Source organism: Furipterus horrens, unplaced genomic scaffold (genome assembly GCF_987537825.1).
Source record: "Furipterus horrens unplaced genomic scaffold, mFurHor1.1.pri manual_scaffold_3, whole genome shotgun sequence".
Taxonomy (NCBI): Eukaryota; Metazoa; Chordata; class Mammalia; order Chiroptera; family Furipteridae; genus Furipterus; species Furipterus horrens.
The window spans coordinates 65,284,537-65,861,252 of NW_028327173.1; the positions used below are offsets into that span (position 1 = coordinate 65,284,537).

The 576,716-nt window shown below is 38.7% G+C and overlaps 4 protein-coding genes and 5 pseudogenes across 8 annotated transcripts; 4 read left to right on the top strand and 5 right to left on the bottom strand.

Annotated features, from left to right (window-relative positions):
* Window positions 1–5,752: 5,752 nt before the first annotated feature.
* Window positions 5,753–6,355, bottom strand: LOC150015209 (density-regulated protein pseudogene; annotated as a pseudogene).
* An 11,825-nt stretch (window positions 6,356–18,180) lies between these two features.
* On the bottom strand, window positions 18,181–18,279 carry LOC150015210 (U6 spliceosomal RNA; annotated as a pseudogene).
* A 25,256-nt stretch (window positions 18,280–43,535) lies between these two features.
* On the top strand, window positions 43,536–63,537 carry LOC150015211 (calcium-activated chloride channel regulator 1-like). The gene is made up of 14 exons (XM_090271716.1): window positions 43,536–43,696; window positions 44,736–44,876; window positions 45,075–45,222; window positions 45,583–45,691; window positions 47,653–47,833; window positions 51,309–51,536; window positions 52,369–52,593; window positions 54,799–54,976; window positions 56,059–56,159; window positions 56,512–56,736; window positions 57,015–57,285; window positions 57,850–58,020; window positions 58,536–58,772; window positions 63,029–63,537. The coding sequence occupies exons 1-14, from the start codon at window positions 43,538–43,540 to the stop codon at window positions 63,364–63,366; spliced, it is 2,712 nt and encodes a 903-aa protein (XP_090127842.1). The 5' UTR covers window positions 43,536–43,537; the 3' UTR covers window positions 63,367–63,537.
* Window positions 63,538–112,713: 49,176 nt separating this feature from the next.
* On the top strand, window positions 112,714–145,354 carry SH3GLB1 (SH3 domain containing GRB2 like, endophilin B1). 4 transcript variants are annotated; one of them, XM_090269687.1, is made up of 11 exons: window positions 112,714–113,149; window positions 122,683–122,824; window positions 126,088–126,216; window positions 128,418–128,551; window positions 129,919–130,011; window positions 133,675–133,761; window positions 135,320–135,343; window positions 138,616–138,705; window positions 139,096–139,199; window positions 143,175–143,403; window positions 143,774–145,354. In XM_090269687.1, exons 1-11 carry the CDS (start codon window positions 113,078–113,080, stop codon window positions 143,879–143,881), a joined length of 1,212 nt encoding a protein of 403 aa, XP_090125813.1. In that variant the 5' UTR covers window positions 112,714–113,077; the 3' UTR covers window positions 143,882–145,354. The 4 variants fall into 4 exon arrangements, with proteins under 4 accessions (XP_090125813.1, XP_090125814.1, XP_090125811.1 ...); XM_090269688.1 differs by lacking the exon at window positions 135,320–135,343 and having other exon boundaries at window positions 139,096–139,196; XM_090269685.1 differs by lacking the exons at window positions 133,675–133,761; window positions 135,320–135,343 and having other exon boundaries at window positions 112,715–113,149.
* A 74,015-nt stretch (window positions 145,355–219,369) lies between these two features.
* SELENOF (selenoprotein F) lies at window positions 219,370–255,970 on the bottom strand. Its single transcript, XM_090269689.1, has 5 exons — window positions 255,831–255,970; window positions 248,855–249,022; window positions 230,243–230,306; window positions 220,928–220,977; window positions 219,370–220,250 (listed from the first exon to the last, which is right to left on the bottom strand). Exons 1-5 carry the CDS (start codon window positions 255,903–255,905, stop codon window positions 220,119–220,121), a joined length of 489 nt encoding a protein of 162 aa, XP_090125815.1. The 5' UTR covers window positions 255,906–255,970; the 3' UTR covers window positions 219,370–220,118.
* Window positions 255,971–256,532: 562 nt separating this feature from the next.
* Window positions 256,533–415,374, top strand: HS2ST1 (heparan sulfate 2-O-sulfotransferase 1). 2 transcript variants are annotated; one of them, XM_090269690.1, is made up of 7 exons: window positions 256,533–256,994; window positions 377,259–377,497; window positions 390,841–390,926; window positions 401,481–401,619; window positions 411,901–411,998; window positions 413,825–413,982; window positions 414,808–415,374. In XM_090269690.1, exons 1-7 carry the CDS (start codon window positions 256,871–256,873, stop codon window positions 415,035–415,037), a joined length of 1,074 nt encoding a protein of 357 aa, XP_090125816.1. In that variant the 5' UTR covers window positions 256,533–256,870; the 3' UTR covers window positions 415,038–415,374. The 2 variants fall into 2 exon arrangements, with proteins under 2 accessions (XP_090125816.1, XP_090125817.1); XM_090269691.1 differs by having other exon boundaries at window positions 414,811–415,374.
* On the top strand, window positions 357,940–358,550 carry LOC150015215 (transcription factor BTF3 pseudogene; annotated as a pseudogene).
* A 23,254-nt stretch (window positions 415,375–438,628) lies between the features above and the next one.
* On the bottom strand, window positions 438,629–444,554 carry LOC150015216 (peptidyl-prolyl cis-trans isomerase A pseudogene; annotated as a pseudogene).
* A 57,548-nt stretch (window positions 444,555–502,102) lies between these two features.
* On the bottom strand, window positions 502,103–502,724 carry LOC150015217 (PRELI domain-containing protein 1, mitochondrial pseudogene; annotated as a pseudogene).
* Between the last annotated feature and the right edge of the window lie 73,992 nt (window positions 502,725–576,716).

Sequence of the window (576,716 nt, forward strand, 5' to 3'; positions counted from 1 at the left end):
CCCATACTCCGTTTTCCACTTCAGATTTGCTAAATTGGAAAAATTCTAACCCCTCATATAGGGAAGATCCTCAGAAAATGGCAGAGCTTGTTGCCTCCATTTTCGCCACTCATAACCCGAACTGGGCAGATGTACAGGCTCTCCTAAATAGTCTTCTAACTGGGGATGAGAGGCAACTGGTTACAAGTAAGGCTAATGAAGAGGCTCAGCGTCTCCATGGAGAGGATCCCCATGGGACCCCCGACCCAACTGTGGCAATTCCTTGGACAGAGCCTAACTGGGACCCAAATGGTGGAGGCCTAGTTCCTTTGAAACACTACAGGAAGTGTATATTGGAAGGACTTAGAAAAGGGGTACCCAAGCCAAAAAAGCCTGAATATGGTACAGACTATTCAGCAAAAACCAGATGAGGATCCTTCTGAGTTCTTAGAGAGGATCTATCAAGCCTACAGCAAGTACACTGATGTTGATCCACAGGCACAAGAGAACTTAAGAATGGTGAACATGACATTTATTGGGCAGAGTGCCCCAGATATTAGACGGAAACTCCAGCGTATAGATGGAGTATTAGGAATGAGCCCCTCTCAGTTAGTAGACATAGCATTTAAAGTTTACCATGCGAGGGGAGTAGAAAAGAGAAGACAGAACTTAATGTTCATTAAAACAGGCTGGAGAGGCCAAAGGAAGAAACAGGACCCTAAAGAGAGGAGGAAAGAGCCATTGGGCAAGGACCAGTGTGCCTATTGCAGAAAGAAGGGCCATTGGAAAAATGAGTGTCCAAATCGTAAGAAGGGAAGTAGAAATGAAAACCCTTGCACCCATTCGGACCTGGGGACAGAGTCTTACTGAAGACCTGGAAGACGCAAGGTCCTGAACAGCAGCTGGCTGAACAATGGACTGGTCCTTATGATGTTTTGCTAACACATGCTTCGCTGAAGCTGGTAGGAATCAAGCCCTGGATACACCACACACGGGTAACGAGCACCGTCTGAGGAGGACACAGACCCTGCTGCTGTGACTGACACCGAAAGGGAAAGTTGGACCTGCACTCCAGAAGAAGATTTGAAATTACTCTTTCGAAAAAAAGGACAGTGAACTGAAACACAGATTAAAAGTGTTTCTTTTGCTTTAGGCATGTGCTTGCAAATCTAGAGAATTTTAGCTGCCAAATACTGAGTTTGGGTAGAGTCCTTTACAGTGTGGAAAAGAATTGGAAATGGGTTATGGTTAAATCTGAATGGGTAAATATATAGAAAGGTTGTGAAAGTTTTTAAACCTGGGAAAAGGGAAACCTCAACTACTTGTGGTCTAATTGTATGGTTACTGTACCTCTGTATTGGCATTTAGCCATTGGGGACCTATGAAAGGTCATTTGGAATTCCCTGTGTTGGCATTTAGCCATTGGGGACCTATGAAAGGTCATTTGGAATTCCCTGTGTTGGCATTTAGCCATTGGGGACCTATGAAAGGTCATTTGGAATTCCCTGTATTGGTTTGGCATTAGCCACTGGAGACCTATGTAAGGTCTAGAATTCTCTGAGGCCTAGGAAGGGTCTGGAATTCTCTGTATTGGTACTGGCCATATAATCTGAAAGGAAAATTGAGGTTTCCCAGAGAAAGTTAAGAAAACTTCACATGTAGGAAAGTGGACAAAAGAAAGTATAAGGCATGGAAATGCAATTTTAGGGAATATTAGAAGGACAAGGATTTTCCTTCACACTGTATATTTTTCTCCTTATCTGGTCCCTCCAGAATTTGGCAATTTAAAGGAGTAAGAAATGACATTAGGTTTCTTTGCATAAAACTAAAAAGACCAGTTGTTAATAAAGGTATTGTTAACCAAGACTTTTGACTGTAGTGACATGCCTGAAGGAGGCATGCTTAGGCTCTGGTTGTTACCAGAAAGCCCTGAGGAACTGGACTTGACTTTTGAAGCTAAGGAAAGCCCAGAAGGGAAAAGGCCTGACACCTTGGTTGGTTGTGTGGTTCATGGCAGTATTTCCAGGGAAGGAACGAAGGTTGCTTTTCTGAAGGATGGCTAAAAGGAACCTCAAGGCACAATGGAAAACCCAAAGGATTTGGGAAAGCAGGTGTTTGCAGGCAAGGCTGAATGGCAGGTATGTGGCTCAGCTTCTGTGCCCTAATGGGCAAACTAAAAGTCAACATGAAGGTTCCTTGCGTAAGTCCCAGCATAGTAGACTTAAAGATCATATGTGATCAATCACTGCTCTTGTTGTGTTTATGCAAATGAACAGGCTAAATTAAAACTGGACTTAATGCAGTCCCTTTACTGGCAAGGAGGGTAATCTTAAGGAGAAAAATCGTGACTCAAGGAAAATCGCAATGCTCAGTGCAGCTGTCTATAAAGTTTGTTTTCCATTTGAAAGTTAAACCAAGTCTGTGACATTATAAAGGATGCTTTATTTACAGGCAAGAAGAATGTCAAGTGCCTTGCAACTGGATGTCTTCCCAATAAGACAGTCTCTCAAATTAAGAGACTGGTTTGTGAATTGTGTTGTGTGAATTAACATGTATGTTCTTTCTGTTTTCATAGGGCATAAGCCTATGATCTCTACCTGAGTGATTATCTGTACATATAGGCCTCACTTAAGAAGCCCATCTGCATTGCCACCTCCTGAGACTCAACGGTTTGGCTGAACTAAGTGGTTGAGTTGGTGAAGTATGGGGTGGTCTGCAGGCTTCACTTTAAAACTGGTTTCTTTTCTGTCCTAATGGCTTGGATAGAAAGGGCCCAGAGGTCTGAGAGGGGGGAAATCCAAAATTTATACCCCTCAGCCCAAGCTAAGTATAGTGGGCAAAAGGGCTTTGGACAGGTGTGACATGCCCTGCACACCTTCCTCCAAAGAAGCCATTTCTTTTTTTCTAATGTGGGACATTGAAAAATTAATCCCTGCCTTTTGTATATAGTAGTTATAGGTTGAATTGTTTTTTTTTTAACCCTGTTGCCAAATCTGTTGCCCTCAGAATATGACAAGAATGCCAGCTTGTCCAGCAGTACCAGCCCTTGGAAACCAAGCATGCTGCTACCCAGGAATAGCCAACTGACCTGGACTCTGCAAGATTCTTCCCCATGTGGGAAGGGCACCCTCCCCTACATCCCCACTCTTATTAGGGATTTCTAGACCCAAGGGTAGGTAGGACGACGACCATGTCCAGCAGGAAGCAGTTAGAGGAGCATGAGACCTTCGCCCATTGTCCTTTATAAGATTATAAAGGGTCTTAGTGTGAAAGGGGGGAAACTGTTACAGAAACAGGGGAGTCCAAAAATCCCCAGAGTTTGCTGCTGGGGGATGGGGAGAAGTAAGCAGCTTTTCAAATGCTTCCACATGCCTGAGGCTGGTGGCTACTGTCTTTCTTATGCAAATGGCTTTAATGCATCCAAAGCCTCAGGCAGATGGGAGGAGTCTTGAACCAGGGTACGGTATGGAAAAAGCACACAGAGCCTACATAAGGTTCTGTGAATGGTCAGAACTGTTTGCAACGCCCACTGCGTCAGATGACACAGTCAGGGATATATAAGCAGCTGCAGACATTTTAGCTCAGACTCTCGCTCTCTGGCTCTGGCACTCTGACTCTCTCTCTGGCATGCTCGCGCGCTCGCTCTCGCTCTCTCGCTCTCTCGTGTGCTCCCTCCACGTGGCTTGGTGAAGGGGCCTTCTCCATGTGGCTTGGAGAAGGGGTCTCCAGGCTGCTTTAAGAGGCTCTCGCCGTGCGGTTTTGAGAAGGAGAGGAGATCCGCGCGGTTTGCAGGAAGAAGGCAGTTTGCAAGGAGGCTGAGAATCCAGGCGGTCCTGCATTGAGAGCTGGAGGGCACCACAGCACAGAAAGGACCTCCCCAATCAGATTGAATGATTGGCAGCTGCTGGTAAAGCTGAACTGTGTTTGGAAAGTAGGGAAACAGTTTCTCTGACTTTCCTAAAACTAGCCTGGTTTGGAAGGGGGGGAGGCAAGGATATGTGTTTGTGGGTATTTTAAAGAGCATAAGACTTAACAACAGAAATCCGCAAATAATCTAAATCTATATAACTGTTAAATAAACAATTCTTTTTCTTTTCACCAAACTCTGGTATTGAGAGTTATAATTTTGGCGGCGGGCAATCGGGCCCCTAACTAAAGAGCCCGTGGGTTTGTTTTCGACTGGAGCAGCCCAGGGGTTCTGTAACAATAGGTTCTAAATTTCTTAAAGGTGTTTACAGCAATTAAAATACCATGAGTCTTCTTTTCATTTTGTAGCTCCTGACTTAAGACCTTTATAAAAAAAAAAAGTTTAAATTCACTTAGTGCATTCATTAAAATTGTCAGTTTCTCTTGTGAGAAAAACATGGTTTAACTGCTGTTTCCCAGACAACATGGGTTTATATCTGCAACTTGATAGCAGAATTTTACACTCATAATGTGTAGCCAGAACAAGAGCTCTCAGCCTCTGGGAACGGCCTTCCACTCAAAACAATGCGTAATATTCTACCATATGATGCACCATTGTTAGAAATAAGAACATAGTGACTCCCAAACCAGTAAAAAGTCATTAGTAACAAAGGGCAAATGTAATTAGAGGATCTCTGAGAAGGGAGCTGACAGCACTGGCATATCTACAAACCACAGAAGGGGCATTTAGATAACCGTGTTAGATTGTAACTCCGGAGTAACCAGTAATGGAGAAACGGGGAAGAAGGAGACGGGAGGGGGAGCTAATTGCGTTAGGGCAGGGAAGCTAATTGCTCTCACTTTAGGGCAAGGAAGATAATCACTTTAGGGTGGCAATTTTAGGGTGGAGAAGATAATCACTTTAGGGTGGCAATTTTAGGGTGGAAAAGATAATCACTTTAGGGTGGCAATTTCAGGGTGGGGAAGCTAAGACTATAAAACCAGTTTCCTTTGTCTACTTGACGCGCACATTCTCCTGGCTGTGAGGGTGTGCCCAGCTCTGCAGACTCGTGAATAAAGGCCTCGCTTTACTGCTCAAGTCCTATGTCCCAGTTTTTATTGTGAGCGTTTCTCACACCATCATTTCATCCATGTCCCTATTTTTTGTTTACATCATTTGTAATTTTTTTGATATTATGAATAACATCATAATGAGCACAAGACTTCTATCTTTAAGGTAATGTCAAAGAAGTGGCTTACTGGGTCAAACAGTACAGATGGTTTTAAGGCTTTTAATATACTTCACCAAATAATATCCAGAATAGCTTGAACAACTCCTACCAACAGGATGTCGATGTGCCCACAAAGTGGATTTGGTTGGTAACAATGAAGCCAATTCAACCACAAATCTATTAAATGCTCAAGCACCTCAAAACTTTCACACCAAAGGAAGGAGATAGTTATTACTGGTGATGAAGTCAAATTAAAATTCTTTAAAACATTCTTCTTGAAATCATGATTTGATTAAATCATGGCCATTTAAAAAATAACAGATAAACTTCCCACAAAAAGTCTACAGTGTTTTTCCAAAAATAAAAAGTTTAAAAGAAAGAAAGAGAGAAGTCAGTACCAAGAGACCAAAATTTTTTATTTGACTAGATTCTACTTCATGCAGAAGCATGGCGGTCTCCCCTATTCGTTAGACTTTGGCAATAAAACAAGCAGCCTTGCATACAACAGTGAGATGCCAAGGGCAAAGGTAGGCTACAGTTTTACTGTAGGATAAATTTTTTTTTCAAAAGGCCTCTCCCTCTTTGGCTATACCAGTTCTCAGTTCAGACCATTAAAAACAGTCAACTTTTCAAAATCACTTCTTCACTTCTCCAAGATCTTCAATGCTATCATCATCTACCTCTGGACACTTTTCCTGAGTGACATAAATAATGTCATCTGTAAAATCTCCCTGAATGATGATCTCATCCTCCCCTGTCACTGAGTCACCACGGGAGAATTTTTGAGCAAAAATTCTTTGTGCTTCTTTAAGATCAATTTAAAAAGTCACAAGGCCGCACACTCTTGTTACGTACTTCTTCACTCTGGGAATTTTGGCTATTGTGACCTTCTGTGGCACAGTCTTCTTTTTTTGTTTTATCTGACTCCTTCCACCTCTCTTTTGTTTTTTTCTTCTCTTCCTCTTCTCCTGCCATTCCTTGACCTTCACTAATTTCAGATTCTTGTTTGGGTGAATTTTAGTAAGTTTTGCAAACTCATTTGGAAAATTCTTCTCTAACCACTGTCTACATTTAGTAACATCAGGCATATATTCACAGTACTCCGTTGGTAATGAACAGACTCCACAGTACAGCATTAGCAGCTGGTAATCTGCATCTAAGTTGACATTGCTCCAGGGGTCTCCGAGCCCCCTGGCCTCAGAAATGTCAGTGGCCATTTCACACACCCAGGCAGTCCTACAGCTACCAACGCCTCGGCTCCCGCCACTACGGCCAGTTGAAGTGACACATGCGACTTCTCTTCTCCGGCTACGGCCACCCGAGAGATATACTACATATTTTTGTAACTGACTTCTTCTACTCAAATATGTATGTGAGATTTATCCATATTGTGTGTTGTATTTTGTTGATTGCATCGCATACGAGCTCTTTAAATTCAACTTTGTATCACTAACATTGAAATATATACATGCATTATAATAATTATTAATCATCATACATGCATTTAACAAAATTTATATAAGCAAATCTAGAATCTTCCTAATTTTTCACTATTTTTAAAAATGTTCTCTATGATGCACATCCTTATAGCTAAGTTCTAATTTATATTTTTAACTAATTTGTTACTCTAAAAGTAAATGTGCAGAGACAAAAATAACTTGAAAGTTTTTTTGATTCACATTGGCAATTTAATCACAATGAATTATTAGCAACTTTTGTGTTATCAACTGTATATGACAGTATTGTCCTTCCCAAACTCTCACCAGAAGTCAATATTACTAAACTTTTAAAATGTTTGTCAACCTGACAAAAACTTGTCTTTAACTCATTTTTTCAAGTGCACTATCTTTTCCTTATTGATTAGTTGATTGTAAATTAATCCTTAACTTATTCAGGTTTCCTATAATTGATTATATTTTGATAATTTTTATTTGCCTAGAAAATTGTCCATTGCATTGGGATTTTTTTAATGGATGTGTAGTGAAATCGTATGCATTTTCCTAATGATTAATTCATTTACAGTTTAAAGTGGATTAGCAAAATTTTAAAATTGTTCTCTGAATCTGACATTAATTCTTGAGGTTGGTTTATATCTTGCATATATAATTAACAAGATTATAAGTGCTTGCATATATATGAAATACATTTTGTATCAAATTTTATCCTTTGAACAACCATAAAGAATTTTTTTTTAAGAATTTAGAAAATTCCATACAGATTCAGAACTATCTGGTTGCAAATGTGTCACCTTTCATTGCCCTTCTTGATTCAGCTCACCCAAACGAACATCTAAGCATTTTGTGGTCACAGCTTCCAAAACTCATCTTTATTAAAAAAACCATCAAATTGCAGACTGTGGTAGGAAAATAAATAAGTTGTCATAACTATCAGTAAAGGAGGCTAACTAGGGGGATAAATAAAAAACAAAGAGGGCTATAGAGCCTGGGTCCAGGTAGTGGAAGGGTATGCAATTTCAGAGAGCTAAATTACTAAAATGTTTTCCTAAGGCCAAAAAACCAAAAGTATGTTACAAACAGTATTTCTTCTTAATTTATTTATTGTTTGTTTCTATTACAGTTGTCCCATTTTTTCTCCCATTGCTCCCTGCCCCACCCCACCCACCCCTTCTCCCACAGTCCATCCCTACCCTGTTGTCCATTCCATGGGTCATTTATACTAGTTCCTTGACTAAACCCCTACCCTTCTTTCTCCCCTTCGCCACTCCCTCCTTCCCCCTGGTCACTTTCAGTCTGCTCCTTGTTTACATGTCTCTGGTTCTAATTTGCTCATTTGCTTGTGTTGTTCATTAGTGTCCTGTGTTAGGTGATATCACATGGTATTTGTCTTCCACTGACTGGCTTATTTCACTAGGCATAATACTCTCCAGTTCTATCCATGTTGTCATAAATGTTAGGAGTTCCTTCTTTCTTTCTGCTGCATAGTATTCCATTGTGTAAATGTATCACAGTTTTTTAATCCACTCATCTACAGATGGGTACTAAGGCTATTTCCAGCACATGGCTTTTGTAAATAGCACTGCTATGAACGTAGGGGTGCATGGGTTCTTTTGAATCGGTGTTTCAGCATTCTTCAGGTATAATCCTAGCAATGGAATTGCTGGATTAAAAGGTAGCTCCATTTTTAGTTTTTTGAAGAAATTCCATACTGTTTTCCATAGTGGTTGCACCAATCTGCATTCCCACCGACAGTGCACTAGGGTTCCCTTTTCTCCACATCCTTGCCAACACTTGTAGTTTGTTGATTTGTTGATGATGGCCATTCTGACCACTGTGAAGTGGTATCTCATTGTGGCTTTAATTTGTATCTCTCTGATGGCTAGTAATGTTGAGCATTCTATCATATGCTTTTGGTCCCTTTGTGTGTCCTCTTTAGAAAGGTGTTTGTTCAGGTCCTTTGCCCATTTTGTAATTGGATTGTCTGTCTTCTTGATGTTGAGTCTTATAAGTTCTTTACATATTTGGGAGATCAAACACTTGTTTCAGGTATCATTGGAATATATGTTTTCCCATATGGTTGGTTCCCTTTTCATCTTTCTGATGTTTTCCTTTGCTGAGCAGAAACTCTTTAGTTATATGTAGTCCTATTTGTTTATTCTTTTCTTTATTTCCTTTGCTCTAGGAGCTATATTGGCAAAAATATTGCTACATGGGATATCTGAGATTTTCCTGCCTGTTTTCCTGTAGGACTTTTATGGTGTCACAGCTTACACTTAAGTCTTTGATCCACCTTGAGTTTATTCTGGTGTATGGTGTAAGTTTGTGGTCTAGTTTCTTTTTTTTTTTTTTTTTTTTTTTTTTGCATGTCCCTGTCCAGTTCTCCCAGCATCATTTGTTGCAGAGGTTATTTTCAGTTCATTTTATTCTCCTTCCCCCTTACCAAATATTAGTTGTCCATAGAGGCCTGGGTTTATTTCTGGGCTCTCTATTCTGTTCCATTGATCTATATGTCTGTTCTCATGCCAGTACCAGTCTGTTTTAATTATAATAGCCTTGTAGTACAGTAGTCCCTCTTTATATCACGGTTCACTTATGGCAGCCACTCTGTATCACGGAATTTTTTTAAATATTATACTTAATTATTTATCATGGATTTTTTGCTATAAGGTTAATAAGGGACTGGGAACGGTTTAAAAGTGTGTGGAAAGGATTTATAAAGTCTTAAAATATATATATAAATACTAAAATAAATATAAGGTTCCTATTTCGCGTATTTTCACCTTTTGCAGGGGGGTCTGGAATGTAATACCCATGATAAGATACGGAATACTGAATAGTTTTTTTTCTAAGTATATTTTATTGATTATGTTGTTACAATAGTTTCAATTTTTTTCTCCTTTGCTCCCCTCCACCCAATACCCTCTTTTCCCCAGCAAACTCATCACCCTTATGTCATGTCCATGGATCCTGCATATAAGTTCCTTAGCTTCACCCTTTCCTATATTATTTTTTAATTAATTAATTAATTTTTTATAACAATAAAAAAAATTCCTCCCTCTCAGACTTAAGAAACTTTATAATTTTATAAAGGACAATGGGCGAAGGTCTTGTGCTCCTCTACTGGCTTCAAGCTGCACATGGTCATTGTCCTACCCACACTTGGGTCCAGAAATCCCTAATAAGAATGGGGGTGTAGCCAGAAGGGTGGCCTTGCCACATGGGGAAGGATCTTGCAGACTCCAGGTCAGTTGGCTGTCCCCAGACAACGGCATGCTTGGTTTAACAGGCTCACATCCTTGTTGTATTAGACAATCACTCAGGTAATTAGATCATAGGCTTATGCCCTCTGGTTCAATTTTGCTCACTTGTTTGTGTTGTTCCTTAGTTTCCTGTATTAGGTGATATCTTATGGTATTTTTCTTTCATTGCCTGGTTTATTTCACTTAGCATAATTCTCTCTAGTTCCATCCATGTTGTTGCAAATGGTAGGAGTTCTTTCTTTCTTTCTGCTCTGTAGTACTCCATTGTATAAATGTACCACAGTTTTTTGATCCACTCATCTACAGATGGGCACTTAGGTTGTTTCCAGCATTTGTCTATTGTAAATAGGACTGCTATGAACATAGGGGTGCATAGGCTCTTTGGAATTGGTGTTTCAGGATTCTTTTGATATAATCCTAGCAATGGAATTGCTGGTTCAAAAGGCAGTTCCAATTTTAGTTTTTTGAGGAAATTCCATACTGTTTTCCCTAGTGGCTGCACCATTCTGCATTCCCCCACAACAGTACACTAGGGTTCCCTTTTGTCCACATCCCCATTGATAATGGCCTTTCTGACTGGTGTGAGGTGGTATCTCATTGTGGTTGTCATTTGCATCTCTCTGATGGCTATAATGTTGAGCATTCTTTCATATGCCTTTGGACCCTCTATATGTCCTCTTTGGAGAAGAGTTTGTTCAGGTCTTTTGCCCTTTTTTTAATTGGGTTGTATGTCTTCTTGGTGTTGAGTCATATGAGTTCTTTATATATTTTGGAGATCAATCCCTTGTCTGAGGTATCATTGGCAAATATATTTTCTCATATAGTTGGTTCCCTTTTCATCTTGCTGATGTTTTCTTTTGCTGAGCAGGAACTCTTTAGTTTGATGTAGTCCCATTTGTTCATTCTTTCTTTTATTTCCCTTGCCTTAGGAAATATATTGGTGAAAATATTGTTACATGGGATATCTGAAATTTTCCTGCCTATGGTTTTCTCTAGGGCTTTTATGGTGTCACGGCTTACATTTAAGTCTTTGATCCATCTTGAGTTTATTCTCGTGTGTGGTGTAAGTTGGTGGTCTAGTTTCATTTTTTTGCATGTCCCTGTCCAGTTCTCCCAGCACCATTTACTGAAGAGGCCCTTTTCACTCCATTTTATGTTCCTTCCCCCTTTGTTAGTTGACCATATAGACCTGGGTTTATTGCTGGGCTCTCTATTCTGTTCCAGTGATCTATATATCAGTTCTTATGCCAGTACCATACTGCTTTGTTTACCATGGCCTTGTAGTATACCTTGGTATCAGGTATTGTGATTCCTTCTACTGTGTTCTTCTTCCTCAAAATTGCTGTGGCTATTCGGGGTCTTTTTTAGTTCCATATAAATTTTTGAAGTATTTGTTCTAGGTCTGAGAAATATACCATTGGTATTTAAATAGAAATTTCATTGAATCTATAAAATGCTTTGGGTAGTATGGACATTTTAATAATGTTGATTCTTCCCATCCATGAGCATGGTATATGCTTCCATTTATTTGTATCTTCCTTAATTTCTTTCTTCAGTGTTATGTAGTTTTCTGAGTACAGGTCTTTTACCTCCTTGGTTAAGTTAATTCCTAGGTACTTTATTTTTCTTGTTGCTATAGTAAATGAGACTTTTTTTTTGAGTTTGTCTCTGATATTTTATTGTTTACAGAAATGCCTTCGATTTCTGAATATTGACTTTGTGCCCTGTTATTTTGCCAAATTCACTTATTAAGTCGAGTAGTTTTTCGTGAAGTCTCTAGGGTTTTTTATGTAAATTATCATGTCATCTGCAAATAATGACAGTTTTACTTCCTCTTTTCCTTTGGATGCCTTTTATTTCTCTTTCTTGTATAATTGCTGTGGCTAGAACTTCCAAGACTGTGTTGAATAGGATTGGAGAGAGTGGATATCCTTATCTTGCTCCTGATCTTAGGGGAAATGCTCTCAGTTTTTGCCCATTGAGTATGACTTTGGCTTCAGGTTTCTCATATATGGCCTTTATTATGTTGAGATATGTTCCCTCTATTCCCACTTTGCTGAGTGTTTTCATCAATAAATGGGTATTGTACTTTATCAAATGCTTTTTCAGCATCTATTGATATGATCATGTGATTTTTGTCTTTCATTTTCTTTATGTGGTATATTATGTTCATTGATTTGTGAATATTAAACCATCCTTGCATCCCTGGGATGAATCCCACTTGATCATGGTGTATGATCCTTTTAATGTGTTGCTGGATGAGGTTTACCACTCTTTTATTGAGGACTTTAGCATCTATGTTCATCAGCAATATTGGCCTGTAGTTTTCTTTCTTTGTTGTGTCTTGACCTGGTTTTGGAATCAGGGTAATATGGCTTCACAGAAAGAGTTTGGGAGTAGTCCCTTTTCTTGCATTTTTTGGAATATTTTGAGAAGGATAGGAGTTAGTTTTTCCCTAAGTGTTTTGTAAAATTCACCTGTGAAGCTATCCGGTCCAGGGCTTTTGTGTGCCAGGAGTTTTTTTTTATTACTGCTTCAATTTCACTCGTTTTTATAAGTCTATTCAGAATTTTTGCTTCTTCTTGATTCAATTTTGGAAGATTATATGTTTCCAGAAATTTGTCCATTTCATTCAGGTTATCAAATGTCTTGTCATATAGTTGTTCATAGTAATTTCTTACAATCCTTTGGATTTCTGTGGCATCATTTGCGATCTCTCCTCTTTCATTTCTGATTTTGTCTATTTGAGGCCTCTCTCTTTTTTCCTTCATGAGCCTGGTTAAAGGCTTGTCAATTTTGTTTATCTTTTCAAAAAGCCAACTCCTGGTTTTATTGATGTTTTTAATTGTTTGTTTAGTGTCTATGTATTTAATCCTACTCTGATCTTGATGATTTCCTTCCTTCTACTCGCTCTGGGGATTTGTTTGCTGTTGTTCCTCTAGTTCTTGTAGCTCCTGTGTTAGAATTTTTATTTGAGATTTTTCTATCCTTTTTAGGTAGGTTTGTATTGCTATGAACTTTCCTCTCAAGACTGCTTTCATTATGTCCTATAGGTTTTGGGCTGTCGTGTGTTCATTATCATTTGTTTCCAGAAACTTTTTTATTTCTTCCTTGATGTCATTGTTAACCCATTCATTATTTAATGACATGTTGTTCATTCTTCATGAGTTTGAATGTCTTTGAGTTTTTTCCTTGAGGTTAATTTCCAGTTTCAAGCTATTGTTATCTGAGAAGATGCTTGATATAATTTCAATAATCTTGAATTTGTTGAGGCTTGTTTTGTGTCTTACCATGTGGTCTATCGTTGAAAATTTTCTATGTGCACTTGAGAAGAATGTATATTTTGCTTCTCTGGGGTGAGAAGTTATGTATATATCAATTAAGTCCATTTGATCTAGAGTGTTGTTCAATGTCTTAATATCCTTTGTGTTTCTTTGCTTTGGAGATCTGTCCGTTGTTGACAATGGGATGTTAAAGTCCCCTACTATGAGTATGTTGCTCTAAATATCCTTCTTGAAGTCCTTCTAGATTTTCCTTATATACTTGGGTGTTCCTATGTTGGGTGCATATATGTTTACCAGGATTGTATCTTCTTGATGGGTTGTACGCTTAAGTATTATGAAATGTCCTTTTTTGTTTCTTTTTATGGCCTTTTGCTGTGAGATCTGTTTTGTCTGATATAAGTATTGCTACTCTCACTTTTCTTTTCATGCCCATTTGCTTGAAATACTTCTATCCGTCCTTTCACTTTCAGTCTGTGTAGATCTTTTGTTATGAGGTGGGTCTCTTATAGACAGTATATATGTGGGTCATGTTTATTATTCATTCAGCTACCCTATGCCTTTTTATTGGAGCATTTAATCCATTTACAGTTAAGGTTATTATTGATAGATACTTATTCATTGTGATTTTTTTCCCTTTGACCTGTGTTCTTCTCTCTCTCTCTCCCTCTCTCTCCTCTTTTTCTTCATCTTCTTAAAGCAGTCCCTTTAGCATCTCTTGCAGTGCTGGTTTGGTGGAAATGTATTCTTTTAGCTTTCTTTTGTCTTGAAACTCCCTATTTCACCTTCCAATTTGAATGAGAGCCTTGCTGGGTAGAGTAGCCTTGGTTATAGGCCTTTGTTTTTCATTGCTTAAAATATTTTTTGCCATTCTGTTCTGGCTTCTAGTGTTTCTGTTGAGAAATTCACTGATAGTCTTATTGGAGCTCCCTTGTATGTTATTTCCTGTTTCTCTCTTTCTGCTTTTATTATTCTCTCTTTGTTTTTGAATGTTGCCATTTTAATTATGATGTGTCTTGAAGTGGCCTCTTTGCACTTAGCTTCATTGGAATGCTCTCTGCTTCTTGGACTTGTGTGATTTTTTCTCTCCTCAAGTCAGAAAAGTTTTCTGTCATTACCTTTTCAAGCAGGTTTTCTATCCCTTGCTTCCCTTCTTCTCCCTCTGGTATCCCTATGATGTGGATATTGTAACGTTTCGTGTTGTCCTGCAGCTCTCTTAAAACCTCTTCATTCTTTTTCTTTTTCTTTTTCATTTTGTTGCACTGTCTGGGAATTTTTTTCTACATTATCCTCCAGATCTCAATCTGATCCTCTCCTTCCTCTAGCCTGATTTGATTCCCTCTACTGTGTTCTTCAGTTCAGAAATTGTATTCTTCATTTCCTCCTGGCTTTTATTGGTAGTTTTTATGTCCTTTTTAATGCTGGTGTAGTTCTCAGTAAGTTCCTTGTAGCTTCTCTGGAGTTCCCTGGAGTTCTTTTTAGTTTTCCTGGCGTACTCTGTAATTCCCCTGGAGTTTGTTATAGTTTTCTCTGAGTTTGTCGAGCTTCCTTATAACCATTCTTTTGAATTCCATGTCTGATAGTTTGCTTGCCTGTTTCATATAGCACTCTTTATGGGGATTCCTCATTTCCTTTCATTGGGGGGTTGTTTCTTTGTCTCCCCATTTTAGGTGACTCTTCTTGTTTATTTTTTTTTCTTAGATTTGTCTGCTTTGATTTCCTGCCTTCATGGTGTGACCTTCTGTAATAGGAGACATGGGGGGTTCAGTGGTGCAATTACTTTGATCTCCTGAGCTTGATGCTCTTGAGATGCTCTTTATGCTATTTGTTTAGGCTGTCTGGTTGTATTAAAGTTTTGGCTGTTGTTGAGTTGCTCTTTGGTGGAATCTTACCTCTGGCTAGTTGATTGAGAGTCACTCTGCCCACCACGTCTTGAATTCTTTTGTGGAGATGCTGTTAAAACATAAACACATTACCGAGGCAAGAAACCCACACCCTCAAAAATATCCCCCACCCACAATCACACTATCTGCAGCAAATGAGCCAGTATTAATACAGCTATAAAGATATTAAGACTATTATACTGCAGGGATTAAGAAGCATAATCAGTTGGTACAAAATAGATGGGGGAAAGCTAAGAATAATGTAGGAAAGGGTGAAGCCAAAGAACTTATATACATGACCCATGGACATGAACTAAGGGGGTGTGGGATTGCTGGAGGGAAGGGGGTTACTGGGAAGACGGGAACAAAGGGGAAGAAAAAAAGAAAAAAACTAGTGCATCTAACTGTCTTTAAAGTTTATTTTCATTTAAAATTTGTTTTCATTTGAAAGTTAAACTAGCTCTGTGACATCATCAAAGATGCTTAATTTACAGGCAAGAAAAATGTCAAATGCCTTGCAACTGGATGTCTTTCCAATAAGACAGTCTTGCAGATTTAGAGACTGGTTTGTGGGTTATGTTATGTAAATTAACATGTATGTTCTGTTTTCGCAGGGTATAAGCCTCTGATCTCATTACCTGCATGATTGTCTGTTTGTATAGGCCTCACTTAATCCTGTCTGCATCACTGCCTCCTGAGGCTCAGTGGTTTGGCTGAACTAAGTGGTTGGGTTGGTAAAGTATGGGGTGGTCTGTGGGCTTCACTTTAAAACTGGTTTCTATTTTCTATCCTAATGGCTTGGACAGAAAGGGCCCAGAGGTCTGAGAGGGGGGAAACATAAAATATTCCCCGTAGCCCAAACTAAGTATAGTGGGCAAAAGGGTTTTGGACAGGTGTGACGTGCCTTGCACACCTTCTTCCAAAGGAGCCTAGTTTTTCCCAATGTGGAACATTGAAAAATTAATCCCTGCCTTTTGTCTTCTCATGGTTATAGATTTAATGATGCCTTTAACCTTGTCACCAAATCTGTTGCCCCCAGAATACAACAAGGATGCCATTCTGTTAAACCAAGCATGCCGTTGCCCAGGGACAGCCAACTGACCTGGAGTCTGCATGATCCTTCCCCATGTGGGAAGGCCACCCTCCCTGCCACACCCCTACTCTTATTAGGAATTTCTGGATCCAAGCATAGGTAGGATGATGACCATGTCCAGCTTGAAGCAGCTAGAGGAGCATGAGACCTTTGCCCATTGTCTTTTATGAGAATATAAAGGGCCTTAAGTCTGAGAGGGGGAATTGTTACAGAGAGGGGTCCCCCCCCCAAAAAAACAAATAAACAGATTTTTAAAAATAAATTTAAAAAGAAGGAACATTTCCCTTTGTGACAACATGGATGGACCTGGAGATAATTATGCTAAGTGAAATAAGCCAACCAGAGAAAGACAAATACCATATGGTCTCACTTGTATGTGGAATCTAATGAACAAAATAAACTGATGAAAAACATAGAAACAGTGGCATGGATACATGTAACAGATTGACAGCTGTCAGAGGGGTGGGGGAGTGAGGACTAAATGAAAAAAAGGGAAAAGATTAGCCAAAAACCATATGTGCATAACCCATGGATACAGACAACACTACAGTGATGGCCAGAGGGAAAAAGTTGGGGCTGGCAGAAGTGGGAAAAGGAGAGGAAAATGGGGACATCTATAATAGTGCCAATAATAAAAATAAAGGAAAAAAACCCAGCTTTATTTACAAAATATCATTGAACATAGAGGCAGGATCCTATTTTGAAAAATAAAGATTAAGATTTTAAAAATCTATTATCATTGTATTTTCATTTAAGAAAAGGAGAAAAAAATGTGTTTCAATGAGGATATATTTACAAAACAATTAGACTTCTTAAATATTGAGATGTATTACTTAAAGATCAGAGAAGGAAAACTCTGACTCCAAAAAACCTCCGCTGCCTTGCGGCATACCTCTTCAGGGGAAAGGCTAAGGGAGTAAACCCCGACAGAAAATCCGGAGCCGGAGTCCCTAAGGCGGTTTGACGTTGTAGTCAACACCGGCAACTCCTGCGGCGCACCTGAACCCAAGCTGTATCGACTCCGTCTTTCCCTTGGACCCTTCAGCTGCGAAGAGAGGTGGGGTCTGCTGCATGGGCAACAGCAGACCCTCCATATTACCCTGCCCAGGCTCTGTAGCTTCAGCGTCATCACAAGATGTCGATTCAACACGGGAGGAGACAGATACCATGTCACTCCCGAGTCGGACTGCACAGCCATTCTCGGCGGTGCAGATAGACTCTTAAGAAGCTACACCATCGTCTCTCGAGACGGACGGCTGCCGACGATTACTTAAAGATCTTATGAAGAGTTTTATTGAATTGTAATTAATAATTTATGTCAGAGATCATTTAAATATGATACAAGCTATAAGTAGAGGCTAGAGTAAGTTTTAGAAGAGATTTTCAAGTACAAATTTTGATATTTCAGGTGAAAAACAATCTTAAAGTTATTTTTGTTTAGGATAAATGGTACTGGCAAAGTTGATTTTCATAAGAATTTTATGGGGAAATAAATACCTATGAATCAAAATATTAATAAGAATCATTGATCCACTAATTCATTCAGTGAACATTTAATTAGTGTCACCCAATTTTTAATCAGAAGATATGGATTTAAATCTTAGCATCAGTTATTATGAACTATATGTCAGCTTTTTCTGTAAATTTGTAAAGTAAGGAAAAAATAACCCATGGAATTCAAAGACTTACACATAATAAGATATGTAAATTTCCTAGCATAGGACACAACAAACTCAACACTATAAATAGTCTCAACTGTAAAATTACAATAATACATATCTCCCAAAGTTGTCATGAAGAATAAAAGTGAAGTATCTATTGTAACACATAAGCACATACCAAAATCTCCTGATTTCCTATCATTTCATTTCCATATCAACAATATTTGCTAAGTATCTTCTATGTGCACTGGATTCTGAGCAATAAGAGTAAACAAGACAAGTGTGATCCTTCACAGAATTTATAATCTAAGGTAGAGAAGGTAGATTAATCAATTAATTACAATCAAATGGTAGGAGATAGTTAATAGGAAAGCCTTTATTATCAATTTAGCTTTTTTTTAATATATCAATTTAGCTTTTTTTTTTTTTTAATAAGGGAGCACTTCAAGAATCTGCATGTCATCCTTGAGCAGGGACCATGGTAATCTCTTATCATTCCAATTTTAGTATACATGCTGCCAATGCAACTATCAATTCAGCCTTTAGTTTTGCCAATTTGGTGCTGTGTATTGGGAATGCAAAGGTTATGCATGCTTGTTTTTATTTACTTTGAGAAGATAATTAGGGAAATCCGTTTGCAACATTCTCACAGGCCTCTCAGTGAGGTACTGATCACCTCTCATTCCCATCTGTCACTTGGGTTCTATCCCTTCTGTGTAGTTTTTATCCTTCTTGGCTCAGAAACAGATGAATGTCTGTCAATGACTATTTTGCTGTGACAGCATTCACATTCCCAAATTATGAATGATAAATGGTTGTTTACTATAGTTCATGTAGAGGGTAGCATTACCATTTCTGGCAACAGAATATGACCCAATGGAGATGAAATGCTAATAGAACTGATAAGTAAATTCATTAAAGTAGTCATATACAAAATAAGTATTCAGAAACCAGTCGCACTTTTATATACAAATAATGAATTATCAGAAAAAGAAACTAAGAAAATGATCCCATTTACAATTACAACTAAAAATAAAATGCCTAGGAATAAATTTACCTAAGAAAGAAAAAGACTTGTACTCAGAAAATTATAAGACATTGAAGAAAGAAACTGAAGAAGATACAAATAAATGGAAGCATATACCATGCTCATGAATAGTAAAATTAACCATAAAAGACCCCAAATAGCCATGATAATATTGAGAAAGAAGAACAAAGTTGGAGAAATCACACTCCCTGATATCAAACTATACTATAAGACTATAGTAATCAAAACAGCATGGTACTGGTACTAAAAACAGACACATAGATTGATGGAATGGAGCAGAGAGCCCAGAAATAAACCCACACCTTTATGGTCAATTAATATATGACAAAAAGAGGCAGGAACATACAATGGAATAATGATAGTCCATCCAATAAATGGTGTTTGGAAAATTGGACACATATATGCAAAAAAAATGAAACCAAAACACCCTCTTACACTCTATATGAGAATAAGCTCAAAATTGATTAAAGACTTAAATATAGGACTTGAAACCATAACTACTAGAAGAAAAAATAGGCCATAAACTCCCTTGACATTTCTCTTATCAATATTTTTTCTCATATATCTCTTTGGGCAAAGGAAACAAAAGGAAAAATAAACATATGGAACCACATCAAACTAAAAAGTTTTTGCACAGCAAAGCAAATCATTAACAAAACAAAAAGACAACCTACTGAATGGAGGACTTTCACTGATGATATATCCAATAAGGGGTTAATATTCAAAATTTATAAGAACTCATACAACTCATCATCAAAAAACCAAACAATATAATTAAAAAATGGGCAAACGGCCCTGGCTGCTGTGGCTCAGTGGATTGGGCGTCGGCCTGAGAGCCAAGTGTCACTGGTTCGATTCCCAGTCAGGGCACATTACTAGGTTGCACGTCAGGTCCCCAGTTGGGGGCGCGAGTGAGAGGCAACCACAGAGTGATATCTCTCTCCCTCTCTTTCTCCTTTCCCCCCTCTCTAAAAATAAATAAATAAATAGATAACATTTTTTTTAAACGGGCAAAGTACCTGAAGAGACACTTCTCCGAAGAGGAGACACAGATAGCTAATATACGTGTGAAAAGATGCTCAATGTCCCTAATCCTCAGAGAAATGCAAATTAAAACCACAATGAGGTATGACCTCACACCTGTCACAATGGCTATCATCAATAAATCAACAAACAACAAGTGTTGACAAGGATATGAAAAAGAGAGAACCTACACCCTGACAGGTATGGCTCAGCTGGCTGGGTGTCATTCCACAAAGTGAAAGGTCCCTGGGTTCATTACCTGTCAGGGCACATACCCGGGTTGCAGGTTTGGTTCCCAGTTAGACGTGTAGCAGAAGCAGCTGCTTATGTTTACCTCTTGCATTGATGTTTCTCTTCCTCTCTTTCTCCCTCCCTTCCCCTCTCTCTAAAAATAAATAAAATATTTAAATTTAAAAGAAAAATAAAGGGAATCCTTGTGTACTATCGATGGGAATACACACTGGTGCAGCCACTATGAAAACCAGTATGAGTGTACTCAACAGTTAAAAATGGAACTGCCTTATGACCCAGCAATTCTACTTCTGGGTACATATCCAAAGAAACTTAAAACACCAATTCAAAAGAATATATGTATCCCTATATTCATTGCAGTGTTATTTATAATAGCCAAGATATGGAAGCAACCCATGTGCATATCAATAAATGAGTAGGTAAAGAAGTGGTGGCATATATATAAGAGAGAAGACAAAAAAAAGACTATTTATAAAAAATTGTGCATTTATTCTTACATGTTTAAACTTCAGTCATCTTCAAAATACTCTTTATTTGATGCAATAAACCTAAAGAGATGCTTTTTCCTCTGCTCAAAACAGTTTGTGAACTCATCCATTTTGATGCCTTTTAGTGCTTCTGCCATTTTTGTTTCACCTCTTTCACATCAGCAAAATATTCCCCTTTGAGGATTTTTTCAGGACTTTTCTCATTAGCAAGGGAGTTGCTTGGGGGAAGATCAGGTGACTGTGGAGGGTGGGGTATGGGGATCATGCTGTTTTGGGTCAAAAACTACTGAACACTCATGCATGATGTGAGCAGGTGTGCTCATAAATCACCCATCATGAAATGGGCAAACGTGTTGAAAGAGTCTTTTTTAAAAATTCATTGAACCCAAATGCAGTTTCTCACAACAACGCCAGCCAATACACTCATACAGATGGGTTCCTAGAACACTCACCTAGCAGGGGAAGTCTGTATTATAAGGGTCCCGCTCTCCAGAGGGTAATTTTCATTTATTTGGGGTATATAAGTTTGTGTATTATCTTAGAATAGATTCATAGAAATGCGATTCCTAAATCAATATAATTTAGGAACTAAGTTATTAATGTGTATTTTCATCTTGCTTTACAAAAAGTATCTACCAATTTACCCTTCCACTTCAAGAACATGATAGCACCCACCTCACTGCTCATTCACAAATGTTTAAAAACTGCTTTTAGTGAGAATTTATTGCATAGTATCTGTATAGTAGAACTTGTTGTAATATTAATTTACATTTAAGAATTTCTAACACAGAACTGTACTAAATAAAACATAGTAAGCACTTTATAAGTGTAAGCAAGATTTCAGAAAGAAAGATTAATTTCCTGACAAAGGATTAAAAAGCCATTAGATCTCTATAAGGGAGTTCCCATAAGACTGTCAGCTGATTTCTCAAAAGAAACTGCAGGCTAGGAGGGATTGGCAAGGAATATTCAACGTCATGAAAAGCAGTGACCTACAGCCAAGAGTGCTCTACCTAGCAAAGATATCATTTAGAATCGAAGGGCAGATAAAGAGATTCCCAGACAAGAAAAAACTAAAGGAGTCCATGATCACCGAACCATTTTTTTATGAAATGTTAAATGGACTTATTTCAGAAAAAGAGGAAGATCAAAACTATGAAAAATAAAATGGCAATAAATACATCTCTATCAATAATTAAATCTAAAAAACAAACTAAGCAAACAAGAAGAACAGAGACAGAATCATGAATAGGGAGAGTGTTCTGATGGTTGCCAAATGGGAGGGGGGTGGTGGGGAGTAGGTGAAAGGGTGAGGGGATTAAGAAGTACAAATAGGCAGTAATAGAATAGCCTGGGGATGTAAAGTACAGTAATGGAAACGGAGTAGCCAAAGAACTTACACTCATGACCCATGGACATGAACAATGTGTGGGGATTGTCTGAGGAAGTGGGGAGTGCTGGGTGGAGGGGACAAAGAGGAAAGAATCAAAACAACTATAATAGCATACTCAGTAAAATATAATTTTTGGTGATAGCTGGGGGGGTATAAGGAGACTAAATGGTAAGGGAAAATAAAATAAAGATTAAATTTTTAAAAAAGAATTGATTAAAATCATTCTTCTCATAACTAGTATAATGTCTTACACATGCCAGGAATTCAGAATAGTCTATTAAATTCATCATTGTTGAATGAATTTTTATCCACTGATTAATAAATATTATTAATAAATAATACTACTTTCATAATGGGACTTTAAAGACTATAGATTCTAATTCTTTCACTGTCAAGATGGAGATGCAGAAGCCCAGAGAAGTTCAGTAAGTTGCCCAATTTCAACCCTTTATGTTTTTCAGAATGTTTAAATCACAAGTTTAAGATTTCTGATACTGGGTACACCATTTAATAGTTTAAATAAGAACACTTCCATGTTTCAATTGCATTTTGTATATACAGCATGGAGGAAAAGTAGGCTTACAGTTGTGAGTATGCAAAACATAGGGTTAATTCTTTTATGATTATTTATTAAATATTATTTTCTATATGAACAACTGTAAACCTACATTTTGTCCCACCCTGTATAAAAAGTACTTACATGATCTCATTCAAATTCCATGAAACTCTTAGAGGGAGGTAATAACTTATGCTATAAGTAAGGAAATAGAGGCTACACAAGTTGAAATAGTTTGTACAAAGTAAGCTAGTAGTATACATTGACCTCAAACACTGGCCTTCTGTCTGCCTATAGAACACTCTTTAAAATACTCGTAAGTTGCCACTTTACAAAATTTCTTTCTCCAAAAGAAGTTTCATCATAATACATTATGAAATATTTAATTTTTAAAATGCTCATTTTCCAGAGAGAATCCAGTCAAGATGGCAGTGAAGGCAGACATGGCTTGCCTCTTCGCACAACCATTTCAAAATTACAACTAAAATATAGAACAATCATCAGCCAGAACTGTCAGAAATTGAGTTGAATGGAAGTCTGACAACTACAAAATTAAAGAAATCACATCCTTCAAGAAGGATAAGAAGGGTACAGACGTGAAATGGGCTGGTCTCTCACCCATATGTGGTGGATAAAAATTCAGCAGGAATATCTTGGAGGTGAGGAGTCCCAGACCCACACTGGGCTCCCAAACCCAGGGCTCCAGTGCCAGGAAGATAAGTCCCTACAACTTCTGGCTACAAAAACCAGTGGTGATTCAATCAGTGGAAGAAACTGCTGGAGCCCCAAGCAATTCCTCTTAAAGAGCCCACACACAGACTCACCTGCTCAGACTCACTCCCTCAGAGCTCCAGCACCAGGGTAGCAACTTGAAAGGCACCGGTGGTATACAGGGAGAAGCTGAAGTGTCTGGCATCAATAAGAACAGAGACCATTGTCTCTTTTCTAAACCCTCCCCCGACAGGGCCAGCAAGCTAGTGTCATATCTGAGACTCCATCAACCTGGCTAACACTGTTTGACCTGCCTTGAATATCCCCAGAGACTCTGCCCCACCCAACTTGCAGGCCCACCCAAGCTGCTTTTCCATATGTATGACTGGTCTTGGCTCATGCTTCACAACTTCCTAAGTCCTATCAAATAAGCAACAGCTGACCTCAGTGAGCCCCAGGCCTGGCACCAGGAGCAGGAGCCTAGATTCACAGCCTGACTTGACCTGGGAATCTCCAAACCCAGCACTATTCCAGCCATTTCACATTGCTTTATTACTCAGGCATGGTGGCCCTGGGCAAAACAAGGTGGGGGATGACCTTGGCCTGCACTACTTGGGAAACCCCAGAGCCAGCGCAACCAGTGGACAGCTACAAACCACATGGGAGCACCACCACCCTGCCCCTGAACAGCTGATCCTCCAGAGAGGGTGGAGGTTGGTGATCAGTAGTCACAGCTATCCTTGCAGCTGACTGGCATGGGTAAATCCCTCCCATTGATCTGCCAACAGCAACCAAGGCCCAACTACAAGAGGAGGGTGTACTCAGCCCACACAAAGGGTGCACCTCAAGTACCCAGTAATAGCGATGATAGGAGAGGCTGTGCCTCTGGACTCTACAGGACACCTACTACTTTAGGCCATACTACCAAGACACAGTGTCAAAGCGGCTCTACCCAATACACAGAAACAAACACATGGAGTCTCCCAAACTGAGGCGGAAAAGGAATATGGCTCAAATGAAAGAACAGAACAACACCCCCCAAAAAGAACTTAATGAAACGGACATAGCCAACCTATCATAGAAGAGTTCAAAACACTGGTGATAAGGATGCTCAGATAAATTATTGTATATGGCCACAAAATAAAGGAAGAAGTGAAGGTTATATACAAATTGAAATAAAGAAAAATATACAAGGAACCAACAGTAATGGGAAAGCAGCTGAGTTTCAAATCAACAATTTGGAGCAAAAGGAAGAAATAAACATTTACCTTGAACAGAAAGAAGACACAAGAATTGAAATAAATGAGGAGAGGATTAGGAACCTCTGGGACAACTTTAAACATACCAACATTTGAATCATAGGGGTACCAAAAGGGAAGAGAAAGGGCAAGAAATTGAGAACTTATTTTAAAAAATAATGAAAGAAAACTTCCCTGATTTGGTGAAGCAAATAGACATACAAGTCCAGGAAGAACAGAGTCCCAAACAAGTTGGACCCAAAGAGTACCACCCCAAGACACATCATAATTAAAATGTCAAGGGTTAAAGATAAAGAGAATCTTAAAAGCTGCAAGAGTAAAGAAAAGAGTTACCTATAAAAGAGTTCCCATAAGATTACCTGTTGATTTCTCAAAAGAAACTTTGCATGCAAGAAGGGACTGGCAAGATTACTCTATCCAGTAAAGCTATCATTTGAATGGAAGGATAGATAAAGTGCTTCCCAGATGAGGTAAAGCTAAAGGAATTCATCATTATTATATGAATTATTAAAGGGACTTATTTAAGAAAAAAAGATAGGGGACTTCTGCCCAAGATGGAGGCCTAGACAGATATGCTGTGTCTCCCTCTGCAACAAAAAAGGAATACAACACCTCAAAACCAGAGACAACTAGAAGTTCCAGAAAATCGAGTTGCATGGAAGTCCAACAAACAAAGATATAAAGAAGAAATACCCATCCAGACAGGTAGGAGGGGTGGAGCCAGGGTGGAAAGGACTTGGTGTGGCGGCGGCAGGCCAGCAGAAAGCACAGTCACACGTTTTGAAAAGTCAGGAGGGACACATGGGCAGCACTTCCGGCACCAGACCAGACTGCACAGCTCATGGTGCCAGCGCTGGGGAAAATAAAGCCTCATTGCTTCTGACTGTGCAAACCAGTGGGAGTTGGGGTAAAGAAATTGCTGGTTTCTCAGCAGAGTCCACTTGTTTAAAGGGTCTATATGGTCCTAGAATGTCCACAGATCCACCCACTCTGGGAATGACAGCCCAGGCAACAGCTAGAGAGGCACCAGTCCCATACAAAGTGGGAGAAGCACCTGGAAAATGGACAAGTGCTGATCAAGTGGTATTGTTCCCTCTCAGACCCCTCCACCACAAACAGCGCCACAACCTGGTGAAAAGAGTTGCCCTCTACTGATGAATACCTAAGGCCCCACCTCTTAAATGTAACAGGTGCGACAGCTCTACCTAAGACATAGAGGCAAACAAACACAGGAACCTGTCAAGATGAGGAGACAGAGAAGTATGGCCCAAAAGGGGGAATGGATCAAAATTCCAGTGGGAGAACTAAGCGACAAGGAAATAGCCAACCTAACAAACAAGGAGATAGCTGAGGAGATGCAGAGTTCAAAACTCTGGTGATAAAGATGCTCACAGGCTTGACAGACATGCTTTGTTGTGGCCGCATAGACGAGATTGAATACTTTGAAGCAGTGTATAAAGTAAGCAGAAAGTTTTATTGCCAGCAGTCAGGCCAAGACCAAGTCTCCATAATGGTTCCGATCTTGAATGGGTTTTAGGGCAGGGTTTATATAGGGGGGTTGCTTCTTTGTTTCTCCTTTGGCGGGAAGCAGCACTGGGAAGTGGGGGCTGGGCAGGGCTGCAGGAATGTCTTGGCAATAACAGGAACAGAAATTCGCAAGGCAATAAGGTTATCTTTAGCCTGCAGCTGCAGCCTCTTAGTTAGGTCGAATTCTTTGAAAACCAATTAATTTTGCAAAAAGGCTAAACATTCTGTAAGATATAACTTTACAAGAGTTATAAACAAGTCACAAGAAAATGGAAGGAGATAGGCCCACCATGGGAAGGAGCTGAGCCAGGGTCTCTTAGCTTGTAAATCACCGAGTGGCTGTAACATTCTTCCCTTTTAAGGCTTTTTAGCAGGCCTTTGCTACTTCTTACAGAGAACATCTGAAGCCCCTACATATTTACATATTTAGGAGACCTTTGCAACTTTTTACAGGGAATATCTGGTGCCCCTACAGGTTAAGGATGGCAAAATCGTAAGGGAAGAAGTGAAGGCTCTGCTAAATGAAACTAAGGAAAATCCACACAAAACCAATGGTCAAGGGAAAAAAACCGGGGTTCAAATCAATGATTTGGAACATAAGGAAGGAAAAAAAGTCAGCCAGTCGAGAATGAGAAAACAAGACTTGAAAAATATGAGAATAGGCTTAGGAACCTCTGGGACAACTTTAAATGTGCCAACATTCAAACCATAGGGGTGCCAGAAGGAGAAGAGGAAGAGCAAGTAATTGAAAACTTCTTATGTGAGAAAATAATAAAGGAAAACTTCCCAAAGGAAATAGACATACAAGTCCAGGAAGCACAGAGAATCCCAAACAAGCTAGACCCAAAAAGGACCACACCAAGACACATCATCATTAAAATGCCAAAGGTTAAAGATAAAGAGAACATCTTAAAAGCAGCAAGAGAAAAGCAGAGTTACCTACAAAGGGGTGCCTATGAGACTATCAGCTGATTTCTCAAAAGAAACTTTGCAGGCAAGAAGGGACTGGGAAGAAGTATTCAAGGTGATGAAAAGCAAGGACTTACAACCAAGATTACTCTATCCAGCAAAGCTATCATTTAGAATAGAAAGGCAGATGAAGTGCTTCCCATACATGGTAAAGCTAAAGGAGCTCATTGTCACCAAGCTATTATTATATGAAATGTCAAAGGGACTTACTTAAGAAAAAGATCACAATTGTGAATATTAAAATGACAACAAACTCACAACTATCAACAACTGGATCTAAAAAATAAGAACAAAATCCAACTAAGCAAACCAGAACAGGAACAGAATCATAGGTATGGGGATCATTTGGAGGGTTATCAGCTGGGAATGGAAAGGGGAAGAAATGGGAAAATGGTGCAGTGATTAAGAAGCATAATTGGTTGGTACAAAATAGACAGGGGGAAGTTAAGAATAGCATAGAAAAGGGTGAAGCCAAAGAATTTACATGCACAACCCACTGACATGAACAAAGGGGCTGATTGCTGGAGGGAAGTGGGTACAGACATACAGGGAGAAAGGGAAAAATTGAGAACACTGTAACAGCATAATCAATAAAATATACTTTAAAAAGTTTTAAAGGGACAGTAAAATGCTTATTTTCCTATACCATAATTGTCTTCCTAACCCACTGTGTCAATATTTTAGTGTATGCATCTATATATCAGTGTGTTTATATATTTCAAACTACTCAAAGGAATTATTTTCAGGGAGGTAGTAATTATTAATTCCTGACAAATAACTATGCATTAGCTATTTAATACTATATCCTTCCCTCAGTTTTCTTATTTCCAATTTTTTAAACTGCTGCTCATGTCATCCATAAGTTTACAAATATAACAACAAAAAAACTGTTTTCTATTTTTTCAGGGTTTATTAAAATGCAAGCCATATATGGCTTCTCAGAAAGTTTTCTGTTTACAAATAGAGTTTCTTCAGTATTTTAAGTAAAAAGACACTACTAAAATTAAGTATGATATTGATTATATTGAAAGTTTGGAAGTATGTTTTTTTAAACATCCACTGATTTAGAAAAATGTATCACAAATCAAATAATTTGAAACTCTTAAATAAATATCAATTGGTGTAGTTTATATTTTGAAATGATCTTTTTACCCGTATATAATTTTTTATACCATTCATTGGTGATTTGGAAAATAGTGGTTCACTGAGTTATGCAGATCTTAAAAATATAGACACATTTCATCATATAATATCAAAAACTCACATAATTAATACGAACACCAACCTCATTAGAGAAATCTTTAAGTATTGGGAAACCTTCAAGTTTGCAATAACTGATACAAGTTGTCCAAAAATCTACTTTTTCAAATATCAAATTTCATCGTTGGCAACAAATATTTTTGGTTGTCTCTACCAACATGACTTTTTGAGAAAATATTTGCCAAATACCTGTGTGAATAACCATAGTTTGTTTGTCAGTAGTTTTTCTCATTATAAATGGTGCTTATGAAAAATATGAGTACTTCAGCTCACACCTTTTGCCCAGGTGGTTTTCCTCAATTACAAACATCATACTTTGCTATGCAGCAGAAGTGCTCTCCCATCACAAAGAATATAAAAAGATGTGTATTTAAGGTTAGAGATTTTATGTCAACACACTAAAGAATACAAATAACTTATTACTATTATCATCAAAATAGTTTTGACCTTGCAGGTGCTCTGAAAGGGTGTTGGAGACTTTCAGTGGTCTGCAAATCACACTTAGAAGTCCATGGGCTTAGATCAACCTGAGCTTCAGATGGGAGTTGAAGATACAGAATAAAACTGAAGTTTTATCAGTAAGAAAGAAAGAGTAAATGGGTATTGAGGCAGCTTACAGGGTGTGCTACAATATAGTTCGGTTGAGATAATGTTAAGTACAAAAATCACAACAAACTGAATAATAATCAATCAAAGCATTCTCTGAATTAAAATAATGCTCAATGTTATAAGAGAACAAGAGAAAATCAGTCAAAATAATTACTAGTGTCTGGGATTCCCGCTATATCAGAAGCAATTTGAAAAAGGTAGTGAGCCTAACTTAATATTATACATAACTCTGCCTAGCAGAGTGCCTGATAAATCACAAGCATCCAGTCATTAAGTTTGTTGAGTAAAGGAATAAGTAAATGAACAGATTAGTAAATTAAGAGAATGAGAATATTCACAAATTCAGAGCATGAATACAGAATGACATCCAAAAGTGATGATATAAAGCAGCAAAGAAGAAAAGCTAATAAGAAAAAATTTGAGAGAGTATCTACTTGGAAATTAAGCTACCAGTTCTCTGTATTCTTGAATTTCAAGTCTGTGTAACAGTTGGTTAATTCCAACATAATCTCTGTAGGAATTAACTATGACAGGTAAGAATGATTGTACTGGAGCATGAGTGGGTGTGTGGGGTTGTGATTGTTCATAAATCTCTGAATCAGTGCCCCATATCCATAGCTGAGTTCTTAGCATTTCCTTCTTTATATCTCACATTACAAAGAATGACATTTGCTTTTAATTCATTTTATGTAACTCTATGAAAGGCAGTATAACTATATTGAAACTGATTTGCTATTACCTCAGCACTTGTACCCTTCCAATCTTACGTCTTATCATGAGACATCCAGAAAAGTATCTTTTGGGAGGAAGAGGAGCAGGAAAAGCATAACAAAATCACTTTTTACAAAAAATCATTTAAAGAAAATTGGTTAGAGATTAAGATTCTGGAATATCATGACTATCATTTTTACTCCTGTTGTCCATTTCAATTTCAAATACATCTTAAAAATGATTTATTCAAAAGTTTTCTGTCCTCATAATTATCAAAAATAAATAATTAAATTCTGAAACATTTGTATTGTACTTAACGCTAATTTTTCATGGCAAAAAAGCCAAAAGAAAATTTCATGATTCAACCTAAAATTGAAACAAGACTTAAAAGTTACATTGGTTCATCCAAATTTATCATAGTAATCCACATTCTCTTGGATCTTCTGCCAACTACTAGTCTAAAATAGGAACTAAAACAAACTCACAATAATTTTCAGGGATGATACTAATTTACCTTTTAAGGAGTAGTGTATGTTGCATATACTTTAAAATCATAGACTCTTAAACTAGATGACTGGAGTTCAAATCCTGAAAGTGTGATCAAGGGCAAATTAATTAACTTCATGCCTCAGTTTCCTGAAGAACAGTCTTCCTCTAAACCTTTTCTAATTCCCTCCATCATATAGAATCTATTCCCCAACATTGGGGTCCATAGCATTGTATGTGTAACTCTCTTATAGAACTTTTCTTTACCTTGCATTTCTTTCTTTTTTTATTCTAATCTAATTCATGCAATGAATCTGGAAGTTCTTGGGAAGCAGTGGTTGTGTTTAACCTGTTTCTATTCTTTAAAGAGCAGAACCTGACACATAGAAGCACTCAAATATTTTTTCACATGAATTAGAAGGGATAAGGAAAAGCAAGGAATAAACGTCACCTGAGGACTTACTATGTACCAGGTACTTACAATAAGTACTTCCACACGTTATTTCACTTAACCTTCACAACATTCCTCCCAAATAGATATCGCTGTCTGTATTTTACAGTTGAGGAAACTCAGGTTGAAAAAATTTAAACTCAGAAAAGAAACTCTCCCTCCGAAATGCTTACAGTCTAGCAGGGGAAGATATGTATATGAATAATAAGAAATGCACTACAAGTAGTATATAAGTGGTTCAAAAGAATCCAAAAGAAAGATTAATTCTAGCATGGAAACGTGAGAAGATTTTTATGGGTGGGCCACACCTAAACTAGACTGGCAAGAAGCAGATAGTGTCAATAGATGGAGACAATAGACGGAGATAATCAAAGAGCATTAAAGAGTTTATAGTTTCACTTCCTCCACTAGTCTTTTTTGGGCAGGCTGAGAAATCCCTCATTCCTTAGCTGAACACTGGAAGATTATATTTAATGTTTTACAAAAGAAACCAATGAAAAATGTAGGGTATAACAAGCAAAAAATTACAACAAGCTTTGTATTCATAATACATGCCTAATAATAATGAATAATATTTAGTGAGTGCCAGGAGTCTTGTATGAAGTGCTTTTCATAGATTATCTCATTTAAGCATCCATAATTATTTCAGTATCACAGAAGAAAAACTAGACCTAAAAAGAGCCACACAACTCTTACTAAGAATCACATGACTAGGAAGTGCAGATCATTCTAAGTAGCACCAACAAACAATAGGAGTCACAAAAATGGGGAGACAGAGAAACAACCCCCCATCGAAAGGAAAGGCAGAGTCCCCAGAAAGAGTGCTAAATGAAATGGAGTGGAGCCAACTATCAGATATCCAATTGAAAGCATGTATTATGGAGAAGCTCAATGAGCTCAGCGGAAAGTACAAAGAACTCCAGAAAAACTACAGTGAACTCCAGAAGAACTATAAGGAACTTACTGAGAATTACACCAGCATCAAAAAGGACATGGAAGCTATCAATAAGAGCCAGGAGGAAATGAAGAATACGATCTCTGAATTGAAGAACACAGTAGAAGGAATTAAAAGCAGGCTAGAGGAAGCAGAAGATCGGATCAGCGAGCTGGAGGACAATGTAGACAAAAACTCACAGACCGTGCAACAAAACGAAAAAAGGCTGAACAAGACTGAAGAGGCTCTAAGACAGCTGCAGGACAACATGAAACGTAATAATATCCGTATCATAGGAATTCCAGAAGGAGAAGAAGAAGAGCAAGGAATAGAAAACCTCTTTGAAAAACTAATGACAGAAAACTTCCCTAACATGAAGAGAGAAAGAATCATGCAAGTCCAGGAAGCACAGAGGGTCCCAATGAAGATGAACCCCAACAGGCCCACTTCAAGACACATCATAATTAAAATGCCAACATTCAAAGACAAAGAGAGAATCCTAAAAGCAGCAAGAGAGAAACAACTAATAACATACAAGGGAGCTCCAATAAGGCTATCATCAGACTTCTCAGCAGAAACACCACAAGCCAGAAGGGAATGGCAAAATATATTCCAAGTAATGAAAAACAAAGGCCTACAACCAAGAATACTCTACCCAGCAAGGCTCTCATTCAAAATGGAAGGTGAAATAAGGAGTTTCCAAGACAAAAGAAGGTTAAAAGAATACATCTCCACCAAACCAGTATTGCGAGAGATGCTAAAGGGTCTGCTTTAAGAAGATGAAGAAACAGAGAGAGACAGAGAGGAACACGAGTACAAAGGGGGAAAGTGACAATGAATAAGTACTGAAAGAAAGAAGGAACTTCTACCATTTGCAACAACATGATTGGAACTAGAGAGAATTATGCTTAGCAAAATAAGCCAGGCAACAAAAGAAAATTACCTTATGCTATCACCTGTTAAAGGAAACTAATGAACAACACAAACAAATGAGCAAAATTGAACCAGAGGTATGTAAACGAGGAATAAACTAACAGTAACAAAGGGGGAGATGGGAGGGAGAGAAGTGGTAAGAAGGGGAAGGGTCTAGTCAAAGAGCATGTATAAATGATCCATGGACATGGACAGCTGGGTGGGGACTGAATGTGGGAGAAGGGAGGGACAGCGTGCAGAGGAGCAAGAGGGGGAAAAAAGTGAGACAACTGTAATGGAAAAACAAACAAACAGAAAAATTTTTAGTGGGGGGAAAAATAAAAATATAAAGAATAGAAATGCAAGTTCAGTGAATATTAGAAGGACAAGGATTTTCCTTCACACTGTATATATTTTCTCCCTATCTGATCCCTCCAGAATTTGGCATTCTAAAGAAGTAAGTAATGACCTAAGTTTCTTTGCATAAAACTAATAAGACCAGTTGTTAATAACGATTTTTTGACTAAGACTTTGACTGGAATGTCGTGCCTAAAGGAGACATGCTTGGGCTTTGGTTGTTACCAAAAAGCCCTGAGCAACTGGGACTGACTTTCAAAGGTAATAAAAGTCCACGAGATAAAAGGCCTGGTACCTTGGATGGATGAGCGGTCCATAGCAATCTTTCCAGGGAAGGAACGAAGGTTGTTTTCCTGAAAGATGGCTAGAAGGGACCTTAAGGCACAATGGAAAACCAGGAGGACCTGGAAAAGACAGGTGTGTACAGGCAAGGCTGAATGCCAGTTATGTGGCTCATCTTCTGTGCCCTGAAGGGCAGACTGAAGGTCACCCTAAATGTTCCTTGCATAAGTTCCAGCAAAGCAGAACTAAAGATCATAACTGATCATTTGCTGCTCTTGTTGTGTTTATGCAAATGAACAGGATAAATTAAAAATGGACTTAATGCAGTCCCTTTAATGACAAGGAGGGTAATCTTAGGGAGAAAAATCAAGATTCAAGGAAGATCACAATGCCCAGTGGTAGACTATAAAGTAGTGCAGCTAACCGTCTTTAAAGTTTCTTTTCATTTAAAATTTGTTTTCATTAGAAAGTTAAACTATGTCTGTGGCATTATCAAAGATGTTTAATTTACAGGCAAGAAGAATGTCAAATGCCTTGCAACTGGATGTCTTTCCGATAAGACAGTCCTACAGATCTATAAACTTGTGTGTGGGTTATGTTACATAAATTAACATGTGTTTTCTGTTTTCAAAGGGCATAAGCCTACGATCTCATTACCTGAGTGATTGTCTGTATGTATAGGCTTCACTTAATCCTGTCTGCATTGCTGCCTCCTGAGACTCAATGGTTTGGCTGAACTAAGTGGCTGGGTTGGTGAAGAACGGGGTGGTCTGTGGGCTTCACTTTAAAACTGGTTTCTCTTTTCTATCCTAATGGCTTGGACAGAAAGAGCCCAGAGGCCTGAGAGGGGGGAAACCTAAAATATTCCCCTCAGCTTAAACTAAGTATAATGGGCAAAAGGGTTTTGGACAGGTGAGATGTACCTGGCATACCTTCCTCTAAAGAAGCCCTTCTTTTCCCTAATGCGGAACATTGAAAAATTAATACCTGTCTTTTGTCATCTAGTGGTTACGGATTGAATGATGTCCTTTAACCCTGTTGCCCCCAGAATACAACAAGGATGCCAGCCTGTTAAACCAAGCATGCCGTTGTCCAGAGACAGCCAACCAACGTGGAGTCTGCACGATCCTTCCCCTTGTGGGAAGGCCACCCTCCCCTCCACATCCCCACTCTTATTAGGGATTTCTTGACCCAAGAGTAGGTAGGACGACGACCATGTCCAACTTGAAGCAGCTAGAGGAGCTCGAGACCTTCGTCCATTGTCCTTATAAGATTGTAAAGGGTCTTAAGTCTGAGAGGGAGGGATTGTTATTTTTTATTGTTAAATATTTAACTAATTAATTAATTATTTAAAAAAAAAAAGAAGAAGAATATATGAAAGGGTGAGCCATGGGCATGGACTTGGGGAGGGGATTGTCGGGGAAGGGGGCTGCTGGATGGAGGGGAGCAAAGGGGAAAAAATTGGAACTATTGTAACAATATAAGCAATAAAATATACTAAAGAAAGAAAGAAAGAAAGAAAGAAAGAAAGAAAGAAAGAAAGAAAGAAAGAAAGAATCACATGACTGTTAAGTGACCAAGGAAAGGGTCAGGTTTAGATTCATCTGACTCCAAAGCCAGGTCACAATGCCATGTGTGCAACTATTTTCAAGCTAAGAAACATTGGCAGATTTTGTTCAATCCAAAAAAGAAATTTTAATTGCAGCATATCTTTCCAAGTTACATAAGAATGTAAAACATCCAATACTATTTGAAAACTGGAACACACAAGTAGTCATCACAAAAGGTAACAAAAAAACATCTTTTTCCCCTTGACCCATAGCTGGCCCTGAACGCTGTGCTTGTACTGCTTCCATCTGAAGGAAGAAAATAAACTGTATAATCACTGCCACTCCCACTCCATTTCCTGTAAGAACGGAGTCTCTCAGAGAACAATTAAGAGGCAGTGAGCAGAAGAAAAGAAGTTTATTGAGGGAATTAGCAAGCGGGGAGGAAGCTGTGTCATGAATGGCCCGATTCCGGACTCCTGGGGAAGGAGGGGGCTGTTTTATAGGAGGAAGAAAAAAGGCACTATTGAATTCAGTCATTTATCTTGCAGTTGTGAGTCTGAGGGCTGATCAAGGCCAAACGGAGCTCGGGTTGACACACCCCAGTATCATTCGAAACTCCAGGGCAGCTGCAAGCGGGTGGGGTGAGGTGGGGGGGGGGCAGCATGGGAACCAAGGCTGTCATTCTAGCCTTTTTGTTTTAATAAAAGGAGGCAAGGGATGGGGTGTGTTTTTTGCGGGGGTAGTGGTAGAGACTGGTTGGGAGAGGGGTCCTCGAATCTCTCTCTTCCATAATGACTTCCTGCGGAGTTTAGGCCGATGAGAGGGGATTGATTGCCGACTTGGGGTCATCTCTTGCCACAGGTTGATATCTGAAAGATCTTAATAAGAGTACATCATGGACAGTAGAGGCTGTCACGGGTTGCATCATTTTTTGAATAAAGTTAACTAGTAGTTTGAGGTAGCAAGGGCCAAGGGTGAGGAATAATAGGAGGAGAAGTAGTGGGGTTATGAGAGGCACTAGAACTGCTTTGAAGGGAGAGGAGAAGGATGAGAGGAAGGTTTCAAACCAGGAATCTCTGTACGCCCGTTTCTTAGCTTGTGCAATAATGTCAATGTGCTTTTTGGTTTTCTTTTTAACTACTTGTAAATTTTTTTTTATTATTATGTTTGTATCGCTCATGTAAAAACAGTAAGTTTTGTTTAGTGTGGCGCTGGTTTTTTTGCTTTGGCTGTGAGGATGTCTAGGGCCCTCCTGTTTTGGAGAATTATGTCAGCTAGGCTGTTTAAGGATTCCTGCTGTTTTTCTAGCTTGGAGGGTGGCATTTTAAGTTTTTTGAAGGGATAAAGAGATTTCAGACTGATTTTTTTTTTAATTAGGGTATTTTTATAAACTAGAAGAAGCTTTTATATAGAGAGTGTCTCATTTTCGGTTGTTTAAGGATAGGGTTTCTGTACATATGTCTGCTAAATCCAGACAACTGCCGGTTTTTTGGTGGGGGTGACAAGAGGGAGGCCTTGAAGAAGGAGATAAGGTTGGGGATTGCCTTGGAAGTTGCTATTTGCTGAGGGCTTAGTATAGAGATATTTAGTATTAGAGCGACTATTATGTAGGTGCTAGTCTAGTAAGGAGGAATTATTAGGTATGTTTGCGTGTTACATAGGAAGTGATATTCCATCTTTTGAAGGGAAATAGTAGTGCTATGTTTTGCTTTGGAGATGGCAATGTAACTGGGGTGAGTTTTGTTTTTTATTGACTGGTATTAAACATTATGGAGGATTTTTTGAAGAAATGTTTGGCTGTATTGGTTAAATCAAAAATTTAGACTTCCGGCCAAGGTGGAGGCATAGGCAGACACGCTGCATCTCCCTCCACAACTAAGAAGGAATACAACTACCTCAAAACTAAAAACAACCAGAAGTTCCAGAAAATCAAAGTGCATGGAAGTCCTGCAAACAAGGATGTAAAGAAGAAATATTCATCCAGACAGAACTCGAAATGGCAATGCAGCAGTTGGAACCTTCAATATGGCTAAAAGGCTTTCACCGTCCCGCTGACTGCTGCTCCTCCTACACCTCAAAAAGAACCCGATGTGTGTTCATGAAAAGTTATTTTGTAACAACCAGTGCGTGTTCCCAGCCTGGTATCATCTTCATCACCAACAGGGCGAAGCATTTCTGTGCCAACCCAGAAGACAGGAGAGTTCAGGATTGCATAATGAGCCTGAAACTGGGCTCCGTCGAGATACCTTCTGAGAGTTCCTTGGTCTGAATTCTCTTTTCAAAAGCAACAATTACTGTTCTGTTCTTGTTATAAAAAACTATGCACCAATAAAAAGTATCCAATTTAACTTTACTTGAACTTTAAGAGGAAACAGGAACATAGGAATTGTTGAACTTTGGATTTGTGTTTCTTCCACAATGAGACATCATAGAATAATTTTTAAGAAGGTAAAAACCTAACTCATTCACATACAAATTATGTGTCAAAGATGTACTTAACTCATTAACGAGGGAACCATGAAACGGATTCTGAGATCGTCTGGGAACAGAGATTTATACAGTTAGTTGGGGGTGGCATTCTGAAACATAGAGAAAAAACAGAGTAATATCCAATATTGCAATATAACTAGCTTTTGGGGTTATCTTTTCTTCTGGACCAAAACCATTTGCATCTGTGCTAGACAAAAATTTATAAGTTAACATGTAATCTCACAAAGTCTGGGACCTGACCAATAGTAAATAGAACATCAATCAAAAGTTCATTTCCCGCCCTGGCTGATGTGGCTCAGAGGACTGAGTGCCAGTCTGTGAACCAAAGGGTTGCTGATTAGATTCCCAGTCAGGGCACATGCCTGGGTTGTGGGCCAGGTCCCCAGTTGGGGGTGCGTGAGAGGCAACCACACATTGATGTTTCTCTCCCTCTCTTTCTCCCTTCCTCCCCATCTCTATAAAAAAAATATTAAAAGAAAATATATTTTTTTTAAAGTTCATTTCCCTACAGATGTAAGGGATCCTGGGGTGAGCCTTTTAGACAATGTTTCAATGTAATTGAAAGGCATGCAGTCATCCTGGTGCTTTATTTCTATCTGGAATGTTTTTTATTAATAGATATAACTTCCTAAAAAAGATGTCTTCTTGGAAGACAAAGGACATTAAGAAAAACATTTAAAGTTGGAGTTAATGTCAATTTTACATTTATATCTATTAAAGCCTCTACATTTATATTTTAAAAAATTTATTATGTAGGGGTAGTAGGAAAATTTGAAGTGTTGGTATGATTGTGAATTTGGGCTAATATGTAAGAATGAGTAGGAGTTATTGGTCAGCCTTCATAGTGTACGGTTAGGTCTAGGGTGTGGTTGTAAAGAAGGGAAGGGTTGAATGCGCCTAAGGAGCGAGACTGAATGTGGGTGTCGTTGACATGTCTGAAGTGGATGCAGAGAGCGGCAGGACCTATAATATGAGCGACGGTGGCTACTGGCTGGGCTGCTCCAGGGAGATCTGCTGAATTCGTGTAGTAGTGGGATTGGAAAAAGTGGGCAGTAAGGTTATATAAGGTGGTGAGATTGGGTGGAAAGGTGGTTACCTTAATGTTTGTGTGGTGGGAGGAGTGGGGGCAGATCCAACAGTCAGCTTTGTTGGTTAAGTGCACTATTCGCTATATTGTGGGGGCTAGAGAATGTTGATATGAGGTGGCAAAGGTTAGAAGGGCGATAACTGTAATTGTGAGGGGAGATAGTATGGTTATGGTGATTCGAGTAAGTTAGCGAGGGATAGAACAAGGATGAAAGTGTAAAAGTAAATTTCTTCAGGGGTGTAGTTGCTGAGAGTGCCCTATGGCCAGGCATCCGAGATGTGTTCTAAAAACTAAGAGATAGCCTGGGGGAGCTTTTCATATAATAAAAGTTTTTACGAGATGATATGAGTAAAGAATAGGGCCTGTGGAAGGCTTATTTAGAGGAGGGTTGGGCTTGGGTGATTTTTTTGTGTGTGAATGTATGATGTGATAGGTATATTTGGAGTTAGTGTATATAGTGATCTGATGGTTTTTCTTAAGGGCCAAGGCCTACGTTAGGGTAATAAGTTATGCCTGTTGGGAAGAGATACCAGAGGGCAAGTGTCCTGACTTAATGATGGAATTGATACAGGTAGTGATGGTATATTCTGCTCCTTTTGGGCTGACCTTGTAGGAGCTTTTATCTATAAGTCAGGATTTTACCTGCGGTAGAGGGGTGTCTTGTATGTTGGGGAAGGGGTGCGAAAAGGAGGAGAGATGTTGAGTGTGGTAATGGGTATGGGTGTGGGAGTGGGGGAGGGGAAGTGATGAGGCAGGGCTGAGGGGGAGAGCTGATTTATGTAGGCAGATTTGAGGAATTTGAAGTAGTTGGGCGTGTAAGAACTGAATTTGGGTAAGGGAGGCTAACAGCGATGGCCTGGTGTGTTAGTAGGTCGGAAATAGTATGAGAGGAGTGGACTATTATCTGGGCAAAGGGAACTAAATGGTTTTTTGACTGAGAATTGCTGCTGCCGCTAAGGCACAGAGGCAGGCTGGCTACCCTAGGAAGGGAGAGAATTGAGTGGTTTGGAAAGATAGGCTATAACCCGTTGGTCTGGTCTATATTGTTGTGCTAACAGCTCGAGAGCAAAGCTATGCTTTGTGTCCGTGTATAGGAGGAAAGGTTTATTTGGGTTTGGAAGAGCTAAGGCTGGGGTTTGGCTGAGTGCTATTTTGAATGTGGTGAAAGGTTTAAGGAGGGCTTGAGAGTTTTCTAGGGGGTTAGACAAGTCTCTAGTTGTTGCTTGTTAAAAAGGTTTGGCTAGGTATTTAAAATTAGGTATTTATTTTTTGAAAAAATTGTTGAGGCCAAAAAAATGATAGGACTTCCTGTTTAGTATGGGGCAGGGGGAAGGTAGTTATGAGGTTCTGTCTTTCTGGAGTTAGGTGTTTATGAGTAGGGGTGATGGAGAGTCCGAGATATGTGACCTGAGTTTGAGAGAATTAGCCTTTTGTTTTGTGACATGCGGTAACCCTGACTGGCAAAAGAGTTTAGGAGTTGGGCAGTATGGAGATGAGAAAGGTTTTTAGATGCACTGCAGAGGAGGAGATTATCTATGTACTGTAGGAAGACACCTGGGGAAAGGTCAAGCTGCTGTAAATTAGTTGTTAGGGCTTGACTAAAGAGGTGGGGACTATTTTAATACCCTTGAAGCAGGACCATTTACATCAGTTGTTGGGTTATTTTTGTGGTTGGGTCGGTCTAAGTGAAGGTAAAGAGGTCTTGGGAGGCTGGGAAGAGTGGGATAGTGAAGAAGGCATTTTTGAGGTCTAGGATGGTAAAGTGGGAGGTTTTGAGGTGGGATGCATGACAAGAGGGAATAAAGGTTAGGGACAATGGAGTTGAAAGAGATGGTGGCCTTATTGATTGTACATAGATTTTGGGCAAGATGGTGAGATATGTTTGGTTTTTTTACTGCTAGGATGGGGGAATTGGCGGGAGAGGCGGCAGGTCGAAGCAGACTTGTTTCCAGTAGGCGGTTTATAGTAGGCTTCAGACTGTTTAAGGCCAAGGGGGCTAATGGGTATTGAGGTTTGTTGGATATATGGGAGGTATTTTTTAGGGTTATAGAGACTGGAGTATGGTGAGAGGCGACAGAAGGATTGTTTGTGTTTTAGATATGGAAGGGAGTGTTTGGGATAGTGTGAAGGGACTACCCTAAAATTAGAAGAATGTGTGGGGTGGGATTATTTGAGGGCATGGAGTCAAAATAACTAAGAGATATAGATACGTGCAGTTTGGTTAGAATATTGTGTTCGAGAAGTGGGGTTGGGTTGTGGGACAGTACTAGAAAGGAGTGCGTGAATGCCTGATGTCTAATGAGACAGGTTAGGGAGGGTACTTAGGGGTTGGGTTGCCTTGCCATCTATTCCTACAACTGATATGGCAGAGGGAGTTAGGAGCCCTGAAAACTCGGGCAGGACACAATACGTAGCTCCTGAACTAAGGATAAAGCAGACAAGCTTATCTGCCACCAATATGTTTACCGTGGGTTTTGGTGAAAGGCAGGGCTCTCGAACCTGGGCCCGGCCAGGCGGTGGAAAGTCCAAGGAGGTCTGGAACCATAAGGCCAGCGTCCAGATTCACTGCTGGGGTAGGTGGGCTAGTCCCTCAGTTAGAGGCCAATGGACAGTCTATCTTCCAATGACCTGTTTTTTGACAGAAAGGGCAGGGACCCGGAGGAGGTAAGCAGGGGTTTGGACAGAGCTTTGTCCAATGTTTCTCCTGACCATACCAGAAACAGGGGCTCGGAGGCTGCCTGATGGTGGAGGCTTTGCTTTTAGTCTTATTTTAATTTTTTTCCTTGGAGGAAGTTTTTAGGGCATTAGCCAGCAAAAGAGAGTTCTTGTATTTCCGTTCCCGTCGCTCCTTCTCCTTTTCCTCTTGCCAGTTTTTATATATTTGGAAGGCGACCTGAATAAGTTTACTTTGGGGTAGGGTGTTGGGGCTTGTCTGTAATTTTTAAAGCTTTTTTGAATGTTTGGGGTTGATTGATTAAGTGGGTGGGTAAGAAGAGGCGTCCTTCAGGCGAAGAAGGACAGGTATTTGTATGACACCGTCTATCAGCAACCTCGTGGGGGCGGGGGGTGGGTGGAAACTAGAGGGGCGATGCTGATCGGAGGCTGGGAGGGACTCGGGGAAGGGGAGGTAGGGATGGGCCTCTGGGATGGGCTATGGGGAGGAAAAGGTGGCTGGATGACTGGGGGTGGGGGGAGGAGGAGGAGGGACGAGGACCAGCCACAGCGGCAGCGGGGAGGGCGGCCTGGCTGCCTGTGGGGTCGGGAGTGCCGGGTCCCGGGCCCCTGGCGGTGGGGCCTGACCTAGATTGCGGCGGGGTCGAGGGCGGTAGCCCCGGCAGTGCAGCCGGGCCAGCGAGCCCTTCCCTTTATCTCTCTCCGTCCAGCGCCGGGAGTGGGCTGCGCTCACTCGCAGTGGAGGATCCGCAGACGGCCATGGCAGAGGGTGGCGGACTTTGGAGTTCTGGAGGTCTGGGAACTGTGAGGAGTTAGGTGACAGAGGTTTTGACGAAGGCGGGGGCCCAGACACCGGAGGCAAGGTGGGGGGTGCAGCGTCGGCAGGCGACTCTGAATGTGAGCCGGGCCCTTCCCGTGGATCGCTCTAGCTGCGGCGGGCATCGCGGCCGCGCTGGCGGTAACCCGGCAGGCGCTTGCGCGAGGGAGATCCGGTACCGGCTGGGGGCTACGGAGGTAGGAACGCAGGGCCGGGCGGCGCCCAAAGCTGCAGGCCTGTGAATAAGTAACTGCTTTGGTTATTACTAAAATTTTGTGTCTCAGTGTTTCATTGTGAGTAATTTTGCGTGTGTGTACGCATGTAAGGAAGAAGGAGAAGGGGTTAGAGGGGGTGCAGAAGGTCGAGAGGAAGGTTCTTTTTGGATAAGGAGAATTTGGTGGATAGTGAGCTGTTTGCAGAGAGACTGGTTGGTCTTAAGAGTCTAGAAAGCCTGAGCATAGGGAAATTCTGACCACCTGTCCAACTGCCAGAGAAAGTTATGGAGGTCTGTGAGAACTCTGGAGTTAAGTGTGCTGTTTTTTGGTCACTGACTTTGGTTGTTTAGAGGATATTGGGGCCACAGGACAGTGCCTTGACTTCTCCATTTAGTTGGAGAAGCCTGAGATTAGGGGCTAAACACCCAAGAGGGGTATTTCTGGGTGGGAAGGACTGGCCAATTCCCATGGTGACAGTTTCCGAGGAGGGGGAGGGCAAATCCAAGCCAACGTTTCTGGCTCCGCACTCAGTTCAGACAAGTGTCCTTGTTTCGACCAGAGGGTGGAAGGCCAAAGGCCAAAAGGAGAGGCACTGATTTATCCCAGGCATCCCTGGGTTTCATCAGGCCCCAGAGAGAGGAGTCCAGATTGACCCCAGGAGTGGGTCCGACTGAGCGCTCAGGTTTAGGGCCGGATTGCCCGCAATGGTCTAGGATTAGACCAGGAAACAGAACCACTGGAGGAAACAGAGGCAGAGACTCACCTATAGATCCGAGGGCCAGTGTTGACTGGGAGTAGATGGCAGTTGGGGGAGACGTCGGAGGAAAAAGGAGGCAGAAGGGGTCAGCAAGCCAGTGGGAAAGCTTGAGCCACCAATTTATGGAGGTCTGAGCGACTCCAGGTTCAAGGATTGCGGCCGGCTCGGGCCTGAGTTCACATCAGGAGTCCTGATTGAGCCAGTGTCCCAATTCCAGGCTTTGGCACCATAATGTAAGATCGGAGTTGCTCAGAGAACCATTAAGAGGCAGCGAGCAGAAGAAAAGTTTATTGAGGGAATTAGCAAGCAGGGAGGAAGGCATGCCATGAATGGCCTGGCTCTGAACTCCTAGGGAAGGAGGGCGCTGTTTTATAGGAGAAAGGAAAAAGGCACTATTGAATTTAGTCATTTATCTTGCAGCTGTGAGTCTGAGGGCTGATCAAAGCCAAACAGAGCTCGGGTTGATGTACCTCACTATCATGGGAAACTCCCAGGCAACTGCAAGCAGGCAGTGGCGAGGGTGGGGGGGGACAGCGTGGGAAACAAGGCTGTCATTTCCTTTATTCATTTTGTTCTGTTTTTTAAATAGGCCTTTTTCATCTATCCTTTCTTGGTGCTTTTCATCATTTTTCCCTAGAGGGCTTTTCTGTAAAAAGACTGAGGAGGAAGAGGAAAATGGCCACTGCAATAAGGATGATGACTGCACAATCTAAAAACAACTGCTCAATTCAATGAGCACCTGACACCTTAGTTGTCTCAGAAAGTATAACAAATGTGTTCATCATAATCCCCATGGTTTCTTAACAACTAAATCTTTAGAATGAGTAATACAAGGAAGTTCATCAAAATACTTTAGTAATTTATTATATTTATGCAAATACTTTAAGCTAGATTCAAATTCCTAAGTCAAACAGATATATAAATACTCTCCTTACATTTCCAAAAGGTTTATTGTAACATGTGCAAAAATGGTGCACAACTTGACTGTTATTCTGTTCCTATCTTTACATCTCTTGCCTGGAGTGAAAAACTCAATGGTAAATTTGAATAATAATGGATATGATGGCATAGTCATTGCAATTAACCCCAGTGTACCGGAAGATGAAAACCTCATTCAAAGCATAAAGGTAAGAAATTTTTTCTACTTATTTCCATTTCAATATGTATTTTCAATTCATGTTAATTGTCTCGTCACATACACATACTCACAGAATTATAACTTTCCAAAATTGCTTTGACAGTATTCATAATTTACAGAGTATGTTTCTAAACTGTCAAGATTTATAGTTGCCTAGTTTAAGTATGACATCATATATTAACAGTATTAGTCATTCTCCTAATGAATTATTTAAAGACTGAATTACTAATCGTTTTTTCAACTCGTTAAACTAACAGACCTCAGAGCTAGTGGAGAATATTTTCAAATTTTATCTTTATAAAGTTATTTTCATAATGTTTAAATAACTAACACTTAAGCCCTAGAGGGTCAGTATCTTAAACATTTTTTCAGTTGTTAATTGAAAATAATTGTTAGATTTACTTTGAGTTACCTTCTCGTATGGAGTATGTTCATAAAAGGCAAAGTTTTACCAAGCAGTAATGGAAATAAAAATATTTACACCTCATTGGTTTCAAGTCCCAGTTTTGCCATTTATAGTATGACTCTACAAATCATTTCTCTCATTTATACAACAAGGGTGTAATCTATGTTCGTGAATATCTCATAGAGATATTGGCAAATCAAGGAAAAGAGTATATATTAAAAGTGCTATATATAAATGACACAAATAAAATGAGGAGTACAAAAACTACAAAACTTTAAACTCCCAACCCAATTATAAGCACCTTCAGTGGATTGATAAGCAATTTGCCAACAGGCTCCCAGTCTTAATCACCTTTACATCTCACCCAGCACCCTCACTGCCATCTCAAAATTGTAATGCTGAATGCAGGTTTATATAAGCTAAGAAAATAGAGTTGCTTTTTCAGTACATGAAAATGAGGATTTCACAGACTAAAGAGATAAAGTAAAATTCAACCTATTTTTCAATTAGTCTTTGCCAAAATATTTGGCGAAAGGGAGCTTGGATTTGTTACTTCTTGTATGTATATATACCTTTCTATGGTCATGAAATTGTTACCACAAGGTATTTTAAATTTTCTCAGGAAATGGTAACTGAAGCTTCTACTTACCTATTTCATGCAACCAAACGAAGATTTTATTTCAGGAATGTAAGCATTTTAATTCCAATGACCTGGAAGTCAAAATCTGAGTACTTAATGGCAAAACAAGAATCATATGATCAGGTAGGATATTTTAACTAGTTCCTAAACTGTTTTTTTCTTCTTCTGTGCTTTTGAAAAATTAATATTCAAAATACTTTAGCAATTACTAATCCTACTTCAGTAATTAAATTTGTAATATTACTTGTCTTAATTTAAATTAAAAATTCCTTGTTTATATTGCTCTTCAGATCTGTTTTGGTTTGTTTGTCTGCTTTTTAGGCAGATGTCATAGTTGCTAAACCTTACCTAAAATATGGAGATGATCCCTATACACTTCAATATGGACAATGTGGAGAAAAAGGACAATACATACATTTTACTCCAAACTTTCTTTTGACTAATAATTTGCCTATCTATGGATCCCGAGGTCAGGATATCTATTCTATACTCCTATGTCTATTTCCACTGGAAAAAAATATTATACTGTGATTAAAGTTATTTTTAAAGATTTTTAAAAGAGGAAAATAGGTATTAATTAATACCTTTGTTTGGAAATATACTAGTTATGTTCAACCTAATTATATTTATTTTTCAATATGTGCATAATAATATTAGTCACTTATTGATACTAGCTCATTTGATTTTTTTGGCTTAATGGAAGTTGTCAACTTCTAGAGTTCCTTGGCTCAGTTACATTGGGGATATGGGGCAGGGAGACTTAAAACATAAGAAAACTGAATTAAAACATTGTAAGTATAAATTTTTAAGTGACAACATTCTCTCATAGGCAGAGTACTTATCCATGAGTGGGCCCATCTCCGATGGGGAGTATTTGATGAGTACAATGTAGACCAGCCATTCTATATTTCCAGCAGCAAAACTATTGAAGCAACAAGGTATTGTATTGAAGAAATCTGTTTTTAAAAGTTTTCATCTATGACTTTTTACTTTTTTATACTAGGCAAAGAAAGTCCATCTCAGTGGCTGAATACTCAGTTATTTGCAATACCCAACGTACCCCACTATGTATATGTCCAGCTACTGGGATTCCACCTTGGAATCAAGATCAATAAGGAATTGGGAATCATTTTACTGTTAATGGGGATTGTACTAAAATATGTTATTGTTAAGATTTCTAAGAATGGGAGTTCAAATCCCTACCCAATCTTTTATTGCATTTGATTAATAATTCTTCAAGGTGAATCTGTTTCATTAAAATCAATTGAATTACTAGAGCTTCATGTTAAATATTTTTCATTTTTCATTTAATCTTGAGCTTCAAGAAAAAAAGTACTTCTCAAAGGATATATAAATAAATTTATTTTTTTAAGAAATATAATTCTGGGTAGATTTAGATGGGCCCTATTTATGAATGGATGAAATATTTAAATTAAAAATCTCAAGCATGTGGAGTATTAAGGAACAGTAGAAATCAGTGTAGTAGAAAATGAGTCTTTAAGAGAAAAAACTTATTAGAGGAAAAAGCTGTGATAGAAAAATCCCTCTCCCCTTCTCCTTGGTGCTATTTGCTTTTATCACTGCTGAGCTGCTTAGAGACTCCCATGTATTAGGCTCTCAACCCAGGACACTCATTCCTCTGACCTCATCCCACACAACGTCTCCCAGTACCACCTCCCTTATCCAAATAATATTGTTCAGCCTTCAAGACTCAGTTTAAATGTTTCTCCCCTAAGTGTCTTTCCTTTCCCTCCATTTGGGGTTGGATATCCTTGAGAGTACTCCCACAGGAATATATGAGGGCTTCTCTCACACTGGCAGAAACTGTCTGTGCAATTTTATTTTTCCCAATAGACTTTAAGATCCTTGAGCACTGTTTTTCTTTTATCCATTGGCCTTAGGCCTGGCACAAAGCAAGTAAAAGCTAAACAAAGCATGTATCAAAAAACAAATGTTTAATAAATCAATGAAAAACAAATGAGTTTCCTTATCAGTCATAAAAAGAGACATTAGGAAAAACAAGCGGCTAAAAGAGCATTTATTAAGCTCCTGCTGCATGCCAGGCACTTTGAGGGAATGTAAGTTTAACTTTCAGGCTTACTTTAGAGTTAGCCTTTTTGGAAAATATGACCCACTATTTCCTTTAATCCTTGAAATACAAATAAATTAATTAAAGTGGATTAATGTTAATGAAACTTAACATTAATGCAGAATAGAAGTAAATTCTGCAGATAAACAGAAACTCTCTGGAATCTTTTACACATACCTCAATACCCATTCCCTGCCAGGTACTTTACAATTATCTTATAAAGATTGGATGGTTGAATGCACAAGCTTTTCCATGTAGGGTTTATTTTCATTTCTTCCTTCAATCTAGCTCAGCAGTTTTCAAAATGTAAACTGAAAAATGCTGTAAATGCAAGGGCACACATGATTTTGTATGTATGGTATACATGCATATATGTATATACACACACACATCTACATAGCAATATATACATCTATATAGTAATATAGATGTGTGTGTGTGTATATATATTTGTATGTGTGTACCATTCATAGAAATTTAAGAGGGTTTCCCCTCCCCACCAGGAAGCAGCTCCTCTGTATCTCTTAATTCATTTAATCTTCACAAAATCCGTCTGTTTCGCTTAACATATAAGAATAACAGATTTATTGATCATGTTAGTGAGAAATGAATGATAATAAATATGCACTGACATCACTGTTCTTGTTGAAATCAATGGTAAATAAGGGTAGGACATTGAACCTACTTCTTTCAAAATGTTTGGTACATGACCTATTGCAATTATCATTGAGGGAAAGATTTTAGGATAGTAGTCTTTATTCATGATTTGTCTAGCCTTCATATATAAACTAATTAATTTTTTCATCATAGATGTTCAACTCATATTACTGGGGTTAACGTGGTTTTCAAGAAATGCCAGGGAGGCAGCTGCATAACAAGGCCATGCAGACGTGACTCACAGACAAATCTATATGAAGCAAAATGTACTTTCATCCCAGGAAAATCCCAGACAGCAAGGGAATCCATAATGTTTATGCAAAGTCTCAATTCTGTAAGTGCATTCTTTTACAAGTCTCACAAAAGAATTCTTTGGGAAAAAATGTTTAGAAAGATGGATTTTCTAGTATGAAACTGTACACCAACAGAAATGAGGGAATTACTCAATTAACAGCCATTTTCTCCAGCCTGTGTCAGGGTGTGTCTGGAAAATATTCTGCCTTTTCTTGTTAACGTGTTTCTTTTCTGCAGATGTAGAACTGTGCCCTTCTCATTGGTGTCACATAATTTCTTGTAACATCCCTTCCTTCATTTGACTCTGTAGACTTGTGTCCGAAACTACAACCTTATTTTTAATTCTCTCTTTGAAGTGTTAGTCATAATACTTTTCCAAAGTAATTTATTCTTTAGTTTGGAAAAGTACTAACACTAAAGCACACCAACCTATAGCAAATGATATTGTGAAAAAATATATGATTCTGTCTCTACAGAACAGACTTAAAGAAAAAAGTTCACAATCACCTACCTAATCAATTAAAAATTAACAGCACAATAATTCAAGTTCCAAAGTTAATTTTGACCTGAAATATCTGGTTTAAATGTATGAAGTTCAGTGCAGAAGAACAGGTGTGTTGGAGTCAGATAAATTTGATATCAAAACCCAGTATGTCATTTTCAAGCTGTCTCATTATGATCAAACTGCTAAATCTGAGATTTAGTTCTTTCATCTTTTAAATGGCAATGATAATACTCACTTCACAGTCTCATTGTTAGGTTTACAAGAGGTAATATAAGTATTGTCACAGTGCTTAACACAGGTGAGTAAAAAATAAATTTTTAATTTTAAAAATTTATAAAATATTTGGATAATAGTCAGTTGTCTCTTTTCCTGACTAAATTCAATCTAAATTAATGCAAACATTATAGTTACCTAATAAAAGTTTCTAAACAAGAAAACAATATGTATTTTAAAATATGAAACAGATAAAAGTTATCAAAAATAAGTCAAAATAATGTATACTACCCCTGTATAGTAAGACTAACTTCTTTAAAAGAAGCAAATTTTCATATAGCAAATCACTAGCAACAAATACTTCCATAGATGGAGATTTTTAAGGGTCTACTATTGCCAATAAAATTTCAAATTATTTTGAAGTACAGGGCCTTAATGATGAAGGGCTTGAGTAAAACATAAACTTGATTTTTTTCCTAAAAATCTTAAATAAATCCAATTGATATTAAAGTTGAAATTGTTTTCAAGCTTAAAAAAGGTCTCTCCTGGAACTATTTGAAACACAGTTAAGAAAATTGACTTTAACCTGCTGAATCTGGATCAACAAAGGCTAGCCAAAGAATTCAGCATCCAAATAGACATCAGATCATGTTACACAATAGGATAATTGGAATGTGTTATGTTTGTGCCAAACTATAAATCCCCAAAACACTTGACTATTAGGTGATAACGTGTGCTGCCTACCTGGGAGATATATAGTAATGAAGAAGATCATGTAGCTAAAATAAAAGGGCAACTAATTACATAAGATATGGCTCAGAGATAAATACTGTAACCATACATCTTGTCCAGAATAATACTAATTTCTAATTATCTAATCTAACATAGATTAAATATACTTCATATCATCTATACCCAGAGCATAAGATTGGACCTAGGAGAGATATGATCTGAAATATTGAGTGTTCAATTTCAAAATTTCCTTCCCTTAAACTTCATCATTCCCACTGCATTAGGGGCTGGAAATACAAAAATAACTAAAGATATCTGTTCTTGAGGAATTCAGTTTAGTGGGAGAGGAAGAGTTATAAGAAAAGTATACATTAATGTAAAATAGAAAGAGATCTAAACCAAATGCTATGAGAGTAGAGCAAACATCTCTAATCGAAGAAGAGAAAGTGGTTTCTAATGATAAGAGTTTTGAGCTGGAATTTGAAAAAAATGAATATGAATTTGCCAAAGCAGAAAGGGGAAGAGTATTCTAGGCAAAGAAACAGGTTTTCAAAAGCAAAGAATTAAAAAATACAGGGATGCCATGCATTACTGTGCAAGTTGAGTACTACCTAAACTATTGATTTCATGATCACTAAAATTTTTAATATTTATTGACAATTTTTAGGTAGATAGCAGTAACAAGAGTTGAGAGAGAGGTATCTATTTCTAATTTGCACAAAATTTCCTTCTTTTTTTCCATCTGGGTTAGCAGAAACCCTTATGAAAGTTTTTCCCATACTCTAAGGACAAGAAAAAGTTCAGTGTGGCACAGCAAAGAATACATGGTGAGCAAGAAGCAGGAAATGAAACTGAAAGAAGAAATTGGGACCAAAACTAAGGAGTTCAGATAGTATCTTAATAGATTCAGACTGGAAATATAATTGGCTTAATTCTTTCAGGAAGATAATCCTATTAACTGTGAAGGACAAAAATGGAGTGAGATAATAGTGGAGGAGGCAGAGAGACCTGCTGAAAGGCCATGGCAGTAAGCAAATAAGACCTGAAGGCCCTGAATAAAAGCAGTGGCAGTGGCAGAAGGGACTAGACTTGATAGGTATTTCATATCAAAAGACTTGATTATCAATCACTGCTTTGATTGAAAACTGTATATTTTCCCCATCCGATATATATAACCCTTTCTGGAAAATGTAAATCACAATCATGTCAGAAGAAAAGCAAACTCTTAAAGAAAATGTATCCAAACTTATTAATTCTAAATCTGAACTTACATCTGAAAACTTAGTATTGGGTGGACATTTTTTAAAATGACACATAAAACTATTTCTTATAAGCTGAAGCCTACTACAAGGAGAATTCTTTCCCAGATGCTGCACAAGCTTATAGGAGCATTTTTCTAAGCTACTAAATTTTTTAAACTTGTACGATTTTCACAGATTCTGTAGTAATGAGACACTATTTGACAGAATCACTGGATAAAATTCACCATTTGCAACTGAAAAAGAAGCTATTGTATTTCCTCATTTTCTCCCTACATTTTTATTACTTTTATAGGAGTATTATTTTATGTCAGCATTTACCAGAGTCTGTAACAATCCCAGCTGTTAGAATATCTGTTCTCAAGTTTTTCAATCAACTATAAAGAGAAAATACTTAGGCAATTAAAGAAGGCCATTTTTTATCCCACTTTTAGAGATAAGTTATGGCAAACCCTGTTCCTTTTTACATGAAACTTAATTCAAGGCTTGAGTCCCCCAAGGGTCTAGAAGGGAAAGAAGTTAACAAGCAATTGTGCCAGCCACCACCATCCCACACTGCTATAAAATACCTATACCTAAAAGAATCACCAAAAAAACTTTCTAACATGTAACTAGTGGTTTTACTTTGCTTCCTCTCCCATTCAAGTATGCAAAGTGGATGTCAGAATGTAAGATTATGAAATTATTTTTAATTGTCAGGTGATAAGACTCTATGGAGTATGTATATGACAACCTACTGCATAGTTGGAAAGAAAGGTAATACCTCATCAGTTGTCATAATATCATCTTCTAATGGATTTTCCCAGGTGACTGAATTTTGTACAGCAGAAACACACAATACAGAAGCCCCAAACCTACACAACAAAATGTGCAATCACAGAAGCACATGGGATGTAATCAAGGACTCTGATGATTTTCAGAACGCATCTCCCATGACAGGAACAAATCCACCACCTCATCCTACAATTTCTTTGCTCAAATCCAAACCACGTGTAGTCTGTTTGGTACTCGATAAATCTGGAAGCATGGCTTCGGTAAGACATTTATTTGTTAGCTCTCTTAAATTAAGTATTTAAGCTAATAGAAATACAATGTAATGTTAGACTTAGTTCTGCTAAGCTAATTAAAATATATATTTATTATTGTAATATATTTTATTATAGTAATTTATATACACAAGTGCTAAGAGATATATTAAAAGTAATTGTTATATTAAAGTTATTGAATTATGGATAATGTTTATTTTTAATGTTTAGTTCTATAAAACTAGAAATAATATAAATAAAAATAAAAAATAGATATTATCCATAATTCCACCATCAGGTGTTTGTCATTCCAGTCTTTTTTTGATTCATGTATTTGTTTTCTCCTTTAAAAACATGATTACATGTTATATAATGTATTAGAATATGAATTTTTTACTTATTATACCTTAAACACAACACTTTCCATGGGAAAAAAGATTCCATGACATTATTGTTAATGATTATATCATATGTTCATGCCATAATTTAGTCAGATAACTCCCTGTTATGGAAAATTTTGGAAATTTTCAAATTATTACTAAAAATTATGCTGCAGTGAACATTTTGTATGCATTTTTTTGAATATTTCCTTAGCAGAAATTCCTGAATATTAAACTGTCAAGTAAAAAGGTATCAATTTTTAAGGCTTTTCCAAATGTAACATGCTTGATTTTTAAAATTTTTCTTTACCATTACTTCTTTTTAGTAAAATGAAGTAATTAAATTTTAAAATACAGTAATCTATTACTATCATGATCTCTGACCCATAAACAACTTTCTTTCACCAATGTGTCAAGATTTGAGGAGACTCAGGAATTGTCCAAACATCTCTTTCTTACAGGAAGACCGTCTCTTACGAGTGAATCAAGCAGTAGAACTATTCTTGATTCAAATCATTGAAATGGGATCATTCGTTGGGATGGTCACATTTGATAGTTCAGCTACAATCCAAAATAATCTTATAAAAATAGTTGATGATAATTCTTACCAAAATATCACTGCGAATTTGCCTCAAGTGGCTGGTGGTGGAACTGCAATTTGCAACGGAATCAAAGCAGGATTCCAGGTAAAAGTTAAAAAATGTTTTTCTAAATATCATGTGTCATGTAACATTGCTTTTAATTTTGTCCAACCACCTTTAAAAAGGGTCAAAAGCTTGCAGGTCTTTCATTTAAATAACTTTTTAAAAAAGACTCTCCTACATCTGTTATTTAAAGCTGGAGCCTCTCTGCGTTGCATTGGGGAGTGGTTAAGGGAAGAAAAATCCAGTATATATATAATCATCATAATTTTATTGAGGAGTTCCCCATTTCTTTATCACTCCCACAGTGTGAATTTCTATGAGTAGAAAACAATGCTGTTGAGGGGATAATGAAAGAAAAAATTAGTAATATTTATGTATTATGGGATAAAGAAAACCCAGTTCATTGAGTTATGTTGATATTTAATAATCACAAAGATAGAGGTAGTTCCTCAAGCAGTACAGTACCAAACCCAAGACACACAGGTGGAAGCTTGATGAAATAAAATTGTGAAATCAAAAACTGGGAGCGACTTTTGACCCTGTGGTCTAATTTGAATTCCTTCCAATTTAAACTTAGCCTACATTTAAGCCTATTTATTGTTATTCTTTAAGTCACAGAAACAGTAAACTGCTTTCCTTCACTGATCACTTCATTGCCTCAGCTAAAACAGAGATTGTTACTCTTATCCAGAACACTAATTAATACCATTTCTTAGCTTTCTTCTCCAGGATGTCTATTTGTTGTAAAGCATATTAGTTTAAGAAGGCACACAGGCTCTGGATTGAGACAAACCTGGGATTCTGGCTCTATTATTTGTTAGTTAAATAATTTTGGGAAAGTTACTCAAAACAGAAACTCTCAGTTTTCTCAACCAAGGAAATGTGGAAAATTATAGTACCTCTCTCATTTAATTGTGAGAATTATGACTGAGGAACTGGGAATGGTGGAGGGATTGAGCAAAAAAGAAAAAAAACGCAAAAATATTATGAGAAGAATGTAAGGTAGGTGCTCAAGATAGAATTGCTGTTATTATAATAACTATAATTTGTATTACATATATACTATGCTTACTTCTAAAATATGACAACTATATATTGGAAATGTGTCATAATGTTGCACATCTTGGTACACACACGTTTTTCTTAATATATTTTGATATCTATCTAATATTTTGACCACAGAGTCTGTTGCTGAATAGATTCTATCAAATCGCATTCAAAGCTATAAATAATTCTTAATTACATACATAATAAAACAATAAATATAAGCATTTTACTTACATAATCATTATGATAATAACTAAAATTTATTGAGCATATATATTATTAACTATGTTAAATGCTTTACATGCATGACCTTATTTTATCCTTCCCATTCCTTTTTTAGTTGGGTACTATTACTATGCTCATTTTGCACATAAGGAAACTGAGGTTCAGGGTAATTAAATATCTTTCTCAAGATCATATAGTCAGTAATTGGCAAACCTAGGATTCAAAACCTGGTCTTTCTCATTCCAAAATCCAAAAAGTTAATCACTACCCAGAGCTATTTATACAACTATTATGTATCAGATAGAGAGAAAAAGACTGACTAAACACTAGCTATATTCTAGTCAGCAAATGACAGAGCTGGAATTTACTCTCAATTTGTCTGACGAAAGATCTTAGCTAATACTCTTGGCAGAAGTCAGAAAAAGACAAAAATATATTTATAATACTTGAAAATTTTATGAACTTTCTTCTTCATAGCAGGTCAATGTTTTTTCCAGAAAATCAGAAGATTCTTCAATGATCAATGAAAATGCCTAAAAAGAACATGCACATCATTTAACCTGGCACATCCTGCACATTTGCAAATGATTTCTAGTCGACAGCTTCTTATCCTGCCTGGGTTATATACCTCCACTCCAAGAATCTCCTGGGATAATAATTCAGCTAACATTCACTGAGTACTTACTATGTGCTAGGCGTTGTTCTAAGTGTTTCATTCTTCCTTTCTTAAGTAGTTTGAGTATATCTGAAAGGAACAGAACTGTTAACATCTTATCTTTGAAAGTCTACAAGACTATTGTACATTACACTCATTTCCATGCCAACTCAGCCTGGAATGACAAAAAAAGTTTCCTTTTGCCTACTCTGACGCATAGGCTTAAAGACTTCTCCAAGACTAAAGAACAAGTTTATTCTTAGTTTAAATGTATTTAGATATAATATTCTGTAATTAATAGTTTGGTTTTTCACTCTCAGGCAATTATTCAAAGTAACCAGAGCACTTCTGGTTCCGAAATTGTGTTACTAACAGATGGGGAAGATGATCAAATCAGTTCATGCTTTGAAGAGGTGAAACAAAGTGGGGCGGTCATCCACACTATTGCTTTAGGACCTTCTGCTACCAAAGAACTGGAGACCCTGTCAAATATGACAGGTAAACCTTTGTAACATAGTTTGAATAGAAAATACAGTACATTTCAGTCTCTTCATTCTAGGGGCTCTTTCCCTTTAAACTGTAAAACTGTTAAAAATTTTCCTATCCTAAAATTTAATCTTTGTCACTTCCTTGTCCTTGTTCTTCAAATTAATCTTTCCTTTTCATCCCCCTCACTTCTCTCCATTTCTGCACATACTGACTTCTAATATTAGTCAAAATTTGTTGTCTTTATTCACTTCTCACCACTTCCTATTAATACATCCAAATTGAAACTTCTTTCCAAATGGTTCCTGATGACTTTACTCAACTTCAGTTTCAAAATCCTTCCTCAATATCTGTTCTGCTTAATCCTACTGTAAAGATTCAGAGAACCCTATTTCTTAGAGAAAGAAATGGAAACCTAGAGAGTACAAGCGTATGAAGAGTCCTGATTACTAATTCTTGCCCTCTGCAATCCATTCTTTTCCAACTCCTCACACCTAAGTAATCTCCCTCTTTGTTAACTCCTATATTATTTATTTTATGTACTTAATTATTTCTTGATTCTAAACTGTCATTCTCTAATTGTTTTTGTTGCATTTTAGAAACAACTAGAAAATAAGCTGTTGATTCAAAAAACTGTCAAATTTAATGTTTACAATATTTTTAATGATTATATCAGCTTTACTAGTGCAGCAGGCACATCTGTGATTCATACAAAAACAATATTTTTCCAGCAAAAAAGAAAAAGAACTCATAAACATGGACAACAGTGTGATGATTGTGGTGGGGAGGAGGGTAGTGGAGGTGGAAGAGGGTATGGGGGGAGAAATTAAATGGAAAAAAACAATAATTAATAAAAATATAGTTGATCGGTTCCTTATATTTTCTTCATTTTAGCTTATTTTAAGCAAGGTTTTAGTTCTTATAGGATTATATCTTGGACAGTGATATGCTAAAAGTTCCTAAGGTTCTAAGAAATTAATTTTTATAAGTTTAAAATGCATTTTAAAATATATTTTAAAGTATATTTATGAGCACAATAAGAATATAATGCCATTTTTAATTAGCATATAAAAGTAAATAAAATTCCATTTTAGGAGGACTTCAGTTTTTTGCTCATAAAGACATAAATGGCCTTATTGATGTTTTCAGTAGAATTTCATCTAGAAGTGGCAGCATCACTCAGCAGGCTATACAGGTTGGTATCTCAGAAATATTTCTTGCCTTTTGACTTTGTAATAAATGTCTATCATACCAAATAGTAACTTCTTCCCCTAATAAATAACTTTTGTCTGAAAATATTTCAGGTATGGAGAAGGAACACATCTTTAATAAATTTGCTTTTCTGGGACACTTATAGCCACTTTTTCTTTTGATTCTTCTATACTTTACAATTATAAATGCCTTTTATTTGCAAAATTGTCCAAAATAATTATTTTAATTGAAATCTTAAAAATAAATTTGGAATTCCTCTGGACTGACCAAACTTTGAAATTCTAGTAACTTTAATAACAAATCAGTTTTATGTGTTTTTTGTTTTTATGTAACAGTTGGAAAGTAAAGCCTTGCATATCACAGGAAGGGAATGGATAAACGGTACAGTGCCTGTGGATAGTACAATTGGAAATGACACTTTCTTTGTTGTCACTTGGACAATACAAAAGCCAAAAATTCTTCTCCAAGATCCAAAAGGAAAGAAATATAAAACCTCAGATTTCAAAGAAGATAAACTAAATACTCAATCTGCTCGTCTTCGAATACCAGGTATCGCAGAGGTAAGACTATTCTTTTTTTTTTTCCATGCTTTATCAATCATTTTTGAGAAAAAAATACAGATAACATCTTATACACTGTCAATGTTAAAAGAGCGACAGATCATCTTTCATAAAAAAGGAAACCAGTAAAACTGTTAGGGATTCATATCCATACTATTTACTACCTTATAAAATCATGTATTAAAATTATTATTACTCTGCTAAATTTCTAAATAATTTCATATTCCAAACAGAGTAGGAAAATATTACAAAATCTCTCACATACATTTTTTTTTTAGACAGGTACTTGGATGTACAGCCTTCTAAATAATCACAGCAACTCTCAAATGCTAACAGTGACTGTGACAACTCGAGCAAGAAGTCCTACCACACTCCCAGTAACTGTAACTGCTCACATGAGTCGAAATACAGCACATTACCCTAGCCCAGTGATTGTGTACGCACGAGTCACTCAGGGGTTTTTGCCTGTTCTGGGAATCAATGTAACAGCCATTTTGGAAGCTGAAGATGGACATCAAGTAATATTGGAACTCTGGGACAATGGTGCAGGTAATAAGAATCTGCATCAACTTCCACTGAACTTAAAATCTACTACAGTCATATCACTTAGAAATCAGTATTTCCTGTGTATGCTAATGAATCATATGTTCAAGTGAATTAAATTTAATTTTAATACTTTTAAGATGTTCTACTTGGTTACCATGACTAGACATAGACATGAGTACATTTATCTTCTTTAAATTTTATGAACCATTTTACTTTTCCAATGGAATTTAATAGCAGAATTTTTCTCCATTTTCATTAGTGTCATTGTTTTGCATATGCTTTCTCCAGTTTAGTTATATTTTCCTTATTTTGTTAAGATTTCTTTATGAAATAGTAATAGCTAATATTAATTGAATACTTAGCATGAATTTTGCTTTTCCAACATCAAGGGGCTAGCAAGTGGCCAAACAAGACTTTGAACTGAAGCAGTCTGATTCCAGGGTTCATGTACTTATAACACTGTTCTATACTATCTCTTAAAATGGTTGCTATCTCTAATATTCGTGAACAGTTGGGATTGTCATTTTTACTCTGTTGGATGGCTAATTATTGCATTTCAATATCAAGGTGCTGATACTATCAGAAATGATGGCATCTACTCAAGATATCTTACAGAATACCATGGAAATGGTAGATACAGTTTAAAAGTACTTGCCCAGGCAAGAAAAAACATGGCTAGGCTAAGTTTAAGACAACAACAGAACCAAGCTCTATATATACCAGGCTACACAGAAAATGGTAAGTGGCCTTAAATCAGAAATGTCTCCTTTGTTAAGGTAAATTTCATGCGTCAAGCATTGAAAATACAATTACTATGGAAAATCTAAGTAATAGTAATGAAAATCATCTGCATGTTTCAAAACCATATTTATATAATAGACCTAGCATTGGGATATGCTTCCAACATGTTATGATTGCATCCCCCTCAGTTCATTTCATTTATATTGAAAAAAATGTACTGAGCACCTCCTATGTGGGAAGCATTACGCTCGATGCTAGAGCTACGATAGTAGTAAATAAGACACCATCCTTGTCCTCAAAGAATTTACTGTCAAGTGGTAAAGATAGGTTAAAAAATAGTTCTTACATTGTATAATGGCCCCTCATAAATAAACCAGATTTTTTTCACTGAAAGCTATTACTTTTTCAATGTCTGCTATCAATCAATATTAACCCTCTATAACTGCAAAGGGGATTAAAAGATAAAAATAAATATGGCAGTATGACAAACCACAAAATTCCTGTTTTCTTAGGTAAAATTATAGTGAACCCACCCAGACCTGAAGTCAAAGATGACACGCCAGAAGCTCAAGTAGGAGACTTCAACAGAGTAAACTCTGGAGGGACATTTACTATATCAGGACTTCCTCCTGGTGACCATAGTCAGCTGTTTGCACCCAGTACAATTACAGACCTCAAGGCTGACTTTAAAGAAGATCATATTCAACTTTCATGGACTGCCCCTGGCAGAGTCCTTGATAAAGGAAGAGGTAAGTTTGATATTACATTTTAAAAATACTAAAAGAGATTTCATTGGCTTTTACTAGCTAAGAATTTTCTAAAACCTATTTATAAATAACATATGTGGAGTGTTTACTATGGGCCATTATTCATCTATTTTTCAGATGTGAAAACTGAAGCTCTAAGAGATAATTAAGCACTCCAAATTATTTCTGTACTTAATAACTTACAAGTCTAACCCGCTCTTATCAGATTCTGTTGGGCCCAACTGCCTCTCATAATATGAACCATCTTAGAAATTAGTTCGAGAAGATTGTTAATAGCTTTCTGTTGCATTCTTTTTTCCCTAACAAGGACAATTTTTTCTAAGTATTTCTGTACTTGTACAATTTCATTGATTCACTGACTTTGAATTTTCAAACGTGGTAAGTTACTAAGAAATAATCTCTACTTTCAGCATTCATTTGAGTGCAGAAGACAATTTATGCAAATAAACAGATAATTTTACAGAATGTGATAAGAGATATGCTTCTATAAGCACACAGTGATATGGCAGCACATTGGAAGGCCACAAATTCCTAGTTGTGAGTTAGAACCAGAGGGTATATCTTAAAAGGCTTCCCAAAGAAGTCTTATCTCTGACCTAAGACTTGAAGAATGAGAGAAGCTAGCCAAGTTAATTGAAGGTATCCCATATCTTTAAGAGAGAGGATCACAGGTCAAAAAGAAAAAAAAAAACTCAACTAGTTTGAGATATTTGGCCACTAACTTTGCATACAGTTCAAGGCCAAAATATCTCATTCATTCAAAGTTCCTTACAATAAATTGCAGTCATTCTAGAAGTTTAAATCACTTTTCTCCTTGCTTTAAATTTAACTAAGTTTCATTTGTACATACTGAATACCTACCATATTCAGCTATTGTGCTAGACTAGTAGGTTCTTATGAGATAAAGCCCATCTTTCAATTTTCTTTTAAAGGTGGAAAATGAAAACATGCATCATCAATATACACAATATCTCAGGGATTGTCAGTGCTGAAAAGCCACATGTTCAGTACTCCTTCTCCCAGGTTACAGTAAACCCCTCATTGTATATTCTCAATAGAAAAGATGCTTTTTAATCTTTTCATTTCCTATACAGTAGTCCCTCTCTATATCACGGTTCACTTATCACGGCCTCACTGTATCGTAGGATTTTAAAAAATATTATATTTAATTATTGCAAATTTTTTGCTATATCGCAGGATTTTGCGGTACTGTATATGTATGTTAAAGTTAAGAGTGTAGAATATGTTTAAGAACATAAGTAGTGTTTATAAAAGTGTGAAAAAGGTTAATAAGGGACTGGGAATGGTTTATAAGTGTGTGGGAAGGGTTTATAAAGCCTTAAAATATATATAAATACTAAAATAAATGTAAGGTTCCTATTAAGCAGATTTTCACCTATCGCGGGTGTGGGGGGAATCTAGAACATAATACCCGCGATAAGTGAGGGAATACTGTATAGCATTTTTCAAAGCTGTATTTCTTTTTATCATCATTATATATGGAAAAAAATCATTCTAAAGCCAAAGAAAACATAGAACGATGAAGAGCTATTTTCTACTACAATGTAGAAAACTCATCAGACAGTTTCTGAAATACATTATTTTTCTATGTTATGACCCTTAAATACATAGCAGAATTAAAAAAAAAAAAACAAAAAACAACCAATACTTCCACTGGAAAGTCTCAAATGAAATTACCTGATCAAATGTTTAGTTCTAAATTCCATTTACCCAAGACCAATCCTTCATTTCAAGATTGGGTTCATAATAAATGTCCCTCAGGCTGATTACAGAAACAAAGTAAGGAAGAATGCATTGTATATGGACACTGAGAGCGAAAGAACTTCACTGTGTTTAACTAACAAATGCCTAAAATAGGTGGGGTCTAATCTCTTTCTTTCCTCTGTGACAAATTAGAAGAGGTTGTAGTGGCTATCAAATGTTGCCATCCAGTATTACACAAGTAGGTAGTAGCAGCATTCCAAAGAATAAATGAATATCTATATAATCTCTAATAAAGTACTTAAATTCTCTGTAACCCAATTTTCATACTAGTTAAATATGCAAATACTTAAATGACCTAGAATTACTAAAACACAGATAATTATAATATTTTATGATTCTCTAATTCCATCATTTGGCATATCAATTTAAAAACTGTGTTGTTGACCAACAAGTAATTAAGTAGATCAAATATGTGCCCAAAACAGTATCACACATTCTGGTTGATACAAAAAAGCATAAAATATAGTTTTTATCCTCAAGAAATATTATCTCACTGAAATGTAAATTGAACCTCCATAAACAATCTGGAAAACTCCATTTTGGGTCATAAGAGTTCATGGAAGAGAGTCATCAGGGTGGATGAATACATGAACAGGACCTCATGAAGAAATTGAGTCCCTTATTTTTCTTTCTTTGCCTGGCTTATTTCACTAAGCATAATTCTCTCTAGTTCCATCCATGTTGTTGCAAATGGCAGGAGTTCCTTCTTTCTTTCTGCTACATAGTATTCCATTGTGTAAATGTACCACAGTTTTTTGATCCACTCATCTACAGATGGGCACTTAGGTTGTTTCCAGCACTTTGCTATTGTAAACAGTGCTGCAATGAACATAGGGGTGCATAAGTTCTTTTGAATTGGTGTTTCAAGATATATCACTGAAACTAAAGAACAACACAAACAAAGGAACTAAATAGAACAAAGAGCAGAATAGCAGTCAATAGGGGGGAGGGGAGAGGGAGAGAAGGGGGATAAGTAAGGGAAGGGTTTAGTCAAAGAACCCGTATAAATGACTCATGGACATGGACAACGGGGAGGGATATGATTGCGGGAGAGGGGGTGGGTTGGGTGGGGGAGAGAAATTGGGGGAAAAGGGGACAACTGTAATTGAAAAACCAAAAATAAAAAAATTAAAAAAAAAGAAATTGAGTCCCTTATTGGACATTGAAAAATTAGTACAATTTGCATAGATAGGGAGAGAAGGGCACATTCTAGGGACTGGTGACAGGGAGGTAAGAAATAAAATAATATGATTAAGGTCAAGATAGCAAAATTTCACAATGTAATATTTCAATGAAAATAAGGAGAGAGAGAAAGAAATAGACCGAGAAATAACAGATAGATACTGAGAGAGAGGCACCCATCTAACTAGAACATACAACATGTGTTAAAAGTAGTAGAGTAGATTGACAAGGCCTATGTATTGAAAAACTAAAATGGTAAGGCAGAGACTTAAAATTTTTTGAAAATCACTAAATCAAAGTTATTCACCACACACTTTATTACACAACATTTCATTAAAAAAGCAGTTTTCACTTTAATAAAAAAGACATTTAATATTTTATTGTTTGTGGTATTTCAGAATGTGAGAACATATTTTTATATTGATGGCTCTGGTAGATTTCTAAAATCATTTTGGAATGAACATTTATGTCAGCATCTTCCTTTCATTTCTTGATAAAATAACAGTTATAATAGCTAATATGTCAAACATTTATTAAGTCCTAGACATTGTCCTAAACACTTTTCCTAGATTATCATATAATTCTCACCACTAGAATAGTAGGCATTTAGTAAATATGTGTTGAATGAATTTAATGACTGAATCTCTATTTTATAGATAATAAATTGAAAGTAAAAAATGGTCCAATTTTTCTTCATTACACAGCTAGAAAGTACTAGAATTAAGGTGTTAATCAAAGTCTGCCCAGCTCCTAAGCACATTAAAATTAGTATACATTTCAGACTCTCTACCTCCTTTTGTTCTTTATCCTCATCCCTGCCTCCCACTCTATTTATCTGCTCTCTTATTTTTCCATCCTTTTACTCCCTCTCTCAACTTATTGAGAAATAATACAGATGTGGGATACTAAATGTCTTTACCATACTTGAACATAATTGTGTTCTTTGTTCTAAATTAAAAGTGGATTCAGCTCTTTATGTTACTATTTTTTTTAAATCTAGATTCTGTTTTGAGTAACATAATTTTTAGTTATATAATTTTAGTGCACAATTTATATAATTTTGAATAAAAGTTCTTGTAATTGATGAGATAAAAACTGTTCACATACTCATCCTTAAAGAAGATGGAATAACCAAACAATAGCTACAACTGAGATTCCCATAAACAAAACCTAGTGCACATTTCTGATAGGACCCTAAATGTAAGGCAGTATGGCGGCAATATGGCATCCTAGTGATTTTAATATACATGAAATGTCTGTTTGTTTTCCAGCCAACCACTACATTATAAGAATAAGTAAGTATCTCCAGGAGCTCCAAGATTTTGACAATGCTACTTTAGTGAACACTTCTAGTCTGATACCTAAGGAAGCTGGCTCAATGGAAAACTTTGAATTTAAACCAGAACCTTTTAAAACAGAAAATGGTACCAGATTCTACATCGCAATTCAAGCCATCAATGAAGCCAATATCACATCAAACATTTCTAACATTGCACAAGCATTCAAGTTTATTCCTCCACAGGAATCTTGTGTTCCTGGTCTGGGTACCAAGATTTCTGCAATCAGTTTGGCAGTTTTGGAACTAGTTGTAATCTTGTCTATATTCTAAATTAGAAATTACATTAGAACTAAAATTTAATGTTATATATATTTGGTAAACATTTATTTAGAATTTAACTCGCTATATTTGTCTTATAAAACTCTTTGTAAAAGTGAATGTGCAAAAGTAAATTTCCTAATTACTTGACTTAATACTAATTAGTTTTTAAATGTATATCAAAATGAGTACACTATTTCTTATCTTTGAAAAATAAATTTATTAACTCCGTATAAAATGAAGATGCATATTTGTATTTCAAGGTATTTTAAGAAACATTTGTATAGTGTGCTACAAATTCTTCTGGTATATTAACAAATTCAGAATTTATCTTAACTATTTGAAAAATATTTATGTATCCACAAAAGAACTAATTTTGTGGTAGAATTATTTAGGTTTTATAATTGATTCTGAATGAATACTTTATACTTACATAATCAAAAACCTATTAAGATAACTTTTCCATGAGAAATGGTCTAAAGAAATAAGGGTCAAATTTGCTTTTTTATCATTGATTAAAAGTGGTATACCAAAGTTTTGACTGTAAGCATGAAATGACAATTAGATAGCAAGGATGCTGTTTTGTATAAATTGTGTAACATCACAAGAATTCCTATTTATATTCTGAGATCATTCGTAGGTCCTCAGAGTATCACCAGGCTGCTCCATCAGGGCAGGAAGTTTTTTCATGCTGCATCCTCAGCATCTAGAATAGTACTCTATGCATTGTAGATATTTAATAAATATTTGTTAAATAAAATAATGAATATTTTAATACCATCAAGGAAATCAAAATATCCACAAAATATGATGTGCATATGGTATTATGAGAACTTCATATAAAGAAAACTTACCACTTAATAACAGTAATCTAAATCAAAACAGCATTTCAGGAAACTAACTGAATCATGTCAACAAAATTTGTAAGCTATTTAATAAAATGTAAATTAAGCTATTAATATAGTAATAGTGTGTGGGGGGGTTTCTGAGACAGAAGAATAGAGAGTGAGAGTTATATTAGAGAAAAATCCTTTGCTTACAGTGGAAAGATTTCAAAATCTCTTTGAATGTCTGAAAGGAGGAACCTATAGAATATATCCGGAAATAACCAGAAAAATATTATACATTAGCAAATCAAATCGAGAATATATTAAAAATATACTATATTTTGACCAAATTAGACTTATCCCAGGAACCCAAAGATGGTTTAATATTAGAAAATCAGTGTAATGCACCACATTAACAGATTAAAAAGAAAAATATTTGCAATGTTTAAAACCTGCTAAGGAATTAATATATGGCATGTGTAAAGAACAGTTGCAAATGAATGAGAAAAAGACAGGAAACCTCAACAGAAAAATAGGCAAATGATATAAGTAGGCAGATAATTTAAAGGGAAGGCCACTGACAAATAAGTGTAGAAATCAGAGATGTGCACCAGAATTGGAGAAATGCCAGTTGCAACAACATTGAGATACATTTTAACATCAATCAGATGAATAAAAAATATTAGATAACACCTATTATAGATAAGAAAATAGAGAAGTAATATTTCTCATCCTCTACTGGCAGGAGTATAACTGAAACAGTATTATGGATAATAATTTTATGGTACATAATTAATTCAATATACACATTATCCCATACTCCAACAATTATACACCTGGGAATAAACATCAAGGAAACCAGCACACAAATCAAAAGGCAACTTACATGAGGATATTTATCAGTGTTATTTTTTAGTTGCAGAAAGCAAAAGTTTACTTTAGATCTCCATAGCTACAGAAATAGATAAGTAAATGAAACAGGTATACAGTCTGAAATACTATACTACCGTTAAAAATAATACACTAGAAACATATATAGCAATAAACTAGATCTTACGTGGTGTTGAATGGAAAAGATTGAAACAAAGATCTATAAGACAACACCATTATATAAATTAATACAGACACACAAAAAATGACACTTTATTTTACCAAGATACATAACCAACATATTAAAATAAAAGCCTTTTGGGGTAGGAAAAATGAAATAGAGTTGTGGATAGTGAAAATAAAAATAATTAAAATGATACAATAGAGGAGCCATGGATAAATGAGTATACCAACAAGTGAGGAGAATTATTAAGAGAATTCTATACCTGAGTTTCAAATGAAATAACCTAATAATAATAAAAATCTAAAACTAATAAAAGAAACCCTGTCAATGCAATTCATGTGTTAACAAAGGAGAAAAATAAGTATCCCAACAGATGCAGAAAAGTCACTTGATATACTCAAATATCTATTCATGATCTTTTGGTAAAAAAACACAGGGGGAACTGGGGTTTGAACAGAACTTTAAGGAGTACCTAGACGATTCTATACCAAGCATCAAATTTTATAGGAAACATTAGAAACATTTCCACTAAAGTCAGGAATGCACCAAATACCTGCTAGCATTGCTGCTAACCCATATCATGCTGGAGGCCTTAACCAATGCAAAAAAGACAAGATAAAGAATAAGTATAAGTGATATAAAGTGACAAAACTGTCATTTGAAAACCATAATCATCTTCATAGAAAATCCTGAGAGATGTAAGCCAAACAATGTAAATATGAAATTCAATGTATGAAATTCAATAATGTTCCTATTTATAAGCAAATAAATTAGAAACAGTAATTTTTGAAATTCTAATTCACAACAGGAATAAAACTATAAAATACCTAACCAGAAATACAAGAAACTAAAATATTACTAAAGAACATTTTAAGAGATCAAACTAAATAAAGAAATTCATCACATTCATATATTCAAATACTCAATATCAAGGTTACAATCTTTTGAATTTTGATTATATAAATCAAGATAACTTAATGAAAAGACACTAAAAGTTTATGACAAAAGGAAGCAGATATTTTCAGACTCAATAAAAAGGAGGCAAGGAGAAATAAAAATATCAATAACCCAACAACAGCAACAAAAAATGGGCAAAGAACATGAACAGCTAATGTACAGAGGAGAAAAATTAAAAGTCCAATCACAGTAATTGTTGACTGGTCATGAAAAAATTCATGTTTTCAAGCCCAAACATTGTTGACTGATAATGAGTTAACTCATATTTGCTCTTGCATTAGCTTATACGATTCTTATATATTATGTATAAATAAAGTATATTGGAGTTTATCTAGATTGTTTTATTTTCATATTCAATTACAAAAAAATAGCTGGTGATATGGACTAGCTTTTGTATAAAATTGCTGGTCAACAATGTGTTAAGAGAAGATTCTTAATCTTTAAAGTATCTAGAAAAGAGCAGATTTAAAATTATATGTGACAACCTCGGTTCCCACGCCGTTCCCCCCTCCCCCCACCTGCTTGTAGCTGCCCAGAGTTTCCCATGATAGTGGGGTGCATCAACCCGAGCTCCGTTTGGCCTTGATCAGCCCTCAGACTCACAGTTGCGAGATAAACGACTGAATTCAATAGTTTTTCTTCCCCCTATAAAACAGCCCCGTCCTTCCCTAGGAGCCTGAAGTCAGGCCATTTGCGACATGGCTCCCTCCCCGCTTGCTAATTCCCTCAATAAACTTTTTGTCTGTTCACTGCCTCCTCATGGTTCTCTAAGCGACTCCATTCTTACGTTATGGTGCCAAATCAGGATTGGTACACCGGCTCAATCAAGACTCCTGAGTTGGACTCGGGCCGGAGTCGGCCCCAATCCTTGGACCCAGAGTCGCTCAGACCTCCATAGGTTGGTGGCTCAAGCTTCTCCTCTGGCTTGCTGACCCTTTCTGCCTCCTTTTTCTTCCCACCCCTCCCCCAACTACCAGCTACTCCCAGTCAATACTGGCCCTCGGATGTATAGGTGAGTTCTCTGCCTCCGTTTTCTCTGGTGGTTCTGTTTCCTGGCCTAACCTGAGACCATGCTGGGCAATCCGGCCCTAAACCTGAGCTCTCAGTCAGAACCACTTCCGGGGTCAATCCGGACCCCTATCTGTGTGGCCTGATGAAACCCAGGGACGCCTGGGATAAATCAGCACCTTTCCTGTCCGCCTTTGGCCTTCCACCTTCTGTCGAAAAGGGGACTCTCGTTGAAACAGAGTGTGGAGCCGGAAACTTTGCTTGGACTCACCCTCCCACTCCCCTTCCTTCTCGGACTCACAATAACCATAACCATCACCATGGGAACTGGCCTGTCCCCCCAACCCAAAAATACCCCCCTTGGGTGTTTGGCCCCTAATCTCAGACCTCTCCAACTAAATGGAGAAGTCAAGGCACTGTTGCATGGCCCCTATATCCTCTAAATAACCAAAGTCAGTAGACAAAAAATGGCACACTTAACTTTGGAGTTTTCACAGACCTCCATAACTTTCTCTGGCAGTCAGAGAAGAGATCAGTATTTCCCTGTGCTCAGGCTTTCTAGACTCTTCAGACCAAGCACTCTCTCTGCAAACAACTCACTATCCACCAAATTCTCCTTATCCAAAAAACCCCACCTTTCTCTCAACCTTCTGCACCCCCCCCTAACCCCTTCTTCCTTGCATAAAAATTGCTCAGAGTAAAACACCAAGACACAAAATTTTAGAAATAACCAAAGCAGTTATTTATTCACAGGCCTGCAGTTTTGGGCGCCACCTGGCCCTGTGCTGCTGCTGGCCTTGCACTTCTGCCTCCGCTGCTGGGCCACCGAGGGAGAACTGAGGCGTGCGGTTTCCCCTCCTCCTGTCCCTACTCCTGCCCTCCCGGCCACCGGTGCCTCATCTCCCCAGTCACACAGTGACCAGGCAAGTACATGGTTTTCCCTCTCCCCGTTCCCGCGCGCACCGGCTCCCGCCGCAGCTATGGCGATCCACAGGAAGGGCCCGGCTCGCATCCAGAGTCGCCTTCACCACCAGGCCCCCCAGGTGTCCGGCCCCCACCCACGGAGGGAACCCCCACCCCCGGCCCACCTTCAAAACTTCATCTTTGATCGCCTGACTTCTCACAGTTCCCAGCCCTTCAAGGCTCTGGACTCCGCCTCCCTCCACCAGCTCCCACCCTCCCCGCTGCCAAGGCCGCCTACAGGAGCAAGCGCAGCTCATGTGGGGCACCGGGCAACGAGACGCGGAGGGACAGGCACGCTAGCCGGGGTGGCGCTGCTGCGGCTTTCGCTACTGCCACCGCCACCAGGTTGGACCCCTAGACCAGAGGAAATCAAGGTTAGGCCCCACAGGCAGCCAGGCCGCCCTCCCCGCTGCCGCTGTGCTACTCTTCATCCCTCCTCCTCCTCCTAACCAACACCCCTTGCCGCAGCCACCTTCTCCACCCCATTGCCAATCCCAGAAGCCCACCCCTACCTGTCTTTCCCCGAGTCCCTCCAGACTCCGATCAGCACCGCCCCTCTACTCTCCACTCCCTTCCTCCAAGAGATCGTTGATAGAGACGGTGTCATAGGAATACATGTCCCACTTCGCCTGAGGGGCACCTCTTCTTACCCACCCACTCATTAATCAATCAGCCCCAGACATTCAAAAAAGCTCCAAAAATTACAGACAAGCCCCAAATAGCCCCCCAAAGTAAACTTATTCAAATCACCTTGCAAATAAGAAAACTGGCAAGAGGAGAGGGAGAACGAGCTGCGGGAACAGAAATACAAGCACTCTTTTGCTGGCTAATGCCCTAAAAAATTCCTCCAAGGAAAAAAAAATTAAGCCTAAAAGCAAAACCTCCACCATCAAGCAGCCTCCGGGCCCCTGTTTCTGGTATGGTCAGGAGAAACGTTGGACAGAGCTCTGTCCAAACCCCTGCTTACCTCCTCCGGGTCCCTGCCCTTTCTGTCAAAAGACAGGTCATTGGAATGTAGACTGTCCATCAGCCGCTGAGGGACTAGCCCGCCTACCTCAACAGGAGATCTGGACACTGGCCTTATGGTTCCAGACCTCCTTGGACTTTCCACCGCCTGACGGGGACCCGGTTCAAAAGCCCCGCCTTTCACCATCATGGCTGCAGAACCCAGGGTAAACATATTGGTGGCAGGTAAGCTTGTCTTCTTTATCCTTAGTTCAGGAGCTACGTATTCTGTCCTTCCTGAATTTGCAGGGCTCCTAACTCCCTCTGCCATATCGGTTATAAAAAAATAGATGGTCACGTGACCCAACCCCTAAGTACCCTCCCCTAACCTGTCTCATTAAACATCAGGCATTCACTTCACGCACTCCTTTCTAAATACTGCCCCACTGCCCAACCCCACTTCTCGAACACAATATTATAACCAAACTACACGTATCTATATCTCTTAGTTATTTTGACTCCATGCCCTCAAATAAACCCACTCCTCTCATTCTTCTAATTTTAGGGTAGTCCCTTCACACTATCCCAAACACTCCCTTGCATATCTAAAACACAAACAATCCTTCTGTCGCCTCTCACCATACTCCAGTCTCTATAACCCTAAAAAATGCCTCCCATATCCCCAACAAACCTGAATACCCATTAGCCCCCTTGGCCTTAAATGGTCTGAAGCCTACTATAAACCGCCTACTGGAAACAAGTCTGCTTTGACCTGCTGCCTCTCCCGCCAATTCCTCCATCCTAGCAGTAAAAAACCCACCATATCTCACCGTCTTGCCCAAAATCTATGTACAATCAATAAGGCCACCATCTCTTTCAACTCCATTGTCCCTAACCTTTATTCCCTCTTGTCATGCATCCCACCTCAAAACCTCCCACTTTACCATCCTAGACCTCAAAAATGCCTTCTTCACTATCCCACTCTTCCCAGCCTCCCAAGACCTCTTTACCTTCACTTAGACCGACCCAACCACAAAAATAACCCAACAACTGACGTAAATGGTCCTGCTTCAAGGGTATTAAAATAGTCCCCACCTCTTTAGTCAAGCCCTAGCAGCTAATTTACAGCAGCTTGACCTTTCCCCAGGTGTCTTCCTACAGTGCATAGATAATCTCCTCCTCTGCAGTGCATCTAAAAACCTTTCTCATCTCCATACTGCCCAACTCCTAAACTTTCTTGTCAGTCAGGGTTACCGCATATCACAAAACAAAAGGCTAATTCTCTCAAACTCAGGTCACATATCTCGGACTCTCCATCACCCCTACTCATAAACACCTAACTCCAGAAAGACAGAACCTCATAACTACCTCCCCCCTGCCCCATACTAAACAGGAAGTCCTATCATTTTTTGGCCTCAACAATTTTTTCAAAAATTAAGTACCTAATTTTAAATACCTAGCCAAACCTTTTTAACAAGCAACAACTAGAGACTTGTCTAACCCCCTAGAAAACTCTCAAGCCCTCCTTAAACCTATCACCACACTCAAAATAGCACTCAGCCAAACCCCAGCCTTAGCTCTTCCAAACCCAAATAAACCTTTCCTCCTATACACCCACACAAAGGATGGCTTTGCTCTCGAGCTGTTAGCACAGCAATATAGACCAGAACAACGGGTTATATAGCGTGTTTTTCCAAATCACTCGATTCTCCCTTCCCAGGGTAGCCAGCCTGCCTCTGTGCCTTAGCAGCGGCAGCAATTCTAAGTCAAAAAACCCTTAAGTTAGTTCCCTTTGCCCAGGTAACAGTCCACTCCTCTCATGCTATTTCTGGCCTTCTAACACACCAGACCATCGCTGCAGCCTCCCCTTCCCAAATTCAGTTCTTACACGCCCAACTACTTCAAAATCCTCAAATATGCCTACATAAATCAGCTCTCCCCCTCAGCCCTGCCTCATTACTTCCCCTCCCCCACTCCCACACCCATACCAATCACTACACTCAACATCTCTCCTCCTTTTTTACATCCCTTCCCCAATATACAAGACACCCCTCTACCCCAGATAAAATCCTGGTTTATAGATAAAAGCTCCTACAAGTTCAGCCCAAAAGGAGCAGAATATACCATCATTACCCTCACCTCTGTAATTAAGTCGGAACACTTGCCCTCTGGTATCTCTTCCCAACAGGCATAACTTATGTATGCCTTGGACCTTACAAAAAAATCACCAAGTCACTATATACACTAACCCCAAATATACCTATCGCATCATACATTCACACATAAAAAACACATTGACATTTTTGCCCAAACTAGGGAACAGGCATATGGAAAATCCTAATTTAAAACCTTCCTCTGATACCTCTCCTCTCCCTTCAGATCGATCCTAGTGCCTCTCATAACCCCACTGTTTCTCCTCCTATTATTCCTCACCCTTGGCCCTTGCTTCCTCAAACTGCTAGTCAACTTTATTCAAAAACAGTCCAATTCATGACAGCCTCTACCGTCCATAATGTACTCTTATTAAGATCTTTCAGATATCAACCCGTGGCAAGAGATGACCCCAAGCCTGCAATCAATCCCCTCTTATCGCCCCAAACTCTGCAGGAAGTCATTATAGAAGAGAGAGATTCGACGACCCTTCTCCCAACTGGTCTCTGCCACCCCCCACCCGAAAAAAACACACCCCACCCCTCGCCTCCTTTTATTAAAACAAAAAGGCTAAAATGGCAGCCTCGGTTCCCACGTCATCCCCCCTTTCCCCCCACCGCTTGCTTGCAGCTGCCTGGGAGTTTCCCATGATAGTGGGGTGCATCAACCTGAGCTCCACTTGGCCTTGATCAGCCCTCAGACTCACAGCTGCGAGATAAATGACTGAATTCAATAGTTTCTTTTTCTTCCTCCTATAAAACAGCCCTGTCCTTCCCTAGGAGCCCAAAGTCAGGCCATTCATGGCACGGCTTCCTCCCAGCTTGCTAATTCACTCAATAAACTTCTTTTTGTCTGCTCACTGCCTCTACATGGTTCACTGAGCAACTCTGTTCTTATAATATGTAAATATAATTTTATATAATTTATATATATAATATTTTATATGATATATCTATTACTTTCACCTAGTAATAATGCCTACCAAGTTTTGGTGAAAATGTAAGGAAATAAGGACTTTCTGCTGAAAGCTATTTCATTGCATTTAGTAAAATAAAAGATATCCATGAACTTATAAGTAGATCCCTTAGAGAAATTCTTATATTTGTGTTCCAGGATCTATGAAGACATTCACTACAGCATGGTTTTTAAGAGTGAAAACAGGAAATAATCTAATCCAGAATTAGGGGACTTGACAAATAAAATGTGGTGTATTTATGAGATGGCCCTATATAACAGCTAAAATAAATAACTTATATCTACAAATCTATATAATAAACAGATTTCAAATATATAATATTAGGGAAAACTGCAGGTGCTATGTACAGTAAGATATCATGTACAGAAATTAAAATCACGTAAAACATACACATTTTTTTGTAAACATAGATAAGTAAAACTTTTTAAAATGTTTGGGCAAGAGACATGTTAAACTCTTCATGGAAGAAGCTTCAGAGGGGGTAGAAAGGTAAATGGGGCAGGGGACATGCTGGTTTATTTCCCTAGGGCTTAAACTTAAACCAGTAATGTTTCAGGCCTTTAAAAAAATGCAAGATATGATAAAAATTAACAATGATTGATTCTATACCAGAGGAATGAGAGTATTTTCATACCATTCTTTGTACTTTTCTGAATTTAAAAAAATTTCTTAAAGTATAAAAAAAATTCACTCCAGACCCATTAAATAAATTTATAAATACTTTTAAAATATAAACTTTATTTAGGGACATTAGTTTGTGTGACCACACACCTTTATCCAGCTCTGGATATCTACAGGGGTATACCATATTAAAAAGGGGATAAACAGTCTACAACATGACTCCAACCAAGCATAGTTTATACTTACTTTGGTAGGCAATGGAAACTGTAGACGCCTGAGCAAGTCATGATATAGTCTGAATAGTACTCATAGAAGTATTCATCTTTCAAACCTGTGTAAAGGAGACTGAAATAGAGAAATGATTTTGGAGGCTATTAAAGGGATCTAAGGAAGAAGTGATATATTAGTAATATAAAGGGTAAGTAGTAATTAACATGGAATGAAGAGTGAAACTCATTTCTCTCTACATTAGTCCCTCTCTATATCGCGGTTCACTTATCACGGCCTCACTGTATCGTGGGATTTTTAAAAATATTATATTTAATTACTTATTGTGGATTTTTTGCAAGATTTTGCAGTATTGTATACGTATGTTGTTAAAGTTACATAGGTTTAAGAGTGTAGAATAAATGTAAGATTCCTACTTCGTGGGGGTATCTAGAACATAATACCTGTGATAAGTGAGGGAATACTGTACTTCCTTTATCACACTCAAGTACCAAAGATACTTGAAAAATGTTGGCTAAGTACAAAATATATAGTCTTAATTATTAGCTCCTCAATGTAAATATTCTCCAAAATTTTGAAAATTAAATAATTAATATTTGCATGTAAACTGTCTATAGAGAAAAAAAATTTTTTTCTCCCAGTTCCTCAGGGCTTTTTGTTAACAACCAGAGCCCAGGCATGCCTCCTTTAGGCATGACATTTCTGTTAAAGCCTTGGTTAACAAAACCTCTATTAACGACCGGTCTTATTAGTTTTATGCAAAGAACCTTATGTCATTACTTACTTCTTCAGGATGCCAAATTCTGGAGGGATCAGGTAGGGAGAAAAATATACAGTGTGAGGGAAAATCCTTGTCCTTCTAATATTCATTAAAATTGCATTTCCATACTTTGCATTTTCTTTTGTTCACTTTCCTACATGTGAAGTTTGTTTCTTTTTTTGTTTGTTTTTTTTGTGGGGGGAGGATTTGCTTGCTCATTTATTTATTTATTTTGCTTTCATTTTGATTCCCCCACTAAAAATTTTTGCTTGTTTTTCTATTACAGTTGTCCCACTTTTTTCCCCATTGCTCCCCCCCTACCCTGCCCATCCCTTCTCCCACAGTCAATCCCCACCACATTGTCCATGTCCATGGGTCATTTATACATGTTCTTTGACTAGACCCCTCCCATTCTTATATTTCTCTCCGCCTTCTCCCTTCCCCCTTGTTACTGTTAGTCTGCTCCTTGTTTACATGCCTCTAGCTCAGTTTTGCTCATTTTTTTGTGTTGTTCATTAGTTTTCTGTATTAGGTGATATCATAAGATAGTTGTCTTTCATTGCCTGGCTTATTTCACTAAGCATAATTCTCTCTAGTTCCATCCATGCTGTCACAAATGGTCGGAGTTTCTTTTTTCTTTCTGCTACATGGTACTCCATTGCGTAAATGTACCACAGTTTTTTATGAATGTACCACAGTTTTTTAAACCACTCATCTACATATCGAGAAATTTTAAGTCATTGAGGTATGAATTTGATACTGCTATTTTGCATATTTATCTACCATGGTCAAAACACGGCTTCACAAGTGACTTTTACCAAACATTTCATGATGAACTAACACTTCTCCTTCTCAAAATATATCATAAAATTCAAGAAAAGGGAAGGCTCCCAAACTCATTTTATGAGGCCAGCATTATCCTAATTCCAAAACCATATAAAGACACTCCAAAGAAAGAAAATTATAGGTCAATATTCCTGATGAATACAGATACTAAAATCCTCAACAAAATATTAACAAACTGAATATAGCAATGCATCAAAAAATCATACACCATGATCAAGTGGGATTTATTCTGGGAATGCAAGGTTGGTACAACATTTGCAAATCAATAAATGTGATTCACCACATAAACAAAATTAAGGATAAAAACCACATGATCATATCAATAGATGCAGAAAAAGCATTATAAAATCCAGCACCCATTTATGATTAAAACTCTCAGCAAAGTGGGAGTAGAGGAAACACACCTAAAGATAATAAAGGCCATGTATGATAAACCCACTGCCAGTAACATACTCAATGGGCAAAACTACAAGTGTTCCCCTTAAGATTGGGAACAAGAGAGTGATGTCTGTTTTCACCTCTCTTATCAACATAATACTGTAAGTCCTAGCCACAGCAACCAGACACAAAGAAGAAATAAAAGGCACCCAAATTGGAAAGGAAGAAGTAAAACTGTCTATATTTGCAGATGACATGATACTGTACATAGAGAACCCAAAAGATTCCACCAAGAAACTACTAGAATTGATAAGTAAATTCAGCAAAGTAGCAGGATACAAAATCCATATCCAGAAATCAGTTTCATTTTTATATGCCAATAACAAAGTAAAAGAAGGGGAAATGAAGACTACAATCCTATTCACAATAGCTTAAAAAGAATAAAATACCTAGGAATAAACCTAACCAAGAATGTAAAAGACCTGTACATGGAAAATTATATGACACTGAAGAAAGAAACTGAAGAAGATACAAATAAATGGAAGCACCTACCATGTTCATGGATAGGAAGAATTAACATCATTAAAATGTTCATACTATCCAAAGCAATCTATAGATTCAACACAATTCCTATCAAGAATCAATGACGTATTTCACAGAACTAGAACAAATATTTCAAAAATTTATATGGAACCTCAAAAGGCCCCACATAACAACAGTGAAAGAAGAGCAAAGTTGGAGGAATCAAGCTACTTAATATCAAACTATACTATAAGGCCATAGTAGTCAAAACAGCATGGTACTGGCATAAAAACAGACACATAGATCAAGGGAACAGAATAAAGAAATAAACCCGCACCTTTTAGTCAATTAATATATGACAGAGGAAGCAAGCATATACAATGGGCTAAAGAAAGTTTATTCAAGAAGTGATGTTGGGAAAATTGGACAGATACATGCAGAAAAATGAAACTAGACCACCTTCTTACACCACACACAGGAACAAATTCAAAATGGGTCAAAGATTTAAATACTAGACCCGAAACCATAAAAATCCTAGAAGAAAACATAGGCAACAAACTCTCGAACATTGCTGGTAGCAATATTTTATCAGATATATCTCCCCAAGCAAGGGAATCAACTGAAAAAAATAAACAAATGTGATTACAGCCAACTAAAAAGTTTTTGCACAGCAAATAAAATTATCAACAAAATAAAATGACAACCCACAGAATGGGAGAATATATTCACCAATATACCTGATAAGGGGTTAATATTTAAAATTTATAAAGTACTTATAAAACTCAACACCAAAAAAGCATAGAACTCAATTAAAAAATGGGCAAAGGGTCTGAATAGACACTTCTCCAAAGAGGACATACAGATGGCCAATAGACATATGAAAAGATGCTCAATGTCACTAACAATCAGAGAAATGCATATTAAAACCACAATGAGATACCACTTCACACTGGTCAGAATGGCTATCATTAATAAATCAACAAACAAGTGCTGGTGAGAATTGCACTGTTGGTAGAAATGCAGATTTGTGCAGCAACTGTGGAAAGCAGTATGGAGGTACCTCAAAAAATTAAAAATGGCTCTGACTTTTGACCCAGCTATCCCACTTCTGAAATTTATCTGAAGGAACCCAAAACACTAATTCAAAAGAACATAAACACCCCTATGTTCATTTCAGTGTTATTTATGATCACCAAGATATGAAAGCAGCCCAAGTGTCCATCAGTAGATGAGTAGATAAAACAACAACGGGACATTTACACAATGGAATACTACTTGGCTATTAAAATTTTTTAAAGTTTACCCTTTGCAACTGTATGCATGGACCTGGAGGACATTATGCTAAGTGAAATAAGCCAGTCAGAGAAAGACAAATACTATATAATTTCACTCATAGGTGGAATCTAATGAACAGACTGAACTGAGAACATTGGGACAGACTCATAGATGGAGAGCAGATGACAGCTATCTGGGCAGGGGTTAAGGTGGTAGAGGGACTGAGCAAAGAGGTAAAAGGACTCATGGACAGGGACAACAGTGTGGTGATCACTGTGGGGAGAGGGGTATAATGGGACTAAATGGTAATGAAAAAGACACAATAAAGTTTAAATAAAAAATATGGAAATCATTTAACAGCTCAACTGAACACTGGAATCATAAAGTACTTTAATTTTATAGCAATTAATTTTTTAGGTTAGCCTGACATCTAGTGGAATGACTGTAGCCAACCCAAAGATTTAAAATAAGGTACTTTTTCTAAAACCTAATAACATTCCATTAAATAAAAGAGCAGTATCTTATGTAAATGTTTAAAATTAAAAATTAAAGGCAACTTGAGTATTGTCTATAATGTCAGGCACTGTACTAAATGCCTCCACATACCTTATCTCACTCATTTATTTGTTCAAAATAAGTATTTAATGCTTGCTATGTGCTAGGCACTTATGCAGAATTTTTAAAAAGCAGATATGATCCCTGTTCTTTTGGAGTTCATAGACTAGTAGGGAATAATTTATTAAACTAATCATTATATAAATTAATAAAATTATAAATTGTGTTTAGAGATATGAAGGACTTTAGAAGAGAATACTAAATTTAGTAGGGAGTTTAAGAAGGAGGGAGTGATGTGTGAGCCAATGTCTAAAAAATAGATAGGAACAAGGATTTAAGACATAGAAAATAGCATGTCTACAGGTCCTGAGGTGGAAAAAGGTTTATTGCCAAATAATTGAAAGGACAGCGGGGCTATAGTTGTAAGGGAGACAGTAGTATCAGATGAGCTTAGGGAGATACAAGCTGGGCCTTGTAAAAAGTAAGTCAATGTTAAGAATTCAGGACTTACCACTTTATCATAGGTATAATAAAAGCCATTTCAGAGAAGGAAAACTCTGACTCCAAAAAACCTCCGCTGCCTTGCGGCATACCTCTTCAGGGGAAAGGCTAAGGGAGTAAACCCCAACAGAAAATCCGGAGCCGGAGTCCCTAAGGCGGTTTGACGTTGTAGTCAACACCGGCAACTCCTGCGGCGCACCTGAAACCAAGCTGTATCGACTCCGTCTTTCCCTTGGACCCTTCAGCTGCGAAGAGAGGGGGGGTCTGCTGCATGGGCAACAGCAGACCCTCCATATCACCCTGCCCGGGCTCTGTAGCTTCAGCTTCGCTGGAGAAGACACTCCAGCGTCATCGTAAGAGGTCGATTCAACACGGGAGGAGACAGATACCGTGTCACTACCGAGTCGGACTGCACAACCATTCTCGGCGGTGCAGATAGACTCTTAAGAAGCTACACCATCATCTCTCGAGACGGACGGCTGCCGACGACGGAATAAAAGCCATTTGAAGTATTTAAACAGGAGAGTTATATAATGAAATACATGGTTTTAAAAGAAGACTCTGGCCTGCATGGTGAAATGAATTGAAAGGAAAGAAATGTGAATCGAGGGAGAACAATTAGGACCAATTAGGAAAGTATTTCCATAGTTGAAACAATACATGGTTTGGGCTCAGACTATAGTGGTTACTGTCAAGGTATGTACAGGGTGGGGCAAGAGTAAGTTTATAGTTATGAGTACGCAAAACACATATTCTTCTATTATTATTTATTAAGTATTGTATTATTTGCCATACAAACAATTCTAAACCTGCTTTTGCCCACCCTGTATTTTTTATACTCATAATTGGCACTTTTGAGTGTGTGCTAGGCGTTTACATGCATTATCTCATTTCATTCTTACAGCAACCACATGAAGTAAGCATTGTTAATATCTTGGTTTTACAGATTAAAAAACTGAGGCTCAGAAAAGTTAAGTTATAAGCCCATGGCCATACAACTAGCAAGTGACAAAGCTGGGTCTCTAATTCCTTTTTATGGTCTTAGGGGAACTCTTCCTCAAAACAGTTCTAATTATTAGCAATCCAGTATGTTTGGCTACAATGCAATTTTTTCTTGTTTCACAATGAAATAATATCAGTATACAGAGGAAATCAGTTTGGTTCTTACATGATTTTCCCCAGTATGTTTATAGTTTGTAGCAGTTACAGGCAGGCTTTTTAATAATCAAAGAGAAAGCATTAGCTACATGTGACTTAAGAAAAAAATTGTTTAAGATTTAACTTAGTGTTTTCCTGAAAGATGGCTAGAAGGGACCTTAAGGCACAATGGAAAACCAGAAAGACTTGGAAAGGACAGATGTGTACAGGCAAGGATGAATGCCAGGTATGTGGCCCAGCTTCTGTGCCCTGAAGAGCAGACTGAGGGCCACCCTAAATGTTCCTTGGGTAAGTTCCAGCAAAACAGAACTAAAGATCGTAAGTGATCATTTGCTGCTCTTGTTGTGTTTATGCAAACGAACAGGATAAATTAAAAATGGACTTAATGTAGTCCCTTTAAAGACAAGGAGAGTAATCTTAGGGAGAAAAATCATTATTCAAGGAAAATCACAATGATCAATGGCAGACTGTAAAGTAGGGCAGCTAACCATCTTAAAAGTTTCTTCTCACTTAAAAAATGGTTTCACTTTAAAATTAAACCATATCTGTGATATCACCAAAGAGATTCAAGTTGCAGGCAAGTAGAATGTCAAGTGCCTTGCAACTGGATGTCTTCCCAATAAGACAGTCTTACAGATTTAGAGACTTGTTTGTTGGTTATGTTATATAAATTAACATGTGTTTTCTGTTTTCAAAGGGCATAAGCCTATGACCGCATTACCTGAGTGATTGTCTGTACCCATAAGCCTCACTTAATCCTCTCTGCAGCACTGCCTCCTGAGACTCAACAGTTTGGCTGAACTAAATGGCTGGGTTGGTGAAGAATGGGGTGGTCTGTGGGCTTCACTTTAAAACTGAATTCTCTTTTCTATCCTAATGGCTTGGACAGAAAGGGCCCAGAGGTCTGAGAGGGGGGAAACATAAACTATTTCCCTCAGCCCAAACTAAATATAATGGGCAAAAGGGTTTTGGACAGGCGAGATGTGCCTAGCACACCTTCCTCCAAAGAAGCCCCCCTTTTTTTTTTTTTTTTTTCTCCTAATGTGGAACATTGAGAAATTAATCCCTGCCTTTTGTCACCTAGTAGTTATGGATTGAATGATGCTTTTTAACCCTTTTTGCCAAATCTGTTGCCCCCAGAACACAACAAGGATGCCAGCCTGCTAAACCAAGCACGCCGTTGTCCGGAGACAGCCAACTGACCTGGAGTCTGCACAATCCTTCCCCATGTGGGAAGGCCACCCTCCCCTCCACACCCCCACTATTATTAGGGATTTCTGGACCCAAGGGTAGGTAGGACGACGACCATGTCCAGCTTGAAGCAGCTAGAGGAGTTTGAGACCTTCGCCCATTGTCCTTTATAAGATTAAAAAGGGTCTTAATATCTGAGAGGGAGGGATAGTTATTTTTTACGAACCATGGGTATGGACTTGGGGGGGGATGCTGGGGGAGGGAGATACTGGGTGGAGGGGAGTAAAGGGGAAAAAATTGGAACTACTGTAACAACATAATCAATAAAATATACTTAAAAAAAAAAGATTTAACTTAGTAAAAAATGAAGTTGTTCTTGAATCCACTAGGCCAGACACCTGTTGAATTCCGTGGAGGCTCCTCTGCAGGTTTGTCAAGATATTGAAACTATATTCAGAACTTGGTGATGAATTGGATATTGGAAGGAAGCTACAGGTGAGAGACAAGAAAGCATTGAAAATATCCCCAGATTTCTATCTTAAACAACTGAGCAGGTAGAAGTATTAATGTGAGAAAGAGTGGAGAAAGAAATGATGTGAGAGTAACTTTTATTATCAAAGAATAACTCAGAGACATTTAGTTATTTATCTGCAAACAAATATTTTCACATATGGGGAGATAGTCATTAAGACTATTGTTAAAGGACAAGAGCAAAAACTGTTCTTAGGAGGACACTCCAGAGAGACTGTGTCTTCTTTTGTGCATTTTTAAAGGTAAACTGATTAGCTGGCAACAAAGATGTTAATTTAGGCAGTCTGTCCTCTTGAAGGTTATCCAGAAATAACAAAGAAAACCATGTTAATTGTATTGAATTTTTCCCAAACCCTGAGCGTTTGCTATAGAGTATACATGGCAGACTGGCCAAATAGTGTCTATCAAGCTCTTCTATTAGCAGGTACAACCTTAACTGAGCCAGGCCTGCATCATTTCCCTCATCAGTATTTCTCAACTCACTCCTTTTGGTTAAAACAAGCCCCAAAAGATGCAAATCTCACCACAATGGTTTCAGTTCCCAGATACACTTAATATTATATCATGTGGATGTCAACTCAAGATAATAGATGTGAAACAATTTACATCTCTAGATTTGATTCTATTGACCTTACTAAATAAGTCAGGAAAATCATGCAGGGTCTATAAGACAGGTTACAGATTTTGTTCTTTATTCTAAGAATATGAAGGAAGCACTAAAGGTTTCCCAGCAAAAGAATAACTTGGTTAGAACCTCAATTTTAAAAATTTAGAAAACTTCATGATCTATATGAAACAACCAGGAAGTTTCTCATTGACTGGGTATTTGCTAATATTAAATTATTGTCAATTTTGTTTTTGGTATGATCATTATATTGTGGTTATGTTTAATCAAAGAAAGTTATCTTTTAAATATTTTAAAAATTTACATGCTGAAATAGTAATAAATGAAGTGAAAATAAAATTGGGAGTCATCTGTATATAGATAAATGCATATGAATGGATGCAATTATCTGTGAAATGGGAAGAGTAGAGGAATAAGAATGATACCTTCAGAAACTTTATTATAAAAGCCAAAGAAAGAAAATGAACAAAGAAATTAGAATATCTACTTGAGAAGTAGAAAGAAAATCAGAGGAGTGTTATGTCATGGAAGCCAAAGGAAGAGATGTTTCAAGAAGGAAGTAATGCACATAAAATGCTTGATACAGTGCCTAGTATATGGTAAATGATGAATAAATACTGCATTTATTATGATTATGGCTGAAAAGGAAGTAATGCAGAATACCAATTAAGGGTAAAAGGTCAAAAAAGAGAAATCATTAGTGACTTTGAAAATAATTTTTGTGGAGTGGGGGAAACAAGCTACATTAGAGTGGTTTCCAAGGTAAACGAGATGTACAGATATTGAGCCACTAATTGGAGATTTTTTTAAAAAATATTTAACTGACATGGGGAGGCAATAAGACAGTGGTTGGAATCAGGCTGTGAGAGTTAGTAGAGGCAGTATTTGGTTATGCAGCAATTTTGGGGAAGAGGAGTTTAAAATAGGAAAGACTTAAGCATGTTAAATGTTGATAAGGACCTTGTAGAAAGGGAGAAAAATATATAGGAAAGAAAAGGGATAGCTATATAGGTCCTAAAAAGGTAGGAGAGGTAGAATCCAGAACACACAGGGAAAGGACTCATTTTGAATGGGTATAAGGACATCTCTTTTTTTTTAATAGGAGAAGAGAAATGATAGAAGCAGATGTAGGCAGGCTGGGAAGAATGCTTCCATTATCCCTTCTCTAGGAAAACTACTCTGGAGCATATTTAGTGGCCTTTCAGCCAAATCTGTGGAAATTCCTGTTCTCATTTTCTGGTGCAGTATTTAATATTATAGATCATTCTTTTCCTTAAAACTCTTTTGTCCCTTTTTAAAACAGACAAAAATGTCTAAAAATAATATAATTAATGCCCATATATATTAGCTTAAGTAATACAAATGAAGCTCCAAATACATCCTCTTCCTTTCTCTCAAAGATAATCACTGTTTTGAATTATGTGTTTCCCTTTTTTGTGCTTATTTTTATCATTTTACTACCGACATGTACTGTATAGGCATCATAGGAATACATGTGTAATATGTATGACTACATCTTTAAACACTTGTTATTGATGTGAAAATTTTAGTCTTTCAATGGCAGTCTATGAGGGGTCAATTTTTTCAGTCTGTCCAAAAAGTACCATTTTTGGAACTTTTAATGGACAGTTTAGTTGTATGTTAAATTCTAAATTTATTGGGTTTTTTCCTTAACTCTTTGAAGATCCTGTTACTGTTTAACCGCTGGCTTCTACTATTTGTTCTTGAGAACTCTGTTGCTGTTCTATTTAATAGTAATTTATTTGCAGGTAATCTGTCTTTTATATTTCATTTCTTTCTAGATTTTATCTTTGTTTTGCAGTACTACAGTTTCACTGCAATGTGCCTATGTGTGCTTCTTTTTATTTAGTCTGCTTGAACCTCCTCTAATCATTGACTTTGATGCATTATTTCATCAATTCTGGAAAATTATCAACCATTACTTCATCAAATGTGTCCTTCTTCTTTCTTATCTTGCTTTCTGGAAATTTTGTTGGATAATATATTGCACTTTCTCTATCTTCATTTTTTTTAATTCATGCTTTTCATTTGCTATTTCTCCATACTGTCTTCTGAATAATTTCCTCAGAATTATCTTCCACTTATTAATATCTTTTCATCTGTATCTAATAAACTGTTAATCACTCCATAAGATCTTTATTTTAATGACTATATTTTAATTTTTTAAAAAATATGTCTGTTCTTCTTTTCACAGTGTCTTACTATTGTCTTTAGGTTGTAATCTTTCTTTCCATCTCACTCTGTACATCTCCTGATGGAAATCTTATCTATTATACCTATGCAAATTACTCCAAAGTCTGTATCTTTAGCCGAGTATTCTCTCCCAATCTTCATTTACACATTTCCAATTGCCTTCTAGACATTATCAAAAGTCTCACCTCTCATGTGGTTTACCTGACTACTTCATGAGTAGTGGAGTAAGTAATTTGTCCTTTCTGTGACTTTCTATAGCACTTATCTGTTCTACTCAATTAATTCTTAGCAATGCACAGCCTCACAGTTGGTCTTCTTTGCACGTGAATAAAACTAGATTATATGCCCTAACAGAACAAGAATCATGTTTTGTGCTTCTTAGCAAGACTTCAAATATCCTTAACTCTACCACAACCACTTGAGCGTCTTCAAAGCTAGACTTTCTTAGATTTGACTTTCCATAATATCTTATGAGTGCCTGTCCTTCAACAGAGGTTGATATCCTCCATCAAATTTGCCATAAGGATTGCTCACAATAGATATTTGATTGTTGATGTAATTGGTAAGTAACACATAAGTGGATCCTTAAGAGTTTAAATTTATATTACTTCATTTGATGATATTGTTTCCTTACTCTCATACTTCAAAGCATCAGTGAATAGCTGATATATACCTTTCAATATAGAAAGATTATTGCTAGAGTTATATAGTTAAGTTATATTAACCTAAATTACAACATTGTGGGCTAACCTATATGACTATCTAAAATATAAAATAAAAGTATAATCAAACTTTATTTTATAGTGGATTCAGTAGTCCCAGTGAAAACATGGGCATAAAGGGGACGATGTTTTTAGAAACACTTTGAAAGAGAATAAATTGCCATTAACCTTGCACTTTTTACTCATGATCAAAGGGTATGGTGAACTAAATTATTCCAAAATTCTAAGCACAATAAGAAAGAAATTATGTCATTTTGAGGTGAGGGAAAGTTTCAGCTTGTTGGCTAATATTTATGGCAAGCAATGTAGATTGTGTCAATAACTGATTTTTTTATTTGAAATGTAATGCAGATTTAATCAGTATATTAATCCTTAAACATGGAATACTAGACAAAATTAATTAGATTCCTTACTCTAACATAATAAATATTTGAGAAGACAGTGAAGTTTTGTTTTTTTTCTTTTTTCCCCTCCCTTTCTCTTTTATATTGTACAATGTATACATTTCTTTAGTAAAACATAAAAGCAGTTTTTAAGTATACATGTGTAAGTTCCTCTTCATCCCCCCAGTCCCTTTCCTCTCTCTGTCTCCTCTATATGTACCATTCCATACCAATGTGGGTGTAGGAATATGTGTACATATGTACTATTTTAAAATAAGTGAAATCATATTGTATGTTATATGACTTGTTTTATTTCTCTTAATATAACTTAGATTTTTTGCATTTTAGTACATATTTGTCTCCATAATTCTTTTAACAATTATATAGTATTCTAATTATGAATGTACTGTATGTCATAAAACCATTTCCTTACTGATTAGCATTTAAGTTATTTCCAGCTTTTTAGTATTAAAATTAAGGTTGCAAAAACATCTTTGTATAATTATCTTTGTACCAGTAAAACTGCTGGGCTGAAAATCTTATACATTTAAAATGTTATAAATATGCAAATTACCCCTCCAAATGTGTTTATCAGTGTATACTTCACCTCAAAGTGTATTAAGAGTGTTTGTTTTCCTACATTATCCAGTAACACCGGGCATTAATGCTGACTCTCTGTTTAACTCCCTACTGAAAATATTTTCATTTCAAATATTAAAAATAATAAATGCAATATAAGTTCATAGAGACAAAGAAAGATGAAAAGTGAGTTCTCATTATCTCATCTTTAATATAAGAAGTTAATAGATAATTTCTAATACTGATATAGGTAGTTTAGAAAAGCAGGGGCAGAAAAACCTCATCCAATGACTCCAAGAGGGATCTTTTAGGCTCTAATACCTCTTGTGAAGTAGAAATAATATGAGATTTAGCTATTCATTTTTCACTCTAGTTTTTTGTTTTTGTTCAAGTCAAGTAAATTCAATCTTATGCCTTCTATAACTTTCTCTTTCTCTGACTTTTCTCTTTCTGTATCTCTTTCTTACTTATTCTTCATCAGTATTTACATAAAAAGAGATCCTCATCAACTGTTAACACTGGTTATTTCTGGGTGGTGGTATTTGGGTTGCTAGTTGCTTTCTTCTTCATTCATTTCTATGATGTTTGAATACAGATTGCAAATCCAAGCAATAAAAGAAGATACAAAATGAAAACCTCCAACCCTTTCCTCTCCTCAAAGAATTCTATTGTTTCTAAAAATTCTTTTTCTGTAAAAAGTTATGCATATTCAATGTACTTATATATGCATAGTAAACACATTCCTTTTCTATTTATACAAAAGAACCCACAAACTGTTCTGCACCTTATATTTTTTATTAATATATTTTAGAGATTTTTCCATATCAGCGCTTTCAGATTTGTGTGCTCGGTGCCAGTCTTTGGTGACTCACTCACATAGTGTTCACAGTACCCCATAAATAGGAATTCCAGCACACCAATAAGATCACGAGGTAAGTGGTATGGAAGGTGCCAAACCCTTATACTGAAAATGATGAAATGATGACAAAAGGAAAGGACAAACCATAGTTCCTCTTCCTTTCGGTCTTTATTACTCAACAGTAAGTCAAAGGTAGAAAATATTGGTAGAATGCACATATATCAAAAAATGAAATTTTAAAACTAAGTTAGACTTGTACAACATTTTCACTATTTTAGTAAGAACAAAATACAGATACATGTGCACAATATGAAATGTAAATTGTGTAATTTCAATGATTACACACACAAGTTAAATGCTCTTATATTTGCATTTTAAAACTGGCATTGCAAAATATGAAGATATATGGTAAAATAAATTTTTTATTTTTCTTTGCTTAAAATGACATCAAGTAGCAAATATAAAATACTATAAAAGTTGAGAGAACACAAAAGAAAGGAAATATTTTTTTTTATTTTAGTATATTTTCATGGCACTTTTCTCCTGCTTCTTCCATACATTCATTCTGCACTGAGCCTGGTAAGTTACATTTTCAGCCCTGTTTATCAGCCTAAAAACTGAAAGAAAGTTGCAGTGTAGCAGAAAGAACACAGGAGACTTTCAGTTCCTGCATAACAGATATTGATAATTACTTTTCTATAACTATTCTCCCCTTCTTCCTTGCTAACAGTACATTCATTTTGTTCAGGATGACAATGTGCCTTGTTGGAAAATATGAGTGTTTTTTAACAGGACAAAATACATCTACCAAACTTTATTGCATTTATAAGGAACTACATGACCGAGGTCTGGCCAATGAGGTGTAAATAAAAGTTGCTCTGTGGGGCTTATGAAAAGGCCAGTTCCTTGATTTTAAAAAAAGAAGAAAGAAGGAAGGAAGGAAGGAAGGCAGAAAGAAATAGAAAGAAAGAAAAAAGAAAGGAAGAAAGGAAGAAAGAAAAAGAAAGAAAGGAAGGAAGGAAGGAAGAAAGAGAGAGAGAAAGGGGACAGAGGAAAGGAGGGAGGGAGGAAGAAGACTCATGTGGCAAATAATGTTTTGCCTTTATCTTTCAGCTTTTTCTGCTGTGAAAATATATGTGATGCCTAGAAGTACAGGAACCAGCTTGAGATATGAGAATGAAAGTTGCACGCTAAGAATGGGAAAATAGAAATCTGCTTACTTCTGAACTTCTTAGTAAGTGAGAAAATTGCAATTGGGTAGGTCATTGTACTCGGGCTTCTGTTACTTGAGGTGAACACAATCAATCCCTAACTGTTACAGTCAGAGTAGATAACATGAAAACTCTTCCACTACAAACACCTAGTTATGCTGGGTGCGAAAACATATATTTTAAGTGCATACTTGAGCCTACAAAAAAGCACAGGGAAATACTTATGTGGCAGAAATACAGAAGGAACTGAATATCAGAGCTGAAAGCACACAATATGACCCTGCCTTAAGTGAGGAGGGGTTGGATGAAGAAGGTGCTTGAATTTTTAAACCCATATTGTAACCAGAAATAAGACTTTGGGCCCTTGGTACTAGCAGAAATTAAAAACTATGAGTCCATCCTCATGTTCTTACCTCACAGAAAAAATAAAATGAAGTAAAATAAAATAAAACAAAACAAAACCAGCCCTCTGTGAAAAAAAAATATATGAGAAGTTCTATAGCCTTAGTGAAAGGGTAAATTAGATAAAATCCACCCCCTAGCACAGCAAGATGACTAGGAAGTTTTTCTGTCATTGAATGATCTTGAAAAGAGAAAAAATATATAGTCTCTAAAAGAATATGAAATCATGATTTGTGCTCCTGCAGATTAGGGTTTCAACTTTACAATATCTGAATGACTTTGTAACTTTCAAGCCCAGAAAGGAATTCATATAAAACCTGGCCATTGACCAGTAATAACTTTAGGTTCACTGACAGAAATATTTTGTTAATCGTTAAAAATGAGTTCCTTTTTTTAAAAAATATCTGCAAGACAAAAAAGAAAACAATCCAGGAGAAACAAGATGGCGGAGGAGTAAGTGGAAGCTACACTAACTTCCTCCCAGAACTAGTTTGGATTTACAACGTAATTTTGGAGAAATCATCTGGAATAACCAACCGAACACCAGCTGGAGAGAAGTCTTATAACCACGGAGAGACAGAAAAGGCCGCTACATCACAACGTGACCAGTAGGGAGTGTGGAGACGCGGAAGGGGCTGGCTGGCGTCACACGGGTAGCAGCTGAAGGGACTGAGAAACAGCTCAGCAGCTGGGGATTCCCCCTGAGAAGGGCAGGGTCTAAACCCCCAGCTGAGCTTCCCAGCCTACAGCAGCAGAGTGGAAAGTAAAATAGTATCCAGCTGAGAAAAGCGAAAAGCCACAAGGTTTCTTGCTAGCCGGAGAGAAACAGCTGGAGAAAAAGAGCTCTTAAGCGGATCACATATGAAAATATTCTGACCCCACTTACCCTGGGCACAAGCAGAGGGAAGACAGAGAGGACAGGAAATGCTTGGGGAGAGTTTGGTGTGGTGGCTTTGAGGGGAGAGCTGGGGAAGCGGCCGGCCGGGTCCCAGTGCTGACTCATCCCCAGTGCTGCAGGCAGACCATTCCCGGCCAAGTGGCGTCAGCCTGAGGGGAAGCAAAAGCCCTGCCTACAGGAATTAAGCTGCCACACCCACGGTCCTTAAGCCTGATTGCTAATCACAGATTGAATAGATTAACAACTAAAGGAGACAGACAAAGGCAGTAGATCCCTGGAAGTCTCCAACAGGCTGCCTAGGCCCAGACTGGTACAGGATCTGATGCCACCAGGGGCAGATCCAGGAAGTGCAGATCATTCTAAGAAGCACCAACAAACAATAGGAGTCACAAAAATGGGGAGACAGAGAAACAACCCCCCATCGAAAGAAAAGGTAGAGTTCCCAGAAAGAGTGCTAAATGAAATAGAGGAGAGCCAACTATCAGATATGGAATTGAAAGCATGGATTATGAAGAAGCTCAATGAGCTCAGCGGAAACTACAAAGAACTCCAGAAAAACTACAGTGAACTCCAGAAGAACTATAAGGAACTTACTGAGAATTATACCAGCATCAAAAAGGACATGGAAGCTATCAATAAGAGCCAGGAGGAAATGAAGAATACGATCTCTGAATTGAAGAACACAGTAGAAGGAATTAAAAACAGGCTAGAGGAAGCAGAAGATCGGATCAGCGAGCTGGAGGACAATGTAGACAAAAACTCACAGACAGTGCAACGAAACGAAAAAAGACTGAACAAGACTGAAGAGGCTCTAAGACAGCTGCAGGACAACATGAAACGTAATAATATCGGTATCATAGGAATTCCAGAAGGAGAAGAAGAAGAGCAAGGAATAGAAAACCTCTTTGGAAAACTAATGACAGAAAACTTCCCTAACATGAAGAGAGAAAGAATCATGCAAGTCCAGGAAGCACAGAGGGTTCCAATGAAGATGAACCCCAACAGGCCCACTTCAAGACACATCATAATTAAAATGCCAACATTCAAAGACAAAGAGAGAATCCTAAAAGCAGCAAGAGAGAAACAACTAATAACATACAAGGGAGCTCCAATAAGGCTATCCTCAGATTTCTCAGCAGAAACACTACAAGCCAGAAGGGAATGGCAAAATATATTCCAAGTAATGAAAAACAAAGGCCTACAACCAAGAATACTGTACCCAGCAAGGCTCTTATTCAAAATGGAAGGTGAAATAAGGAGTTTCCAAGACAAAAGAAGGCTAAAAGAATACATCTCCACCAAACCAGCATTGCAAGAGATGCTAAAGGGTCTGCTTTAAGAAGATGAAGAAACAGAGAGAGACAGAGAGGAACATGAGTACAAAGGGGGAAAATGACAATGAATAAGTACTGAAAGAAAGAAGGAACTTCTACCATTTGCAACAACATGATTGGAACTAGAGAGAATTATGCTTAGCGAAATAAGCCAGGCAACAAAAGAAAATTACCTTATGCTATCACCTGTTAAAGGAAACTAATGAACAACACAAACAAATGAGCAAAATTGAACCAGAGGTATGTAAACAAGAAATAAACTAACAGTAACAAAGGGGGAGATGGGAGGGAGAGAAGTGGTAAGAAGGGGAAGGGTCTAGTCAAAGAACATGTATAAATGACCCATGGACATGGACAACTGGGTGGAGACTCAATGTGGAAGAAGGGGGGGCAGGGTGCAGGGAAGCAAGAGGGGGAAAAAAGTGAGACAACTGTAATGGAAAAACAAACAAACAGAAAAATTTTTAGTGGGGGGAAAAATAAAAATATAAAGAATAGAAATGCAAGTTCAGTGAATATTAGAAGGACAAGGATTTTCCTTCACATTGTATATATTTTCTCCCTATCTGATCCCTCCAGAATTTGGCATTCTAAAGAAGTAAGTAATGACCTAAGTTTCTTTGCATAAAACTAATAAGACCAGTTGTTAATAGAAGTTTTTTGGGGTTTTTTTTAACTAAGACTTTGAATGGAATGTCATGCCTAAAGGAGACATGCTTGGGCTTTGGTTGTTACCAAAAAGCCCTGAGCAACTGGGACTGACTTTCAAAGGTAATAAAAGTCCATGAGATAAAAGGCCTGGTACCTTGGATGGATGAGCGGTCCATAGCAATCTTTCCAGGGAAGGAATGAAGGTTGTTTTCCTGAAAGATGGCTAGAAGGAACCTTAAGGCACAATGGAAAACCAGGAGGACCTGGAAAAGACAGGTGTTTACAGGCAAGGCTGAATGCCAGGTATGTGACTCAGCTTCTGTGCCCTGAAGGGCAGACTGAAGGTCACCCTAAATGTTCCTTGCGTAAGTTCCAGCAAAGCAGAACTAAAGATCATAAGTGATCATTTGCTGCTCTTGTTGTGTTTATGCAAATGAACAGGATAAATTAAAAATGAACTTAATGCAGTCCCTTTAATGACAAGGAGGGTAATCTTAGGGAGAAAAATCACGATTCAAGGAAGATCACAATGCCCACTGGTAGACTATAAAGTAGTGCAGCTAATCGTCTTTAAAGTTTCTTTTCATTTAAAATTTGTTTTCATTTGAAAGTTAAACTATGTCTGTGGCATTATCAAAGATGTTTGATTTACAGGCAAGAAGAATGTCAAATGCCTTGCAACTGGATGTCTTTCCGATAAGACAGTCCTACAGATTTAGAGACTTGTATGTGGGTTATGTTACATAAATTAACATGTGTTTTCTGTTTTCAAAGGGCATAAGGCTACGATCTCATTACCTGAGTGATTGTCTGTACGTATAGGCCTCACTTAATCCTGTCTGCATTGCTGCCTCCTGAGACTCAATGGTTTGGCTGAACTAAGTGGCTGGGTTGGTGAAGAACGGGGTGGTCTGTGGGCTTCACTTTAAAACTGGTTTCTCTTTTCTATCCTAATGGCTTGGACAGAAAGAGCCCAGAGGCCTGAGAGGGGGGAAACCTAAAATATTTCCCTCAGTCTAAACTAAGTATAATGGGCAAAAGGGTTTTGGACAGGTGAAATGTACCTGGCATACCTTCCTCCAAAGAAACCCTTCTTTTCCCTAATGTGGGACATTGAAAAATTAATACCTGTCTTTTGTCATCTAGTGGTTATGGATTGAATGATGTCCTTTAACCCTGTTGCCCCCAGAATACAACAAGGATGCCAGCCTGTTAAACCAAGCATGCCATTGTCCAGAGACAGCCAACCAACGTGGAGTCTGCACGATCCTTCCCCTTGTGGGAAGGCCACCCTCCCCTCCGCACCCCCACTCTTATTAGGGATTTCTTGACCCAAGGGTAGGTAGGACGACGACCATGTCCAGCTTGAAGCAGCTAGAGGAGCTCGAGACCTTTGTCCATTGTCCTTTATAAGATTGTAAAGGGTCTTAAGTCTGAGAGGGAGGGATTGTTATTTTTTATTGTTAAAATATTTAACTAATTAATTAATTATTTTTTTTTTTTTAAGAAGAAGAATATATGAAAGGGTGAGGCAGGAGAGCTTGTATGTACGACCCATGGGCATGGACTTGGGGAGGGGATTGTTGGGGAAGGGGGGTGCTGGGCGGAGGGGAGCAAAGGGGAAAAATTGGAACTATTGTAACAATATAATCAATAAAATATACTTAAAAAAAAAAGAATACTAAAGTAGATGGAGAAGCCAAGGGACTTATATGCATGACCCATGGGCATGAACTAAGGGGGGGAAGGATTGCTGGAGGGAAGGGAGGTACCAGGCAGAGGGGGTCAAAGGGGAAAAAATTGGGACAACTGTAATAGCATAATCAATAAAATATACTTAAAGAAAAAAAATAATTCACAAATTTAAAATATAAAAAAGAAGGAAACGATCCAAAAAATAAATTAAAATGGGAGTTAACAGACACAACAAACTAAAGAATTAGACATTAGTCCTAATTGCAAGAGGATATATCTATATGATAACATTTCTGTAGTTTAAAAATATAAAATAGTATCATTTATAGATACATATGATTCAGTAAAAGTACAAACACATAATAGAAATTAATCACACCAATTTATGAATAGTAGTTAATCCTGAAGGAAAAAAGAGGAAGAGATAAAGTTTTTTTTAAAAAAAGAAAAGACTGAAGAACGGATTCAGATTTAAGGAAAATTGAGCAACATGACAATCAGGTGCAATACCTGAGCTTGGCTTGGATGCTTTTGCTATGAAGACACTATTAAAATAATCAGCAAAGCTTGAATGAGATTCCTGGGCAAAAAATATATATACAGAAATTTTGTACTATTCTTGCAAAATTTTTGTTAGTTTGAAATTGTATCAACATAAAAATTGTTTTTAAAAGGAAGAGGATGGGCTCTGGTTCAAGATAGTGACTTAGGAAGATCCTTAACTCACCTCCTCCCATGGACATACCAAGTCTACAGCTACGTGTGGAGCAATTTCCTCTTGAAAAAAACATTGCTGGCTAAGCAACAACTACACATCACATAAGAAGAAAACTACATCGAATCGAGCAGGAGAAGCTGGGCCACAATCTTACCGTAAACCCCATCTCCAGTGCAAAAACCCACTACCTACAGGAAACACAAACCCTGAGAAGCAAAGAGTTGAATTCCACGTCAGGCACCTCAACTTTTAAGAACTGTACTTGAGAGGTGATCCCTCAAAACATCTAGCTTTGAAAACCAACAGGGCTCACATCTACGATACCTACAAGACTATAATGATCCGAGAAATGTCTTTTAAAGGGCTCACTTGCTTGGACTCACTGAACCCAGGGCTCAGATCGGAGGCAGCCAATAGTGCTGTAACTTTGGTTTGCAAGCAGCCTCTCCTTCCACTGAGCCACACAGGTCAGGCTTCAATAGTGCTGTAACTTGAAGTGAAAGAGGCTCATCTGCTTATATTAAAGCATTGAGCTTAGGGGTAGGCATCTAATTTAACATATATCTAAGAGAGACTGCTAGAATGCTCTCCAACTGTGGTCCCCAGCCTTTTTGGCAGCAGGGACTTGTTTTTTCATGGAGGGGCAGAGTGATTGGGGGACAGAAGGCAGAACTCAGAAGAGCTTCTCTGGCAGCCAGTTCCTAAAAGGCCTCTGACTGGTACCAGTTCACAGCCCGGGGGTTATGGACTCCTGCTCTCCAGGGACAGAGACTGGTGGGCACCATCTTCATGTTCTCCTCCTGCCTTGCTTTAGCCTGAGGGTATCGTCTTTTCTTCTTTTTTTCCTGTGGGTCCCATCTTATGCTCCCCCCTCTGCCTTGTTCTAGCCAATATGGACATTTTTCTCCCTTTTTCCAGCCAGTGACATCTTTACTCTCCCCCTTCACCTTTCTACAGCCGGCAGGCACCATCTTTGTGCTATCCCTCTGCTGAACTGCAGAGCACAGTATTTTCCAGAAGAGCATTTTTAAACATCTCTCGTACCCTGATTTGTGTAGCTATCACCCAGGGGTTGCCCCTTGATGCCTAGTTCTGATGACCAGGGGTGCTTGCATTCCTAGGTCCCATGGGACTATAACAATCGGAGAAACAGTTTCTGGCAAGCTACCACCCCTGGGCATTGCAAAGACACCAGACTGAAACACATCCTATTCTTTCTGTGAATAGGCCTATTTGCTGGTCCAGGAGCTTTGACTTAAGGGTCAGGCTTCCAGTTTGACACATATGTAGAGGCCCAAGGAAGTGCGCTCAGGAAACAGAGGCCAATGGCGGCCATGTCTGTGCTCTCCTCTGCCTCACTCCAGCTTGCTAGCATCTCAGAGTAAACAGCTCATACCCTTATCTGGTGCACTGATTTTTGCTACTACTACTAGGTGGCACCTCTACATGGCCTGGTTCTTGTGGCCAGTGGGGGCTTATGCTCTCATGTTCCACAGGACTATAACCAATGGAAAAAGAGTTCTTAGACAGCTATCATCCCCAGGGTATAGCAAGAAACAACAGACCCAGAAGCTCAATCTCTCTATGAAAGGTGCCTATTAGCTAATAATCGTAGGTGCAGCCTCAGAGGCAGCATATAATGAAACACAAATCTGAGGACTATGATCCTTTTTACAGACCTCAAAGAGCAAATATCTTTGTCATGCTCTAGAGCATCAGTATCTTCTGGAGAACACTTATTCATGTCTATTACTCTGGTTTTCATGTCTGGTGCCCTAGTTTTTGTACTGCCACCCAGGGGACACCATTTGACGACCTGGATCTGGTGGTATTTGTATTCCTGGGTCCCATGGGACTGTAGCAATCTGGAAGAAGGTTCTTGGCAGGTTTCTACCCCCAGGGCAAGGCAAAGAAAACAGACTGAAACACATCCCCAATATTTCTATGAGAGAGGCCTATTTGCTTCTCCTGGAGCTTCAGTCTGAAGAGAAGGTTTCAGGATTGACACACTGGGGCCATAGTAGCTACTCTCAGGGAGCAGGCCAATGGACACCATCCTTGCATTTTCTTTCTGCTTTACTACAGCTCACTGATATCTTTGAGAAAAGAGCTTATACACTTGTCTGGAGCCTTCATTTCTGTGAATACCACCCAGGGGACACCTCCAGATCACCTGGCTCAGGTGGTCAGTGGGACTTATGCTTGCAGTCCCATAGGACTTTGTGTGTGTGTGTGTGTGTGTGTGTGAGTGAGTGTCTGGTTTTCAATCAGCTTCAATCTAGATACTTACTGAGATCATTCCCTTTGGGACATTAACAGGTCTTGGCATAACCTCAACTACTAAGAGCTATTAAAAATAAAATAGATTGCTTGGACAATCTCAAAAGTTTGAGAGACAACGAAGAATTAGGGCAGGGATGAACAACAAGATGCTTCTGCTACACCAGGACAACTCTTCAAGAGTGGGAGAGGTTATTGTTTCATCTAAAGCATACAGACCAACACAGAGTCAAAGGAAATGAAGAAACAAAGGAATATGTTCCAAACAAAAGATCAAGATAAAACCTCAGAATATTATTTGAAAAAGAATGGCTAAAAACTTCCCTAACCTGAAAAAGGAAACAGATATCCAGGTCCAGGAAGCCCCAAAAGTTCCAAAATGAAGAACCCAAAGAGACCCACACCAAGACACGTTATAATCAAAATATCTAAAAGTAAAGACAAAAAGAGAATCCTAAAACAACAAAAGAAATAGGACTTGTTACAAAAAAACTCCAATGAGCTTATCAACAGATTTTTCAGCAGAAACTTTGCAGGCCAGAACTGAGTGGCATAATATATCCAAAATGCTGGGAAATAAAAACTTTCGACCAAGAAGACTATACCTGGCAAAACTGTCATTCAGAATTGAAGAAGAGATAAATTGTTTTTCACATAAACAAAAGTTAAAGGAGTTCATCATCACTCAACCAGCCTTACACGAAATGTTAAAAAGATTTCTTTAAGCCAAAAAGAAAGGGTGATAATTAGTAACAGGAAAACATATGAAAGAATAAATATGAAGAAAAATTAAATGTATAATAAAGGTAGAGAACTAATCTCTTACAAAGTTAATATAAAGGTTAAAAAACAGCCCTGGCTGTTGTGGCATAGTGGATTGGGTGCCGGCCTATAGACTGAAAGGTTGCTGGTTCGATTCCTGATCAGGGTGCGTGCCTGAGTTGCAGGCCAGGTCCCCACTTGAGGGCATGTGAGAGGCCTACTTCTTGCATATCAACGTTTTTCTCCCTCTTTCTCCCTCCCTTCCTCTCTCTCTAAAATAAATAAGAAATAAGAAATCTTTAAAAGTTAAAAAACAAAGGTAGTAAAAATAATTATAGCTACAACAACTAATAAAGGATACAGAAGATCAACAGTTGTAAAATGTGATATCAAAAACATAAAATGGGGTCAGGGTTAATGTAGTGCTTCAGAATACAATCAAACTTAAGTTATAATCATAGATTATTATATGTAAGCCTCATAATAACCATAAAGCAAAATCCTGTAGCAGATACACAAAAGATAAAGCGAAAGAAAACCAAGAGTATGAGTAAAGGAAACCATCAAACCACAAAGAGAGCAAGAGAAGAAAGAAACACAGAGAAACTACAAAACAGTCAGACAACAATTACTAAAATATCAATAAGCACATATTTATTAATCATTACTTTAACTGTAAATGAAGTAATTTCTCCAATAAAAAGACAGAGTGAATGAACAGGTTTAAAAAAACAAGACCCATCAATTTGCTGCCTACAAGAGACTCAGGTCAGATGTAGAGACACACAAAGGCTGAAAATAAAGGGATGAAAAGTGATATTCCATGCATACAAGTGGAAAACCAAAAGAAGAGTTGGGATAGGTATCCTTATGCTAGACTAAATGACTTTAAAACAAACACTGTAATGAGAGACAAAGAAAGGTATTCGTCGTCGGCAGCCGTCCGTCTCGAGAGACGATGGCGTAGCTTCTTGAGAGTCTATCTGCACCGCCGAGAATGGCTGTGCAGTCCGATTCGGGAGTGACAATCCCTGCCGCACTTGGTACAGGTGAAGGCAGATGGCCGTTGTTGCTGCTGTTGACGCTGCTTCCGCCTCGATCTTTTCTGGGCCGCCTCCTCGTTGCGCGCAGCCTCTGCACGTGACGTACCTTGCCTGACCGCGAGCCTCCAGGCTAGGCGGTCGTCTGCTTGAACTTCCCATGTGTTGAGATTGATGGAGCATTGTGTCATGTCCTTTTTGCAGATGTCTTTGAACCGCAGTTTTGGGCGCCCTGTCATCCTCTTGCCTTCTGCTAGCTCGCCGTAGAGGAGGTCTTTGGGGATACGGCCTGCATCCATTCTTTTGACATGGCCGAGCCACCTGAGGCGTCTCTCGCTAAGAACTGCATGCAAACTGCTCATATTGGCTCGCTTCAGCACCTCGGTGTTGGGGACCTTATCCTGCCAGGCGACATGCAGGACGCGTCGCAGGCACCTCATGTGGAAGCTGTTGAGTTTCCTTTCGTGCCTTGCGTAGGTGGTCCACGTCTCGCTGCCATAGAGGAGAGTGCTGAGTATGCAGGCTTGGTAGATGCGCAGTCTGGTTTTCTCAGTGAGGCTGGAATTGTTCCACGCTCGCCGGTTCAGTCTGGCCATAACTGTGGCTGCCCTGGCGATTCTCCGGTTGACCTCCAAGTCGACTGACAGAGAGCTCGAGATGGTGGACCCGAGGTAAGTGAAGTCGTTGACAACCTCCAGGGTGTATCCGTCGATGGTGATGCATGGGGGAGTCCCCGTGCCTTGAGCCATAACATTCGTCTTCGTCAGGCTGATGGCTAGTCCGAACTCCTTGCATGCGTGGGAAAGGCAAGTGACTAGCTGCTGGAGTCCCTCTTCGGAGTGTGATGTCAAAGCTGCGTCGTCGGCGAAGAGCATCTCACGGATGAGCACCTCTTTGACTTTGGTCTTGGCTCGTAGACGGGCCAGGTTGTAGAGCTTGCCATCGGATCTGGTGTGAATGAAGACACCCTCGCTGCAGTCCTTAAAGGCGTATTGGAGGAGCATGGAGAAGAAGATTCCGAACAGCATAGGCGCGAGGACGCAGCCCTGCTTTACTCCGCTGCTGACTGGGAAGGCCTCAGAGGTTGCGCCGTTGTAGGACACCGTGCTGTGCATGTTGTCGTGAAAGGACATGACCACAGCAAGCAGATGTGGTGGACAGCCAATCTTCCGTAGCAAGCTGAAGAGTCCGCTTCGACTGACCAGATCAAACGCCTTCGTGAGGTCGATAAAGGCGAGGTAGAGTGGTTTATGCTGCTCGTGACACTTCTCCTGCAGCTGGCGTAGGGAGAAGATCATGTCCACTGTTGATCGGCCAGCTCTGAAGCCACACTGGGACTCTGGGTAGACGCGGGAAGCAAGGGTCTGCAGGCGGGCAAGAGCGACCCGGGCGAATACTTTGCCGACGACGCTGAGGAGAGAGATGCCCCGGTAGTTGTTGCAGTCGCTGCGGTCTCCTTTGTTCTTGTACATGGTGATAATGTTGGCGTCTCTCATATCCTGGGGGGTGTAACCCTCCTTCCAGCAGAGACAGAGTAGACGGTGGAGCGGCTGTAGCAGGACTGGTTTCCCGCTCTTTAGGATTTCTGGAGGGATTCCGTCGCTTCCTGGTGCTTTCCCGCAAGCAAGGCGGTCGATGGCTTTGCCGAGCTCTGCCGCAGTAGGTGGGGTGTCTAGCTCCTCCATGACTGGTAGGTCTGGGATGGCTTTAAGAGCAGTGTCTGTTACGGTGTTCTTTGTTGCATACAGCTCGAGGTAGTGCTCGGTCCACTGCCGCATTTGCTGTTCCTGGTCAGTGATGACCTCACCTGTCTTGGACTTAAGGGGGGCGATCTTGGAGGGGATTGGGCCTGTTGCCTTCTTGATACCCTCATACATTCCTCGTGCGTTGCCTATATCGGCGGCTTCCTGAATGCTTCTGCACAGGTTTAGCCAATAGGTGTTGGCACAGTGGCGGGCGGTCTTCTGGACTTTGTTCCTGGCAGCCCGTAGAGCTTGAAGTGTACTGGGAGTGGGCGTGACCTTGTAAGCCAGTAGGGCCTTCCTCTTAGCCTCGATCACGGGTTCCATTTCTTCCCAGTGAGCCTCGTACCAGTCAGCGTTCTTCCGCTCTTTCTTCCCGTAAGCAATAATGGCGGAGTTGTATATGGCGTCGCGGAGACGTGGCCAATTGGATTCGATAATGTCATCTGCCGCCACTCCCTCGCCGAGTGCATCTTCCATCTTGTTGATGAATTGCTGGGTCTTAACTGGGTTGCTGGCACAACTGGTGTTGATGCGTGGGCGACCCTTCATCTTGGAGTGGTGCAACCTCTTCGGCATTATGCGCACCTTGCTTACCACGAGGGCATGGTCCGTGTCGCAGTCTGCACTGTGGTAGCTGCGGGTGAGGAGGGTGCTGCCAATATCCGTTCTTCTGGTGATGACGAGGTCAAGCTGGTGCCAGTGGCGGGAGCGGGGGTGCCTCCATGACACCTGGTGGATCTCTTTGCACTTGAAGAATGTGTTTGTCACGCACAGGCCGTGGTGACACAAAAGCTCAAGCAGTCGCTGACCATTCTCATTGATCTTTCCTCTCCCAAAGTTTCCAAGGCAGGTGGGCCAGGCCATGTGGTCGGCTCCTACTCTTGCGTTGAAGTCTCCAAGGAGATAGAGAGCATTACTTCTGGGGATCTTGGATAACGCTTCGTCCAGTGCATGGTAGAACTGTTCTTTCTCTTCGGTGGTGGCGCAGAGGGTTGGGGCATACGCGCTAAGAATGCTGACTGGGCCAAAAGTTGTTGACAATCGGAGGGTAAGTAATCTCTCTGTGCCTCCTGTGGGTGGCTCTATGGAGTTAACAAGCGTGTTCACGCTTGTTAAAGAAAGGTATTACATAATGACAAAGGGATCAATCCAACAAGATATAATATGTGCAAATATTTATGCACTCAATATAGAGGCTCCCTAAATATGTAAAGCAAGTATTAATACATGTAGGTGTATAAATAGACAGCAATAAAACAATAGTAGAGAACTTTAATACCCCACTTAAATAAATGGATAGATTATCCAGAGAGAAAATCAATAAGGAAGCAACATCCCTAAATGACACATTAAACAAGATTAACTTGATATATATAGAACATTCTTTTTGATTACTATATTATTATTTTGTCTTCACCTGAGGATACATTTGTTGATTTTGAGAGAGAGAGAGAGAGAGAGAGAGAGAGAGAGAGAGAGAGACATTAATGTGAGAGTGAAACATAGACTGGTTGCCTCCTGTACACACTCTGATCAGGGATCAAACCCACAACCTACATATGTGCCCTGACCGGGAATTAAGCCTACCACCTTTTGGTGTACAGGACAACACTCCAACCAATTGAGCCACTTGAACAGGGTGATATATACAGAGAATTCTATCCAAAAGTAACAGAATATACTTTCTTCTCAAATGCACATGGAATATTCCCAAGTACAGGTCATATATTAAGCTGCAAAACAAGTCTTAATAAATTTAAGAGGACTAAAATCATATGAAGCATTTTTTCTGACCACACTGTTATGACACTAGACACCAAGTACAAGAAGAAAACTGAAAAATTCACAAATATGTAGAGATTAAACATGCTACTGAACAATCAATGGGTAGAAGAAGAATTCAAAGGAGAAATTCTTAAAAATACCGTGAGACAAATGAAATGTAAAGACAACACACCAAATTCATGGAATGCAGCAAAAGTTGTTTTAAGAAGAAAATTTATAGCAGTAAATGCCTACCTCAAGAAACAAGAAAATTTGAAATAAACACTCTAACTTTACTCCTCTACAAGTAGGCAAAAAACAAAAAGAAAAGAAATAACAAAGATCAAAGCAGAAATAAGTAAAATAGAGACCAAAAAGAAAAGATTAATGAAACTAAGTTCTGGGTCTTTGAAAAGATAAACAAAAGTGACAAACCAGTATCTAGACTAACCAAGAAAAAAAGAAAGAGGACTCAAAAAATAAAATCAGAAGTGAAAAAAAGAAAGGACTAAGCTTGATACCACAGAAATACAGAGGATCATAACAGACTGCTATGAATAATCATACACCAACAATTTGAACAACCTAGAAGAAATGGATAAATTCCTGAAAACATACAGCATACCAAGGCTGAATCATAAAGAAATAGAAAATCTGGACAGGTGAATTACTAGTAAGGAGACTGAATCAGTATTCAAAAATGTTTCAACAAGGGAAACAAAGGAAAAAAGAAACAAATGAAACTATATCAAACTAAAAAGCTTTTGCACAGCAAAAGAAAGCATCAACCAAACAAAAAGGGAACCCACTGAAGGGAAGAACATATTTGCCAAAAATACATCTGGAAAGGGGTTAATGTTCCAAAATATATAAAGAATTTATACAACTCAACACCAAGAAGACAAACAACCCAATTAAAAAATGCACAAAGGACTTGAATAGACACTTCTCCCTAGAGGACATACAGATGGCCAATAGACATATGAAAAAATGCTCAACGTCATTAATCATCAGAGAGATGCAAATTAAAACCACAGTGAGATATCACTTTATGCTTGTCAGAAATGCTGTCATGAATACAGCAACAAACAAGTGCTGGCAAGAATGTGAGAAAAGGGACCCCTTGTTCACAGTTGATGGGAATGCAGATCAGTATAGCCACCGTGGAAAACAGTATGGAGTTTCTTCAGAAAATTAAAAATGGAAGCCCTGGCTGCTGTGGCTCAGTGGATTGAGCGTCGGCCTGCGAGCTAAGTGTCGCTGGTTCGATCTTCCAGTCAGGGCACATCAGAGAAGGAAAACTCTGACTCCAAAAAACCTCCGCTGCCTTGCGGCATACCTCTTCAGGGGAAAGGCTAAGGGAGTAAACCCCGACAGAAAATCCGGAGCCGGAGTCCCTAAGGCGGTTTGACGTTGTAGTCAACACCGGCAACTCCTGCGGCGCACCTGAAGCCAAGCTGTATCGACTCCGTCTTTCCCTTGGACCCTTCAGCTGCGAAGAGAGGGGGGGTCTGCTGCATGGGCAACAGCAGACCCTCCATATCACCCTGCCCAGGCTCTGTAGCTTCAGCGTCATCACAAGATGTCGATTCAACACGGGAGGAGACAGATACCATGTCACTCCCGAGTCGGACTGCACAGCCATTCTCGGCGGTGCAGATAGACTCTTAAGAAGCTACACCATCGTCTCTCGAGACGGACGGCTGCCGACGACGATATATATACACACACATATATATATATATATATATACACACACATATTCATACACATATAGACAGAGATAACAATGTGGTGATAGCTAGATGAAAAGAAGGGCATGGAGTAGGTAGAGGTGGGCAAAGAGGGGATAAATTGGGGTGGAAAGAGATTTTGCTTTGGGAAAAGGGCACACAATACAGTATGAAGATGATGTTTTGTTGAGTTGTACAGTTGCAACCTTTATGGTTTTATGAAACAATGTCACCCCAATAAATTAAATTTTAAAAAAAAGCACTCACAACAAACAAAAGTCTAGGACCAGATGGCTTCACTGGTGATTCTACTGAACATTCAAAAAAGAATACTGGTCATTCTCAGACTCACGAAAAATAGAAGAAGAAATACTTTCAAACTCGTTTTACATGACCAGCATTGCCCTAATGCCAAAATCAAGGAAGGATGCCATAAGAAAAGAAGATTACAGACCTATATATCTAATGAACATAGACACAAAGATCTTCAACAAAATATTAGCAACCTTGGTTCAACAACATATTAAAAGGATAATACACATGAGCAAGTGAGATTTATACAGAGATAGAAGAATGTTTCAACATCTACAAATCAACAGGCTACATCATATTAATAAAATAAAATATAAAAATCATGCGATCATCTCAATATACGCAGGAAAAGCATTTGACAAAATTCAACACCCATTTATGATTTTAAAAATCTCAATAAAGTGAGTATCAAGGAAATGTACCTCAATATAATAAAAGCCATATACAACAAGCCCAGAAATGACATCATACTCAATGGTGAAAATCCGTAAGATTTTCCTCTGAGATCAGGAGCAAGGCAAGGATGTTCAGTCTTGACACTTTTATTTTATATGATATTGAAAAGCCTAGCCACAGAAATTAAGAAAAAGAAATTTAAAAAATCCAAATTGGAAAGGAAAAAATAAACCTGTCACTATTTTCAGATGACATAATATATATAAATACCTTAAAAACGCCACCAAAAAGAAAGTTAGAACTAATTTAAAAATCAAGTAGCTAGGCAGAGGGGAGCAAAGGGGAAAAATTGGAACTATTGTAACAATATAATCAATAAAACATACTTAAAAATTAAAAATGAAAAATTAAGTAAAGTTTCAGGATACAAAATCAATATAAAAACCTGTTGCATTTCTATACTCTGATAGCAAATTATCAGAAAGAGAAATTAATAAAACAATCCCATTTACAATTACACCAAAAGAAATAAAATACCTAGGAATAAATTTAATCAAGGAGGAAAAAGACTTATATAATGAAAACTACAAAACATTAATGAAACTAAACTAGAAACAAATAAATAGAAAGATATTTCATGCTCATGGTTTAAAATTAATATTGTTAAAATGTCCATACTACCTAAAGCAATGTACAGATTCAGCGTAATCCCTCTCAAAATTCCAATGGCATTTTTCATAGAAATAGAACAAACAACTTTAAAATTTGAATGAAACCTAACAAGACCCCAAATAGCCAGAACAATCTGGAGGAGGAAGAACAAAGCTGGAGTCATCATATGTTCTCATTTTAAACTACATTAAGAAGCTATAGTAATACAGTAGTTTTATGGTTTCAGCATAAAAACATATACATAAATCAATGGAACAGAATTGAGAGTCCAGAACAAAATCCATGCATATATGATCAATTGACTTATGACAAAGGAGCCAAGAATATACAATGGGGGAAGGACAGTTTCTTCAATTAATGGTGTTGGGATAATTGGACAGCCACATGCTAATGAATAAATCTAGACCACTATCTTCTACCATAAACAAACATTAACTCAAAAGAATTAAAGACTTGAATGAAATACCTCAAACCACAAAACTCCTTGAAGGAAACATAGATGGTAAATCCTTTAAATAAATTCTGGCAATGATTTTTTAAAAAAATCTGACACTGAAAACAAAAGCAACAGAAGCAAAAATAGTCAAGTGGGACTATATCAAACTTAAAGGTTTCTGCACCGCTAAGGAAATCATCAACAAAATGAAAATTCAACCTATTAAATGTGAAAAAATATTTGCAAGTCATATATCTGATAAGAGGTAAATAAATATAAATGAGATGGGAATCCAAAAAACTGAAATTTATTTATTAAATATGTGTATATTTATTCTTACATGATTAAACTTCAATCACCTTCAAAGTACTCTCCATTTGCTGCAATACACATATGAATATGTTTTTTTCCACTGTTGAAAACAGTTTTTGAACTCATTGATTTTGATGCCTTTTAGTGCTTCTGCTGTTTTTGTTTGTTTGTTTCACCTCTTCCACAGCAGCAAAACGTTTCACTTTGAGGACTTTTTTTCGTCCAGGGAAACAAAATAAAAGTCACTCAGGGTGAAATCTGGTAAAGAGGGAGGGTGGGGCATGGGAGTCCTGTCGTTTTTGGACAAAAACTGCTGAACGCTCAGTGCAGTGGGGGCATGTGCTCTTGTAAATCACCCATCATGAAATGAGCAAATGCAATGAGCTTTCAAAAAAATTCACCGAACCCAAATGCAGCCTCTCACAACAATGCCAGCTGGTACCATTATAGGAAACCAAAAAAGAAAAGCAATGTTCAGTAAAAACAAATTACAACAGACTCAGCACTGCTAATACTGAATATGTATTTGGAGACGAGGTTGGGGAGGAGAGGTTACAAATGAACAGTATACATCTTGACTTGATTGCTTTATTCATTTAAAACTTTTATTTGAGAATCTTCTAAAATTGCTAGGAATGTAGACCATTAAAGTATAAAAGTGAGTAAGAAATGGCCACTGCCCTCGAGGGACTAATCAAGTAGAGAAATGGAATCTGTCTGTAAGCAAAGATTAGAGACTGGTGGAGCAAGTTCTCAGAGGATGATGGGTTCATTCTCACCTTGGCTCACACATTATAATCACCCGGGGGGACTTCTAAACATCCCAATGCTCTGTCCACAGTTCAGGGGTGGAGTCTAGGCATCACTGGTTAAAAGAGCAGTATCTCAGTTTAGAAGAGAATACCTGGGACACTTCTTCCTTTGAAAGATTTGGCAATAATGGTGCACAAGCTCCTGGCAGGCGATGCGGCCAACTCTGCAGACTTGTGAATAAATGCCTCACTTTCCTGCTCAAGTCCTGTGTCCCAGTTTCTCACAATAAATAAAGAAAATAGAGGACTTCTAGCCAAGATGGGGGCCTAGACAGACATGCTGTGTCTCCCTCTACAACTAAGAAGGAATACAAGTACCTCAAAACTAGAGACAACCAGAAGTTCCAGAGAATCAAGCTGCATGGAAGTCCAACAAACAAAGATATAAAGAAGAAATACTCATCCAGACAGGTAAAAGGGGCGGAGCCAGGGTGGAAAGGACATGGTGTGGTGGCAGCAGCAGTGCAGGCTGGCAAAAAATGCAGTCACACATTTTAAAAAGTCAGGAGGGACACTTGGGGAGTGCTCCCAGTACCAGACCAGACCGTGCAGCTCACGGTCCCAGCACCGGGGGAAAATAAAGCCTCATGCTTCTGACTGTGCAAACCACTGGGGATTGGGGTAGAGGAAGAAACTGCCAGTTTCTCAGCAGAGTCCATTTGTTTAAAGGGTCCCCACAGTCCTAGAACATCTGCAGACCTACTCACTCTAGGAACGACAGACAGGGCAACAGCTAGAGAGGAGCCAGTCCCATAAGGAAGTGGGAGAAGTGCCTGGAAAAGGAGGAGCAAGTGCTGGGCAAGTTGCACTGTTCACTCTCAGACCCCTTCCCCACACAGCACCACAATGTGGTGAAACAGGCTGCCCTGTACTGACAAGTACCAAAGGCTCCGCCCCTTACAACATAACAGGTGCAACAGCTCTAGCTAAGACACAGAGGCAAACAAACACTGGAGCCTGTCAAGATGAGGAGACAGAAGTATGGCCCAATAGGGGAAAAAGATCAAGGTTCCAGTGGGAGAACTAAGCAACGAGAAGATAGCCAACTTAACAGAGGAGGAGATAGTCAACCTAACAGACATAGAGTTCAAAACACTGGTGATAAAGATGCTCACAGGCTTGACAGATATGCTTTTGTAGGGCAAATGCATAAGGGAAGAAGTGAAGGCTACGCTAAATGAAATGAAGGAAAATCCACACAAAACCAATGATGAAGGGAAGGAACCAGGGTTCAAATCAACGATTTGGAATATAAGGAAGAAAAACACAGTTAACCAGTACAGAATGAGGAAACAAGAATTGAAAAAAATAAGGAGAGGCTTAGGAATTTCTGGGACAACTTTAAATGTGCCAACATCTGAACCATAGAGTTGCCAGAAGGAGAAGAGGAAGAGCAAGGAATTGAAAGCTTATGTGAAGAAATAATGAAGGAAAACTCCCCAAATTTGGTGAAGGAAATAGACATACAAGTCCAGGAAGCAAAGAAAGTCCCAAACAAGCTAGATCCAAAAAGGACCACACCAAGACACATCATCATTAAAATGCCAAAGGTTGAAGATAAAGAGAGAATCTTGAATCTTAAAAGCAGCAAGAGAAAAGCAGGGAATTACCTACAAAGGGGTGCCTATAAGACTATCAGATGATTTCTCAAAAGACACTTTGCAGGCAAGAAGGGACTGGGAAGAAGTATTCAAGGTGATGAAAAGCAAGGACTTACAATGAAGATTACTCTACTAAGGAAAGCTATCATTTAGAATGGAACGGCAGACGAAGTGCTTCCTAGACAAGGTAAAGCTAAAGGAGTTCTTCATCACCAAGCCATTTTTATATGAAATGTCAAAGGGACTTAAGAAAAAAAAGATCAAAACTATGAACATTAAAATGACAATAAACTCACAACTATCAACAACTGAATCTAAAAAATAAGAACAAAATCCAACTAAGCAAACCAGAATAGGAACAGAATCATAGGTATGGGGATCATTTGGAGGGTTATCAGCTGGGAGGGGGGAGGGGGAGAAATGGGGAAATAGTTCAGGGATTAAGAAGCATAATTGGTTGGTACAAAATAGACAGGGGGAAGTTAAGAATAATATAGGAAAGGGTGAAGCCAAAGAATTTATATGCACAACCCATGGACATGAACTAAGGGGGTGGGATTGCTGGCGGGAAGGAGGGTACTGGGTGGAGGGGAGCAAAGGGGAAAAAAATTGGGATTACTGTAACAACATAATCAATAAAATATACTTTTAAAAAAAAGAAAAAGATTTGGCAATAATGTGAATAACAATGTGGAGAAAAACATTGGGTTGAAATAAGCGAGTATGGTTGAAGGAGCTCCTGCCTCATAGCTTGAAGATTTATCATTCCTCTGCAAAGAACAAGTACCTATGGCTATGAATAATGGTATATGAGTATAAGGTAAGCATGCTAAAGAAATTGACAAAGTTTTGCAGAAGGCTCAAAAAGGAGTTAGAAGAAGTAAAAGCATTTCTATGGAGTTATAAAGGTTCAGTGTAAGTAGGCAATCATTCATTAGTAGGTAGTAGCATCAATCTACAAGGCTGTGCAATTTTCCCTGACAATGGTGGGAGTTTGAGAGCAGGAACAGAGAAAACATTCATCTGGGAATGCAGATTGATGGCTCAGAAGGATGGTGGCAGTTGAGAGTGCTGGTTTGAGAGTTTTTAAAAGGGAGAGAGTTAGACTTAGGCATGGGTTTACAGGACTTGATGATGATAAAAAACACACTAAACGAGTCAAGAAGAGAGAGATCCAACGAGGGTGAATTTTGGTCAAAATGAGGTTTCCAATTTTAAGATATAAAAGATAGCAAAGTACACAGTGAGTTATAGCAACAGACTCCTAATCAGTCTTCCTACCTATCTTTGCTCCGCTCCAGGTCATAATACTGCCCAAAGGGTGATCTTTCTAAATTAAAACCTGATCATCTCTTCCCACCCTCAAACTGAAGTCTGACAAATGAATTCAATCAGAAGCCAGCTCAAAAAGTTTTATCATCTCCTCTATCCTGATAGTAATACCCAATTCCTCTACATTCTTTCTATCACCCAATGTTACACAAGCTTTTATTTAGTTACAGTTCTCATACTGTGTTTTACTTTACAAGTCTGTTCCCCACACTAGATTCTGAGTTCCTTTAAAGCTGGAACCAACTTTTAATCATCTTTAAGTCCACAATTCAACAGTCTTCCTAATAAATCTCACATGTAGAAGTACTAGCTCTGGCATTTCTTGTTTGCTTATATTTGCCTTTAATGATTATTTCTTTAGTGAAAACTCTAAGCTATCTGTCGATTTTTGCAAATATTTATTTAGTTAAAACTAGATAGATAATACAATCTGAATCCACAGTCACACTTATTTTATTATATTATCATATGCTGAAGCAAATAAAACTCTTCCAGTTTGTGGAATTCCCACTCCTCCTTTAGGATACCTCATTTACTGTCTGTGACACATCTATGTAATAAATGCAAGGTGAGGAGACCAGTGTCAAGCTGTAACCTCAGCCTGGAGTCCAGCTGCTTGCTGCCATGTACAAAGATTTGTGGGGAAGGAAAGAGGTTTTTATTAACAGGATACCCAATTTGAGAGGGCTAAGAGCATTCCTGTTCCAAGCTAATGTCTTCCACAAAACACAGAAATTCCCATGTTCCCAGAAAACCTGAAATCCAAAATCATGCCCAGAAGTTCTCTTTCTTATCTGTCCTTTTGGAGCTAGACATTTCTACATGAACGGATCTCCATCCTCAGGCTCTCTCTCTCTGGTGTGCACTTGTAGGTTTGAGCTTCACTATGGCCTGGTCTAGCCCTCTCCCTCTCCCTCTCCCAGAGACTGCAGTGTGCTGTCCAGTCACTCCAAATGGTCATGCAGAGGAAGCTTCATCCATGGTTCCCCAGGCCCAGGGGAGGCTCCCTGTGCCCCTGGGGCTGAGGAACATTCCCAGCTCACACCTCTGTGCTACTCCTTGTCCCCATGTGCTGCTCTCAGGGAGAGTATGGAAGCAGCTCAGGATGTGTGTTGTGTGTTACACAGCATCCCAAGGGCTGGCACTCAATGAGACACATCCCACTGCGGAACTCTGCCTCTGTGAGCTTGTCTGCCACTGTGCCAGGTCTAAGCCCCACATGGGCCCAGCACATGCTGGTCCCACAAGTGCTCCAGCGAGTGCTCCCCAACCAGGGGCGCAAGGCAAGGGAGAGAGGGAGGCTTCTGCATGTGTTCTGTTTTAAAGTTCTGTCCCAAAATTCCATGTGCTGTGGAGGTGTCCAGCTGCTTTTCAACCAATGTGGGCCGATGTCAGCCATGATTGTCACAATTGTCTTTACCCCTTTTCTGGCCGCCATTTTGCAGAAGGCGGCAGAAGTTTCCCAGCCAAGGGCAGGCGCACAGGCCACTGGGCCAGAGGTGGGGTTACTGGCCTCTGCTTCAGCTTGCTGACCTCCACCATACACTTGTGTTTTGATCTTTTTGGCTCTGAGCAGCCTCAATACAAGCTCCCTCTGGCTGGGTCATAAGGTACTCAGCAGCCAGGGCCAAGGACGCTGACTATTTACTGTCGCCTTAGGCAGTAGCCTCCTCCTGCAGCCCTTCCTTGCTGGGTAGCACTGTGCCGCTGGCTGGGGTTGTCTTGCTTGGGGCAAGACCTGCTGGTGGGGCTGGTTTGTTTATAGCTGCCTGGGGTGGCCTCCACCAGTTATAGCTGTTTCAGTCTTCCACCTCAGGTTTTTCTAGGCCCTTCTGTGGGGTAAGTGCTGACTCTCCCTGTTACAAATCCATATAATCTTTTAATTGGTGAAAGAAGAAAATTTATATTTATTAGATAAAAATAATTACAAACCAAACTTCTAATATTTCTTCTGAACCACAGTGGATAATCTTGCACAGCCCATGAAGTATATCACAACCTCACTTTAGATGTCATTAGTCTAAATATTAGGTAATGAGCTCCTTATTGGCCATTGCCAAAAAAATTAAAATACATATCATACTACCTAAAATGCAATTTTAATAAAAGTTTATTTTTTTAAGCTACAAATTTTTAGGAGGATTTCAGATATTCAGCACTTCATATGAACTTAAAAAGACTGCTTTCCTAACACCTTGCACTACTATTGGAATAAGAAGGTAGAATAGGGGAGAGAAAAAGAAAACATGAAAAGGTGATTTGGAATGCTTACAGAAAGACCAAACCTACAAATTAGAATTTAGGTTACTAGGTACGGGCTGGAAGTGAACATTTAAGAGTACACTGGGTTCCTCTTTGGCATTTCATCATACTTGTAAGTACTTATTCAATTTCTTACCATATTAGTTATAATTTTTCATGACAGCAAGAACTGTCTTTTTGCCTGCAATATTCCCACTCACAAGAACAATACCATGTGGCATAGAATAGGTGTTCAAATTTTTTTTACTAAATAAATGAATGAAAGAATGAAGTGGTATTATTGAACCCACAAGTAAGAAACCAATCAAGGAGAATAGGATCAAAAAAAGTACTAAACACAGAACTTTGTGAAATCCCGACAGTAAAGCCATCGGAAGTGCCAACAGTGTGGAATGAGAAAGTCCAGAAGGTAGCTGGAAAATCAGAGGTGTGTTGATGGGAAGGAGATGAGTGTATTCAGTATGGAAGTCTGAGAAAAGGTCATTTGATTTATAAAGGATATAATTGGCAACCTTAAAAAATGCCGTTTAGGTATAGTTACAGCAGTAGAAGTCAACTGAACGGAATTAGGCAGAAAACGGATAAAATAAAATCAATACACTAGTCTTATGAGTTTGTCAGTGAAACAAGAAAAACAGTATTATAGCAATAGAGGGCTCAATAGGAATAAGTGAAGATTTTTTTTCAAGTCAGGTAGATCTCCACCTTTGAGAAAGAGGATCTAGAGATTTTTTCCTCTAATAATGGATGTGGTGTTATGATCCTTTTGTAGAAATGGACATAGATTATGACAAAGGTACTTATTGTGAAGATAGACATCTACAAAGACAGTAAGTGCTTAAAAATCTAAATATGGACAATAAATGAAAAACAAGATTTCTAACTATATATTTTCTTCCATATTTCTGAAAAAACAGTCTGAGATGAAAAATAGATGGAGTATTTTTGGTCTAGGAGATTAATTCTATTGGAGTTGTCTTAGAAAGAAGTGGTTGTTTCTGTCACTACCACAAAGAATAAACGAACACAAACAAATTTTTATGTTATCTGTTGTTCCATATAATGCCTTTAGAAACTAACCTTTCAACCTTTAACAACAGCCACTGCTTTTGTTACTGCCGTTTCAGTAAAACACTGAAGCATGAAAGTGATCTCATCTCATTTCCTGCCGGGCCTGCACTTTCCCAGCCCTAAAGTAACAAAAAAGCACAGGCCACAAAAAAACAAAAACAAACACAAACTTAAACAGTTTTCCTGAAATACTAACGACTCTCCTTGCTTTGCTTGCACGTGGTTTAACTTAATTCAAACGCAGGCTGTATCACAAAGGCTGCTTAATAAGTTACTTAGAATTATGGGGTTATTTAAAAAAAAAAACACAGATTTCACATCACATTTTCATTTGTTATTAAAATTCGCCATCCTGCATCTTTAAGGGTTACCCTCTCATTTACCATTTTGTATTTTTGTGTGTGTGTCCTCCACTATGGCACTTGGTGTCTTGAACATCATACTTTGCACACAATGGGCACCTTGGGTAGATCACACTCTGGCACTTTGTGTGCCGGACGTCATACTTTGCACGCAATGGGCACCTAGGGTAGATCCTGTAATCCAGCGTGTGCAGCCTGCCTTAAGGCAGTCACAAAGTCCTTGCTACAGCAAATAGTTACAGAGCTTCTACTGGGGGTGAAGCCTCTTAAAATTGTCAAGTACTGTAAAGAACCGAGAGGTTTTTGAAGGCAATGACAGTGTTTTTCAGCATGTTATCTCCAGCACCTGATTCAGTTCTGGTACACAGTAGATACTCAGTAATGCTGAATGAATGAAAACCGGCTCGGTAGGGACTTTAAATTCAACGCTGTTCTGCAGCTCTAGCCTCCGAGTGCCACTCAGCGGCAGAGGCCAGTGGGCGTGGTTTCTGCAAGATGACAGGGAGCTGTTCATTCTAATTTCACGAACACTACAACTCTATGCTCCAATATCCGTGCTTTTTCTCCAAACAAAAAATTGCAGATACGCTGCGGCTCCGCAAGGAGCCCCTCACGGCACGTACGACCTTCCCTCAGCCGGCGCGGCGCGGAGAGGATCATGCTCCCGACACGCCCTGCGGCTGCGCCTGAATGATCCTGAAGGGGTCGCTGTTCCCGCGATAACCTCCATAAAGGCTCCGCCCCACGGCGGCGCTCGCTTCCTCTCTCGGGGCTGCCGACCCAGAGGGCCGGAACGCCAGCACGCCAACCTGTGTGTTTCCTGCTCGCCCTCTGGGGCCAACGCCAACGACAGCGGCACTTCGACCCTAGCACGGGCGGGCGCGTGGCCAGCTGAGAGGCGCTGGTTGTCTTGCCTCGCCGCACCCTCTCTCTCCCACTTGACGGAAACAACAGCTGCGGCAGCGGGGCTGGCGCCGCCTCCCTCCACTTACCACGTCTGCCCCCACGGGTCACGCCCGGTGCCTCTGCCTGGCCTTGGCGCCTCCGCCTACCCGCTAGGTCAGCCGGCAGCTCCGCCCGGCTGCCGCCCAGGATGAACATTATGGACTTCAACGTGAAGAAGTTGGCGGCCGACGCCGGCACTTTCCTCAGTCGTGCCGTGCAGGTACTGCGGTGGGAGACGGTGGGAGACGGGGGACGGCGCCTCGGAGGCCAATGAGGGAATGCTGGAGTGCGCAGCCCGAGGCGGCTGCGCCCTCCGCTCCCGGCCTCGCCGACGGCACGGCAGGCCTGCTGCGGCTGGAGGCCCGGGCGGTGGTCGCGGCCTGGTGCCCCTCTGGGCCTGGCGGCTGTTTTCTGTGCCCTTCCTGGCCAACCACTGCAGCCCGGAAAGTGTGGCGGGGTGGGGACGGGGCCCGGAGCGCCCTCCCGTCTCTGGTCTCTGGAGGACACCTTGAGTTCGGCCTCGAGCCGAGGCACACACAGCACCTCCCGCTTTCCTGACCCCACGACGTGGGTGCTTTTGTGACCTCCCTCCGGGGGCGGCGGAGGCCTGGAGAGGCCGGCCGGGTAACTGAGAGGCAGACGATTCCTGCACCACCCCCACCCTTTCCTTTCCTGTCTCTCACCCTCCCCGCGGAGTCTTCGAAGGAAGTCTCCTTTTCCTGCCCCTCAGCCCCGCGAGCTGCCCGCACGGTTCCCTCCAGCCCCTCTCTCCCCCGGAAAGGACGGCCGCTGGGCTTGGCAGTCCGCGGAGAAATGGAGCTCGCCAGTTGGCATCAGACTTTGCTAAGGCCGCGAGAAACCTGGAGTTCGGGGGTTCCCACACATTCTCAAAAATGGGAAGTACCAGCTGTAGGGCAAGGAGAGAGAAGGGAGTGATTCACGTAGTGCCTGTGGTCAGACTGGGGTGTTTCAAATACATTTTAAGGGGAAAAGTGAACCATCTCGGGTACTCCTCAATCAAGGAAGTGTCAGTCCTAGGAACTTGGACGCTTTTCTAGTCATTACCCACGTTATTGCCAACTCGGTTAAGTCTCTGAAGAGATGTAAATTTCACCCACAACATGGGTTATAAACAGTCTGGTGTTTAAGTTAATGACAGGCACAGTAACAACAACATGCTCTTTTGTAAAGAGAAAACAAAAATAGTTTTCTAATAAGCACACTAAATTGATACTGAAACGGAAAGCAGTTGTATTACTTGACTACTTTTCTTTATCCCAATTTTATTGGCATAGTCTATCTTACATTACACTATTCTTGGCAAAAGAATGGTCGAACTAGAACAAGGTAATAGCTGCCTCTATTGTGAAGAAAACTGTGTCAAACGTTTTGCTAGACATTTGACAGACTGTCTCCAGTCCTTGCTGTAATTTTGCCAGGTAGATGTTACTAACCCCCTTTGTATACGAGGAGGCAGCCTCAGAGAGGTGAGTAACTTGCTTAACTTGCATGGCTAGTCAACAGCAAGTGCTGTCTGACCTGCTACTTATTACAAGCTACTTGTCTCTTCCCGGATAAGCATTTCAATTTTAAGATATGTAGAATAGTAGAATATTACAGCCTAGAGAGGTTTAAAGATCATCTAGGACAACCTGAGCATTTCAATAACACTTAGGCAAGTAACACATAAGAGGTGGGAAATTCCTTGTAGGTCTTTATTTCCAAGTTCCAAAATCTGCATGGTGAGTAATAAGGTAGCTGCCTTAACCCTCTTCTCCCCTTCCTCCACTAATATATAAGATATATTATAAAGACATTGAATCTTATAGTTAAAATAATATTTAAATTTAAATTAGCCTACTTCTAGTTCAAAGACAAGGTGCAAGAAGAATGAGTGAGTGAAGGTCTGAAATGAATTTTGATTTGTGAGACTTAATGTTGACTGCAAAAGAGACAGAGACTTTGGTATTGTTGGTCTTGTTTCAGTGCTGAGTCCCTATGATTCTATATGCGAATGCAGACTTGACCCTATATCATGCCAGTCTTTTCAATACAGTTAGATATATTTTCAGGGACATAATCCGCATTGCTTAAATAGGACACATACTAGAATTTGATTCAAATTGTCAGTAGACTCAATTTTAAAAATCTGTCAGAGCTCTCAAAAGGTGTACTGTTTTTCAGATGAATTTTAATTACTGAGTGTTTCAAAATCTTTAGGAAAGTGTTTTAAAATTCTGATCTAATCTGTTAGCTATCAAATAATTTTCAGTCTTAAATACTGAAAAGTGTCTACTCCATGACTGCCTGGTAATACTGTTTTGAACACTGGTGATACAGCAATAAGTAAAATCAAGAAAACATCTCCCAGAGCTTACAATCTAGTAGAAGAGGACTAACTAGTAAATATAGGTGATGATGGAGAAAAAGGTCAGCAAGGATGGGTTAATGGCAGAAGTGGTGGTGTTGCCATATTGTACAGGCATGATGGGCAGGGCAAGCCTTTCTAATAGGATCAAATTCAAAGAGGTCTCAAGGAAGTGACAGTTCCCAGTTTTTTGAAGAAAAAGCATTTTAGGCATAGGGAGCTAGTGCAAAGAATGAAGTTGTAGGGGGTACTAGGGAGACCAGTTAGGGAGCTGTGGACATAGCACAGGCAAAAATACAAAGTGATGTGACTTAAGAAGAGTGATAGCAGGGAAGTTGAGAATCTATCCAGTATTGCTTGTTAGATTGACTTTGAACTATGAGAGAGAAATGAGTCAAGGATGACTCCACTGTTTTGGCTTGAGCCATTTACTAAGAAAGGAAATATTTCAGGAGGAGCAGGCTCCTTTAATGTGCCTTTTAAGTTTGTGTCTGTTAGACATACATTCTGAAGTATGTATGTATCAACTATATCATGTCTGAGAATTGCTGTAAAATATATCAGAAGTAAAAAGGGAGATAGTTAAAATAGCATTGGCAGAATGTTGGTAGTTTGAAACTGGGTTATGGGTTCATGAGGTTTCATTATACTAGTATACTTTTGTGTATATTTGACATTTTCTACAATACTTTTAAAACATATATAAGAAAAAAAGATGATTCCAAATTTGTAGCATATGAAATTTGGAATGCTGTAATTTTCAGCAAAACACTGCCCTTTTTTTTTCTTTTTTTTTTTTTTTTTTTCAGTATTTAGCCAGTAACTGAATTCCTACTCTGAATGGAGTTGACATCAGTATAGTGCCAAAGTGCCAAGGTTCATGCTAAGAATAGAGTAAAAGCTATGTATGCCAGTTACTCATAAGTAATAAGAATAGTAGGAATGGAACTCAGCATTCACATTTGTACCTTAAGGAATAAGGCATTCTCTGGTTGGCCAACGGCCATACATTTTTTTCTTTCATTTTACTTAAAAATTTTTTAAGTAAAAATTGAATATGTCCCCTGTTTAAAAAAAAAAAAAAATTAAACTATTAAAGCATATAAATGGGTTTCATCACTCCATTCTAACCCCTGTAAAATTTGTTTATGTGCCTTGATACTTTTAAAAAGTATGTTATGGTAAAATGTATAAATGGACATATTTATTCCTTAAAAGTGCATTTGGGTGGTTTTGTTGTTCATAACTCCCTCAAAACAAGAGAATACAAGAGCATAGGGGTTATTTACCTTTAATCAATTGTTACTTTTATTAGTTTCTTAAAAACCTCTTATTAGTTCATGGAATATGTCTTTTCAGTCCTTAGTTGAGCATTAAATATTCCCTTCTGGTCTTGTCTTTTCTCTCACTCATATATAAATACTAATCCTATCAAACTATTCTTTAATTTCAAAAATACCTTGTACTTTTCTAACTTTAGATTTTTGTTCATAAGTTAACCTCATCTTGAATGCCCTCTACTGCCTCTCTGTGTAGATCTTTCTTGCTCTTAAAATAATACTTCAAGTCCATCTCAGACACCAGGCGATGATGGTATGAAATCCTGTGTCACTTATCAATTCCATATGTGGCATTTTTCTCCTAATGAACTGTTACGTAAGATGCCTTGGAGCTCTAAAATTCTGTTACTCTATGTCTAACAAATCGACTATGTTTCTTTCATATTCCCTCTTCACAACATCCAACACGGTTCTTTTAAATATTTGTATATCACTTTTGCCAAGCAAGGTAGTAACCATAAATTATATCTGCTAACCTTGAAGTTGATTAATGCCAGTCTAAAATATTCAACTTATATTTATTGAGTACTTCCTCGGGTGCTTGGAGGTTTAATTTGACTTTCTAACATTTCCCTTGAACTGACTACTGAAGTTACACTATGAACTTCATGACTACAAGCTATTTTCTGAGGTGGGGGGGAAAGTCTACAAAATTTAGTCACAAGCTTGGCCTTGATCTCCCACTTACTTTAGCAAGTGTTAATGGTGTGTCTAAGCAGTAGATGAAAAGATGAATATGATGCTTCCCTCAACCAGCTCCTGTCAGGTGCTATTTGGATGGAATTTCAACTCGGCCAAATACTTTCTCTCAAGCCCTTCTGAAATTGTATTTCCTTTATAGAATTTAAACTGCAAATAACTTCACCATGTCTCTCAAATTCTGATAAGTAATTACTGTCACGTTCAAAGTCCATACATTTACTCATTATGATAAAACTCTGTATTTAGTGTTACCCAAAACTGTGTTCACATCCTTTGGTGCTTTGGGGTTAACTTAATAGACTATTAGATAGAAGATAGTTTGTTAACCTGATGTTAAAATAATTATGCATGAGCTCAGAACAGTGGGCCTCAGTCTTAGCTGCACTTAAAATTACCTGAGGAATCTCTACAGGCCAAGCCGAAGACCAGTTAAGTGAGAATGCTTGGGGTTGAATTTGGTATCAGTGTTTTTGAAAGCTCCCCCAAGTAATTCCAAAGAGCAGCCAAAGAGTACTAGCTGAGGCTAATCTACTTTACAGTTTACTAATACATTATATTCAGAATTTGTTAACATTTTTCCCCAAGAAGTTTGTTACTTTAAAAATATTACTTTACTAAAGAGATGATGGCTAGAGTCTATATGAAATAGAGGTCTTTGATCACACAGCCTTTTTATTTGTCATCGTTCTTTCTTTCTAGTAAAACAGGATAGAGAATCCAGGCTTCTTATATCATACGCAGTTTACATACTTGTCCTTTAGTAAGGGAGTACAGTGCCTGGAAAAATGTGGCTGACTCAAAGACAGTCCTTTCCTTAAAGCAATGTTTAGAGAAAATATATAAAGATAGAGGATTAACTTTCTATTCTCATGTCATTTTCTTGTATTAGTAATGAAATATTATGAAAAAGATTTTATTAAACGGTACTGCTATATATTCATTAAAATACATGCTTAAAATCAATTGTAGTTTGTGATTAACAACCATTATCATCAAGAGACTACAAAGCCAGTAATGATTTTGAACAGAAAGATGTTGGAAACTAAAATTTTTAAGGATAAAGCTAAAAAATTCTGGTAATTTGTAAAGGAATTTTTTTTAATTAGATTTTTTGTCCTGAAAATGGTGCCATTATGATAATTTTATGTTGGTCTTAGGCAGTATTGTAAGATCATAAAAGCATTGAGAGCAAGAACCATGTCATATAATGACTGTATATCTCACATACAGAAGAAGAAAATACATACTATATTCTCCATAAAAATTTTTATTAATAATCTGATCCTCTTTAATGTATTTACTATAGTTCACCATTTTGTGCAGTAGATACATTCTTAGAAATGTTTAGAGAAAAATATTTAATATTGTACTATTTTGTTATCTTAATATGTCATATCTTCTGATTAATAATTAGAAAAATTCTTAAGCCCCACAATAATAAAATCATGGGAATTATTAACCCTTTTACAATTACATATTTAAATGATAATTTAAATTTATAATTTCAGCTTAAATGTATGATACCATTAGCAATATGCTTATGTCTCCCTCCACCCTTTTTTTTGTTTGTTTATTCTACATAGGGTTAAGGTTACCGTAATTTGATGATTATCGACAATCATGTTGAAGCAGAGGTAGACTGCTTCCTACACAGGGGCAAGGAAGCACAGAATATGTTTGGATAATGGTGATAGAAAGTATTAATTTAAAGTACTGCACAGGTAGTATAGTATAATAAGACTATGATTCAAACAGATGTGAGATCAATCTCAACATTGACACCTGAGGCAAAATGTTAAACAGTTTTGATCCTCAATTTCTTCATCACTGAAATTATGATTCTTATCTAATGATTTTTTGAGTGTTTGTTATAAAATGCACAGCTTAGTATATGGCACTTTCTAATAACATATTAAGTTCTGACACTTTTATATACTAAGACGTATGAAAAAGTTCTTGTAAATGATCTTATTGAGAAAAATATATTTTAAAACAAATTAGAGGATAAAATGACCATATATAATGTCCTGAAATATGAAGCAGATGTAGTTAGAGTTTTAAAAATGCAAAAAAAAATCAGATGGAATGTATTACTGGTACTTAAATACATTGCTCATGTGGACCTCTCTCTGGAACTGCTACTTTATAAACAGTTTCTGTAATCAGACTCTATTTCACTCCTGGCTTAAGCATTCCTTATATTGTTTTTTGTTTTTGTTTTTTACCCTTGTGAATTAAAATAGTAAAAAAACCTACTCACTATGTTTATAGAATCTTACTTTGTAAGTCCACATATTTTCTTTGTTTCTTGCTCAGACTCATCATACAAATCAGTGACTTATTGCGAATACTCATCTTTGCTCTATTATACATTTACCTTAAATAAATAAAAATTACTTAATTAGGGAAACCTGTAAGATAGTGTCATGAATATCACAAAGAAATATTAAATAATTAAGCAAACAGGCCTTTGACCTGAAGATTGAAAAGTTTTGTTTTCCAGCCCTATCCAGTTGGTTAAAGTGTCGTGCCCTAGACTGAGGGGTCGAGGGTTCAATTCCCTGTTGGGGCACATACCAGGTTGCAGGTTTCATCCCTGGTCGGGGAGCATATAAGAAGGCAGCTGATCAATGTTTCTCACTCACATCAGTGTTTCCCTCTCTCTCCTCCCGCCCCCTTTCCTCTTTCTATAAAAAGGCAAAAAAAAAATATGTCCTCAGGTGACATTTAACAAAATACAAATATCTTGTCTTACAGATAATAAACTTTTCTAATTATTGGTTCTCTGGAATATTATTGGGAACAAACTTGCCCTGAAACCTAACCTGTATCAGATAAACTTAATAACTATTTCTTAAGTCATTATTAATAAACATTTTTAGTAATTTCTAGCCCATTTAATTCCAGTGTGTTTCTAGAAACATCTATTAAAGTTTAACATCATTTTATGAACTGAAAAAAATAGGTCTGCAGGTTCATAATGTTCGGATAATGTTTTTCATTTAGCTCTCCCATAACAGAGACCATGTCTTCTAGTTCTTAGCAGAATATCTTGCACAAAGGTTGACCTAATAAATATTGATGTTGTATTCATCTGTTCTTGGTTATTTAATAAAAATTAAGAACTCCTACCAAAAAATATTTTGTATGCATAAAAGTGGTGCTAAAGATACTCTAGAAATGCAACTGGAAGATAAATCATCAGAGGACTCTATACTGTTCCCTTGGTTCATTCTATCTCAAGTCAGTTGTTACCTGCTCAGAGAGGCTACTTTTCCCTACCATTCATATCTCTCAAACTCCCGCACCCTTTTCCAGGCCCAAGTTGTCTATCCCTCTGCTTTTGAAGGCTTCCTATTCTCCTGCTCTTCCCTCTCTGCAGAATTCTTCCTTCCTGAACTATACTTGAATTCATTAATTCAAGCAGTTAATCATTCAGTAACTCACTCAAGAAACACCTATGTTGGTCCTCTCTCCACCTTCTTTTTACCTTTGTATCCTTATTATCAAAGTATTTACTTGTTTATTGTCTGTCTTCCCCATTAAAATGTAAACTTCCTAAGAGCAGAAACCTTGCCTGCTTTTTTGGCTACGAAACCCATGAGCTAAGAATAGTGCCTAGCACATATACATGGGTGCTTAATAAATATGTTATGTGTTGAAGAAATTAATGCAATAAACAGATAGATATACTTGTTTATTAAGGTGATAAATGAAAATTGTTCTCCTGGTAGGTCATCCTTTATAAATAATGTCCTGGGTGTATTCTCTTTTTTTCCTTCCTATTGGTTTGCTCTATCAGGGAAATCTAATTAACCATTGGAGATAGACTTTGAACATGTAAAATTCTAATCTGTACTTCTGTAAGAGGTGTATTGCTTAGAATCTCAGGGATCTGTAGAGAAGATTAGAGTTCTCTCTTAAGAATGAGGTCACATAGTTACCCAAATGACCATGGGGTCAGGTTTTGATCTTTTGCCCAGTGCCTCTCCTATACTCAGTTCCAGTACACTGCAAGTTTATGGGCTTAGGGAATATCTTTGGAACTGCTCTTCTCAGTCCCACCCATTGGGTCAGAGTTTGGCTACAGTCTAGTCTCAAAAAGACCTAAGACTACAAAAACCAGTAAAGCTGTTATTTCTAGCCCCTGAACAAGACCTTTTGGTGGAGGTTGTAAGCAGAAATCTAAAAGTTACATTCTAGGGGACCTATCAGCTGAAAATGCTGTAATAATCTGTTGAAAGTCTTAGACCAAAAACAAGAGTGCTGGGAGAAACATAATAAAACTCAGAAAAGTGGAGCAGCAGGAGATACTTTAAGAAATGAGAGGGGGAAGAAAAGCAAGGTGAATATTATGTTTCGTTAGCCAGAAATGAGTCATGTTAATGAGCACAAAATTAGTGCTGATGATATACCTGTGTTATGGTGGGGGAAATCCACATATTCTAGAAAAAAATTATGCACAATAAGCAGCCTGAGTCATCACTTCTAGTATTAAAAGTATCTAGAAGTCTCCATAAAATGTACACGGAAGTCTTTTTACTTCTTTGTTACTGTGTGGGGCAGTGCTGCCTCTCCTCAAAAACCATCACAAGATAATATACATTGAATATATTTAACAACACTTTATGATCTTTAAAAGATGCCTCTATAGTATGATTAGGATATATTCCAAAAATTAGTTTGTAAATCAATTGCTGGAACATATCCTGACAAGACAACTTAAATGATAGTTTCCTAGAACATCTCATAAAAGCCCATCCATCTAGGTGTGATTAAAGTGCCAATAATACAAAGCCATGTTAAACGTAAATAGCCCTTTTAAAATTCAACATAATAATTACCAGGCACTGAACAAAGTGATTTACATACATATTCTTAATTAATTCTCAAAGCACTCTTTAAGATACATATTGTCTCTTATGATCGAGGATACCTAAGGAAAAAAAGCTTGCTCGGGTCACACAGCATTGCAACCAGGATATGAATTCAGATCCAGCTGACTCAAAGCCCTTACTACTTTTATAAGTAAGAAATATTTGAATACTTTGTATACCAGACAGTGTGCTAGATTTTCTATAGAATTCACACCATATATCTTAGCAGAACTAAGGATATGTATCAACTATAAGATAGGATCATAATAAGTGCTACAAAAGAGGTAGAGATAAGGATAGATTACCATGAGGGCAAAAAAGGTAGCATTCATATGCAATGGTTTACAAACAGTTGTGTGTGTGGCTGGAATTGTTTGGGTTTGAGTTTCTTTTTATGTCTTTTGATATAAGTTCCTAAAATGTATTTGAGGTATATTTAATTTTTTTTTTTAATAATCAATAACAGTTCACAGAAGAAAAGCTTGGCCAGGCAGAGAAGACAGAATTGGATGCTCACTTAGAGAACCTCCTTAGCAAAGCTGAATGTACCAAAATATGGACAGAAAAAATACTGAAACAAACTGAAGTGTTATTGCAGCCAAATCCAAGTAAGAAACATTTTACCTTTTGTCTACCTTATTGACTAATAATATTAAAAGGTATTGTTAGGTTTTTTAATGTTTAAAAAAAGTTTTCATTGCTATTAGAAAACAGACTTTTTGATTTGTGGCTTTGAGACTTATGATTATTTTTTACATGCCTTGGTGAATAAGAGAGTGATAAACCCTTCTTTGTGTATCCTTTAATAAATTGACAAATACTGGTTTTGGAGGCCTTTGTAGAATCCTTGAAAACTCAATATAAGGGAATGACTTTTTGAATTTTAAGAGTTACGAAAGGCTATGGAAATAAATTAATCTTCTTCATCCAAGAGAGAATTATCCCTAAATAATTAAAGGAAAATTTATAGAAAGTTAAATAGTTACCAATTATTTATGTTTGTTATGTTTTTACATAAATTATTCCATTTGATTTTCTGACAACTCTAAGGTTTTTCAGATCACCCAACTAAATAACGTTTTAAATCAGGTGCACAATAATTTTTTATTAATTGAAACTCACAAGTTAGCATTTTGTCCTATGTAGCATAACTAATTAGAAGAGGAACTTGAACTAGAACCAAGTGTATTGACACCCAGTCTTTTCACTGTCGGCTTTCCATAATCAAAACTGAAAGACAAAGGCAACAATGCATGCTTTCCTTCCCCATTCCTCCAGTGTTATTATGACCATGTTGTCAGTGCCATAGACTTACTTTTAGATACTAACTTAGAATTCCAATTTTGTTTCTGTTACTTAAAACTCAGGCACTATACAAACTATTAGTAATGTGCAGTTCTATTTAAATTGTGTTGACTTCTTACACTCAGCCTTTTACTCTTTGACTCCTGGTCTTTGGATACCATGTGGTATTTGTTATTCATTTAAGGCTACTTAAATTATATACCATAGTATCTTAAAAAAAGAAAAGTAATAAACCGTTTTCCTCTTGTTCCTTGCTCTATCCAGGGTTCTTCACATATACGTATAGTCTGTTCTAAAACATGCTTTCCAAAATGGCAAATAAATTCACAAACAACTGGTACACGGGAATGGTGTCAGTATAAAGAAATTACAATGGCTTATAAATACCATTTTATATTAGTGTTTTAAGTCAGAAGTAGTAACAGAATTCTTTCCGTTTTTTGATTGTGCTCTGGTTACAAAGGTACTTAGATTTTGTGTTGACAAACCCAACTCTTCCTGTAAGCCCTGTCATTTTTAGTGTGTGATTTTTCAGAATGTACAGTTTTTCAGAAACATTACTGAATTATATCAAAATTATCTACATATTTTTAGTACTTTTGAAATGAAACATTTATTTAAAATATACTAAATGTCTTATTAACTAAATGAAATCAACATGAGATTTATACTTTTGACCAAATAGGTAGAAAGCAACAAAGCTAAGCATTACTCTCACAGTCAGAAAATGAAATTCTGAAATTTAGGTAACATCTTCTAAATGATTAGTTTTGAAATGACACTTCGGTTTTAACTAAATTAATGGTTTTTAAATTCCTGCTTTAAACTCTTCTGATGCTGCGCCAGTGTCTACCACAAAAGCAAATATTGTCCCAACAGCCTATTTTATGTTTTTATAATTAAAACTTTTCGCCAACTCCTAAAATGTTTCTCTATTGGTTCAACTCTTTTCTGAAGTTTCAGTGCACTGTGTAAAACTTCCACTTGTGGAGGAGTTATATGACATGCTTAAAAGGGACATATTTAACTTCTTGAATTATAATTTTAATTTATGAGGTCTATGTAGAAGGTATACAGCCATGTAACATGAAAAATAGAGACAGTTATTGAAGAAGATACCAGAAACATTGTACATAGGACAAAGATACCTAATCCCTTTCAGAGTAGGCACGTTGGGACCTCACACAGTTCTCCTAATTGCCATCAGCTACCCCATCACATTTGCATAAATCTCATCGATGGTCTGAATTCTCTTCCCTTTTTAGGGTGATTTTAGTTTTGGGAAAAGCCAGAAGTTGCAAGGCACCAAAATGGGCTGTAGGGGGGGTGCTGAGTCACCTGGGTGATTTGATGTTTTGCCAAAAATCAAACTGCACCAGCCATGAATCACAAGCAGGTGCATTGTCGTAGAAGCTCCCAGTCACCAGTTGCCCAAAGCTGTGGCCTTGTGAATCATCCAGATAGTTTCCACGGAGGAATGTTCAAGCTTAACACAAAATTTGATGCAGATTCCTTGCTTTACTTGCTCAGTTTTGAATGCAACAGCCACACAGTACACATGCTCACTCAACAGCGTCTACCGCACCCACTGACTAGTACAGTGAGGTTGTCATTGTTCACACATGCACATTCCAGTCCACTCTCCTTGGCTGCCAGGTTACATCGATGTTGCACAAACCATTCCTGTTATATTAACATGGCTGGACTTTTTCCAGACAGACCTTGTATATTTATATTTAATCATTGTTTCTGGAAATTTGGACTTTTTCTTATTTGTCTCTGTCAGGCAGCAATGTAAATGTGAATTTCTTGAATATTACACTAAAATGTTTATTCATATTTTTTCCTTTCATTTATACTGATGTTCAATAATTGCTTTTAACCTTTGTCTTGTATTTTAAGCTTATTTTTAATGGTGAAATCTTTTGAGTGAATACATGCTCAGAGATATCTATATATGTATATACTTTAAATATAATTAAATAAAATTAAGCCAAGGCATCATATTACTGATCTCTGTAGACTGTTCCAAGCATGGATTACTCTGTTCTTAAACCCCACGCCTATATTTAGACTGTAGGAGGGAGAGAGAGATTTTTGAAAAAACAAAAGCCCAAAAAAGGTGTCAGAAGTATGACTTTTTGGTTCTTCTAGGTATCTTATATCCATATTTTCATAGTTGGAAATCCCTGCTTTTCAAATTATAATATAAACATATATTCAAAATTAAGTCGTGGACATTATATGAATAGGGCAAAGGCAACTTCACTAGATATTAAGTGAATACTAACCCTTTTTTGGAACTTAAAATCCCATAAAATGCTCATATTTTATTTTATTTTAAAATATTTTCATTCAAAAATATTTTTAAATTTCTAAGATAGTAATCTCTGAGCTATATAATACTATAAATATAAATAAAAAATTATATATTAGATAAGTCCTTAAAAGCATGCTAATTTCACATTAATTTTACAGGGTGATAAATGAGTATTAGTGGAACAAACAGTCTATTAAATAGTATTGCTTTTTTGAAATCATTGGTAATTTTAAACCTTTCTTGTAGATGCCAGGATAGAAGAATTTGTTTATGAGAAACTGGATAGAAAAGCTCCAAGTCGTGTGAACAACCCAGAACTTTTGGGACAATATATGATTGATGCAGGGACTGAGTTTGGCCCGGGAACAGCTTATGGTAAGCAAGAGGCAAAAAGTCTAACAAATATCTTTACTTTTAGATTTTTACTATTTAAAGACATCATTAACATTTATCTAATATTAGTGGAATCACTTTTAATTTCAAATTTTTTATGCTAAAATTTTGGATGAAGTGCGAATTACCAATTATAAGTAAGTATGTACACTTCAAATAATATGTAATACATTTAAGGACATATTGTTCTGAGATTTCATATTTTTTTAGGTCTAAAAAGTTAAATAAATTCTTAATTGTACTCCCATTGAGTCTTGCAACACCTCTGTTTTAGTACTTAAAATATATTGCAGTTTTTGTTGACATATGATTCCTCTATTTTTTTTAAGCTTTCTTGAGGGTTTATTTATTTCTATAGAAAAGTACCTGGCACATAGTAAGTGAACAAATCACTAGCTCTGTTGGTGTAAGGTTTCGGAATACCCCCAAACCTTACCAGTATCTTGGTAAGGGCTAGGTTGGGATTCCTGACAGAGCACAAGTATGCCCAGGTGACATCCTTGAGAATTCAGAGCTTCAGTGCACTGCGAGTGTTCCAGCTGCATAACTCAATGAACTGTCTTAATATTGTCATTAATATGAAAATGTAAACAGTGGTTATCTCTAGATGTTTGGGTTGCATTTTATTTCTATTTTCTTCATATAATTTTTTTATAATCATGTTTTGCAGTTTGTACAGCTTTGTTAGTTGTTATACTGTCTTTTTAAATTTATAACTCTGAAACTCAAAGTTTTACACCATTATCCTTCAAATACAATTTTCTCAGAACATAAGGCTATTTTAGATTTCTGTAGCTTTTTTCCTATTGTTCATATCCAATAATTCTCTTTATTAAGACTTCTGCAAGAAATTGGTCCTTAAATGAATACGAAATGATAAGTAAATTAAATGATTTTCTATATATAGTCCTGACTTATGAAATAACTCATATATTCTGAAACTAAATGAACTTAAACTTTAGTAGTTCACTTACCAAAAGGAAATAATCTCAGTACTGTGTAATGAATGCCATTTCATCTATTGACTGGCTTTTAGATGTACAACGTAAAATTTTTTACATAGGTTCCACAAAATATAATTTTTTCAGAAGTTGAAAAATACTTATAATTTCTATAGTTGTGTTTCTAAATTTTAGCTAGTAAGTTTAGAAAAACTTTATACATTAAACAGATTTTTTATTGCCTGCTTGTGCCACAGTTAGATGCTGAAGTCATAAAAATATAAGAAGGAGATCTTGCCCTACCTGCACCAAATTGAAGGCCTAGTGTGGAGCATGACCATTTGAAAGGCTTCTAAAATTTTTCCTTTTTCAAGTCACTTAATCTGTGTGCATCTCAAATATTTCCATTGAATGTATCCTGATTGTTGGAATTGGACTTTGTGACTCTATTATTAATTGATAATAAGCTAACAATTGTGTATTCTAGGCATTGGGCTAAGCATTATCAGTCTTATTTCAGTAAATCCTCACTTTATATTCTATTTATAATGTAAATTATGTTATCTGCATTTTAATGATAAGGAAACTGAGTATTAGAGAGGTTACATAATCCATGAGTGATCACACAGCTGGTAATTCAAATGTAGATCTGTATCCAGAAATTGAGCTCTTAAGTACTGCTTTCTATTACCTTTTAATATTATTACCTTTCTTACCAGGCAGATCTAATCTCATTCTAACATGAAGGAATTAAGATCCACCAAACTAAAGTGTATTAGAGAGAACTGGGAGATCTTGGTTTTGTAGTTCCCTTTTCTTTCACTCTTTTCCACAGTACTGTCTGTCAAAACATGGATTTTTCTTAACTTAAAATACAAATATATACTGTTATTTACAGATACTTGAGATTAGTGCATAAATATTGAAACAGAAGTCAAATTTTGATTTGATCTACTTATTATATTTTAAGCATTATACTTTTATAAATATATTTATACTATTTGAGCTGTGACTGTACATACTTTTTAGTGTACCCGTTGTATTTTGTCCCACTGGTAGAACTAGTACAGTTAAATCTTAAATTCACTTTTAAAATAAAGCTGCCTTAACTACAGTTGATTTTTATTAAGTAAACAAGTGACAACTATAAAGCAGATCAAATTGCTGATCTATTGTACTTAACATGATTCTGTTTTCTGACATTACCAGACAATGGTGAAGAAAAACTTTTTTCCTTTGCAGGTAATGCTCTTATTAAATGTGGAGAAACACAAAAACGAATTGGAACCGCAGACAGAGAGCTGATTCAAACATCAGCTTTAAATTTTCTCACTCCTTTAAGAAACTTTATAGAAGGAGACTACAAAACTATTGCTGTGAGTTGAAAAGTGTTTCCATTTTTGTAAAATTTAGATATATATTTACAGTTTTTAATGAATAATTTGCCATCTTCATGACTGTATAGATGTCACAGATTAGAAAATTTAAACAATCTAACGAAGTTTATATAAAACAGAACACAAACTAAGCAGAACAAAGGACTGTTGATAATATGGACTCCTTTTTTGTGTCCCCCTAGTGTTATTGAGATACCCTTACATACATTCTTGTTTATTGCCAGCACTAAAATCTATCAGGAGAGGTTCCTGGAATGATTATAAAAATATAGCACAAAATATCACTGTCATATAGCCGTGTAACTATTTAAACTGGGAGCCAGAAACCTAATTATTAGAAACTATATTTCTGGCTATTAGACTTCCTTCTGTTATTTTTCAGTTTAATTTGTTTTTTAAGTGATGGAGAATGGAGATTTAGGAGGATATTTTATTCTAATTTTATTGCAAGACTACTCTATTTTAAATCCTAAGCCAAACTTTGTAAATTTCTTACTACAAAATATTACAGAAAATATGTTTACAATGAATTTGTGTCTGGGTAAAAGTATTTGGCCTGAGATAAAGGAAAAAATCACCAAGTTGAAATAATGATTTAAAAGATATTTGGTTGTCAGTTGAATGAAATTTGATAAATGAAATCTGTCTAAAAATTAATAAAACAAATTGCAGGCTTATGATCTTAACCTATTTTATAGAACCTTGGAGTTCCTGTGAGGAATTCTAAGACACCATACAAATGTCTGTTCATTATGTATCTATAAATTTAAAATTCCACTTAGGAGTAATAGAGTTGCTTTCAGTGCTGTGGCATATGTAATCATAAAGGGTATCAAGCAGCTTTACCCCAGGCCCATACTTCATCATAGGCACTTTCTAGATAGACTGTTAACAGTTTGAAAAGTTTTTTGGCTTGGGCACTAATATTTTGGGCTGAATAATTCTTTGTTGTGGTAACTACTGCATTGTGGGATGTTTAGCCACCACCCTGGCTTCTACCCAGTGGATGTTTGTAATATTTCTCCGCCAGTTGTGATAACCAATAAGATATTGCCAAGTGTTCCCTGAGGGGCAGAATTCCAAAACATTAAAATTAATATTCCTTTGTTTCTACTATCACCTGCTACCTTTCCCAGATATCAAAAATGTCTCTATTGTTTTAAAATTGAAAACAGTAAGAAAAGGGAGTCAGATACCCAAAATGGTCAATTAGGCCAATCTTGTATTATAGATCTTAGTTTATCAGATGATTCATATATTTAATGGAAAATAATACTTTAAATGAATATTCTTTTACCGGATTTTGACATCATTAGCCTTTATATTTTTCTTTCCTAAACTTACAGAAAGAAAGGAAGCTATTACAAAATAAGAGGCTGGATTTGGATGCTGCAAAAACTAGACTGAAAAAGGCAAAAGCTGCAGAAACGAGAGCTTCAGTAAGTAGTGTTTTTTTTATTTTAAAAAAAGGTTAATAACTTTCAGACTTGAAAAATATCTTACTAATATACCACACAAGTTACAATCTGTAAGACTAGAATATAACTTTAGGGTGTTATTTTTGTGTTTTTAAACAGACTTATCAGAACTGAATACATCCGAATCAGTGCAAAGTAGTCATCAAAAGACAATATATTTCAGTGATACTCCTGTTGCTAAAAAAAAAAAAACACCAAAATTAATAAGCTCCTTAAGATGTGTCATGTTACTTAAATATTCTGAGTCACCATAGATGGCAAATAGTTTTTTAGGAGCTAGATTTATTATATTTAAAATAGAAAAACAAATAGTAATTAAGATGAGAACGAATTAAGTTTGAGAATGCTTATCTGTGGCTTAAAAAGTAGATGTGAATTCCTTTCCACATGTAACTCAAACTGACTAAAGGAGTTGATACCAAGAATAGTTCCAAAAACATTCAAACAGTGGCACCATGAATTTACTGGTGGCTATTTTGAAGTGGAGGAAACCTATTTCGATAAATAAGTTCTGGTGTATTTTTCATAAAAACCACCTCAGATAAAATTGAGTGGGTATATCTTAAATATAGTAATTCAGTGATAATATGTGCATAAAACTTTCTTTAAAGGTTTTATTTATAAGCTGCTTACTTAATCTGACATTTATACTATTTAAATCTTTATTCCAAAGTTTGAAGAGATTAATCAGATATAAATTGGAACACCTTTAAGATAGTGCAATATAAACAAGTCTGAATTTATTAAAGGACCACTACTAATTTCATTCTTAATTTGAGCTAACAGATATGTTTTGTTAAGAGCTTGATATTCCCACTGCCTTCTGTTCCCAACTTATTACCATTACCACCATCAAGAATCATTGCCTTAGGGAGCATATTAGCACAATACTGCTACAAGTCTGTCACGGCTCTCTTGTTTGGGAAAGAAAAGGTTGAGACTTGGTTTTGAATAAAATTTTAAACTGATAACTTGATGTTGGACAGTGATGTCTTATGAGATTACCCCAATACCTTATATATGAGCAAAATATTCCCTTCTATACAGTTCCCCTTTTGGAGATCCTATATTAGTTATTGCAGGAGAAGAGCTCTCTTTGACAAGACATTAATTTCAAATTCACTGTCTATTTCTTCTCCGAATTATCCTGACATCATCATCAAGAACAGTCTAACTTTCTTAAACAGGCTTTTTGCAGAATCAGAACTTTAAAAATGAACCTGTAGTTAGCAAGATACCCAGGATATTTATTTCTAATTGCTAATAATAAATTTATATAGTAAAATATAAATTGGTTTTTAAGATACTAATTTTGTAATCAAAAAGTGCTAAGATAAATAAGGATCATTTGGAAATAAGTGTTTGAACTAGAACAGAATCTCTGTTCAAAATGCCTACATGTTCCCAGTGATGATTGTGAAATAAGAATACTGTTGTCAAGTGTCAGTACAAAACTTCCTTTAACAAATGCTCTTACAGGATAGCGATAATCTACATTTTTACCTGAAAATGTGCCAGATGATATAACAGTATACAAGTTCCTTTGATTATTCTAAATTATTTTACCACTACTGTTAAAATATGTAAGAACTAAAAATAATGGTAGACAAATTTTGAGAGATGTTGCCTTTTGATATATCCAAAGATCTTATCAGTTTTTCTGTGCTGCGTATTGTTGAGGACAAAATTTTAATTTATACACAGCTTTTCTAGAATTTATATATTGCATAAAATAAAATATAACTGTAGCCAGCTATTTAAAATCTTAGTTGAGGCAAAATTTACACTCCTGATTTTAGTGTGTTCTTTCCCTAGATAATCAACTTATTTTCTTCAAACTTTATAGTAGCAAATCTGAAATACTTTGGAAAGGAAAAGTCCTTTTTTAGTTTGTTATTATATAAATACTTGAAGCATGCTTTTATTTTGTGATTTTTTTATTTCATTTTTGTTTTTTAGAAATACAGAAAAATTAGAAACCACTAGAAGTTTGGGGGGGGTTGTTTTTGTTTATTTATTTTTCCTTTTTTGACACATTCCCTGGTTTCTAGTTGACAGCTGAAGCAGATACTCTAACCTCAGACTTTCTTTGATTTTACTTATTTATATATTTCCGTGGATTGTTTTGTGACTAGTTATTCCTTTGCAAATCAAGTTTGGGATCTCTGCATATCAGTACTTTTTAAAAATATTTACTAGTTTCTTGGGACCTTTTTAAAAATTTTATATTTTACTGAATGTTAATTTTGTACAGGGTGCTTTGTTGATGAGGAGTGTTTATAGACAAATAGTGTAAAATCTCTGCTGTCATTGGTCCACAGTCTCATAATAGATTGAGCGTTTTGATGAATTAGCCCTATCAGTAAAATATTTATGCCCGTATCCAGTATTGCTACTTTACTAACATGTTACATTAGTGTTAGTAACTAATGGTTACTAACTACTAATGAAGAATGGTAAAGCAGCATCAAAGGAATTTCTGTAATATACCAATTGAGAAGAAAAGAGAAAACCTATTTGAATATTTCTCAGTGAACAAAAATACACTTTTGAAAATAGTATAAAACTTATGTCAGAGAAGCAAAGACAAATATAACTTCTGCATTTAAATTTTGAGGTACTGACATTTATTAATCTTTTTAAAAACTTTGTTAAACTTTAAAAAATTATTTTAGAGTTTTTTTATAGGTAAGGAAAAATCATCTGGTTTCAAAACTCTCCTAACAGTTAGAGGTTTAGACCTCTGTTACTTTTGGTATGCAAATATGATGGAAAATATGTCTTCGGGTAAGGTAATATAATACAACTAATATGTCTCTGCTCACTTAAGCATTTCCACAGCACTCTAAATATTTAAACTGTAAAATGAATTTATAGCACCATCATATAACCTTAACTTTGAGGTGTATACATATTAGAATTTGAAGTTTACTAAAAATACAAGGATTGACATGCCTTTTGTATTTCTTCAGAGTATGCCAAGGCCTGGCTGAAGCTAATTAAAGGACAACATGGTTGAAAGCAATCCACATACATAAAATAGAAGTGATCTTTGAATAGGAAAGCTGTGGGTAGGCAGAAGGGCTTTCATAGATGAAAATTTAATAAAAATTATAGGTAGTGGTGGCAGTTTTTAAAGTGATGTATTTTGCCCTGGCTGGTGTGGCTCAGTGGATTGAGTGCTGGCCTATGAACCAAAGGGTCACCGGTATAATTCCCAGTCAGGGCACATGCCTGGGTTGCAGGCCAGGTCCCCAGTTGGGGGTACGTGAGAAGCAACCACACATTGATGTTGCTCTCCCTCTCTCACTCCCTTCCCCTCTATCTAAAATTAAGTAAATAAAATCTTTTAAAAATAAAGTGATGCATTTTCCCTAAATGATTCTAATTTAAAATCAAGCTAGCAAAACCATGTTTTCTGGTCTTTGAAAATTTGAGTCTTTTGGAAACATCGAATAGGCATTATATGAAATTCCATAGAACGATATAGTAGTGTTTTTTTTAGTAGAGAACATCATTTTATCAACTGTTTTAATACCTGTTTGTGTGTTTTTTATTGTGCAGAAATAGCTTCTTTCACTGTGTTCATTGGTATAATGTGTTCTTTGTCTCTATGTATTTAAGCAACTAAACTCAGCTCGCCTTGAAGGAGATAACATTATGGTAAATTTCTCTTACATGCTCAACTTCCTGCATGTAAAATGGCTAAAGGTTTGTTGGCCTATTGTGTTTTCTACATCTTGAATAAAGTGCCTTCTCTTGCTATTAGCTCCATGTAAAGGTCTAAAATATTCAAGGCCATGCACTCATTAGTTTAACAAAATATATAGGGTATATTAGCTGAAGAAATATTAGAACTGAAAGAAAATAATAGTGTTCTAATTGCTAAATATATCAGCTATGCCAAATTCAAATTTTAGAATCTGAATTTACACATAAACTTATTGTGCCTTTTATACCCAGTAAAAGATGTTAATTTAGCTGACACTGCGTATGTTCACTTTTGGCAAAGAAAATTAACAAAATTTACGTAATGTGGAAATAGGTATTAAGGTACACAAACTTATTTTGTTTCTCAGTACCTTCAATGTTCCCTTAATTTTTACCCAAAGTCAGCATAGAATTAATTTCTTTTGCAATCCCAGGCCAAGACAAACTCTAGTAGTTTAGGTATTTCTGTAGTGGCAAAGCCCATTCCCCATATAGTGCCAATTCACTTAAGGAAGTTGCAGAATACTGATAACCTTGGGCAAGAATTGAGAATGAGAACTGTTATATAGTATCTAATGTATATGGAGCTTGATTTGAGGAAATTTTAGAGATGTTAGGAATCTTATTTTTTTTAACAAAATAGAAATACAAAAAATCTGAACATTGCCCAGATCTTATAAATGTTATCCAATAAAGATTTATGAATGTTTGATACTATATTCCTAGGTACATTACTTCCATAGAAATGGCATGGAAATTGCAGTACAGGTAATAATAAATTGGCAGTTAACTGACTGCTTTTAGGCCTAATATTAGCATTGAACTAAAAGCAGGGAGGAGAAATCTATGAAGCTGTGGCTAAATGAGGGCTTTCCTTAGATAGCAAGAGAATGCATTTATTTATTTCCATTATCCTATCTGTAGGTAAATGAAAAACGTAAGACTAATTTCATCCAGTCATTGGTAATTTAGTATATAAATCATGGGTTTCCTTTTGTGAAAAATATCCTAAATAGCAGCAGTTTCATTTATTAGGCATTTGTTTTATTACTGATATCAGTGACTTTAAGATGTATTTAACTCTGATAATTTTAAATTCATTATATCTGTAGTTTATTGCCCCCACCCCCCTACCCCATGGCTATGTTAGTCTTCATTGTCCATTTATCCTTGCTTTATTTTAATTTCCTAAAGTTCTAGAATTAGGCCTAACTGAGGAGTGATAAATCATTTGGTCTAAACTTCTCATTTTACAGATGAGAAAACTAGAACAAAGAGGGGTTAAATATTCCCAATTTTAGAAAAGTTATTCTTATTGACTTAAAGAATTAGTATTAAGATTCAAAAATTCATAGTATTTACATATATGAAGGCATACTTTCACAATACATTAAGCTGTACTAATTTAGTTACTATTGTATTTAATCTGCTATTGTGATTCTGGAAAAGGAGTATGCTGCTTGAATTAAAATATTTACATTTCTCTATACTAAGTTGTAGACAATGTTAAATTCCAACTTTCATGCTGTGTTTTTCTCTAATTTTTAATGCTGGCTAGATTTGGGCAGAGGAAGTGACAAAAGTAAGTAAATTATTAAACTACAGAATTTTGAAACAAAAATTTAATTGTCATTCATTCAGAAAATACTGGGCAATAACCATGGGGCTAGTTACAGTCTTTGTTACTGTATCTTATAAAATCTGACAGTGATTATGGAACACTCAGGTCCACAGAACAATAGAACAATGCTGCAGAGATAATTGTTTGCACACACTATTGATACCTGTTATATTACAGGATAATCTTTACAGTGCCTTGCCAGAAGACAGTTTAAATACTTGGTTTCTTTGTGTGACAGTTATGTAAAATGTAGTTCTCTGTCTTCAGAGAATTAGATGTCATATGTCACACAAAGGAATTTTCTAGGTAACTGAAACTTTTTCTCTCTAGCACCAAAGCTAATTTTTCTGACACTTTAGTTGGAAACATTGGTAAAAAAGTGTTTTACTACTGCATTAAATACAAGACAGCATATATTTAATTTTACTTAAAGTTAGAGTCTTTATTTTGAATATCCATTATGTATAACAATTGGATCTGTTGTTTGGTTTTGAAGTATGTTGTCTTCTCCCTCCATGTCAAACTGTCGCTTTCAGAAGCTTTCCATATGACTGCTACTAGCCTGTATTAGCATTTCTAATCTTTCTGGGCTGAGAAATCAAATAACTAAGCAAGAATTTAATAAATAAAATTATAACTTTAGTGCACATTTGTTTCAAATGCTATTAGAAGGGTTCAGAAGAATTTTTCATTTACTTTTTATGTTCAAGCCTACCAAAATCTGACCTCAGATGAGCACAGTGCTGGGGATTGAGGGCAGGTGGTAATTGTGGTTCCTGACTATTAATAGTTTTATGCACTTTAACTTTTTATTTTCGGACTTTGTAAGATCGCTGACTATACATACAAGTCTGTTCCATGCATAGGTTATGGAGCTGTTGGTTCTATGATTTGGAAATCCAATGTGAAATTCTTGACTTATGCTCTCATCCCCCTTTGTGGAATCTATTCAATTTACTTATAGTTTCACCCTGGCCTCTGATTTCTTCCTGAACATCTAGCATGAAAAGATGGCAGAGTAGTAATAGAAATGAGAAATTGGGTTAAACAGGAAAACAGGTTGCCATAATTCTAAGCATTAGGCCTTTTCCCTAGAACTCTACATCTTAATTGAAGAATTTAAGATAGAGAATGAGATCTTCTGGAGGACAGAATAAAAAGCCTTTAAATTTATTGTCTTCCTTTAAACCCTTTTTACCTGTCTCATATGGATCATTTTCTTCCTAAGTAAGTTGATTATGCTGAACCTCAGCCTCTCAGATTAATTATTATGGTGTCTAAGTAAAAATGATTTGGGACTTTTCATCTGTTTGCAGCTACCCAAGTCATATACTGAAACTCTTTTTAAAAAGAAATGAGATTCTTTTCCTTCCTATAATTTACCTTTTCTAAATATAAAGTCTAGATTGTATAGAAGAATGACTTCCTAGCCTTTGTAACATAAGTACCTTTCTTCACAATTAAATAATTAAATTTTGCTCAAACATGGAAGGAAGACTGATCTCTTGTCCTTAAGATCATTTTATATTTAGTGTTTTAGCTTTAAAACATTATTTCCACTTCAGACTCAAGCTTCTGGGTCACTTTTAATTTGCTACCCAGCATTCTTATACTTTGTACAGAAATATTGCCACTTAGTAGGCTTTTCTGCCATTTCTAGTAAAGGCTGTTAAAATCAAGTTGTACTTGCACAATCAAAGATCTACATAGAACTTGTCTCATTTACTTCCTCTGGGTTTGTTATGGTTACTTCTGTTAAAATCTTTTTGTATTCAAGCAAGCAGAACAATAAATAATACAAACGTAGCACTGAAGTGATTGGTTTTCTTTAACATTTTCCTTAGGAAAAACATTCATTCTTTTCTTCTGGAACTTTTTTCCACTTCTTACTAGCTTCTAGATGAAGCTTACTTCAGCCTCATTATCAAAGAATTATGTATTCATTCTGGTTTCAGTCAAGTAAATTTAATTTTAACGCTTACTGAGTAATTTAAGTTTATTTCTATAAATCCAATCTAGTAGTCATTTCTTAATCCCCTCTGCCAGACCTGTTGCCAATAAAACGAGAGTAATTATAGCAACTGGTTATCTGTTTTGTTGCTACTTCCTTGCTGACTGGTTCCCTAGGTTAACTGTTGTTGCCAAGGGTGAAGGAGAGGGAGATAGGGTGTGAAAGGAAAAAGTTCAGACCTTATTTTTATACTTTTATATACAGTCTTGGAAATATTGTAATTATTTGGCTGGAAGTGGGAAGCTATTTATTCTGGAGAGGTAGAAAATATCATTACAATGACATTAGCAATGATGATTCTCAATGAGAGAAAGCTACTTTGAGTGACCTCCTCACTTACTACCAACCAACTCTTGCTAAAGGCCTGAGAAGGTGGTTTTTGCCAGTATTTATTAATGGTTGAAGCTAGTAGTGGTGTACTATTTATACACACATCTCTTTTCAGCTCCGGGTTCAGGGATTTCATTTTGGGAGTTCGAAATCAACAGTGGAAGGAGTATTTATACCATGAAAATCAGCACATTAGTGCTTTATTTTCCCCCTAGAAAGCCAGTTTACTGCAGCACACCACTAATTAAAGGTCACCTATAACTTGCAAAAAAGCCCTAGCATATCTTATGAATAATAATTCTGCCTAAAACGTATTTCATGCAAAGTTTGGAAAGAAAACCAAAAAGAAAGACATTTATGTAGGAAAAAGAATGCTTTGAAGGAACCTAAAAACTGTGTTTCTAAAAATAAGTATGTTTGGCAACTAAACACAAAAGGTTAAAATCCTGATTTCATTCTAAAGTATTTCACTTAAGATTAAAGTCTATCTTTAATATCAAAGTAAAGTAACTATAGTAATAATTGAGAATTTTTTGAAATATTTTATACATGTAAACAGGTGATTTTAAGATTTATCAAAATTGATACTTGGAAATATATTTATTATCTCACAGTTTCTCTAGGCTTTTATGTGTATGTCATTAAGCTTTGGCATTAATAGATTCTTCGAGTCAAGTACTAGTAAGAAATCAGTTCTCTCTAGGTTGAGTAATATAGAAAAACTAGGGTTAGAAACCAGGGACCAGTTTAGATAAAAAGCAGAATCAGGGAATTGCCAGATTGTCATTTGGGGATTGTTTGGGTTTTGTTGTTTTTCGAACAGTCTATACAAATGTATGTAAAATAGACTAAGTCCCCTTAATGAGGTTCTAAAACTATGTTGCAATTTAAGTCTGAACAGGAATTAAGAATAACTCAAAGTGAATTTGATCGTCAGGCAGAGATTACCAGACTTCTGCTAGAGGGAATCAGCAGCACACACGTGAGTATTCATTTATTGGAAATTCATTTGGAACCAAAGACTTTGATAGTCCTAAGGCATTTTGGGGAAGAAAACCTAAATTTTCTTGTTACTCATCTATCAGAGAAATTTAAAATATGGTACTTTTTAAGATACATGAAGAAATGTTCTAAACTTTTGTTTACACCTCATCACCTAGTTCTCTCACCATAATCAACCAGTTGTTGGTTTTTGTTGGCTGAACAGGTTGTTATTACACTGTTGACCATGGTCAATCATAATAAGCCTAGTTGTAAACTGCTAAATACTAGTGATTATCCTTGAGTGAAGTATTGTATTCTTTTTTCTTTTATTATTTACCACTTTTAAAAGGTTGTAGAACTAAGAAGTGACTGTATCTTTCCTTTACAGGCCCATCACCTCCGCTGTCTGAATGACTTTGTAGAAGCCCAGATGACTTACTATGCACAGTGTTACCAATACATGTTAGACCTCCAGAAACAACTGGGAAGGTGGTAATTTCCTACAGTGTTACCAATACATGTTAGACCCTCAAAACAACTGGGAAGGTGATAATTTCCTTGTCACACATGAAATTCTGATAAAAGAAGAAATTCCGATTTTTGCCTCTAAACTAATAATAGAAGGGAAGATTAGAAAAATTAAAGACTTTTATTAGCTAGCTTAAAATCAGATTTTTTTTTTTTAAAGGAAAACAAATATCAGACTTCTGAGATTACAAAAACATTCTGAGCTCTTCTGGCACAGAAGAATGTTAAGGATGAGAAAATCATTTAAGTAAATACCTTTTTAGTGCTATATAAAGAAAGCTTTAAAAGTGTTTAAAGTTCACTTTTCTCTTGAATATCTTTGCAGTTGGTTGAGGAAGATAAAGTAAATTGACACGTAGCTACCCCTAGAGAGAAACAAATTTGTACTTATTTGTTACTCACTTGTTCACTGTTTTTTAAGAAAAGGTTTTAGAATAGTAAGACTGCAAGCCCATTGATATTATTGTTTTGAGTGTAATAATATACATTAACCCAAGATGGTAGAATGTAAAGCATACAGCTCAATCATTCATTCAAATATTTATTGAACACCTGCCAAATACTTACTCAGTATTTTAAGTTCAAATATTATTGAACTGTTCTATAGTTTAGGATTATATCAGTAAATATAACTGTCAGAATTGCTTATTACCCTTATGCAGCTCCTTATATTGTAAGCTGACACTGGAAATGAAATGATGTATAGGACAAACATGGTCTCTGCTCCCACAACAGAGGACATGGGTAGGTAGGCCACGTGATAAGTGGCAAGGTAGAAGTGCAAGTTACTGTGAGGGGCATCTAACTGTGACTCAGGTGGGTCTAGCAAAGCTTCACAGACAAAACTATTTCAGTAGGAATAACCTAGGTGGACAAAGGGGAAGGGATATACAAGGAGGGACCCAAAAAACTGGAATTTATTTATTAGAAGTTGTGTATTTATTCTTACCTGTTTAAACTTCAGTCACCTTCAAAGTACTCTCCATTTGATGCAATACAACTATCAAGACTTTTTTTTTCACAGCTCTAAACTGTTTTGAACTCATTGATTTTGATGCCTTTTAGTGCTGCTGCCGTTTTTTGTATCACCTATTCCACTTAACCAAAATGTTTCTTTTTGAGGAGTTTTTTCACCTGGGGAAACAAACGAAATCTCTCATGGTGAGATCAGGTAAATAGGGAGGGTGGAGCATGGGGGTCCTGCCATTTTTGGTCAAAAACTGCTGAACACTCAGCGCAGTGTGGGCAGGTGAGATCGTAAATCACCCATCATGAAATGGGCAAACGCACTGAGTCTTCGAACACAGCCTCTCAGAACCAGCTGGTACACTGACACAGATGGGTTCCTAGAACACTCACTCACCTAGTGGGGAAAGCCTGTACTACAAGGGGCCCGTGTTCCATAAGATAATTCCTGGTTTTGGTGGGTCCCCACTCATATATTCCAGGCAAAGGAAGAATACAGGGTGCGGAAAAGGAGGTTTACAATTCATATGGAAAATAACACAATAATAATAAGAAGAAGAAGAATAAACTTTCATGTACTCAAAACTGTAAACCTCCTTTTGCCCCATTGTATATGTGTATAAAAGGGGCAGAAGAAAGAGAATGTGGCAAGTTCAAGGAATTAATAGTTTATTCTGGTTGAAGCATGATGTCCAAGTTAAGAATGGGATGGGAGTGAGGCTAGAAGAGGGAAGCAGGGCCATATCATGAATGCCCTTTAAACTAGGTAATGGTAAAGAGTTAAAATTTATATAGTGAGAAACTAGGAAAGCAGGGGAATGATGTGTAACATTTGAAGGAGGAATATCAAGAGAAGTTAGTTCAAGGAATAAGGCAGAAATGCCCTTGTAACTTTGGTGTTCCTTTCTGCATATTAATCCTTCATAACTAGACTTAGAACAAAATCAGACACATTTACAAAATCAATTTTAGATCTTAAATATTAGTTGTAGCCTATACCATTGGTTATCCTAATAGGATTTAGAAAAGGACTTATACTTCTATTATATTTGAAGTTTTGTTAGCAGTATTACTGTCTGAATGCAGAATACCACTTTCTCCCCCACATCATTACAACTATTTTAAGCCTAAGAGGCGTTAGTACTTCTTTTCACATTGCCCTAATACCCTGGGCATGCAGCAAAAGGGTTGCTGTTGCTACCACTCATACTTGCTTTCTGCTTAAAGCCACACAAATGCTTGGAACTCAACCATTCAAACAAAATCTAGTTATTGCTGCACTTTAGGATAAACTCAAACATTACAAGGTGAAACTAGGAAAGAATGTCTAGCTGGTTTCTCTGCCCTCAAAGAATTATATTCCTGGTAATGACAGTGATAGAGAGAGGGAGAAATTTTAGGCCTTTAATTTGTTGCAGATTATGCTCTTTAAGACAGTGTATAGAAATATTCAAATGCAGAACCTGAAAATCATCCAGATCCACACTAACAAACTTGAGAGCTATTTCTGAACAATAGAACCAGGTTGTCATGCTAATACTCTTAATAGCAATGTTGTTAGTAGTAACTGAGTAACAACAATCACTTAGGAAGGGCCTTTTTAGACACCTCTTACGTAATAATGTCATAATCCTCACACCAATGAGGTAGGTATTACTATCCACATTTTACAGATGTGAAAACACGCAAGTCAGAAGAATTGTAAATGTATTTTATTATTAAATTGGGAGTTTTTAACATATCAGGTTACACCAGGAAGTCTGTAGTTCTTTCAGTGTTTCAGTAAAAGTTCTTAGAAGGTTAAAATGGCCTTTCAAGTTTTTGTTTGATTAGTTAGTTGGTGATTTCTTTTGCTTGTTTGTTTTTACCCTTAATTCCCCAAAACTGACATAGGTAGACCGTAGTGGCTAAACAAAGGCTAAAGATACTAGTAAATTTCCTTTTAATCTCCAGAAATGTGTATATTTAATCACTGCTGAGGACTGAGTTTACTCAGGAAAGGATGTTGAGAAATGTGTTCTTTACTTTAGAGTGAAACCTGAATTGGAAGTTCTTTTTATCATTGGAACCCTCCTATTAATCAGAGAAACATTTGCTTTTAATTTTTAAAAATGCATTATTCTAAGCATAAAGGATACAATGTAAACCAAACAGACCAAATCCCTGCCTTCATGGAACCTACATTTTATTTGAGGGAAGGAGAAGAAAATCAGCATATGTATGAATGATGTAGTATATTAGAAGGTGATAAGTGATATAGAGAAAAATACAGCAGGGAGTACCTTAGTTGGTGGTAGAGGTTTGCAGTAGTCAGGAAAGACAGACTTAGAAAATGTAAGAAAACAAAGTATTCAGACATCTGAGAGAAGATGCTCCAGGAGAGGTACAGCAAGTACCAAACGCTGGAGCAGGGATATAGCTGGAATGTTCAAGCAACAGCAAGGAAGGCTCAGCTGGAAATGAATAGAAGAGACAGAGCTGAAACACACAGGGCTGTGGAATCCTTTAGGGGGTCTTGAGCTGAGGAGTGACATGATTTGATTTTAGCCTTTTACAGGGTCATTCTTGCTGCGGCGTTGAGGATAAATGTTAGAGGTAGGGTGGGAGCTGACAGACATGTTTGGAACCTATAGAATGATTTAGTCACTCAGGAGATGATGGTGACTTGGGTCAGTGTGGTTGTGGTCATTGTGGTGGAAATGGTCAAACCCTGGCTGTGTATTTTAAAATAAGTAGAACCAGGAGGATTTGTTGACAGGGTTCATGTGTATGAGGCTTAGAGGAGTTAAGAATTACTGCAAGAAAGATAAGCTAGCTAGATGGCAGGCACATTTTGTCATTAAAATATTTTTAACATCCATTAATCTTTATCCACAGTGGAGGTTGGTAGAAAGTAAACACTGCCATCAAGTGGTGGTGTTCAGGAGCTTTGGTCACTTAGAAATAGGTAATTAGCCATTTTCTTTCCAACAGTTTTCCATCCAATTATCATTGTAACAACAATCAGACTTCTGTGGCGCCTGTACCATCTGCTTCATCAAATGTGATTGGGTCTTCTGCCTTGACTTCAACAAGTGGCTTAGTAATGACCTCTCCTTCCAATCTTATTGACCTCAAGGAGGGCAGTGGCAGCAGGAAGGCCAGGGTTCTGTATGATTATGATGCTGCAAACAGTAGTGAATTATCACTTCTGGCAGATGAGGTGAGTAATGTGAGTATAAGAAGAAAATTGTATTGTAGATTGACATATCTTCTAGTGTTATAAGAAAATGTAAATTCCTTGTTACTTATTGGAAGTAGTTTTATCATGAATGCTTTCATAGATTTCAGATGTTATAATAACACTAGAATTTTAACTACTATAACAAAATAGAATGACAGAAATATTTAAAGCTTTTAACTGATAAATAACTGGAAGATTGTAAAACTGGTTCTAAAAATATCCTTTTAACTTTCAGCAAAATTGTCATAATGTTTAAAGTCCTTTGATAGTGAATGGTTAAATACAAATTGATTAGTTTTCTATGTGTTTCTTTTTTAACATAGTAACTGGAAATATTTTTATTTTGTAGGTGATCACTGTGTTCAGTGTCGCTGGGATGGATCCAGACTGGCTGATGGGGGAAAGGGGGAATCAGAAGGGCAGGGTGCCAATTACCTACTTAGAGCTGCTCAATTAAGTAGGTGAACTGTGGAAAGGTTACCCATCATGACACCATATTTATATATAGTTAACCCTAAATAAAACAGGTTTAGTATCTTCCATGTTAATGTCTTAAGAGACTGAAAAGAGAATACCAGCCATCAGAAACTGGCTTTCTGCCAATAAACTTGCATGGTAACTATTTCATTACAGAATTTATGTTAGAGCTTTTGTGCCAAGAATGTTTTCTTACAAAATTCTCTTTCTACTGAGGTTTCACTAATAAGCAGCTTCTACTTTTGAGCCCCAACTTAAAGCAGAACTGTTTTCTACTGAATTTTTCATTAATGGCAAGCTTTTTCTTTTATGTAAAATAAATTTATTGTGAATTGATATCAGTGACTCATTTATTAGGTATAGCCAAAGAATAAAATTAAAACTTGTTTTTAATTATTGGTTTCAAAAGACATCTAAGATATAAACCTCTTTTATGAAGAATATGTTTCTGAATGTTTCCATGAACAGAAATGCAATTATACCGTGTTTACCTTGTTTTCCAACTGAAATTGAGTTATTTCAGTACTGTATTTTGATGGGGTTTTTTATTTTATTAAACACTACTGAATGATTTCTTCTACATTTAAGAACAACTAGTCTTTGAAAAAGCATTACCATACTTCTGTGGTATATTTTGAGTAAAGGTTCTAAAACATCTGGGACAAGTTCAGTCCACCAGCAATGTTTTAAGATTGTTCAGTTGGTGCAATTTAACGCATGATCAGAATTGGACTCGTAAGAACATACTGCAGTGCAATAAAGAGAATTTATTCTTATTGAACAACAAATCTTTATAAAAATACAGACTAGTGCAACAACATTCATCATAGAGTAAACTGTATACAATCTACTTTTGGTTAACTCTGAGCTTACTAATAAAATATTGAAAATTATTAATGAACTTAGATTGTGTTGATCGGGATCTCTAGTTATGAAACACACACTAGTAAAATGAGTCAGGAAATTGTTACTTGGACTATTGCTATGAATCAACAGATTATTTCCATGTTAGGACTTCTTATGTCATTCTTATTCATTCATAAATATTTGTTGAGGTCCAGGTACTATGTTGATCAACTGAGGATACTACCCTGAACAAGATGCAGAATCAGTGTCAATGGCATTTAGGAGAAATATAGGGAACTGTGTCTGGGAGCTTTGGGGGTCACCTAATTCAGACTTGATGAGTGGGAGATGGTTTGGAGAGGAAGTGTTTCAGAGGGAAAAAGAGGTGCCAGGTGTAGAGCCAAAAGAGTGTAGCATGTTCTTAGAACTAAAAGTAGTTCATTCAGTCAGACTTACCCATGAAGTACAAAGGTGTAGCTCATGTCTTCAGAGACTTTTAATGTAGCAAAATGATATTTTGGGGTACTTTTAAAAATGATAAATACTTAACACAAAAGGATATTTGAAAATGATGTTTAACAGTTTCTAATAAGAGTTTGGTAAACATGTTGATAATGTAGTTCACAGTCCAGATTTTAAAATTGTTGTTACCCTTTCATTTCGGTGCTGAGACAAGTCCTCTGCGATTTTATGATTGTATAAGACGTTGATTCACACTGTGAATTGCCAGACTCTTAACCCCAAAAGCTGCTCAAGCTGGTTACTTAGCTATTGAACCAAGTGAGCAAAGCTTTTTTCCCCCAGGAAGGAGGTTCCGCAAACAGCCTAGCTGCCTATTATGCTATACAAGTCCAGATACAGCCTTTAAAAGGTCATACAAAAAAAAACAGGTCTACTTAACAGGAATTATAAGTTTTATAGCAGGTAGAGTAATCAAGGGGAGAGTATGGACACTGGAATGGAGTGGTCCTGGATTCATCCACTCTTCCTCACATATTGTGCTCATTGAACTTTCGCTCAAATGATATGTAAACTGCAATTTCCTTATTAGTAAAATGCAGATAATCATGCCAACTTAAGATTATCATTATCTTGTCTGTTAGGCAATTTTTAGGGGAAGTTTTGGCACATAGAAACATTCTCTTAAGTATCAGTTTCCCTTTATTTGCCCTCGCAGCTTTCCTGGCCTACCCAGACTAGGCCTTGTGAATGACTGCGCTCAAGATACCTCTTAACACACCTCATCTGATCTTTCCTAGTTCTGTCCTCCACCCTCTTTAAACCAGACTCAGATCTAGGTTTAATTGCACCACAGTCTGTAAATTTTTATCAGAACCTCTGCTTTCCAGTAAATGAATATTGATTATAGTAACCCAGTAATATACATTAGCCTTCAATCGTGTTAAGGTTCAAAGGCTTCTTGTGCCTTTGTCTATCACAAATCTACACTACAACATGTGGGCTTGTTCTTCTGCTTATTGCTTTTTATTTTAATGGGCTTGTGTGTGATTGGTTGTTTGCCGTGGGTTTTTTTGTTTTGGTTTTGGCTTATTTCATAAAGTCATAGGTTTAATTTTTACTCAGGTAAAGGCCCAAAAATGTTCTTGGGCATGGAAGAAAAGCTTGGGAAGCCTATTCATGGTGCAATTCAGAATGATTTACATAAACTCTGTGCCTCTGAGCTTGGGTATAGTATATGTATTTGAAAAATACACATGAATAAAATAAACTTGGAGATAATTGTAGGCTCTTTTACAAACAGAACAATAAGTGATTGGATCGTCTCTACATGTGTTCTCAAAGTAATTAACTTAAAAGACCATGGTGTTAAATATTTTTTTATGGTGCTAATTAGAAGAATTCGTATTGTAGGAGATTAGGTCCCCAGAATGGGAATGTGCCTCATTCTGGGGAACATGAGAAGTAAGAAACCAGAATCCAGTAGGTTATAGAGTCCATCCTCATAGTCTGCTATTATCCTCCACCAGAACAAATGAACAGAATGTGAATGTAAGGATATTTCCGAGGTGAACTGGGGAAGGTAGTGGAGTGCAGGACAATAAGCAACAGCTTTGTTTACTTAGGCTCAGCTTAACTCCAGGCTTTGTTGACAAGGTTTCTCAAAAATCTCTACTGTGCCTCCCAAATGCCTGAAAATTTTAATATGTTGCCAGGGTTAGGAGTCATAATAGATGGGTAACTTTGCGATTTGACCTACAGCCAGCTTTGTCTCAGTCCCTTCTCCAGATAAATAAGTACCTCATATGAGACTTGACAGGGGAGGAGGGATTTTCAAGAGCACATCTGCCCTTTTTCTCACATTGTCCTAATCAGAAAGTCTACTCAGTGGGGCAGTGGTTCTCAGTGTGAGACCTCAGTATCAGCCTCACCTAGGAACTTTACTAAAAATGCTAATTCATATTTCCAAGCACTTTTTCTATAACTTTATTTGTACTGATGTTTTTGTCTTCAAGGGGCTCAAGGGGCTATAGAACTAGTCTTAGTTCTTCGTACAAGGTTTTTTTTTTTTTTTTTTTTTTTTTTTTTAAATTCTCACCCAAGGACACTTTCCATTGCCTTTTTTTAAGAGGAAGGGAGCTGGGAGAGAAAAACATCAATTGGTTACCTCTCAAAGGCTTCCCAGCTAGGGATGGAACCTGCAACTGAGGTATGTGCCTTGACCTGAATTGAACCTGCAGTCTTCTGGTGTACAGTCCAACCAACTTAGCCACACTGGCCAGGGCACATTTTTAAAACTAAAACAAAAACTACTTACTGTGTTCTAGCACTAATCAAAATTATAGTTCCTTTTATAGTTTATTTGTTTAGTATATATCAATCACTTCAGAATGTAGGCTTCGTGAGATAGAGACCATAATTCTTTTGGTCACAGCTTTAGCACAAGACCTAACCTAGCGCATAGTATATACTCAATAAATATTTGTTGACTGAAAGAAAAAAATGAAATTGCTAAGCCTTATCCAAGATCTACTGAATCAAATCCTGAGGATAGGTCCTAGCAATCTGTTTTTACAAGCCATATGGGTGATGTCCCACTGTCAAGGTAGGGAACAAAGAAAACTTGCCTCTCACCTTCAGGCCTATTATCTGACATCACTTGAAAAACTCTTGCCTTCTGTACCTGCACCAAAAACAGTGCTGTCTTAAGTATAGAGGAACCTTGCTAGGCTATATTATAAGTGGGTGTGAAGGTAGAGGTATGCTTAGCTAAGAAAGGGAAATATTGCTTGGAATGCCAGTATTTGGTTGCTGTGGGGAATTGCTGAGAATGGATTTCTTAGTCTGAAGAAGGGTAAGCACTACTACCAACCATGATTCCAGTCAGCACAGTGACATTTTGACATCCAAGCACCCTGACAAACCACTGAAGTGAGGCTAACGTGTACATCTCTGTGACTCAGGTTGCTAAGCTCTGCTCTCATTCCCTCTCCAAAGGAAACTTTTTAAGAATTGTTAATGCTTTCTTAATAATGCAAGTTGGGTGTGTTGGTGAAAGGGAAAAAGTGAAAATATGTAGTTTAAAAGAAAAATCACGTATAATACCACCATCCAGGGAGAACTGTTAATAAAGTCTGTAACCTTCCAGACTCTCATGCTTTTATAGATTTTTTTTAAATGGGATCAACTTGAGCATACTGTTTTGTAACTTTTTCACTTGATAATACCATGACTGTCCTTTCATGTCAAATGTGTTATTACATCTTTTTAGTGGCTGCATGGTATTCCATCACATGTGCCACATTTTATTAAACTGTTGATTTTTAGGTTCTTTGTAATTTTTCACTAATAAACTGCTTTAAAGAACATTGTGTTACTAATCTTTTATGTGTTCTTAATATGTCCTTAGGAATTAATACTTGAAAGAATTGCTAGTGGAAAGAGTATGCCAGTGCTAAAAAGCTTTTTTTACTGCTACTTTGACCCCTAGAAAACATCAATTTATACTTTATCAGCAGTGTATGAAATTGTTTCTTTTGGGAGGGCTTCCCACGATGGTTTTAGAGCCTTCAGTTTAAAAATAAAAGGTAAGAGGAAAATAAAACGACCCTGCAAAATTAAAACCAAGACCAGTCAGATCAGTCGTAAATTATTCTGAGATTGCATTGTTTATTGTTTTGCCTTATGTATTTTGTCATACTTTGGGAATGTTTATTCTATTAGCTTGCCTCTTGCTTTTATTGTCTTTTGCTGAAATGATCGGAGCACAATCTTAAGTAGACTGGAATCGTGTAATTTTGATGCAGGCTTACTGCTGGTTTTAGAGCATGGCCATCATAGGGAAAGTAGAAACTTGAGAGGGCAGGCAGAACAGTGGCTCTTCCACTTGGTTGCCTGGCTTTGTATCAGTCATCCTCTTCGAGCCTGTTTGCTTATCTCCAGAAATAATATTATAAGCCTGCCTTGTAGAGTTGAAAGAATTAGCCACATTATGGACAAAGTGCATGGCACCTACTAGATAATAACAGGATTTCCAGCTGAGTGTTGGAGCAGTTTCAATTAACCTCTGTGGGGTAAAGACCACTGCCATGGCCAAATGAAATCTGCTTTGAAAGGTGTCATAATAAATGGACATTGCTTCGTACATCCTACTGCACCTACAAAACCTAGTTTTTAAAGATTTTGTTTCATTTTTCCTTACTCCAGTATTCCAGTAACCAAACAAGATATAACTTCCCAACAGGTGTCTAACAGCAGTCTATCAAAGTGATAATCATTATTCTAAAGTGGTGAGCTGATGTGTCAGCTGTGATAACCTGACACAGGGTTCAGCTCAATAAAGGTAATGTTTATTAGCTAAGTCCCAATAGCATCCCCAGAACTAGAGAACATAATCGATTAGTCCCTATCAAAGTTTATTTAGAAAAGTATCTGAATTCTAAAATGTGCAATACTTCCAAAAGACATTCAGGGTTAACAGCTAAGTGATCATAGCAGACAAAACCCCAGATACCAACCCACTTTCACATTTGGATGAATGCTGATAAGTTTATATCAGCATCACATCTGTAGATTATTACTTGGAACTACTCAGCCAATAAAAAGTGAGTAGTAAGAAGTTAAAAGGGATGAAAATAAGGAAGGCTGTATAGGAAGGCTTCAGGTTTGTGAGAAGAAAACAAATGACTGATTATGAGGTGAAAGAAGACGAGCTACTATTATTATAACTTCTCTGGAAGCCTGATGCACTAGAATTTAGGGCACGTGTTTCTGCCTAATCCCATGTTCTAGTGAAACATGAGCTATAGTAGTCCCCAGCATCCACCTCCTTTGCTGCCTGCTTGCCTTTTGTTTATAGTTCTCTCTTCAGCTCCACCCCAAGGATGAGCTCTGTGAAGATATTCTGGACCCCCACAGGCAGAAGAATTACATATATACATGTAACTCAACTATGGCATTTATAGCCTTGAATTGCAGTTGGTAACCTGGCAGAGTTAAAGGACAGGAACTTAGTGTCCCCTGACTCCTAGCATACCTTAAGCGGAGTTTCAGCAATCCCCATAGCTGCTTGCAGCATTGTAATTTCTACCCGTGATCTATTAATGATTCAGACTTGGTGTTTGCCCAAAGAAACATTGCCCTTTTGGAACATCAATAGAGAAACACTTGTTTACTTCTCTTGAGTAAATCCCAGTGTCTCTCATTATTACTTCCCATCGACTGGTTCATTTCACACAGTGCTCAACACTATTTGGCAAAACAGTAATTTATTAAGGAATGGACTTTTTTGCTGGTTATATCTATATTTCAAGTTAATTTAGTATCAATCATCTCTATTAAGTCAGGATTGGACTGTTTACATTTTTAAACTTTTCCATGTAAATGTCCTCTGTAAAATGGGTTAACTTTCTTCCTTTCTCTTCTCCACCTCTTTTCCAGGGTTCCTTTTTTACATTGCTATACATAATCCCTCTCCCTTTGAAAAAAGGTAAATGGTTAGGAAAATGGTAAAATAGTCAAAAATGCATAATAGATTTTGCTCAATTGTTATGTGTGAGTGACTAATCTGACTCAGTTTCTAGCAGCCAAAGCAAAGAAGGAAGCAAAGCATGATCAAAATTCAAACTCACTGTTCACTAAAAGAACCATGCTGGTTGTTCAGGTGAAGGTCACTCACTAGGAAGGACTCTGATGGCAACATAAATCACCAAAGCACAGTTAACTTAAGAGACCAGAGATCTTGCCCTGATTCAAGATTAAATGTGACATGACTGCTGTATTGCAATTTTTGTCAATCTGGGAGCACACATGAGCACAAATGCCTCACTTGAACACCCTGAAATATAATGACACTGAGGGGAGGGGATTCTCCTTCTGTACAGATTTCTAACAATCTCCAGGGATACTTTTGTCCACAAACCAATCCTCCCTTCTATCTGCTGATGGACAGGGGACCCGAGGGCCACCCACCTACGTCATTACAGGACATCTCACACTCATACCCCAGTTGCCTTGCAAACTTTCTGTGGCCACTGTCAGGGTCGCTAGGATTAGCAGGCTAAAAAGTTGGTTAAAATCAGAAAGCCATCACTGGCCTGCAAAGCAGCATTCTGCAGATGGGGGTATGGAATGCTATTTAAATTAATATAATTTAATTTTAGGCACCAAAGTTGCTCATGAGGACTCAAAGTCTCACAGCAGTTACATGCTAGAGCACTTTTCCTCTCCTACACAACTCAAAGGGGACCCACCATCTCAGCAATCTCATGGTGACAGGGATCATCCCCAGAAACCTGTGCTTCTTGCTAACCCCTAACCCGCCCCCTTCTTCAATGCCATCTACAGCACCAGTGCCAGGTTCACTGCTCCCTCAGACAGGGATGAAAGTCGGAGCACTATGGCACGATGAGAAGTCGTTTTGTCCCTCCTTGTTATATTCCATGGAGGGTGTCTCAAAACACAACCCCCTAAGTGCAAGAGCTCTTCCACTTGATGCACACACAACCAATTCTTCCAGGAACAAGTCCCGACAAGAATAGCAATGGAAAACAAATTCCACTCCTAGACACTTTGCAGACCTGGAACCAAGACTCCCTTTCATCCCATAGCCTCTGGTGTGGACACCAGTCTAGTCTATTTCTACCTGCATGATAAGTTCTCTCTTAGGGGCCATATTAATCTATCCAACAGTCTGGCTTTGATTACAACCATCTCACAACATCCACATTTTTTAAATCATATTTTGTTGGAGACCCCTGACCTGCAGAGATCCCCTGGTGTGGCAGATGAAATGAAGACTTCCCAGGCAGCTTGTGCTAGGGGAGAGAAGGCCCGCAAATGTCTGAGAGACAAATGCTTCGATTGCCTTCCTCCAAGGTCTTTCTTTTGAGTGCAGTAAGATTAAGGGCATATAGCATTTACGTAAAGCTCATCAAACAATCTTTAACAGTGCTGATTACAGAAAACAGATATTGCTCAGGGATAACAATTGAAGGAACATTGAGATCTCCCTTAGGTCAGGGTATGTGGGACACAGAGTCTTCAGGTGGCCATAAAACAGGGAGGGTAAGTTCATTTTGAGTTAAAGTTAAAATCTGCTACTGGTACAATAAAGTGATCAAGTGAGATGAAAGAACAGGGCAAGCTTCAAAGGACATAAAGCATTTTCTCATGGCCCGATTCCCACCAGGGCCCACTGGCTATAGCATTGAGGCATGCATGCACCCAGCTTTCCAGTTTTCTGGTCAGGTCTTACAGGCTTTGTTTCCTTCACCTGGCCTGCACAGGGCTCCAAGTCTTAATACTTTCCCAGGGGTCCCCAACAATATTTGAACCTGAGTGTTGAGAGGAATAAGTCCTATCCTATTGCTAGGCTATAAAATGTTACTACTGTATTACTCTTCTGCCTAGAAAGAATCTAATTGCAAAATCAAGCACAAAAACAGATTTTGAAATCAAAGAAGCAAATTTTTAAATCCTAACTCTGCCAATTATTAGCCATGGGTTGAGCAGGTTACATAACCGCAATTCCTATTTCTTCACCTGTAAAATACAGATTGAAATACCTACTTTCTAGGTTTGTGGCAAGCAGTAGTTCTCAAACATGGTCCCCACAATCAGCAACATCAGCATCACCTAGGAATTTATTAGAAATGCAAACTCTCAAACCCCTAGTGAGTCATAAACAATTTGTTTTGACAAGCCGTCACGTAATTTGATACATGCTAAACTCAGAACCACTGGTTTAAATAAAACAATGCGTGAAAGGGCTTGACTCAGTAATCAGCACATCCAAAACACCTAACAATTTCTATTATTGTTGTTCCTATCAGAATTTCTAAATAGTGAACTGTACACCCTTTGAGCAAAGTTCCATATATATTTCCATCACCAATCTTTTCATAAAAGTTTGACAGCTGAAAGTTTGAAGTTCTCTGATGAGAATATGAAGTACAAATCCCTAGACTTCAACCAATCATGTAGGAAATGAATTGAAATAATTTTTACCAAAACTTAACCAACTTAAATCTGTATTGTCATCCTATCTCTGCAAAAAGGAGCACTTGGAGAAAGGGTCAAGATTTAATTTTTCAGAGAACAGCCCAGATTATGCTTGTACACATGGAAAAATGAGACTCTGAAGCTTCAATGTTATCTACCAAGAATCCAACATGATCATTCTGACCTGAAATTTTTAGTCTATGCTACCAATCGCATGTTGTGTTTATAAAGCAATTTCAATCATGCACTTATAAAACAACTAAATTTATTCCATGTAACTTTCTGATGAATGCCTCTAGATAAAGTTGTTTCACAACATAACCCTAAGAAACAAAATGAATTTACCTTTATGTAGGGTGTTTGGATATAAACCAATTACATGTTGCAGGAGACTAAAGTAATTGTGGCCTTAGAATAATTTTTCATAAGTCATTCTTTCTTTAGAGCATTTATATAGCAAATCCAGTAGAAATTAAATGTGTGGCTGTGTACCCTCAGGCAAATTATTCACTTAACCTTGAAGGCCCACAGACTCTCATCTGTAAAGTGAAAGGATCAAACCAGATGATCCCTAAGGTCTTGCATCCTAAGATGCTCCAAACAAGGCAAAGTTGCTCATGTTTTAATAGTAACAAATGCTAAACCCTAAGTTATTCATTAACTTACAGAGCATGCACTGTTTAACAGGTTATTGATGGGACTGTTTTTTTTATATTTAATTTCAGATAACAAAACTTCAGCCTACATTTTCTAGAAGAGACTGAATGATAACTTGTGAGAGATTCCTATGGGAATCCCTCTCTATCTACACTGACGAAGCCTAACTGCCCTGGACCTCAGAGCAGACACTTTGTGTGCAGGTTTTCTAGAAGGTTCTAATGAGCAAATATGAACAGTGGCACTCACAATCTTAGACAATATTGAGTTCTTAAATCTCCTTGGGAAAAAAATGCTAACATTGATTAAGCAATTTATGTGCAATACCTTTAAACCTGGCAAGAAGGTGAGTATCCTTGACCCTTTTGTAGAAAAGGAAACTGAGTTTAGAGAGCCAGAGAGTGGCAGAGCTAGGTCTCATTCCTTGTCTTCCCAATTTCAAAGCTCAAATCTTAATCTGTGTCTAAAACATAGACCAATTTTTAAAAATCCTCAGCTGAGGATATATCCATTGATTTCAGATGCAGAGGAAAGGAGAGAGAAACATCAATGTGAGAGAAACATTGATCAGTAACCTCCCATATGCACCCCCACAGAGGACAGAACCCACAGCTTAGGCACTTGTTTTGACCAGGAATTGAATCTGCAAACTTTCAATGTATGGGAGGATGCGCCAACCACTGAGCCACAGTAATCAAGGCAACACCATTTTTTTATACATGCCCTCAAAATATGGTCCATGGCCCATTATTTCCTGTATGCCTCCTAGGCTAGATTAGGGGAAGAAAAGGTTCTTAACATAAAGTGACTATAAACTACTGCTTAACCAACTACAAATATATATCTGCAAAATCTATTAAGCCAAGTAGGGACCTTTCAGCCCCATTACCACGACAGCTTAAAGTGCAGAGAAATCGGCCTTTGCTTAAAGCAGGCGCTCTCAAGTGCACTCCCCAGAATCTCAGGGAGTGGGATCCAGCTCTGTTGTGTCTCAACAAACCCTCCAGCTGATTCTAATGCACATGCTTGAGAACCACCTGTTTTTAAAAAAATAAACTACCTTTTTGTTTTCCAGTTTAAAACTGACTTCCCTGCAGAACCAATAAAAGAGAATGAGAGGCCCCAAAATACTGCTGCAAGATATTAAATTAAGCTAAATTATAATAGTATTTTACTGATATTATTAAATAAGTCATTGCTAATAAGTGATTTGGTGAGCAAGTGAAAATGCTTAGAATATAATTTTACCAGGAACAAGGGAAAGAGCCTGTGACTTGGAAGAGTTTATTCCAAAATTCAGCCATAAGGGAATATATGATCTATAAATTTGTCTCTTTTAGAGGTAACAAATCTATATAATCTTTATTTTTTTTTCTAGTCAGAGTCTTAGTTTCCACTGAGGGGCTTATATGCCGTTTGGCAGGACAAAAGAACAACATTTTTAAAAAATAGGTGCCATTTATTGTCATTTATAATATGCCAGTCACTGTATGGAGTACTTTACACACGTTTTCTAATTTCATTCTTACAACAATATGACATAGAGATTGTTGTCCTCACTCTTCAGATGAGACAACTGAAGCTTATATAAAAAATTAAGTGGCGAACCTGCTATACACATTTCAATGTCCCAGAGAGAGTTCTAGGGGTGGTAAATTCACTAAGCTTTCCTCTCCCTTCTCTAACACAAACCCTTCCCATCCCTCTCGTCTCAAGACCATCAGCACTGGAGGCCAGTGGTCTAGGCCTTCCTTCACAACCCAGTCCCATGTCTACTTTACCTCCCACATGATGCCCATTGTAGCTTATTTTAAGCTCAATTTCTGCAAACTTTAGCCTTCCAACTCCCAGACAGCTGATCTGGAAGGGCCTCTGAGACTCAAGGACCCAGGAAGGCTGGAAGGACAAGTAATGCCTCCTGGGAGGGGAAAGAGAGAAGAGCAGCAATAATAGCAGGAGGCATGACTTAATAGAATATGGGGAAATGTGTCTCCAATGATACTGAACAGAGAGATACTAAACAACTAGCCAAGAAAACTGCTGAAAATATGATTGGTCGATAGGGAAATCATGGAAAGTATGGTCATTTTTATAAACAGCTTATCATATCTACCTCTCTATCATATAGCAAAACAGCTAGTGTGCAAATTATTAAATGGGTTGGAATAACTTCATGTATGGTTTGTTGGAACTGGGACTTCTTTACTATTTGACAATGGTAAAATGGTACACTTGAGTTTGCTAAACACATAGCATAATTGTCTGCTCACTACCTCAAAGTTGGAAGAACCACTGGTCATATCTGTATTTCCCTACATTAGAGAACACATATCCACAAATGATGCACACATTTCAAAGCAAAAATGCAAAAGAAAAAAATAATCCTCTTAGTTTGGTAATGGGAAAATACTGGGACTAATCCAGAAACCTGTGAAGTTCTTAGCAGCCATGTGTCTACCTCAAAAACCCACATGTCTGTGGGAAAGAGATCCCCTTCCATTTGTGGTCCCTTGCTTCATTTGTGATAGCTTTGAAACCAAGGATCCTTATGACTTTGACTAAATTTAGTTTTAAATTCTAGCTCTAGAAATTATCTCTCTCTATGTATCTATCTATACCCCTCAGAGACCTCGCTTTCCCCCTTGATACTCAGCAATCCCCTAGGCAGCAGAAGGCAGCAGCCTGGACCTGATTAATGGTCACCAGGCCTGGACCCCCAGTAGATGAAAGATAACATCTTGACTTAAGTTATGTTTCATTTCCTGAGCCCTAAGATGAACTAATCCCCTGGCTCCCTTCCCATGAGACCGAACAGAGGGACACTTGAGCTGTCCTCAAGACCTGAAGACATGAGTCATTTACCCTTACCTTATGTCTGACCAATCAGCTCCCAGCATGAGCCTGAGCCCCTAATCCATGGTGTCTTGTGATTTTGCCCTATACAATCTGTGACCTACACACCATTGGAGAGTTTGGGCTTTTGAGACTCCATTCATGATAAAATAGCCAATATTTCCCTGATGCAGTTCTCAGTGTTTGGCCCTGCTGGCTCCGGGTGGACAAACTCCTTTTGTAACAGCTTCCCATGGCTGATCCCAGGGACTGCAGTCACAGGCAGGCACTGGGCAGGGATTGCTCTTTCAGCCATCCCTACCCCTTTCTCAGATCCCTTTCTCTCAAAATCCTACCAACAGTGACCTTGCCACTTCAGAAAAAAATGGAATAATAATAGCTGCAATGATTTAAGTGCTGCCTGCATGTTAGGCACTGTGCTAAAAGTGATCTATACTCATTCTAACAACCTGTGAGGTGGGTACAGTCTTATGTCTTATTTGCATTTCACAAAAGGGAAAGGAAGGCTCTTAAATCACACAGCTAACAAAGTGGCAGAACCTGGGCTTTGGCCCAGGGCTCCCCAACTCCAAGAGACTTGCCTTGCTCTTGATTTCTGTACTGAGGGTTCCCCCCATGAACTAGTATACCACTTAGTCTAACCAATGTCTAAAATGAATAAGAGCAGAAGTGAACCCTTCTATAACCAAGAGAGTGCAGCTTCTCAAATGCATCTAAACACACTCCTCAACCAGTTTAATGGCTCCTTCCCAGTGGGTGCTATTCCAGAGAACGGCTTCCCTGTTCTCTTGTTTCTGACCGCATGAGGGGTCCTCTATGTCGGTACTCTCCACAGGCTGAGAGAGCCCATTTTTCGGAGGGAGCAGGGACCCTTGCTAGACACATCGTTCCTGTAGGAAATGAGTGCCTCTCTTATTCTGTCTCCAGCCTACCCAGCTCATCTCAGTAACTGAGCTTGCCAAAGGGTCTTTTGCAAATCAGTTGCTTGAAACTCAGGGCACATTTATATCTTATAAATGGTGATGTGGCTCCCAAGTCAGGGCACCAAAATCCATTTAACCTGTAATGTGCCTAGAAGAGTATTAATAGAGCAGCCCAGAAGAACGTAGGGCTGCTGAAGACCTCTAAATTTCTCTGAACCAAGTCTTTTTCTTGCCCTTTTCGTCACAGGAGAGTGACAAGAGTGTAGTAGAAAATAACAACAGCTAGTATTTACTGAGCTTTTACCACATGCCTGATGCTGTTCTACATGCATTTGACCTTCATAGCACCCCTCGAAAGGGGGCAGGATTAGCCTCAAGAAACTGAGGTCACACAGGGGATAAGCAACAGAGGTAGGAACAAAGCTCAGGCGGTCTGCACCCAGACCCGTGTGACTCACCAGGGTGCTGTAATACCTCAGCAGGCCATTTTCACAGTCTGAGGGCTGGGGAAAGAACCCGTGGAGGCTTTGTCTTTGAGGCAGCTGATGAATGAGTGCTCAGGGAAATCGCATCAACAAGCAGGTAGGAAGCGACTGGAAAGGAGCCCTGCCGTGAATCCCTCTACAATGATGGGAAAGCCCGTGACATCTCACAGGGCAAAGGAGGGCGTCAGTGGATCCCCGCGAGATAATGGAGTTGCTTGTCCTAAAGAACAGGTTGCTCTTCTCGGCACAGTTTCTACTGCGGCTCTTGGCCATGAAATGGGGAAAGTTAGTTACTGCTTGTAAAATAAGCACCACAATTCTCTCCTCTGGGGTCTGTGGGAATTAAAAGAGATCTTTCACCCGAAGGACACTGCACTGTGCCTGGCACCCTTCACTGAGCATGTCCTCTTGTAATTTCGCCATCATTATTACAGTGCGATATCATTTGACTCTGAAAAAAAGCCAAATGCTACTGGAGAGCCCTCCTTGATAGAAATGGCTAAGGCAAGCTAGAGGGGAAGGAGGTTTTGCCCCTAAACTTGGATGTGGTGCTGAATAGCAGTGTCAGAACTCATGCTCCATGGACTCAGTCCATGAGGGCCCTAGTTCCTCCTTTCCCAGCACCACCAGCAGAAGTGGATTAAGGTCAGTTGAGGCCCTAGGCGCAGAAGAAAATGTTGGGCCCCTTAAAAAAAGAGAGAGAGACAGGGAAAATAAAAATACATGTTAATCATATTTTATGCAGTATAGTAATGAAACCAAACTTGGTGTCATTAGAAAAAAGTGTCAAGTTGAGGTTTTGGGGGACCTTCAGAAGTCGGGGCCCAGGGCGCATGCCCAGTGTGCCTGCCTTTAAATCCGCCTCTGACCACCAGCAAGACTCCTAACGAACCGGCTTGAGTCCCTCCTCTTCATTTCTGCTTTGAGGTCTCAGAGGTTAGAGCTAAGAAGCTATGAGATGGAGGAACACAGGTTGGCAGGGACAAGAAGGCAGTCAAGCCAAGCAAACCCAGAATAATTAGGCTGGAGAACAGGCCATAATTACTCCAGAATGGTCTCTAATGGTAAAGGCAGGGGGCGAGGGAAGAACAGAGAAGGGAAAACTGATACCCCTTGATGTTTTTCATCAAAATCTAAAGAACCATACTTCATGAATGCAATGGTGTTTTATGATCCGCTCTGCAATTCTTTAAAATGTGTAGGTCCAGAGCCAGCTCTCTCTGCTTGCTCCCAACCTGCTGCTGAAAGAAGCATTGCTATGTTTGCCACTGATGTTATTCTTTGGAAAAAAAAAAAAAAGAAAAGTAGAGTTATGATGGATGGTTATGATTTGGTGTTGCCTCCCCCTGTTATATATTAGCTGAATAGGCTTTTGGAAGACACGACAGAGACATTATATGTAAATCAATAACAATTTTTCTTTTGTATTCAACCCATGAATACTGACTAGCTAATTTTCATGACTTCTCTACAAGTGAGTTTTATTATCCTGTTCACATTCAATTCTTCTTTAGCATTTTAATCAGCCTAGGCAATTTTATTTTAATTCATCCCCATGAAATGATTTTTGCCGACATCCTACATTTTCATCAGATTTTCTTGTCATAGCCAGCTACAGCTGGCACAAGCAGTTAAGTGCTGCAGAGTGGGGCAGACTGGTGAGGATGGATACTGGAACAAGGCATTGCTGTGGGCCACTGCGGTGGTTGCAGGGGCCAGCTGAGGGGCATGACCCAGTTGCAAGTGTCAAGGACAGTCCAGTCAGTGTCAGTACAATCCACAAAGATGTTAGCATAGATGAAAAGGGGGAACCCAGGCAACAGTCACAACAGTTGAGGATACAGAGCATTTGAAAGATGTACAGGATTGTCCCCCAAAGTGGCATACCCCTTTTTCTCACCTTCATGGACTGCCCCACCCCATTAATGCTGAGCCTGGTCTTGTGAGCCGCATTGCTTAATGGATGCTGGCACGCACATAAGAAGAGAGGCTTGTAGTATGTTTACACAGTGAGTTTTCCTCCCTGGGCTTCTGCCAGCTCCATGAGAAGAGCCTGACCTGGGAACAGTAGTTCAAACTGGATGAGAGACAGTGGAGCAGACCTGGATCACACCTACAGCTCTGAGCAAGCCTGGGCAGTTACACATCATTGAGTATATATATAGCAAGTTCTGTGGGGCATCAAGGCCTTGACAAGTGCTATCTCCCATGCCTGGATTACTTTTGCCTGCATTTTTCCAACAGAAGGCTCATGCCTTCTCATCCTTCCAGGCTCAACTTCAAAGTCACTTTCTCAGAGACCCCTGCCCCAACTCTCCTTCAATCTAAATTATTCCCCTCTGCTAGTTCTTTCTAAACACACCTGGTTCTTTTCTTTTGACCTTACAACAATTTATTTGTTTATTACTTATTTCCACTATATTGCATTCCTTGAGAACAAGGACTAGTCCTTCAACATTATTTGGTTTGAGCACAGTCCTAGCATATAGTAGATACTTAGGAAATATTTGTAGAATAAAATATATCAAGCACTCCAATGGGGGATGTGGCAATAACTACTACACTGATGAACACAGAGCTCTTCTCTACGCGGCCAGATCATCAGCCACTGCAGTGCTGGACTAGTGCTACTTAATCCCTTTCTGCCTGTTGTCAGAATTGACCTGAGAGACTGAGGCAACTGCTGCATAACAAATTATGCCCAAATTTAGTGGCTTAAAAAAATGTAGACCCTCCAGGGGGTAGATAGATAATTGTACCCACTTCATTGCCAACCTTCTTGCCTTCACTTCTTGTGGCTCGAAGGTCTCCCTATGCGGGGCTCTCAGTCCCTTCTCTTTTTCCTCCTGGAAGGCAGCCTTTCCCCCTCACAGGTCTATCTGACCCCCATAGCACTTCATAACCTGACCTCTTCCTCCTTTTCCCTCCATCCAGTCTTAGCCACCCTTTGTCTTATTTCTTTTGGCTTAGAGCAACTCTACAACAAACCAGATAGATGCATCTGACTTTCAGACAGATAAGGACCATTTACATCCTTATAGGGACTTCCAAAGCTTAAGTCTACAATGACAAATGCATGTCAAGCTTTCACAGGGGCCTGTGAGATATTTTAAATTTTAGAGAGAAACACAGAGACATTTCTCAGACTCTGAATGAAATTCTACAAATTAAGTTATCTGGACTTCACTACTTAATAAACAGAACTGTTTGATATTTATTTTGCCCTAGAAGAGCCCTGAAAAAAAAAGGGGGGGGGGCATGAACTGTGAAAATTTGGGATGTTCTGCCTTAGGCCAAAGAAGTAGAGAAGGGTAACATTTGGAGAACTTTAGCAAGCTCTGAGGAGGAGAATTTGTGGGGAGAAGTCACACCATGTAGGCAGATATCCACTCATCTAGTGGCACAAGATGTCCAGCTGTGTCAACAGATTCCTTGGTCTCATCCTAAGTGACACCTGACTCCGGGACCATCTGCCCCCTGAAAGGGCAGTCTGATCATAGCCTTGTGAACAAAGAAACATACACTTAGGGATAATGAGGCTCACTGGGTAGAGATGGGGAGAGCCTACCCTTTAGCCCTTCTTGTGAGGGGAAATGAGCAGAAACCAGCCAGATTCTGGATCCATTTCCATATAGCCTGACCTTCCCAGATCACGTTAAATAGCTTCCCTTCCCTTCCACTACCCAGATCTCATCTCTTTCTTTAAGGCCCAGGTATAGCATACCTAAAACTAATGTAATATTTAAGTTAACTGTAATTTAAAAAGTAAATGGAAGAAAAGACTAGACATATAGCATACAAATTATTTATACAGCTGAGCCTTGAACAATATGGGTTTGAACTGCGCAGGTTCACTCACACGGCAATATTTCAATTGACCTGTGCAGTTCAAACCCACATGCTGTTCCAGGGTCAACTGGAGGTTTGGAATCTAAGTATGCGAAGGGCTGACATAAGCTAAATACAGATTTTCAACTGCTGAGAGTGTACCCCTAACCCATGCATTTTTCAAGGGTCTATTGTTATATATGTAAATACGTAATATATACAGGGCAGAGCAAAAGTAGGTTTACAGTTGTGAGTATACACAAAACACAGAATTTATTCTTGCAATATTATTTATTAATTATTGTATTATTTTTCCACATAAACAACTGTAAACATACATTTGCTTTACCATACACACACACACACACACACACACACACACACACACACATATATAATTTATCTCTATCCTGAATCTGAATTTTTCACTAGAATGTAAGCTTCATGAGGACAGGGATCTGTTCTGTTCACTGATATATAACCAGTACCCATAAGAGTGGCACATAGTAGGCATGCAAAAAATATACTGAATAAACAAACTGTAGTCTCATGAGAGAATTAAGTTCTAATGCCTGTCACCCGCTGAATGAATAAAATTTTCTCCCATGCATCAAGAATAGCACTGTATGTCCCATTCTTGAAAGTAGAGAGTATTTGAGAAAATGGTCAGTCAGATCACCTTCTGTGTGCTGTGGTGTAGCTGAGGAACTCTGGTTGAGAAAGGCTGAGTTCATGAGTGAATGAATGGTTGAAAGTTCCACTTCCTCCAAGCTGCCTTCTCTGGTCATCTCATTTCAGGGTCGGTCAATATGTTAACATGATTAACAAAAGGTTTTATTTCTGCACAGATTTAGTAACTTTCCCTGCATCTATTAAGTATATATTGGGTTGGAAATGGTTAAGAGTGAAAGGCTTCTGTTTAATGGTTGATGTGCACTTAGGAGAGGGTTGCTCAACCATCTCTGTAAGGTGACTTTTGGGACTCCGAGTTAATGGCTCTGTAAGCAGATCCTGCCTTTTAAAGATTTCACAAAGGGCACACACAATCGAGGCTGCAGTTCTAAGTATTGTCTGGTTCTGATAAGGCTGGCTGGGAACGCCCTGTTCTATCCTTTCCCCAAATCAAATGCTCTTTGAGAGCCAGCCAAGCATTTGAGACCAACCAAGCAGTACTAAGTGCATTATCTTGTCTAAGCAAAGCATGAGAAATAAATTAAGAACCTTGTTGACCTCATCAGCTTTAGAAAAAAAAATCTCTTCTCTTACCTAATGTCTGGTCAATGTCCTAAAGAGAATCTTCTTCTTTCCCTTAATACTGTACTTAAGCTAAAGAGATTAGGTTTTTTTCTGCAATAAGTTCCATTTTATAAAGGTGCTTCTGTTTAATGTTCTCTGGCCATTTTTAAACCAAGGACTTGCAAAGGGAATGGTATTTCCATAATTAGCTTATACCGGCAGGATCTATCCTAGATGCTGGGGAGGTAGTTCCCTAAATCACACAGGGCAATGATAGATAACTGAAAAGAAAATCAAGGCTCTCTCAGCAAGGAAGCAGGGAACCAGTAATGCCCATTGTGAAAGATTTCACAGGAATAACAGATTTTTTAAGGTGAAAGTAATTTAAGTACTAACTAAAAGAAGGAAAAATTACTTTTCTAAGGTTTTGCACTTTCAGAATGGCCTATGTCAGCTACAGTGACCCAACGATTATTATAGAAAAAATAATTTTTTAAACCTAGTTGTTTCCTGAAAATATAGCTTTTTAACTACTGTATGTCATATATGTATAAATTACACATATCAGACTTCATACACCTAACAACACAATGGAAGTTAATGACAAATAAGTGATTATACACCAAGTTGAAAGTGCAAAGCCCTGGACAAAGCCTGATAGCTGATCGGAGGAGAAAGTGTTTATCTGGCTGGGTGGACTTGGGAGCACTAGAGCATTCCCTGGTATGTGGGACTGTTGCAGCATTAGTCCCCTTTTCCTAGCTGATCCCTCTTCGCCTTCCTATTGAATTTCTTTTGTTAATTATTTCATTTCTTTGAAAAAAAATTTATTAAGATCCTGTCACTTGAAAGAAGATGTGCTAGGCACTACTGTTACAAAGATATATAAGAACCTATGTTACTGAAGAGTTTATGACTGATCAGGGAAGAGACCAACATGTAAAGAAATAATTGTCACAGCGTGAGAAACATCCCAAAATAGAAAAATTGAAATAATTTCATGGTAATTAGAAAAGGTGATAGATTAACCTTTTGATTAAATCCTGCTTTGTTCATGTGGCTTAAAATCCAGATTTCTTCATGGGGCTTTCAAAGCCTTTTCCGACCTTCCTTATCCAATCTGCCTTCCTTCTGTCCCCCAGCAAGAATGATATTAGATCTTTTCAGGCTGAGAGAGGTGGCCAGTGTTATTGTCCTTGCCATTCTCCTGACTCCTATTCTAAGCTGAGGCTTATCACATTACCGTTCTGCCAATGGACACATTTGGTACATTCTTGAGGTCCTCGCACATGCTGTCAACATTGAACAAATGACCAGACACCCTTTTCCTGTCTTTTCAGTTTGAGCCATTTCTCTAGCGTGCTCTAACACCTGGCCCAGTCTCACTTCAACAAATCTCAGATTGCTCCAGACTCGCCTAGTCCCCAGTGAATTCCCAGAACAGCTGTCTTCAAATCTCCTTGCATATTCCCTTACAATTTTAAAAAAATCTATGTACATCCTACATAATTTTAAACTGACATCAAAAAATTATCATCAGGACAGGGGAGAGCAACAGGGAAAAATGGGACAACTATAATAGAATAACAATTTAAAAAAAGAAAAAGAAAAAAAATTATCATCATATGTTTAACTTCCAACATATTCTATGATGCCTATAGGTTCTGAATATATTTCTGTCAAAATCTGGAAGCTGCATATTTAGTTGGTTCAATTTATACACAATATCTACGATAATAACCAGCAGACCCAGTTCTCATTGTCAAGTCAATCATCTCAATCTGAATCACATCCTGTGAGAAAATCTTACTTCATTTTTCAACTCAAATAAGTATGTTAATGCTCAACTCTGTGACAACCATTTCAGTTTTGAATTTTAACTAGAAGATAAATGGATGCATGGATGGATGCATGGATGGGTGAATAGATAGGTGGACAGATAAACAAGCCCTTAGAGTCTTAGCAAGGGTTTGTCTCTTGGATGAAATAAGGGACTGCTTGCTGTCTTCAATATTTTCTGCTAACACTCACAGGACTCCCCTTGGGAGCCAGGCATCCTAGAATTGCCCCTTTGTTTGGTGTCCTGGGTCAATCACGTTCATAAGACTTAGGATGGGTGAGAGATTTGTCTTTCATTTGTAAAGAAGGAGATTTAAAAGAGGAGGTGGGAAGAACCAGCAGACCACAGACTAGGCAGGAAAGAATACAATTGGAAATTGAGGATCTAGAAATTGATTCCCATAAAACTATTTTAAGGGCCCCAAGAAAAGTAACTGTTCTCCTCCTGTGGGTAGACAGTCCCTGGGTTGTACACCGCCAGCCTGTGGTCACATGAGGAGGCTCAATATCTAATTCAACACATGAATTTGGGTGTATTAGAGCATTAGAGCTTGTCAGACATCTGATCCATATCTTGGTTTTATGAAACTCTCTAATGGTTATACACTTAATTCTTCTAAGTTTTTGATTGCCCATTAACTATGACTTATTTTCCTTGTTTCCTGAATGAAGGTTCAACTCTTTGAATGAAGAGGCAATGGAAACGTATTTTAGCTTCTCTCCTCCTTTCCTCTGCAAAGAAAATCCTGGCCAAGGCATCTCTTTCCTGGTTGAAAGTTACTTGGAAGACTATCTCAGTTATTTAATGGTGGGTTGGTGAACGTGGAAACTGAATTTGGAGTTGGGTGATCTTACTTATGAATGATAGTTTAACTATAGATTTGAAGTTTTTGGTGCAGCTGTGAAAAAGCCTGAAAAGCTTCCCTTGCCCCAACCCAGACCACATACCCCTCTGTAGAGATAGTAATATTTGTGGAAAAATATGCTTCTTTTCCCAGGGAGAATCCAGCCTTCCATTTTATGAAAACTTCCTACCAGACTTGCTAGAAAAGTAGAAAATGCTGTATTTGCTGTAGTCTACAGTAGTGGGACATGTCAAGCCATCCACCAAGTTAAATTCAGTTCAGCCACATTTATACACTCTGTGTACCTCTAACAAAATGAAAGAGACAGGACTTCTGGCCCCAAGGAGCTCACAGATTATAGGTGAGACTGAGGTTTATTGAAGTTATTGTGGCTGCTACTCTAACCAGCTACCTAAGAACTGCTCCAAAGAGCCATTGGAAGTTGGCCACTTGGCTCCATTGTCTGGGTCTCACCTGGTTCTTGACTAGTTCTACCCACCTCAATAAGCATCTGAGTTTAATTCTCCCTTCAAAAGTGAATAAGTTCTCTCTGACTGGTATGGCTCAGTGGGTTGGGCTCATCTCACAAGCTGAAAGGTCGCCGGTTCAATTCCCAGTTAGGGCACATGCCTTGCTTGCGGGCCAGGTCCCTGGTTGTGGTGTGTGAGAGGCAACTGATTGATGTTTCTCTCCCTCTCTTTCTCCCTTCCCTTTCCTCTTTAAAAATACATAGGTAAAATATTTTTTTGTAAAAAGTGCAATAAGTTCATGAAGAAGTTACCAGTTGCTCTTTAGTGTTGCTTCATGGCACATTCCTGGTAAATTAATCTCAAAACTACTCTATCCTGATAGCAAGATACTATTTCTTTACCATTCCATAAACCAAATTCAGGTTTTTCATCTTGCACTATTATATATATGATGAATAAAATATTTTAAGTGATTTCTGAAGTGTTTTCTCTTTCCTAAGGGCATGAGAGAGTTAGCTTTGGGATATGCATCTGGCATTTCTGGAACAGGCAGGCGCCCCCAGAATTAGGGTTTGATATAGTGACAGTTGCTACAGTTTTCACTGTCCTATGGGCCAGCTGATAGGGAGGTTGCTGTCCTTCCCATTGGGGCACCTGTTTATCCTTTGAAGGGGAGGAAGATTTGAGGAAGTAAAATCTTCTTGTTTTAAGAATCTAATCAGGAAACGAATCAGAATACCATTTGACAATACCTTCATGCTTGACTTGCTAAGGCTAACAAAAATGTTTTGATAAAACAGATGAATGGTTTGCATTTTCTATCTAGATAATTAAAAAAAAAATAAAAACTGGAGTCATAGTCAAAGAGCAGAAAGAAAGCATTTATGATTCTAGATATCATATATATAAGAAAAAAAGATTAGTACTGAGGGCAGGAAGGGATATTTGTGCCTGAAACATCTGAAACATCAAATGATTGAGCCAGAACCTGGGCCTTATTCTGGCTGACTTTTAAAAATTAAATTTATTGGGGTGACACTGGTTAATAAAATTATACAGGCTTCAGGTGAACAATTCTACAACACACCTTCTGTACATACATGTATCAGATATCTTAGGCTAAATTTGATTTGATTCAAGCAAAGTGGAAAAGTCAAGTGGGTGGGTGGGTGGATGGGTGGTGAAATGTATCACCTAGGAAAGATCTTAGCCTTCCACAAAATTAATAGTCTAGAAGCAAAAATGGGACTTCCCCCCATTTTTTAAGGATAAACATGTGTCTCCAAGGGAGGAAAAAAAAAATGAAAGCACTCTCTTTACCAGCACAGCAGCTGAGGAGGCAGGTGCAAGCTTTGGCTGACCGGACAAGCCTTATTTCTCTCCGGCCCTAACACCATTCTTTCCCAACTCCTGCACCCACCCGCCACCCCAACACTCTTCCCCACTCCATCCCCATTAAAAACCAGCAATAAATAAATAAATAAACAAATAAATAAAGTTGCTACGATTAATGGCAAATGGATTAAAGCAGATGTACAACCGCTGTACATTTTAGATTTGGATCAAACTATTCTCGATTCCTCTCCCTAAAGACCAATGATAATCCTCCGCCACCTGCCTCCCACCTTCCAATTCCTTTCCCAGCCATGCTAATTAAAGTTCCACCACCAGGACAGAAGAAGGGCTTGAGCTGGCTCTCTCTGATGGATTCCTTAACTATCTCAAGTCCCTGCTTCCTAGTTGGGCATGCCGGCAGAAATCAATGCAAAGCAACTTCTGTAGGAGCAGCTGCCAAGGCCTCTTCCCCTCCCTCCAGTGCCCATCATCCCTCCTCAAAGAGGATATTTTTCTGTTGTCACATTCTCGGGCAATATTTCAGAAGCTTACTCATTCTGCCACTCACTTCCCCCACCCCTATTCCTCTGCCCCCTGAACAAGACATTAGGAAGGAAACATGAGAGACTTTATTTTAGCCCAATTGAACAATAGCCCTTATTTCATCTTGTGTAAGACAAATGGGCTGTCCGACCTCACTTCTCACTTTATTCATAATGAGCTTCCTCTCCCAACTGTTTACTAAAGTATTAAAAAGCACTTTGCAGCACCTGCTGCTATATTCCATCAAAGAGAGTCTATGGAATAGATGAAGACATATGAGTAAGTCAGGGAGAGAAGGTGCCTTTTATAAAACTTCGGGTTCCAGACCTATTAGAAAGAACTGCTCCCCCACCTCCTGCCATAAATTCAGTGGTGAAAAAAAATGATCTTTTTCTCCCTGGCAGCAAAGTGGATCTATAGGGCAGGACAGCACCTGGCAGGATTTCCCAGGTCAGAGCAAGGTGGATAACTAATTGCAGCCATTAACATCCAGGTGATAAGAAATTGGCTGAATTGTGATCCTAATAACCATTAGCATCACTATCCTGGATGCACTTTTGTGGACCCCTCTCTCACCCATAGTGAGGAAATACATGTATGTTCTAGCTCAGGCTCTATCTCCAGCTATTCCTCAAAGAGAGGGGCACATTCAGATGCTGATTGCTACAAAGTTGAGCACCCCAGAGCAGGCCTGCTCAGGTTTTTTTTATTTTATTTTATTTTTATTTGTTTGTTTACTTTTAGAGAGAGGGGTAAGGAGAAAGAGAGGGAGAGAAATATCACTGTGTGGTTGCCTCTCACTCGTGCCCCCAACCGGGGACCTGACGTGCAACCTAGTCATGTGCCCTGACTGGGAATCGAACCAGCGACACTTGGCTCGCAGGCCGACACTCAATCCACTGAGCCACAGCAGCCAGGGCCCTGCTCAGGTTTTTGACGCTGATTGCTGTGTGACCTTGCACAAGTCACTAAACATCACTGCCACATAATTTCTTCCCTTACAAAATAGAGAGGAAACATTACCTTGACGAGTATTGCAGTATGGGTAATGAACAACCATCTATTTGATGCATTGAGATTTTTATGTAAGAATTAAGTGTGGATACTTTATAACATCATAGTCACAATCACGTTCAAAGCTTTTATTCAACAACAATTTGAGGCCTTGCTGCACACATATATGTATTGGGAAGGGAGATAAAACACAGAAACATGAAAAGTGAAATAAAAGATCTAGTTATAGTAGAACGGGAAGTCAAATTTCTACTCCTCACCCCAGACCACATGAATGCCCTTTCCTGACTGCCCTTTAGGTGTCAGGTAAACTGTTCATTCTATAGCTGATTGAAGCCTTTCTTACCGTCTACTGTCATCTGCCTTTTCTGTCTCCCCTACTGGACTGTTCACTTCAAAGGGAAAATGCTGTGCCCTGTTCATTTATTACCCCCAGTCCTCAGTGTCACTTCTAAAACATAGTAGGTATGCAGTGTCTGTGCATTAGTAAATGGATGGACTGACTAAATAAATGTCGACTAAAAACTGTCTTCTGAAAGAGAGGCAGTTATGCTATGGTTGGAAAAGTCCTAAAATAGGAGCCACAGACCTAGGTGTAAATCACCAACCAAGCTGTCATTCTATAAAAGTCCAACTTTGGGGTCTCTGAACCTCAGTGTCCACATGTGGAAAACAGTTATGCTAAATGCCTGAATGGACAGGGTTATTATGGGAATTAAATGAGATCACACAGGCAAAGCACTTGTACATAAATTTTAGCTTTCTTATTCTGTGCCCCTTCACCCCTTTAATGGCTGTAACACAGCATTGCAGTTCCAGGAGAGACCCAAGAAGCAGCTACACATTTCTAGGTTATTAAAGAAGTAAAAAGTCATAAACCACAGGAGTAGATAAATTCTCAGGAAGAAAGAGAAGTGAAAGAGTCTGATGAAAACATTAAATTACATACCCATAATTACAGGGAATGGTGAAGAAAAGTATTCCGATGCTGGTTAAAATGATAAGGAAAACTTTATTCAGACTGTCGCAATGGGCATCAAGACTGCCATGGTAGGAGAGATAGGACTCCACTCCAAATACAGTAATGGCAGCTGGGGGGCAGCTCTAAGTGTATGGGAAAGTAGTAAATGGAAGCATCAAGGGGAGGGGGAGTCTTGCTAAACTGACTTAGCATTCTTCCTGAAGGCAAGCCAGGGTGATCAAAGGGATTGGGAAGGAGGGGTCAGAGGTGGAAGGAATTCTCACTAAACTGACTAAGTAGGATTCTTGCTACTATTGGACAAGGCAGGTCATAGACAGTGCCAAAGGACAAAGCCTAGTGGAGAAGAGGGCTCACAGGAGCCTAACTAAAGTTTCATGAAGGAGGGAGTCTGCCAGAGGGGAAAGCATGAGCTAAAGACTAAAAGTGTGTCCTGGAGGCTATTCAAGAAGAGAATGGTGAAATCTATGGAGTGTAACAACAAGGTCCAGGAAGACAAAGACTAATCTATCAATATATCCATGAGCATTTTGGCTCTGAGTCTCAAGTTTGAGTCATTCATGAAAACGTTTTTTTTGGTTTGGTGATTATCAGAATTCTCAATGTATTTTCAACAGTCTATTTATCAACAAAGAAGGACACATTTTATGGAGGGACAGGGAACTTATGAATGTATCCTTCTTAAAATGTCATATGCAAAATCATACTCGTACACTATTCTCTCCAGGCAAAGACCAGACCAGAACAGTGAACAGTGGTGGTATAACTTTCCTTGTTCCAGATGTGCTACTTCTGTTTCCTCTTCTGGTTGCATTCATGTTTGTAGCAACCATATGTTGCTCCTGGCTCATATTCAGTCTGTGGCTGACTAAAACAACATTACTTTTTTAAAAACATAAACTAAATCAGAGGTTATTTAACAGTATACTAGCCTCACTAATTATTTTGAAACTAAGTTAAGATTCAGTTTGGACCTAATGAGTCTGATCAGTTAGAACTTTTCGAAAGTATTGATTCATATATCCAACCTTTTAGTTACTCCTCCCAGATTTTTGTAACTTTAAAAATTCAGTTGTCATGCCTTCTGTGTCTCCATACTTTTGATTTTTTGCAAAGTCAAATAGCACTACACTAAAATAAAAATCCAGTTAACTATTCATTAATCCACCCACCTTGTGATATTTTTGTTTAACTGTTTAGGATTAATTGAACAAAAATCCACTAAATTGAGCTCCTTGAGGGCAAGAACTATGCTTACTCATCTTTGCTTCTCATTTAGCCCAGGGTCTAGCAAACATTGTATCCAACCCCCATTTCTCTCCCCATATCTTTCAGGAAGTCTTGTCCAACTCTCTGAAATCCAGGCCTATCAGGCCTATAATATCCCATAGTTTCTAATTAGGCAACCAACCTTTTTTTAACAAATACATCATCTGTTGACCCTGGCTGGTTTGGCTCAGTGGATTGAGCGTCGGCCTGCGAGCTAAGTGTCGCTGGTTCGATCTTCCAGTCAGGGTACATCAGAGAAGGAAAACTCTGATTCCAAAAAACCTCCGCTGCCTTGCGGCATACCTCTTCAGGGGAAAGGCTAAGGGAGTAAACCCCGACAGAAAATCCGGAGCCGGAGTCCCTAAGGCGGTTTGACGTTGTAGTCAACACCGGCAACTCCTGTGGCGCACCTGAAGCCAAGCTGTATTGACTCCGTCTTTCCCTTGGACCCTTCAGCTGCGAAGAGAGGGGGGGTCTGCTGCATGGGCAACAGCTGGCCCTCCATATCACCCTGCCCAGGCTTTGTAGCTTCACTGGAGAGGACACTCCAGCATCATCGCAAGATGTCAACTCAACACGGGAGGAGACAGATACCGGTTATAAGCTCATCCGACTGGCGAAGGAAACGAGCGCCAGGGGTCTCCTCTGACGGTGGGAGAGGTCATCGCACCTCACTGGACAGCTACCGCCCGCCTCAAGCTGGGCAGCCCCCAGCCAATTAGGTGCCGTCTCGCCATGGCTCGCCTGCCCCACTGGGTGCATGGGGATCAGAGAGGCGTCTCTCGAAAAGTGGGCCACAAAACACTCGCATCAAGCAATTCCAAGCAAACAACAAGAAAGAAGCCTCCAGCTCTTCGCCTCGCTAGCTGGAACATCAGGACCATGTGTCCCGGACTTACTGCAGACCTTCTGTGGATCAATGATGCCAGGAAAACCGCCGTCATCGACAGGGAACTGGCACGACTAAACATCGACATTGCGGCTCTACAGGAGACCCGGTTGGCCGACAACGGAACTATCAGAGAAATTAACTACACCTTCTACTGGCAAGGGAAGTCTCCGGGCCAACCAAGACAGCACGGTGGGCAACGCACGAGGAATGTATGAGGGTATCAAGAAGGCAACAGGCCCAATCCCCTCCAAGATCGCCCCCCTTAAGTCCAAGACAGGTGAGGTCATCACTGACCAGGAACAGCAAATGCGGCGGTGGACCGAGCACTACCTTGAGCTGTACACAACGAGGAACACCGTAACAGACACTGCTCTTAACGCCATCCGAGACCTACCAGTCATGGAGGAGCTAGACACCCCACCTACTGTGGCAGAGCTCAGCAAAGCCATCGACCGCCTCGCTTGCGGGAAAGCACCAGGAAGCGACGGAATCCCTCCAGAAATCCTAAAGAGCGGGAAACCAGTCCTGCTACAGCCGCTCCACCATCTACTCTGTCTCTGCTGGAAGGAGGGTTACATCCCCCAGGATATGAGAGACGCCAACATTATCACCACGTACAAGAACAAAGGAGACCGCAGCGACTGCAACAACTACCGGGGCATCTCTCTCCTCAGCGTCGTCGGCAAAGTATTCGCCCGGGTCGCTCTTGCCCGCCTGCAGACCCTTGCTTCCCGCGTCTACCCAGAGTCCCAGTGTGGCTTCAGAGCTGGCCGATCAACAGTGGACATGATCTTCTCCCTACGCCAGCTGCAGGAGAAGTGTCACGAGCAGCATAAACCACTCTACCTCGCCTTTATCGACCTCACGAAGGCGTTTGATCTGGTCAGTCGAAGCGGACTCTTCAGCTTGCTACGGAAGATTGGCTGTCCACCACATCTGCTTGCTGTGGTCATGTCCTTTCACGACAACATGCACAGCACGGTGTCCTACAACGGCGCAACCTCTGAGGCCTTCCCAGTCAGCAGCGGAGTAAAGCAGGGCTGCGTCCTCGCGCCTACGCTGTTCGGAATCTTCTTCTCCATGCTCCTCCAATACGCCTTTAAGGACTGCAGCGAGGGTGTCTTCATTCACACCAGATCCGATGGCAAGCTCTACAACCTGGCCCGTCTACGAGCCAAGACCAAAGTCAAAGAGGTGCTCATCCGTGAGATGCTCTTCGCCGACGACGCAGCCTTGACATCACACTCCGAAGAGGGACTCCAGCAGCTACTCACTTGCCTTTCCCATGCATGCAAGGAGTTCGGACTAGCCATCAGCCTGACGAAGACGAACGTTATGGCTCAAGGCACGGGGACTCCCCCATGCATCACCATCGACGGATACACCCTGGAGGTTGTCAACGATTTCACTTACCTCGGGTCCACCATCTCGAGCTCTCTGTCAGTCGACTTGGAGGTCAATCGGAGAATCGCCAGGGCAGCCACAGTTATGGCCAAACTGAACCGGCGAGCGTGGAACAATTCCAGCCTCACTGAGAAAACCAGACTGCGCATCTACCAAGCCTGCATACTCAGCACTCTCCTCTATGGCAGCGAGACGTGGACCACCTACGCAAGGCACGAAAGGAAACTCAACAGCTTCCACATGAGGTGCCTGCGACGCGTCCTGCATGTCGCCTGGCAGGATAAGGTCCCCAACACCGAGGTGCTGAAGCGAGCCAACATGAGCAGTTTGCATGCAGTACTTAGTGAGAGATGCCTCAGGTGGCTCGGCCATGTCAAAAGAATGGATGCAGGCCGTATCCCCAAAGACCTCCTCTACGGCGAGCTAGCAGAAGGCCAGAGGATGACAGGGCGCCCAAAACTGCGGTTCAAAGACATCTGCAAAAAGGACATGACACAATGCTCCATCAATCTCAACACATGGGAAGTTCAAGCAGACGACCGCCTAGCCTGGAGGCTCGCGGTCAGGCAAGGTACGTCACGCACAGAGGCTGCGCGCAACGAGGAGGCGGTCCAGAAAAGATCGAGGCGGAAGCAGCGTCAACAGCAGCAGCAACAGCCATCTGCCTTCACCTGTAACAAGTGCGGCAGGGATTGTCACTCCCGAGTTGGACTGCACAGCCATTCTCGGCGGTGCAGATAGACTCTCAAGAAGCTACGCCATCGTCTCTCGAGACTGACGGCTGCCGACGCATCATCTGTTCCTGCCATGTTCTTTCTGGCTCAGAGAGGTGCCACTTTCTTTTCTTAGTCTTTACAAAATATCTGTTTAATAATCATACTAGAATCCTGCTGAACTTGTACATAACATAACATTCATAAACAATTCAGAAATGTGTTTAAAGAACTAGCCTTACTTCCAGGCTATACAAAATGGAGGCCTAGCTTTTCTGAGATTTTTTTTTTTTTACTTTGCTTTACTTATTTTCCCCAACATCACAGGATAGACCTAATCACATGGTTCCAGATAGTTACCTGCTAGTCCCAGTCTTACTCCAATGTTCAAGCAAAAGGCAGTAGCCCATGAGCAGTGAGAACAGGTCGTGAGGAGGGAACAATTTCACGGGACCCATAGCACCCACAGCACCCACAGCACCCTCTGCAGCAGAGTCCTTGGTCTGTCCCTCACAGTCCTCCCCTGGGGTTAGGAGGTGGTGTTGTTGACAGGGACAGTGGCTTCACTGTTCCTCTTCTTCCTACTCTCAAATTCAGCCCCAGTACTGTCCCTGTGCTTCGCTTTACCCCTGGGTTATGCCCTCAGCTCCACACACTGAATCTCACACCCGCTGGGGAGCTCACAAGGAGAGGAGCAGGGGTGGGCACGTCAGCTGGCTCTGCCATCAGGCCTCTTTGGAAATCCAAAGGTTCCTGTGGCCTCACTTCGAATTTCAGGCCTATCCTGGAGGCCTGCTCAACATAGGCAGGGAGTGGCTTCTTTCTGGCCACAGTCTCTGCTTTGTTTCTCTTTGGGAAATGGAAAGAACCATGGCTCTGTCACCCAGCAGTTACAAGGAACTCATATTTATACAGATGATAGTGCAATTTTCAATAGAGCAGCAATAAATTCACACAATAATCTAATTCCCAACTTCAAATGCAAAATTGCTGCACTGTTAAGTCAACTGACCTTTCCCAAATCACCTAATTGGTAAACGGCCAAGTGACAAACTAGTCTGTTTGACTCTTAATGTCTTGCTCTTCTCATCACACTATCTACATTATTTATTCCACAAATATGCAGTGGGGGGAGCCAACAAAACTGGAATCTATTTATTAAAAATTGTGTATTTTTTTAAAATAGTTTATTTATTTATTTTTAGAGAGAGGGGAAAGGAGGGAGAAAGAGAGGGAGAGAAACATCACTGTGTGGTTGCCTCTCGCACACCCCTAACTGGGGACACAGCCTGCAACCTAGGCATGTGCCCTGACCGGGTATTGAACCAGTGACCTCTGGTTTGCAGGCCGGTGCTCAATCCACTGAGGCACACTAGCCAGATTATTTGTATTTATTCTAACATGTCTAAACTTTAGTCACCTTCAAAGTACTCTCCATTTGATGCGATACATCTATCGAGACTTTTTTCCACTGCTCAAAATAGCCATCAATTTGATGGCTTTTAGTGCTTCTGCCATTTTTTGTTTCACCTTGTCCACATCAGCAAAACATTCCCTTTTGAGGACTTCTTTTTACCTGGGGAAGAAAAAAAAAAAAAGTTGCTCAGGGCAAGATCAGGTGAATAGGGAGAGTGGGCATGGGGGCCATGACGTTTTGGGTCAAAAATTGTAGGCAGATATGCTCATAAATCACCCATCATGAAATGGACAAATTTGTTGAAATAGTTTTCAAAAAAATTCACTGAAGCTGAATGCAGCCTCTCACCACAGCATCAGCTGGTATAGTAATACAGATGGGTTCTTAGAACACTCACCTAGTGGGGAAACCTCTAATACAAGGGGCCTACTCTCTAGAAGATATTCTGTTTTTTGGTGTGTGTGGGCCTCCCCTCATATGTATCGGTCCTGATATGTACAAGCCTTAGGCTAAGTGCCAGGATATACTAGTGAACAAGCTATGAGCTTTCAGTTAAACAAGGAAGACACAGAGTGAACAAATACTTGGTAAATGTTACACATGCTAAGAATTAACACATGGTTAAAAATTTAGGCTCTTAACCAGATGCCTGTGTTTGAATTTATACCAGCTCTGTGATCTCAGGGAAGTTAATCAGTTTTTCTCTATCTTGGTGTCTTCATAATAAAATGGCATTGATACTATTGATCTTATAAATTTTAAGGGTTAAATCAGTTCATACATGATAAGTGCTCATAATCAGTGCCCAATTAATATTAGCCATGAATACAGGGATCTCTGAAAGAAAGGGGATCTTAACCTATGGGAATAGGTGTAGGTAGGGAGGTAGGTGAAGGTTAAGAAAATGTTCCAAAAGTAAGTGGAGTTTAATCTGAGGCCTGAAAGATGAGTAGGGGTAGGACCCATAGGGCTTGGAGTCTGAGAGAGAGAGGAGAGAGAGAGAGAAAAAAATAACATTAAGAGCATGTATAGGGGACCTGAACAAACACTTCTCCAAAGAAAACATACAAAGAATCCATAGGCTTATGAAAGAATGTTCAACATATCTAGCCATCAGGGAGACGTAGATAAAAACCTCACACCAGTCAGAATGGCCATCATCAACAAAAAAACAAACAAGTGCTGGTGAGAATGTGGAGAAAAGGGAACCCTAGTGCACTGTTGGTGGGAATGCAGACTGGTGCAGCCACTGTGGAAAACAGTATGAATTTACTCAAAAAACTAAAAATGGAACTTCCTTTTGAACCAGCAATTACATTGCTGGGATTATACCTGAAGAATCTTGAAACATCAATTCAAAAGAACCTATGCACCCCTATGTTTATAGTAGTGCTATTTACAATAACCAAGTGCTGGAAACAACCTAAGTGCCCATCTGTAAATGAGTGGATCAAAAAACTGGTACATTTACACAATGTGGTACTATGTAGCAGAAAGAAAGAAGGAACTTCTACCATTTGCAACAACATGGACAGAACTAGAGAGAATTATGCTTAGTGAAATAAGCCAGGCAATGAAAGGAAAACACCATGTGATATCACCTAATACAGGAGACTAATGAACAACACAAATGGGTAAAATTGAACCAGAGTCATGTAAACAAGGAGCAGACTAACAGTAACCAGGGGCGAGGGGGAGAGAGAAAAGGGGAGTAAGAAGCGAAAGAGTCTAGTCAAAGAACTAGTATAAGTGACCCATGGACATGGACAACAGAGTTGGGATTGACTGTGGGAGAAGGGGTGGGCAGGGTGCGGGGAAGCAATGTGGAAAAAAGTGGGACAACTGTAATAGAAAAACAAACAAACAGAAATTTTTAGTGGGGGAAAAAAATGAAAGCAAAATAAATTTTAAAATGAGCCAGCAAATCTCCACCCCCCCCCAAAAAAAACCTCACATGTAGGAAAGTGAACAAAAGAAAATATAAAGTATGGAAATGCAATTTTAGTGAATATTAGAAGGACAAGAATTTTCCTTCACATTGTATATTTTTATCCCTACCTGATCCCTCCAGAATTTGGCATCCTGAAGAAGTAAATAATGACATAAGGTTCTTTGCATGAAGCTAATAAGACCAGTTGTTAATAGAGGTTTTGTTAACCAAGACTTTGACTGGAATGTCATGCCTAAAGGAGACATGCTTGGGCTCTGGTTGTTATCAAAAGCCCTGAAAAACTGGGATTGACTTTCAAAGGTAATAAAAGCCCATGAGGAAAAAGGCCTGGTACCTTGGTTGGTTGTGCGGTTCATGGCAATCTTTCCAGGGAAGGAACAAAGGTTGCTTTCCTGGAAGATGACTAGAAGGAACCTTAAGGCACAATGGAAAGCCTGAAGGACTTGGAAAAGACAGGTGTGTACAGGCAAGGCTGAATGGCAGGTATGTGGTTCGGCTTCTGTGCCCTGAAGGACAGACTGAAGTCATCCTAAAGGTTCCTTGTGTAAGTTCCAGCAAAGCAGACTTAAAGATCATATGTGATCATTTGCTGCTCTTGTTGTGTTTATGCAAATGAACAGGATGAATTAAAACTGAACCTAATGCAATTCCTTTAATGACAAAGAGGGTAATCTTAAGGAGAAAAATTGCAATTCAAGGAAAATCCCAATACTCAGTGGTAGACTATAAAGTAGTGCAGCTAACTGTCTTTAAAGTTTATTTTCATTTAAAGTTTGTTTTCATTTGACAGTGGAACTAGGTCTGTGACATCTTCAAAGATGCTTAATTTACAGGCAAGAGGAATGTCAAATAAGTAGCAACTGGATGTCTTCCCAATAAGACAGTCTCGCAGATTTAGAGACTGGTTTGTAGGTTATGTTGCATAAATTAACATGTGTGTTGTTTTCATAGGGCATAAGCCTATGATCTCATTACCTGAGTGATTGTCTGTACGTATAGGCCTCACTTAATCCTGTCTGCAGCGCTGCCTCCTGAGACTCAACAGTTTGGCTGAACTAAGTGGTTGGGTTGATGAAGAATGGGGTGGACTGTGGGCTTCACTTTAAAACTGATTTCTCTTTTCTATCCTAATGGTTTGGACAGAAAGGGCCCAAAAGTCTGAGAGGGGGGTACCTAAAATATTCCCCTCAGCCCAAACTAAGTATAGTGGGCAAAAGGACTTTGGACAGGTGAGATGTGCCTGGCACACCTTCCAAAGAAGCCTTTTTTTTTTTTTTCTCCTAATGTCGGACATTGAAAAATTAATCCCTGTCTTTTGTCATCTAGTGGTTATAGGTTGAATGATGCCTTTTAACCCTATTGCCAAATCTGTTGCCCCCAGAATACAACAAGGATGCCAGTCTGTTAAACTGAGCATACCATTGTCCAGGGACAGCCAAGTGACCTGGAGTCTGAATGATCCTTTCCCATATGGGAAGGCCACCGTCCCCTCTACACCCCTACTCTTATTAGGGATTTCTGGACCCAAGGGTAGGCAGGACAATGACTATGTGCAGCTAGAGGAGCACGAGACCTTCACCCATTGTCCTTTATAAGATTATAAAGGGTCTTAAGTCTGAGAAGGAGGAATTGTTACAGAGTGGAGGTATCCCCCCAAAAAATAAATAAATAAATAAATTTATAAAGAAAGAAAAAAGCATGTATAAGAGAAGAAGAAATCAAGTAAAGAGAAAACCACATGCTTCAAATTCATCAGACTATAAACTCAGTTGAATGTTACTATATCTTGTGGTTGGGCCCATTCCCAAATCTCACTGAAATACTTGTCATGGGGTGTTTATCAGAAAGAAAAAAAAAACATAAGGCTTTTAGACCCTGCTTAGTCCCCCCCCCTCTCTCTCCTTCTCTCTCTCTCTCTCTCTGTCTCTCTGTCTCTCTCTCTGTCTCTCTCTCTCTCTCTCTCTCTCCTTCCCTCTCTGTCTCTCTCAGCAATACATAATGAAAAGGACACTAAACTTCAAAGAAAACACTAGGCTGATGCACTAGGCTGATTCTCTGACTCAATCTTCTATATCCCATGACCCTAGAAGTTCCACCTCCTCTCTAAATGCCTCTGATTCCTCCCCTGTAAAAACAATGACAACAATTTCTACCTCAAGCAATGTGAATTCACTTTAATAAAAGTTATGTAAACCTATTATGGTTGAATTCCCAGCTTTGCTATTATGTGACTTAGAGTAAGCTGCTTAATCGTTGGCAGCCGTCCGTCTCGAGAGACGATGGTGTAGCTTCTTAAGAGTCTATCTGCACCGCCGAGAATGGTTGTGCAGTCCGACTCGGGAGTGACACGGTATCTGTCTCCTCCCGTGTTGAATCGACATCTTGCGATGACGCTGGAGTGTCCTCTCCAGTGAAGCTGAAGCTACAGAGCCTGGGCAGGGTGATATGGAGGGTCTGCTGTTGCCCATGCAGCAGACCCCCCCTCTCTTCGCAGCTGAAGGGTCCAAGGGAAAGACGGAGTCAGTACAGCTTGGCTTCAGGTGCGCCGCAGGAGTTGCCGGTGTTGACTACAACGTCAAACCGCCTTAGGGACTCCGGCTCCGGATTTTCTGTCGGGGTTTACTCCCTTAGCCTTTCCCCTGAAGAGGTATGCCGCAAGGCAGCGGAGGTTTTTTGGAGTCAGAGTTTTCCTTCTCTGATGTGCCCTGACTGGAAGATCAGGTTTCTCTTCTGATTTTAAGAAGAGGAACTTCATCATCGGCAGCCGTCCGTAGCTTCTTAAGCTGCTTAATACCACTCTGCAATTGGGGGAAAGATGGGACAACTGTAGTAGAACAACAATAAAAAAAAAAAAAAAGGAAAAAAAATCACTCTGAACCTCAATTTTATTATCTGTAAAGTGGGAGTGGTAAGAAAAATGTTTCATAAAGTTTTTCTCCCCAAAATAAACCCTTGAGACATTTAAAGCATAAATGTATAACCTTTATATACACTTATCAACAGTTAACATTTTGTCATGTGTTTGCTCATTCTGTGTGTGTGTGTATTGCAGACATCATGACATTTCCTCCTTAAATATTTTAGTATATATTTCCTAAGAACAAGAACATTCTTCTATATATTCACCATTACCACACCTGAGAATTTACCAGTGATTTTTTTAAAAAGCAATAAATATCCAAATTTTCTCAGTTATATCCAAAGTTATTTTTATGGCCTTTGTTTAGATTCAAAATCCAATCAAGCTTCATGCACTGCATTGACTACCATCTCCTTTGTCTTCCTTAATCTAAACACTTTCTCTACTTCTTAGCCAACTTAGGGAGGGCTTTCAAGAAGTTAACATTTTTAAAGTAATCATGCTAGATTTCTTCAGATTGTTCCTGGATTTGTTGAGTTACTTCCTCATATTAAAATTCAGGTTAAACATTTTTAGCAAAAATACTGACTAGGTTATGGAGCAACATCAGCAAGATGACAGAATAGGAAACCCCAGACCTTGGTCCCCATAGAGACATTAACTTAAAAACAATATACAATTAGCCCTGACCAGTGTGGCTCAGTTGTTGGGCATCATTCTGCAAAGTGAACTGTCGCTGGTTTGATCCCCGGTCAAGGCACATACGTGGATTGTGGTTTCAGTTCCCCATTGGGGTGTGTACAAGAAGCAAGTGATGTTTCTCTCTCACATCAATGTCTCTCTCTCTCTTTCTTTCTAAAAATAAATAAATACAATCTCTAAAAATAAATAAATACAATCTTTAAAAATAAAAAACAAACAACAATGTACAGTTTAAAATCTTTATGAGAAGTCTGGAAACCAGTATGGAAATAATCGTACCCCAGGCAAGTTCAAAGCCAAGAACAGCCAAACGCATTGAAAAGGGTAGAAAAACTGTTTTATTTCAACTGCATCAGTAGGTCTAGTAATGGTGAACCCCTTCAGCTTTTGTTCATCTGGAAGCTCCTTTGTATATGATGAGAAAGCAACTCACCAGTTACGAGGAAACTCCCACAAAAGTATGAGAAGATTTTTCAGCAGAATTATTCCAGGACAGAGGGGCTAGACTGATATATTTAAAGTGCTGAAAGAAAAAAAACAAAAGTAAAAACCTGCCAACCCAAAATGCTGTATTTAGCAAAGTGTTCTTTAAAAATGAAGGAGAAATAAAGACCCTCCCAGATAAACAAAAGCTGAGGGAGTTCATTATCACTAAACCTGCCTTTACCAGAAGAACTAAATGGAGTCCTTCAAGTTGAAACAAAAGAATGCTAGACAGGAATATGAAAGCATATGAAAACATAAAGCTCTCTGGTAAAAATATATAGAGAGAGATAAATATGGAATATTAATACTGTAATAATTCAGCTATAGAATTTAAAAGATAGAAGCATAAAAATAACCATAACTATAAAATTATTTCACTGATACAATCTTTAAAAAAATGAAATTTATGGCATTGATACCATAAAGTTGGGGGAGATGTAAAGGGTTAGACTTTTTGTATGCAGTTGAAGAAGATTTCAATACCGCACTTCCAATATGGATAGATTAACCAGAGTGGAGAGCAGTAAGAAAACAGTGGGCTTGAACAACACAAGATACCAATTGAACTTTACAGATATAATACCCCACCCAACAACAGCAGAATGCACATTCTTCTCCATTACACAAGAACATTCCTCAGGACGGGTCACATGTTAAGACACAAGACAAGTCATACCAAGTATCTTTTCTGACCACAACAGAATAAAACTAGAAATCAACAGCAGAAGAAAAATTCAAAAATCCATACATATGTGGAAATTGAACAATATATACTTGAACAACCAGTGGGTCAAAGAAATCATAAGGGAAATCAGGACATGTTTTGAGACAAATGAAAGCAAAAACATTGCATACCAAAGCCTGTGATATACAGAAAAAGCGGTACTAAGAAAGAAGTTTATAGTAGTAAATATCTACATTAAAGGAGAAGAAAAATCGCAAATCAACAACCTAAGTTTATACCTCAAAGAACTAGAAAAAGAAAAAAACTAAACCCAAAGAATGGACTAAGCATTGGCACTAATAAGATAGTCCCTCCTCTCAGGGGCTTCCAATCTGGTGGGCAGACATCCTGTTAAGTGGGCCCTCACCCTGCAGTCAAGTGCTGAGGGAAGTTCGAAGTGCCAGATGGCCTGGGCTGGGGCTGGAGGTGGGGGCTGGGGGCAGGGACATAGGAAAGGCACTCCTCTTCAAGGAGCATTGCCATCCTCCTAGGCTCAGCACTTTGCTCATATGCCTTTTTGTGACCTCTTCCTCTTTCCTAATGTGAGTGAAAATAGACTAAAATAAACAAGATATTGTACAATTTATTAGAAGACCACTCATTGAGGTAAAAGAGTCAAATTATATAGGTGTCATGAAAATGTGGCAGTAGAGCATAAGGAGAAAGAGCATTGACCCTGAAGTCAGACCTGTCTGGCTTTATTGTTCACTTAACCTTTCTGTGTTTCAGTTTCCTCATCTGTAAAATGAGACCAAACATTAGCCCCCTCACAGGATTGTCAAGAGGTTACACGAAATACTAAGATAAAACACTGACCTCTAGCAAGCCGAAGCAGTAGCTAGTTTAACTACTATTTTTATTTGGGCCTAGGCATGGTCCTTTATCTAACAATTATAAATAATTTAAAATTGTAAGGCTCTGGCTTCCTATGAAAGCACATGGAGAATTTCTCCTGAAAAATGTGGAGGCAGCCAGTGCTCACTTCTTCCCCAGAGACAGAACTGGAATCTTTTTATCCCTGGTTCATGGGTGATTTGGGTCTAACTTTCTGGCCCTAACTATCCCCTGTGGTTGAAGACGAGGCTCTTCTCCCCACAGCCCCAGAAGCTCGACAGCTTTCTCTTTTTCTGGAGCTGCATTTAAAAAAATATCATCAGCACACCTTTCTGCTTCAGTTCAGATTTCCTTCTGGTGTTGCAAGTTGCTTTATCAAATTTTTCTTGAAATAAGTAAATATTCATTGGAACCTGGATATCTTGTAGATAGTTGATTGTTTTGGTAATGAGATTTAACCAGGAAAGAGTTTGGTAGACCATTATTTAAAAATCAAGTCATAAACCTGAGAAGCCACTTAAAATTACATCGAGTGCCTCTCATTGTCTAGATAGTGCTCTAACCGTTTAGAAATATTACCAGATATCTTGATAAATTGTAATTTATCAACTAAGAGTTTCTGTTCATCAAAAGACACTATTAATGTAATGAAAACACAAGACAGACTGAGAGGAAATATTTGTATAGTATATTTGATAAAGAACTTGTATCCAGAAGACATGAAGTACTTTCGAACTTATAATAAAAAAAATGAACTATGCAGTTTTTAAAAATGGGCAAAAGATCTGAACAAATGCTTCACCAAAAACATATACAAATGGCAAATAAACACAAGAAAAGACGCTCATCATCATTTGTCATTAGGAAAATGCAACTTAAAACCACAGTGCAATACTACTCCTTATCTACTAGACTGTCCAACATTAAAAGGGCTAAAACTCTCAGACAGTGTTGGTGGGAATGTAAAAGAGTACAACCCCTTTGGAAAGCAGTTTGGCAGTTTCTTAAAATACCCTTATCATGTGACGCAAACATTTCACTCCTAGGTATGTGCTCAGGATAAATGAAAGCATGTGTCCCGATGTACAAAACAACATGGATAATAAGCTGAGTGGAAGAAGCCAGGTTGAGAGTGGGTGGGGAAAGGGTTACACTGTATGGTTCTAGTTACATAAAACTCTAGGAAATTCAAACTAAGCTTTAGTAACAGGAAGCAGGTGGTCCTCTAGGCATGGGGACAGGGGCTGTGGGAACAGCTGGCCCTGGAAAGGAGGGCCTCAGAGAGGCAGGAGGAGCTTTTGGGAGTGGTGATCCTGATGGTGGGGATGGATTTTCACAAGCACATATATATATGTCAAAACATAAAATTGTACACTTGAATCATGTACAGTTTATGGTATGTCAACTACCCCTCAATAAAGCTGTATTTTTAAAAACAAATATCAGAGGGCTTACACTATTTCTACTGGTGAAGGGCTGGCCTGGGTTTCCCTTAATACTCAACATCTTTTGCCTAATATGTAATTTTTAATGCACCTCAAGTAGACATACCAACCCACTGCCCTTTTCCTCTGCTTATATCGCTGGTATTGTCCTCAGTAGTTAGTAACCAGAGTTCTAGAGATTTGCTTCCACTCTCAGAATACATCTTAACAGCTGCCAGTGGGTGGAGGTCACCCAAGCCCGTCAGCAGTCAGCAACTGCTCAGACAGCTGAGGTACCCTGTGGAGTTCATGAGAGCTGGGGGCCGGCACACCAGCACCCACCTGCCACAAGATGCTGGGCTCCAACTCAGCCCCACTTGGGATCAGAAAGGGATGACTTATGCACCCTAATAAGGGTGCCGAAAACCCACCTTTTATGGCATTTCAGTTTCTTTTTTCTCCTGTCCTCTTGACCTCTTAGCCTTTATAACCTTCGGGAAAGTCTGTTGTATTTATCTGACTGCCATCCTCTGAAACTTGCTCACAGAACAGGGTTGGTTAGCAAGCCCTGCCTTTGTTCCTTAAAACCAGAGAAAGAGGATCTTTGACCTCGGTTTCTAAGCACAGTAAACAAGGCCTTCTTGGCTTCCAGTAAGCTCAAAGTGCTCATTAAGCAAGAAGTTTTCTGGCCAGTGGTTGAAATGACATCATGCTTCCTCCTGGAATCCAACTAGAGATAAAAATCAGGTCATTCAATTCGCAGAGAGAGAATGCACCCTTCTCTTACCAGCATTCAGCAGTTGCTGGCTTTCAAAGAGATCAAGGAAGAGAAAAGCCTATTTGAACTCAGGTTTTTAGAATGTCTCTTAAACTATCTCCACTTAATTCCTGATAATATGCAAAGGTTTTCCCCTCCAAATTGCCCAGTGACAGAGAGCAGGGGGTGCTCCTCACTGACCTTTTCTGAGGTTTCAAATTGAGTGTTTAACCAGTCTCTGCAGCAGGCTGTGGTCTCATTAGCTGATAAGGACAAAGCTTCAGGGCTCTCTAACAAAGTACTGTGGAAGAAAGAAATTTATTATCTTTATCTTTTGACATCATTAATCACAATTTGACATGGGGAAGAAAAAGATACTGTGATCTTAAAGAAGTCCATTCATATTCCTCGAAGATAAAACCAAAAAAGATCCAATTTTCAAAGGATGGTGATCTATGTCCTATGTTATTTATTTTTTTAAGAGTAATATAGAGATCTTTTTTACTTTGTTCAGTGATTCATGAAATAGGCAACATCCAGTCTATCAGGTAGAAAGGACCTCTGAGGAACTGTACAAAATAAAAGACTTTTATAGACAGAAAGTAACAGAAACAAGGGACTTATATCAGGCAAAAAGTGGACTGATGATTGCAAGGTCACTTTCTTTTAGGGGATGGCAGGGGCCGATCAAGCACATGGCCTGACTCATGCTGATCAGGTGATTCCTGATCTATGAGTTTAAGACTTGATTTCTGGGAGGGCTGAAACTATAGCTAAGTCATGGTTTGCTGACGTTGGGCTGAGCATAAGTGACTCCATTTGAGGCCTGTTTCTCTTATGTTCGTCGGCAGCTGTCCCTCTCGAGAGACGATGGTGTAGCTTCTTAAGAGTCTATCTGCACCGCCGAGAATGGTTGTGCAGTCCGACTCGGGAGTGACACGGTATCTGTCTCCTCCCGTGTTGAATCGACATCTTGCGATGACGCTGGAGTGTCCTCTCCAGTGAAGCTGAAGCTACAAAGCCTGGGCAGAGTGATATGGAGGGTCTGCTGTTGCCCATGCAGCAGACCCCCCCCCTCTCTTCGCAGCTGAAGGGTCCAAGGGAAAGACGGAGTCAGTACAGCTTGGCTTCAGGTGCGCCGCAGGAGTTGCCGGTGTTGACTACAACGTCAAACCGCCTTAGGGACTCCGGCTCCGGATTTTCTGTCGGGGTTTACTCCCTTAGCCTTTCCCCAGAAGAGGTATGCCGCAAGGCAGCGGAGGTTTTTTGGAGTCAGAGTTTTCCTTCTCTGATGTGCCCTGACTGGAAGATCGAACCAGCGACACTTAGCTCGCAGGCCGACGCTCAATCCACTGAGCCAAACCAGCCAAGGTATAGTATAATTAATGTTTTCCCAAAGACCTTTTGCCAGTAAGGAAAATCTGGAGGTAATACATTTATAGCCAGTTTCCAGATCTAGAATTTACAGCTAATTTCACAAAAAGTCTAGATACACAATAAAAATTGAGTAAGAAAAAATAAAAGACCATCTGCATGAGGGGAAGTTTGTTTTTGATAATCTGTGTTACATTTTTTAAATTCTATATTGAAATGTGCAGCATTTCTCATTTTAAAAATGCATTACAAACACACATTTCACAAATTACCGATCGGCCACTAAGAATGTTGCATTTATTCGTCGTCGTCGTCGGCAGCCGTCCGTCTCAAGAGACGATGGTGTAGCTTCTTCAGAGTCTATCTGCACCGCCAAGAATGGCTGTGCAGTCCGACTCGGGAGTGACATGGTATCTGTCTCCTCCCGTGTTGAATCGACATCTTGCGATGACGCTGAAGCTACAGAGCCTGGGCAGGGTAATATGGAGGGTCTGCTGTTGCCCATGCAGCAGACCCCCCCTCTCTTCGCAGCTGAAGGGTCCAAGGGAAAGACGGAGTCGATACAGCTTGGGTTCAGGTGCGCCGCAGGAGTTGCCGGTGTTGACTACAACGTCAAACCGCCTTAGGGACTCCGGCTCCGGATTTTCTGTCGGGGTTTACTCCCTTAGCCTTTCCCCTGAAGAGGTATGCCGCAAGGCAGCGGAGGTTTTTTTGGAGTCAGAGTTTTCCTTCTCTGATGTACCCTGACTGGAAGATCGAACCAGCGACACTTAGCTCGCAGGCCGACGCTCAATCCACTGAGCTAAACCAGCCAGGGCAGTTGCATTTATTAGGCCATAGATTACATAAAAACAACCTTAAAATTCTCCTGTTGATCAGAAAAATGATTCCAAACTTGGAAATAAGTAAAAGGATAATTGGGTGACCTTTTGATCATGCAAAGATATTTTCTAATAAGCTCATCTAATGTAGGTAGTGTCTAACATTATTTGACTATTATCAATTGATCAGAGGCCCAGACTTTTAAAAAGTCCTTAATGTAAGAATTTATCTCTGTAGAAAGCTGATAAGTTATGATGACATTTGTTCCTCTAAGTGACATTATAACTCAAAGGTCATGATGTTTTTTGCCCGGCAGGATATTAACCAGTTTTACATCTAATTCAGTAATCTTACTTCAGCATTGCTTTTTCTACTGATAATATACATTAAATCAGCTTTGTTATCCTGCCAGTTCCCTCATAAATGAATTAAATAAAACCTTGACATATACTGTTTATCATATGAGAATTATCTTTTTAACAGTTTGAAAATTATGCTTTGACACTCAATCAGCATTTAACAAAATCTGAAAAAGAATGATCCCATGTTTAACAAATAGGCCCGTCTTAGTTTGGGTTCCCCAGAAGTGGACCCTAAGACAAGGATTTGGAGGTGCAAAATCCTGGAAGGGAGGTGAGGAACTAAAGGAATTCAGAACATGCCACCCCAAAATACTCTGCTTTGGCATGTGGATTATTTTGAGCAGAGGGCCAACAAGACCCAGCAGACTCAGAAGAAGTCCCTTCCTTTATTTTGAACAATTCGGCCCTTTTAGAATACAGCTTTGGGAATGTAGATACACCCCCTGGACCAAGTTCATTTAGAACAAACCAGATCTCTCTTCCCCATAACAATTCTCTTCACATTTGAATTCCAGTGCCCTCTTTCCTTCAGCTGTTCCAAGTGGCTGGGTTTTGTGTTCCTTCACCAGCTGCTAGCCTTGCTCAGAAGCCTCTAAAGCCTTTGTGTTGGGAATCCTGGAGCCTCCAAGGGAGTCAGCTTCCTCACTTGCCCCGCGCCCCGCCGCTCCCTCCCCCTGCTCTAGACCGACACGCCAGGAGGCAGGGAAAGCTGTTTCTGCTGCAGCCTGGGAGGCCTTGACTGAGGTTGCTCACAGCCCTGGTAGGACATGTCAGGGCTGGCAAGTGTCAAGCTTTCCAAAGCGTAACTGTGGCTATTTTTCCCCTCTCACTCATTTGTTTGCTCTCTGGAGGAGAGGAAAAATGTGACCACAGTTCTCTCTTTAGTGGGTGCCTGGAACAAACAGACAGTCTAGCTGTTACAGAGAGTAATCTGAGGAGAGAAATCCATTTGCGGCTTGAGGAACCATTTGCAGAGGGCATGAGTGTCAGCACACATTGCCTAGGTTCAAATGCCCAGCTTGGTTCTCAGTTCGCTTCTTAGGACTGACCCTTTCACCTCCTGTGAGCTTTTCCTTGGCTGTAGTCAGAGAATAGGGCGAAGTGAAAACATGCATTTGAGTGACTGGGCATGGAGGAAAACAGCAAATCACCAGGAGAGGTGACAGCTCTGTCTGCGCCTCAGGGCCACTGTGACCTGCCAGTGAGATGCTTTTGGGTTCCAAGGCAAGCGAGGAGGGGGTGGATGGGGACTTTTTCAGATGAAAGGAGACAGCAGAGGAGTTTTGTTTTGTTTAAAGCACTCTTGCTCCTTCTTTGCTTTAAAAAAACTAAAATATAAAACTGTTGAAGACAAGAATGAGGTTCTAGTTTGCACACTGGGTGATGGCAGACAGGGCTGCTCCAGTTTTCAGAGCCTGAATTGGGGCCTTTCCTCCTGGTCCTGAGCATATTCTGCCCACTCTGGCTTTCTGAAGGGGATGCTGAAGTGTGTGTACCAGTCAGCCTGCTGTGTAGGATTCAAACCCCACATTGGTCTATTTTGAATCAAGCAATGGCAGGGCTCTGGATGGAGTGTGCTCTTTAGGAAGTACTAGTATCCAAATTTAGGCTTCTCCTTCATTTAAGAGTAGAAAACTGGAGGCTTTCTGGGTTTATCATCATCCTCATCACTTTAAGACCCCTCCTCCAGATGCCTTCACTCCCCACTCCAGATACACCTATTTCTCTCTCTGCTCTTGATTATATTTAACATCTTAGCATCTGATATATCTTTTCTAATGATTTCTCCTCACAAAATCTGTAAGCTCTCTTACAGGGAAGGGGCTAATACTTATTGAGCGCTGTACCTGGACCAGGCATAGGAATGGGTGCTTTTCTATTCACTGTGTCTCTTTACAACACCTCTATGAGATATTTCCTCTTAACTCTGTTTTATAGATGAAGAATGTTAAGTTGTTCACCCCAAATCCCAGAGCGAGAAGGGATAGAGAGTCAGGACTTTTTTTCAGCTTCTAGAGCCTCTCTCTCCACTATTTCATAGATTTTATAGTATCTTCAGCGTGTGTTAGGCATGTGGTAAAACTCAGTCATTTACTGACTACACACTTATCATGCCTTTTTGAAATCTCTGATTTGTAGTCAATAGTCAACTAACAGCATTTAGTTAGGATAAGGGTAAGAAATAATCTTTGCAATGCTTAATGATGTTGTAGCTCACTTTACATTATTTCCTTGTCTAAATAAGTTTTTAAGCATGTTCAAGATTTCTACCGACCTAGACTATTTCCGATGCCATAGATGAAGATAACAAAAACCTGGATGACTTCCATCTCCAATCTCTGCCTCCTTCGAAGCTTTCCTTCCTGTTGTTTCTGTGAGCGATAGAAATGGCCCTCAGCGGGCTCACCCCGAAAATGAAGGATAGACAGTAAGTGCCACAGTGTCAGCAGACATGCACTCTGTGTGTGTGTGTGTGTGTGTGTGTGTGTGTGTGTGTGGCTACAATTTATAAAACAGTTACTATGGTTTCACACTGTAGAACCTGAGCCTTAGAAGATTTTAACTTACTCAAGTTCAGGTAGTTAGGAAGGGTCCATGCTAAGACTCAGGCCCAGGCCTGTCGGATTCCAAAGCCATGCTCTTAACCACTGCTGACAGCTGCCTTATTTCCCCTAGGGGGTGGTCATCAGCCTCAGATGACAGACACAGAGCAGAGTCAAAGATAAAGCAAAACAACAAATAGAAGAGGTTGACAGGCAGCATAGTTAAGACTAGGGGATATAGAAAAACATTTTCCATGTGTAAAAATATATAATTACTTTCTGAATATTAAGTCGTGTTCAAATACTTTTGACACCAGTGACTGATAGAAAACACATTAACATGAAGAGCAGGCAGCAAGTTAATAATCTGAATTTTAAAGAGGCTTTTTTTTTCTGACAGCTCAAAATTGTTTTATAAATTTTAAGGAAATGTTAATAGGCATCTGACATGAACGATTAAAGGGGAACCATTTAGTATTGCAAAATGAATTAAAGCTTTAAAACGTCTCTACATAATTATAAGTGGAGGTAAACCGTTAAAATTGGAACCACAAATTGGGAAATTGCTACTTCAAAAAATAAAAAGAAAGCCTTCCTCAAATAAGATGCTCTTAACCCTCATAACTGGAATGGCCTGGAAGAGGGGAGGGAGGGGTTGTGTCTAAATCTTAAAAAGAGGTATTGATAGAAAATGAAGGCTGAGCCTCATAATAGGGGCTGTGATTTGTACAAAAGGAAGGGCCAGCATTTTGCTTGGCTGCTCTGGCCTGTTTCTGTTTCTCCTCCCCTGGCTCCTCAGCTTTTCTCCTTCTTCTGGAAGCACACTTTCTGGTGGGAGCATTCACTGCTTCTCACTGGCAGGATGGCTCACTCCTTCATCATATACTTAATACTGTTTTCCAGAATTACCACCCTGTCAATGAAGTGCTCTTGAAATCATAGTTCTCCACTGAAGGGCACTTATGATGGTACGTAGTCAATAATGTCACTCTTCAGAGAACATATAATGAAGCGAGCTTGCGAAAATAGTATAACACGGGGTATCTATTTTCTTCATCTGTAGCTAACCCTACAATGTAGAAATATCACTGACACTGACAACTTCATTCTGTTATTTAGAACAGAGGAAAAACTCCCATGTTTCATAAGAAAACATCTCAGAGTAGTTTACTTTCACTATCTTTGAATATAGGGGTTTATCCCCAGTTCTGAATTCATCTACAGGAGCAAAAATTGCATATACAGTAAGTCCTCGTTTAATGTTGTCAGTAGGTTCTGTGACTTGAAGCAAAACAATGTAACATGAAACCAGTTTTATCTTAGGTTAATTACAGGCATTAAGTTCCTAGGCATCTCATCAATGTTATAACTAAATGACATTGAATAAAACAATGTTCTTTGTGGACCTGCTATGTTCATTAAATATCATAATTTTTCTTTCTTCAAACGGTTATTTTTCATGGAGGTGAGTTTAGTCAAATATTTGATAGAGAAGGAAACTGAGGTGTTAATAAGACCGATAGTCTTAAGGAGCTTTTGGGAACTGGGGAGTTTGGGATTTAATTCTAGTAAAATAGTAAATGCAATAGTGATTGAGAAGGTGTTTGAAACACTCTCCAATTGATTGTTATTGTCCTCTCTGAAAACAGAGCTGGTACATTTTGAATGGATGGTTTAACAAATTATGACCCATCTATATGCTATGAAGTCATTAAAAATGAAGATGCAGGTAAGTCATTTTAATACCCTTTCAAGCAGGTTTCTTACCCTATTCAAAAATCTTATGCAGAACCCTAAACCACAGGGGAAATTAAAGGGAACAGCTCTAGTGTAATCCAAGTAGAGGACATGGAACACAGTTTTTCTCTTGGGTGCTATGGACTAGACAATCCATATGCCAAGGAGTTCCCTGGAGCTGTTTGAAAGCCATATTATATATCACAATGCAATTAGTAGTTATCTATGGAGAGTGAGATTAAAAGTGATTTTATGTACTTCATTTTTCCCTGTATTTTTTATATTTCCACAAAAATGTATTTCTTATAAAGAGAAAAATTAATTTTTTAAATAATTTATTTATTTGTTTGTTTATTTATTTTATTTTTAGAGAGAGGGGAAAGGAGAAAGAGAAGGAGAGAAACATCACTGTGTGGTTGCCTCTCACTTGCGCCCATAACTGGGGACCTGACGTGCAACCTAGTCATGTGCCCTGACTAGGAATTGAACCAGAGAAAAATTAACTTTTTAAACACACATATAAAGAAGCTCAAAAAATGTATAGAACACAGGTTTCTATCGGGGGGCAAGTAAGTAATGAAATAAAGGACTCACTTTGGGGCAGTCTGAGAACAGAGGAATGTGAGAGAGAAAACTGGTCTTTCTGTGTGCACAGGCTCACGTTTTCTTCATCCTCCTCCAGAGACATTCATGATGAATGAACAGTGTTGACTCTGACTGGTCTAGGTGCCCCAGTGGCTCCCAGCAGATGCAGCAGCCAGGTCTGCTGTCCTGCTTTTAAAATCAAAGCAGAAGTCTGACTCTCTGGGAACTCCGGGGCTCTTGTTACTTAGCTTTGTGCACAGAGCTGGTCACTTTCGGGGGTGCGATGTAAATTGCCCACAGCTTTTTCACCTACAGCCTGTTCTGCCCTTTCTTCAGCTGAGATGCCACCATTGCCTTTTAAACTTTGACTCTTTGCCAACTCCTTTGTTCAAGAAGAACTATCTCACCTCAGTGCTGTTTCCTGGGCCAGTTTTCCCCACAGACTGATTTCCCAGCAGGGCCCAGACAGAGCACATCTATCAGGTCAACAGTGAGCACAAAGAGTCAATAGTGTAATGGGGTCACTCCAAGAGCAATACCCTAGTAGTTATAAAAGTGCTAGCTTTGGAGTCCAGCTGTCGGACCAAAGTCCCTACTCTGCTGTTTACTTGCTGCATGACGTCTTCCAGATTACTTAATCTCTCTAAGGTTTGAGTTTTTCACTTTAAATGAAAATCCAAACACTTGCCTAACAGAATTGCTTCAAGAGCTTGCTATAAGGATTAAATGAGATTATTCCTGTAGAACCTTAGCAAAGTGCTTGGCATATAAGAAAAACTCAAATAATAACTATTTATTATTATTATTTTACTATTATTATTTTAGTTTAATATTTAGAGTCTAGATTCCAGAACAAAGTGGCAATGGCAGTGAGGTGAGTAGAGCACTGGACCAGTCCAGGAGATGTTAGTTCTAGTTGCTGTGAAATGAAGGTGCTATCCTGTCCAGAAGAGAATCTGCCAGACAGGGTCTCAGTGAGACACAGACAGTACATTCAAGGGATGAATTAAAGAGTTTCATCAAGAGATTATTTACAGAGTGTAGGCAGGGTAAAATTAACCGAAAAGAGACAGTGAAGCATCCAGGGACTTGCCACAGCAGGCAGCATTGCCACGCCGCCAGCCCGAAAGGGGCAAGGGTAAGGATGTTACTAGAAGCTGGTGAGAGCTGGAACCCAGGAATAGAAGCCAGCCCACAGGAGTTGCGGTCATGGAGGAATTTGGGCACAACCAAAACCCCAGCTTAGCAGCAAGAAGCAAAGGTACACATTCCAGACTTCTCTCTCCTCTTGATCTCCAGCCTCTTGCTGGTGCCTCGTGTTAGCGAACTCCAACAGGAACCCATTGGGTACAGAAGCCAACTTGATGCACAGGTCAGGTCAGAGACGAGCAGAGGATGGGTGTAGAGGGGCAAATGGAGTAACCAGCCCAGCAGGTTTATAATTCTTCAATCTTGAAAAGTCCTCCCTGGCCTGGCCTAGAGGATTGTGGTAAGGTACAGTGGCTGAGTGATAGATGCCCTAACTCTGCCAGGAAAAGTGGGTGCCCCAGTTGCTAAGGGCTCAGAAAATTGGGACCCCAGATGATCCTTGGGATGTGGACTATGAGTCTAAGGATGATCAAGAGGCAGCTTCAAAAAAGCAAAACTCAAACTACAAACCAGGCAGGTGGTTCAACAGAGGTGTCAGCCAGAGAGCGCTGAGAAGAGAAAAGGAAAAAGGAGAGCCCTTATGTGACTGGGTCATGAAGTTTAGAATAGAGGGACTAGCTGGGACAGGGGACTTTCTGAGATGCTGAAATGCATTCTTCATGGGTCTTCTATGATTCCAGCATGAGTGGCATGCAATTTATTTGTTCATTCATTAATCCATTCATTCAACAAGTATGTATTGATTTCCTTGTCTGTGTTAGGCAGAGTGCCGGGTGCTAAGGTTAGAACATAGAGTAAGACTCAAACCCTGATGTGAAGGGGTTCAAGAGCCAATCACAACACAGTATGTATGTATGTAGCAATTTTCACAGCACACCAAAAAATATACTATATTTTTTGCTGATCTGACCAAAAAGTGGGTATAATTTTTATTCATTCACACTGATGGCTATTTTTGTGTTGGCTGTTGTCATTTTTTATTTGACAACGTAAGGGAAAAGAGATCAGTGCCCTTGATTAGTCAAATATTACATGTTTTAATTTTTTAAGTGCATTATGTTATTTTAATAACTATAAATATGGTTACTTAGTACTGCAATTATCTAAAAACAATTCTTGGAAAAGATGGGAATAATATAAACAGACATAAAATTAAACAATAATATGAGTCTAAAAATTCTAGATTATACCAATGAAAACATGAGAGTGGATTAGGAAGGAATTGGGGGTAAATTTTAGAATGCTTATTTACTCTTCTCGTAGAGGGGAGAGTCAACAAAAATAATTTATTATATTGAATTATATTGATGAGCAAAGACAGTTTCCTTTTACAAGGAAAAGACAATCACTTAGGGGAATATAAAAAAGGATTTTACTCTTCATTTAACTAGAGGAGGAAAAAAGCACAGAGAACAGAGTTTATGAGAATATTTTGCATATTATTACTAGTGCTTTTTTATATTTTAAAAGTTTTTCAATATTGAGAAATTATGCACAATGCTGATGGAAAATATAACTAATGACAAATACACACACAGAGAACAGGAAGTACAAAATAGCAATAGGTATTGCATGTTTTAAAAATTCTTGTGGCACACCAGTATGCTTGCCACAGCACACCAGTGGAAGATCACTGTATCACGTATGCATGCATGATATGTTGTCCTGAAGGAAGACAGAAGAGGGACACCCAGCCTAGACTGAATGTGTAGGGAAACAGTCCCAGGGAGGGGACATGTAGACTGACTCTGAAGGCTGAATTAACAGAGAGCAGAGGGAGAGGGAGAGGTGAGGACAACTAGAGGTTGCTTCCATATATTTAGGGAATTGCTACTAGTTTAGTATGGACAAGTGGAAAGATGAGGCTGAAGGGGCAGGGAGGGCAGACCCCAAAGGGCGTTCTTTGTCAAGGTGAAGACAAGGAAGACAATGGGCAGGCAAAGAAGCATTGTAGGGCAGGGGAGTGACACCATCAGCTTGAATCTCAGCAAGTTCTTTCTGTTTTCAGTATGAAGAGCAGATGAGGGCAGGGCATGATGGGGGCAGGAAGACCAGCAAGTAGGATGTGTTAGCAATCTGAGAGAGGTGAGGTGTCCTGGTGCCTGACCCAGGGAGGGCCAGTGGGCTGGCGTGGATAGACCCAAGCACATTTAGGGGAAGGGCTGGTGGGACATGGCTGCCTGGATGTTCCTGAGATTGGAGCCACGGGCATACGACTAAGGCACAGCTAGGCCTGGGCAGTGCAGGGGAGTAATTCTGCAGAGATGTGTCTCTCTTTTTAGTGAATCTGCATGCTTCGTAAGACTGAGAATAAACCATGAAACAGATTACACTTTATATATGTAAAACAGCTGCTGAAGTAGCAGAGAGAATGTGTCCTCACCCTATAAGATTGGAAAACAGCAAATTAAATAAAACAAAATAGGTTTTGTTATCTCAGGACCTTTTGGAGGCCTTAATAGCCTAGGGCCTTTCCTGTCCTAAACTTGGAATACAATCTTCTCTATTTATCAAATCTATTTGACTCCTCCCTTTCACCATGCAATATGTATATATAGTTCCTGCAATGGTGTTTCTCAGAACACTTTTACTCAAAGTTTGGCCCACAGACCAGCACCAGTTCACAACTGTTTGCAGTCCAGAGGGCAGAAATCAATACTGTTTCAGAACTTTCAACAGCGATTATGAGTCTCTGAATCTAACAGTTAAAATATCTAGGCTTGTATGTCTGCTTTTTAATATCTATATTTCTAGTGATTTATTTTAATTTTACAGAAGTGTTAGTCAACAAAGAATGAAAAAGAAAAATGCAAAACTGTCCTTTAGCACAGCTAGTTTGAGAAGCACCGTCTCAGAACACGATGGGAATACGTGAGCTCAGGGGCTCTCAAACTCAGCTGCCCATTTTAATCTCCCGGGGAGCTTTTAAAAAAATACAGAAAGGGAATGGTCTAGTCAAGGAGCTAGTATAAATAACCCATGGACATGGACAACTAAATGGGGATGAACTGTGGGAGAGGGGGGAGGTGGGTGGAGCGGGGCAAGCAAAGGGGGGGAAATGGGACAACTGCAATAGAAAAACAATAAAAAATAAATAAAAATAAAATAAAAAAATACAGATCCTGGGACACACGCTCAGGGTTATTATGTCATTCATCTGGGAAGCAGCCTGGGCACTGATATTTTTTAAAAGATCCCCAGGTGCTTGGAATGTGTGCCAAGGTAGAAAAAAACCATGATGTGGAAGTAAAACATAGGCAAACTGTCCTTGGCTTCATACTGACCTGTTTAGGACCAAAGGTAGGGAACAGTGGTTCTCAGCCCTGGCTGCACAGAGGACTCACTGGGCCACTTCTGAATGGACTTGTGCCTGGCCCTCCCCTAAACCAATTGAATCAGAATCTCTGGTGGTGGTTCCTGGGCACTGGGATTTTAATAAAATGATTCTTGGAAGTTACAGCTGAGAACCACTGGGTTAGGAACTCTGGTTGCAGATGAGACGGTTAAAAGTGGGGAAATCAGTTCAGTGCTTTCCCCAGGGTCTGGAATCAGAATTAGCCCTTGGGATTGTAAGTCTTTAACCTTTTCTGGGTCTACACAGCCAGGAAGCCCTGGGCATGCTGGGGAGGTTGGTGTGGTGGGACCAGTGAGAGGCCCAGAAGTTCCGGCACCAACAGCATCCTGCATTCTTGCACTGGGCCCTGTCTGCCCCTGGACGATGCTGTGACTTCTGGGAAGCAGCACCACTTTTCTTCATTTTCCGCTGAGCCAGATGGAACCCTGAGAGGCATGTTTTCTGAAGGATGGAAAAATGTGTGGTGTTTTATGCCTGAAGCTGTGGGTCTTTGTGCTGAGCAGCCACTTCCAGCCCTTGTGGCAGCTGTGTTTCAGCATGTCCCTCACTTCCCAATGCACCCTCTGAAAGAGTCCATCAGTCACTGGGAAGGACACTTTTTACTTGGGGAAAGCACAAACACATTAGGACTTTGTTCCTGGGAGGAAAACAGAGAGGGGAGATGGAAGGCATACATGTAGTGAAGATGGTCTTTGATTTGCTGGTAGTAGCTGAGGGCAAATAGTTATGGCTATTTAAAAGAATGCTTTAGGAGGAGGATGGGACAGGCCTGGCATAGAGGAATATGCCCACTTTGTTGGCACACTTCTACATACGATAAGTTATTTCTCACAACAAAATTCTAGAACACTCCATCATCTTGCTTATGTGGCCAACATTAATTCTACCAAATGCTGCAGTCCAGTGATGTTTGAAATTGTCTTGAACTATGACTTTGTGTTGAAATTCTTAGTTCAAAAAACCCATTTGAAACATTAGACTCTAAAATGAAACAAATATTTAATAACAACAAAGCTCACTAAATGAGATCTCTACCTCAGGGCACTCAGGCTTAGAGGAGAAAAAGCAAGTTATGTTGTTTCTGGTTGAAAAAGGTCATGGATAATTTAGGCTATGTAGACACCGGTAATTGTTTAGGTGGCAACCCCTTGGTTGTGTTATAAACTGTTCAATAGTTACAATTTTGTTATCATTGCTTTACATGACAATCATTTATTCAAAAACATTAAGTATCTACAGTGTGCTAGGCCCTGGAGACTCAGTCTTCAGTGGGCAAGGCAGACATTGCCATTGTCTTTATGGAGTTTAAATTTTAGTGGAGAAAATAGCTGTTAAACAAGTAATTCATTACAATAGCGGTAAAGAGGTCCATTAAAAATGTATGTAACTGCCTCTTCCTCTTTCCTTTCCTTCATTTAAAAAAGTATTGCTTTCCTTCCCTGCCTCCCTTCCTTTCTTCCTCAAAAAGCTTTTAGGCAGGCCCAAACAAGACAGGCAGCCCGAGTGGAGTGGGCAAGGGGCAGGGAGGCATGGGGAAGAGAGGAGCAGGGAAGAGGCAGGCCTGAGCAGGGATTGTAGCCTGCACAAGAGGATAGCAGTACAGTGGGGTTGAGAAATCAAATACATACCAGAAGATTGAGCAAATAAGTAAGAAGACTGAAATTAAATCTCAGTCAAGTTTCTCCCAAAGGCAGCAAAAATAAGGAAAGAGGAAAACCTTAAAATGAATGCTGTACTGGTAAATTGGGATTGTAGATACTATTATGAACTCTTAGTTGTCAATACATACTGATAGATAAAGAGAGATTTAAATGTGTGTATGTGTGTACACTTATTTCCTGGCTCTGACTGAAAGGGCCTAGGAGCAGTGACACCCCAGTAGCAATGAGCGCACATATTGCCCAGACTTTAAATTATAATCTGTTGAACAAAATAAGGAACCCATGAATCCACATTGATATAAATAAATAATGGAAAAATAAATTGAGAGACAAGACAGCTCCTACTTACAGTAGAAAGCCAACCAACAAATGTAGAAGGAATGATAGAATTAGAAAATCACCATTTAGCATCAGTAATAATCAGGCAAGAACCATCAATGGATGCTAAAACTCATGGGTGAAAGTGGGGTAAATTATAGGAGTTTACATAGTCTCAAAGTATCTTTTCACAGAACATTTATGAATTGCTGTGGTAGGCAGCATAATGACCCTTAAAAGATATCCACATTCTATCTCAGGATGTGTGAATATGTTCTCTTACATAGTAAAAGAGACTTTGCAGATTGATTAAGTTAATGGTCTTGACATGGGAGATTATCCAGATGGGTACAATGGACTCACAGTGTCCTTATAAGTGTAAAGGAGAGGCAAGAGAGTCAGAGAAGGAGATGTGGTGATGGAAGCAGAGCTCAGACTCAGAGAAAGGTTTGAAGATACTATGCTGCTGGCTTTGGAGGTGGGAGGAAGGGCCACAAGCCAAGGAATGCAGGTAACCTATGGCAGTAGGAAAAAGCAAGGACACTTCCTCCCCTAGAGTCAGAAGTTACATAGCCCTGTCAACACTCTGATTTTAGATCCAAGAGACTCATCAAACTTCTGACTTTCAAAACTGTAAGATAATAAATTTGTGTTGTTTTAAGTAACTCAGTTTGCAGTGATTTGTTACAAAAGTAATAGAAAAAACTACTACAGGACTTCTGGCCAAGATGGAGGCATAGACAGACACGCTGTGTCTCCTTCCACAACTAAGAAGGAATACAACTACCTCAAAACTAGAAACAACCAGAAGTTCCAGAAAATCAAACTACATGGAAGTCCATCAAACAAAGATATAAAGAAGAAATACTCATCCAGATAGGTAGTAGGGCCGGAGCTGGGGCGGAGATGACACGATGTGGTGGTGGCAGCGGCGGCAGTGGCAGCGGCAGTGGCAGCAGCAGTGTCAGCAGTGGCAGGCTGTCAGAAAGCACAGTCACACATTTAAAAAAGTCAGTGTTCCCATCTCCTCACCAGACCTAGCAGTTCATGGTCCCAGCACCGGGGAAAATCAAGCCTCATTGCTTCTGACTGTGCAGACCAGTTGGGGTTGGGGCAGAGGCAGAAACTGCTGGTCTCTCAGCAGAGTCCACTTGTTTAAAGGGCCCCCATGGTCCTAGAACATCTTCAGACCCACCTGCTCTGGGAATGACGGCCAGGGCAACAGCTAGAGGGGGGCTGATTGGGTGTGGAAGTGGGAGAGGTCCCTGTAAAAAGGGCGAATGCTAGGCAGGTGACATTGTTCCCTCTCGGATCCCTCCCCCACATACAGCACCACAACAAGGTGAAATAGGTCACCCTGTATGGATGAATCTCTAAGGCTCCAACCCTTAAAATGTAACAGGAGCGACAGCTCTACCTGGGACACAGAAGCATACAAACACAGGAGCCTGTCAGAATGAGGAGACAGAGAAGTATGGCGCAAAAGGGGGAATGGATCAAAGTTCCAGTGGGAGAACTAAGTGACGAGGAGATAGCCAACCTCACAGATGAGAAGATAGACAACCTAACAGATGCAGACTCCAAAACACTGGTGATAAAGATGCTCACAGGCATGACAGATCTGCTTGAGTATGGCAAACGCATAAGAGAAGTGAAGGCTATGTTAAATGAAATGAAAGAAAATTCACACAAAACCAATGGTGAAGGGAAGGAAACTGGGGTTCAAATCAATGATCAGTGATTTGGAACACAAGGAAGAAAAAAAGTCAACCAGTGCAGAATGGGGAAGCAAGAATTGAAAAAAATGAGGAAAAATCCCCAAATTTTGCAAAGGAGATGGACATACTGGCCCAGGAAGCACAGAGGGTCTTGGGCGAGCTGGACCCAGAAGGGACCACACCAGGATGCATCATGATTGAGATGTCAAAGGTAAAAGATAAAGAGAGAGTACTGGGGGCAGGAGGAGAGAGGCAGAGAGTTGCCTACAGGTGGGTGCCTATAGAACTATCAGCTAATTTCTCAGAGGACACTTTACAGGCAGGAAGGGACTGGCAAGCAGTATTCAATGTGATGAAAGGCAACCTGCAACCAGGATTACTCTATCCAGCAAAGCTATCATTTGGAATGGAAGGGCAAATGAAGTGCTTTCCAGACAAGGTAAAACTAAAGGAGTTCATCATCACCAAGCCATTATTATATGAAATGTCAAAGGGACTTACTTAAGAAAAACAAGGTCAAGACTATGAACACTAAAATGACAAACTCACAACTATCAACAACTGAATCTAAAAAATAAAAACAAAATCCAACTAAGCAAGCCAGAATAGGAACAGAATCATAGGTATGGGGATCATTTGGAGGGTTATCAGCTGGGAGGGGGGAGAGGGAGAAATGGGGATATGGTGCAAGGATTAAGAAGCATAATCGGTTGGTACAAAATAGACAGGTGGAAGTTAAGAATAATATAGGAAAGAGTGAAGCCAAAGAACATATATGCACAATCCATGGACATGAACTAAGGGGGGGGGGGATTGCTGGAGGGAAGGGGAGTACTGGGCAGAGCGGAGCAAAGGGAAAATAATTGGAACTACTGTAACAACATAATCGATAAAATACACTTAAAAACATTTTTTTAAAGAAAAAGAAAAAACTACTACAATTACAAAGGCAAAAAGTACGTTTACAGTAGAGAAATAGGACAGATACTATCTTAATGAAAGTGATAAAAATTAACACCCTCAGAAACAAATAGCCATCACATACCATGAGAGAGGGTACAATGAAAATATATAGCATCTGTTCTATTTTAGTCAAAAACGCAGAAACTGGGTTTTATCATGCAGACATCAGACAAACCCAGACTGAGGGTCATTCTACAAAATGACTCTTCTGTCATTTTTTAAAATATCAAGGTCATGAAAGTCAAGGAATGAGTGAAGAATGTTCCAGATTGAAAGATACTAGAAAAACATGGCAACTGGAGCAACACGTGATTCTGGATGGAACCCTGGGCTGCAAAGGAGCTACTGAGATAATTGGGGAAACTTGAATGGGGTCTCCTGGAAAAGGATACAGGGAAGTTTTCTGTACTATTCTTGTAAGTTTTCAAGACACTGTTTCCAAACAGAAAAGAAAATCAGTAGATAATGATCTTGGTAATACAGTCTTATGCAAGTTATTCGTGTGGGTGAAAGGATGTCAGAGAGTTGGTGTGAGAGGTCCCCTGATTTCACCAGCACGGTGAAATGAAAATTCAGCTCCATGTTCCTGAATGGCAAGCAGACGCCGGCTGTTTTTGCCTGAGCGCGTTAGCTTTGAACCGAGGCCTGTAAAGTTGCCAGGTTGATCTGTCTGCTAACGACATCTCTGGAGGGGCTCCTGAAGATGCCCGGAGAAGCAGTGCTGAGAAACAGTTGGAGCCTCGTCTGGCAACTTGTAAAACATCGATGTGATGATTTTAACTTAATCAGGCCAGCAGATGGCAGCAGGCAATTCAGGGAAGACTGAGAGCCTGAACTGGGAGGTCTGATGCCGCTGCTTCAGTGTCAGCCAAGAGAGGGCAAAGTCCTGGCTGGCTCATTGAGTTGCTGGCAGTCTTTGAATTAAAGGGCTCCTGCCAGACAAAACCTCAGGCAGTCCAACCTCACTCTCTGGAAATAATGGGGGAAGAAGGAGGAGGAGGACCAAGAGAAAGTGAAAGTCTTTATTGTGTTTCAAAAGAAAGAAGCTTTTATTTCTTCCTAATAATGCAAAGGAGAAAAAAGAGAGGCCATTATTTAAGGGACTGTGAATTAGAAGCCTTAAGAGTCTCCAACTTTGAGAAGAAAGAGTTGGACTCACAACTCATGGGGCATAAAGTGGCATTAAGCATTTAGATAATAAAAATAGGGCCTGGATTAATTTATCAGTGAAATAAGGTTGGAGGAGTTTTGAGAATTGGATGAATGAATATATGTAGAGTGTTTAGAACAGTGGTAAGCATTCAGTAGAAATTAGCTGCTATTATTATTACTTGCTGAGCAAGTTTGGGCCAGGCATCAAACTAAGTGTTATATGTGTGTTGTATCCTTTATTTTTTATAATGGTCTTATACTATATATTATCTCAATTTTTTAAGATTCAAGCTTAGAAAATTTAAGTCATTTGCTTAAACTCATTTAAGCATTTCCTGACTGCCTCCTAGGCCACTGTGCAGGTTATCAGCAGTGAAAGGACAGACATGGTTCTTGCCCCCTGGAACTTACTGTCTAGCTGGGTACCACAGAACTATTTAGAAGCAGAGGCAGGATTCGAACGCAGGCCTGTATGATTCAAAAACCTTGCTTCTACTGCCTTCCATAATAAAAAGACCCAACTTACTGAATGCCTGTTGTATGCCAGGAACTTTACATATGTAGTTTTGGGCCCAGTGAGGTAGGAATTATTGTTATCACCATTTTACAAGTGAGGAAATACTAAGTGATTTACCCAATGGCCATGCTGATACAAAGTAGTCAAGGGTCTTATGTATTTGAAGCCCATGGTCTTTCCATGGCAATGTACTCTAGATGCTTCTTAGGATTAGAAGAGATCTGTACAAGCATCACTTCATTCTGTTCAGAAGTTATATCTATTCCAACACTGATAGGTCATGAAATGAGAAAAGTGGTAAGAATCCTGAGATCTTCAGATTCAGTGCTTTGTGTGTGTTGGTGGGACAGCTGTGATATTAGCATTATAGGTTCAGGATCAAAAGATCCAAGATTGAGACTTTGCTCTGTCTTTCATGAGCTATATTACTTAAGGCAAGTCCTGTAACCTTTCTGGGACCATTTGTTTGTGAATTTTAGGTAGCCATATGAACTGCATTGGATAACTGTAAAGATTCAATGAATTACTTTACACAAAACTGCTTTGTGCATTTTAAAGGAAAATCTAAGAATCATGCCAATCTTTGATGAAAATCTAGTTTAAACCTGATATTCAAGGTCTTTTGCAGTCTAGTTTCAAACTCTCTTTCCAGTATTAACACTCTTTCACTTGTGCATGTTTTTAAGTAGACATAAAATCCTAATTAAAACTGGTTTAGGAAATTAATGGAACTTATTGATTAATGTAATAATTGTTTGGCTAATAGAATACTCAAGGATTATTTCAGCTTCAGGAGTAGATTGATGAAAAACCAGTTCCTCTCTGCGCATTTTTAGGATGCCTGCCTCTGCTCTGGCTCCATTCTCAGACTCTCCCTTCGCGGTCACAGGCTGGCTACAGCTGCTCTTGCCTCTACATGCTCTTAACTTCAAATCCAGTGGAAAGAGAATTCTGGCTAGAACTCTGCCCCATTCAAACACAAGTCTTGGTTCTGATTCTAACTGGTCTAAGTTGGGTTACATGCCTGTCATTAAACCAATTACTTTGGCCACAGGGCTAGATTATGCAAATTAATTGAAACCAGCTGGGGCCCACCGTTGGTGTTGTAGGTTGTCAATCTCTCTCATATCTAATGGACAACACTAGGGAGGGGTTATTCTCCAAGTACAATATGGGATATTATTTTTACTAGGTGAAGGGTAAATGACTGTGGTTGTTGAGTAGCAAAAATAATATATATCTCCAACACATTTATATTGTAGTTAAATTGAGCTATTTGTAGTGTCTGAAGAACATTCTATAATTTCCTGCTGGCAGGCCTCTCTACATGTTCTTCTCTTGATCTAGAACACTTCATCTCCTTTTCCCAAGCTCTATAGATCAATCCTCCCCAGCCTTCACCATTCAAATATTATCTCCTTACTGGCCTTCTTTCTCTGAGCATTAGTGCCTCTCATATCTCCTGTCTTCCCATTATGTCGCAGTCATTTATATGTTTGTCTTAACTCATCTAACCCTAAATTTTGGATTGAATTCTTTGGGTTAATGAAAAACACGCTGGAGAGGAAGGAATTACCATGTTTAGAAATGTTTCTCAGTAGGGAAGGTAAATACTTCAATGAATTACTTAAAATACTAATCAGTAGAATCCCAAAGAATGAGAATATATTATACTAAGAGGCAGATTACATTTGAACAGTAAAATTTTATTTTCAGATTAACTAAGGTTGTTAACCAGACATTTTCATTGCAGCCCTTCTTGAAAGATTGATACTGAACCATCATTAATTCTACAGGATATCTCACTGTTTGAGAGTGAATCATTCTGGGAATGGGTCTTCTTCCCCTTAGGGTATGATAGATAAATTCCTCCTTTTCTTAGCTTTCCCTCACAGGTCTGTGAAATCATTGACACTTACACCGAATCTGTATCTTCAGGGCCAAGCCAATGCCTGGAACCCAACAGGTACTCCATAGATGTTTATTCAATGGAGGAGTGAAGGGATAAAAGCAATGATTGGGAAAAGTGGTGCTTACTCTTTTATTTTATTTTATTTTTTGTAGTAGTGCTTACTATTTTAAATGTTTAGAAAGAAATCCCCAGATGTCAGTTTGTTTTGCTACCTTTTTCCTACTTCTGCTTTAAAAAAGGAGCATTAAACTAATTTATGCGAGTGGTTTTGAGTAATACACTGAAAAAATGTTAGTGCCAAAGGAACCATTCATTGTCAGCTGTGCCTGGCACTTAGCAAACATTCAAATGGTGTGGGAATGGATATGAAAGTGGGATAGGCGAGCCTAAGTTTGCTGTGGGTCAAATCGCAGATCCTAAAGTCCTAATAGATTATATGGTGTTCTGATGGCCCGCTCAAAATAGATAAAGGGGGAGTAGTTAAAGAAAGGACCATTTACTAGATGTCTACATAAACCAGACACATTTTCATTGCAACAAAATTCCAAAAAATAGTGATGAACCCCAGAGCAACAGCAGTGAGCCATTACTACCCCTAAACAAGAATGGACCAGATAATGAAACCCTTTCCCAAACCCAAAGAGAGCTGAAATAGAGAGCCACTCAATAGGAGCTGTGGTTTTTGAATCTAGCCACTGAGCCCTGGGATTCCATACCCCAACCTCTCTCTTCTTCCAGTCTTTATTTTTCTGCTACTTATTAGCCAAACTCAACAGGAAGGCGGAGCACAGGGATGTGGCCCATCTATCCAGGTCAGCCTTTCAGGACACAGATAAAGCAAAGAGGTGCAAGAACAAGCAGAGGATATTGACAAAGTTCTTGAAGGCCTTCTAGTCCCATGGATTTTTTTTTTTCTACGAGAGAGATCTTTATTCTTTCTATATTAGACTTAAGAACAAGCCCAATAGAAAGCAATGGAGTAGATGTGATGGAATAATTGTGGAGAGAGTACCTGTTGGGCGTCTCCTTGCTCTTGGCGGCAGACTCTAAAGCATTGGCACGGAAGCTGCGGGGCTCTCTAGAACATAGTTTGGATGTTCATTTTATAGATGAGAAAACTGAGATTCCAAAAATTGATTAAGTCCCCTGCTTAAGTTACCCAGTGAGTTAGTGGCAGAACTGTTCACTAGAACTCAGGTCTCCTGGTCACCAGGTCAGTGCTCAAGCATTTGTTAGGCACTAAGTGGGTGGCGGGGAAATCTCCAGAAAGGTGAGGCTGTAACTAGGTTGGGGAGACAGTTGAAGTTTGGAGTTTGACAAATCTAGGTTTCATTCCTGACTCTGGGACTTTTAGGACAAGTTATTAGTACACCTCTCATTCTTAGCTGCCCTGTTAGTAAAATAGAAATAAAAATGCCTGGTTTTTAGAGCTGTTGGAAGGATAAACAAGATAATATATATAATGTACTTATAATAGTATCTGACTCTGAAATCACATCAGTAACAAGTGGTTGTTATTATTAATAGTAACTCCCCCAAGGTCTCTGCAATCATACAAAAGTCTCATTGACATGCCTTGAGAAATACTTAGAACCAGAATGTGACCAACCTACATGTGAAGTGAGAAGTGTTATAATGGACATTTGTAGGTTTTGCCTTCCTAGCCTCCTTCTTCCTTGGGGTAACTCTTCCTTTTTCCCAGCCCCTGTGGCTTGGGGGTGACTGACCCAATCAGTGTAAATCCATCCTCCTAGCCCCAAGGCATCAGTCCAAGGGTAGGTGCCTCAACCAAGTTTTCAGTTTACAGTAAATTCTAGGACTTTCACAAGTTACTGGAAAAGACATGCTCTTCTCAACTAGGACTGTTACATAGACTTGTTGGGGGCACATGTCAACCTGTTACAGAGTGGGGGTCTCCAAAAATCCCGAGAGCCTGCAGGTTGGGGGATGGGGAAAAGGGAACAGCTTTTAAGAGGCCTTTGCATGACTATGGCTATAGCTAGTGTCTCAATTATGCAAATTGCTCTGGTTCTTCCAAGGCCCCAAGGAGATGGGAGGGGTTTTGACCATGGAACGGTGCAGAAAGAGCATACAGAGTCTGCGCAAGGTTCTGTGAATGGTCAGAACTGGTTACCCTGTCCACTGTGTCACAGAATGCAGTCAGGGATTTAAAAATAAGGTGGGAGACATTTTAGCTAGAAGATCTCCATGCGGCTTTGAGAGGAGGAGAGGAGATCCACGTGGTTTGCAAGGAAGGCAGAGGAGAACCTATGCGGCTTGGAAAGGAAAGCGAGAACTCCATGTGGCTTTGAAAGGGAGAATATCGTGTGGCTTTGAAAGGGCAAAGCACATGTTTTCCTGGACTGTTATATGGAGGCTGATGGCATCGCACCCCAGATCCTGAAGGAGACAGCTGACAGATAAGGGATAGGGAACTTCTGGGCATGTTTTTGGCTTCTAGCCTTTTGGGGAGCAAGGGAAGTGCTGGGTCCTGTGGGAGAACAGGGCTCTGAGCTGAAGTGCTCACTGCCCTCCCCATGCTGGAATACTGTAAGTAAAGACCTGTTTTCCTCAACACTAGGTGTTGGGTTTTACACCAAGGCGCCACGTGAAAGACCTCCCTTTCTCTCAGTAACAAACCCAAGAGTGACGCCATCTCAGAGGAGGCTCACAGACAAGAGATAAAGACTCCTGAGCCCTTAGGCCAGGGGCTGGCAAGCTTTTTCTGGAAAGGGCCGCATAGTAAATATTTTAGGTTTTGCTGGCTATAGCATTTCTCTTACAAGTATTCTGTACTACTGTTGTAGCTTGAAAGCAGCTGTAAACAACATGTACAAGAACAAGCATGGCTATGTGCCAATAAAATTTAATTTATGAAAACAGGCATTGGGCTCTAGTTGGCCAACTCCTGTCCTAGGCCAGGCTGAAAGCCAGACAACCTTGGGACTTTTCAGTTAGGTTTGCTGCTGAATTCTCTTTTTGCCATAGTGTGGCTCGAGTTAGCTTTATATCTTTACAATGAAAAGAGTCCTGGTACAAGTTTCCATTTGATGAAAATGAACTTAATTAATCTAGTATGTCACAGATTGCCTAATGGTAGAAAAATTGCCTGTTTCTGTCATCTAGTAGAAACTACCTTTGGGGGGCATAAAATTCTCTCTTTGAGTCCACTCTGTAATTGCTAGTTGTCTGGGGTCATGTGTCTCTGCCACCAATGTTGGATTTTAATTGGTGTTTATCTCCTTGTCACAAAGGAGAAACAAGTATCCCCATGAGTCTGCGTTAGAGCAAGCCATCAACGAGAGCCCAAAATACTCACTTGAATGACTCCATGTAGGACAAAATTATCACAGAGGCCAGCATCTCCAAACATGAAATTAATATAATACTGTATGTCAACTCTAACTGAAAAATAAAAAATTATTTAAAGTAAAAAAAATAAAAGAACCCCATGGAAGAGTTCTTACTCAGTCCATGTAAAAATGGGAGAGAGGGTGTGTTGTGTGGATGGGCAGAATTGCATCTTTAGAAAAGTCTAGGTCCAAATGTTCCTGCCAAGAAAATTTATCGCTCTTCTTAGGAGATGATTTTCCTATAAGGAGGCTCTTGTGTTTCTTGGATCAGGGCTGCTTGTTCTATCCTTTCTGACTAGTTTCTTGCAGTTACTCAGAATTTCCTGGAATTAAACTAACTTATTTGAAAGCTGAACACTGCAATCCTGATACTCAAAATATAAGTGCAGCTCCTTCTGGCAAGTTGCAGATATTATAAGCAAATGTCTATGTAAGGAGTTTCAGTGCTCATTGAACAACCAAATGTGTTAGCAGCAAGGAACTTAGTTTACTGTGTCTTTACTGAAAATTAGAAAGGTATTACCGGATGGGATACTATATTTAACTGCTAAGTTGTACAGACCAAACTTGAGATGCCATTCCCAATGGAAGAATGAGGTTGTCTTAGTCAGTTTGTGCCTCTATTACAAAGTATCATAGACTAGGTGGCTTATAAACAACATAAATTTGTATCTCACAATTCTGGAGGCTGTGAAGTCCAAGATTAAGGCACCAGCAGATTCTGTATCTGGTGAGAACTTCCTTCCCATCACAGATTGGAAGTTTCATATTCCATAGATGGCCCCTTTCTTGCGGTGTCCTCACATGGTTTGAGGAGGGTGAGAAGACAATCTGGGCTCTCTTTTATAAGGGCACTAATCTCATTAGGAGGGCTCCACTCTGATGACCTAATTACTTCTCAAAGGCTCCACCTCCTCACATGATTACATTGAGGGTATTTTAACATGGGTGGTGAGAATTCCCATCATTTCTAAAAGGCATTAAATACCCCGGTACACAATGTGTTAACATATGAAGTTTTAGGAGACACAGTTAGTTCATAACAGAAATTAAGGGAACTTGAGAATTTGGGGATCAAAAGTGAGGACATTCCAGGTAGAGAAAATCATTGGGACAAAGATGTGGCACTGTGGGTGAACATTCTGTTTATTTTAACAAGTATTTATGAAGCACTTTCTTTGAGCCAGAACTAGACTCAGCCCCATGAATCCAATGCTAACGAGGGGAACAGGGTCTCTGCTCTTGTGGCCTTAATTCTAGTGGGATGCAGCGAACACCAGCAGAAAGAGACAGAATTTACTTGTATTAATTGTCAGAGGCAAAGTTGGAGAGCAAGGGCAGGCCAGATGAGCTGGAGGAGGATGGAAATGAAGTAACTGCTTCAAGGGCGGATTTCATGAAAATGCGTGGTATTTTAATCTATGTTAAACAGAGGGGATTGAGGGAGAGGAAAGAGGGGATGGATGCCAAGTGAGTATGGGAGGGTGGTGGGCAGCCTGAACTTCATTCAGCCTTGTGCTTCTTCCTGTATCTCTTTTTGTCTGATATCCTGATCAGTGGGGTCCTCTTTTCTTTTGAAGTGAGGGCAGGGATTGTTTCACTTCAGAACCTTTCAAAGCCAGGACTTGCACTTCTTGCGCCAAACTGAACTTGCCCTGCTGAGCTGGTGATAATACATCATGGAGAAGTAGGGGTCACTTTTTAGACTCTGCCTCCAAGAGTAATCCCTCTGGTGTCTTTGTAGCAGCTTCAGCAAACATAAAAACTATTGTGTGAGCGTGTGCATTATTTCAAGAACTCTCTTGAGAAAATAGTCTCATGGTTTTTAACCATGTCTGCTCTGAATGTGCAAGGAAAAGCATCTTCAGCTGTAGGCTTTTCACTCAGATTCTTCATTGGAACGAATTTTCTCATAGAAAATAAGAAAGGATGTTACACAAATACATATTTGAGAGAATATAATCTCCCAATACTGCACTGCCAGAGTGTAAAAAAACTAAGATTTGGGGGTGAAGAAGGTGAATTCTTTCCTTCTTATAAACTATGATGTTCCCTCATGAATTCTGCTCAAGTGTCAGATGTAATGAGTTTAAGTGAATGCTGGGTAGGTGACATGAGTGGGAGAGACCCTCAGGATGCATGGAGGTGATGCTTCTAAGAGGAATAGGGAAGAGCCCTTTGGAAACATTTAAGATATAAATGATGTGCCTTCCACTTAGTAAAATATTGTTTGCCTCATGTTAAAAAACAAATTTAAGTGAGCCTCTAGGGAAGCCTATTTTACACATTAAAAGTAAATCAGGTTGGGTGATTTACCCAGGGCCTCTGAGCTCAAAGTCAGAAATGCTTGCTCTTTATTATTCATTTATAGGCTGGTACATAAAACAGCCTATAAATGGGTCCTGTCCTCAGAATCCTGGACAGGAAGACCTGGATTCTGAGAACACCCTGTCACTAAAATAAGTATAGAGACTATTCCAATCAATGAAAGGGTTTTTGGTCAAGACTGTATTTTAAAAATGTTCAATTGTAGTGCCTTTATATGGAGTATGCATTTTATCTTTGCCAGAGTTCTTATCACCCCTTATTAATCTGACCTTCATGTTTCCCACCTGGCCTGGCCCCTGATGCTGTTTGAAATTCTGACACATGACAGAGAGAGGAGGGCTATGAGGGACAACTTGCAGTGTTTGTGGCATAGGCAGAGGAAAAGTAACCAGTGAGGGACAGAAGAAAACTAGGAAAAAGTGGTGTGCTGTAAGCAAAAGGTGTTCCAAGGCAGAAGCAAAATTGATATAGAAAGTTCAAATAGAATGAGAACAAAACAAGGGATTAGCAATTAGGAGGTTACTATTCTGAGGTGGGGCCACAATCAGATTATAATTGGGTTAAACAAGGAATTGAAATAGGACTAATAGCTAGTGTAGATTTGACTGAAAAAAAAAATCAGGATTCAGTCTTGGAATTCAACCTTCTCACTGATATGTAGCGATCATCACCAGGCTTATATGTTTCTAGAAAAAATAAACTAAGTTTTGATTGATGAATTTTAGCTGCATTGTCATGCTGACTCTCAGGCTGACAGAAGGACCTTAACTAATATCATTGGGGAATATGAGATGCCAAGTAGAAAACAGGTCAATTCCTTGGCTCGAGGATGTGCAAGGTCTTCTAAAAGCCACTAATGCATTTTACATGATTGCTTAATTTCAGGAAATCCTGACTCACTGCCCCTATCGAGCAAAAAGCAAAGGTTGGTTTCAATTTACAATCCTGTAAACCAGCTTTGAGTAGAGCAAAGATTATTCTTGGCAGAAATATATTCGTTCAGTGCCTATTTTAATTGGAACTGTTTTGGTATGTGTATGTTTTATTTTCTTTGAGAAAAAACAGGCTCTATTTGGAATGTTCTGGGAATAATTAACATTAAATGAGCAAAGTAACACCTCTGGGCTTCACTTTTGAGTGAGAAATGGGAGTACTGTACTGAAACTGGAAAAGCCCATGTCCTTGATGTCTGTCACTACCAGAACTAATAAGTAGAGACAAGGATTTGATATTTATGGGTGTTTTATTCAGATGCTGGTGATCTTAGAAGATGGCAGCTTGTGTACCCTCAAAAGCCATCTTAACATCTCATCTCAAGCTGAAATTTTTATAAGGAGAAGAAAGGGTAGGTAAGGAGATTGGAAAAAAAGGTTAATTGAATAAAAGTTGTGTCCAGAGGCAATTTTCCTAGTACTTTCCTATCTGTTGATCAACAATTCTTTATCTGGGTCCCCTCCCCGGAACACAATGCTCAGATACCATCTTTATCTCTTGCAGACCCCATGGGGCACAAAGGTTAATTGAAAGGGTTTGGTCATAAAGGAAAGGAGTCTTTATTCAAAAACTACAGAATTTTGGAATAATAGCTTTCCACATACATTAGTCACTTAAGCCTATCAATTAAGGCTAAAATCCTGAATACCCCTATCATTTCCCCTGTTAGTTTTTAATTATCTTATTTCTAAAACAACATAAGATACAAAAGCTACATAATTCTGGAAGAATGGCAGGTTTCTGCCTCAGAGCCCATAGCTTCTAGAACACTCAAAGAAAAATAACACTGCCACCCTCTTCCTGGCATTCTCAAATGCACCCACTTAAGAACTGAGGTGTTAGATTTTTTTTTCCTAGTTAACAAATAACTATGTAATGTCAGACAGGATAAAATATCTGGCTACATTTGAGTACAGATTACATCCATCATTTCTCCCTGTTCTAAAAGGCCAATAACTGCCAAGAAAGATTACATTAATTTGGTAAGAGGTAGTTCTTCCAGACCTATGCTAGGAACTTTTCCACTTCTGTTTGCAAATCAATCACAAAACATATTTCTCCCACTATTGTTCTGCCTTTCAGAAATTTCTGAGCCAGTTGAAAGACATTATTGTTTATGCTCAAAAGATGACATTCCCCACCCTCTTTTTACATCTAAGTCTTTTCTTGTAAACAGTGTTAAAAAACTCATTTAGTCAGCTTTGATAGTATATACTATATACAGTCAAACATAAGCACAATCCTTTATGTTACTGCTAATGGGGGAAACACCACCACTTGACAGACACTTCGGCTAAGTGGCTATTGTAACCAAACGCAGGTCCGCTGCCTGCCCCACAGAAGCCAATACTTGAGAGGCAGGTGCTGATATAAAGAAAAGTCGTTTATTTTCAGGTGCCAGCAACCTGGAAGATGGCAGACTCACATCTCAAAGCCCATCTCCACATTTCAGTGCAGGCAGAGGTTTTTATAAAGGAGGGAAAGGGGAACAGAACAAAGAGATCGAGGGAGGGGGTTGAAAAGTTCTCTACATGCAGACAAGCACAGTCTATGGCATGCGCCATTCTGTTTTAGTCATCCTGGCTTCATGGTTGAAGGTCAGCAAATCTCCTGGAGTTGGGATGCCTGAAGGCTGGAGTCTGTACCTTTTGAAGTTAGTTCCTAGGATTCTTACACAACCATGCTATTTATCTATAAGCTACATATTAACCAGAGTCAACATTTACAGAAAAAAAGTCAAAACAATAGTGGAGTGGGTTACAATGTCCCACAATTACAATTTTCCACTGTTACACTATGAGGAGGAGCCTGTCAAAATTCTGTTAAAACTAAAATACTATCAGTCTGACATTTTTTGAACATAGGTTTTATAAAGAGCCTATAATAGTCTAGACTTACATTGATTCTTTTCTTGCAAATATTTTTTTAATTTTTAAAAAACTTTTACTTTTAGAGAGAGGGAAAGGGAGGGAGAAAGAGAAACATCAACATGTAAGAGATAACATCAATTGGTTGCCTCTCACGTGCCTCCAACTGGGGACCTGGCCTACAACCCAGGCATGTGCCCTGACTAGTAATCGAACCAGGGACCTTTCAGTTCACAGACCAGCTCTCAATCTATTAAGCCAAAAGTCTGAGTGTAGGAGGAGGTAAAGCCAGCAAGAACGCTGGTACTAGTTATAGTGGCAGTGGCAAAAAGAAAAGTTTCATAGAGATGGAGCCATAGTTCCAAGGCTGGGGCTCCATGATCGTTCATTGGTACTAGACTTGAGATTGGTGCTCAGCTTACAGGTGGGGCAAGGAGGAATGTTGGAGTATACCGTGAATTAACGTGCACTTCCATTAGTTCACAAAACTAGTGAATATTCTAGGAATCCTTTGAGTGTATATGCAAATAAACATTGGAGTCTCTTAAAATTTAACATTTATACTTAGGCTTGTCTTTTTTGTCCTCAAAGCAAGTTGATGAGTACCTTTAAAGAGCAAATTGTATACTAGATGCTCCTAAAGAGGTTATTAATCACTAGTAAAGAAAGCAGTAGATAAAACATGTAGTGTTTACATTGGCATAACTGAATAATTTGCTGATTGCTCATGATGTTTAGAGTTGATCTTATTGGATTTTGTCATTTCCCTGCTTAAGGTTTTTTCCTTTTCTAGTTTTAGTCTGAAAACTATTTAGAATATAGCTAAATTCTTGGATCCCCCCACCCCCATTTCAACAGCACTTTATTACCAAAATGAACAAAAGGAGAATGGCATTTAAATTAAATAAACTCTACAAATATCTCAAGTCTTGGCCTTTCCTGGGAGATATAGCTAAATTCTTAAGATGACACAAACCAGATCCTCCTTGTCTACCTTCCCAACCTCATTTCCTGCTATGCTTCCATTTGGTTCACTAGTTTCCAGAGACATTGACCTTCTTTCAGGTATGTGAAAGGTCTAGACTTCCTACTAAGTCAGGCTCTTGGCACATGCTCTTTCTTCTGACTGGCAGGCATTTCAATCCACCTTTCCCTGGTAGCTTCATATTTTAGACCTCAGTTTAAAGGTCACATCGTTCAGAGATCCCTAAACTCATTAGTCTCCTTTGTAATTCTCTTCTAATAACTTTTTATCACTGCACTTACCATAATTGCAATTATATATTTATGCTTTTATATAATAGTTGCCTGTCCCACTAGCATGTGACCCACTAGCATGTGAACTCTATCAGATGTGGAGACATTACAGGTGTAGTTTTTATTCATGACTGACGCTAGGGAAGAGAAAATGAGTTAAAATCCAGTAAAGTGACAGCACACATAAGAGGCAGGTAAAAGAGAATAAAACATGCCATCCAAAGAATTAAAAAAAAATCAGTCTGAAGACCACTTAGTAGAGGGCAAAGTGCTTAATACATCTCAATGGGCCCCGATATTAAGACTGTAAAATGAGTACTTTAGTGAGAGATCAAGAAATTTAGGATTGCAGTAATTAGAACCCATGTATATTGCTGGTGGGAATGTAAAATGGTATCTTCGGAAAAGTTTGACTGTTCTTCAAAAAGTTATAACACAGACAGTATATGACTCAGCAATTCCACTTCTAGATACATATCTCAGAGAAATGAAAACATTTCCACACAAAAACTTGTACATGAATGTGTATTATTCATAATAAAAATGGTAACAACCCAAATGTCTACCAAACAATGTATAAAATGTGGTATATTCAGGAAGGAGGAATATTATTCAGCCACAAAAAAGGAATGCAATACTGACACATACTGTAATATGAACTTTGAAAACACAAGAGAAGCCTGACACAAAAGGCCATGTATTGTATGATTCCATTTAAATGAATGTTTAGGTTAGACAAACACATACAGAAAGCAGGTCAGTGGCTGTCTAAGGCTGGGAGCAGGAAGTGTGGGAGTGACTGCCAACAGGTGTAGGATTTCTTTTTGGGGTGATGAAAATGTTCTAAATTTAGACTGTGATTTTGGTGGTTCAATTCTGTGAAAATACTAAAAAAACGTTGAGTTGTTGAGTGGATTTTAAATGTAATATATCTCCATAAAAAATGTTTTAAAAAGTTGATTCTCAGTACTCATGGTAGTTAATTATGTTTTATAAAGTTGCTGCAACCACTGAATTAACAAATATGAAGCTTTTGCTCTTAGGGGATAGTCAAGGTCGGGTTCCTGGAAGTCTCTGATTTTAACAGTATCATCAGCCTATCCATACATACCTTTGTTTTATGTGCTTTCATTTAAAGATAACTCCATTGTTGATTTAATATACATTGTTGATTTATGAACATTCATGGCCAATAGCACTGTAACACATGCTTGAACAAAACTTATCTAACACATGTATTTTTCCATAAGGCACATCACAGCCTTCTTGTGCTTAAGTAATACAGATAACATGTTAGCACTGTACTTGGGGCCATTTTAAACAGCTGAATCACCAAAAGCACAAAAATGCCAAAAATATGGCACTAAATAGACTGTGAAAAGGAGACTTACCTATAGCATGGCAGCTGAAAGTAGGCAGTGTTGCCCTGTTTGGGCTTGGCTGGGAATGTGCATTGTGTGACAAATTGTTCACTGCTCTGCGTACATCGCATCCACTAATGATCTCACAAGTGCCTCAGGTATTGTAATCGTGGGGTCGCAATGAAACTTTAATGGTTCGGTAGGTAAATATGTAAATATGGAATTCATCAATAAGAATCAGCTGAAGTTTAGTTTTTCTACCAAAAAGGTTTTTAAAAAATTTTGAATTTCAAGTTCTAAACTTTAATATTGTCCAAATGCTGAATAGACAAAATGCTGTACTTAAGTATGTTTCAGGAGTGGTTAAGAGGAAAGAAGGGTTAAAGGAAAGTTTTAGAGGCTTCACGCAATTATTCTTAGTTTAATTCCCTCAGATTTTCTAAATAACCATATTTCATGCTACTGATTCTTGGGTCAAGGGCCACTTTGAAGGTAAAATGTTTGTATTTAATCAGCAAAAGTCTGTTTTGGATTTTTGAGCACAAATGCAGGCTCTTTCCTGACAGAAAAAGTCCTCTGCCACCACAGAATTTAATTAAAAGGTACTTTATTTTCAGGTGAAAGAAATACATGATTGTGCTCATATCTGGAATCTGTACTCCTACTTCCCATGTATTTGTAGGCATGCTTTCACATACTAGCTACTGCCAATTTTAATTTCCAAAGTTTTGCAGTATTTACTTTCAAAAGTATTTTCTGCACTTTATTAATTTTAGACTAGCTTTCAAGACTCAAATCCTCTTATAACAGGAAATGTCAGTTCTTGCTCACAGTTTCTTGTAAGAGGCTTTTGCCAAATTCAGAAATTTAGAGATAAATTAGCTGTTTTTAGGTTACAAGCAACAATTTTGGCAGGGGGAGCAAATTTATAAATATCAAGTGACTATTACATATCCACATTTGTGAACTTGAATAAGCATAATCAAATGTCAGAATTTGACTACAAAATGGTACTTTTTGGATCAGTATTTACACCCCTTTCTTGGTAACCAAGATTTCTTTGTTTCTTTAAAAAGCTTTTAGTGGTTCTTTGATTGAAATTGGTGAAAGAGTTGGAATTGGCTGATTAAATCAAACCTCCCAAGTACAATAGTGAAGCTTGGCAGATACACATTTATTCATCAAGAATTTCAAGTTCTAAGATACTGTGGGGCTCTTTAGCCTCTTTTGATCTCTCATAATAAATTGAATATAATAGCCATTTTAGGCTTCTTTTCACTTTTCTTTTAAAATCCCAATACCAGATACTTATTTAACAAGCTCTTCCTGTCTAGAGACCAGTCCAATTAGTTTTCTATGCCAATCCCATAAGTTTTGCAATTTTATCCCTTCAATCCCACTATTGTTCTGTATGTGGTGGCAACTCCTCTCCTGGTACTTTTCCGCTGTCCATGATTGGCTTCAGTTCTCTCTTGTTCTGAAGTAATAACCACTATAGGGATTAGTGCCAATTTATCCAGGGCCTTGTACTATCAAAACGATGGCCCTCTCCATTACTCTAGATGATCAAAAGTAGACCATAATCTGTTTGCCAAGGACTTCTATAGTATTTTGACTAACCACATTGCCCAGGGTTTATTTAATTCTCCTGCTGGCTTTAAAAATATACTTCTTAATTTTAAATATAACATGACACAAAATCCTAGTAAAGATTTAATAACTGCTCTCTATTAAAAATAAGCATTTTATAAATGTTTTCTGGTGGTGTTGTCTTTAAAGACTTCCAAATAGCCTTCATTAAGATGGCTTAATTCAAAATCAAAAATTGAGAGTTTCCAGATTAGAAGAATTCGACATTAAGTTGACATAACAGTATTTTTGACCAATTTTTAGTAGGCAGTTAAAATGGCATAAAGTCACTGGATGAACGTTGTTCTTAGTGAATTACCTTTTATGAAGTGAGTCACTGGCACCAGTTAGAAGGTTAAGTGAAGAAAAATCATTATTAAAAAAAACTTTTTATAAGACTTTATTTGAGCTAAACTGATGACATATACCAGCCAGGGAGCAAAATCTCAAATGCTCCCCCAAAACTGTAATTTTTAAGAGTTCATAAATATTCTATATTTTTAAATAGCTCATAAAAATTCTATAACTTGAGGTATTCCTTATGTAAAATAACAATAAAAATGCATTCATTAATAAAAGCACTTTGAAAAAAAAAATTGCTAGAAAAATATAAAGCACTATTACCTACAATAAGAAGTTATAAGTTTGCCACAGTGCAGTCAGTTCACATTTTGCCTAAGGAAAATGAAAGCTTATATGACAAGAAAATAAAAGTATATTGAGAAATGTATCATTTTTGAAACATGAAAGGATAAATGAGAAGAATTTTAAATTGATATTTGAAACTTTTTATTTATATTTTGGTCTTACAAATGATCATTTTTAAATTGACTTTTCTATAAGAATGTAATGCACAAGAATTTGCTAAATATCAGATCCACACAAATCCTCAAAAAGGTTTCCTGTGTAGTCTTCATTAATGCAAATCTTTGTGAATATTTCACTCTTACAGTAGATCTTAAATCTGTTTCACAATAGCAGAGCCATAAAATTTTTATGCTGTTCATTCATTATATATGTACTAGAGTATTTTTATTAAAAGTAAAGCTGGGTAATACAAAAATATGAGAGAATCTGAGGATAAAGCAATCTGTTGAGGCTCGGTTATCTTATTTGCTTTGTAGTTTACTGTCATTACTTTAGAAAAGCACATAGCACATGAAGCATATTAGTAATTATCTCTCTTAGTAACCCCTCTGATTTAAAAATCTGTTGTTCATAAAATTGGACCAATTATCACAAATTATCATTTGCATAATTAACCACAAATCTATTACAGAGCACTTTGTTAGTGGTATCAACAAATGTAGGACAGAGATTTATAAAACATGGTTGTGTTAAACTTGCCAAGTCCTTAGATATCATGGGCTGTGCTGGTACTTTAACTTTTAATTATATGTTTAATGCCTCAAAGTAAAAGACTGACCAAAGGATGGAAGCAGAACTATTTTCTAGGTGCTGAAACATTTCATTTGATAAGGTAGCAAAAGGATAGGACACAATTTAATCAAGATTTATATGCGTTCCAGCTTTTCACTGAGAAATTCTTCTACACTGTCTGTGTTCCATTTGAGGATGCTTAGTTCTTCAGCAATGTTCCCATTGTCATCCAAAAGCTTCAGTACAGGGTCTGAACCACGAACATACTACAAAAAAAGAGGAGCATCATTATTATTATCTGCTTCTAGCCTCAGCCAAAATCCAAACCAATACAATCCAGCTTAACTAAACTTAATAGTAATACAAAAAGCCTTTAGACATAACATCAAAACAAGTCTTAAAGAAAGTCATTTGGGAAAGAATTTAATGAAACTTCATTAAAAAATAAAACAATTAAAAAAATTACAGTTTATTTCAAAGAGGAAAACACTAGTTAGCACCAATATATTTAATTTGGGATTTAAGCTTATTATTGACTGTAACAAATATTTATTGCATACATGATATTCCCAAACTCTCAAAAGAGCTTAAAATCTAATGGGGGAAGCAGCTAAGTTGAAAGTAATTAATGAGAGAGAATGATTGTATAACAGCAATGCTTAAATAAGTTGTCTATACAAATTATCAGGCAGAATTCTGCAATGAACTTTAAAATTTTTCTCTGGTTTAAGAAATCTAACAATTTTGTTGTAATTAATTTATAATTAGGCTAGATTCTGAAACTTCTGACCCACCAGTTGGGTCCAATATTTAGCCAGAGAGCTCTGAGAAATCCTAAATCTGGGTAAATGTGACAACATGACCTCATTCCTTAAGACACCAATCTTCAAAAAAGAAATAAATTAATGCTGGAAAGAAATACATTCCATTAAAATCACCTTACCTTGATTTGTAGGCCTCTGAATAGCTTAGGTTTATCACTTCTGACAAAAGCTTAAGAGAAAAAAAAAAAGATTCAAATTGTTCACTTCTAAATCCAAGCTAGAAACAAAGATCAAAACAAAAAGTACAAATAAATTTGATAGTAAAACATTAGATCCTATATGGAAAAACTAAGGAGATTCAAACAGATATATATAAATGGAAAGGTACATACCCTTCAATGGGAAAACAAAATATTTTAAGACGTTGTTTTAAATTAATCAAAGCCCTAAATTCCAATGGGATTCTGAGGGCTTGACAAAATGATAGTAAAGCTCAGCTAAAAAAGTAAATGTGTGAGAATAGTCACAGTTCAGAAAAACTAAAATATTGAAGAAAAATTTGTTAAATTGCTTTTTAACGTTTGATACTGATACCAGAACAGATAAAAGAAACAGATAAGTAAATCTAGAGAGCTAAATATATCTGTAGAAATTTTTTTAATATAGTAAAGCCATCAAATCAAAGAGGGAGGCAGGGAGGGAGACACTGATTATGTGTGCGTGCATCTGGGGTATGTGTGTGTGAATTATTCAATATATACTTTTGAGAAAAAAAATATTAGGTAGAGAAATGATCTAAGGACAGGAACATGTGCAAATATATAAATGTGCCAACAAACATTTAAAATAAATGTTCAGCCTAGAAATCAAATACATGTCAAAAAGAAGTACCAATGAGATATCCTCATTTTGAGTGACAAAAATTAAAAAGAAAATTTAAGGTTAGAGAGAAGAATTTTACTTGGGTTTAGTTGTGGGAAAAATATGAAAAAACACATCCTTCCTGATGGGTGTTTAGCAAAATGAACCACAAGACTTAAAATGTACATACTCTTCAAAACTGCAAGTCCCCTCCTAGGAATTCCTTTATTCTGAAGAAATAATTACACAATAATGCAAAGATGTATTATATAATGTCCTGCTAACCAAGTCTAGAAATTTGGAAATAATCTAAATTGTAAGGGCTATTGGTTAACTAAATTAATATGAAGTACACTACTGAATGCATCCAATCGTGAAACATTTTATACTGAGTGATATAAAAGCAAACACTTATATAAAAAAAGCAGGTAATAGATCATCTTGATTCCTATGCTTGTTAAAAAGATGGGTAAACATTTTTATATTTTTATGTTCACATATATAAATTTATTCATAAATATATATTTACAAAGGAAAAATGCTCAGAAACATGCAACAAAATCTTTTTAAAAATTAAGTGGGAAATATAATACTTAGCACTATAAACATAACAAAAATATTATTTCTTACTATTATTTTAATAGGGGATTATATCTATTTCAAATGGACAGTTTTCCTTTTTTGGGGTTGTTGTTAGTCTACTCTTTACCAATTTTTTAGTAATGATTATATCAAATAGTCTGAGTTAAAAGTTTAGAATATATCTTTCTAAAATAAAAACAAATGAGGTGTTTTATTTAGATATTTGATTATTCTTAATCCCAGTTCTATGTTACCATTTACATCATTCATTACTTTGATTTTATAGTGACACATGCTTTCGAGAACTTATTTATTACAGACATGTTCCATTACGAAGCCCTTTATATACTTGTATGTAGGACAACACAAATATTAGTAAATGGTTTTTCTTTATTTTTAAAGGTTTTGAGGACTTGTTGGAAGACAGTTATTCTGGCTTATTATAATATCTTCTCTATTAACTCTATCCTTTAAGATTTGTTCAAACACTCTGCACACTCCTAAATCCCCAAACAAAAATGATCTTATGATATGCCATTGCATTTTTACCATCCCTTTGACTGTATGTATACCTGTACAAAACACTATTAAACAGAGTATGTTCTTTACTACATAAATAATCTCTCTGGGGAAAAGGACTATTATATCTGCTGTATCCATCCACAACAGAGCCTAGCACATTAATAACTATCATTCATTCAAAAGATTTTTAACAGGCTGAAATGAGTGAACAAATTTAAAAGAAATATTAAGATGAGTCACCAGTGACTATTTTCATCACTTCCTTTGTCTGCTCTCTGCTAGGCAAAGATCTATAAACCTACTGATTTTGAATGAGAATACATGTTAAATGCCCTGTAGTAGCAAATCATATTTTACAGGCAGTAAATTAATCATTTAACAGATACTTGAGTATTTATTATATACATATGGGACTAGGATAGGTTATATGAGAATATAAGGGACTTGCAAAAAGACCTTAGAGTAAATTATTTTCTAGTTTACTTTCTACTATTAAAAAATAGTACAATAATGTCAGTTTGGAGATTCCTAATCCAGTCACTCTGTTTCTAGAAAATGTTCTTAACACCAATTTAACTATTTGTCAATTAAAAAGCCAGTTTTGTAAACGGTTCAAAGTAATGAAACATACAGAAGTGATTAGAAAACAGATTGAATGTTTCAGTGTTTCTCTTGGGATTCTTATCAGCAGGGCCTTTGTGCAACCCCCTTGGAGAAGTTGTTTTGCTATTCACACTGCTCAGAAAGTCGTGTAACACTTCCTAGAATTCAGAACTCTTACAGAGTTAACTATAAAGAGTAGTAAAAAGAAAAAATATTACCCTCTTTTGTGTTCCAAAAAGAAGATAATAGTATGAAGGGGTAAGAGAAATGATGTCTTGAGGTTAAAGAAATATGTTTCAATTGTTATTTTCAAAATCAGAAACAAATGAAAATATAAATGAAAGACAAAATATACTCAACTAGATCTAAAAATATACCACTGATCACATTATAAATGGACCCACAATGTACTCTATTGGTTTTAAGATTTAGTTTGATTAAAAGGGCTTATGGCAGGTATGACTAAGACTTGTGAACTGTCATAAAATTACATGGAATGGCAATTAGATGTTTTCCTGTTGATTAAAAGTAAATATACTTGAATCAGAACATGTCTAAATAAAAATGTCTTATCATACCCAGAAACAACAATAAAAAGAGAATAACAGCAACAAACAACAATATAATTGAATTGTCAACTGTGCTCAATGAAAGCTACTGGGTATCTAAAAGAATATTTCTAAAATAGAGAAATTTACTATTATATACAAACCACCTGGAGTGCAAAATTATATGTCATTTGGGTCCTACCAACAAGACAATATAAAAGCACTTAAAAACATTCAGAGAAGGGCAATTTAAATAATTAAGAGAATCTAGGGAGACTGGAGGTGCGATAATGAAGAGAAGACAAACTAAAAGGATTATGACTTCGTAGTGAGAATAAAGCCAGGAAAGAAATGTTTGAAGACTATAAATTTATGAAGGTTATAGAACCATATAAAGAAAGGCTTTACAGATACAAGATGATGGAGGGTAAGTGGTAGCTGCACTAATCTCCTCCCAAGATCAAGCTGGAATTACAACTAAATTGTAGAGAAATAAATCATCCTGAATAACCAGCTGAACACCAGCTGGAGAGAAGCTGTATAACCAAGGACAGACAGAAGAAACCACTTCACCACAACGGAACTGGTAGGGAGTGAGGAGGTGGTGCAAGAGGACTGGCTGGGCTCCCATGGGTGGCAGCTGAAGATCTAGAGGGACATTTCAGCAGCTGGGGGGGGGGGGGAATTCCCCCTGAGAAGTGTGGGGTCTAAACCCCAAGCGGGGCTCCCCAGCCTACAGCACCAAGAGCCAGAAAGAGACCCAAATAATATCCAGCTGTGAGAGCAGCAGGGATTTTGTCTGCCAGGAAGAAACGGCTAGAAACTCAGAGCCTGTTGAAGGGCCAATGCATAAAATTTTGTTTGCAGCCACTTACCCTGGGCTCCAGCAGAGGGAGGACAGAGTGGACTAGAGATGCTTGTGGAAAACCTGAGGTTGGTGCCTCTGGAAAGAGAACTGAAAGGAACAGCCACCAGGATCCCTGTGCTGAATCATTACCCATACTGCAGGAGCCATCTTTCTCAGGTAGCAATCCTTTCTGAAAGGCATCAGCCTGAGAGGAAGCAATAGTCCCACCTTCAGGAATTACTCTGCCCCACCCTGTGGATCTAAAGCCACCCGAGGCTCTATTACTGATTAGTTCAACTAAGGCAGATCTCTGGGTGCTCTATGAGACTTCAGCTGACCCTCCTCAGGGCCCTGTGCTGATAAAAGCTGACCTTGGTGTGCAGCCTGACTTTTTCTGCACACAAACAGGCTCAGCAGAGGAAGCCACATGCTGTGGATTGCTGATAATTCCCAACAGGTTGACCAGGGCCTGTCACAAGCAGCACCTGACAAAAGTCTACACCAGAGTTTGCAGATCTACCTGATACATACAAACAAACACAAAGAAGCAGCCAAAATGGGAAGACAAAGAAACAGACTCCAAATGAAAGAACAAGAGAATTCTCCAGAAGAAGAGCTAGATGAAATGAAGGCAAGCAATTTATCAGAAAGGGAGGTGAGAGTAATGATTATAAGGATACTCAACAGCATGAGAAAAACATAGAAACCATAAAAAAGGACCAGTCTGAAATAAAGAATGCCATATCTGAAATAAATAACACATGGGAAGGAATAAACAGTAGCTTAGATGAAGCAGAAGACTGAATCGTGATTTGGAAGATAATGTAAGAAAAAATACCCTGACAGAGTAGGGGGAAAAAAAATTAATTAAAACAAACAAACAAATAAATAAGTAGAGCTTAAGAAACATTTTGGACAAAATGAAGTGTAAAAACATCTGCATCATGGAAATATTAAAAGGAAAAGAGAAGGGGCAAGGGATCAAGAACCTAGTTGAAGAAATAATGACTGAGAACTTCCCTAATCTGGCAAACAAAAAAGACACACAAGTCCAGGAAGCTCCGAGGGTCCCAAACAAGTTGGACCCAAAGAGGCCTACACTGAGACGCATCATAATTAAAATGACAAGGCTTAAAGACAAGGAGAGAATCCTAAATGCCACAAGAGAAAAGCAGGTAGTTATCTACAAGGGAGCACCAATTAGACTGTCATCTGATTTCTCAACAGAAACATTTCAGGCCAGAAGGGAGTGGTGTGAAATATTCAAGGTGATGAAAAGCAAGAACCTACAACCAAAGCTCCTTTACCCAGCAAGGCTATCATTTAAAATTGAAGAAAAAAATAAGGAGCTTCCTAGACAACAAAAAGTTAAAGGTATTTGTTAACACCAAAACAATACTGCAACAAATGTTAAAAGGCTTGCTTTAAGAGGAAGAAGAAGAAAAAGAGAAAGAAAAAAGAAAAAATCAGAGTAAAACAGTCTAACAATAAAATGGTACTAAATACATGTACATATCTATCAATAATCACAACCGAAAGACATAGGGTAAGTGAATGGATAAGAAAACAAGATCCATATATATGCAGCCTCTAAGAGACCCATTTCAGATCAAAAGATACACACAGACAAAAAGCAGAGAATGGAGAAAGATATTTCATGCAAATGGAAAAGAAAAATAGCTAGGGTAACAGTACTTATATCTGACAAAATAGACTTTAAAATCAAGGCTATAGTAGGAGACAAAGAAGGACATTGAATAATGATAAAGGGAACAATCCAACAAGAGGATATTTACGCACTCAACATAGGAGCACTTAAGTATGTGAAGCAAATCTCAATGGACATAAAGGGAGAGACTGACAGAAATATAGTTATAGTTGGGGATATTAACATCCCATTGACGAATACCATATTTCACTCTTATGTGGAATCTAATGAACAAACTGAACTAACAAGGATAACAGTGACAGACTCACAGATGGAGAGCAGATGACAGCTAGTGGGGGCGGGGGATAAGGAGATCGAGGGACTGTGCAAGAAGGAAAAAGCACTCATGGACATGGACATGGACAACAGTGTGGTGATTGCTGGGGAGAGGGGATTATGAGGGGACTAAATGGTAATGGAAAAAAAATACAATAAAGATTAAATGAAAAAAAAAGGGAGAGTGAAAAATCTGTCTAAAGGCCACCCAAAATTAATGCTTGAAGTAAACTTTGAGTGAATAAGAGTTTGCCACAAGAATTAGGATGGGGCCTGAATTAGGAAGTACATGTAGTAGTGCAAAGACTTAGAGCTGAGAGTTCAGAGAACTGCAAATAGTTCTGCACATGAACTAGAGACAGGAACCTATGAAACCATGTTGTGATGGGCCTCATATATGATGCTACTGAGTTTGATATTTATTTTGTATGTGATGGGAAACTATTAAGATTTTAAGCAAGAGGCTACATAATCAAATCTGCCTTATGCAAAAGGTCTTTTTATATAGAAGAGGCAATGGAAGTAAGAAAAGGAAACAGAGACAGGTAGACCAGATAACAAGTAACTAATCCTAGTTGTAAAGCTGAAAATTTTTACTATCTAGCTTTTTACAGAAAAAGTTTGCCACGACCTAAAAAATTAGGGAAAATTCACTTTTCGGGGGACAGATATAGCTTTAACATGGTAAAACTCACGCTGCTTGAGAAGTAAAACATACTTATTTACATTATTACTTTTGATGTCACCACAAGTGACAACGCTGGGTCCAATCTATTATGAGAAATTATTATATAATACGTACTGCTTTAGGAGGCATACCTGGACTTGGCTAGGAAATATGATCTGGGACTTCTCATTCCCCAACAAACAAAGTTGTTTAATGTGAATAAAACATTTCAAAATTTAAATCCCCCTTCTCGAAAAATTTCACATTAATTTACTCTTCTATTTTAAGACATGGATAACTTAAATTAAGTAAACTAAAAAATTACAATATATTTTAAGTTAAAGTATAATGAAAATTATCATGCTAATTCCAGAAGCTACCTGATGTGGATAACAAAGAATATGAAACAATGACCACATGAAAATTACTGAATAATATGTTATTTGTAATCATTGCAAAAACTGGCAATTCTCCTTCATTCCCTATTCCAAAATATCTTTAAGATAGTGAGTCTCAAAGTGAGAATATTTATATTAAAAATGTATTATCTTTTCAAGGACTAAGAAAATATTGGTGTTATATAAAATTATATTAAATATAATTATGCATTATGTGATTAAACAAGTGTTTTCTTTTTAAGTAAGCATATACTTATTAAATATTTACACAAATAATTAAAATCTAATTGTTTTCAAAGGAAAAGACAGTATGGCTACATTCACTAAAAGGTTTGATAATTTAACTACATAAGAAATATATATATATAATTAAGTTCAACTACAAAGATTGAGAAACTATATTCAAACTTTAAAAAACTAAACTACAAGCTGTACAAATTATTACCATGGACATAATAAAATCTGATACTACCAATAAAAGGCATAACTGCAGTATTAAAGCTACTCCTGACTTCATGAAAAACTAAGTCACAAAAGATTATCAATAAAAGTTAATAAATATGAATGATCAATACAATTAAAAAGCAACTGCCAAACTTTCTAGGAATAAGAGTGATCACATTATCATTCAGAGAACTTACATAAAACCAACTATGGTACAATTCTGAATTTAAGTGTCTGAGGAGAAAAGTACAGAGTAAGAACTTTTTTCCCTAAGCAGATGTTATTGTTATATTCTGTGTTACATTAGAATTTGTGCTTATTCTAACAAAGAATGTATTTAATTAGATGTGCATCTGCTTTGGGTCTCATATAAAATGTCCCAAGTCAAATTATTTTATTTCATTTCTGTGACAAAATATGCAATATTTTATTATAAATAATTCTAGGTCAGCAATAAAAGGCAGATACTAATACAGGCAATTTTGTAAAATACTAAATCCAAATAATTCTTTTGCCATTAAGTAAACAAGGTAAGAAATCATGAGAAACCCACCAAACACTTATGTATTTCAGTTAAATAAATAAAAAGAACTTTACTACCTTTGTTGACAACCCTGAGAAAGAGATACCTACCTGGTGGCTAACAGGGCTCAAATTTAAAAACAGAACCTAGCATCTGTTTCTAAACAAGCCTCTCATGCAAACCATGCTTAAGGGAGAACTCAGCAGCTAAGTTGCTTGCATCCACACTGAACTGCCTGCCTGCACAGTGTTACTGTCAACTGAGCCAACCGTTACAAATGAGTTCCTAAATTCCTATTTTAACCAATAGGACTGAGACGTTCCCTGTCCAATAGGTGCTGTGCAGCTATATCCCCATCCGTATCTTCACTGACCAGGGTGGCTCCTTTCTGACCAATCAGGGCAGTGTCTTTTGGACTATCAAACTGTGAGGATTTGAAATCTCTGTTTGCATGGGGATGGACCAATTAGGCAACAAAAGCAGGCACTTCTCTCTATGTAAGTCAGCTCCCCTCTGGCTTGGAGAACAGACACTGCGTTTTCCTGCCTGGAGCTGAAACGATGAAGACATTTTGCGGGACCAGAGCAGGGCAGAGCAGAGCACAGCAGGCCAAGTGGAGCAGAGCTGTCTAGCCTGGGAGGGCTGTCTCACAGCCGTGCTTCTCCACAGCGCGCTGATTCATAAATGAGATGTAACACTATTGAGCTGCTCCATAGCTGTGCTGGTCCACAGCCATGATCTTGTCACAACTGAGTTGTTTGTACTGAATAAAGCATTTCCTTCAACACACCCTAAATTGGGGATTCCTGTTGGCATTGTATTGGTACCAACACACACTGGTTGACATCTTCAGATAAGTTCATATTTATAAAACTGATTTTCAAGTGAAATATAAGGACAAAATAGAAAAAAGCCCTAGTATTTTTGGAATTGCAAAGCTCAATTACTGCTTGATATCAATCCAAAGAATAAATACTCTTTTACAATTATTCTTTCACGTAATTCTCTTAAAAAATTCCTGTTGAGGCATACAACACACACGACTTCCTCTCTTCTGCACCTTAAGTTTTATGGTAATTAATTCTACTCTGGATGATTTGTCATTTAGCACAAGTCTAGTCTCACTAATGCTATGGTTCCTTAGGAGTTTTATATAAATAAATTTACATTTAAAATGTAGTACAATGAAATGCTATTTAAAGGATGACATTTACATCTAATAGAAGAGAAAGGTTCTCACAAAATTTATACTTGGTGAAGGAAAGAGTCTCCTTTCAAAAAATACCATCTCATCATGTGTTACATTTAAATCTAGATTTCATATATTGTAACCTAGTATTCAACAATTACTATAAAACTCCACTTCCATGAGAAAAGATGTGGAAAAATCCTATGCTGTTGAGAAAGTATAATCCTAAACATTCTTATTTGTAGGAATATTTAATAAAATTATTCTTGTGAAATGTTGATTTTATATTATTAAACTGAGAATTTACTGTAGTTAATTTTATATACCTTGGACTTGTGGGAACCTCCCCAATTTTCATCCACAGACTTCAAGAATAGCTCCTGCATACAGCTGGAAAAACAAACAAACCCAGATATTGGAAAAACTGGTATAAATTAAAAATGTACTTATAAATACAACACCTTTAGAAAGTAAATATAGTATGCGCTATGTAAAGATATTTTTATATGAAAACCAGTAAAATTTCATTATAAAGAACTTAATAAGTATAAGTTGAAATAAATCAGTGGTAAATATTGCTTTTCTAGCTATAGAACTTGCATTTTCCTTATAGTGAAAGCTCATTATAAAAACTCAAATAAAATATTTTATTTAATTAATTCAGTTGAAATGGATTCAACGGTAAACATCATTTTTTTTGTAGCTGTGGAGCCTGCCCATTGTTTCTGTAGTGACTTGAAACTACTGGGACTCTAAGAGAAGGCAGGCAATTGTAAGAACACACCATATTCATTTTATTTCTTCTTAGGTTTCAGACCCATTTTTAATTGTATATCCAAGAACTAAAGATACATTTACCTTTTAAATTCTAAAATAGCATAAAAATCACAATGCACTATGCACGGTTATTTTAGGAACTTTGGAAAATATGAAAAGCAGAGAGTAAAATTTAAAAATTACCTTAATTCCAGCAACCCAAAAGACAAGAGACTTTTTCACATTTTGGTGATTCTAGGCTGTCTCAATAGTTCTTAAGATATTAAGGGTCAAAAATATGTTTGAGACTCTGAAGGAATTCTGCTTTAATTCAGGCTATTCATGGACTCCCTGGAACTATCGAGAGATTTCAGATTAAAAATTGAGGATCACTAAGATTCTTTGTAGCAGTAAAAATTAAAGATTAGGCTGACCTAATTCTATAAAATAAGTTGCTTTTGAATAGGATTTGGTTAATCTTGGTTGGACAAGTCTCCCCAGCCTCAAATATATTAAAACATATCAGGCCATATTACCAATAAACTCATAAAAAGATGTTCAACATCACTAACCATTAGGGGAATGTAGATCAAAATCACAATGAAATACCACTTCACACTCATTAGGATGGGTATTATCAAAAACACAGAAAACAAGTGGTGGTGTTAGCATGTGGAGAATTTGGAACCCTTGTGAATTGCTGCTAAAATGTAAATAGTACAGTCATTACGAAAAATAGAATGGTTGATCCTTAAAAAATTAAAAACAGAATTATATGATCCAGAAAGCACTGAAAGCAGAGGTGAACAGATATTTGCATACTAATTATAATTCGCAATTGCTAAAAGCTGAAGCCAGTCTAAATGTCTATCGACAGATGTATAGATAAACAAAATGTGGTATTATACATGTAATGAAATGTTATTCAGCTTTAAAAAGGAAGGAAATTAGGACACATACTCTAACATGGATGCATCCTGAAGCTAAGTGAAATAAAGCAGTACAAAAGGATAAATACCATATGGGTGATTCCACTTCCATGAGGTATTTATAGAGTAGTCAAATTCAGAGACAGAAAGTTGAAGGGTGGTCGCCAGGGGCTGGGGGAGAGAACTGTGTGTTGTGTGCACGCTATTGTTTAACGAGTACTGAGTTTCAGTTCGGGAAGATGAAAAAGTCCTGTTGATAGATGGTGATGCTGCACAATATCAATGTATTTAATGTCACTGAACTGTACTCTTAAAATGATTACGATGGTAAATTTTATGTTATGTATTATTTTACCAGAATTTAGGGAAAAAAAAAAAAAAAAGGCCATTTTAAAATGTGGTTTAATCTTTTATTAGCATGTTTGTGATCCCCTGGACTCTCTGGCTGAGATTCCACTCGTATATAATGGCATTTCCCAACACACTTTCCAATATTCTTCATATCATCACACATGGAATCGTATGGTGCACTGGGATAAAGGGAGGAGGCTGCTTATAACTGGGGCCCCTGCTCACTTAGTCCCCATTTGGTTGTCCTAAGACTAAAGGACTCAGTATCCTAGCATACTTGCAGCCCATTCATGGAAAGCACTTATCTGTACCACAAAATACCAACTGATTAATTAAAAGCATTAGAAACACATTCTTTAATGAACAGGCAGCTCAGATGTGACAGTCTCTGGGAAAACTTTTGTTGGTCTCCCACACTCAGTTGAGGACTGACCACAGAATTCTGTTCTCATAATAATGTACTATAAATAGTCTGTAAATTCACTGTGGACAGGAAATGTCTTATTTATCATAATTCTCCCAGAACTGGACACAAAGCTGCTCAATGTATGTGTGCTGAATGGAGAGAATTATTCATTTAACAGAATTAAACATTTCTTTCATCATGTAACTTTCTAAATACTTCAAGTTCCTTTGACATACTTTATAAACCAGATTGTGCTTAGTTCCAGTTTAGGGTAAACAAATATAAAATATAACTCAAAGTCAAATTTTAAAAGATTTAATCTGTGATGATAAGTTGGCATTTTACTTATGAATTTGCAGTATTCGTAGGAAAACATTTGTTTTTCATGGTGAACAAATAATTTAAATTAACTACTAATTGTGTTAAATTTTCATTGCCTTATAAAGTAATCATAAGCATCTTTGTCATCACACAAATTCATACACAAGGAAATACATATTATGTATAATAGGAATTCTCAAGGGCATAAAGTATGAAAGAATTAAAAGAGGTTAAAACTTTCAATTCTTTGACTTTCATCCTTATCATTTTTACATTTTAAAGTAACATCACTGGCAAAAATGCTGACTCTCAAACATTTATGCAAAAATACCATTAGAAGAGAAACCAAAGAAGCAAGTTATATAACTTTTACATAGCAAGCTTATATTTTTTATATGCATTAAAGCAGCCTTGTTTGTATAGAAAATCTAACTCTAGGCACTATACGTCATTATTCCATTAGGCTTCTATAGTACTAGGCCAGATAATTGAAATGGTAATACATAGAAACCTTTAGAAAAATACAAAAATGATACTTAACATTGCACTTTTTCCTCTTTGGAGTCCATACTTATTTCCGTATTACTTATGATCACCAGATTTTCCTAAACTTCTAATAGGATCCTCTAAGCGGGAAGCAGAAACATTTAACTATCAATACTTCAGTTCTATAACCTATTTACCTTATTTGTAACAGGATTTTTGTATGTACTAATTTTCCTCTCATTTAAAAATAAAGAGATTTTAATTTATTGTTCTTAAATTTCAGCTTTGTGGTTAGCTAATTTTTTCCCAATTTAAATAAATATATTTTAAGTATAATAAAGATTTAATTGCATATATATCAATTTTAGATTCATGTGTTTTCTTAATTTTGGGGGGACAATGTACTCCTTTCATCGTACAAAGAGTTACCTGATAAATTACTGTTGGAATATAATGATTTACCACCCCCAACCCCCCCGCAACATGAGCAACCTCTTGTTATAAAATTTTAGTAAGGGCTTCCAATGATGTTTTCATGAAAAAATTTTATTTTACAGTTACAACTTTGCTGTACATGAAGTATGTGTTACTATAAAACAGTTCAGATTAACAGCAAGACAAAAAAATGGCCTATGTTATTTCTCATAGCTGGATTCCAAAATAAGTTAATTCATAACACTGAACAAAGGAAACACTTGTGAGTTATGTACATTTTCTGAATTAAAAAAAAAGTGTTGCATTCGTTAACTTTTACTGCCAGCATCATACCACCAACACAAATCTATAAACCAGGTCCAAGTCAGAAATATTCTGCTTTCCAACACTAAGCACTTTATATATATATATGTTACAGAAACAGGGGAGTCCAAAAACAAACCCCAGAGTTTTCGGCTGGGAGATAGGCAGCAGGAAGCAGCTTTCAGGATGCCCTTGCATGCCTGGAGCTAGGGCCGGATACATTGTTGCAAAGATCCGCTTTACTTCCAAGACTCAGGAAGATGGGAGGGATCTTGGACTGTGGGCTGGTACGGAAGAAGCAGACAGAGCCTACGTAGGGTTCTGTGAATGGTCAAAACTGTTTGCAACACCCACTGCGTGAGAGGACGCAGGGGGAGAGAGGAGGCAGGGAGGAAGAGAGAAGGAGCTGCGGACATTTTGGGCTGGCTCTGGCTCTAGGAGGCTCTCTCTCTCAGGCTCTCTCTGGCCCTCACGCCCTCACTCTCTGGCTCTTGTGGGCTCCCTCCATCTGGCTTGGAGCAGGGGTCTCCAGGCGGCTTTAAGAAGAGGCTCTTGCCAGGCTGCTTTGAGAAGGAGAGGAGATCCATGCGGTTTGCAGGAAGAAGGCAGTTTGCAAGGAGGCTGAGAATCCAGGCGGTCCTGCATTGAGAGCTGGAGGGCACCACAGCACAGAAAGGACCTCCCCAATCAGAACTGAGTGATTGGCAGCTACTGGTAAAGCTGAACTGTGCCTAGGAAGTGGGGAAATGGTGTTTCTGACCTTCCTAAGACTGGCCAGGTCTGGGAGGGGGAGGCAGGACTTTGTGTAAATAAACAATTCTTTTCCTTTTCACCAAACTCTGGTATTCAGAGTTATGATTCTGGTGGCGGGCAGTCGGGCCCTAACTAAAGAGCCTGTGGGTTCTGTTTCAATCGGAGCAGCCCAGGGGTTCTGTTACATATATATATATATATATATATATATATTTGGAGATGATATCCATGGCTCTAAAGAAATATGACAGAAAGAAAATCTTGAAATAAACTAAATAAAAAAATTTCATATGGCATGGTACTGTAAATTAAACAAGGAAGCCATTAGATGGGGTTGGTTCTAAGACATTAGCAGCCGATGTAAGCAAACCAAAACCTAAGCCTGTAAATGCTTCAAAGTTAAATCAAAACCTAAAGACAACCACAGTCAACTAGGATTTCCCAAATAGGGCAACTACTTAAACTTGGGCTAATCAAATAATTTCCTTGCTCTGCTTCTGCATCTTCTCTATAAAAGACTTGCCCCTCATTTCTGTCGGTGCAATGCTCCTAACCACTTCCATCTGATGTTTCTGGATTTGAATTGATTTGAGCTCAAACTATTAAAGTTTTTAATATGCCTCAGTTTATCTTTTAACAGAACATGGAAAAGACCTCCGGTTATGAAATCAAATGTGGATGTAGTCCAATTCTGGCTCTGCCATTTCCCAGCAGCATATCCCCTTGGATGAGTAGCTCCTGAGCTTCAGTTTCCTGTTTGAACAAAAGATAATTTCCTACCTTTCAGCTGCTATGAGGAGTAAACAAAAATGCAAAAAGCCTAGATTCTTTAGATGCTCAATAAGTAACAAATTATTATGATAATACTTACATACTATTGGTTAAGTTTAAGTTGTGTATTTGAAACCCATTTTCATAGTTAACAGAGCTTTCTCATCTGGGATTATTTAGGGCTATCATTCATTTTTCTTCTGTAATTAGAATGGCCACTCCAAAGATTTCTCAAGCTTTCACATTCAAATTACATTAAAGCAGTGTTTTCAACCTTGACTGTACAGCTGAATTACCTGGGAAGATGTAGAAAATTATTTATCCTAGAACCTAACCCAGTCCAGCTAAATTTGTATATCTGAGGGTGAGATCCAGGCATATGAATTTTAATTATTGTTACTACTTTGAAAACTACCAAAGAGATTGTAATGGACAGCCAAGGATGAGAACAGAATCACTGCCTTGGACTATGGTTAACTATTAACAGGACAAAAAATTATAAAACAACAAAACAGCTTTTGCTCAACAAACTAAACAAATTAATTCTAAACGGTAAATTGGATAAGAATTGACTAAAGCAAGACAATGCTGTACTATTCTGTCTTCCTTAATGAAGTATTGCTTGCAGGCATTCTTATTTTCAAAATCCTCTTTTATTTAAAGGCAAAATGACAGTATTACTGCAATTCAATAGTATGATTAGAGAAACTGGGAACACCTTGAATATCAGGTAGAATTATGAAGAAATGCTCTAATGTTAGGTGACACAAAAGGAAAAATTTAACTGTTGAACAGAATTCAGATCTGAAGAGTAACTATTTTATGGGTCTACTGAAGGCTTGACCTTAAATAAAATGTAGCAATTAAAAAATAAGGAAGTATGAGTATAACATGATAAAAGCTAAATATTAAGTTATTTAGAGATTTTAAATGAAAAACAATTATGATACATTCAAATATATGTAAGGCACTCTCCCAAACATTAATTACACCCAGTGTAATTCCTCAAAATCAACTTTACTCCTTTCAAAATGCAAAAGCTGTTTTTAGCAAAATATGGTCAGTTAATTCTCAGGGAAAATGTTTTTAACCAAAAGCACATATTTAGTGATCTGCTGATGTTTTAAGTTCTAATTATGATTCATCAGCAAATCATTCCATATTTTGTGTTACTTTAAAAAGTTCCTGGAGTGCTAGAAACAATAAGTTACAATATCAGAGGGACAAATAACTAGGGCATTAAATTTTGTGTGATCTAATGGTAAACTTTTGTCAAGATTTCACTTTAAGTCACTAAAGTAGCAGATGTGAGGGGGACCCTAAAAAAACAGAATTTATTTATAAAACATTGTGTATTTATTCTTACATGTTTAAACTTCAGTCACCTTCAAAGTACTCTCCATTTGATGCAATACACCTATCGAGAGTTTTTTCCAGTGCTCAGAACAGTTTTTAAACTTGTCGATTTTGATGCATTTTAGTGCTTCTGCAGTTCTTTGTTTCACCTCTTCCACATTGGTAAAATGTTTCCCTTTGAGGACTTTTTTTTTAATCCAGGGAAACAAACAAAACAAAAAAAATTGCTCATGCTGAGATCAGGTGAATAGAGAGGGTGGGGGCATGGGGTTCAAGCCATTTTTGGTCAAACACTGCTGAACACTCAGTGCAGTGTGGGCAGGTGAGCTCGTAAATCATCCATCATGAACTGGACGAACGTGTTGAAAGAGCCTTCAAAATAAATAAATAAATAAATAAATAAATCAACCAACCAACCAACCACTTGCTGAAGCCGAGTACACTGATACATATGGGTTCCTACAACACTCACCCAGTGATGAAGACAGTACTACAAAGGGCCTGTTCTTCAGAAGATAATTCCCTTTTTTGGGGGGGCTCCCCTCATATTTACTTTTGTCCTGAATTTGAAATCTTTTCAAAATTTTGTGAGAAACCTATTAGTTTTCTAAGAGTAAAGACCTATTAAGAGATAACTAACCATATGTTATTAGGCAAATGGTGTTTGTTGACACTTCTGTACACAGTCTGATGGCATTTCTGCATATGAACAATGAATGAATATGAAGGATTAGGGAAATTAATTTAAGTTTTATAACTTTAGCAAACTAAGGTGGAAAATAAAATTCTCTTATGTTATACCCCAGAGATTACACTATTCATCTTTAGGTGCTTTCTACTAAACTCTGAAAATATATAAAGCAATGCATCACTATGCCTATGGGAGCGTCTTAAGACTTATTCTCCTACACTACTAAAATGCTATTCCTTTTTGCATCTTTAGTTTCTGCCTTATGATTGAGAAAGCTACAAAGCAAGCATGGTAAAATTTACCTAACTCAGATTAGGCTACAAAAAAGGTAAAAATACATAAGGACATAATCACTGTTCCAGTAAGAAAGCTCATGAAAATGAACAAAAGTTAAAAAAAAAAAAGGGGTTTCTTGGACATTACCCCATTCTATATTAGAACATTTAAACTCTGAAATCTGAGGAAAAAAGAATGAGTATTCTTTCAATACTATGAAGTGGAATAGAATTTGTACATGTGCCTAAAAAAAAAAAAAGAGAATTTCATCAGCTAGCAGTAAGAATGTTTGATTAGATTTTCACCTAGAAACAAATATAACCCATAAATAAAGACATACCTCCATACATAATTCAGCTGCAAGTATGAATAATTCAGGGTCATCACTTGGGAACAATGCATTCAATTCTACAGATACTTAGGAAATAAACAATGAAAGGAAATAACTTGACAGAACATCACTAGGTAAAATTATCCAAGTGTTAGTAAAAATAAGTCTAAGCTTGAATGACAGTAAGTAGCTTTTAATAAAACCACTAGGACCCTTAGTAATAAGTAAAAGTAAAAATATTTTGGAAAATGGCAAACTATCTAGTATAGAGTACTCAATAATAAAAATTCAATGTCTTTTTGCTCCTAAATGCTTAAAAAATACAATCTATTTCCTGTTAATCTGAAAAACTGAGATCCAGACAAAATATAGTTCAACATCCAAACTTTCAATAGTCTCAACAATAGAACATGAATGGAGGTTTTATTTACGGCAGCAAAAGCTGCTTTCCAAAGGAGACTACATTTCTTTGTGTTAGTGTTGCTATTACCACTCCATTACCGAAAAGATTGTCATAAAAAGGATGCAATTATGATCAGCTTTAAGAAAGATTACAAATATCTGAAAGAGCAAAAGACAAAAAATAAAAACAGCCAGATTATGATTTCTCTCAATCTACAGAAAATAATCACCTAAGATATTTTAAGCTTAAGAACAGATACAAAAATAAGCCTAAAATAACTGAAAAAGTTTAAATAGTATTATTCAAAACTTAAGAACAATATAAAATTAGAACAAAATACCAGGCTATTACACATTTTTATTTTTTTCTCAATTTGACAAGTATACTGTCAATTTTAGAGTTCATTATGGTACCCAGACAAAATTCATGGCCTTTGAAATAAAACTTTAAACACATTTCTTCAAAAAGTAAACTGTAAAGGCAGTTTGTTGCTAAGAGGCATGCTTTATTAAAAGTCACCTTCTGTTGCTGCCCCTTCTCCCATCCACCATCGCCTTGTAACTAGTTGAAATCCATTAGAGCTTTCTTGTGTTGGGGTGACCAGTTTCTCAAGAACACTGGGAAGCTTCTCTCTTATTCCTTCCCTCTCCAATCCAGTTAAGTCAATAAATCCTGTAGATTTTATTGGCTAAATCTTTTTCAGACCTGTTCCTTCTCCATTTTTACTACCAATGTGTTGGCTTACGCCCTTGTATCTTGCTCTGTAAGTTATTTTGCTGGCAACAGTATTCCCGTGCCCTGTCAACTATGGTTTACATCACCACCAAGTTATTACATTTCAAATCTGATGTCAGTCAGCTGTTTAAAAATCTTTAATTTTCTCCCCTGACTACAGGGTAGAGTTCAAACTTCTTATAAAAGCAAGGCACACCTGCCCTTCTTAATAGTCATTCTCTTTCATAATTACCAAGCCATCTGATTTATCTTAGACGGCATCTTTGTCATGAGTCTGCCTTTTCACTAACATTTCCTTCTGCCAGAGATGGCCTTTCCCCAAATACTTTTCCAAGTTATCATAGGCATCAATTTCTGTATAAGCAGGTGGTAATATTAATCTGAACTGTAAAATGGTTATACCCTTCCTTCTGTATGTATTCATTGCACATGAGTATTTTTGTTAACAGCACATATCTCACTGAATTCTTTAAAAAAAATTAATGCATCTGGAAATAGTAGTAGTAGTAGTAGTAGCAGTAGTAGTAGTAGTACTAAAAGCAGTATAGAAGGGCATAAAATAAGTAAAATTTTTCTTCTACCTCCCACCACCCACTCAATGACTTAAACTGTTTTAATTCTTCTGTTGGTCACTTCCCTAGGATTAACAACTGTTTATTTTTAGTTCTGTTGGTCACTTCCATAAGGATTAACATGGTTATATCTATAGTTCTCAATATACCAACTCTAAGAGAGTCACTGATTCCCTTCTTCCAACTTTTATTTTCTGATTCTTTCAGTGATTACCTATATAACTTTGAATATTAGGTTTAAGCTCAATAGAATATGTTGCTAACTACATCCTAGCAATTCAATTTCCATGTCTATTTCTTCTGCTTTTCAAGGACAGTGACTATTACCTTATTTTGACATTCTCAGAGCCTATACCAAGAAGATATATTTAGTGTATAAATGGAAGGTTTATTTTGACTCTGAGATAGGTATGTCTAAGAAATGTTATTGTAAGGTGACCCGGAGATATATAATGAATTATTTTAAGGGCTTATGTTCTTTCTAAACATTGTAATATGCAAATGTTACAGACTGTTTTAATATGCTTAGATAGAAGCAGGTCCTAATTTGTAAATATCTTAAAAAACTAACTATATTTATTGTTCATAATAAAGCCAGATAAAATGCCACATTTAGAAAACATAAAAAATTTAAATAATATTTTCAGATCAATTAATTATTGGATTGACCAAAAAATCCTTTCGGTTTTTTTCTGTAAGGTGGCCCTAGTAAGCACTTAGTTGTCTTTAACTTCATTTGAAACAATTTTGTTAGATTGTATTGTGATACCTATCATATCAGAGTGCATTTAAAAAAAAACTTATCAAAATTGGTGAATTTTTGTGTAGCCATTTTAATATTAAAGATGGAAGAAAATATGTGATATTTTTGGCAGATTATGCTTTATTATTTCAAGAAAGGTAAAAACGCAACTGAAATGCAAAAAAAAAATTGTGCAGCATACAGAGAAGGTGCTATGACTGATCAAACATGTCAAAAAGTCGTTTGCCAAGTTTTGTGCTAGAGATTTCTTGCTGGACAATGCTCCACGGGTCAGGTAGACCAGTTGAAGTTGACAGCAATCAAAATTGAGATATTAATTAAGAACAATCAGTGTTATACCACACAGAAGATAACTGACATACTCAAAATATACAAATCAATAAAGTTACTGGTGAAAATAAAAAGTGTCCTTTATTTTATGAAAAAACAAACAAAAAAAAACCCCCCAAAAAACCTAAATGAACTTTTTGGCCAACCCAATAACTACATAAAATAAATTTTAAAACTTCTGTTACACAAATAGATATATATTTATAGCCACTATAAGCTGTATGACTTTAGGCAAGATCCCTATGCCTCAGATGCAACTACGAAATGGGAGTAACGGTATTTACCTTATAGAGTTGTTTTTAGGATTATATAGATTATAAAGTGTTTAGAACAGTGCCTTCATATAAGAAGAACTTAATGAATGTTAGTGTCTATTATTAAGTAAATATTTGTGTCACTATTATTGTTGCTACTCAGGAGTCTTAGTGATTCTTACACAGAATTTGAACTGTTGCCAAATGTTATTTAGATCTTTTAAAAAGAGCTTCTTTGTGAATGTTTTTACAATTAAAATGATCTATTGAAAACATATTTAGTTTCCTTTGAAGAAATCAGTTCATGTATTGATGCTATAGACAATACAAAAAAAGTGCAGCTGTTTTAAGCATCTGTGAAATTTCTTTAGTGGCTACAATTTCACACATAGTTAGCTTAACCTCCATTTCATCCTCCTAGTTTTACACACCAGTAGTATTCTATTTCTGATAGGCTAAAGCTTAGAATCTGCTGCTGTCTTGAATAATTTAGCTACTTAAGATGACTTTTAAATTACTCTGAAATTAGCTACAGAATTTCCAAGTAAACTGATTCTTTTACCAGACTTAAAAGTTACATGACTTATGTAAAAAGTTTCATTGATTGGGCTTTAAAGCCAAATTTGTTAAGACACCCTTGAAAAACACCAAGTAATGGGACCCATTAAAGAATGGTAAACTGAGGAATAAAGATTTGATAATTTAAAATAAAAGGTAGCGACGGAATTGTGTTAATAGAATTGTTAACTATAAATCTAAAGAGGCCTTAAGAGAGCCAAACTGGTGTTCTACAATTAACTCATTCATTTTCTTACAGTATCTCTGTGAAGAGGTATTACTATCAACATTTTCAAGATGAGAGGTAAAATAGCGTAGAGGTTTAAAAAACTTGGGGCTCTTTGGGATCAAACAGATGCTAGATGAAGCCAAGTTGAGGCACTGAATTGCTGGGTAACTTTGGGCAGGTTACACCCTAGTCCTCTTCTGTTAAATAGGAATTATATATTATTTACATTATGGAGTTATTGTGAGGATTAAATAGATAACGTAGGTAAAATACTTCAGCACATAACCAAGGTAAAAGAAATACTCATAAGTGAGGCAATGTAATTATTACAATAAAACTGAAAATCTTGGAGTTTGCTGGCAAGAAATCACAAAGCCAGTAAACAATGAAGTTGAGATGAAAATTCAGCTCTTTCAAAGAAGTCTTATAAAAAGGAGAGAAAGGGATAAACTTCCACTGAACTATACATATATAACTATTACCTCTGTACTCCCTCTGGCTTGCTTGGAGTGTAGGTAAATGAGAAGGCAGAATTATCATCACACAGAAAATGGGAATGCTATTATATAAAGCTGGCCTATTAACATTAGCCTAACTCCAAGTAGGTAATGGAGTGAGAAGTGGAGCGGACCTAAGTATATTCTTAAAATTAATTTATGTACTATGTACTTTGGTCTATTTATTCAAATCTAGTGAATTATAATAATTATTGTGGATTCTTTTATTTTGTTTTAGTATCATCTAAAAAGTAGATTTTTAAGAGAAAACAAAAAGCGAACCTATATCAAATACCTGAACTATTTATTGAGCTATTTTCCAGAACCAGTAATGGTATAATTTGGTGATCTCCAGCCTAGGCTTCTGCTAATATTCTATGAATGAGATCAAGATGTTCTAAAATTCAAGTAAATGATATCTCTTCTCAATCTGTAGTTTTTTTTTTTTAAACCACATTTACGTTTTCCTCTTCCAAAATTTTCTTATACCTTTAAAATTTGTTATCAAGTATTAGATTAAAAATATAAGGAGCAGAGAAGTGTTAGTAGAAAAATTAGAATTCGTGATTTAATAGCTTGCTTTTATCACAGTGATTATTTTTATATTGCAAACATAGTTTAATTTACTTCATTTATAATGTCATTTCTGGTTTCAAAGAATATGATGGCTTCTACCTGATCTGCCATCTGAAAAAGTTTGAAAGCCAGTAATACATTTTATTCTAAAAAGACTTTAAAACATGAGTTCCATGCAATTTTTGGAACAGGGCTGTCCTAAGAAAATTGAGCTTCACTTTATCAATGGTTTTGAAAAATGTTAGTAGCAAAACCTTCTCTCCTCAAATGCAATATTATCGTCGTCGGCAGCCGTCCGTCTCGAGAGACGATGGTGTAGCTTCTTAAGAGTCTATCTGCACCGCCGAGAATGGCTGTGCAGTCCGACTCGGGAGTGACACGGTATCTGTCTCCTCCCGTGTTGAATCGACATCCTGCGATGACGCTGGAGTGTCCTCTCCAGTGAAGCTGAAGCTACAGAGCCTGGGCAGGGTGATATGGAGGGTCTGCTGTTGCCCATGCAGCAGACCCCCCCTCTCTTCGCAGCTGAAGGGTCCAAGGGAAAGACGGAGTCAATACAGCTTGGCTTCAGGTGCGCCGCAGGAGTTGCCGGTGTTGACTACAACGTCAAACCGCCTTAGGGACTCCAATGCAATATTATATAACACATTTTAAATTGATCAAAATGGGATAACTTGAAAAATTCAAATTTGCAGTATTTTTCTTATTAAAATGTGTCAATCAGCAAGACCCCAAAATTGGTAATATAAATTATGCTTGACATAATTTATTTCTATATTTTGTTCCACATAAACATGTAGTTGCAAATAGTTAAAGTTTTCATATTACTGGTTCTGTTATCATAATATATTTCTCCTTGATTCAACTGATCCAGGAGCTTCAAAATGGAGTAACAGATTTTGTTTCTAACTTTTATCACCAGCAAATCTAATAGTTCATGTTATATCCCTTATCTATTTTCTTTTATGCTACTTTGCCAAAAGCAATCATTATTATGCTATTCTCTTAAGTTCTCCAAAATTTATTGTTTTTTTTTTAAATCAGCAAATCAGATAACTACAACTATTACTACTGTCATTACCACCAGCCCCAAGTATTTATCTAGTACTTATTATATTGCCAGGCACTATTCTAAGCAGTATATATATTAACTCATTTAATCCTCATAACTACCCTATGAGACAATAACTATCATTAGCCCCAATTTATAAATGAATAAATAGGCACAGAGTTATCAAGTAATTTGTCCAAACCTATCAGGTCAGTAACAGAGGATGTGAACCTAGACAGCTAGCTTCCAGAGCCTGTGCTCTTAACCATTACTCTAAACTTCCTCCTGTCACAATCAAAACTGAATGAACAGTAAATTAGATTGAACTAACTTGCTAATTGCTATATGAGTAATTCAGGTAAGTGGATTCTTTTCTCCCCCAAGCTGCCTTGGTTTGGTAACTTGCCAAACCTTCAGACTAGCAATTCAGAGAAAGGGCAGGTAAATGCAAAAGAACAGGAAGTTCTAAAAACCAATTAAATAAAAATGTTTCTAAAGAAGACAGAAACAAAAAAACAAAACAAAAAAACAAAATGATAAGACTATAAGGATCTTGGTGAACCAACATCTTAGGAAATAGGGTCACAAAATTAAGGAGAAATAAAAAAGTTCTATAATGTCTGAAAGAAGCTGAAATAATTCTCATTAAGATATGAAAATCTTAAATGAATAAGGCAGAAAAAAGCATCTAGCTGTCATAATTAAATCTGAATTCACAGAGCTGGAAAGATAACAAAATGAGAAAAATAACCCATTAACTGAAATACTACATTTAATCTTACAAATCTTAGAACATATAAGTTAACTAATGGACAGCTGCCAACATGGAGACAAATTTTCTTTTTATATTTAGGATAAACAAAATGAAAAAGGTATTTAATAAGCATCTGCCGAGCTCAAGTATATTTTCAACATTAAAAAAAAATCACCGTTTCTATCTTGTTCTTAGTAAAATAAGCCTTATTCGAGGACAAAAACTTATGAAATACTGTATGGTAAAGGCTGGGAATTCAGAAACCAAGAACAGTCTTAGACCTCAAGAGAACAATTTATTGGGAGAAAAAGAAAGAAAATGACAGGTACAATATAGTGGAGGTAAATGTAAATTAAGGTATCTTCAATTGCTTTGGGAATACAGAGGTGTAGCTACCATAACTTGGGTGGTAGTGAAGGTGAATGGGGGGGGGGGGAGAAATTAGGGAATACTTCCTAGAAGAGAAGACACTTGAGCTAAATCTTTAAAAACAGCTCAGGTGGAAATGGTTTACTCTAGTAATTAAGGAGAAAAATATAACATATCTATGAGGTTGCTTACTAGGACCTAACGTGCTCTTTACCCGAGAATTGCTTCATCTCTGTTCCCCTACGCAACATTCCATAGCTACTATAGCAGCTAATGGTTCTTTTATTATTCCATAATCTTAGCTAATAATTGGTTACTATGTTTCCAGACCACAAGGGAAAATCGACTCAGCAGTGAGAAAAAGAATGGTCCCTTTCCTTCCACCTTGATTATAATATTTCAAGCTGAACTCATGTATGCTAGTTAGTAATACTAACTGTATAAAAACAGCACCAAGATTAAAAATTTTTTTCTCATTAGTTTGTTTTTTCTTCAAGCTACAAAAAGTAAGCTCTTCACAATGAAGGCACCATCCTTAATGATGTTTGTAATCTGTACTTAGGTACATAGCTATGAGCAAAACTAGTTATATCTCATTCTAGGTAGTATTTGTGATGCTTAGCAGGTCCTTCATGATCAAAATGGGGGGCAGAACAAGACCAAATAAAAAGAGTAATAAAATACCTATTTGAAGAATTATAAGAAATTTCAAATACATTTTCTGTTTCTATTGTGAATAAGTTTTTTTGGTTTTTTTCGTAAGCAACTTTTATGTTTTGGGCTATCAAAGTAAATTCAGCCTGTCAAATGAGTAAGCATTCCTAAAAATGATTAGCCTCATCCCTGGACAGACCTATAAAGCACCCAAGTAAGCAAAAACAAAAATGAGTTTTCTGATAACATTTCTTTATTGTACATAAATTGCTAAAACATTCCTGTATATAAACTACAATCGTTTCTTCTAAAGAATTTATATTCACAATTATTAATACACACATGGCCATATTTAAGTATTTTTAATGTTTTTGATATAAGACACTAGTCTATATATTGCAGATCTTCACTTTTATTACGCTAGGACTAAATTAAACTATGATTTAAAAATTAAACCTTAAGCCAGAGTAGAGATAGAAAAATATATTGTATATACTGTTACCCTACGATCATGTACCAGTGATCCAGAGAGCAGTACCCACACATTCTACACTTGAATGTGATTTGCATCTAAGTGGAGGCTTGTACAACATGCCATACTTCTATATTTCCAGCAATATGTCTAAGTGTTTTGGCTGTTTGGTTCCACCAGGATTACTAAGGAAAACCGTTCATCAGTGTTGTACAATAATGTGCTAACAAATACTTAATGAGAAGTAAGCATGTAGAGATTAGCGGCTGGTAGTAAAAAAACAAAACAATGCATTGAGCATAAAAGGTATATTAGGATTCAGGCTTACTGTACAATAATAATTTCAGCTTGTAATTGGTTAGGCATATGTTTACTGGCAGACTACTTGCCTACTGTTACTGCTGGGCTGTAACTACTGAAAGCTTTCAGATACCAAACACAGCTCATTTGATAGTGAAAATTGAACAGGAATAGAATTATTAGAAAGGGGTGTGATACAAGTTTGGTTCCACTAAAATTATACCATAAAACTGATGTATTATGAAGAATTACTGAGAAAGGGCAATAAGTAAAAATAGCTTTTATATACACTTAGTTTATATTTTAGGCATATTTGACTTCAGTCAAAGGGTAGAACCTTTCAATTGACTTTTAATTACAAGAGAGTGTATATGAGATAAAGATCGTTTATTATAAAACTACTGTTATTCAATCCTTGGAGTTTTGTTTTTCAGGAAATATTTGTTGGTTAAGTAGTGTAGAGACCATGGAGGACCAGAGAGAATAATACTTTAAAGATGAGAGGATGACTCCAGCAATTTATTCCATCCAAAAACAAACAAACAAAAAAGGGGGGTTAAGGAAGGGTCCTACTAAACAAGGTAAATCCTAGGTAAACTTGCTTAGATTTCATTTACAGGCAAAAAGACTAACTTATATGTATGGAAATCTTCTAAACATTAAACTATATTATTGGTATATGTAAACCAAGAAAATGAAAAACATGGAAGACTTGAACATTTCAGGTTCACAACCAAGAAATAAAGTAGTAAATTATGGTTGAATATTAACATTTTTAAAAGTTTTTCTTTTAGAACTGTGGAACTACTCAGTGTTAGAATAAACTTTTACTATCTAATAATGAGATGATACTATTACTGTCTGAAAGCGTACAAATCTTAACACCTCAAATGTATGTTAACACCTCAGTATGTACAAGTGAAAGAATATTAAAAGGAAACATAACAGAGATATTACCATTTTTTCCTCACCCTGAACACAGAGATCTTACTAATTCAGTTTTATTTGAATAATAATGATCTTTTCAGGCTACATTATAATTTAAAGAAGTCTAAGAGCTTTAATAAAAAGATTTAAAAATTAAGGAAGTTTATTAATGTACTGAGAAATATTTTAAGTTCACTGTGTTTTTTCAATGAATAAGGCTGTTGAACTAACGATTTATTATAGGTTACGAATCAATGTCTTATCTAGAAACATTAAACTGGGCATCCCTCATGAAGATGTTATCTTGGATAACTGAAGTGCTCATCTGAGTGCTAGATAATGCTTGTATATCCAACCTGTTTCTGTATAGTGGCACATCTGGCTCTATGGCTTTTAGGGCACAATACTACCATGTTAGGTTCTCTAAATGTATACTTAACAAGAACCATTCCTATGTAAAATGTGTATATAGTTTGTGTGCATACATTCTTACTGGGAACCTGTACATTGCAAAGAAGTAGTCTGGAAATTTGTAAAGCACTAAAGCACAATCACAGAAGAATGGTGTGTAGTTACTAAACTTGATGTAGCTTAATTGTAATGTTTAGTTTATAAAAGGTTTTTTTATTTTCTATAACAAAGACTTTGACACTTGAAAAATAGAAACAATACTTGGCTTTATTTTTGTAAGTATTTAGGATATTTTAAATAAATGATTGGCCAATAACGGTAAATAAATTAAGAATGTTTACTATTAAGTTCAACAGTGGATCAAAACAAAGATTTTATTGAATAGTTAGAGCTACCTAATCTTGGCTGTTTTCATGTGCTAAAAATGAGGTAGGTGCCTGGAAATATTATTAGTAGTGTATATAAATTAACAGACCATATTCTTTGTTAACCAGATTAAAAGTTATAATTTATTGTTTACAATTTTGTGCCAGGTAATGGGTGCTTTATTTTCATCCCAAATTTCATTATAAAACTGGGTTATCATACAAATGAATAAAAGCATCTAATTATTCTTTGACTTTATGTGGCCATAATTTAGAAAGACTGGGGAGCTTTAGGATCCAAGCATGCTATAGTAATTCTGCTCCCTCTGTGCTGGACAGCTGTGGTAGGTGTGGGGTCATGGTATGTAACCGTACTTTTCCTTCCTATTTGCTTTGATCTAATAGATCAGGCAAGAAACCATTTTGAGTTTCTAAAAACTACAAAATGTAAAAGCTGAAGACTTCTTTATATTTAAACCGATTAAGCAATTTAGTATTTTACCTTATCTCAACCAAAGCATTCTAATGGAAGAGAGATACTAGAAAACAACACCTTTTTGGTTTCAAATTGTGCTTCTTCCTGACAGCATCCTCTACAGTCAGGATCCAGCTGAAGCAGGTTGAACTGTCCAAGAAGATCACAGGAGCTGCAGAGCAAGTTGCTGGAGAAGCCTAATTCTCTGCAAGCCTCTGATGAAAACTCTGCCCCGAAGGCAGACACCTGAATAAAAAAAATAGAAATAAAACTTAATTCCATACTTACATTATAAAGCTTCCAAAGAGGGAGAAATGAGGGTTGTCAAAATCTAACACACTAGAGGTAAGTTACTGATAACCTTATATGCACCTTTGCCTCCCCACCCCCATTTTTTTCTTAATGTCACCTTTCAGCTTAGCTAAAATATGGATTAAGAGATATTTCTTTAGATATGCATAGTACATATAATATTTTTTATTAAACAGTCAATAGTTTTTAAAAAGGAAATTTCTTTAGAAGAAAAACTAATTTCCATTACATTTAAAAAACTTACTTACATGGGTCTATGGAGTAACATTAACTTCTAGGTCTCTACCACACCCTACAGACTTATCTTTACATATTCACATGTAGCAGGGGGAGAATAGGGAAGGGGATGGAGTAGGGGAGACAAGGGGCACACCAGAAATAAAGCTTTCGGGGTTAGGTACTAGCCTATCACTCACAAGATGTGTGTCACTGGGCAAGATAACCTCCCTAAGCATTACTCTTCTTACTAATAAAGCAAGGAGCAATACTTCCTACATACAACAGATCACAGTAAAGATGAAATGAAATGAAATGACTTATGTAATCTATCAGAATGAGTGGCAAAAGCAGGCTTTCAAAAATATTAGTCCTCTTCCCTCACCCATTCTTCTTTTGTATCTCAGTCCATGTGGCACACCTTCATCTGTCTAAACTCAGTCCCTCCACCTGTGCTGCGAATTCCAGCTTCTACCATCTTTATAGGGCTTAATTTCAATGATAATTCTTTAGTGTATTCAAGCCTTAGATTCTAATTTTTCTCCCCACATTCCACCATTTCTAAATTGTTACTCTAGTCTGGATTCTGATCCAACCACTTGACTAAACTTACCAAAAATCACTAAATGCGAAGGCATTCAAAACTGTTCTCTTCCAGCTTCCCCTTCCATGGGCTGGTCCTCCTCTTCCTTTCTGTTTTATGCATTTATTAAATGTTACTGTTTCCCATTTCTATTTTTGGTTCTCTCTCTGCTACACATACTTTCATAGATGACTGCATCTTTCCATGGCTTCAAATACTGATTTACTGAAAACTCCCAAATCTTCTTCCTGAACGTCAAGCTTCCAAAGCCAACAGTCTACCTGATGTGTCATTGAGATGCTGCATAAGGCATTGCAAATTCAAATCTCCAACAGTGAAACTTACCTTTTCTCCTTAAATCTATTCCTTCCCAATATATTTAGTATCTTTGTAAGAATGGTACCATTTTCCCTGACACGAAGTTGCCCACGTCAGTCATGCTAGACTATAATTTTCACCATTCTTATAACCAATTAGTTAACAAGTTTTGATAAGTCTGTTTCTTAAAGAGCTCTCTAATCTTTCCTTCACTCGGTGGCCTAAATGGTCACTGAGAGTCGTACTTCTAATTATTTCTCTAATCCCATTCTACTTTTCAGCTATATTGAATTCCTATATTATTTGAAAGTATAAAACTTCTATTCAATACTCTTCCTACTTCTAAAGCTCTTTTTTCCACTTTTTTCATCTTGTTAATTCCTACTTATTTCCATGTATTAGTATCAGTTTTCTTGGAAACCTTTTCTGGAAAAAAAAATCAGATCCCCATCTTTAGCCATATTACTTCCCTGAGAAAGAAATTTGTGCATAGATGTAAAACAGCATCACTCACAACATTGTACTATGTACATCTAGGATTGCAGACGATCCTAGAATTCCCCAACAATACTGTGAACTCTTGAGGGCAAAAATTAAGTTGTTTCTCTGTGTTTTCACCACTGTGCTAGTTCTCATGTGTGTTGAAGAAATAAACTGGTGAAAACCACAGCTTCAAGTAGGGGTAATTTCAGATTGTATGACTGCAATTGGTTTACCTTCTAGACCAAAGGTCTGCACATTTTACATAATGGGCTAGATAATAATTATATAAGGCTTTGCTGGCTATACAGTTTCTGTTATACCATTCAACTCAGCTATTCCAGTACAAAAGCAGTCATAGACAATAATAAATGAATAGGTGTCTGTGGTTCAATAAAACTTTATTTACATAAACAAGGCTGGCTAGATTTGACCTGCCACTGGCAATGTGTCAGCCTTCTTCTAGACTAACCAGGCAGATTCAAACCCAGTGGCATTTTCCAATGTAAAAGCACTTAAAAGTATTGCTGGCATACTCCTCCAAAATACTGATCATCCCATTGGTCTTACGTTAGTCAACATCCTAATCTGATATATCCTAATCTGATATATATATATATTTTACCTATCTCAGTAATAATGTGGAATATATATAATCTTCAAAATAGATCAATTATCCCAGTCTAATGGGAGGGACCTAAGACACTTGTTACTATACTAGTACTTTGAGAAATTTCTCCGTTTTTAAAGTGACCTGCTCGATCTATTTCACGGAATAATTTGTAGTTTCCAAAGATAGCTGTACTAATACACCACAAGGTCTGTCCGGACAAAGTCCAGCCATTGTTAACACAATGAGAACGGTTTGCACAACATTGATGTAACCTGGCAACCAGGGAGAGTGGACTGAAATGCACATGCATGAACATGTACTGAAGTCTGATGACATCTTGAATTAAATGCCAGCAAGGAGCAACCTTACTTTTGAGTTTCTGAATAGGAATAGTTACCACTTATCTCATAGTTTTGAAGATTAAGGGAGAAAAAGTACAGAAAGCATCCACTATCCTACTCAGTACCCAATGGCTACTTAATAAATGTTAGCATTATTCCCACCTTCCAGTGCGAAAGTACACTTAAAAACTACAAAACAACTTCTGTCCAAGATGGAGGCGTAGACAGACACGCTGCGTCTCCCTCCACAATTAAGAAGGAATACAACTACTGCAAAACCAGAAATAACCATAAGTTCCAGAAAATAAATGGAAGCCCAACATATAAAGCTATAAACAAGTGGTGTTCGTCTGGATGGGTAGGAGGGGCGAAGCCTGGGCGGAGAGGTCAAGCTGTGCTGGTGGCGGCAGCAGGACAGCAGTAAGCATAGACACCCATATTTAAGGGGAGGCAAGAAGCGCCTGGGGAGCACCCCCAGCTGCAGACCAGACCTGTCAGCTTGCGATTCCAACACCGGGGAAGGCAGACCCCCATTGCCTTGGGCTGTGAGGCCCGGAGGGGGTGGGGACAGAGGAGGAGGCTCTTGGTCTCTCAGCGGAGAGTGAAGGACAGGAATCCATCTTGGACCCTCACCGCCACAGAAAATGCCACAGTGTGGTGAGAAGGGTCGCCCGATTGTGATGAGTGCATGGAGCTCGGCCCCCTATAGTGTGGGAGGTGTGACAGCCCCGCCCAGGAAGCAAAGGTAAACACAAAACTGTCAGGATGGCACAGATCATGATAGAGATCCCAGTGACGCAACTGACCAGACAGCAAATATCTAATCTAATGAAGCAGCAGATAGGAAATCTTTCTGAGGCACAGTTCAGAGATTTGGTTATAACAATGCTTACAGACCTAACAGCAGATCTTAAACAAGACAGGGAAGGAATGAAGGCTAGTCCTGCTGAAATGAACAAAAACACATACCAAACTAGTGATGAGGGAAAGAAAACCAGGAATCAAATCAACAAATCGGAACACAGGGAAGAAACAAAACAGCCAACCAGTGCAGAAAGAGGAAATGAAAAGTGAGGAAAATGAGAAAAGGCTCAGAAACCTATGGGACAGCTATAAGCAGGCCAACATCTGAATCACAGGGTTGTCAGAAGGTGAAGAAGAACTAGAAATAGAAAAATTATGTGAAAAAATAATGAAGCAGAACTTCTCTAACTTGGGGAAGGACTTACAGGTCCAGGAAGCACAGAGAGTTCCAAAAAAACTGGACCCAAGGAGAACCATACTAAGACACATTATAATTAAAATGTCAAAAATTAAGGATAAACAGAGAATCTTAAAAGCAGTAAGAGAGAAGAAGAGAATTATGTATAAAGGGGTCCCAAAGGGACTGGCAAGAAATATTCAAAGGAATGAAAAGCAAAAACCTACAACCATGAATACTCTATCCAGCAAAGCTGTCATTCAGAATAGAAGGGCAGAGAAAGTACTTCCAGGACAAAGTAAAACTGAAGGAGTTCATAAGATCCAAACCACTGTTACATGAAATGTTAAAGGGACTTGTTTAGGAGAAAGAGGATCAGAACTATGAACATTAAAATGAAAACTGTGTCATAACAACCAACAACAGAAGCTAGAGAACTGAAACGAAGGCAAACTAAGTAGACAATGAGAGGGGGAAAAGAATTATAGGTATGGGGAACATATAGGGGGAAGGTCAGTGGGGAGGGGGAAGGGAGGGGGATGTTACAGGGATTAAGAAGCATAGAAGGAGGGAGTGGAGTAGACAGGAAGATGCTGAGAAGAAATATATGCACAACCAATGGGCATGGACTAAGGGGGGGGCACCTGGAGGGAGGGGGTCACTGGGTGGAGGGGAACAAAGGAAAAAGAAATTGGGACAACTGTAACAGCATAATCAATAAAGCATATTTTTTAAAAAAAAAGGAACGTGAAGGAGGACACACTTTACCTTAAAAGGAACAGAGAACCATTGAAGAGTTTTAATAATGGCAGATTAAAGTTTCAGAAAGATGACTCTGGATGCATTGTAGAGACTGGATTGGAAAGGGAGAAAAAGAGATGGGGAGACCAGTTAAGGAAGCTGATGTGGTAATTCCAGACAAGCAAGATGGTGGCTTGAATTTAGGTACTACCTAAGTGAAGAAAGTGGACTGGCTTGGAGATTTTTAAGGGTTTGATGACCAAATGGATTGAGAGAGAGAGAAAAAAAGAATTTAAAATGAATAATTATTGGCTTAGGCAATTGGGAAGCTGGCAAAGTCAACCATTCAGATCCTGATAATTCAAAGAGTAAACCAAGTGGCTATTTCTAAGGAGGGAGATGTTGGCCTGAATAAGTGGTGGATTTGAGAAAAATTCAGTAAGTAAAACCAGTTAAGGCTTGGTAATTGCCTGTATGTGAGGCCTATATGGAAATAAAGGAGTAAAAGATTTCTGGCTTAAATCTGTGGGTGGTCACTGTGGCAGATTGTATAACGGCCATAAATTCCTTTTATCCTGTATGTATGTACACTTCTTTGCAATGTGACTATGTCACTCCTCCCCTGTAGAGATGGTGTCTATTTCCCCACCCTTGAAATCTAGACTGGTCTTGGGACAAATATTGCGAGGTAGAAGTGATATATGTGATTTCCAAGGCTGGGTTTTAGCAGGTATTGCAGCTTTTGTTCTTTAGCAGTGCTGCCCTGAGACAGCCATGAAATGAAGCTGGTCTGGCCTATTGGAGGATGAGAGGTCACATGAAGGAGAACCAAGCTTCCTTAGCTGACAGTAAGAATCAACTAAAAATGAAGCCATTTTGGACCTTTCAGTCCAGCTGATCTACTAGCACAACACAGCTGCATAAATGGGGCCAGAAGAAATCAACAAAGGAACTGCTCAGCAGGTCCACACAGAAACACGAGAAATCATTATTTTAAGCAATTAAGCTTTGGGGTAGTTATATAGCCATCGATAATGAAACAGACAGGGAAATCAGAAGGCAACCTGAAATGTCATTCTTTTCTATCTTTGCATGGTGGTGAACTCAAATCCCCTAACATTTGAAAACAAAAAAACAAAACAAAGAACAACAACAAAAAAAACCAATAAGAAAAAAATCTTGAGTAGAAAGTTTAGAGAGGGGATCCTTCCAATAATTTCTGAATAATGAAGTACTTTAACACTAACTATAGAAGTAAAGAATCCACCTCTATATATGGTGGCAAAAGCAACCAACCAGGATCTTTAAACTCCTTGATAAAAGACAAGTAGAGGTATCTATAGAAGGCTTCAATATAAGCCCTAATTCCATCAAACCTTGGATAAATCAGTCAAACCAGATCTAGGAGAAAACTTTTCAGCAGGGTCAGTAAGAAGAATATCTGAAGGTAATTAAGCTGGTAAAAGAAACATGTGACAGCACAGTGCCAATTACAAAAGTTTTATTCACATAACAAAACATGGATTGCAAACTTCTTAGGAGAAATTAACCAATATTAAGTTGTTCATGGATGAATAGGAAAATAAGTCAATATTAGCCTTTCCCCATTCAAAGATTAAAAAAGCATCTGTTCTGTTATTGGAAAAAAATGAAATACTGTAAAAAACAAACAATCCTTGGTTTGGTATAGAGTAGCTACTTTTATTGTAACAACGTTGTTTAAAAACGAAATAAGTAACACTTAAGTGCACCGAGGTATGTGAATGCTAGAGAACGGAGGTAAAGGGCTAACAGTGAATTAATGGAACACTAATAATTGAAAGAAGTAGATAGGAAGTGTAACCTGGACCAAAGACTTGAGGGCTTTCCTCTAAGATTTGGGAACCTTGACACAGGGAACGGTTTTATTTCTGCCCATTAAAAATCAATTTTCACTCCTTTCCAAGATTTATTGCCTTTCCCCTCCCGTGTGGTTTAGAGACTGTTTTTAGCTGAAGAGCTGCAAGAGAAGAAAAGTACTCAAGATATCTGAAGCCAGGAGAAAGAACCGTCAGAAACCCCAAGGGGATAAGGATAAGCATCAAAGGAGAAAGTAAGCCACGTCGCATTCCGCCCACAGCAGTGGTTAAGGAAACGCAGTCCTTCCACCCTTTTCAAGTGTGGCTCCCAAATGCGCCCGAATGATCTCTTTCCTCAGTTCAGTCCCTCCCACAAACTCTGGGGCTACAGCAGAGGTGACCTCCACTCACCGCTTGAAGCACAGTCGCCAACAGCAACCGCAGTCCAAATACCGGCCCAAGCCATCCTCCCGGACCTGCTGCCATCGCTACCTCCTTCCGTAGGTCTCTGACTGCTCAAAGGACCCCTAGGGCAGGGGAGTCCGCTCCAGAGCCTGACCTAAAATAGGCTGCTAAAGAGCGGTTGCTATCAAATCTGTTAGTCTGCAGACAGGGATTTACCCAAGGGCATAGGGAATATTAAAGGTGCTCAAATAGCTTTACAATTTGATATAAATATAAAGTCTTGGGTCCTTTCGATAACCCATGTCAGGCACTTTCCTAAACTTCCCAAGTGCTTTTCTGGGCTCCTTCCTTTCACTCACGACATTTAGTACAGCAGCCAAGAAGCCCCGCCTTCGTCAGTTTCGGCCAGCCTCCTTCTCCAACTTTACCCAATCGAATTCCGCTTTGGTTGATGTCTATGGCCAAGGAAACCAACCGTAACAAGAACCGAGAACGAAACCATGGGGTTCTTCGGTCCAATAAACACAACCAAACGGGAACAGAGGGTGGAGCCTCTGGTTGCCAAGCAGCGTACGTAGATGCGTGCGCGTGGTGGCGGCGGGTGTTGGGTGGGGGGCGGGGCCGGGGCGGCGCAGCCGCAGCAGCAGCACTGGCGGAAGAGCGCGCGGCCGCGAGCTGGGGAGGGAGGGAGGGAGGGAAGGAAGGAAGAGAGCGAGGCATGCAGGCTCGCGGGCACGGGGGTCGGGGACTGAGGCAATAGAGGGAGGCGAGAATCCGGCAGCCGTTCGCACTGTGTTGCAGCGCGGGCTTTTGCAGGGGTCGTCCGTCGAGTCCTCCGAGAAGAAGCGGGCACCGGCGGTGTTTGTGCTGGCGCCTGGGGGCGGGGGACTGGGGAGGTAGGAAGGGGGGTCGCTGCGGTGGTTTTATCGCTGTCTCGCTCTCCTGCCTTTCTGCCTGCTCGGCGGTCTCCTCCCGGCGTCTCCCTAGCCCCCGGGGTCCCGCTCCCCGCCCCCCGCGGTATGTCTTGATCTGGAGCAGCGGGTTTCATGGGGCTCCTCAGGATTATGATGCCGCCCAAGTTGCAGCTGCTGGCAGTGGTGGCCTTCGCGGTGGCGATGCTCTTCTTGGAGAACCAAATTCAGAAACTGGAGGAGTCCCGATCGAAGCTAGGTGAGGTGCCGAGCCACTCCGGGCTGCGCGAGTGGTGTGGAAGGGGCCGGGCCAGGGAGGCGTTGCAACCCGAGCCAGTGGGCGTCCGTCTGACCTAGGGTCTGGGTTGGAGGCTGGAGGCTGAAAGAGGTATCGAGAGCACACGCTCCGAGTACGGTGTGAATTAAACTTGAATGGTGTGCTCGGCTCGGGCGGTCATGGGACAGAGCTTGCAAGATTGGGCTTTCCAGAGCCAAAAGGTTACCCCGAAGTAGGCATTCCACAGGGAGGGAGTAGGAGAATACCGAACTCAGTGGGGATCGGGTACTCCTGGAGGAAACAGACGCTCAGCCTGTGTGTGCTCGCTCTCAGAAGTCGTACAGAAAACCCGGGCCATGTCAGGCGAGAGGTATTCTAATTTGCGATGTGGGCACCTGGATACGGAATCTTTTGGGGATGGGGAGGTTCACCAAGGGATAGATGCACAGAAATAGAGGGAGATCCAAGAATGATGGTCAGTAAAAGAAATAACACTATTGAGTTACACACTTGTCCTGGGCTCAGCAAGGGAACACAACAACCGACGCGAGAAATAGAAATAGGCTCTCCAGTTAAGGACAGGGAACCAAATAAAACGCTTCGACAAGGTACTGAAACGAGGCATCCAAGCTTTTAAGTTGATTTTTAGTGGCGTTAATATTTTGGGATTAAGACAGTGTTGATGTGACTTTAGAAGAGGCGGGAACGCTGAAGGGGAATCATTGAGATTTAAGTTTATGAAGGGAAAAGTAGGATTATGCAAAAAGTTAACCATATGCTTAAGTGAGGAGTTAACAGTGAGCGCTTTCTTTAATGGGTGAAGAGCCAGAGAAGTACAAAAAAGTTGGATAAATTGTGAAAGGTCAGAAAAATGCACACACAGATTTATACTTTCAGAGTAGTAGGGAACGTTGGCGTTTGGGAGGAGCTCAGATGGGAAGGCGGTATTAAAAGAATGTCAGGGATACATTTTGATTTAAAAATGTACTTGCCACTTAAAAATCAGCTCAACAGGCTGTACTTCGAATATGGAAAAGTAATGTGAAGTGTGTTTATGCATATATTTTCACCTCAGCATCGTTTTAGGTACATTTTGGGAAGCAAGCAATAAAATACCAGCAGCAGTATAACTTAGACTAAGAAGTAACAGTTAGATGCTGTGGGTGATGATTAGTATTTAAGATGAATATATAAGAAAATAATTGTAATGTTACCATAGTAGCTGACTAGTTGTTTTGGTAGACTTTGCAAAAAGCCTTGGAGATGTTTTATTTTATTATATGTTTTTAAAGATTTTATTTATTTATTTTTAGAGAGAGGGGCAAGTAGGGAGAAAGAGAAGTAGAGAAACATGATGTGTGAGAGAAATAGCGTTTGGTTGCCTCTCTCATGCCTGCAGTCCACGCATGTGCCCTGACTGGGAATTGAACCAGCAACCTTTTGGTCTGCAGGTCCAGGCTCAATCCACTGAGCCACACCAGCCAGGACAAGTCTTGGAGATATTTTAAAGAGAAGTCTATCAAAGAGCATCGAATCTAATTGACGTGCGACTAAAGTTGAACAGGAGCTAAGGATAATTCCAGTCTCCAACTCTAGGGTAAAACCCTGTACAGTTTTGAAGAGATATCAAATTTATTTCCTATGATTTTATTAATATGAGTCTTTTATGATGAAAAAATACTTTAAATATTGAAGGTTGGTCAATACACTTTAAAAAATTGATTTTAGAGAGAGCGAGGGGTAGGGAGAGAAAGAAAAACATTCATTTGTTGCAACACATATTTATGCATTTATTGGTCAATTATTGTATGTGTCCTGACCTGCAATGGAGCCCACAAACTTAGCATGTTGGGACAATGTGCTAACCAACTGAGCTACCTAGTCAGTTCTTTGGATCCATTTTGCAGCATCCAGGGTCATATTCTAGCCTCATTAATAATTCAACTTTATAAGAAAAACAAAAAAAAGACTTTGAGAAATTTGAGTTATGTTAAAATTTGTACTTATTCTTTGTTGTATTGCTATATGTTTTTCTTAGACATTACAGTGGGTGAGGATAACCCCTTGATCCCAAGTGGCAGGTTTCATGGGGCTCCATAATACCTCAAAGTGGTTTTCATAAGCACAATCTGAATGATTTTAAAAGAGAGTTATCTGAAGATGTAGAAAGCCACTAGAAATTAATGTGGGTTATTATGTGTGTGCAGTTTCTTTTTTACAAGAGAGAAACCTTTAAATTCCATCAGACATAGTAAATATAGATCAAACTAAATCTCAAAAATAAGCCAAGAAAAGGAGCCTCAAATACAAAACAATTGAAGGAACTAATACTGCGGAGATGCAAAAATGTGTCAAATACAATACATTACTTTATGTCAGCAATCTTTTGATTTAAAAAATTCTTATAAAAAGGCAGTACTAGAACAGATGTTGCCAGTAACCTTCCCTAGGAAAGGAAGGCAGCAGAAGGTATAGTTTGACAGTCAGACTCTGTACTAGGTTCTTTCATATGGATATTCATGTTCCAAGAACACTATAGAAAGCCATTTTTACAGATGTAGGAACAAGCTCAAAGGTTATATAACTTGACCACATAGCTAGTGTCAGAACCAGTGTTGGAACCCAGGTATGTCTGATTTCAAATCAAGTGTTCCTTTAGTTATACCAGACTGCGTGGACTTTATATTAACATTACACTAAGATTTATCAGTTTGAATAGAGTTTTAAAACTGGAATACCACGTTAATCGCATTTATTGTGAAGAATGAATATCATTCTAAGAAAATTCAATTTCTGACACAAAGAAATTGGTTTAGTGTAATGTCTGGCCCTTGTTTATATCTGTATAATGAACATAATTACATTACCCAATGAAGCAACTGAAATAGCTTGTTTCTGCTACAGGGAAAAAAAATCTGTGATTTTCTGTGAGTGTAAAATCACAATATTAAAAAGCATTTTTATTTTGGCATTAGAAAAACTGTTAAACATCTTTGCTCTTAAAAGTAGTTTTATTGTTTAGCTTTTCTGTTGTAGAAGATTCCAAAAGATTGTATTGTCTTATAATGCCTTATATACCTTGAATTGAGAGTATTTTGATGATCAGATTCCTAATACAACAATAGTTATGTTCAAAACTTAGGTGCATTCATTGACTACTTGATAAATTAAGTATATTAACAGGAATTCCTAACAAACTCAGTATCACATAATAAGAGTTTGAAAAAAAATGAATATTGGGATCATGGTATACATGTTTGTTTTCATTTAATATCATAGACATTTTTTCCAGATCTATACATACAAATTTGACTTACTCATTCTGATAGCTGTATTATATTGCATAATTTGCCTATATCATAAATTCTTAAGCCATTATGCTAATAATGAACATTCAGTCCCCCTCCCCCCTCTTTTTTTGCTTTTTAATAATTTCTTTTCTCGGTATTATAAACAATATTATAAGAAACATCCTTATGTGCCCATTTAACTCCTTGTATGTTGGTAACATTTTCACTAGGATAAATTCTCCTATCTATGAGATTGCTGGGACAAAAGATATATGCATTTTATAATTAAGAGATTTAAAAATGTGTTACTTCCCCAAAAACTTTTCTAAAAGGATACAGTTTCTACACTGCCAACACATACTCACAAACACTGACTGCTACAAGCCTTTAATTTTTGCCAGTCTGAAGCTGTGAAATGATGTATTGTTGCATTAATTTACATTTCCTCAACTTTTGATTAGGTTGAACATTGTTTACTTGTTCATTTTCTGTTGTCTATTGGGTAGTTTATTTTACCAATTTTTAGGTTTTTGTTTTAAATATTAGAATTAGTAATTCTTTATCTACCATATGTTGTACATTTGTTTTTCTTCTAGTCTGTCATTTACCCCTTGACTTAATGGTACATTTTGCTCAACAGAATTTATAACATTTACACAGTCAAATATATCAATTTGGAGAAGTAGGTCTCTTATCTTGTTTAAGAAGACTTCTCCCATTTGAGATTATGTACATTCCTTACATTTTGTTACAATATTTTACAGTTTTTATTTTTTACATTTAGCTCATTAAAGCATTCATATGTTTATAAAGGTTTATTTAATTTCTCTCAGTGAATTGCCACTTATGGCAAATATTATGTTAATAAATAATCCATTTTCCTCACTGTATGTTACAGTTCTCTTTACTTCTATATTAAGTTTTTGTATGTTCTTGGATCAGTTTTGGACTCCATTCTTTTCCACTAATCAGAGATTCTTTAAATGTTAGGGACCCATAAGTAGCCTTCAAGGCATTCATAAATTCCCTGAAATTATATGCATAGCTTTCATCAGATGTGCAAAGGAGTATGTGATCCTGTTAATGGTAAGAATCACTGATTTGTAGTAGATGGTTCATATTTAATGGAGTGAGTGTTTTAAATATATATTAACATATTACAATATGCAGCTTATAAGTTTCATTTAGGATGCAAGCATATTAGTTATGAAAATTTTTATTTGGGTGTTACACTGGAAAAAATTCATTTTATTAAAATGTGTACTTAATTTTCCTAATGAGCTATGGAAGATGACATGGAGTCAAAATTAAAAGTTACTTACAGTATTTTTCTCATTATAAGACGCACCTGACCATAAGACACACCTAGGTTTAGAGGAGGAAAACAAGAAAAAAAAAATCTGAACCAAATGGTGTACTAAAATACTTAATAAAATATAACAGAATAATATTTCAACCATGTAAAGTGAACAGCAGTCAACAGTGGTATGAAGAACCATCATCACTGTCATTAACAAATGAGGAGAGACTTTTAAGTTCGAGTACTCTTCTAGTTTTCTGGGAACCCTAAGAGCTCATCATCGCTAGTGTCAGAATTTATGAAGCTCAGTTGCTGACAATCACTGATACCACTTTCTTTGCTATCTTCATACTGACCAGAGGACCTGAGATTCAGCAGCAAAGTGGGACATTTAAGTGTCCCCAGGGGTTTCATGTGGGCCCACTGTTGCCACTACTGACAGGTCAGGTAATACACATCACAGTCTGTGACACAATATTTGCTCTGTAAGACACATGGACATTTCCCCCATACTTTTGGGGAAAAAAATAGTGTGTCTCATGGAGCAAAAAGTATGGTAGTTTACTAGTTTCTTAGCTGTTTATTTAGAACCGTGTGTCAGAATTTTTTTTCTTTTTTTTTTTTTTGCAAAGGAGTTCTTTCTGAATCAAGCACACACCTGTTGCTAATGTTTATTGTTGGAACAGTGCAATAAAACCTTCGTTAACATAAATTTTAAAATTATGTGCTTGATAATTTTATTTTCCATAAGGTCTAAGAATTTAAAATAATATTTGTTGTTCATATGCTTAAAATGCCCCCACATAAGTTTGTAAATGCTGTAGGACATAATCTTTTCAATAAGGATAGTAATTCAGAGTGGATTATGTAGCCATTTTCATTGGTGAAAATTATGTTACTCACTGTTCTTTAAATCCTGCTAAACCAATGAACTAACAATTCTAGGGCCAAGGTTAAGTGTGCTTTTTGGAATTTGGTAGTTTTTACAAGTGCATGAAACCAAACAATACTAAGATATCCCTGAGAATGATAGATGTCTCTGTTTCTGAAATTGTTTGAAAACCTCACATAGTGATTGTTTAATAGAGGACTTTGGATAATTGGAATGCAGTTATTCTAGAATTGCTCATTGGTGCCTCACTTACCAGACCTGGATAGAATATCTAGTGCCATGGAGTTGCCTGAAACAGTTATCTCAATTAAGGTATGTCTTTCTATCACTCTGTTGAGCCTTCCAGTAGCTTTTTTGGCACTTAGTGAAATTGAAATAATAATGAATAGTCAAACACTGCTCTCCAGAAAGATCATTTTGAGGGATGTCCTTATAAATGGACTTTATAATCATGGTTCACTATAGCCTTATTTACAATTATCTACCCATTTACTTGTAACAGCATTTATGTACTATGCCTTTCTGCCTGTTAACTATTGATTAAATGCTTGTTGGGCCGCTTATATACCTGATCCTGGTCCATCATCTACTTAAAGACATGCTTCCAGAAGTTTTCCCTCATTTTCCTATAATCATTTCCTCTCTTTCTGCTGGATTATTCTCATTAACATATGAATATGCTAATATTTCTCTCAACCAGAAATCAAAAGAATACTTTGTCTTGACCAATGAGCAATTTTCCGTCTTTATTGTACTTGACCTGTCAGCAGAATTCGACACAATTAATCACTTCCTCTTTTTTGATAGATTTTCTTCCAAGATCTATACTCTTGGTTTTCTTTCCACATGACTGGTTGGTTACTTCTCTATCTCCTGTGTTAGATTCTTCTTTTCTTCTCAGCCTCCTGATGTAAGAATATCTCAGGGCTCAGTTCTTGGGACTCTTCTCTGTTTACTCTCATTTAGTTGGTGATTTATATGCTGACAATGTCCAGATATATACTTCTAATTCAATTCTATTTCCTAATCATTGGATTGATGTTATTTGACTGCCCACTTGAACTTTTCTTTGAGTAATTGCTAGACTTCTCAAACTCAATGTCCAAAATGGATCTTTTGATATTTCTGTCCACTGCCTCATCCCATCTTAACCCTAACCCATTTTATCTCTGACCTTCCCAATCTCAGTTGATGGCAGCTCCATCCAATTGCTAGAGTTTTACTTGGCTTTTCTTTTTCTCACACTCTGCATCTCATGTCAGAAAAATGTTGTTCAAGGAACTAGTATAGGTGGGGATTGACTGTGGGAGAAGAGGTGGGTGGGGTGGACAGGCAATGGGAGAAAAAGTGGGACAACTGTAATAGAAAAACAATAAATAAATTTTAAAAAATGTTAGCTTTACCTTCAAAATATTTCTAGACTATGACTACTACTCAACACTTTCACTTTTATCACCCTAATTTAAGACACCATCATCTTTCTCCTGGATTGCTGCCATGTTTTAAATAGTCTGTCCCCTTCCACACTTGTGTTCCTGTAAACTATTCTTAATATAATAGCTAGAGTAATCCTTTAAAAATGTAAATCAAATCATGTCACTCCTCTGCATGAAAGTCTTCAGAGGCTTCCTAAATTACAGCAATTTAAAAAACAAAGTCCACAATTTTATTGGCTAAACACAATAACTTTCTAATTCCCATTCATGTATTAGGTGATCATTTTGGGATGATTTTTCTCTACATGGGTGATTCAGGGTCTTGGGTACTTTTTGTTATGTCGTCCTGCCATCCCCTCAGACTTCAGAGTTCTCTGCTGTCAGCTGGGAAGAAGCAAGACAAGGGTGAGGAGGTCCCCCTTTCTAAGCTGCTTTGGCCTATTTTACCCTCAGTTTATTGACTAGGACTATTCACAATCTACATGCAAGGGGAGAAGGCTGGGAAATGGCATTTTTAGCTGGGTGTCACTTACCAGTTAAAACTGGATACTATGGAAGGGGTGAGCATATATTTTAATTTTTTAAATCCTTTTGAATAAATTGTAAAATATATTTAGGCTTATTTTATGACTCAATATAAACTGTCTTAGTAAATGTTCTGTGTGAATATGAGAATGTATATTCTGTTATTGGGTGTAGTATGCTGTAAAAGTTAGTTCCTGTTGGTTGCTGAAGTTATTCCAGTGGTCTATATCCTTGATTTTCTTTCTGCTTACTTGTTCCTTCAATTACAGCGAGAGCGGCTTTGAAGACTCTGGTGATAATTGTGGATTTATCTATTTCTCCTTGAAATTTCATTACTTTTTGCTTCATGTATTTTGAAGTACTGTGATTAAGTGCATGAATGTTTAATTCTTGATTCATTCATCCTTTTTCACTACGAGATGATGCTCTTAATCCTTGGTAATAGTCTTTGCTCTGGAACCTACTTGGTCTGATATAATATAGCCACTTATGATTAGCATTGACATGGGTATCGTTTCCTCATTTTTAAAACATTAACGTGTTTGTATTTTTTAATTTAAAGTAGATTTTTTTGTGGGCAGCATATATTTGGACCTTCCATTTAATTTCACAATCTCCCTTGTAAATGGGGTATTTAGAGCATATACTTAAAAAAAAAAAATTAAACAAAATTTATTGGCACTGAGAAATTACAATGAATACAAAAAACTATAGAGTTCTAGAAATACTTAATAGTTATTCTTCACATCTTCATTTGTTCCCACAGCTGTGCTCCTGCTATTGAAGCAAAATGGGAAAAAGAAATGAGAACAAAAAATGAGAGAACACTTTCTCGTGTTTAAGTCACAGAAGAACGTAAAAAAATTTTGATGATACTTTCACAAATAGTTGTACAAAATTCTATCTACTGTACAGAAATTACAGGAAGAAAATGAAGCAAAGTCACAGTTCATCCTTCATAATATCTCACAAGCATTTACTTTTAATATAGTTATTTGTATGGTTAGGTTTATGTCTCTGAGTTTTTATTAACTTGCTGTTCATTCTGTCTGTTCCCTGTTCCCTTTTTCTCTTTTTCTGCCTTCTTTAGGATTAACAGTATTTTTTCATTCCATTTTATCTCATTTGATGACATTAGCAGAGCTCTTTCTTGCATTTTTCAGTGGTGGTTTTAATGTTTATGTCATATATTGTGGTTCTTAATGTATAGTATAGGAACCTTAATCATTGTGCTTCCATTTACTCTCCTGGCTTTTTGCTATTATGTTTTACTTCTACATATAAGACCTGTATACATTTCAGAGAGATTAAAAAAATTTTAAAGTATTTTATATGTACTCATACATATTCTATTCCTAATGCTCTTCATTTCTTTGCGTAGACATAGATTTCCATCTGGTACAATTTTCCTTCAACTTGAAGGATTACTTTAAAAATTTTTTGTATGGAAAGTGCTGGTATGAATTCTTTTCACTTTGAATGTCTGAAAAAAATCTTTATTTTATTTGCCTTAGTGTTTGAAAGATATTTTTGCTGGGTATAGAATTCTAGGTTGACATTTTGTTTTTTTTAGTACTTTAAAGATGGTGTTCCATTGTTTTTTGTTTTGTGTTATTTCTGATGTTCATTCTGTATTATCTACTTACAAGTAAATTTATGATGAAAAACAAACAGGCCAAGTAAACCACCATATATACTTCTGAAAAAAGTGACACCTCCTCACGAAAAGTCTCAGACAGGTCCTTCAGGAGGTATTCCAGAAGAAGGCATTATTATCATATGAGATTATATAGCACCATGCATGTTTTTGCCTCTGAAGGCAGTGGGAGAAGATATGAAGGTAGAAGATATTAATGATCCTGACTGTATAGGCCTAGGCTAATGCATATGTTTATGTCATTTTAAAAAATTTAATTAATTAATTTATTTTTAGAGAGAGAGGAAGGGAGAAAGAAAGAGGGAGAAAAACATCAATGTGAGAGGTAAACATTGATCAGTTGCGTTTAGTACGTGCCCCAACTGGGGACTGAACCTGCAACTTAGGCTTGTGCCCTGACCGGGAATCGAACCAGCAACCTTTTGCTTTCCTGAATGACACCCAGCCAACTGAGCCACATTGGTCAGGGCTCTGTCTTATTGTTTAATAAAAAAGTTTAAAAAGTAAAAAAAAAAAGAAGAATTAAAAACTTATGAGTATAAAGAAGTGTTTTGTAGAGCTGTACAATGTCTTTGTGTTTAAAGCTGTTATTTCAAAAGGGTTAAAAATTGGAAAACTTTGAACATTTATAAAGTAAAAATGTGACAGTAACCTAAGGTTAATTTATTATTGAAAAAAGGAAAAAAATTTTTTGTAGAAATTAGTGTAGCCTAAGTGTCGTCGGCAGCCGTCCATCTCGAGAGACGATGGTGTAGCTTCTTAAGAGTCTATCTGCACCGCCGAGAATGGCTGTGCAGTCCAACTCGGGAGTGACACGGTATCTGTCTCCTCCCGTGTTGAATCGACATCTTGCGATGATGCTGGAGTGTCCTCTCCAGTGAAGCTGAAGCTACAGAGCCTGGGCAGGGTGATATGGAGGGTCTGCTGTTGCCCATGCAGCAGAGCCCCCCTCTCTTCGCAGCTGAAGGGTCCAAGGGAAAGACGGAGTCAATACAGCTTGGCTTCAGGTGCGCCGCAGGAGTTGCCGGTGTTGACTACAACGTCAAACCGCCTTAGGGACTCCGGCTCCGGATTTTCTGTCGGGGTTTACTCCCTTAGCCTTTCCCCTGAAGAGGTATGCCGCAAGGCAGCGGAGGTTTTTTGGAGTCAGAGTTTTCCTTCTCTGATGTGCCCTGACTGGAAGATCGAACCAGCGACACTTAGCTCGCAGGCCGACGCTAAGTGTACAGTGCTTATATAGTCCATAATAGTATACAGTAATGTCATAGACCTTCACATTCATCGTCCTCTCACTCACCCAGAACAACTTCTGGTCCTGCATGCTCCATTCATGATAGGTACCCATACAGGTGTATCATTTTAAAACTTTTATACTGTATTTTTACTGTTTCTTTCCTATCTTTAGATATGTTTAGATACATGAATACTTACACTTACCATTGTGTTACAATTGCCTACAGTATTCAGCATGTGTTGTACAGGTTTATAGGCTAGGAAAATATGCTATATAGCCAGCGTATCTAGGTTTGTGTAAGTGTTCTCTGTGACATCTGCACAATGGCAAAATTGCCTAATGATGGATTTCCTATAACGTAATCCCACTGTTCAGTAATGCATAACTGTATTATAGTTACCAGACCCTCAACTTTGCATGATACAATTCTTGCTAAAGGTAGTTAGGTTGTACTGAACCTATGGGTGTTATTAAGTGTTAGGGACAGCACTTTTTTTTTTTTTTTAAATTTATTTAAAAAAAAACACTGTGTGATTGCTTCTCACTTGTGCCCCCAACTGGGGACCTGATTTGCAACCTAGTCATGTGCCTTGACTGGGAATTGAACCAGCGACACTTGGTTCGCAGGCTGACGCTCAATCCACTGAGCCACAGCAGCCAGGGCGTGTGACAGCCCTTTTTAATTTGAATTGTCAGGTTCTCCTTTTGGAAGATGGTGATTTGAAAAATTGCAAATTGTGTTGGTACTTATGTAGCAATTTAAAACTGGAGTTAGGGGGAAAGTGATGCCAATTTGGAGTTTAGGAATTCTCTATTAGTATTACCTTATATTTTTCCATTATTTATTTATAACTTTGTGACATAACGAGAAATAAGTGATTTGTGCAATTAAGCACATAGGAATGAGTTTAGAAAATCATCAGATGTTGTCTGGGCTGGGAAAGAGGAGCTCTGTTGGAAAATACCTTAAATTTTGTTCAGTATGTTTATCGATTTAAGGCTTATTTACATGCGGTGCAGACTAGCTCTTGGCATATTTCTAATTATAAATTATGTTTAAGCTGGGCTTAATGAACGTATTGTAATTCAGAAACATTTTTGGTTCATTGATAACATGCTCCTGGTACATATTCCCTTTATTCTTTGAAGCAAAACAGTATAGAAAATGGGCTGATCAATCTAGATCATTTTTTTCTGGTAAATAAGTCAGTAGGTGTTGATATCTGAGTTTTTATACTTGTCTTTAGACAGTGAATTCTGTACTAATTTTTTATTACTGTTGTGCTTTCAAAATAATGCCTTATTGCAGCGTACCTGTTATTTTAGTTAATAGTAACTTAAAAAAATAAGTTTAAAAACATTAGCTGCACAGAATAAACTACTAAAATCCTATTGCAAAAGTGAAGTTTTATTTAGTCTTCAATAAAGAGAGTTGTAAATTCTACCCTATTTTTATTCCTTCAAAGAACTTTGTGATTAATTAGGGCTGTCTATGATTCTTTTAATTTCTAAGGTGCGATGTAATGGGACAATATCTTAAGTTTTGCTCTGGTTGCGTAGCTCAGTTGGTTAGAGCGTTGTCCCAGTACACCAAGGTTGTGGGTTTGATTCCTGGTCAGGGCACATACAAGAAACAACTAATGAATGAATGCATATATAAGTGGAACAACAAAATCGATTTCTCTCTCTTTCTCTCTCTCTCTCCTCCTCCTATTCCCTTTCCCCATCTCTCTCTCAAATCAATAAATAAAAAATTAAAAATATCTTAACAATTCAGTGATAAGAAATCTAATATTTTGAATATAGGGAGGGATGTTGTAGCTTTGAGTAAATTGAGTTGTTGAATTAAAATAAAATCAATAAAATTTCCTTCATTCTTCTAATTGACTTAGTTGATTATGTTAAGTCTATGTCAAACTGAAACTAGTTCAGCCATCAGTTTCGACACTAAGATTCTTTATCTAATATGATTGAGAAATTTGTGATTATATTGTATTTAGGAAGTTGCCTCCAATTTCCAGCATTTAAAAAAATATTTCACCATAATTTTATTGCTTTTTAAAAAAACATACCCATTTCTTTAATAAAATGTTGCATGTTTCTGGAGTGTTATATACTATTTGCAGGAAACTAACTTAAGTCATTTGTTTCCTTTATAGAAGAGCTGACTAGAAAGACTGGCTTGACATGATCTTTTGGTATATTTTGATAAGACAGCTTCTTTGTTTTGTTAAATAGGAGAGAATAAAAACCATTCATTGTTTTCTAGAATATATCATCTTCCTTTCAGTCAAGGTAAAAAGACAAAACAAAAAAACAAGCAAACAAACTTCTGATGAAAGGAATTTTTAGTTTCTCAGAATAGGTTTCTCAGTGAGGAGAATGAGCTCTGGGTGTGACTTGCTCTGAACTTGGGAACTGTTATATAGTCTCTGATTAGGAATGAGCCTATCCAGGAACGTCTGTTGATGAAATGCCATGTGCACCCGTTTTCTTTTGTCCTAGGTTGGGACTCTGACTAATTAAGCCTGTGACTAGTTACAGTCTAATTCTTCCTCATGACTATTTGACTTCCCTTTGGTCTTTTTTTTACTTGTTTTGAATATTTTCCTCCTTTACCTATGTTTCTTAAGTGGTGTTTTGCTTTTCCCACCAATGACAATCCATCATGAACTCTGAACCTTCATCCGTAAATGGACCCTTAATAACTAACTGTTGTTGAATACTTATTGTGTAGTGGGCATATTTTAAGTGTTTTACATGTATTACTCTATTTAATTAATATAAATGATGCTTATTTTTCTGTCCTGAGTTATTGGGAAAGTCAAATGATCTTCAAAAGATACAATGAATGTGAAAATGTAAACTATAAAAACGAAAATTATAGGTTAATGCTGATAATGGTATATATACTCTCTCTTTGCTGTGGTTGCCTCTTTTGGTCTAATGTAGTCTAGAGTTTACATTTCTTGCTGCTCTCCCCAGTGTCTCACCTCATAGGATTGCTTGTCTGATACGTGCTCAGGTAAATCAGATGACTATGTTACATGAGTTATAAATTTCACATATTTTGATTAGCTATTTCAGCTATAAAAGACTGACCTCTCTTAGGAAATAGTAAAAATCACTGTCATTGAATACTATTATTTGCCCCCGAAGATAGAGATCTATTTACTTTTATATAAATTATCAAAAAGCCCTGGCTTTTTAACATGCCTGACCTTTTTCACTCTTTTGTACTGATTCTTTGCAACTTGGCATTTTAAGGATAGATTTTTATAAAATGCAAATTAAATTTGAATTGTGACGGTGAATTTCCATGCATGTGCATACATGTATAAAATAACTCCTAAGCTTCCAAATATATTTTTTTAGAGCACCAATGAGTCTTATTAAGTGAAAGAAGAGGAACCTGTGCCTATTTCTTCCCTATGGAAAAAGTTTTATGTGGTAATTCCTTTACTGTCAGTGTTCCCACAGTGATTCATTGTCATAGTCTCAAACAGAGGGGGGAAAATGTGATCTGTATCTTTCATTTTAATTTAGGAATTTCAACATTAAAATTTTTTTCAGATATAGAAGAGAATACATAGTACTTTTAGAATTATTCCTGTGATTATGAAAATCCCCAAAGAACAGAATTCTTGAATCTTACACAGCGTCAAAGGCTTTTAAAATCAGATCAACAGTTATTTGCCGTTCTGCAATCAGAAAATTTAGTAGGCCAGAATGATAGAGACTATGTGACATAAATTGTGTTGTGATTACCTCTTTCATCATATTATTGCTACTTTTTTTTCCTGTAGTATAGGATTATTCTTAAGTACTGGTCGAACTGACTGAAGTTTCTGTACACAGTTTCATGAATAAAGCAGTAATATGATTTGCGTATTGTAACTTTTTATGTTTATGGATGACCCTTGGTTTTTCTAATTAGCAGTGAAAACGTTTGAATGTGATGCTGCATTAGTTGGGAGTTCTATTTACTTGCATTGCAATTGTATCTTTAAGACTTCTTATTAATTCATTTCTTAGTGAGTTTACCAATGCAGAATTGATGGCAATTAAAGAACTCCATGAATCTTTTATGTTTCACCTAACCTTCCTCTTTTCTCATAGGAAGTGTAGTACCCCATAACTGGAAACTATGTCTTAAATTTTTTTTTTTTTTTTTGGTGGGGGGCATGTTCCAAAAATGTAAGCATATGTTAGTGTGGGCCTAGGGGAATTATCATCTAGAAGAAGATTATCAAGGACCCTGTAATTTTCTAATTTATAATAACATTGGAAGAGTGGGGGCCTTTTTTATTTCCTTCAGTTTAAAGTGTCTTAGGACACCATTCCCTCCCACTCTGCTCTACCTTGAATTACCAATTAAATTTGAAAGCTTTCATCTGCCTGTCTAACCAAGTATGCAAGATTTTGTGTGTTCTTGCATGAATTATTAATCTCCTTAACATCAAAAATTGAGTATTTGTTCTATCTACTTAGTTGCTTATAGTAACATTGGCTCTTATAGGAAATATTAATAGAGAGAGGTAAAGAAGTAAGGAAGAGAGTTTTTTCAAACATTAAAAGAAATGATAAAAGAAAAACAGTGTGTTGAATGAATGTTTTTGGGGAACGGCCCTACAATTAATAGGGAAAAATAATGTTTCTGTCTCTAAAAATAATGTTCATTGAGATACAAGGTAGTTTTAAAAATTACTTAGTAAAAATAGTAGGCTATTTTGTAGTCTCCATAAATGGAGTTGTATGTGATGTGTGTTATAGCCAATTTTAAGATTTTTGAATTACTTAAATGGTGTTCAGTGTAGTTAATAGTTTGCAATTGACTTTCTAATTGGAATTACATTATACATTTTTTCATACTTCTTATTCATTTTAATCCTGTCTTTCCTGAAAAATTGTTGAGATTTACAGATGTATGTGTAATATAGAATGCATGAAAAAGGCAGACTGAGGTAGGAAAAGAAGTTAAATATTTGTGTAGATATTAAATAACTGTCATTTTAAAGTCATTAGCCAATTTTCTTTTGCAGGGGGACATTGAGGTATTAAAACACTAAAGAGATGTCTATGGATTGTCTTTTCAACCACAATGAGCTACAACACTTTGTTGCCTTTTATTTATGGAGCCAGGGAAAGCTCATTCCATACTTGCACTTTGGTGACAGAATAAAAAAATGAAGTGGGAAAGTCTTGTTAATTTAAATTTAACATTAAACCTAAAATAAAATTACCACAGTGAAAATTAAAGGTAGTTTTGAGGAGAGCTGTTGTCTTTTATTTTTCTTTTTTAAACCATTGCTCTTGTTATCCATGTATAGTGCATAAAATTTCACATAGTTAATGTAATAACCCATTTATTTTATAGTCAAAGCAATCGCAGCCAAAATATTGCCTGGAAATTTTTAAAAACCTGAATAAATAAAGGGGTTTACAAAAGTCATAGAACATTTTATTTTAGGCTAGGGTCATGATAAAAATATATTTATGATTTATAAAATTATAAATAGTAATACTGGTCAATATTTTCCACTTTCTGTATAGAACAGCATTAGTAATAGGAAATAAGTATAATAGGATAGTTACTAAAAGCATATGTATGGTCAGACATAGGAAATGAGAACTCTTAAAGGGAGGAGACAGAAGGCGGGAAAAGTGCAGCAATCTAGGATAAGTTGATGTGGTGAACCTGTCTTCCTTAAATGTTTCTGAATACAGTTCTGAAGAAGGTAACATAATCATGGTGTGCTTATAAAATATGGGACAAAAGTAATATTTCTCAAAGTAGTCCACCATAAAAGTTATACATTTAAAAAATATAGTTGCTAAAAATATTTTGGAACTCTTTACGGAATGATTTCAGAACCTTTAAAACCACAAGATTCTTTATAGCTATAGTTCGAAATTATAATTAAAAAAATTTAATTATAAAAGTAATTATAGAATATTTTGAACAAGAGGAAATAAAAAGTAATCCTTATTTTATGTACTAAAAATCCCATTCTTGCAGAGTTTTTTCATAGAGGTTATTCAGAGAGAAGTGATTATATTTTTTTGTTTAACATCAGATTATACAAGTTTTCATAAATTGCTACCAAAATAGCTAATAGTAGAGTAATAAACCATCTGTTTGAGGAGGGGAAGTAGGAGCCTTTTCTTTAAATAGGGTTTAAGCTTTTTATTACGGTAAACTGTGAAGTAACCACTTGGACTGATTTTGTTTCATTAGTTGTAATATTCTATAATTTTTATAGTAACTTGTGTGTTTCAGAACCTTCTTAGTTGGACTAAAATTAGATATTCCAATCTGGAATGCATTTGACTTCATTCTGCTTTCCTCCTGGGTTTTATATAGAGCAAGTACAGCTTTTGTAAGGGTTCAAACTTTTAATTTTAGGGATCCTTTTAAAGAATATAAAATCATATCTAGGGTTTTTGGAAGGGACCCATGCCAAGTGTATGGCCCATAACATTGAACTTGATTAGTATCACAGTGTAAACCCACCTGTGATTTTATCCTTCTGATGCTTCAAGATATTCAATGTCCAAAAAGGAAAATGCCTTTTGATGTGCTGCTGAACATTTTTTCTTTAAAATAAGTTATCTATATTTATCTTTACATGTATTTCTCTCTATATACCTACACTCTAGCCCTCTTAATTGTGAATATTTGGTTTGTGAAATATTTAAATGAAGTTATGAAACATGGCTAATATTGGCGATAACTGCTTGGGTCTAGGGATCAGATGATTGATACCTCTTCTCCCTGAACCTTGTACCAGTTTAGTAAATATTTAAGGGAATCAGATGGAGATCAGAATTTTAATTGGGTAAAGCTGAATTGGAAAAATTGACTTAGATGTATAGCCACAGTGGCCCTCTCCGTACTTCATCTCTGATTAAGATTTATCTAGCCATTCGCTGCACTGGGCAACTGCAGGCTTCTTTACAGGACCAGAATGTTGTCTTTTAAGCGTACAGCACAGAGCAGAAGAAATTGTGGACATCTACACATAAGACTCACTCTAAATGAAAATCTATGAGACACTGAACACAGCATGCCTGGTTTTATCTCCCAGATTCCTAGTATGAGAAATCAACCCTTGACCCTCCCACTCCCTAAACTGGGTGATTAAAAAAAACAACAATAATGTATTAAGACTATTAACAGTTTGTCATAATATTTTTTAGATAGTACCTGGCTTTTCAATGTGGTTTATGGTATTTTTATGTATGCAATAAATTTTGATTTGATACACTCAAAATCATTCATCCTTTAGACTTTTTGCCTTTTGCAAAAATACATATTTAAATAAAGATATATGCACACAGTTTTATAAATGTGTATATGCTTAATGGTATTTTATTTCACCTTCATTTATTTATGTAAGGGTATTTCTTTTTTATGTAAATCTAGTTTTTGACATATGGGGTGGGGGTGGGGCAAAAACCCAGAACTTATTTATAAAAAATTATGTATTTTTACATGTTTAAACTTCATTCACCTTCTAAATACTGTCCATTTGATCCAATACACCTATTGAGACATTTTTTTCCACTGCTCAAAACAGTTTTTGAACTTGTCAGTTTTGATGCCTTTTAGTGCTTCTGCTGATTTTTGTGGTTTTTCACATCCATAAAATGTTTTCCTTTGAGGACTTTCTTCATCTGGGGAAACAAAATAAAGTTGCTTGGTGCAAAATCAGGTGAATAGGGAGGGCGGGTTACGGGGTCATGCTCTTCATGGTCGAAAACTGCTAAACACTTAGCGTGGTGTGGGCAGGTACATTCATAAATCACCCATCATGAAATGGGCATATGCATTGAAAAGAGTCTTCAAAAAATGTTCACTGAAGCCAAATGCAGCCTCTCACAACAAAGCCAGCTGGTACACTGATACAGATGGGTTCCTAGAACACTCACCTATTGGGATAAGCCCGCAATACAAGGGGCCTGCCCTCTAGAAGATAATTCTGGGGTATTTTTTTCTGTGTGGGGGTCCCCCTTGTATATCATTTCCATCTCTGAATAATTTGTTTTAGTAATTCTTGCAGGGCAGGTCTACTGGTGACATATTCCCTCAATTTTTCTTTTTCTGAGAAAATCTGGATTTGTCCTTCATCTTTGAAGGATCATTTTGCTGGATAGAGAATTCTAGGTTTCCCAATAGTTTCCCTTCAGTGTCTTGTTTGCACAGTTTTTGAAGTGAGGTTTTATGTAATTCTTAATGCTGTTCCTCTTAAGTTGTTTTCTTCTCTGGCTTCTCTTAAGAATTCCATAGATTTCCTGCAGCTTTATTATGACATGCCTGAGTGTAGATTTTTTTCAGTAGATACTCTGCTTCATGGATCTGTGGTTTTGTGTCTCATTTATTCTGGAAAATTCTCAGCTATTACTACTATAGGTATTTCTTCTGTTCTTTTCTCCTGATATTCCCATTATACTTGTTTTCACATGCTGCACCTTTGGTAATGTCCCACAGTTCTTGGATATTCTCTGTATTTTTTGGTTTTTGTTTTTAATTATTTTTCCTTTTTGCTTTTCAGTTTAAGAAGTTTCTATTGACATATCTTCAAGCTCACTATTTTTTTCTCCGTAGTGCCCCATCTTCTGATGTAGTCTTCAAATGTATTCTCCATTTATGTTACAGTGTTACTGATTTTTGTTATTTTGAGTCTTTCTTAGATTTCCATGTCTTTGCTTACATTGTTTACATTATTCACCTGCTCTTGCCTGATGTCCACCTTTTCCATTAAAGCCCTTAGCATATTTATCTTAGTTATAAAATTCTCAGTGTGGTAATTCTAAAAATCTCTGTCATATATGAGTCTGGTTCTGATGCTTGCTTTGTCTCTTCAGACTGTGTTTGGCCTTTTAGCATACTTTGTAATTATTTTGTTGATAGTTGGACATGATGTTGAGTAAATCGAACTTAGGTAAATAGCCTTCAGTGTGAGGTTTTATATTATCTGGGTAGGCGTTAGGCTGTGCTTATTGATTGTTGTAACTGTGGAGTCAGAGGCCTAAATTTTCTACAGTGTTCTTGTCTTTGAATTTCCCTAGCTATTTCCTATAAGGCTTGTTTTTTCAACTGTACTTGTTGTTACATAGGAGATTTACTGATGATAGGTAAGGTGTGGGAGAAGAGGAAGGGTTCTATCTATGATTGGATCTTTTGTCTTTTAGTGAGCCTGTGTCTCATGACTGTGATTTTCCTGTAGCTTCTTAGCTCCCCTGCCCTCCCCTGCCCTCCCCTCCCTTCCCCACCCCAAACACTTAGGTGAGACAAGAAGGCTAGAGAGGATTAAAGTTAGGTACTTCCCTACTTCCCTAACCCCAGGTTGGTTAAACTTTAGTAAAATAGTTTCCTTACAGGGCAGGACTTTGTATGGAGAACAGAGAGGCCTGGGCCATTTCAAAATGGTTACTTCCATTTCCACACCCCTTGGCTGGAAATATGAGAGCTTTTCCCCCAGATCTTCATAGTGTAGACCTATTGGTGCACTTGGATATAAAACCCAGGAAAGTCCCCCTCCTCAAGACTCCTTTCCTGAGTTTTTAGCTCTCGAGCTACTCCACACTTAGCTTTTAGCAATTCATCGATTAAGTTTTAAGTGCTCTTAGGGGTACTGGACCCAACTGTGAACTCTTGCTTCCTGTAAGCTGTGATTCTTTGTATTCACCTCTCTCTCCAGTTTTGAGGGCAGCAGTTTGCCTTCGACCCCAATTCTCTGATGGATCTAAGAAGACCTGTTGATTTTCAGTTCAGCTTTCTTCTTGTGAGGATGGTAACAATGACTTCTCTAATCTTTACATGTAAGACTAGAAACCCTTAATGATACTTAATAAGTTGTCACAATTTTATTGTTACTTTTATTTTTTGGCTTTTATTTTTCAGTCCATCTGGAATTTAGGTTTGTAGGTGTATAGGGAACAGGATATGTTTCTGGGCCACCCAATTACACTCCTTTGTCTATAACAATTCTTGTGTTTGATCAAACTACTTTAAATTCTTATAGCATTATATCCTTTTGTACTTGGCAGCGATAATCCTTCTTGCATGATACTTTTCTTTACTTGTCTGTTATTTCAGTTGAACCCCAGAATCATTTTGTTAAATTTAAAAAAGCCATTAGGATTATAAATTGATCTGCTCAGTATGATTAGAATGATAGTGTTATGTTTGGACTTCTCCATCTGGAAACATTTCTATTTATTTGCATCTTATTTTACATTTTGAAAATGTATAATTTACTGTCTCAATTACACAAATTTCTTGTGATATATCTTTTCTGTATTTAAAAAAATTTTTATTTTGAGATAATTTTAGACTCACATGGAAGTTGCATACATATAATAGAGTTCCTGTGTACCATTTACACAGCTTCCAGCAATGATAACATTTTATCAAACTATAGTACAATGATCAAAGTCAGGAAATTGATATTGGTATAATACTATTAAGTAAACTGTAGACTTTATTTGGGTTTCATCAGTTTTAGCATGTACTCTTTAAATCTTTAAATATATACATATATATCTGATGTTATAATTGGAAATGCGTTCTACTATATCCCTTTCTCTTTCCACCTACTCACCTTTCCCTCTAGAGTGAGAATGCTGTTAATCTTCAGGAAGCTGCTTTGCTAATAGATTTTAAATCCTAAAAGATTTTCAAGTGATTTTGTTGAAGTTTTTAGGAAAGTAATCTCATTTGCTAATAATTTTTTTTTTCTATACCATATTGTATTGCATTGGCTAGATTTCAAAATTATACTTTGTGCCTATATCTTGCATAGTTGTCTTTTGGCTTCACTGTTAGGAAAATTAGCTACAGGTATATATTATTAGTTGTTTTCTCTAATGTCTGGTATCAAAATATTGACATGTAATGAGTGCTTTTACCATGTTTTTGGTATTCTAATCACTTTAAATAAATCATTTCATTTAATCCTCACAGCCTTCTAAGATAGTTTTCAATGTTTTCTCTTTTTATAGATGAGTAATAAATTGGCTTAGGTTAAATAATTTGCTTGCTTAAGGTCATAGCTTAGGAAGTATTTCAAACTTTAGGTATTTTTTTTTTTATTCATTTTGCTTTTAACTTGTTTTTTAATATTTTATAGCAATAGAAAAGTTGTATTTTAAGCTACTCAAATGAATTTGATTCTGGGGCATGCATTTATACCGTGGAAGTATCATTCTAGAATTGAGTAAATTAATTTTATAAAATTCAGATTGAACACTTTTGCAAACTGATATTTCAGTGTTTAAGTAGACTTACCAAAACAGTATGTTTGTTTTTAAAGGATGGCAGTATTAAGCCTGCTGCTCCCTCCCTTCCTCCTTTCTTTACACAAGTGTTTTGTTGGGAGGTATAGTCACTGCCAAGTATCTAAATTGTGTCAAAAAATTTTTAGTTAGATGTATATGAAACTAATTGTGAGATTACAAAGAAGTTGATATTTAATTACGAAAAACAATATACAGTTAGGTTTTTGAAGAACGTTATATGTTAACACCGCTGCAATTTGTTTGGTATGCATTCTTTCTTCTGATGACTGATGACTTTAAGATGATGTCAGTTTTACTGTGACTTAGATTGAATGAATCATAAAATAATAGGCTCTGTTATTTGAAAGGAGTCTTGAAGGATATTTTACTTCAGTTACTTCCCAATGTAGAAATGCTTCCCTCTCTAACAATTTTTAGCATGTTATTTGTAGAGAAAGGGTTAATTTTTTATTCCTAGCTGCAGTCTTGAACAGTTTTCTTAACTCACATCATGCTTACATAATTCTTGTCAGATTACCTTTCTATTATCTATATATATCTTTCAAATTGACCCAGTCAATTTTAGGGTAGCTATTATATTGTTTTCTTTAGGTACCTTTACTTCTGCATTGATATGCATTGGTACCTTTTCTTCCACCTCTCACACTTATTTCAGTAACTTACGTAAAAGCTGTAAAACCACACTTACGCTTATAGATCTTAATTATATAAAAATTCCTTTAAAATGCATTTTATTTTTGCCATTGTCCTTTGTTACACATGACCTTTGTTACATGTGTACTCAAACAACAATCATTCCTTGATATCTAACTAGATCACTTATTAAATGTTTTTAGCTTGCATGCCTTCCACAGTGCTGTTACTGTAACATTAATACTCTGAAATCCTCTGGAAAGATAAGATTGATTTTTTCTGGTCAAAGGAAAGATGCATTGGTAGAAATGTGTATAAAGTATATTCCGTTTTATATTTGAAGATGAATTGTATCTAGATATCTTTTTTTCAGGAGTTGTGTGCTAAGTTAGAAAGAAAGTTGGATGGACTTATTTTCTTACAGAGGTAAACAGTTTGAAAATTTAAAATTGAAGTGTACATACACTTCTGTATGGGAATGGGATATTTTCTAGACTCAATTAAAGAGCTGTTGTTTAATATTTTAATTAGGCTCTTCTTTCCCAATACTTAAATGCCAATCACTTTTAATTAAATTGCTGTGAATAATTCCTCCTACCCATTTCTCTTCAGCTTTTTAATTCTCTTCCCAATTCACGTTTTTATAACTGCTCTCTTTGACAGCATTTTTTTTTGGGGGGGGCAGCGGGGTTGAAGACGAGGACTTCTTACATAGCTTTTGTGATAGCTCAGTTATGAAAACTGTTGGAATATTAACATGTTATAATTTTCTTTTACAGGCCGGGATGGGGTGGATTAGTTCCCCCACCCCCCAAAAAAAAAAACAATGAATGTTGGCAAGTGTTCATTTGTTTGGTTTGTCTCATTCACTTTGGTTCAGTTCAGTGACTGCTTATGAGTACATTTTTCATAGTCTTAAAAATAAGGAGTTGCCCCGGTTGGGTAGCTCAGTTGCTTAGAGTGTCGTCCTGATACACCAAGGTTTTGGGTTCAGTCTCTGGTCAGGGTACATACATAAAAGAAGCAACTACAGAGTGCATAAATAATTGCATCAAGAAATCAATGTTTCTCTCCCTTTCTTTCTCTCTGTCCCCCTTCTTCTCTCTCAAATCAATTAAAAAATAATAATTTGAAAATAATGTGTGGATAACTGATTAGTATCCTCTTTATATAGGTGTTGGGTGGATTAATTGATTCTTAGAGAGCCCTGCAAATGCCAAAACAGTATAAATGCAAGCTACTATTATGATAAAGTAAAAGCTGCTTTGGAAAAAAGTAATTCAACTGGTAGGAGAAACTTCCTTTAAGGAAAAGACTGGATTTAAGTTTCTGTATGGTCTTTCATTTTGAATACTAATTAGTACTTGAACATAGGTAAAACTTAAGTGTTTTTTTAAAACATATAGTTGTGAAGTGTTTAAGCAAATGAATTCAGTTTAGATTTTTTGCCATACAAAATGTGTAGGAGGGCTTCTTGAGGTTTGCTTTCAGACTTGGTGTTCTCATTGATAGGGATGAACAATTTTCATCATTACCATTTGGACATTTATCTTGTCTAAAGGCAAGAGTTAAGTTTAAGTCTTTAGGAAAAATAAATGTTTCCTTTCATACTTATTTTACAGACAAATAGCAGCTAGGTACAACAATCAGCTGTAAAAGGGTGTTTCCATTCCTACCAGTTCTGTGGCCTTTTATCTGATCAGTTTGCTGTGAGTTTGTTTTTGTTGTGGGAAAAGTAATTTGTTTGAGCTGAAATATGTCAGGATGACTTGGAGGAGGGTTACCATATGTTGTCCCACAAGAAAAGCAGACTACTTAATTTTTTTTTTTTAACTCCATCATGTATGTGTTTGTGTTTTTTCTTTGTGGAGTACTGAATCAAATTTATACTGTTAGGATCTTTAGAGCCATGGTATTCAATCTTAGTTATTTGTTGGAATCACCTTCTGTGCTTTCAAAAATGCTGGTGCCTGGGTCCCACCCTCCGAAGATTGATTTGATCGATTTCGGGTGTGGCTTAGGCCTCAGTTCCCTAGGTGATTCTCCTGCACAGCTAAGGTTGAAAGCCTTGGTTCTAGGTTTGAGAGACTCAAACGCACAGTAATGTTTTCTTATTAGCGCCTAAAAATTCTTGAGATAGTTACAAGATTGATATATCATGAATATTTTAAATTATATTTTTGAATTTACTATGGTCACTCCATAAAATGAGCATTGTTAATGCTATTATATTGTGAAAGCTTTTTATTGTAACCAGATTTGTCCAAAAGACCAGAAGGCTTAACAATTAACTGCCTTTAATAGTGAGCTATTATTGTCTTCAAAATATAAGAAGTTACAAGATAGGTAGAGAAGTACTGTTTTCTTGGTTAGCTACATAATTTATATTAATTCAGAGAGATGAATACAATCTCAGTCCATTTCCTGCTAGCAATATTTTCTTTACAAGATGTTTTGTAAATCCACCATTTGCATTCTAGTCATTTTTTCCCATTCTTAAAACTGAAACAGATTTTGAAGTTGCATGTGCAAATATTATTAAAATAGATTCTTTACTTTAATAATTACTGTTTACTAAAGCTGCATGTTTAATAGCTTCTTTAGGAGACTTCCCATGTTATTTTTAAATTCAGTAGGCTGCAGTTAGGATGTTCAGTTAGATTTAAGCTGATATTTAATGTTCTACTCAGTAATTGACCTCACTTGGAGAAAGGCTAGTTGCTCTCTGTGTACTTCAGCATATTTGGGTATGGGAAAATTAAACAAAAATTCTCATATGACTATTAAAAATACATTGTAAGGTAGAAAAGCTGCTTACATACTAACCAAAGGTTGTGGCCCAACCGTCTGTGATCAGCTGTAAAACTGAAAACAAATGATATTAAGGATAATTTTAGGAGCATCTCCATGGACAGTTACTGATCCAGGCTGATTCTTGGCAAAATCATAATCATGGTTTGTATTTGGTGCAGGCCTGTTTTCTGCAATCTTTCCTACTCTTTCTCTAGTGCTGTTAAACACTGTTTCTCTCATTTACCTTTTATAAAGCACCTGGATTTGCCTTTCTATGAAATGTATAGTATTTCCAAATTACTTCTTTTCTCCTCTTGACCAAAAATTTTCTTAGCCATAGAGTTTTCATTGGGGCTAGGGTGTGGGGATGGCGGATTGAGAGACTGACAGAGCAATTTATACCATTTTTCTTCTCATCAAATACTTAACATATAGCTTGTGTACTTACCATTCAACTTTATTAAATATCTACACTCCACATTTATAATAACAGATACATCGAAGCCTCAGGTACTTCTCACTGGACTCATTTCCCTCCTTTCCTCTGATTAGGTAATGACTATGTGGAATTTATCTTTTCCAGGAATATTTTTATGAACCAAATTAATCTCTTAAGTAATAAATCAAAATAAGTGAAATTGGAGAAGGACGTGTTTATGAACAGAAACTTGATACATCACTTAGAGGTATTAATAGTGATAAAACCAATTCTGCATCTAGATTTTTTTTCATCCTTCTGCATCTGAATGTTCAGTATTGATCGTTTAAAGACTTTCCTGTTAAAAATTGTAAAAGCTTGCAAACCTATAGTAGGGGGCATAAAGGATTAATTCTACTTTGTTAAAATCTACTAAACTGTGTTAAATGTGATTATGGCTTGTTGACAAGGAACCATTGGATGTAGAGAATTCATTGTTTATGGGACTAGGTTGTTGGCAGGAACAATGAACAGTGCCAACACCATTGAAACTAGTGATTTATCTTTAGTAAATACTCAGTCAAATAAGAGGTCAATCTCTTTAAATTTTAGGAAAGGAATATAATTCAGTTAGACTTTAATTTATAATGCACAGTTAAAATAGGTTATCGTTGATTAGATTATTGTGACTACTATTGGGTTCACATGAAAAGAGCTAAAGTAATGCTGAAGGGGGTGGAACAAAGATTGTAATCAAGAATCTTTTCAGAGTTCAAAAATATAAGTAATTTATTTCATAATTAATGAAAATACCTTGATTATTTCTAAGAAAAATCAAGTTTAGGGAGGACTGTTCTTCTGGAGCACTAATTTAGTTATTGGTGAAAATGAAAAGAGGTCTGTGTATGGGGTGGAGAGGAGAATTTGTACATGAAACTGAGGCAATGGGTACCCTGTTTTTTTCTCCACTCTACCTCCCATCTAAGAAGTAATAAGCTTTTCTTCATTGATAATGTAGGGTGTCTGCCCTATAGTCCATATATTTAAAACAACAGTCTCTGCCCTCAAAATTAGTTTCCCTTTCAACTCTACCTCTGTCATGATTCCTTAATATTTCCATATATTGTAGGCTTGAAAATTCTAGGAGTCATCCTTGATTCTTTTTTCCTTTATATACAGTCAATCACCAGACTTTCTAGGTTTTATCTTTTGTGTTTTTTTTTTTTAGACTTACTTTAAACTTTACATTTTAAAAAAGTTCTTAGTTTATTAATCCTGTCATGAGAAATCTGCACAGATAAAGTCACTGCAGAACCTTTACTCCTTTTTGCCAGCACCAACATTGCAGTCCCCCTGACAGTCTTCATTCTGTTCTTGTGTTCCTTGCACTGTTTTCTTTTTTTTTAAATATATTTTATTATGTTGTTACAGTAGTCCCAATTTATTTTCCCTTTCCTCCCCTCTGCCCAATACCCCCCTTCCCTCCATCAATCCCACCCCCCCTTAGTTGATGAGCATGGGTCATGCATATAAGTTCCCTGGCTTCACCCTTTCCTATATTATTCTTAACTCCCCCCTGTCTATTTTGTACCAACCAATTATGCTTCTTAATCCCTGCACCATTTCCCCATTTCTCCCACTTCCCCCTCCCAGCCGATAATCCTCCAAATGATCCCTGTACCTATGATTCTGTTCCTATTCTGGTTTTCTTAGTTGGATTTTTTTTTCCAATTTTTAAAAATTAATTAATTAATTAATTTAGGGGGGAGGACCCCTGCTCTGTAACAATTCCCCCTCTCAGACTTAAGACCCTTTATAATCTTATAAAGTACAATGGGCGAAGATCTCATGCTCCTCTAGCTGCTTCAAGCTGGATGTGGTCGTCATCGTCCTACCTACCTTTGGGTCCAGAAATCCCTAATAAATGGGGGGGTGTGGAGGGAAGGGCGGCCTTCCCACGTGGGGAGGAATTGTGCAGACTCCAGGTCAGTTGGCTGTCCCCAGACAATGGCATGCTTGGTTTAACAGGCTGGCATCCTTGTTGTATTCTGGGGGCAACAGATTTGGCCTCGGTTAAAAAAGGCATCATTGAAACCATGACCACTAGATGACAAAAGGCAGGGATTAATTTTTCTATGTCCCACATTAGGGAAAAAAAGGCTTCTTTGGAGGAAGGTGTCTTTGTACTGTTTTCTTGAGGTCTTCTCATACAGGTCATGTCGTGCAAGTCTATGTTTGGGTTCATTTTACTTTGCGTAATCTAAGGAATCATAAGTCATGCCAGAGCCAGTTGTCTTGCCATCACCAAAATGGGTTCTGAATTCAAACACAGATATGGCATTTGGTGTGGTATATATTTTGTCTAGTTTTTCCTGAATTTCAGCATTGGGTACTGTTACCTTCCTAGGTTGAAGGACGTCAGTGACCATTTGTTTCTGCCAAGCTAGTTCATTGGTCATGAACTTCCTGGTCCAGATAGTCACTGTGGTGTTCATAGTGGCGGCTGATCTTCAGGCAGCCAGCGGGAAAAAGCTCAGCTTTACATTTTGTAGCAAGCATGAGATGTTCAAGATTCTTCCAGCTTTAAAATACTATGATGACCTTTAAGATCTAAAATGAAATGTAGTGTTAAAGGCTGTTTAAGGAATATTAATACCAAATTTTTAACAAAAAGTACTTATCAGATTCATCTAACTTAAAGAGTCCCAAACATTCAGAAGAAGACATTTAGGACTTTTTATTTAATGTGAACTTAGTATTAATATTAAATGTGAATCACTGAATATTTATTAATGGGGTTAAATGTCTAATACTGAGGTTTGCCTCTTTTTCCAAAAACAAACAAACAACTTTGGTTTCTTATTGAAGAAAGAAGAGAAAATTTAATATTTTGTCAACCAACATCAGGACAAGTGGGACCCTCCAGCTCCTGAACCTGGTTCCCAAAGATAAAAATTTTAATTCATAACTTCTTTTTCCTGAAGCCTTCTTGAAAAGATTTCAAAAGATACTTTAAAGGATTTTCTGTTATTTCTTTTGAGGATCATAAATTGTGAAGAGAGACTCTGTAGCTTCGTCTTATGCAAATAGTATAAAATTAAGAAAAAATTATTTGATAGTAGAAAAAGATGTCTGGGAGAGTGTAAGTTTTGAGAACAGATAGCTTTTGAGGATTTGACTTTTAAGGTAGAATAAGAGGTAAATTTGAATATATAAATCAGAAAATGTTAAGTGCCAGGATGATATAAAATTTTTTGACCTAGTGACTTAAAAAAGGAAGCAGTGGTAAAAATTGACATGTTTTTCTAAAGGGTATATTGATACTTAGGTTTTGTTTTTTTAGTGGTGGAAAGCATATTTGCTTGAAGGTTATAAAGGCTGTGATTGAGTCTTTTTCTCTAACATAGCTAGCTATCCTAGTTCCTGAATGCATAGAACTGTGAAAAATAACATTTTAAACTTCCCATGTATTTTTTCTTATAATCATTAACTCAGAAATAGTCATAAAGCAACTCTGATGTATACTGGACATTCTGCCGTCTTTTCTTGCTGTCATTATAAGTTTAGCTTGAAAATTAAGATTTATTCATTTGGCTTGTTTCCAATGTTCAGACTGCTAGTTTCTACTTTCTATGAAGCCAGCACCTGCTATCTCTTCTAGCCTTCTAAATTTTCATGGAAGTTAGTAATTTATTTCCCTTGAGTGCCAGCTGCAAGCACCAGGGTTCTGACTGACTTTTTGAAAGGAATAGGTATTTGAAGTTCTCTTGAAGAAGAATGGAATTTGATCAAGGACCTTAAAAATGGATAAGAATTTGACAGGGAAAATTCAGGCCGAGAGTATGACATAACCAAAAATATGAAAATGGAGGCCCATAAGGTATATTCAACATAGAAGGGGTGATATGGTATGGTAAAAATGTATAATTTTTTAGAATATTGTAGGGAATACCATTGGAAAGATAGGGAAAGACCATGGAACTCAGTGAGTTCTGGGTCATTTAATAATATTGTCTATCATTTTTGAATTCTTACTGGGTGTCCAAGTCTGTGTTAGATCCTGTAGAAAGTAATCTTACTTCATTCTTCACTCTATCTAGTCCATAAATATTTGACAGTTTAGGTCTGGGTGAAAAAGCATCTGGTTTTACTAAGAATATGGCTATCCACCTTTTGGCCCTTGAATTTAGACTCTCATTCTTATGTGTTTTAATTTTTTTCTAGCTCATTGTTTGTTTTGAATGAGTGCCAAACCGAAGTATATTTGCTGCTGCTATTGTAGGAGATGAATGTCTTTCAACGAACCACAGCAATTTTAATAACTGATAGCATGTGAATTAAAGAATTTTAGAGTTGAAAGGAATCTTGGTAATTGTCCAATGAAGTCTTCTTGTACAGGTAAGGCAAAATAAAACATGGAATAGATGATGTAGCTGCAGTTACTTATTCATTTAAGGCTGTTAGAACTACAACTAGGACTAGAAATCCTTTGACCAAATTGTATTACCTCCAGTGCTTATCAGAAGGAGTATGTAGACCACCACTGAAACAGTAGGAATCACTTGGTGGTTATGAGGCTGGACTCCTAAAGCAGTGGTTTTAGCTGGTTGAGATAGGTATTTATACATCAGAATCTCAGGGACTTTCACAAAATACGTATACGGAAAAACTACTTTTTAGCCCTTCATATCAAGGGCATCTTTAATCAGTAAGCATAGGCCCTGTGGCTAGAGAACATGCAAAATATTCTTGTCTTTTGGAGACAGGTATATAGAAACCCATGGATACCAGGAAGTTATCCTTTCTCCTGTTCACAAAAGACATTCGATTGGAGGATTATCTTACGTGTTCTGAAAAACTTAAGTAAAAATATTAGAGTTGAAAGACCTGATTTTTCCATGTGATTATTTTGATTGATGTACAGATTCTGAGAATTTATTGCAAACCAACAAATTAACCTTTTGTTGTTTTATGGATGTTGGTAAGATGGTAAGAATATCAGTATCTTTGCACCAGTTTCCTGAGCTCCACCTACCACAGGGTGACATGAAGTGGCCTGGATGACACCTGCTGATCTAGTGGAATGAATTATGGGAGAGGAGCCCCAAGTTTAGGGAGCATACCTATTTGCTTCGGGGGAACATACATACTATTTCTATCTTCCAAGACTATTTTTTTACAACTACCCTTGAAAAAAATGTCTGGAGCAAGGAGCAATCAGTGCTTCTGCTAACAGGGTGTGCAGAAATGTGAGAGACCAATGGAGAATTGTTTCCAAATAGATATATTATCTTAAGCAAACTAGGTCACTGTTTATTCTCAATCTAAAGGAAATACTTTAAAAAATAAATGTTGTCAGGAGTGTGGCCTCTGTGCACTTTGTTTTTATTTTGAGAAAAACTTCTTTTGTTTGTATACATTATTGTATACATGTATGTATTATATAATACATGCCCCAATAAGTATAGTAACATGAAAGTTATCTTGCTTAAGTTTGACTAAGGGTGTTCTAGTTAACAGAATTTTCTTTTAAAATATTCAGATTCCTTTACGCCATAAAACACACCATATTCCTTTATGTCCCTCCTTCTTTTTACCTTAAATCCTTTATTTCTCTGTGTTGTTTTTAATTTTAGCAAATGCTTAGACTTGTGTGCCTGTCCTGGATCAGATACTGTGTGCTGGCTGGGCATATAGATATGGAAGATTGTGTGTCCTTTATTCAGAGTTGTTATGTGCCAGGCATTTTTATTTTTATTTAATCCTCACACCAGTCTGCCATTTGAGGAAAGGAGACAGAGTAGGCTCAAGGTTAAAAGAGTGTTCCTGATAGAGTGAACATCATGTACAAGGGATTTGGAGAAGACAGGGGGATAGGCAGCAAAGGGCATTCCAAGAAGGAGAGCAATATACCATGTGAAGGCTCAGAAGAGAGAAAGACTGTAGAATTGAGTGCTTCATGATACTGATACTAACCTATTTTTTTAACTAAAGTTTTAAATTTAAACTGTTGGGAATTTTGCAGATTATACTGTATCAGAGAGTGAAGTTCTGATTTTATATATTTCAGTAGTTGTGCTTATTACATATGAAACCTGTGTAGGCTTTTCAAATTTAATTAATTAATTATTGTGAGAGAGATGGGGGGATATTTAAGTATACATCTTTTAGTACTAGAATGCTACAGTATAAAAGATGCCAGTTTTTGGAGGAGACTGCTTATAAGTTTGCTGTTTAAAACATAGTTTTTATTCCTGTATAGTTCTATCAGTAATGAAAATTTCAAAGTAGCTTTATTTAATCAGACCTCTGTGTTTGCCTGTTGACCAGAATTGTGGGTTTAAAAAAATTTTTAAAAAATTTTTATCCTCACCTGAGGACATTTTTTCATTTCTTTTAGAGAAGAAGGGAGAGAGAGAAGCTTCAGTGCAATCGGCCAGTCTCAATCTTGTTGTAATGTCTAAGATTTTTTTCACTCTCTCTCCAAGAACCAGTTTTGCCCCCACTGAGATGGAATGAGCTAGATGAAGGATATTAGCATTTTCATTGTATTTTTTTTCAACTGTTTCTGAAGTTTGAAAATTTTCAAAATAAAAAGTCAGAGTAAAAGATGTGGCCCTTATTTGGTCTGCTTAGTAGACAATTTCAGGAAACGCCCCTTCATTTTTTTCTACTATATGAGTGCAGTGGAACGGATTTGTCAAGTTTCGATAGCCTTTTCAAGAGCTGGCGTTGAGCAGAACTTGGATAAGCAGTTGTTAGTGGTTGAAACAACTAGTAGGAAGACAAGCATTTCAAACAAGAAAAGAACATAAGTAAATGCATTTTAGCAGTTTATATGTTTTAGTATTTGTTTCAGACAACTTATTTGCAGGAGGTTATTCAGATTTGTTCTTTTCTGTTATGGCAAATTGGAATGCATAATAGAAGTATTTGCATGTGTCAGTTCTCTTAATAGCACCTTCCACTGACAGATGCTCTGAGTATCTCAACAAGTAGGGAACAAGAGACTCAACTAGGGATCGCCTGTAACTGCTTTTTCAGCATTTTGGTGACCACCTAGATTCAGATATTTGTGGCAAATAATATCTTATTAAGATTCTTGAATTGGGATTTTAAGTTAAAATGACATTTGTTTGATAATGTCAACATACACAATATGAATACATTGTTTATAGGCTTATCAAATTATTTAATTGTACATTATTCAATTAATTATAAATAGCCTGGTTTGAATTTTCTTACTCTTCTCTAAGGAACTGATGATAATTCACTAGTTAGGATTGGCTGTGTCAAAACTCCAGTCTGTTTTGTTACAGTGTGTTCTTAGATTTTCTCTGTGGAAAACAAAAGAGATGAAAGAGAGGAAGAAAGTTTTAGGATCAGTAAAATACATAAATTAGAATAGAATGTCAAAGACTATTGCAACAGTGAGAACATATATGCTGTCTTAGAGTCCATAATCATTTACCAAGGTTGAGCTGAAAAATTTTTTTATTGAGTTACAGTTTACCTATAGTAAAATGTATAAATCTTAAGTATACAGTTTAATGAATTTGAGGTGGAACTTTGGTTCTGAGAGATCCCTTCTGTCTATAAAGTCAAAATTAAAACACACTAGTTCCTTCATGGGGGCAAACTTTTCCTAGTGCAATTTCTAAAGAAAGATCTTGAATGGGTCCTCATATAGGGAGTACTGAATTTTGTAGTGAGTTTCCCAAAACTGTTTTCTTACAGTATCCCAAGTGAAAGCTGAGGTGTAGTTTTTATTGGGAGTTAAGGGTGGGGAGCTAAATAAATAATTTTTATCCAAAAATATACCCAGATTATATAAAAAATGATTGACCTTGTATATCCTTAAGATAAAAGTTCTCTCTCTCTATATATATATGCATATATATACACACACATATTACACATATAACATACATTTAAAAATATGTTAATACATACTTGTGTATAACATGTATATATTACATATGCATATATATAATTTCTTTAAATCTCTTTTTTGATAAAAACTGGGGAAAGGGCTTGAGCAGCAATTATTTTGGGTTATCAACTAGGAGTGAATCTATCACCTTAAGGAATAAATGTGCAAGAAAAAATTTTCTTTTCTGAAAATTCAGGATTTAAAAGTGTTTTTTCTTTTGACTCCTAGGCTGTGCCACCACACTCAGAGGAAAGTAGGCCAATAGAGAACCTAATGTAAAGCCAGGATATTTTTTAAGAAACTATTCTGAATGCTGAAAATGAATCAAGTCTAAAAAGTTCTTTAAAACATAGCATAGCATACGTACAAGTGGAAGATAATATCCAGCAAATATCTTCATTTGGCCATGTGGCTGTAGAAAAATATCAGTGGCATTCTCACTAAAATCTGGTTTTGAGCAATGTGAACCTGCCCTAAAGGAACTTTTCCCCCCTTCATATTATCTCCCTGTGGTGCCTTCACTTCCAGTCAGTTTCTGTGATCTGACTTTTTGCTCAGCAGTTTTGAATTGTGATTTTTTAAAAATGAAAACCTATAGTTTAAGTAGAAGTGATTGGCTTCTTTAAAGAGTGCCACTAAGAAGATTTTCCCACTAGGAAAAAATATCACCTTACTCTGTGGTGCTTGATACATTTCCATTGTAAATTATGCTGCATTTAGAAAGATTCATACTGCTACATGATTTTCTCTCTTTAGACTTTGAGTTACATTTTCTTGTTAATTACATACAGATTCTTGCTAGATGAATTTAAGAAATTTGGGAGTGTATTCAGAAACTGTAAAATAGAACTTTTATCCTCATTACTGAATCTTTGGACAGTAAAAATGCATTGTATTTAATATTGAAGTCATATATAGTTTAGTCATTTGAAATTACAGATGGTAATGTGAAAAGATCTGCCACATTTGGCTCCTTATGTTAGGAAGGGGGATATATTAACCTAAATTAGCAACAGAGTTGTGGACTCCAAACTGTTAGTATGGACAAAGTAAATTTTTAAGTAATGAGCAAATTTCTGAACATTTATAAGTTTTTTGAATAAATTTTGTCATCTTAAAAAACAATGGGAAATCTATTTTAAAATAGATGAGTAAGTTCTTTACATAGACTAGGCTATTTAATTTGATAATTTAATTCTTACAAAAACATTTGAAGGGTAAGTAATCTTCCCATTTTACAGAGAGGGAAGTATGGCTCCCATAGGAAAAATGGCCCATAGTTACACTTTTAGAAAGTGATGGAATTAAGATTTAAACCTGGGCAATCTTATTCTTAACCACTCTGTTAGTCTTCTCAAAATGTATAGAATAAACAGCATCATGACATGTTACCTCCCATTACACTCCTAAAGCTTAATTGCCAAGGTGTCTACTCTTTCATTTGCCTTCTCTTTTTGTTTTAATAATAATTTTTCTGTTTTAATAATAATGAAATCTATAGGAAATAGGAGAAATGTTGAATTACATATATTTGGGTGAAAACAATATATACTAGTTTTGTGACCATGGGCAAGGTACTTAATTTATTTGAGCTCTTGCTTAAAAAATTTAATAAGGGACTAATAAGAGAGTTAATAATTCATAAGTTTGTTGAAAAGATTACAAACATACTGTTTTTAAAGTATTACAACCAATGACTGGATGTTATTAGGGGCTTAAAAATATGCTACCACTATTGCCTCCACATTTCTACCTGAAAAGCTTTTATTTTTTAAAATGCTCTTGATTTTATTAAACATTTAAGGAAAACTATACCGGTTATCTACAGTCTTTTCTAGAGAACAAAAAGGTTATACCCTTAATCATGCTATGAGGCCAGCATTGTCGTAATACCAAATCAAAGACAATATAACAATGGAAAACTATAGACTAACATCTCTTAGAACATGCAAAAATCCTCAATATTTTCAAATTGAATAAAAATGTATAAAAGGAACTATATACCATGACAAAGTGGGATTTATTCCAGGTACACAAGGCTGGCTCAGCATTTAAAAAACAGTGTAATCCATTATTATTAACAGGCAAGATAAGAAAGTTATATGATCATATTAATAGATGCAGAAATAGGATTCGACAAAATTTATCCTCATATATGATTAAAAAATCAGCAAACTAGGAATAAGGGAAACTTCAACTTGATAAAGTACATCTACAAAAAAAACCTATAGCAAACACTTATTGGTGAGAAAATAGATGCTTTCCTATTAAGATCAGGAAAAAAAAAAAACAATGATTTCTCCTCTGACTAGTCCTGTTCTACATCCTGGAGGACAAATGAAATAGGAAAAAAAAGGAAATAAAAGATAAACAGATTGGAAAGGAATAAATTAAACTTTGTTTATAAATGACATGATGATTTACGTAGAAACTCCCAAGGAATCAACAAAAAGTCATCTGAAACTAGTAAGCGATTACAGTGAGGTTGCAGGATACAAAGTTAATGCACAAAAGTCCATTGTTTCCTTATAAAGTGGCAGTGAACTACTGAAATTTGATATTAAAAGCACAGTGCCACTTAGCACAAAAAATAAAATAGGTGTAAATCTAATAGCTAGAATTTGAAATCAAAGTGTGAACACCACTTACATTAGCACCAAAAAAATTTTTAAATACTTAAAATTAATTGTGTAAAAGATGTATACAAGGAAAATGACAAAATTCTGTGAAAAGAATCAGGGGAGATATAAGTAAACAAAGATAGTCAATGTTCGTGGGTGGGAAGACTCAATATTTCCACAGCTTGTCATTTCTTTTTTTTTTTTAGGTATATTTTATTGATTATATTGTCACAATAGTTCCATTTTCCCCCCTTGCTCCCCTCTGCCCAGCATCCCCCTCCCCAGCAATCCCACTCACCCCCTGTCATTTCTTTACAATTTGATCTATAGATTCAATGTAATCCCAATCTAAATCACTTTTGTAGTTAATGGCAAACTGATTCTAAGTTTATGTGGAGAGGTTAAGAGACCCAAAATAGTCAACATAGTATTGAAAGAGAAGAACAAAGTCAGAGGACTGAAACTACTGGACTTTGGGACCTAACTATAAAACTACAGTAATCAAGACAGTGTAGTATTGATGAAAAAATAAACATATAGATCAGTGAAACAAAATGGAGAGCCCAGAAATATACTGACATAAATATAGTCAACTGATCTTTGATGAAGGAACCAAAGCAATTCAATGGGAAAATGATAGTCTTTTCAACACATGATGCTGGAAAAACAGCACACTCTCATGCAAAAAAAAAAAAAAGAATCTACGTACAGATCTTAATCTTTCACAAAAATTATCTCAAAGTGGTAATGTTAAACATAAAACTAGAAGATAACAGAAGAAAATCTAGATAACCATAGGGTTGACACTGACTTTTTAGACGCAGTACCAAAAGCAAAATCTATGAAAGAAAAAAAAGTGATGTTGTACTTTATTAAAATGAAAAACTAATGCTCTGTAAATGACACTATGAAGAGATTGAAAAGATAAGACACAGACTGGGAGACAACTGCTTAAAAAAAAAAGAAACATGATAAAGGACTGGAATGCAAAATACATAAAGAACCCTTAAAACTCAAATGTAAGAAGACAGCTACTCTAAGAATGAGCACAATATCTGAATGGATATCTCACCAAAGAAGACAAACAGATGGCAAATAAGCATATGAAAAGATGTTCAGCATTGTATGTCATTAGGGAATTGCACATTAAAATAACAGTGACATACCACTCTACACCCATTAGAACGGTGAAAATCGAAAACACAATACCAAATGCTGGCAGGATGTGGAACAATAGGAACTTTCATTCATTACTGGTGGGAATGCTGATTGGTACAGCCATTTTGAAGGACACTTTGTCAGTTTCTGAGGAAATTAAATTTACTCTTAACATATGATCCAGCAATGACACTCTTTGGTATTTACCCCAAAGAGTTGAAAACTGATGTCCACACAAAAACCTACACGTGAACGCTTGTAACACATAATTGCCAAAACTTCAGAGTAACCAAGATGTTCTTCAATAGGTGAATGGAAAAACAAACGGGTACATCTATACAGTGGTTATTACTAATAAAGAGCAATAAGCTGTCAAACCATGAAAAATTCTCCCTCAACTATACAAGCAATAAAACAAACCGGGTATACTCAACAATGTAAACATCTTACAAATATAAAGTTGAGTGTAATAAAGGTTAAAGAATTCATACAGTATGATGAAATTGTACTATGTTATTTAAGGATGGGTACATAGTAAAAATATAAAGAAAAGCTATGAAATGATTACTAAAAATCAGGATAATTTATAACTGTGGAAAAAGGAAGATCAAGGAAGAACACTTGAGGTGTCGGGTACTGGAAGAGTTTCATTTCCCATTTTTGTGCTGGGTGATTTAGGTGTTTGTAACTTTAAATTGTGCATATAGTTTTTCTTGAAATATATTTTTATTGAAGTGAATTTCACATACAGTTCAGTGGTGTTTATGTGTTTATAATGTGCGACCAACAGTTCTCAATTTCAATATTTTTTCATCACACTATATCCATTGGGTGATCACTCATTCTTCCATTTCCCACAGTCCTCTTAAGCCTTGAAGCTGATTTTTGTCTCTGGATTTACTCATTCTGAATATATCATATAAAAGGAATCATACAGTATGTGACCTTTTCTGTCTCCTTTAACTTATCATAATGTTTCTGAGATGCAGCCAAGTAGTGGCATACTTTAGCACTTTGTTCCTTTTTAGAGCTGAATAAGGTCCCATTACATGTATGAGATCTGTTTGGAAAAAGTGCAGCCATTGTTTATATCACAAGAATGGTTTGCAAGGTTTGTGCCACATCGATGTAACCTACCTGGCAGCCAAGGAATGTGCATGCATGAACAATGACGACTTCACTGTACTAGTCAGTAAGGGCAAAAGATGCTGTTTATTGAGTGAGCATGTGTACTGTATGGCCGTTGCATTCAAAATGACTGAGCGAGTAGAGTAGTGAATCTGCATCAAATTTTGCATTAAGCTTGAACATTCTTCCGCAGAAACTGTTCAGATGATTCAGAAGGCTGCAGCTACGGGCAACTGGTACTTGGCAGCTTCATCATGACAGCACACCTGCTCACGCATTATGTCTTTTGCAGTTTTTTTGGTTGAACATCAAATAACCTAGGTGCCTCAGCCCCACTACAGCCCAGATTTGGTGCCTTGCGACATCTGGCTTTCCCCAAAACTAAAATCACCTTTGAAAGGGAAGAGAGTTCAGACTATCGATGAGATTCAGGAAAATATGACAGAGCAGCTGATGGTGATTGGTGATTGGGAGAACTGTGGGAAGTCCCAAGGTGTCTACTTGGAAGGGGATTGAGGCGTCATTGTCTTATGTAAAATGTTTCTTGTATTTTGTATCTTCAATAAATGTCTTCATTTTTCATATTACATGGCTGGATACCTTTTGGACAAACCTTGTGTATACCACAATTTGCTCATCCATTTATCTGTTGGGGGATATCTGGATTTCTGCCTTCAGAGAATCATGAATAATTCTGCCATAAACATTCTGTACACTTAATTTTATGTACTATATTAACTATTATGTATATGAGATATATATCACAATGAAAAGAGAAGGAAAAAAAATCTCATTGGGACAGTATGTATTATCAGCAGTGGCATTGTGCTAAATACTGAGAGATACAAAAATGAATTAAGCATGATCCTTACTCCCAAGAAATTTAAACATAATTTAGCAAGTGGAGATTTATTGTGTTATTACAAAAGTAGTCAATTAGTAGTGCACATTTTAAAAAGCCTCAACACAGAGTTAGGATAGGGTAGGTTAGAATATTAAGCTCACCTGTATTCTGTGGTTTGCTAGGCAGTTGTGATTACAAGTGAATGACAAGTGGAAATCTGTGATGACTGATATTTTCTCTGACAAGGTGTGATTTCCCTCTATTCTCCAACCTGTAGAAAAAGGTGGTGGTATAGAAGAAGGTGGTTTTGCTCTATTTATTTTTGAATAAACTAAAGGGTAGAGGCTAAATTTTTAGCTTAAAACAAGTCCTGAGAAATTTTGGGTATCCTGCTGTATTTCTTTTACTGTCAAAATTAGAAAAATTGTGTTAATTAAATATTAAAGCCAAAATATTTTCCAAAATACTCTGTCTTTCTTTGTAATATTAAAAAAAATATGAACAAGTCACAGCTGGTTTAGTGCCAGTCTTAGTGTTAAAGGTATAGTTATTCAGTTGTATTTATTATTTTTATTATTATGTGATTAATAGTAGAGATATTAGCAGTAATAGATATATTGCCTTCATATATAAAGAATATAAAGAATGACAGAAACTCCCCTGTGCTTAGAGCTGTTTTTTTTTGTTTTAGTAGTCATGATGGATTTGTACTGCTGAACTCCCGCTAGACCCCCTTTGAACATCATAATCTGATACCAAAGGGTAGATGAATCTGCATCATATTTTAATTGATTTCCTTAGTCTCAGCCTCATTTCAAAAAGGAATTTATGCATTTTTCAGTGTTGGAGTAAGACAAAGGAAATAACTAAGGAAATCAGGATGACTGCAAAATGACACAAGCAAGATGGATAGTTAAATACAATATTAATACACAAAGACTCTTAAAAGTTTTGAGTTTCCTAATGGCCAATGAAACGAGGGATTAGCCTGTAAGATAAGAGATGTGACTTTTTATCATTTGCCAAGATATATGTAGCTTATCAATAGTTGTAGATAAGTGCCTGAATTGAAACATCTAGTTTTTCTTTTCGAAGCATTTTATAGAAGAGGAATATGAAGTCATAAACCCATTGCTAAAGGTAGTTAAGTTCTGTAGTTTCTATTTTAATATTCTTCATTATGGATCACTGACATCTTCTGTTGGTTCTTTATATATTATGTTCAAAATTTCTTTATATTACGCTAAAGTTATTTTATTTTTATGAATTCCAAAACCACCTCTCAAGATTTCACACTGTTTTTCTAGTTCATTCAGGATTGTTATTGTGGGAGATGGAAGCTTCAAAAAACTGCTCTAACTTATGTCTTCTTATTTTGGAGAATTACCTTCTTCTTGCTAGTCTTTCTTATCTTAGGCTGTTGAGTGTCTATGGGTTTTTTTGTTTTTTCTGTCTTTTTTTCACCAGGCACTTCTTTGACATTTCCTGGCTTTTCCCCCTTCAACTCAGTCTGTTTGCTGGCTTATCTCTACTTGGCTTCTTACCATTCATTCATTAAGTCCCACTTGAGGCATGGCATTTCTCCCAGAACACTTGCATCTCTGTGGGTCTTTCCCTGAGGACAGCTCCTTAGCACATTATTTTTTCATATGTGGCTTTCCAGAATAGCTCCTTGCTGCCCTCTTCTGGCTGTGACATTAGGGTGTCATTGAGCATATTTTAATTTTTAATCCTTAGAATTCTAGCAATATCTTGGATAGACTAGTGGTTTTTCAAGTCTTGCTGCACATTAGAATAACTTTGGGAGATTTTAAAAAATTGTCAGTGACTGGGCTCCACTTGAGGATTCTGATATAATTGGTTTGAGAGTAGGATTGGAGGGGTATTGGGCAGGTTTTGTTTTTTTTAACTCCTTTGGTGATTCTGATTTCTAGCCAGTGTTAAAATTCTAACACCAGGAGGCTTCCGGCCAAGATAGAGGCATAGGTAGACATATTTTAGCCTCCTTGCACAACCATAAGGATTACAACGACCTCAAAACAGAAAAAACAACGAGAACTGCCAGAAAATCTTAACTGTATGGAAGTCCAATAACCAAAGATTTGAAGAAATAATACTCATCCAGACGGGTAAAAGGGGCAGAGACAGGGAGCTGGGCTGGAGAGGACGCAGTGTGGTGGAGGCAAGGTGGCAACAGCTATGGCAAGGCATCGGCTGCAGCCTGCCAGCAGAAGAAGTGGTCGCCTATTATAAAAACCAGAAGGGTTACCTGGGGAGTGATACTAGCCCCAGGCCAGACCACGCAGCTCATGGTTCCAGCGCCAGGAAAATAAAGCCTCGTTGCTTCTAGCTTTGAAAGCCAGAGGGGGTTGGGGTGGTGGAAGAAACTGCCCCTCTCTAAAAGGAGCCTGTTTAAGGGCCCCCAGGGTCCTGGAACATATGCAAACCCACCCACTATGGGAACCACCCGGGCAATAGCTAGAGGGACTCTAGTCACATACAGGAAGCGGGTGAAGTGACTGGAAAAGAGGCGAGTACTGAACCAGTGGCGTTGTTCCCTCTCAGACCTCTTCCCCCCCACAGTGCCACAAAAATGGTGAAATGGGTAGCCCAGCACTGACAAATACCTAAGGCTCTGCCCGTTACAACATAACAGGTGTGGCAGTTCTACTTAAGAAACAGAGGCAAACACAGGGAGGCTGTCAAGTTGAGGAGACAGAAAGTATGGCTCCAAAGAGGGAGCATATCAAGGCTCCAGAGAGAGAACTAAGTTAGGAGATAACCAACCTAAGAGATGCAGATCCAAAACACTGGTGATCACGATGCCCAGAGAAGTGATTGAGTACGGCAAGCGCGTAAGGGAAGAAGTGAAGCCTGCACTATGTGAAATGAAGAAAAATCCACATGGAACCAATAGTGAAGGGGAGGAAGCTGTATGGGAACAAGGAAGAAATAAACAGGCAACCAGTACAGAATGAAGAAACAAGAACTGAAAAAAAATGAGAGGCTTAGGAACCTCTGGGACAACTTTAAACATGCCAGCATCCAAATCATAGGGGTGCCAGAAGGAGGAGAGGAAGAGTAAGAAATTGAAAACTTCCCTAATTTGGTGAAGGAAATAGACATACAAGTCCAGGAAGCACAGACTCCCAAACAAGTTGGACCTAAAGAGGACCACACCAAGACACATCATAATTAAAATGCCAAAGGCTAATGATAAAGAGAGAATCTTAAAAGCAGCAAGAGAAAAGAAGAGTTACATACAAAGAAGTTGCCATAAGACTTATCAGCTGATTTCTCAAAAGAAACTTTGCAGGCCAGAAGCAGCTGGCAAGAAGTATTCAAAGTGATGAAAAGCAAGGACCTACAACCAAGACTACTCTATCCAGCAAAGCTATCATTTAGAATGGAAGGGCAGATAAAGTGCTTCCCAGACAAGGTAAAGCTAAAGGAGTTCATCATCCCTAAGCCATTATTATAGGAAATGTTAAAGGGACTTATTATTTTAAGCAAAAGAAGAAGATCAAAACAGTGAAGAGTAAAATGACAACAAACTCACAACTTTCAACAAATGAATCTAAAAAATAAAAACAAAAACTAAGCAAACAATCAGAACAGGAACAGAACCATAGATATGGAGATCATATGGAAGGTTAGCGGGGAGGGGGAGGGAGAGGATGGGGGAAAAGGTGCAGGGATTAAGAAGCATAACTGATAGGTACAAAATAGGGTATTAAGAATAGCAAAGGGAATGGAGAAGCCAAAGAACTAATATGCATGACTCATGGACATGAACTAGGGGAGGGGATTTCTGGAGGGAAGGGGTGTATCGGGGGGAGGGGGTGTAAAGGGGAAAATTGGGACAACTGTAATAGCATAATCACTATAAAATATGCTTTAAAAAAATTCTAACACCAGGATAATTGACCCTTGGAATCCGTAGACCTTGAACTACTTAGATGTAGTCCTCATTTTTAGGTATCAAAAATGACATTAATGTGAGAGACATATGGAACTATTTCTATCCTCTTCATGAAAGGCATAGTTTAGACAAGGATATGATATAAGTGATAAAATATAGTCTATATAATACCTACTAATTCCAGAAGAGGTTTTTGGGTATATTCTGTGTCATTATTTGCCTGTTTGTTTTAGATTTCATTTCTCAAATTTTACTTCCATCTATTTCAGGGGCTGATCCCATAGTTTTCTGCCTAGATTTGGTCATTGGGAAGTATGCATAGTGATGAGTTTGGGGAGGGGGGCATTTGTACTAATATTATTTCTTAGTTGCATTAGAAACCTGATGGGAAATATATCTTTATCATGAACTTCTTAAATAAATTGTTGTTAAATAACACTTGTAATCATATTTTAAGTAATACTTCGTATTTGTTCATTCTTTTTAAAGAGTATTATTAGAACTGCTTTTCATTTTTCATTTTCACCCATAGTTCAAATCTCTTAATTTGGATTATTAAAAAAAAATATTTCATTCTCTAGAGATTTAGGATGAGAACTCTAAAGTATAGTGAATTATTTGAACAGGATCTCTTATTTTCCTTTTGGAAGGAAAATTATAGTAAATTATAATGGCTTATTTTTTAGAGCATATTGACTGAGAATTTATCTACCGGTAATTAATTCTCTTGATTTTTAAAAAACTATGGGGGAGCTATTAATATAATTATAGTTCTTTAGTCCTTGAATGAGTTTTAGGATCTTTAGTTTAATATGTGACCATTTCACTGTATTCCTATGTGATTTATTATTTAGATACAGGCTTTGCATGATATCCAAAGCATATATAACTATTTGGTAGCAGAGTTCTGAAGTCCTGACAAAAACATAATGGGTGTTTGTATGGTTGTGATTTTGGTCATCTTCAGATTACCTTTTTCTCCAAGTCTTTGAAATATAAGTGGTTCGTTTAACCTCTTTTATTTTTCTTCTGTATGGACTGTTTAAAAGTCTTTAGTTTGCTTAAAAAAAAATTCATGTTGCTAGATTTAAAAATTTTAAATGTCACATCATATATTTGGAAATTTAATTTCAACCCTGTTAAAATAAATGTTGTAAACTAATTTTATTCTTTCTTATTTGCATAGACACATGAATATGACATCATTAGTACCATTCAACTGAGTAGTGTAGAAAACTGGATTTTTGCTGAAGGAGTGGAATAAAGATATTTTCATCAAATATATGATGTCGTGACACATTTGTTAAGTAGGAATATCTATTTCTCACTTCTTTTTGTAAAAACAACATAACCTATCTTTTTCTCCTTTTGCTCCTTATTTACCCCATAACCTCATCATTCCACTCCCCTTCATGATTATAGACTTCTCTCCTCCAATCACTTGGCTTCATCTTATTCCAAAAGGAGGGTGAACATTTCCTAAGTCCTACCAGTACAGACATATCCTATCTCATGTCCTAATCCAGTCCATACAATTTTTCCAATGTAAGATGAGGAAAAGGAGAAGAGAAGCTCTTGGTAACTGAGCTACTGAGAAAAAGATTTCCTGACTCGAAATTCGGAAACATTTTCCCTTAGTAAAAAATTAATACTTTGTCATTGTCATTGTAACCTATAATTCTCAGGTGAAATATTAATATGTTTTTATAGTGGACTGGGAATCTGATATATCTACTATGAATAACTTAATTTCTTTGTTAAAATGTGTTTCAAGATCTAAACAGCAAATTTACAGATGAACTTTTAAAATATTTTCTTTGAAAATGAATTATGCTTATTTTCAGCTTTTTATTAAAAATACTGTGTTAGAGGGTGGAGAGAGATGGACCATGGATCCTCATATCATACCTTGTATGCTTTTTGGGGTTTGGTATAATTTTGGATTTTTAATTTTTTGATCTTTTCTATGTAGTTATCTTGAACTAAGGTGATGGGACTTCAGATTTTTTTCACTTCTGGAAATGATACATATTTCTCTACCTCCTTCTTCTTCGTTTCCCTTCCTTTCCTCTCTTCCTTTTTTCACATTCATGAATCACAGCCCGATTTCTTTTCATTCCATACATGCCCCAATACTGTATAATTTTATTTGGTCTTACATTTCCACTTAAAATGCTTCTGTACAAAATCCTTTACAGGCATACTTCGGAGATACTGTGGATCGGTTCCAGACCACCACAATAAAGCAAGTCAATCTTTTTGATGGAGGGTCTTGTCTTCAATTTGTAAAAAACACAACGTCTGTGAAGTACAGTAAAATGAAGTGCAATTAAATGATATATGCTTGTAATTTTTTCTTAAATGTAGGTCTTTATCTTGTTCTCTTATTTATTGGGCTACTGTATGTTGTGCACTGATGTCTTAATGCTTTTGGAAAATACATAGCCATTATCTCTTCAAATATTACCTCTGCCTCATATTCTCTCTTTAATTCCTCTGAACTCCTCTTAGATTTATATTAGAATATCTTTGTTTTCTCTGTATGTCTTGTAATTTCCATTATTATCTGTCACTTTTTTTCTGCGTAGTTCTTTTGATATATCTAATTTGCTGTTTAATGCATCCATTGAATTCTGAACTTTATTCTGTTTTTTCACTGTAAAATTTCTAGTTCTTTTTAAAATCTGCTTAGTTGCTTTTTAGAGTTTTCTACTTTTCTGCCAAGTTTTTTCAGTCTTTTCGAAAAACTGCTTGAACATAGGCATAGTTGTTTTTTTTTTACAATCAGTGACAGACAATTCCAATATTTGGGGTCCTGGTAGGCTGTTTTTGGTGCTTTTTTCCCCACCCTCTGTTGTTGGTTCTTGTTAGGTGGTCTTGCTTCCTTCGTATGTTGGGCTCTGTATTTAAAATATTATTTCTGGAGATAATTTGAAGCCTTAAAGACTGTTACCTTCCTCCAGGGAGGGTTTTCCTGTGCTTGCCTAAGTCAGGCACCTGGAGGTAGTAGCAATCACAATCATCTTCACTTTGGGGACTTGAGACTTTCTAGGCCAGACTGTAGATGACTTAAAGCCAGGCCGCTGCAGTCTGTGCAAGGGCTGTTTTATTTCTGATTCACCTGATTACTCTTCAGGTGCCCCTCTTTGAAGTCCCAGTCTGAAGTACTGACCCCATTTCTAAAGTCTTCTTTCAGATTTTAATTTTTCTGAGGTCAGGTTCAAGGGCATTCCACTTTAACATTCATACCAATAATCAACCAGTATCCCTAAAAGGAACTCCAACATCTCAGCTCGTTCTTATCCAAAGGATAGAGCTCTGATCTCTGACCTCAGAAGTGGCTATTTTGTGGAACTTACTGCCTTAAAACTTTTAATCTCCTGATCTTGATTGGTTCTAATACTTGGTCCCAGACTCTCGTTTTTTCCAGTGTTTTCCTCACCCAATCTGTTTAGTAATGTAATTCTTGGTTACTGACAGGAACTGCTGAAAATCCTTGTAAATTATGTCCCCCAACTCCTCAACCCTCACTGTTTAAAGCCACAGTTCTCTAATCTGTTTCCATCTAGAATTACCCGAAGAATTAAAAAATATACATATATAAATATATATACAGTAGTCCCTCACTATATTGCAGTTCACTTATTGCGGCCTCACCATATTGCGGGATTTAAAAAAAATATTATATTTATTTATCGCGGATATTTTGCTATATCGTGGATTTTGCGGTACTGTATACGTATGTTGTTAAAGTTACGTAGGTTTGAGTGTAGAATATAAGAATGTAAGTGGTGTTTATAAAAGTGTGGAAAGGTTAATAAGGGAGTGGGAAAGATTAATAAGGGACTGGGAATGGTTTATAAGTGTGGGAAGGGTTTATAAAGCCTTAAAATATTTATAAATACTAAAATAAATGTAAGGTTTCTACTTCACGGATTTTCACCTATTTTTACCTGCGATAAGTGAGGGAATATTTCGTGTATATATATATATATATATAAGCATTATTGATAGAGAAGTCTTATAAGTGTTCTCAATTATATTCCTTTGGGAACATAATTGTTGGTTGTGGTGAAAACGGTACCAGGTGTTAGGCAAGTGGAGTCAGACTGGACTTCGGTTCAGCAACTTTGGTACTTGAGTTCTAGGAAAGAATTCAGAGCCAAAAGACTGAAACTATAAGAGAAAGTTTATTTAGACAGTCACAAAGGTAGATGAAGTGAGCTGTAGAAAAAATGCGCTCAGGAAACAAGCTTCAGAGGCCAAAGAAGGGCCCTTGGAGCATAGGAGAAAGGTAAAGGCAACTTGCCTTAGGGAGCGGTGAAGAAGAGAGGGAGGGGAAAGACACAGGGGAAAGGGTGCTGGGTCTTCTCTCCTAAGAGCTTTCAAAGGTGGGGATTTTAGGGGAGGTACCAGGGGAAGATCTCAATAGAATATTCATCAGCTTTCCAGGTGTGTCCTTTCAGGGTTGTGGTCTCTACAGATTGGTGGGCACCAGGGCAGAGGGTCATTAGTCAATGTAGTTGGTCCTGATGTCAGCCATGTCATCCCTTACCTGGTTTTGCTGCTTTTCTGTGCTTGGAGCTGAAACACAATTGAAGCCTAGATGTTATCTCTAGGGGTTAATGTTCAAAGGAGTGGGCCTGAAGGGCCTGCATGGGAATCGCATGAGGCCACTCTTGGACTCCTTTTCTCTCCTCCAAGGGGGTATATTGAATGACTAACAATGTGGTCAGGGGAGGAAACATCAGGGGAAGGTCTGAACCTCATGACCAGCAATATGAAAGGTCAGGGGTCTAAACTGTATGACCAGTGATATGCTAGGGGAAGAAAGATTACCCTAGGAGTGAGGTTCTTGGTTCCCCAGTTTTTCCTGTTGCCAGGCATCTGCGACTTTCTGCCCTGGTCACCTTCTGTACCTGGCCCATTGCCCTTGCTTTGCTCATGTCTGTCTTAACTGCCTACCACATAACTATTTTACAGTTGAGTACAAGGGCTAATACCTAAAAATACCATCTACACCAGAGGCTATACGTATTGACCAAATCCATTGGAGGATTTAAATAGCTTGCATGAGATTCAGCTTTACAAATCCAGACTTAAAGTGTTGAGGCAAATGTATCTTTAAGACTCGTAAAAAATCCTAATTCTACAATAAAACCAAGGTACAGTACACTTTAGTTAAACACCTGATGAAGGTTAGTTGAAATCCTGCGATTTAGGTGTCTGTAGCTGAAACATAGTTTGGAGTGAGACATTTTAAGCTGCTCATTCTATATTGGTTACTGGTATACATTACGTTCTAAATGGGAAACCTTCATGGAGGTAGATTTTGATTGAGAACTTGTCAGTCATTATAGCAGCTGCTTTAGACAGCATTTATATTTAAACAGGAGAAAGTGATATGTTTAGAATTTTAAAAGTTGTTGCCATGGCAAAATAACTTGCTATCTCATCTTTTATCTTTGCCATTGAACTGATCTATCTGACTGCTTATTCCCATGAGTGGGAAGGGTGAACTGTGCTGTTGGGAAGCTTTCTGTAGGAAAATGCTGAATATAAGTTAGAGATTGAAGGTTTCTGAAACCATTGGCTTTGGTTAGTGTAATTAGAATTGATTCTTTTCAATTAAAAATAGGCAAGAGAAAGCTAGAACATTTTTAAAGAAGAAAAATAGCCTGATTTTAATTATTTTTGACTAATTCAATGAATAACATATCTAAATTTTGTGTTATGAAAAGGTTTTTCTTTTATATGAATGAGTATTATTTCTATACTTGAGACAAAAAATAAATTGATATTTTCTTTATAAAATGGTATATCCATTTTTAAAAAGAAAGTAACATATAATCTCTCATTTTTTCACTTGAAAATCATGACATTATAAAGTGATTGGTAACATGATTTTTGAAGACTAAGTGAGTATTTTGTTTTCAGTTATTTTGTTTTACATTAACTTATTTTTTTAAGGAAGAATAGTAATTCAGCTCTTCTCAGACTAATAATTACCTACGTGATGGGTTTTAATTCTAAACTAAAATGTAGCCTTATCTTGTGTTTTGTTATCAGACAAATTACTGGGGAGAAATTTCTTACTCCATTGTGTGTGCCTCTGAAAGTAATATTCTTTTATTTGGTAAGCCTTTGTTGGCATATGACTTTTTGCTATGTACTATTACCCTCAACTTGTGTGATTTTGACTCACTGTACATGCAGTGTCAGAGTGTATTGTAAAGCTAACAGACATTTCTTTGATTAATTCGAGGTATTTTGTATCAGACTGGCTTAAAAGTTTTAAGACGTACTACACATTTGTAAAGTCGTATCCTGAGATAATGCAGCTATTGTGGTGACATTTACTGAGACAGAATTATGAGTCCTCATTCATGTGAGCATGTGAAAAACCATCTAATAAAATACCAAGTCCATATTTAAATGTGGATACTCACTTATTATTTAAATAGCCTTTCAAATAGGAAAGGCTTTTAATCTCAAACCCCAGAGAAAGCAAGAGACAGTGTCATCAGTTTACCTATTGATGTTGGCTATTTAGTAGTGTTTTTAAGGCTAATTACTTGAGAGAATGAGTGTATTATCTGAAAGTAATACTTATTTTGCTTTTAGTCATGCAGGAATATAGCAGTGTACACCAGAGATAAAAATAACTGAAGAAAAAATTCAGGGCACTGATTTGTGTGTTGTTAAAACTCATGAAAACTAATAAAAATTTTAGAGAACGCTAATATTTTAACCCTTTGAGTGCCATGCATAATTCAAAATTTGGATCAACATGAGAAAAAGTATCAATATATAACCTGAGGTACAAAAAAAGAGAACAAAACATAAAATACGAGTTATTCCATTGTTATTTACATTTATAGCCATCGAAAAAAGAGTTGCCGGGAGCGACGCTGGCACTTTTGGGAAAATTTGTCAGCATCGCTCACAGCGACTTTGGCACTCAAAGGGTTAAAATTTTGGGAAAACTTTAAGAATTTATTAATTATTACATACCTTGCATGTTTTAGGCAATAAATTTTACTAAGCAGCGTCAAAAGGTAGAGCAAATTAAAATGTATCTGTCCTAGACAAGTTTTCCTCTAAATCAGTGGTTCTGAACCTTCCTAATGCCGCGGCCCTTTAATACAGTTCTTCATGTTGCGGTGACCCCCAACCATAAAATTATTTTTGTTGCTACTTCATAACTGTAATTTTGCTGCTGTTATGAATCGTAATGTAAATATCTGATATGCAGGATGTATTTTCATTGTTACAAATTGAACATAATTAAAACATAGTGATTAATCACAAGAACAATATTGTAATTATATATGTGTTTTCCGATGGTCTTAGGCAACCCCTGTGAAAGGGTCATTTGATCCCCAAAGGGGTCACGACCCACAGGTTGAGAACCACTGCTCTAAAAGGTAGGGAATACCTATGTTAAAAGTCAATTTTTTGTTATGTTTTTTAGGTCTAGAATATCAATTTTGAAATCCTTGAGAAATGTCCTTTCCGTTCTGTATCCATATCCCTGTATGGCAAAGAGTCAGACTCACTGTATTTAAAAAGACTAACATCTAAATTATCAGATAGTAATGTTCAATAAATCTCTGATTGCATAATTTGGCATCTTGTAGAAGATGTGAACATTGAGAACATCTATTTTGTCATAATTACATTCCTAACTGAATAATTATACGTGTTTCATAATCAAGATGGAATTAATATTTTGGTAGCGGTAAAATAGATGTTGAACTGTATCTCAGTTTCTTTTAACAATTCTTTACCTAAAAGGTGAAATCTTTAAACTGGAAAACATTGATTCCTAGGGTTTTTTTTTTTTTCCTAACTAGGATCTTTATCCTTATTTGATTTTGTATTTTAGTTTTTTATTGTGATAAAGTATACATAACAAATGTTTACCATTTTAACCATTTTTAAGTGTACAGTTCAGTGACATTAAGTAGATTCACACTGTGTGCAACCTGTTAAGTATTCTCTTAGCATTTCCAAGAAATTAAAAGGTATTGAAAATTCCCTCAGTTCCCTAAATGTTGATATACACTTATTTTATTTTACTTTTCCATTGCTACTTCCCACTAATTACTAGTTAAATACATTTTATATGTATATGTACATAATATATATAATATATGTATATTATATGAAGATGCCTATTGAAATGGTCATTGAAAGATAGGGATAGAGACTCCCCTGTCTTAGCTTTGTTCATTAATTAATATTGTAAGTTGGCATTCTGGTGTATAAATCTGGTGCCTCTGTGTTTGTTTAATGTGAATTAGTTGTTTATAAACCTGTGTAAAGCCAATTCTTGGGTAACTTTAAGCCAATAATGTTTTTGCTCCAGTGTTGTTCAGATAAAAGTGTTGGAATTTATTTTAAACCTGTTCTACACTGTTGCTTCTAGTGTTTTTAGTCACATAGTTTCTAAAAGTGTTTATATTCCTAACACAGAATAATCCCATTTTCAGTCTTTATACATATTTACAATTGTTTCTGAATGTGTTTGACATTAATTTCTTCGAAAAACAAAATCTTACATTGTTTGCTTGACAGAATATCTGATACTCTCGTTAGCCTAGGGAAATTTTATTTGTAAAGTAAACATTTTAAAGGACTAAAGCTTCTAAACCTTTTACAATATTTTACTGCATGCTTGTTCCCTCTTGCTCCTACCTTAATTCATAGTGCTAATAATTTTTTTAACATCCATCCCCATACAGAATGACACATTTTTTTCTTGATAACTTTTACGATCTACTCTCTTAGCAACTTTTTAATAAACAATACTGTAATGTTCACTATAGTCAACGTGCTGTACATTATATTCTCAGGACTTAATTATTTTATAACTGGTAGTTTGTACCTTTAGACTACCTTCACCCATTTCACAGCCCCCTACACCTAATAATTTTAAATTATAGCAGCCATACAAAGGAAACCAACCATTTCTATTCACCTAGCAGGTAGGAATTGACTCTTATTTATTTATTTTTTAAATTTTTAAATTTTTAATTTTTAGAAGGGAAAAGAAGAAGAAAGAGAGGGACAGAGAAACATTCATGATGTGTGAGAGAAATACATCGATGCCTCTCACATACTCCCAGCTGGGGACCTGGCTCACAACCCTGGCATGTGCCCTGATGGGGTATCGACTTTTCAGTCCATAGGCTTGTGCTCAATCCACTTAGAAACACCAGCCAGGGCTATTTATTTATTTTTAGAGAGAGAGGAGGGGAGGGAGAAAGAGTGAGAGAAACATCAATGTGAGAGAGAAACATGGATCTGTTGCTTCTCAAATGTATCCTGACCAGGAACCGAACCCACAACCCAGGCATGTGCCCTGACTTGGAATCCAATGGGCAACTTTTCGCTTCGTGGGATGACGCCCAACCAACTGAGCCATACTGGTCAGGGCGACACCTTTTTTTTTTAAGAAGGTAACACAAATTATTCTCCTTTTATGAAATCATCTTAAGTTTATGGACTTTACCTAGCATGTTAAGGTATTCATTACCTGTTTGTAATGCGTTAGTGAGGTTGGCTTTAGTTCTTCAAAAATTAGAGAAAGCCTCCTCCCGAAATTTTCAAAACAGCCCAATTACATATAATCAAGGATTATTTTCTCTGATGTATTTGCTAAATACAGTTTCACTTCTATGTTTATTTTATTAAAAATGGTTCATTTAATATGTGACTTAAGGTTTATATCATCTGGTGGGTTTTCAAAACATAAAACCTTCCCTGGGCCATCCATGATTGTTAGTTACTTTAGCTGCATGCATTGTCAACTTCAGGGTTGAATTAGTCCCACTAGGTTGGTGTTGGGTTAGTATCTTACTGCTGAACGTTGTTCTATTTTACCCTGTTAGCCGGCTAGCCTTCTGATTCTCTTGCCTGTGGTAGGTATTAATAATGGCCACAAGGTTGTCTATATCTAAACCTGTGAAATTTATGAATGTATTTTTTTACATGGCAAAGGGAATTAAGGTAGCAGATGATTGATTTAAGGTTATCAGCTCACTTTAAATTAGGGAGATTATCTTGGATTATCTAGGTGGGCCCAATACAAGGTTTCTTAAATGTGGAAGAAAGAGGCAGGAGTGTCCATATCAGAATGAGGCCCTGTGAGAAAGAGTTGACTGACCACTGCTGGCTTTGAAGATGGAAGAGGGGTGCAAGACAAGGAATTGGATGCACCTTCTAGACACTGGAAAAGGCAAGAAAATGAATTCTCCCATGGGGACTCCAGGAAGAAATGCAGCCTTGCTGACATCTTGATTTTTGCCCAGTGAGACCTGTTTTGGACTTCTTTCCTCCAGAACTGAAGAGAATAAATTTGTGTTTTAAGCCACTAAATTTATGGTAATTTGTTATGACATCCGTAGAAGAATAATACCCCACTTAACTCCCATGACCTTTTGTTACTCACACTAGGCCTACATAGGTACTCCCTATTCAGTCCAGGAATGTCTTTTTCCTGCTGACTACAGAACTCTCCTCCATTATTAGGGTTGTATTGGCCAGTATTGGTACTTAGTTGCAGACAAAAGAATCCACTGTAGCTAGTTTTAGCACAGAGGGATTTTTGAAAGTTTTCATAGCCTAGAGAATTGTTGGGAGAGCTACAGAAATAGGCTGAGCCTTTCTGGAGGGTTCTCAACACCACACTGCAGAGCTAGACAGACTAAGGAGCTGCTACCTCTGCTTTAATTGGGAAGCTACAGAATCAGGAAGCTGCTACCACAGCTGCTGGCTGTGCATCATTTTGCCTCACTGTGACCTAACTTACTGTGATCAGCATTGCCATATGCTATCTGACTCTGCCATTACCTTCCTCGCCTCATCTCCTGTTACTTTGTCCCTATTCATTTTGGTCTAGAAACACTGTCTTCTTGCTGTTTCTAGACCTTATCAGGCATATTCCTGCTACAGGACATTTATTTACATTTGCTGTGCTTGCCACCTGAAACCCCCTACTCTGATACCTGGATGATTTACTTCCTCATCTTTGGCTCTTTGGTTAAATAACACTACTGTAGTAAAAGACTTCCTGCTTATTCTGTTCCAGAATGCAATCCTAATCTATCTGAATATATCCAATCCTCTTAGCTTTATTTTTCTCCTTGTATTTATCACCTTTTAATATACTATGTAATTTACTCATTTAGAGTTTTGAAAAATCATTTGCCTCATTCCACTAGAGAAATTATTTTCCCTTGTTGGTATATGTCTAGTAGCTATCACAGTGCTGAAACGTTATGGGTACTCATTGAAGACAGAGAAGGAAAACTCTGACTCCAAAAAACCTCCGCTGCCTTGCGGCATACCTCTTCAGGGGAAAGGCTAAGGGAGTAAACCCCGACAGAAAATCCGGAGCCGGAGTCCCTAAGGCGGTTTGACGTTGTAGTCAACACCGGCAACTCCTGCGGCGCACCTGAAGCCAAGCTGTATTGACTCCGTCTTTCCCTTGGACCCTTCAGCTGCGAAGAGAGGGGGGGTCTGCTGCATGGGCAACAGCAGACCCTCCATATCACCCTGCCCAGGCCCTGTAGCTTCAGCTTCACTGGAGAGGACACTCCAGCGTCATCGCAAGATGTCGATTTAACACGGGAGACAGATACCGTGTCACTCCCGAGTCGGACTGCACAGCCATTCTCGGCGGTGCAGATAGACTCTTAAGAAGCTACACCATCGTCTCTCGAGACGGACGGCTTCCGACGACGACGACTCATTGAAGAAATGAGTACACATTCCTGAAAATGCTTTGGTTTTTCAAGAATTGGAAAGACTGCATGACTCATTGTTATTTTTAGTCTCTTAAGGTTCTTTGATTCTAAATAAGAATGCCATTGAATGTGGCTTTAGTAATCTTTAATATCTAGATTAAATGATGATTATTATAAAATATAAATAGTATAGTAGAGTGTTCTTTTGTGCCGGAGGAATTACTTTCAATTTTACTTTTACTACTATACTGCCATGTGCCGTACACATCTAAATCTTTGAATTTAACGGAATGTGGGGTTATGTCTCAGTTTTTACCCACAGCTTTTTATTAATATATAAATTCTGGTGTTCATTTGTGGTATAATAGGAATATTTTATTGACATAATTTTTCTAAAAATATGGTAGATCAGTTGAACATACATTTCAAAAAGTACCTTTATTTTTGATTTTGCAAAAGGACCATTATTATTAGATTCCGATTGAAAAATTGCTTACCCTGGAGGAAAAAATAAACAATATTGACAATAATAGTGTAGTAGACATATGAAGTGAACTCATTGTTTATTCAGAATGATTATTCAAATTGTAAATGTTTTTGAAAAATAGAACTTTTTTATTATTACCTTTATTTGTGTTCTTACTAATATTTCAGAGGTTAGCAGTGAATGGTAGTAAAACGTAAATCAGTTTTATAACTTACTAGCAACTGAAGAAAGTTAGTGATTGCTAAATTAGAAGATAATGGTCAGAATTACAGGTTTTTTTTTTATCTGTATTTCAACTTTTCAGTTATATGGATAATTGAGTTGGTTGCAAGGAATCCTTATGCTCTCTTCTTAGTTCCGTAATTCTTTCAATTCTTTGCCCTTTATACGTATTCTCTCCAGTAGAAGGAACACCCTGTTTTATTCTATTTGTTTTCCTAAATGTTGCTTGCCTGTAAGTGATGTTGATCTGTATAAACCAGAATTAACTGTAGTGAAGAGGTTTCTTTCAGGTCTCTCTAACCTACCCACATGGACCAAAAAATTAAGCATTCATTATCAAGAGCTATTTATTTCCCATACTAATTGGAAAAAGAAAGAACACCAACTCTTCTTTCCCTTGTTTCGATCACTGTTTTCAAGACTAGATAATAATTATCTCAAGGTTATTTACTTTACAGATGTGACTTATGATGGATACATTGTTAAGAAAGGTTGAACCTTGATTTGACTGCATCAAGGCTTCTGTTTGGGATCATGGTGGATCGCAGACATCATTTGTAAAATAAATATCCCAAATTAATAGACCTACTTCATATTACCTGGAGTCCATACACTAACCTTGCTCTCCTTACTTTATTTTCCCAGACAGATATTTTCAGACACAACTCTGAGAAATTTCACAGATTTTTTTTTAAAGAGCAGATGTTGTTTACACTTAACATCTAAGAGTACCTTTTCCCATCTGTTTATCTTTTTCTCTCCCCTTTTGGGACCTTTTGAGTCATTCTTTTTCCCTGGAATATATTCATACTAAGAATGCTCTTTTACTAAGTCTTAAGAGTGGTCAAGAATATATGCATATATTCACTGTATAGTAACAGGTAGCTGGTAATTCATTTGCTTAATGTGTGGGAGAAATCTCATGATCTATCACTTAGCCAAACACACACATACACTTTCTTCAAACTTATAGCATTATTCCTTTGCCTTTTGCTAACTTCTGCCATCTCCCTTTTTGCTTTCTGGGTCTTTGGTCACTGGGTCACTCCTCCTCCACCCCTCCCATTCATCTTTCCAGGATGAGAAACACATATTCACATCCCCTGCTGATCCAGGTAAGGGTTGCTAGTCTCTCCCACTTGAGTTTCATTTGCAGTGGAGATGAAGGTCGGAGTGAAGATCAAAGGCTTTCTTTCTGAGGTCACATCAAGAAGATGAAAAGTAAGATAAAAAATAGTCTTCTAAATATTCTAATTACTGTGAGTAGAAACAAAGGTGATGAAGGATGGTGGCAAGGTTGATAGGACACGTCATTGTGTCTGTGGTTCAGGACTTTTTCCTGCCTTACTTATTCCTGTGAAAGAAGACATTGTAGGTGTCCAGAATTCAAATGCTAGCATAACAAATCTCAGTGAGTATTTAGTTTTTGTTTTCCTCGTTGTGTTGTATTTCCTGTATAAGATCTCTAGCGTGTTTATTTCCTCATGTAAGAGGTTCCCCCTCTTACGGCTTTTTAGCACTTGAAAAAGTCTCTCTCTTTTTAAAAAGATTTTATTTATTCTTTAAAAAAATATAATGCATTTTTCTGTGCCTTTGAATATGTTCCATCTCTTTTCTCTTTTATGCTTTGTTTCCCTTCCTTCTCTTCTCTCCAGTCTTCCAGGATACGAGTTACTGTCTTTATTTTCTCTCATCAAGTTAATAGATCAATTCTAATTCTCTTGGGTTGGGGGATTCAGAAGGACATGGTCCATTGTCTTAAAGACATTTGCAGTTTATTGCATATCACAAATACATTTTGCCTTTTGTTTACACTAAGAAATGTAAGGAAACTTTAGATTATACCATAACTTCCACTTCTTTCAAGATTTTTACTCTTAGTATATAGTGGGCCCACCTTTGTTACTGAAGCTCAGTGTATATGCATTTCAGATAAAAAACCATGCTAATAATTAGGTTTTCTTTTTTAATTGGGTGAACAACTTATTTTAATAAGAACTTGTAATTGGAGTTAAACATGCTTAAGTGTAAATCCCAAATGTGCCACTTCTTTTTCAAGAAATTTAACCTTTTTTTAAAATCTGCAAAATAGAGATAAGACCTGTGTCATAGAGTTGTTATGTGGATTAAATGAGAAAAATGTATAAAAATAACCAGCATAGTTTAGCCAACCATTTGATGCTTATATAAATGTAATCTGGAGGAGAAAAAAAAAATAACTTTCCCTCTACCCTTCTGAGTTCTTAGCTGAGACATGTAATAAAAGGCAGATAAAAGAAAAACAAGTTTATTAACATGTATGTCTTATGTATATGTGGGAGATACCTGGGAAAAATGAGCTATCCTGAGGTAGCTTAGAATTAGACCTATACCATTCTAATAGAGATAGGGTGGAGGGGATGTAGGCCTCTTAGGAGAGGATAAAAGGTTTTTAGGAAAGATGAATTCTTAGACAAATAGATAAGTTTGTCTGGGAGTGGTGTGGATTTGTAATCCCCTCTCCTGTGATAAGAGTCAGTCCTTCCAGGTTGATGAAACAGGCAAGGGCATTTATTACAGTTGAGTTCCTTCTGGAGGATTTGTCTTTGGGCAGGTGTCAGGTAAGGGAAATTCAGAGGAAGCCACTCCCTGCATTTGCGTTTTTTCCTAGTGTCTACAGCTCAAAATAATAACTAAAGCAGCATATTTTAGGGTGGCATGTCCTGAACTCCAGTCATATTTTGGGATGGCATATTCTGCCATTATTCAGTATCAAGAGGATCAAGTATTTGCAAAATACTCTTAGAAGGAACATTTTAGTAACAAAAATTGTTAAACATGCTTTGAGTCTCAAAGAGCTTAGATTTTACCTATCTGGGAAACTTTCTTATTTTCAGTAACTCATACTTGACAGTTACATGGAGTTTTGTAAAAATTTAATGTTGTCTTCTTTATGTGTATTGGCTTTCCTTCAAAAAATTTTTAATCCTCTGTGATGAAAGGTCCTGTGCAACTGTACTTAGAAATCTAAAAACTGACAAGAGTGTTTGAGGTGTGGGAAACTGGCACACGCCTATATAGTACTTAGATCAAAATTGTTTTTCCTTTGCAAAAAGACAGCAGTGGTAGTTTTTGCTCCTATTTACATGCCTGGCACAGCATGCTATTTTAAAGTTTGGTTGTCTTTATTTCTAGATAAGTAAGAATTAGTTATATGCCCTCTTCCTAGGATCTTATAAATGCAGTCATATCACTAAGATACATATATTACTACTATTTGGTCCATTTAGATTCTGTATAGGTCATGTCCTCATTGCCTAACAGTATTTTTAAAAAACCACAACTATATTGATACTTACAGTTTATAAATGTGTTTTAAGAAATATGTTAATGCAGGAGCTCTGTCCCATTTCTGTGTGAATTACATTGCCTAAGAAGCATAATTGCTCATTTACATAAATTCACGTTTGCCAAATTACACCAAGAGGGAAAACTTAATATAATTATTTCATAAATCATATAGTTTATTCAATATGATTGCATTTTCTCTTGATGCAATTTGGTTCACTGGTGTTTGTATACATACAAAGTAATGTCCACAAAATATGCAGTTTTCTACATTTTGTTATTTAGTGTTTTTCAATGGGAGTATATGTGTGTTTAGAGAAATTGGATGAGGTGCATGTTTTCTATTTATTTATTACGGGCAACAAAATTCTTTTGCTCTGTTAACAGCTTACTAGGTCTCATAAAAACAACTCTAAATTGACTGTTGGCTAATTCTAGGGTACAAAAGTACTTGTGATAAAAGCTTAATGTGAGGTCGAAATTTTTAACTCAAATATGGTACCCCTCTTTTGGATTTAGTTTCTTTAAAAATTTTTAATTTTTCAGAGAAAAGTGTGAAAATGTACTGTAATTTTTCACTATAAAAATGAGGCTTTGTAGTGGCGATGCAATATTAAGCCTAATGCTGGGACAAGTAAAGCTAATGTTTTAGACTCCTTTATTATAAAATGAAAGCTGTATTGTTTCTTGAAGAATTGAACTAAAAATGCATGCTTATTTGCTTAATACCTGATTTGCAGTACTTTCCCCATGTATCTTCAAATAACAGAGAGTAAGTTATTTGTTAAATAATGAACTTTTCTGGAAGTCTGTTACCTGAGTAAGGGTACTTAGAATGGGAATGGGAATATTTCAAATTTTTATTATTTTTCTTTATAGCATTAACCATACTAATTTAGAATAAAGAATAAAGTTAGTTATTGCGTGCTTAAATTTTTCTTGACATAAAAGGTACTATATGTGTTAAATATAAAAAGTTTCAACTTGATAAAGTTGTAGGAAGTTGTTCTCTTTCCCAGTTCTCTTATCTTATTGTTGTCCTTGGGATGAAAGAGTTCACACCTATGAATTTTTAATTGTTAGGTTGGTTTTATTCTCAACGGGGAAAAAATTTATAGTTAATTTTATAATTGATCTGTTCGTTTTCAGAAGTATACATTTAAATATAAAAATTTACATTTATTGTAAACCATTTAACCTAAGCATTAATGTCTCTATGTAAAAATAGCTCCTCTTATTACATATATGATCACCTAGGCATTTTAAGTGTTCTGATGAACTTTAATGTACTAACCAGGATATAATCTATAGTCATTTCCATAGTCTGAAACTTGAAAGCTCTTAAAAACACCAGCATTATATTTTATTTCTTTCTGTATTTAGCAGTTCCTTGGTAACATAGGGATGACATGAAGAGAGTAAGACAGAGGGGATTAAATTTGGCCACTTGGGGCTGAGCTAGTAGAGATTGGAGATTTGTCTAAAGGGAAAAATGAAATGAAACGTCCCCTTTGAGGGCTTACTGGTTTATTTGCAAATCTCAGGTTTGTAATCTAGTGATTGATTTAACACATTCTTTTACTATATATTAGAACAAATACACTATGTCAGTAATTGTGCTAGACAAATTCTGGGGATATATTACTAAACATAATAGACAAGTTTCCTGATTCATTGGAGGTTCATTGGAGCTTACATTCTATTCAAGGATAGCAAAAAAGAAGTAAACAAGATAATTTCATAGAGTAATAAGTGTTCTGAAGGAAACAGTAGAAGCTAGAGTGAACAGAGTGATTAGGGGAGCTATTTTAGATTCTCTGAAAAGGTGATCATTAAGATGAGAGGACACAGTGATGTCTGGTTTCTTAAAATGGTAAGCTAAATTATCCAAATCAACTTTTTCACTGAAATTAAAGAGATACAGTAAATAAAAAATATTTTAAAATGCTTTAAGAATACTAAAGCTCTGAGAAGATAGTCACTATTTTAATAACAGCCTTAACTGGATTGGGACTGAAAGAGAAGAATGTTTGAATGCTGAGCAGAATAGGAAAATAAAATGGAAACAGATTTTTAAAAGAAGTAATTGAAAAGTATGAACAGAGACTGCCTTCATACATATTTATGTCACAAGTTCTTGTAGCCCAACTTGGCTGGAGATGGTCCAGTCTGATAGTATCCCCCAAAGCAAATGTAACTTCTGTAGATGAAGGACATTATCTTACAGTGAATACATTTTCAAGCAAGTAGTCAAAAATAACAACGCACATGAAGAAACAGACAGTTGAACAACAACCAAGCAAGAATAAACGGAATTGGAACTGCGACAACTTCAGATATTGAAATTATTAGACACAGATTTAAAACAACTGGGTTTCAAATGTTAACATATGAAAATGCAAGGAAACTATAAAAAGCAACATAGCAGATTTGAAAATGAACCGGATTAAGTTTTTAGAAATGAAAAACAAAAACGAAGTTACTGAGCCTTCTGGTTCAAGCTGTGGTGATTAGCTTGTATCAAGTGAACCCTCCCTACTTAAACCTATTAAAAATGGGCCATGCATATAAAACAGCTAGCTGAAGGCCTTGGAGAGCAACTAGTGTAAGCTGTAGTTGAGAATAGGAAAGCTGATAAAGTGATCTCCATATTTATTTTGCTTTTTCCTTGAGGGAATTTTTCAGTTCTTAATGCCAAATAAAGCTCAAGCAGAAAGCAGCAGTTTTACTGTCTCAGAGTCCAGGGAAGCTGGGAACTGAGGCCAAATCCCAAAAGTGAGAGAACTGCAGATAATTATATTCTACATATAATATCTACATATAATTAAACATATATAATATACATAAGCTTTTTCTCAAGTATGGTAGTTTAGTAACTACGAGGCCCAGAGCTGGACTTTGGAAACCCATCAGACAACACTGACTTTGAAGCTAAAGAGCAGAGCAGAAATTTTATCCCTCTTAGGGAATACAGGTTAGAGTTCAAGCCCATCAAAAACAAATACAGACTTACTCAGACTTCCAGCCAAGATGGAGGCTTAGACGATATGCTCGGCCTCCCTCTACAACTAGAGAGGAATACAACTACTTCAAAACAAAAGATAACTAGAAATTCCAGAAAATAAAACTACACGGAAGCCCAACGTACAAAGTTATAAACCAGCAGCGCCCTTTGGGCAGGTAAGAAGAGCAAAAGGGGGCGGAGCTGTTTGCGGTAGCACCAGGGACAGCGGCAGGGAGAGCAATCCCAGCGGCAGGAAGGACAATCCCGGCTGCAGTCAAAGCCCGGCGGCTCGCGACCCCAACGCTGGGAGAAGCAGCCACCACATCCCCTCGAACAGTGAGGCCCAGAGGGCGGGAGGACGGATCCCGGTCTCCTAGCAGAATAACTGTGTGAATCCATCTTGGACCCCCGCCCCCACACAAACCGCCACAGGGCTGCGAAATAGGTTGCGGATCGCCACTGGTCGCTGGGCAGTGACGACAAAGCGCCGGCGAGAAAGGTTGCGGATCAGCGCCGGTCGCTGGGTCGTGACGAGTACACAGGCACTGCCCCCTACAGCCGGCCCAAGAAAACAAAACGCATCTGTCAAAATGAGACAGACAACTATAGAAATCCCGGTGGCGCAGCTCACGAGGCAACAGATGAAGAACCTGACAGATGAACAAATAAGAAACCTGTCAGAGGCTCAGTTCAGGGCCATTGTTATCAGGTGGCTTACAGAATTAACAAAAGATCTGGAAAAAGATGAGAAAGAATCGAAAAACACTCATACTGAAAGGAACAAAACCACATATGAGACAGATGGTGAGGAAATAAAATCCAGAGTTCAAATCAACAAACCAGAACACAAAGAAGGAACAAACAGTCAACCAGTGCAGAGAGAAAAAACGGGAAGCAAGGATGAGAGGATCAGAAACCTCTGGGACAGCTATAAAAGGCCCAACATAAGAATCATTGGTTTGCCAGAGGGCGAAGAAGCTGAACTAGAAATTGAAAAATTAAGTGAAAATATAATAAAGCAGAACTTCCCAAACTTGGGGAAGGAAATAGACTTACAGGTCCAGGAAGCACAGAGAATTCCAAAAAAACTGGACCCAGGGAGAACCACTCCAAGACACATTATAATCAAAATGTCAAAAGTTAAAGATAAAGAGAGAATCTTAAAAGCAGCAAGAGAGAAGAAAAGAGTCATGTACAAAGGGGTCCCAATTAGACTATCTTCTCAAGGGAGACCCTGCAGGCAAGAAGGGACTGGCAAGAAATATTCAAAGTAATGAAAATCCAAAACCTACAACCACGAATACTCTATCCAGCGAAATTGTCATTCAGAATAGAAGGGCAGAGAAAGTGTTTCCAGGACAAAATAAAACTGAAGGAGTTCATTAGATCCAAACCACTGTTATATGAGATGTTAAAGAGACTGGTTTAGAAAAAGGAGGATCAAAACTATGAACACTAAAATGAAAACTGCATCACAAGAAACAACAACAGAAGCTAGGGAATTGAAACAAAGGCAAACTAAACAGGCAACGAGAGTGGAAAAAGAACTATAGGTAAGGGGAGCATATTGGGGGGAGGTCAGCAGGGAGGGGGAAGGGGGAGAGGGAGGGAGAAGATATAGGAATTAAGGAGCATGGTAGGAGGGAATGGAATAGACAGGTTGAGAAGAACTATATGCACAACTAATGGACATGGCCTAAAAGGGGGGGACAACTGGAGGGAGGGGGACCACCGGGTGGAGGGGAGAAGAGGGAAGGGAAATTGGGACAAATGTAACATTATAATCAATAAAACACATTAAAAAAACAAAAAACAAAAACCCCAAATACATGGCAGCCCTGACTGGTGTGGCTCAGTGGGTTGGGTGTCATCCTACAAACAGAAAGGTCGCAATTCCCCAGTCAGGTCCCTGGTGGTTGGGGGCATGCAAGAGGCAACCTATCAGTGTTTCTCTCACGCTTCGATGTTTCTCTTCCTCTCTGCCTTCATTCCCCTCTCTAAAACAAAACAAAGTAAACAAGAAAAACTAGTACATGACAAACTTAAGCCATTATCTAAAAATATATATACCCACTAGTATATACACCTATATATAGTTACTTTGTTTTTAAGAGATTTTAAAGATGAAAGAAAAATTATTTTAAAAAATGGATAATAAGCTAGACACTGATCTTTTATAAAATATAGAAGAGTTAGGCAGTTGAGGGGTTCCTTGACCAGCAGGAACCATGGCTCAGATGAAAATGACCCAGAAACTGTCTGCCTTATCTAGGGAGTGAAGGGTGAGCAGTCTCATAGAGGAGAATGCTTCAGACCCCCTCCTCAGAGCTCAGATTTACTTAGTGGCAAGCATGCAAAGAATTCTGCCAAACGGGATGCGGCTGTTATGCCAAATGGGATGCGGATAACTTATCTACAAAGCTTTGAACCTACTGTATGAAAGTCAGCCTGGCGACAGACGGTTGTTATATTTTTATCACTTCCCTGTTATCAGAAATGTGTGACACCTCCGAGACTGCTTTCAGCCTGTTCTCGTTGCCTCTGTTTTCAGGGCATTGTGGGGGGGGGGGGGGTGTCACAATTTTCTGAACCAATGCCACCAGTCCCCCATAGGCAGTGTCTCAAATACAAATATTGCTTGAGTTTTTAGAGGTTAAAATAATATGTCTTTGGGTCATAACTGTACATTATGTGAACAATGCAATGTTTGACCCTTACTTTCCATTTGCTCTACCTGATTGATACAAGAGGCAAGAAGGTCAAGGCTATTCTTGTGTTGATCTATATGTAATTAAGTCTTTTTTAAAAATCTAGCTAAGTTTCCCATTTTATCTTTGATGTCATATACAACTGATTTTTAAATGCTTAGGGAAATTTGATGTAAGCACTAATATGTCCTCAGGATTAACCAACACAGTTAATGCATGACCAGATGCATTCAGTGTCCACAGGAACAGTCAGCACTCAGGAGCATGTGTTTTATAGGTCAGTGAGTTTTCTATAGAGCTATTGCTGAGAATTATTTTTAAAGTACCTTCTCAAATATGCTTGTCTAAGTCAGTAAGTCTCTTGCATTAGAAAGTTCCCAGGCCATGTGTAAACAAATTCTTGTTCTCAAGTGGCATAATGTCTCTATTTTACTTACTGTCTACAGTAATTTTATTTCAAAAGCACAGAAGTCATTCCTGTTTTCTTCTTAGTGGGAATTACTAGTTTATTGTTTATTTTATAAGATTGATTTTATTCGGTCTTGAGGTCTTGAATTTTCTTAGCTTTCTTTGTACAAACACATGCACACCCATATTTAATGTGCGTTTTTAAAAAGTGTTCTTTTAATAAGAATTTTTATTTATTTTTGTTGTATTGAACGTTTCAGTGAAATTCGCAAAGTGTAATATTTTGCTAACTTCCTTCCTGAAATCAGATTTAATGGCTAGTTTTTAGAAATTTATCTAAAACCTTGCTACTCAAACTTTGGTCCTTGAAACAGTCTGTGGCCATCACTTGGGAGCTTATTTAGTCCTTGGCATAGAATTCTGTGGGCATCACTTGGGAGCTTGTTAGAAATGTGGAACCTTGGGACCCCTAATCTGCATTTTCATATACTCAGGTGAGTCCTGTACACATTAAAGTTTGAGAAGCACTGATCTGAAAGCCTGCTTCCTAGTGCTTACATTTAACCTACCTAACCTTTAAAGGGAAAGAGCCCTTTACCTGTAAGAGCCTTCAGAAAATAATACAAGGCACAATCACAATTTAAGAGTTGGTTACTGATCAACATGGAATCCTTATTAACTGTAAAACATATCAACTTAAAAATTAATGTTCATTAGGTATTTTAAAATTTTCAAAGAATATCTCTGAAGCTGATGTAATCTATACTTTTTAGAAAATATTTGTTCCTAGTGGTTTTATTGTATCTTTTGTTATACCCCCTTTCTTCCTTTTTTTCTGCTTATCGAATCTAGTCTCACATCTTCAGTGCTCAGCTCTTTGCTGTAGAATTTTTAAAGCAGTATGAGCCCCAGCTTCTGCAACTGAATTCTTAAATTTCTGACATTCGTTATGCCCCAAATAGAATATGTTATCATTGTTTTCAAACTGTGCTTTCATTCCTAACTTCCTTTTGTTAATTCGTCGGCAGCCGTCCGTCTCGAGAGACGATGGCGTAGCTTCTTGAGAGTCTATCTGCACCGCCGAGAATGGCTGTGCAGTCCGATTCGGGAGTGACAATCCCTGCCGCACTTGGTACAGGTGAAGGCAGATGGCTGTTGTTGCTGCTGCTGACGCTGCTTCCGCCTCGATCTTTTCTGGACCGCCTCCTCATTGCGTGCAGCCTCCGCGCGTGACGTACCTTGCCTGACCGCGAGCCTCCAGGCTAGGCGGTCGTCTGCTTGAGCTTCCCATGTGTTGAGATTGATGGAGCATTGTGTCATGTCCTTTTTGCAGATGTCTTTGAACCGCAGTTTTGGGCGCCCTGTCATCCTCTTGCTTTCTGCTAGCTCGCCGTAGAGGAGGTCTTTGGGGATACGGCCTGCATCCATTCTTTTGACATGGCCGAGCCACCTGAGGCGTCTCTCGCTAAGAACTGCTTTTGTTAATTACATATCTCTTTTAGACCCAGTAAACTCTCATAGTCTCCAAATCTTTTCACAGCTTTTCTTTTTTTTTTTTTTTTAATGTGTTTTATTGATTAAAATATTACATTTGTGCCAATTTCCCTTCCCTCTGCTCCCCTCCACCCGGTGGCCCCCCTCCCTCCAGTTGTCCCCCCCTTTTAGATTATGTCCATTAGTTGTGCATACAGTTCCTCCCAACCTCTCTCCGTCTATTCCATTCCCTCCTACCATGATCCCCAATTCCTATATCATCTCCCTCCCTCTCCCCACTCCCCCTCCCTGTTGACCTCCCCCCAATATGCTTCCCGTACCCACAGTTCCTTTTCCACTCTCGTTGCCTGTTTAGTTTGCCTTTGTTTCATCTCCCTAGCTTCTGTTTTTTAAACCAGTCCCTTTAACATCTCATATAACAGTGGTTTGGATCTAATGAACTCTTTCAGTTTTATTTTGTCCTGGAAACACTTTCTCTGTCCTTCTATTCTGAATGACAATTTCGCTGGATAGAGTATTCGTGGTTGTAGGTTTTGGATTTTCATTACTTTGAATATTTCTTGCCAGTCCCTTCTTGCTTGTAGGGTCTCCCTTGAGAAGTCAGCTGATAGTCTAATTGGGACCCCTTTGTACATAATTCTTTTCTTCTCTCTTGCTGCTTTTAAGAGTCTCTCTTTATCTTTAATTTTTGACATTTTGATTATAATGTGTCTTGGAGTGGTTCTCCCTGGGTCCAGTCTCTTGGGAACTCTCCTTGCTTCCTGGACCTGCAAGTCTATTCCCTTCCCCAAGTCTGGGAAGTTCTCCTTTATTATATTTTCACTCAATTTTTCAAGTTCTAGTTCATCTTCCTCACTCTCTGGCAAACCAATGATTCTTATGTTGGGCCTTTTATAGCTGTCCCAGAGGTTTCTGATCCTCTCATTGTTGCTTCCCATTTCCTCTCGCTGCATTGGTTGACTGCTTGTTCCTTCTCCATATTCCAGTTTGTTGAAATGAACTCTGGATTTTTTTTCCTCACCATCTGTCTCGTATGTGGTTTTGTTCCTTTCGTTATGAATGTTTTTCGCTTCTTTATTATCTTTTTCCTGCTCTTTTGTGAATTCTGTAAGCCACCTGATAACAATGGCCCAAAACTGAGCCTCTGACAGGTTTCTTATCTGTTCATCTGTCAGGTTCTCTATCTGTTGCCTGGTGAGTTGTGTCACCGGGATTTCTATAGTTGTCTGCCTCATTTTGACAGATGCGTTTTGTTTTCTTGGGCTGGCTATAGGGGGCAGTGCCTGTGTACGCGTCACAAATCAGCGACCGGCGCCTGTCTGCGACCTATTTCGCAGCCCTGTGGTGCTTTCTTTGGGGGCGGGGGTCCAAGATGGATTCACACAGTTATTCAGCTAGGAGACCGGGATCCGTCCTCCCGCCCCCCTGGGCCTCACTGTTCAAGGCGATGTGGTGGCTGCTTTCCCCTGTGCTGGGGTCGCGCACTGCCAGGGGCTTGACTGCCGCCGGGATTCCTCGCCGCCCGCCGCTCCAGGTGCGACCGCAAACGGCGCTGCCCTCTTTAACTCTTACCTGCCCAAATGGCACCGCTGGTTTATAACTTCATATGTTGGGCTTCCGTGTAGTTTTATTTTCTGGAATTTCTAGTTATCCTTTGTTTTGAAGTAGTTGTATTCCTCTCTAGTTGTAGAGGGAGACCTAGCGTGTCCGTCTAAGCCTCCATCTTGGCCGGAAGTCCCCCCACAGCTTTTCTTATTTACAATGATTTCCCCTTTCTCTACTCCTATAACTGCTTTTATCTCTCCTATAAGAGGTGGAATTCATATCTTCAACAAATCTCTCTATTTCCACATCACTTCTGTTTGTATAAAGTTTCTGACAAAAATGTCTTTGGAATGCATCTTTAAATTAAAAATTACTCTTAAATGATGTAAGTTGAACATATTGCCAATTAGTTGACTGTGAACACTAATTTTTAAGTTTCTGTTGTACAGTTAACAAGCTTTCCATGTTATGCGGTAACCAAATCTTGAATTTTGACTCATCAGAAAACAAACACTAAATGAAAACCCCAACAATAGAATGGTTTTTGATAAAGCAAATAATCAGTGCCCTCACCCTTAGGTACATAAGAGGAACTAACAATTACTTTTGATTGCTTAGCATAAAATGGACAGGTAATTATTTCTCGAGGCTGAATTAGATTATACAAGTAGAAACTAATGAATACTAACTTAAAAATATTTTAGAACACAAGAACATTAAAGATCATAACCCCCTTATTTTATAGAAAAGGAAACTAAGAACAGTTAAATATTTCTACTTAATGTCAGAATGGTATGCAGAGTACATTTCTTAGCTTTAGATTTTTAGTCTAAAGTCCAGAGCTTGAAGGTGTAAAATTCCAAATTATGTTCACTTCTCTTATGGAATGAAAGGTTAGCACTTGGATTAAATGGCAACGTTTGGCATCAGACTGTGCATATAAGTAATTTTAACACAAAAGACTTCATATTCTAAAAAATGATCTCAAGAGAAGGATGTAGTTAGTAGTTTGTGGTCAATTCTTTCTTTGTAAAGCATAGCAAGCATTTTACCTCTTATAGCTTTTGTGTGCTTCAGCTTTATAACACAGTGGGAATGTATTCAGCTTTGCACTTGGGAAAATGGTCCCCATTTTCTGAGTTATGACCACTGACAATTTTAACAATTTCACCTTAAGTTTTTATTGAAAAGTAGTCAGATACCCCTACTTTTTAAAAGATATTTTAAAAACCACTCAGAATCAGAATCAAAATCAATGCCTGTAATATATTGGTTTTCAAGGTTTATACTCCCCTCCTTTTTTCCCTAGGAAGTGGGGTATATGTTTATTAGTGGGTGGGTGGGTGGGTTGGGGGGTCCCCATGTGAGTCAGGGCTGCTATGAAGGAGGAAGAGAAGCCTAGCTCTACCAGTCAGCATGAGCACACATACAAAAGCGGCCTGAGCCACAGTAACTCCTGCTCAGAGATCATCACCTAGATGTGCCTCACCCCTAGGAACCCAGACCACCCCTCCCCCCAGACGTATAGAGCGCCAGGACAGTGAGGGGTACCCAGTGAGCAGGTACCCAGAAGCCTAGTCTCAAGTATAATGGGGGAAATTTTTGTGTTAATTCAAATGAGCATAACCTTACTTTAGTAATTTGGAGATTGGAAAAACAAATAAAAAGCTAGAGCAAAATACTGCCTAAAATGCTAAAATGTTTAGTAAGGACATTTAGCATATGAGAGATGCTATAGACAAATACTTTTGGATTTGCTGTTTATAGGTTGTTTGTCATCATTGGTTGTTTAATTTTCTTGAACAAGTTCCTGTCTTCATAACATTCATATATTCTCTCGGTTAAATTTTGTTAATATCATGAGATTCAATACTTCCTTTAATAAAAGTGTATTTTAGCCCTGGTTGGTGTGGCTCAGTAAACTGAGTGCTGGCCTGTGAAAAGAAAGGTTGCCCGTTTGATTCCCAGTCAGGCACATGCCTGGGTTGTGGGCCAGGTCCCCAGTTGGGGATGTGTGAGAGGCAACCAATTGTTGTATTTCTTGCACATCAATCTTTTTCTTCCTCTCTTTCTCCTTTCCTTCCCCTCTCTCTGAAAATAAATAAAAATTTTTTAAAAGAAAAAATGAAAAAGCATTTTAGTGGTTGTTTTTACAAATTTTTCTGGCCCTGTCCTTTTTCTTTGTGGGCTATGTGCAAAGGAGGAAATCGGAAATTTAAATTTAAGGAAACTTCAACTATTTGCTTTTAAATGGTTAAAAAAATTCAAAACTGGTATGCTCTAAAAATTAGGAGAGTCTTTTAGAACTTCAGAGCTTAGAATAAAGAACTTCAAAATAAAGTATAATTTTAAAAGAATAAGAAAAGTTTTTACTGGGATATCAATTTCTATTGTATTTTTGTTAAATAATACTTGCTTCTAAATATTTTGGTGACAACTTTGTGTGTAGCTATTATTCGGACTCTTAAATGTTAAGCCTGTGCATGTCACTTAATCTCAATGTATTTTTTATTACACAAAATTATTTTTTTTCTTTACCCTTTCAATAAAATAACAATTTGTTTTCCTTTTCCACTCAATACTTTGTATAGTCCACATTTTGGTCATCAACAATCCTTATTATTCTGGTTTTATTCCTGATTGGACCTTTTGGGGGATCACCTGAGGCCGTCTAGAAATTATCACTTAGTGTAGAGTATAAATTAAATCAGTAGCTCTTCAAACTTTTTAGCAGTGGAACTCTTTAAAATCTCTTTATAGGGTGATAAATGGTAATGGAAAAAATATGATAAAAAGTGAACTATTAAAAATAAATAAATAAATAAACAGAAAAAATAATCTCATAGAAGCTTAACATGTACGAGTATAAATGTAAGACGTAAATATATTGTTGTTCTTCTGAAGTAGTATGTGGAGAGGTGGGGTTTGAGCCCTAAGCAGTTGAGGGAATAAGGAGGAGTATGTAACCCAACCTCCAGAACTCCACAGATCCCGGTTCAGACCGAAAGAATGGAATTTTTAGTAAGTGATGGGTCAGGCGAAGAAGGATCTTTTAAAAGGGAAAAGCAAAGTGTTTAAGATGCTTTACATCTCTTTGTATTAGATGCAAAATTGGTTAAGGCTAAACTTCAGAGAAAAAATAGAATAATGTTTACATGGTCTTGAAGTTGGATATAAATGTATCATTAGTATTCATACTGGATGGGATTTTATGTTCAGTTAACCAAAATTAAAAGATAAGTTTTGAATGTATATGGTATTCATGAACAAAAGCTATTGTTTTTTTCCCTCCTTTCATGGAATAACATCATAAAGTTAAGTGTTTTTACTGCAATTGACTCATTTAATTATATGTACTTATGAATGCGTATTCTTGATTTGTATTAGAACAAAAATAGTCGATTGTTGAAATTTATTTTCAGCTTGTCTTGAATTTTGCTTGATGCTGTTACCTTTTAGGTACTGTCAGATATGTAATTGTGTGGTTTTTAGTCAGCAACTTAGTGGAGCCTTTTGTTTTTAGTAACAGATTCTTAATATAAGGCTAAGGAAAATATTTGTTTATGATACCAAACATAGTTTCCAAATAGTTTTTGTTACTCATTTATTGATTCAAAAAATATTTAATGAAAGGCAACCATACATCTCAAACACTTAACTTTAGAACCTAAACTGTGATTATATGTCATTATTTATGAAGAAGAGGCTTCTCTGTCAGAGAAATGCATCATACAACAGATATTGAGTATAGGCTTTTATATAAGAAGTTTTTACTTCTGTATTAGAGTCACTGTCTAATTTTATGCACTAGTTTGTGTTCACTGAAGTAATTGATACATAGTTTGATATGAGAATATAAAAGACTAAATATCCTATTAACAGTGGTTTCATGGTGAACAGTAAGCTGCTATGGAACTTCAAGTTTTTCAAAGAACAATAAGAGTTAGAATGAGAGAAGCCACATAGTTCACCCTCTCAAACAATATAGAAATCTATTCTGTATAGTTTTTGATAGGCTGGCATCAGTCTTCTTAAAATTTCTAGAAACGATAACATTAGTAAAGGGTCGTCAATTTTATTTTTAAGTAACTTTCATTATTGGAAAATTTCTTGTTAGTTGAACTAAAGGTGCCTCTTATTTTCTATTCTGTGGTTTCATTTTGACCTCTGAATTAAACAGTTTTAAGTCTAGTCTAATCTGGCCTTCCACATGATGGCAGTTCACACGTTTAAAGAGTTAGTTCCTCCAGTAAGTATTAAAAAAAAAAAACAAAACAAAACCCTAGTATATATCTTTTGCTATAAAACTCAAGTTCGGAAGGATCATTTGTTGTGCATGAATTCTCTTTTGCCCACTTAGAGGCAGAATCCTCTTCTGTATATGTTCACTCTGTTATTTTTCTTGAGTTTTTCATGCTTTATGCCTTCATAGCTTAAGAACTTTTGGGGGGTATCTGATCCTGTAGTTTTCCTAAATGTTCAAATCAATCCTGATAATTGTTATTTAGGTAAAGAAAATATTTTAATTTATTTTCATGTATTTAAAAAACTCTTTAGAATCATCATATTTAGTGATATTAAGGTATAGTTCTTTAAAAATAAACTGCATTAAAAGCCAAACTTGAGGAATATTAGAAGTTCTGTGTTTAAATAGATGTCAGTGATTTACACAACTGGCAATAATAATAACACTGTATAATGATTTCTCTGTAGCATTTGTGGATTCAATAATTAATGTTTAATTTGTGAGCCTCCATTAATGGAGAAACCTAGGGATAAAAAAACATTCTATCAAGATGCAGAATAGCTATAAAGAGAAGAATCATAAGAAAAATATAGTGACAAAATTAATTGGACAGAGGCATTAATTACCAAAGTTCTGTACATTGGCCTCTGATGTTTTCCTAGCTACTTAATCATAGATTGTACAACAGGGGTGAGATAAATATTTTTATACTCTTTCATTATAAATCATTACTTGTTGGATAGTTGAGTACTTAGATTGATTTTGTGGCATGTTTAAAATTTTCTTGCTAGAACTCAGATGCTCTTAAAATGTAATTAGTGATACAGCACATGCCAATCCTTGTTCTCCTTAAATTATATTTCCAAAACTTGGTATATTTGGAGGAATTCTCTTAGTGAAATAACTTTTTTATTAGACTTTATTTTTAAGGATGAGGATAATTTCGGAAGAGTGGATTTCTATTAGCTATTTTGTGAGCAGTGGAATATTACATTACCTTTGTTTCTCCTTCCATGTAAAGACTATATATTTAATTGAATGAAGAAAAAGATGTATTCCTAGAGCCATATTATTTTTATATGAAAATAGGATTTTTCATAGCATTTTAAATATTAGCTAGAACAGGAGAAATTCTTGTCCAGTTTGTTATTATGAAAATAGAATTTTAGATAGATATTTTTATGAAATTCTTGGAACATGCTGGCAGGTTTTGTAATAGGCTATTTAGTGTCCCAGTAGGCTATTTAGTGTCCCAGGGAGATTTGGGGAAATGCTTACCATTTTCCTTGTAATGATTTCCATTATCTTAAAATATACCACTAATGCCTAGAAATAGTAGTGAATTAATAAAAACTTTAGCATTGACATAATCCACTTTGCTGCTGAAATATACAGAAGACATTTAGTAATGCTGTGAGCCTTAGGAGTTGCTGAGCTAGTTCAGTATTAAGCACTATCCAAATATACAGGGAATACTTAAATAAAGGGCATCAAAGTAAATAATGCACACAGAGCTCTTAGTAGTCAACAGGGACTGGTTTGTAGATATAGGCAATGTCTGCCTACTGATCGATGATGCCTATTACCATGAGATTGTATTTATTACAAGCAACACTTCAGTAATTCTATACACAAATAATTAATAGTTAAATGATTATAGATATTAGAATGGTCAAGATAAATTCTGAATGAAATAGACTGAATTATACTGACTTTGTCTACTTAAAATTATTAGTTTAATATTGCTACTTAAAGTTGTCATGCTTTGAGTATTCTAAGGAAAGGTTGAATAATTTTAGTCAATTCTTCAAATATTAACATTGTGAGTAATCTGAAATGAGTCTCAAATATTTGCTAACATAAGGTATTGACTTAATCCCTTTAGCAATCATTTTTGCTCACTAGCAGCTGCTGAGTTAAAGACAAGTCATTATTAACATTCTGTTATATAATTTTTCTAGTCCTTTCATTATATGGTTACTAGTATTTTTCAACCTAAAGCTTTTTCCTCTGTAGTGTAGATTGAATGAAATAGCAGTCTTACATAAGAGAAAGCATTTTTATACTTTAAGTATTTTTTATTGTTTACACTATTACAGATGACCCCATTTACCCCAACCCCCTGCCTTTGCCCTCCTGCACCTAGGTCCCCTCCCCCCACCCCAGCCTTCACCACATTGCTCTCTGTGGCCATGGGCCATGCATATGTTTTTTTTGGCTAATTTCTTCCAGTCTCCCCCACCACCCACTCCACCTTTCTGAGATCTGCCAGTTTGTTCCATGTATCCTTTGTGACTGTGTGGTTGGACCTGGAGATCATTATGCTAAGTGAAATAAGCCAGTCAAAGACAGACAAATACCATATGATCTCACCTCTTTGTGGACTCAAATGGACAAAACAAACTGCCAAACAAAATAGGGCTAGAGGCATGGATACCTGGAAGAGAAAGCATTTAAAAGTGGTTCCTTTCAACTAGGTGGGTAATGCTATACATTGCAAGAGGAAACAGGGTCAATTCTTTTCTAACAATAACAGAAGAACTTGTTTGTCAACAAATACTGTTTGGAATGCACTAAAGTTCTTACTCTTCCCTTCCGCCCCATGCTCAACACCGGAAGCCGATGGAAGTAATTTAGAAACTCAAGCTCATCTGAGTTTAAGAGACTTTGTTTTGGCCTTAAAAAAAAAAAGCTACATCCTAGAATACACTTGCATATACATGTCCTCACACATACATTCATATAAAATTCTAAGAGAGATATATACATAGGCATCTATCCACTTTATATTTTGTGGTCCTTGGCGTCCTAGCACATGAATAAAAAGATCTACCTAATATTTAATTTGTAGATATTGCCATGATTCCCACAATGATTGGCTCAGGTCCCTGGTGATTATAGAGAATACATAGAAGGGCATGTACTGAAGCATCGTGAGAGACATACTAGTACCCATGCACTGCCCTCATAGCAAGGTAGTGAAGCTGGGAGAGAAGAAACCACCTCTTAACTTCTCACCTGTTATTTCCCATTCAAAAAATTTTTTTCACCTCAAAATACTTGGCACTCCGACATCTCCAATGACGTATAGCTATACAGTATTTTTTTTCATTCCATGGTATGTGGCTTTTCAGTATTATTAAGCACTATGTTAGAGTGTGACATTGCTTATCACTTATGCACAAGTCTAATACATACTACCATTATTCTCTTGGTACCCATGTCCTTGTCTCATTTAAACCTAATGGCATAGAAATCTTTAAATGCTCTACATACAATTTTTTGTGTACTCCTGTGCATCTATTTATTTTTATTTAAAAAATTGTTTTCATCTATTTTTAAAACTGTCAACAATCTCAACTATATTATCTTTATTTTCAATAAAATAAAACCGTACAACTTATTCTACCGCTAAACATACTTGTAAAAGTAATCGAAAAGTAAGAATTCTTTAAATTGTAGCATATAACAGCTAAAAATGTACTCAGATTTCTGCATCCTGGAGAAAAGAAAATAATACTGTATTAGAAAGAAAATTACTTAAATTGGGCATTCTTAGACACTGCTTTAGGTTTAACCTTTTTGACAAGTGGTTTATATTAAATTGTATTAAATTTCAGAGAAGTGAATTTATTTAAAGTCTTCCCTAGATAGAATCAACATATATGGGGTGACTATAAGACAATTAGAAAAATTTAACAAGTTTTACATGGAAATCTCTCATTATTTTTCTCTTCACAACACATATTTTTATGGCAAAATAATACATGACATGTTGAAGGACATATACCATTAGTTAATGACTTATTTTTGAAATTTGATAAATAATATCTAGCACTTAAGCAAAAATAAAGACTGATTGCTTGTGCCATTTTTTGACAAAGCATTTATATACTAATATTTTGAAATGTAATTGCTGAGCAAGGAATGACACATGAATGCCTTATTTAATTGCATTTACTTCACCTTCAGTTATATAAAAGCTTCAACACAGTTCTTTGGTGAACTTTCTAAATTCAGCAGTAAGTAACCTTTTATCCCAGTGTATAAATTAATGTTTTGACAAGCCATTTAAAATGACAAGTATGTGAATCTGTTAGGAAACAATGCAGAATAAAATTTAAAAGACTTTGAATAGGTGAATGTTTATATTTGGCTGACTATATCTTAAGAAGGTGAGGCAAACCCTTTTATATTATAATCCCTCATGGCTAATATTATCAATAAAGTCTACATACTAATTTTATAGCTACCCAAATGCAAAAATCAAAAGGAGTTTGAGATTAGGAAACTTTTTGTCAGCAGCCGTCCGTCTCGAGAGACGATGGTGTAGCTTCTTAAGAGTCTATCTGCACCGCCGAGAATGGCTGTGCAGTCCAACTCGGGAGTGACACTGTATCTGTCTCCTCCCGTGTTAAATCGACATCTTGCGATGACGCTGGAGTGTCCTCTCCAGTGAAGCTGAAGCTACAGAGCTGGGCAGGGTGATATGGAGGGTCTGCTGTTGCCCATGCCCGTCCGTCTCGAGAGACGATGGTGTAGCTTCTTAAGAGTCTATCTGCACCGCCGAGAATGGCTGTGCAGTCCGACTCGGGAGTGACACGGTATCTGTCTCCTCCCGTGTTGAATCGACATCTTGCGATGACGCTGGAGTGTTCTCTCCAGTGAAGCTGAAGCTACAGGGCCTGGGCAGAGTGATATGGAGGGTCTGCTGTTGCCCACGCAGCAGACCCCCCCTCTCTTCGCAGCTGAAGGGTCCAAGGGAAAGACGGAGTCAATACAGCTTGGCTTCAGGTGCGCCGCAGGAGTTGCCGGTGTTGACTACAACGTCAAACCGCCTTAGGGACTCCGGCTCCAGATTTTCTGTCGGGGTTTACTCCCTTAGCCTTTCCCCTGAAGAGGTATGCCGCAAGGCAGCGGAGGTTTTTTGGAGTCAGAGTTTTCCTTCTTTGATGTGCCCTGACTGGAAGATCGAACCAGCGACACTTAGCTCGCAGGCCGACGCTCAATCCACTGAGCCAAACCAGCCAGGGCACTATATATAGGAAACTACTATATTCAATATTGCTCATGTCCAGCTGGCTGCTACTTCCTCTGTTGTATGCAATGTGTGTTATGTGTTTACCTTTTCCCATTTCATTGCCCAGTGTGTAATAAAATATGTGCAATTATTGACCTCCTATAATCTTTGGAAAGTAGTAGAAAGACAAAGTAAAAAGGCTAAAATTAAATGCAATGGGGATATAAGAGGGACATCCAAGTAAGGAGAGCAGCTAGCCCTTAATGGACTCAGAAATGGGCTTTATATTGAACAGTAGCCATGGATATGTACCGTTTGACAAATGTATGTATAATATCAAGCACCTTTCTCACTTGCCATGGTTAGGGTGTATTATATTAGATAGCTTTTGCTAAATTGTGATAGCAAACAACTCCAAAACCCCAGAGGCTTATTTATTCTTATATTATGTATATTTTGTGGATCTGCTGTGGTTCTGCTCATGCCCTCTTCCTTCTGATACCTAGGCTGAAGGAGAGGGGAAAAGATGATGGAACTTATAAGATGACTCTTAAAGTTTCTACTTGGAACTGGTGCTTGTCACTTTCACATTTCATTGGTAAAAGAAGGTCAAATGAAAGCAGGAAATACAACTCTCAGGAAACATAGGAATAGGTCCAGTAAAGGAGGGGCAGCTAGTATTAGGACAGTAATGAAGTCTTTCACATTGATGTTAACATTGATTGGTCTCATCATCAACCACCACCCCTTCTCCTACTGTTTATGATAGAGAAGTACAAATTTGTTTGGTTTTTAGCTTTTATATGATTCTTGATTTTTTTCTTAATTATTTACATATTGTAGTTGGAAGTAACAGTAAAATCAATGACACTGGTGAATGTAGAGAGATTAGTTTATACAGCATATTATATCATGCATATCCATACTGGTGACTTCTGAGTTACTACAGAAAAGAAAGCTGACAATAATGTAGAAAAAAGTTATCTTTTTATTCCCTTTTCTTTTTGATAGACTACCTTTCAGGGGATTAAAAAACCAATAGAGAAATTTAGACTAACAAATTACTTTGCATTTTACACATCTATATTTGCTAGATTTTTTTGTAAGTAGACTAAAAGTAGATGTTCTGTTCTTGTATTCATATGGATATAAAAGTACAAATGCAACAGAAAGCACATAAAGTAGACTTCCATGCTTCCACTTTGATAAAAATAAATACATTTTCTTGTTTTTACTGTTAGGTATTTATTTATTTATTTGTTTGTTTGTTTGTTTATTTATGTGTTACCCTCCACAAGCTAATCTGCATTCTTCTTAATATTTGGTTATTACTGTAGAAGTGTTATTGTGGTTATGTGAACTAACTGTAGTTACTTAGTATTGCTTAGTATTGTGTGCCTTACCTTAATGAAATACTCTGTCTGATACTGATCAGGAAAGATGTATATTTACATAATGTTAAGACTTTGATGTTAACATTTGGAAAAGGACTGTAATTTTAATGGGTACATGTATCTGTCACACAAAATTAGCAACCAATTGTTTAAAATATACCTTAGATTTTGTCAAGTTTAATTGTAAGTCCTATTGTCTCTTTTAAAAAGCATACGTTCTGGTACATTTTAATATATTTTGGGTCCTACTTGATTTGTAGATTGTGGAGTTATGTCTTTTAACATACATGAATAGTTCTCTGCATTCTTTGGTTCACCATTTCCTGCATCTGGCTTGAATACTTTGAATTTATTCTTAATTAAAAATATGTATTTTTGAATTTTCCATGGTTTTCATTTGGCTTACAAGCAAATAATTGTGAGGTAAGATCTTTCAGAAGTTCTTTGAAAAGCAAAACCACTCATTAATTTAGCAGACTAGCAACTGATTTCAATCTTTTAGGGCATTACGTTATTCTGAAAAAGACTGATAATAAATAAACAAGGTTAAGTGCTATAATGGAGGTTTGTACTTGTTATTTTATGTATTATAAAGCCAGGTTTCATTTCAGTTGTTAATCTGTTTCCTAGATTTGGTAACATTCTAATGGTCTTACACTTTCACGTGGGCTTCCTGAGACCTACTCCTTAGATACTACAATAGTCTCCCCTTATCTGCGGTTTGGCTTTCCAAGGTTTCAGTTACCTGTAGACAATCTCAGTCTGCAAATATTAAATGGAATATGTCAGAAATAAATAGTAAGTTTTAAATTGCATGCCATTCTGAGTACCATGATAAAATCTTGCTCTGTCTAGCTCAGTCCTGCTTGTTCAGCTTGACCATGTTGTGTATACTCTACACCTGTTAGTCACTTAGTAGCCCTCTTGGTTATCAGATTGACTGTCTCAGTATCACTATGCTTGTGATCAAGTAACTGTTAACTTACTTAATAAAGTTCCCCAAATGCACAAGTAGTGACGCTGACGTTTCGAATATGCCAAAGAGAAACTGTAAAGTGTATGTGCGTATAGGAAAGTACATAGTATATATGGGGTTTGGGACTATCTCTGGTTTCAGGCCTCTACTGGGGGCCTTGGGATGTATTACCTGCTGATTAGGGATGACTACTATACCTTATTAAGGTCTTATCAACACCAGATCTGAAACAGTATTCTCACAATTTTCAGTCCATTTCCATCCCCAATATATTGGAGAAAGTGCTTCCTTTAGCCACACAGGCTAATGTGAATGTTGAGCTGAAGTCATCCCATTTGAATGAAGTACAACAAAACCTAAAGGGTACTCTTTCCTTATGGAGGGACTGGGACTTGATATTGATATATTTCAGATTATCCAAACTCCTTTCCTGCCCATCTTTCATTAAAACAGAAACTGTGCTTATACTTCTTAAAATTAATCTTTCAGGCAGTCTCCTAAAATTAGAGAAGAAAATTGGCTTCAAGATATTAGGTATATAAAATATCAGAGATAGAAACTAGAAAAAAATTCCATTTATTATAGCAACAAGAAAAATAAATTACCTAGGAATAAATTTAACCAAAGAGGTAAAAGACCTGTACTCAGAAAACTACGTAACCCTGAAGAAAGATATTAAGGAAGATAAAAATAAATGGAAGCATATACCATGTTCATGGATGGGAAGAATCAACATCATTAAAATGTCCATACTACCCAAAGCAATTTATAGATTCAATGCAATTCCCATTAAAATACCAGCGACGTATTTCACAGACCTAGAACAAATACTTCAAAAATTCATATGGAACCAAAAAAGACCCCAAATAGTCTTTGAGACAGAAGAACTCAATAGGAGGAATCACAATACTTGATATCAAACTATACTGCAAGGCCACTGTAATCAAAACAGCCTGGTCCTGACATAAGAACAGACATAGATCAATGGAACAGAATAGCCCAGAAATAAACCCAGGTCTATATGGTCAACTAATTTTTGACAAGGAGGGAAGGAACATGAAATGGCGTGAGAAGAGCCTCTTCAACAAATGGTGCTGGGAGAACTGGACAGGGACGTGCAAAAAAATGAAACTAGACCACCAACTTACACCACACATGAGAATAAACTCAAGATGGATCAAAAACTTAAATAGCCCAGAAATAAACCCAGGTCTATATGGTCAACTAATATTTGACAAAGAGGGAAGGAACATGAAATGGCGTGAGAAGAGCCTCTTCAACAAATGGTGCTGGGAGAACTGGACAGGGACGTGCAAAAAAATGAAACTAGACCACCAACTTACACCACACATGAGAATAAACTCAAGATGGATCAAAAACTTAAATGTAAGACGTGACACCATAAAAATCCTAGAGGAAAACATAGGCAGGAAAATTTCAGATATCCCATGTAGGAATATTTTCACTGATATATAAAGGAAAGAATAAACCAATGGGGCTACATCAAACTAAAGAGTTTCTGCTCAGCAAAAGAAAACATCAGCAAGATGAAAAGGGAACCAACCATATGGGAAAACATATTTGCCAATGATACATCAGGTAAGGGATTGATCTCCAAAATATATAAAGAACTTACATATCTCAACACAAAGAAGACAGACAGCCCAATTTAAAAATGGGCAAAGGACCTGAACAAACACTTCTCCAAGGAGGATATACAGAGGGTCCATAGGCATATGAGAGAATGCTCAACATCACTAGCCATCAGAGAGATGCAAATAAAAACCACAATGAGATACCACTTTACACCAGTCAGAATGGCCATCATCAACAAATCAACAAACAAGTGCTGGTGAGGATGTGGATAAATGGGAACCCTAGTGCACTGTTGGTGGGAATTCAGACTGGTGCAGCCACTATGGAAAACAGTATGGACTTTCCTCAAAAAACTAAAAATGGAACAGCCTTTTGAACCAGCGATTCCACTGCTAGGATTATACCCAAAGAATTCTGAAACCCCAATTCAAAAGAACTTATGCACCCCTATGTTCATAGCAGCGCTGTTTACAATAGCTAAGTGCTGGAAACAACCTAAGTGCCCATCTGTAGATGAGTGGATTAAAAAACTGTGGTACATTTACACAGTGGAGTACTATGTAGCAGAAAGAAGGAACTCCTGCCATTTGCAACAACATGGATGAAACTAGAGGGAATTATGCTTAGCGAAATAAGCCAGGCAGTGAAAGAAAAATACCATATGATATACAGGAGACTAATGAACAACACAAACAAATGAACAAATTGAACAAGTAACAGAGTAACAGTTATCAGGGGAGGGGGGAGGGGGGAAGGAAGGGGAAGAGGGTAAGTAGGGGAAGGGTTTAGTAACGGAACTAATATTAATAACCCATGAACATGGACAATGGGGTGGGGATTGACTGTGGGAGAAGGGGTGGGCTGGGTGGGGGGTAGCAGTGAGGGAAAAAGTGGGACAATTGTAATAGGAAAACAAAAAGATATTAGGATAAGAAGTAAACAAAATTGAGGTAGGTGGAATAAACTTTAATAAGCCACATTGTAAATAGATAGTGTTTTCCCGCTTTTCCCTCCCAAATCCTTAATAATTTCAGTTAAAAAGTTATCAATACATTTCAAATGTTATGATTATAATAATAAATGCTGTGTTTAATTGCTAGAGTAATTGAAACAATTTTTGGTTTACTTGATGCAGTTTTATTTTTAAAATTAAATCACTAAATCCAGCTTTCAATATCCAAAAGAATTGAAACCAGGATCTTGAAGAGATATGTGCACTCCCTTGTTCCCTGCAGCATGATTCACAACAGCCAAGACATGGAAACAAACTAAATCTCCATCGATGGATGAATGGAAAAAGAAAATGTGATAATGTACATAAAACTGAATATTATTTAACCTTACAAAAGGAAATCCTGCCCTGGCTGGTGTGGCTCAGTGGAGTGAGCACCAGCCTGCAAATGCACTGTGTCTGTCTAGGCTTCCATCTTGGTCGGAAGTCTATATTGAAAAAACAAAACAAAACAAAACCCATTTTCTTCACTTTTACTTTATTCTATAGTTTAACCGTTGTAACCAATATGTTATACCTACATGGCAAAGAGAAGTGTTCTAAATATTAGCTACTCATACCTGGCAGTGCTTGGCAGGTATGGTGGCCAAAGGGAATGGAGGACAGTCATTATTTCTCAGGTCTTAAGAGTAGACTTGGTAAAACACTTATTTACATAGTTACAAGATACAAGGTGCACATATTTTTGTTTGGTTTTGTTTTACAGGTGTGCCCTTTCAGCAGGTTTAGTCTTAAGTTTCTAGAGAAAACGAGCCCCAAATCAGAATCTCTAAATTTTGTAATTTATTAATCTATCCCCCTCAAAGGAGTCTTAAATAAGAGTGGTTGTTTTTAGTTTATTAAATTAGGGAAACTGAAGTTCAGGGAATGAATTTTATCTAAAGTTTTCCTCTCCTTGACTCATTCACTTACCTTTACTTTTAGTTTTCAAGATAAAATGTATATTAGTTTGAAATTGTTGCCGAATCTTCAGCCATCAATTTATTACCTTTCAACTTCATATTCACCCTTCATTGGCTGCTCTGGAGTAATTGACAGGAACCCTTTAAGTGGTTTTTCTTTTCCAGTGTCAGGTTTTGTCAGTTGGTGGTGCTCGAACAGTCCCACTGAATGAAGAAGGGACCTTCTTCCATGGTCCTGGAGTGCTTGCAGCTTCCCTGGTTTTTGCAGTGCACTACGATCAGCATTACTCTACAGCCAGTAGCTTCCTCCTGCTACCTGGACCTCCCTCACCTCCACCCGTCAGGTGGTTTTGTTGGAGAGTACCTCTGCTGCTTGTAGCACTAGCAACAACAGTGTCTGGCTTCTGTAGTGTATGGCAACAAGCCACTCTTTTCAGTGGTTTCATGTTAGAGTGCTTCCCGTAAGAAACCTCCTCGTGAATGGCTTTCCTTAACACCCTAGAGGATAGATTTCCAGCAAGTTCTCCTGGTACGGCACTACAGCAACTTCTCTGCCATCCAGTGAGCCATAGCTGTGACCTAACCAACAATACCTGGATTTTAGCCAGACATGGAGATATGGGGGTTCTATCTTCCTTATTCTCTTTCAATTCTAGAGATAGTGGTTCCTCCTTATAGGAGGGGGAACCTCCAAAAAAAAAAAAAAAAAAAACAGAACTATCTTCTGGGGGGGCAGGCTCCTACTTGTAGTACAAGCTTCCCCAGCTAGATGAGTGTTCTAGGAACCCACCTGTATCAGTGTACCAGCTGACGTTGTGAGAGGCTGCATTTGGCTTTAGTGAATTTTTCTTTGAAGATTCTTTTAATGTATTTGCCTATTTCATGATGGGTGATTTACGAGTGCAGCTGCCCACACCATGCTGAGCAGTTTTTGAGCCAAAACTGCATGATCCCCATGCCCCACCCTCCCTATTCACCTAATCTTTTTGTTTCCTGGGACGAAAAAAAGTCCTCCAAGGGAAACGTTTTGCTGATGTAGAAGAGGCGAAATAGAAAATGGCAGAAGCACTAAAAGGCATCAAAATCAATGAGTTCAGAAACTGTTTAGAGCAGTGGAAAAAATTCTCAATAGGTGCATTGCATCAGATGGAGCATCTTTGAAGGTGATTGAAGTTAGAACATGGAAGAATAAATACACAACTTTTTATAAATAAATTCCAGGTTTTGAGGGTTCCCCCTTGTATCTGCTATTTTTATAGTTTTTAGAGTTCTCTTTACTTCTTAGTTGCCAGCTTCTCATTACTTTAATACTCTGTTTAGTTAATAATCTTTATATTAAAGTTTCCCTGTTTAAATTGTTGGGTGGTTTCTAATTCCTCACTGGACCTTGACTGAAACACTGTATGTTTGCAATATATATAAATTTACATGCTTCTTTAGATTGCATTCTTTAGCACATGAGTGTGGAATATATTTCATCAGAATGTTAGTTTTGGTGACTATATTGATTTTCAAACTATATGTTCAGAATTCAAAATTTTAGATACAGTAGTCCCTCTCTATATCGTGGTTCACTTATCATGGCCTCATTATACCGTGGGATTTTTAAAAATATATTTAATTATTTATCGCAGATTTTTCACTGTATCTCAGGATTTTGCAGTACTGTATATGTATGTTGTTGAAGTTACGTAGGTTTAAGAGTGTAGAATATGTTTAAGAACGTAAGTAGTGTTTATAGAAGTGTGGAAAAGGTTAATAAGGGACTGGGAATGGTTTGTAAGTGTGTGGGAAGGGTTTAGAAAGCCTTAAAATATATATAAATACTAAAATAAATGTAAGGTTCCTACTTCGCGGATTTTCACCTATTGCAGGGGCATCTAGAATGTAATACCCACGATAAATGAGGGAATACTGTATATGTAACAGGAATGTGATCTTATATCATGTGATTAATAGATTAGACATCCTCTACTAATGAGTTACCCCCCCAAAAAAACCCTCCATGGAATTAAAATCACTTTGCAGTATTTAGTATTTTGCACAAATTTATTAATATCCTTAGTAATTTCACGAAGTAGGTTCCAAGTATCATCATTCCATTTTTTATAATAATAAATTAAGATCTAAAGTTCTAAGGGTATTCCTTAATAAGATGAATATTTCTTAAGGATTAAATGGTAAGTTCAACTCAATATATATAATATCACTTGATCAGTTAAAACTATTATGCACAATGCCAGGCATGTATGTTGTAGATATTTTACATCACTCCCACCCCTCAACACCGTCTCCACACATCTCAATCTTTTCTAACTTTGTGAGGTTGTCACTTTAATATTTTCTTTTCTCCTGAAAGCCACAGTACATTAAATTGAAGGCATTTATATTCCCATGTCACATTAGCATCACTTTAGCTTACTAGATAGTATTTTGTTTGTAGTTGATTGCAAATGTTGATTTCTCCTTTTTCAGTTTGCAAAATTCTATGACAGGAAATCTGTAGCTAGATATCACTTTATGATTTCCATCTGTTCAAGTACAATAGTGTAATGGCACAGTCCAGATTGCAGTGTGATAGAAATATCCTATTACAGCAGATAGAATTTAAAGTGATCATTGTATATTCTAATGAGAAAACATTTTTAAACAAGTACTTCTCTTAATTTCAAAGTAGAGTAACTGAGTACTACAATTTGATGACAGCATCTGCTTTACAGTGTGTGTTTGTGCTGTCAGCAATAAAAATTTTTTCTGACTGCCATAGAAATTGATTAGTTTGCTCATGTGAATACTAATAATGGGAGCCAGGCAGGTGGGGAGATTGTATAAGTCAACTTAAGTATCCTTTAAAAGAACTTTTTGTGTTACATGCAGCATATCTTCCATTATTTTGTGTGGCTTAATGGCTGTTATTTTGAGGGGGGTTTTTGCTTTGTTTGTTTTTGTGGCATTATAATTTTTGCTAAATTTTATTTTTGAGTGCATGTCGACATTTACTAAATAAAAACAATTCTCTTCCTCACATGGAACTCTAGCCATTTCAAATCTCTTTGGTTCTAAAGTTAAGGCGTAAAAGAAAGGAGATAAAAATGATGATCCCTGGAGTATCAGTGTTGAGTAATGCCAAGGTTTTTAGTCCCCACATTGTGCGTTTGCCTCTGTTACAAATAGTCATTGACTTAGTTTCCTACACTACATGCAGTACTGAAGTAAATGAGGAAAACCATGCTGCCCTCCATCAAGGCTCTACTGCACCCTTAAATACAAAGTTTCATGAATTTTAAAGATTTTAGATACCTGTAGTTCTTAATTTAATTAATTGTTACTGTCCCTTTTCTTTAGGTCTGTATTAGTTTGCTAGGGCTGTTTAATAAAGTACCCCAGATTGTGTGGCTTGAACAATAGAAGTTTTATTTTCTTACAGTTCTGCAGGCTAGAAGTCTGAGATCAAAGTGTTGGCAGGATTGATTTTTTTTTTTCCGAGGCCTCATCTCGGCGCATATGGTACATGGCTGTCTTCTTCCTCTGTCTTCACATAGTACTAGTCTGTGTCCTAATCTTTTTTAAAGACACCAATCAAATTGGACAGGGGACTACTCGTCTGACTTTATTTTACCTAATTACTATCTCTTTAAAGACCCTGTCTTTAAAGCCAGTCACATTCTAATGTACTGTAGATTAGGACTTCAGCCATATGAATTGGGAGGGTGTTAGGGGATGACTTTTCTGCTTTCTGTAACTCTACTACATTACAGGCACCGGGTATGTGTGTTTTACTACACCAACCAATGGTTTTTTAAACTTGAATACCGAGTGTTTTAAAATTCAATTATGAAACTCATTTGCCTGGACTTAGCATTAGAACCCACAGGTTGAGGACTCAGTCCTGCAGGTCTAACCCACCCCACCCCCACTCACCTGTCAATTGCAAGTTTGTCACCTGTGCTTCTGACAAACTAGCTATGAAGGGGAGTTTCCCACAACCCCCTTTTCAGGTTAGATAGTTTGCTAGAGTGACTCACAGGATTCAGAAAAGCTTTACCTAATAGATTTCTGATGTATTATGAAAGAGTACAATTCAGGAACAGTGGGGTGGACACAGGGTAAGGTATGGGGGAAGGGGTTTGGAGCTTCCATGCCCTCTCCAAGTGTGCTGTCCTCCTGGCACCTCGACGTATCTTCCAGCAGCTCCCCAAAACCCCTTTGGTTGGGTTTCTTTTTTCTCTCTCTTTTTTAATGGAAGGTTCATTATGAAAGTGTGATTGATTAAATCGTTGGCCATTGATGACTAACTCAACCTTCAAATCCCTCTCCTTTTTCCTAGGGGTTGGGGGTAGGCTGAAACTTCCAACCTTCTAATCACAGGGCTGGTTCCCCTGACAACCAGCCCTCATCCTGAGGCTATCTAGCAGATTTCTAAAAGTCACCTCATTAACATAAATTTAGATGTGGTTTAAAGGGGCTTGTTATGAGAATAACATAAGGCAAACTTTTATTGTGGCGCTAGAGCTATTTGGAAACAGAAGACAAAAGACCAAATACAACGAATATGCTCCTTCCATTCTTTTCACTTAGGAAATTACAGGGGTTTTAGGAGCCCTGACCAGGAGCTGGGATGAAGACCAACTATATATCATATTATCACAGGAGAAGTACAAGTCAGCCCATAATGAGATGTTTAGCCTTCATCAAAATGACGTGTGACCATAAACAGTTTTGAGCATCATTCTATAAAGATACACTGAGTCCTTTCCCCTACGTTTTACTATCTTTGTATTCTAGGTGCAACTCCCCTCCCATTGAGGATGGCCTTTTTCCCTACCCCAGATACTGCTTAGGAAGTTAGTAAAGGGGTGACTGAAGGGATTTGGTGGAGAGTGTTTATTTGAATATTTACATTGATTTGTGTGTAGTATGTTCTTTGATTATATACGGATGATGTGGTGGGATACAGGCTCATCCCCACCAGCCCCCCAGCACACACTTGTTTTGAGTTTGAAAGAGGTACACAATTTAGATCTAGTTCAGAGACAATGTAATATTTATTCCTCCTTTTAGCCAATAATTGCATTCCTTTCAAAAGTTTTATCATCTTCGATGAATCCCTTTTGGGGATAAAATGAAGAAATGTAGCCTTTTAAGTTAGGATATTCATCTTGCTTGTTAAATTCATATCTTCCAAAAAAACTAATAAAGCTCATCAGGCTGATTTTTGTACATATGGTGGTATCATAGATGCATCGACTGTATATTTCAGTAAAATGTTTGGTTCTCATTTATTTTATGCCAACTAGAAAACTATGTCCTGCTTCTTATACTCTGTAGTGTTCAAGATCACAGAGCAGTCTGGGGGTAACAGTTTTATACTTTGAAATAATCTCTGTATGAAGGGACCAGTTTTGCTGTTTTGGCACAGGATTCTCAAATTGAGAGATTAGAAAGGAAAAGTAATACAGAATGGCTGAAGTCAGTACGTCTATTTTGATAGGTAGTTTTTGACAAACAATTGACTAGTTTTATCAAGTGAAAAAATTGATATTTTTACTTTTTAAAGATAATTTTTCTTCATATTAAAAACACAAAATGCAAGTTAACCCTAAAGTATGTTTTTAAAAACCTATCTTACTAATAAGATTTAAAATATTTCCAACAGACTGTTTTAATGGGTATGGGAAAACAGACATCCTCATACACTGTTATGAGAGAGTACAAGTTTGCCATATTTTGAAATATGTGCTTCTAAAAAATCACTGTGCTAGGCAAAATTGTTCATTAAAAATCACAGAGCTGTGAGAAAAATGAGGTTAGGGCTTAACATTCAAAAACGTCATCAGTTTCATACATGAAAAATGTTTTGAGAATCTAATAAAATGTAAAAGCGTGGTATACATGCTAAATGGTGAAACTGCAGTAAATACGGCACTTTATCTTGAGGAAGTCCTGAAGTTTGCTTGTGTACATCAATGTTGGAAGAGTTGCAGCTTGTGAGTTACTGTGAAGTGGTGGAAGGAATGTTATCTGAAATGGGATGAAAACTTGCAACATCAGATTGGAGTAGGATCAATGAATGTATATCTGAATTCATGTCTGTAAGAAAATTTAATATACAGAATTCCACATGTAAAACTGAGCCATTAAGGTATCTATTCCTGTTACCTTTTTTCAAGCAGTAAACTTTTCTCCACTTAGAACATTATCTGTTTTCAGGATTGTTATTTAAATTTATTTTGGGGGGTCAAGCTACTGGAACATATCTGTCATAAAGAAACTAAGTGATGAAGAGCCATGAGAAATTTTGAGGACAAAGGGAAAACATGTTAAGTCTTTAATGTTTGTAGAGCTGTCATTTGAAGGCATTAAGTTATGTGTTTCTCAAAAGGACAAAAATAGGGCTAATGGAAGATATAGGGAGACTGATTTCAGCCTAAAATAAGAGTCCGCTAATAGTTATTAACAATTGAAAAAGCATCTTCATAAAGGATATTGGTGGCAATTGTTTGTCCAGAGATTCCTGTCATGATTAATGATGAAATGGAGAGATAATAGTCCTTTTTTTGAAAACTGTACCACTTAAGAACTATTGTGTCCTTGGATAATTAACTTTTTAAATTTTCTCAACCGTGGTAAAATGTAGCTCATAGGATTACTATGAGGATTAAGAAAAGGTGAAGTACAGATAACCATATTATATTAGGCTCTCAATAAATTGCTACTGTTGCATTGAAATAGGAACTTTTTGGATACATACAGGAATATATTGTTTGGTTTCTAAGATCCACTCTAAAGCTGATATTTGGTAAATTTTATTTTACATGTTGTTTTAAGTATATGTTATTTATGTCTGTGATTGAATTATCATAGCAAAAATATAATTTTGAATTTTGAGAAATTACTTAGTAAATGCCCCTATAGTGTGCTGATTATACTTAATGTATATTTTAATAATTATGAAATATGTTTTGTAGTTAAGGTAATTACCTAAAGTTAAATAGCTACAAATAACACAGTAGAGACTATATTAGCCAGAATTCAGTCAGTAAAAGAAATTCACTATGCATTTCAACAGAGGGAATCTAATAGGAAATTGGTACATAGGTATTAGACAGTTGAATGAGCAAAACTAGTTTGCAAATTCCCGGCCCCAGAGTCATAAAGCAGAGTATAGCAGGGTAAATTTGGAATTAAGAGACAATAGCTTAAGAAAGGCACAGAGACTTCTTTATAAAATATTTCTATTATATTTTAATATCATGTTTATATATATTTCATATTAAAAACTTACAGTTTTGAAATCCTTTTCTTTTTAGGAGGGTCTTAGCTGTACATACACTTTTCATCAGTCATTTAAGATGTGTTCTTTTCAGAAAGGAAGACTGAGTGCACTAAGAATTTCACATGATTTACTCTCACCCCCACTCTGTTAAAAATTTGGTCTAAGGTCTTGAGTCTCTAGAAAGTCCTTCTTTATTGTATGTGACTTTTTCAGGAATTAAGATTTGCAGTATGTAACATGAGTTAAAAATTCTAACCTGAAATATAACTTCATTTCTTGTAATAAAAAATGTATCATGAGTAAAATTACAGGTGTGGGTTTTTGTTTCTTGCAATTAGAGCAGGTGGACTTGTAAAGATAAGTCTGTGTTTATGATTTAAAAGATACTATGTTCAAAATATGTTCTCATCCTCTTTTACAAAAGTGAGCCAACAGATGACAATTGCATTTTTAAATAAGGAATAGTTCAGTGTTTTTGAAGAAAGTAATTTTTTTCCCAGATGCTGGTATCCATAGCAGATGTGCTGATATGATTAAGACACTCTCACAGCCCTGTTACAACTATAGATGTCCATTAAATTTTGGTTATTTATATAGTTTCCAGTGAAGCCATAGTTGTTTATTGGACATTGCTTTAACTAAGATATATGTTCTTGTCTTCTACTGAGGTATACTTGCAGTTGTACTGAAAACATGCTTTTTAGCATTCAGCTTTTATAAAAATGGGGTAGGACCATACTTTCAAAACTTCTTTTCTTTTGCCTAAAGGCAGGCATTGGGGAAATTATGTGAATTGGTCACACACAGCACTATAGTGATTTATAGAAATAAAGTAAATGTTAGTAGATTGTCTTAATATCTTTAGAATACCTTAATACTTTTATCTGAGGAGTTAAAATTTTATATTATTAAAACAAATATTCTAAGTAAGCATTTTACAAAATTATTCAAAATTTATAGTTTGGTTGCAGTTTCTGTTAAATAATGAATATCTTACTAAATAAAAAAAAGAAACATACTGACAAAGTTTCATAGAAGTTTTTTTTGATATATCCTTTCATGTCATCAATTCTGAGGTTTAAATTGTATACCCTAACTTCATTGGTATTTCAGGGTATTTTTGGTAGCTTTAGATGTATGAAGTCTACACTGCATACAACCTCTGGATGAAACTAGGGTCTTCAATTACCAGTTAAACAGAAAAAAGGTATTAGGTATAAAGAGCAGAAAACTCTTAATTAAAATATTCTTAAATTTAATGGAACTTATTAATATGTTGATTTTAACATTGAAATTTAAAGTCAGCTCGATTTTCTGATTTTTATTAATCATAATGAACCTTACACAACAATGTTATATAAGTTGGTCATAGTCTGAAACAGACTGAAATGTGTATAGATTAATTTTTCTTTATAATTTTTACCAGCCATGAAAATGAGGAAGGTCCATTAACATGAGTTGAGAACAGTGCAGATTCTTGATTATGGAATGCCATTGGAATGCCAGTGTCAAGTTTTAAGCACTGGACAGCTCTATATGTCAACCCTTTTTTCCAACTGGTATTCTAACTAGCATTTATTCTCAGGAGCTGCTTCCGCACACTTCATTAAGCGTCTGCTTTCTTTTATCAAATAAGCACAATTACGTAAATTATTGTGGTTTTATGTCATAACTTACCCAACGTCTTGGAGGTTTATAAGATAAGCACTATAATTGAATCATTTTACTACTGATCAATGGGAGGGAAGAATACAGTAAACAACATGTTTGAAAATAATGGGAAAGAGGCATGATTTTAAAAATCTGAATGAGAACTAGTGTATAGAGAACTTAGATCATTCTTTCTCAGCTAGAATTGTATCCTAGAGGTAAATCAAATAGGTAGTGATATAGTTAGAAAATAACATTTTGAAAACGATAACATAATTTTATACTGAGAAAATGAAAATATGTAATAGATTCTGTTTTATAATACAATACACAGGACTAACATTTAATAATAACTGGTAGAGGTGAAGGTTATATGTCCTTAATTGAGAAGAATGGCAGATTTTTTAATGTTTATCAGAATAGGAATATGTTTTTAAAATGTTAAGAAATACTGCCTTAGGTTGTATCTGAATGTTTTGTGACATTAACTGTTATCTTCCTCCCACTTCTGCTAGATCTAATAAGATTCTTTTGAACAATAGAGAATAACAGTCAAGAATAACCACCATTCAGATGTCTGTACTTGGCAGGTGGTTTTCCTGTCAGGAGAACCTTAAATTGAAATTCCCCACAGTAAGAGGAGCAGTGATTTCTAAACAGTGCACCAGAGAAGCTCTGAGTCCCACAAAGGCATGTCTGGGTCAACTCTGAGAGCCAGGTGGAAAAGCCTGCTGGGCTCAAATCACCCTCAAATCCAAGCACTCCAACATTTTTTTTTGTTGTTGTTGTTTTTTACTTATTCAGTTTATTTATAAAAATTTACTAGGGGGAGAAAAAATTCCCCTGTCTTTATTTTTTATTTTTTAAAATTATTTTTAATTGATTTTGCTATTACACTTGTCCCAAATTTTCCCCTTTGCCCCCCCCACCACACAGCACCCCCCCCACTCCCTTAGGCCATCCCCCCACCATTGTTCATGTACGTGGGTCACATGTATAAGTTCTTTGGCAACTCCATTTCCTATACTGTACTTTACATCCCCATGGCTATTTTGTAACTACCTATTTGTACTTCTTAATCCCCTCACCTCTTCCTTCCCCACACCCCCCTCCCATCTGGCAACCATCAAAATGCTCTCCGTATCCATGATTCTGTCTCTGTTCTTGTTTGCTTTGTTTGTTTTTTAGATTAAATTATTGATATATATTTATTGCCATTTTATTGTTAATATTTTTAATCTTCTTTTTCTTAAATAAGTCCCTCTAACATTTCATATAACAATGTCTCAAGAGTACTTTATCTGCCCTTCGATTCTAAATGATATTTTTGCTGGGTAGAGCAATCTTGGCTGTAGGTCCCTGCTTTTCATGACTTTGAATATTTCTTGCCAATCCCTTCTAGCCTGCAAAGTTTCTTTTGAGAAATCAGTTGACAATCTTATGGAGATGCCCCTATAGGTAACTTAACTGCTTTCCTCTTGCTGCATTTAGGATTCTCTCTGGCATTTTAATCATGGTGTGTCTTAGAGTGGGCCTCTGCATCCATCTTGTTTGAGACTGTGCTTCCTGGATTTGCTTGTCTATTTTCTTCACCAAATTAGGGAAGTTTTCTTTCATTATTCTTTCAAATAGATTTCCAATTTCTTGCTTTTTCTTTTCTTGTTTTGACACTTCTATGATATCAATGTTGGAATGTTTATAGTTGTCCCAGAGCAGCTGCTTACACTATCCTAGGTTTTTTTGGATTCTCTTTTCTTCTTGTTCTGATTGGTTGTTTTTTGCTTCCTTATGTTCCAAATCATTGATTTGATTCTTGGCTTTATCCACTCTACTGTTGTTTCCCTGTAAATTGTTCTTTATTTAAGTTAGTGAATTCTTTGTTTCTGACTGGATCAGTTTTATGCTCTTGAGGTTCTCACTAAGTCCCTTGAAGCATCCTTCTAACCTGTGTTTTGAACTCTGCAACTGATAGATTGCTTATCTCCATTATGTTTAGTTCTTTTTTTTGGAGTTTTGATCTGTTCTTTCATTTGGGCCATGTTTATTCATCTCCTCATTTTGGCAGCCTCCCTGAGTTTGTTGCTATGTATTAGGTAGAGCTGCTATGACTCCCTGTCTTGATAGCATGGCCTAATATAGTAGGCGTCCTGCAGAGTTGAGTGGCACAGCCTCCCCTATCACCCACGCTGGGTACTTGAGGTGTGCCTTTCATGTGGGTTGAGTACACCCTCCTCTGTAGTTGAGCCGTGGTTGCTCTTAGCAGGTCAATGGCAGTGATTTACCCAGGCCAGTCAGCTGTAAGGACTGGCTGTGACCACTGACCACCAACCTGTGCCCTCCATGGAGGATCAGCTGTGCAGAGGCACGGTGGTGGTGCTCTGACGTGGTCTGTAGCTGTTCACTGGCTGTGCAGGCTCTAGAATTTTCCAAGTGGTGAAGGTCAAGGACGGATGCCACTTGTGTTCTGCCCATGGCCCACCCTGCCTGAGCTATAAAGCAATCTGAGATGTCTGCTGCTTGTGTTGGGCTTGGAGATTCTCAGGAGAAGCCAAACTGTGAATCTAGGCTGGCTGCTGCTTGTGCCATCGCTGGGGCCACTTAGCAAGAGGTATGGGAGCTGGGGGCTCACCGAGACCAGCTGCTGCTTGTTTGATAGGATTTAGGAAGTTGTGAAGTGTGAGCCAAGATAGACATTCATATGGAAAAGTCCTAGTTCACAGCTTGGGTGGGCCCGTAAGTTGGGTGGGACAGATGGAGTCTCAGGGTATCTCCAGGGCCAGGCAAACAGTGTTAGCCAGGTTGATGGAGTCTCAGATATGACTCCTTCCTGCCCGCTCTATGGCTCTGTGTGAGAAGTGCTCAGAAAGGGACAATGGCCTCTGTTCACCTTTTCTGTCTGAGAGATAACTGTTCCCCAGCTTTTGCCTTGATGCCAGACACTTCAGTTTCTCCCTTTATGCCACTGGTGCCTTACAAGCTGCTACCCCCAGTGTTGGAGCTCAGAGAGAGTGAATCTGAGTAGGTGAGTCCATTTGTGGGTTCTTGAAGGGGAACTGCTTGGGGCTCCAGCAGTTTCTTCCACTGACTCAATCCCTGCTGGTTTTTGCAGCCGGAAGTTACAGGGACTTATCTTCCTGGCACTGGAACCCTGGGCTGGGGCGCCTGGTGTGGGGCTAAGACTCTTTGTTCCCGAAATATACCTTCCAGGTTTTTATTCACCACATGTGGATGTCGGACCAGCCTGTTCTGCCTACCAGTCTGGATGGATGTAGTTTCTTTAATTCTGTAGTTGTCAGACTTCCATTCAACTTGATTTCTGATGGTTCTGAGTGATGGTTTTATATTTTAGTTGTAATTTTGATGTGGTTGTGCAAGGAGGCAAGCCCTGTTTTCCTATGCTGCCACCTTGACCGGACGTCCCAGTTCCACTGTATTTAAAAACATAATTTGGATAACTATCGAAGAACATTGCCACAAATAATCCCATTTGCTCTGTTATGGTCAGCATACTCAACCTAGGAAAATGTTTGGTTTTTTTTTGAAGAGCTTTTGCTCTTTGTTCTTCCACACGAAGCTGACAGCATTGTTTTATTTACTATCTTGTAAATAAAGTGTGAAAAAATTAGGAAGTAAATTAAAACCTCTCACTTTGGATATTTAAACAGTGGGTGATACACTATCTATTGGATACACAAACATATACATACTTGCAGAGTCTAACATGGGGAGGATAGGAACATACTTTTAGAAGACTTTCTAAGAAGCAGATACTTTGAGAGGAACAGCCCATGACTAAGATATTACCTTTTTCCCCAGGGCTCACGGTAACACTGGCCCATCATTTTTAGACTGAGTAGTTGAAAAGGATTGTATGGGGGAGAAAAAAAACAAACCCTAGTTTAGAAACAGAAAAGCTGATATTTATAAAGCTTACTGTCACCATTATTTTATTATTTTTTTACTGAAAAATATGTTTCCCTATTTTTTTTTTAACCTTTACTGAAATCAGAGGCTATTTTATACAAAGGTAACAAATGAAAATTTGCCCTGTTGTTTTATTCCTGGTTGAAATATCTGGATATCTTTATTTTGGACATGAGGAACAAACCTTCCCAAGTGTTTTCTTTTAGAGAATTTATTGTTTGGGGGATGGTAGTGCAGAGGGTACTTGGTTGTTTCTGTTTGTTATTTTGTTTTATTTTGATGGTGATAGGATATAATTATGTTTGAAAGAAGTTGATCACAAACAAGGCTCATCTGTGAAATAGTAAATTAGTTAAGGAGTTCTTGACCCAGATTTTCTGTCTGAGATTGTTCTGTAACTTTCTTGACATCTGATACAAAATAGGGGTTACAGTGTTCTTTACATCTCAGTTCATACCTATCCCTAGGCCACCTCAATCAACTCTAGGGTCTCTAGGGTTCTTATATATGGAGTTACTATGGGCACAAGTTGGTTTAAAGTTGTTTTGTTTTTTCATAAATCTTACTGCAAGCCATGCTGCACAGTTTTGCCACAATGATCTTAAAGAATGTTTTCATTTTGTCACTGCTTTGCTCTGAAACATATATATAGTATCATCTTATTTGCTGCCTAGTTAAATCTTAAACCAGCTTTCTAGACCTTTTGTAGTCTTATCCCATTCTATTTATCCTCTGCATGAATATTTTCAAGAATATCACAAAGTATTTAACTTAGTAATAGCCATTTTGGGATTTTTCCTGAATAACAAATTAATTTATTTGTACTTAAGGAAGATATGATTAATCCTCCAGGTAACCTATATTTAATTATGCAGTGCTCTATACTTTATCTCTTACATCAATAGTAAGAAAACAAAATTTTTACCAATGTTTCTTTCCTGTTAGTGTCCTCAATATGGATTGGTGCTGTAATAATTGTAACTAATCTTATGCATAGGATATAGTGGAAAGCCCTTAGCTTTGAGGGATACTTTTAAAGATCCCTACTGGGTGCTTGAAATGGTAGATAGCACCAAACCCTATGTATACTATATTTTTTCCTATACACACCTACACTTTATAGTTTCCCTTTGGCATATTCAAATTAACAGCATCACTACTCTTGAATTTTGAACCATTATTAAAATAAGGGTTATTGGAACACAAGTAATTAACTGATACCAAAACAGTTCATCTGATAACCAAGGTGACTAGTCAAGTGACTAAGGAGTGGGTAGCAAATACAGTGTGGATATGCTAGACAACAGGATGATTCTCATCTTGGGCAGGACAGAGTGGAGGGACAGAGCATGAGACTTCATCATGCTACTCAGAATGGGATGCAATTTAAAAATTCAGAATTGTTTATTTCTGAAATTTTCCATTTAATATTTTTCGACTGTGGTTAAGGTACTGAAAGTCAGTTCTTTGACTCTTGAGTCTCATAAACTAAGAATAAGCCTCAGTGTTCTCATCTGTGAAGTGGAATGGGCCTCCATCAGCAGAAATATTTATGCCCTTGCCCTAACCAAGACCAATTAAATCAGAATCTCTGAAGTGAAGCCCACATATTCATATTTTCTAAATCTTCCAAGATGATTCTCATGTGGAACCAGGGTTGAGAACCACTGAACCGGGTAGTCTGTGAAACAGTGCTACTCAGACTGCTTGCCAATCCACAGACTTCAGTACAAGTCCATGAGGATGTGTAGAGCTTGTGCCAGAATGCAAATCAACTAAAGCCCTAGTCTGTGGTTTAGTTTGGGTGATTTTTTTTTCTTTTTTGGAGCAAGACTTTATTAAGGAAGTAATGGATTTGATTTACACTCAGGCATAGGCTCTTTATTTGGTCTTAAAGGAGCACTTTGGCATTTCTCTTTCCTAATTCTTAAATTCTGTGACTGAAGACTTAATATATAGTTGTTTAAATTTGCTAATTTATCATTATTGCAATATTAATTAAAATTATAAATAACAAAAGAATTGTTTAAATAATAGAATGGCAAAGTGTGAAAAGTTAAAACTATAAATGTTGGGTGACAATTTTTAAAGAACAAATGAAAAAGTTTAGGTGTCAGTCTTTTAAAATGGAAAATGTTCCACTCTACCACCATGATATTATAATTGAAATATTTTATAGCATAATTTACTTCTTCAGTGTCTCATTCTTTCTTCATTATCACAAGAGATCATTGAATTATACATAGTTAATTATTTAAAATATTGCAAGGTAGTATTAAAATGTAAAGTATTCTGTGATATATGTAATAGGACTCCAATAATAATAGCTAAAGAAAATTAAGAAAATAATTGCTCTTAAATGTATCAGCAATAAATATTATTCTGCAAAAAACTCATACCAAAAGGATTGTTCATGAGTGGACTGAGAATACCAGGCTTATGAGAAAGTTTTAACTTTTGCAGAAAATTATTTAAAATTGATTGTATGATTTGAACTTGAAGAATTTATAAACTCCTTTGTATTTAATGGTAGTAGGATTATAAACAGTATTGACTTAAAATTAATTTGTTTGAATAACTGGTATGTCAGTTATCTTTCCCAATTCTGCAAAATATTATATGTTAAAGGTCAAAAATAGATTTTAATATTAAAATGCTAATTTAATTGAATGTCTAATTTGAATCACTAACTTCAAATTTTAAGGTCACTTTATTTCTGTTATTGATACATTTGAGACTTAAAAAATTTTGATTCATTTATAAACTAGTATAGAAAATTAATTGTTTCATCTCAGAGCCAGTGTTCATAGATTGTCATGGATTATTCTAGACTGGCAATAGCAGCCCCTCTTTACTATCAGGGGTTAATTTTCAAAGTAATTAGGATCTTGTATCCATGGTCCTGCTATTTTTATACTCTGAAGTTTTAATAAAATTTTATTTATTTATTTTTAGAGGAAGGGTGGGAGGAAGAGAGGGAGAGAAACATCAATGTGTGGTTGCCTCTTGCATGCCCCCTGCTGGGGACCTGGCCCGTAACCCATGCATGTGCCCTGACTGGGACTCAAACTGGCCACCCTTTGGTTTGCAGGCCAGCACTTAATCCATTGAGTCACACTAGCCAGGGCTGGTTTTTTTTTTAATAATATTGCATTTTACTTTGCTTTTCCTTTTACTGCTTTTTAAAATTATTTTGGCAGTGAAGGTAGTCCCAATAACAGATATTCTTGGCCTAAAAAGCTATGAAATGTATGTATATGGAAGGCCACGGTAATTAAAAGTTTTGAATAAACTCCAAATTAACTCCTAAGATTTTCTAGATGAACAGCTGGCTCAATTTGACCATCTGTGATTACTGTCCTTTATAAAAATGATTTTCTTCCTTTCATATGACTCATTCCCAGTCTTTAGTTTTTCTTAATTCATTTAGTGTGTTGTAAAACCCAGTCTTTTAATTGTGATGAGCTTCTGGATCAAAAAATAATTATAAATACCATTGTTTAAATGTTTTAATATGAGTGGAAGCTGAGATTATATGTATTTTTGAATTGTTATGGCCATTTTTAAGATATATAACTAGAATAGTAAAATGAATTCCTATATACTTATCACCAAGCTATGGCATTATCAACTCACATACAATCTTATTTTATCTGCACTTCCCCACACTGTAGCTTATCTCAGATATCATATCATTTTATCCATATTCCTCATGGGGATCATTGACACATAGTTGATAAACTAACATGAATAAAGTCCAAGAATCCCATTGGGTATATAGAAGTAATTGCTAGAAGGAAATACAATTTTTCTGCTGGAGTTCAAAAACTGTGTCACATAGTAACTACATTACTGAGACTCTGAAGTGTATGAAATGCCCTCACAGCAGCTCCACAGTGAAACTCTGAAATTATCTTCTTTCTGTGATTCTTCAATGCAAATTTTTATTTGAAATGGCAAACAGTTTAGTTTGCATAACACCTATTTCTGTTTTAAGTGAACTTATGATTCTTTATCATGATAATAATATTCAGTATCACAGTGAGGAATTATGAGGAATTATAGTGACACAGGAGTGGAAAAACAGGTTTTACTGGTTTCTCAGTTGAGACACAGTAGCTGAGCTATTTGTATTACCTTTTAATGAGTAATATTTTGCAAATATGCAAGGATTAATTTTAAAATATAAAGAAATAGTTCTTAATCTTGATTAAAGCTAAAAAATGAATATTTCATCTACCCCTTTAATTTGTTTCAAAGTGTTAAAAATGGAATTAATGATGAGAATGGCTTAATGAGATACCAGTGAAGATCATGGTAATTATTTTATGACAGATGAAAATGTAACCTCTTTTAAATTGAAGATATTAGTATTACACGAAAATAACTAATATTCAATACAATTTTAGAGCAGTTGGGTTTTTTTTCCCCCTTTAATTTTTGTAATCTGTGGCCTCCAGGGTAACTATTCCATATGGTTTTCCCAAATCCTGAGGGCGGAAAATAGTAAAGGATTGATAATTTTATTCTTCAAGCTGTTATAATTTTATTCATTATAAGATTTCAAATTATTTACTAAAGTTATCCTTGAGTTGTAAATATGCTAATAAGTGTGACCACTTAATGAACTATATTTTCAAAAATGCAGCTGTGTTGTGTCAGGCTAGTAGAATGAGCTTTAAGAAATCAAAATCTCATTTTGTAAGAATCTTAAAGATTAAAAAACTTTTCAAGTCTATCAGTTGAGAAACAATTGCAGTTTTACTAAGTATTTGTATTAAGCTTTCCTTTTAAAAGATTATTAGATCTTGCGTCCCCGCGTGTGTGCGCTTATTTTCAGCTGGTCTGCCAAAGACCCCCCTGAGCACCAACCCTAGTCCCCCGCACGGCCCCGTTTTCTCTCCAACAAGATGAAAGAAACTATCATGAACCAAGAGAAACTTGCCAAACTGCAGGCACAAGTGCGCATTGGTGGGAAAGGTACTGCTCGTAGGAAGAAGAACGTGGTTCACAGAACAGCTACAGCAGATGATAAAAAACTTCAGTTCTCCTTAAAGAAGTTGGGGGTAAACAACATCTCTGGCATTGAAGAGGTAAATATGTTCACAAACCAAGGAACAGTGATCCACTTTAACAACCCTAAAGTTCAGGCATCTCTGGCAGCGAACACGTTCACCGTTACAGGCCACGCTGAGACAAAGCAGCTGACAGAAATGCTGCCCAACATCTTAAATCAGCTTGGTGCAGACAGTCTGACCAGTTTAAGGAGACTAGCTGAAGCTCTGCCCAAACAATCTGTGGATGGAAAAGCACCACTTGCTACAGGAGAGGATGATGATGATGAAGTTCCAGATCTTGTGGAGAATTTTGATGAGGCTTCCAAGAATGAAGCAAACTGAATTGAGTCAACTTCTGAAGAAGATAAACTTGAAGAAGTTACTGGGAGCTGCTATTTTATAATATGACTGCTTTTTCAAATTTTGTTTATGGATCTGATAAAATCTAGATCTCTTAATATTTTTAAGCCCTAGCCCCTTGGACACTGCAGCTCTTTTCAGTTTTTGCTTATACACAAATCATTCTTTGCAGCAAATTAAGCTGAAGAAGCCTGGGAATAAAGTTTGAAACCAAGATTAATAAAGTTCTTTGCCTAGTAAAAAAAAAAAAAAAAGATTATTAAAAATTGGCCCTGGATAAGTAACTCAGTCCGTTAGAGCGTCATCCTCCTTATACAATATGCCAAGGTTGTGGTTCCATCCCTTGTCAGGGTACATATAAGAAGCTACCAATGAATGCACAAATAAGTGGAAGAACAAATCAATGTTTCCCTCCTTCCCTCTCAAATCAATTTAAAAAAGAGTTTATTAAAAATTTGATCAAAAAGTTAGTGTCATAATCTTTACAAAAGAAGATGAATAAGAGCCTCCAGAAGTAATGCAACATTGACTTTAGGATTTCTAATGTCCAGAACTAGAAGATAAATTTATGTACTTATGAGCCATTAAGTTTGTGATAATAATTTGTCATAGCAGCAATAGGAGACATATACTTCATGAACAACTTTCGAGAATGGCACTGAGCTATTGGTATTAGAAGTTTTCTAACAATTTTTAAAAATATGACTTTCCTTGGAAGGCTTATTGTCTGTTAGGATCAGACTTTTCATTCAGGTACTCTGGGAAAATAGATGAGCCCTATTCCAAATCAGTTTTTTCTTTTAGAAATACAACATAGATGAGTTCCATAGTTCCATGGCCCAGAATATTTTTTTGACCTCCCTACATACCATGAAAGATACTCTCATGATATGTTTGCAAGTGACTTCTTGAGTTGGTTTTTCACTTGTAGTGTAAGGTCGTGATATTTATTAATTTTTATGCACCTATTAATGTATTTTTCATTTATATACTTTTATAAAATAAGTCTCTTAATAACCTTGCAAGTTTGATGTTATTCATATTTTACAGATGAGGATCCTGAGTGTGACCCTGTGACTAATATTTGTTGTGCTAATGTTTGTCAAGATGATAAATGTATCATTGGAGATCATGTATTTCCATAGTCATTATTAAATAGATTATATTTGGCTGTATTTTGTAATACTGTATGTTAGGTATATGTTAAATGAAATACTGTGAAAAGTGTATGATTCATAAGAGTTTCCTTCTCAGACTTAAAAAAAAAAAGCATTAGACAATATGAAAAAGTTAAATGGCTGCATGCCTACCAAAAGCATGTCTAAAACCCAGCTCTCTTTATGGTGGCCATTAAAATGAAGGTGAATAAGAGCCATGATTTTCTGTTCTTTCTCTTTTTCACCCTTTCAAGATTAGATTTTGCCTATAAATAACAGACACATTTGGGTAAGGGGATGCATATAACAAATCTTTCCATATAGAACACCATTCTATTAATTGTGCCTTCTAACTCAAAATATGCTACAACTCAAAGAAGTGATATTAGAAAGGCAAGATCTTCATAATATTTTAAGTTCTATTTTGTGGGGAGAGGGGCTGATGGGAGGAGTAGTAACCTAGATCTATAACCTTAGACTTAATTCTGTTTCCCATTGATAATTTTGGATAGACAGTAAGCAATTTTATAAGTTTAAGAACTGTTAAACTTTTAAGGTGAGCATTATCTATAACCTATAGGGTTATTTTATAGGTGGCTCTAAATTAAGCCTTTAGATTGAACAGTTTTAGAGACCAAATAAACCTGTTTGAGGTACCTTTTTACTTTATGTAACTGATTTAATAACCAACAAAACATTTTATTCTAGATTTATTGTAAAGCATAACGGTTACTGGATTTTTTTCCCCCCCTCTCTTGAAAAATCAGCTAATGGAGATTTGGTGTTAACTACATTCTAATGTAGACAGAAGTGAAAGTAAATAAAGACTGCGTTTATTGTCCTGTCTTATATTTTGCATGGTTAGTCTGTGCTCTGCTACAAGTATGGTCATTTGGAACCAAAATGATATCTTTCATGTTGAAAAAAAGATGTGTATGATTTTATGTGCATTAATAATGATTCTAAAATAAGACTTTACTAAATGCATCATCTTTTTCTTTTATTAGCTTTGGTATCTAACTACAAATGTGTATATGTAGCCACAAAATGCATATATAGAAATACATTTTTGTATTTTATCTGGATGACTGTATTTGTGCCTTAATATATTCTGTGAGAATAAATTTTCTTTGGGTTCCAAAAATAATATTTATTTTAGAAAATTTGGAAGATAACTGAAAGTGCCCTGTATTCTGAATTTCAGAGCAATTAAGGTGAAATGCTTTAAAATTTATGTAGAGCCATTGAAAGTTGGGCTTAGAACAAATCTTTGGTAAATAATCAACAGACCAAAACACTTCCCAGGAGAAGGGTTCTATAGTATTGAATCATAGCACTATTCAGTCATATAATTTAGAAACGTGACATTACTTTTGTTACATAGAACTATAAAATAAGAAGATAAGAGTCCATTAAATATCAATTACAGTCAGTACCCACATTTTTGGACATTACATCTCTACTTGTTCTTAGCTTTCTAGTTGATACAGTTGCTATTTCTGTCATCTTATTATATTTACTTTATTGATTCCATAGAATGCAAACATAGGAAAGTAGAAGCTAGACACCAGGCATGAAATGTCAGGATATCTTTCTGTCTTAACACATAAGTGAGGGAAGTTTTTGAAACTCCTTTTAAAAACTCCACATAAGTAATTATTTTTACTGTTTTCCTTTGAAGTAGGAAGTGCTTTGATAATTGCCACAGGTTTTTTGAGTTAGCAGTTGTCTGGCTGTTTTAGTGTCTTCTTAGTAGCTGCTATTATTGATTTGAATACAGAGGTAATAAATGAAAATAAAGGGGAGAAATAATATGTCAGGTCTTTTTTTAAAAAATGAAAAGTAGCAATTATTTACGGTGTCTTTAGCAGGAATTCAGTTTTTAGCTTTTCTCAATCCATATTAGCTTCAATTCCTACTTTTCAGTGTGAGAAATGAATGATTCTCTTTGTACCTCAGTATAGACATCAATATGTATGTATGTATGTAGTTTCTTTAATTTTAAAGGGCTGTATTAGATGCAACTGTTTGAAATAACAATGTTTTCAATAATGTGGGAGAACTAGCATGTCTGTAAAGTTATGGGGAAAAGACAAGACACAATAGTTGTTTATATGTTATGATTAAATCCATCTTTTTTCAGGAGTGTATTAGCTTTTACAGTAGGAAAAAAAAATGAATTCAAAAGACCTTAGGAACCCTTTTAATTCAATGGGATTAAGCCCCTATTTTGTTGTTTGATGCATGTGGGGATTTTAAGTCAGAATATACATGTGCACTTATTCATATACATCAAAAATATAAAAGCATATTTTTCTTTGAGTATGGGTCTGTTTATAGGGGTTTTGCATTATTTTTGTTTTATAAAGCACACCTACAATACTTAGTCTATATTTTCCACTTTGGGCCTCTATAAGATGTAATAAAAAGATTTAAGACCTTTACAAAACAGTCTAGATCAGCGGTTCTCAACCTATGGGTCGTGACTCCTTTGGGGGTCGAACGACCCTTTCACAGGGTCACCTAAGACCATCGGAAAACATATATATAATTACATATTGTTTTTGTGATTAATCACTATGCTTTAGTTATGGTTGGGGGTCACCACAACACGAGGAACTGTATTAAAAAGGGTCGCAGCATTAGGAAGGTTGAGAACCACTGGTCTAGATCTTCACATTTTTCCCTCAAGTCTTTTGCAATTGTTTTGTCAATATCTGATTCAAGACCAATTTTTACTGAGTCTTCCCAGAGTATCCAATTTGATTTTCAACAGTCCTTTTAAGTTTTTGTACTCACATATAATTTACTTGTACATTTACAGTATTAAACATAACTAGTATAAACCAGTTTGGGAACAAACAGTTAACCAAAAGGTGAACTTCATGAAACTAGCAATTTTGTTACTTATTACTGTATATATTTTTGTAGAATGTATGCTTTTTGGTGGGGGAGGTGGGGTCTGGCTTATTTAACTCAGCATAACAGTGGTGAGAGTAGACATTTTTTCCTTCCAATCTTAGGGTGAAAAGATACAATCTTTGATGTTAGTTGTAGATTTTTCAGATATTCCCTTACAGTTTGAGGAAGTTCTGTTACTAGTTTGCTGAGATTTTTATTGTGAATGGAAATGGCTTTTGTCAAATGCTTTCTTTGCAAGTATTAAGATGATTGTATGCTTTTTTGTTTGTTTTAAGCTTATTAATATGATAAATTGCATTGACTTTTGAATGTTAAACCAGCCTTGCATTCCCAAGAACTCCAAAGTCTTAAGACTTCCCAAGTCTTCCACGGGAGACTCCCAAGTCTCTCAGCCCTCAAGACTCAAATTTATAAGTCTGGGTGGCCTAAAAACTGTCCCAGTAGGAGCCATTACAAAGCATACTAGAGCAACACTGGAACCTAATACATTTTTGTTAACTCTGGTTTATGAACCTGCAGTTCATCTATAACATATTTTGAAATATACTCTGGAGCATAATTTCTCATCTTCAGAGGCCATTTTAATTCCCAATGGAGTCCCAGTTTGTTTAAGATTTTACTTATTTTTAGAGAGAGGGGAAGGAAGAGAGAAAAAGGGAGAGAAATATCAATGGAAAAGAGAAATATTGATAGATTTGCCCCTCTTATGTGACCTGACCAGGGCCTGAACCCATAACCCAGACATGTGCCCTGACCAGAAATTGAACTGGCGACCTTTCACTTTGCCACACAGTGCCCAACCAACTGAGCCACACCAGTTGGGACAAAACAAAGTGGTTTTTAAGGACAATTAAAATTTAGAAACAAGGTTACTTGATAGGATCTCCTAAAATTATTTAAAATTTTAAATCTTTATTTATAATGACAAAAATTGATATTTGCTCATTAAGAATAAATGAACCATTGTCCTGGCCTGGTTGCTCAGTTGGTAGGAGCGTCATCTTGTACAACAGGCTGTGGGTTTGATTCCGGTTTGGGCACCTACCTGGGGGGTGGATTTAATCCCCGGTCAGGATGAGAATGGGAGACAGTCGATCAATGTTTCTCTCTCCCTTTTTGCTTTCTCTCTCCCTCTTCTTTCCTCTCTAAAATCAACAAACGAATCCTCAGATGGGGATTAAAAAAAAAAGAGTAAATGAATTATACCACCCAGTGAAACTGGAGAAAGTGTGAGGGCTGGAGTCTGTATTTTAACAAATCCTGCAAGTCATTCTGATGCATACTCAAGTTGAAAACCACTGCTCTAGAATATGATGCATTTCAAGCTCTAGTGAAATAATGGCAGATTTTCAGCACTGCTAATTCTAATTTTCAAACAGCTGCTGCTTTAGGTTTTAGTTAATGATCTCCAAACCCAGCTGGAGTTAAGTCCTAGTTACTCCTTATTCTTTTTTACTTACTAGTCAATGGAGCACCAGGTGCAGTTGTTGAAGTGTGAAAATAATTCAGCTTTGTAGACAGTATTGGCATTTCACTCTAGACTTTGAAAATCCTTTAATCTTCTTGGCATGCTATTTATTTCAACAATCAAAGTGCATCTATTTTAATAGCAGTTTGGACTTATGCTAAAAGTTGAGGAAATTTCTGAATCTTCTTGCCAGTTAACTATAAAAATTAATATTTTAGCTGGATTACAAAACTTCCATATAATTAGTCCCTCATTGTACTTTTCCTCCAGTGTTTTCATTTTAAGAAAAACAAATTTTCTCTTCCATGAATAATTTACTTTCCACCTTCTTCACATCTTCAACATTATCGTATTTTTAGTTCTACTTAAAAAAATCCTAGCATAGATTTATTTTAATGAAATGCATTCTATAGTAGTAATACTCAAATATGTGTTTTGTGAATTAGAAAACTCATCAAATCCTCAAAAAGGCATTCCAAAGGCATATTAATAAAATGTGAAGCAAGGATCTGTGTCTCAACTGCTTTATATGTTGAAGTGTGCTAAAGATAGATACTTAAAGTGGACAGTGTGGTCAAGAACACAAAATATTTATCAGTAGGTAAGCACATGATTTTGCAGGATTGTTTTTGCGTATATTACACATGTGTTATAATTAGGTAGTGTGGTGAAGAGATCAAAGATCAAAAGTCTGCTTTGATGTTCTTTATTTTTAATTCTATACTTTGCCTTCATGATCTCATTCATTTGTTTGACATCAGCTGCTGCCTTTGTGGTGTGACTCCTAAATTTCTATCTTTAGTTCTGAACTTCCTCCTGGGATATGTCTTTAGCACCCTGCATATTACTACCTGGATGTTCCATGGGCACCTAAAACTCACCAAGTAAAAAAAAACTGATAATTCAAGTTTGTCTTGCACTAACCCTGTAAATATGTATGGGATTAGAATTATGTAATGGTGGAATCAGAGTTATGTAATAGCCTATTTTTCACTTGTCTTGACGCTAGATGTTCACCCAGGACCTCATTCTCAATTAAAATGCCATTCTGATATTTTTGGGAATTTTCCAGAAATGTGTCACATGTGTTTTTAAAAAAAGAAAAAGCAGAATCCTCTCTACCTCCAAGCTTCTGCTTGGTCACATTTTTGTCAACTGGGCAACCATCACCAATTAAGTATTGTCTCTGCTGCTGCTCCAAGAGAAAGTGTCAAAAAGTATTAGAACCCCCATATACCCCATCTGCTTTGTGTGCCTATGTGAAGAGATGGCTGTATATACACCAACTATTTATACTTGTCTTTTCATATTATGTAGTTATTATTATGAAGTAACTGCCCACCCAAAGACTAAATTTCTTAATAATTACCCCTGTGTAGCCATATGACCAGTGTTTGACAACATAATTAAGAAACTATTGTGGGGGAAGGGGAGAGGAAGAGAAGGAGGGTAAGAAGAGGGGAAAAGTCTAGTCAAGGAACATGTATAAATGACCCATAGACATGGACAACAGGGTGGGGATTGACTGTAGGAGAAGGGGTGGGTGGGGTGGGTGCGGTGGGGGTAAGCAGTGGGGAATAAATGGGACAACTGTAATAGAAAAACAATTTAAAAAATTAGAAAAAAAAAACTATTAAAAAAGAAACTATTGTGTTTTCTCCACTCTGCCTTCCTATGTCTGCTAACGGGATGCAGAAGTCTTGAGGTCCTGGGGGAAACGTTAGTCACAAAAAGGAAGGAGCCTGAATCTTTGAATTATTGTGTAAAAGGCCACTTACCAATCAGGAACACGCACATTGCTACTTGAACAAGAACTGAACTTCTGTTGTAGTAAACAATTGAAATTTTACTTATTCTAGTAGCTAATATTTCCCTAACTTAAGTAGTGTCCCTGTGTATTACGGAGCCCTTCATTGAGAGAGTTCTCTTATGATCCTGCATGCCCTTTCTCCAAAAACTCAAAACAGATGGGTATATGGCTATCCATGAGGCTGGGAAGGAACAGTTGCCATATTGTACTTTACAGTCCACATCTTTTCTGCTCTTGTGCCTTTTCTACCCTATATTCCAGACCAGTAAGTTTGAAATAAAAGCCTTTATGAAAATAGATGCTTCAGCAGACCACCTACATATTTTATTTCTCAGTTTGAACTTCAGTGTAGATTTCCAAATATCCTGAATTCCCTTCTTTTCCCCCAGTTGTTCTTCCTCCAGTCCCTAATTTTCACACTCAGTAAACGGCTCCTTCCTTTTCCTTGGAACAGAACCTTAGAGACAACACCTTAACCCCTTCCAATTCCCTCATCTACTTTTTCATCTAAGCTTCTATTCCATTTACTTATTTTCTTTTTCATTTATTTACCTCCTACGTGTACCCATCCTTACTGCAGTTGCCTTTAGGTCTTAATCCTCATTGTATCTTCAGGACATTAATATTCAACTCTAAGGGATATCTATGAAATGATGCCTTGTAGTCTTACATTTTGGAAGTCCTACATGGGCCCCTTAAAATTCTTCAAACAGTTGGTTATAGAAGATGTTCTAAAGTGTATTTCATGAATCTCAGGGGTCCTCAAGACCCATTCAGGGGGTTCACAGTACTTCACAATAATTTTCATAATACTAAGGTGTTACTTGCCTATTTCAAGTTGACATTTGCACTCATTTCAAAAGCAATGGTGATACCAAATTGTACTAGTAATCATTGTATTCTTTACCCTCTTGCACTCATAGTTACCCACCTGCCCCCATAAAAAGCCATTTTCATGTAAGAATGTCCTTTATAAAGCAGTCAAAATGTTAAACTTTATTGAATCTTTTAATATTCTGTGACAAAGTGGAAAATACACCAAGCATTTCTGTATATCTAAGTACGATAGTTGTTTTGAGAAAAGCACTGTTTGTGTTGTTTGATTTTCAAGCTCAGCAAGCCACTTTCTTCATACAACACTGCTTTTCCTTGAAAGAACAACCAACAGACAAACTGTGTTTATTCAGACGTTGGTATTTGGCAGTTATTTTCTGAGAAATGAACAGAGTGAACTTGTCACTTTAAGGAAAAGTACTTGCCAGTATTTGTTGCCAGTTATAAAACTTGAGAAAATGTGTATCAGTCACTATGAGCATGACAGCTTCCCAATACTTAAGATTTTTCTGATGAGATTGGTGGTAATATAATGAATGTGCGTTTTTTTTAAAAATAATATAATTTAAATTATTCACATTTGGAGGATCTGCATAACTCCATGACCCAGTATTTTCCAAATGACAGTACAAGGTAGATCAATAAAAAATGTAGGAAAAGTTTATTAATATGATTTTATATCACATTGCAAATAACCTTAAGAAGCTGACACTTGTTGAAAAAAGAATATTTTCAATTACTTGCAAAAGTTATTAAAATATTCCTTTTTCCAACTGTGCATTTGTATGAATCCAATATTCTTCATAGACTAATCCAAATAATATATGGTAACATTTTGAATGGAGAAGCAAGTATGAGAATACAGTTATTTTCCATTAAGCCAGATTTTTTTTTTTAATGTAAAAATATGTCACTCTTTAGTATTTTTTTGTTTTGGAAAAATATTTTCACAAAACATGTCATTTATGCTAACATGCTTTATTATATTATTTTTAAACGGATTAAATATATTTAAAGTTTTATCATTTTTATTTCTAATATGATATTGATAGATACAACCCAAAGAAACAAAAGCTCTTTGGAGTCCTCAGCTTTTAAGCATAGAAGAGGTTTTGAGATGAGTAAGTTTGAGAACTGCCGATTTATAGGATACAATTCGTATTCTCAGTGTGGTGATTAAGACACTGTGATCTGGCCTTTTCTCTTGTCTACTGCATGTTTCACCTTGCCCTTACACCCTTCTCCCATATTCTAAGCTTATCAAGAACCACTTTCACCCCAGTAAATTTTATTTAAAAAATGAAACTACATGATTTGGGAAAAGAAAAAAAGAACCCTTTTTAGGGCCGAAACGTACTGTGCAGTAGTACGCATCCAGGGACATTGCTCATGCTTTTCCCTCTGCCTGCAATGCCTTTCTTTTTCTGCTCAGAAGGTACTTTCTCATCTGTCTCCGTCACCTCTCCTATGAGTCCTTTCCTAGCCATCCTTTTTTGGGGACTTTGATTGCATCTTGTATAAACTTATTCTGATAAGCCACCAAACTCTCCAAGAGTAGGTTTGTCTCTATGACCTGGTGGAATACTTATAACTTAATAAACTCTCAGTAAGTGTTTATGGAATTATTTAATGAATCTGGTGTGAAGAACTTGGTTATAAATTATTACAAAATATTTATTACTCAAAGTGACATAGTATAGTATGACTGCTCTTGATTTGTATTTTTACAGTAATCACAGGAGATAAATTCTTTGTCTTTGTCTTTCTCAAAGTAGACAAAGATACGTCTGGGTGTTACTGAATAAAATAAAATTATGGGAAAGTGTTCAGTGTTCTGCTCCCTCTTGCTCAGTTGTCACTGGCCTGCTTCTGTCTTTATTTCTGCTTTTTCCTTTTTTTTTTTTTTTTTTTTTTTGGAGCATGGTGGTGATTGGGTGATCTATACTGTAGAGGAGGAAATGATATCATAGTTTTATGAAATTTATTTAGTGGAAATGGACCACCGAAGTCCCTTGTTTTCAGCTCTCATCAATCCAGAAACTTTTTCATCACCCTTTGGGGCGAGTCCTTATGGAGCCTTTATCTGAGTATCTCTAGAGACTGATAGCTTACTTTGCCCTAAACTACATTTGTCTTTACTTTACATGCCTAATTATTTGAAAGCCCATTCTTTCCTGACCAACAGTTTATCTTGTCTTCTAGAAATACTGCAGAAAGGATGCCTGCTTTTCACAATAACTTTTTAAATATTTCAAAATGCTTTTAAACTTTTTAAAAAAATGAGTGATTGATTAGATAGGAATTTGGAGACAAGCTATAAAAAAGTCAATGAAATTAGAGGACTTTCTTTTCTTTTATTTTTTTTCAATTACAGTTTACATTAAATACTATTTTTTACCAGTTTCAGGCATATAACTTTTATGGAATTTCTCTAAGTGCATTGAGTTTTTTGAAATACTTTGTGTGGCATGGTTCTGCCTTCCTCCTTGAGTGGAAGGTCAGCTGGCGCAGCTTCTTTGGGCAGATGGAGCAGGGTCTGTTTGCTAAGTCCTCTTAAGTTATAGCTTTTATTCCCATTTTGATGTATTCTTTTTTTCATGTGTGCCTGAAATGATACATAAATATCCTTGTGTGATTGAATACAGGTTTCTTAGGAATTGTGCCTTCCTGTGATTTAAGACAGTAATTACTCTGCTGGGTTAGGAATATAGGCTTTGGTATCAGATTAAGGGTTTGGATTCTGAACAGAGTCTAAATATCCATATTATCTTATAGGTAATAGGTATATTGTTGTTGTAAAAAATCAAATGAAATAATGTAGATTTAAAAACAAAGCATTTTTCTGGCCCATAGTAAAGGTCCAATATGTGGAGCAGTTGTTACTATGATAATTATATGTTTATCAGTATAGCCTAAAACTGTCATAGGTTATTTTTAGCTGTTTCACACTACTATAGTTAAATAATTTTATTATCAAATTATACTAGTATTTTTTTATTTATCAACCTTTACCACTCCGTAGGCTTTCATGCCGTCTCCCATGACCCATCTCTATTTTGAAATGTGACCTCATCCTTTTAGGTCTCAACTTATTCAGTGTATCTTTCTCTAGAAGTTCCCCTTCAATTCTTGAATCAATAAATATTTTGTTCTTCTCTTATGGCATTTATTAGAGTGGCATTTGTTTGATTTTTGTACAAGATGAAAATTGAAAATAGGAATAAATCACTTGAGAAGTTTATAGAAAGGTAAGGGATATTTTGAGATGTAATATCTTGGTATAACTTAAGAAAAGGAAAAAGCATATTCGGTGGACTCTCCATGTTCTATGAGAGTACGTGTATTCATTTCAAGTGACTGAGACCTGTAAAGGGTGAAGTCTTAAAGCCAGCTCACCTATGATTTCTAACTAGAATATATTTTAAAAAACAGGTATTTGCATATATATATGTGTATATATATTTACTTCTATAATACTGTCATGCTGTGTTTAACTGTGGGGCTCTTCTCCTTCCTATCAGAGGAACGGACTGAATCTCAATCTACCAGTACAATGGAGTACAGGCTCTGGAATCCAAGTGACCTGGGATGGTATCCTGACATCAGTATTCCCTTTCCTCATAATATAGTGCTTCTTAGGGTTGTTTTAAGAATCAGAACATGAGATAATGATTACACAGTCATGCACTGCTTGACAATGCATGGATGCATTCTGAGAAATAAGTCGTTATAGGATATATGGTATAGCCTGTTGCTCCTAGGCTACAAACCTGTACAGCATGTAACGATACAAAACAACGCAAGATTATTGTTACCAGCTTTAATTTGCTAGTTGGAACTTCCAGCATTATGTTACATAAGAGTAATGAGACTGTACATCATGACTTGTTTCTGATTTTAGGAGGAAAACTTTGTCTTTCACCATGAAGTGTAATGGCAGTATTTTTGTAGAGGAAGTTCCCCTCTATTCTTATTTTTCTAAGAGATGTTATTACAAATGTATTGTTTTTCAATATCCATTTTCTATGTAGATTGATATGATCATGTGATTTATTTTCTTTTTTTAGCCAATTAATATGCTAAATTACATCATTTGATTTTATAATGTTGTACCTTTTTTTCATCCCTGGAATGAACCCTACTTGGTAATGGTGTGTGCTTCTTTTTATTTATTACTGAATTCTATTTGGTAAATTTTTTGTTAAGGAGTTTTGATATCCTTATTCATGAGGGATATTGGTCTGTAGTTTCTCTGTTTTGGACATGACTTTGGCTTTGTATCAGGGTAATAATTAGCTTTATAAAATGTATTGAATAGTGTTTCCTCTTCTATTTTCTGTAATGAATTGTATAGAATTCACGTTACTTCTTCCTTAAAGATTTTGTGGAATTCTCCAGTGAACCATCTATGCCTGGAGAATTCTTTTTTGAGAGTTTTAAAATTATTAATTAGATTTCCTTGTAGAGCTGTTCAAATTATAAATGTCATATTGGATGTATTCATGTTTTTTGAGGAAGTAGTCCATTTCATCAAGCTGTCAAATATATGTGTGTACCATTGTTTGTAGTATTTTCTTATTTTTTTTTGATGGGTGCAGGATCTCTAATGATGTCTCATCTCATTTCTGGTAATTAGTAAATTGTGTTTGTTTTGTCAGTCTTGCTAAAGATTTGTCAATTTATTGACCTTTTCAAAGAACCAGCTATTTGTTTCATTAATTTTTCCTCTTTAAAAAATACTTTTCATTGATTTTTGCTCTTTACTATTCCATTTCTCCTTGCTTTGAATTTTTTTTTTTTCTTTTTCTAGGTTTTTGAGGTAGGAGTTTAAGTTGTTGGTTAGAGACTATTTTTCTTTTCTGATGTATACCCATAGTGCTGTAAATTTCCTTCTTGGTTTTGCCTTAGGTGGATACTATAAATTTTGTTTTTATTTTCATTTTCATTCACTTTAATGTATTTAAAAAATTTTCCTTGGTTCTTTTTTTGTTGTTGTTGTTTTTGTTTTGTTGTCTGCTTTTTATTTTCTGTGTACCTGTGGGTTACTTTTAATATTTTATTTTGTATTTTTTGAAGTTTTATGTTTTACATTGTTTTTTATTGTAGTTTTTCTATTACTATTGACCTCCTCATATCCTTTTCCACCACCACCCAGTTCCTCCCTAATCACCACACTGTTGTCCATGTTCATGAGTCCTTTCTCTTTTTTTTTTTTTACTTTTGTTTGATCACTCTACCCCCACCTTAGAGATGTCAGCCTGCTTTCTATTTATGAGTCTCTATTTTGCCTATTAGTTCAGTTTGTTCATTGGATTCAATATATGAGGGAAATCACGCTAATTATCTTTCTCTGATTGGCGTGTTTCACTTAGCATAATGTTCTCCAGGTCCATCTATGCTGTCCCAAAGGATAACATTTTTTTTTTTTTTATATAGTCAAGTAATATTCTGTTGTGTAAATGTACTATAGCTGTTTTATCTACTCATCTACTGATGGACACTAGGGTTGGTTCTAAGTCTTGGCTATTGTAAATAATGCTGCAATGAACATAGTGGTGCATATATTCTTTCATATTAGTGTTTCACATTTCTTCAGAAGGCATAAGGCAATTCCATTTTTAATTTTTTGAGGTACCTCCATACTGTTTTCCACAGTGGCTGCACCAGTCTGCATTCCCACCAACAGTGCAAAAGGGTTCTCATTTCTCCACATTCTCTCCAGCACTTGTTGTTTGTTGATTTATTGATGATGGCCATTTTGACGGGTGTGAGGTGATATCTCATTGTGGTTTTAATATGCATTTCTCCTATGATTAGTTACGTTGAGTATCTTATATTTATTGGCTGTGTGTATGTCTTCTTTGGAGAAGTATCTATTCAGGTCATTTGCCCATTTTTTAATTGCATTGTTTGTTTTTGTTGTTGAGTTTTATAAGTTCTTTATAAATTTTGGATATTAACCCCATATCAGATGTATTGGTGAATATGTTCTCCTATTCAGTGTGTTTCTTTTTATTTTGTTGATTGTTTCCTTTGCCATGCAAAAACTTTTTTGTTTGATGTAGTCCCATTTGTTTTATTTTTTCTTTTGTTTACCTTGCCTGAGGAGATATATCAGAAAAAATATTTACGATCAATGTCCAAGATTTTACTGCCTATGTTTTTCCCTAAGATTTTTATGGTTTCAGGCCCAACATTTAAGTCTTTAATCCATTTTGAATTTCTTCTGTGTGTGGCGTAAGAAGAGGTCTAGTTTCATTTTTCTGCATGTATCTGTCCACTTCTAACACCATTTATTGAATAAACTATCTTTAGCCCATTGTATGTGCTTGCTTCCCTCTGTTGAATATTAATTAACTATAAAGGCGTGGTTTTATTTCTGGCCTCTCTATCCTGTTCCATTGATCTATGTGTCTGTTTTTATGCCAGTACCATGCTGTTTTGATTACTATGGCCTTATAGTACAGTTTGACATTAGGTAGCATGATTTGTCCAACTTGTTTCTTCTTTCTCAAGATTGCTGTTGCTATTTGGGGCCTTTTGTGGTTCCATATAAATTTTTGAAATATTTGTTATAGATTTGTGAAATATGTTATTGGTATAATAGGAAGTGCGTTGAATCTATAGATTGCTTTGGGTAGTATGGACATTTTAATGATGCTAATTTCTTTTTATCCATGAACATGGTAGGTGCTTCCACTTATTTGCATCTTCTTTAATTTCCTTCCTCAGTGTCTTAAAATTTTCTGAGTACAGGTCTTTTATATCCTTAGTTAGGATATATTCTAGGTATTTTATTCTTTTTGAAGCAATTGTAAATGGGATTGTTTTCATAATTTCTTTTTCTGATAGTTTATTATTGGCATATAAAATGCAACTGATTTCTGGATATTAATTTTGTATCCTGCCACTTCAGTGAATTCATTTATCAGTTCTAGTAGTTTCTTGGTAGAATCTTTAGGGTTCTCTATGTACAATATCAGGTCATCTGCAAATAAATACAATTTTACTTCTTGCTTTCCAATTTGGATGCCTTTTATTTCTTCTTCTTGTTGATTGCTGTGGCTAGGACTTTCAGTACTAAGTTGAATAAGAGAGGTGATAGCAGACATCCTGTCTAGCTTCTGATCTTAAGGGAATGCTTGTAGTTTTTGTCTGTTGACTATGATGCTGGCAGAGGGTTTGTGATATATAGCCATTATTATGTTTAGGTATGTGTATGTTCCCACTGTTTCCATATTGCTGCTGATTTTAATTATAAATGGGTGCTGATTTTATCAGTTGCTTTTTCTGCATCTGTTGATATGATCATGTGGTTTTTACCCTTTTTTCTATGTATTATATCTCATTTACTGATTTACAAATGTTGTACTAACCTTGCATTCCCAAAATAAATCCCACTTGAACATGCTGTGTGATGTTCATGATTCTAGGCTGCACCCCATGTTATTTGTAGGCTATACATTTTGTGGTGGTTCTGAAATAGCTTACATAGCAGAGTCTATATAATTCATTACTCAAACATTAAAAAACATTACTTCAAAATGCACCTTAACTATTTTAAATGTACTGCCAACATTCTCTAAGTACACTACAAATATGCTGTAATAAAGCTTCCATATTGATCTGGGAGTCTCCGAAGAAACTGTACTAACTAGATGCAGAGCATCTTTGGAAAAATATTGGAACTATCAGATAGTTAGAATACTAAAGAATATGGCCGTATTAAAAAGTCTTGGTGGTTTTAAGTGTTGTCACAGAACAAAAGAGTAGTTTACCATGAACACTAGTTACTGTTATTGTTCAACTAACTGATATTTGATTTTATAAACATATATCATTAACAAAAATTCTCCTAAATTTCCAAAAATTTTAGCTTTTATGTAGCTTTAGACATTGCACTATGATAATAATCTTGTTTGTTTATTATTTGAATGAGGAATATACTGATTGCTGTATTTGTATATTCTAATAATTTAAGAAATTTTTAAAAATTGTGTGAATATACAGTTTATATAATTTAATACACATAATGAACCAAGAATGATTAATTTTGAAAACGTGTTAGTTTCATGGTTTAGCTAGAGTTTATTTAGCACCCTACAAAATAAAAATTCCACATACTAAATAACTTCTTTAAAAAATATTTTTAATTAGCTAATTTTCAAAGCAATTATTGGGCATGTGAAGTTTTTAAGTGAAAGGGGTAATTATGAAAACTAATAATATTGCAGTTTTTCTTTAATCACTGTTTTATATAGGTAAAATGGATACCAACTTGTAAAATAACATAAAATCTTCTTTTCTGAATATTTGATTTCAGAAAAACTAGTGAAAGAAAATTTAGCATTGTTGATTGTAGTTGAATCTTAATTTTAAAGGCAATTTCACGCATATCTGGGCTGCTAGAGAAAGCTCACTCTTCAATGACAATATCACTGCTTTATTTCTCTGACTAGAAAAAGGAGAGTGTGTAGACATAAGGATACCATAATAGTTTGTGGCTATGATGATAGTTTGAGGTTGTTTGGAAGATAAGATTTCTTTAAAATTATTTAATGTAGTGATATTAATAGGCTCTCATAAACACTTGCTCAGTTTGATTTGAGACAACTTCCAAATTCTATGTAAATGCTTATAGCATCGTACATTACCTTCATTTATAGGTTCATTTTGGAAACACAATCAATCTGAAAAATGTTATGCTTTCTAAAATGTGGTATGTGCTTCTGAAAAGTCTGCCCTGTTCCTTTTTCTTCCTAGCTTCTTTCTATGGATTGTCTTTTTCTACTTGCCCTTAAAATGTTGATATTTCCTAAGATTCTGATCTAGGGTCTCTTTCCATGCTACATATTCTATATTATCTAGGCAATTTCATCCATTCACAATGGTTTTCCAAGATGTCTTTCTTCTACCTGAACCATTATTCTCAACTCTCAACCTATATGTCCAATTACCTATGTAACATCTGATGCCTCTGGCAGTCCAACAGTGTGCTCATCTTTCTTCTTACATTTCGAACCAACTGAAGGCAAAACAAGGATACATATGTATGCATATGCATATAGAATATAGGCCCTTCTTCTGTTTTGAAAAGCCCACTGGTAATAAGCAGCAGGTCTGGAACTTTAATTCAAGTCTTCTGAATGTGAATCCTCAGCTCAGAGAGTATTCTTTTTGTAGCATGGTACCTTATTTTCTGACCAAACTTTAAAATCTGTGGTTCAACAATATTTGAAGCCTGAACTTGTTACTGTAATTATAGCACATTGCCTTTTCATGTTACTTTATTAAATCATAGGCATTATGGCAGGCAGACACTAATAACAATACATAAAGTTGCAGTTAAGATAAATACAAGACATGTAGTATGAGGCACACTGTGCATATATATGTGCACGTTTGTAATTTTTTTCTTTTCATTGAATTTATTGGAGTGACAGTGACTAGTAAAATTATACAGGTTTCAGATACACAATTCCACAACACATCATTTGTACACTGCACTGTCTGTTCACCACCCCAAGTCAAGTCTCCTTCCGTTACTGTTTATCCCCCTGTACCCTCCTGCACCTCCCTCAGCTCCCTCGCCCTGCAATCACCACACCATTGTTCATGTCCCTGAGCTTTTTCTGATTTTTTCTCAGTCCCTGCATCCCCACCCCCCACTCAGATGCTCGTGTGTAATTTGGCCTAGTTAGGGAGAGCAGATAATGCTTCCCTTGCAAGTGATGATGAAATAGAATGTGAAGGTTGAAGAGTTCATCTGGCCGTTTGCGGTAGAGAGAGAATGGAAGAGTGTTTAAGGCAGGCAGGCAGGTGCAGTAGCTTATACAAAGGTCTGGGGATAGTAGGTGCATGCATGTGTGAGCAGCTGTTCTGTGCAAAGAAATTTGCAGTCTTATTAGAGATTTTTTTCTCTTCATTTCTTCCTTCTCTCTTTTTTGCTCTGTTTTTCTAAAAAATATATGAAACTAAAATGTGTATTAAATAGGGAGTAGTAGAAAGCAAACTGTAACTAATTTTCAAACTATGTAGTAGACAGGGATTCGAATTACAGGAACTTGGGATTTAAGGAATAAACATAGCAAGGACTTCTCTATAATGCAACTCCAGAAAGAAAGCAGTTTTGTGTTGTTGTTGTTTCTACTTTTATTACCTAAAATCAGACCAGCATTTATAATCATGGCCCTGCTACATTTTGATAAACCAGGTAATAACTAAACCCTAAGTAATAAATTTCAAAATCTTTGCTTAAATTTTACGTGATCTATTTTCTAAGTGCATTACTTACTGTGAAATTCAGTATTCAGTATAATCTGTCTTTGTGTGCATGAGGATTAGCTCAGGCTTTATAAATTCTATTAGACTGTAAAGTGACTTCTAAAGTACACTGAAGAACTCTGGACTGTGGTATTCTTTTATTCTGTTTTATATGCATATGTATTGTCCTTCAAAGGTAGTTTGGTCCTCAAAACATTTCTTCAACTGCTCTTACTTAATTCTTGAAAAGAAACATTATATTCCAGGTATAGGAAATTATTTTCAGTGCTTTATAACTTACAGTCTCTTTAAAAACTGAGTTTATATCTGTTTTTCTTTGTAGAAAGGGCTATCGCAAGACATGAAGTCCGAGAAATTGAGCAACGTCATACAATGGATGGCCCTCGGCAAGATGCCCCTTTAGATGAGGAAGAGGACATGGTGATCATTTATAACAGAGTCCCCAAAACTGCAAGCACCTCTTTTACCAATATTGCCTATGATCTGTGTGCAAAGAATAAATACCATGTTCTTCACATCAACACTACCAAAAATAATCCAGTGATGTCACTACAAGATCAGGTAAACCACTTAAGGAATGCATGTTTTCTAACACTCCCTCACCCAAATTGTATGTCTCAAGGGGACAGAGCATTTCAAGGAATACGTATGCTGATCCCAATGAATTTTAAGTCTGTTGTGGGAAGGACTCAACCAAATTTTTTTATAACTTTAAATTCTTCACAGTATTTGCTACATTTCTTTGCATATAGTATGTATTGAAATATTTGTGAAATAAATGAATTAATAGCTTGAATTTTTGAAGAGAAAATTGATGCTTTTCAGTATGGTATTCTTTTGAAAATATATATTATTAGCAAGAGACTCTGCAATAAAAAACATTACATTGTCTCATCTTAAGATAGAGAAATCTTTATTTAATTAATACCTGTATTCTTTGTGGCTCAATTTTGTGAATTTCATCTTTACTGGTTATATATAAATATTTGATACAAACTTCTGTAAAACAGGGATTATGGCTAATATTTCCACATAATCTTGCCTTTTAAGTTAAGAAACTTTAGATAAATAGATAATTTTATGGAGCAGTTTTAAGGAAAGTGGAGGAGCCCTGGCTGGTGTGATTGAGCGCCGGCCTGCAAACCAAAGGATCGCCAGTTTGATTCCCAGTTAGAGCTCATGCTTGAGTTGCGGGCCAGCTCCCCGTTTGGGGGCATGTGAAAGGCAACCCCACATAACTGTTTCTCTTTCCCTTCCTCCCTTCCTCTCTAAAACTGAATAAGTAAAATCTTTAAAAATGAAAAGAAAAGTGGAGGAAATTATCTCATGAAATGAAATTCATTCACCTCTTTATCAGTCGTCGGCAGCCGTCCGTCTCGAGAGACGATGGTGTAGCTTCTTAAGAGTCTATCTGCACCGCCGAGAATGGTTGTGCAGTCCGACTCGGGAGTGACACGGTATCTGTCTCCTCCCGTGTTAAATCGACATCTTGCGATGACGCTGGAGTGTCCTCTCCAGTGAAGCTGAAGCTACAGAGCCTGGGCAGGGTGATATGGAGGGTCTGCTGTTGCCCATGCAGCAGACCCCCCCTCTCTTCGCAGCTGAAGGGTCCAAGGGAAAGACGGAGTCAATACAGCTTGGGTTCAGGTGCGCCGCAGGAGTTGCCGGTGTTGACTACAACGTCAAACCGCCTTAGGGACTCCGGCTCCGGATTTTCTGTCGGGGTTTACTCCCTTAGCCTTTCCCCTGAAGAGGTATGCCGCAAGGCAGCGGAGGTTTTTTATTTATCAGTAGTAACACACATTTTATCCACACCTAGAGTTCTAACTATAATTATAAATAAATAAAGTTATTTCTACACGTAATGAAGAGAATGGGTATTATGCTCCATGAGAAGAAAAGATAGTATTTGAAACACTACCCTAGGATTTTGTTTTTTATTTTATTGTTTATGCTATTACAGTTATCCCACTTTTCTCCCTTTGCCCCCCCTCCACCCAGCCCGCCCCCCACTTCCATAATCAGTCCCCTCACCATTGTCCATGTCCATGGGTCTTTCATATATGTTCTTTGACTGATCGCTTCACCTTCTTTCAATCAGTTCCCACCTCCCCTCTTATACCTGTCAGTCTATTCCATGAGTCTATGCTTTTGGTTCTCTTTTGCTCATTAGTTTATTTTGTTCCAAATACTGCCTAGGATTAAACACCTTATTGGGGTAGCCTTATTAGAAAGGTATTTGTGATACTCAAATAGTTACAATGTATTTATTTGAAAACAGCTAAACTTGTATTATTATTGCACAATTGACTTCGTTATCTCATTATTTAGTGTATCTATAATCTTTAGTCTGAAGTAAGAGGATAACATTGATACGCAAGGTTAAAGTTCACTTTCTTGCTAGAGACGGTTTATAAAGGCCAAAAGTATGTGGGATATCATCTGCCCGTATAATTCTTGGCTCTCTGCAGTATCCTCAATTATTCTTTTTCATAGAACCAAAAATCTACATCTGTCAGCCAAACCAAATAACTCATCTATAAATGAGAAGAAACATGAGCTTATTTAGCTAAGTGGGTCATATAAACTATTCATTATGTAACATTGTACATCCAAAGGCAAGTGTCCTAAATAATCAGTTTTTATCCGGCATGTGGTAAATTTTGCATCTATTTGCATGATTGCTTTTCAGAATATATCTTGGTTTAAAAGGAACATTTCTTAATGCTCATATAAGGTTAATTTCTGTAGTAATATTTTTTAGAAAGATAGAGTTAGTTTGCTTGTTCAGTTTTTAAAATTATTTTGTGTCCGGCATTACAGAGTTCTCTGGCAGCTACAAGATGTCTGACAATGACATTGATGATTTTTTTAGGAAATATAAATCTACAGAAACTTACCACATATGACATTTATAGGCATCATGTAGTGGTGCATTTTCCCAGTTGCATTTGGATGAGATAAAGCTTCTGTTTTTCTTTCAATAGCTTGTTAGTTATACGTAGTGGGGGGAAAAACTGGCAGAAGAGAAGCATAAACTCTACTTAAAAGCAATTGGATTACATAATGAACAACACTTAAAATATATTTGTGTGGGGAGAATAGAGGGATATTATTAGCTGACATATTTCAAAATGTCAGCTGGTAGTTGAGAACCTGCTTTTAATTAGGAATGGCTTATATACCAAATATTCGCTAATATACCATATCTAAATTATTTCCTGGTCTCTTGCTCTATAAATAAGTCACAGTTATCTGATTCCCTCTCCTTTGTATGACACATTAGATAGCATTTTAATTTCACAAACTAGTAAACTTCATTTCAATGTAGACTTCTAAATTATACCAGATGCCTTGAAAATATTTCTAATTTTGCCTCTCATACTTTGGTTTTAATACCATTTTTTTTGTTCTCAACTGCTTTATTATTCAAAATAGGAATTAAATGACCTATTTTGCTCTTCTTTCTTCTGAGAAACAGTTTCTAATCAATAGCTGACTGAAGTGAGACTTAAAAGATTAGATTTTTGTTAAATCTGTCATTGTCTCAATCTTTCATTTAAAGCCCACTTTACTCATAAAAATATTTTGAGATATAATAGGTGACCACTGTCTCTCTCTCACCTTCCTACCTCAGCAGTTCAGTCTGCACTTAGCCCTGGCCCCTTCCTAGGTGTGTTTTGTACATACCATACTAGGCATTGTGCTAACCTGTTTACATGTGTAATTATTTCTCTCGAAAATTTTAGAGGCCAAGCCCAATATTTAGTCTAGTATAAAACTATTCAATGTCTAATAGTTATGTATATTCTGCTACTTTAGAAACAGTTGTCAACTCTGCTTTTAAGTTTTCATTTATTGAGTATATAATATATACAGAGATTATATGAACACTTTGGGGAAATACAAAGAAATAAAAACAATGCCACATCTTTCAGGGACCTTATTTATAATTTACTTGGGAACATAAAACATAGTCACAGGAACTATGAGGACTGTTCATAGGAAACATCAGTACAGTATTCCCTCACTTATCGCGGGTATTATGTTCTAGACCCCCCGCGATAGGTGAAAATCTGCGAAGTAGGAACCTTACATTTATTTTAGTATTTATATATATTTTAAGGCTTTATAAACCCTTCCCACACACTTATAAACCGTTCCCAGTCCCATATTAACCTTTCCCACTCCCTTATTAACCTTTTCCACACTTTTATAAACACTACTTATGTTCTTAAACATATTCTACATTCTTAAACCTACGTAACTTTAACAACATGCGTATACAGTACTGCAAAATCCTGCGATATGGCGAAAAATACGTGGTAAATAATTAAATATAATATTTTTTAAAATCCCGTGATACAGTGAGGCCGTGATAAGTGAACCGTGATATAGAGAGGGACTACTGAATATGGTATTTCCACCAAAATGTTTAACCAAAAAATACTTCTCACCCAAATTTTTAACTAGGACCTCATCTTGAGGAAGCAGGCAAATCTGTGTTGCAGAACTTTCTCCAGAACAACTATTCTGAACTCTTCTAAAGTGTCAGTGTCATGAGGACCAAAAAAAGTCAGTCAAGGGTAGAATAGTCTTCTCTAGACTAGATAAGACTAAGGAGTCATGAAAACCAAATGTAATGTATGATCTGTGATTGGATCCTTGACCAAAGGTGTCTGCTACGAGCTTTCTAATGTTTCAGGAAAAACTGTGTGTCAATGTATATCTAGGTGTTTATAGAGAGAGATGTACACAAAGGTGGCAAAAATGTTAACAGTGAATGAATCTTGGTGAAGACTGTACAGATATTGGCTGTACAATTCACTCAACTTTTCTGTAGATACAGGCTTTTTCAAAATTAAGAGATTGGAAAAAGTTAGAACAAGGAGGTTAACAGATAAACATTTGAGATCATAAGGCATGAGAATACTAAGTAATAAGAATAAGGCAGGCTCAGTCATGGGTATGTTTCTGAGATGGGCTTTACTCAGTTACTAGACAGGAATTGGCAGGAGACAGGTCTCAATCAGCTATTCTAAGTAGAAAATGAAGTTTACTTGGCTCTCGTGAAAATACCTCTGCTTTAGAGAACATCTTGGCTTTAAAATAACTATGCCAAATAATAAGTGGTACCACCTTTTATGATACTTCTTAATTCTTTTCTGTTCTTATATATTTATGTCTGTGATTGTATTTAACCCCTTTCTGTGAAGGCATTGAAAATATGTAGAATTTGCATTCTTTGTAGGACAACATAGTCATTTTTTATTCTCTTGATTCACTGTCAAGCCAAGTCTGGTCATTTGCATTAGATCCCATGGTTTGATATTAGTTGTACCTACTACTTTTTCATCACAGCACTCTAGATGAGTGCTTCTCAACTTACAATGTGTATATTAATCACTGATTAAAATGCACATTCTGATTCAGAAAGACTAACATGCAGCCTGATAATTCTGAATTTCTAAAAAGCTTCTGTTGGGTTGAAACCTCCTTTGAAGCTACTCTGAAACCAGCCTCCATGCTGGAGGGCAGGGACAGATTGGAGGCCTTATTTGGGCTTAGTCATGTGCAGTCCAGACAGTTTCATCACCACATTTATGTCTCAAGGCTGCTGTCGTCAGGCAGCTTCTAACACGGGGAAGGCAAGTGGAGCACACATCCAAGCACAGGGGTGGGAGTGGGAGCTCCCAGTTGTACCTGTCAAGCTTGTGGGTGGGTCAAACCAACAGTCACGACTTTTTGATGACCTTTGCCAATAGCTTCCACATGATGTCAAAACTAATGCTTCTAGGCCTTGAACCACAGTTTGAATAGCAAAGGTCTAGAACATGATTCTCAGTGGGATTATGGGAACATGCATATTATAATCTCAGGATGCTGAGGCACCTATATTTAAATTCATATTTCTACCTCCCCAACAAAATCCAAATTCCTTGCTTAGACCGATAAGGCCTTTTTAGTTAAGTCCTTTTCCTATGCTTTAACCTTATTTACTAGCCACACTGGCTTTTTGGTTCTTTGAATTCATCAAGCCTTTTCCACTTAAAGGCCTCTGCATTGACCATTTTGCTTAGAATGCACTTCTCCTGGCTTCTCACAATTTGCTTCATGTTATCTATTTAAGGTTTCAGCTTAAATGACATTTTCTTAGAAAAACCTTACTTGGTCATTCTATATCCCCCCACCCCCACCCCCAAATTACAGTGTGTCATCATTCTTTCTGTATCTTTTCTATTACTTCCTGATTTATTTTTTATTTGTTTATTGTTTATCTTTTCCTCTGTTAGAATGTCTTTAAGGACAGAGACTTGTCTGTCCTGTTCAGCACTATATCCCCTGTGCTTAAGAACAGTGCCTGAAATGTAGTGGACATTACACAACTTTTGTTAAATGAATGAACAAATGAACCAACTTTGATTCTGCAAGTAGTTCTTAGCTAAGCGTAACACCATAATAATTACTGTCAGAGTGAGCCCCTCTGATGGTAATAATATAATCTACCCTTACTTCAGGTGACTTGGAACACCCCCCACCACCCACCACCACTGTCACCTCGACCTTCCCACAAAAAAAGGAGGGGGTGTGAATACAGTTCTGAACTTTAGTGAAGATACTGTACTCTATTGCTGGTAAACTTTCTTATATTTTTATCCAACAATTACTCGGCTTTCCTCTTTGTGTAGGAAACTTCTCTAGTTTAGTCTCATAAAACTGCCCACACTATACAATGATTTTTACTTTAAGTGTATGCATGAGTAGGAGTTCAGTATATGGTAATTACCCAAGTTAATAGTAGTATTCATTTAATCGGTAGTAATTACAAAGTTGGAATTTGTTCAGGATGTTCAGAATGGCATTCTTATTTTTAGATAGTGAAAACAAGTTCTTTTGTGATCACGAATAATCATCATGTTGAGATTAATCTTATTAAGAATAGGTCTAGATACACTGTTAGTGAGATGGTGCTTTCTTAGCTTTTTCCTATAGTACTGATTCAGTCTGATTGAACTAGCAAATAAATCACATCACTCCCCACATTGCTTTTGTTTTCCCTGAAGCTCTTTTCTGATCACTTGCTAGCCTGATTCTGCTTCAGTTATAAAATCTGACAAAAATTACAGCTTAGGTTCTGCTCCATGCTAGGCATTAAAAACATCTCTTTTTATCTACTATGTCTAACTACGAGTGCTAAAACATCCTTCTTGATGGCGTATTTCAATCAGAGTATGGAAATTCTCTTTGAATAAAGTCACTATGGTGACTATTTTTTTTTCTCCCCAAGCCAGAGTTTTCAGTGTCTTCAGTCTCTTTAACTTGAAGCTTTTAGTTTTGCTTTTTTTTGCCTATCATTTTACCTTCATTAGTGCAAGTATAGTCAGTAAGAATCCATAAAATAAACCAAGTAGAAACTTGCTCACCTATTGTCCATTTCCTCTTAATTCATTGATAATCTTGGGCTAATGCTTCACTCTGTAGGGGGCGGTGGGGGGCGTGGGGGACAGACCGAAGAAAAACTGAAAGACAAGGCAACTATTACAGGAGAGGTAAGAAGGCAGAGAAAGGTGGTGGACCAGGAACTGCAACTAGACTGATAAAGGGGGAAAAAATAAAGGTGGAGAGGGGAGAGATGGAAAACTTTGGACAACTAAGAGGGTGAATATTAAACATGGCTGAAAGGAGAAGTGACTAAATTAATTCTTTGAAAAGAAAACTTTAAAATACTGTTGTTTAAAGAGGGTTATTTAGTTGGTTATGTCCTTGAAAATCACTTTTGAAGAAAAGGTTAGGATCGTATAGACTTTCAGTAGTATGTAAATGACACTTCAGACTGTTGAGACTATTCTCCAGACCAATGTGAAGGGGCCACTTTAACCTTATTGACATCATTGGTTTGCTTAGGGATTTTTTCTCAGCTCAGCATCTTTTGATTTATTGCAGATTGTAGGTCAGCCACAGTTTTATTAATGAAAATTTAACATATCGCCTTAGTTAAATATTGATGAGATAGAAAAAAAATACATATGCATCAAGTATGTAGCCTTCAGTATTCTATTAGTTGGACATTAGAGGAAGATTCTGAGTGTTTTGGAGATTTTAGCAATGAGTATAAAGAATTAACCCACCTGAATTTACCTCAGAATGAACTTGGGAAATAAAATTCAAAAGTCCTAGATAGATTTTTAGACTATGTCTCTTAGTTTTGACGGGCCATCTTCAGCAACCCAGGCGTTTACCCAGGACAATAAAAAAGACAAGAATAAGTCAGTGGCCATTGTTGGAACACAGCTCTCCGAATCGAGAGGAGTGAACGGGGGTTTGGAAGCTGACATTATAATGAATGTAATGAGGAAAATAAGCAGTGGAAAGAGTTATCTACAGAACTTTGAGGTCTTAGAGGTCGAGTTTTAATTATTGGGTTTGTGGGGTTTCCGTAGTGGATAAAACCCAAAATTCTCAATGTCCAAGTTGTTAAATCAGAATCATGATATAAATGATGGCTGCTCTCTTCTCCTTTCAGATCCTTCTGTTTTTTGTTTGTTTGTTTGTTTTACCCCTTGTGTAAATTGGACAGTTTTAAGTTAAGGAAATTAGCTGGAGGTGTAGAGGGATGATTGGACCAAAACCTAACGTGCATGGTTCTTGGGCTTCAGTTGCTTTATATATGAAATGAGTAGAGGATATCCTAGATCTCTTCCACCTCTGAAATACTGCTTCTGTAAACTAGGGCATTTGAGATGACAGCAGTGGAAGATTCATGCCTTGTTCTGCTCTCTTCCTTTATTAAACTTCCCTGAATCCAACTAGGGACACAATCCTTACTTCATTAGTATTCAAGCTGTATTTCTTGGAATGCTTTGGTTCTAATGTACTTCAGTTATCACTGTGAGGGTAGAAGGAGGAGACTGAGTAGTCAAGGTTCATTCTTCTGCTCTTGTCCCTGCTCCTGTTCTATATACTGTGGTAGCTTACAAGATAATCTTTAAAATTTTTCTCTGTTTCAGTGTATTTTTTCCATATCATAAAAACAGTGAATATGAGAGAATATCCTTGCTAAAGAGCTTCCGTAGACCTCAGACTATCTTTGCAAACGCTAGCAAAGCAAGCCTCACTTTAATTAATAAAACCAAGAGTTAGCTCTGGAGACTTTAGAAGTGCAGAATCTTGGGCCCTGCTCCAGACCTACTGAATCAGAGTCTGCATCTGAACAAGAGTCATTTGCACACTGAGGTCTGAGAAGCTCTGAAGCAGCCGAGGCATCATCCAGCTTTTGGGGCTCCTTACCTCACATTGAAGGACACAGGTTGACATGAAGTGTGTTCTTAGGAGGGTTCAGTAAGTCTTGACCTTTTTTAGGAAGGGTATAGGAAAGGATACTTAAAGATTATATCTAACTCTTATTTCTGCCTGATTAGATCTGACTCTTGTTTCTGCCTGAGTCTTTCCCAACAGTGTACTCTAAGTTTGTACTATTATGATCTTCTCTATCTAACATTTGGCTTATGTAATGCTATTTTCTCATTTACTCCTTGCATTTTCCTCTTCCACAATCACATCCTTATGAAATAACAGCTTTTGGGAAATAAAGCTGAGTTGCTAAATAAGTGTTAAGTGCCCTTGAACCACAAGCTCCCATTCCTATTCTCTTTGCCTCCTATTTCTCCCAGATTTTTGGCTGGAATACTGGAACTTATTTTTATAGAACCAAAGGCTTACATGAAGTAATTTACCATTAAGTGACAATTATAAGAACTTCTGCTAGTAAACGTATAACATTTTTTTAAGGATTCAGTTTTTAGGTTATCTGATTATTTTCTGTTTCTTATTCATTTGCCGTTTCTTACTTTCATTCTGTTTGGTGCCTTACGTGAAGAACAAATAGGAAAGAATATGAAAACCTAAAATCACACATTTACTTGGCTCTTTGTTTTGGTGGGGAGAAATTGAAAATATCTGCTCTAATATATTATAATGCAACATAATGTTAGCTACATTCAATTTTCAGATTTTATTTTAAGGTTATGTGAGTGTGCATGTGAGGAAGATAAGAAGATAGGGTTCATTTAATTTCCCTTCTAAAAACTCCATTATTTCCCTAAAATATGAATTACGAGTGCTTCCCTTAAAAAGTAAGTCTTACTTCCAGAAACATTCATTTTTCTCTGGTTCACATTCTCTGACATTGCCACTTTGGCACTGTTTCCCTTCTCTGCCCTCCGACAGCCCTTAACCAGGAGGCAGCCATCCTCATTCATTGCTATTAACTTACTGACTAATCTGCTAGAAAATGCTCCAGAATATCTTCATGTAACAAACTTTATTCTAACATGTAAATGAAAGGCTGATAAATTGTCAAAAAGTATCCTATTGACAATCCTCTGCTTTAGAGGCTGAAGTCATAGTTTACAGATGCTTTGAATTCAGTATAGGGTGGTGTGTCCCCATCCCTCACCCCATCCCATACTGTATTGAGTCTCCAGAAGAAATTCTTAAACACTTGATGTTCATCATGTAGAGATTTGCTTATCAAAAATACGAGGTCTGTCTGGAGAAAGTCCAGCCGTTGTTAAAATAACAAGAATGGTTTGTGTGACATCAGTGTAACCTGGCAGCCAAGGAGAGTGGACTGGAATGTGCATGTGTGAACAATGACGATTTCACTGTACTAGTCAGTGGGGGTGGTGGATGCGTTAAGTGAGCATGTGTACTGTGTGGCTGTCGCATTCAAAATGACAGAGAGTAGATCTTTTACTTCCGGCCAAGATGGAGGCTTAGACGGACACGCTCGGTCTCCCTCTACAACTAGAAAGGAATATGACTACCTCAAAACAAAAGATAACCAGAAATTCCAGAAAATAAAACTACATGGAAGCCCAACGTATGAAGTTATAAACCAGTGGTGCTCGCCTGGACGGGTAGGAGGGGCGAAATCAGAATTGGAATGGAAAGGTTGGGTGGTGCTGTTCGCAGTAGCAGCGGGGAGAGCAGCAAGAGGAGCAATCCTGGCTGCAGTCAAGCCCCGGCAGCTCGTGACCCCAACGCAGGAAAAGGCAGCCCCCCCATTGCATCAGATGGTGAGGCCCAGAGGGCAGGAGGATGGATCCCGGTCTCCTAGCGGAGAATAACGGCAGGAATCCATCTTGGACCCCCGCCCCCACACAAAGCGCCACAACGCGGCAAAAAAGTTAGGGATCACCGCCGGTTGCTGGGTAGTGAGGAGTACAAAAGACTCCGCCCCCCCACCCCCCCAGCCTGCCCAGGAAGCAAAGCAAAACAAAAATCTGTCACAATGAAGGAGACAATGATTGAAATCCCGGTGATGCAGCTCATCAGGCAGCAGATGAAGAACCTGACAGATAAACAAATAAGAAACCTTTCAGAGGCTCAGTTCAGAGCTATTGTTATAAGGTGGCTTACAGAATTAACAAAAAATTTGGAACAGGACTGAGAATGAAAGAAAGCCACTGATCTGAAGCGAACGAAAACACATACGAGACAAGTGGTGAGGAAATAAAATCCAGAGATCAAATCAACAAACCGGAACATAGAGAAGGAACAAACAACCCGTGCAGAAAGAGGAAACAAAAAGTAAGGAAAGTGAGGAGAGGATCAGAAACCTCTGGGACAGCTATAAGAGATCGAACATTTGGATTATAGGATTGCCAGAGGGCGAAGAAGAACTAGAAATTGAAAAATTATGTGAAAAAATAATGAAGCAGAACTTACCGAACTTGGTGAAGGAAATAGACTTACAGATCCAGGAAGCACAGAGAGTTCCAGAAAAACTGGACCCAGAGAGAACCACTCCAAGACACATTATAATCAAATTGTCAAAAATTAAAGATAAAGAGAGAATCTTAAAAGCAGCAAGAGAGAAGAAGAGACTTACATACAAAGGTGTCTCAATAAGACTGTCAGCTGATTTCTCAAAAGAAACTCTGCAGGCAAGAAGGGACTGGCAAGAAATATTCAAAGTAATGAAAAGCAAAAACCTACAACCATGATTACTTGATCCAGCAAAGCTGTCACTCAGAATAGAAGGGCAGAGAAAGTGCTTCCAGGACAAAATAAAACTGAAGGAGTTCATTAGATCCAAACCACTATTATATGAGATGTTAAAGGGACTTGTTTAGAAGAAGGAGGATCAAAACTATGAACATTAAAATGAAAACTGCATCACAAGAACCAACAACAGAAGCTACGGAATCGAAACAAAGGCAAACTAAATAGTCAACGAGAGTGGGAAAAGAACTATAGGTATGGGGAACATACTGGGGGGAGGTCAGCAGGAAGTGGGAAAGGGGAGGGGAGGAGAGATGGTACAGGAATTAAGAAGCATAGTAGGAGGGAATGGAATACACAGGAAGAGGTTGAGAAGAACTATATGCACAACCAATGGACATGGACTAAAAGGGGGGAACAACTGGAGGGAGGGGGACCACCGGGTGGAGGGGAGCAGAGGGAAGGGAAATTGGGACAACTGTAACAGCATAATCAATAAAACATATTTTAAAAAATGACAGAGTAGAGCAATGAATCTGCATCAAATTTTGCATTAAGCTTGAACATTCCTCCTCGGAAACTATTCAGATGATTCAGAAAGCCACAGCTATGGGCAACTGGTGATTGGCAGCTTCACCAGACAGTGCTCTGGCTCATGCCTCACATCTGGAGCAGAGTGTTTTGGTGAAACGTCAAATCACCCAGGTGACTCAGCCCCCCTACAATCCAGATTTAGCACCCTGTAACTTCTGCTTTTCCCAAAACTAAAATCACCATAAAAGAATAGAGATTTGATATCATTGGTGAGATTCAGGAAAAATACAGTGGGTCAGTTGATGGTGACTGGGAGAACTGTGTGAGATCCAAAGGTGTCTGCTTGGAAGGGGACTGAGGCATCATTGTCCTAGGTATAGTGTTTCTCATATCTTGTATCTTCAATAAATGTCCCTATTTTTCATATTATATGTCTGGATACCTTTTGGATAGACCTTGTATATATCATTTTTCTGAGAAGTTATGTATCCCTGCTTTGCAGCTGATGATACTTAGGTTTATCAAGTTCTATATTAAACAGTTCTTTAAAATTTTTTTGTATGTTTTATTGATTATGCTGTTGCAGTTGTCCCAATTTCTTTTCCCTTTGCTCCCCTCCACCCAGCAACCCCCCTCCCTCCAAGTAGTCCCCTCCCTCTCACTTAGTTCATGTCCGTGGGTCATGCATAAAAACTCTTCTCAACATCCACCTTAAAATTTTAAAAATATGTTTGCACTTGGAGAATTTTTTATGTTAACTACTCTTTTGTATACTTTTAATTCTAGGGCATTAAAAGAGCAATATTTAGATTTTTGAAAATTTAATTTTACCTACATCACATCTCTAACTTTATCTTTTTTATCAACAAAGTTATGATACCTGCTCTTAAAAGTTTAAACTCTTCTGATAATCATCATGTTTTCTTCAATCATTTTGGTTTAATGATTAATATTTTTGTCTAGTTGTTAATGAAAATGGATTATTAGGAATGACAAGTCTCTGAGAAGAAAACAGATTTGCATGGAATATTTCTACACTCTAGTGCTGCCTGCCTTATCATGTGTGTTAAACCCACCCTCCCCTTGTGAATGTATGCACTGTAAACATTGAAAATGATTGCATTATGAGATTTTGTTTTTAGGGTCCTCTTTTACTCTTTTCTGAGTGTGATGATAGCTCTCTCTATGATGAATTAGTGGTTACAGATCACACTATATTTTCCTTGGAAACCTGTTTTAAGTTCTGTAATTGTCAAACTGGTGTGATTAGTTTTAAATGCCTACATAGAAAGTATTTTGCTATCATTAAATTTCATTTTATTTACATTGTACTTAAGTAATGAATGTGTGTTCTCCTGTTTTAGGTGCGCTTTGTGAAGAATATTACTTCCTGGAAAGAGATGAAACCAGGATTTTATCATGGACATGTTTCTTATTTGGATTTTGCAAAGTAAGTTATACCTAAAATGATAGGCCAAAGAATGTTTTGTACCTAAAAAGCAGTAAGTTAAATAACTTGTTATGATTTTGATTTGTTAAAAAAAGTACTGGCTTGCCTTTGCCACATTTAGATATATAATTTAAATATACCTTCTAGTGTTTTACTGCCCTCTAGTGTTCATAAATTGATAATTGTCATTAATTTTAGAAATTCTAGGTTGATTAAATTTAGGCAATACTCTTTAAAGTTATTTATCATTATTGTATTTTTTGTTTCTTGTACAACCAAATGAAACTATTAATAGAGCCCCAAGTTTTAACTGAGGGCAGATTATGATTTACTATGTCAGTGACAGGGAACTGAGAAAACAAAGAATCTGTTACTCAGTTATTGGTACCCCAACGCTTCTGCTACTCAGCCAAGATACAGGAAAGTATACATGTTCCTTTGGGCTGCCTTGTTTTAACTTTAAAATTATGATGTATTCAAAAGAGACTTTTAAAAATATAATGGTTTTCCTTTATTTTTCTTTATAGTTATTTGTCCATATTTTATGAGAGGAGTAGAATCAAGGTATTTCTATCATGATTCTCTCAAGAAAAGTTCATAAAACTAGAGGCTTACTTACAGCATCCATGCACTCTGTGGCTCCCCCTAGAGTCTGTGGTACATTATGTACTAATCAGAAAATGGGTCAAAAGGAATGTTCTAAACACGGGCAGCTTGTGAATCCCATTTGAATATTATAGAGAACCATTAGAGTAAAACCCCAAATCCAAATCATTTCCCTAATGAGATTCTGTACCAACTTCAAAAACATTAAAAATATATTTAAAGATTACTTAAGCTTAGACATGTTTGCTCAGTCTTTTCAATAGTAGTCATGACTTCAAAATTATACCTTTGTCAACTTTAAGGAGCATTATGGGTAAAATTTAAAAATTAAATTGATATCTTGCTGTCACTTTAATTTCTTAAATTTGAAAAGAAAACATTGAGTGAAATAATATGGATTCATATTGATAATGTCTTAACTTTTTTTGAAAAGCATATAAATAAAAAAGAATCTCCCAAATACTGCATGTACAAAACAATATCTTCTTATTTGTAGTTGTTCTCACAGTATTTGAGATCTTTAATAAAATGGTAGTTCTAAAGTTAGATGTGCATTTTTCTATAAATAATTCATACTGCAATATTGAAAACATTTTATAGGCATCTTTAAAATAAACTAATTATTTTTCTTTGCAGAGGCATTGAACCAGTTTCATAAACTTCATTCATATGCATATTTCCCCTCAGGGCTGCATTATCCTTCAGTTGAATGTTTGTTACTCTTTCACCTAAATGATTTATTTTTTCCACACAGAGGTTGGTTTCTAATACTTGAGGTTTTCATTATTAAAATAATAGAGTACTTTTGCTTTTGGCAAAAGTCTTGTACTTAGAACAAAACTGATGATATATGCTAGAGTTCTTGCAGTTGAAAAAGTATAAAGCTTCTTGAAAATAATTAATCTCATTTATTAAATATAAACATGAACATTTAAGGGTTTGAATATTTTCATAATGGGTTTCATGTTATTGGAAGTGAAGAATATTGTGAGAATTTTTAATAGACTTTTATAAGATTTATTTTTACTTTTATTTTTTGGTTTTTCAATTACAGTTGTCCCATTTTATAAGATTTTTAAAAAATACCTTAAAAATCAACTAGAGGAAATATATTTTGATATGTGTAGTCAAAAACTAGTGTAGATGTAACTAGTATCTTTTGAAGTAATTTTTAGTTTGATAGCCATACTCATCATGAATGAGTAAAGAAGAAAGAAACATCATCTTACAAATTTTTTAAATACTTGAGTCTTCAAAACATATTCTTCACTGGCATAGTACCTTGTAGAGTCCACTAAAAAACTTGCCTGCAGGAGAAAATGGTCAAATTCGGTGAAAGAAATATCTAATCATATAATTTTTAAATTCCCTTAGCAGAGACACTAAAAAGAATGTAAACCCAGGAAACCCAGGAAATAAGATAGAGAAATAAAAAAATAAGAACTGACTTTTCATTTAGACTGATTACTAAGAAGCACACATTTTATTTGCAGGCCTATTTCTGCTCAAGCCATGTTTTGGTTGTATTTACCTGGTTTTATTCAGAACATTAGAATAATAACAAAAATATCTTCTTGTTATATATTCGTATTCCTTTCCTGACTGCTCCTTTTTGTCCTAATCCAAGTCTTGATTTTTAAAAGCACATTTTCTAGTTCTGCTTTTCCATTTTTTCCTTTAGTGTTCAATGACTATTTTGTTTTCTTTTTAATTGATAGACAACACAATTTTAAAGTAATGTAAGTATGATAAATTAGTGTCATAAATTTATAAATTTCTTCAGTTAAAAAATTATATAGGTTGAACATTTTCCAAATGTCCTAGGGTGAAGGCAATATAAAGTTAAAGAAGTTGCAGTTCTTATCCTCAAACAGTTCACTGAAACCCCATTTTTTCTACAATTATCAGTTCATTATGCTCCTTTTTAAATCCATACTATTCATTGATCAGTAGCATCTTTTACCTCCCACTTTGATTTTCTTCAAATGATACAAAAGAAAAATTAGAAGTTTCAAAAACCTTTTCAGTAACATTTTTCTTTATAATGAATAATGTTCACCTAAAAGAAAACTCTGTTAAAGCTGCTTTTTATCAGACTCTGCTGAGATTTTTTTTTTTATAATCTAGTGACCTAGGGGTCACATGCCAGCATCTGTTTTAGAAAGACTTGGAAATTATATTTGATACAGCAGTCAGTTTTACTCAAGCATACATCAGGTGTGTACTTTTGGGGTTGCCCCCAGGAAAGAGTATGGGTTTTCATCACCATCATTTTGGTTTCTCCATATCAATCCTGCTGTCTTTTTCAGAAAAATTGTAATGAATCAGTAAAAAAGCAGATATATCAGGATAAGAAATGAGTAACTAAATGCTTCACCAGGTCTGAAGTATCTAGAGAGTAATCAAGTGACAATATTTTAGACCTAAATAGTTTGTTAGTATATCGATTCATATGAGATTCTTTTACTTCTCTGCTGAACCATTGAAGTTTGCACCACCATTTTCTACAACTTTCAACATATATGTCATAACACTGGAGAAACATTTAAAAAATAATTTTAATCATTACAGGCACTATGTGACAGTTGCATTTGTATTGACCTTGTACTGTCAGCTCTTTGTACAGCACTGATCCTGTAGGCTGTAAGGAGCAATCTCTGAAGTCAGATCTGCAGTTAAATCCACACAGTTTCTTACCAGCTCTGTGGTCTCAGCTACATTATCGCAGATCTTCAGTTTTCCCACTTATAAAAATGAGGATAATTAGTGTAACTACTTCATGGGTGGTTGTGAAGATTAAATACCATAATGTATGTGAAGCACTTAGCTCTATGTCTCACAGGGAGCAGTGTTTTGTTCTTTTAAAATTCTGTCTTCAGTTCCATGTTGTCTTCTTAGTGTTTTTGTTTTCTCCCTGTTAGAATCTTCTGGCCCTTTTTATTTCAGACTCTTTAATAAGGCATTGCTCAAGACTGTCTTTACCTCCATTATTCTATTTTGGGAAGTTTACCCATTTTTATTTATCAAGACGTCCAAGCAAGAACTTAGAGTTGCCTTGGGATAAGTCTTTTCTCTACCACATGTATCTAATTAATAGCCAAGTCTTTTGAGTCAGTCTTCTTTCACTCCCATAATGCACTTGACATTTATCCAATTTGATGCATGTATATCAGTAGTCAGTTTGTTACCGGGTAGTATTCCATTGTATGGATGCACCACAATTTCTACCATTCAGTAGTTTCTGGATATTTGGGTTATTTCCAATTTTTGGTGATTATTAGTAAAGCTGCCAAAATATTTGCATGCAGGCTTTGTGTGAACCTTTATGTCCTCACCTCCCTTTGGTAAAACCTAGAAGTGGGATTGCTGGCGTGTACAGTAACTCAGTAAGACACCACCAAAATGGTTTTTCAAGTGGCTGCATTATTTTGCAGTATCGCCAACAGTATATGAGAGTTCCAGTTGCTGTGCATCTTCGCCAGCATATGATATTGTTAGACCGTTTTAAAAAAAAAAAAAATTGGGGCCATTCTAATAGAAGTGCAGTGGATAAGTTTTAAGATATAAATAATTAATTTAAAAAAAACACTTTTTCACAACATTGTCATTAATGGGACTGACATATACCAACAGGTCATTCTCTATTTTTGAAACGAGACAATGGGAACTTATCACTAGAAGGATATTGGAAGTTTCTATAAGCTGTTTTGGGCCTAGAGAGTTCAGAATAAATATGAGTATGTATAAGATACCCATGTCCCCAGTGAAACTGCTGTTTAACTAGAGATGTTAAATATAGTATAAAGCAGAAATCTCAAAGCATAATGCTTCCTAAAGGCTATTCGACCCTCTTTCAGCTTTATCATCTTCAGTTTAGGTTTGTCTAGTTAGTTGACAAGGTTCCCTTCAGATGTTCTGAGTACGCGCTTCTTCTTTTAACTGTTCTTGATGTTCATTCATGCATCCAAGCTATATATAAGACTATAGTTGTAAAGAAATGAGCCTAGTTAGTGTTCCTTACTTGGTCATACCACATATGCTGACATGGTAAGACTAAGGTTCCTAAAATGTTTTTTTACCATCCTACTGCTTTGATTATACTTTTCCGCTTTTGATCCTTATATAAATCCTAGGTTCTTACCAAATGATGCTCTTCTTTTTCCAGAAAGATCATGCCATAACAAATCAATAATAGTTTATTTTCCTGGAATGAAGCAAGGTTTTCTCCTCTTCCATCTGAGCCCTTGTGAGGAACAGTTCAGATAACTGGCTAGAATTAAAGGTGGGGTCAGTGACCATAGAACATATTTTTTTCCTCCTGTACAAAACCACCTGGTTGGCGAGAGAATTAAACCTATAAACCTAAAAGGATGCTTGTTTCCTAAACAACTGAGTTGAATGGCCCAGATACTATTTTTATCATGCCTATTTTTGGTTATAATCTCGTTTCCATGTCTACATACCATACTCCAACTTACAAATAATAATTTTGGAATAGATTCAGACACATTATCTCATTAAAATCATACATATACATATCACACAAAGCCATGCCCCACAAAATTATTTTCTCAGTAGCAAGAAGAGTTTTATAAAGTGCTGTATCCCCTTTTCACTGCTTCTTGGTAAGAATTATTGTCCATTTCAAATGTCAGGAACCAGGGAAAAGAAGGAAAGAGGAAGCTTGGTGGGAGACAGTTTTCTGGGAGCAGGTAATTCCCAAGGGCTGGTCAGTAGCTAATAGTGGAGAGGTTAAAGGTGGTTCCCAGGGAATCCCACATTTTTAAGAATGAAGTCATTGCCCCATTATCGGTGCTTTTCCTTGCTTGTAGATTCCTATTATAAAACTCTTAAGCTCTCTCAGTTAAGGAAGCAACGAGGTATTCCTGATGCCTCCCTACTTTCTTCTTAGTACTGAGTACACTCTCCCTCAGAAAGGCTTTGTAAGTGACTAATTCATAATTGTCTATTCACCTAATTCTACTGACATTCAACACCTGTGTGTCCAGCACCATGCTGAGCACTAGTGCCAAAGCCAGGAACGGAAGGAACTGAAGTTCTGCTCTAATGCCCAATGTGACTATGCCATATATTTTTCTTTTTTAAAAAAATTGTGAAAAAAATTTTACTGCATTATTGGTTTTATAAGTTTATGAGCTGTTAAATGAAAAAATTCATACCAAGTTCTGATCAACTTAACTCACAACTGTTATAATAATGTTTTCTAAAGGATTCTCTATAGTTTTCAGTATTTCCATAGGTACAAAGAATTTACTGACTTAGAGCTACTTAATGGTGAGAAAAGGACTAGAATTCAAGAGAGCTGATCCCCATTTAATACCAACAGAGCAATTCTTATAGAATGCAACCTATTTGTAAGTTAGAAACTTCCTGTTCAGTTAATTTACAATAGTTTGCTGAAATAATCAAGTTATCTGGGCTCCTTGTCTTTTCTCTTCTGTGGTCCCTTTTCACTACTCATTTACTTAAGAATTTAGTATAAAACATCTGTTGAATGCCATTTGCAGAAGTAAAGGGAAACTATGAAATTGATTAATTTAGCTCTATGCTTATTAGTGCCTTTGGGAAAAGATTTTAGTAAGAAGGGAACTTTAAGCTATTAGCTGAATTGAGAGTTTCTGTGGGCAGATGAGTGAGTATATCATGAGTGGTTAAAAGAAAAAACAACTTTCTTTGTCTTTTACTCCAAGTCATACAACTTAGGCTTAATTCTATAATATCTCATTGTGGTTCTCATTTTAAGAGAGATTGCTAATATTCCTAATCTTTCAAAATAGTACTGATCAGTAGGCAAGTATTTGTGTATACTAGGCTCTGTGAAATATAAAATTGTAAAGTACTGTGCCTACTCTCAAGTGGCTTATTGTGATGTTAGCAAGACTTATAAGAGGAATACTTAGTAGAACAAGCTATGAGTGAAATCGCCTGATCACAGTTGCTCCTGGTTACCAGTGGAAATGAAAGCATATAGCACTGTCTGTAGGAGTCATCAGGGAGACTTCTAGATGTCATGAGATTTCCTCATTGCCCCTCTACAGTTTCTTCCAAAACATTGACTAATGTCCGCCCCCCTCCTCCAGCTTTATCCAGATATAGTTGACATATAAAATTGTTTAAGGTGTACAATGGGATAATTTGAGAGATGTGAAATGTTTGCCACAACAGGGTTGGTTAATGCATCCTTCATCTCATATGGTTACCTTTTTGTTATTGTTGTGAGAACATTTAAAATTGACTCTCATAGCAATTTTCAAGTATATTGTACAATATTGTTAACTATGGGCATTATGCTGTATACATTAGGCCCCCTATCATGATGCTTCTCTGCTGACTCAGGCCTCCCTCCTGATTCTTGTAATGGCCTTCAAGACCCACAAGGTCTGCTCTTTCTCTACCCCACCTCACCTCTATTCTCATACTCTATTAATACCTCCTTTCTGATTCTGTTGCACTTAGATTGATCTCGTTGCTGTTCCTCAAAAATGCCTGGCTCTTAGCTGCTTCAGGGCTTTTATACTTGGAATTCTCATCTTCCTGGAACACTTTCCTCCAGATAACTACATGGCTTTCTTCTCATCACATAATGCCAGTGATGTCTTCCTGAAAAAACCTATTTTGAATTGTCCTCTCCCCACCTCTCTTGGCAGTTCCTGTTCCCTCTCACTGCATCATATTTCTCCTTAGTACTGTTAGCCATCTGACATAATTGCTTATTTATTTGTTTATATTGTCTCCCCCAAGTAGAATGTTAGCTCCAGAAGATAAGGAATTTTTTTTTACTGCTTTATCTCTAGTAATAGTATAGTCCATGGCATTTATTAGGTACACAGAAAAGCATTTTTGAATGAATTTATATAATAGAAAAATAAGGATGGCAATCTAGTTAAGAAAGACAATACGAATTCCAGCCAAGATGGAGGCATAGACAGACACGCTGCATCTCCCTCCACAACTAAGAAGGAATACAACTACCTCAAAACTAGAGACAAACAGTAGTTCCAGAAAGTTGAGCTTCATGGAAGTCCAACAAACAAAGATATGAAGAAGAAATACTCACCTAGACAGGTATGAGGGGTGGAGCTGGGGCGGAGAGGACATGGTGTGGTGGTGGCAGCGGCAGTGGCAGGCCAGCAGAAAGTCCAGTCACACATTTTTAAAGGTTAGGAGGGACAACTGGGGAGCATTCCCAGTTCCTCACCAGACCGTGCAGCTCATGGTCCCAGCACCGGGGAAAATAAAGCCTCATTGCTTCTGACTGTGAAAACCAGTGGGGGTTGGTGTGGAGGCAGAAACTGCTGGTCTCTCAGCAGAGTCTGCTTGTTTAAAGGGCCCCCACGGTCCTAGAACATACACAGACCCACCCACTCTGGGAATGACAGCCAGGGCAACAGCTGGAGAGGCGCCAGTCCCATACGGAGTGGGAGAAGTGCCTGGAAAAGGGGCGAATGTTGAGAAAGTGGCATTATTTTCTCTCAGACCCCTCCCCCACATACAGCGCCACAATGTGGTGAAACAGGTCGCCCTGTACTGAGGAATCCCTAAGGCTCCGCCTCTTACAACATAACAGGAGTGAATGCTCTACCTAAGACACAGAGGCAAACAAACACAGGAACCTGTCATGATGAGGAGACAGAGAAGTATGACCAAAAAGGGGGAATAGATCAAGGTACCAGTGGGAGAACTAAGCGACGAGGAGATAGCCAACCTAACAGACACAGAGTTCAAAACACTGGTGATAAAGATGTTCACAGGCTTGACAGATATGCTTGAATATGACAAACGCATAAGAGAAGAAGTGAAGGCTATGCTAAATGAAACGAAGGAAAATCCACACAAAACCAATGGTGATGGGAAGAAAACTGGGGTTCAAATCAATGATTTATAACATAGGGAAGAAAAAGACAGTCAACCAGTACAGAATAAGGAAACAAGAATTGAAAAAAAAGGAGGAGAGGCTTAGGAACCTCTGGGATAACTTTAAACGTGCCAACATCCAAATCATGGGGGTCAGAAGGAGAAGAGAAAGAGCAAGAAATTGAAAACTTCTGTGAAAAAATAATGGAGAAAAACTACCCAAATTTTGCAAAGGAAATAGACATACAAATCCAGGAAGCACGGAGAGACCCGGGTGAGCTGACCCAGAGGGGACCACACCAAGACACATCATGATTAAAATTCCAAAGGTGAAAAATAAAGAGAGACTCCTAAAAGCAGCAAGAGAGAAGTGATTAGTTGCCTACAAAGGGGTGTCTATAAGACTATCAGCTGATTTCTCAAAAGACACTTTGCAAGCAGGAAGGGACTGGCAAGAAGTATTCTCTATGTGATGAGAAGCAACCTACAACCAAGATTATTCTATCCAGCAAAGCTATCATTTAGAATGGAAGGGCAGATGAAGTGTTTCTCAGACAAGGGAAAGCTAAAGGAGTTCACCATCACCAAGCCATCATTATATGAAATGTCAAAGGGACTTACTTAACAAAAAGAAGATCAGAACTATGAACATTAAAACAACAACAAACTCAGAACTATCAACAACAGAATCTAAAAAATAAAAACAAAATCCAACTAAGCAAACCAGAACAGGAACAGAATCATAGGTATGGGGATCATTTGGAGGGTTATCAACTGGGAGGGAGAAGGGGCAGAAATGGGGAAATGTTGCAGGGATTAAGAAGCATAATCAGTTGGTACAAAATAGACAGAGGGAAGTTAAGAATAATATAAGAAAGGGTGAAGCCAGGGAACTTAAATGCATGACCCATGGGGGGGTGGGATTGCTGAGGGGAGTGGGGTACTGGGCAGAGTGGAGCAAAGGGGGAAAAAAAAGGAACTACTGTCACAACATAATAAAATACACTTAAAAAAAAAAGGCAATGAGCAAAGGCATGTAAGAAGAAATAGGGAGAAGTATAATAAGAAATAGTAATGGGGGGGAGGGTAGAAGAGGCAGGCCAAACTATAACAGATTGATGTGCTCTTATTTGAAAATAAAGTTAGATCAATAAAGTGGTACCTAAGGCATAAGGCAAAGTGATATTAACAGCCAGGCAAAGGAGTTTGAGTTTGATATCAACATAAATTATAAAGTTATTTCTGTTTTCTGAGAGGAGTGATCTAACAAATGGTGTTTTAGGAATATCAGTTGAGAGTTGGTATGAGATTGAAAGGTAGATTGGATGTTTAAAAAAACAACAAAAAACAAGTAGATTATTGCAGTAATCTAAGCAAGAGACCTAGGGAGAGGGCAGTGATGACGAGAAACAGAATCATGGACGAAGAAAGGTCAAATCTGTGAGAAGCCTGCAAAAGAAAAAATCAAAAGGACTTGGTGGTAACTGTATTAAATGAAGACTAAAGGAAGGTCAGAATAAGTTTTCAACACTAGGACAGTTAAAATTGGGAGCCAGCTGGACAATTCTAGGGTCTGCAAAGGCTGCTAATGTACAAGGCTCATGTTCCCTCAATACATTCCATGAGAAAATAATGCTGAAAACATAATGTCTTTCACTTAATGTCTTATCTTTAATATCAGCAATAGTAGAAAATAGACTCAAATGGTCATACTCATTTGTACTTATGCTTTCCATTGATAACATTTATCTAGTTTGGAGGGCCAGAAATTGAAAAATCATTGCTACATGAAATTAAAATGTTTTATGTAATTTTGTTGGTAAAATTTTAAATTATTGTTCCTTTAATTTTTCCTCCTCTCCTTTATCTTCAAACATGATTTTTAAATTCCTATTTCTTATTTACTTTGTTATAACATAAATAATCAAAATATTTTCTGGTCTCTACATAGTCTATTTTATTTAAATTCATGTTCTTCTCATATAGAATAAATACCTTAAACTTATAATCTCAGGGTACCACTAAATAGAGTGAAAATGTTGATTTCACCTTTTAAATTTTCCTTTATTTTAGGTTTGGTGTAAAAAAGAAGCCGATTTACATTAATGTCATAAGGGATCCCATTGAGAGGCTAGTTTCTTACTATTACTTTCTAAGATTTGGAGATGATTATAGACCAGGGTTAAGAAGACGAAAACAAGGAGACAAAAAGGTAATATTTTAGTTTTAAGAATTTTGTAAAGATAATTGTTGATACAATGCAATGAACAATGTGCTTTTAGAAGTTCTTATTGATTATAAATGTACTACTTGCTTATTGTGGAAATTTTGAAAAGAGCCCAAAAGTATAAAGAGGCAAAAGTAAAACTACTTTATATTTTATATTTTTAAGTATATATAATTTTTTGTCATTAAAAAATATTTTACTCATGTTTCAGGACTGAATATTTGTTTTATTATGGTTGTCATATAATTAACAATCTTCCATGAGACCATTTTAATTATTCATTAATACGATGTATTTGAGACTAAGAGAACTTTGGTTCTCTTAGTCTTGATGATCATCAGTTTGGACACTATTTTGCAAAAGCAGCTATTGTCAAGGAAAGAATAGTGGCTCAACAGAGTTCTTACTTAGCAGATTGAGTATTGGGCTGTCTTCTATTTATTTATATGCATCCTCCACTGGAGCATCAGAGTAGTATTTCTTAAAAACCAAACTGATTTGTCAGCTTTTCCAGAAGCTCATTGCTCACGGGATTGCCCAAGGCATGGGAAACACAATCTGACTGAATCTGAGCCTGCTTTATTTTCTTTCAGACATCCGGTGCTTCAGCCACATGAAATGTCACTGTCCTCCAGAATTATCACTTCCTATTTTCTGTACCTTCCAGCCTTATCACTTCATATTTTCTGTACCTGTGTTGTTCCCTTTATTTATAATTTCTTCCCTTCTCTCTGGAAAATTCTTTGTCTGCCTTTAAGGTCCAGCTCTAATGTTACCTCTTCCACAAAGTCTTTTCTGGTGTCCCCAGGCAGTTAGTCATGTCCTGTTCAAGGCTCCCAGAGCACTCCATTCAGATCCCTTTTTAAAGCATATATTTTGTGATATTTGAATTATTTGTTTACATATGTCTCTTCTCCAAAAGGCTGTGAACTTCCTAAAGCAGGGGCTATCTTTCATTCATCTTTGTTTCCCAAGTACTCAGCATAGTGCTTTGTTCATCCGTATGTGCTTAACAAATGGTTGAATTCTGCACTTTTTAATTATGAAATGTTACATGATAGTGATGCTAGATGCTTGATATATTATAATGATTAATATCCAACAATTAACTTTTTTCTAAGTTAGATGTGCCCTCGGTGTCACACGAGGAGGCAATATTTTTTGTTTTATTTTACTTTTTTATGTTTCTAGAAATTGCTGTTTCTTTCCTTAGTCTCAAAGTTTTAGCCCTGGTTGGTGTGGCTCAGTGGACTGAGCGCTGGCCTGTGGACTGAAAGGTTGCTGGTTGGATTCCCAGTCAAGTCATGTGCCTGGGTTGTGGGCCAGGTCCCTGGTTGGGAGTGTGCGAGAGGCAACCAATTGATGTTTCTCTCCCACATCAAAATTTCTCTCCCTCTCCTTCTCCTTCCCCAATCTAAAAATAAATAAATAAAATCGTTTTTTAAAAAAGCTTTAGGCAGAAGGTACTAATCCAAACACAGATAACTGACCAAACCATTATTTTCAGTGCCTACTGATCTCTTAGGATCATTTAATCTCCTAAAAATAATATATACTTATGTTATTATGGAGATTCTGCAAAATGTTATAAACTCTAATGATATAACTGTTTTGTGACCTAATACTTTGGAATGTGTTGATAGTTATTTCTAAATTTATTTGAATGTTTACTACGTTTTTTTAAGCTTTATCATTAGCTATTACTCAGTAAATGTATTCATCTCTTTCCATCCACCAAAGGAATTTTAATGTTGATGAAGAAAAGATTTGCAGTCAGGTGGGTTCCTACACCCACCATTTGTCATTGTCAGCTCTGGATACCATGGTTTTGTGGTTTGGAGAATTAGATAACTATAATAGTTAATAATAATAGCTCACCTTTATTGAGTGCTTACTGTGTATCAAGCATTGTTTGAAGATATTTATATATATATGTATATATGTATGTAAAATATGTATTTTTTCAGGTAACCTGTACAACAATTCTATGAGGTAGTTGCTATTATTGTCTCCATTTTACAGATAAGGAAACTGAGGCACAGAAATGTTAAGTACCCTGCTCAGTGTTATCTGGTATTTAAACCCAAATGCTCTAACTCCAGACCTCACAGTTTTAATCCCTCTGTGCCCTTTAAAAAAAGGGAGGAAATGCAACATGCTACTCAACATTTTTATGTGAGAGATATTCCAAAGTCTCATATTCAATACTCAGAAGCAGATATTTTAACATAATTTCTCTTTTATATTAGAAGGTTTAGGTAGATAGGCTCTTTAAACCATTCTTCATTCTTATGGTGACAAGGTTTGGTTTGTTTGCTTGTTTAATGTTATTATAAAATACATATTAATGCACCTATTTATAGATGTAATATTAGTAACATCAGCAAAATACCATTGCATTACCTTAATCCTTATGAAGACAAAGCCATCTACAAACACTTTATTAAAATGAAAAATTCCTTTGTTTTGTGATTGACAAAATGGACCTTTTTAATTTTATAACATACTGATATTTTTTTCTTACAGAAATGTTGGTAACATTCTGGGACCCAATGAGTTTAAGTTGTTTTATTGCAAATAATTTTTTAATATCTTTAACTTGCAAGAGTTTTCATTAATAAACACATCTGTAATGTTGATAAGACTGCATAGCATATTACATTTTTGAAAATGACAGGGTTAACGTTTTGAAAATGGAAGATAAATGAGGATTAAAAGATGGCTGTAATGATGTGGGAAATACCTTGCAATGGTTTCATTTCTATGAAATTTGTATATTGTTTGCACCTAAAGTAATAGTTTGAAGTAGAATAGATAATATTCAGTTCAGCACTTATGGCAACTATTATGTTTTTAAAACTGCAGTACTGAACTGCTTTCTGTTTACACTTCACACAAATAAATTTTAGGCATGTACACCTTGTAAAGTGATCTTGTAAGGAACACAGAATTTATTTTGTTGGGGAAAATTTCTAATACTGTTTTTCATATTTTATAGCTAGAGTTCTACTTACTTTGCTCTCTGCCTAGTATATAGAAATTAGGAATATTAAATAATCCAAAGGTCAGCATTGAAGAACTATATAGATAAATCAGTGATCCTCAAACATTTTAGGCTCAGAACTCCTTTTACTCTTAAAAAAGTCATTGAGGACCACCAAGATCTTTTGTTTATATAGGTTATATCTGCTGATATTTACCAATATCAGTAAATTTACCAATAAATGAGAACTTTAAAAAATGTTAATTAACTTAAAAATAACAATAGGTTACCATATGATGGGTAACAGTGTTGCCATATGGTAACATTGATATTTTTATGCAAATAATCATTTTCAAAAAATGGAAATATGTGGCATCTACATTTTCGCAAATTTAAGAAATATCTAGCTTAATAAAGAGAGTTGGATTTTCATATATGCTTCTGAATCAGTTTAATTTCATCAGTTCTTTTGGTTGTAGTCTGTAAAGAAAATCTAGCTTTACACAGCTATGTAATTGGAAAAGGGAAAATTTCAATAGCCTTTTCAGAAAATCAAGGATGTTCTTTAATACTATGTTAAAACTTGACAAGTAGTAGTTTCTTGAAGTTATTGGAGTGTAGAATCTGAAGCCATAGCAGTGAATTCAATATGTTCCGCTACATTAACATCCATTGATATATTTTACACTTTGAATGGATTTTTAACCAAGCATAATTTTGTAACATCATGCATTAGTCATTTGGATCATATTAATTAACTGAGTTTTTAGACCTTCCAGATGTTGACACATTTTATTATACAATATCAAAAATTCATATTCATTAACATCACCATTGATTTCAGCAGAAAAGTCTTAATGTATTGGGAAGGAATCAAGCTTATGGTGACTGGTCAAGTTTTCCAAATTTTGGTATTTTCCTTGAAAGCTTAACTTTGATCACTGGCTACCACTAGGTTCCTCAGCCTCAATACTGTTGTTGTTGTTGTAATTTTGGGCCAGATAATTCTTTGTGTAGGGATTACCTATAATTGTAGGATGTTTACCAACATATCTGACGTCTACCCAGTAACATCCTTCCCACACACACTCCAGTTGTGAGAACTAAGAATGTCTTCCAGCATTGCTAAGTGTCATCTGAGAGTCATAACAGTTCCAGTTGAGAACCACTGGGCAAATAACACTTGTCAGTTGTTTTCTTTCAAATGACAGGCAGGCACACTTTGTTTATTTTGAGAAAATGTCTATCAAATACCCAAGTTTGAATAGCCATAGTTTGTCTCTGTGCCCTTCTTTCAGCAGAGGCCATTTTTTAAAAAAGTATATTTTATTGATTATGTTGATATAGTAGTCCCAACTCACCCTGGCTGGTTTGGCTCAGTGGATTGAGCGTCGGCCTGCGAGCTAAGTGTCGCTGGTTCGATCTTCCAGTCAGGGCACATCAGAGAAGGAAAACTCTGATTCCAAAAAACCTCCGCTGCCTTCTGGCATACCTCTTCAGGGGAAAGGCTAAGGGAGTAAACCCCGACAGAAAATCCGGAGCCGGAGTCCCTAATGCGGTTTGACGTTGTAGTCAGCACCGGCAACTCCTGCGGCGCACCTGAAGCCAAGCTGTATTGACTCCGTCTTTCCCTTGGATCCTTCAGCTGCGAAGAGAGGGGGGGTCTGCTGCATGGGCAACAGCAGACCCTCCATATCACCCTGCCCAGGCTCTGTAGCTTCAGCTTCACTGGAGAGGACACTTCAGTGTCATCGCAAGATGTCGATTCAACACGGGAGGAGACAGATACCGTGTCACTCCCGAGTCGGACTGCACAACCATTTTCGGCGGTGCAGATAGACTCTTAAGAAGCTACACCATCGTCTCTCGAGACGGACGGCTGCCGACGAGTAGTCCCAACTTATTTTTCCTTTGCTCACCTCTGCCCAGTACCTCACTCCCCTCCAGCAATCCCACCCCCCTTAGTTCATGTCCATGGGTCATGCATATATGTTCTTTGGCTTCACCCTTTCTCCTATATTATTCTTGACTTCCCCCTGTTTATGTTGTACCAACCAATTATGCTTCTTAATACCTGCACCATTTTCCTGTTTCTCCCCCTTCCCCCTCCCAGCTGATAACCCTCCAAATAATCCCCATACCTATGATTCTGTTCCTGTTCTGGTTTGCTTAGTTGGATTTTGTTTTTATTTTTTAGATTCAGTTGTTAATAGTTGTGAGTTTGTTGTCATTTTAATGTTTATGAGTTTTGATCTTCTTTTTCTTAAGTAAGTCCCTTTAACATTTCATATAATAATGACTTGGTGATGATGAACTCCTTTAGCTTTACCTTGTCTGGGAAGCACTTCATCTGCCCTTCCATTCTAAATGATAGCTTTGCTGGGTAGAATAATCTTGGTTGTAGGTCCTTGCTTTTCATCACATTGAATACTTCTTGCCAGTCCCATTTGCCTGCAAAGTGTCTTTTGAGAAATAAGCTGATAGTTTTATAGACACCCTTTTGTGGGTAACTCTCTTCTTTTCTCTTGCTGCTTTTAAGATTCTCTCTTTATTTTTCACCTTTGGCATTTTAATTATGATGTGTCTTGGTGTGGTCCTCTTTGGGTCTAGCTTGTTTGGGACTCTCTGTGCTTCCTGGACTTGTATGTCTATTTCCTTCACCAAATTTGGGAAGTTTTTCTCCATTATTTTTTCACATAAGCTTTCAATTTCTTGCTCTTTTTCTTCTCCTTCTGGCTCCCCTGTGATTCGGATATTGGCACATTTAAAGTTGTCCCAGAGGTTCCTAAGCCTCTCCTCATTTTTTTCAATTCTTATTTTCTCATTCTGTACTGGTTGACTGTTTTTTTCTTCCTTATGTTCCAAATCATTGATTTGAACCCCAGTTTCCTTCCCTTCGTTATTGATTTTGTGTGGATTTTCCTTTGTTTCATTAAGCAGAGCCATCACTTTTTCCCTTATGCGTTTGCCCTATTTAAGCATATCCGTCAAGCCTGTGAGCGTCTTTATCACCAGTGTTTTGAACTCTGTGTCTGTTAGGTTGGCTATCTCCTCATCGCTTAATTCTCCCACTAGAACCTTGATCCATTCCCTCTTTTGGGCCGTACTTCTCTGTCTCCTCATCTTGACAGGTTCCTGTTTTTGTGTGCCTCTGTGTCTTAGGTAGAGCTGTCCCACTTGTTATGTTGTAAGGGGTGGAGCCTTAGGTTATCATCAGTATGGGGCAACTCGTTTTACCACACTGTGGTGCTGTGTGTAGGGGAGGGGTCTGAGAGGGAACAATGCCGCTTGCTCAGCACTTGCCCCTTTTCCAGGCACTTCTCCCACTTCTGTATGGGACTGGCGCCTCTCCAGCTGTTGTCCTGGCTGTCGTTCCCAGAGTGGGTGGGTCTGCGGATGTTCTAGGACCGTGGGGGCCCTTTAAACAAGCAGACTCTGCTGAGAGACCAGCAGTTTCTTCCTCCGTCCCAACCCCCACTGGTTTGCATAGTCAGAAGCAATGAGGCTTGATTTTCCCAGCACTGGAGCTGTGATCTGCTCGGTCTGGTTTGGTGCTGGGAGCACTCCCCAGGTGTCCCTCCCTACTTTTTAAAACATGCGACTGCACTTTCCATTGGCCTGCCACTGCTACCACCACCATGCTGCATCCTCTTCACCCTGGCTTCTCCCCTCCTATCTGGATGAGCATTTTTTAAATATTTTTGTTGGACTTCCATGCAGCTTGATTTTCTGCAACTTCTGGTTGTCTCTAGTTTTGAGGTAGTTTTATTCCTTCTTAGTTGTGGAGGGAGATGCAGCGTGTCTGTCTAGGCCTTCTTCTTGACCAGAAGTTTCAGCATAAGCCTTCTTAATGGCTTCCAAATAATGTTAATTGCACCAACAAATCTCATCACTCATACTTTATAAATGTGTAAATAGTCATTTTGTATGAATTTAACTTTGTACTGCCCTATAGATTATTCAGTTTTTTATTAGTTATTATTTTTAATAGAACATCAAGAGGGTTTATACTTACAGAAAGAGTAATTAGTTACTTGCTCTCAGTAACCATCTAAAAAAGAATCAGTTTGTGTTAAGAGGTACTCATTAGTCTCAGAGATCCAGTTCCTACCCCAATTTGCTTTCTTGTATTTCTTTAAGTTAATAGACTTATGAACAGCTAGAGGAATTATAATGAGTTTAAAATATACTACCAAAATATATATATATATTAATTTATAACAGATAGTAAATAAGGCTGGAAGAAATTCATATTTTGCACACCCTCGTTTTACCATTGACTTACAAAATACTGTCTTCATAGTCCTTGGTAATTCACAATTCCTGACAATGATTTTTGTACTGAACATGAATTTTACTATTCTGTCTCACAAAGGCACTTAAGAACTTATTGTTTGCTTAGAAAGTATTTTATATGTAAAAAGAACCACAGGAAAGCAATATAATATCTTTGCAGTTGACGTATTTACAGGTTTGCTGACTTCATTGTAGACCAGTTTTCTCTTTCTCAGTAAAACCGTGTAACCCAGAGTCAGCCTTGACCTGTGTTCTTCCCAAGTTTCTGACTGGACCATAGGTGTTTCCTTTTACTAGAAGAGAGAAAACAAAAGGAAGGGTCCTTTGAAATGGAGGTGAAGAAAGAGATAAAAATGGACATTATTTTTAGTTATGTATAAGAAGCTGAAACAAGGGATTTAATGAAATTGCACTAGGAAGGCATGTAGAGTTTGAAAAGAGGACCAAATGAAAAAGGGCAAAGAAAGAGAGGGGGTGCAGATATGTAGCTCTGGGGAATGCCAACATTTAAAGAATAGGCAGATAAAGAGCAGCATGCTAAGGAGGCTGATGCCAGAGAATGAGAAAACAAAATGGATAGAGAAATAATTTCAATTGCAAAAAGGTTAGTCAATTGAAGATTGAAATCTGTCTCTTCTATTTGTCAATGGCAAATTCATTAGGGATGTCAGAGAAAGGAGTTCAGATGGAATCCAAAGGGTTGAAAAGCAACTGAGAGATAAGACTGACTCTGAGGAAAGACTACTCTTGAAATAGAAGTTTGGCTTTGAAAAGAACAAAAAAAAAAAAAAAAAAATCAGGACATATTTTCTTAAGATGACAGACACTTGGTCATATTAATATATCTGAAGACAGCAAGGGGTGAGCATGCAAGGAACTGGAGAAAAATTAATGGAGCAGGGTCTCAGAAGGGGGTAAGCATGGTGTTCAAAGATAGGAGAAAGATATGTTTCTTTAAAGATGAGGGCAGTAGGGCTATAGATGCAGATAAACTTTTATCTAAGCAGGAAATTGAGAGAGCTCACGCTTAGCTTCAGTTTTCTATATAAACTGTGAAGCAAAAGCATTTGCAGAAGAGAGTTTAATGCAAATATAATTGCCATTACTATCAAGCATCCGTTTAATTCTTATAACCTTTGACTTTAGGAGTTAAATGTCTAAACTAATCATCTAAATGGTCTCAAGAATATTTTTATATTTCATGCTTTTAAAAACATTTGTGTATAGCTCACAAAGAATTGCTCTAAAAACCATAAATTTTTAAAAAATATTTTATTTATTTTTAGAGGGGGGAAAGGGAGAGGAAAGAGGGAGAGAAACATCCATGTGAGAGAGAAACATTGATTGGTTGCCTCTTGTACATACCTGGACCCTGGACCGAACCTGAAATCCAGGCATGTGCCCTGACCGGGAATCAAACTGAGAACGTTTTCACTTTGCGGGACAATGTCCAGCCAACTGAGCCACACTTGTCAGGGCAAAACCCTAAATGGTTTTTAAGTGAAAAAGCTGATCATAACTTCTAGTTTATCTGGTGATTTTGTGGGTGAGGAAGAGTCTGGAGTGTTTGTTTTATTTATTTGTTTTTGCTTTTTATTTTAAGGACTTGAAGTTTTATAAGAGAAAAATATTTATTTATAGAAAATCCTATTTCTGAAATGTGACCCAAATGTAAGGAAAAGGCTAACAGAAGTCAGCAAATTAAGCAGGAAGTTTTTGGTGACCAGGCATTTAAGTGGCAGTTTTCTGTGATGAATAGATAAGCCCAAGTACTAATTCCCTGTTGGAGTAAGCGCAACAGTCATCTTAAGGTCTCAGTGGATTGATTTATCAGGTTGTATGTAGTAAAAATGGTATTGAGTTGTCTTAACTAGGTTTCACTAGGGAATACTTGGTTTATTTTATTCAAATATTTACATAGAAATGGGAGAATTTCTGTTATATGCTGAGACCTGACATACATATGTTCACCAATTTTTTATTATTCCCACTTTTTTTCCCCTCCTCCACACCTTCTTTGCCATCTTTAGGTTGTTTTTTTTAGTTGCTAGGAATAAAACACATCCCCCAGATAATAAGAAAGAACCATAAAGGAGGTGAAAACCTGAACAATTTTTCTACTTTCATACTGTATAATAAAACATTTGGTAGGTAAATTAGTTAGAGAAGATGCTAAGCTTCTGAAACAAAGGAACCTAGATCTAGAGACTCAGGGGCCTTTACTCCAGACAAGTCCTCTTTCTGCTCCTTCATACTTCCTCTCCTTAGAAACAGCAGGCAGTATTTGTAGATGTCTCACTCTAACAATCACAGCTCCCAAGTTTGTTCTCCGGGATATCAATATTATATCATTTCCAATAGATAATGCCTACTGTTAAAATGCCTGTGACAGACTGTAAGTACTCAAGAAAATGAAATCCAGTAATTTTAGATACATAAGCTGTGAGTCTCTTTCCCTTTTAATTATTTTAGTCAGATGCATTGGAGAGGAGGGCATTCAAGTCTCAAGTATCTGAAGTCATTTCTGCTTTGTACAATGATCTTTTTTTTTCCCTTCTTATCTTAATGAGAAAAGGAAAAAAAAACAAGTGTAGTCCTGCCTTATGTATTTTTTCAAATGATTATAAAGAAGTGGTAGTATCTTTAGCCTTGTTTTTATTTAATTTTCCTTAGTGCTAGGAGAAAGTATAAATACACAAATTTAACATAAACCAGTACTTATTTTCAAGGAAAAGATTTTATCTGGTTTCCATTCATATAGTGAAGGAACTCCTATAAACATTGGTGTAAAACAAAGATGTGAGAAAAATCCATGTTTAACTTTCCTCAGTATCTCAGGTATGTGTTCATAACCGGCCCGTGCCTTTAATTTAGTAGTTTGGTGAGTGGGTACCCACTACAACCCATTTATTTGATAACTTACTATAGTAAGATATTTGGTGGGTGAGGCTTGGGTTTATGGTTCACACGTGCTGTCTTTGTTCCAGACCTTCGATGAATGTGTAGCTGAGGGTGGCTCAGACTGTGCTCCAGAGAAGCTCTGGCTTCAGATCCCGTTCTTTTGTGGACACAGCTCAGAATGCTGGTAGGGAGATCAAGTTGGCTTAAATTGATGATCTTCTTCATTATCTCTATAATCTGTATTTCAGAAACGTGAATGTGTTAGTCAGAGGTTAGGTATAAGAAAATTAGTGAAAGACCAGACTAAACATAGAATGTGATTGAGTAATACCTAGTTTTGTGGTTATCTTTAAGTGCATTAAAAAGATTCTTTATGTATAATAATCTTGCAATGCTTTCTCAGATGATGGTTTTTTATTTATATGTTTGTTGGCTGGTTGGTTTTTAGTGTTACATGTTTTGCTGCATCCTAGCAGAGCTCTTAATTAGAGGCCAGGGATCATTTTATAAACCTCATGTTCCCTTAAGTTTACTGTTTTAGCCATTCGTGTTAGATAAAGCAGGACTTTTGTCCTACTGGGTAAATTACTCTCCTGACTTGACTGTTAAACTGGCTAACTTGGAGAGAAGATTATGGGTTGTGACTTCGTCTGCCTAATAAACATGAGGTGGAAAATAAAGATAATTTACCTTTTATAAAGAGTTTATTTCCTCAGAATGTGCTGAGTTTTAAGTTTTTAAAAATAATGGTATGTCATCATTTGATCTAACCAATAATCTTAATAGGAAAGGTTGGAAAAACAGGAACACATTGAAAGTTACTATCTTAAAACCATCAGGAGATGCAAGGAATGTCTTCTGTTCTTTTCTTCATTATTTGAGATATTTGATTATTGTGAACTTTAAAGTCCTGTGCAATAGGTTATATAAAAGTATAATAAATAGTATAAGAAGAATTGGAAGCATAGGAAGAATGTCTTCATTGTTAACCGTATCTGTAGAACAGGGTTCGGCAGATTACAACCTGGAGACAAAATTTGGCCCATTATCTGTTTTTATAAAGTTTTATTGGAACATAGCCACATTCATTTGTTTACTTATTGTCTGTGGCTATTTTCATGTTGCAAGAGCAGAATTAAGTACATGTGACCAAGAACATATGGCCTAAAAAACCTAAGATATTTTCTCTCTGACCTTTTATAGAAAGTTTGCAACCTCCACCTTAGAACAATAAAGAGTATTGCTCCATTGGGCATTATTGAGGAGATTTTAATTGGACATCTTAAATATGTATTACAGATTCATAGAATTGGGAGAACCCTTGGAAATAAACTAATTTATTCTGCCCCACCCCTCACCACAGCTTTTTAATGACTGAGAAAACAAAAAAAAAGGTAAACTCATCAGCTCAGTATCACACTACTTAAAGACAGCTGGAAATTATGGTTAGGGAATGTCAGTGCTAAAAAGAACTGAAAAATATAGTTTATTTAGAGCCGAATATCTATCAACAGCCATTATATGACAATGTTAAAAATAAAAGATTCCTGGCAGAGCCATTTCTTATCTTACTTCTGTTCCTCAGAAATGACAAAAAAACACAAAACAACCTAAACTCACAATTAAATTAAGATAAGCACTACACATAGGTTGCTTAGACCTCACTAGAGTTTTTAAAATGAACAAAGTTTAGTTTAAAAATAATTGAATGCACTCACACTAAACCAGATAAGAGAACTATCATATATGTGTCTGCCCTCAAACCAAACTTTGTTAATATTAAGCTAACTGTAAAGTCTGAATTAGCAACTCATAGTTGAGCAGAAATTGGGAATAGAGGCAAAGGATATTGAAAACAGGTGTACCTCCCAAAGGACATTAATAAAAGAGTGAAGGCTTTGGACCAACATGTTTTTATCTATTTTTTTTCCATACTGTACAGTGGCAAAGGCATCGGATATACTTAGCAGATTGAACAACCAGGTTCTTAATTTCTTTTCTTGTTTTTAGGAACGTGGGAAGCAGGTGGGCTATGGATCAAGCCAAGTATAACCTAATTAATGAATACTTTCTGGTGGGAGTTACTGAAGAGCTTGAAGATTTTATCATGTTACTGGAGGCAGCTTTGCCCCGGTTCTTCAGGGGTGCTACAGAACTCTACCGCACAGGTATATAAATGATGCGTTCCTTTTTAAAGCTGTCCTTAAGTTTCTTCATTTAAAAATTGAAAAATATGTGTGATTTGAATTTTCTTGAGTCAAGTACAAGAAATAACGCCAGAAAGGCAGGTATATTGTCTGTTTCTCATCATCATTTTCAAAACAAAGCAATTCCTGGCACACAGATGGTGTTTAGTAAATATTTTTTGAATGAATAAACATGTATTAGATAATAACTAGAAGACATTGTAGGAATAATGGAAATATACAAACTACAGAACCAGTCTTAGAAATGTGTAATATTTAATAATTCTGGATACCAAACATTATGGCTGTGTTCTGCCCTTAGACCTGTTTAATGCCATTTAGAGTAGAGGTGGGACAGTAGGATTCAGTCACTTTAGTACTGATCATCATGTACTATGTCTGTTACAGTCCTCACAGCGTACTTCAGCAGCCTCAACAGTAATAATTATAAGGAGTATAGGCAATGAGAAATTAGTATTAAGATTGAATATAGATATTTTATCATATTTTCCTAAATGAACTAGTCAGCACTTGAGAACACAGCATGTATTGTGACAGCCTACACTGATTGGCAGTCCTTTATTTGACAGCTCATTAAGTCTGTAAGGGGTTAAGGATTTACATTACAAAGGAATGAATCACAGTTGCAGTATGATTAGGGCACTGTTTTTTTGCCTGAGTGATAATAATATAAAACAATTGTGTAACCTGTCCTTCAATATTAGCTTAAACCACTTATGCAAATAACAGACATTGATCTTTTATGTGTTCTCAGAATTATTCACCTTCTCTTTTTTCATTTGTAAGTAGGAAAGAAATCTCATCTTAGGAAAACCACAGAGAAGAAACTTCCCACTAAACAAACCATTGCAAAACTACAGCAGTCTGACATTTGGAAAATGGAGAATGAGTTCTATGAGTTTGCACTAGAGCAGTTCCAGTTCATCAGAGCCCATGCTGTACGAGAAAAAGATGGAGACCTCTACATCCTCGCACAAAACTTTTTTTATGAAAAGATTTACCCTAAATCGAACTGAGTACAAGGTGTGACTATTGGATTTTTGAACTAAAACTTTGACCCTGTCTTCACTTTAGTTCTCAGCTCCACAACTTGGATTGTTGATAGGTGTGTGAGGCCATTTGTGTTGTGCTGAGTTAGGAAGCAGACAATGAGGTCAAGGACATAGATGCTGGCTGGTATGTCATCAGTCTGAGAAGTGTAAGTTTCAGCCTTCTTTTTTCCTGGTTAAGTTTTGGTGGGGGTCACAACCTCCTGCCTAAAATAAACATATAGCAGTTCTAATCAAAAAGCTAAATACAATTTCAGAAAAAGTTCTGATATTCTGTTTTTTAATAAAGCATTTTTTCAACTAACCATGAATGAAAATGAATCCATTTGCTACTGCACCTTCGCCTGGAGGTTTGGGTTATAGAGCTCTACTGAATAGTGTTCTTAACTGTTCCGCAGCGTGTGCTTTGTTTTTGTGAACCATGTCTCATGAAGTTGATTGGAATGTTTGATCATGTTTGCTAGGAAACGTCTCTACTGTAGTTGGAATTGCCCATACTTATGTAGGTCATGTTAATTTCCTTTAAAAATAGTTGTCGTTAGTGTTAAAAACCAATTTAAACAATTACTAATACTATAAAAAAAGTCAAAGGAATATTTCTCATTCCTGTCTCTTTAGTATCTTAAGATTGGAGAGACACTTCAAAGAATGTTGACATTGCCTGAAGTTTTAGTTAAGGCTTTCACATGTTAATATTTTAAAATAAGTTTAGTATTGGTTTCTCCATGGGTTATTTGTAAAGCTGTAAACAGATATCAGTGACTCCATATTATAACTCCATTAGTGAGCTGTGGAATGGGTAGGATTTCCCTACTTTTTCTGTACTTTTACTTTTAGACTATTTTTACTAAGGTGCTTTATAATGTGTTTTAAAGCATTGCATTTACAAAAAAAAAAAAAGAAAATGCTGTAAATATTGCATATTTTATGTATTTGGACCAAAAGGTTATAAGTGATTAGACAAAAGTGGTTTTGCACCAATTTTATTATGTCAAGTAAAACCATCAGACCTACTGTTCTTGTATTTCTCATTTAAGATATCACTGAAATTTAATAACCTTTCAATTTTTATATGTAGTACATTATTCATAATTTGGGGCAGTAATTAAAGTGGAAAGAGTACTGGACAAGGAGTCAGAACACTTGATTTCTGGTCCTGGCTCTGCCACTTATCAGCTGTGTGATCTTGGGTAAGTACTTAACTCTCCTTGCCTCAACTTCCTCATCTTGAAATGAGGGTAATAATACCTGCTGTACCTACCTCGCAGGATTGTTGTGAGGATTAAATGAGATGGTATGTGAAAGCACTTTGAAAACTGTAAAGCGCTGTATAAATGTAAGGTATTATGGAAACATCTTTAACATATAGTTTCACACCATTCACTTTTTTAAAAAAGGGAAAGTCCACTTATAAGCTGGTTGAAAAAAAATCTTGATACAAATTTGTGTTTGATAAATATCTTCTCAGTGTTTTATCTTCCCTGTTTCAACTATTGAAATATGAAACACCTGTGAATTCTTAGAGTCATGAGCAGCTGCTTGAGTTCAGAAGGTTCCCTATTCCAAAAAGACTTCATTAGCTGACTAAGGGCAGGGGAAAATTTGTTCTTCAAATTTGGAAGATTTTCCTGTTTTTATACCTCTGGTTTTTAAGGTATATTTTGCAGAGTTTAATTTCCCTGTGTGTTCTTTACTTCCTTTCTCTTCTTAGAGTGACAGAAATAAAGAATTTTAGAGACATTTTTCTAAAAGAATAATCTTTAATATGTATAGTTTAAATAAATATTCCCAAAACAAGGCCTCACCAAACTATGTAAACATTTTAGGCAGGTTACTCTCAAGGTTACTAATTGTGTGGGAGGTGAGGAGGGAGGACTTCTTATCAAAAAACATTTATTAAGTTTAAAGAAAAGTTAAAGGAATTTGACAGAATCATTTTCATACCCTTTCCCCCCAGTAATAGAAAAATGTTAAGAGAACATTGACAGGCATACTTTTTGTATTTGGCTTTCTTTCTTTTTTGTGTATTTATTAACTTGTACAGATATTTGTTGAAAATAGGTACAAATTATTTCCTTGCCCGAAAGTAAAGTACCACTTCAAGGTGGGGCACTTGACATTTATCTGCTAAGGAGCCCAGGATGTAGGTTATTCTTGGAGTACAGACTGAAATCCTCTTTTGAGGTGCATTAACTCTTCTAGGTAACTAAAAGTAGCACGTGCACTAGATCGGGGTGAGTAAACTTTTTTAATAAAAATCCAGAGAGTAAGTATTTTAGGGTTTGCGGGCCATATGGTCTCTGTCACAATTACGTACTCAACTCTGCCATTTTAACACAAAAGCACCCATAGACAATACATAAATGAGTGAGCATGGCCATTTTCCAATAAAACTTGATTACAAAAACAGGTGACATGCTAGATATGGACCAGGGGTAGTAATTTACTAACCCCTGAAATAGAGAAGTCATTTTTGAATCAGTACTCTAGTGGCCTAATAGAGTTTATATACTTCCAAAAGCTCCTAACTTATATCCAAAGAATACTTTCTAATTCAGGCAGTGTCTCCCACAGATTCATAAACTTTTATGACTTAGATTGCTTCCAGGTGGGCCCCTTTTCTTTCCCAGTGTAACAGTTCAGAATAGGGTTTTATTCTATCATCTTTGAGGGTGGGTTAGGAGTATCCTTCCTGGAGACTGAGAAAGGGTTAGATTTAATTCCATGTGGTCCCATAAGTCCTAGGAGTCTGATGAGCGCAGAGTCCTTATAATGCCTAACTTTATAATCAGATATATAGAACCACTGAGACAATAATGTATTTTTTTAAAGTGGCAAATGTGGTTTTCTTTTTTTAGCCTCTGTGCTTTTTTGGTATTTTGATCATAGGGATTTTTTTTTTTTTTTAATACAAAGGCAAATCAACCACTTTGAATTTTAAAAGATACTGTTATGTATGTATGTGTGTGTATGTATATCTATATGTTTATTTCCTAAAAGAGGAAAAAGTACCTTTTTGTTGAACTTGTATCAACTCCTGTTTTCTTATTGATGTGAAATGGCAACTGTTGATAAATTATTGTGACTGTTTTAAAATGTAATGGGGAGGATATATTTTGATTTTATCCAGCTTTAATCTGTAAAGTATCACTTAAATATATCTGATAGCAACACTTAAGATATTGCATGGGGGTTACTTTTCTATCATTCATACTCATTTGTGCAACTTTGAGCATACTGGGTGCTTCTGAATTCCTGATGATTGGACTTACATTATTGAAAATCAGATAACTTGAACTTACTGATTTTTAAACCTTACATTTTATTTTCTATTCTTAAAATTCAGTTAATGTCTACAATTTGAAATCTACTGTTGCTCTTTCTCTATGTATGTCCTATTGAAAATTCCTAAAATTCTTAGTGCCATCTGTGACTTACAAATAGTATTTTGATATTGCAGGTGATTTGCTCATTGTATTTGCATAGTTAGAAAGAAAATAGTTTGTAGACGATTATTCTCTCTTTTTCTAATAAAATGAATTAAAAGTTCTAAAAGCACTAGAGATTTTAACTAAAGGCTGGTTCCCAAATGCATAGTTGGTATTTTAATTGATATTTAAATTCTACATAGAGAACATCTGTGTAAACCATCTATTTGCATTTTCCCAGTGATCATTGTCAAATACACCTATGGTCCTTGAATCCTTTATTATGAGAAGCACCCCGGTACTGTAACCTTTTAGGAAGTTTGTCTTTAAGAGGCCCAGGTGCTTCTAATTTATGATTGGAAAACTTGCCTCTTCATAAATTAGTGCTATTTAGTTTGAGAGGAAGCAGGGCAATTGCTGTTAAATTTTTGCATCCATTTGCCCTATGCAAAGTTGCTGTCTGATGCCAGCTGCTCTGCCAATTCAGCTCCTCTGGAGTGCAGCTTACGTTCTGTTCTGATTTCCTGGAGTGGGAATTTGAGAGATTGAAATGGGTGATCATGTTAGTCAGATTTATCCTATAATTTAAGTTCATGCAGCTTTGTGACCTTTGCAGTACTATTTATAAAAGGACCCTGATGGGGATGATCTCTTTAAAACACATTACTGTTAAGCCTGTGATTTAGACACACTGGTGCCGTCTGATTTTATAGATAGTTTCAGTAGCTTACTATTGAGAGGTATGTGAGCATCTCTAAAGCAGTGTCAGATGTAATTTTGAGAAACATGGATATTATATATATTTTTTATTTTATAAATACACAGCTAAATAGTGCCTTCCCCGCCTCAATCCATGTTGGAAGATGCTCACTCCTTGCTCTGTTTCTGTTCTCTCTCCCTTCTCCCTCCCCCGTTCAGTTGATTCATTTATGCAATGCTGTTTCCTACTTGAAACCATTTTGTCACATCTGCTGGGGAGATAATCACTCCTTTTCCTTATTCTGCCAGCTTTCTGTTGTTGAAGTATTTCAGTTGATTACCTGATGGAAAAGCTATAAAATAAACACTTAGTGGGAAGGGGAAAATGTTTTGTGTCCTGTTTAATATTTGCCCCTGTACCCTGATGCTGGTGGACATTTTCCAAGTGGACTCAGTGTTCAGTGTCATCAATGTAACTCAGAGATGTCTTTGCCAGTGGGGAAGTATGCCCTACCATTGGTCATAATGATTTTTGGCTTACTTTTGACAGTATTTTATCCAGACTGGCTTTCCTGTGCTGCTTTTTCCTTTGTACTTCATCACTGGTATTGAAATTTCAGGGAGAAAATTTACAAGGTATACTTAGGAGATACACTTAATTAGAAGAAAAAGGGAAATAAGGAAAGGGCTAACAACTTAGAATAAAAAGGAAATTTGAAAGAAAAAAGTTAATCTGATTAACATTTATTGCATAGTTTTAGACATTTCCATAATGGTTCTTTGAAAATTCACATTTCTAATGATTATGTTCTTCTCACCCTTGCAGGAGAAACTCAATTCATAGGTTTCCAGTTCCCAGCTGCTGGCTCATTGTTTGACCAAGTAATTGACTCTTTTTATATTATATGATACTGGGTTGAATAAAATACCAGTCAAGTGATAAATTTTCTAAACAGAGAATTTGGTCTGTAACCACAGAGCAGGCAGAACAGAGAGCGTGGATCTGAGATCAAATATACCTGCATTTAGCAATGTGACCCTCGTAAATGGAAAGAACGGTGTTGTTGTAGATGTTGGGCATGATGGATGCGAAGTGCTGGCCCAGGTAGACCTAACAATAGATAGCTTTTGTATGCTTTGTTGGAATATTGCTAGGAAGCTGACCTGCCCCTTCTGACCCTGCAAAATACTAGTTGTGTCATTTATACAAGATTTTTTATAAATATTTTTTGAATGCCACTGGGTTTTACTTTTTACTGACAACTTTATCTTAATGCCTCCTTACTTGCATATTCTTGGTTCTGAAATCTGCTGTTGCTTCCACCTACAAATGTCCTATGTGAAAGAACCTAGGGCCTCAAAGACGGAATTCACTGTCTCACTATCAAATGCTTGCTTTCCATGCCCCTTTTGGCTCAGATTTTGTGACCTGGGTTAGGGTTTGGAAAAGAACCTCCCAGAAACTTCTATACACCCTGTGGTTTGATGACAAAGGCATCCAGTAAAGCACACCGATCAACTTCATACACATCTCTGTGCCTTGCCCCAAACCGGAGCCTCACAAAATTACAGTCATGCCTGGAAATTAGCACTGGGAGAGGTTATAAGGAAACAGAGAAAACATAATTGGAGCAATTTTTATTTTAGGGTTTCAATCAAAGGTTTGGACAATCAGATTTCTAGTGCGGCCAGCCTGTCAGTCGTGCTGGAAAGGAACAGAATGAGCTCTCGGCGCAGTAACCGACCCTCTGTCCAGGATTTGTTGCTCAACACTCCCTCTTCCTTTACCCTCCAAGTAAACAGGGAAGATAATGACAAATACCTCGGACTGTAATAATGTTAAGACATTCCTCTCCCTGAGCCGCCCACTAGACAGCAATCCTAGCAACAACCCCTCTGCCCCCGGGAGCCCAGAACCACAGTTTAGTTCCTTCTCTTTCTCCCTCTTGCTCTCTTGCTCTTTCTTCCTTCTTTCCAGGTTAAGTCATTCAATCTCTTGGTAGAAACTTGACATCAAAGAAGCTCTGACACTTAAACACTTAATTTGTGATTTTTAAAAAAAGATTGTGCCTTCTGAAAGGACCAAATCAAAGCGTTAGCTTGCATCTGAGTGAGTGTTAAAATCTGGCCAAGGGTAGACCTGCTGTCCCCAGGTCACCTGGCTTCTAAACTTTGTTTTTCTTTCACAAGTGGGAGCCAATTTGACCTAGAGGGTTACTGATTCTGAGTGGCCCCTTAATACATGCTCAGGTCGAGATGTAAAAAAACAATGCATTAGAAAGTTTTCAGTCTTATTTGTTAGAAACGGATGTGTTAAGCATCTCTCAAAACTGCCTGGCTGAAATATACCTTTTCTGGGTAACAGTAATGCCTTTGAAGTGGGCAGCACCTTTCTGAAAATGGCTGACTGGAAATAAGTGACATTCTGTTCAACCATGAGTAACCAGAGAGGTTTTTTTTTCCTTTAAAGGTAATTAAATTCTCCAAAGGACTGGTAATTAGGTCTCTTGGCATAACATGGTTATCTGATCAGACTTTCATGCTCATAAACAGTGAAAATGCAGGATGTTGATTCATTCACATGTTTTTAAAGGAGGCGATGGACTGACTTTAAGTTCCCTTTGTTGCTCTTTCTCACTTGTGCTCTTTCTCTCCCGGTCTCATATGAGGACTCTTCAAATAAAACCTTAGACAAGAATAATGTTTAAAAATTGGGTCAGTTATATTTTGCTTCTCTATTTCTACAATGCTAATGGCTCCCCCCTTGATCATTTAAACACTGATCCAAATCCAGATGGAATTAGATGCCCCTTTCTGCCGTCAGACAGTCTGTACTATTTGATACGGATCTTCTGAGTGGACAAGATGAAATTAGATTGGTCTCTCTGGGAGCCAACACTATTCATTTTGTAAGAAAGTTATACTGGAGGCCTGAGGACTGCCAACAGCAAAGTGGAAACAGAGCCCAGTCTTTCCCTCTTATCAAGATCCACACTTGGTTCCACACTCAGCATCGGAGCACTCTATGGTAAAAGAATTTGAATAATGAATGGATCAGAAGCCAAGAAGGAGATCCCTGCCACCCATGACGGGAATATAAATTTCATGTATTGTAACTTCATTACCATTTTTTTTGTTTTACTGTAACAGAGACAGAAATCTCTGGCGTGGAGTCAATGCTATTTTTGATTGCTGGGTATTTTTTAAATTTAATATTTATTGAGCCCCATTATGTGCCAAATAGTCCACTGTCGACTTCTCCATGTACTATGAATGTTAACCCCTTAGAATAATCCTCATGTTCAATCCTTTAAAATTCTATAGGGTGTTACACTTTACAAGGCACTGCACACTCTCCATCTTGTTAGGTCCTCACTTGGAAGGTGGACATCATTATCCTCATTTTACAGCTGAGGACACTGACAGCTAGTCAGAGAAAGACAGGCTAACTAAGCCCTCACAGCCAGCCCACCAGACTCGAATGCCCTGCCTGCCGTGTTCCTGTCTCTCCACGTGAACAAGGTCTTTCACACAGATTAACAAGTGCAGGATAGCCCTGACTCTGGACCGATAGCACCAGTATCACCTGGGAGCTTGTTGAAAGGCAAATTTTGAGGCCCAGGACCTTCTAGGTAGGGCCAACAACCTGTGTTAACGAGCCCCTCACATAGTTCTGACACAGCCTCAAGTTCAAGAACCACTAGATGAAGCTCAGCTGGGTTAAGTAACACATTTAAGGCCTCAAAGGAGACACTGAGCTAGGATTTGAACCCAGGTACATCTGGCTCCAGCGCTGTTTTCTGTAGTGGGCTCCTTACTATAGGCTGTCTTAGATTTTCCATCCTTGGTACATTCCTCTCTGAAATAAATACCTTTAGGGAAGAGGGCAGGCCAATAAGAAAAAAAAGTCTCTGGATGTGAGTAAGGCATAAATTCTGCCCCATCTAATGAATGCTGCTTTCTGGGCGAGATGACTTAGGGGATGGATCTCAACACGGCTCCTAGAACACCCACGGCAGGGGAATTCGGGAATGTAGCTCTGGGTCCAAAATGCTATCCAGAGTGAGCACATTTCACCCAGAACGCTTCTCGGCCCACTGTGCCATGGTCACTCCTGATACCTTACTGTGGTGACTGTAGTGCCAAGAGGGCTCCTTGCTCCCTGCCGTGGTGCTATCTGGAGCTCTGGAGGGGGCCGGTGTGGGAACACCCTCAGCTACTTGGAAATCCCTGGTACCATCCTCACTGGCAGTACTTTCCCAGCTGAGATTTATAACCTGTGGTCACATGTGGACTCTTCCAGCTGTGTGACTTAAAAGTCCCCACCTGTTTCTCATGAGACCCATCTGTATTTTTTTTTTTTTCTCCTTGAAGCAGGAGCCCAAACCAAGGCTTGGTCAAGGGGCTTCCAAGGAAACAAGGCCTTCCTGGCACTGGCTCTAGAGATCAACAATGGAGCAGCCCAAGCCTTTGATGCAAAGCATTGTCAACACATTCTTTTTGAAAGAGACAAGCTGTGTCCTGTGTGCAGAGTACTTCCTATGTGCTGGCACTGTACTGAGTGCCTTGCATATGTTATCACATTTCATCCTCTTAACCCTCCCGGGAAAGGAGTCCGGTAGTCCCTCTCTATATCACGGCCTCACTGTATCGCGGGATGTTAAAAAATGTTATATTTAATTATCGCGGATTTTCCTCTATATCGCGGGGTTTTGCAGTACTGTATATGTATGTTGTTGAAGTTACATAGGTTTAAGAGTGTAGAATAAATGTAAGGTTCCTACTTCGCAGGGTGTCTAGAATGTAATACCTGTGATAAGTGAGGGAATACTGTACTCTTAGTCCCATTTTACAGATGAGGAAAATGAGGCTCCCAGAGGCCCACTTTCCCACAATCACAGCTACGAAGTGGCAGAGGCAGGATTCAAGTCCATGTCTGACTGCAAATGCCCAGCTGTTCATCATTGTGCAACATAGGCTCTGACAGCTGTGACAGGCGGGGGAGGGTTTGTTTTGAAAGTCTTGCCACATGTCTCTTTCAGCCTCTTTCATGCAGCCCCACAGAGCTTGGCAGCAGGAGAGGTGGCGCTGGGAGCCGAGGCACTCGTCCGCGTGGGCTACAGCTGTGCTGTGACTCGGCAGGGGCCTCCAGCCTGCAGGATTGCAGCTGGAAGTTGGGAGGGGCACGCTTAGGCCTTTTTTTTTTTTTTTTTTTTTAATGCTTCCTACTATTCTTATTTCATACTTCATTCTCAGGTCAATAAATGGTAGCATGTTGTTACTGTCCAAAGAGTAACCAGGTCCCCAGATTCGGTGTTTGGAAAAATCCCTGTAGGTGCCTTAGGTCTCTTTTGCAATATGCCTGCGAGTGGTTGCAGGCCAAGTCCCGTCTTCAGTTTCCTGGGGTCAGCCAAGGTCGCTTTTGAATTCTCCCAGGGCTCTTTGGTTCTGGCAGGGTCTCCAGGTGCAAACCTTGCCTTTGCACAACAGCCGCCATGGCAGGAGGTGGTCCAGTCTGCTCTGGGGAGGCGGAAGGTGCTGAGCAGCTTATGTCTCCTCCCAGGCAATGCACAGAGCAGGCTTGGCCCAGATCTAGAGTGAGGACCCAGCAAAGTCTAGACTGTCTCCCACTACCCCTGCCCCTTCCTGTCATCCCCTTATTGCCCTCTGTGCACTCTGGGCCTTTCTGCAAAGGGGTTTAAGGCCATCCATGACTAGTGAGTCCGACCTTCCCAGGGTGGTGGGCAGAGCTGTTTCTGCTGTGTATGTACAAGGCTAGAGGCCAAAGGAATAAAACCCATCCCAGTGGGAGTCTAGCATCCTCAAGCACAGAGGAGTGGCACAGTGGCAAGTGATTAGGAGAGTCCTCCAGCCCCCAGAGATCTCACTTCTAGGGCAGTACCTACTCAGAACTCCCCAGAGTCCCCGAATCTGTTAAACCCTCTGTTACAGCCTCTCGCCATCTCCCTGCACAGCTCAGTTCTCTGTGCACCGCCCCCTCACAACATTCCCTTTGTGTTTAGGGAGGCTTCCCTGCCCCTCCCTGGCTGACAGATCATCTGAGTCAGACTGAGCCTCCCATTTAATCACTTAGGCCTCTAGAGTCCGGTGGCCCAGGCCTCTTGCCAAACCCACCACTAATAGCAATATGATTATAATGTCTTTTATACTTAAATTTTCTTTCTTCCAGAAGCCCCCAGGTCTTCAACAAATGCAAGAATTATGCTGCAAGCCAAAAAATAGAAACTGAGGGCAAATACACACTTTATTTCAATTATACTCCTCTCCATGGCCTTGCAAGTAGCTTCGAAGGGTGAATATTAAAGGTTTATAAACTTCGGTGGGCAGGCGTGAATGAGTAAAGGAGAGCTGAGGTTTTCTTCCTGCCTCGGACCCTACCAGCTGTCACCATCTCTTTCTCTGGTTTTGCAGCTCTAAGACTTGGAGCTCCATTTGGATGAGTCTAATAAACAAGGTTAGAAGAAGAGGTGAAGTTCAATATCATGATGTTTGCCTGTCATGACCCCCAGAGGTGCTCATTGAACCCAGCTGGCGGTTGTGTGGCTCAGGACAAACGACAAGAATGGCTTACAGCAGGTGCCTTAGAGAACAGTCAGCGTAAAAGGCAGGAGTTAAGAGTTCGGCCACTCGTCCCCATCCTCAGCACCCATGAACATATCAGAGGCTGAAAGAATACAGACCACAGGCCACTGCTCTCTGGCACTGTTGGGGTTGGGGGCTAGCCAGTAGTGGCTTTGGCCAGGACCTTTCTTTTAGTCAAGGGTCCAGCCATTTTGTTTGGTAAAAGGGAAAGAGGATTATTCTTGGAGTCAGGAAACATAGGTCTCAGTTCTGATTACCCATTTTCTCACCAGAGGTTTGGACAGTATGCAAAAAATTTTGTTTTCTTTTTGTTAGAGAAAATACTATCTAAGTATTAAGATTTGATATTGTGACCCAAACTCATTCTTCATACTGATAACAGAATTGTCTCCCCATGAGAATTGACTTCCTCCTTTAAAAAAGACTCAGTGGCTTTTCACCACTGTGGGAAGGAGTTTCTGTTCCTTTAATGAAGCCTTCAGGTCTTCTGTGATACGTTCCCCAATCTCCTTTTAGCCTTGTTTACTACTATACTTCTCTAGTAACCCGGGCACACCAGCCTGCCCCATAGATACTTGCACACCTTTGCCCATGTTATTCTCCTAATTCTCCATAGAAATGCTTCTCAGCTTTCAAGGCCTGGTTCAGGCAACATTTCTCTGGGACAGTTTCTTTAATCCTGAGAGTCAGAATCTATTGTTTCTGCTGCTACACCCACAAAGCCCATTGCTCCTGCTTATGTTCAATAATAGTGACTTGAAGAACATGCTTGTGGAACGAGACAGGCTTGGAATTAAGTCCTGGCTCCCACCCACCTGCCGTGTGATGTTGGAAAATCCCTAATCTCTTATTTTCCACGTGCTACCAAAAAATAAAACCAAAGCCTCCTTTACAGTATGGTGAGGATTGAATGAGATCACATTTATAAGCTTGGGAGAAGAAATTGTGGGAGAGCTGAAGGTGTTTCCTAATGTTGCATTCCAGGTGTTGGCAATACCCACCACCTCCGCTAGGTGGCAAGCTCTAAGTCAAGACCAGAGTCCGCCATCTTGACATTGGCCCCACCCAACTCCAAAACCAAGTCTTGTGCAGAGTGGGCATTCAGTAAACATTCAAAACACTGTAAGCACCTAATTTTTCTGTTCCTCAGCTTCTCTGTCTGGATTGTAGTGACAAAAAATAGCAAAAATGCATATTCTGGGCTTCCCAAAGTACTTCTCCAGGACAGAGCCTATTGTTAATTGGAAAATAAGTAGCTCTTAGCTGAGCATGTTTCTCCTTTGATGGGCCCCCTGCCATGCAGTGGCTGTTTGGGAGACAGTTACACCTCCTTTGAGGATAATAATGACTGCCCCAAACTCCTTTGGAAGAACGTTGGGAAGACAAATGAGATAATCCACATGACAGCTCTTTGAGTTCTTCTAAAAAGAGATCCTTGAAATAATAGGATACAGGTGTGCCTTGCTTTGGTTTGTGAATTTGGAGGATTTTATGAAAATCACCTACAAAACAGACAAATTAAGGGGTGAAAATTAGCATCACAAACAGCTTCTTGGCTTGACAAAAAGCTTCACAGCAGGATGCCTTTAAATAGCCAGCTCCCCTAGTGCATTTAAAATATGACTCAATTTATAAAGAATTTGATTTACATATACTCAGTCAGGAACACATCTACTACAGAAGGGGAGGCACATATGTTTTTTATAATAAAGATTGATAACTGTGGGATTTATTAAAATACAAAATCTTTCTTTCTTTTCATGATCTTTAATCACACAGTTAACACTTCCACTGCCAGGAAGCAGCTCTGACAGGGCTGCTGTGAGGGTTGGGCCCACGCCTCTGGAGCGCACCTCCAGGAGGGCACGGGCATTAAAGGGCTCCGCTCAGCTGACGCCTGGTTGAAATAAATAAAATATCTGGCTTGAGATCCCATCTGAATGCAACGCACTATTCCTAATTGGGTTAAAGCATTTCCAACTTTATAGAAGATTAAAGATCAGCAAGCTGTAAATCTCTAATGTCTGCAAAAGTAAAAAATCAAATATACAGATGACGCATTATAGAACTGTCCACCTGAAACCTATATAATTTTATTAACCAATGTTACCCCAATAAATTCAATAAAAGAAAAAAAAGCCTTATTTAGAAGAGGGACCATATATACAGATGCAGAAACCACTAGACATGAGTGAACTCATTCAAATTTCCTTTCTGGAACTTTTCAGGAGGGGAGTGTGTGTGTGTGTGTGTGTGTGTGTGTGTGTGTGTGTGTGCGCGTGCGCGCATGTGCACCTGTGCGTGCACACACGCTGGCCACCATTTGGCAGGGTTGAGGGGAGTGTGCTAGTCAGAGTCATGTTCTCCCAAAGATGCCCATGTCCTAATCCCTAGAACCTGTGAATGTGTTCTGTTACATGGCAAGGGAGAGTTAAGATTGCAGATTTAATTAAGTTTCTAATCAACTGACCCTAAAATAGGTAGATTATCCTGGATTATCCAGGTGGGCCCAGTGTAACCACAAAGGTCCTTAAAAGATAGATAGGAGCCCTGGCTGCTGTGGCTCAGTGGATTGAGCATCGGCCTGTGAGCCAAGTGTCACTGGTTCGATTCCCAGTAAGGGCACATGACTAGGTTGCAGGTCAGGTCCCCAGTTGGGGGCGCAAGTGAGAGGCAACCACACAGTGATGTTTCTCTCCTTCTCTTTCTCCTTTCCCCTCTTTCTAAAAATAAAATAAATAAACAAATAAATAAAATTTAAAAAAAAAAGATGGAAGAGGACGAAAAGTAGCATCAGGCAATGTGATGTGGAAAAAAGTCTACTGGCCATTGCTGGCTTTGCAGATAGAAGGGTCCATGAGCCAAGGAATGCGGGCAGCTTCTAGAAGCTGCAAAGGTGAGAAAACAGATTACAGAAAGGAGCACAGCGCTGTTGACACCCTGATTTAACCTAGAGAGGTCCAGTTTGGATTTTTGACCTGAAGAACTGTTAAATAATAAATCTATGTCGCTATGAGTCACTAAGGTTGTGGTAATTGTTACAGCAGCCATAGAAAATAATAAGGGCTGGGGATGGGGTGGTTACTGTAGCTTCACTGGACTGTTCATGCTAATGAGACCTGTGTAAAATCTCTGGGTGCTCTAATGAACATGGGTGCAACCTCATGGTCAACTGCTACAAGGCTAATATGCCTGGTACCACATTCTAACCAAGAGGCAAGATGCAGGGCAAAGTGGGAACATGTAGGCTGGCCCTGAAACTGTCCTATGTGCCATGTAAGCATGAAAAAAACCTGGAATTTTCCATGTTGCTGCTGATTCCTCTCTTCCAGTGGACTTTCCAGTTGTAGGCCAACTTCTCAAAGCCAAGGGCATATATTTGAACAATTCTAAGTTTCTCCCTTCCCCAAAATCAGTGTCTGTAGGCCCCTCTTCTGATTTCAGCATCTTCCTCTCCAAGCACAGCCCTGGTTCCAGCACACTAACCATCTTGGAGCTCCTCCCGCTTCTCAGCCCTTCCCTTTCTCCTTTCCCAGGGAAGGTGGATGTGCTGGGTGGCCTGGCTGGCCAGCCTGACTGCCCTAACCTGGAATGTGACTTCCATTTGAAGGGCACTGACCCCCAGACTCCTGAGGGGACTACCCTCCCTGCCCTGCAGGTGTTCTTGGGCAGGCCCTACTCCTATAGTGGGCCTCTGACTACTAGGTTGGGGAGGAGAGGATGGGAGAATAAATTCAACTCAGAGGAGTTATAAGTTCAGCTGTGTTCTCTAGCCCAGCTTTTTTCCAGCAATAGAGGTGAAGTCTTCATCCCTCAATTGGCTCTAAACCTACAATGCAGAGGGGTGCAATTAATTGACCCCAATGGTTATCATAAGTAGAGATTCCTGATAGACCAAGTTCTGAATTCCAAAATCCTCTATGGTGAGAGAAATATAAGTGTGAATCTCTGATCTTTTACTAACTATGATTTGCCTCAACTTCTCCAAACCTTGGTTTCTTAATCTCTACGATGTGAATAATAATAGTATCTACCTCATGGGTTATTGTAAGGATTAAGGGAGATGATGCTATAAGTCCTCAGCATAGTCACTGTTTTATGACAGGAGGGAGGACAACTACAATTGTTATTATTTTTATTTTTATAAAAGGATGGTAGAGGGACTCTTTCTGTTGTAGTTTCAGCTGAAGCCCTTAAGGTGATGTGTGCCAATTCTTTCCATTTTTCTTAGTGAGATGCTGGCCACCAAAGCAGGATGTGCAAAGGAGGTGGCCCAGAACTGGTTTTCCAAAAATTCACTGACTTCAGAGGCCAAAAGAGTGGCAGGGATTGGAGAGAATGTTTCTTTCAAAAGAAATGTTTTGTGCTCTGTGCCACCCCTTCCCCCAACCCCGACCTCTACCAGCAGAGCTCCTGATGACTTGAGGGGTCCCCTGGGAAGGTGGCCAGGAGGTGTCTTCCAGGTCTAAGAGGACTTTCTGAGGGGTAGTGGGGCCCCCAGAAGAGAACCCGTGGGGGTGATCTCAGAATTCCTGAGGCAGGAGGGGATGTGAGCAGCGGGGCGGAGGAGGATATATCACCTAAGCTAGCAGAAGGTCCGATGAGAGAACCTCGACTCGGGTACTCACCAGGGCCAAAGCCAGCTTTAAATAGGCTTCCCAGGTCCATCTTAGTTGGTACTGTTGTTCTGGTGTAATTATAAAGCGCATCTACTTTCACTCTCAGAAGTGACCCAACTTGGACAAAAAATTACAGAGTCTCCCTCCCCCAAGGTCAGAGGCAACCATGTCCAACCCGAGACAGTCCCCCCTCCTCTAAGCCTGCCTGTCATTCTCAAAGAGCCGGTGACCAGTGACCGATTCCATGAGGACCAAGGAGAGGAGCAGAAATGTGGGAGCCAGAAAGAGAAGCGTTGAACTCACCCTCCACCCCTTCTGCCTTTACCTCTGGAACCTGCCCACCTGAAGGGGGCCCATGCTGCAGGGTAGGAGCTGTGAGCTGGCCTTTGTGATTGCTACGTGGAACTGGACATGTTACTTCCTGAACTGTGCCTGTTCCTATGACTAGAAGTGACCAGAACTCTCATTGATCTCAACTGAGAGGATAAGCTCTGAGGCAGCCTGAGATTTCACAGGGGTGCCTGGGAACGCTAGCCACGGGGCTGGCTGGAACGGGCAAGGGGGCGCGGGGTGCCAAACAAATACTTTTCTGATGACAGCCTTTATTTTTTATTGTTAAAGACACTGGCTATGTTATTACTATTGTCATCCCTACTGTTTTTATTTCAAGCTCCACAGCCACCCAAGCAAATGACCAATCTTTCTAACTAGAGCTCTGGCCTCCAATCATTGTTCAAACTCCTATCTGGTGAACTGCTGAGGACCCCATGCAGACTTCCGGGAATTATTCTGAACTGCAAATTCAGGCTTCAACTAGAGGCTGAAGCTGCCAGATGTCCTCCTGAAAAAGGCCAACAGAGGAAGGAGAGAGGGAAGGGAAGAGTTCAAAACAAAACAAAACAAAATATCTGCCTGTGGCGATATACTGCTTCTTCCCCCAATGTTTATAAATAGAATTACAGAGGTTACCTGAACCTTCATTATTTGAGTCCCTATAGTCCCAAAGTTGTGCAGGGAAGGGAAAGGTTTGCTCATCAACAACCACCATCATCCTCTGCCCACCCACCCCACAGACCCCACTGGTTAGCCTCCTGAGGGCTGTGGAGTATTATAAACATTGACAGGACAAGGAAGTCTATGCAAATCTACTTCAAAGTCAAGTTTCGAATCTTGCAGAAGATGGAGAATTTCACAGTGTTGAGGAGAATGAAGTTGTAGAATTGCTCAAATCCTAGCAAGATGTTAAAGATAGGAGAGGAGTGTGGTGAAGGTGTGCCAGCTAATGATGGGAAAATAAAAGATAGGTGGAGACAGTAACCCCAGAGGCATTTCAAAGAGAAAAGTGTGTGTAAAAAACATTTATGAGAAGCCTTTGGGAAAATTCATAAAGCTCCTGCATATTGTTGTAAAAATGTCTCTTCATATGATTGGCTATAAACAAAATATAAAGCAAAGGATGCAGTGCTGTTACACAAATATTTTGAATCATTTTTGAAAATAAATGATTCATTTCTTAGTCCAGTCTAAAAATTAATGCATATTTGTAATAACTTAAATTGTGTTACATATAAAATTTTAAAAGCTTAGTTTTATAGTTTTGAGTTGTATTTTCCAAGTTCAGGCCCCAATCAAATCCTTTTTTCCCTCTTATTTACTATAGAATTGACTCTCAAGTAGTTTCCTATTAAGAGGATGTCCCAGAACAATTACTTCTAAAGACTTTCTGTTCCTAACATCGCAGTCAAAACAGCATTCTTTGCATCAGGAGAGCTTCATCAAAGTCAGGACCAGAGAAGGCATGTGACTGACACCGCAGCGTCACTAAAGGGAACCCCAAAAAAGAAGCACATTTCTGTCCTCATAACAAATCTCAGCTCTACCGTTAGGGACAGAGCAAACCAACTTCCAATCATTTTGAAGTGGCCAGTTTGTTCCCATTGTCAGCCACCAACATGTAGAATGATAAAAAAAAAAACAAAAAAAAACCCATTTCAGAGATCCCCACTATAGGAGCAAAAATTGTTTTAGGTGACACCCCACACACACAACAATTTTACATCCCCTATATATTTTTTATTGCTAGTCTTTGCATTTTCGGGGACTGAAACCAAACTGCTATGCTGTTCAGTGAGATACCAGACACTGGTCTTCCCTCCTGGAGGCACCTGGGTGGCCTCCTCAGTCCTTGGCCCTGCCTGGCCTTAACCCTGAGGGGCTCTGAAGGCAGAAGGACGATGCCTGTCCCAAGGAAGTGACAGGTCAAGAGAGGCCCGGGCTTCTCAGGGAGCCTGAGGACAGGCCTGCCTAAGCCCTTGCTCTACCCGTACTTTACCATGGAGTGTCCTAGGGCCTTCCAGGCCTTTGCTGGGGGTGGCGGGGGAGGGTAGGGGACAGGGCTGTCTCCCAACTGTCTCTGGACCCACCTCCCTGCATGAGGCGCTCCGTGGTTTGGGAGTCCGTGAGGAGAGAAACAGTGAAAGGGGCTGCCCACGTGCCGCAGCTCCATTCACACCCCTTGTTTCTTCAGCTGAACTCTGCACCTCTCCCACCCTCTCACCACCTCAGCTTTTCCTTGAAGACCTAGAGTTCCGGGTGGAGTGATATGAGGGAAGCTTAACTGCCTCTTAAAGGTCAGGGCATATCTGGAAGTCTGGAGTCACCCACTCGAGGAGAAGGCATGAATCTGAGGCCACAGCACAAGGGTGCAAGAAAATTCTTTTTCCAGTCCATGCCATTCCCATTTCAAATCTCCACTCTGCTTGGCAGCTGACAATTTCAGTTACTGCTGGGTAGTTTTTCTAACCCTGCGGATTGTCTTCTCATTCTGGGCGGCGCGTTACTGCCATAGCAGCCTGCAGGCTGGGGTGGGGGTGGGCAGTAGGGAGAGGGGCCTCTCTCCCAGGCCCTCTGTCCACACCAGCCTCTCAGGTCTGTATCATCCCGTCCCACGCTGGGCCACTGGCCCCTGCAGGTTTGTGGCTGCACTGCCTCCCCACGGCAAGGCCTGCACAGGCTTGACTCTCCCCTAACTACACCCGTGCCTGGGGGAGACTCCGCTGCCCTCCCTCCCACACTGCTCCTGGGCTGTGGGAACTCGGCGGGGCTGTCAGAAGTCTCTCCATCTCCCATCAAGGCATATGAGGAGTCCCTTCTACTCTGTTGCTCCCACTCACGCTGAGGCCTGGGGCCTACTGGTAGTAAATAGGGCAGTGGTGTCCTTTGTTCTTCGGTACCCCAGCCTCTTTGGTTGTCCCCTTCTTTCCCTCTACCCTCCACCCTCCAGGAGGCCGCGCGGTGTGGGGTGGCGAAGGCAGTGGCAGTAGGACGTTGTCAGGGGTCGCATGTCAGAGCCTTCTCATTTTCCTTCTGCTCTATGGTCTCCGAGCCAGTCTGGGGACTTGATGCCATCTCAGGGTGAGGTCCATCAGATTTTTATGTCTTTACTTTGGGGTCTCAAAACCTAAACATTTGGGTCCTGGATGCCCTGGTTCCACTGGGACAACTTTCCTTTGAGATGCATGTTTCCTGGCCACGGCCACGTGAGGAAGAGGCACTGAGCAACGGAGACGCCAGCGAAGGTGAATGTATTGTCCCCTGACAACACCTGCGCCCACACCACTAGTGGCGCAAACACAGACTCATGCTGGGGAAGAGTTCTGCTCCGTGAACGTGCAGCTGCAGGCTACAAAGGGTAGAATAGTCCTTTTTGTTGCCAGTTTAAACATGTAGGTATATCTTCTTGGCCCAGCTTGAAAGGTAGGTGTTTATTCCCTTCTGTGAGTGCAGTTACTGGCAGTTTTAGCTTTCTACGAACAGTCGTCTGTTGTGAGCAGTGAAGTTTATTCAACATATAAATCTCTTAAAACCCATGCACTTAAATGCTTGTGGTTGTGTGGGATATTATCAGTGTCAGGGATGGGCAGAGTTGAAGGCATTTGGGGTCAGTCTCCTTTCTTTAAATCTTCTCCAAACATTTTAGGTTTGGCAAAATCTGAATTGCACTTGCCAAACCCCTGTGCCTGTAATTTGTAAACCCCTGTGTATTTTCAAGGAAATGTAGTCCATATGTTTCTGATTGATTTACACTTAACTCATCTAAACGTTGTTTTGCTAGTGTTATTTGATGTCCAAAGGGCCTCAGAGTCTGTTTACGTCTCTCTAAGCTGCTTTCTCCCCCGCTCTGAGACTTGGGAAGATCTGTGTTGCCAAGAGTAAATTAAGTTGAACAGTGCACTGCCCCTCCGCACCCCTAGTCCCATGTTTGGATCAGACTTGGGTTGAACATGAAATAAAGATCTGAGGAAGTTGCATGGGCCTTTGAAGTTGACCAAACACTCCACGCCACCGCACTTCACTAAGAGGGATGAGAGCCCACAGCCTCCCCACTGGGGACTGAACAGAACACCAGCACAGAAACCAGCCCCTGAACCCCGCCAACTTTCCAGCCTGGTCTCGTCCCTAATGGCACTGGCACTCAGCTGCCACCAGCCAACCACCCCACCTCGACGTTCCCTTCCATCAGGACAAAATTCATCCAAGCTTCATCGGAGGACAACAAGGACTCAAAGTTATCAGCCCACGAGATCTGTGATAACAGTCTTGTAGAGCAAGATTATGGTTTTAAAACAAAACAAACAAAATTCCTCAGCTAGCGCCCTACATCACTGACCTTTAATTTGAGGCAGTTTACATTTGCCTTGCAAATGAAGCCAAAAATTACCAAGCCACAAACGTTTAAAACCATGCTACCCAGTGCCAGAAGGAGCAGGCTGAGTAGAAGGAGCAAGGCCGGCCCCTCTGCTCCGCTGCCCTGGAAGTGGGAGAGGGTGTTGCTGCAACTTAGCTGGCACCTCACAATTTTGGAAACATGATAACTAGACATAGAGGCACCCACATGACAACTTTATGATTCATCGCTGAGGGGACTGGTGCCTTATTTGGAGGAAGAGCCTTAATAATGGGAATTTGGTCATGTTCAAGTCAAGCTATTTCAGATTTGAGACACAGAGGAGCAGGTGGCTCTGTAAAATAATGTGACAGATTGTCTTCTCTGTATGTAGAGTTATATCTCTGAGATTGTGGCATTGACTTGGAGGCCAGCCTGAGACATTTCTATCTCTTGTTGGACCCTGAAAGTACTAGCGAACCTAGGTTTTAGTAAAGGGGATGCAGTCAAAGCATTTAATCGAGGGGAAGTAGGCTGACCCCTGAAATGTGGGGCAAACTGGGGGCTACAGGCAAACAGCTCAGACTCCCTATCTCTAGGGCTTCAGCTTTTTGTTTCTATTTCGTAGTTCTCTTCCGCTATCTTTAAGCTCTCCACAAATCTTGATCTTGATCTTGATTATGTTCTGGGGATATAGGAGAAGGGCCTGTGTCTAGGCTATGGGAGAGCCAACAACCTGTGGGGGAGCCAGACAACACTTGGAGGGAATGGAGCATGCTCCAGGGCAAGGTGACAAGTGCCACACAGACATGACCTCTGGAACGTGAATGCATTCCTTGAAGCTTCTCAGAAACATCTGGGTTGGGAAGGACGTGCCGAGACTAGCTTTCCTGTAGCTGTCTAGCATAGATGCTGAGTTAAGGGAAGAGCTCAGCCTTGAAGGCTGGGGAACTTGGGGATACCAGCCTCACATCAATGTTAACTCTGGGGACGGTTGAGTGGCAATCCTTACTAGTCTTATTTAAACTTGGCACTGGTGGTACTGTCACAAGGTCCTTCATACTGCAGCCCGTGCAGGAGGACAAGCAGATTGTTATCCCACAGCCCTGTGAGCAGATGGCTTCTCCCGCCTCCTTGAGCTCAGGTGGCTGATCAGAGCACCACTGATGTCTTTTCAGGGACGACTCACTCCATCCTGACGTCAATGCATTCAGACCATGGCTTAGAAGCCCAGGTAACCAGATGTGCTAACACCTGAAACATCTAGCTCCTTCAGGGACTCTACTTAGCACTTTTTCTCTAAAGTGCTTTGCATCCTGGTATGGGCTAGCCCCTCTGACCAGGGTGTGCAGGGAGTTTGGGGGTGAGATTGGAGTTCAGGCTGGGATTGGAGGTGAGGGGTATAACTTGAATGAGGAAAGGCCAGACTTCCTATTTAAAGCTAGTACTCCCCAGCTAGGATCTGAATTATTTTTCTTGGAGTCATTTGTCTACATGGGAAAGTTGTTGGCAAGCATTAAGCCCTGAGGAATCCATTTCTTTTTAGTCATCCTGGACTGTCCTCATAGACCTGAATTTGTGCTGCTTGGGCTATTTAGGCTTCGCCTTTCAACTGTTACTGCCTTCAAACCCTTTGTTACACCTTATCTAATAACTTTATGGAGGTAACTGCAAGAAGAGCTGGTCCACGCAGGCTGTAAGGGTTGAGGGTGGTAGCTGCAATCAGGGGAGCCCCAGACCCACTCCTGCTGCTCTTCAATGTGGCTTTGGGCCACTGCACCTCTCTGAGACTCTGCCTTCACCTCTGTAAACAGGGACCGTAATCCTCTTCTTTCTGTCTTGTTTTCAGATGAAGGGGGAAAACCACATGCTTATTAACATGTTATTATAGGGTTGGCTAAAATTAAATATCTTTTTTCCCTTAAAATAAAGACACATTTTTCATTTTCACCAAAACTTGTATTTTGAGTATGTTGGCTATCTCCCGTGTGGTATAACATCCCCCGTCGGCAGCCGTCCGTCTCGAGAGATGATGGTGTAGCTTCTTAAGAGTCTATCTGCACCGCCAAGAATGGCTGTGCAGTCCGACTCGGGAGTGACATGGTATCTGTCTCCTCCCGTGTTGAATCGACATCTTGCGATGACGCTGGAGTGTCCTCTCCAGTGAAGCTGAAGCTACAGAGCCTGGGCAGGGTGATATGGAGGGTCTGCTGTTGCCCATGCAGCAGACCCCCCCTCTCTTCGCAGCTGAAGGGTCCAAGGGAAAGACGGAGTCAATACAGCTTGGCTTCAGGTGCGCCACAGGAGTTGCCGGTGTTGACTACAACGTCAAACCGCCTTAGGGACTCCGGCTCCGGATTTTCTGTTGGGGTTTACTCCCTTAGCCTTTCCCCTGAAGAGGTATGCCGCAAGGCAGCGGAGGTTTTTTGGAGTCAGAGTTTTCCTACTCTGATGTGCCCTGACTGGAAGATCGAACCAGCGACACTTAGCTCGCAGGCTGACACTCAATCCACTGAGCCAAACCAGCCAGGGTGGTATAACATCAATTGTTCTCAATTAGTGTCTCAGTTTGATCGCTATCAGCTTCAACTGGTCTACCTGACTGTGGAACATCATCCAGTGAGAAATCTCTAGCACGAAACTTTGCAAACCACTTTTGACACACTCAATCAGTCACAGCATCTTCTTCCTATCCCGCACAAATCTTTTTTGTTTTTCAGTTGCATTTTTACCTTTTTTGAAATAATAAGGCATAATATCCAAAAATGTTGTGTATTTTCTTCCATCTTCAATATTAAAATGACTACACAAAAATTCACCAATTTCACTAAGTTTTTTTAATGCATGCTAACATGACAGCTGTCACAATGCAATCTAACAAAATTATTTTGAATGATGTTAAAGACAACTAAGTGCTCCTAGAACCATTGTACAGAAAAAAACAAATGAACTTTTTTGCCAACTCAATACAATAATTATTATGGAGGACAACAGATTATCATACATTATTGTCTGAGTCCATGGATGGATGATACCCAAGCTTTTCAACATCAACTTTATCCTTCCTCTCTTAGGGGATTGACTGTAGGGGGCTGGGTGGAGGGGAACAAAAGGGAAAAAACATTGGGACAACTGTAAGAGAATAAACAATACAAAAAATAAAGTAGAAATAAAACCTTTATCCTTCCTCTCTTGAACAAATTTTTTGTTGTTGTTTAATTTTATTTTATGATTATCAACTCAACTTTGCAATCCAGCTAAACTTGGAAGGGTTGAGGAAAATATGGAACACAATGAACGTGGCAAGAGCATGAAGATTATAGAACATTCCAAGAAGATGGGCAGTGAAGAGGTGCTCTCCTGAGCTACAGAAGGAATGATCTGGTGGTTAAGATAAAACACAAGTCAAATTTATTAGAGTTGTCCACAGTCAACAATGATGATCTTCTTACTGGCCTTGCCATTCCTGGACCCATAGTGCTCCTAGACCGCAATATCCATACTGCCTTTCATCTGGCCAAAGACCACATGCTTGCCGTCCAACTATTCAGCCTTGGCAGTGCAGATGAAAAAGTGGGAACCGTTTATGTTGGGTGCAGCATTTGCTATGGACAAAATGCCAGGACCCATATGCTTCAGGATGAAATTCTTATCATCAAATTTCTCTCCATAGATGGACTTGCCGCCTGTGCCATTATGGCCTGGAAAGTCACCACCCTGGCACATAAATCCTGGAATAATTATGTGAAAGCAAACTTTATAACCAAATCCTTTCTCCCCAGTTCTCAGAGCATGAAGGTTTTCAGCTGTCTTTGGAATTTTGTATGCAAACAGCTTGAAGGAGATGTGACCCAAGGGCTCACTGTTGGTAAAGATGTCAAAGACCACGGTGAGGTTGACTGTGGCGAGGAGCTCTGGGGCAGCAGTGTCTGTAAGGCCTTTTGACCTAATTTTTAAAAATCTCAGAGTGTTAGTGCTGATCCTTGAAAGGTCATCTGGAACACTGGTTCTCAAACCAACTGCACATCAGAGTCATCTACAGAGCTTTAAAAGCAATTTATCGTGGATGCCAAAGAATCTGCATTTTTAAGTTGTTTTCCTAGTTGTTTGGCTTTGTAAATGGATGGGAGTTTGAGTTATCCCTTGTCTAGCCCTGTTCTCTGCCTCTAGGCAAGAACTCCTTTCTGCTCTTCCAGGCAGGTGGGAACCTGTCTATGTTACAGACTTGAACCAGCAGAGTGCCACATCCCCAACCCGGGGGGAGCTTTGCAGTGTCTGATATCCTTTCATTGCTCCATTTTCCCCATTGCATTCTCTGTTTGTTTCTCCAAAGATCTTGAATAGCTCATGATTACCATCCAGCCAATTTCTTGGTCTCCCATCTAGTGACTATCCCTGTCCTCTCCTTTGGGAGGCGGGTTCAGCCATTTGTTTCTCCTTGTTATTCTCTGAGGCTAGAGTTTTGCTAGACTCTCACCCCAGCTCTTCAATCCTTCCCCACACTTTCTCCTGTCTGGAGTTTGAGTATATTTTTCTTCCTGCCTAACTACTTCTAATATACTAAGTCAATAAACAGATTCTCTGTGGTTACATATGGCAAATGGTTGAAATTTACAGTTGAGAGTAAAATTTCCTCATATAGGGGAAAAAAAATAATTTCACAGATTTAGAAAGTGGTCATTCTGATCTCCAGGGCAAATAAAAGTGTTTTATAACCTTCCACAAAAGCTTATGCCTTGATTAAATTTTTATTATGAATTATTAATTAAACCAAGGAAACACAGAGGCCAAAACCTTTGCTTAAATTTGCTCCAGATTGAGACACAAACCAAACGCAGCAAGAAACCCTGAAGGGGAGGTTTAATGATGAGTAACACATATAAAACTATCTGAGCACTTTCATCTGCCAAGGGCTCCAAACCAGCCATGTAAATGAGTCCATGTGCCCAGGCCTGAACAGAGGCCAGCAATGGGCCTGGAAGAAAGAGGACCTCCTCAGCCTTGCTCTTCTGGATTATGGTTTGGGTTTCATGGGACATTGTGAGTTTGGAGACCACAGGCTACTCACTTGATAAGCAGCTGTGGTTAGTGGAGAGTGGTAGGAAGCAAAGTAGACAAGAAGCCTGGGGTCTTGGAAAGTGAACCAGAGGTCAGGAGAAGTGGGTCACTATGCTTAGTACTGAGTCATTGACTGAATACAGTGATGCATGGGCAACAGCAGACCCTCCATATCACCCTGCCCAGGCTCTGTAGCTTCAGCTTCACTGGAGAGGACACTCCAGTGTCATCGTAAGATGTCGATTCAACACGGGAGGAGACAGATACCGTGTCACTCCCGAGTCGGACTGCACAGCCATTCTCGGTGGTGCAGATAGACTCTTAAGAAGCTACACCATCGTCTCTCGAGACGGACGGCTGCCGCCGCCGCCGCCGCCGCCGCCGACGATGACGACGACGAGTGATGCAGGTTGCCTGGAGACAGGGCAGGTGAATACAGAAAGCAGCTACTGTACTCCTTGCCAAGCCTTGCTCCTAGCTGTAGAGATATGTTCACTAGGAGGAAGGAGCATCTTTTTCTGATTTGAACAAGGGTGTCAAATGCTAGTCAAGACTTACTTGGAGGCCAAAAGTGTATGAATGGGGTGCGTGGGAGAGATGGGCCTGCATTCTTCCAGGGGGGAATCTTTTTTAGAATACAGAGGGGTTGTTAGGGCAAGTGGTGGCCTAGAATTCATCCAGGGGGCGCAGGGGATGCAAATACGAACAGTATCCTGTCTTCAAAGAGCTCATAGTAATTTGGGGAAGCAGACAAATAAGCAAAACACTACAACACAGCGGTGACAAATGAGATACAAGGCACCTAGGCATATGGGTGCCCACCCAGATGCAACTGGACAGGAGAGAAGCAGGGAAGCTTTCTTGGGGATGGTGACTAAATGAGTCTGGAAAAGTGGGAGGGTGTTGGGAACGAGGGTGTGGAGGGTGAGAAGGCACTGAAGGCAAAGCGAAGGGCGTGATCGAAGTGATGGAGGATGAAGAGGGGTCCATCTGACTACAAGAAGGAGATGCTCTCAGAGAAGACATGGAGATTCTCTGGGGGCTCCCCACCATATGTGGTTGTAGTTCAAGACATTTTCAAATACGAGCATTTATTCAAATGGGAAAGAAGAGTTGATGCCCGTTCCCTTTTCCCACTGGCCAGGACCTGAGGCTTGGGTAGGAGGCCAAATTCTCATGGCACTTGACATGTTCCAAGGCTAGTTTTGTCCCCTCCTCCACTTCTTCCCCCAACCCCAATACTTTTTAATAGGAATAAAAGGCATTTATCTGTGTGTCTTTTAAAACACTCAAAAAAGGAACTAACAAAAATGTGAAGTAAAAGGCAATGACTTGGCTCTTTGGCAGGCCCCCATGATTTTGTTCACGTTTGAGTTGGCTTCTGAGAACGTATTGATGTTGGCTCCCTGGATTAGTGACTCCAGAGGAGGAGAGGAAAGGAGAGTTCTTTGCCCAGTAAGCAAAAGTTGTCTTATCTGATTATCTTTAGGGGCTCATAACCTCTCTGTGTGAATACCCAGGCTTCCAGTCATGCTTAGAGAAGATTCTGCATGGAGACAATATGGTTTTTATTCGGCTCTTATTTTTATTGAATTCAGTGCTCATGGAAAATGGTGTGTTGACAACACTGCTTCCTAGCATGACATCACATAAGCAAGTTTGAAGACACTGCTTAATAAGAACGCTGTAAAGATAAGAGAAGTGGTAGAAAGAATTGAAAGATGCTGTTTCCTCCCTAACGTCTGCCATGAATCACTGCACAGAGGGAAGACAGGGAACCAAGGTACCAGGGAGAGGGGACAGCACGCTGGCCCAGGGGTCAGAAGAGGGGCTGCCTTAGAGGGCATTTCGAAGCTCCCTGCCTGCGCTTTGGTCTGAGGCTGCGCAGAGAGGGAAGCGGAGAGCTGTGGGGCTGGTCTGCAGGGCGGCGTGCAAGGGTTAGTCTGTGCCAGTATCTGGTTTTATAGTCTACTGTCCTGGATAAATCCATCAGGACCTCGCGTCCACTCACTTAACCAGCACCTATAAATGCTTCCTGTGAGGCCAGCACTGCGAAGGCGCCCCGAGGAAGCAGGTCACTCTGTCTCCACGCTGGCGCTGCCCCAACCCTCTAGGACTTCTCTTTCCAGAAAAAGGCCATACTCTTTCCTTGCCTTCTTCTATAACCAGAGGAGAAAGAAGGTGCAAGCTTCCTAGTTTACCTTGTTTTCTGAGGCCCTTGGAAAAACATATTTTATTCCTTTTTTAAAAAACTCTTTTTACTGGAATTCAGCTCAATTATAGGTCCCTAAAGGGCTCCTGAAGTTGTTTTGTTTTTTTTAAGAGACCTGGGCTCCAGGGGTGCTGAAGAAGACTTTCGGTGCCTGTCTTTCTAGTGGGAACCCCTGTTCCAGGGCTGGAGTGGGAGGGAGTGGGGCGCGGCCGAGGGCGGATTGGCTCAGTATCTGATCCCAAGTGATCTTGCTTGAGGAGGATTCCTGCTACCTCCACAGAATATTGTAGAAGCCTAAGAGTCTGCTGATGGGAGGAGGGAAATGACTTGTCGATAACGGATGGAAAGTAAAAGGTGGATCCTCAAACCAGAGACAGTGCTCAGAGGTTCCCCCAGCAGGGCCGCATGCGAGGCACTGCTCTTCCGGTGTTCCTCAGCCGCCTGGCAGAGCCAGCTGCCAACAGCTGCAGGATGGAGGATGTGACCAGGTTACAGGAGAGGCATGCCTGGGGGACCGCAGGAGTTTAGGCTGGGGAAGGAACGGAGGACGCACGTAAGTGAGGACACGGTAGCCTGAAGCGTAACAGCTGGTTTGATTCAGGTCCAAGACCTTGCTCAGTTGGGTCTTAGGGATTATTTACCGTCAAGCCCTGAGTTTAGAGTTGAAGAAACAGATCCAGAGAAGTTTTATCTTGCCTTTGGTCACAGGGGGAGCTAGTGTGCCAGCAGGGTCTAAGATTGGCTCTGTAGTCCCCGGTCTTATCTTTGCTGGGAACGTTTGAAGTACTTTGCCGCTTTGAGGTCGAGGAAGAACCCATGAGGAAAACATTGACTTCAGAGTCAGGAGACCCTGGCTACAGGGTCTAATTGCCCAGTTGCCATCTTACTGACATATTTTCCCAGGCTTTCCAGACAAGGGCAGAGCCCTAACCCCCTGCTTTCAAGTTGGTGGCCTGTGAGGGTTCGCAGGGAGAGAGGGTTCCAGGCCGATTTGGAGCCTCTTCGTGTGCCTCTCAGGCCCTTCTTTGGGAGGTGGCAGTTACTGGGCAGCCTGACCCCTGAGGAGGAGATAAACTGCCTCAGATAGAAGGGGTTTATCTTTGAGGTTATTGCAAATGTGCCTGACTCCTTAATCTAGTTCTCTTCAGATCTGAACTGGTAGCTAGATAAACTGTTGGCTGCTTGATTTCATGTATTTACCAAGTCTCAGCAATTATCAGAAGGCAATTATCCTCCGGGAGGCCCGTGGCTCAAGAGATAAGCAGCGCCCTGCACGTCTTGTTTCTGCCACTGATCCATAAGTTGTCGCTCCACGCCCTGTGTGCATTTTCTCCTCTTTCCCCACTGTCTTAAATTTCAAAAGAGGTTTGATTCAACACGTCTGTCTTGGCATTCTTTGGCCCACAGCAGAAAGTAAAGTCTAATGCTTTTTATAGGTGGATAAATCCTTTTTAAAAGCCCCTTTGTTATCACCACGGGTTTTGAGAGCACTAAAAGTGGGTTTTAAGGGACCAGGGAGACCTTAGATCAGAGTTTGTTGTATCTGGAAAGGACCAAGTGACCATTCGGCACAGTTCCTTCATATTGTAGACAAAGAAGCCAAAACACAGAGGGAGTCAATGTCTTGTGAAAGAAATGTGCTTTTTAGAATTGGGCAGGTGTGGATTTGAATCTTGGCTTTGACTCTAACCTGCTGTCTGATGACGGGTAATCTCCTGAAGCCCCAGTTTCCTCACCTATCATATGGAGATAGTAATCCAGACCTCAGAGCATTGTTATAAGAGGTAAAAACTGTTTGCCCCTGGTCAAGGTCACAGCGATAATTGGGGACAGGGAGCATCCTGGTCCCCAGATCTCAATTCCTTCAGTTATACTGTGAATCTTCTCTGGAGGCCTTAATTTATCATTAAATAAAAAATAAAGATTCCTCTTTGTCCTACCCAAAGTTCTAGTTCAGTGTTTCTCAGACATGGCCCCTTCAGATGTTCTAAGGCTCAGTTCTGCATGGGACTCATGTTTATATGATGACAGCATCTATATATTTTTTCTGGATAAATTAATAATCAACTTGCCATTGTATTGAGGAAAAACCAGACATCACCTCATGGATATGTCATCGAGAAAGTCATTTATTCCACTCATCCTGGTAAATTTTCTATTTAGGTTTGGTGGCTGAAGAAACAGGGGTCTGGGAGGCATGCTGCCCAACCGAAGGATGTTATTGATCCACAGAATGACAGCCTCATTGCAAGGTCGGGAATCTGAGTTTGAGGTCTCAGGACTGTTTTCAAGTGATCTCAGCCCGTTCTTGTAGCCTTCTCCAGTGCGTTCTCGGCGTCTCGGACGCTAGGTGGCGCCGCAGGAACATCCTCGAGGCCCCAGGCACAGTCACAGCCGGGGAGCACATGGCGTGGGTCCGCGGAATTCTCGCCCTTTTTTGCGCAGGATTAGGGTTCCCGCGGGCCACCTCTCGCCGCCCTGTATTCCCATCAAAAGAACAGCTCCCCTCCGGGGTAAGGTTTGGTGTTATCTTGCCCGGCGATGGGAGTCGTGACCCATTTGATGTTAGGTTTTTCAAATTCAACCTTTTAAACACCAAGGGGCTAATTGAGTTTGTTCCTCATCAGTCGCTGCGCCCGCCTTCTATGTTATTAACGATTCATTCGCTTTGAGTGGCAGCGCTACAAGGCTTTGGGGGAGGGGGGGCGAGAAATACGTCCCTGTTTTTCTGTTTAAAAGCCTGCAGACGTGATACAAATTCGGCTTGCGTCATGGGCGCCTCAGAGTTGGCCTAGAGAGGCTGCTGGGGACTGGGGAGCGGGAGGGAGTTCGGGCACCTGGCTAAGGTCCCCGGGCGATGCCCTCCAGCCAGGTGCGCCCTGGACCGGCTTTTCCTCCGGGCTGGCCCCGCCAGCGCCCCCTGGAGGTGGGTCCAGGAGTTTGCACCGGGCGCGTCCACACGCTGCCCTGTCCGCCTCCACTTTTCTGTTCCCCTGTATGGATCCGGCAGAGATTCCCAACTGCCTTTCAAATCGCAATAAAATTTCCCCACTTCGAAGTTTATTACTGTCCTCTAAAGTCCTCGTCTGTGTCACCATTTACACCTCGCTCATCCCCGCTGCCCCATCCAGAAAAATGTCTTCTCTGCCTCCCGGGGTTCTGGGTTCCCTGCTCATCTGTTCGTGGCTCCTTTCTCAGAGGGAAGACACCCCTCTCTGCTCGTGCACTGGCGGGCACTGGTTTAAACCGGACCCCCGGGACTCCCTCCTTAAGCCAAGGCTTCCCCTCCATTTCCGGATTTTGGAAAATCAGGAATTTAGCCAAGTTTGGTCTCTTTTCTTCTTTGTTAGTGCTGAAAGCACACGTCAGGTATTCTTTTCCTGTTTACCAGGGTGGTCAGATCTGGAAATGATTTGAGAATAAGGGAAGTTTCTCCTCCTGTCCCAAAAGTTTACAATGTCCTAGTTCAGGTCTGGGGAGTTGATGGAAATTTCAACTGCATTAGCATCAGTTTTGAGGCCAAAGAGACACTAGACCGACTGTGAAGAGCAGGCAGAAGGAAAAGGAAAAGAGAGGGAGGACTAAGAGGGGTTACAACATTCAGGGGCACCACGTTTGCAGACCTTGTGGTATCTGAGAACTCTGGGACTGTGAGTAAGCTGCTTAGCTTCTTGAGCCTCAGTTTCCTGTTCTGTAAAATGCTACTGCCTAGGAGTGTGGTGAGGATTATGAACTATTTATTGCATGTGAAGTGCCCTCATGGCAACTAACAAAGGTTACTATATGATAGCTGATAGCAGGGATCCAGTTGAAGCCACTGCTCTGGTCTTTCACCAAACTGATTTTACAGAGAGCCAAAGTACCTGCTTATCCCACTGTGTTTGGGATAGGGAGAAACTGTCCTTGAATTATTAGTGTTACCCTTTGTTTTACAGGCTATATTGCCCTCTCCTGTACTCCGTAAAAAGAGAGAAAGGATGACTGGATTACTTTCTTCTCTCAGGATTCTTGATGAAGAATTCATAATGTAGCCAAGCCACAGGGGAGAAATGTTGTGTCTGGAGTGGCTGGTGTGTGTGTGGGGGGGTATGTCAGAGTTTCCTCCTGTTTACCTTGAGGATTCCACACAGGCCCCTCCCTTTTAAGAAATATTCTGGGAAACCAAACATTGCTATACCATCTCTTTGGAACGGACCTGGGAGTTGCAGCAAATCCATCTCTTTGCTTCTGGTGAAAATCTGTAGAGTTTGTAAAAATTTCTCAATATGACCCTGTGTAAACCACCTCTTTGACTAAAAATAAAGCCAAACATCCTTTGCCTTTACAAATCTCTTGCTCCCAAAAATGTAAAGAAAAGTCCCATTTAAATGCCTGGTTTTGTCCTGCAGAGATGCTCCATGTGCTGTTAGAAAATGACTATCTTTTTTTTCGTTTCTTCCAGTTTTTTTTGAGATATAATTGACATATAACTTTGTATCAGTCTAAGATGTACTATCCTTGTTTTAAAAGTTAAAATATCAACACAGTCAACATCGCACATTTGAGTAATGCTGTCTGTGCTTTTATCTTATTGATATTAAGGGTTGACAAGCATGTATCTTCTTCTACTCTGTAGATGAGGAAACTAGGACACTGGTCTGCCATGTTCCCAGTCCAGGAACAGCACATCAACGGGTACTCCAGGGAGCTCTGAAGATCTCACCAGCTCTGTGGTTGATCACCTTGTCATTCCATGGGCAGAGCAGATGGACTTGGATACCTGCTGTGATCCTGTTTGAAACAAACCTTTCTTCTAGCTGAGGACCCTGAACAGTACCACAGCTCTGAGGGCTGTCTGCAACAGTGAACAAGAGAAACCTGGACTTGCTGCTCTTGTCTTAGTGCTCCTGACCTTGTGGTCTTTGGCCTGCAGCAGAGAACTGAGCTTGTTTGTTAATAAATACTATGAATGTGACTCATATACCAAGCCATCCGCTAATGCGAATGACTAAAATTATTAATGCTTAAAATAGTAATTCATTAATACTGGCTTAATTATTTTTTAAAAGACAGCCTAATTAAAAGCTATACATTCCTTGTGTTTATATGTAGAACTGTATATATATATAATGTGTGTGTGTATTTAGCATGTTACAAGTTGTTGGAAAAAATACTCAGGAGCCAGCCCCTTTTCTGTTGCTAGATTCAGAGTAGAGACCAATCCATGAGGGTGTGGCGTTGGTGTCTTCTCAGTGATCCCACATTGGAAGTTCCAGGAGCACGGAGCTCTGCCCCCATCATCAGGAGCCTGCAGCCTTGGGAGAGGCAGGTTCTGACCTCTGCCCTCCTATTGCAACGTCCCTTTCCCTTCCCAAAGGTGTGGAGATGCTTGAGCAGGGGGTGTTGGGGAAAGTGTCCTTGGCAAAAGAGACTTGGACTTGGGCTTTTGTTTCTGAAGCTGGCTGTCTAGCTTTCCTAATGAGCAAATGTGTTCTCTTTAAGGAAACAAACTAAGCAAAACACCAATTCATCTGGATTTTATTCATTTGTTTTAAATACAAACAAACAAAAGGAGTCGGGAGAAGTGGTTATTTCTGCACCAACTATTTCAAATGCAAGTTACTCCATCGCTTGGGGTGTTTGGATGGTGCTTGTTACCATAAGACCCACAGGGCTAGTTCCAACCGTATTTGGTAAGGCATTTTTTTCTTTCCAAAATTCCCAGCATTCCTTTAAGGCCCATTTAGCTGTGGGTTTTGCTTATTCTCCCGGCAATCAGCATTTAAAATAAGACAAACAAGCATTTTTCCTGGTCTGTGAATCCCCGCCGGCCAGCCTCCACATGCGCACCTGAAGCCAACGTGTCCAATTGAATTTCTCTGTAACCCATACCCCGTTCAGAGACCTGCCCCCTCCATATTCTGAGCTGGAAACAGAGAACTTAAGCAGGGCAAATGTAATTTTAAGAATTGCTAATGATGCTAGAAATCTGCAATGCAATTAGCATCATTGGATTTGGCACGTCTCCGAAGGCACAAAACTCCTTGTCATACCGCAGTGGCAGCAGCGGCAAGTGCCTCCGCCGTGTGCCTGGGCGTCCTGGTAGGCTGGCAGCCGCTTTGCACCAAAATATGATCATTTCATGAAGCTTCCTTTCCTTCTCCCTCAGCTACTGACTTCCTTGTCTCTTCTCCCGGATGTAGAGGGGTGGATATTTTCTGGTGGCTAAATCCTTAGATTTGGATCCTCCAAGTGAAGTCACACTATTTTCTAGGTAATTGGGACCCCTACTTTGTGAACTCATTTTGCTCCCTTGGATTACAGTGCTCCAGTTCAACCCATGTTCCCCCTGTTCCAGAACCCCAGTAATTCTCTTTTCTTCTCTAACTTCCTTTTCTTTGCCACTCTCCATGGTTCAGAGGTAATATGAAGAGTTAACTATAGGGACATGAAATGAGCCAGGGGGAGAAAAGCAGTGAGAAAGCAAACAAACAAACAAACAAATAATGATTTATTGGATTCAGAATAAACCTTTACTTTTTCATAAGAAAGTGATTTTTGTTCTCTAGAAAAAGAACATGGGGCAGGCATGGGAACCATGTTAGCTGGTTAAGAGGTTGCAAAATCCAGAAGATGATCTTGATGGGTCTGTTCAATTTAGCAAAGGTTTCTACTCTGGGGACCCTCTTGCAGATACGGAGGCCCAAATCAGAAGCTTGTAGAGGAGAGCTGTTCTTCCAAGATTCCAGATGTGTCTGTGAGACAGCACGTTATGGGGCAAATTGATTTCACCCTTGGGAAACTGAAGATTTTTCAAAGTTATGTCTGCAAAGCCGGCTAATGCAATTCCCCATTACTGTGTTAAAGTGTGCCCTTATTAATTCAAACATAAAGGCAACAAAATAAGCTGTTAAATTTAAAATATAATACATATATAATGAGGAGAATGTGTGAAAGCCTTATTCAAATGAAAATACAGGAGTGTTTGAACTACTGAGGTATCTTTTGTATTGAATTATGAGCGTATGTAATAGATTTAATTATTAATTTCCCCATTGTTCTGTGCACACAGACAGGGTTCAAGGCCCAGTCGTTCTCTGGCTTTCATAGATCTAATTTGTATAATTATTGCCTGAATAAAGCATTGCTGCAATCCCTAGCTCCCTTTCTTTTTTCCCCCTTCTAAACACTGCTTCAATGCTGCATTCCAAAAGGGGAACACCTGCCACTTCTTCAAAGTCAGCTGATCATTTGGAATGATGGACGGCGCTGCTGCTGATGACGTCCCCTTTCAAGTCTCTTTGTCTAAATGAATTATCGTGCATCCTTTTAATTTTATTGAACAAATTACATTTGTCAAGGTCTATCTTTGTAAATAAATGATAACTAGAGACACATGGATGCGTATTTCTGCTGTTCAAGGGCTCTTGTTCCATTTCTGGAAGCCAGATGAACATGGAACAAAGGAGGAACTTTCCTCTAAAAGCAATTATCTTTCTGCATTCCCATCAGTATAATTATATTGCAGGGAATTTTAAGAAGCTGTAGAAGTAGAATTGAATGCTTAAAACTGTGTTTGCTGAATTGCTATGCAAAAGTTGAGCAGGCTGTATTGCATCTCACTAAATAGTATAACTCTCTTCTGGCCACATTTCTCCAAGTTTAGAGTGTGCCTTAAGGATGGAGATGACATGCAGAGGGGGGAGGGGGTAGGTCACATTTAGGGGTACGTGTGTTTCTTGAAAGGAATATTTAATGACATTTCTGAAACCTGAGGGCTGTTAACAAGGTGACTGGAGATATGTACAATCACACTACCCATTTCCAGTTCGTTTGGAAAGCTTCTGATTTGCAGATTTCTCTCTGCATGGAACAGAAACATACCAGCTTATTAACTAATCCATTAATGGAGGTGAAATAATGAGGGGATTGTTCATCAAATCATGGGAGCAGCAATTACATTGCTCCAAAAAGCAAGTGAGCAGCTGGTTTAGAGAGATATTGAATGTGGTTTGTGTGGCTAGTGTGTCAATACTGCATGTCAACAAGGATCATTTCTTTACCATCGGCTCCCCCATACTTTAGTGAAGTAAACTGTATTGTCTCGCAACTGATGGCTATCAATAGTCTCATTCCTCCCCTTCCCAATCTTCACTAAATCACCTCAATCGAGGGTAAAAAAAGCATCGGTAAGAAATGACAATAGAGAACGCCGGAATTGTGTTAGTTTAGCACTGGCTGGTAGGTTTTGAGTTACCTGACAATTGATGGGATAACATTGTGGTCTAGAGATCCTAAAAAACAAACAAACAAAACACACAAAAAAAGAAGCAAGGATGACCTTGTATCTTCAAAGAGAGATGGGTTAAAATAGGTTAAAGCCAATAAATAATATTCCCAGTTCAGAAGAGACTGTAGGGAACCGCAGGAAGAGCATATGCCCCGGGGGCAGAATCAGTGGCGGCCGCATGGCCTCCTGCACCGTAAGGAGGGGTCTGTCTGATCCAGATGATCAAAAGTTTATGTTGAGATTCTAGGTCCAGGATCTTGAATGCCATTATATAGGGCATTGATCGCCATAGGACAGTGCAAAGGGAAGATCCACATACTGAGGTTGCATTGCTAGAGCTTCACGAATGTGCTGAAAAGAAAAAAAAAGATGATTGAGTCTCTTAAGAACATGAGTCCAGTTTTTTTTTGTCTCCAATACTATGGCAGATGTTTGGTGATCAGCAGGGCTGGAACCCAAGGGTTTCATGAGTTTGAAGGTAGGTCTATAAAATAGGACTAAAAACGTGCTTGAGCATCTTTGTTATTAAAAGTGGCCGATATGCCTGACTAATCTGATTCAGATCATCTCACTAATCTTGCAGTGAAGGGAATGGGCAGAGTGAGCCACATGTCCCATTTAGCATTGAATTCAGTCACCCCCAAAAGTGCCAGAAACTATGCTTGATGCTAGAAAGGGGAAGTCACATAAGAAATGATCCCTGTTATCAGGACCAGGTTGCATAAGTCTGCTGGAGAGGCCAAGTAGGAACTTCAACGATTATAGGGCAGGGTGATAAAGGCCATGACAAGGCTTTCCCGGGAGAAGTGTGTGTGCGCTGTGGGAGCACAGTGAGGACTGGGGGTGATCAGGGAAGGCTATGGAAGGAAGTGAGGCTTGAGTGGACATAGTCAAATAATAGTGGGGGTAAGAGAATGGTCATGGAAGAATATGTGGCATAAAAGAGCAAGGCACATTTCGGAAGCTGCTAACATATCAAGATGGCCAAGCAGAAGGGTGAGGGTGAGCAAGTAGAAGGGGATGAGACAGGAAATTAGCATATGTCAGATGAGGAAGGGTCTGGAGGGGTCTAGCCAGGGAGCTTGAACTTTATGCTCTAAGTTATGAGGAAGCATTGAAGAAGTTTCACGGGGTCATGCTTTAGAAGGGTCATATTGGGGTCCAGGACCCAGCGCAGAATGAAAAGTGGGGCTTCCTATTTAAAAACCAAGGAAAAATGCTGTTAAAGGTACTAAAATATAAAGCTTTTTCTTTTATCCCGTAGTCTCTCAACCTGCCATGGTGTTTTTAAAATTTGCTCTTTAATGTCCCTTCCCCCAGGAAGACCCTCACAGGAGCTGGGGTCCTACCCTGAGACTTGGGACATGTTTGGCCCATTAGTTGTTAGGTATGTGGGTCTAGTGTGGGCACAAGCCTTGTCTATACCAAGTCACCTGCCAAATACACTGTGGCACTATCAGCCTAGGGTGGAGATAGCTGCCGCCATGGCCACCCCTAGACACTGTGAGGCATGCTCACTCACCCTGACCCTCCCCACACCTGTGCCCAGGCCCCTGCTAGGGGTGGAGCTGGCCATGGTCACTGGGGAAAGCTTAGAGAAGAGAGAAGCTGTGCAGGGCCTGAGGTGCCAGTGCACACGTGAGTGGGTGGCTGACAACCTGCCCCAGGAACCAGGAGGTGGTAAAAGGAGTGGCACATATGAGCCAAAGCCCCAAGTCCCCCGTGCATGGTCTATTTATTGTCCCATGGATTTCACTTCCAAAACATGAAATTATTAAGAATTTCAATATGGCAACCCCAGAGCATTAAACCTGAAATGTGGGGCCCTATGCAACTGCAGGGTCACTCACTAATGCAGCTTATTGGCAGCAGGGAGCTATAGAGGAGCCAGGCACAAGGCAGGGAACCCATTGGGAGGGGAGCTATCTGGGTGACGAGTCATGAGAACTGCAGTTAAGGCAGCGGCGGTGGGAACAGAGAGGAAGTGACGGGGGCTATGTTAGGAGCCGGGGGTGAACAAGGCGGGGGGATAGAGCGTAGCTTTCAGAGTCCGAGTGTGGGCAACTGGTACTTTATGAAGTACTTTCACACAAATTTTATAATTTAATCTGCAGAATAGCACTGTGGGATATATTTTTGTTACACCCACTTTATAGTAGAGATATAGCTCAGAAAAGTAAGGTAGCTTACCCAAGTTTGCTTAGTCAGAAGACTTGGGTCTCACCCCAAAGCATTTGATTTCAACTGCACATTCTGTCCACTATGACATTAGCTCCTCTGCTGCTCTAAATGACTTTAGCCCAGTTTTTCATTTGTTTGTTTACTTGTCCACCCATCCATTCATTCATCCATCCATTGCTTCATTCAGCAAATACTTATTAAAGTGACCACAATACACCAGACCCTCATCTAGGTATTGAAGGTGTGATGGTAAACCAGGGACACAAGGACTCTGATCTCATGAAGTGCATATCCCAGCAGGGCCCAGGTGCCAAATGTAATCAGAGATTCCCATAGGGCTTTTAAGGGCTGGTGGAAGCCATTATTTATTTTTTCTTCTGTTTCTTGTCCTGGTTTCTAATGAATTAGAGTTTGATTAGCTGCAACAGAGCAATCATGTCTACAGGGAGAGGAATAAAGTGTCCTTTCAACCACCCCTACCCAAAAGCTGTGGGTGATGAGAAAAATCAAGCCCTAGTGCTCATAATCTCCACCTGGCTTGGCAGAGGTCTGCCCATTCTGTAGATAAATAATTATCTTGCTTTATTTTTTAAATTAAAAAATATATTATCTCTTTCAAAGAGCATTATACATCTCAGACTAGGAGACTGGATATTCCCGATGGAGGATACATTTCCAAGTACTAAAATGTTGCTGAGCCAACATCAACGGTTCTGAATACTGTTCAGATGATTCAACAGCATGGGTTAGGAAGGCACTTAATTGGCTGATGACTCAGCCCCTCCCAACGTCTTGCACCATAGAAGGCCTTCAGGAAGGAGCCTTCTATGGTGTTACAATGAACCAGTTTTCTTCTTGGGTGCATAGCCCCTGAACTAGAATGGCTGCCAAATGGCAAGGGTGCTAGAACATGAGCATTCAGGGTCTGAGGAAATTACAGGAAGTTTGGATACTGAAATCCTTTTAAAGGCAATGCTTTATTTGATGGGAAACAACAGTATTAAAAGACTAATCATTGAGCCCTGGCTGGTGTGGCTCAGTGGATTGAACGCCAGCCTGAGAACTGAAAGGTCTCTGGTTCGATTCCCAATTGGGGCACATGCCTGGGCTGCGGGCCAGGTCCCCACTTGGGGGTGTGCAAGAGGCAGCCGATCCATTTATTTCTCACACATTGATGTTTCTCTCCCTCTCTTCCTCCCTCCCTTCCCCCCTCTCTAAAAGTAAATAAATAAAATCTTTAAATAAAAAATGACTAATCATTGAATGAGTAGTCATGGCAAACTAAAATCATAGTCCTTGCAGGAGAACTTCCTGGGCCTGATGATGTCTCCATGGCCTGTCTTGTATCAGAGATTCTGAGGGAATATAACTTGAAAACCCTTGATAGCAGTAGGCACATCCCAGTCTACACACTCCTGAATGTCTTGGTGTGGTCCTGAGCTGATAGCTGAGGATATTGGAAGAATGAGAAATAGAGAGATTGGTTCTGGAAGGTCTGGTCTGTAGTAGGCCTGGGGAGAGTAGGGAATCAAGAAGTCTGAGTCAAACTAAGAGGTATCAAGTAATCTGAAGACCATCCTGGGACTGACTGGACCTCCGTGGGCACATCCTCATCACTCTCGACATGGCCACCCTTTGTGCACTGGGGGCCTCCCTGTGTGTGTTGGCTGTGTGAAGCATGGCTCTCTCTGATGGTATTTCACTTCCAGCCCAGTGGCATCGCTCAGTTCCTATGTAGTCCTTCTCTACACAAACAGAAGCTTCTCCTGAGTTAACACATCAACCCATTAAGCTTAAGTGCTTTTCAAAACATTTTATTATTGTCTGAGTATTTGTGAAATGGCTTACCTCGGAGTCCAACTAGCTTCAAGAGATTTGTGCCTGCCTTATATTTCAGAGGATCTGTGCCCCCTAAACCCAGCACATTCCGGCACGTGGGCCTCCACCCTTCCCTTTCCTTTCCTTTCCCTCCGAATGGTGGGATCGCACTCGTGGGGAGGCTGTGAGGAATTCTGATTTCAGCCTTTGTTTCATTGCCTGGCCAATTTTAAGAGGGACGTCATCCCTTTGAAAACATTTTAAAAACATATGTATGTGGATGGAATCTGCCCACCAGCATCAGACAATGAGCACATGACCAGATGAGTAAGAAGTGAGGATTTTCATGCTGCTTTGTTGAGTGAGAAATCTAATGGACCATGACTGGGTCCTTTCCCAGCCCCTCCCTGGTATTAAGTTCTTTACCTTCTGTTGACAGCCAAGCACCTGTGTCTGCATTCATGTTGCAATCATGATGTGATAGCTTGGCTACCTCAAGGAAATAATCATTTATTAACATCTTGTTAAAATTACTTAAATAAGCACATCAGTATTTAATAGTAGTATTATGTGAAAGCTCCGATGGCAAGCTCTACAACCTGGCCCGTCTACGAGCCAAGACCAAAGTCAAAGAGGTGCTCATCCGTGAGATGCTCTTCGCCGACGACGCAGCTTTGACATCACACTCCGAAGAGGGACTCCAGCAGCTAGTCACTTGCCTTTCCCACGCATGCAAGGAGTTCGGACTAGCCATCAGCCTGACGAAGACGAATGTTATGGCTCAAGGCACGGGGACTCCCCCATGCATCACCATCGACGGATACACCCTGGAGGTTGTCAACGACTTCACTTACCTCGGGTCCACCATCTCGAGCTCTCTGTCAGTCGACTTGGAGGTCAACCGGAGAATCGCCAGGGCAGCCACAGTTATGGCCAGACTGAACCGGCGAGCGTGGAACAATTCCAGCCTCACTGAGAAAACCAGACTGCGCATCTACCAAGCCTGCGTACTCAGCACTCTCCTCTATGGCAGCGAGACGTGGACCACCTACGCAAGGCACGAAAGGAAACTCAACAGCTTCCACATGAGGTGCCTGCGACGCGTCCTGCATGTTGCCTGGCAGGATAAGGTCCCCAACACCGAGGTGCTGAAGCGAGCCAATATGAGCAGTTTGCATGCAGTTCTTAGCGAGAGACGCCTCAGGTGGCTCGGCCATGTCAAAAGAATGGATGCAGGCCGTATCCCCAAAGACCTCCTCTACGGCGAGCTAGCAGAAGGCAAGAGGATGACAGGGCGCCCAAAACTGCGGTTCAAAGACATCTGCAAAAAGGACATGACACAATGCTCCATCAATCTCAACACATGGGAAGTTCAAGCAGACGACCGCCTAGCCTGGAGGCTCGCGGTCAGGCAAGGTACGTCACGCGCGGAGGCTGCGCGCAACGAGGAGGCGGTCCAGAAAAGATCGAGGCGGAAGCAGCGTCAACAGCAGCAACAACAGCCATCTGCCTTCACCTGTACCAAGTGCGGCAGGGATTGTCACTCCCGAATCGGACTGCACAGCCATTCTCGGTGGTGCAGATAGACTCTCAGGAAGCTACGCCATCGTCTCTCGAGACGGACGGCTGCCGACGACGACGACGACGATTATGTGAAAGCCATGAATCTTGAATAAATTTGACCTATTCTTTTTGTAGCTTCAGAAACTCATTTCAGTTTGTGTGTGTGTGTAAGGGGGATGGGGGTTGGGGATTAAACCTCAAAAGGTCATGTATGCAATAGATGCAACAGAGAAGGTATTAATTAGAATAGAACCAGACCAGGTACTATTGTGATTTTCTTCCCGCACCTAAGATGGGATGTGCAGTATAAAAACTAATGTATATAATAAACTGGGTAGGTAGATTAAGCAAATACTAGAATAAAGAACTCTACAATAACAAACCACAGTGCACATTCACAATTGGTGAGATAAACTCTATTCATGAAAAGATTTTGGTTTCAGCCCCTTATAAGAGACTTGTAAGATAAGAACAGCATCTAATATTGAGGTAAGTAGATAGTGGAGAGATGGCAATGATGAATAATTTAAAAATCAATCTGTGGCTAAATGTGGTGAGCTTCAAATCACCTTACTGCTGTGGGCTGTGGGAGTGAGGGGAGCCACTGTGGTGAAATGGAGTTTGCAAAGCTCTCCACATTCCTTGTTCCAATCTCTTTAATCGCTCTGAGACCTAATATTCCTTTTCCTGAAGTTTCCTGAGCTATAGAATACGTATCTGTGTCTTCTTGGAGCCGAGTCCCGCTGCCCACCTCACTCTGTGGTCCTCCTGCTCCCACTTCCTTCTGGAGGTGGTTGGGACACCTGGGAGGGGCCTGGTTTCTGCCCTCTGCATCTCTGGTGACCTGCAGTCCAGTGATAAAGAGACTAGTGGAGGGGTGGCCCTCACCTTGGGGCTTCTGTAAGGCTCCACAGCTTTGGAGACACAGCAGCAAAGGAGAGAACCGCTATGCTAGGGTTCTGAAAGGTCCCTGATTGGAGCATGATGAGGAATTCACACCAGGCAAGGCTGGAGAGGAGGGAAGAGTGGCCCCAGCCACAGCGGCACGTGAGGAGTGGTGCTGGGTCGCAGATGTGTTTCCACCTAATTGGAATGCAGGGAGTTGGTGGGTGAGGCAGCGTTGGCATTTTGCAAATCCGACACTTGTCTGAAAGCTCTCCTCCCATAACTCCCTGCCCTCAAGTGTGGCCTTAACTGTGTGAATCTAAAATATTTCAACAGTATATTAATGACAACTAAATTGTCATGGCACAGCATCGTGTTTATTTGCAGAATCCCACGGATTCTCTGTATTTGCAGCAAAATGTTTTCCTACAGGAACAATGACACACATCTGTTTTCACTTTCAGGTCTTTGTGTCACATCCTCACTCACAAGTGATGATGATGATTGTGATGATGATGAAGATAGAATCTAATATTTACATAGTTCTAAGGATTTTTCAAACATTAACTCATTTCACTTTCATTACAGCCCTCTGAGGTAGGCAGCATTATTATCATTCCCATTTTACAGATGAGGAAACAGAGGCAAAGGAGTTAGGTAATCCAAGGTCACTCTTGTTAGTGATGGAGTCAGGATCATATCCAATCTTTCTGGCTTTGCCGTGTGTGCTCATGACCACTTCACAATAGTGTCCTCCAACTGTTTCTTAAATGACATAGGAACATGAGTCAAAACCATCATTTACAGTGTCCAAAGGTTGTGGAAATTTATGTTAGCGGTAAAGTATTCCTGTCCTTGAATGAATGTATTCAGAAGTCCTTCCTTCATTTGCTCATTTAAAAGCATTTATCAGACTTCTTCAATATGAAAAACATCAAAGGAAGGGGTGGTGGTCGGTGGTGGGTAGATCCAGAGGTGGATAATATGGAGTGTTTGCATTTAAGGAGACACAACTCAGAAGCCAATACTGTATTAAGTATTTAAGGATCTAAAAGATAAGAATTGCTCCTTGGTGTCAAGTTGATTAGCATCTTAACAGAGGCAGGTTGGTTCTGCTTGCTGCATGTGCAGCACTACATAGTGGAGTGACTAGTGTGGTTTTGGGAAGAGAGGAAGTTGTAGCTCTGGCCCAGATTTTTGGATACTATCTGTGTGACTTTCAGCAAGTTACAGCCTTCAGAACATTAGAAATGAAGGCTCATTTTATAGAATGGAAGCTGTTATGAACTAGAGAAATATTTGAAAACTGGTAGGCTATGATTCAGGTGTCCCTTCCACACCCTCAGATTGTACGAATCTTAACTTGTAAATGATTGCTGTATTTTTCAGTCCTTAATATACACGTCAGGGGCTTTGGTGAGCTGAAGGCTTAGGAATATAGTACCATGAAGTCATCCTAGAATCTGTGAGAGGATCTGCAAGGGGAGACAGGACAGAGCATGGAGAACACAAAGGAGATGCTCCCAGCACTTGGTAATAACTTGGGCTGGAGCTTGGAGGTGGCATGAAGGAGAACGGAGGCACTGCCAGAGGCTGCTGCTGGCTGGGATGAAAGGGAACTGCAGGAACCAGTGCAGGGCCACATGGTAGCATGTGTATGTGTGTGTGTGGGGTGCTGGTGGTGGTTCAAGAACGAATGTTTTTCTAGGTTTAAAACTTTTTCTTATTAATACATTAACATAGGACTCAAGTGTGATGTCAATATCTGAGTCAGTGTGCCTTGGCTTCTCGTACTTGGTTGCTTTGGGTAAATGCATTGGGAGTGTCTAATACCACGTTCAGGAAACTGACAGAGAACAAGGCCTCCAAAGCCCCCTACATGGTGCAGAGTTTCTGTACTCTACTTACCAACCTTTTACACTCAGAGCCTTGATATCTTCAAGAACTCTCTTTGAATTGGACTCTTGTCTACCTGCTGGAGTTGGGGGGTAAGAATGACGGGAGGAAGGTTTCTTATTTCCTTTTAGACAGTGACTGTATCCTGAGCATCATCCATAGAGGAGATGCAAAAAGAGGAACAAATGGACAGGGGGAGGCAAAGGTATGTACGGGAGGCACTGCCTGGCAGCTCCAGTTCCCGTGGGCGACTGGTCCCCTGGCTGACGTTGCCCTCACTGCCGCGCTGGCTTATTTATCATGGTTTGTTTTACTATTTATTTACGGCTTATTTTATTACTTGTCTGCAACTTAAATCTGTACATGATTTTTTTTCTCATGTTCTTCTTTTGCCACAAAAGCTACTGTGGCTTGGATTCTGAGCACAGCCAATGTGTAACTACCAAGGAGGGACCCTAGAAGTCATCTGTCTTAAGAACGTCATCTTGGCAACACTGCTGTGTCTTTACCAGGGAGGGAGGAATTAAAGTCAAAAGGCCCATCACATACACTTCGGATACAGGCATATTCTGAGGGATGTTAGGAGAGGATGGTCTTTTCTGGAGAACTTTGCCTCAAGCCTTGAACACATTCTCTCAAGAGCAGAACATTTCCTCAGCCTGCCAGAACATTTTAGTGTTAGTAGGATAGCAAGCTTAGAATCCGAAGACTGAGGTCTGAGATCTGGCTTTTTTACTTCCTAGCTACGGCTAAGTTGCCTTCTTCACAGCAAATGGGAAACGTTATGACAACACTTTATAAACTATAAAGTTGTACATATATTAGTCTGTCATTGTTACCTAGCAATACTCAGGGATTGTCCTTGTCTAGGTTCCGGTTAAGTAGCTGGGTCTGTGTAATGAAGGCTTGGCAGGTTCAATTACAACTGAAGGGTGAAATTTGATGATAAAGGTTCCGATATGGGTTTCAGTTTGAAGACCTAGAATAAGACTATGGAGGAACCATGTACAGTTCTCCTGAGCAGTTGATTTGGTGGTAACTCCTAGTTCCTTTTCACCAGGGATTGGGTGCAAAGGATTTTATATTATACCAGGGATTGTATTTAACTTCCGTCCCCACCCCCACCCCAACATTTGGTCTTGGGCATTCCTGAAGGCTTGGCACCCATAAGAGCTCCTTCTCCCTCCCCTGAGCTCAGCCACAGGGGAGTCACCCAGTGATCCCTCTGGCCTCTGCCTTCTAGACCTGCTCCCGCTGTCTGCTGGGCTCAGGGTCTGAGCCTTTGTATCCGGTCCAGTCTCTGCTCTCCATGTCCTCCTTGGACTTGATGCCTTAGAACCCTCCTGGCCCTCCCCCCTCACATTTTCATCACCTGGGATGGGAGGCAGTGATGTGGGTACCACAGTCCCCTCCTGGGCAGGCTGCCTTCTGCTGGAGCATGTGTTTAGAAGTGTTGGGACTAGAGCGTCTTCTCATGCCCCTCAGCATTTACTAAAATGCACTTTCTAAAATGCACCCTCTGCGTGGCTGCTCTCTGGCTCCTGTAACTCTTCCAGTGTTCCCTGGGTAGTCCCTTGGAAGCTCCCAGTTACATATCACACCATTCTGAGAACAAGGAGGTACTTCTTTCTATCGGGGAGGAGATCCTGGAGTCTCAGTCAGCTCTGGGTGCTTTTCCTATGCTACACTCACTGCTGGGCCCTGCTCACCTACCTTCTTACCGCCGTTTTTTAAATCTTCCCAAGGCAGGTTCCCCTTGGGGCCAGTGTTAAGGCTCCAGATCCTCCCAGACAAGTCATCTTGACCTCAAGGATAACTTTCCATCAACTTTCTGGCCTTGCCTCCGTTTTGATCCTTTTTGTCTCTGCTGAGCCTTGGGCTTTGGGTCCCTATCTCAGGACTCACCTCCCTAGTTTCAGCTCACCAGGGACTGGTCTGCTGATCCTTTTCTAGTCCCCATGGCTGGAACTGTGAAGAAAGAGCTTCTGGGCAAGATGCCACTAGCAAGCCTGTGTCCCTAAGAACAATAGACCTGTTTTCTCTCTAGTTGTTCAGAAACCCACCCCTTTTCTCACAGCTGTGTGAAAAGAAGCCAAATGCCCATTCTTAATGTGTAACAACTGAGGCTCATATGCAAACTGCTGTTATCTCAGCAGGAGAGCAATTTGCAACCATTTAAAATCCTTTCACTCTTCTCTTCCCCTCCGTGTATGGTTGTACACACACTAGTCCATATTTATTAGTGCAGATGGTGAGAAACTCGTCATTGAAAGGGCTTAGAGCACAGAGGGAAATGGATTTTTGGCCTCACTCTGGCCTTCTAAACAAGAAGGCTTGAATGATTTTAGGTTCCTGATTCTTGCCTCAAAAGAGCACAGTTTGCTTCTCTCCAAACACAAGAGGTTGTAAATTGGTAATTCATCTCAACCAAAGGCCACATGATGAGCAATTGTAGAAGTATTTTTTTCTTTGTGTGCAAAGCAGGAACCTGAAGCCTGAGTGTGGGTTCCAGCTGGTGTTTGCCTTTCACTGTTCACAGCCCAAGGAGGACGCTGTCATAGGCAGCCCTGGGCTCCGTGCACTTCCTGCCTTCCACCTGCCATGCCAGGGCTGTCGCAAGGGGGAGAGTCAGCTCAGCATTTCCATGTGACTTCTTCTTCTTTTTTTGTAGCTAAAGAATAAATCAGTTCTAATAAAAACATTTATACTATATTCTTTATTGTCAGCTAATCCTGCCCGAACTCATTAAATAACAGTGTGTGGGTTATTTGCTGTCAGTGAAATTATCAAAGGCATTTTTCAGCTGGGGCACCAGGAAAACATATGCTTCAATGCCAACTAAAACAATAATGAGGAAATGTTATGATCGGTCTTGACCAGATGACCCTGCCCGTTTTAGATTAGTTCTTAATTTCAGCACAAGGGTCATCCTGTGAATTCTTACAATAAGTCACTGCTCAGCACTCACATGAAAAAGATGTGACTTATTAGAAAACTCACTGTACTCATTGCAGTTAATGAGATGTGGAAAGCTTTGTAATTTGATTTGCTGGGCCATATGCTGTAAAGGGATACTGCTGATTTCATTCCTCCGTATTTAATTTAAGCAGTATGCAATCCCTTCTTCATATGGCTACTTATATAATAAAAATTAACTTGGGGTATAAAAAATACACCATTGTGGGGTTTATTACTTGGTGTGGTTCAGTTTCAAGTGTTTTTCATGGAAACATCTGTAAGTAATGTGTGCGGGTCTAATTTTAAATCCCGCCAAATATTTTCCATTTAACATTTTGTTTAACTGACAAGCTTGCAGAGGTGGTTTTCAGAATTGTTGGTAACAGATATGTACACTATTCCCAAGGCTATAGCCTTTTTTTAACTGGAAGATAACAGTAATGCAAAACTTGCTTTTTTGACCTTCTCCCGCTCTCTCTCTCTCTCTCTCTCTCTCTCTCTCCATTTCAGTGAATACAAACAGTACAGAATGGAAGCACGTCTATCTCTTAAAGAGCCAGCAGCAGTGTAATAGTCTATTATCCCCTACAAATAGTTACCTTGGTTGTGACAATAGTTACCTTGTTGTGTGCACAAGGGCACCATGGCAGGAAGGCTAAGTGTGGGAAAGAGACCCTTCAGAACAGGGCCCTGCTCCCCTCTGGAGAGATAGGGAGGGAGGGGAGGAGGAACAGGATTGAAAGTCTGAGAAATGGGCCAATGCCCAGGGAGGTCCGACCCTCTGGAGAAGTCACCAGAAATCACATGCTTTCTGTTTTCCTACTGTTGGGGAAAAAAAAAAAAAAAAAAAAAAAAGCTCACCTAATGCTTAGTGGGCAACCAGGCCCCCTGGATTATCCAAGGGTCCGGTCAGAGGCTGATCTGTAAAATCACACAGTAGAGCCTTTACTTTCTTCGCCAGATAAAAGAGAGAACCCCGAGTTAAATATGAACTTCTGATAAACAAATATTTTTTGGTATGAATCCTCATGTGCATTTCCTGCCTGCTAACTCCGGAACCCTACCCCCGGGGTCAGATGTGTTTGCTGTCTCCATTCTATGAAGCTTTCAGGTTGATGGCGGTGCCCGACGATTTCAAATATGCTGACCCCTCAGGCTGGACAGCAGCATCCATAAATGCCCACTGCTGGCGGGGCCTTACGCAGCAGCTCTGCTCGGGAGCCTGCGCTCCAGTCCCACCCCGGCTCTGCGGGAACGCTGACTCAGCACCGGGGCAGGCGCGAGGCGGAGACCCCAGAAACATCAAACTGTTTCCATGACTGACTCTAAAATAAAATCGTGTGTGGGAAGAGAAACTTGAGGGGGAAGTTCAACAACAAATGGAGAGGTGTGGAGTGAAACCTCAGGGAAACTGTTGGTTTTGCTTCAAGGGAATTGAATTGAGAAACTGGCAGTTGCGAAATTTCACTCAGTTGATTCCTGTGAGAACCGAAGTTTGTTTTAATTGTCAATTAAAGCCAAGGGTGCCTGGGTCCCTGGGACCTAGCGAACCTTGGGGCGGTGCTAGAGTGGGAGCCCGGCGTGGGTCCGATGACAAGGCTGGCCACTGGGGGTCAGGATAAGCTTGCAGAGTGCCCTGCTGCGGTCACAACTTCGTCGGGAGGAAAGATCAGCACACCCTCAGAAACCAAAGGCCTGTCTCAGAAGCTGAGACACGCACACCTTCGGTGTCCCCAGAACAGGCCACCTGGAGATTCCCTTGGCAGCCCTGTTTGTAAGGCAAATGGAAGCCCCCACACACATTGCTCTGCTGTCAGGTACTAAATTGCCTTTATGAGAATCAAGCAGGCTTGTCGATGACAACGCTCTGATAACAAAAGAAGTGCAGCGGGGTTGAAGATTTGATGTAAAAGGAAATGATTCATTTGAATTCAGACGGAGTTTTAAAACAAGGCAAAGAGATCCAAGACCTGGATTTTCTGCCTTATGACTTGTTTCTTCTAAGAACTTGTTTAAGAAAATAGAAGTGATAAAAGAAAGAAAAAAGGAAGAACTATCCAAAATATCCAACCAAGGTTTAATTCTTGTTTGCTGCTGCTTTTTTCTTCAGATCAAGGTCGCCTTCTTGTTAACCCTAGACTTCAGCTGCAGAAAATTAGATTCCCCTCACAGAGGGATTAACCGGCTAGCAGAGTTAGGGAATGTGAGGTCTTGAGAGACTTGAGATCGACGAGTTTGAAACGTTTGAAAGAAAAAAAAAAAAAAAAAAAAAAAAACTGCAGTGGTTTAAGAGCTTCACTAAGATACTTTAAAAAAAGAATCAAAATTGCCCTTATTTAAGAGCTTTGGAGATCCAAATACAAGTCCCTTTTCTTTTGCCAGGAAGCCACTTATGCATTCTATGTGTCTTTAATGCTTAATAGAAATGCTGGGATTCCTATTCAATCCCCCAACAGGAATCTTACAGCCCACTGTTCCTTTTGGTGCTGGTACACTGTAGAATCCATGCCTTTCTCAGGACCAGAATGAGAGAGAGAAATGCCTCATGTCTTTTGACCAGGTCCAAGTGTTTGCGTGGTGAGGCTGCTTTGATTGGAAGTGACGTGAAAGGGCTCTCTGACAAACTGCAGCTTCGCTTAGAGATCATCTATTCTGAACTTTCATTCATTCATTCACACACTTATTAAACCAGAATTTATGAAGCACTCACTCTATGTGGTGCAGTGCTAGGCATGAGGGATATAATGCCTAGTAACACGGAATCATGGTGTCACCTTCCTGGAGCTTGCAATCTGGTGGGCACACAGACACCGTGAAGAGAGACAGGTTATTCCACTGTAGTGGAAGAGGCGCCCAGCTTGTCCTCTCGTTTTCATCTAGAAGATGAGAAAAAAATCCAAGTTGTCAACATGGTTTATTAAACAAGTGGAACATCAGCAATAACAAAGTCCATTTTAATTGGGCAGTGATAGGTATCCATCCTTGTTGACTGACTGCTTCCTTTTTCCAGGGGCCGGTCTTCTTTTCCAATGACCCCAACTGCCCTTTGAAGCCACTCTCTCTGCATGCAAACCAATAGGATAAAATGGAAGTGGGGGCAGAGAGCAAGCTGATCGCTCATACTGTCTGACTTGGTAACCAGCTGTTGGATGGCTTGACATGGCTTTACTGTGAAAGTGGGGAAACTGTTCTTTTCCTTCTGGAAGGAGAAGAAGCCAGAAGTTTATTTAATCTTTTCTAGGCAACTTATTTTATTGCATTTTTAATCTCCTCTCTTGCATTAACATGACCCTTTTCACTAGCTTCCCATGCCTGGTGCTTAATTACTTATCATTAGCAATGTACACGGGGGCCTTGCTACATATTTATAAATGTGATCATTAGTACATGGAAAGACAAAGACTTCTTTAAGACTGTCATTAGTTATTCTGTTTTCATGGCAATGTTCATTAGGAGAAACTACCCACCTGGTTAAATAATTATAATTAAGAATCGGTAATCTCCTTTGCATTTTTAACTTGATCTTCCGTCTGTTTGCATGAAGTTGAACAAGCCTTATTTGTCCAGTATTCTATCCTTCATTTTCACAAGAATTGTCAACAAATACAGACTCTTTGTATTTAAACTATCGGTGGTAACTGATCTGCAGCACGATCGATGAAAGGCAGCAGTTTTCTCCAAACCCATTAACCAGTGTGGAATGGCGAGTCAGTGAATGGAGTTAAGGCTCTCTGGTTGATTTTCTCTTCTGGACTCTGTCAGTGGAGCACATTGAAGTCCAGGCTTCTAACCAAACTTAGTGAAGGGTGTCTGTTAGCTCCTCAACCACAGAGACACCAGGCTGGGTAGTCACTGGCCACTGTTCCTTTGTCTGTGCCAGGCCAGGCAAGACAAGTGGCTGTTGAATGGGGCACGTTTGTGTGTCAGCATCTGATTCCCTATATGTTTTTGACTAGGGGTAATCACAGCCGCGATGGGGCCGTGGCTCCGACGATGCCTCAGCAAATAGAGTCGCGAGAAGTCTTCGAATTGCTAGCAAATGTCTCTGAGGCCCCTACATGGTTATGTGTCAGCTGAGCTGAAACAAATGAGGTGACAGAAACACAGGAAAGGAAGCGTGGTCATGCTGCTGCCCACTCCCCTCTGCCCAGACTGGTCCCTCGGCAAGCCGCCACCTTGGACTGATGAGAATATGCCAGTGATAAACCACAACTGTGGGAAACGCTGGGTGGGGGCACACATATCATCTGTAAACAATTAGGCAGCCGCTGCTCATTCAGTGCCGTTTTGAGAAGCTAAGGAAGTCTGCAATCAGTTATATCTCCAATTACCATAAAAATATATTAGCCATTCATTCATTTATTAATGATTCATCAGTTAACCACACATAATGAGCAAATAATTAGCAGTGCTGTACGGTTGCCAAAATTGAAGAAGTGTTGGCATTTTAAAGATGAAAGGTTGCATTTATGCAAAAGTCTGGTGATGATAAAGTTAATATGGAAGATAATTATAAAAGTGGCTGTCCTATATTACAGGCTGAGGTACCACAAAACTTGCCTAATTGATCTGAAATTAATATTCTTCTAAAGTCTGCGTGTTGCCACACACAAACTGTTGAATTTCTCCTGAAGATCTCTCTTCAGGAAGGTGCACTGCACAATACAAGTTAATAAAATGCCAGACAGCTAGACTGTGTTCTTTGTTTGCTTGGTTCAGGGCCTCATGGAAAACAATACATTGCATTCATGTCAGCTGAGGCCCATCCCTTTGCTAATTACCGTTTGGTGCTGAAATGACTTCTGTGAAATTGGGAGCATGAGGAAACATACAGCCATACAAGGGAGGCTTTTCAGAGTTTTGCAGTAAATGTGAGATAGGCCTCAGGCACACAGATGTTAAAACAGTGAATTCCCCCACAGATTACACTAATGGAAACCCTGTCAGGGTAAGTCAAATCCGGGTCTGTGGTCAAAATCTAATTAAGGTTTCTGTACTTAAAAAGAATATGAATGCCTGGGGGTGGTGATGAATGTATAAGAAACTCACTTGTTTCTAAAATTGTTAGCATGAATAGTAAGTACCATGAGGCTGTTACCTGCGACATAACACCTGTTTCCTGAGTCACTCTCTGCTTCCCTGAATGTATCAGGATGGGCTATTTCAGAGGTCAGTGAACTCAGCTCAGGCCGCAGTGGCCTTCCAACTTTGGAGCCTGGTGCAAGGCCTGGTTTGAGGTCATGGATGAAAATGGATCCTTAGAAGTTGCCCTGGAATCCCAGAGGGTGCTTTGCTTTGCCACATGAAAACCACCCAGATGATCCTGCCCAACTGCCTGGCGCCACTGAGGAAATAGTTCTTGCTAAGGGAGTGGGGCCGGCCAAATCTCCCTTGTGGGGAAACAAAGGGTCGTCTGCTCGCGGGCGCACCCTCCAGCCTGTCAGGCTGCCTCCCCGAACAGCTGCAGCACGCAGGCACGGCCCTGCTTCTAATAGAGGAAATGAATTTATAATACCGCAGTCTCTTCATTTGCACCACGCACAAATTTCCCCTTAAATACTTAAAAACAACACCCAGAGCTGGATATACCTTAAATTTTGAATAAATGAAATCTTAATCCAGTCTGTTGCTGAGTCTGAGTTGTTATTAAAGAAATAAATTTGAAACAGCAAGTGGTTTGAGAATTTTTGAATTTAATTATTTAAATCTACTTAGGCTAACTCTCATGCGTTATTTCAGTTTCCCATTGAGAACATGAATTCTGGGAAAGGTAGCCCACGCAGGGCCCTGGAAATATGAACTTTCATGTACAACTGTGGGCTCAGCCATAGACAGACAATGCCACCCTCCTCCCCCAAAAAGCAGAAGAAAGAAACCCCGAGATTCTTTTTCCCTTGTAAATTTCAGCTGAGTGATACAGGACATATTTTTCAAAGAAGGAAGCAAGCCAAGTCCTCCTTTTTAGACTTTTCCAGCTCTCTTCACATACACTGTTTACATGCAATCATCTGAAGCTCTAGAGAGCAGTAGGTTTATACAGCCTTTCACTGAGCAAAGTGAAAGAGCAAAGGTAAAGAGAAGTGATAACCTATGTAATGGAAATGGCCAGCAACTTAATTAGGGTGTATTCTGGCCAAGTGTGTGTTTAGGGTCTGATTTTTGACACTTGTGGAAACGGACCTTCTAAAGTGACTGTCCCAGGGGCAATAGTCCAGGACTGGGGTGGGGCTCTTTCATGCCACTTTGTTCCTCAGGCTTGGAGACATTCTGCTTTTATGATTAGGACCAGGTGCCACCCCTGTCTTAGTTCTGAGCACAAAGAATACCTTCCAGATATTAGCAATTCAGCTTTTTAATGGTGTTCACATTGGGATATGGGAGGGGGAGAAGGTGCAAGATTTAGGCACAAATTTGTGACTTTATTGGTTTCTCTAGTTCACTAGGATTTTGGTCTGGCACATGATAGGTTTGTTTTGGACCCTGTGAGAAGGGGTTAAATTACCAGACACCTGCAAAAAATCTCACTGGAGAGTGGTCTCACCCACACAGTGAGACCATAAGGCCGGACTCAGAATAAGACCCTGAGCTCAATTTATTTCTTATTTTCTGCGGGCCATTTGATAGCAGTCGGGACCTCATTATAATCAGAACTGCCAAGTGGAACTTTCCCACACCCAACCCAGACTAACAAGAGAATATTGACTTGGAGTGATTTCTAGATCCAGAATTCTATTTTTCCGCTCAATATAAAAATCTTCATAGAAGCCAAAATGTTTAAGAAAAAAGCAACCTTAGTGTGGGGCCCAGCCCTAGCTTCAACCTTGTCTCCAATAAATGCAGAGGCCTACAGAAATTGCATAATTCACAAGGAAAAGTGAATGCTCTACAGTCTAAAAGAACAGACAGAAGAGCCCAGACGGATGGGGGGGTTTCTATAGGGAGTGAGGTCCAGTGACTAGCAATGGCTCAGAAATTGAATGTCTGGGTTTATGTTTTTAATAACCAGAGCATAGCCTTACAGCTAATTCAGGGTATTTAATTTTTAAAACATCTCCACACATTTATAGAGGAACTCCCCTTCTCTAGGTGCTGTGCTGGGCCCTAGGACTTCAGAGAGGGGAAGTCGCGGCTCCTACTCTTGGAAGGCTCTCATTTCTGCTGGCGGGAGGATGGGCACTCAAACAGCATGAATCCAACTCCATGTAGCCAAATTTCTGCATAGTTACAATGCCTAGCTTGTGGGAACCCAATAAATGTTTGCAGAATGAATTTATCTGTTGAAAAGGGGAGTGTCATGTTTCTTATCTTTCTAGTATATGAGTTAGAAAGTTAACATTTATAATTCATTTTATGTCCCAACATGCTATATAAGTACAAATTATTAAATATCATCTGAACAAACTAGGGTCCTAAACAGTCAATTACATTTTCTTATGAAGTTAGTGACATTTAGGTTCTTTTGTTGGGCAGATGGTATCATATTGCACCTGTTGGAAAAATAGGCATTTTCAGAAGGGACATTATTCAGAACTATTTATACTATAGCAAAACCTTGGGCTTCTTAATACATGTATTTGTATTGTTTCTCCAGGAAGTAACACAACTGACCTAGTCCTAAATTATTATTATTTTCTGCAACACTCTTTGAATTGGAGCTTCTAAAATTAGAAGGCCATCATTTCTTAGAGCTCTACTCCATTTCTTCATTTCTGTTTTTCTCTTTCACTCTTTGGATTGCCTTTTAACCCCATTTTATTTTCAGCTTCCTCTCTCCTTGACACAACTCTCTCCTTTGTGTCTGTCTTTCCTTGCCCCCTCTATTCCCTATCAACACTCTCCTGCCAACATTCTCCATTCCTTGGGGATGTTCCTCACACCACTCCTGAGCCCAATTGTACTATGGTCTGTCGGGGTCATAACCCACCCCTCTTCTGGTCTGCTTCTAGACAGGAAGCACTGTAGCAGCCAGAAGGACTTCCTTGTTGTCCTGTAAATGGCATGTTTACTTCCTGGGCCTTGGCTCTTGTTAATATCCTCCCTGAAAGTTGTCCTTTTCTGTTGCACCTTTCTAAACTCCATGTATCTATTCACCATCTCCTCTCTACTGCTGTTCTTTGTTTCCTTAATCGTTGCCTTTTCTAAATTTCTACTGCCCACAATTTAGCAACTCTTTTGTAGCCTGTCCTTTAGACTTAGCTTCCCACATAAACACTAAGCTTTGTATAGCTACAGGAAGCTACAGAGCTTATTGTCTACCAGGCCCTGTCTTCAGGTGCAGCACATTATTTCATTTAATCTTTAAGAGAGCACTATGAGGTTGGCATTATTGTTATTTCCATTTTACAGATCAGGAAATTAAGGCACAGAGAGCATTACTGGCTTACCCAAGGTCAACAGTTCATAGGAGGTAGAGCTGGGTTCTGTTAGGCAGTGTCCTCTTCTACCGAGATCCCCTCGGGACTGGAGGGCTTAATCCTCCAGCTGCTAGGAGTGCTGTTGGCCCACAGTCCTTAGCTGTTAGCCCTCTCTGCTAATTGCCTTTGCTTGAGTGTCGCATCCCCTTGCTAGAGAAACCTGTATCCAAAGACTGGTTTCCAGGGGCATAAAGGTCTGTCTGCTTCACCCCAAATTGGGACAATTCCTAAGTGCAGGCCAGCTTGAGGATTCTCTGTGAGGTTGGCCGAGGCCTTTGTTGTGACTACATCATAGCTCAACTTCTCCCTTGGCCTGGTCAGCTTTCCTTCCCTTTGCTTTCCTTCTACAAATGGTGATTCTGGGAGCATTCACTAATAAACTGAGATTGAAAGTTGGATTCTCAGAAAACCCAATCTAAATGGTTGGTACCAGGAGTAGTCCGAGAAAGATGATGCTAAAGAAGGGTTCTGGAGCTTGATCACCTGCCAGCCAGTGGTCACAAGGACCCTATCCCTAGGGTTAGAAAAAATAATTATAAGAACAAAGGCATTGAATGACTATTGCTAAAGGCAATTAATGCTTTGGAAAAAAAGTAATTAAAGGTTTGGTGTGAAAACCAGAGGCCTACTGATTGGATATAATGTGAGCCTCGTTTCTTCTAGTTAAAGTTGAAGGTCAGAGCTAGACCTTAATTATAAGATTAGTGGAGTTTCAGGGAAGGTTGAATGCTCTTCCTAGGTAGGTGTGTTATGCCAGCCAGGGTTCCTACTGGAAAAGAGCAGGACTTTGAGATAAGAGATAATGACACCTGAGCTGGTGCATTTGTACATCTTGAGTCTCCCGATTCCCCTAAAGTCTTTGAGCCTACAGAGAAGGCCCACTACACTCTGTTTAAGAGTAGGACTGTTCCTCTCTTGCTTGAAGAAGGTGCACAGGCCTCTGCTTTGCATAAATGTGTCCCCTCCCTTTAAGATCTGCCCTTATGTCTCCTCTCTTGGCAGCCAGACTACTAAATGGGATTAAATCACAACATTGCCTAGGTGGGGAAGTGCTGGGCCTGATAGGGAGGAAAGGTACTATATCTTGAAGGAACTGAAGGATCTAGCCAACAAGTACTGGCAGGATCTGGGACATTATTTAAGCAACTGTGTTCTGAGAGTACTGGATCGGGTGGGTGGAATATAATGTTATATAACAGAGAATTTATCTCTATGGGAGCATTCTCCTGGGGTACAGGACATCTGGCAATGGTCCTGGGATGCTGCTACTATTCTTCTAGGATGACTCTCAGAAACTTGGAGAAAGTCTGTATAAAATAAAGTAGGAATGAATTACCATGACAGTTGGTAGGAAAATAAAGTCTCAGAGAAATGGGCATATGAGTGTGGAAATATCACATAAGATCAGAAATTTCACCAATTCATTATGCTGAGCAGGATGGCCCAGAGGATAGACGACACACATTTTGAAAAGCACCTCTTGGCATGCTCTGGTACTCTGCCTATTAGTAATCAAATGATTTTGAAGTAGAACTGTCCATCATAAACTGTTTTCTATTAGATCTGACAAGTCATAAGGTTGAATGGGTAAGGTAAGCCCTCAAATAATCCACTGGAAGATGGAAAGGGGACACTCAGGACTGGACATGAGCAGGGCCAGAGGACACAAGTAGACTGCCTGATCAGGTGGCCCAGACCGCAGGTCATCATCCACCACCATGGCACTGCGTCTTCCTCCGAGCACACCCGTGGCCAGTTGATGGTGAATGTAAGAGGCTGAAGTTAGCTCATGAATGTGCTGACTTGGTATGTGGCTGCCTACCAAAAATGGACTGCTGCTTCACTAAAGCCCTACTAAGGGGTGACCTTAAAGTCACCGAGTAGTAGAAATCCTCCTAATGAGCATAGTTTCAAATGATGTACTGCTTGTCTACTTTGGGAGGAAAGAAAACATATGTAAACTCATGGTTAATGACAAATGGCTTGGCTGAATGATCACGGGCCAAAAAAGATGAGAAGACAAGGGATTCTCAGGAAAAGGTATTCCTGTGAGAATGAGCATGACGTGTGAAGATCTTTGTGTCAAAGGTTAACTTCTACAAGGGAGCATCCAACACAGAAGAGGCACTAAACAAATAAGAAGGTAGACTGACTAGGCCAGTTGACATCAGTGAGCTACTGCCATCGATCATCCTAGTTCTGGTACAATGGATGCATAAATGGAGTAGCCGTGGTGGTGGGTTTGGAAACTATACATGGGCCCGTAGCATGGCTCCCACTCACCAAACTAATACAGCTATTGCTACTGCCCAATGTCTAATCTGTCAGCAAAAGAGAACAATCCCTATATAGCATTATCTTTTAAGATCACAAACCAGCCACCTGGTGGCAAGTTAGCTGCATTGGTAGAAGGGGCAGCAATTCATTTTAACTTGAAGAAAATAATATTCCAAAGTTTCCCTTTCCTACCTGCAGAATCTCATCTGGTACCATCATCTGTATCTTAGGGCTTAGAGTATTTGATCCATGGGCAGATATCCCACATCGAATCCTTTCACACCAGGGGACTTACTCTATAGCAAGAGAGGTGCACCAAAGGGTACACAACAATGGGATATCCTTACCCTTTCTCATACAGTACTCCTTAAGAGATGCTGGTCTGCTAGAGTGATGGAATGGTCTCTTCGAGCCAGAGCTGAGGTACCAGCTTAGGCCTGTTATCTGTGAGGATCAGGCACTATTCTGTATGGTGCAGAGTATACTCTAAATCAATGGCCATTATATGGAGCTGTGCCCCAAAAGGAAGAACACATGGGTCCAGCAACCAAGGGGTGAAAGCAGTGTGGCTCTGCTTACCACTACTCCCTGTAACCCACTCAGGGAATTTGTACTTCCCTTTCCCAACAGTCTAGACTTTGTAGGCTTAGAGGTCTTGGTTTCTGAAGGGAGAAAGTATCCATTGGGGGACACAGCAAGAATCTCAAGAGCTTAAAGGAGATGAACCCTAAGCTATGGTTACTGGTTGGGCACTTCAGACTTCATGTGCCAAGGGTCACCATGTTAATAGCAGGATTGGACCCTGACCATGAAGAGATAAGGCTGCACTTACACAGTGGGAACAGGGAGACCTATGTTTGCCATCCAGGTAAACCACTTGGATGTCTCTAAGTATCCTCTGGCCCAGCTTTGATGGTAAATGGACAAATGTAACAACCGTGGCCTAGAAGGGGCTCAGGGGCTCAGATCCTTCAAGAATGAGGGTCTAGGTCACTCTACCAGGTAAGCCACCATGCCAGAAGAGTGTAGGATAAAGGGAATCTAAAATGGTCAAAAGAAGAGGAAGATAATGATATCCGTTATAATCCTGAAACCAACTGCAGATATAGTTTGCCCAGCTATAATGGTAGGGTTGTGTCTGCAAGGCTGGGGCTGGTAGGGATGGATAATGCTACTCTTCGGGGCTCCGTGTCTTAATCTTTCAAGATCTCTGATCTTTTGGCTCAAAATTAGTGCCTTCATTTCTGATATACCAGGTTAGGCTGTTTGATGGCATTTACCAACTCTCCACAGGCCATTTATATTATTTGAATCTATTATTCATCCATCCAGCATTTGTAAAACTTCTTGTATATCTTAGGCTTTGTTTCCAGTACAAGGAATAAGAAAATAAATAAAAGAAATAAGACATAACTTTTGCCCTGAAGAAACTCACGGTCAAGTGGAAGGAAAGATACTTAACTAAACTATTACAAACATTTTGGTAAATGGAGTGGCAGAAATGAGCATAGAGGAAAGATGCCTTATCAAATCAGGCGGTCAGAGAAGAAGGATGGTAATGTGAAGTTTCCAGGGGGAGTTGTTGCCTGAGCTTAGTTTCATAGAACAAGGAAAAGAAGATCAGAGTGCAGTGGAAGAATATTCCAGGCACAACAAAGATACAGGGTGAAAAATAGTGTGGCTGAATGTTGCTGGAACATAGAGGACACAATCAGGCAAAACAGAGTTCAGAAAAATGAAAGCTCTTATATTCCATGCTCGTTAGCATCAGCTTTATCCTGTGGATGATGTAGACCCATTGAGGGGGTTTCAGTGGGGAATGGGGTTCTAATGACAGTTTTCTACTGTCTCCTGCTTGAAGCTTCCTCTCTCTGTTCCCTGAAATGCAGCTGCTTGTGTGTCTTTTGGTCACTGTACATGACATTTTATAAAAGCATTTTACACAAACAGCAGATCTCAGTTCTGGCAGATATCAGCAAATCTGAAAAGATATCCTTGAGGTCATTACATGTTGGTAGGGTCTATAGCATTGAACTTGCTGATGCCTTTTCCGCTTTTCTATATTGCTGAAAATTACCCTATTTCCCCCTTAATTATTTAAAACAGCATTGCCCAAAGGAACAGCAGGGAAAGTCAATGATCAATTGTGAGCTCAGAACTCTAGGAGGAGAACGTTGGTTCTTTGAAATAGCCACCCAGAAGCTCCTGCATGTTATTGGAGCTTGGAAAGACCTCGTTGATGTGGGCTATATTACTGAGCCAGTAAAACACATAAATAATCATTCTGGAGACAGAGAGTCCATATAAGATTATCACTCAATTCTAGTCACAAAACCCCCGGAAGCATAAAGAAGGCCATGAACTCTAATGATCAGACAATATTGTATCCAGTGATAATAGGTGAAGAAGGAAAAAAGTCAAGAAAAACCATCATATATTAGGAAACAAGGAGACCTATGAACTACTTTGGCAACAAGCTCCTGACTAAGTTAAAAGTCAACACTGGAATTAAGGTAGAAGCCAACAGTCTATGTAGATAAACTCAAATGTGAGGTTAGAAGCCACCTTTGGTTTCTTGGTTGTTTTATTCACTAATAACCATATAGAACACAAACTGATGGTTTGGGGAATAATCAGCAACCAGCTGAACTATACCAGTCTTCAAGCCTGGAAACCATGCTCATTTGAAGAAGTATGGTATTGAAAAATTACATCACCAGAATGTCCCACTTGGGCTTGCTGTCCCAAATTAAGGATACATAAAAACCTCTAAGAACTGAACAGTTTGCAACCTGGGTCAGCACTTGGTCCTCCTTCATTTCCCATCTAGTTCACATAGATCTAATACCAACATAGCCCAAGGTGTCAACCTACATAGCACATGCAGAGACTCCGAACCGAATGACTGTGATGGGCTGCGACTGAAAGTCAAGTGTGAAATCAGACGTCATAATCGAGGGAGGCAGGGTACCCTTTAGAAATTAGATACAAGTTTCACACAGCTACGATAGTATAAGACAACAACAAAAGGTGAGGGCTACAACCCAAACTGGGGGACCATCCTCTCATGAGCAACCTTTTGTGAGCAAAACACCTGGTATAAATCGAATGTGGGAGAAGCTTTTAAAAGTGCTTTCTTTTTAACCTATTAAAACCACTATTACATTTAATTTAATTTAAATGTTGTAGATCTGCATAAAAACGGTCAGATTTCTAAATAGCTGGAAGAACTGAGGGTTAAAATTACTCCAGGGGTCTTTGGGTTTCTAATCATGTCTCTGTTCCCTCCTTCCCTCAGTTACTGCTCTCTCCCCTGCAAAAGCCCCTTTCAGTTCCCAGTAAATTGGATTCTTTAAGCCCAGTATAATTTCCATCCTGTTTCCATTAGAAGCCAGGTGGTTCTCACAGTGATTCACTTGGTTGCCCTGCCCAAAAGGGACTGAAGTACGGACATCAGCTGCCAACAATTCTTGTTAAGCTGGAGTGAAAGATTTACCAAAAGGGGAAGTGAATGCTGCTTGGTTCCCAAAATACACTTGAATGAAAAATAAATGCCGTTTTTTTTTTTTTTTTTTTTTTGTGGAGAAGACAGTTTCAACAAAGTGATAACATTGGGCCCAGGTAAACTTTTAGCTCCAAACCTGATGAATCAGTTTTATGAACACTTGAGCTATAGAAAAAGAGCTAGAGAGGCAGAGATTCCAGATGCAGCTCTGCTACCAATGTTAGGGCCTCAGCTTTCTTACCTGACGCATGGTAGTATGATGTCATGATCTCCGAGTGTCCTTTCACCTTGCAAATTTCATGACAAAGGATCACATATGACCACCCTGGATGGCAATATTGCCACTGCATGTTTTCTTTAAACTCAGTCTCAAATCCATTCAGTATGAAGTAGATTAGTAATGGGAACCAGAAACTCTGAAGAGGCCACCCTCATACACAGGGAATTTGCTGACTTGCCCTGTGTATTTGTGTTTATTTCTACTGACTCCTAGGTGGGGGTGGATTCCAGGGAAGTAACATTTATAAGAATCCAAGTGGAGAGACAAGTTTTCTCCCTCGCCTCCCCTTCCCAAATAATCCAACTTAGTTCATCATCTTGTGTTGACATTACTTATGAATGCTAATGAGCTCATAAATGCTAATTAATAACTCCATGTGCTTCTATTTATTGGCAAATACAGGGATCCAGGTGCAGTGTAGACCTGGCCCCAAACACAGTACATCACTCCATCTCTGAGCTGAGAACATGGGTGGGATGACTTGCAGTACTGCCAATGTGGGGGGCCTTCCACACCTCTTAATATGTGCCCGAGCTATAATTAAACTCTCACAAAAGCATCACTTCTGATTTCCCACTGAGAAAAGAAACCAGGGTCTTATCCAGCACAAGGCAGCACTAGGTTGGACTTCCAATCTTTGGGGAGAGGTCAAAGTTCAGTGGGAGCCAGGGAATCTTCTCCAGCCTGATATGGAAGTGTTGCTGCCTTGGCACAGAGCTGGGGAGCACTCATAGGGACAGTGAGGAGAGCTCTGCATGGCTGGACAGAAAGAAGATCAATGGGGCTTTGAGGAGCGTAGCAGGTCAGTGCCTTTATTCTCTTAAATGTGTGGCTGTCTCTGTCTCCTCCACAGGGTGGTGAGCTCTGTCAGCCAGGAGCTCGGTGTGCCAGGAGCTCAGCCTCCCTAGATCTGTGTTGCTTTGACATTGCTGATGGAGCTTGTGCTCCTCTTCGGGAAACGTTGAACTTTCTTCAGCAGATAAGAGGAGGCCTGACCTTGGTTCTGATGATCGCTTTACTTGGGACTATGTATGCACCAGGCTTTAGCACTGAATGTCTCATGACATATTGTGTATCTACTGTTTATTAGTGCCCCACATGAGCCTTTGGTATCCTGAGACAGAAGGATTATGGAGCTTGGCCAAAGTCACCTAGTAAGTAGCAAAGCTGAGATTTCAACATGGCTGCCACCCTGAATGAAGTGTCTCTCCAGTCTGCCTCGTTGGTGCAACTCCCAGGGCTGCTGCAGGCTCTGGTGCTGGGAGGCCAGTCCTGCTCGGGTGGCTCTGTGATGTCCGCAGCCCTGCTCCCTAGGGCTCCACCATCCCCTTCTTTTACAGGACCAGTTTCCTCCTGGTCTGGAGAGTTGGGCCGGGATCCAGTCCCTCTGCCCAGCTTCAATTGCCTCTGAGCCCCAGAACCCCTCCTGACATGGAAGTCACCCTTTTCCCCTCCAGTACTCCCCCTTCTTCTTCTTGTCTTCCTCCCAGGGCCTAACTCCCTGGCCCCGCGTTTAAAGGCACTGCGAAATCAGCTTCGGATTGCCCTCCAGCAGAGATCTGGGGTCCCAGGGGAGCCCAGCTGATGGTGAATAGTCACGCCCTTTGTTAGATCGGTCTGGGGAGCAGCACTAGCTATTGTTTTTGGATGAGCTTCCCAGGAGTGGAGGAACTTCTCTTTGTAAAGAAAGAGAGAAGCTTTATAAACCCTGTGCTCTTTTTGGAGAGGCCTTAGGGATGGCAGGGCACAGCCACTGTGGTGAGGAGAAAGCTGGGGATGCAGCAAGGAGTTGCTAAGTAGATGTCGGTGCAACATGCTTTTTAAGGGTGGGCTGTGGGAAGCAGTAAGGAAGATGGCCTCAGCCTCTAACTCCTTGGGTCCCATGAAAGTATGGGTGGTTGCCACCTCTGCTGCTCCTCTCTTGGGCAGCCCAACTCACTCAATCCCCCGCTCCTTGCACTGGCTGGTGCTGGGGAGAAGGGCCCAGAGCCGTGCCTGCCAGTCCCCAGTGCCAGCAGCTGTACAGTCCTGGGATAATTGCTCATATCTGTTTCTTCTCTTTTCCAGGCCTCGAAGAGTGTTCCAGGAACAAACTTTCTGCAGTGTGATGACCGGCAAAAGCAGCCCTTCCATTTACATTTCAAACTCCAAGTCAGCCGTGTCAAAGTTTGAACCAGGGCTGTGGAGGATAATGGGTCAAATGCAATTAGCGGCTCAGAGAGCCGCGCGTTGCAGTCTGATTTATTTTTTTGCCCATCAGATTCCAAGAATCCTAGTGCTTAAAAGCAACTAAACAATCACTCTATTGTTCTGAAATAAAGCCCAGTTAATTCAAAAATCAATTGCACCACCAGGTGGGGCACACTCTGGCCCCAAACAGATGGGGTCGAAAACTCCCCCAAAATGCAGTCTTGTTAAATTAAAAACTTGATCCAGGAGTGGAACAAATAGGGAGCCATGAATGGAACAGAGTCAGGTCCACTCAGGCGAATTCTTTCTTCTCCCACTCCTTTTAAAAAAAAGAAAAATTTGCCATTCCACTTTCATCAGTGTTAGCATCTCTGTAGATATGCAGCCATCCACCCTTTGCAGTTCAGTGTGTTACTTTAATTAGTCTGAAAATTAAAGGGCAACTCAGGGCCAATGTGAATGATTATGAAAATACATGTGCATCCCATGCAATCCTCTCATTTAATTAATAGTCTTGTAAACTACATGGCTCACTTTAAGGCGGTCTCGAGGTATAACAAGTCCATTTAAATATCCACTTAATACTTAACAGGATGTGAGGGACACACTATACCATACGGTCCCTTCTCAAGTTTCACTGTCTGAAATTTTTCAAAGCTGACCCAAGTCAACCTGAAAAATGTTTAACACCGGGGGCTTGAACACAAGAAACTCTGTGATGAACAGACATTCAATTACATTTTTTAAAAGTGAGAAGCATTTTTGTAAAATAGAGACTCTGGAAACTAATTGGCAGCCGCGAAACTTGTGAGGGAAGGCCAAATCTTGTGGGGAACTTTTACTACAGTAACAGGACTCAAAGAAAATGTGAATAAAAGGCATCTTTGTTTCCCAGTCAAATTAGCTGATTAAGAAATAAAACATCTTAATGTGTTTTTAAATGTAGAATTAATTATTTATATGAAAAAAAATTAAAGCCAGATTATATAAATTCTACTCTGTGTGTGAATTGAGTGAGGCAGAAATTGTAATCCGTGTGGATCCACGTCTCTGGTCATTAAGTGAAACTAAATATTAACAGCTCTGTTATTGAAAAAAAAAATTGCATTCAGGTCACATGTTGTGCTTTCCATTTTGATTTTCAGAGTTATGGTACACATGAAAAATGTGATTCAGAACAAGAGAGCTGCTTTGTATAGGCTGATGCTGACAGTTGAGTGGAAGAAGAAAACAGCTATACAAAGAGCAAAGCCAGCTCCTCGGAACACACAGGCCTTTTGCTCTAGGGGACCCAGGGAGGGCTTCACAGAAAGAATTTGAACAGGCCGCTCTTTATTTTGCTAATGGGTGAGGATGGAACTCATGGAAACAAGAAAACCTAAGTTACATGTTAGGCTCAGAAAAGAAGTGGCCAGGTGACCTTTTGACATCTCAGGCCCCCTTGTTTCAGCCCAAGACCTTGGGCTCTGACCTCTTAACATTCCAATATCCTGAAGCCAGGCCCTGCTCCACCTAGGGCTGAACATTCTCTTTGAGATGTGGATAAGCATCCACTGGGTCAGTGTTTTTCAATGTGTGGTCTAAGGACTAGCTTGTATCAGGATTACCTGGAGAGCTGTCAAAAATATAGATTCCTGGATCCCGGGAATTACTGGCCAGGTGCAGATGGGGTCCAGGGTTTTTCATTCTGAACATGTTGCCCAGACTCTATAAGGATGTTAAAGTTTGAGACTCACTGCACCAGTGCCCATTTAGAGATGACGAGAGTGAATTCCACTAAGTCTCTTTAGTGGGTTCCCTTTAGTGAAAAGCATTTATTAAAATGTGACATCTTGTCCACAAATCCTTCAGTAAACCAAAAAAAAAAAAAAATCCTCCAGTCGTTTCCTTCATTTCTGATGGCATCTCTTCATAGAGGGAGTTGTAGGAATGCTTTGTCCTTTAAAATAAGTTCAGTGAGTACTTGAAAAGTCATTTGGCAGGAGATGAGGGATGAGACAAAGGGGGAAGATTAATGATGAACAGAATCAGAGTCCTTGCTAAAATAAAAATGGATTCACACCCAACTTCTTATGAAGGGTAAGACATATGGCAGCTCATGTGGGAAGCGAACATGTTTAGTAGAAAGAGGTCCTGCTGCGGAGCTGTGAGATACAGGGTATAGCTTTCTCAGCCAAAAACAGAACATCACGTGCTCTGGGAGACGTACCATCTCTCCGATGTGAGGAGAGAGGCTGACTTTCTAAAATTTGAGACAACTCTGCCTGACTGGCTTTAGTAAGTTTAATAAGTTTCTCAAGATGATCAGGGTTGAGGGTTTGGATCTTGGTTTTGCTCTTATCTTTGGGGTGGCCTGACAGCCCATTATTTTCTGTGACTGTTTATGGGCGCTGCTGATAGTTTAAGGTTCCTCATTTGTGAAATGGAAGCCACAGTCCTCTATTATTTTTAAAAACTGTGAGGAGGAAAGTGCTGGTTGCTACAAATTGTGTGTGTGTTTTAGATACAAACTATGGACGCATTATTCTTCTGTATCCTCTTTTGGGTGTTTAGAGTTTTCTCTGGAAATGCCAAGACACACATGTAATTGTTCTGTTTATTTTGTTTTGTCTTTAGGATAGGGAAGAAGGGCAGTCATTTCTCCTTAGCTATGTTATACACCGACCTTAGAGTACCAAATGCCCAATAGACCTCCGAATTCTATTTCTAGGATTCATTCAAAATTATAAATGCATAGATATACAAATGATATTTATAAATGTAGCTCTTATGATGCTTACAGTAGCAGTGCTAGGAGTTCAGGTTTAGTCCACAGAAAATTGCTGCTTAATAAGAACTTTCCCAAACCCATGTGTCCTTTGAGATAAAAATTTCCACACTAAGTTTCATCGCCCTACTAGAATTTCCTTTGGAATGTTTATGCTAAATTCCTTTCTCCCTGATTGAAGTATACAAGACAAAATCTAGCTTCAAGAGTTAAAAAAACGTAAAGTACCAAAATGCACACATATGTAGAAAAAGTTGGGAGAGGCAGTAGGAGAGCTGGGGAAATGAATTAAACTTCCCAATAATTAAGAAGTGATTTACTTGGCACATTTAAAATTTGGAATGCTTGAACAGTAGAGCAGTGTATACTTTGTTATATGCCATGGGCAACTCCAGCACTCAGTTTTGCTTCGTGAAGTCTTTTTTTCTTTTTCTTTTTTGGTATTTCCTGACTTGGTATGTGCAGTTGTGAACTTAATTAACACACTAGTGATTCTGCACCCTCAGGGAAAAATGGTAAATTTTGTAAAATGTAAATACAGAAAAAAAAGAAAGAAAGTGCTTTTCCTTCCTATTCCTTGCAGAGTTTATTCCCTCTCTTGTATTGTGCATCAGGAAAACATAAAAGGTACATGAAGCTTTATAGGGCCCACTCCTTGGACCACACCAAGGTACAATACTCAGGGATTCCTCTAAATCACTCTTGTATCTTATAGACCATCCTAACTGCTTTTGTGTGAGAGAAACCAGGGTTAATAGGTAGCAAAAGTTAGCCCTTTAGATGATAGCATTACATCTTATGTGCCTTTTTGTATTATATTGCTCTCATTTGGAAGAAGCTTGTACAATTCCCTTTTGAATCAAGCCCTATAAATTTGATCAATATCATTATTTTCATGAGACAGGTTTAAACCAATAAAGTTGTCTTGCTTTGTCCCTCTTCTCTTCCACTTTAAAAAAATCAGGAAGAGTCACAACTTTGGCATGTAGCTTGAGTGTGAAGCTCTGATATGGAAAAGTCTATGAAAAGATGACATTTATAGATGGGTACATATATATTTAATTTCTTATGTGTGTGTATATATATTTCTGCTTCTGTTCACCGAGGATACGACATCATAATTAAGGGCATTTTATTTTATCCAACGAAGAGTTTTTTCAGTTCTTTTTAATTGGTAATTTAATTATAGAGATAATTAGGAACAGAGTGGGTGTTAAGATTACAATGATTGTCTTTAACTGGAAATTCTTACCACTTACAAAGCAAGGAAGTTTTTGAATTATGGAACACTTAAATAATGGATTAATAAGTCAGTAGATACAACTGTATGAAGTTAGATTATTCACCTGCCCTTCTATTGGCAAAATTGAGTAGTCTGATCTATTCCACTGAGTAATTATCACTCTGCTTTTTCAGCTTCCTTGTGTGTGTGTGGTAGGGGGTGGGGGGGGTGTCTACGCTGAGGACGCAGAAAATTTATGTGGTAAACTCCAGGGCTGGAATGCTTGGGCCAGAATTTAGGCAGAAGATGGATCAGCTAAAAGCTTTTTGAGAGGAAGTACTGTATGGCCCAATACTTAGAGCAAAGAATGCTATTACTAGCCTTTGCCACTTACATATGGAGAAAAGCAAAGGAAGAGCTTCTATCTCTGCCTCAGTTTCTCTACAGCTTTGCTCACTGCAGTTGACACATGCCCCAGGGCGACAGGGTAGCATTTGGAGGTGGCTGGAGGATGGCCTTGGGCACAGGTGCCCCTAGCACACCCTGGGTAGTCTTGGGTTCATTAGACAGAGAAGGCTGAAACTGAGCAGGCAAATCCATCACCTCTCTGGCTCACCCATGAAATGAAAGCCCTCTGTGGGCTGAGGTTGGCTTGGGTGAGGTGGTGGGGAGGGACTAATAATTGAACCAGAAACAGCCCCTGTATTTTAAGAATATTTGTGGCTGGTCCATTTAGGACTGTGTGGGGCTCCATGCACAAGATGCTCACACAAAAAGAACCCCCCAAAACACCAAATGTAAATATGTTGTCTCTTTGACCACAAGGCAGGAAATTCCTTAGAGGACAGATTTCACAAGTGCTTGAAAAAAGCACCCATCTCCTGGCTCTCTTTCTTGGGAAGGTTCAGTCAGAATAGGTGGGCTCTACAAAGGCCAGCAGTTTGTAATGGAAAGTCCTCAAGCCCACATCCAAGTCCAAAGGCTGCAGCCGGGGAACTACCAATTCTCCCTTCTCCACAGGGACTGCAGGGAAATGTGAAAGGAGGGTGAAGCGGGAGGAAGAGATTACTGGGGCTAAGTGGAATCCACAGATAATCTCTCAATTCTAGTTTCTTTAGTCAATAGCCTCGCCCAAGTTCATTCTCCCCCAGACCTTGGACCTGAATTACTATCAGTGAACTGAACTGGCTTGAGATGTGCTGATTTCCTTCTGCTGTTTATAGCAGGGCCAAGGAAGGCTTCAGTGGGCTGAGCTGGGAAGAGGCACACAAACTCACTGACCTTCACCCCCAACACGAGTGGCTTGAAAATGAAGGCAAAAAAGAGCAGTCTTCTCCCTAAATGAAGAGTTAGTTGATGAAGGAGTACTTTTATTAGCCCCAGGGTTTAGAACTATTATCAGTTTCTCTTCCTTCACCAAAAGAAAGGACTTCTCACTTTTTTAATACACTCACCCTAAATAACTCTTTTTGTGCCAATGCTTCCACATTCTGGGCTGAGAAGGACAGATCCCTTATAGTTTATTTTGTTTGTTTGTTCTCTGTCTTGCTTCAAAATGATTTAAGCTGAGGTCCCTCGTGCTATACAGCCTCAGGGAAGGGGGATTGCGACTACCCAGATGAACAGAGGCTCAAAAGAAATTAATCCAAAAAATCTTACCTTTAAATACAATCTTTTCATTAAATTACTGAGTTCACAGTTTCATCACAACATTCATTCCTTTAGTTAATAAATCCACAAATATCTATCAAGAGCTTAGGATGGTAAGGGTCATATAATTTTAATCCACACCTTGCTCTTTATATAAGTTTCTAGTTAGACTGGAGAGATGGGGTGTGCACAATATTAAGTTACCTGACAGAGGATAATAAATTCCATGTGTGAATGACGGATCCAGGAGAGAGACAACTCTTGCAGCTGGGCTAATCAGGAAAGGCTTCATGGAAGGAGAGGACAGAGATCTAGTGGGGGCTTCCATTAGGGAGGAATTTGATAGGCAGTGTGGGGGCAGGGCATTCCAGACAGCGGCTTACATTTACCAAACACTTACTTTTTGCCAAGAACTGTGGTAAAAACTTTATAAACATCCAACTTATTTAATTTTCACCAGGATCCAATGAGGGAGGGACAATTATTTTTCCCCAAATGCAAATCATAACAATAATGAAACTTCATTCAACATTACTAGGTACTGCTCTAAGTGTTTTACACAGATTAAATCTTTTAATCATCAGAGCAACTCTTTGAAGTGGGTGCTATTATTATTATCATTCCCATTTTACAGACGAAGAAACCAAGGCACAGAGAGGTGTGTAACTTTCCTCGGTTTACCCAGCAAGCGAGGGGCAGAGTGGAATAGAATCTAAAACCCTTGTTCCAGAGCCCCTTTCATCTTTAATTTTGCTCCCATACTTCCCATGGGGAAAGCCGCAGAAGCAGGAAGTGCCAGTGAAAATGTGTAAGAACTCAGGACTGACATTTCTTTGTAAGGTGTTTGCAAAACTCACAGAAATTGAAACATTTTTAATAGTGACCAAGCTAAGAAAACATTTAAATTTTATATTTAACACCTAGTTGTGACAGAGGTGAAAAGATCATTTTCAGTTCGTGACTTCTTGTCTCTGCTCACTTGCAGAACTGTGGGGTGTGTAGAGGCCTCTGCAGGAGGGAGTGGGGGAAAAGGAGGGAGAGAGAGAGGGGTCTGTGCATGGGAGGTGTTGAAGAAGCACCTCTCTAGCAACGGCCCAAGTAATTGTCTTTCCCCAGAGTACAAACCTCCTTCAGGCAAGAAGGGTGGGAGCGAATTATTTAAGGCAGTCATTGTGTTGAGTTTGGTGATGTGGAAGGGGTAGAATGGGATATTCAGCTACTGGGTCTGGGCACATCTTCTCCAGGAGGAAGCTGGTGATATCTAAAGCCGTTTGGGTGAGTGGTTCCAGGCTCTGGGCCCAAGGAGAGGTATCAGGCAGCAATAACAAAGAACTGTCACTCTGCTGCTCAGTTTTCAATCATGTAAGGATGACCTTGGTAGATGGTTTGGTCTAAGAGTCACTTGAGCAGTGAAGGATTCAAACAGCATCCTTAAAGGGTAAGTGTAATTTTGTCTAAAATGCTTGCCTAGTGCTCTACAGTTTTCAAAGTCGTTTCCCACACATTCTGTCACTGGACCCCACAGACTCAGCTGGGAGAGCAGGGCATCTTACAGGTAAGGAAAGGGGGTTGAGGGAGTTTCAAGGCAATGGACTAAGGACGTCGGTCTCAGTGTTAGGCCTGGTGCTCTGCCTCCTGGTAGCTTCTCTTTCAGGGATGATACACAGCGTTTACAAAGACCCTTTCCTCCCTCTGACCAGCAGGCCCTGGGTGAAAGAGAGGGGCAAGTAGGGAGGTGAAACTTGAAAAGGGCTGAAATTCCAGAGGAGAAAGAGGACCAACATCCTCCAGGTGACACTGGAGAAAGAGAATAAAAGGGGGAAGGAAAGAATTCAGAACAGACAGATAAGGGTTTCATTTTTAAATTGGAAAACACCATGTTCAAAGTCCTAGAAATAAAGCCCTTAAGACAGAACCCCTGAGGCAGAGATCTTACCTGCTACCTCCAAGGGAAAGAACTTAAGTGGGAAGGGAAACTAAGATCCATGTTTGTTCAATAAACCTTTAACAAGTTCCTGTTCTGCCCCTGGCCCTGGGGACACCAAGATAAATTAAAGTCTTAGTTCTTATAGAACTCATGAGTGAATAAGAGGAAGGTGGGTGGAGAGATAAGTGAATGGTGATAACATAAGGCAAACTAGAGGAATGCTATAAACTTGCTATTTGAAGACAGAGGAGGGACAGCAAATACTCACGTGGGCGAACTCTCTAGATGACTTCCTATATGATACTCAGCATAGTCTCACATCATGTGATGTAGGCCATGTCATCTAATTTTCAGAAGAGAAATGAGGCTCGATGAGGTTGAGAAACTTACTCAAGGCGATGTAGACATAGGGGGTTGAGGGAAGATTCAAACACATTATTTGATGGATGCCAAAGCTTTTGCTGTTTGAAGTGTCCACATTCCCACATTCTGAGTGAGCAAAGTGCTGTGTCATTTTACCTGATCCACTTATGAACATTAATTCTGTTTTCTCCCTTGTCTAGGAGAACAGAAAGAGGAAATAGATGTGGGCTTTGGGTACATGGTGCAGATGTATTGCAGAATGTAAGTCACCTTGTATTCTGACAATGAGCAAGTAAACTTTGCTGATTCTGGAGCTACATCTCTGAGGGGCAAGCAAAGAGTCCCAGAAAAGAAAGCTCACCACCTGGTGTGTGCTGAGTTGTGGGATTGTGCAATTAGGTTTAGGAAGAAGCAGAGAATTTAATGGATGCATTACAAAGGCCATTGGGTCTGTCCTTTTGCCCCTGTTCAACCTTTTAAATATCCCTTTAAGGGTGTCTGTTGGCCTAAGTACATTAAGAGAAAAAGTACTCATTGGTTCAGTGACCTTCATGGACAAGTCATGACCAGCTGCGCTCAGTTGTTTTCTGGAAGGAGGCCTGTGTTAGATGGGCTGGGCATTTTTTTTTTTTTTTTTTTTTTTTTTTTTGACTTATGTCTGCCACCAGCATCTTGACGCCCGTGGCTGGGATGGGGTGTGCAGAGGAACTGCTAACAGACACCTGGCCACCTGAGCAGGGGCACTTGGGGGTTAAGTCCAAAATAGTTTCCCACCCTTGGATAATTATTTTGTCAGAAATGAAACCTCTGGTGTTCCCTGGCCTCATTTTGATACCTGCCATCCTTTCTTTCCCTCTTTGGAGTCCTATAGTAATGTAATTAAAGTCCCTGGAAAATGTCAGCCGAAACCAAGGTTTCTGTCGGTTATAACCTATGAAAAATGTATTGGACTTAATATGTTTGGTTTGGGAAATCAGTTTTCGTCCACTATAACCAATTGTCCATAATAACCATGTCTGTTGTAAGTGGTGTGCACTGTAATAACCCTCATATAAAGGGTAAAATGAAAGACAAACCATTTCAGATGGTAGCTGGAGCCATATCAATATAGATCACTGCCCACGTATATCAAATGATTGATGGCCATTTTTAAGGCTTTTTCAATTCAATGCCAGTGCCGTCCAACGGCAGTAAAGCACACAGTATTTGCTGATACCCTTCCTGATAAACCGTCTGGTTGCAAGTGAGAACAGCTTAAGGAATGAAAAGGCACCAGGAGCCATTTCTTTTACATGATCCATTCCCAGTGTCCTGCGGGAGGACAGTCCTTGTTGTAGGGCATGGAACATGCTGAAAGCAGGCAGTGCATCTGCCGGAGGGCATGCCCCCTGGCCAGGGAAAGGGGGCCATGTCGGCACAGCTGTGTGCACAACTGCAGGCCCATGAGGCTGCTGAGGAGAGGAGAGGTGATTGTGAGGGAGAGGCTGGTTCTGGCTCCCCTTTCATAACGACAGCCAACACTGATATACACAATTGCAAACTCTTTATTCTTGTTAATTCACTTAATCCTCAGCTAAAACTCATGAGGTCTGTATTCCTATTAGTCCCATTTGTACAGCTGGGAAAATGGAGGCATGCAGGCACCAAGTGGCTTGCCCAGGATGGTAATTAGTGAATGAACAAGTTAAGTATCGCACCAGGTACTCTGGCTCTGGAGTCTGAACATTTAGCTGCTCGGCTATTCTAACTCCTAGGTCACAGATTGTATCTGATCTCACGTACATGTGAAATCTGAAATGTAGTCAAACTCATAGAAGCAGAGAGCAGAATGGTGGTACCAGGGGCTGGGGGAGGAGGAAATGAGGAGATGATAGTCAAAGGGTACAAAGTTTCAGTTCTGCAAGATAAGTTTTGGAGGTCTGCTATGCAGCACAGTGCCCATAGCCAGCAATATTGGACTATCTACTTAAGCTTTGCTGAGGGTAGATCTTACTGTCTTTAGTGTTCTTGTGATGTAGGCGTTATCACACACACAATAATAATAATAATAAAAGGGAGTGAGAGGAAACTTTGGGAGCGGGTGGATATGTCTGTGGCCTTGATGATAGGGATGGTTTCACAGGTGTAATTTTATCCCTAAATGCATCGAGTTGTATACATTGAATATATACAGCTTTTGTCGTCTCAGTCATACCCCAATAGTGTTGTTTTTGTTTTTAAGTGCATGGTTCTTTAACTGTGATTTCTTGGAGTAAATGTTGAAAGTTTCATTAGGCTGTATGTTGCTGACATCCACACCCACCAGCACCTGCTAATAGCCAAGTCTTGGCCACGATGCCTTCACTGGTCTCCCAAGCCCTGCTGCATCACCATGGTGCCAGCGACAATCTTGCTCTTTCCCCAGAAACATGCACCGGCATGTGACCATTCAGACCAGTTTTCTCCATGCACACTCACATAGGAACCTGCACCTCTTCCTGCACAGTGCATTCATGTTTTACTTTAAACAGTTATTTGCATAATTATTTTGAATATTAGTCTCAGAATCAACTGTGAACTACTGAAGGCAGAGATCATTTGTCCTATTCAGTGCTTTCCCCCGTGACAGCCCAACAATGAGCCCTGCACACTGTAGGGTCCAAGAATTGTTAAAGAATAAGTGAAATGAATAAAATTCTTCAAAACTGAAAAAGAAGGTATTTTATCTGTTCTTCCTGCCCTTCACCCAATATGAGAAACATGATAAATCCTTTTCAAAAGGATTACTTTACTTAAAATAAACTTCACAAGAGCTAAGACCCTCTCATACGAAACCAGGGCAACTTTCAAAAGTCTCAATTCCAGCCACACAGGCACCCCCAGTGGGTGCCCCATTAAACCAACCATGCCCACACCACTGCTCTCGCATCCTCTGCGAGGCTCCCTCCCTCCCTGGGAGCACACATCAAAGGGGCTGTCCCAGTGTCTTGGAGGAGTCCTCCTGATGTTCACTTGCTTTGGGCACACATGCAGACGCTCACAGTTTAGCACAGGGGCCCTGTCGTTTCAGCTGTCTTTTTATCTTTGGTAAATGAACAGCGTGGAGAACTTGCAGGTGACAACCAGCTTGGCTGAGGCTGCAGGGATGAAAACTGTGTCAGTGGAGTCTCTAAAAGTCCTCCAATGTGCTTGGAGCATATAAAGAGAACCCTTGATCCCGGCTATCAAAGGGTGCAGAAAGATCAAGAAGAATTAAAACTGATGGTGTGCCAGAAACCACCTGCAACAGAAGGTCATTACTTCCCCTCGTTAAAACCACCTCAGTTATGGGGCCTGATCTGAAGCTTAATTGAAATGTTTCAAATAGTGGGTTATAACGAAGATGAGACATCCCCTGTCCATTTCATGACCTCCGCTAAGAAAGTCAGATTGGTAATAAGGTAAAAAAAAAAAAAAAAAATCTTAGTGATTGCCTGAAGACAGCCAAGCCTCTTAATGATATAAGCTGTGACACCTTTCTTGGCGAGGGGGGTGGGGGCTGTCCTGGATGCTGAAGGGATAGAAAGGATCCATGGGCCTCTGGATCCCAGCCATTCACCTGGAATCTGCTTCTCTGTTACCATTTCTGTGACCTTTCCTTCTCTAAAGATGCAACCCTACCTCTGGGATAATAATTGTCCGTTGTTCCAAACGTTATTCTTGTGGTGCAAAGAGCCCATAGTCCTGTCATGCTTCTTTTGCAATCTTTCTATCTAACTTGTGTAATCACACATGACCCTGCTTGATAGTGAAGATGAGTAAAGCCCTCCAGGTTTGCAAAGGATGGGAGAGCAGCAGGAGGGGACACTGGCAGGAGATAGCTCAACTGTGATCGTTATCAATTTTCCTATATCCTGAAAAAAATCACAATGCTGCTGTCACTTATGCTTTTCACATGATAATAAATTGCAAGTCATATTTGCCCAGAGATTTGAATGCCTTCTGGCTCTCTTCCTCTTTTTGGTACGATTATCTGTCCTGGCAATAAAGTCCATGTCTGAAGTCCTGTGATTATCTCAATCTCCAGCTGGCACATTGTGAAAGTCACTGTTTTGGGGATATCATTGCAGCAGCAGATAGGAAAGCTTTACAGAAGTTTCTATATCTTATGGTCATTTCTGCTTTGAACCCACTTGTAGACCTGATGGGTGTTTTAAGTTTCTCCCATGATTGCTCAGATGCTGGTCTTTGGGAAACCGCTAAGATCTCTCTGTGCAGGGTATGGTCCAAAGCATCAAAATCGTGGGGGCACCTGTTAGAAATGCAGAGTCTCAGGCCCCGCCCTAGACCTAATGATCAGATTTGTCCTTGAGCAAGATTCCCATTTGATTCCCATTTGGTTCACAGGCACATTAACCTTTGAGAAGGACTTCAGGAGGAGGGATCCTCTTAGCTGGGTCGGTTGGAGGAATCATATTGACATTCTTTGGTGCAGAATGATTTTTTTTTCTTTTTAAAGACTTCATTTATTTATTTTTAGAGAGAGGGGAAGGGAGGGAGAAAGCGAGGAAGAGAAACATCAATGTGTGGTTGCCCCTCACAAAGCCTGGCCTGCAACCCAGGTACGTGTCCTGACTGGGTATCAAACTAGGAACTCTTTAGTTCATAGGCCGGCACTCAATCCACTTAGCCACACCAACCAGGGCCAGAACATCTCTTTTTTAGTTGGCCCAGTGCTTGAGTAGGCCCAGAGATACTTTGCTTCTCTTGCACAGTTCTAATGATAAAGGGCTAATAAGTCCTCTGACAGCTGGAGCCACTTTGCAATCAAGATCCAACATAAAAAGACAGCAGGCCAGGCACGGAGGATGGCCTGCCAGAGCTGTTGGATTAGAGTTTCTAAGACAGCCTGAGAGAAAGTACTAGTCGTTCCTTCTGACTTTATTAAACTTTTGTATGGTAGCAAAGTTTGTTTGAAATTTACCAAATCCTCCAAATAAAAGACTAGCTTGGACCATCTGGTTCTCTAGGGTGAAATAATTTGATTCAGGTCAGGCAATTATCAATAGTTGTTTAGGGATAGTTAAGAATGGAAACTCTTAGTCCCACCTGCTCTGTTTTCCCTCTGAAAATACTTTTTTTTTTTTTTCCATTAAACCTTTTGAGTGGAAAGTTAAACTAAGAAAGTTAGTTTTAATTTTACATCTTGCTTTGAGTATATGGTTCTATCTCATTTAACCCTAGTATAACTTTTCCTTCAAAATGCAATATTTGTTCTCCCTAAACAAATATACACATATCTATCTTTTTTTTTTTTTTTTGCTTTCATTATTGTCTATATTTTTGCTGTCTTTGAATTTGTCCTTTACTCCTTTCTTCCTGAGTTTCAGACCCATGATATTTTGGTATTCTCTTCATAATATTTAATTTTTCTCCCAAAGTATGTTCCTATTTTTCTTTTCCATTAGTCTTTGAACAGACATAACTAAAAAAGCATTTATTGAAATGCTTAAAGGACTCTACTATTGAGTTATATCTTGTTGTAATTTTAAATAATTCTGAACCTTTGTCTAAGAAACCCAATTTTCTTCCCCAGACACCAGAGTTCTGGGGTAACTTTTTCAGGTATATCCTCTTTTGAAGCTTTCTATTACTGTGAGCAAGAACAGAGAGAGGTCACTGCACTTGAGAGCTCCAACCCCAAAGTTCTCAGGTGATCTCAGGAGCAAGTCCTGTAATTCTGCCAAGTGCTTCATTTTTCTTACTGGGATCAAAGCAAGGGTCATCTCCTCATCCTCAGGAATGTGAGAGAGCTAAGAGTGGGCAATAAGGCCTTTGAGCTCCCTCTCTTAGGAGACAAGAGCCCTGAGCTTCACATTCATCTTTACTCTTCATCTCCCAGTCTCCTCGTTGAACCAGGTGTTTCAGCGCCTGGAACTCTTGATAGGTCCCTACGCATGCCAGGCAGTTTCATCCCTCTCATGGGTGTGTGCGCGCTTCCTTTTGTGGGATCAGCTTTTTCCCCTTGTCCACACTAGTCATGTTTCAAGATTTCTTGTCAGCAACACCTTCTTTGAGCATCCTTCCCTGATTTCTCCAGGTCAAGTTCACTACCTCTTCCTTTGTAACCTCACTATTCATGACACATTTCTTCATCATTGAATATACTATCTATACTGTGCATTTAGTTACATTGTTTATGTTTTTCAAATTTGCTTCTCTGTCTTCACAATTAAACATAAGCTTTTGGGAGTCAAATAGTGGGACAAATTCATGTCTGTGTTTTCAGTACCTGGTTTGGCAAATTATTGTGGAATAAATGAATGCATGGCCTTCTAGACCAGGCTGCATTTGATTGTTTAAAGAGTGTTTTGGATAGAGCTTTTTGCTTGCAAGCAACAGAAACAAACTTGTACTTGATTAGGCAAAAAGTGGAGCGTTTGTTGTAAGGATTCCAAGGTGTCTCATGGAACTCAGAGGCAGGAATGCAGCCAGACTCTAGGTCCAGAATGGAACTGGAAGTTTAAAAGAAATAGGGATCTCTTTATTTTTCATTTCTACTCCTATTTATTCATCTGCCATCTCTCTTCCTCCTCCTTTTTCTTCTCCCCCTACTTTCTCCTCTTCCCTCTCTTCATCACCCCCCCCCCATGGGTTTCTCTATTTCTCAGATCACATGAAGAAACTTACAGAGTATGATAAATGTTCCTTTGGTTCCAACTCCAAATACCCAATAGAGAATACGATCAGGTCAGCTGGTGTCAAATGTCCACCTCTGGACCACTCATACTATAGCTAGCGAAAACAGCAGGTCCCAAGGAAGCAAAGTTTCAAAGGAAACTTCTATTTTATGAAGGACTTTTGTGTGCATTCTCTCATTCATTCTTTGCTACCTTTTGAGGATAAGGATGGATTGTTCTGCAGTGGCACATGGAATGGCCCCCAAACTGGAAAGAGTGGTTGTGGGAAGAACAGTTGGGAGCCTGTCGAAATAATCCCACATCTAATCCACCATTATACCCTGTTGGCTTAGCCTATTATACACCTCAAAAATGCACCTATTTCTCTCTATCTCTCCCAACCATTCTAGCTTAGCTGGTCTTCTCTCACCTAGACACTGCGATGGCTTCCTAACCAGTCCATTTCTATCTGCTTGTCCTGCTCCATCCACCTTTCAGACACACAGCTGGAACAAACATTTGGAAATTGAAATCTGATTATGTCACCCTTCTGCGTCTCATCACTATTAAGACAAAGGCAAACAGCCTGGTGTGACCTTATGTGGCTTGGTTTTGGCCTACATCCCTGCAACAGTCTTCTCTGAGTGTTTTGAATGTGTAGTGCTTCTTCCCACCTCAGGGCTTTTGCGTATGTCCTTAATTCTGTCTGGCAGACTCTCTTACCATCCTGCATCTTTTGTGACTCACTAATAGTCATTTTTCTCAGGGAAGCATTCAGTGATTTCTTTAATTTAGGCCAAATCCTGCTGTTAGAGTTTTCAGAGTTTTATTACCATGGTTTAAATCAAACACTTTTTTCTATGATTATCTAATTAATGTCTGCCTCCCTTACTGGACTGTGAAGTCCATGAGGAAAGGAACATATCTTTTTTGCTCACCATTGTATTTCAGTCTATATCTCAGTGCCTGGCACTCAGTAAATAGTTGTTGAACAAGTAAATAAATAAATGATTAAGTGAATGAGAATCGGAGCAGTGATGGTGGCCCTAGGAATGGGGAATGTGGGATTGAGTCCCTACTTTTCTACCAATTGGCATAAATTATTCTGGACATTTCCTTAGGTGTTTTTTTTTTTTTTTTTTGGTCTCTATTTCCTAAATGGGAAACAATACCACTTATCCCCAAAGGATAGCAAAGAATAAATGAGAGAATGTATATAGAATAGAAGTGCTTAATAAAGTTTTAAAAAATGCAACCGCCTACCAAGCAGAAATTATTCCTATGTTATAATTCAGGGAACTTGTCAAAGAGTCGGGGAAGCATACAGCTGGGATGACAACTTAGTAGTCCTGGCTTCTGGGTGGCAATGGTTTGTGTAATTCTCTTATAGCAGGGAGGAGAGGCAAGAGTCAGACACACCCACTTTCCCAGCTGGAATGGGCCACTGTCAGGGTTAGATGAAGAACTCAAGGTGGGAGGAATGAGTTTTCCTTTTGTAAAGCTAAAACTGTGATAAATTAATAGGTCCAATTTTTGATTAAATTATGGAGGTTTCCAGAGCAAAACACAAAACCCTTGGGAGTTACTTAACTGGCATTTCTAGTTCTTGAGAGGATTTTACTTCCACTTATGGAAGAGAATAGAGGTATTTATTATTGTGAAGTTCTTACAACAAGGCATTTTAAAATGTGAAATTTATAATCTTTTTGCCATATTCATCACTAAATGCACATAGGTCTTGATTGTGAGTTAAACAAGGGGTTGTATGTTACTTTAACCCCCACCTTTTATTACTGTACTGCAATTATTGTTGTTCGCATCCCCAAGGACAGGAGGGCGTACTCTTTCCCTCTCCCTTCTTTCCCCTGCTCTCTTCCACCCACCTCCCTCCCTTCCTTTCTTCTATCTGTTTTCTTCAGTTTCTTCTTTTTGTATTTTATCCATTAAGATCTTATTTACCCAAATATATGCAAGGCCTGTGCCAGAAGTAGCCAAGAGCATTTCATTCACACGTTACCTCTTGAGGATATGGTGATGGTTTTGCATTAGGAGATCATTAGCCAGGGAATTTACTGGCCCAACAAGTATTTACTGAGCTCACTTACTTTGAACACTGATTGAAGAGGAAGGGGAAGGGCAAGGAAATGGAGGGAGGTGAGAGTGGACAATGCCATCCACCTGGAGAGAGATGATAACCCCCTAAACCATCGTCATACGGAGCAGACCTAGAAGCATAACCTCAATAACAATAGCTAAGTCTTTCTCTCATGGGCCAGGCATTGTTCTAAGTGCTTTTTAGTTTTCAAAATGACTTATATCATGAGTCTTATTATGGTTACTGTATGTTAAATGAGCATGTGAGAAAACTGAGGTGCAGAAAAATTAAGCAAGTTACCTAAGGCGGCTCAGCTAACAAAGGGTGAGGTGAGGGAAGATTTGAACCCAGGCAATCTGACTGTGAGCCCACATGTGTAATGCTGCTCTATGTTGTCCTGGGTACAAATCACATCCCTGAGCAGTGAGACTATATGGTCCCTTTTTAGAGAGAGAGAGAGAGAGAGAGAGAGAGATCAAGGAAAGCAAGAGAGATTGGGAGGCCAAACCCTGTCTGAATAAAACTGCTAACCTAATTTTTGAAGCGAATGTCATTGTAAGCAGCTTTCTGAGCTCAGGCTTTGAGATGGTCTGTCACGAGCCACCTGTACTTTCGACCTGAAAATGGGCATGTTCATTATCCACCCAGCCTTTCATTTGGGAGAGTAATGTGCAGGGACGGCTATTGGGTGGCTTCCACCTGCCAGGTTCTCTGGCTATATTTATAGTCATGTTTGTGCATTAATATTTTATACTTAGCTAAATTGTGCACATTGCATTTAAGACCAGGTTTGCCTTGTTTAAAAACATCCAAATTGGGATTAAGTATTCAAACTGTAATCTCTTTAGTGGGCGTCTATCCATTGGATTTATATGACATAAAGAGGGTTATTGAAATACTGTAACTTTAATAGTTTTTATCCTCTATACAGAAATGACTCTTAAACGAATTTAGAAACTAGGAAAGACATTGGACAGATACCAACGAACAGAGCAGCTCTCATTATTTTTGAGGCCAGTTATAGCAGAGCCTGCATCTGTGTAAGCTTTTCCATCTACAGTCTTCCTTTAAGCGGTAATATGCTATGCTCCTTGCTACAGGACAGTGCGTTCTCTTGGGGTTTCTAATTTCCCCCCTCTCCTTGTTTGTAATGGTGTTGTTCGAAGTTGATACCGTTTCCCTCACTCTTTCCCCTTGAGCTGTAAGAGAATTTGATTCATCCAAATCTAGAATATTGCTAGGAATTTGGCAGGGGTGGAGTGGGCTGGGGGTTAGGACGAGTGACTTGAAACACATTCGTATCTAAGCGAAGAGCATGCAGTTCTAGTTAGTATGCTGCAAATATTGAATATGAATAATCAGATAAGACACTTATTAGTATAAAAACAATAAATTTTATTTTTTGTGGTACATTAAAATAAAATTCAGATAAAAATTTAAAATCATTGCATATCTAGAGTAACCATTTGATAGCTATGCATAAATCTATTTTAGAGATGTGCGAGCACAAATTATGGAATGCCAGAGCAAGTTGATTTAGGCTGCTTTTTCGCCAACATAAATAATGCAGAGTGCCACAAATATTCAAGTACACTTAACTGAACATAATTAAAATATTGGAATACATTTTAAAAATAAATAATTAAGTAGTTAGAAGTATCTGCAATACAAATTCAAAGTGATACTCATATGGTGATTATATTATGCAGTTTACCCAGTACTTTTGCTTTTAAGGGCCCTAATAAAATTTGCATTTAATAAAAGTTGTGATTCTGTAATGTTTGAGGATATGGGCAGATTCTATTTCAAGCATAAAACACAACCCTTGTCTCCCTGATCCGTCAACAGATGGACTGAGAACAGACACTGTCAGCTCAGCTGAGCAGCTTGCTTGCTGAGCCCCCGCTCACACCCATCATCACGTTTTCAAATGCCGTGTCGGGAGTTTCATTTGCCTGTCTCCCTTCCTAGACTGTCAGCTCCTTGAGGGTAGTGGCCTCTGTGTCTCTGTATACCCAGTGCTGAGCATAATGCTGGCAAGTAGCAGGTGTTTAATAAATATTGTAAAATTAATGAATCAAACCGAAGAGTGAATATTTCTGCCCTTGCTCCCTGTTCTCAACATAGTACTAGGCCAGGCACACTACTGCTCTGGAATTTTCCTATTGCCCCCCCCCCCCCACCTCTCTTGCTTTCCTTGATCTTGATCTCGATCTCTCTCTCTCTCCCCCAGATGTAGACAGAGCTCACTCTCTCACCTTCCTCATGTCTTTTTTCAATGTCATCTTCTCCATGAGGACTCCTCAGATCACTGCTCTATTTGAAATAAAATTGCCCCACCTCCAAACACAGTTTCTAGTTCCATTTGTATCACATATGATATACTACATGATTTACCTGTTTATTTTGTGTACTATCCTATCACTCTAATAAATGTGAGCTCCATAAAGGTCAGAATTTTCTGTTTTGTTCACTGCTCCCAGAAGAGTGTTTGACCCGAAGTAGATGCAAAGTGATAACCTGTCTCATGAGTGAATAAATAAATGAATGAGTTGAAGATGGAGAAAAAGGATTGCCCTGAAGTATAAGGTTAATGAGTGTGAGTGTAGAATGTATTCAGTGTTTTGGGGCACACAGAATAGGATCAGCTGCACGTGCATATTTTTCTGTGTTATCTGCCATTGATGGATCCTCAAGTGAAGATGGAAACTGGACATTTTAACTAACTCAAAATGCTTGCCCAACCTGCCATCGATTTCTCTGGAGATCTGAGTCTGATCTGAAGCCTTGCCCAGATGAATAACACTTTCCTAACCTGTTCTGGCCAGAAGAGATTCTTAGCCTTCCTGGAGACTTTGCTCTGCAGCTTTCTCCCCAAGCTGTTCATTGTCCTTGTCCTTGCCGTGTGCCCTTCTCCACCCCTGAGCTTCTTGAGAGCCTTAAGACATCACAGCATTATCCCACACCCCAAGGTCCATGAGCACCAAGACTGCTCAGAATGTCTGGGTCTGCTGCCCCTGTGTGACCTTGAGCAATATTGTGGATTAACAATGGTTGCAAATTTCTTGCCATCCTCTTCTGTTGAGAGGTGATGCTGCATCTTGGCTGGCTTTGTGACTGGTAGTGACCAATAGAATTACGGAGAACATGACTCTGTGTCAGTTCTGAGCCTCACCTTTAAGAGAACTGGCAGCTTCTGCTTCCTCCTCTTCGAAGCCCTGAGCTATCATGTAAGAAGTCTAGTTTTGCCCTGACCTGGTGACGCTCAGTTGGTTGGGTGTCGTTCTGCAAAGCAAAATATGGCCAGTTCGATTCCCAGTCAGGGCTCATGCCTGCATTGCGGGTTCAGTCAGGGTGCGTGTGTAAGGGAACTGATTAATGTTTCACTCTCACATTGATGTTTCTCTCCCTCTTGCCCTCCCTTCCTTCCCTTCTCCCTAAAAATAAATAAGTAAAATCTAAAACGAATGTCTGGCTTTCCTGCTGGAGAAATCATGAGAGCGATAGGCCCTAAAATGACTCCAGCAGCTCCAGCCTTGTAGCTGTTCTCAGTGAGGCCCAGTCCTGTACATGAGGCATTGCGGATGTTCTAGCCCTATCTTTTATCTAAGAGATCCAAGTGAGACCGTCAAAACTGTCTAGCTCAGCCTTAGTCAACCCACAACATTGTGAGAAATAATAAATTATTGCTTTAAGCCACTACATTTTGGAGTTGTTTGTTACACAGTAATAGATAATTGAAATAGTCAAGTTATAGCACGTCTTTGAGCTTTTATTTTCTTATCTGGAAAATGGAGACATATCTCTGTTCATGGGGCTGCTATGTAAAGTACCCAAGACAGTACCTGGGAGACATGATCATTCAGTAAACACCAGGTTCCTTCCCCTTCCCTTCCTTGTGTAGGGCCTTAAGCTCCAGGAGTGTCTCTCCAACTTCATCACTCATCAAAACTCCCCTCTTTTCGTCCAGCCATTTCCTTGTACAATTTATTTTGGAGGAGACAACTTAATAAGCTCATCCCAGAGGATATGGACAATAGCTTCATTTGTTAGTGCTCCAGGGCTATTTACATTTAGAAGAAGGCTCGCTAAAGCAGAAATATCTTTCCCAAGGATTAAAATTTTAGCTGCAGATTTCAGTCTCAGTGATGGAGGAGTGCTGGGATGTGAGGAGATTTTGGGGGAGAAAAATATGCTTTCTTGGAGTCTCTGGCATTCCTGTTTGTAAGCTCTTAGGAGGTTCGGCCACACTCAACCCAAGGGAAGCATCTACTTTCTTCCACCCAGTAACCATATCAACTTTACTATCAAGCCTTTGATTACTCTTATTCTTCCCTTAGCTTTAAGCCCTCCAAAGACTGTTAATTTTTGCTGAGTGGTGCATAACTGGAAAGGAAAACAAACTCCACTTTGTGGCTCCCCTCAGGTATTCACTTGTGAAACCAACAATCTTCCCCTGGGTGTAGAGGAGGTAGGAATGGCGGAGGCTTGGGTCAGAAAATGACCCCCCACCAAGTCCCAGCTGATCAGTTTATTTTTCTAGACAACTTTTTTTTTTTATTCTTGCTGTTCAGGGATATCAGTTTTGTTTTAGAAAATACATGTAATATCCTTTCCTTCCTACTCCTCTTTTCATTATAAAGCCAATATTTCACTCCCAAATAGGAAAAAAGTTCTCTTGATAAAGATCAACATTTACTTTCAAGTTAAGTTAATGCTATTCAAATCTGATACAATTGTGAATAGAATAGAATAGAAACAGAATATTTATAACATTGATTCTTTTTTGTTGTTGTTGGGGTTGGGAGGCTGCATAACAGAGGGCAATGAAAAACCCAGAAAATAGAACAAATTTAGTGAATTTTATTCAATTAAATTCTTTTAATGAAACAAGCATTAATGATGATTGAGGAAGCTGGGAATGGTTTGAAAGGGCAGAAAATAAAAGAAAATTAAGAACATTAAATAAAAGAACAAATTGCAAAAGGTATGAATAATGCACCCACTACATAAATGGTCATCAGCAAATAACTATAAACTGGTTATGTCTAAAAGCATGTTTTTATACCTATGCATAATAGAGAAAAGGGTGTAAATAGATACATTGTCTAAGGTCATTTCGACTTACAGGGGAATGTTTTGGTTTTTGAAATCAAGCTATTCAGCTAAGAAAGAGGAATATTTTATTGCTTTAGCTCAGACTTTTGTGAAATTGAATTTGTAATGGTTTGCAGGTCTATACATGGTGGAGGTTGATGGCTTTCTCATCAGCCTCGTTGTTATCCAGCAAATAAATGCTTTAGCCTTTTCATTTCCTTGCCTTGAGCAACGTAAAAATCCTTTCCTCCTATAGAGAGGTGATGAAGAAGTGTGATGATGTTAGGGGACCGGGGTTTAAGTCCTGGACAAGTTACTTAATTTCGTACACCCCCATTTAATCTCCACAGTGTGGGGATATACTCGTGCCCATAACCACCCCAATGGGTAATTCCCTCATGAGAAGACAGTGTAATTGAAAAGGGGGAGTCTCACCATGAGAACGATTTTGTGGGTGCCGATTGTCCCTGTCACTGCTTCAGTGTGGAAGGTAGATGGTAGATGGCAGCTTGGCACGTAAGGTGTTCCAGGCTTTCTTAGAGCTTTCGTCCAGCCACAGAGTCCAGTGAAAGCTAGCTGCTCAGTCAGTGATGGGTTTTCCTTGGAGCTCAAGTGAATCCAATTTGGTGGATGGACCAATTTGTCAAAAACAGATATTTCAAAAGAGATAATTTCTTTTGGTCTCGGGGGACTATGAAGGGCACTTAACCCAAAGCTTTTACACTAATTATTTTAAAACAGAAAAGTAAAGACTAGTAAAAAAGAGAACAATGTAAGACAACAAGTTACCCACAGGTAATCTTTGTTAAAAGTTTCTCTCTTTAACTTTTATCATAGTTAACATTAAACTTTAAACAATGTACTTCTACCTGTTGATCTACAAAGTTTGGGCCACGTCTGTTGACTCCTTGCTTTGGAGCATGGAATATTTAGTGCAATGGCAGTGTTACTCATTCCCCATCATTCACTCTATCCTCAGGTTTTGTTAGTTACATTTAGTTATTGCAAAGAACATCTTTGTAATTTTAATTACTATATTCATATATTAAAACTTCTAGTCTTAGATTTATTGAAATTAGACTTCTATTTATTTTCTGCTATGAAAAATTACTTACATGCTCTTGTAGCCCTTCTCTTTTCTCTCATGTTTGATTGTCATTTTCACCTTGGTAAAGTTTATAGTTGCACTTTGTTTTGTGATTATCATGTTTTCTTTATTTTGTAATTTGATTAATAAAAGTAAGAACCAATGAAAATGGCCCTATGATCATGCAAATATTTACTACAAACCAAGGAATTTGTGGTTAGACCTAAATAGAAATAAATTAACCCTGGTCACAAGCCTATTTTCATCAGAAGAGAATATTCTCAGTATGTTAAGGTAAAATGGATTTAAAAATTTTTTTGAATTCAACAAATTTATTGAGTGCCTACTATGTGCTAAATATTGTTTCAGGTATTTGGGATGCAGCAAAGAACAAAACAAAGGTCCCTGCTTTCCTGGAGCTTACAGTCTAGCATTTATAACCACTTTGCCTGCATGCTGTCTGTGACTCTGGGCAAGTCATGACACCCATCTCCTCAGCTATCCAATGTGGGAATAAGCAGGCCCCACCCAGCTGTGGGTAATGTGTCTTGTGCACTGTAGATACCAGAGACACCACCCCCAACCCAGCACCCAGACAGTAGACTTTGACTAATAAAGTACAGGGTGGGAGGGCAGAGGGAGCACGGCTGGTGGGCCCGGGCTGGCTACACCAACTGCTGCTGCTGCTGCTTCTGCTTCTTGGTGGCTGCCTTGCTGGCAAGGCCCTCGGCCTTCTCTGTAGCTGCCAGTGCCATATCCTTTGCTTTCTTCTTGGCTTCCTTGGCCGTCTCAACTATGATTTTGGAAGGAGCCTCACCTTGCAGCTTGGCCAAGATGTATTTAAAACCTTTCATGATCTTGGTCATATTGCTTTTGAACTAGGTGAGATCAAATTCCTGGACAGCTCTGGAGATGCCAAATAAGCTAGAGGAGACCCAAGTTTCCCAGTGGATTTCAGCCCATCCTCACACAGTAAACACATGTTCCTCCACCACCATCAGCTGGGTGTGGTTGATGTTCCAGGTGAAGGTGGTCATGGTCTGGTTCTTTGGGCCCCTAGAATCCTCCAGGAAATAGTCACTTGGCCCAGCAGCCCAGCAGGGCAACCTGTTGGTCTTGGTCAGGAGTCTGGGACAGGAGGTTCTGGTCAGGGGTTACCTCCTGGTGCATTATGTCTTCCATCAAGACAAGTTTGCAAAAGGGATTCGGTTACTGCTGCCAGAAGGCAGCAAACACTTGGTTCTAGGAACTCTGGAGCACACTCTGGCTCAGTAAATACTTTACCATCATCTTGGCTGGGGTGAGATCAGCACCCATGCAGCAACAAGGGTGTAGAGTTGGGGTGGGGCGTAGGGGTAGGGGGGCATGTGGAAATGGGTCTTTCTTTTCTTCATTTCTTTTCCACTCATACTGCCTATGATTTAGTGGGTCTTTTAAATATGAAGTTGCATGTATTGCCTTCAGTTCAGAGAACTTTTCTTGTATTATGTCTTTGGTTATCTCCTTCCTTCTGTAGCCTCTGTCTTATGTTTTCAAAATTTCCATTACCCCATTACCTCACAAATCTCTTCTTTTTTTCTCATATTTGCCATCTTGTCTTTCTGTGCCATATTTTGAGAGATTTCTTGGAATTTGCTACATCTGCATTTGTTATCTATGACATTCAACTATACAGATTGTCCACTGAATTTTTTATTTAGTAATTCTTGGGCTGTGTCCCCATATATAGCATCTTAGGACTCAATGAGTCCTCTAAAAGTTTTTAACAGTTGGTTTTCATTTTAATGATAATCTTTAAAAATATCAGTTGTAGATTCTGAAATACCCTGTGTGGCAAGCAATGTCAGAACCTCTATTTGCGTTTGTGTTTTCCCTATGGCATCTGTGTCTCCTGTTGCCCAAATAATATCAGAACCCTCTGTGTGGATGATGACTTGCACAGCCAGACTGATCTGGGGCGATGGGGGTGGGTGGGGGTGGGACAGTATCAGATTATCACAAGGTGCCTGGGCTCCAGTTTGAGAAATATGGCTTCAGTGTGTCTTATTCATGATAAGGTGACTATATAATTTATTACTTAAATTGGGACTTCTTGAGCATGAAAGGAAAACTATTAATAATTGTGTGGGGATTATAACATAAGGAACTGTCTGAGCAATCCAGGATGATTGGTTATTCTGTTCAAGCTGAGAAGCTTTCTTCTTCCAGTTATCTCCCTGGCGGCTATGACAGAAGTCCAGAATTGTCTCTGGCTGGAATCTACTCCTACCATGCACAATGCCCAGTCTCAGTAAAGGACCATTCTCCAGGCAGATTGCTCTCATTCCCAAGGGAATTTTCTCTAGGCCTCGCCCAGAAGGCAAAAGCCTCTAATTGTTGGCTGATCTGCAGGAATGGGGCAGGGGTGGGATTGCCTCGTTGGTTCAGCTGTTTCAAATGTAGTTACTTTAATTAATTATGGCGGTGGTTTCTCACTCCCCACCCTGCCATCTCCCCCACCCCTCCAGCTTTGCATTTGTTGACTCTGAGCTTGGAACTTGTCCAGGACTTTCCTGCCCTTTCCTCAGTTCTCACTTTACCATCATTGTAGTTTCATGTGCTTTTTATCTTCCAGAAATGCCTTCATTTCTAGTCCATTGATGCTGCATTCTACTTTTCCTGAACAGTTTTGGTTTCATTATTTTAAAACATCTCTCTTCTATCATTTTTCTAGGATCCTTGGAGGAAAGAGAGGCAGATAATCTGTGCTTAGGTCACCACCATGAATCAGGTCTCCCTGTTCTGTGATTTTGAATTTGAACCTGACAAACCATAAAGTAGCACTGGAAGGACCCAGTTAGGTACTACCCCTTTTTAATTGTTTTCTCCTTCCTTAAATAAACTTTTAACCCAGTGTGTTACAAAAGTAGCAATTCTCAGGAGAGAATTTTCTTAACTACAATGCCATCTATACTCTCTGGTTCACTGTCTTTAAAGCTCATACCTATCCTGAACCAAAGAGGGAATAGTTAAGTGGTTTAAAATAGAAAGCTGTTTCTTCTAATGTCCTTCAGACATGTAAGAAAAGTCAGAAATTGAAAAACAATAAATATATGTTGAAAAACTACCACAGTTTTGGGCTAAGTTGTGTAGGGAATACACACAAGTATAACAAGATTTTTGCCTTCAATATACATCTAGCCAGCAGAGTTGAAAATGCATGCAGAGGGAGTTTGGAGACAACAGAAGTTATGTCACACCATTCAGAACCTATGTGTCAGTCTAGAGGCCAGCCCTCCAAGGTTGTGATTTCACAGGCTAAGCACTCTCTGTAGGCCTAGAGCTCACGGAAGGCAGCTCAAGGCTGTGAGACATAGTCTGACCTTTGGAGAAAGAGGAGGAGCTGGACTGGTGGAGAAGAGAGGCTGAACAATCTAGGCATAAGAGGACGCTGTGGCCAAGAGACTGGAGGCTTGTGTGTGCTGTGTTTGGTGTGTAATTTGGTCAGATGAACACAGATTGTCCACGTTGTATCAGAGAGGGAAAAGGTTAGTTAGCAAGAGGGCTGGGATCTTGTGAAAGCTCTGGAATGTGGGCTAAGGTATTTGAATTTCAGCCCAGCCAGAAGATTTTGAGGAGGAGTACATGATTAGGGTTGTGTCTGAGAAGGCTACAATGTGTTTAAGAAATGTTTATGAATCAAAGTCATGAAGGATGGGAGGAGAATGATGGCATACCAACCAGATGGAATGATAGCTAATAGTTAATTATATCAATGGTGGTAATAAAAAAGTTACCAATTTAGGTTATAATGTTAATAGAATGCTTTGGGAAGTAAAATAGATAACAACATCACCAATTATTTAGCAGCAAGGTTCTTTTATTGGTAAGTCAAAAATTTTAATGAATTTAAGAATTAAAATAAACTTTCAAATTTCTTGTGACTGCCTGAGCATTTTAAGATTAAGGAATATGGATTTCTCCTGTCACATCTGAGAGGGACTCTAAAGGAGCTTATTCCTGAAAGAAAAGTGTGTGTGTGTGTATTTGGTCTAAATTATGTAGTGATGCACAGTTGGGTATGATCACCATATTTATGTTATGGTGCCTCAGTTATTAGGAGACAAAAGGCTTTTGGCAGATGACAGGAAAATGGGTAAGGGTAAGGCCTACATTTTAAAATGGATTTTAAAAGCTTTGTTGTTTACCTTAATTACGGAATCTATAAAGAGATAAAGGAACTCAATCATAAATTAAGTTATTCTGGAATCAAGATGGGAGTTCTGTCTCTGAAAGCCAAGATCCCATCAGCTGTGGATTTGTAAAATTAGGTTAGTGAAGACTCCAGATGGATTGAGGTCCTTTGCTTTGAGGGGATTACATGGAGATAAAGATAGGGTTCTCCTCTTTGAGGATCTTACTATCTAGCAGGGGTATATAAGCCAATTTTACTATAATCTTTGAATGGGATTATTCTTATGCTGTGAGCATATACTACCAACAGGGTAGTCAAATCAAGCAACTCACTTGCCAGCTCTCTCTGCTCGCATCTGATAAGAAATGCAGAAGTCTTCTTGTTGATTTTCCTGAAGCATCTCAACTGTCCTCTTCCTTGGTAACACGCCGCTCGGTTTTTCTTACGACGCTCTATTGGATGGATTCAGGCCTAAAGAGGTAGGTGGCTGAACTTAGGTTCTCATCCTGCTGGATCTCATGTTAAGTTTGGGTGCTTCTTTGGAAACTCTATGAATTTGTTGAGCAGACAGCCAAAGCAAGTCCTCCATTTGTAGCCATTATTGCACTGGCTGAAGAAGCAAAGCAATAGCAGCCAATGGCTGTCACTTGCAAACCTAAGCTTTTGAATATGACACTGTGTTTCCTCATCTAGAACTCTGGATATTTCATTGGCACTCAGAGCATTCATTCATTCATTCATTCACCCATTTATCAGATATCAATTCCACATCCCTATGTACCAGGTACCAAGAAGATATACTGACCAAGGTACAATAACATCCTAAGGTGGCTTTCAGTAAGTGAAGGAGGCATGTGGATGCTGTGTACTGAACATACATTGTTTTTGTCTCTCCAGCATTCCTTCTGCCCCCATTTTTTTTTTTTTTTTTTTTGGTAACAGGCTCCTCCTTGCTATTGGAAGTTCTCTTTTTCAATTCCAAGTGGTCTGCGGAGAGCACCAATTATAGTAGCTTTTTCTACCCCCATGACACCATAGGAAGTTGGGGTCAGGTGACTCACACTTGACCGCCAGACCTGTGGCCATAGTGATTATCCCAGGAATAAACCTGTAAACTCAAGCCAGACCAATCACATTAATTCCCTGGGGGTTAATATGTAGTTGCCGGGAGAAAGCAGCTCTGTTTTCTCTGAGGTCATTGGGATGATGTAAACCCAGTACCCTCCACAGGCAGGCTCTCCCCCAGCCCTGCCTGCCCCCCTGCTTTCTACTGCAGAGAGGGTGAGGCCCACACAGAATGAAATAGAGCCTGTAGATAGAGAAATAGAGAAAGAGAATGAGGAGAGAATGTAAACTGACCACATACTTTGAGGCCAGCTCTACCCTGGCCATTGCAGTTACCTGAGATGATATATTCCCTTTTCCCCCCAAATTTGAGTTGCTTTTCCATTACATATAGTCCAAAGAGCCTTAACTAACACACAGTGGGGCACTTGCTGATTTGTAGTTAACACAGCTTCTGGGGGAAACAAGCCTGATCTGGTCCTGCAGGATGAAGGAGAACTTTCTGGAAGCAGTGACATTCAAGCTGAGGCCGACTAGTGTTCCAGAAAACCTGGAACTGGAGGAAGGAGGAGTGTGCGAGGTTTAAGAGTTTCAAGCAGGAGGAATGTCTCATGTGAATACCTGGAAATAAGCAGTAAAGGTCTATTTGGGGAATTACAAGGACTCTGGTATGCCTGGAGTGAAGAGTGCAGACAGCCTAAGGCCAAATACAATCCTTGACAAACAATGTTGGAACAATCACTAAAACAAGGACTGCTCTATGTTCTCATGGAGCAGAGAGAGAAGAGAAAGGTAGTTTCTGCCCTCAAAAAGCCTATAATTTCACCAGGGATATTGGACACAAATATACACAAAGTTAAGTCACAATATACAGCCACAATAGAATTATGTACCACTTCAGTGACTGTAAGGTGGAGAGGAAATGCATGAAAGTTTTAAGAGAAGGGTCACTGGGGATTCTAGACAGCAGAAAACACTAGGAGTGGACCTTAAAGAAAGGACAGGGTATGGGTGAATAAGCAGACATCAGGCCCAGGGCAGAGGGCCAGTAAGGAGACCAGCTGGACGGTTTGGGGGCTGAGTTAGAGAATAGCAGGGAAATGTTTGGAATGGTAGGTTAGAGCCAGTTGGTAGAGGGCTTGAATATCTAGTGATTTTGGACTTTATCATGAAAGCAACGGGGAGCCCTGAATTGCTTCTGAAGGTAAGGAGGGTTGAGAAATGTCATGTTAAGGAATGATTTTGTGGGGATTGCAGAAAGACTTGGGCTAATTGGAGGCAGAAGACTAAGCATAGTTGATTAAGGCCTGGACTAGGGCAGTGGCAGGGGTAATGAGAAAGGATGGAAAGCAGATGCTTTGTGAGGACAAAATAGATGGGCTTGAATTCTTAGATGTGGAGTAGAAGGGTCAGCAGGGCTGCCTGTCTGTCAGGCAGAATGGACTCTTGTTATCCCAGAGAGAACGGGCTCTCTCACCACCACCCTTGCGCCCAGAGTGTTCAGCCAGCTTCGTTCCTGGGGGATGTGTGCAGCTGTTGCCTCAGCAGCAGCAGCAGCATTGTTGGAGAAGGCCGGCAATGGATGACAGACGTGATTATGCAGTGAGGCATAACGATTGAATCGCTATAAGTTACACCTTCTGTGTCAATATGCAGAACTGGTTTGACTGGATTCAGTGAAAAGAACACCTGAATTCAGGAGGCCAACACATTTTCTGGTGTGTTAGCATGACACCAAGGACCCTGTGTAAATGCTTCTACTTTTCTTTCTTTCTAAAATAACTATTCTATTGTTACCCAGGTAAATCAGAATAGTCAACTGGTAGAAAGCCAGGTTACCAAGGCCAGTTTACTCTAGTTATCCTGACGTGGGTCAGCTGGACCCCCTAGACATCCCCGCAATGGCATTTATCTCAACAAGTGTGTGTTGAGGGTCTATAAATGCCTGGTAGTGTGCTAGATAGAGTTGGGGATATTGAAATGGATATGGTATGATTCTAATGTCAGAGTGCTGAACCCAGGGGGGACGAGCATGAGCTTGGAGGACAGGAAGTGCTACTTTCGAATCTCCCCTCCGCCATTTACTAGTTGTGAAACATTAATCTTGTTAATCCTCAATTTTCTTACCTATAAAACGGGGACAGTAGTATTTTGGATGATGGTAAAAATGAAAAGAGACTTTTCTGTGTAAAGTACTTAGCATAGTGATTGGCACATGAGTGTTCAATAAGTGATATCTATTTATCATGCAGCATGGAAGGTAGAGTTCCCAAGGTATGTATATGATGCTATGGAAACACAGAAGGGGAACAGTTAGCCTAACTTCAGGGAATTCAAAGAAGGCTGCCTGGAGAAGAGGGCATGTGCGCTGAACATTGACGGTGGGAAAGGAGGAGTGAAGAAAAGAGAGGAGCAGAGAAATCGCAGGCAGAGGAAACAGCAGCGCCTCCTAACACATTGAGGCAAGCTCAGGGCCAATTCACCGCACAGCTGGAAAGGCCACTCCACACATGCCATCTTGCTGAGACAGAGAGTCCCCTTTCACTCTGGATTCTAGAACCCACAGAGCAGCCTTCCACCCATGTTACGTTTCACACAATTGTCTGTAGTTGGGGAATGGGGAAAGGAAGCAGCTGTGTGCTAGATCCCATCCTCCTCCAAATCATGAACTAGCACATGTCTGTTTTTCTTTCTCATTCTCATCAAATGTGGTACTGACTCCTGAGGGCAAGAGAAAGCTTGGGAGAGCTGTGCTAAGGAATGTCCCCCAGTTGTCTGACACGGTTTTCAAAAACCGGAAATTGGGCAATTAGTAAAATGTCCTGGTGCTCACAGAGCAAGTCTTTTTCTGGCCCTGAAAGCATTTCACTTCTTTCATCTGTTGCTATTGATGCCCGGTAGAAGGTTTCTTTGGGACCCCATTGTTATGCCCGAGTTCCAGATGGGGCAATTAAATGCGGACAGTCGGACTGTTATTTTAGTTGCCTTTGGAAAGAAAATTTACAGTGCTTGCTTGTCCTTTTCAATTTCCCCCCAGCAGAGCTGTTCCCCCTTCCCCTTGGAGGAGACAGAGGCTTGGTGGTGGAGGGAGTTGCTCGCTGGGCTGGCTTCCACAGGGGCCACGCATCCCTCTGGATGAAAAGCTCAGAGGAACTTGAAGTCATTATCGTGATCAAGGACGAAGGGAACAGTTTCAGCGTGTAAATGCAGATGGTCTCTTGGTTTCTGTGATAGATGTGTTCCCAGTGCCAATGCAGCAGTGTGTTGAATTCTTTTTAAAATCTGAAAGACCTTCAGGCTCTTCTCTCCTTTTCTTAAATCCATTTCCCTGTTGAGATGAAAAATGCAATACTTTTCAGCTTACTTCAGACTTTCTTCAAAAGTATTTCTGGAAAAAGAGCCTTCATGTGGAGCATATGAAAACTGTCAGGGGATGGGAGAGAGCGAGGTTTTAAAAACACGTTAATGGACAGCCATTATGCTGTAGGGAGTTCCCCCAGAGAGCTGGAAAACAGACTGGGGAAGTTGGGGGCAGACCGACCACAGAAGCTGTGGGTTAAGGGGGGAACGTAGTCCAGAGACACTAAAAAACTGGATACATAATGAGATGGGAAAATAATACTGGCCAAGATAAAAGACTCCCCAAGGTTTGCCTTAGGAGAGTGCTTGAAAATATAAGTTTTGGAGTCTGACAGACCAAGTTCAGATGTTGACTCTTCTATTTGTTAGCTGTGGCATTGGACAGGCTAACTTTTATGTGACTCAGTTTTCCGACCTACAAAATGGCCATAAAAATGACTTCCACAAAGGGTTGTTGTGTTAATTAAATGAGATAATGTATGTAGTGTGACTCTCTTATTCACCAGTATGCAGTAGGTGTTCAGTAAATGCTATCTTATTATTATTGTTAGCAGCAATAGTGTTATTATCACTAACACAAGGGCACAGATAGATTCATGGAGTGTTTCTGAGGTAGTGACCAGTTCTACTTCCTGTGGAAGTGGGTATGTATCTGCATTTTGTCAATCATGCTGGCCCTCTTTTCTCGATGGCAGAGGATTAGCACATGCAATCCCATCACCGGGATTACCTCGCATACATTCAGTTGCTTCTGTGAAGCACTTGCCAGAGCACTGAGCTGCTCATGGAGTGTGCTTGTGTGAAAGGGCTGTGTTCTAATAGTGGCATGGGCTCCGAGAAGGAGGTCCTGGGATTCATTTTCTTTAGTCGTCCTGCCCCTAGTCAAGGACTGTAGAGCCCTGGGCTGGAGGTTTGTGCTCTGGGCAAATCTGAATCATGAACAGAGTAGGAAGGAAAATGAGCAGTTTAAAAAATCTCCAGAGGGAAGAAAATGGTGAGCAACATGGTTTCTTTTGAACTCTCCCAATTCATCCTCTAGAAAAGGTGTCATAAACCACTGTAGGGGTGACTAAGGGCTGGGACAAAGGCAAGTCTGTTAGAGAAGTCCTGTAACTCCAGGAGCAAATCTCTTTTTCCCCTCCCGAATAACACAAGAACATTACATGGCATTAACAAGTTTCCCAGGACAGGAACTTCTAGTTTATTACTTGCTCACATTGTCATCAGAAATTAATTTTGTCCCTGAAAGACAAATTGGCTGGTAGCTTATGAAGTTAAATGGAAAGAACAAATGCGCATCTGTTTCTTCTGCATTTTGTCTCCTTGGTGTCTTACATATAAATGAATCAGAGTGTTCAAACTTAAATTAAGATCTTTGGCTAGATAAACAGTTAAAACTGGTTCCCATAGCTACCTCTCACACATAGCTGTGATTGCATTATAATCCCCTAGTAATCAGCTCTAAATGAAAGAAAGATGATAAGGGTGCTCTTTGCAGTTTTCAGTACTGATTTTTATTAGCTCTCAATCAGTCCAGGACTGGTCTGCCTTTCATCACATTGTGGTAGTGTTTGTAGAATCATTAGAGTAATAAAGTGTAAATCTTACTGAGGTGCATTTTTCTTGAGGTGTTTTATATAAGGAAAACTCTGACGATCACCCTGGCTGGTACAAGAAGGATTTGTTTCTGAGACGAAAGTAGGAATGTAATGTATGCTATATTCATTTATTCTTCACCCGAGTCAAAACCTAATGAATTATCCAGCCTAGGTACCACAACCATCACAAAGCCTCTTGGACTTAGACGGCCAAGTATTACCATAATGTAGATTTGCACGCATTCAGCCAGTTCTGAATCTGCCTTGTCATCCTTCTCCAACACTCTTCCCGTGTAAAGCCCTCACATTACAAACGCATTACCCACAAAACCGCAAGCTCTGCTATTCCCAGTGTGATTTCTTTCGCAAACTCGTGTAATCCAATAAAACATCATGTCTAACCAACACTGAAGTATTTACTGAGGAATAAATTCCAGCATTAAAAAGTGCACTTGCCCCCTTTGCTTCTCATATATCACCGAGTGACTAGTCCTTTTCAGCTTCATTTGGGTTAGAGGCCACAAAGCGGGGAAAAGTGACAACTGGAGAGGACGGCTCTCTGATGCCTCTCTGAATTTGTTCTGGCTTTTTCCAGGCCCGTTCAAGAGATAGTAGCATGAAGAAAAAATTTACACTGACTTTCCCTAAGTGTTGTAGGATTTTTCACAGATTTTGCAGGTGTGCTACACATTTGCAATTAACAGAATACTTAATCCTGACATACCTTTCCTTTCTTACAGAAAGCTTTATTATAACTGGAACATGTTATAACACATCACACTCTACAATACCTATAAAAATGCCTGCTTGTTTTACGTGTTGAAGTTTATGCATTTTATGTTTATATTAGGCCAAAAGTATCCCTATGCTTTAGTGACAGACATCTATGCTCATCCACAGGGTGAGAAACAATATAATGTAGCAGTATGTAGTCCCTGAAAAAGTTTAGAGAAATGTGGTGGTTTTATATTTAATTTTAAGTTACTATTTTTAAGAAAAGGTTTTGTCTGATATAATTATTACAGTTTTCATACCCACACAGTGATAATGCGCATCTCTGCAACCAGCAGAGCGTTTGTTAAGATCCAGGTAGCCAGAGAGTTAGGTGGTGAAATTGCGAAGATTTTCACCATGTAGTTTTTTGGTATATATCATTATATATAAAAATATGTGTGTGATTTAACCTGAACATAGAATTTTTAGAGAACAAGAAGTCACTTGATTAGGGTGGCTCAAGGTGATAGGAAATCTTGTTTTCATTAAAAAAAAAAAAAACCCTTATAGAGTCCTAAGAAAGACCTCATATGTTATTTACTATTTATACTTAAAAATATAAAAGCCTGAATTCAAGCAGTGGTTCTCTTTTCTTTTTTAAAATAAAACAAATATAATATTTTGCTGCTGATGATACTTTTTGTATGTATTTGCATGTTGGTACTTAAATGCAATATGTCTGGAAGATGTTGCTATTTCACACTACACGCACCAGAAAGAGTAAATTGTAGGTCCTGATTATCAACAGATAACAAGACATACTGTATATAAATAAATGCTCAGCATCAAAACCCATTATTGGATTAGCTATATAATCATGTCTCAGGCTGTAAGTCTGTGCTGACAAATGAACACTTTTCATTTGGCTCAAGGTCCTCATCAGCAACGGAACTAATTTTACATTCTCACTCATTAAGTGAATAAGATGTGGAAAAAGCTGTCTGCTTTTTGAAGTGTAAATTTGCTGCTACAGGCTGTGCAGACCAAAGCGCTTTTGAAGCAGGCAAATGAGATCATCTCTGGGGACATGCGAACCTCACAAAGTTTAGGTCACTTCTGTTGAAGGGATGGGGTGTGTGAATGCGTGTTCACAAATGTTCATGTGATTTAGGTGGACATGTATGTGCATTGGGCTGTGTTGGTGTTCTTGGTGTAAATGGTGAACACTTTGTACAAACCTGGGAGAGAACTAAGAACATGATCTTCATCTTCTCCAGAAGCCAAGGACCCACAAAATCTCTGTACAGACTGAGGTGGAATGATCAGGGGTTGGCACATTAAACAGTCAGGCTTCTCATCTCTCTGCCTCCCTTGGGAAGGAGCAACAAAACCTCTGAGCCTTCAGTTCAAAACCTCCTGCAGGTGCTCCATGGAGATGCCAACATAAAAGATGAGTACTTCTGGAGCTGGCTATGGAGCAAGATGTGCTGGGAGAAGGGAACTCCATACTTCAGTCATTCTGAGTGATTTTAAATCCTCTATGTGCTGAGGACTCCACCTTCATATCTCTAGCACAGACTTCTCCTTTGACCTCCAGATTCTTAAATGCAATTGTCTACTTGGTCTGTCTGCTTAAGTATTTCTCTACCCTAAAACATGTCTCTATTCCCCATTCCTCCTAATTTCATAAATTGCATCAGCATCTTCTCACTCAAGCCAGAAACTTAAGAGTCATCCCTGATGCACCCTTTTCCCTCACCCATAAAATAAAATCTATCAGCAGTCATGCTATTTTTAGCAACAAAATATATCTTAAATCTTCTTGGACACCTAGCCTAGGCAAACATCGTCTCTCATCTTGACAACAATGACACCAGCCTTTCAACTTACCTCTCCTCCCTACTCTAACCACCCCTTCTCCCCATTCATATCAAGTAGAAAGTGATCTTAAAACATATGTGTTATGCGTTGAATTGTGCCCCCTCCCACCATGCATATGTTGAAGTCTTAACTCCCAGTACCTCAGAATGTGATCTTATTTGGAAGTAGAGTAATTGCAGATGTAATTAGTTAAAATGAGGTCATACTGGAGCAGAGAGGATGCCTAGTCAGTAAGAATGACACTTGGAGAGAAAGAGAGACATACCGAGGGAAGACAATGTAAAGACACAGGGAGAACACCATCTCTAAAGAATGCTAAAGGTTGTCAGCAAATCTTCAGAAGCTAGGGGAGAGGCATGGAATAGATTTTCCCTCACAGCTCTCAGAAGGAACCAATCCCATTGGTAGCTTTACCTCAGACATCTAGCCTCCAGAACTGTGAGACAATATGTTTCTGTGTGTAAGCCACTCAGTCTGTGGTTCTTTGTTATGGTAGCCCTAGCAGACTAATGCAAAGTGGAATCACATTCCTCTATCACTTAAAGCCCCAGATGGCTTCTCATTTTATTTATATTCAAATTCATATTCCTCATCATGAGTGACAAAGCTCTTCATGATCTGGCCTCCACCCGCTGCTCCAATCTCATCTCCCACCAGCTCTTCCTTCATCTTCAGCCATACTGGCAACTTGTCTGATCCTCATTCATGACAAGCCCTTTCCCTTCTCATGGCCTGTGCATATACTGTGCCCTCTACTTCTAGCACTTGCCTCCTGCTCCACGGTCTGCATGGCTACTACCTTATCCCTCAGATCTTAACTTACATGTCATCCCTCCTACCTCTGACTTTCCCCCATTCTTTCTTTTACGTTTACTTATCACAGCATGTACTTACTTTATACTCCTGTATACTTAAAAAAAAAAAAAAATCTAGACCAGAAGGTCCAGGGGATAATGTTGGTATGACTCATTGGTGTATCGCCAGTATCTGACATTTAGTGCCTGGCACACACTAGGTACTCAACCTGGCACACACTGGGTATTCAATAATTATTTGTCTAGTGAATGCATAAAAGGAAGATGCTTAGAAGAGCACCTTTCTCCTCAGGTTTTCTCTCTTGGTTACTACTTGGAAAAGAATGATTCTTTCACTGGAAGCATTTGTTGGTTTGTCCCTATATTGGAAATGATCACTTTTCAGATTACTTCATATTCTTAAGATCATCTGCCTTGACTTGGAGGACCTGATCAAGAATTTTGGTAGAGAGTCATGGCAAGTGTGGCTCAGTTGGTTGGGCATTGTCCTGCAAAACTGAAATGTTGCCGGTTTGATTCCAGGTCAGGGCAAATGCCTGGGTTGTAGATTCAGTCCCCAGTCAGGGCACATATGGAAGGCGGCCAACTGATGTTCCTCTCACATTGATGTTTCTCTCACTCTCTTTCTCCCTTCCTTCCCCTTGATCTAAAATTAAAAGAAAAACAATTTTTGGTGGATGGATACGGTAGGAAAAAATGGGCAGTGGGTTGGGTCTTTGCCCATTAATTACAGTAGGATATTTATGAATTGCCTCCAGATGATCTTTGCCTGGGCAGGCCAAAGAGTACCTTATTATGTAGAAATACTCCATGATCTTAGCTTTTGCCAAGTTGAAAAATAGAAAGTTGTGTGGGTGAGTGTGAAGAGACTGTTAGCTGTCCACCAAAATGTCTTGCTTTCTTCCTGGGCATGCAATTAAATTACATTTCCCTGCCTCCCTTACAGTTAAGTGTGGTCACTGACTGAGTGCTCTACAGTGATGCATGGGCAGAAGTGAGGAATGCTGTTTCCAGGCCCTGCCCACTAAAAATTTCCTTTGTGCACTGTCCATGATCTTTCGTCCCTGGTTTCTAGGAAAACCCTAGAAACCACAGCAGAAAACACAAAGCCACCACCAACTTGGGTCTCTGATGTCCCTGTGCAGAAGACCCTCTGTAGAGAATGGAATTGAGTGGGCAGTCTACTAAACAGTTTACATGAAGCCACTAAAATTTTGGGGTAACTACAGGACAGCCAACCCTTACAATATCATGACACCTTTTTTAAGAAGCTGACTTGTGAGGGAAGTGAAGCCAGCAATAATAATGTTGGTTATAGGAGGTGAAGGAGCTTTTAAAATTGACTCAAGCAGGAATGTCTTCTCTCTCATGAAGCAACTGGGGATTTGGGAAAACAACAACAACAACAAGATAATAGCTCATTATTCTAATATTGAGCTGAGGGAGCACAAGGAAAAGATGACATCTTGGGGTTGCCTACAGAGTTCTCTTGATAATTTCTGTATCTCCCTAGACAATGTGATGTTCCAGATTAGTCCCCTGTCCTTTCTGATCATGACCTGTCTTGAGAGCATTGAAAAGACTTTGCAACCAACAATGGGAGCACTCAGGACTTGGAAGGGAAAGAAAAGGGCAAACAAACTTTGACGGTATTCGGATGTTTGATCACCTCTCATGGATATTTCCGTGAGGAGGGTGGTGACTATGTATTATTGATCTCTCCCAGCCTAGTGCTTGGTAGGTCTTATGTGCTTAATGGATGAGAAACGAATAAATACATTAGCTTGTTTGAACCTCGTAAAACCCTAAGAGGAGATAAGGCTTTATTGCAGACAGTCTTGTTTGCCTGCTGGGGTCAAAGCCATTCCTGTTCCATTTTCCTCCTTCCGGTACATGGAAAAATACACTTTCCAGCCCCCATGCAGTTAAGTGGGGTCATTGTCTGGTTCTGGCCAAAGGAATGTGAGTGAAAGTGACATAGCAAGAAAGGCCTCTCCTGCTTTTATGGGCTGCTACAGCCAATCCTGAAGCCCGGTGCTGATGAGGCAGAGCCTCTGTCAGCCTGGCTCTGACTGACTTGTGCTGGGCATGTGGTATGAATAAGAAATACGATTTTGTTGGGTTAGGCCATTATATATGTTGTTATACTCCAACATAACCTGGCTTATGTGGACTAACATATTTACCCAATAACAACACCTGCCCCTCTCCACCCCCTTATTTTATGTGCCCAGATGCTCAGATTTTGCCAGCTCTTCTCTGCATGACCATCAACCTCAGGGACAGCTAGGCCCATCAGAGCCTCAGGGGTGAAATGGTGGTGTTCTTAGCTGATCATAGCCATCTAAATACCCTCAGCCAGTGATTACCTTAGGGAGAGGCATATAAGCCAGGTCTGCTCAATATGATGTCTAGAGAATTCTGCAGGGGATATTTTTGGGAAATTTTCCTCCCTTATAGACCAGAACACAGGATGCTTCCATTTTATGTCTAGGGGCATCGTTTTGGAGGATGTGAGGCTTGGAGCTGCCATAACCATCTTGTGACCAAGAGGGGAGATCCCAATATACTAAATAAGGCCAACTGGAAAAAGGAGAAATTTACTTTAGGCTATTTAGTTGATTATTCAGTTTCTTGCACCTCAGAGCATACAAACAGATTACATCCATTTTATTGAAGAGGAAAATGATGCTTAAAGAGTATAAATGATTTGCCCAGAGACTCTTGGCTTGTAAGTAGATGTTAGATCTTTGTTTAAAATCCTCACTAGAAGATGTGTTTATTGATTTTATTGATTTTAGAGAGAGAGGAAAAGAGAAAGAGAGAAACACTGAAGCGAGAGGGAAACATTGATCAGTTGCCTCCCATACATACCCCGACTGGGGCTTGAACACACAACCTAGGTAGGTGCCCTGACTGAGAATCGAGCTTGCAACATTTTTGTGTATGGGACAATGTTCCAACCAACTGAGCCACCCATCCAGGACTAAAAATCATGTCTTGCAACTCCAAATCTTCTCTTTACACTCTTCAGGCGACGTCAAATATATTTTCTCTCATCTGCCAAACCAATGAATTGAGAATGGCTGCTTAGAGAGTTGTGTTGAGAAGATGTTAAGATCACATCCAGCAAGAAAAGGGGCGTTGGCTGATTAATAATTTCAAGGGCAAAAGGTAGAGAAGCAGTGCACTTTTTTCTCCATCGTTGTAATATGTCATGTTATTTCTGGATTAATTTTACTGTGGGGAAGAGTCATGTATTAGTTATCAGTTGCTGAGTAACAAATTACCTCACAATGTAGTGTCTTTAAAAGAAACCCAATCGTTTACCATCTCAAAGTTTTGTGAGATATGGGAATATGGGTGTAGATTAGCTGAATGTTACTGTCTGAGAATCTCTCATGTGGTTGCCATCAAGCTGTCTGCTGGGACTACAATCTAATTTGTAGTCTTGATTGGGGAAGGATCTGCTTCCACCCTCACTTGTGGTTAATAGAGGGTCTTTTCCTCAGGAACCATAGGCTTGAGGGCTTCAGTTTTTCACTGACTGTGTCTCAAGTGCTTGTCACCTGTGCCTCATCATAGGAGCGCACTCCTCATGTGGCTGGCTCTCCATATAATGTGTGAGCAAGTGAGAGAAGGTATCTAAGAAAGACAGTTTCTGTGACTCAATCTTGAAAGTGACATCCCATCATTTACAGTATTCCAGTCATTACGAGTGGCTCAATAAGTCCAGCCCACACTCAAAAGGAGGGCATTACATATAGAAGTGAAGATCAACAAATTGACATTTTAGAGGCTGCCTAGCTAGCAAAAGGAATAAGTAAAAAAGACGCACATAAAATTACTTTTTCTGTCACCATTCTTATAATTGTTGGGGATAACTACTTTGCCTCATAAATTGTGTCTTTTTTCCTCAAAGCTCTGGTTTCTCTGTGGGTTCAAGCAATAGCATGAACCACATAAAAATGCCTTATGTTTCCTTTCCATGTCAAGGCATTAAGCATGTAATCATAATAATCTTATTAATATTGCTAATTATAATAAATAATAATAATCAATAATATTAGAAAAGAGTCCCACAGTGCACCGAATGCCACTGGCATTGGTTTTTCTGTTCTTAGACTTTTTCCTCAAATTCTGGTCACATTATGTGTGCCTGTTTTGAAATTGAACATCACCAGTGCTCTCTCTTGGACTCCTTTGTCTCCTCTTTAGGCAAGATATGACCCAGGGCTGCCTTTAAATCTGATCTACCTCATAGAATTTATCTGTTGGTGGAGGGCCCAAGAAAGGAGAGGAGAAGGGAAGCCATTCTCCAGGGCAAGATCTGTTCTGTACAGTTGGAAGCACCTTAGACATGAGACACATATTCCTCTGAGAAAAAGATTATTCAGGGATTTGGGAAAAAGAAGAGAATGGAAGTAGAATGGGTTAATGTTAATCAAAGTTGCCCAACAGTCATGGAGCTTTCACTAGTCTATCAGGATGGATAACATGAGAGGACGAAAACTGGACTTTTAATAAAGAGAGGCAGATTAAATTAATCATGGCAAGAAAATGAGCAAGAAGTGCTTTGACATTGTTATTTAATAAGAAAAATGTGTAATTAACTGATAAAAATAGTTTTTGCAAGAAGCAGACAGTTAAATAGTTTATAAAGCCAGCCAGGCCAAATCCTCAGCATCCCTGACTGCTAGCAATCAGAATGCTTTTTATATGGTGTCTTTCTTTGGAAATGCATAAGCCATCTCACCACAGACATTACCTCATTTGCTTCCCAGCCTAATGAATGCTTTATGGCTGAGAAGTGGCTAAGGAAGTAAGCGATATGGAAGAGATGAAGAAACTGAGGCACGGGGGAGAGGGAGACATTTTTGCAGCATTCTCAGGAAGTTACTGTGAGCAGTACTTAGGTTTTCTCATTCCTAACCTTCTGCCCCTTAATTGTGTTTTGGGCATTAGCTAATGAATTTAAATGAAACAATTGCTGTCTCTTCCAAGGGCTGCATAGAGGAAGCTGGGCTGTCTATTATGGCTGATATGATCCCAGTCTTCCGAATGGGAGGTGGGGGTGGAAAGAGATCTTGGCATTTGCCATCTGGTAAGCCTGTCTTTAATCCTCAGTAAAGTAATGGAATGGAGATGAAGAAAAAAAATGCGTAAGAATCAACAGCATAATGCCACCATGAGCAAGCAGCTGTCTGGATTTTTAAAGAGCAAATTCCATGAGACAAATTTAATTGCATTTTTAATAGAATTAAAAAAAAAACAACCCTCCACAACATTAGTGGGTGAAGGAAATGAAATGGATATATCCAGAAATCTTGCTTGAAAGATGAATTTAGCAGAGCTGGTTCTAAGCTCTGTCTGTCTCATAAATTGAAACCTGGCTGAAAGGCCACCAGCGCAGCCGGTGGTCGGCAGTGGACTGACTGGGAGACAGTGGGCAGTAGCAGGCTTCTGGCAGGTTCTGAGATGGGCCGGTATCTACAGAGCATCATTATTAATGATTTGCAGGAGGTGATGAGCAGAACATTAATTAAATGTGCACATGTGGCCAAGTGGGAAATTGACGGCGAACACCAGAGAGGCAGGCGCATAATACCCAGATACTTGCTTTTCAGCCTTAGTGATTTGGCCTGGGTGAGAGAAGTGGCTTGACTTTGCTTCCCCGCCCCTCTCCCTGCTCTTTTAGGCTTGAACCAAATTTTTGCACGGTGCCACAGGGGAAGTAGCAGAGGAGGTGCCTTAGGAGCAGGCTCACAAATTCCCTCACCAAACAACAGGGTGTGTAATAATTGCACCTCTAGCCTGATGCTCTGAAAAAGGAAGCCTACAGAAATTAATGTTGATATTAGCAGAGTAATGAAGCAGCTGCAAAGCCGGTTCATAAACATTTCGCCCCATTTTGTGGCGTGTTTACATCTGCAAAGGAAAGAACAAGCAGAAGATGCAGGGGTGGGGAGACATCTTCTCTGAATCATCTTCAGGGGGGCCTTTTGTTCCATCTCACCCTTCCTAAGAAGGGGTGGTTTGACTTCTGAATACATTCAGGAATTTGAAATTAGGTGGTTTGCCCCAAATTGCTTCAAGCACAGCATTTAATTAATGTTTAGTTCTCTCCTTAAAAGACCATCCCTAATAACTCCACTGGCTTGGCTGGTAGCTTTGTCACAACCTAGTCTGGGCATTGCCCCTACTGGAATGTATCTTTATTTGAAAATGCGTCTGTTGCCAAGGTAGAAGGAATGGTTCTGGGAGAATGCGAGCTCCCTACCCTGCAGCATCAAGTACTATGTGTTCTAATGGTAGATTTTCTTTTGTGTTTTATTTAATTCAAGAGCTATTAGCCAAACTCCTTGTAGCCAGGGAGAGATTTGCAATGGTAAGGTGGCACTGTTCAAGCCTCTGCCATTCTGAAACTGTCCTGTGGCTGGTGAGGCAAGTGCTCAGGAGGAGAGATGAAAACAGCACCCACTGCTGTGCCAACAACAACAACGTGATTTCTAGTATTCAGTGACTGCTGTTGTGCATTGTCTAATCTAATCCAAACAACAACTCTATGGTGGGGCTTATTATTATAGTTCCTATTTTACAAATTTAAACAAAATAGGTCAAGATTGGATGAAAGCTTTCAGTGTGCAGAGTAAACTATAAGAGCAAAGTCTTGAGGAGGCAGAACTGCCCTGAGTCTCAAGGCCATTGTTCCAGTACCAGTTCCATCACCCAACCTTAATCCAAGGATTCCTTGGGGGGAGATTTGATGCCTAGAATACCGGGTCTAGAGTCCAAGGCAAATATAGTGACATATTAGCTTTTAATTATCTGTGTAATACCTCCTTGAATGGCCCTGACTGGTTTGGCTCAGTGGATTGAGCGTCGGCCTGCGAGCTAGGTGTCGCTGGTTCAATATTCCAGTCAGGGCACATCAGAGAAGGAAAACTCTGACTCCAAAAAAAAACCTCCGCTGCCTTGCGGCATACCTCTTCAGGGGAAAGGCTAAGGGAGTAAACCCCGACAGAAAATCCGGAGCCGGAGTCCCTAAGGCGGTTTGACGTTGTAGTCAACACCGGCAACTCCTGCGGCGCACCTGAAGCCAAGCTGTATTGACTCCGTCTTTCCCTTGGACCCTTCAGCTGCGAAGAGAGGGGGGGTCTGCTGCATGGGCAACAGCAGACCCTCCATATCATCCTGCCCAGGCTCTGTAGCTTCAGCTTCACTGGAGAGGACACTCCAGCGTCATCGCAAGATGTCGATTCAACACGGGAGGAGACAGATACCGTGTCACTCCCGAGTCGGACTGCACAACCATTCTCGGCGGTGCAGATACTCTTAAGAAGCTACACCATCGTCTCTTGAGACGGACGGCTGCCGACGACGACGACCTCCTTGAAGGAGAGGCCGAGGGATGAAAAGAGATGAAGGCCCCTAGTGGCAGCACCTGCCTTTTTTCTGTTCTCACAGGCTATTCAGCTCTGGCCCCAGACTTGCACAACTCACCCAGAAAAGCAAAAGTTCTCAGTTGGCTTGGCCAACCCTCCTGAGAAGCCATTTCAGTGACACTCTGTTGTTACGTAAGCATGCCTCTTTTTGAGTATAGTTTGCCACCTCTGGGACCTTATTGCGTTAGTTGTCCCAATGATACACACACAGCATGTTTCCTTAGAGGACTTCTGATAGATTTTCTCCATATCATCACATTTCCAGAATATTTTTTTAGGTTCAAGTGTTATTTTAGAACCCTCTATAGATTGATGTCTCCAATTGCTACTCTACTGGTCCTGCCAGAGTCATCCACTAACCTATGATTGGGATGGCAGGAAGTAGACATTCTGGGATTGAACAAACTAAACAAATAACTTCACATCAGGACAAATACTCTCTTAATAGTGACAGAGGCACTTTTGGCCTTAAAGCTGTGATTGGTTGTTTCAAGTACCTTACTATGGAGAGACAATCAGCAATTTTTGTCCCAAGTCCCCAATTATAGACCGAATTCTGCAATGACATCCTCATTGCACATGTCTTCTAAATTTTGACTTTGTGCTCTGACTTCCTTTGAATCCTTTAAATCTGGGTTGTCCTTATGACTTGCTTAGAACCAACAGGATATAATGTAAGTGATGCTATATGATCTTCAAGATTAGGTCAGAGAAGGCCTGAAGAATCCCAGGGTCACCTTCTGAAATTGCTGGATGTTAACATCACCTAAGGAAAGCTCTTAGAGTACTGCTTGCTCTTCACCATCAGTTTCTCCCTTTCTTATTCTTTGGGCCACATATCTAAGCCATTTTTCCCACTTCCCTACCAGTTTATTTTTGTATCCATCCTCTCCTCCTGTTCACCCCCCTAAATTTTCTTTCTCCTGTCCGCTCCTCTTCCATCTGGGAAGTAGGGAATGAAAGGAAAAGAGAGCTCAGGTGTGCAGGGTGATCATCCTGTGGTGTGCTGTGCTGAAAGCTTTATATATGTGGTTATGTTTTATCTCCTGACAAGACTTTGGCAAAGTGGGATTATTCCTCCTTTTTTCAGAGGAGGAAACTGAGGCTTTGAAGAATGGAATGAACTTCTGAGGTTCTACCAGCAGGTATGTGCTGAAGCTGCATGTGTTCCTAGAAGTGTCTAGTTCAAGAAATCATTTCTTTTCCATTGGTGGCATGATGTAGGGGGAAAAACTTAACAATTCATTGTTTATAATCATGCTTCAGTTGACTGCCTTGCAAACCATAGGGTGTTCTTCTTCCACAGTAAGGGCTTTATCTTTTCAAAAAATCCTCTGTTGTTTTTATAAAGTCCAGAATTAAATAAACTGCAGAGAACAAAAATCCCAGGTTTTGATATTGATGTAAATCTGAACCTCATGATTTCTTGTGGTCAAGTTTCTGGTGAACACAATGGGTGACTCTACAAGTGATTTCTTTATTTTCATTTGAGAGAGCTCCATGTTATACTAACAGTGTAGGAGCTTAAGGAAAAGAGTATTGATCATAAGCTTAAAAATATATTGTATAAAAATGGCCATACCTAGTATATAGTAGGTGTCCAATAAATATTTTTTGAATAAATAAATGATTATGAATATTCTTAATTTTGTATTTTTGGCATATCCATGTTTTAGTTTCTTCTGAATTTTGTTACTGTACATCCCACCTAGTGTGTGCACATGTGTGTGTGTATGTATGTATGTGTGTATAAGGGGATGAGCTCATGGAACGCTGGGGTGGCTGTGGCAGTCTAGAGTTATGTGAACATCCATACAACCTCATGTGGACAAATCATGGTTTTATTCTGGACCTCATTTTGCATCTTTGCATAGTAAAAATTGGAATGAGATGACCTTTAGGGCTCCCTCTAGTTCTGTATATGACCATTTCGATTTCTACATTGAAAACTAGATATATTTTCATTAAATGTTGAATCTGGGACTCTGGTAGCAAGGATGCTGAGTATAATCATACAGTAGGGATTTTTAATTCAAATATTATTTATTCAGTCCTAATAAAAAATACAATGAAAGGATTTAAAAAGTAAAAAGGAAACTGAGAAACTGTGAGGCTATAAAACAAGTGCTTTTCGGGGACTTCCGGCCAAGATGGAGGCTTAGACGGACACGCTAGGTCTCCCTCTACAACTAGAGAGGAATACAACTACTTCAAAACAAAGGATAACTAGAAACTCCAGAAAATAAAACTACACGGAAGCCCAACATATGAAGTTATAAACCAGCGGTGCCATTTGGGCAGGTAAGAGTTAAAGAGGGCAGCGCTGTTTGCGGTCGCACCTGAGACAGCGGCGGGGCGGCGAAAAATCCCGGCGGCAGTCAAGCCCCTGGCAGTGCGCGACCCCAGCGCTGGGGAGAGCGGCTACCGCATCGCCTTGAACAGTGAGGCCCAGGGGGGCAGGAGGACGGATCCCGGTCTCCTAGCTGAATAACTGTGTGAATCCATCTTGGACCCCCGCCCCCACAGAAAGCACCACAGGGCTGCGAAATAGGTCGCGGACAGGCAGGCGCCGGCGGTCGCTGACTTGTGACGCCAAACGGCGCCGGTCGCTGGGTCATTACGAGTACACAGGCACTGCCCCCGACAGCCGGCCCAAGAAAACAAAACGCATCTGTCAAAATGTGGCAGACAACTATAGAAATACCGGTGACACAGCTCACCAGGCAGCAGATAGAGAACCTGACAGATGAACAGATAAGAAACCTGTCAGAGGCTCAGTTCTGGGCCATTGTTATCAGGTGGCTTACAGAATTCACAAAAGAGCAGGAAAAAGATATGAAAGAAGCAAAAAACTTTCATAACGAAAGGAACAAAACCGCATACGAGACAGATGGTGAGGAAAAAAAATCCAGAGTTCATTTCAACAAACTGGAATATGGAGAAGGAACAAGCAGTCAACCAATGCAGCGAGAGGAAATGGGAAGCAACAATGAGAGGATCAGAAACCTCTGGGACAGCTATAAAAGGCCCAACATAAGAATCATTGGTTTGCCAGAGAATGAGGAAGATGAACTAGAACTTGAAAAATTGAGTGAAAATATAATAAAGGAGAACTTCCCAGACTTGGGGAAGGGAATAGACTTGCAGGTCCAGGAAGCAAGGAGAGTTCCCAAGAGACTGGACCCAGGGAGAACCACTCCAAGACACATTATAATCAAAATGTCAAAAATTAAAGATAAAGAGAGAATCTTAAAAGCAGCAAGAGAGAAGAAAAGAATTATGTACAAAGGGGTCCCAATTAGACTGTCAGCAGACTTCTCAAGGGAAACCCTACAGGCAAGAAGGGACTGGCAAGAAATATTCAAAGTAATGAAAATCCAAAACCTACAACCACGAATACTCTATCCAGCGAAATTGTCATTCAGAATAGAAGGACAGAGAAAGTGTTTCCAGGACAAAATAAAACTGAAAGAGTTCATTAGATCCAAACCACTGTTATATGAGATGTTAAAGGGACTGGTTTAAAAAACAGAAGCTAAGGAGATGAAACAAAGGCAAACTAAATAGGCAACGAGAGTGGAAAAGGAACTGTGGGTACGGGAAGCATATTGGGGGGAGGTCAACAGGGAGGGGGAATGGGGAAAGGGAGGGAGATGATATAGGAATTGGGGATCAAGGTAGGAGGGAATGGAATAGACGGAGAGAGGTTGGGAGGAACTGTATGCACAACTAATGGACATAATCTAAAAGGGGGGGACAACTGGAGGGAGGGGGGCCACCGGGTGGAGGGGAGCAGAGGGAAGGGAAATTGGCACAAATGTAATATTTTAATCAATAAAACACATTAAATCTGAAAAAAAATAGTATGCATGTAAAAAAAAAAAAAAAAGAAAATAATCACACCCTCAGTAAAAAAAAAAAAAAAAAAAAAAAAAAAAAAAAAAAAAAAAAAACAGGTGCTTTTCCTCTCTAGCTCTCACAAACTCATTCTAATATCTGGGGGATTTACAGGTGTTAAAAATGTCCCTGAAAAGAGTCTTTTTATTTCCTGGGGTGATGAAAATATATTGATAATTACAGGCGAATATTAGTTTTTTTTTCTAAATAAAACAATTAAAAGGACTTAGTGTTTAAATGAAGGAGAATATAATTTTCCTTTATTTTATCTCTCATTAAATTGATATTACAAGCTATTAGAAGATGTTAATTTAGTCAAAGCTGATTTTCAAATATAATCCATCTTTATGTGGCTAGAGAAGAGGATGGGAAAACAGTGCCACTGCACACACGCGTGCGCGCACACACACACACAAATCCCTTAGTTGTTTGTTTCTTTAAGAACCAGGAAAGACAAATGACGACAATAAGTGGCAGAGTGTGGAATTGGGGGAATGTTTGGATTTAGAGGAACAATCCCTGCTTCCTATCAAGAAGCTATTTTAGATTTAGTGGGATTCTTATAGAATATTTCTTCTTTTGTTGTTGCCGTTGCTGTTGTTGTAAGTATGTGGCTGTAATTTGTGAGCATCACTATGTGATACGTGAGTACATCTTAACAGGTTTGAACATGATAGTCAGGATTGTGCTGGAGCCCCTCACATGACTCTTGATTGCCCCATCTCTGCTCAACTCCATGTGCAGTGACGTCACATTGGGAGTTTGAAAGTGGCCATGGTGGGAGTATTGACATCGTGAAAGTTAACACATGCTACAAATCAGGCTGCCCTCTTCTCCTCCACCAACCCAGTTGTAATTTGACTGTAATCAGTGGTATATATTTATCAACACACCACTGATCATAGTTCAATAAAACCTACAACAAAATTAAGGAGACATATCACATGTATTATTGTTTGCAATGGTAATTAGAAAATTAAAAATAGATGACTCATAGACATTTATAGACATAATTAGCTGCCCTTTACTAAGCACCCACCATGTGTCAGACCCTGTGCTTTTTATAGATTGTCCCTAGTTCTCATAAGAGCCCTATAAGGCAGGTGTTACTGTCTCTATTTGATTGGCTAAGAAAGAGACTCAAACAATTGCCTGTGGTCACACAGCTAGTTAATTACTCAATCGGGATTTAAACTCAATACACTTTCCACCTACAATGAGGGAACACAAGTATTTCTGAGATCAGCTCATGAGTCTTCAGGAAAGCAAGAGTATGGTACTCTGAAGTCTTTTGTAAGACTCAAGGATCCCCAAGTTCAGAGGCTGAGCTGTCAAATGCCTCATTTCTTTATCAGGGCCTGCCCATGGCTCAGGAGTGAAGGGCAAGACATTCTGAGAGGCTCAGATTCCTATTGGGAGTGAGGTTCCATAGAGCTGGGAGATAGTTCCAGGACAGTCTAGCTCCAGTGAGGGATTCCACTGCTGTTCTTTCCTTGAGTTTTTGTCACCATGGTTTTCCTGCAGACTTCCAACCACGAATTTTTCTTCCCCATGAACACTCCTCAATCTCCGCAGTCCTCCCTCTCTCTCCCCGCCCCCATTCCTTATTTGGCATCTGTACAGCCCAAGTCTTAATCTATTATACCTGTTTAGTCCCTGCCTGCCTTTCCTTCCTATTACCTAATTTCATCTTTGCTCCCAAAAGCATCTCAGCAGAACATAACTCTTTCCATTTTCTGAACAATTCCAGGGCTTCCCAGGGTTACAGGGCAGAGGAAATTTTATTATTCTAAAAATTGGCAGTATAATTTCTTTGAATGGAGGAGTCTTTTATTAAAAAGATGCCTTAATGGGTGCTTGGGAAGAGGTGTCTGGACTGGCCCGTAGGCTCCAGGGAGAAGGAAAGCTTCTGTGTGCAATATGTGGAGAAGAATTTGGAGCTAGGTGAGTGGAATTGAGGACTGAGGTGAAGAAGAGCAGAGGTGGGCGAAATGTCCCTGCCAGGGACATTTCTGTAAGTTTATAAACATGTGCATGAGTTAGGTGAAGGACTTTTACATTTTGAAAAGAAAAAATGAAGAAGACAATGGATTCCATACCAGTGTTGATGTGTGTGGGACAGAGGTGGCTGGTTAAGAAGTTGGAGCCAAAGACCTTGCTTGAGGAGTGGCCCTTGGAATAAGCAGAAATCTGGAGAAAAGCTTTGGGTTTTTAAAGGTCACAATGGGTGAGGTGGGTTCTGGACAATTTTCTTCATATCCAAAAAGACCTGGTGGACCTTTTTCTGGCATGTGGCTTCTCCAAACTAACCCAGACTGCTCTGGTCTTGACTGACATCAAACATTCTCTTCCTTCCTCCCCAGCTGGTAATGTGAGGTTGCTGAGTTCTTGGGGTGCAGGGAGATTAGGAAAGATGGAGCACCAGGAGGTGGAAGACAGTCCAAATCCAAGAAAAGAGGGGAATGATTGAAGGAAAAAAGTTTCATTTCATAAACCTCCTTCTGCCAAATGAAATACATATCTTAAGCAACAGAAATACATATCTTAAGCCCAAACTGACACAAAAATAGAAACTTCAAACCTCATTTCCCCCCCAAAAGCCATTACCACACCAAGAGAACTGAACTTTCCAGCTTTTGGTAAGGTGAGGTAGGAATAGGCAGGAACTTCAAAGCCTCGGGGGCCTGATTACTCTGGGTGCACATGGTCATCTGAGAGGGAGCGTTGGGCTGAGACAGCGGAAGGTGGCCATGGGGATAGTGTAAGCCTTACTCAGTTATTCTTATGTATATGCCAGAGAAAAGTGATGTCTTAAATTCTGTCCTTGAGTGTGAAGTGGACAGTGCAATGCCCCATAAAATGGACCTTTGTCAGTGCTGTGGAGAGATGATAAAAGTGTGAGAATCTTGTCCATGACTGACATCACAAACAAAGAACTTGAAGTGATTTCAAGTCCTGGCTTATGGATTGTGAACTAGGTAGTTGATTTTAAACATTGAATGTTTGGGATGTAAGTAAAATGTCTCAGATTCTTCAACTGTCCAATTGTGACTAGAAGAACATTTATCCCATTTTCTTCTGACTTGCCTTAGTCACTGAAGGTGATCTCTTAAACTCTAGAAAATTGTTACCAGCTGTCAGACTGTGGGTGCCATAGTCCTTAGTCAGGAAAATGAGACCCCAAATAGTAGGAAAGCATTCCAATCTCTACTAAAAAAAAAAAGACATCCAATTAAATTACTTGGACTTTAAAAACACATTATTTCTCATTTTGCTTTAGTATAGTAATATACATTTTAACAAAGGTCATTCTCAAGTACACAATTGTATAAAGTTGCTTTCTGAATGGACAGATTGGAATTTAGGTAGCTGACCCCTGATATGGTGTTTACAATCAAATCCAAGAGAGTGCTGTTCATTGGTTATGTTCCAGTAGACATCACTTAGCCTGACCTCTCTATTTGCCAGGTGTATACAGCAAGACCTAAGTCAATGACAACATATCCCATGTCTTTACCAGCATGAGCCAGGAAGAAGAATATTTACACCGACAAAGAATAAATTCTAGAGAAATTCAAATAGATGTATTGGGCTGCCAATAATTAGTTGTGAAGTTGGGATTGGGATAGCCTCTACCTCATAGGATTGTTAGGAGAATCAAAATATAATCAGGCTCACAAAACTTAAGCCCAGAGCCTGGCATACATTATACACTCAGAAAATAGTAGAATATTTGTTAAAAGTGATGGGAAGTTTCCATAGTGTGGGAAACTTAAAAATAAATAGAACATAGGACTTGCAGCTAAGATGGAGGCTTAGACAGACACGCTGTGTCTCCCTAAACAACTAAGAAGGAATACAACTACCTCAAAACTGGAGACAACCACAAGTTCTAGAAAATCAAGCTGCATGGAAGTCAAACAAACAAAGATATAAAAGAGATATACTCATCCAGACAGGAAGGAGGGGTGGAGCTGGAGCAGAGAGGATGTAGTGTGGAGGTGGCAGTGGTGATAGCAATGGCTGTGGCCAGGCAGCAGAAAGCACAGTCACACATTTTAAAAAGTAGGGTGGGACACCTGGGTAGCGCTCCTAGCACCAGACCAGATCGCACAGCTTATGGTCCCAGTGCTGGGAAAAATAAAGCCTCATTGCTTCTGACTGTGAAAACCAGTAGGGGTTGGGGTGGAGGAATAAACTGCCGGTCTCTCAGCAGAGTCCACTTGTTTAAAGGGCCCCCACAGTCCTAGAACGTCCGCAGACCCACCCACTCTGGGAACGACGGCCAGGGCAACAGCTAGAGAGGTGTCAGTACCATATGGAAGTGGGAGAAGTGCCTGGAAAAGGGGCGAGTCCTGAGCAAGTGGCATTGTTCCCTCTCAGTCCCCTCCCCACCATACAGCGACACAACATGGTGAAATGGGTCACTTGTACTGACAAATACCTAAGGCTCCGCCCCTTACAATGTAACAAGTGTGACACCTCTACCTAAGACACAGAGGCAAACAAAGACAGGAGCCTGTCAAGATGAGGAGACAGAGAGGTTTGGCCCAAAAGAGGGAATGGATCAAGGTTCCAGTGGGAGAAGTAAGTGATGAGGAGATAGCCAAACTAACAGATGTAGAGTTCAAAACACAGGTGAAAAAGATGCTCACAAGTGTGACAGATATGCTTAAGTACAGCAAACGTATAAGGGAAGAAGTGAAGGCTATATTAAATGAAATGAAGGAAAATCCACACAAAACCAATGGTGAAGGGAAGGAAACTGGGGTTCAAATCAATGACTTGGAACATAAGGAAGAAAAATATAGTCAACCAGTATGGAATGAAGAAATAAGAATTGAAAAAAAATAAAGGCTTGGGAACCTCTGTGACAACTTTAAACGTGCCAACATCCGAATCATAGGGGAGCCAGAAGGAGAAGAAGAAGAGCAAGAAATTGAAAGCTTATGTGAAAAAATAATGAAGAAAAACTTCCCAAATTTGGTGAAGGAGATAGACATACAAGTCCAGGAAGCACAGAGAGTCCCAAACAAGCTAGAGCCAAGGAGGACCACACCAAGACACATCATCATTAAAATGCCAAAGGGCAAAGATAAAGAGAGAATCTTTAAAAGCAGCAAGAGGAAAGCAGAGAGTTACCTACAAAAGTGTGCCTATAAAACTATCAGCTGATTTCTCAAAAAAAACGTTGTAGGCAAGAAGGGACTGGCAAGAAGTATTCAATGTGATGAAAAGCAAGGACCTACAACCAAGATTACTCTATCCAGCAAAGCTATCATTTAGAATGGAAGGGCAGATGAAGTGCTTCCCAGACAAGGTAAAGCTAAAGGAGTTCATCATGACCAAGCTATTATTATATGAAATATCAAAGGAACTTACTTAAGAAAAAGAAGATTAAAATTATGAACATTAAAATGACAATAAACTCACAACTATCAAAAACTGAATCTAAAAAATAAAAACAAAGTCCAGCTAAGCAAACCAGAATAGGAACAGAATCATAGGTATGGAGATCATTTGAAGGGTTATCAGCTGGGAGGGGGAAGGGGGAGAAATGGGAAAATGGTGTAGAGATTAAGAAGCATAATCAGTTGTTACAAAATAGGCAGGGGGAAGTTAATAATATAGGAAAGGGTGAAGCCAAAGAACTTATATGCATGACACGTCGACATGAACTAAGGGGGGTAGGATTGCTGGAGAGAAGAGGGGTACTGGGAGGATGGGAGCATAGGGGAAATAATTGGGACTACTATAACAACATAATCAATAAAATATACTTTAAAAAATGAATAGAACACAGTTTTTCCTTTAAGAATTGCACAGAGGAGGGAGTAGAGAAAGAGAGGTGATGTTTAGCACATGGTAAATACAATGTATAATAAATAATAGGAGTTTATATTGGGTACTACTTCAGGAGGAGCTTCAGTGCTCCAAAATGGAGACTCATTGAGGATGGAAATACAATCTACTTGCATTAAGTCTGTAAATGTGAAAGACCAGGTCCTAGCAAGGCCAGTATTGTCATTCTGCTGTCCCAATGATGGATGGGGATCTTTGAGCTATTGAATTGAACCTCTGCCATTACTATTGATTGTTGGGATAGGCTTCTTGATCAGAACCAGTGGGCCACGGTCTGGGTCGGTGGTCACCCAGACATAAGGTTTATGACCTTTCATAGGCTTCCCATCTGCCTGGGACCTGGGATCAGCCTGGCAGTAAAGGACTTGGGAAATGAGGATTGAATTAAGTGAGGATGGATCTAAGCCAGCTGTGGCTAGAGCCTCTGCCTTCTTTTGAGGTGGGTTTTTTTTTTTCTCCCAAAGCTTCTGAGGCAGGTTAGTTAAGGCACAGAGGTGCAAATGAGATGCATGGAGGTTTAAATAGAAGTCTGATTGTCTCGCTCTTTGACCCTGAGCAAGTTACTTAACCACTCTGAACCTCAGCTCCCTTGCCCACAAAACAAGAATGAGACTGATCTTATTAGATTTTGGAAGTTTTGTCTTTAAGAACGATTTTGTTGAGATACAATTTACATATCTTAAAATTCACTTTTTAAAAGTGATTTCAGCGGTTTTTAGTATATCTACAGTATGCAACCATCAGCACTAATTCTAGACCATTTTCATCACCTACCAAAGAAACCCATACCATTAGCAGTCACTCCCATTCCCCAGGAAACCACTAATTTATTTTCTGTCTGTATGAATCTGTCTATTCTAGACATTTCATATAAATGAAATCATATGATGAGTGGTCTTTCCTGACTGTCTTCTTTCACTTAACACAATGTTTCTAAGATTCGCTCATTTTGTAGCAGCGTCATTACTTCATTTCTTTTTATTACTAAACAATCTTCCACTATATGAATATAGCATATTTTGCTTATCTAGTCATCTGATATGTGACAGACATTTGAATTGTTTCTTCTTTTTTGGCTATTATGAATAACGCTGTTAACGTTCATATATAAGGTTGTGTATGGACATATGTCTTCATTTTTCTTGGGAGCAGGAATGAAATTGCTGGATCATATGGAACCTTTATGTTTAACTTTTTGATGATCTAATTGTTTTCCAAAGCAGTTGTACCAATTTACAGTCCTACCAACAATAAATAAGGATTCCAATTTCTTCATGTACTTAACAATACTTGTTATTGCTGCCCTTTTGATTTTAGCAATTTTAGTGGGTGTGAAGTGGCATTGCATTGTCATTTTAATTTGCATTTTCTTTAAAAAAAAAGATGTTGAACATCTTTTCATGTGCTTATTCACCATCTGTATATTTTCCTTGCAGAAATGTCTATTAAAATGTTTTGTTAATTTTTTATTGGGTTATATGTCTTTTTATTGTTGAATTTTAAGAGTTCTTTATATAGTATAGATACAAGTTCCTTAACAGATATATAATTTGCAAATATTTTTTCCATTCTGTGGGTTGTCTTCACTTTCTTGATGGTGTCCTTTGAAGCACAAAAGCTTTTTATTTTGGTGAAGTCCAGTTGACCTATTTTTTCTTTTGTAGCTTGTATTTTTGTTGTCACATCTCAGAAACCATAGCTTAACCCTAGGCCATGAGTATTTTCTCCTGTTTCCTCCAACAGTTTTATAGTTTAGCTCTTGCATTCAGGTGTTTAACCCATTTTGAATTCTTATATATGTTATAAGGTAGGGGTCCACCTTTCTTTTTTTGTGGACATCAATATATGTATATCCAGTTACCCTAACACCACTTGTTAAAAAGACTGTTCTTTTCCTATTTAACTATCTTGAGACCCTTCATTAGGTTTGGAAGAATAGATGACATAATCTATGTAAAGTTCCCGGTAGATGGCAAGTTTCAATACATGGTAACCATTACTAGTGTTATTGTTAGGTTAATGTGTAAATTCCCATGCAAAATATAATAGGTTATCATTTCTCATTACTAGAGATTGCAGCAAATGGGAGAAAAGAGCAAGTGGCTGCAATTACCTTGAAATCTTCAGCATAAGGTTTGCAAATAGTCGTCGTCGTCGTCGTCGTCGGCAGCCGTCCGTCTCGAGAGACGATGGTGTAGCTTCTTCAGAGTCTATCTGCACCGCCAAGAATGGCTGTGCAGTCCGACTCGGGAGTGACATGGTATCTGTCTCCTCCCGTGTTGAATCGACATCTTGCGATGACGCTGAAGCTACAGAGCCTGGGCAGGGTAATATGGAGGGTCTGCTGTTGCCCATGCAGCAGACCCCCCCTCTCTTCGCAGCTGAAGGGTCCAAGGGAAAGACGGAGTCGATACAGCTTGGGTTCAGGTGCGCCGCAGGAGTTGCCGGTGTTGACTACAACGTCAAACCGCCTTAGGGACTCCGGCTCCGGATTTTCTGTCGGGGTTTACTCCCTTAGCCTTTCCCCTGAAGAGGTATGCCGCAAGGCAGCGGAGGTTTTTTGGAGTCAGAGTTTTCCTTCTCTGATGTACCCTGACTGGAAGATCGAACCAGCGACACTTAGCTCGCAGGCCGACGCTCAATCCACTGAGCTAAACCAGCCAGGGCAATGCAAATAGTAATAGTAAGAATAATTGCAGCAGCTAATGTTTATTAGTATTTCCTATGCACCTGACACTTCAGTTACCTCAATAAGTGCTCACAACAACACTGTAAGATAGATAGTATTTAACCCCTTTTATTCAAATTATAAAATGTGGACTTAGAGTGTTCAAAGTTCACAAAATAATAATAACTTGTACAAGGGCACATATGTAGCAACCTACAAAGTGGATATTTGAATTCAGACATTTCATGATTGTGAGGGGATTCAACCTCAGAAAATAAGGGTGAGAGACTTGTCAGAATAAGAGAAACATAAGATGGCAGATACATTGACTAAATGGTGAGAAGGTGGTTAAGAGAGCTGGATTCTGTGGGTTCGAATCTCAGCTTTCCCACTTATAAGCTGCATGAACCTTGGACAGCTCAGATTCTTCAACATAAAATGGGGAAAATAGGGCTTCTTATCTCATAGACTTATTGTGAGAAATAAGTGTGGTTAGTTTGTGTAAAGTACTTAGAACAATTCCTGGTACATAGGAAGTGCTCAAAAATTATTAGCTGTGATGCTGATGGAGAGCTTTATATCTGATCCAAAGTTTCTTTTCCAGAATTATTCCTACTGTCAGGACCAGCTTCATGGATATGCAATTTGTGTAGCTGCACAGGCCTATGTGCTCAGAAGGGCCCTAGACTTGGCTTAATGCTCTGTTGTCACCATCTTGAAATTCTTAATTATTTTTTGAACATGGTGAATTTCTATTTTGTCCTGGGCTCCACAAATTAGGTTTCTAGTCTTGGGTAGGCTGGAAATATTCCCTCCCACTCAGGGATGCCTGATACAGCCTGTGCACACACATACAGACACATACAGACACACATGACACACTGAGACACACAGACACCCAGACACACACAGAGAGACACAAGGGCACATAACCTGTAACCTCCTTGGCTGCTGCTATGAGCTCCAGTGGATCTCAATGTGGAAGATAGTGCTGTTCACTTTAATTACTATGTCAGCAAGGCCAATGCACACCCACTTGACATTCGTGATTTATTACCTAAAAGTGAATGCAGTGCATAGTGGGCCCCAATCCTGCCTCTATTATTGGTCTGAAAACCTCCATTGACTTCAGCTGGCAGCTTGCACCACTAATTGAGGACAGAGTTTGGCCCCACGGGTTTTATATAGAACATTTTTCTTTATTTCTTGTTTTCATGGGTGTGTGTTGTGGGCTGGGGATTATTTTTATGTTTTTCCACTTCCTGATTAGTTTTAGGACTTGTTTATTTGGAGACTGCTTTAATAAATTTGCACAGCAGGGTGAGTTAGTAACAGGGTTGGTGTATTTAACCAGGAACCACCTTCTTTTCAGTTTGTGTTTTAGTGTTTAACTCCAGGGCACAGTCACTTTGTTTCAGTACCAAATCACCCATCCTTGCTGTGGAGATACCTTGTGGTTTAGCTCGAGGGCAGGGCTCTGCTCCCATGCAGAATAACACATAACACATCACCATTGCACTGTTAAGTGTTCTTGAACTTAGAGGATAGTTTCCTGTCTATTTCCTTCTCTAGGCTGTGGAGACCAGAGGGCAGAGACCTGGTCATTGGTGTAATTTCAATGCCTAGTGCGAAAGCCTTTATTTGAGAATATTTACTGAGCATCTATCATGTGCCAGATGCAATAGATATGACAAGAAAAATGAGGTCCCTGCTCAAGAGAGGTTTACATTCTATGGGTGAAACATAGGTACAGGTAAGCCAAAAGTAGCAATAATTGCTGAGTAAAACTAAAATCAGAGGATGCGATAACATGAACGTGAGTGTGTGTGTGCTCAGGTGTGCGTGTGCACACTGCAGTCAGAGAAGGGCTCCCAGAAGAGGTGAGTTTTTAAAAAAATATTATTTATTTATTTTTAGAGAGAGGGAAAGGCAGAGAAAGAGAGAAACATCAATGTGTGGTTGCCTCTCGCGCACCTCCAACTGGGGACCCAGCACCAGCACACAACCCAGGCATGTGCCCTGACTGGGAATCAAACGGCGACCCTTTGGTTCACAGGCCGGCACTCAAACCACTGAGCCACACCAGCCAGGACCAGAAGAAGTGAGTTCCAGTTGAAACCCGAAGGCAAAAAGTAAGCAGACATGTGAGAGTCATCATTGCAAGTTGAGGCAATCACTGATACGGAGGCCCCAAAGCTTTGAGGGGCAGGTGAGAGGGGGAGTATAGTGAGCATGAGGGCAGTGGCATAGATAAGCCTGGCCAGGTAGGCATGTGGCAGTCAGCATGGCCCTGGTTAGAAACTGGACTTTTTCTAAGGACAATAGGAATCTTAGGGAGCGACACGCTGTAATTACATTTTCAAAGAGCACTCTGGCTACTTTATGAGAAAGGAGCTGGGGCAAGAAGAGGGTGAGTTTGAAAGGAGGAAGACCAGTTAGGAGGTTTTGTGCTGATTTGTTAAACCCATTAGGTTATTTCCAGGAAGAAATTGATATTGTCCTTGTCGAGGCTGATAGCGGAAAGTAGAGGAATAGATCAGGGTTCAACAACCACTCACTCTGAGGACCAATATCAAGGTCACATTCCTCTTGATTGATCCCTTGCACCTACATTTACAATGAACCTCAGAGCCCTCCATATGTCCCCTTGATGCTGTGGAGACTAAATTTTTGGCGAGTGAAGGGCCTGGCTGGAATGGAGAGGGAGGAGTCACACACACAAGATGACTTCGCTCAAGAGGGAAACTGGAGAGAAGAGGGCATTTTCAAGCAGAAGAGCAGTGTGGCAAACAGCTGGGGGGATCCTGACGTGAAGTGGTAGCTTGTTTAATAGAGGGTGTATTGCGGCGGTATCAGCAATGCAGAGTTGGGACTGTGAGTGCCCACATTGCAACTTATTTAAAGAGGCTATTGTAAACGTCTCCCAGCCAGTTAATTACTAGTTTTTGTTATGTCAGGCCCTCCTCAAGTAAAAGCAGAAAGAAACCATTCATGAGAACGTTCCAGTTCTGTAGTTTAATGGGACAAGTAAAAAAAAAAAAAAATTAAAGCGATAACATGATTTAGTTCCTGGCAGGATTGAAACTCCTCACGAGAAAAGCTGAAATTACAGATTGTGCCCCACCTTCTCTTACAGACGCCATTGAAATGTCGCTGACGTAATTGGACTAATGATCCATTGCTGTTATGCATAAACCTTGGGTGCCCACAGAGAAGGGACAAGGCTGAGGAAACAGCCTGTAAACATGAACCCAAGAGAGTGTGATGACCCAAAGGGCTTTGTGAAATGCATGCCCAAGGTGGAGAGGAAAAAGAACGTAAGCAATGTGTCTGCACAGCTGGGATGACTCCCGTGAGCAGGTTCCATCTGTCCTGTGGTCCAAGAGCGGACCTTGTGGAAAACAAAAGGAAAAAAATTCCACCTCTTTAACTAAAGACCACTGTGGAAAGGTTGGGAAGTGCAGATAACAGGGCATAAAGAGGGGGAGGAGTTTTTTTTTTTAAGGTGCATTATCTAAACTTATCAGGTAATAAGTGTAATTGCATAAAAGGAACACACTTCAGAGAAGAGGCTGACTGTGAATGTTTAAGACATGCTAGACAAGAAGACATTCATGTCCAGAGCTGTAGTTTTTGCTCACCTCTGTTGGTTAACTCAAGGCTCTATTTGGGGAGGTACTTAAGCCGCAATGTGGATGTATGGAGTGGTGGTTCAAGAAGACATGGTGCACATGAAATTTGCCTCTTGGTTTTACTCAGTGTCTGCACTGAAGTCAAATAGACCTACATCCTGATCCTGGGTCTGGCAGTTACAGATGTGTGATATTGGGCCATTTACATTACCTTCTGATCTATCACATAGAGATAATGCAGAACCAGTATGGGATACCAAGGGAGCTTTCATCTACTGAGTTCCTTGGGGTTCCTTGCCTGCCTCAGAGACAGATCTGATATTAGCGACAATGTTTCAAATAACAGGGGATAATTCCATTGACCATCTTGAAGTCGTTCATTTATTATAGGCCTTTGTCAGTAACTTAAGTAGAATAGGTTTTTCTTATTTCTAATTTAAACCAAATTAGTGTGTAAGAAGGTTTCAAAACAGCTAGAATAACTAAAATATTGTTAATAAGGCCTTGCTTTTCCTTAGCATACTTTGTAGTTACTAACAATGTATTCTCCAACAATCCTATGAAGTAGATGGTTCTTACTGTCATTCTCATTTTCTCAAATAAGAAAGCAGAAGGCCCTTACATTTTACATATATATATATATATATATATATATATATATTTATATGCTTTATTGATTATGCTGTTACAGTTGTCCCAATTTCTTTTCCCTTTGTTCCCCTCCACCCAGTGACCCACCCTCCCTCCAGTTGTCCCCTCCCTTAGTCCATGCCCATTAGTTGTGCATATAGATCTTCTCAACATCTTCCTGTCTACTCCACTTCCTCCTACTATGCTTAATTCATTTTTTTAGTAAAAAAATTTTTTTATATTCTTTTTTAAATAAATAAATGATTAATTAATTATTTTAACAATAAAAAATAACAATCCCTCCCTCTCAGACTTAAGACCCTTTATAATCTTATAAAGGACAATGGGTGAAGGTCTCGAGCTCCTCTAGCTGCTTCAAGTTGGACATGGTCATTGTCCTACCTACCCTTGGGTCCAGAAATCTCTAATAAGAGTGGGGGTGTGGAGGGGAGGGTGGCCTTCCCACATGGGGAGGGATTGTGCAGACTCCAGGTCGGTTGGCTGTCCCTGGACAATGGTGTGTTTGGTTTAACAGGCTGGCATCCTTATTGTATTCTGGGGGCAACAGATTTGGCAACAGGGTTAAAAGACATCATTCAATCCATAACCACTAGATCACAAAAGGCAGGGATTAATTTTTCAATGTCCCACATTAGGAAAAAAAAGGGCTTCTTTGGAGGAAGTTGTGCCAGGCACATCTCACCTGTCCAAAACCCTTTTGCCCACTATACTTAGTGTGTGCTGAGGGAAATATGTTGGGTTTCCCCCCTCTCAGACCTCTGGGCCCTTTCTGTACAAGCCATTAGCATAGAAAAGAGAAACCAGTTTTAAAGTGAAGCCCACATACCACCCCATACTAAAAAAAATTTTTTAAAATATGTTTTATTGATTATGCTGTTACAGTTGTCCCAATTTCTTTTCCCTCTGCTCCTCTCCACCCAGTGACCCTCCTCCCTTCAGTTGTCTGCCCCCTTAGTCCATGCCCATTTGTTGTGCATATAGTTCTTCTCAACATCTTCCTATCTACTCCACTCCCTCCTACTATGCTTCTTAATTCTTGTACCATCTCTCCCCCTTTCCCCCTTCCCCCTCCCAGTTGACCTACCTCCAGTATGTTCCCCATATCTATAATTCTTTTTCCACTCTCATTGCCTACTTATTTTACCTTTGTTTTGGTTCCCTAGCTTTTGTTGTTGGTTGTTGTGATACAGTTTTCATTTTAATGTTCATAGTTTGATTCTCTTTCTCCTAAACCAGTCCCTTTAACATCTCATATAACAGTGGTTTTGATCTGATGAACTCCTTCAGTTTTACTTTGTCCTGGAAGCACTTTCTCTGCCCTTCTATTCTGAATAACAGCTTCACTGGATAGAGTAATCATGGTTGTAGGTTTTTGCTTTTCATTCCTTTGAATATTTCTTGCCAGTCCCTTCTTGCCTGCAGAGTTTCTTTTGTGAAATCAGCTAACAGTCTTATTGGGACCCCTTTGTAGGTAATTCTCTTCTTCTCTCTTGCTGCTTTTAAGATTCTGTCTTTATCCTTATTTTTTGACATTTTGATTATCATGTGTCTTGGTGTGGTTCTCCCTGGGTCCAGTTTTTTTGAACTCTCTGTGCTTCCTGGACCTGTAAGTATTTCCTTCCCCAAGTTAGAGAAGTTCTGCTTCATTATTTTTTCCACATAATTTTTCAATTGCTAGTTCTTCTTCTTCACCCTTTGGCAACCCTACGATTTGGATGTTGGCCCGCTTATAGCTGTCCCATAAGTTTCTGAGCCTCTCTTGATTTTTCTCATTTTTTGTTTTCTCTTTCTGCACTGGTTGACTGTTCCTTCCCTATGTTCCAATTTGTTGATTTGATCCCTGGTTTTCTTTCCCTCACCACTTGTTTTGTATGTGTTTTCAGTCATTTCAGCAGGACTAGCCTTCATTCCTTCCCTGTCTTGTTTAAGATCTGCTGTTAGGTCTGTAAGCATTCTTATAACCAAAGCTCTGAACTGTGCCTCAGAAAGATTTCCCATCTGCTGATGTTAGATCAAATATTTGCTGTCTGGTTGGCTGTGTGACTGGGATCTCTATCATGATCTGTGCTATCCTGACAGTTTGTGTTTACCTTTGCTTCCTGGGTGGGGCTGTCACACCTCTTATGGTATAGGAGACAGAGCCCCATGCACTCATCACTACCGGGTGACCCTTCTCACCACGCTGTGGCATTTTGTGTGTGGGGACGGGGGCTCAAGATGGATTCTTACTGTTTACTCTCTGCTCAGAGACCAGGAGCTTCTTCCTCTAGCCCCACCCCCACTGGACTTCACAGTCTGGCCTTCTGTCTTCTGCAGCGTTGGAATAGTGAGCTGATGGGTCTGGTCTGCAGCTGAGGGATGCTCCCCAGGTGTTTCTTGCCTCTTTTTAAATATGGGTGTCTGTGCTTACCACCATCCCGCCACCAGCACCACAACTGCCACCACCAGCACAGTTTGACCTCTCCACCCAGGCTTTACCCCTTCTACCCATCCGGACGAGCACCACTTGTTTATAACTTCATATGTTGGACTTCCATGTAGCTTTATTTTCTGGAACTTCTGGTTACTTCTGGTTTTGCAGTAAATGTATTCTTTCTTAGTTGTGGAGGGAGATGGAGCATGTCAGTCTAGGCCTCCATCTTGGCCAGAAGTCCCATTTTACATATATTTTAATGAGTGGTTGAATCCTTCAAGCCATCTCTGGCCCAGTTAGGACTTTGGGCTATCTGGCCTGTAGGGTCATTGCCATCTTTATATCTGTACGTTACCTTAGATCCTCTTTACTGTCACCTCTTCAAATGAGCAATGATCCAATCCAAAAATGGTACTGGTTTCACTGTCTTAAATGGGCAGGTCCTCAGCTCAATTAATGTTATTGAATAGTAACAAAGAAAAGAAGGAGGCACCCACAGGCACAGAAAAAGGTGAAAGATGAATAAAGTGATGGATGGGTTTGTGAGGCTTTGTCAGTTGTCTTGACAACAGTGTTTTACAGATGTGTACATAGTGATCTGCATGATTTAAAGCAACAAAGTCATTTTTATATTTTCTCTTTTCATTTTGCATTTTCGGGGAGAGCTCAACTTATAGCCATAGGGGACTAACTATCAGATATAGTCTAACAACTGGCTTGATTTGCTTCTTCAAAGGGAATGGAGTCCACACTTGCTGTCTCAATTTTTTTTCACCTCTTCACTCCACCAGCTGCTACTAAATTCACCAATGATATGTTATTGCCAGTTCTGATGAAAAATGTTTGGTCCTCACCTTATTTGACCTTTCTAAGGAATCTGACTCTGCTGGCGATGTTCTCTTCTTCAGACTGTTTCTGTTGGCTTTTACGATGCCCTCCCATGCTCAGCCTCCCCTCCGTAGGTGTTGTACTCTCCGCACTTTGGGCTCAGGCCTGCTCTCTCCTCATTCTACACTCTCTCTGTGATTCTCAGTCACAGCGTGGCTTTAAACACCCATGACCCATTAATCTTTGCTTCTAGCATGCCTCACCCTGATGTAGCTTTTCCAACTATCTGGCCTCAGCCCCTTACTCCTGTGCCTTGTTATTGCCAACAATAAAAGCTCTTCTGTAATCTCAAATTAAGGCACTTGCTCTATCTTTCTAGCTCATTCTCTGTAGTGCACCAGCCTGAACAATCTCCTGGCCACCAGGACTATACGCTATTGATTCTTTCATATTTTCACTGTTTCTCACTCCCTTGATGTCTTCATTCTTCTCTTTACTGAGCTTAAATTCCATGCTCAATCATAATTACTTCATGCTATCTACTGTTGACCCCCTCACCTCTTTCTCATTTCTTCCAAGTTGTTTGATAAAAGCATAATCTTTTAAAATTCAACTCTCTTCCTCCTCCATCCATGCAGCTCAATATGAGTGGAAAAAAACACACAGCCATGCAGAGTTGTTTCACTTTAAATTCATGACTATGAACCTATGGTGGGTCCTTAATGCTGCCAGGCAATCACTCCATTAGTTTCTGGTACTTTTGTTCTTTCAGTTAACCAGTCCCCCTCCCCCACCATAGTCACTCTCAGCTAATGATCTTGCTTTCTACCTCACTGAAAAATTGAAGCCATCAGAAGAGTAAGCCACAGACTCCCACACCATATCCACCCACCTAACTACCATCTGCACCAACAGACTTGGCCTTGCAGCCTGTTCCTACAGATGAACTACCCACGCTCCCATCTAAGCCAGTTCTTCTGCCTGTGTATCCTCCTAGTCTGCTCTTCTCCTGTCTTTCAGTTTCTTCTTCAGCCCCACCCCCTACTGGTTTTTACAGCCAGAGTATGGAGACTTATCTTCCTGGCACTGGGACCGTGGGCTGGTTGGTCTGGTGTGAGCCTGGGATTCCTTGCTCCAGAGGAATCCCTCCCAATTTTTATCCACCGTGTGTGGATGTGGGACTACTCATTCCTGTCCCCTTGTCTCCACCTCTTTGTGTCTCTGCCCCTTCTACCCATCTGGATGAATGTGACCTCTTTAATTCCTTGGTTGTCAGACTTCCATACAGCTCAATTTTCTAATAATTCTGGATGATAGTTGTTTTGTAGTTTAGTTGTAATTTTTGCTGTGGTTGTGCAAGGAGGCATGTTTACTGTGTTTACAGTGTTTACCTATGCCTCCATCTTGAACAGAAGTCAGGAATGAGAACTTTTAAGATCTATTCCCTTAGCAAATATACAATATAGCATTATTAACTACAGTAACCATATTACATATTACACTCCCAGAACTTATTCATTTCATAAGTGGAAGTTTGTACCATCTTCACCCATTTCCACAACCTCTGCTTTTGGCAACCACCAATGTGTTCTCTGTTTCTATGAACTTGTTTTTTTTTTTTTTTTTTTTTTTTTTTAGATTCCACACATAAGTGAGATCACACAGTATTTGTCTTTCTCTTTCTGACTTATTTCACTATCAATTATGCCCTTAAGTTCCATCCATGTTGTCACAAATGACTGGATTTCCCCTTTTAATGGTTGAGTAATATTTCATTGTGTGTGTGTATGTGTATCACATTTTATTTATCCATTTATCTGTCAATGAACATTTAGGTTCTCTCTCTCTCTCTCTCTCTCTCTCTCTATATATATATATATATATATGCTTTGTTCTTTTGTTGAATTGAACTAATAATAAAGATGGAGGCTACCATCTAGCAAAGGTCATATGCTTAGCTCATGTTCATGTTTGTCAGACCTTGTCTGGCTCATAACTTCTATTATACAACCTGTTTCTCCCTCTAGTTGAGATTTCTCCATCTCCACCTACAGACTTGCCCCTGCACTTCCACCACCAGGTTCTAAGACAGTGCAGACGATGACAGAATAAATTCTTTTCCATTATTTTTGAGTCAAAAGAATCCTACCTCTATCTCTTGTGTCTAATTTCTGAACCTTGGTCCTTCACTTCCTTTCAAAGACCTTTTTCATTTTTTTAAATCTTTGAATGTGTTTTTAGATAAATTCCTGGACATTGGCTCCTGAATTGTTTTAGGATTTTTATACATATTTAAATTAATTTCAGAAAAGTTATACTGCCTTATATTCCTACCAAGTATGCATAAGCATATACATTTCCCTGTACCTTCTTCAATACTGATTAACAACATTAAAAAACTGCTGATTTGATAAGTGAGATAAAAACATCTTGTTTTTGTTTTAATTTATATCCCTTGATTACTGGTGTGTCCCTTGCCCCTTTTTTGCATTTATTGGCCTTTTTTTTCTTCTGTGGAATGTCCACTCATGGTCTTTGCCCATGTTTTTGTCCTTTCCATTTTGAACAACCCTTTGGTGACAGACCACTCAGCACACTACAACACACTGGCCCCAAAAACAGAACATCTGAAGTTTCCTTATCTGGAAAATGAGGAAATATTAGGTGGATCCAAAATCCATTCTAGTAGGTACAAATAGTGTGGCCTTTCAGACAGTTCAACCTATAGAACTTGCCTTATCTCTCTTGCAGGGAGTTTAGGAGACTCTAATGAGTTGAGTATGCAAATGAAGTAGGAGCAACAAGCATGAATAAAGAATTCACTAGTACATCCATAGTGACCTCCTAGGTACAAGGCATTTTACCTCTGGTATCTCACCACAACCCTGTTAAGTACATATTCTTTCCTCCTTTTGTCAGATGAAGAAATTAAGGTTCTGCCAATTTAAGTCACATAAGTCATAAGGAGCAGAGCTGGATGTTTGCCTGAGATGGCTGAACCCTGAGGCCATCATCTTTCTACGGTGGGGAACTGCTTCCCTCCAAGACCTTTATAAAGGCTGCTAAACTAACTTCTGGTCAGGCGTAATCTACTTTCGTGGCATACTAAGCAATGGACAGTAAGTAGTCAAAGCTATGCAGACACAACCTGGATCAGCTGGTGATTGACCAAGTCTCATTAAAAACATAAAGAGCATTACTGAGTTTGATTATTTTCTTTGGAAGTGATAGTATTTCAGAGATATGCAATATTCATCACTTATGAATGTGTTTGATTCACAGGGCTAAAGGCTGTAATGATTTGGAATCATGTCCATCCTGAGCAATTCCTTAGGTCATTCTCATTTACAGTTGCCTAAGTTATGACAAAACAGATTCATAGCCTTTATAATGCAACTTGGGAAATGATGCTTTTAGAATTCTCACATTTCCAAACAGGTATCATGTGCTCCATAGTCCCGTACCTCTCCATCTGGGCATGTGAGAATAAACAAAATCCCTGGAAGAATAATATTCTAGAAATATGAAGAAAACTTAATTTCTTTCATTTTATATCCAGATGTTTTCCAGCAGGAAGGAAAAATCTCCACAGAATGCAAGGTTCCCAAACAAATAAAACTTCCAAAAGAAATTTCCCTTTTAGCAGATCTTATTGTATTACTTGCCAACTAGCCGGTGAATAAAAGATGCTTTGAAGTTTGCATAGTCAATTAAAAGTATTTCTTAGGAATAAGGAGATACATCCATAATCTATCAACAGGTATTTTTTGGGGGGAAGTCATCTCTTGTGTCTAGTTAATCTTTATAAGTAGTGTTTTAGTAATGAAAGAAGCAGCTAGAGTTTATGAACAAGACCCTGGACCAGGCAGTGTGGAGATGCCAAAATGAATGAGTCTTGGTTATTGACCTAGGCCTTGAAAATCTGGAAGGGGATGAAGCGTAGGGCAGAAACTCATAAATCCCATAATGAGGCAACAAACAAAATTCTGTGGGAGCTGAAGTGGGAAGAGATCATTTCTGCCTGGGGATACCTGGGAAGATTCCAAGGAGGAGGTAGCACATGGGATCAGGAGGTTTTGGGCAGGCTGAGAATGGGGATGAAGATTCCAGGCAACGGATGGCAGAAACAAAGGCAAGGGGTCACAGTGGCCTGGAGGCAGAGAAGTGGCTAGGCTGCTGTGGGTGGGGGGAAAGGAGGAGCTCAGGCCTGCTGATGGCACATGAGTCCTGCGGTGGGCACTGCCATCCACCTTGCTTCTTCTCACGTTCCCAGTCCCTGGTACTATGCCTTTTATAGGGGTGTTCCAGGATATTGATGAACTCAGTAAACGAACAATTGAATCAAAACTCCATGAGAAATTAAGGAGGAGAGAGCCTTCAGGTTTAGGCTGATGATTTTTTTTTTTTGTCTAATTCACTCTGGGTCCTTTGTAAGTTCATATATTATCTCTTAGTAGAGTAGAATTCCCTTTTTCAGACTAGTAGTTGGATACCTGAAAAAAATCAGTTAAAGAATAGAATTATAGAAAAGTATGCATTTATACCTAAAATTTCAAAATGTTATCCTAACATAAATAAATGTACTTTACTCACTAGTTTTTTTGTTGTTGTTGTTTTTTTAAATATAGGGCCAAGGCTTTTCATTTGAGTAAGGGTCCACTGATTAGGCTCCCCCAGTCGCTTTGCATAAACTGCCCCATAACTCATCAGCTATGATTTCCAGCTTAGGTTCTCTTCATGTAGGAGGCAAACTGAAAGACCCCTGTGAAGCAATCTGAGTGCAGAGCTATTTTGAATTTTGACTTTTTCACCCCAGTCTTTTACAGTTGTCTGCCCGTACCTCATCAGGCAGAGGTTGTTTTAGCCTCACCAATTCGTTCCAAACCATTCTACTTAGTTTTTATAGAAAACAGCCCTTTAGTTTTCAGAAATCATATTTCATCAGGTCACATAATGTTGACCAAAATTATGTAATTATAATAACAAGGAAATTTGGAATGAGTCTAAGTAGTGGCACAACTGATTGTAGGAGTTGGAATAAGAAGTCTAAGTAACAGCACATAATTCAAATTGTAGGAGTAGAAACCGTGGGCTAACGGGGGTGGCCTCCATCGCACCAGTGCTCACGTGCAAAGGCCTCAGTCACTGAGACCTCCAGAGGGATGAGAGAGCACCTGTGAACTGGGGACCTGGTTAATCTCCAGATGAGAGAGCTTCTAGGCTTCCCTTAGAGCCTCTTACAACACACTGAAACCTCAGCCAGACCTGATGAGGGTCCTGCAAACCAGACCGAAAGCTGACCTGCTTTACACTTTATCTGAGGTGCCTAACATTAGAAATGCCAAGGAGATGCTGCTCTAACACTTTTGCTTACCGTAGGATCCCATGGGGTGGGCTTCACAGCCAGCGCAGGCGTGAGGCTCCAGGGTGTGGAATTGTTTTAGCATAAATCAGTCCAAAGTGGGAAGAAAGGCTCTTGGGGATCATGGAACAGTGCTCAGCATGTTGCTAATATGTATTAAATAGCTCCAAATAAAAATGGACATGGCTTTCTGCTACACTAGGCAGATTGCTTGACTCTCTGGGAGTTGACTACTTGGAGGAGAAAAATGAAGGCTTCCAAGACTCTGGCTGATGTCCTAGCAAAATTCATTTTCCCTTGTCAAGGTGAGTGGTTCCCTGCAGGAAGGGAGGGAAGGCAGGTCCACCTGAGTATGTCAAGCCAGTGCCCCAAACCCTGAAGATTCTTGTACTGCACGGAGAAGACACAGTGACCTCCTGGTAAAAAGACCTGGGGAGGGGTCAGGAGCCAGCCATCTGATCCTGTTTTGTGCTGAACTGGCTGTATAACTACAGAGTACCCTTTGATCCCTGAATGACATTTTTTTTTTTTTTCTGTCTGTTAAATGAAGGTAAACTGAAAGCATTTGCGAAAGCCATGAACTGGTCTGACAATGCAAGGCCATAGGATATTTTAAGGCATAAATTACACAGTTTATTCAGGGGCAAGAACCGTGCACCCATCTGTCTCCTCATTCTCTGAGTATAATCTGACTGATGCCCAACTCCCCATTGATCTGCCCACCAGGGTTAATTAGTGCCTCTGCCCTCGAAAATGATCCTACCCCTCAAGATTACCCCAGGGGCATGAGGGTCATTGCTTAAAAGAATATGGTGAGTCAGGGAGTTGAAATACTGAGGTTTTGTGGGGTTTTTTTTTTCCCTACCTTGTGATTGCTCTGAGGATGTTTAAGATCCTTTCCACCCACGTCCTCACCCCTCTCTGAATACCCAGCACCTCAGTCTTCCCAGACCTCCCACCACTGAGCAGATGTTTAGAGCTTTCCAGAGCAGGCAGGGCCTTTTTCTGAATCACGCTCACCTGTGGTGTTGTGCAGTCAGGCAGCAGGGCAGGCAACACAGGAACCCAGTTCAGCTGGTGCCTGCAGGAGCCCATGGCTATGTGAACCATCCCTTGGAAACTTCCTGCATTGCCCTGTTACGGTGAGAAGAGTCAGACAAAGTAATGAGTGAGTCAGTGGTGAAATGTTCGTTCTGGTAGTGTGTGAAATCCCACCATCATAAAAGCAAGCAAAGCAAAAGCAAAACAGAGGCAAACAAAGAAATGATTTCTTTCAAACAAATGGATGGTGGTTAAATCTGATAAGGAACAATCGAACCTGTAGTTCTTCCTGGTTAGTAATGGCTCAGAAAAAGGTTTAGAATGTGTTTCTTTAGAGCCACCTTTGGGTTGGGGTGAGGAGGAGTGGAAACTGGAGACCCAGGCTAAAGGATGGTGCTGTGAAGACTAGCAGGGCTGGGAAGGGCCCAAGGCAGCAAAGACCAGACGGCCTTGCCATCTGGCTTTGGTTTCGTAGGTTTTGGAAAGTGAGTTGGTGTTCTGAAGGCAAGGCAAGAGGGTTCCTCATGCCAGGAAACATGGTAAATAAGAATTTGTCTCTAGGCCACAGATTCTGGAATTTCCCATAATTAACATTCCAGCTGAATATTCTAAAGGTCCAGGCCTTTGGTAGACCAGTAAATTAAAGCAGGATAAAGAACTTAGAACCTAGTTGTGAGGGTAATTGTCCAGGAAACCATTGCATTTTTTAATCTGTGGATTGTGACTCAGTTTTTTATATCTGTAAAGTGTCAATAGATTCAGAAATTAAAAAGAGATGTTAATGCTGACTAGGCTCTTAGAGTTAATCTGGTCTAATTCTTTTATTTTAGAGAAAAGGACCCCAAAACTAGAGAAATGAGTATTGTTACTCTGATAATACTAATTTTAATAATAGTGTTGACTGTGCTGAATGCCCTAAGCAGAGAAATTCATTTAATCCTCACAAATTCTTTCTGCAAAGTTATTACTATTAGACCTACTTTACAGATGAGTATACTGAGATGTAAGGTGATTGAACTTCTTGCTCAAGAACATGCAACTAGTATTGGGCATAACTGGACTAAAGATCAAGTCTACTGGACTCTAGAGTCTGAGATCTTAGAAAAGTAGCTCGTAGTAGCTCGTGTAGAAAACCTTTTTTATATGTCTAGGGTTTGGAAAGAACCCTAAAGGTGAGATGTAAGGGAGATAATGGTGCTTTTATGAACAACCCATTCTTCATTGTTTAACATTCCAGCTGAATATTCAAAAGGTCCATGCCTTTGGTAGACTGGTAAATAATAACAGAAAGTGTTATGTGGTGGTTACTGTATTAAATTATATACGTGGATTGCAGCAATCATTTAATCCTTACTTCAACAGTATAAGTGATGTTATTATACCCATTTTATAGATTAGTAACCTGAAGTGCAGAGATGTGTCAAGGTCTCAGGGTCTCAGTGGTGGAGTCAGGATTTGAACCTGCAGTTTTAACCTCTATGCTGAACATAAATCTGACATTCCTGTTATAGATGTGCTTCCACACAACTATCATGTAATGACAATGTACATTTATTAGGATAATCTTGATTTTTAAAGAGAGATTAAAGTATAATCACCAAGTCTTTGTTGAGAGATACATTCTATTGTACTCAAGTGCTTTGGGGATGTGTAGTCCATCTAGTCTCCCGATAACCTTTCTAGAATAATATAGAAATTCCTGACCATTCATCCAGAAGAACCTATTTGCTTAGGTTGAAGGGACTGGCCTGGATATAGCTCACCCTGTCCTGCTCTTTCCTCTTCAGAAATGGAAGGGAACCCTGCCCTGCTATTAATCTCAGCTTTCTCCCTTTGACTGGTTGTATTAGAAGTCACATTGCAGATGGGACAAGAATTAGGTTTTGTGAAGTCGTGGTGTTGAAAGGTATAGAATGAAATTACTTAGTGTAGAAGTTCCTTTTGACATGATTTCATGTCTAAGATCTAAATAATTCATTTGAGAAATTAATCAGTTTGGATTTTAGAAGTTTCCTTAGGGTATTTTTTCCTCTTCTTCTTTTGCCTCTAATGGATAATTGGAGGGAATTAGCTTTTATATTAAGAAGATAAAACATGAGTTTGCGAAGTTGCCATCTGATCTTATTGCCTGGTGAGCTGCTTGAGAAAAGGATTCTGTGATGAGTCTTGGATCCTGAGGTGCTTGAGGGTAGGAGTTACATATATGCTATTCTCTTTGTCTATTATTTAATGCACAACTGGACACCATGCACTGGTCTGTTACAGAATATGTGGGAGCTGGTGTGAAAAGGAAAAACCCCAATTAGAGAGCTGCCCTGTTTCAGAGCTAACCATCCCTCCTTTCTTGGCCTTCTTTGCTCAGCTGCCTGCTTGAATCTGGCCCTGAGCTAGATGGTACACAGGTGCAGGTGGTGTGGGTTAGTAAACCTTACAAAGGAACTGTGCATTAACTGAGTTCCATGTTTCATGTGAATTTTATTGAGCTAGTCTGAAGAAGGTGTCCTGCTTTTGGAATGAGGCCTACTGAGTCAAGCCAGGCCTCTTAGCTTTTCCTCTTACATGGTAATGCCTATTGATGAACATGAAATTGACCCAAGTGTGTTTATCTATGGTCCCTAAACATATGAACAACCCCCACCCTTTTGCTTATCTACGCATTCACTTTTCTACCTATCTTCAACCTGGTAAGAAAGAATCACTCTTTTACTTTGTGTTAGTAATCTGTGCCCCCTTGCTTTCCCTTCACTTGATTTTTACAATTTTTAAGGAGTAATTTGTGTAAAAATCATTAATATGTGACTTATTGAATGTCTTTCGGGTGTCTGGATCTATGCTTGGAACTTTATTAATAATAATTTCTGAGAATTGTCATTACTGTACACTTATTATATACCAGGCACTGTGCTAAGTGCTTTACAGATTTATTTAATCCTCACAACAAGCTTATGAAGCAAGTACTATTATTGAACCCATTATACAGATGAGGAGACTGAAGATCAATGAAGCTGATTAACTTGTCCAAGCTTGCCCTTTAAATCTTCAGTCTTCCTTCTTCATAACTATATACACCTAATAAGATCTATATTTTGATCTCAGATCTGTCTGCTTTCTGAGCCCATGTTCTTTCTAGTCTCCAAATTAACTTTATAAAAGATAGACTCTGAGTTGCACATCAATTGTTTCTCTCTCATACACAGAGAGACAGGCAGAATTATTTACATTACATATGATGCCTAAGCAAATACAGTGGTTTAGTCCATTGGTTTACCAGCTTCTTCAATGCTAGTATCTTTTCTTCAAATTTTTTATGATAACCCAGTATGTACAAGAGATCAAGAGAGAGATACTCTGCTTGAACTAAGGATAGGGGACTAATGCTCCTCTTGTGCCTACCACCCATGGGCCATGGGCTCTTAAGCTTCTCCATCAAATTCTGAAGAATAGCAGAAAGCACAGCTGGAATATCACAGTCTCATCCTAAGTCAGAGACATATGGCAACCATCCCCTAGTGGAGAGTTATTTATCTTATTCTGCATTTATCAAGCATAACATTATTTCTAGACATCAATGGTTTTAAAAAGAAAAGCACCATGTTTAGTCCAGCCAAAGATACATTTTCTAAGCCTGTCTTCCTAGAGTTACCATTAAAAGACATTTATAAGTAAGATCAAATCAATAAGCACTCATTAAGTGCCTACCAGTCCTAGGAATACAAAATTCAATATGACATGGTAACTTCTATCCTAAGTTATGATACAACTATTATTATTCTGTTTTCTAAATGATTTCCCAGGCAGTTAGGGCCAGTTAATGCTGTCTTGTGTTTCTCCTCCCATAAGAACTCCAACATTCAAGTCCTACACACATCACAAATACAGGTCACTCTATGATTTCACTAAGCAACTAGAGTCAAGCAGCTCTCTTTCTTCCTACAGACAACCCAGAAGACATGCCAATCATGGACCTCAGCTGCTGGTTTCCTTTGTATAAAACCAAAATAGGTCATAGAAAACTCATGGCAAAATGTAAAGTATCATGAAGCCAAACGTAATGTTTTCTCTCTGCATCTATCATCTTTACCACTTTATCAGATTAAGTTTTTGAATTTTTACCTTCAGAGCTAATGATAGAAATATCTGACTCCTCTGGAGTGAGAGAGCTGGAGAAGGTACCATATTTAGATTATAAATATATGGGGTTGTGGCAAAGAGCACCACATGTTCACCAGATTCCATTTCTTTGTCTTCTATGCACATACCTAGACTACATTTCCAAGCCTTCTTTACAGTTAGGTGACATCACGTCATTTAGTTTTGGCCCATAGATGTGGACAGAAGTAATGTACACCATTTCTAGGCTGGCTTATAAAATCAGTCTACACAACCCTCTGTGGTTTCTCTTCCTTTATTTTCTGCCTGAGTGGAGAGGGCTCTGAGAATTTAGAAGAGGGTTGAGACAGAGGATGGAAAGAGTGTGGGTCTCCAAATGACTATGTAGAGCAAACTTCCCTTCACCACCCTACACTGGACTGTGACATGAGCGAGAATCAAAATGCCATTGTGCAAGAACTTTGAGATTAGGGAATGTTTGTTACAGGAGTTAGCCTATTCTGACTAATACAGAAATATTGTGAATAGAGCATAAGAATTAGAATCAGACAGTTTTGGGTTCTATACAAACTTTTCCACTTTCCAGCTGTGTGACCTTGCACAAATTACTTAACCTTTCAGAGTTTCAACTTCATTTGTACATTGGGAATGTAATAATACTTATCTCATAGGATTGTGGGAGAACTCTGTGAAAACATATGTGTATAGTATCTGTTACATAGCAGGTGTAGCAAGATTATGAATTTACTCATACAATCCAATTGTGCGAAGAAAATGTAATTTCTTTATTTCTCTATAACTGACTGAATTTCCTTCAAGATCCTCCAGCCTGGGGGTAGCAGGGAAACAAACGTGAACTTTAAACGAGCCAATTAACAATATGTCAGTTTCCTTTTGGTTTAAAATGATCTCTTTCAGGTAAATGTTTAGGCTTTCAGAATTCTCCCCCTCAAGATGGTAGATGGGGGAGTTTACGTTGTTGCTATGGTGATGGGGAGTGGTCCCAGAGGTCTCGCTGCAGGATCTTGGCTGTTCTTTGAATCCTCACTAGCCCTGTTGGATTTTGTCATTTCCCTGTATTGTTAGAGCTTGCCCAGCTGGCATCAGCTGCTGGAAACTGGAGATCTCTCTCAGCTTGGTAATGGCCCAGTGAGCCTCTCTTTTGACCCAGCTGGTGCTGTTTAGCCTTCTGAGGTCTGATTGATTCCCACTTGCTTACTGGCCTGAGCTGCCATTGGCTACAGGGTCACTTTGCTCCTGCATAATGACCTCTCTGGTAAGCTGACTGTCCAGCAAGTCAGTTACTTTGCAGTTTCTTCACTACAGCATCCAGGAACTTCTGAATACTTTCTACACAAGAACAAAGACTCCAGAAGACCAATTTGTCCCTCTCAGCCTAAATATGACTTTTCTCTGATATGGCCACCACATGCTGGGCATTGGGGTGGTAATAATACTCTGCAAGACAGTCTCTCCAGAGACTCAGCAAGGACAAGGGCTTCTTTGCTTTTGGTATTTGTGGCTGACAGAGTTTAGGGTGACCCCTATGATCCTCACTTCTTGCCCTTTTATAATCTCCTCCCCTTGTGTGTATACAACCTGTGATTGTTTCTACCTGACATAATATGACAAAGGGATGTGCATCACATTCTCTAAGACTCCACCTTTCTAATAAACTCACTTTACTGACTTACCTTGCTGACTTGATGAAGTAGCCATGTTGGTAAAACCCATGTGGCAAGAAACGTGAATGACCTCTAGAAACTGCAGTGACCTCTAGGATCTGAGGGGCCAACAACCATCAGCCAATAAGGAACAATGGCCCTGAGTTCTATCATTGCAAGGAAATAAAAATAAAAACTGCCAACAACCTGAGTGATTTTGGAAGGGATTCTTCCCCAGCTAAGTCTCCAGATGAGAACACAGTAGGGCTTACATCTTAATTGCAGCCTCATGAAATGCTAAGCAAAGGACCTGTGAGGTAATAAATGTGTGCTATTTTAAGCTGCTAAGTTTGTGATAACTAGTTATTCAGCAACGATTAACTCTCAAGAACTTTGGCTGAGAAAAATGGTTCACGGCATGCCTGTCCCATAATTTCTGCCCTCCCTCTGTTCCTTTATGCTTCTCACTGGGGGTTAGAAGGACAGATTTTAATTTTTCTCTTCAGTCTGGTAGAAGAACCTCCTCCCTCTGTCCCCACCTACACACACATCATTACTTTCTTTCTCCTGAAGTGGCACTCTCTGCTTCCTTGGTGTTCAAGAGGTAGAGTGGCTGCTATAAAACCTAATTTAGAAGAAGAGGTAAAAAGTACACAGAGGATTAATATTTTAAAAATATTATCCTCATGAAATAAATCATAACTTATAGTTTTCTTCTTTTTAGATTCAGTTCGTATGAACCTTATTATTTTCGCAGGTCAGAAAGTTTTATAAACCGTTTTTAACTCTACTATTCTCTTAAGTTTTGCACTATCTCATACTTCTGGTATGAGGAAGGCCATTGAGTCTGGGTAGCCACCCACTCAGACATAAATATGGCTTGCTATAAATGCTCCTAGAGACTGGTTTCCTATGGGAATACACCTGTTGGAAAGATGATCAGGATAAGAAACTATCCAGGGTGGGTTCATGGAATACAATCACAGATTATTTGAACTGGAAGGAGAATTATGAAGTCCAAACACTCTCATTTTATAGAAAAGAAACTGAGGCTCAAGGAGGTGAAATGACTTGCAAACACCCTATTGGTTATTCTGAAGCTGGAAACAGAGTCTCAGCCTTCTGACAAGACATCCATACAGTAGTTATCTTAAGATATCATGTATAAACTGCAAATGTATAGCAGAAAATTCTTTATGGAGCAAGTTTTCCCAGAGTAGATGACTTTTTAGATTCACTTTCTTGAGACCTCTTCTTTTTGTAGGAATTAAGTTTTTATCCTTTTCTGCTGGTTAAGGAAAATTTTTCCAGGAAAATTCGAAGAATAGCAGTTTTCCACTGACCTGCTAAATGGTAATAACAGCTGTGGGAATATATCCCATCACACCCCAGGGAGTGAGATATGGGGAATTTACAAACTTTGGGTTCCATTTGAGGTTGTCTGGATCTGGGCAATCTACTGACCTTGGCCAGATACAAAGTTTTTAAACTGTGCTTTTATGTGTAGTCTCTTCTTTTTCTGTCTCTCTTTTTTCGTCTTAGGAAGAAGAGCTAGTCTTTATTTTATTTTTCTTTTCAGTCTTGAGTTTCTGACAAAGCCCTAGGAATATGAATACAGCCTTTTGAAAATGAGTGAAAATCTCTCTTTAAAAAACAATTCTTTTGTCACATTTATTCATTTTTCAGAGACTCTTTCACTCTTAAAATTAGAAAATGGCTGGGGTCAGAGAGAGTGACCTTTTTAAAGCATGTTGTTATCTTATTCCTAATTCTCATAAGAGAGCTCTCTGCAGATGAGCAGCTCAGGACACTGCTACTGTTGCTTCTTTTTATTTTTCCCTAGTCCTGGCAACAGTCGGTTTATGATATCAAGCAGAGTACCATTTTTCCATTTTGTATGAGACAGTATGTTTGGTGGGTAAGAAATCTGGTTATGGACTCTGACAGAACTGAGTTCAGAACTCTGATCTTGGGTGAGTTATTTCACTACTTTGACTTAGTTTCCTCATGTGTAAAGCAAGGAGAAAAATAGTGCTTAGCTCATAAGGGGGTTGTGAACATTAAGTGAGATAAGAAATACAGTACCTCTAGCACAGAGCCTGGTACATAGTGAGTGATGTCATAACATGCAAGACACTGGTAGAATTACTGTTCATATTTGATTGTCCACATTCTAGCTGGACTGAAAATTCTGTCAAAGCAAGAACCATGTTTGTTTTATTCATTATTATAATCCCAACATACAGCTTAGTGTCTTTTATATAGTAGGTAGTCAAAATATATTTGTGTCAATAAATGAATGATCAAAAACTAATGACTTACTAGTGTGCCCTTGAAGTTGGGCAGCATACCAGTAGATCACACAGACCAGCTGAGGCCTTTGAGCAACACCTTGTCCCTTATGCACATTCAGGCTTGCCCATGCAGAGATGTAGGTATCTACTGCTTCCATGCTTCCTACCTTGGATATATTTAGTTTGAGTTAAAGAATTTGAAAGGTGTTCTTTTATAATATGACATTGATTGGCGCTTATAGAAAATTCTAACAGCATGAAGTTTAAAAACAATATCTGAAGGGGAGTTAGGGCAAGTGTTAAAATAGTCTGGTTGGGAAAATTAAGTTTCTTGTATCTTAGTTCTCAAAATTCAAAACCCAATATGACCCCCTCATGAGTTCAATAATTTCCAAGGAAACTGAGGCTTTTAATGTTCTTCTTCCATTATGATAATTTCCTTCTCATAGGAGGCCTCTAACAGCAGTTGAGATGGAAATAAAAATAGTCTGAAAAGAGAAAGTGGGAAAAATAAAAAAGGAGCATAATATGAAGGCAAGCTAGATCCTTGGGAGATGAAGCATTTGGTAAACAAGCTTTCTCTAGACAGTGATTGGTTTTATCTTTGTGTCTCGAGGGCCTAGCACAGAGTGTGGACATGTGAGCTGATCAGCACATTTTCATCGGGTGAAGAGGATTCGGCAGATGAAGGTGGGGGTTGAGGAGGGGCCAGAGTTCAGAAAGCTGGAGTAGGGGAGGCCAAAATGGGCACTTGTCCAATCTCTGGACCAAAGAACAGAAAGAGGATGACAAATGCGTGGAAGGTAAAAGAGAAACAGGAATAGAAGCTGGAGCAAGAGGCTCTTTTTCTACTTTCACTTTTACTCTTCTGGTTTCTTTATTTAAGAAAAGCAACAAGGGAGAAATATCAAAAGCAGAGCATTCTGGAAGGAATTCAAGGCAGAGCTAAGACTATTAGATCTCTAGTCTAATGCTTCACTGCCTCTTCCCATTTGTATATGTTTTTATTTGTCTCTCCCTCTAGAGGATAAGCAACTTGAGGGCAGACAATCTGTTTCACTTCCCTTTGTGTTCGCCATTAGACCCAGTTGGTCACCTGGTTCATTTGACACTTAATGGATTGAATGAGAAAGAACAGTTGATGAAATCTATGAGTGGCTGTGCCCATATAAAGAAACTCATCTTCTCCATGACAATTTCTCTTCCATCTGTCCCATTTGGAATGCACACATATGGAACAGAAAACTGTAAATTAAAGGGGAAATGTCTACACTTCCACATGTGAAATTCCTGTAAATTACTGGAATGATTTATTCAAAATAATATGATACAACCTAAGTCAACTCTCTTCTTATTGTTTTTAAGAGAAAAATGTCTCTGAGACAAAAGGCACACAGAAACAAGGACCCATGTTTCATTATGATTTACTAGTTCTCATCTCAGATGGGTATGAGGTAATTTTCTACCTATAATGTCCTATCTGTTACAGACAACTCAATGTGAGAACTAGGTAAAGTCATGCTCAGGGATATGGCTGTCATGTTTTCAAAAATAGGGAGAATATTTGGGATGCGAGCTGAAATGGAAAGATATGGAGAAGGAAAGAAAATAAGGGCAAGAAGAAAGAACAAGAGGAGAAAAAAGGATCACGTAGTGGAGTACTAGAGCTGGATGGTTCTTACCTTTCACATATATGATTAATCAAGCCTACACTTCTGCATACTAAAGTGGGAAGGCGTGGTTTAAGGCAAGTTGCAAGTTGGTCTTTGAGTGGCGGAAAAACATGTTACATAATTCTATGTAGAACCAAATTTTTAGCTTTTTCTGGGTCATAGAATCCCTTTGAATAATCTGATGGAAGCTAATGGGTCTTTTCTCTAGAACAATACATAAATATCCAATTTTTTGCATGCAATTTTGGGAGTTCACAGGGTCTTACAGCCCATGCATTAACTCTGTGTCAAGACTGCTTCTAGTAGATGTATTCTCAATGTTCCTTCCATCTTATCTCAGACTTGAGCTTTTAGTTGCCATTTATCCCACAGCAGATGAGACACAGTGCTCCCTGTCTGTGTATCGAGGTTATCTGGTGTTTCTGTTCTGTATTTTTGGTGCAAAGAGTTGACCTTCCAGAAATGGGAACCGCTATTAATAGCAAATGTTTGGCTGAGGCAATCTGAAACAGTTTTCTCCAAATGCTCTATGGGCAATACGAGTAAAGGAAGCAAACCAAACAGTAATGATTTACATGAATCTGTCGAGGGATATGTGGAGATTAGTGGTAAAGGGAGGGGAGGAAGAGGACATACATCATTGTGAGATGCCACAGAGCTAGCATGTGGCACTGTTACAATGTGATGTCGCACATCTGTTTTTAAGCTGTGATATGCTTCAGACTAGAAAAAATAGGTCTAGCAAAAGGTCAGGAATGGCAAACAGAATTCATCTTCCTTGCCAGTTCCAGCAGATTGTGTGGTAGTTGGTTACATTGGTGCCTCCCAGTGAATCACTCCTCCTGGTAGTCACACTATTGTGTGACCACCTCTCTCAAATCTAGGCTGTTCCTCTGACTTGCTTTACAGAAGTAGGGTTGTGCTAGTTTGGGCCTAAGCCTTGAGAAGGCCTGGCAGTGTTTGCATTTTGCTCTTGGTGGCCCTGAGCTACATATAAGAAACTGTCTGTGCTGCTAGGAGACCACGTGGAGAGATCAAGTGGAGAGGGTGGGACTCTGAGACTCCATGAAGGAGATCCAGGAATCCAGCCAACATTTGGGGCTTCAGACATATGACCCCAGGCAACTCATTCCAAACATCCCACACCCCTGTAGCCATCCTAGCTGAAGCATCAGACTTGCAAGTGAAGAGGTTGTTTCGGATGTTCTAATCCCAGCATAAGATGGGAGGAACAGAGATGAGCCATCTCTGCTGTGCCCTGTCCAAATTCCTGACCCACAGAATTGTGAGAAACAATAAAAATGGTTGTTTTAGGCTACCAAAAATTGAAGTAGATTTTAAAATAATTAATAGATTATTAAAACAATAATATTTACCCAGAAGTTACACATTGCTATAATAAAAACATAAACCTGTGAAACCAGACAGTGGGTGTAGTCCAGAAGGGTCTTGAGAAAGAATGTTAATGAAAGCTAGAATAATAGTAAGAAAATTGTGCTAGAGGCTAGAGAAAAGATGACCTGAATTTTGCAGTGGCAGTAAGTGGCACTGCAATAACATGGAAGATATAAAATATATACCTAATGAACTTGTGGATTTTCCTGAAGAGATTATCAGGTAGAATGTTGAAAGGGCAAGTGATTGCTTTTAGTGGTGCTTGATATGGCACAGATAGAAAGAGATACATTAAAGAAGGAACTGTTTAGTTTTCAAGCAGAAGCAGGAGGAAACATTCCCAACTCAGGACCTGCTGAGTTGGAAAATAAAATAGTTTCTCATTCCCAACCTCTCCAGGGTATAAAATATCCTTAAATTAAATTAAAACCTGGAAGCAGAAATTGATTCCATGACACTGCCAGCATAATATGGCCATGGAGGTCAAGACTGGGTCAAAGATGTGGTTTGTAAGACCCTTTGTGAAACCTCAGCAAGATTTAAGATTGTGTCTTGTACATGCTCTGAGTGGACTAAGGTGTTTTAAGAATCTTAAGGGCTTGTTTCCTATACTCTTTCAGTTAGATAAAAGAGTTTATGAAAGTTTTAATGGCATTTTCCCATAATACCCTAAACCTCAGCTCAAGGTAGAAGGAAACTTGTTTCAGAAATATTTATGGGTGTGAATTTTTTTTAACACATTGAATTATAATTTTATATAAAGGAAGACTACAAAATCTTAAAATAATTATATTAGCTTGGACTAAAAGGGACAGGCACAATTCAAAAATCAAAAGGAGTTTCTGAGGGTCTGACCTCTAATGGTCAGAAAGCAGATTGAGAATTCTACTCTGCTGCAAACATAAAGCATTTCTAATAGAAAAGAAAGGATGACTCAGAGGGTGAAGTGAAGAGCTCAGAGGGCAGAGCCAAGAGCCATGGAAAACTGCTTTAGGGAGCAGAACTGAGTTCTACTTCAGAAACATTCCCTGACTTTGGAGTTGGAGAATTTCAGAATTGCTATGAACCAGTGACTTTTATGTGCCTCCTAAACCCCTCCCTATTTATGAATGGAAGGGTTTATTGTGGTCATCCCATCCCTTTCTTATTATATTTTGGATATGTGGGGAATAGAAAACTTATCTTTTTAGCTCCCAGGTCCTTGTACTTGAGAGATCATACACAAAGGATCACAGATTAGAAATACTATATGTAACCCCACCTGCTTTAGATAAGGGAATTACAGACTTTGAGCTGATGCTATAACTATGATAAGATGAGACTTTGGGGAATCTGGCAAGGGAAGAGATATACTCTGCACATGAGAAGAGCTTGAATTTCTGTGATCAGAGACTGGACTATAGGAGCTCTTATAAGTTGGCTCCCAATAATTCCTTTCCTAGCAATAGGCACAAGCTGCTCTTTACATTCAGAGTTGGAAGTTATTTCTCTTCCACTTAAATGTGAACTGACAATGTGACTGACTTTGCCCAGTAGAATGTGGTAGAAATGATTGATGTTCTGGGACAGGTAGCTTCCACTCTTGGAGTCCACCTGCCATGCTATGATAAGCCCACATTATACAGAGAGGACAAGTAGAGAAGAACAGAGGTTATCCAGTTGGTGGCCCCATCTATGCTCCCAAATGAAAGCCAGCATAAGCTGTCAGCCATGTACCTAAGCCATCTTGGACATTTTAGCTTAGTTAAACTTTCAGCTAACTTCTTTCCAGGCCTCATTACATGGGATAGAAAAACCATCTAGTTGGGCCCAGTTAACCCAAAGAATTGTGAGCAATAATAAAATGGCTGTTATTTTAAGTAACTAAGTTTTGGGGCTATTTGTTGTGCAGCAATAGATTGAGTCAAGTAGGACAGTAGTGGTTTCTTGGAGTATTGTGTTGCAAAGGATTTTTAAGCCATATTCAGGCTTCATGGGAAATATACTGTAACTGATAGCCAATCTCTCATGGGGACAGGAAGGGAGAGTGGAATCCTTTATAAACTAGGACTGGAATTACAAAATTACAATTTAAGGCCTCAGAAAGAGCTGTTTGCAGCTTATTGTGTGAAAGTTGTGATTTAGAATAAAAGTAATTAAAACTCTTGGATTTTGATTAGCTCTAGCTTTTCTGTGTTCTGAAATTTGGATTCGTTAATTTCGGAAGAACTTGAATGTGGAAAGACAGAAACTCAATTGATGGGGCAGGCCAAGTAAGACCTCAAAAATTACCACTAGGATTCTCTCACCTCTGTTTTCTCCCTTCTCTCTCTCCCTCCAAATTCAGGACTACAAATGGCTATGGAGTGTCCCTGGAACTGCTAGCATTTATGCAGATTGGTCTGTGTTTTCCTGAAAGTGTCCAAGTCCAGTATAATATATAAGTGCTAAATATATCTGTGAAAAATCTCACTTGCTCACTCATTCATTTTAATCTGTCTACTGCCATTTTTTATGTTGTTATGTTTAGTTTTCTCTATCCCAAACATCTCTCCAGGGACTGGAGAGAAAAAAATAAACATGGCTTACGTGCTAAGCAAATCATGTCCTCTATCTTCAAGGAGACCATTTTTTAGTGTCTAGAAATCAATCTGGACATTACAGAAGGATAAGAACAACACATAAGCAACAGAGACACACATTATGCTATTAATCAGCATTTATTGTGTACTTGGCATGTGCCAAGTGTCTCATTTAATCTTTAAAAAATTTTTTAAAATTAATTTAAATCATTTATATAACAGTTTTATTGAGATACAGTTTAAATACCATAAAATCCACCCTTTTAAAGAGTATAATTCAGTGTTTTTAGTATATTCACAGAATTGTACCAGCATCACCACCACCTAATTCCAGAACATTTTGATTTCCCCAAATATTGTAGAAACTCATACTCATCAGCAGTTACTCCCTATTGCCCTCATCCCCCTAGCCCTGGAAGCCACTATTCTACTTTCTGTTTCTATGGATTTGCCTGCTTAGAACATTTCACATAATTGGAATAATTCAATATATGGCTAATTTCACTTAGTATATTTTAAAGGTTCATTCATGTTGAAGCAGCTATCAGTACTTTATTTCCTCTTATTGCCAAAGAATATTAGATTATATGGATATGCCATATTTTGTTTCTTCATTATTTGATGGACATTCAAGTAATTTCCACTTATCCATAAAGGATATATGTTCCAAGACCCCCAGTCTTAAAATGATGATAGTACCTAATCCTGTATATACTGTTTTTTCCTATGCATACATACCTATGCCCCTGGCTGGTTTGGCTCAGTGGATTGAGCGTCGGCCTGCGAGCTAAGTGTCGCTGGTTCGATCTTCCAGTCAGGGCACATCAGAGAAGGAAAACTCTTGACTCCAAAAAACCTCCGCTGCCTTGCGGCATACCTCTTCAGGGGAAAGGCTAAGGGAGTAAACCCCGACAGAAAATCCGGAGCCGGAGTCCCTAAGGCGGTTCGACGTTGTAGTCAACACCGGCAACTCCTGCGGCGCACCTGAAGCCAAGCTGTATTGACTCCGTCTTTCCCTTGGACCCTTCAGCTGTGAAGAGAGGGGGGGTCTGCTGCATGGGCAACAGCAGACCCTCCATATCACCCTGCCCAGGCTCTGTAGCTTCAGCTTCACTGGAGAGGACACTCCAGCGTCATCACAAGATGTCGATTCAACACGGGAGGAGACAGATACTGTGTCACTCCCGAGTTGGACTGCACAGCCATTCTCGGCAGTGCAGATAGACTCTTAAGAAGCTACACCATTGTCTCTCGAGACGGACGGCTGCCGACGACATACCTATGATAAAGTTTAATTTATAAATTAGGCACAGAAGAAATTAACAATAACTAATAATAAAGTAGAACATTATCATATACTGTAATAAATGTTATGTATACATTCTCTCTCTTTTTTCTCTCTCAAAATATGTGATAACTGATCTGATAACAGAGATGGCTACTAAGTGACTAACAGGTGGGTGGCATGTACATTGTGAATGCATGGACAAAGTGATGATTCACATACTAGGTGGATGGGAGCAGAACAGACAGAGATCTCACCATAGTACTCAGACTGGCACAAAATTTAAAACTCATTAATTGTTTATCTCTATTTTCTATTTAAAATTTTCAGGGGGGGACCAAGATGGCTGCGGAGTAGGAACAGTGTTCTCAGCTCGCTCCTGTTAAGGAGACAATCCAGGAGGAACAAACTCGGGGAGGAATGACTGAGTGAGTGGGAATATCTGATAACGTGAACGGGGAGGAGATCGTGGGAGCAGCGTGGAGGGGGGTGGAGGGGTTTATCACAAACTGCAGGCTGAGTCATTCTGAGACTCCGTGCGTTTGCAGTATCAAGCCGGAGAGCTCACTAGCCGGGAGTGAATTCTTGTAGGGAGCTAGGGAGAGGATTTGGCCGAAAAAGCCAGAGGAGGGAGAGAACAGTGAACAACCAGGACTGGGAGAAACTGTGTGACCTGAGTCTAGAGAGAAACATCCTCAGCTGCAACCTCCGACGGAAAGCTCAGCATCCTGGGCGCGCCCAGCACTTGCACTAGGGCCCTACAGAACAAAGGAGCAGTTTTGGGGCTAGGAGACGGGCCGCACAGAAAAGCTGCTGCGGAACTCCGGACCGGGGGAGAACTGTGTTCTTGAAATCAGTGTTTGCTCTTTAGTCGTGCTAGAATCCCACAGAACAAAAGGCAGGTTTGGGGCTAAGAGAGAAATAGGACGTGCAGGGTGTGTAAGTAGGGAAGAGAGCGGAGGCGGAGGTTCTGGAGGGGAGACGGTTTTAGGGCAAGGAGAAGGGCCCGCAGGGAAGGGCTGCTGCGAAGCTCCAGACTGGCAGAGAGCTCCGGGGAAGGAGAGTGCTGCGCTGACCGACCACACTAGAGTCCCACAGAACAAAGGGACGGTGCTGTGGCGGGAAGAAAGATAGAGCGCACAGGCCGATAGACAGGGAAGCCAGCGGAAGCGGTAGCTCGGAATAGAGAAAGTTTTGGGGCAAGGAGAAGAGCACAGGCAGGAAAGCCACTGCAAAGCTCCAGACTAGGGGAGAGGCCCTGGGCAGGACAGGGCCACTGGGCCCGGCACTTTGACCGACTGTGCCAGAGTCCTGCAGAACAAAAGGACGATCTTGAGACAGGGAGAGAGGTAGGGTGTGCAGGCATATAGACAGGGAAGAGAGCAGAAGCCGTAGCCTGGGAATAGAGACAGGACTGGAGGCAGGGCGGGGATTGCTGGTAGGCACAGGCTGGACCAACAGAGGGAAGGAGTAGCTGGACAAGCCCGAGGGTGCCTCAGGAGGGGACTACTAAAGGCAGCTCACAGCAGAGCGGTGGTAGGCCCACGAAAAAAAGACTAGCAGCCCCAGAATCAAGCAGAACCCTCCCACAGCCAGCCAACCAACCAGAAAAGATTTGAAACTCATGGAATTTTGAATAGGAGCAGACTCAGGAAGGAAGCAAGGAAAAACCAAAAAACAAACAAACCAAAAATACCCAGAGACTGTGCATAAAAGTTGAATTGAGTTAAAATCCTCATTCTTTTATCTCTCACTCTCTCTCTAACTACCCCTACCGTCAGTCCCTTCTTATTCTCGCTCCTTTTCTCCCCTCCCCTTCCCTCCCTTCTCTCCCCTTAGCATTCTCCCCTGCATCCTATTCTCAGTTAATTTTATAATTTTAAGTTCTCTCCCTTTCTCACCCTCTCCTTTCTCTGCGCTACGCACCTTCAACTTTATTAAATTTCTTTCTTTATTTTGTCCCCCTTCAGTCTACATTCATTTTTCTTTCATGTCTTGTCCTTATTTTCCTTCTCTCCCTATACATAATCTCTCTCTCTCCCTATTACACTTTATATTCTAATCTCTTAATATTCAAATTATAATTCTAATCTATCCCCCTCTCCCTTTACTCTCCCATTCTTACCCCTTCTCTTTTTCTACCCCATCCCCCCACTTCTTTCCCTACCTCTTGTATTTCTCTCCTTCATCCTATCTTTTGCCAACTCTTCAATTTCAATCCTCCCCTCCCTAATATCTCCTCTTCCTCCTGATTTCCTTCCCTCCTCTGAGCTCTTTTCCTCCCAAATCCTCTTGCTTTCCTATCTCCTATTCCTCTCTCTCTATATTCACCTTTTCTCTCTATCTTGCAACTTTATATCATGTTTTAATCTCCTAATCTTTTTTATAACATATAATTTAAAAAAGAATTTTAATCCAGTCCCCTCTCTTCTACCTCCCCTTCTTCTTTTGTTCTCTCTCCTACCCTTCTCTTCTCTACTTTCTCTCTCTCTTTCCTCTCTCCCTTCCTGTCTTGCTATTTTCTACTCTGTATTTTTATCCTTAAAAAATTCTCTCTCAATCTATTTCCTACCTTCTAACCTCCCCAGCCCTCTCTTTCAATTTCTGGCTGTCTGTCTACCTGGATGTCTGTTGTGTCTACCCTACCTCCCACGCTAATCATATAGTATATACTGATTATATAACCCTAATACTATACACTTCAACTTTCACACTCCACACTGTAACCCTCCCCTCCTTTTGAAACGGACAGTGTAAGTGTTAATTGCTCTCTTACATAACCTTGATCCCAATTGCTAATATTAATACTCTATCAACTTCCAGCTCAAAAATTACCCTTCCTTCATTTAAAACAACTCCTTTCTGTTTCTCCTACGAAATAAGAGTCCCAGTATCTCCACAAGTATATTAACACGGGCTCATTTGCAGCCTATAGTGGGATTGTATTTGGGGGAGACATTGGAGGGTGTGGGTTTCTTGCCTGGGTTGTGTAATTATGTTTTAGCAGCACCTTCACAAAAGATCTCAAGACAAGGTGGGCAGAGTGACTCTCAATCAACTAACCAGAGAAAAAGATCCACCAAAAAGTAGCTGAAATACAACCAGACAGATTAAAGAAATATCATCAAGGACAACACAGACGGAGATCCAGGAGGGCGGAGGAGTAAATGGAAGCTACACTAACCCCCTCCCAGGACCAGCCAGTGCTGACTCAGCCCCAGTACAGCAGACAGACCATCCCCCTCCAAGTGGTGTCATACTAAGGGGAAATAAAAGCCCTGCCTACAGGAATTAAGTTGCCACACCCACGGTCCTTAAGCCTGACGGCTGATCACAGATTGAGTATAGTAACAACTAAAGAAGAGAGACAAAGGCAGTAGATTCCTGGAAGTCTCCAACAGGCTGCCTAGGGCCAGTCTGGTACATGATCTGACGCTACCAGAGGCAGATCCAGGAAGAACTGATCATTCCAAGAAGCACCAACAAACAAAAGGAATCACAAAAATGGGGAGACAGAGAAACAACCCCCCATCAAAAGGAAAGGTAGAATCCCCAGAAAGAGTGCTAAATGAAATAGAGGGGAGCAAACTATCAGATACAGAATTTAAAACATGGATTATGGAGAAGCTAAATGAGCTCAGCGGAAACTACAAAGAACTCCAGAAAAACTACAGTGAACTCCAGAAGAACTATAAGGAACTTACTGAGAATTATACCAGCATCAAAAAGGACATGGAAGCTATCAATAAGAGCCAGGAGGAAATGAAGAATACAATCTCTGAATTGAAGAACACAGTAGAAGGAATTAAAAGCAGGCTAGAGGAAGCAGAAGATCGGATCAGCGAGCTGGAGGACAACGTACACAAAAACTCCCAGACAGTGCAACAAAATGAAAAAAGACTGAACAAGACTGAAGAGGTTCTAAGACAGCTGCAGGACAACATGAAACGTAACAATATCTGTATCATTGGAATTCCAGAAGGAGAAGAAGAAGAGCAAGGGATAGAAAACCTGTTTGAAAAACTAATGACAGAAAACTTCCCTCACATGAGGAGAGAAAGAGTCACGCAAATCCAGGAGGCACAGAGGGTCCCAATGAAGATGAACCCCAACAGGCCCACCTCAAGACACATCATAATTAAAATGGCAACATCCAAAGACAAAGAGAGAATCCTAAAAGCAGCAAGAGGGAAACAACTAATAACATACAAGGGAGCTCCAATAAGGCTATCCTCAGATTTCTCAGAAGAAACACTACAAGCCAGAAGGGAATGGCAAAAAATATTCCAAGCAATGAAAAACAAAGGCCTACAACCAAGAATACTCTACCCAGCAAGGCTCTCATTCAAAATGGAAGGCGAAATAAGGAGTTTCTCAGACAAAGGAAGACTAAAAGAATACATCTCCACCAAACCAGCAATGCAAGAGATGCTAAAGGGTCTGCTCTAAGAAGATAAAGAAACAGAGAGAAACAGAGAAGAACACGAGTACAAAGGGGGAAAATGACAATGAATAAGTACTTATCAGTAATAACCTTAAACGTAAATGGATTAAACGCTCCAATTAAAAGACATAGGGTAGCTGAATGGATTAGAAAGAATGACCCACATATATGCTGTCTACAAGAGACCCACCTTAGAACAAAAGATCTACACAGACTGAAAGTAAAGGGATGGAAAAATGTATTCCAAGCAAATGGACATGAAAAAAAAGCCGGGGTAGCAATACTTATATCAGACAAAACAGATTTCACAGCAAAGTCCATAAAAAGAGACAAAGAAGGGCATTTCATAATACTTAAGGGAAAAATCCATCAAGAAGATATAACCCTTATAAATATATATGCACCCAACTTAGGAGCACCCAAATATGTAAGGAAAATTTTGAAAGACTCCAAGAAAGATATAGGCAGCAACACACTCATCGTAGGGGACTTTAACACCCCATTGTCAACAATGGACAGATCTTCAAAGCAAAGAAACACCAAAGATATTGAGGCACTGAACAACACTTTAGATCAAATGGACTTAGTCGATATATATAGAAGTTTACACCCCAAAGAAGCAAAATATACATATTTCTCAAGTGCACATGGAACATTTTCAAAGATAGACCACATGGTAGGACACAAAACAAGCCTCAATAAATTCAAGAAAATTGAAATTATATCAAGCATCTTCTCAGATCACAATGCCTTAAAATTGGAAATCAACCTCAAGGAAAAAACTCAAAAACATTCAAACTCATGGAGAATGAATAACATGCTATTAAATAATGAATGGGTTAACAATGACATCAAGGAAGAAATCAAAAAGTTCCTGGAAACCAATGATAATGAACACACAACAACCCAAAACCTATGGGATACAGCGAAAGCAGTCTTAAGAGGAAAGTTCATAGCAATACAGGCCTACCTAAAAAAGCTAGAAGAATCTCTAATAAAAAATTTAACCCTACAGCTACAAGAACTAGAGGAAGAACAAGCAAAACCCAGATCAAGTAGAAGGAAGGAAATCATCAAGATCAGAGCAGAATTAAATGACATAGAGTCTAAAGTAACAATTCAAAAGATCAACAAAAGTAGGAGCTGGTTCTTTGAAAAGATAAACAAAATTGACAAGCCTTTAGCCAGGCTCATCAAGAAAAAAAGAGAGAGAACCCAAATAAATAAAATCAGAAATGAAAGAGGAGAAATCACAACTGATACCACAGAAATACTAAGAATTATAAGAAATTATTACGAACAACTGTATGGCAAGAAATTTGACAACCTAGAGGAAATGGACAGATTCCTGGAAAACTATAGTCTGCCCAAACTGAATCAAGAAGAAGCAGAAAGTCTGAATAGACCAATAAGAGCTAGTGAAATTGAAGCAGTAATCAAAAAACTCCCAGCACACAAAAGCCCAGGACCAGATGGCTTCACAAGTGAATTCTACAAAACATTTAGGAAAGAACTAACTCCTATCCTCCTCAGACTATTCCAAAAGATACAAAAAGAGGGAAGACTCCCAAACTCGTTCTATGAAGCCAGTATAACCCTAATTCCAAAACCAGGTCAAGACACAACAAAGAAAGAAAACTACAGACCAATATCGCTGATGAACATAGATGCTAAAATCCTCAACAAAATATTGGCAAACCGGATCCAGCAACACATTAGAAAGATCATACACCACGATCAAGTAGGATTCATCCCAGGGATGCAAGGATGGTTTAATATTCGCAAATCAATAAACGTGATACACCACATAAACAAAATGAAAGACAAAAACCACATGATCATATCAATAGATACGGAAAAAGCATTTGATAAAGTACAACACCCATTTATGATAAAAACTCTCAGCAAAATGGGAATAGAGGGAGCATACCTCAACATAATAAAGGCCATATATGAGAAACCTGAAGCCAACATCATACTCAATGGGCAAAAACTGAGAGCATTCCCCCTGAGATCAGGAACAAGACAAGGATGTCCACTCTCTCCACTCCTATTCAACATAGTCTTGGAAGTTCTAGCCACAGCAATCAGACAAGAAAGAGAAATAAAAGGCATCCAAATTGGAAAAGAGGAAGTAAAACTGTCATTATTTGCAGATGACATGATAGTGTACATAGAAAATCCTTTAGACTCCACAAAAAAACTACTCAATCTAATAAGTGAATTCGGCAAAATAGCAGGATACAAAGTCAATATTAAGAAATCGAAGGCATTTTTATACACCAACAATAAAAACTCAGAGATAGAAACTGAAAGAAAAATCTCATTTACCATAGCAACAAGAAAAATAAAATACCTAGGAATAAACTTAACCAAAGAGGTAAAAGACCTGTACACAGAAAACTACATAACACTGAAGAAAGAAATTAAAGAAGATACAAATAAATGGAAGCGTATACCATGCTCATGGATGGGAAGAATCAACATCATTAAAATGTCCATACTACCCAAAGCAATTTATAGATTCAATGCAATCCCTATTAAAATACCAGCAACATATTTCACAGACCTAGAACAAATACTTCAAAAATTTATATGGAACCAAAAAAGAGCCCGAATAGCCACAGCAATTTTGAGGCAGAACACAGTAGGAGGAATCACAATACCCGATATCAAACTATACTACAAGGCCACGGTAATCAAAACAGTCTGGTACTGGCATAAAAACAGACATATAGATCAATGGAACAGAATAGAGAGCCCATAAATAAGCCCAGGTTCATATGGTCAACTAATATTTGACAAAGGGGGAAAGAACATCAAATGGAGTGAAAAGAACCTCTTCAACAAATGGTGTTGGGAGAACTGGACAGGGACATGCAAAAAAATGAAACTAGACCACCAGCTCACACCATACACCAGAATAAACTCAAAATGGATCAAAGACTTAAATGTAAGCCGTGACACCATAAAAGTCCCAGAGGAAAAAATAGGCAGGAAAATTTCAGATATACCACGTAGCAACATTTTCACTGATATATCTCCTAAGGCAAGGGAAATAAAGGAAAGAATAAACAAATGGGACTACATCAAACTAAAAAGTTTCTGCTCAGCTAAAGAAAACATCAGCAAGATGCAAAGGAAACCAACCATATGGGAAAATATATTCACCAATGACATCTCAGACAAGGGATTGATCTCCAAAATATATAAAGAACTCATACGACTCAACACCAAGAAGACAGACAACCCAATTAAAAAATGGGCAAAGGACCTGAACAAACACTTCTCCAAAGAAGACATACAGAGGGCCCATAGACATATGAAAGTATGCTCAACATCACTAGCCATCAGAGAGATGCAAATTAAAACCACAATGAGATACCACCTCACACCAGTCAAAATGGCAATCATCAACAAATCAACAAACAACTTGTGCTGGAGAGGATGCGGAGAAACGGGAACCCTGGTGCATTGCTGGTGGGAATGCAGATTGGTGCAGCCACTGTGGAAAACAGTTTGGAATTTCCTTAAAAAACTAAAAATGGAACTGCCTTTTGAACCAGCAATTCCATTGCTAGGATTATATCCAAAAAATCCCGAAACACCAATTCAAAAGAACCTATGCACTCCAATGTTCATAGCAGCACTATTTACAATAGCCAAGTGCTGGAAACAACCTAAATGCCCATCTGTAGATGAGTGGATCAAAAAACTGTGGTACATTTACACAATGGAATTCTATGTAGCAGAAAGAAAGAAGGAACTTCTACCATTTGCAACAACATGGATGGAACTAGAGAAAATTATGCTTAGTGAAATAAGCCAGGCAACAAAAGAAAAATACGTTATGCTGTCACCTATTACAGGAAACTAATGAACAACACAAACAAATGAGCAAAATTGAACCAGAGGTATGTAAACAAGAAGTAGACTAACAGTAACAAGGGGGGCGGGGGGGAGGAAAAGAAAGGTGTAAGGGGATGGGTCAAGTTAAAAAAATATATATATATATGAATGACCCACAGACAGGTGCAACTGAGTGGGGACTAAATGTGGGGGAGGGGAGGGACAGGGTGCAGGGAAACAAGAGGGCTAAAAAAGTGAGACAACTGTAATGGAAAAACAAACAAAAATTTTTTAGTGGGGGAAAAATGAAAATATGAAGAATGGAAATGCCAGTTCAGTGAATATTAGGACAAAGATTTTCCTTCACGTTGTATATTTTTCTCCCTATTTGATCCCTCCAGAGTTTGGCATTCTAAACAAGTAAGTAATGACATAAGTTCCTTTGCATAGAACTAATAAGACCAGTTGTCAACAGAGGTTCTTTTTTTTTTTTTTTTTTTTTTTTTTGAGCAAGTCTTTGACTGGAATGTCAAGTCTAAAGGAAACATACTTGGGCTCAGATTGTTACCAGAAAGCCCTGAGGAACTGGGAATGACTTTCAAAGGTAATAAAAGCCCGTGAGATAAAAGGCCTGGTACCATGGTTGGTTGTGCGGTCCACAGCAATCTTTCCAGGGAAGGAACGAAGGTTGTTTTCCTGAAAGATGGCTAGAAGGGACCTTAAGGCACAAGGAAAGACCAGAAAGACTTGGAAAAAACAGGTGTGTACAGGCAAGGATGAATGCCAGATATGTGGCACAGCTTCTGTGCCCTGAAGAACAGACTGAAGGTCACCCCAAATATTCCTTGGGTAAGTTCCAGCAAAGCAGAACTAAAGATCATAAGTGATCATTTTCTGCTCTTGTTATGTTTATGCAAATGAACAGGATAAATTAAAAATGGACTTAATGTAGTCCCTTTAAAGACAAGGAGGGTAACCTTAGGGAGAAAGATTATTATTCAAGGAAAATCACAATGATCAGTAGTAGAGTATAAAACAGGGCAACTAACCATCTTAAAAGTTTCTTCTCCAGATTTAGAGACTTGTTTGCGGGTTATGTTACATAAATTAACACGTGTTTTTTTTTTTCAAAGGACATAAGCCTATGATCGCATTACCTGAGTGATTATCTGTACGCATAAGCCTCACTTAATCCTCTCTGCAGCGCTGCCTCCTGAGACTCAACGGTTTGGCTGAACTAAATGGCTGGGTTGGGGAAGAATGGGGTGGTCTGTGGGCTTCACTTTAAAACGGGTTTCTCTTTTCTATCCTAATGGCTTGGACAGAAAAGGCCCAGAGGTCTGAGAGAGGGAAAAACCTAAACTATTTACCTCAGCCCAAACTAAGTATAATGGGCAAAAGGGTTTTGGACAGGTGAGATGTGCCTAGCACACCTTCTTACAAAGAAGCTTTTTTTTTTTTTTCCCTAATATGGAACATTGAAAAATTAATCCCTGCCTTTAGTCATCTAGTAGTTATGGATTGAATGATGTCTTTTAACCCTTTTCGCCAAATCTGTTGCCCCCAGAACACAACAAGGACACCAGCCTGTTAAACCAAGCACGCCGTTGACCGGAGACAGCCAACTGACCTGGAGTCTGCACGATCCTTCCCCATGTGGGAAGGCCACCCTCCCCTCCACACCCCCACTCTTATTAGGGTTTTCTGGACCCAAGGGTAGGTAGGACGACGACCATGTCCAGCTTGAAGCAGCTAGAGGAGCTTGAGACCTTCGCCCATTGTCCTTTACAAGATTACAAAAGGTCCTAATATTTGAGAGGGGGGGATAGTTAATTTTTACGAACCAGGGGTATGGACTTGGGGGGGATTGCTGGGGGAGGGGGGTGCTGGGTGGAGGGGAACAAGGGGGAGAAAATTGGAACTGTTGTAACAATATAATCAATAAAAAACATTAAAAAAAATAAAATAAAATTTTCAGACCACTGTTGGCCACAGGTAACTGAAACTGCAGAAAGCAAAATCATGGATAAGGGGAATTATTGTATTATGAACGTTGGTGTACAAGTTTTTGTGTGGACATATGCTTTTGATATTTATAGATATTTACATGAAAGTGGAATTGCTGAGTCATATGGTAACTCTATGTTCAACTTTTTGAGGAACTGACAAAGCTATCATTGTCTATCTTTTTTATTTTAGCTATGCTGAGGAGTGTGAAGTGGTATCTCATTGTGGTTTGGATTTACATTTCCCTAATAACTAATGATGTTGAACATCTTTCCATGTGCTTATTTACCATCTGTATATTTTCTTTGGAGAAACGTCTATTCAAATCCTTTATCTATTTTTAAATAGAGTTATTTGTTATTATCTTTTTATTGTTCAGTTTTTAAGAGTTCTTTATGGATTTTGGATATAAACTCCTTACCAGAGTTATGATATGCAATTATTTTCTTCTATTCTGTGGTTGTGTTTTTCATATACATAGTGTCCTTTGACACCCTAATTTCTTCAATTTTGATAAAGTCTAATTTATCTATTTCTTCTATTGACTCTTGTGCTTTTTGAAGTCATATCTAGGAAGTCATTGCATAATCCAGTGTCATAACAATTTCCTTCTATGTTTTATTTTAAGAGTTTTGTGGTTTTGCTCTTACATTTAGATGTATGGTCCATCTTAAGTTAATTTTTATGTATGCTGTGAGGTAGGGGTTTAACTTCATTTTTTTGCATGTGGATATTTAGTTGTCTCTGCATCCCTTGTTGTTCTTTCCTGTTGAATTGTCTTGGCATCCCTGTAGAAAATCAATTCACCATAAAAAATATAATAATTAATTTTGGACTCTCAATTCTATTCCATTGACCTATATGTCTGTCCTTGTGTTAGTCACTTAATCTTTATAACAACTTATGAGGAATGTACTCCTAAAAGCTCAGGGCCTTTGAGCATTTTCTTCAAGATCATGCAGTTAATATGCAGTAAAGCTAAAATGGGAAACTTGGATTCTCTGTTACCAAAGTTCAGGCTAGAAAGTTAATACTCTGCTGTCCCAGGAGGGCTGACTGTGGCACAGGTTTGTAAAGGTAGAGGATGCCGGGATGAAAGGCATTTGAATTCTGGGAGGATACAATCTATAGGGATGTAAGCATATATGAAGCAATGCCAAGAGCCATAGAAAGTGGCCAAGACAGCACAATTAATTAGGGTCTTTGAAAGCTCAGAGGGAGTCACCAAACCAGCCTGTGTGGCTCAGGAAAGGTTTTTAAGAGGAACTAAAATTTGACCAGTATCAGGAAAGTTCTGTATAAGTTGATCAGGTTGTGTGTGTGTTGGATGGGGTAGGAGAGATTCTAGATGAAATAGTTCACATGAAAATTTAATGGTCCTAAAGAACATGGCATAATCAGGGACTGGCAAGGACCCTGCCGAAACCTGGGGGAACTCCGAGGACTGGATGGAGAAGAGATTGGAAAATTAAGTTGAGGGTAGATTATGAAGGGCCTTCAATGTATGGTCAAGGAGTATGAAGAGATGGAGGACAGGAAAGGAATTGTCAAATAGATCAGAGATGGCAGATGGGCCTGGGGCATTGTCCCTGGTAGTATCAGTTCATGGACACACCTGGCTATATCCACAGAATTTCAGCTTCCAGACCTCAAGCATGACTGAATGACAGCAGTGAAGGTCCTTTCCTTTAGTACTGTGGTTATGATTATGTACAGAGCAAAAATCAGCAACTATTTTTCCAGAGTATATTTAGTAGAATCTTTAGAGGCAGGATTATGGCATAAAATGATTTCCTCTGGTCCCTCCCAGTCCCATGGTTCCATATTCTCCCACTTTGATATGTGACTAGTGAATAAGAACTATCTTGAAATTTTGATTTCTGGCACAGAGTTTATCATTATACTTCCAAATGTTATTGAGGAAATATTTGGAGCCAAACAGAGAGTTTCATTTTGTTGACTTTAAAGAAAGCTTCATTCATATTCATCCAATGAATATTTACTTGGTGCTTGCTCACATAAAAGGCCTATGCTAGGTGCTATGGTGAAGTACAAAACGTATGTCTTCAGATCGTTTGTGTTCTAGGTAAAGGGGAAGATGAGCATACCTGTAAATGGAATAGGTAACTAACCCAAGTCAGCTTTTCTGAGCGTAACTGCAAAGCAATTTATGGTTAAATTTTGAACAATTTGGATTATAGAAGGATGGGGGGGGGGGAGAGAGAGAGAGAGACTGGAATAATAAGTCTGAGGCTAGCGTGGAATCTTGTTTGGCCAGTCAGAGAAGAGGCAACTCCAGGAGGGAATAAAGGGAGATTTCAGTAGAAAATAGGGACAGAGGAAGGAAAGATGTTCAAAGTGTGTTTTATTTTATTTTACTATTTAATTATTTAAATAATTTATTTATTTATTTGTTTGTTTGTTCATTTATTTTTAGAGAGAGGGGAAAGGAGAAAGAGAGGGAGAGAAACATCACTGTGTGGTTGCCTCTCACTTGTGCCCCCAACTGGGGACCTGACGTGCAACCTAGTTATGTGCCCTGACTTGGAATCGAACCAGCGACACTTGATTCGCAGGCTGACGCTCAATCC

Bases quoted from the DNA above. Each gene is read 5' to 3' on its own strand.
- HS2ST1 (XM_090269690.1), top strand. From the start codon at position 256,871: ATGGGGCTCCTCAGGATTATGATGCCGCCCAAGTTGCAGCTGCTGGCA. The intron at 377,498-390,840 runs GTAAACCACTTA...CTCCTGTTTTAG, and splicing joins TGATGTCACTACAAGATCAG to GTGCGCTTTGTGAAGAATAT. The intron at 411,999-413,824 runs GTAGGGAGATCA...TCTTGTTTTTAG, and splicing joins GGACACAGCTCAGAATGCTG to GAACGTGGGAAGCAGGTGGG.
- SH3GLB1 (XM_090269687.1), top strand. From the start codon at position 113,078: ATGAACATTATGGACTTCAACGTGAAGAAGTTGGCGGCCGACGCCGGC. The intron at 113,150-122,682 runs GTACTGCGGTGG...AATCAATAACAG, and splicing joins TCCTCAGTCGTGCCGTGCAG to TTCACAGAAGAAAAGCTTGG. The intron at 133,762-135,319 runs GTTTGTTGGCCT...AATGCTGGCTAG, and splicing joins TGCATGTAAAATGGCTAAAG to ATTTGGGCAGAGGAAGTGAC.
- LOC150015211 (XM_090271716.1), top strand. From the start codon at position 43,538: ATGGTGCACAACTTGACTGTTATTCTGTTCCTATCTTTACATCTCTTG. The intron at 44,877-45,074 runs GTAGGATATTTT...TCTGCTTTTTAG, and splicing joins AACAAGAATCATATGATCAG to GCAGATGTCATAGTTGCTAA. The intron at 54,977-56,058 runs GTAAACCTTTGT...ATTCCATTTTAG, and splicing joins GACCCTGTCAAATATGACAG to GAGGACTTCAGTTTTTTGCT.